The sequence below is a fragment of the Podarcis bocagei genome (assembly GCF_964188305.1).
Source record: "Podarcis bocagei genome assembly, chromosome: 9".
Taxonomy (NCBI): Eukaryota; Metazoa; Chordata; class Lepidosauria; order Squamata; family Lacertidae; genus Podarcis; species Podarcis bocagei.
Genome location: NC_138134.1, coordinates 44256321 through 44833036, shown reverse-complemented (window position 1 = coordinate 44833036; position 576716 = coordinate 44256321). Strand labels below are relative to the sequence as shown.

The 576716-nt window shown below is 43.0% G+C and overlaps 9 protein-coding genes, 4 long non-coding RNA genes and 1 pseudogene across 21 annotated transcripts; 6 read left to right on the top strand and 8 right to left on the bottom strand.

The window, feature by feature from the left end:
* The first annotated feature begins 51195 nt into the window (after window positions 1-51195).
* Window positions 51196-65493, top strand: NOCT (nocturnin). Of its 3 annotated transcripts, none has more exons than XM_081208531.1 (3): window positions 51196-51669; window positions 62909-63178; window positions 64116-65493. In XM_081208531.1, exons 1-3 carry the CDS (start codon window positions 51450-51452, stop codon window positions 64949-64951), a joined length of 1326 nt encoding a protein of 441 aa, XP_081064657.1. In that variant the 5' UTR covers window positions 51196-51449; the 3' UTR covers window positions 64952-65493. The 3 variants fall into 3 exon arrangements, with proteins under 3 accessions (XP_081064657.1, XP_081064659.1, XP_081064658.1); XM_081208533.1 differs by lacking the exon at window positions 51196-51669 and adding an exon at window positions 51786-51850; XM_081208532.1 differs by lacking the exon at window positions 51196-51669 and adding an exon at window positions 59892-60065.
* Window positions 65494-68600: 3107 nt separating this feature from the next.
* ELF2 (E74 like ETS transcription factor 2) lies at window positions 68601-109986 on the bottom strand. Of its 2 annotated transcripts, XM_081209214.1 has the most exons (10): window positions 109697-109986; window positions 95664-95739; window positions 95473-95628; window positions 94515-94680; window positions 77030-77143; window positions 75747-75920; window positions 75270-75359; window positions 72579-72771; window positions 70858-71196; window positions 68601-70316 (listed from the first exon to the last, which is right to left on the bottom strand). In XM_081209214.1, the coding sequence occupies exons 3-10, from the start codon at window positions 95545-95547 to the stop codon at window positions 69689-69691; spliced, it is 1779 nt and encodes a 592-aa protein (XP_081065340.1). In that variant the 5' UTR covers window positions 95548-95628; window positions 95664-95739; window positions 109697-109986; the 3' UTR covers window positions 68601-69688. The 2 variants fall into 2 exon arrangements, with proteins under 2 accessions (XP_081065340.1, XP_081065341.1); XM_081209215.1 differs by lacking the exons at window positions 94515-94680; window positions 95473-95628; window positions 95664-95739; window positions 109697-109986 and adding an exon at window positions 86782-86929.
* LOC308595265 lies at window positions 77150-81967 on the top strand. Its single transcript, XR_014011966.1, has 2 exons — window positions 77150-80268; window positions 81443-81967. It is a non-coding gene; the product is annotated as an uncharacterized lncRNA (long non-coding RNA).
* Window positions 109987-113656: 3670 nt separating the features above from the next.
* Window positions 113657-114992, bottom strand: LOC308595269. The gene is made up of 2 exons (XR_014011970.1): window positions 114757-114992; window positions 113657-114715 (listed from the first exon to the last, which is right to left on the bottom strand). It is a non-coding gene; the product is annotated as an uncharacterized lncRNA (long non-coding RNA).
* Window positions 114993-122734: 7742 nt separating this feature from the next.
* Window positions 122735-135691, bottom strand: MGARP (mitochondria localized glutamic acid rich protein). The gene is made up of 4 exons (XM_081209225.1): window positions 135434-135691; window positions 133236-133339; window positions 129418-129523; window positions 122735-125311 (listed from the first exon to the last, which is right to left on the bottom strand). Exons 1-4 carry the CDS (start codon window positions 135510-135512, stop codon window positions 125070-125072), a joined length of 531 nt encoding a protein of 176 aa, XP_081065351.1. The 5' UTR covers window positions 135513-135691; the 3' UTR covers window positions 122735-125069.
* A 5704-nt stretch (window positions 135692-141395) lies between these two features.
* On the bottom strand, window positions 141396-149723 carry NDUFC1 (NADH:ubiquinone oxidoreductase subunit C1). Its single transcript, XM_081209230.1, has 5 exons — window positions 149620-149723; window positions 146872-146966; window positions 144107-144210; window positions 143180-143264; window positions 141396-141611 (listed from the first exon to the last, which is right to left on the bottom strand). Exons 1-4 carry the CDS (start codon window positions 149706-149708, stop codon window positions 143199-143201), a joined length of 354 nt encoding a protein of 117 aa, XP_081065356.1. The 5' UTR covers window positions 149709-149723; the 3' UTR covers window positions 141396-141611; window positions 143180-143198.
* Window positions 149724-149865: 142 nt separating this feature from the next.
* NAA15 (N-alpha-acetyltransferase 15, NatA auxiliary subunit) lies at window positions 149866-183032 on the top strand. Its single transcript, XM_081209213.1, has 20 exons — window positions 149866-150149; window positions 158194-158278; window positions 160286-160390; window positions 161611-161768; window positions 163431-163565; window positions 164060-164213; window positions 165403-165522; window positions 167844-167939; window positions 168738-168844; window positions 170323-170395; window positions 171532-171701; window positions 172937-173089; window positions 173783-173911; window positions 174718-174931; window positions 175838-176031; window positions 177001-177109; window positions 178337-178435; window positions 179492-179635; window positions 181215-181312; window positions 181615-183032. The coding sequence occupies exons 1-20, from the start codon at window positions 150096-150098 to the stop codon at window positions 181813-181815; spliced, it is 2598 nt and encodes an 865-aa protein (XP_081065339.1). The 5' UTR covers window positions 149866-150095; the 3' UTR covers window positions 181816-183032.
* Window positions 183033-183613: 581 nt separating this feature from the next.
* RAB33B (RAB33B, member RAS oncogene family) lies at window positions 183614-190920 on the top strand. Its single transcript, XM_081209221.1, has 2 exons — window positions 183614-185716; window positions 187028-190920. The coding sequence occupies exons 1-2, from the start codon at window positions 185474-185476 to the stop codon at window positions 187466-187468; spliced, it is 684 nt and encodes a 227-aa protein (XP_081065347.1). The 5' UTR covers window positions 183614-185473; the 3' UTR covers window positions 187469-190920.
* Window positions 190921-191510: 590 nt separating this feature from the next.
* Window positions 191511-206240, bottom strand: LOC308595256 (uncharacterized protein). Of its 3 annotated transcripts, none has more exons than XM_081209224.1 (7): window positions 206150-206240; window positions 198736-198987; window positions 196495-196554; window positions 194298-194435; window positions 193561-193707; window positions 192567-192627; window positions 191511-191800 (listed from the first exon to the last, which is right to left on the bottom strand). In XM_081209224.1, exons 2-7 carry the CDS (start codon window positions 198898-198900, stop codon window positions 191697-191699), a joined length of 675 nt encoding a protein of 224 aa, XP_081065350.1. In that variant the 5' UTR covers window positions 198901-198987; window positions 206150-206240; the 3' UTR covers window positions 191511-191696. The 3 variants fall into 3 exon arrangements, with proteins under 3 accessions (XP_081065350.1, XP_081065348.1, XP_081065349.1); XM_081209222.1 differs by lacking the exon at window positions 206150-206240 and adding an exon at window positions 205280-205436; XM_081209223.1 differs by lacking the exon at window positions 206150-206240 and adding an exon at window positions 205276-205425.
* A 550-nt stretch (window positions 206241-206790) lies between these two features.
* On the bottom strand, window positions 206791-233393 carry SETD7 (SET domain containing 7, histone lysine methyltransferase). Its single transcript, XM_081209220.1, has 9 exons — window positions 233026-233393; window positions 226246-226375; window positions 224564-224765; window positions 222829-223018; window positions 221931-222012; window positions 221102-221219; window positions 220103-220260; window positions 212390-218954; window positions 206791-212213 (listed from the first exon to the last, which is right to left on the bottom strand). The coding sequence occupies exons 1-8, from the start codon at window positions 233063-233065 to the stop codon at window positions 218774-218776; spliced, it is 1101 nt and encodes a 366-aa protein (XP_081065346.1). The 5' UTR covers window positions 233066-233393; the 3' UTR covers window positions 206791-212213; window positions 212390-218773.
* A 274-nt stretch (window positions 233394-233667) lies between these two features.
* Window positions 233668-280446, top strand: LOC308595261. Its single transcript, XR_014011959.1, has 5 exons — window positions 233668-233773; window positions 266139-266266; window positions 267074-267155; window positions 277466-277516; window positions 280310-280446. It is a non-coding gene; the product is annotated as an uncharacterized lncRNA (long non-coding RNA).
* MAML3 (mastermind like transcriptional coactivator 3) lies at window positions 277548-552048 on the bottom strand. Of its 3 annotated transcripts, XM_081209211.1 has the most exons (6): window positions 523382-524245; window positions 517618-517701; window positions 397273-398808; window positions 288050-288286; window positions 283758-283866; window positions 277548-281712 (listed from the first exon to the last, which is right to left on the bottom strand). In XM_081209211.1, exons 2-6 carry the CDS (start codon window positions 517627-517629, stop codon window positions 280721-280723), a joined length of 2886 nt encoding a protein of 961 aa, XP_081065337.1. In that variant the 5' UTR covers window positions 517630-517701; window positions 523382-524245; the 3' UTR covers window positions 277548-280720. The 3 variants fall into 3 exon arrangements, with proteins under 3 accessions (XP_081065337.1, XP_081065336.1, XP_081065338.1); XM_081209210.1 differs by lacking the exons at window positions 517618-517701; window positions 523382-524245 and adding an exon at window positions 551346-552048; XM_081209212.1 differs by lacking the exons at window positions 517618-517701; window positions 523382-524245 and adding an exon at window positions 423687-423733.
* On the bottom strand, window positions 501861-504037 carry LOC308594850 (enhancer of rudimentary homolog pseudogene; annotated as a pseudogene). Its single transcript has one exon. The product of its transcript is annotated as an enhancer of rudimentary homolog pseudogene (transcript).
* A 4917-nt stretch (window positions 552049-556965) lies between the features above and the next one.
* On the top strand, window positions 556966-559623 carry LOC308595266. Its single transcript, XR_014011967.1, has 2 exons — window positions 556966-557285; window positions 558228-559623. It is a non-coding gene; the product is annotated as an uncharacterized lncRNA (long non-coding RNA).
* Window positions 559624-576716: the final 17093 nt, after the last annotated feature.

The window sequence follows — 576716 nt, the reverse complement described above, 5'->3', positions numbered from 1 at the left end:
TGACCAACCACTGCCTAACCAACACGTACTTCATCCACAATGGACAAAGATACAAACAGATAGAAGGAGCACCTATGGGATCACCCCTCTCACCGGTCATCGCAAATCTGTACATGGAACACTTTGAAACCAATGCTTTAGACAAGTCAGAACACAAACCCAAACTTTGGCTCAGATATGTTGACGACACCTTTGTAATTTGGCCACACGGGAAGGAAAAACTAGATAGCTTCCTCACACATCTCAACAGCCTACACCCCAAAATACAATTCACTATGGAAATAGAAGCCAACAACCAACTTCCCTTCCTTGACGTCCTAATCTACAAAAAACCTGATGGCTCCCTAGGACACACTATCTACCGGAAAAAAACACACACCAACCGCTACTTACATGCACAATCACACCACCACCCTGCACAAATAAACTCCGTAGCCAAGACTCTCATCTCCAGAACCAAACGCCTGGCTGACAAAGACCACTTGACAACTGAGTTACAGAATCTCTCAAATGTGTTAATCGCCAACGGATACCAGCAAAACAGGGTTACGAAGCTAATCCAAAAAGAAACACCCCCCAAAAACCAAGACACAGAAGAAAACAATGGCATGGCCCTCCTTCCTTATATCAAGGGCACTACAGATAAAATTAGCAAAATCCTCCATAAACACAATATCAAAACAGCCTTTTGCACCAACCAAAAAATAGCCAATATCCTCAGAAACCCAAAAGATAAAATCCAGTTAGAAAACCAAGGGGTCTATGAAATACCCTGCAAAGTCTGCCCAGCCACGTACATTGGACAAACAAACAGACGAATAAATGCACGTATCGCAGAACACAAGAATGCCGTCAAAAAAGAAGAAAAAACTTCCTCTCTTTACCAACACATGAAAGAAACAGGACACGAAATTAATTTTGCAGATTCCAAATTGCTCTTTAACATGGAACATCACCACAAGAGAATAATCATGGAAGCCATCGAGATAGAGAAACACCCTCACAACATGAACAAGCGTGACGACACGTCCCGCCTGCCAGACATCTGGAAATTAGCCCTCCCCACAAAAACCGACACCAGAACCAGAGGCACACAGAACGCCATCTCCAATCAACCACACCAGACCCAAACCCAGACCCTCTCCACAGATAAATTACAGACACCATCCAGTAGCCAAACCATAGTGGCACCTCCGGATGCTGCACCCCCCTGCAATCCCTACACAGATCTGGCTGGCACAGGGCACAAAACCACAGCTCGCCCCTATACACGAAGCCAAGCCAGAGCACAACTAAGTGCAGTACAGCCATCTTCTCAGAAAAACTCTTCACAAGGTCAAGAGGTCAAGACACGAAAGCTTTAGCAACTAATCCACACCTAATGACCCTCCTAAGTGGTACTCAGAATATCACTCAAGTAATCACTCAAGATATCCCTCAAGTAATTAATGAACAAAAGAAGAAAAGGCACATTAACCTAGGAACTTCCTATCTGCCCAGAACGTTGGAGGCTATACACCACACCCCCTCAACAGTATTTATAGGAACTCAAACACTGAGATCCTGCTCTGTTCTAGTAACAAGAAGCCGAAAGCACCAGCCTGAAGATGACGAGTGAGACCTCGTCGAAACGTCGCCTAGACACCCCAACTCTTACACGGGAAGACACCCGAAGACACCAAAACCTACATATATATATATATATATATATATATATATATATATATATATATATCATCCTTGTTGATATTTATCAACATTTTTGTGTGAATTTTCATAATAAATACATTTTTGTATGCGGTTTTGACTAATGTACACATTTTATAAGCAATTTCCCTTATTAAAATGCATTTTTGTATGTTATTTTAACTGATACATGCATTTCCATGCACACTTTCCCATAATAAATGCATTCTTGTAAACATTGGTTCGAGAACTGCATTGCAGAATTCACAGAAGTACAAATTTTGAAGGATGGTTGTGTTTCTGTTCTCATATTGTTTCAGAAAGTGCAAATTTGATTAACTCAGTTTTAATCAAATTTCTTACCCCATTTCCTATGGCAGTTCATTAGAATTGAATTCAGCTTTAAGATTCACTACTAGGGAAAAGAACAAGATTTAATATAAAGAATGGAAGGAAGTTGATTTCTTTCCTGATTATTTCAATATGCTGCAGGTTACAGGACACTTTAACTCTGGGATCCCCAATATAATTCTGCTTATATACAATGATATATAATCATACACTCCTGCCCATTGATAGACACACATCAAGAAAAAGAGAGGTATTCCAAAAGTATCAGGTGAGTAGCATCAATTTGGAAAGAATGTTATACATGTACAAAGCAGAGGGTATTTTCCCCTCTGAAAGTTTGAATGACAACAACATTACAATTATTTAGTATGAAGTCAATACATTTTTACTTCCCCGGTTATTTTTATTCATTTTTATTCATTTAACAACAATTTGTATACCACTCCAAGCAGTTTACAAAGGTTGGTTTTGCTGTTTCTGCCCTTGTTATACTTTTATTACCTCAAATGCTGTGTAATGTTGATCTCATGTTTTATTATCTTTGTTGTTGTTGTTGTTGTTGTTGTTGTTGTTGTTGTTGTTGTTGTTGTTAACCAGCCTGGAATCCATTAGGATGAAGGGCAGGCTTGTATTTTTATAAATAAATAAGGGGGAAATTTATGGATATAAAGCATAAATAAATTCATAGATATACAGCATAAATGGGAAGGAACATTAACGGAATATAAATTTGGCAAGTTTTTATCCAATAATTGTGAAGAGGGATATATAAAAGCTTTGCTGGCTACAGTGCCAATATACTGTACAGTATAATCAATTAATCCCGGTCAAGGAACACTAGAGAAGAATTTGAGTTTATAGCTCAGCTGTGAATGACTGATTCCTCCATCATCTTCTGAACAATCAAAAATTGGTTTTTCGTTTTTAAAGGACAACTTCCTGCCCTGTGCTTCTTATAGCTTTTGAGGTCTGACTAATCTGGGCTCATTTCCATTCCTTTTTCACCACTATCTATAAATTTTCTGTATCTGCAACCTTTGGGTAAACTAGCAGACAAGAATGAACCATCAGTGTTACTGCTGGAGCAAAAGACTTGCATCAATCCAGCTATTAGAACTCCCTTCTTTGAGCTAATCAAAAGTGCAGTAGTATCTGAAACTCCAAGGGACTCACTCCAGAGTTGGCAGACCTTCTCAAGAAATGACTCTGATCAATGGTCCAAACTAATCAAAAAAAGGTGGAACGTTTCACAGCCTGCAGCTCAATTACAAGGATGATTCACTCTGGAGGGCAAAAGACCTTAAAATGGAAATAATCCAAGCAAAGAAAAAGAAAAAGGAAGAAGAAATCAACTCATACAGCAAAGAACTTTCTTCCTGAAGCAGGCAGGAGAGAGGCAGTTCTCACTTTTACTTGTTAGAAATATTTCAAGCACTCGTATTGATTAGCTATATGTGTCAGTGTTTAAAGCATGCCATTGATACCATGTTGCATCTGTTTCTGTGAAAGGATAAAGCAATACATTAAATAGCATCTAAAGACTAAACTAGTAGCTATGGCTGAATAAATGCACAAGAACCAAACCCTGCTCACTGCATTTCTTAAAGTTCGCTAGCCTGCTCTAACTTTGAAAAGTTCACCCTACAAGGCTGGAGGTACTGTGTCATAAGCCCCAATTCTTATTAAACTTCCTGGACTTCAGAAAGTGACCTTTTTAATCACAAGAAAGTTAGAGGGCTGTGCGCATGTGTCAAAGATAGAATAAAATCCTACAGCAGCATCCTACTTTCTGAATCTCTTCCATATCATTCAGTTTCTTTGTATGTTAGGATGTGTCTTCAAACCCAACTCTTTACTTGCTCTGACTGCAGTTTAAGCACACATGAGAGGTCTGTCGTAGGCTAACCATCAGGGCCCTGCTGAGGGAGAATCTTTCTGAAAATGAAAGACAAGCAGGCGAAAAAAGGAGAAAAGTGGGGGGGGGGAACCCAAGCTGGAACAAAGCATTTTGTTTAAGCTGAAGTCCAAAGGACTTTTCTTTCCCTGTCTAGTTTTTGCTATGGGTAACTTTTATCATACAGAACAGATATTTCTGGGACCCCTTGGAAGTTTCAAATATATGATTGATGGCCAGTCAAAAGAAACATTCAGAAAGCAATAAGCTGCAAGAGAAAGAGAAAGAAAGAAAGAAAAAGGGAGGGATGTGGCAAGCCTGCCTGAGGAATGCCTAACAGTGCCTTTCAAATTTCTTTCATCACATCATTTTTTCAGACTGTAAGCACTGCAGGGTGAGAACAAGCAGGGACTTTGTGGAATATCTGGAGCCACCACTATGTAATCCATACTGCCTATAGTAGCAACCTGAGGATAAAAGATTTAAAGGAAGAGTAACACAAGAGCTGGCTCGGCAAAAGAAGAGAGAGAGAGAGAGAGAGAGAGAGAGAGAGAGAGAGAGAGGAGCAATCTCTGTGTTAACCCATTGGGAGGGTCCTGGAAATCTCTTTGATGAAAGATTGAGAGTGCTTTGAGTAAAATAAAATAAAATAATACTGAAGCTGAAACCTATAAATGTGCTTAGGCTGAAGTTGGCCAGGTCACTTGTTTCTTATTTCTATCTTTCTTTTTCTCTGCCTTCCTTCTCATTTGTTTATTTACATTTTTTGCACATGTGTTATGTACTGAGTTGAATAGGATCCAAAATGCAGCAGACTGATTGGCCCTAAAACAATAGGATCCAGAATGCAGCAGTCTGATTGGTCCTAAAACAATAGGATCCAGAATGCAGCAGTCTGATTGGTCCGCAGGAGCCACCCAATCCAACTCTGGGTGGAAGTGAATCCACAACCTGATTGGCCTACAGGAGAATCCCAGAATTAGCCAATCACTTGGGGCCCATTGTGTAAATAATGTATATGAAGCAGACATTTTGGGGGAACTTCCACTCCTCACTACTCTGAGCTGAATAAAGAGCATGAAATCCACACTCTACTCTGAGTATTTTTCACATGCTAACCAAATCCATAGACTTCAAATATTTCTCTAAGATGAAACATCATATTCAAGCGGGGGGGGGGGACCTAACTGTTATTCCGACCACCACAAGGTCAAAAAGACTGCCGTAGAAGTCCTGGGTCCTTCAGGGTTGGTTTGCTCTTAATACACAGCTTGGAGACCACGTACAGGCAACTCCCAATTTACACGGGAGTTATGTTCCAAGGCACCAGACGTATATTTGAAATACCATTGAAAAAGCCTGAAAACACCCTGTTCTGCCCTGGCCCATTCAGCCCCTTTTTGTGATGTTTTCGGGTCACTTCTGGGTTCTGCGCAGTCACACACATATCAGACACGCCTAAAACAGTCGCTGCCTGTAGGTCTCTACATGGGTTTGTATAAATGACATTCCCATGCAGAGTCTGAAAAGAAACAATATTTGGTCAACTTGTGAACAATTCTGACTGACAAAAATTATTGTGGATGTTGAGGGGGACAGCTCCCTGCCTCAGATATGGAAATATGCAATATGGAGTATGCCACATTGTCATTAACATTATCTTGCAATCTGGGGGTCTAGACCAGGGGTGAGGAACCTGTGACCCTCCAGATGTTAATGGACTGCCAACTCCCTTAAGCCCGAGCCAGCAGGGGTTATACGATTTGTAGTCCAAGAACATCTGGAGGGCCACATACCCCATCCCTCGTCTAGACAGAATTCCACAGCCGACGGACAAATCTTGCTTTTTTGATCATAATTTGTATTAGTTTTCAATTACAATCCAATAATGACCTCATTATAGCAATACCAATTTATAATACAATTATTAATAACAATCATTCAAATACCAAATTATACAATTTAGATAAGGTGGCCCCCACTTGCTAGAATTGATGGCTTGGTTATTTGCTTTATTTCTGCGTTCCAAAATCTTATTAATTTCTATTACATTCAGGTCATCATCATAATCCCTTATACAACAACTGCAATATTAATAACTTATATTCATGTTGACACATTAAATGATTTATAAAACTACAAATGAAGAAGTCAAACTATATCCTTGTTCTTCCTGTGTGTGGCATTTATTTTGTCTGTGATGCTTCTTCCTCTCCTTGTAAGATGTTATGTCTTTCTTTCCCCCAGTTGTTGCTGTTATCCATCATGCCTTGGGCGAAGCTGATATCCCATTGTTGTTCCAGAAATATCTCCATTGCTCCGTTCCATGCTTTGTTGTTTTGCAACTTTAACAACAGTTACAATAATCTCTCTGTCCCAATAAATAACCCTTCTAATGTCCAGTAACAGGATGCCAGCTAATGTTAGATTTTAGCCTGGATGCACTATTAAATTGAATAAATAATCATAATAAGAAAATAATATATTCAAAACTTCAAAACAGACTGTATGCAAAAGTATACTAAATATAAATAGCTCATCCAGCCACGAGGCTAAAATCTGACATTAGCACTGAACATATCACTTAAGTCTATATTTTGATTTATGAATCAGGCACCATATTCTAAGCTTTCTTATATGAAGCACATTCTGCTATGTTCAGAGCTTCTGTAGCATTTGCTTGAAGTGAGTGTGTTAGCTCACACTGATGGGCTTCTATGAACCGCAAACAGACATCTAAAAGTGTTTTGAATTAGCAGAAAAGAGACGTTAATATATATAATTATATAAAAATTAAAAAGCATAAGAAGTTAGTATCTCCCCATACCACTGTGCAACTGAACAGACAAGTATGTGCGTTTAATAAAGATGGGCACACCCAATTTGGCCCAGATGCAGTATATAGATCAAACACAGACCATTTATTATATATGTGTCAATTTAGACGTAGCTTACAGCTGCTATTTTTTAAACACCCGGCAAAACTCTTTGAATTCAAGTCACTTGCAGTCACTGCATGTAGCTGTGTCACTCCTGGCACATATCCCCATGCCCTGCAGACCATGACATCATTGCCACATGCAAAGAGGAACAGACGTTGCCTTCAGAAATTGGCAAAAGCTTCAGGAAGTAATGGAAGATGTTAAGATTTAGTTAGCCAGTGTGGGAACTGAAAGCTGAACTACATGGGTCTTTGGTGTGATCCAGCAGGGCTTTTTTCATATTCTTATATACCATACTGCTCATGCCTCCTGGAGAATATGGAAATAAACCTCAGAAAAGCCACAATTGTCTAGTATTGATGTATGGCAGACATCACCAAGCCATTGCACATAAAGAGACATCTCTGCAGTGGAGACCTTCCCTTCATTAGATGATGTTCTGGGCCAAACTTGTCTCTGTCTTTCAGCCTAGGCAATGACAAAACTAAACAAAAGTCTGCTACTGCTTCTTTTCTTTTCTTTTTAATACTGTTCCCTATGTGCTGAGAACAAAACTCAAGTAGTATAAGTATTTTAAAAAAAAAAAATAACTCAAGAGACTTTGATATTATAGAAACTCATGTTGTTCTCTGCTGGGAGATAAAGGACACATGATGTCTCCCTACACTGTATCTCAAATGGAAGGGTCACTTCCATTACCTCACGTGCCTCTAGTTTACATTTTTCAATTAGAAGATAATCAGTCAGCTATTATGCCTAAAGATTGTTGAAATGACCTTTCGACTGCATTTGTTGCGTGTTGGATCCTCAGGGATGGCTTGAATGAAAGTATGACAGGCGAATCGTCTGAGTTAGCCCAGTGATAAATAAGAACAATTATCACACTTATTATCTGATAATTTATGATATTCCATTAATCCATCACAAAACACCTTTCTGATAAGAGCCTCAAGCCCGACTTCTCTTTTGTATCCTATCTTTGTGTCATCTATTGCTGCTAACAGAACATAAAAGAACCATTTACTCAACATAAAATTAGGGGTTGTTTTCCCCCCCTGCTGCATATGTGATCATTTCAATCATGGCAGATGAATTACCACTATTATATAAAAACAACAAATTAGTTTTCCTAACTAATTTTGTTTAGAAGGATAAAAAACAGATGCTATTGTCTGGTTAAATATCTCAGCCATCCAGAAAAAAATGATGGCAGCCTATTTGTGTGGTTTTTTTCCAGAGAAGCGAGTATTTTCTCAGACTTCAAAAATCCTAATTATAAGTTGCATTGTGCAGGAGTGAACACCCTCTATTATCCTACTCTTTAGATATGAATATTCAAAACGCCTACAACCTAATAGAGAAAGAAGCAACAAATTGCAGCTTCATATTCATAAGGACTTTATTATGGACTCATACCATAAACAAAAAGTGCTGCCTGCCCTTTTTCCAGCACTCAACCAGCTTGCATCTGCAACATGCTATTTAAAAGCCCAAAGCAGTTCTTCACATACAATGAATAATTGGTTTTTTAAACATTCACTCCCACAAGATATGGTGTTGACCACTCACTCAATTAGCTTTAAAAAGTGATTGAGACAGATCCCTGGAGGATAGATCTACCAATGGCTATTAGATTATATGGAGCCTTCAGGATCTCTGAAGTTGCTGGGAAGAGGGCTGTTGCCTTTATGCCTGTGGGATTCCTAAGGGAACCCAGTTGACCAATGTGGGAATCAATATGCTGAGACAGATGGACTGGTCGTCTGATCTAGCAGGGCTTTTCGTCTGCTCTGAAAGGAATGTGGGAGAAGGAAAACAGAAATGTCCAGAACAGAGAATGACAGAGTAATGGAAGGACAGTTGATGGAGGCAGGGATTGGAAGAAGGTGGAAATGGGCTGAGAGATTAAGGGAGGGCAGAAAATAGAGAGACCAGGCAAGGAGAGTGAGGGGAAGCTATGCAATCCTGCAAAAGCCATCTACTCATGCAGTAGCCACACCCACTATTGGCATGTGACCCCTGACAGATTACCCCAGAGGGAATAAATGGCCTTCAATAAATGAAAAAACAAGTCCATGTGCCCAGTCTACATCTAGGGAAGACTATTCTATGTAAACTGCTATATTATATATAAATGACTTAGAGGCTGTGGTTTATGGATGATAAATCCTGTTAAATAAATAATTAAGGACAAAGGAAACTCTTGAAAGCTGCAAGACAATTATTCAATGTAGCTCCTACTACTTTCAGCCCTGGGATCCTATCCGCGCTCTCTGTCCTGAATGTGACCCAATTACTGTGCTTGTAGGACATAGGAGACCAGCAACGAATGCAGCAACAATACACAGTAACATTTAGGGAAGTTTTGAATGTGTGATGTTTTATTCTGTTTTTAATCTGTTGACAGCTGCAATGGGTGGGGTATAAATTTAATAATAATAATAATAATAATAATAATAATAATAATAATAATAATAATAATAATTTTCCCATGCATAGTTTATCATGGAGAGGGAAGGCAGAATTTTTTAGGTGATTGTACCAATTTGGAGGGTGCCTGAAGTTTCTTCCTAAGTTTCCTGCAAACCTCAGCCCGGCTAATACTAAACATTTTAACTTCCTACCCTTCCAGCATTGAATTGCAGCACCTGTTCTGGTTATATTTGTAGAAGTCCTCAAAATGCAAACCATCTATCTTGGGAGAAATGTTTCCACTTAATAGGGAAAGTGCTATCTAGAGTTCGGTGTGCTCCCCATAACTCCAGTTCCGATGAGCACATCCCTTGAAGAAATTTGTAATGGCATCATGCACAGAGTCACTACTAAACAACAGCTCCTATTGCCCAATTACAGTGCTGTGGCTCATTGTTATGCAGGTCTATTCTTACACAGGAGGCCCACTGCCTATTCAGAATGCAAAAGGTTAGATGTATCTAGCCAATCAGGCAATTTGAATGAGTGAATATCCCTAAGTGCTTTGCTGGAAATAATCTGAAGCGTTTCCGTGAAAATTCATTACCATGAGTCCCGTAATAAGACTGTAATCATTATAGCAAAAGAAATTCCAGAGAAGGCTAGCCTTGCCACATTTTGCAGTTCCCACAAGAGGAGCAGCACATTTGGAGGTGCTACATAAATAACAATTACACAAATGCTTATTGATAACCATGCATGCTTTTTTGGTCATGAACTACTAGCAAAATTTGCATACGTGTACCGCTCCCCAGATAGAACCGGATAATTTATGTTGGGCTGGTTATAATCTCAAGTGTGAGAATTACTTCCCATTTGTGGTGCTCTAGTCCTAGTGACCTCCCCAGGGCGATGGCATCAGAACAAAATGCCTACCAAGTGCTTCCCAGAATGCAAATAAGTTTGGAAATACAACATCTTTCTGCCTCTATTTTCAGTTGCCAGGCCCAGCACCCAGCAGGGTGGGGCCAATGCAGAGCTGTCGTTGTGGCTGGTGCAACTCAACTGCTAGTTAGTGGCTGCACCAAGAGATCCAGTGTGGTATAGTGGTCCGAGTGACCTGGAAGACTAGGATTCAACTTCCCACGTGGCCATGGAGCCCACTGGGTGATCTTGGAAGAAGAAGAAGAGTTTGGATTTGATATCCCGCCTTTCACTCCCCTTCAGGAGTCTCAAAGCAGCTAACATTCTCCTTTCCCTTCCTCCCCCACAACAAACACTCTGTGAGGTGAGTGGGGCTGAGAGACTTCAAAGAAGTGTGACTGGCCCAAGGTCACCCAGCAGCTGCATGTGGAGGAGCGGAGACGCGAACCCGGTTCCCCAGATTACGAGACTACCACTCTTAACCACTACACCACACTGGCTCTCACAGTGGGCCAGTCACTACCTCACAGGGCTGTTGTGGGGATTACTTGCAGAGGATGAGAACCATGCACGCCACCTTGAGTGCCTTGGGGAAAAGGGTAAATAAGTGCTCAGTGCATGTGTAATAGCCAGAACCATCCTGTTGGAGTGCAGTAGTTTGCCACTGGAGCAGCTACTGCAGGCAACTTCCCCAGATTCTCCTCCAAGCCTGAATCCAGACCCGCTGGTCTTCATCTTCCCTCCTCCCTCTCTGCCATCTTCTTTGTGTCTTTTGAAAGACTGCTGCAGAGGGAATCGAAGGGGCACTCTCCAGAAGTTATTGGACTGCAATTCCCATCAATCCCCAACTAGCATGTCTAATAACCAGGCATGATGAGAACTGCAGTCCAGGAACTTCTGGAAAGCATTACATTGGCTATCCCTGGAGTATTACAGCCTCTCCTCATCACAAATGTCTCCTAATATGAAAGAAGACAAAGTCCCTACAAGAGAGGAATGGAAAACTAAACTGATAGACTATGCTGAAATGGCAAAACTGACTGGAAAGCTCAGGAACCAATAAGACAAAAGCTTCGAGAAAGAATGTAAAAAAAAAGAAAAAGATTTATTTAGGAGACCACTGTAAGCAGATGAAAACATTAGCAGGGCTTTAATAACACTTGTAATGTAACAATCACTATGGACAATACGGGGAGATATAAAATATTGAATATGAAATAATATGCAGTTGAAAATGTTGACAATAAGACCCATGATGGTGGGAAGTCTGGAGATTCAGAGAAATCTCTAAATATGGATATGTAATTGGTATTTTTATAACATGGTGCTGATGGGAGTTGGAGTCCCACAACATCTAGATGGCCACAGGTTGCCCACCCCTGGCACACAGGGTGATTGATATTATACATATTCACCCATGGAGAGATTAGAATATTGAAATGCTGCACATCTATCTTCAGAACTTAACTTACGCCATAGGCGAGCAAGCTTTCTCAACCACTAATGCTGAGGGAATAAAGTAAGTAAAGCATAAAAGCATTATACATATTTCTTGGAGAACTAAGAAAGCCCTCAACAAAATTGGCCACAAACTGTCAGCTAACAATATGAATATGTTCAGTGATGCGCAGTGTGGAAAATAATGTTCATTACACAAGTCTAATATTGTGTTGTAAGTTAACTCTGTCTTAAAGGGTTTGCTGAAATTGGGGGGGAATGGAGAAAAGGGTGGAAAGTTCATAAAAGACAATATAATCAAAGCAAGAAAATTAGAAAAGTTAGGAGGTGTATACAAAATTAGAGAATTAGAAGGTAATGCTTAAGGAAGAATGTGACACAGACTAATATATAACATCATAAGTGTTTGTCAGGAGCTGGGCAGAGAGGCTTTGACCTAAACAGCCATGGAGGCTGAAACTGGCAGCTACTGTACATTAAACTAATGGTACAGTATTCAGGTTGAGATAACTACCAAGTCATATAGCCTTGAGCTGGGTGCACTCTCCCATGGTTTAGGAAATGTGAAATGAAAGAAGCAGGGAACCAAAGTCAATGAAAACAGGCTGAGGCAATAATCCAGGGGTGGGTAAGTTCAGGTCAAATGTGGCCCTTCAAGCTTCTCAATCTGTCCCTTGGGACTTATAGCGTACATAGCACTTAGTAGCATTGTTGCATGGGCAAAGTGCTTCACATACATTATCTTGTTACAATCTCTGTCAGACTGACCCATAGTTCTGCCCTTATTTTTTGGATGAGGCTGAGAAAGAATAGCTTGCTTAAAGCCACCTAGCAAGTTCATGTCAGAGCAATCGAGCCATGAGCTTCCTGATTCATAGCTCAGCCTCTGAGCTGCCACGCTTCATCAGCTGCTTATTAAGGCTGGGTTCATGTGAGATCCACAATTATCACATTAATTCCCTAACTCAGATGAGGCTCTGAAAGCTCAGAGCTTCAGTTCCAGGCCCAGAGTGTTTGAACAATGTCTTTGAAACAGCTTGCTGACGTGTGTATCGCTAGCTCAGAGCTTTCCAAACTGTGTGTCATGACACATTAGTGTGTCAGCTGCAGTGTGTGGGTGCATCGTGTGAACACTCCCTGCTCTCTTCCCAGGGCTGGAAAGGGGTTAGTTTAACCTCTGGTTTGCTAGTAAAACTGAATTACTGTGTCACAAAATGATGCATGTCTAAAAAGTGTGTCACCAACATGAGAAGTTTGGAAAGCTCTGCTCTAGCTGTTCACTGGCTCCCTGTGTTTTGACTGTGGGCTGCCTTTAACCAGGCATCTCATGCTGGACCACCATCAGACTGTGATTGGTGAAGTGTCCTTGTTAACTTTCAGCTGCTCTACCTGTGTCATCGCAGAGCTGCTATACACATGATGTTCTTCCTGCAGAGATGTACATAAATGAGGAAGCGGAAAGGGAAACCCATGAACCCGCATCAATTGTCTAACTGTGTGATCATGCATACTGGTGCCATGTGGGACACACGTACAGATTCTTCACATTAATAGCTACATGTTCTTTGCTGCCCTTTACAGTTTAGTCCAGCTGGTTTAATACAAAAGCATCTGGGTTTGGTTCTCTGTACCTTGTACTTGCTGCAGGCAAAGTGGTTCCAAGGGCTGCCAATTCAGAACAGTATCCCTTTACTCTCTCTATATAGACTGATAACTGAGGCACAGCATTAAAAAAAGTCAGAGCTTGTGTCTGCTCTAACTACAGATCCATCACAGCCAATATCATTAACAATGAACTCTCTGCATCATATTTGCAGTCCACAAAAGAAATCATGATTAAAACATTTCAAATTTCAGCTAGAGAAAAGCAATGTTCCCTCCCCCCCACTCCCCACACAGCACTCTCTTTTTACCAATGAGTTGTTCCTGCCCATCAGAATTCTGTAAAATCCCAAATGAACAGTAAACATGTACCTCACCATTGTATAATCACCCAGCATATGTCACAGAAAGTGAAGTTCCAGCTTCAATTAGCCATTTGCTTTCTGTTATTTTAATCTTGCAGGGAAGGAGATGGTATGCATTAGTGGCACTTGTGAGACAGCTAATGTATACTGATCTTCTAGCAGACACAGGAATGACTTGTACCTATGCTGGGGAAACATTGTTCTCAAACCCTCCGTAAATAATACAACACAGTTTTTCCTGTTTCAACCTGACTTGAAAACATCCCTGCTTCTTTGTTACCGAAGAAGTAATCATGTCCTGCAATTAAGCAGGACACAGCCCCTACACAGCCCCTACAGTAAACATATCTGAAGATACACTCTGCTCTCTGATTGTACATGATCAACTCTTTCCAATCCATTTAGAAGCCCATTCCAAATAACCACTAAAACAGCTGTTGAGAATAAGGCAAAATGGCCTATCATACAAGAACGACATCCTGTGTTTATGGCCGCAGTTCTATTAACCTACATGTATTAAGAGAACAATGCATTGCTTTTCTATCAGTTATTTTGTTTCCTTGCCTGGGAAAAATAGATTAAAAACTACAATCAGTAGACTGAGGAGGCACTTTTTATTTTGCCTCGCAAAAGATCTGTACATACTTCAAAGTCACTGCTTTCATGTTTATCAGTCCTTCTGACCTAAACTGAACCTATACAGTCCTTCTGACCTAAACTAAACAAATATTCTGAATATCAGCAAATCGAGCCACACACACACAGCAATGTCGTTTTTCACTCTCTGTTTCCCCATTCTCACATCTTTTCTGTTAAGGGAGATCAAACACACAGGGAAAGATCGCTGAAAAGTGCTACACAGGGGCAGCTGTTGCATTTGACACTTACCATACAGTTCAACAGCCTAAAAGTGATTAGTGCAACATCTGAATCACTTGCAAAATCTGAAGGCAAATGATGACGTGAATCAAACATTAGGAGCGGTGCAAACCTTCACAACTCAGCAAATTCAGACTAGAATTCATTCAGAAAGGCAACAGAGTAGAGAGGGTCAATTGCACTTAGGAACACAAGAAGCTGCCTTATTCCAGATCAGACCATTGGTCCAGCTAGCTCAGTCTTGTCTACATTGACTGCTAGTAGCCCTCCAGGATTATAAACAGGTGACATTCCCAGTCCTACTTAGAGATGCCAGATATTGATGCTACCACCCTTGCCACCTACAAAGTCATTTTGTCAGCCTTTGCTGTCTTTGAAGTAAGACGGGTAAGTGTAAACTCTGCAATAAGTTTTGAATATTAACTGGATTAAGAATTGTTTGATCTGGCACAGGCAAAAGCTTAAAACCCCACAGTTTTGCCCATTAAGAGAATGGTCCTAATCATGAATATTTAAAAGGTGTTGCAAAGGAATTTAGGTTTAACTGCTTCCCTCCGGAAAATGTCTTTTTCCCCATTCTGACATATTAATGTAAACACAGCATGTAATCATGGTCTTAGCCTTACCGGCTTAGCGGGACATTTGATATAATCTGTATCATTTTCTTTGTGATGTGATCTAGTTCCAGCAACAAAGGCTGCAACTAGAGCACCACATGGTATGGAATTGATTCACTTTGGTACTGCAAATTGTGATGAGGTGAAGGCAGGAAATTTATCCTGTCTCATCATGACAATCTTGAGATTGAATCTTAGGGTTTTCCTCAGATGTGGAAATAGTGACATCCGTCATTCTTAGTCCAACGCCGCCTGTCAGAAAACAGACAAAAAGAAAATGTGAACTGGGCTCCAAAGCAGCATAAAAGGGAGGATAGACTGCTGGTCAATAAACTCAGAATATTACTTGCTAACCTACAAAAAGAGATTAATATCAAAGCTGTGCAAGATTAAGAAGCACCCAGGAACAGCGGTGATCACCAACTTTGTTTCATTATGACTCTATTCTGTGGCTTTGACTCTGGGCACATTGTCCTAGAAGCCCATCTGAGGAGCTGTGGGGCTCATCTGGGATTAGGGTGCTAAATGGGGATGCAGCAGTCATTTATCACTGGGTGAATGAAATGACTTATCAAGTCATCTGTAATAGCTGCTGTCCATCACTTTTGTGGATACAGGACTAAAGTGGTACTTCAAGGAAGCATTCAGCTGCCATAAAAAGTTTAGTAAGATTTTTTTTTCCCAAAAAAAAAAAAGTTTGTAAAATGGCACAGGGAAAGGAATTGCATTTCTTTTTGGTATTCAAACCATGAAGGCTAGATTTGGTGGAAAGTCAGGGGTGATTTTTTTTTAAAAAAAAAAAGGTTAAAATCAATGAATTGATGAATAATGCTATTATAGGGCTGATGTAAGGTATGTGAACATTTGAAATGTATTTGCTGTCGATGTCGATGTATTGTCTGATACATGTCCACAACACTAAAAAAAAATCACATTCTATGCAGCACATGAAGTGGACATTCTCACTGGGAGCAGAGCCGGAAAATCACCATTTCACACTATGGGATGTTGACAAATTCCACTGGAAATGGAAATGGGTATGGAAACTGCCACACTTTGCATGTTTGCCTGAGGTCAGGAACAGAAACCATGCTACTGTGGCTTTTTAAGTCCTAGAAGGTTACATAATTGCATTATTTTTTGACATTTCCCCTGCATTAAAATGCTTTAAAGTTAATGATGTAACAAATTACATTAGCTCCTGCCACTGCAAAGAGTGAGATGAATAACATAGGCTTTAGCAGGAGCTGAACTGTAGCACAATGGAAACAGCACTGAATGTGACAAATGCAGAACAGGATAGAAATAACTGCCTCCTTACATCCCTATTCACAACACAGAATATTGTGATTTGAGCACTGTGAGAATATAATACCTCCTCCTCAACAGAAATGCTGCATTGTGGGAGTAATGATATCAGGATGCCCCAGAGAAATGTGCAAGATCTGCACATAATTTCTTGGCTGAAATAATATCATCAGGGTCGCTTCTGTGCTTTGAACCTCAGCACCGTTTTCTCACCATGATTCAACTGCCTAAAGCCAGGCATTCTGTGCTTTGTTCGTGTGAAAGGACAATAAACACTGGGAACATTAGTGATGACAGCAAATGAGGTTATTCCACAGCCTACGAAAAGATAACCAGTCATCTGAATTGAATTTCGGCTGGAGCCTAAGAGGCCAAATTTAATCATCACCACCACCCAAATTATCACACAAGTCAAATATACTCCCTTTTTGTTTATGGAGGGGGGAACATTTTGTTTCATTCAAGCAGATGGCCTTAAGGCCGTTAACCAGCTGGCTGAAATCTAAATACCTTTGCAGAGACAAAAAGCTAGCAACATGATTGATTATCTTCTTATTGTGCTTGAAGTGGCACTTCTTGGCCAACCAGCACACAGAAGCTACTATGCAATTATCACACAGCACAATGATTCCTAGGACCAAGAAACAGAAACTGAAGGCTTTTCTACATTATTGCTTTAAAAGAGTCTTTTTGGCATGTTCTGCGAGCCATGTGTGTAGCGTTTCCATGCGCTCTGGTTTCCATCACGTTGTTCCATTGCACCAGAAGCGGTTTAGTCATGCTGGGCACATGATCCAGAAGGCTGCCTGGGGACAAACACTGGCTCCCTCGGCCTGAAAGCGAAAGGAGTGCCACAAACCCATAGTCACCTTTGACTGAACTTAACTGTCCAGGGGTCCTTTACCTTTTTACCTATGGCATACTACCTGCAATTGTTCAAGTTGGTGTTGCCACAGCCCACTCTCCCTGGCAGACACATTTCCTTCAAAAAGAGTACAGGTGGGTTGGGCCTTTGGGTATGAGTGTGGATCTACCCTACCAAATGCAAATTTGTGCCCTTTTCACAGCCTTTGCCACCTTCTTGCGATTCCCTTCCACTGGTCTTCCCCTCTACTCTCTTTGTTTTATTAGTCAAAGAACTAATCGAGTCAACAAGGTTACACTGTAAAATAATTACAGAAGGAATTCTAGAGCAATAGACTAAACACTTCATTGTGCTAAGATGCGATTGACTGAGTAGATAATGGAGCTGTACCGAACAGAACTTGTGTCTAAAGGGCAAGCCAGCCCCATCTATCTGTGCAGTTCAATTCTACAAGTTGAAATGTTCGCTGTTAATTAAAAGTATCCATTTGGGTATTACATCTGGAACCACAACACCAGAGGGCAGGTTTAAGGATTTCAATTACTGTACAGTCTTTTATACAGGCAGGAAATTGGAGACAGTTCTTTGTCACAGGTTAAAGACTGTGGCGGCAATTTGTTTGAAAAGTGGATCCTTGTGAGACTACATAGAGGCATAAGCCCAGTTCTGTTAATATATCTGCTTTTCAAAACTGGAAATTAAAAGGAAAAGGAAAAAAATCTGGCACTCTCCCAACTGCAGAGATATCCAAGTCACTAGAAGATGCAGGTGTGTAACTGAGCATGTTCAATGAGCATTTTTATCCCACTTTTCCTCAAAGGAACTCTACAAGAAAGATACAGGTGAGCTCTTCCCTCTCCCCCTATGATCTCATAATAATTGTGTAAGGGAACCTAGACTGAGAGGCACTGCCTGTATTTATCCAGAGAGCTAAGTAGCAATCTGAACTAAGATCTCATCAGTTCCAGTCTAACACCCCGACCAAGGCCAAGGAAGGCCTTTGTGAGCACATGATGTGCATCCATGGCACCACATGCACAGTCCCTGCCTCCACCACTATACCTCAGCTATGAAAGAGATTCCCCTATTCAGAGATTCTGGTTCTCCATTATGGTCTCTTTTTACAACAGAGAGTAGATCATACTGTCAGTTCATACCACATTACAGCTCACTGTGCAACAAAGCAGTCAGCTGACATGGTAGGGGAATTGCCAATGCCATAGCAGCTGAAAATCAATCTGGTCCCTTGCCACATCAATCAAATGGCTGCTCCATGGCTGTGGCCTTCTGTAACACAAACTGAGCTTGCTGTATTGCATAGACTGAGCTACTTCCACACCAGTCATCTATGGAGAAACAACATCGCTTTTTCCAGGGCATCAGCATGGCTCTACTCAAAAGATCTTCCTCCCATGTTTTTCTCTGTTCAGCTTCTGTTCTGCTTTTTCAGAGTTCAGGAAATGTATTCCTTTTCAACACAAGGGAGCAACTTTCTGATTTCCCTAGGTATATGTGCTCCACTGCACAAGCTGCTCCATAGTTTTCCTGGCTCAGTATGGACTGTAAAAGTTGCTCTAGTTGTTGTCTTCTCTGTGGTCTGCTATCTAGGAATCAGTTTAATCTCTTTAACTGCTTCCTTTCCAAAGGGTATTGTATTCACATCTGTTTCCTCATGACTAGGAATACAGCAAAAAAAAGAGGGAACCCTTTATTACCACATTCACATCACACATTTAAAGCACTATGATACCATTATAAATAGTCATGGTTTCCCCACCACCACCAAGAATTATGGGAGCTGTATTTTGTTAAGGGTTCTGAGAATTGTTAGGAGACCCCAATTCTCCTCAGAAGACTACAATTGTGAGAGTTCCCTGGGATGTTGGATTGACTGTTAAACCACCCTATCAATGGCAGTTATGGGAGGGGAATAGGGGCCTCCTAACAATTCTCAGAACCCTTAACAAACTAATGTATTTTTGTATGTTATTCTCCCTTATACATGCAGTTTTACGCATGCTTTACCTTTTTGTATGCATTACTTGGCTGGAGAATGGCACTGCGAAATTCTGGGAAGTGCGAATTTCAAAGGATGGCTGTGTATTGGTTCGTGCATTGTTTTGGAAAGTGAAAATTTAAAAAGTTCCTCTTTAAACACAAACTGAACGGAACTTATTCCTGATCATCAACTTGCTATTTTATGTCCAGAAACTTAGAAAGCCTATGCTGGCATCTTAGCAGCCTCAGGTCAGGGCACTTAGAAAAAAGGTGACAGTTTCTGTAGCTCTTTCTAAGATCCGGTAATAACGTTTGCCTTTTGAAGATACCTACAAGCAACTTATTGTAGAGCTGGAAAGGTTAAGCAACTGGCCACGCGGGAAACCGAGCTACTTAAGTTTATTCACATATTTGAATGGGTTATTCCCTGCAAAAGATCTTCCATCTCATGACCTACCTTGTGACTTCCCTCAATCCCGTTCAAGAAAGGGCAATAGCCTGTAACAGCATGAAATAGACTGAATTCTGTGCTTCAGCACTTGACCTTGGATTCGTGAGCAGAGTAAAATAAGCAGAATGGAAATGTGGAAGCAGCTGAGTCTCGTTAATAGCATCTCTCCCACCACTAGATTTTGTGCCTTCATCACTGTGAAACAGGATCAGGATATTTAATTGTATTCCCTTAGACAGAAACAATACAGATAGAGAGATCCATAATGGAATGAAAGACATTTAAATGAGATTTGGTATATCATCATCTTTCTTTCATCAATCCACAGTAGAATGGGTGGAGAATCTGACAAGAAAAAAACAGGGAGAATTTAGAATTCTGCTCTATCTATAAATATAAAATGTTTGTCCAGAAAATGCCCATTTAGTGACTTATTCAAATAATTAGTTTACTGAACTTGCATGCAGTATTCTGAAGGTTTGGGGGTATCTATTTTACTTTAATGGTATTGTATATTGGGTGCCAGGTAGAAAACAGGACTCCTACACCTTTTAGAGGTTCTGTAAAGACAGGAATTGCAGCCTCTGCAGCATATCATGCTAACTAAACCGACTGAGATTCCCTCTTCCACACAACTATTAAAAGTACAAAAACCCTATCCTGTCTTGCATTTCCCTTACTCACATTGGGTATGAAAAGGAGATAAAGATTGGGGCTTATGAAAAAGCAACCTAGATGTCACTTCACATGTGTACACCTAAAAACAAAGTTTTGAAACACCTGTGTCATATAAGTAGCCAATTGCTTGAAGCTCCCCATAAGGTTTTGCATATGGTAACAAATCCTGTTGTTTTTACTGGACCGTGTCAACTAAATCTGACATAAAACCAATGGAATAGCAACATGCAACACGGCAGCAGGATTTTATTCAACTAAGTTTCATTCAGAGTAGAGCCCCTGAAATTAATGAACGTGGCTACATTCAATCCATTAATTTCAATGGGTTTGCTCTAAGTAAAACATAGCAAAAGACCACCCCATGTTTGGTGTCACCACCAGCTGACATGATTGGGCAAATGTCAACACTTGTAGACCCTAGAGGGCCCATTACTGGCCGAGGGAGCCGACATTTGTCCACAGACAGTTCTCCCAGGTCATGTGGCCAGCATGATTAAGCTGCTTCTGGTGAAACCAGAGCAGTGCACGGAAACGCCATTTACTTTCCCTCCATAGAGGTACGTATTTATCTACTTGCACTTTGACATGCTTTCGAACTGCTAGGATGGCAGGAGCTGGGACCGAGCAACGGGAGCTCACCCTGTCACAGGGATTCGAACTGCCGACCTTCCGATTGGCAAGCTCTAGGCTCAGTGGTTTAGACCACAGCGCCACCCATGCCCCAGAGGGCCCATTACTGAGCATCATTTTTAAATTTAAACCGCCCCCCATCATTTTCTTTGTTAATGGCTCTGTGCTCCAAAAATAAGCGATGTGCAAGGACATAAGGCCTCGAGGCATTCTAGGGAAAGAAAGCAGTGTCTGCAGCTTCTCTCTGCAGAAACCATCTGCACATTACTGCCTGTCTTTGCTTCCTCTCACTTTGCCGCCGCCACTATAAGAAATATAAGATAAGCCCATGTAGTCTGGCATTCTGTTCTCACCATGGCCAGACAAACGCCTATGGGAAGCCTCTAGTGAGTGCAGCACTGCTCTCCCTACTTGTGGTTCCCATCAGCTAGGATTCAGAGGCCTGCTGTCTCTGACAACGGACATGTCATGGACTGGCTGGATGCAGAGGAGTGGTGGGAAGCACTGGCCAGGAGCCCCCAGGGGAAGAAGTCAGGGGATTGGTGGTGGGATGACAATGCGTAGTCAGAAGGAAAAGAGGTGGCAGAGTTTAGTAAACAGGAAGATGCTGCAACAGAGCACAGTACAGACTCCAAGGCAGAAGCAGATGACAGGGAGTCTCCCCTTCCTGCTGCAACCAGCTCTCCTCCCCGCTGGTCTCCTAGAACACACCAAGAAATGAAAGGGGCAGAGAAGAAGGTGGCTGTGCCCAGACACAGCCTGAAACTGCATGGGAAAGACCTCAGAGAGGAGGAGTCCAATTGGACACTGGGAAGGCGGAGACTTTCAGTCCTCACAACTGCTTCATCAGGGCAAGACCTCCTAGGAAGAGTTGCTGAGACCACGAGGCCAGAGCTGTGGATTGTTTCCTTAAATCTGCCCTTGGTTGATTTATTGTTTTGTTGCTGGCCTACACCTGACTCCAGCCTTGACCTTCTGTTGTGTGGGCAGGACGGTCCCTCCCCTTACCTGGTCGATCCCCTGGCAACGCCTCCCCAGGCAGGATTGGGCGATTGACTGAGATAGGCAGAGACCTCCAGGTATCCAGCCTGGGGAGGATGAAGCCAGCCCGAACTATGAGGAGCCGCACTGGGATCCAGGGGCTGTGCGCGACCACACAAAAGGCGTCCCCATTTAATGTGGGAGCATCATTGTTGCTGGCCTACACATGACTCCAGCCTTGACAGCAGGCAGAACATTGCCATCGTGGCTATTAGCCATTGATAGCCTTCAGGAATTTGCCTAATCCTCTTTAAAGCCATCCAAACTGGTGGCTGTCACTGTCGGAAAATGCCCTGGGGTATCGGCAGCCCCTCCCCCTATTCTTCCGAGCGTCCTCCAGGAGCGTGGTTCTGAAAAAGCTACTCCCTTCTTTTCCAGACACCCCAGCAACACAAATCACAATGATTTGTGCACACGAATCTCCTGGCATCGTATAGCAATAAGCAGGAGGCTCTGTAGTTTTATTCTACATTTTATTTACAGATTATATACAGAGAAAGCATAATGACTAGCGTTCTCTTCAGCTCCAAGAACAGATAGGCACTGTAAAAGCAAAAGTACAGTTACAAAGAACATACGCAGCAGGAAGAATGTTTCTCCCTGTTCTCACACTCTCTCAGACAGTCATGTGAATTATACCAATCACAGAATGCAGCCTTGGTGGACTGATTTACTAGCAGTCACTACATCTTGTGGTAGCAGCTCCTTGCCATTCTGCAGAGGGATCCACCATGGTGGGACTTGCCCAGAGTGCCCTCAAACCTGACACCAGTCCTGTAAGAATAATGGCTTTGGAAATAATGTGTTTCTGCTGCATCCATTTGCCTAATAAACATGCTGGCCTTGGAAACATATCATTAGGAGGGACGTAAATCCTTCAGCATAGTACTGTACTTATGAGATAAAACAATTGCACAGACATAATTTTCTTCCCTCTTGCTCCAGAGCAGCCAAAGACATCACCTGTTGAATCCCTTTTGACAAGTAATCATTAACAACATTTGACTATGGGGCCAAAAGGTGGGATTACACATATCTAGAGGAGAAATAGCCTTCAGCTTCCTGCTCTTCAAACTTCCATCACAAACTCCAATTCCATTATACAGAACGGTTTGTCTCTGCAGAGAACGGGGGAAAGTAATGAAATTGTTTACCAGAACATCCTGTATAGTTTGGGAACAAATTGTGTGTCAGATTCAGAAAGGTGCTAAGGCATCCATCAGTTGCAATATCAGGTAGCAGCAAAGATGGTGTCACACAAAAACTGTAAGGCCTGCAGCAACGGCGGGGGGGGTGTTATTCCACAGAGCACAGTATCGCCAATTATATTGGAAAGGGTCGATAAAATATGGGCTGGGAATGTATAAAAAAGGGAATAAATTAGAAGCAATAATTCAGCTCTAAGGATTCCTCCAGGCTGAAAAAAATATACAGAATACATACTAGGCTCAAGAGAAACCTGAAGTCAGTATTATACGATGAAGCAAAATGAAAGTACATAGCAGGGGGAAGAGCATAAAAGTGTGGCATTTCATTTCAAAATGAGAAGGTTAGGTGAGGGTGTAGAAAGTCAACACTATTTTATTAAAGGTGCGCACTCTGAAGTAGACGGGTGTTGCCCTCTGAATTTAAATTAATGCACAGCTTTTAAATAACTACCTCAGGGCAGAGTTTTAGTCCTGGATATTTGCCATGCAAACTGGAAATGGTGAGATACCAGGCAGTTCTGCCAAGCAGATTTCAAATGCTGGTGAGTTATGGATATAATGGGCAAGGGATGGGATACCCTTCCATCTCACTGGTTCACCATTAGACTCGGTGACTAATACTCTGATCCTAAGCGCATTCAGATCTATTTTATACTTTCAGTGGGTTTGTGGCACACTCAGAGAGCTTATGATATATGGGCAGTAAGTATATCTATCATCTATCTATCATCATCTGTGTGTGTGTGTGAAAGTACCGTCTTTTTCCATGTATAACACGCCCCCGTGTATAAGACGACCCCTATTTCTGGGAACTCCAATTTAAGAAAAAGGGGTGAAATGGCCCAGAGTTGTTGAGCTGTTTGGGGGTGGATCTCCTTCCTGTTGGTTGGGGTTTGGATTTTAAAAATATTTTTAAATTTCCATTTTTTTATTATCTCTACCTTTAACAAATAAGCCTCTAACACATGGGCACTTTGATACATTAAAAGGACAAGCCAAATAAATCCAGCTAGTCTCCAAAAAAAATGAGAGGAATAAAACATGAAAATAGTCCCAGTACCAAATTAATATCCCTCAGCAAATAAGAAGTGTATTGACTCTGCACTGTGGCTTAAAATTCAACAGCCTTGGATACTAGGAACTTTGCAGGAGGTGTAAAGGAAGGCAAAGGGCAATCCAGGAATTAATCTTTCCCTTTATTAAAAAAAACAGTGACTTATATAAATGTAATCAAAACATAATTTGATAATCCAAAGAAGTGCAAGTTACTTCCAGTATGAATATGAAATACAGTACATAGCAAGTGCAAAATGCTCTTCATTCATTTCTGTTAGTTTTAATTTATAAAATGTCCTTCGTGTGAAGAACTGTAACCTGTATGCAAAGTTGTTACTGGTATAATATCACAGTAAGGGTAGCTGGTCCCTGGAGGAAACATCATACAGTGAGCTCCTTTTATCATCATCCCACAGAAAGAGTGGAGCATTCTGAATGCTAATCCTTCTAAAGGCCCCATCAGATGCCATTTTTATTATATATGCACCATGATTTGTACTCAGGATGCTATCAGGGTGGTCACACGCATTTGCACTTTCAATACCGTTTGCAACTGCAAAGGTTTTGAGGCAGCCACGCTGCTTCATTTCCAAACAGTGCATATCCTGTAAGCAGGGCTTTTTTTTCAACAGGAGCTCACCAGAGTTCAACACCAGCACCTCTCAGGTGGGCACCATTGCCATTCTAAGAGGACAAGGAAGAAGTTCACAGAGAGCTCTGATACCTCTTTTTCTAGAAAAATAGTGTTGCCTGTAACTGTAATGTTTTGGCTTATTTTTGCCCTGCTTTTGTTTCACTGTATCCCCTCTGGATTGCAATAACGTGGTAGCACTGTGGGGAACATAACAGAACACGCTAAAGCAGAACAAATCCACTATTACTGAGTCAAGAATATGATGCAGGATACCTCTATGTTTCTCTAATGCTTACTATATAGCAAGTCTGAACTGACTGAGCTTTCCTCCATTGCAGCTGTCGTCAGTGAAAGCCACACACAGGTCAGAGAAAGAGAAGCCGGATACACTGACAGGTTTCCAACCACATGTTACAAAAGAATCATCTCTTATCTCTATTACTGTCATCTATTCTCTCTCTCTCTTTCTCTCTCTCTAGTGTTATTATCAGGGGAACAACATGTCAGAAAGAAGAGGAAACTTCTCTTTCAGCGATGCGTCTTCTAAAAACCTTTCTGTATTCTACAGATGAATCATAAGACAAAATCTGGTGTTTATTTCCTCATGCAAGTACTCACAAACAGGAGCAGCCTTTGGACAAACCCTTTCACTGACCTCAGCACTATGCAGCAGGAATGTGCATTTCAAACAACTAATTTTCAGTTTTTGGTGTGAAGAAGGATGTCATATAGCCAGAACTCCATGGTTTCAGCTTGTGCTTTTTAATCCCTTGTGCCACCTCTTCTGGAACTCACTATTGACATCATATGGATATTTGAATCTGTGCACATGAGACGCTTAAGGGTTTCGCTTCTTTGAATGGAAATTTAACATAGGCAGTAGACAAGACAGAAATGAACAACCTCCATTATTGCATGTGAACTTTTCTCATTGAAAGGATTAGAAAGAAAGATAGAAATGCAACATCCTAGTCGGAAGGATGTATTATGAAATCATTAGTGCATGTGGGATTTATAGTCAAGGTCTTTCTCAGAGATCTCAAAGCAACAAGCACCTTCAGAGACAAAAACAAAAATCTGTGCAAGAGTTTTGCAAAAGCATTTAGTGCCATCTAGTGGCCTTTCTTTATAAAGCCTTGAAAAGAAACTTGGAAATAATTTGTTGATATACAGACCTTGTTAACAGCCACCGAAAGTGTACCACAAGTGTATTTTAGCTATTATGCAATACAGTGCTTTCACAAGCAAGCAGCCCTTCAGTGACAGTGGCTCAATATCTCATCTCCAGGTACTAGGTGGGAGATTGCTTTGCTATGGCGAAAACCCTTCCTAGCTTGTTACCCTGTTGAAGAGCTGTTTACTAGAGGAGCCTTCAAAGAGCAAAAGGAAGGATGCATTGCTGATGAGGATGAACTTGGTGATCTTTACAACTTTTTAACATGTCTAGATGTGCAGCACTCTTACACAGAGCAGACTGCATTAAAAACAGAATATTCTCCATGTTCTCTTGTATATGTTATCCAGAGACCAGCCCTGCTTGCTATGATGTTGAGCTTTTTTTAGGAAAAGCCAGAAGTTGTTTAGCTTTTTTTTTTTTACAAAAAAGCAATTTTTCGATTGACTTATCTATGATTCAGAGGTATTGCAGCCCAATACATCTTTTAATCTTATTTTAATTGATTTCCAATATATTATAAATATAACACACAAGTCCCAACCCCTGCTCCTGCCCCAGATGATCAGTTTATCAAGTCTTGTTTGTGAGTGGATGCCAGCCATCAGAGCATTCAATGGGAAATCTTATGAGAGGGTACCATATTTCAATAAAGTCATCCACATCATGTGTGTTGTTCAAAGCATGTACCCTTTTTTCAGTTTTTCAGATAAATAAATTATCCAGGAATTCTGTCACCATCCTGTGATGTGCAGATGGTCAAGTTCTTTCAAATTTTGCTCTATGAGTAGCCATGCCACCGCCAGAAGAGAAGTAGTAAGTTCCTTGTATTGTACATTGTACAATATACTCAATAAATTTTGATTGCTTGGTATATGTTGATTTGTAATATGACGATGATGGTGGCGGTAATAATAATAATAATAATTTATTTCTATCCCGCCCATCTGGCTGGGTTTCCCCAGCTACTCTGGGCGTCTTCCAGCAAAATATTGAAATACAATAATTCATCAAATAATGAAAGCTTCCCCAAACAGGGCTGCCTTCAGATGTCTTCTAAAAGTCAGATTGTTGATTATTTCTCTGACATCTGGTTGGAGGGCATTCCACAGGACAGGTGCCACTACCGGGAAGGCTTATTCCCACAAAGACTCTCTCCCAGAATGACTGCACATGTTCACATAGTGGAGATAAAGTTGGAGCTAATTTGGATGCTACAAATATAGTCAAAGGTTGTTGCTTGGTCTGAAGATACTTCACAATACAGCTACTAGCACCTAAAGAAATCTAGATAGCTAGTCAGAGATAAAAAGTTGGCAGGGACAGTGCTTTTTTCTTTAAAAAAATGTTTAGGGTTACTCTCATTTTCCCACTCATATTGAAATACTGCCCCTCAATGATGCCAAACTTAGATTCACAAAATTCACCCCTGCACGCGCGCACACACACACCCAGAAAAAAAGCACTGGGCAGGGATATTTACAATTCTCTCCAGTTCCAGATTGTCCCATTCTGGTTGTTCCCAGGTTTCCCTAGCTGGGTTTCAGAATTAGGGCTTTGATAGTGCTGACTCTTGCTTTTGACTGCTTAAGTAAGGAGAGGCAGACACTGTAGCAGAGCTTCCTGGTTTTTATGATAGGCACTTCAAGTTTCAGTATAGAATTATCTAGTCAATAGCCCCTTCTAGCAGGACTGACGCCATGCATTGCTAGCAAAGTCCTCCTCCTTCATATTTCATAATCAGACAGGTTTACCAAGACAGACCTTTTTTATTATCCCATAAAGAAGACAACTTAAGCTCAGAAGCTGTTAAGCTTCCCGTGGAAGATGAGAATATACACAAAAGCCTAAATGTTGGGGGAAGGGCAAAAGCATGAAAAAGTAAATCAGAGATATATTAGGCAACCACAAATCCACTTGCCTGCTCACTAGGGACGACTGCTCTGAGCAAGACACCTTGGCACCACAGATCCCTACTCCACAAGTCTCATTTCCACTATATTTTCTAAGGAGGTAAGGACCAGCAGAGGTACCTTCCAAGCAGCAGTAAAGACTGCTGCTGTTTTTTATTTTCTCCGAATCCCACACACAAAAGCTCTCTTCCCAAGCCAGAGGGTGCTGGCAAGGAGACTGGCAGTAATCACAAATAATGGCTGACTAGTAAGCCAAGTCAACATTTGTTACACCCTAGGTGTATTCTGGAGCTTCCTTAACCATACAGAACTGTTTCTGAATTAGCTACCCACTTTGCCATTTTCTGAGCAAACTATGCATATTTTTAACCAAAAGTAAGCCCCGCTGCATTCAGTTGGAATCACTCCCCAGTAACAGGGTATGGAACTGCAGCTTTAAAAAAAACCTTTCTTCATCCGTCAGTACATCCAAATTAGTGAATCCGGCGTTTTATTTATTTATTTTTGGCTGGCTGGCTGTTGTTATTCATTGCTATTTATTAATTGCCTTCCACATAGGTGTCTCCAGGTGATGCTCACAGTATAATAAAGGCAGTTTAAGACAGAAGAGAAAAATAACAGCAGATTAATTGAAAAACAATAAAAGGAGACACCCGTGGCACAGACCTTTCCCAGCTGGGAAAGCTTGTCGGAGCAAAGAAAAAGTATTCATTTGTTTCCAGAAAGTGCAGGTACCGGGTGCCTGTTCTCTCTCAGCAGGAATGCTGTTCCACAGAACAGGGGCAGTCACACTAAAAGTCCTGCTCCAGTTTTCTGTGGAGTAGCCTTCTGATCTTTCTCTCTAGCCTCTCTGCTATATGTGGTAACCTTTACATGTATGCGTGCATGCATATGCAAACCTTTTCCAGCCGCAAACAATGTATATTGTGGCAAAGCATTTCAAATGCTGCAAAAAATAAATAAATGCACATGTCCCATAATTAAAGGGAAGATTGAATTCCTCCCCTTTCCAGCACACACCATGCCTCATACATCAGTGGCTAGCTATTCTTCCTTTAAAAAGTCATTGACTTCTTTGTCTCTCATAAATGTAACTATTTTCCATGAGGAATACAGAGAATTAATTAGTAGTTAATTACCGGAGACTCCTTCTACTTCCATTATTTAATTACACACCCAGTTCTGAACAGTAAAATCCCCCCCCCATCTTCTTTACAGTATCGCTTTTATCTACCTCTTAGAAACAGGGGGAAAACTCTGTCACTTGCAACCAAAGTCTAGATTCCGATATTGGTGTTTACCTCATTAAAAAATAAATAAAAGCACACACATAGTTTGCCTGCAAAGCTAAATTATAATTTATCTTTGAAAGCTGCAGAAAACAGTAACTTTAAAAAAAAAAATTAGCCTGCAATACAGCTATTTGTATGAGAAGTAAATTGAAGCCAAGCAGTTACCATTTAGTTTCCTCTCTTACTGTTTTTCTTCATTATTATTTTTTAAATTCCTTGATAGCACTGGGTTATTAGCCCCTATACAGTAAACAGGGGCTTGAAAATTCTGACAAAACAAACCACACTGATGGCCTTTCATCCCTCGCTGAGATTGCCCTCTGAGTGAACGTTTGGCATTTCATGATACAGTCCCATGCGCTTTCGCAACTCAATCAAGTGTGCTGCTAAACTGTCACAGTGGTCCTTGACACCAAGAAAATAAAATTTAGGCAAGAGCAGCAAACCTGAGTTGCATTTTAATAGCTTTTGCCATTTGCATTTCCTCTTTCCTTTCTCCCCATTATGATTTTTAAAGCACTACAATCTTGACCAGTCATTAAAAATACAAATCACTCCCCTAAATATTGGAATTTTGTTTTTATTTTTTTGTTTTTAAAATATGAAAACATAGTTATCTGGATAATTGTCATTGAAATATCAAATCCCGGAACCCATTTATTTCCCATCAAATCACTGAACCCTGTTGAGAGAGGGAGGGGGAGAGAGAGAATCCATGTTTAGTTGGGGTCTAGTATTTTATTTTATTTCAGGAGGAAGATATAAAAAGAACAACAAGAAGATATAAAAAGTCAACAAGATAAATTATGATAGAAAGAAATGCAACACAGAACAACTGGCACTTAAGGTCTGAAGGAGGATTCTATTTGTGCCAGCAACATACAGTTCTCAAAGTTATTTAAAGCTGACAAACCCCCACCCACAGGAACTACAGTCTCAAAGTCTTTTCCCTCTGGAAAAGCTGTTTTCAGAAGCCCCAATTAACCTTGATTGAATTCTGCCTTAGCAATATCAGGAATTTTAATTGACTGGGAAAGTGATCATAAATCTCTGCTCAAAATACAGCTTGGCCATTAGCAAATCCCCTGCTGGCAAAGCTACGTGTCACAGAGAAGGACTTCGTTATTCTGAAGGTAAGGTCTTTTTTCCTCTTTCATTTCAGATCACAAAAACAAACATTCAGATTTATTTTTCAAAAAAGTTCTGGGTGGAGAGGAGAGGCTATTCCATGAAGGGTTATTGTCCCCTAGTGTTATGTGACCCTGCGGCAAACACCCAATGATTGACTCAGTATTACTTCTTTGTGCTCAGGTACGATCCTCCTATGGAAACTTTGCTGAGACAAAGGACAGGATGGTGTCCCTCTCTGCATTCTATGTAGAAAGGCCAGCTGGACAGGTAATTAATTCACCGGTAGTGATTCGGCATCTTTCGCCACATCTAAAGGCAGCAGATTGGCTTAGGAAGTGCAGGTGTCAAGGTCTGGCCGGATTGCAGAGCAGTGATGGAAGGCACCAGCTGGTGAACCCCAAGGGAACCCTCAGAGGAAGAAGGCTCAGAGACAGGGAACTGGTGGTAGGATGGTGATGAGTGGTCAGAGGGAGGAGAGAGAGCAGACTGGGAGGAGGAGGTGTTGGAAGCTGGAGAGGCAACAGGGTTTAAGGAGCAGAAAGAAGCTGCAGGAGAGAGCAGTCCTGAATAAGAGGCTGGAGAGGAGGGGGGCCAGGAGACAGAGAGGAAGCTGGCTGCTGAAGAGTCCAGGGAGTCTCACCCTCCTGCTGTGACCAGCCCCCCCCCCTCCACCCTGCCAGTCTCCCAGAACATGCAGAGAAATTAAAAGAGCAGTGGAGAAGTTGGTTGTGTGCAGACACAGTCTCCACTTGCTTAGGGGAGGGAAACCTGTAAAGGAGGGGACTTGGCAGCTAGGGGAAGGGTGGGGATGTTCAGTCCTCAAAACCTCCTCATTGGGCAACTGGGAAGAGTTGCTGAGATCACTAGGCCTGCACTGTTTTGGTTTCTTTGAATAAAGAGTTAGCTTCACTGACTCTGTGTTTTTTGTTTTTGTTTTTTGTTTTAATGTATTTTTATTAAAGATTTTCTTGGTTTACAAAAGTATGTGCAATGTCTCTCTCTCTCTCTTTTTCCCCAAGTAACATTTTTTACAGATCAGTTTCATTTGTTGAGACATTAGGAAGAAAAGGGGGTGAGAGGTAGAGGGGGGAGATGTGAATGGGGTGGGGTCGGGTGGCGATGTTTCTATTTTACTTAATATATGTGGGGGTTTGGTGTCAGCATCACTTGTGCAGGTTCTCTGCTATTCACTTGTGTCCCTTTGGTGGTGAGAGAGGTTGGGGTTGGCCCAAGGTGTGGCTGTTTGTTTGTGATTGGCTGTGGTGATCTTTGTTTTCATGTGTGAGTGGGGTTGGTGGGTGTTTTGGATCACGTTAGCCGTATTGATTTGCATACTGTTGGTGGATTTTTGTCATTGTCTTGTCTGTGGTTGTTGTTTTTTTAATCACTGACCTACACATGACTCTAGCGCACCCAGTTCTGTTCTCCAACTCCTCACTGTTGCTGCCTGACTCCCATAATCTCCGACCTGAGCTGCCTAATGGAAGAGTTGGCCCTAGCACCGCTAATCAAAAACACACCATGTGTTGCACATCACATTTGAACCAAAAATTATTGGCGGCTTATCTCTATATATGGGCATGGCTGGATCCTTCCCCAGTCACTGTCTGTGTGCAATGTGCAACATGGGCATTCTGAACTCAGGGGAACTATACCTAGGTACCAGGTGAGTGTTTGGACTTTCCACAGTGTTCCTAGCTAGAATGGTATGCATCGTTCACAACCCCAGTTTTGCTTTTCTACCATTTGAAAGCTATGTTTTTATTTTAAATTTATTTTATTTTTAATTCACCTCGTGAGCACCAGGGTTTTAAGGTAGCTGGTCACTGACTCAATTCCACCTGGATTTCAGTGGGATTTAGGCACGTAATTCCTTGGGAACTGAAATTCCCAGACTTAATTATTTTCTGTAAGAATAAGGCTTTAGATTGTACAATGTTACAACCGGTGAATTGACAGCCGTTCTCTTTTCATACGGCATGTCTGCAGCTGTAGTAGAGTGTCCATTTTACCTAGAGCAGTCCTTTACATATAGGAATCCTTTATTTGAAGAATTCAGCGGGTACACAGATCACCTGGTCACAGTCTTCCCCTGGATATGAGATGTACCGCATTTCTATTTAAATTAAGACAGTATTTTCCAGCTAGGCATCAGTTCATCTAAATTGGCATATGCCATATTGATGCAGATTTGTATTTCCTGTTGTCCTCTTTTTTTGGTGATGCATCTCGAGCTTTCGGCAATGTGGAGCCGGCCATCTTACACACTGTGGGAACACAGAAAAACCCATCTAGTCCAACACTTTGTTCTCACAGCGGCCAACCAAAGAGAAGTGCCCAAATAGGACCTGAACACAGCAACACTCTCCTCACCTGCAGTTCCCAGCATTCAAAGGCATACTGTCTCCAACAGTAGGGGCAGAACATAGCCATTGTGGCTCATAATCAGATAGCTTTATCCTCCATGAAGTTGTCCAATCTTATCTTAAAGCCATCCAAGTTGGTGGCCATCACTAACGCTTGTGGGAGCAAACCGCATGTGGGAAAAAGCACATTCTTTTTGTCTCTTCTCCATCTATGTTTTTTTAATGATTTTCTGTTTCATTATTACTAACATTCTCAGAAGTCAAAGCTACAATATCCAGGGTTAGCCCCAAGTGTTAGTGACCAAGAGGCCATCAATGGACCATATCCACACACACACACACACACACACACACACACACACACCAATGGATCCTGCTCCTCTGCCACTACCACTAACTGCAAGAGGGTGGCCTGGCATTCCCGCTCTCTCCTGTCTCCACCCCAGCATCACCATCAAGTTTTCATTATCAAGTTATCTGGCATCCGGCATCCAATTGAAATTGATAGTAGCAATTTTTACAAAGCTGCAACTGAGAAGCCAGAGTTTTGCACAGAGTAGCAATGTCTTTATGTCAAGGGCGTATCTCATGTGGCCTAATATACCACAGTTGGAAGTGAAGCTTTAACAGCTTACATCAGAGGTGGCTATATAAAACAGGCCATTAGAGTGAAAAGTTTCATGTATTTTGGAAAATGATCAAATGAATTACATTCCCTGCCATGCACATATTCCACGCTGACAGTTTGGAAAGTGCCTGTAGGTAGAAAAGGGAAAGTGACATTCATGACGGGCAGTTTGCTGTTCTGCTGAGCGCTGGGGCCCAGAGCTCTTTGCAATTTTGCTATGTATTGATTTTAAGGGATTCTTCCTCCTTCCATTGTGCCTAATGTCTGGAAATCTGCCTTTTCTCTCCAATTTGGAAGTAATTCCAGTGAAATCGATGGATCTCATCTCTATGAAAGTCTCCTTAAGGTCTAAGTGTAAATAAACTATAATGTAAGTCTTTCGGTTTAACTGAGCTGGGGATCAGGCTGTACATCATAATTATTCTGAAGCATTAGTAGATGCACGAAAGCAATATGTAATCCCATTTTCATTCATTATTTCAGCGGGACTTAAGTGTATGTACATAGATGTATTACAGCCTGTGTGTATATACGTTTTCTCCCTGTGGCATGTCCAATTGTTTTTTATGAGCACTTACACCTAGCGTTTTTCTTTCTTTTTAATGTCGCCCCCTCTTTGACAACACAAACACCTCAATCCATAGCACTTTTTTTTATTATTGAATTACCTCACAAGCTCAGAAAATCCATTCACAGAATTGTATTAACAACGTATTTCTTCTTGTTTCATTACATCTCCGGAGTAAGGCACATGGAATTGTATTCCCCACATCATGGCCTGGATTCAAATACCATTCTTTACAAGAAGTAGGGATGGCGAGTAGTCCAGATTTAATATGGGCTGTGAGGCATAGTGAAAACTGAAGACCCCTTGAGGGGAACATGAAGACAACCAACACAGAGACTCTTCCTAATAATGATTAGCTTTGTATACTGTTTACAGTGGTGAGATTTTTATCCAAGAAAACAATGCATGTATTGTGGGAAGGTGAAAACGGGACGCAAGGATATTCTACCAGCTGTCAGCTTACCAACAGACAAATTCTCATAACTGTTGATGTTGACACAGTTTGACATTTTCAGTGTAGCACAGGTTAAGCCAGTCTTACTCAATGACCCAGTTCACAGGTAACACTGAAACAAACAATGCCTTAGCATGAAGGAGCAAAGAGTTGTTTTCCAAGGCCGGAGATTGTGGTGATTGCACTGCCACCTCAATTGTGGTGCAGGAGTTTGACTTACACAACTCCACGTACAAAGATAAACCTCAGCGATGCTAACATCCGTTCAAATTTAGGTCATATGTACCCCATACAATTAAAGCACTATGAACCACTATAAAAACTGTCATGACTTCCTGCAAACAAACAAAAAATCCAGGGTACTGTAGCTTGTTACAGGTGCTGTGAGTTGTTAGGAGACCCCTATTCCCCTCACAGAGCTACACTTTTAACAGTGAAACGGTCACACTTTATTCCTCATTGAGTGTTTCTTAATAAAAATACAGTTTTCGTTTCCATCATGCCTCAGCTTTAATTTATACCTAGTTCAGGGAATAAGTTTATTTGCTGCCGGTTTATTTTATATGCTGCCACATATAGATAATTCCCGAATTCTAAGTTGTTCTAGCCAGGGAGTGATGAAGGTTAAATCACCACAGACTCAGGCATATTGCCCCACTCTTGTCTTCACTGAGGGAGCTTGTTACACTGCTTGTCACACTTTAAAAAAAAAATAGCAACAGGTGTCACCCTTGTGCAAATAAGTTACTTGCATTTCTGATGGAGGGAAATGATGGTTGTATGTCAGTAGTGATCAAAATATGCTAATTTTGGTGAAGTTCTCCATCACTTTACCAACTAAGGAGCTCTCAATATATATGCTGCTTGTTCATTACCTTGGAAATGGTCAACAGTAAGATATTCAGTCCATTCTTATCTAGCTCCCAGTGGAAATCAACCAAGAAATGCAATGCTAATTCAATCATGACCCACTTCAGGAAGATAAATCAATGTCTGCCTCACTACTGACTTAAGCCAAATTATAACCCTTCTATTTTGAACCTCTTATTTACCATTATCAAGTATGTCACTCCATTAGGCAAGCTTTTTTTCTGTTTTAAATAGCAATATTTCAGTTTAAGTGCTTTCCCTAGAAATGTGCACAGATGTTGGAATACAGAGGTTACTAAAAGTTATTTTGTTTTGTTTTTAAGAAAAAAACTATGCACCTGTGATTTAAAAACACCAACAGTTGAAAGAAGAAGATGGAACTAATTTATCACTTAATGCAAAGTACAGTTGTGCTGAGAGGCCAAAACCACACCAGGATTGATTACAAATAAGATGACATTCCCGCCTCCCTTCCATCCTTACTTCAGTACATTAAAAATAAAATCTCATTCATTTTAGATCCTGCTGTAATGTAGAGGACAAATTATACCTCGGAGCCCGAGGGGCACAGTAAACATAATGTCCCTTCTCAGCCAACAAATGAGTTTTGTCTCACATAATATAGTTTCATAAACAAGATAAGAGAACAGAAAAGGAGACGGAGAACCTGATTGCTATTAAGAAATTATTTCCATGAAGGACATGCTCACAATTTCAGTCAGTCTTTATTACAGGTATCATAAGGGAGAACAGCAGCTGTGTAGGACTTACATTCACCTGCTGAAGGTGAGAAAGACCCCAGGGGGAGTGTTTAATCCTAAATGATACCACTCTATAAATGGTACCACTCTATCAGAATTTTGTTTCCAGGAGAGAAAAGGGGCCTTTTAATTTTCAAACATCTAATATTTTTGTCCTACGGCTGTCCCAGTGTGCCATTAAAAGGAATCAATACTTTCATAGCACACAATCAAACAGACACTGTTCAAAACTGTAGGGTTAACTTTGAATTGCCTTCCTTCACTTATTCGCCCTTCCTGCCTCGAAATAGGATGTAGCACATGCACCCTCTGGTGGGCAATGAGGCTTTTTGATCTAGCGCGTGCCCAGTATCGCTAGCTTGCATCAAGAAAAGAGAACAGTTCTATCATAGAGTAGGTACAAGGAGTCTTATTCATACAAATCACACACACACACAGTTGTCTTTCTCCCCTCTTATCTCCTTGTACATTTTAAACACTTTTCACCCCTTGATAGTTTTCAAAAATTATGTAACCAAGAGCCACTGTTTGCTTTATTTCTTTTAGTCCCCTTCATTTTTATTTTATTTAATCCCATCTTTCCTCCAAGGGGCGCAAGAAATCATACATTTCCTCTCCTCTGCATCCCATTTGGGGCCTCGCATCAAGTTCGCAAGGTAGATTCTAGGCTGAGAGACAGCAGCTACATACACCTGTTCATAGCACAGAAAGGTAGCTTTTCTCAGCCTGTAATATTTAATGTTTGTCTTCGATATGCTGCATTCAAGCCACATGCAGGCAGCGCCACATGTCTTCATGGTGTCTGGGGCCAGGCGGGGACATGCATTCCCCCAGAAAGTGGTTTGTCTCTTTTAACAGTTCCAAAGCGACTGAAATGATTCAGCCATAAGTTCTCATGCCCTGCTCTTCCTCTGGTTCCTTCACCCAACCACTTTCCTAACAGCAGAAGCAAGCAGATCTTTCATTGTGCCTTGTGGCACTTGGGGTGGGAGGTGGAATGGAGGAAGGTGCCATGGAGGAAGCAATGTAGCTACTGTTCCATCTTTGGCTTGGCTGCTGTGGAGCTGCTGAAGAAGATCTCCAGGATTGCAACTGGGCAACCCTAGATAGGTTCAGCAATAGATTGCTAGAAGGCATTGCATCAGAATGACTGTACAGGTGCCAGCTTGCCGCTCTGATTCACCTTGCTGAATGCTTTGATCTCAGGTACTTCTGAGATCTGCATCCAAGGCCCCTTCCCTCTTAACACAGTGAAGCAAGAAGCCAATGCAATACATCCAGGTGTCTCAAAAGGGAAGTTTAGAAGACAAAACTAGTTTCCATTATATTTATTTGATTGACAGAACTAAAGAGAGTTGGTACTCCTTGGCATGCAATGCAAGATGGAAGCAAAAACTACAATTTAGGGGGCAACTGTAATGACGATACACCTCTTCGTGTATAACAGATAACACAAATGAGAAAAATGTTTGCTTTCAAGGGTCACAGAAAACTATCTACCATTTACGTTAAGAGCAATTAAAAATGTCTCTGAGCCATGAAATAAATGTTTATTGCTTTGGTGACGAGGTAAGAAACAAAAACAAAAGCTAATGTGCAATTTCTTTTTGAAAGGCATTCTATTTGCGGGTTCCTTGCTCCAAGAGAGAATCCTGGGCTCGGCACACTGCTTTGAATTTTGCTCACATTCTCACTTTAATTAAACAGTCCATAGAAATCCCTCACTGCGAGAGGAGGAGGAGGAGCAGATCAAAATCAAGAAAAAGAGAGATGGAAATTGTGTCAATATTTTACACGTAGTTAGGCGGCTTTGTTTTAGTCTCTGCCTCTAGAGGAAAAAAGATTAAAATACAATCAATCCCACCACCTGCACACAGCAGACAGGGGAAGGAGATAACCGGCGCTGATGTTTTGAAATCCAGCAGCCTACACCTGTCTAATCCAAGATTGCCAAGGGGTTGGGGACAAAAGAAACCTCACTCGCTTTATTCTTTTGCTTCTCAGTGGCCTTCAAAAGGTTTCAATTTACCAAAGCAAAAAACTAACATCTCTCACAAGCTGGAGACAGCCTTCTTGGGAAGTAATTTTAAATAGGTTGGGAGGGGGGTTGAAAGAAGGTGGAAATGGTTGCAAAGAGTAAAGCATTTTTCTCTCTCCTCCCCCCCCCCCCCAATTAGAAACACCACTGTCATCGGCATGCACATTTTATGTATAGACAGTGACATCTAGTGAGAAAAACTTGAATGTTTGGTTGGATATATGAGTTCAGAGAATGAACTAAGCAGCAGCAGAGAAGGAGAATGGATGTTTTGAAATGAGAGCTTGGGTGCTAAGCATTACTTTTCTTTTTTAATTTTTTAAAAACTCTATTCAATAATAACTAGGTGCAATCCAGCAGATCTTTGTTTACTCTGTAAAACAAAACCCCAGCAGAAACGAGTTGGCCTGGATCCCAAGATCTGTACCACTAGTGCAGACACATGTTCCTTGAACAACAGCCTTCCATACTGCCCGGCAAACCACAGTTCTAAACTGAGAGTGCTAAAATGCAATTTGTGATCTGTCATATGGTCTTGTAATTCAAAGGAAGAAAGTGGTGGGGGGAGTCTAATCCCAGCTACTGAATTCAATGTCTCATTAAATTTGCACATTATTTTAAAAGACTCACAAAAGAGCACAATTCACCTCTTAGACAGCATCATGCTCTGTTGTCCCAGCAACAAAAGAGGTTCTTCAATACTGAAAGTTGAGCCACAGCCACCATTTTAAAAAAAGTAATTCCATATAATTTTACTCTTTTTACCCCAGGCAGTTGGGGATGTTGAACTAGACTTGTCAGTTCTTCCCCATGTACCAAACTTCACCTCACCACTTCCTCAATAAATTTTAAAAACTGGGTGGAACTAGGATGTGACAAGTCATGATCTGGATAATGGCCAAGATCCAAATAGCTACTTTAGGCACATTTAATGGCTTGGCTATGCCTGACAGCTTTTGCTTTGTTTTAATTGGGTTATTTTCTTTTCTTTAAAGTGTACATTCCCATGCCTTATCACATACCAGCTTCAAGTTCAGCAGTGGTTCACTGAGCAGCACAATGTCCTGCTGTTTAGGAAACTTGAACCCAAAGCGTCCTTGAGCTGAACAATTTTCTTTAGATTGCAGACCATGTGCTGAACCATCCATTAGTTCTGCAGCATGGCTAAATCCACCAAAATGATAACAACATGGATAACATCCCATATGGACCACTCCAATGTGTTGTATGTGGAGCAATCCCGGAAGATGGTTAAGAAATTATATTCTGGTTGGTCACTAGTCTGCACTGGTTTCCAGTTGGATTGCAGGCTCAATTCAAGCTGCTCGTTTTAACTTTTAAAGCTCTAAACAGCACGAGACTGGGATATCTCCAAGACTACCTCTTCCAAAATGAAACAACACTAAGACCCCCATCTGGTAATGAGGCAGGTAATGAGCCAGGATAAAGCCTTTTCTGTTGTGATCCCTATCTTTGGATGCCCAGGAAAGCTTAGATCCTGACTTAGTTTAGGTCTATTTAGTTCTGCCTGTGCCTATACAGTGGTACCTTGGTTCTCAAACTTAATCCGTTCCGGAAGTCCATTCCAAAACCAAAGCATTCCAAAACCAAGGCACACTTTCCAAGAGAAAGTATTGCAAAACAGATTAATCCATTCCAGACTTTTAAAAACAACCCCTAAAACGGCAATTTAACATGAATTTAGCTATCTAATGAGACCATTGATCCATAAAATGAAAGCGATAATCAATGTACTGTACTATAAAATAAATAAGACAGTATTGTAGATGATAAAAATTAAAATTAAAGTCCGTTTGACTTCGGAAATGTTCGAAAACCAAGGAACAGCTTCTGATTGGTGCAGGCGCCCTGGAAACAATAGCTGACAGCCACATCGGACGTTCGGCTTCCGAAAAGCATTCAAAAATTGGAACACTTACTTCCGGGTTTTCGGCATTTTGGAACCAAGGCATTTGAGTACCAAGGCGTTTGAGAACCAAGGTACCACTGTACTGACTACAGGAATCAAATAAATCCAGTCTTTCCAGAGAGGTCCCAAATGATTAAACCAGTATTGTAGGCAGAAGGACATATATAAGCTGCAGATGAGAAAGAGAATTGTGTGGGACTCTTAGGGGTGGGATATAGTTGGGTGGTGAACAGATGTCCCTGTATCTCTCTGGAGAAAGAGTGTGCTTCCCTCCAGATGTTGTTGGACTACAACTCTTATCTGTCCTGACCATTGGCCATGCTGAATGATGCTGATGGGAACTGTAGTCCAACAACCACATTGACTACCTCTGCACTAGATTGGAGAGGTGGCAGCAACCACTGCTGGTTCCACCAGTCCAGGTCAGGAATACTAATGATCAACAAACGAGTCAAACTGCCTGTGAACAATGTACAGCTAAGTGACAGAGTCAACCAACCAGAAAACACTGGGGTTTTTTTCCTCCACTGTAATCATTACCTTTACTGAAAATAACTCTGGGTGTTCCTTTGCAACAAATGAGTGAAGTGCATGTTCCAGCAGTCTGAGGTTTTTTAAAGAGCACCAGAATGCATTCTCTAGAACTCGTTTCTGAATCTTTCCTGCCTAATCATTTGTTTTTCGTTGGCACAGCAGTTCACTTGCAGACAGCGTAAGAAGTGGGCAGTTGACACGTCCCAGTGTCTGCAAAGGGGGAGAAGTTGGGGTTTGCAGCTCTTCCCAAGCCTCAGTAATGCAAGGCTTGGGGATGAGTGGGAGCTAGTATGCCCCCCGGCAGATGTCACTTCCCCCTACAAAAGACCTATGTACAAATTGTTAAAGTCTCTGCACGCAGGATGACAGCAGCTCAATTCTTCAAGAGCCACAAGGTCTTTGTAATGCAAGGGGAAGGAATCTGCAGCCTTCAGATATTGTTGGACTACAACTCCTATCATCCATCTTTGCCTTACTGGGTTTTAAGCAATTACATAGATGTATCTGCAGTTTTTAGGTTCTTATACTAAGGAAGATGGACAGAAGTGTCTCCAGGGAGTCACTTATCGGCAGGAAATTTGTGAGCATTGCTCTGGGGGACGCAGGGCTGCTGAGCTATAGTGTTGGATTTGGAGCTGGAGAGGGGGAAGAATAGTAGTGCTCTGCTCCACTTTGCCCTAGTGCCCAGGTCTGGAGTCCAACAACATCTTGAGGGCCACCAGTTTCCCATGCCTGCAGAAAATATTTAACTTCTCCAATGTGTGAGAGTTCATGACTGCCTAGAAGTCATATGCTAACTAGGGTTTTACTATCCAAGGCCACTCCAGTCTCTGCTGGTTAAGACGGCTCCTCCTGCCTGGTGGTGAAATATGATTGGCTAATGCTTCTGATAAACCATGATAAGCATGTTCACCTTGACTGCACAGAATGTTGCTCCTTGCATCGTTTTCTCAGGCTCTTCATCTGCCTATCAGTGATTTCTAAGCAAAACAAGAACTCTGTACACCCTGAGTCCCATCACGTCCCAACCTGCTGAAATCTGAGTGCAAGGTCAAGATAACCAGTCATTATCAGATAAAGCCAGCTGACTTTTTTCTCTGGTTGCTGCATCCTCCACCTATGCCCATGCCTTTCAGGAATAAAGGTGCTTTGATTCCACACACCTGGAAGCACAATAAGCATGGAGGCCAAACCCTAAGAGATCATAGAATTGCCTCTTATGGTGGTGATGATGATGGTGGTGATGATGATTTATTTCTCCAGCGGTGGTGTCAAATTTGAGGAAGTCCTGGCAAAGGTGCCCTCTACAAGGCACTATGAAGTTCCTGCCTCTCTCCTTCCACCCTTCACAGACAAATGAAAAATATTTCAGTGGGAGGGAGGTGTATGTACAAGTGTGTAAAGTCTCTGAGAACAGGATGGCAGCAACTCAATTCTATAACAGCTATGGGGTCTTTGTGATGCACAGGGGGAAGGTAGCAACATTTTAGAGGGGGTGAGGGTGTCTTTCAATATAAAAGCTCCCATTAAGACACATCACCTGTCAGCAGTTGAGGGGGGTTGTCAAGTTTTAAGAGATCTTGCCTCAGAGCATCTGACATGGACAGCTCTGCTCACAGAACTCCGATAGGAAGTCTTCCTATTTAAATGCAGTCATAGGGAACTGCAAATTTGATCATGTTGCAGGAGATGTGCGCTTAGCCTTTTCCTCATGGGCCGCTGCCACCGTAACAGCATCCAGCATTACAGGCCTCCATACACCCCACGTCATGTTTTGCCCTGAAGAGGCTCCTGACAAATTGACAACTTTGAAAAGCTGGTCTGAAAATTCTCTCTACACGCCACTGACAGACTAGAGGGAAAGGCCACGGGACAGGGGATTTGGAGAATAAACACAGAAACAAGGTATAGAGAAAAGTCCAGATCCAGTCCCAGCTGGGGAGCAGATACCTTAAAAGTCAATACATGCAAAATGCGACATTTTCACACCATAATACTCGAAGGGCTTGGTTTCTGGCCTTTACACTTCCGTGGAGGATTTCCCTTTCATCTGGACAGAAAAACAAATGGATTTCTGCTTAATGCAGAATGAAATCCCAAGATATCAAAGATATACAGAGAGAAAAGGCAGATTTTTCCTCTGCTGTGCTGAATCTGGGACCCAATTTCCGCAGCTGTGGATCTGGAGAGATGAAAAGAATGAAAGACTAGGAGGCGTGGGGGGCCCCTTGGGGTTGTTAATGGAAATATTTTACTTCTTTCTCATCTTCAAACAGACACACGCAAGAGACGAAGTCCAGAAATCTCTCCTATCTGGAGAAGCAAAGGGTTTTAATTAGCGCTCCCATTAAAAGTGGAGTCAATGACAAAGTGACCAAAAAGCAGAATCACAATTGGTGCCTGGATAAGGAATAAAAGCATGTTACTCTGATGCACTAAGTACTGCTGAAGACAAACTTGGATTGGACTTACTAAGGAAGCTCATGAATCTCTTTGAGAAGCACTGATTATGTTGCACACATATTATCTTCTTTCATTCATCCCCGGTGTGGTACCTCGGGTTACAGACGCTTCAGGTTACAGACTCCGCAAACCCAGAAATAGTACCTCAGGTTAAGAACTTTGCTTCAGGATGAGAACAGAAATCATGTGGCGGTGGCATGGCGGCAGCAGAAGGCCCCATTAGCTAAAGTGGTACCTCAGGTTAAGAAAAGTTCCAGGTTAAGAACGGACCTCCAGAACGAATTAAGTTCTTAACCCAAGGTACCACTATATTTGTCTTTGTTTGTGTGTGTGTATGTAGAGATATCCAGAGAAGTCATACTCAGAGTAGCCCCAACAGAAATAAATAGGCTACCTTAAGTTCATCTCTCTAAGTCCTCTGAAAAGAGTAGCCGTGGGTTACATTCCAAAGGGTGATGGGTCCAGCATCACTCCGCCTCCTTCCCTGTCACCTCTGCGCGTTCCACTGAGGGCATCTCACCCAAAGTTCTTCCAGCACTTGGAACTGACATTGCAAATATCCACCTTTAAAATGTGTTCCAGTACATATTGGTGGGGGGGAATATACTTATTACAACATGTATTTAAATCATAAATCTGTACGTTCTGACTAAATGGCACCTGGCCAAATTTGTCCATGGCTGCAGGTGCAGCTTCACAGTGACAGCTCCAGCAAGCCCAGGTAACTGACCAATATGCCACCACCTTCATGCATAATTGTAGCCTTAGTGGTTCGGATGTTGCTTCCTCTGTGTGGGGATGCTTTATACAGAAGGATGTCAGTCATCTGAATCAGCCCATAGAATTGTCACTTTTCTATAATGGAGAGCATGGTACTTCTTCATTTGGGTCTGTTTATTATATAATTCTAGATAGCATGCAAAGTTGTGAATTATATCCGACCTCCCTCTTGTGATGGTTCTCTTTGTAACATTTTGAAGGGCCAGTAAAATTACTTGAATGTATATGATGACAGTGCTATCGAACACATTATAGTTTCTCCTTCATTATTCACTTTTGTGAACACTTTTGAAGAGTTAGATTGAACAGAAAGCGACCACCACTTTCCAATATCAGTGACACTATGTCCTCTAGTATAACACATACCTACAAATGAATCTGCAAAAGTGAGTGGAGAAATGCAGGATGTGAAAAGACAGGAATGGTCTTACAGGTTGAATAGCAATATGAAAACAAGTGGGGTCCAGAAAAGGACAGAGTAACATGGTTCAATTCCTATTCTACAATTCTATATCATCCCTGACCACTGACTAGCTAAGGATGGTGGGAGCTGTGGTCTAAAAAAAGCTGGAAACCCAAGTTTGGGAAACACTGTTTTAGAATGAAATCTTAAGGGTACGATCAGCATTAGCAGAGAAAGACAAAGACAACATTTAGCTGCTTATAAAGTGAGGTGGAGAAATTGCCTTGCAACAAATATGAGCTTCTCCAACCCTGCAAAAAATAAACTTGCATGGCAAGCCCATTAAATTAGGTGTTTGGCTGTCCTAGTGGAAGCAGATGGATTTTGCGCAAGAGGCTAAGGTGATGAGGAACAGCTGATCATCATAAACCTAAGACAGAGACAGGAAACTTGTGACCTTACAGATTTTGTTGGAATACAACTCCTATAACATTTGACCATTTGCTATGCCACTCAGAGGGCTGGTGGTTCTCCATCCCTGACTTAACAAAGGAATCATGAATAAGAGCTCAGAACAGGATAACAGAAGTACAAGCTCCAACCTGTGTGCCTTTACGACTGCTATAGCCACCAATCAAATGAGGTAATACTGCCAGAGGAATAAAAGGTTGGTTGTTTATGAGGCTTGGCATGGAGTGAATAATAGGCTTACTACAAAGCAAGAATGGAAAACACCGAGTGGCCAACACAGATGGGAAGCAACAACAAAGGAGCAGTGCCAGCTTATTAAAGATATCCTAAGAAATGAAACTGGCTCCGGGGGGAAATAGGTCACAAGAATATTTCCTAATGTTAAAAGAGACAATCTATGCAAAGCATTCAAATAATTACTTCCTTTACACCAGCTAGGCACGTATGCAGCTGTCTTTCTGTAAGAGCAAATGGAACATCTCAAGATGTTCCAAACAGGCTGTATTTATCAAATCAAGAAGGTATCTTTGTTCAAGATTGAGCAGGAAGGTCTGAAGGGGGAATATTTGTGTGCCAGGTGAATGTGCTTAGCATCCTCCATGTAAATGAGGTTTTCTGACTAAACAGAAGAGGAGGCTTCTCCAACCTGGTGCCCTCCAGATGCTTTGGACTACAATGCTGATCATTCCTGACCATGTGGTTATGCTGGCCGGCATTGATGGAAGTTGTAGTCCAAAATACCTGGAGGGAACCAGATTGGGGATGGAACACCTAGAGGATTCAGCTGAATGTGTGAAGACTCTTCTTCAGAACTTCCTGGTTAACGTGCAAAGGTTTGAGGCTGTGGCTGGCAAGAGCACCAACGTAATGGAAAGAATTCATAGGAAGGAAGAGTCAAACACTGCTGGCTTCTCAGCAAGGAAGATGGGGGAGCGCTTGCTTTCCCTCCCTTTGCTATAAGCCTGGAGGTGGAGAGCTTCCAGCCTGCAGGCCAAATTTGGCCTCCCCCATTGGCCAGCTAGGCTGTTTTCCCCAAATCATCCTCACCTGCCCTACACCTGTCATATGACAGGCAAAGACCCGCCTCACACAGTCAATTCCTGCAGGAAGCAGGACCAAACTCCCAACACATCAACTGATGGGCTGGAAGTTCAGCCCTGCTTGGTCATCATCTTTACAATCCCCACCACTCCCAAAGGGCAGACACTGATAGATAGGTGGGGCCAGTCATGTGATGGGAGATGATAGACAGGCAGGTCGTCCTGCCCACCTGTCAAAGTTGGCTTGCGAGGTGGGGAGAGATCATGATCTGGTTCTGCAGCACAAAACATTTCCCTATAGCCTGATGGCACTGCAACTAAGTATAAGAAAAATCTGCCTGAACTGAAAGCCACTTAATGGAGAATTTCCTAGGACAATTAGCGCTATCTCACATCAGTGTGGAGGGAAGAGATCCAAAAGCCTGATATGTGACAACTGCATTAAGAGATGGAAGTTGTCAGAAGTTGTTGGAAGTTACAACAAAAACAATCCAAATTACATGACAAATTAAGGCTGCAATCCAAAACAAGCTTGCTTGAAAGTAAATCCCAGTGAAATCACTGGAATGAACTTTTCAGTAAAGATGATCAAAACCAAGGTATCAAAACTTAAAATGGATAAATGGAAACAACTTACAATGTATAAATGGATAAATGGAAACAACTTACAGCTGCAACAGACTGTTTAAATAACACACACAATGTATATAGCGAGTGACCTTTTCTCATTATTTCCATCCATACATTCTCATATATAGTCAAACCTCGGTTCCTGAACAGCTCCATTTTTAAACATTTTGGCTCCTGAACGCCGAAAACCTGGAAGTAAATGCTCTGGTTTTCAAACATTTTTCGGAGCATGAACGTCCGACGCAGCTTCCGCTTGAGTGCAAGAAGCTCTTGCAACCAATCGGAAGCCGCACCTCAATTGTCAAAGGTTTTGGAAGTCAAATGGGCTTCCAGAACGGATTACTTTCAACAACCGAGGTTTGACTGTATATATTGAATATAAATACACTGTCTTGAACAGGTGTGAAACAAAGCAATAAAGGCAAACAGAAGTTTCCTGAAGAAAATATGTGTGTGCTGATCTCTTTCAAGCCACTTCTTCAGCAAATGCATGTAAATACTTTGCCAGTTGCTTTGGAACCAGGCAAAGCAAGGTCTGTTTTCCTGGGAATTTGGGGAGCACCAGAGATAGGATAGTGTTGTTGAATATATTTTAAATATATGTGTTTATTATTATTATTATTATTATTATTATTATTATTATTATTATCATCATCAGTATTTTACTTGGTTTTAAATTGCTTTGGGCTTTTTTTAGTGGAAGCAAAATATAAATTCAATAAACCTAAACCAAACCAAAACTTTGCAACAACCTTTACGCTGACCTTTGACACTATTAGAAACAGCTAAGCCAAGGCCAATGGGGAGGACCTTAGCATGAGACGCAACATCCATCTTTCCCTTCCAAGCAGCTCACCAACTCAGTTGCCATATTTGGCTGGGAGTTAATAGCAGTATGTAATGGCAACATAACATATTATGGTGCTTTCAGTGTGCTTCACATGTATTAATTAGTAGCATCCTTATAACAATTCCATAAGACAAATCGGTGTTACTAGGTTTATTAAATGTATACAATGCTTCCTGCTTCAAGAAGCCCTAAAGCAATTTGAAACCAGAGTAAAAGCACAATATAGAAATCTCATAAGTGTGTCAAAGACAAAAAAAAGTCCATCTCCATCATAACCACGCTACCCAACCTAGCATTTCAAAGACAGGAGCTACTACAAAAAAGGCTTGTCGTCTCCCCATATTGCTCAACCCAGGGCTGAGAGAGAGAGAGTGGTTTGCCTAAGGCTCCCTGAGAATTCATGGCAGAGGTAAGATCTGAACTGAAGGCTTCCCCATTCATTTACTCGGCCTCTTAACTACTACTTTATACCAATCCACTAACAAATACTACACATACATGCAGGTGTAAAATATAACGTCACATGCATGTGGGATGTGGAGCACGTTTATCACACCAGCATGCCGAAACAATCTCACTTACAGCAGTCCCAAAATACCTCTTTTAATCTGCAAAGGCCACCCTCCCTCTCTGAACAACAACTCCATTTACAATTTAGCTCCTTGATTCCCAGCATTATTCCTACTTGAAAACACTCATCTACAAGATGATTAATCAAAATCACATGGTGGGATTAGAAGGATTTATTAAAAAAATAGGAAGCGTGATCTCAATTTCCTAATTTTCCATGTTCTGTGTTATAGATGACTCATTTTCTCAGCATCCCTCAGAGACTGGCTACACTTGTTTGTTTTTGCATATACAGTATCTGAATAGCAAAGTTTGGGAGGGAGAATTCCCATTCTTTGTTCCTTCCTGGAACTAAATTGGCATCAACACCCAACAGATGAGTCATCGAGAGCTAGAGGCCTCAACTATTGCACCAGATTAATGGAGCTGTCCATTCCTGTCCATTCAGTGGGATTTACAATTCTCACATGAATGTAAATGCTAGGTTGGACACCAACTGAATCTGAGCCAGGTTCTCCCTTTTCACACATAATTTCACACAGTAAGTGCAGCCCTTTAAATACTGAGTTCGCATAATAAGTGTGAGCAGCAGCAGCAGGCAGTGGGGTGGGGTGGGGTGGAAGCACTTAGCATTTGCCCCATGCCACCCTCCTGGTAAGCAGCAGTGACTCATCTGCCGGAAGGTCTCCACTGCACCACACTGTCAGCTTCTAAATATGCATCTCTTTTAGAGCTGCCACCTCATTTTCTGGACAGAAGTGTGGAACTTGGCATAACAGTCAACATGTGCAGTTTTTCCTGGCCTGATGGTGGGAGTTTCCAGGGGCTTTTCAGTGGTGGTTCCATATTTGCGCAGTGCCCTTCCCGGTGAGGTGTATCTGTCTCCCTGGTTATTGACTTTCAGGAGAAATTTGAAAGCATTCTTCCTTAAGCAGGCATTTAGATACGACAGACACAGGCCAAGACAACTGTAACATTAAGAACTGTAAAAGTATGTGATTGCTTTTTAGATGGTTGTCAATTGTTTTTTGATATTTGCTACCCTGAACACAAATTTAGATTTAGATAAATAAATAATTCTACAAGTCAAACTTTAGGCTGCTGTGAGGCAGTTTACAGTCAAAGACTCTTATCATGGAGGGAAGTGACAATTTAAAATCCCATTCCTCCCCCCCCCCCTTTTATGGGCATCTGTAAGGACTGAGCTGAAACAAGAGAAGGAAGTGGTTTTGTATTTCAGCAATATTTCAGGGGGCTCTGTAAACTGGGATAAACATGTTTGTGTTCAAGCAAAAAGGAAGAACGAAAAAAGTAGTAGTAAGAACCACAATGAACTCTGATCCTAGATCTCCAATGTTACATGTACTGAAAGTAGCCAGAGACCAAAGGCAGAAAGTCCTTTGGCACTGCCCTTCCGTGACCATCCTGAGCAACCTTATAAAAAAGTTGAAAAGGTAGCTCCTCCCCATTATAACATTAAATACACAGAGACCTTCCTTTTCAAAGCAACCCAGATGTCATATTTATTATTTTATTCTTCCCATGCAACCATTGCATGTGGACCTTAGCTAAGCAATGCCTTTAAAAAACAAAACAAAAAAAACCCCTTTCTCCTCTAAAATACTCTTCCTTTGTTAAAACCAGAATAAAAAGTTTAAATGGCAGTAAGACAGTAAAACCAAATCCCCTTTAAGGGGGGGTTACACCACTGCACAGAAGATAGGCCCTGGAATGGCTATGAGACAGAACAGCTAAATAGAACATCCATCTTCAAGAACAGTGTACCTCCTATACCAGATCCCTGGACACATATTCACTTATTGTTGCATTTATACCTCCCCTTTCCTCCCAAGGAGCTCAAGGGGACATGCATGGTTTTCCTCTGTTTCATAACACTAGGCATCCAATGAAGCTGAATGCTGGAATATGTTAAGGTCAGATAAAAGAAAGTACTTCTTCATACAGCACATAGTCTAACTAACTATGACTTGCTCCCCCACGATGCAGCAACTTGGATGGCTTTAAAAGAGGATTAGACAAATTCATGGCTATTAATGGCTACCTCCAAAGTGTTGGTGCTGACCTTTAAAGCCCTAAACGGCCTGAAGGAGCGTCTCCACCCCCATAGTTCTACCCGGACACTGAGGTCCAGCGCGAGGGCCTTCTGGCAGTTCCCTCGCTGCGAGAAGCCAAGTTACAGGGAACCAGGCAGAGGGCCTTCTCGGTGGTGGCGCCCTCCCACCAGATGTCAAAGAGAAAAATAACTACCAAACTTTTAAAAGACATCTGAAGGCAGCCCTGTTTAGGGAAGCTTTTAATGTTTAATAGGTTATTGTATTTTAGTGTTCTGTTGGAAGCTGCCCAGAGTGGCAGGGGAAACCCAGTCAGATGGGCTGGGTATAATTATTATTATTATTATTATTATTATTATTATTATTATTATTATTATTATTATTATTATTCTAAATATCAGCTGGGGGTGCCAAAGCAGCTCATCTTCTGCTTGCTGGTTTCCCACAGGCATCTCGTTGGCCACTGTAAGAACAGGATGTTGGCTTGATCCTAACAGCCCTGAGAGATAGGTTAGGGCCTAAGAGGCGTGGAATTGTACCCTGGCCTCCCAAGTCCTAGCGAGGCACTGTAATGTCTAACCACTACACCGCACTGCCTCTGCCATACAACGGGGAGGAATCGGGAGGGCGCTTGCTTGCTTAGCGCGTCCTGTTTCTTACGCAAAGGCGGCTGGAGGGTCACTGTGGGGACAAGCAGGACGCCGCGCCGGGTGGGACTTTTAAGCCGGAGGACCCCACAGGGCTCTTCAGCAGTTTTTAAAAGCCTAGTCTTGTAACCTGCTCTGACAAGCGCTGCCCCCCCCCCCGCAGGAAAGCGGGTGAGCGAGGCATCGCTGCGACGAGGCCGCCCCTGTTCCAGCCGCAGCGACGCAGTTGACTCGGAGGCGGCTCCCGCCAACGCCCCCTGCTCGCGAAGTGACGTCCGTGGTGACGTCAGCAAAGAGAAACCGCTTGCTGGGAACCCTGGCGCGGCGGAGGAGGGAGGGCGGGAGAGATGCACAACTGGGGCATACCATGCAGTGCGCGGGGGGAGCTCGCACAGTCAACTCAGCCCAGCCTGGGCTCCAGAGTCCCTCTGCCCGCGTTTCTTACACCGGCTTCCACTAGCGTCGACCTCGTCTCTTGAACTGAACGTGGGAGGAAGAGCTACTCTTCTGCGGGCAGGAGGCTTGAGCTTCCCGCGCTCTCCCCCCCCTCTTTTGCGCTTTGGAGCTGCCCGTTGCGTCAGTGCCGGCTGAAGGCGTGAGCCTTGCCTTGTGCCGGCTTGAGCTCCCGTCTGCGGCAGTGAGCGGCGTCCGCGTGCTTGTGCTGAGGAGGCTGGTGTGAGCTGCCGCCCCGCTGGGATTCCCCTGCTGCTCCTCGTTCCCCGAGGGTGTGTGTGAGTGCTCGTGCGCGCCTGTTCCTCCGGCTCCGCGGCAGGTCCGCTTGAGCTTGTGACCTCATTCTCTCCAGGGGGCTCGTTTCCCCGGTTCTCCCGTTGTCCTCGCCCGGTTCCCCGAGGGCTGCGTTATTATGTATCAGAGCCCCGCTCGGTCCCTGTGCTCGGCCCTCTCCAACCTCTGCTGCGCGCCTTCCTCCGCCACCTCCTCGACGCTGCTGCTCCGGTCTCCGGCTCCAGTCAAGAGAGCCCTCTCCCCGCCTGCCATCCTTGCATCTTCCGCCGCCGTCACCGCCGCCCCTCACTACGGCTGCTCTGCGGCTGTAAGCTCGGGGGCTGCGAATTCCCAAGCAGGTGAGTGCCTAGAACCCTGTGGGCGCCGAACGTTCCATGGATGGAACGCTGGGTTTCGGACGTTCTAATAAAGACGCGGGGTGGGGGCTGATCGGTCGAGAGGTGGTTGCTAAAGGGGTACAGGTAGTCTAACGAGTTCGTCTCCTGCGTAGTGTTCGTCTCCTTACCTCTAAGGTTCACGGTAAGTGTCATCATCATTTTTCTGTATCTTATCAATCCTTACAGTAGCCTTGTGAGGCAGGTCGCCGTTACGTTTTACCCATGGATAGCTTGAAGTGAGTTTTCCAAGCCAGATCTGTGGAGCCCACGGTCTACCACGCTTTCCACTATGCTAAGCTCTGGGATGGTTTCTTTAAAAAAAAAAAAAGGATTATCCAGAGTACTTTTTGCTCTGCTTTTGTCTCGGGTGAAGGCTGGACACATGCTAGATACAAGGCTTCTGATTTATTTAAAAAATATATTATTAATGAGGAGCGAGCCGTCAGCCTTATTTATTAAGTAAATGAACTCAAGACAGCCTTAAATTGGCAGCTGATTCATTAAAAGCTGCTTCTTCCAGAAAGTCAGTGAATGGGATCTTATGCCAGGCATATATCACATACCCTGTAGGCAGCACTCTCAGTTTTACCACCTTGTTGAGATAAGTTTTCACATCCCTGATTAATTCTCCAAGTTACCTCTACTCTGAGAAAAGCATGTGCTGCTTGGGGATTTCAAGGAGTGCTTTTTGCATATTTCCCCTCTAACTATGCCAGAGTTCCTATTAATTGTTACTAGATGTATTTGTGCCCTGGGGAAAGCAGTATGCCGTATCCTGCTCTTTATCTCCTTCCCCACAGAAAATATTTTTGTTTAATTTTCAAAACGACGCTGAGGAAATCTACGGTGCCATACCTGAGTGTAGGTGCACATTTGGGTTGTAAAATGTAATGTGATGCTTCGGAGAACATTTTCGAGATGTGTTCCTCTCTGCTGTAGTTTGCCAGCTCATTTGTGCACAGCGTGTCACCCTTTCCATGTGCACAATGATTAATGGTTTTAAGGAACTGAAATTCGTCTTGACTTGAAAGCCACTACTCACTACGGGTTGTTAAAAGTATTAGCTAAAAATACAGAGATGGAACAGGATCAGAAAAGGTCGACCAAAATGTTCGAGGGGGTGGAGCAACTTCCCCTATGGTGAAAGTTTACAGCGCCTGTGGCTCTTCAGTTTAGAGATAAGGCGAGTAAGAAGAGGCATGATGAAGGTATATCAAATTACACATGAGGGGGTAGAGAAAGTGGACAGAGGAATTTTACTCTCTCATAGATAACACTAGAACATCCAATGCAGCTGAATGTTGGAAGATTCAGGACAGACAGCAGAAAGTACTTCTCACAGCACATAGTTAAACTATGAAACTCCTTCCCACAGGAGGCAATGATGGCCGGCCAGCTTGTATGATTTTTTTTAAAGGACTAGACAAATTCATGGAGGATAAAGCCATGTTCTACCTCCTCTTCCAAAGGCAGTGTGCTGGAAACCACAGAAGGGGAGAGTGCTGTTGCACTTAAATCCTGTTGGTAGACTTCCCATAGGCCAATGGCCTGATCCTGCAGGCTCTTCTTATGATCTTATGTGTCTTGGCATCATGTCCTGCTTGTGAATTTCCTCCCTAGAGGTGTCTGGTTTGACCCAGCAGGACTGCTCTTAGGTTCTTATTGGCTTTCTTGGTATTTAAATTGAGGAGTGAGAGCAATTGCACTCTATAAATTACAATGAACCAAGACTGCTTGAAAATCTGCTTCACAACAAGTATCTGCCTTTCACTTCCCTTACTACCATTTCTTAGCTCATCAGCCTTTCAGATGGTCCACATGAAAGCTGAGCAAGAAGTAGTTTGTCTGACGTAGTAATCTGCCTACAGGGACAGTCCAATGTACACTGGATAGGGCAAAGTGTAGGCAAGCACAGGAGATGCTCCTGTTTCCGTCACCCCAGCTGTTGTTGGCCTACAATTCATCTAGCTCAGCATTCCCTATTTTGGACCAGCGGCGGAGCTTCATGCTCCGGTACTGGGGGGCGGAGAGCAGGCGGTGGTGGGACTGGCATGCGTCCTGGGGGCGGGGCACACTGTAGGGGCGTGGCTCATGTCCTGGGGGCGGGGTGCCCCACCCGTAGGGGTTTGGCACCCAGCATGGGCAGGGGGGCAGCCGCGATGGCACCCCGCTTTGATCTCGCTGCTGGGGGCAATGCGCTCCCCCCGCACTCCTCTTCCTCCGCCAGTGTTTTGGACTACAGTTTGCATCAGCCCCAGTTGGTCAGGGATGATGGCACTTGGAGTTGAACAAAATCTGGAGGCCACCAGGTTGGGAAACCCTAGTCTTGTTACTTGAACTCTGAAAAATCTCATAACCATCAATGGAACCTTTTTAAAAGGCTTGCGATGCAGTCCTCTGCATGCGTGTCTACACAGAAATAAGCCCCTATTAAGTTCAGTGTGGATCAGTCTCCATTTGCAATTCAGAAGATTCCCCCACCTTTTAGTGCTAACTAATTCCAGCTAAGCCAGTAACATTCAACCTAAGCAGAAAGATCTTGGGTTCTCTTTAACCTGCTTGGGTCTAGGTGTTGGTAAGCTTCTTAGGGTACCTCAATCATTCACTGAGAATGCATCTAATATAAGAAGATTATTGCTGAATTCAGCCAAAGGCCCATCTGATCCTGTATGCTGGTTCTAGCATTGGCCAGCCAGATGCCAATGGGAAGCTTTCAAGTAGGACTCAAGGGCAACAGCATTCTTTCAACTTGTGATCCTCAGAAAGTTGTGTTCTGTGTACAGAAAGCCCGCAACTTATGCAGGGATTACATTCCAGGGATCGCACCTGCAGCCAGAATCGTGTATAGTCAAAACCCATTGGGTTCAATGGCGGGTGGGATTGCCAGAGTCATTTCCCCCAGAATCCTGCTCCCTTTCTGCCCCTTTCTGTTTTTATTTTTCCTTTGCCACACAAATGAAGGTGAATGCACAAAAGTTAAATGGGTGTCGGTTGTGAGCTTGCTGTACCTCCATCAAGAAGTTACTCAGGGTCACCCTCAAGAATTTAGGGACCCTTTTGGCAGAGAGCATAACATCTGCTTGTGTGATGTCACTTCAGTCCATTGCTGAAATGTTAAATGGACCTACTTTTTGGCCACTAACATTCTCAGAAAAAGATGCTTAAAACAGGAGTGCCCTGAATCCATGTCTGCAGTTTTTCATCATTTTTATGGAAGTCTGCCTCTTTTGTAACTTAGGTTTGGAAAGTTTCTTAGTTGTCGTCCCCTCACCCCCGAAGTTGAGTCATACTTGAGAAAACCTAGCTATTTGGAGCTAAGGCTTCTTGTCATTTTCTCACCCACATTGCTGGCAAGGGAGAAGGTTTTTTCCCCTGATGAATTTGCCACTTTTGTCTCACAAATGATGTAAAAGAAAAGGGTTGAAAAATCTGCAGTAAAGCTGCAATCATAGTGCCATTTATGTAACTGCAGAGGAGTCTTGCCTATATCCATTTGAACTACCTTAGTTTGAGAACTGTGGATCAGCCTATGCTTCTTATCTTCCTTCCTTATTTCCCTCTGTTATAAATCACTAGATCACTATGACCACAGCCATATCTCAGTGATAAGGTACATGCTCTGCAAGCAGAAGATCACAGGTTCAGTCTTTAGCATACCAAGTTTTAAAAGTATCTGGTAGTGGCGAGAAAGGTGGTCTGCCTGAGACGCTGTGGTCTCTGTAGACAATGCTGGAATCGATGGTCCAATTGAGTAGCCTGACCTGGTAAGAGAGGATGTTGTCTGGTCCTCGGACTAACCGAGAGGTGTTTTAGAGATACGTCAATATCCTAACATTTCCCTACATTTATTATCTTCACTCTCAAAACCCATGAAGCCCTTTGAAATCTGCAGAGGTCTTGTGATTTGGTTTCGTGGAACATGAGTTGCTCATTGTGAAAGCATGTGAGGGGGAGAGGATGAGACAAAAGTGCAATACAGCATTTCAATTTCAGACAGGAAGCAATGGATTTGCTTTTCGTTTCTTAAAAAAACACACAGAGTGGTATGTGACGAAAATGTACTTGGAACAGACTCACTGAAATCAGTTAGCCATGATGAACTCACGTCCATTTTTTAATTGGGTCTGCTCTTTAGTATGACTTAGGCTCCATCTTCTGCACTATCCACTTAAAGCAGTATTAAAGCAAGTTAAGCAGTCATTGCTCCCTGCAAAGAATTCTGGGTACTGTAGTTTGTTAAGGGTGCTGAGAGAAGTTAGGAGGCTCCTATTCCCTTCCCAGAGCTACAATCTGTGTAGTGGTTCAACAGATTCTACCCGTGCCATGCTGCGGATGTAAACAAGGCTGTTGGAGGTCAAGTAGCTCATTCACCAGCTTTCCCCCAAAAAAGGGAGACTGAAGGCTAGGAATGCTCTTGGGTTTAGGATACTGCATCCAGCCAAATTGTTGTATGGCTGGGAGCCAATTGGGCCCAGTAAGATCCACAAAACAGAGAAAGTCCTGATTGGTTCCAGGGTTTTAGATCAGGAATAGGCAAACTCGGCCCTCCAGATGTTTTGGGACTACAACTCCCATCATCCCTGACCACTGGTACTGTTAGCTAGGGATGGTGGGAGTTGTAGTCCCAAAACATCTGGAGGGCCGAGTTTGCCTATGCCTGTTTTAGAGAATCTCCTTATGGTCCAATGTTCATTAGGAGTGCAAGCCCATCCTTGGGACATTCTGTCACCCCCCTGGCAATCCATGATGCTTAGGACCAGCATGTTCAGGTTTAGAGTTGCACCCTTATCTGGAAATGCTGTTGAACTGATTGCAACTTGAGGTTTGTGTGTGTGTTTATACACATAGCCTATTATAGGTATGACTTAGGTTGCCAGCCTAGGCCCCCTTACTAGGGGATGAGCCCCATTGAGCTCAGCTGTATTTACTTACGAGCAAGCATGCTTTTAGGATTGCAGTGTTAAACACAGTGTGTCAAGTGGCTCTAACAGCTGCCGGTGGGGGCGCAGGACTGCTGGGTCAATCTCTCGATATTGGCATTCTGCGCGGAATCTACTGTCGTTACATCAGCATTATTGATTGACTTGCTGTAGCTGACATAGCCATGATTACACAACTTGCCTGGCCAATTCTTTTGCCTCAAGGTTAGATAGAAGTAGCTCGGTTGTGGACTTTTCATTTCCTAGGTTCCTCTCTAGAGCCTTGCTCCTAACTGTGGCTACCCAGATCTCAAGTTGTAACAAAGCAAGCGGTAATAATAATGTCAAAACGAAGAGCAGATAGCAAGCTATGTGGAATCTACTCCTATCAGGGCAACTTTCATGTTCTTAGGAAGATTGCTGTGCTTTGCTTACTGAGGGAAACTGCTGCTGCTGCAGCAGCCGTGCTGTGTTGCATTGCAGCAGCATTTCCCAAGCAGTTTATTTCCAGGGGAGAAGCCATGTTAGCCACCTTAAAGGCTGGCAAGCTTTTGTGGACTTCAGTCCAATTTGCCACCAGATGCACAAACTGTTTCCCTACATTACAGGTATATACTTTGGGGAGGAGGGAGATACAAACATCAATGTCAAGAGAGAAACGAAATGCACAGAAGTACAGATGGCGATAATTTTTTTATTAATGGTGATTTGCAGTACAGTGGTTAACTCAAGCACCTCTGGCGTTGGTTAGCTAATTTGCACACACAATTTCCTACAAATCCTTTGCCCCAGTCCGGTCTACAAGTGATTCCACATACCCTTTTGAAGTAGTAATTAAGCAGTTAGACACTGGAGTCTTCCTTTAAAGTTTGTTTGCCCCAGGAAAGCAACTCATAGGTCGCATGCAGAGTGTCCTAGGAGGTTGAAACGCCCCCCCCCCCACACACACACACCTGGCTTTGGAATATTGCCATTTCTTATGTCAGATTTGTGTCCATTTGTACGATTGAGCTGAGCACCATGATTTGCAGAAAACGGATTGGATTCTGGTTGCGGGTTGTGCGGCTACACCAAATGGGAGAAAAACACCCCCAAGATATTGCAGCAACTCAGGGTGATTCAGCATGATTCTGTTACCTGCAGTTACAAAAGCAAAATCTTGGTCTGAGGAGGAGAGGAATGACAGTCGTGCTACTGTGTGCAATCCTGTGTATGTTGTTGCTCTTTGGGCTTTTGCTGCCAGAAAATGTGTATATTAACTACGGACTCTGCACAAAGGGAAGGAGGCAGGCGAAAGATAATGAGGGAGAAGCACTGATGAAAATGTCCAGGCAACACGCACAGGATGTTTCAGAACTACAGGATTGGTTGTTGTTTTCTTCTGTGGTCATTTGCTTTGCAATGTACTTTGGGAACAACCCATTGCAGGTAGTAAGCAGTTTATACCTTTCAGGATTACTTCAGTGATGCAAACAAGCTGGGATAGTATTATGCACATACTGCCTCTTTACTGATTGAATATTTTATATACTGCCTGCCTTGAAAGCTTCTCCAGGCAGCATTGCAGTAGCAGTATAAACTGCAGTATAAAACATTACAGCACAAATGCAATAAAATTTAAATCCAAGTGCAATCAGTAGACCAAATAAATCAGAACTTGTAACGACTGGCATTGGGAACCAACAAGGCCAAGTTAGATAAAGAGGCCCTAACTGGAGTTAATACCTGCTGTATGGAATGCTATGTATAGTCTTGGCTTCTGTTGTTGTTGTTTAGTCGTTTAGTCGTGTCCGACTGTTCATGACGTCATGGACCAGAGCACGCCAGGCACTTCTGTCCTCCACTGCCTCCCGCAGTTTGGTCAAACTCATGCTGGTAGCTTCGAGAACACTGTCCAACCATCTCGTCCTCTGTCGTCCCCTTCTCCTTGTGCCCTCCATCTTTCCCAGCATCAGGGTCTTTTCCAGGGAGTCTTCTCTTCTCATGAGGTGGCCAAAGTATTGGAGCCTCAGCTTCACGATCTGTCCTTCCAGTGAGCACTCAGGGCTGATTTCCTTCAGAATGGACAGTCTTGGCTTCTAGTGAACCCCAATTGGTCCTCAAAGTTCCTTCATTACTTTCCCTGATCAGAAAAAAGCAGCCCGCCATGTAGGTCACTAGTCTTCAGCTCTTGAGTTGGGACCCACAAGGGGCTTCTCCACTTTCCCAGAGTGGATCACTGCTATCTTTTGGGTCATTTTGTGGCGGGTGTATAAAAGTAGAAGTGAAGGAACTTTGTAACTTTGGGGAAGGACTGGTAGCTCAGCAGTGGACTATCTGCTTTGCGTGCAGAAGGTTCTGGGTTCAATCTCTTGCATCTGCAGGTAGGACTTCTGCCAGTCAATGCAGGTAATACTGAGGTAGATGGACCAATGATCTGACTGAAAGGCAGCTTCCTGTGTAGGACTGGAAGGAAGGAAGATGGAGAAACGCAGAGGAGAGAGAAGGAAACACACACACACACACACACACACACACAGCGCCAAAGTAGGTCAAAGCTGAGGCAAAAGTGCCATCTCATATTTGAAGAGTTGAGGGCATTAAAATGCTGGGACTCTGTACCCACTTTCCTGGGGCCCCTTGAACTGAGTAGGGCTTGCTTGTGAGTAGAAGTGTCTGGAGTTGTGCTGTGACCCAGCAATTCCCTCTCCAGAGTGCACATTCCAAGCCTAGGTGTGTTGCTAAAGTTTTAACATGTTCTCATTAGTCTATAAAGCACCATCTCATGCAAGAGCCAGTGAACTTTCTGGAATTTAGTTGAAAGGGCAATAATGATAGAAAATCTGCTTACTCACTAAAGGCATGCTAGAAAGTGGTTGCGTAAGGGAACTGCTAAGGCGTTAACGGGCAGGAGTGCTTGTCTTGTTATATAAATCAGGGGGATCTCAGTTGTATGGTGCAAAGAGCAAGCAGGAGCTGTGCATTTCCTGTCAAGGAGGCCAGTGTGAAGTGCAGCCTGTGTGTTTTTTTCTCTTCACAGGCGACACTTTTCAATCTCCTGGTGGATTATTGAGTGGGTGAGGGAACGAAAATAGCGTTCCCCCCCCCCCCAAAAAAAAAACCAACCACTTTGCATTGACACAAGAGCTTCATGCAGCTAAGCTACCACGGGGTAGCCTCCTTTGGTCTCGTGACCAGCGCTTCAGCATGCAGCGGCGTTGACTTGCAGTGCAAGAGCAGATTTTCAAAATCTCGTCTTTTCTAGAATTGTTAGGGGTTAATTGTGACAATGGAAGTTCCATCGGACGCAATTTTGTGAGGGGCCACTAGGTGTCGCCAGAGGGCAAGGTTAACAGAAAGAGAGACTGCTCACATGACGTCAGAGGCTGGCTGTTCTGTGCGAGGTTCACCATTAGAGTTGTTTATTCCGCACGTTGATGCATTCTTCCGGCTTTTCAGGTGTGTATGCAAGATTAACGGCCTCGTTCAGTATTGTGTTTTCATTAGAGATGTATTGCAAAGCCTAGTGCTTGAGACTAACAGAACTTTGGAACCCCTCGAAGTGTTTACGAGTTTGTGTGGATGTTCGTTTGCATTTCTACTGCACATAGTTTTAACCTTTGTCTAGCAACTGTTGGGACAGGAATAGAGTAACAAAGGAGACCTGCCTGGTCATGTCTTTGGAAATATGGTTATAAATCGGCAGCGAGATTTGCCTTTCCTATTCGAAGGGTGCTGTGATTGCGATTTGAGGCCCCTATGACTTAGCGTGATTTTAATTCAAGGCTGTGCTGTTAATATGCAAGAAGAAAATTCCAAAATTGCTTGCATTTTTTGATATTATGGGGGGAAGTCAAGCAGCAACCCTGTGCTCATTTACCAGGGAGTAAGTCCCATAGAACTCAGCAGAGCAATCTTACACACTTCTTATCAGAATTGAAATGATGTTGCTGAGAAATCAAGTAAACGAAACTAACTTGTTTTCAGATAACAAATTTAAAATGCAATGCTAGTATGCAATGTTAGTATGCTGTAGTGCTTTTTGTGCAGTAACTGCGATCGCTGGGTTCACACTTCCGGCCCCCCTTAATTAAACTTGCCTTTGAAAGTCAGAGCTCTTAACCTTCCTGCACAGCCTTAATTGGTAAAAAAAACGTCCTGTTAGGCAAATTTCTTTTCTTCCAGAGGCATCCTTTCTTCTTTCCCTCCCCCTCCCCTTTTCCTTAGTGGGTAACAATGAACGGCAGTAGTAGTCACAGCTTTTGTCTCTCTGTTTGCGAAATATCAGTGATGCAGCAATGGTCAGCACAGGACATTCGTGACCGATTTGGCCTTCCTGTGGTGGGAAGGCAAGTCAGGCATTGCAAAACCTGGCAAGCACAGGCGATTACGTAAGGAACCAGACAGTTTGCTGAGAAGTGCCTGCTCTTCTGTGTTTGTTTTGCCACACTTTGGGGTCGCTTGCTATTTCTAGCATAAGTAGTTGCATTATGCAGTCTGGCAGAAAATACCCAGCAATGCAATAAAGTCATTTTTGGATTTGAGTAAAAAGAACACAGAGGGAGAGAGAGAGAGAGGGAAACTAGCAGTTTCTTGTGACTTGGGCAGATTGTGAGATATAAAGTTTAAAACCCCTAAAATTATGAGCTGAGGTTTACAATTTTTAAGAGGGGGAACTGCACACATTTAGCTTGGTGAGGGGAGTGGGGCACTCCTTTATCTGTTCTTGACCTTGTTGTAAAGTTAATACGCTCTTCGTGGCTTTTTAACAATGAGATTTACCCTTGAGGGAAGCATTAAGAATTATCTACTCAAGTTACTCTGGAAAACGAAGGCATGCCAGGACTGGTAGAAAATATATCTTACATGAAAGGTTTCCATGTCTGTAGCTAGCGTCTTAATAACTGCTAGATGGTGTATATGCAGGCCGTTGCAAGTAGAAAATGGTATTCATTATTTATTATTTTGCCCCTTATATGCTGACCCAAGGAGTTGCTTTCTAAAACCCTTGTTTGTTCGAGGAAGCAGCCGTTTCCCAGTGGAGTGGGTTCAGTGATTACTGAGTGACTCCAACATATTAGTGACTCATAAAAGTGGCCCTTTTTGTGTTGGCAGCAAGGAAGATTAGGAGGAAGGAATAGGGGGAAATCGCCGTGAACTGTAAGTGGGATTGAGAAGTCTAAATCTGAAATACGCTTGGTGTGGTGGCAGAAGCTCTCTGGTTACAGTATCACTAGAAATTGATGCTTCTGTTTGATTTAGTGGATGCCTTGCTTTATATTTTGCATTTGAAATTGTTTGTGTTTCTGTGCTTTTGTTATGGCCTTCGGCTAGCACAATAAACTTACTGAACTGAACTTAATATCTGCCTCTGCCGCTCTGCAACACCTATTCTGGATTTCTTTGTTCTGGTGTGCCTTAAAAACCCCAGTACCTCGCATCTCTAGTTATGTAAAAGAGTGAGAAGCTTTTTGAATCAGGGTGTGTTTGTGAAGCAACCCAACGGGATTAACGTTATGCTTATATAGAAGCTTGCCTGAATTTTATATCCGTTTGATGTGTTAAACTTTGAACTACATAGTAACCACAGAAATAACTTGGGGTGTAAAAGTAGAAGCAGTTTCAGAGCTACACATAATTGGGCTTCAGAAACCTTGAACAAAGAAAACCTTTTTTGGGGGGGAAGCATCCCTAGGTAGTCACAAAAGCCCTGTTCAGTTGCTCCCCACCCCAAATAATAATTTTATTATTTATACCCTGTCCATCTGGCTCGGTTCCCCATTGTAGGAGATAGGGAACTGGGATGAGCCCCTTGGCTCTGGCCCTCTTGCATGCCCCCTTGTCATTCCTGGGGGGGGGGGACAACCACCCCGTTTTGGGGGCTGTCTGCAGCAGCGGGGGTGGAGTCAGGGTTCTCAATCATCTACAGGAGAAGAGAGGGGCTGTGCCAATGGATTTGTCCTTGCTCTCACCATTGCATGATGGGAACTGTGGGGCAAGGGGAGCAGCTGGGCCAATAATTTTCTGCCTGTTTTATCCTTTCAACAACACTGAGATGTAGATTAATCTAAAAGGTTGGGAGAGGTCCAAGGCCACCCAGTGAGCTTCATGGTGGCATGGAGATATGAACGTCCTGGTCCTGGTCTTGTACTGGTTCTTGGGTCACATATATTGCATTATGGAAGGAAGTGCAGTGGTGAATTCATTTGCTTTGATTTACGTGCAGAAAACCTTGCTCTGTGTTAGCTAATCAGGGATGGGCGTTTACTGATGAATTTGCCTCTTCTTTGCTTCGTTTTCAGTTTATTCCATGGGCAACAGTACCAGCAGGCTATATAGTGCTCTTGCAAAGACTCTGAGTACTGGTGCTGTCTCCAAACACCAGGAATACTTGGAACAAACGGATCCTGACTTCTTGGATCCCATTGATCCCAAGGATCTGCTTGAAGAATGCCAGATGGTTCTTCAGAAACGTCCTGCCCGGTTCCAGAGGGACTTTGTGAACCTGAGGACCAGCTTTTCCAGAAGCCACCGACCTATTAGGGTCATGCAGTGGAACATCCTTGCACAAGGTATAAACCCTGATTCTTGAGTCACTGTAGAGTCCAAATGTGGTTGTGGGTGGGAAAATACAGACAGAATACAGTTGATCACTGTCCTAGAGTATAATGGGCAAAAATCAAGGTGATCCATGCAGAGAAAACATGGAAAATCTGGTGTATTGACCTTGGACTGTTGCATCCAAACAGCATCAGCTTATATAATATTTTTGAGACTTGGAAAAACTATTGGCAGTGTTTGCTGAGGAAGGGTTCACAAGGGCAGGGTTTCTACCTCTATACATAATCATGGGGAGAACTGGGGGCATCAAAAGTAGCTCTGTGAAATGAGCAGCATGTAAGTTTGCTTACCTTGCATCATTTGCAAGCTACAGAACTCTGGTCCATTTTATGTTTTTTAAATACAGTGGTACCTCAGATTACATACACTTCAGATTACAGTCTCTGCTAACCCAGAAATAGTATCTCAGGTTAAGAACTTTGCTTCAGGATGAGAACAGAAATTGTGCGGCGGCAGCCGGAGACCCCATTAGTTAAAGTGGTGCTTCAGGTTAAGAACAGTTTCAGGTTAAGAATGGACCTCCGGAACGAATTAAGTACGTAACCAGAGGTACCACTGTAAGTATGTGGTAGACACAGCCTTGGGTATATATATATTTGATCTGTTTTTGTAAGGTTCCTTGAATGATTTCGTGGCAGAAAGAAAACAGGAGGTTGAAAACCTTTAGGAGTACTGGGTATTTTAGAAGCTTGAGGTGCTCTTTAGACACACGTCTCATCACATGCTTAAACTGCTTCTAGTCTCTTAGCTGGCTAGTAAAAAATAATTTCCAACTTTTGTGGGCTTATATTGCAACGCTTTTCTAACTAATGGAATAGGCTACTTGTTTCCCCATAAGTGTGTTTTGGAAGGGAAAATAATGCTATGGGTTTATTGTTTTCCTTCCAGCTCTTGGAGAAGGCAAGGACAGCTTTATTCAGTGCCCGATGGAAGCCCTGAGGTGGGAAGAAAGGAAATGCCTCATTCTAGAAGAGATCCTGGCATATCAGCCAGACATCTTGTGCCTACAGGAAGTGGACCACTACTTTGACACCTTCCAGCCTCTCCTCAGCCGGCTGGGCTACCAATGTACTTTTTTCCCTAAACCGTGGTCTCCATGTTTAGACGTGGAATGTAACAATGGGCCAGACGGCTGTGCCTTATTCTTCCTCAAGGACAGGTTCACTCTCGTCAACAGCACCAACATCAGGCTGACCGCCATGAAGCTGAAAACCAACCAAGTTGCCATTGCTCAGACTCTGAAATGTATCGAAACCGGCAAACTGTTCTGCACTGCTGTTACTCACCTGAAAGCTCGCAACGGCTGGGAGAGATTTAGGTCTGCGCAAGGGGCCGATCTTCTGGAGAACCTGAAGAAGATCACCCGGGAGGCAGAGGTCCCTCTCATCGTCTGTGGCGATTTCAACGCGGAGCCCACCGAAGAGGTGTACAAGGAATTCTCAAATTCTAGCCTGAACCTAAACAGCGCTTACAAGCTGCTGAGTGCAGACGGACTGTCAGAACCTCCCTATACGACGTGGAAGATCCGACCCTCTGGAGAGTGCAAGCACACCCTCGATTACATCTGGTACTCCCAACATGCCTTAAACGTGAATGCTGCTCTCAGTCTCCTGACTGAGGAGCAAATTGGACCCAACAGGCTACCGTCTTTCACTTACCCCTCAGACCACCTGTCTTTAGTATGTGACTTCACATTTAATGAAGATCCCGACAGGCTTTTATAGATAGGTGCAAGTAGCTGGATGTGTGGGTGTGTGGTTGTTTTTTATATTTAAAAAGATGTACTGTGTTTATGCAGTGGCCTTTTAAAATGGGCTTCTGAAGACTTCAGGGGGGTGGTTATTTATGAACGGAGAACTAATGGTTTTATTTTCAACTCTCTTGTCGAAAGACACTTTTGTCATTAAACACCTTGCTGTGATATTAGAAGAAAAAACAAACCAACCAACAAAAAACATGGCTACTTAAATTTGAGGCATGCTTTATGTTTTCACCGTCCCCTGGTTTGGAGGACTGATTCTGTAACACATTCAGATCTTTATTTGAAGACCTTTTGCTAGAGCAGTTGCCCTCAGTGTAGCATGGTTATTCTGTATTTGAACGAAGTGGGCCAAAAGGGTATCACACACGATAGGGTGTTTTTTCAATATTGCAATTAAAGATGTGCTGAATGACCAAACTTTGGTAGTGTAGGACCCGTTACATTTTGAACATGGAAAGGACTATAGCACTGGTGTTAGCTGATTAAAATATTCCTGAACTTGCACTGGATTATGTCTCATTCCTGAGTAAATTGAGGCAAGAGTGGTCAACCTTAGAAGCGCTATTGAGCTTGCAACCTTTGCTGTGTTGAAGCTGCCCTATTCAGGGGAGAACGTGCCAATTTCCTCTCTGCTTCACAGCGAAGTTGCTTGGGAAGAAGTTTCTTTGCAGAACATTATGGACAGCAAGAATTCCCTAGGCTACCACAGTCCCAACCTGAATTGAGAGACCTCCATCTGCTTTTAGTCCCCATGTCTTGTTGAACTCAGGAGAATCTGCCTTCAACTTAATATGCCTAGGAATGTGCTGTCAACCCACAATCACCAAAGCTGACAAAGCCACAATAGCAACTGTAAACCTTAATCCCTTTTGAAACCCTGAAGCTCTTATGGGAGGGAATGTGAACAGGGACAAAGCTGTTTCCTCTTAATGCCAGGCTACCAAGTGGGAAGGCAGCCCTCAAAAGTAGGTAGGAAATGAGATGTCCTCTCTTCTCCATGCATGAAGGACTGTAGCTCATCTGTCCAACCCAAGGCCTTTTCCCACCCATGTTCAATGCCAGGTTCCACTTTTCCCCCCTTTCAGGTGCCTGTCTCTTACTTTCCCCTCATTCTCTTGAACAACTTCCTTTTCGTACTCCGTCCGTGACCCGAGTAACTTTGTCAACGTTGCATAGCAACCCTTCGAATTAGTGCAGGAGTCGGAATGGCGACCAGAGGCCCTGTGACACAGATGGGCAGTTGAGCCAATTACAGCTGAAGATTTTGGACTGCGTCCAGGGGTGGCTTTGCCTGTGTGGAAAGTACTTTTACTGTTGCAAGGCAGGAAACAGATTTTGTTTTGGGATCCCTGCTACCCACTTAAGACCCCAATTTTGAACTAGCAGGTGCCCTTTCCACCAAGGTAAAATCACCTTTGGATTGTGTTGTTAACAAACCACTACAGCTAACACAAAATCTTTAGCCCATTGCACTGCCAGTCGTAACAACTTTGGGGCTTACATCTTGACTTCCAAGTAATTCATGGAATTCATTGTGCTAATGTGGAGTATTGGCTGCTTGTGAAGACACTGGAAAGACCATACACGTTTAAGAGGTACTTTTAAAATAAGATATACATCTAATAAGCAGGTTTGATGCTGCCTAACATCTGCGTAAGGGTGATAGCCAGAAAAGAAAGGGTCTTGGCCTGTGTGCATTTGATTTTAAAACAGGAAATTAAAATCTGCTATTTTGGGATTTTGCTGAACTGACTCTGGTGTCAAATAATTGTTATGATGTGTGTTCTCTTTACCCAGCAGTAAAAAAAAACCAAGACATGAACTGCACAGTTAACAGTGAGTTACTTATAAAAAAGGGGAAATCCTTCAAGGGAGAGATACTGCCCTAATGTATTGCTTAGTTTCAAGGGAAGGGAATTCTCCACTTAGCTCAAACTTGTCTGTGTAGTTCCGAACCATGGATTGTTGAATGTCTTCAATTAAATTTGCAAAAGCAAGAAAACTAGATTAAATTATTTTTCCCGTTAAAAGTAAAGTAGGATTGTCCAGGCCTACTAAACTGCTGAAAAGCCACTACAGTATTGTAAATAGTCCCTGCCAGCAGACTTACAAGAGGGCTGGGAAGAAAACAATGAATCTCAGGCTCCCACTCTTAAAAGTGGCCAGTTTGACTGGAAACAGGGAAGGAACCAAATTGCAGGCGAGTGGGCTCTGCCTTTCCCTCTGCTGCAGCTTGCTGAAATAGTCACTTTTAACCGTTATTCGCCCCCTTCCCACACTTACATTGGGAATGGCACTGGTGCTTGTAGAAAATCTTGCACCAAAGTTGATGCAGTGCGAGGCGGGTTTAGTACATACATCCACAAAAAGTTGCAAAATATTGTTAGATTGGCTTTTTGTTTTTTCATACAGCACTCCCAGCATAAATACACATTCCTTATGCCAGAAGGGCAGCTGCTGGATTTGGCACATTTAGAAAGGGAGATGGCAAGTAGCATTTTCAGTGAGACTTAGTACAGGCATGTCCAACAAGAAGTAGGGTGTGATCTATGATCCAATATAAAAACTGGCAGCGATCTACCACCCAGGGATGGGTGCAGGGTGGGCGGGCGATGCCGTTCCTGTCTTCTCCCCCTTCCTCCACACACACACACACACACACACACACACACACTGGTCAAAGAGTGCCACTCAGGCAATCCTGATGCCGATCCTGTCTTCTCCCCCTGCCTCCCTCCACCCCTGCGCAGGCGATGCTGTTGCTGGTCCTGATCCCACCTTCCCTCATCAGAGACTCGGCTCCTTCTACCCTAACCCCCCCCAGCACATCTCTCTCCCCCCTCAAACTGGCTGGGCTGCAGAGCTCTTTCACGCCTGCTTTGAAGCCCTTGTCTTTCTGGATATTGAGGTGCGTGCTGTGCTCCGGCTGCCTTGGGCCCACGATCAACCCAGATCAAGCCCGTGATTGACTGATCAATCAGTATTGATGGGTTGGATATGTCTGCTATAGTACATAGGTACTTTCAACAAAAATACATTGCACTCCCAAAATGATTTCCCTTCACAGTTTAGAACAAATGCTGCTTGTGTGGTCAAGTGTTGCTGGAAAAACACACAGAAGAATGGGAAACACCAGAAACCTCCTCAAATGGTCCTTGGTATTTTGAAATAGTTGTCTCTTACGTTTAAATTTTTTAAAATTATTCTGCAGCAGTTTTCCACTGATGCCTCCTGCTCACGTTATGAACTGGGTATTACGGCTGTACTGATTCTGTTCCAGTCTGCCTCCAAACCACCCAATTTTCTTCCCTCCTTTCACACTTACTGGTAAATGTTTTGGGCTAACTGCTCCCTCCACCACCACCACATTATGCATAATATGAAACCAAGCCAGTAAACACACAGGCCACAATTCACACCTCAGAAGCAAGACACTGTGGAACCTGTTATCTCTTGCTACATTTTTCATAGCACAATAAGCTAAGCTACTCCCATTGCTTGACACTTCTTCAAATTATGAATTTATAGTTTCAGAATAATGGAAGAATGAAACTGCTGTACTGTGTTATCTGCATGAACACCAGAGACTTTTTAAAAAAGAGAGACTAAACTTAAATTTCATGTTTGTATTTCAGTAAAACCTACTTGAATACACTTTGAAACAAGAGTACAACAAAATAGAATATACTTTAAATGTTGAATATACAAACTATTATAGTTCATTCTGAACACTGGTACTTCCCTCTAACTTTAACTAAAAAAAATGTACAGGCTCTTTTAACTACCTGACAAGAGTTCATGCCAAGCGTGACCTTTCAAGTGACAGAGTAGAAGCTGAAATTGAAATGTATGCACAGATGTCGAGGCTAAGTGGGTGACCCAGGCCTGCGGCAGCAAAAGGCCATCGCAACCCTATGGCCACTTTGTCCACAATTAAGAAACTGACAGACTTAACTACCATACAAAATATGTTACATGTAATCCTATAACAATACTGTGCTAGGTATAAGATCTTTAAAAAATTGTTTTAATAAAAAATGCTTTACACAAACAAGCCATTAGCTTATTTCAAGAAAGAGAACTGAAAATCAGTCTAAGGCTTTCGTTTTAAATCTGCTTAAGCTGTATGATACAAAAATCCCTCTAGATCTTCGTCTTCTTTTAGAAGCTTTTTAATCCTCTCCTTTAATTCACATTCTAAAATACCTAGTAGCAGAGTTATTCACATAGCACCAGTTGAATTCTGTGAAGACACAGTAATAATTGCTGGTATGCACATTAGAATGCATCAGATTTGTCATGTAACAGTGAGACTCTTTCCCGCCGCCCTTCCCAGAGACATAAACCAGGAACCCTTCACAGAACCAGCTTAGTGTTCCATGCCTTAGTGTAACTTGATAATGCAGTGAGCCTCGAGCCCCACTCGACCCCTGAATTTTTCCTTATCAGCTTAGCAGTTTCCCACTTTGCAAGAGGCAATTGTGTCAGCGTGAGGATGTGGTTCAATTCCCACTGAAACATGGGACATCAATTCATTTCCAGTAAGTTTCAAACGTATGCATAACTATTAACAATTTTTAAAATCAGTATTGTTTTTTGTTAACTTCTTGATTGTGTCCATTTCCCTGCCTCCCTAAATATGTCAGTTTACTTAATTCCACAATGGTCTATGTAATTCATGTCCATAGATGCCTTTTCTTCATTTCTCGCATGTTACCATCCCCTCCGTTTTCACAGTTACAGGGAGGGCAATAGCCGATGGCGTACTGACCACAACCACATGCGTAACCGTCTTGGTTCCATCTGCAGGCTTTTCTTCCTGAACAAGCTGCAGCGTCTTAACCTCCCGCTCCTGCTTCAAAGCCATTGCTTCAGATTTGACCTCTGGACCTTTTATGACTGCGCTAATAACTCTGGGAGAGGTATGGCTACCTGCCTGCTGGGCCGGCATAGATAGTCTCATTACGGGTGTCCCATGGGCTATGGACACAGGAGTAAGTGCTCTCACGGCTAGTGGCGTTCCAACTATGTTAATGCTTCCTGTCCCGGGCAAACCAGTTTTTGTTTGCAACTGGCACTGCGCGAGCTGCGTAGCAGGGATGGTAATTATTTTCGTAGGCTGCATTGTGATTTTCTCTCCATTTTCAGCAGATGCTGGCATCACTGTAGGGATTGTCTGGATTACGACCTTTGGGGTTGCTGCTGTGGTTGGGCTTGTGCTGGTAATCAACGGTGACCCTGCATTTACTGACTGCACTGCAACAGTCGATATTTTCTGTCCCAGAGACGTCATTACGACAGGCACTTGCATGGCCACACGAACAGTTCTGTCAAATAGATGAGGACAAAACACTGCATTAAGATCAAGCAAGCCACATGGACAAACCTGCTAAATAAACTACTTCCCCCAGATCTAGGCCTGTTTGCATGCACGCATGCACACACACACACACACACACACACACACACATATATATATATGCATACACACACAGAGAGAAAAATGTTGTTATTCCCTATAAATAAGAATTGAAAACTGACGACTTCCCCAGGCCAAATTTCATGCTTAAAATGCGAAGGCTACTTGTGTCTCTACTCATTCTACTGCTTGAGATTCACAACAGAAATACCAAAAAGGTTTGTTTTAAACTGTAGGACTAGACTAGATTAACAGTTCACCTTTAACAGATCCCGTTTCAAACTCCTGTGTTTGAGTAATCTGGATCATGGATGTTGTACTGAGAACATCTGTCTGTCTATATTCAAACTGAGAATGTTTCCAGAAAGACAGGTACAACGTCATTCAATGACACTGTACTTATTCCTCAAGCTTTGGCCTATCAAATAGGCAAATCATGCAGTGCTAACCTGGGAGCGGTTGTTGCTGGAACGGTGGTTGTGGAACAAGATGTCATTTCATGCCCAGGTGAGGAGATATTCACCACTCTGGTAATCGGCTTCTCTGCTCTTGTGCAGTTCAACTGAGCAGTGTTTTTTCCTGCACGAGCAGAGGCTGCTGCTTTCAAGAGGTTTTCTGCAGAAAGTGACACTCGCTCCAATGACTTCTCATCGGTGGCGACTGATAAATCTTCACTGCCACATTCACTTTTGTCATCAATAACCACAATGTTTTTGGGCATTTCCTTGAACTGATATACAAGTCTTTGTCCTTCAACTTTTGCCAGAATTCCTCTTTGATAGTAGTATCTGAAGGGGAGGGAAGCACAAGAAAGGTTTATATGATGTTCATATGAAGCACCTTCATATGACGTTTATAACCATCAAGAAACCCTTGTTGGGATGACCAGAGTCTTGTTTTCCCCATCATAAATTACCTATCTTTTTGTAATCAGCTTTGAGGTGGGGATTGTTAAAAAAAAAAACCCTATCAAGCGGTATATATATTTAAAAAATAAATGAATACCCCCTACATATGGGATTATAAAAAGCATGCAAGGTAAAAAACAGAACATTGTTTTAATAATTAATGCTGATGCCACAAAGAATAAAAAAAACTAGAAACAAACTGGCTTAAAAAGTGAAATGCCATTTTATCAAATAAAATTCTCAAAAAAAAGCCTGAAGCAAAGTTTCAAATCAGCTATAATATAATAATAATAATAATAATAATAATAATAATAATAATAATAATAATAATAATAATAATAATAATAATAATAATAATTTATTATTTATACCCCGCCCATCTGGCTGGGTTTCCCCAGCCACTCTGGGCGGCTTCCAAAAGAATATTAAAATACTATGATACATCAAACATTAAAAGCTTCCCTAAACAGGGCTGCCTTCAGATGTCTTCTAAAAGTCTGGTAGTTGTTGTTCTCTTTGACATCTGGTGGGAGGGCGTTCCACAGGGAGGGCGCCACTACCGAGAAGGCCCTCTGCCTGGTTCCCTGTAACTTGGCTTCTCGCAGTGAGGGAACCGCCAGAAGGCCCTTGGTGCTGGACCTCAGTGTCCGGGTAGAACGATGGAGGTGGAGACGCTCCTTCAGGTATACTGGGCCGAGGCCGTTTAGGGCTTTAAAGGTCAGCACCAACACTTTGAATTGTGCTCGGAAACGTACTGGGAGCCAATGTAGGTCTTTCAAGACCGGTGTATGGTCTCGGCAGCCGTTCCCAGTCATCAGTCTGGCTGCTGCATTCTGGATTAGTTGTAGTTTCCGGGTCACCTTCAAAGGTAGCCCCACGTAGAGCGCATTGCAGTAGTCCAAGCGGGAGATAACCAGTGCATGCACCACTCTGGCGAGGCAGTCCGCGGGCAGATAGGATCTCAGCCTACGTACCAGATGGAGCTGGTACACAGCTGCCCTGGACACGGATTTAACCTGTGCCTCCATGGACAGCTGTGAGTCCAAAATGACTCCCAGGCTGCGCACCTGGTCCTTCAGGGGCACGGTTACCCCATTCAGGACCAGGGAATCCCCCACACCTGCCCGCCTCCTGTCCCCCAGAAACAGTACTTCTGTCTTGTCAGGATTCAATCTCAATCTGTTATAACACAGTGATTTGTTTAAAACAAAAAAACTTCAACATTCCTCATCCCACCCCACCCCCATTTTCTTTCTTTTTACCTCAGAGCCCTTCCCATTGTTTCGTAGTTCATATCAGGCTTGTTTTTGTGTTTTCCCCATAGTTTGGAGACTGCTTTAGAATCTACAAGCTTAAATATGCCCTTCTCCCGCTGAGTCCACTTGATATATCGAGGACAAGTATTTTTGTCCTGAAGAAGATCTAGAAGGAATTCCCACAAGTAGGTTGTATTTCCTATGATAAAAATACAAATAACAGGCAATTAATCTCTTTAAAGATCTCTAAAACTGAAGAAGAGCATTGTATTCTTACACAACTAGCTATTACATTGGCCTATGGTATGTGAGCACTTGTTTTTGAAACTTGAAGAAATGGGTTCAGCCCATGTGTAAGGGAGACAGCTGTGGAAGCACAATTAAACTAAATTCTGGTAGACAAGAAAGTAAAGAGTGGGGTTGGTTGCCAAAAATGTCCACATGATGCTAAATCAAGTTCTTTGCAGACACTAATGCCTCTTCCCTCCTGTCTGTGGTTTTTAGTACTGGAGCTTCTGAGCTTCCGGGCATTTATTTTTTCAATGGGTCTCAAACAAACTCTGTTCCTCCCCCAATAGCCAATCCTAATGATCTTATCAGGAGTTTTTGGTGATAATGAAGCAGGATTACTGGCAATGGTGTGTTCGTCAAGAGCAAACTAATCTGGCTCAGCTCTGAAATGTTTCTTAAAGGATTTTTATTAGAAAGCCTGAAGAATATAGTTTATTTTAAAAACTTTATAAGAGTATTAGAAATCACCAGTATATCTTTTTTCTGAAATCAATATATAATTCACTCTTCTTCTAATCTAATTTTTTTTTTAATCTTCCAGCTCTAACCTTGTTTTACATCTTCCAACTTTAACCAAGACTTCTAAGCAGCAGGAAGTTGTCAAGGAAAGATGAATATTAAGATAACCAAAAACCACCTTGCAGTTCTAGACACTTCTACATACTTACTAGGAAAAATATTTAAAACAACTATACACTTGAATCTTACATAAATTTCTCTTTTAAGTCCCTAAAATATCAGAATTCAGAGTTACTGTGTAGCTACCGATTATTTTGTGGAAGAGTGTCCCTGTTGAGATACCAGTGCTCACGCTTTGTACTTTCCAGAAACAATTGAGAACATTTTTGTTCAGACAAGTTTTTCTAGCTGGAAGCAAGTTTCTGCCTTGCATATTAAGTCTGTATTGTTTTTAAATCTAGTTAGTTAGTTGTTTGTGTTTATGGTATAGTTGTAAATCACTTTGAGATGCATGTAAATAAGAACATCATCTTTTTGCTGGAAGTTCGGTAGGGGGCAATCTACCACTAGAGTCCGTCTCTGAATACACAAGTGTTCTGCTTCCATGAGCTGAACATACTGTGCAAGGTCACCTCAAATAAACTGAGGGCACACACACATATTATATACTTTTACACACACTACTAGGGAGATGGTAGCAAAATGTGATTTCATAACCACAAAGGTTCAGCTAACAAAGATAAGTTGTTTTTGAATTTCTGAATGTTCATTCTGGTCCACACTCACTCTTACTCCCTCATACCTCTCCAGCACTAAGAGGATATTCAAAACATGACAAAATTAACTTCATCTGGGCCATTGAGAATCACCAACTCAAGCAACCTTACAGAGGAAAATAATCAGGCATTAGCTGAAGTGAGCAATGACAAGTCATCAAGTGAGATTAACACACCATCACAGGTCAACATTCATATCGCATGATAAAATGTTATTCCATCCCTAAAAAGCTTTTTAAAAACAACCACCACCACCTTTGGCCAGCGGCAAGAAAGCTGTAGCAACCCATATGTTGCTGAACTCCAACTCTTGGGCTTGGGTTACTATTATTGATACTAAATTTTTGTATCTTTATTTTAGCTCTTATGATTTATGTGGAAATTGTTCAATTTGGTTGTGTACTTTTCAATGTTTTACTTATTGTCTGACCTAATGGTCAGGGGTCCCTTTACCTTGACCTACTTATTGTTTATGACTGCTTTTGTTATGTTTGCAATTATGTAATTTTTAAATGCCTTGAGTGTGGTTTAACTTTGGGAAGGCAGCATACAAATAAAATGACTGATTGAGATAACTCTCATCAGTCCCAGCCAGCGTGGTCAATGCTCAAAGATGATGGACTACGAATCCTTCATTTGCTCAGCATCAGGCTTCTGGAATATCACTGTTTTTAGCAGCACAAAAAAGCAGGCCACACCACAACAGAACGGTATCTTATAAGAATAGCAGTCCTGTGCATTGCAAATATCTGAAGAAACTCTCCCAAACTTAAGACAGGACTACCTCAGTTGCCTGCTGAGAAGTTTTAAGCTACATATTTTCCCTAGGCACAGCTATTCAACCCACTATGACTGAACAGGAACACAAATACTCTGCATGTCTCTGGCTGCAGTGGCAAATCTGAAGCGAGCAGCACACCTTCCAGCATGTTTGAATGAGTGTATGTTCAATTCTTACTTATAGAAGGTACCTGGTGCACCAAAAATCTAGCAGCAAATAAACAGTTTCAAGAGCTTGCATGAGACACATCAACACATTTACATTCAAAAGAAAGGTTGCAACCATTCTTAATAGAGCATTAAGGTATTGTTGCTACATAATCAAAACACTGAAAATATTAATACACAAATAATATAAATATAAAATGTTTTTTAAAAATAACTGAATTACCTTTGCCTTCTCTTGGCTTCTTCTTTATACTCAGGTCTGGAGACGCACTGGAAATGGCTGGTGGCACTTGGGTTTTTGGCTTACGGCCAGCTGCAAAAACAGTTGGAAAGACTGAAATATGCACGGAGAAATGTTTCACAGCTTGAGTCCTCTCACAGCTTAGGTTTTCATTCAAATCTAAATAATGGGCCATTATCTGGTGCTACACTGAGATGCTGGCAACATGTCTCACAAATCACAATTTTATCTGATGTAGAGTTAAGCAGAATCTCTGTCACACTTACATGTTCTAAAAGAATTCCAACAATTAAACTAACATGATAATCATTCCCCTTGTGTAAATGATTTATATGACAATGATCCATCCATGAACATAAATGTTATTTCTATGGTATAAACCCCCTTCCACAAAATTTCTAAGACTTTTATAGATCTGTTGTGAGGTTGGATGAGATCAATTACGTACTACATATGTACCTTTCTTTTTCTTCATTGGCTCATGGATCTCTGGAGATGTTGGAATAGGAGATGTATCCATTGGTTCAGACTCCTCAGTTGATACCTCCACTACTGTTTCTGTAATGACATCTGGCCTCATAGCAGCATGAATGAACTCTGGAGTTGACACACAAGGTGGGACAAAAACTTCCACTAAAGAAAGCAAATAAATAAATAAGATTAGGCTTTGGCTTAAATCCAACAAAGAAACTGCCTTATCATTTGAAGAACAAAAACAAACTAGTTTCCCATATGTATCACAATACAGGATAAGATATAATACAGTAAGTAACAGAACCGGAGGGGGTTTTTCTTTTCTTTTTAGGTATTACCAAACACTTGCTTCCCAGAAATGTTCACTTATATGAAATGTTCCTATAAATTCAACTTTCAAAATGACTGAACCCTGTACTTTTCTACATTGTTTCCATTATACTTTGCATATGATTTGTAAATTGAGAAAAAGCAAGTAGTTGATTTTCTTTTCAGAATGAAACCCAGTTCACGATTACATGGGTTAGGTCTCAGTCTCAAATAACCATTGTAAAGTACAATTCTTTAATAAGTCATATCCCATCTTTTTTGAGTTTTGTCATGTGAATATGAAATTATTGATCCACAGAAAATGTTGCAGTATGACAGGCCAGAGGACAATTATAATATTTCCAATGTCCAAATTCAATTTAAACCTGCCTGTTCAAAATCTCTTCAGTAAATGAAAGAAACCCAAAACACCTGAAAACATGCTATTCCACCACCACCATCAACCTCACCAGGTTTTATGGACCGATTATTAGTCTGGGGGGACAATTTTAATGCCCTGTCATTCTATGCAACCAAATTAAATTTACAAATAATCATCATAATAAAACTGTGAGTACTAGTTAGCCGTACAGTACAAATCACTAAGATAGTTTGGAAGTGACCTACATGCCTTTCCTTCCCAGGTCACTTAGTATTAGAAAGTACTGTACCTGGATCAGGCCCAGAGTGGTGGCTGCTTCAAACAGATTAAAGTAATTCTTTATATAGAGAAGCACTTTTGTGTAGGGTTGCACAACACTGCTGCCAACACATGCAATATGTAACTTGTAGACCAGTCCTTAAGAGTATTAAAAGCTAATGAATATATCCTTCAGGGGAGCAGACAGCTCTTGGCCCTGAAAGAAGCATACTCGCAAATTAAACCTCAGGTGCAGTTAATGCAAATTAAGCCACTGTTTCAAAGAGGGCAAAAGATTGATTTGTTATCATTGACATACCTGGAGTTCTAGCATCTCTTAAGCAGGTTGGAGATTCCATATGAAGCAAGGCCTCTGCTGCTTCAATTGTCTTATCCGAACAGTGCACATTGCTGCCATGTACAGATGCTTCCACTGTGCAAAAAACAACAACAATCCATCACACAAGTAGATTTGGTTCATTGCCTTTTCTTTTCTGGCCTTAAGATTTGTTGGAACCTTACAGCCCTATCAATAGGAGCTTGGACACGAGTTACAATTGTGCCTTTCAATCTGGCTAGTAAACCATCTGCATTAAGACTGAATACCTTTGCATTCTCACCAATTCACTTGTGTGTTCGTTCAATTAAGGTATTGATAGTCAAAATATTAACAAGAAATCAGTGCTTTGTGAAAGTTAGTCCATAATGGTGAGGAAAGATAAGAATCTGTCCCACTGCATCAAAAAGGTTCCCCACCCCTGAGTCTTCAATCAGCTGGCATCACTAGTTACAGCTTCATCTAACATCAACTCCAGAGAAAGCTTTTTTTCTTTTCTGTGCAGCCAACTGCTAACCCCCTATAAGCCACTTACTTATACAGGGGGTCACCAACATTTGAGGACCCTGGGCCCATTTGAAAATCTGAAAAATTATCATGGCACACAACTACAAAATGGTTCATAGTGTGATTGCCACCAACTTGGGTGGCTTTAAAAGAGGATTAGACAATGCCATGAAGGATGGGGCTATCAATGCCTATAAGACATGGTGATAGTTGTGTTCCACCTCCACATCTGAGGCAATACCAGTTGCTAGGAATCACATGTGAGCAGAGCTCAGGTCCTGCTTCTGCACTTCCCATGGAAAACTGGCTGGCTGTGAGAACAGAGTGCTGGGCTAGATGGACCTTTGGCCTGATCCAGCACAGCTCTTCTTATGTTCACCTCCTTCCCTTCTTCTGGATGCCTCTTGGCCCTTGCGGGGCTCAGAGGCATTCTAGGGCAAGGAAGGGAAGAGGCTGGAGGTCTGGGCTAGTCCAAAGGAGACTGTGGGCTCTCCTTCCTTGGATGCTTTTAAGCAGAGGTTCGATGGACATCTGTTATGAATGCTTTAGCTGAGATTCCAGCATTGCGGAAATTTGGACTAGATGACCCTTGGGGTCCCTTTCAACTCTATGGTTCTATGCTTCTAAGTGCAAAAGAAGCGGGGGATGAGGACACTGCTACATTGCTATTTTGCATACTAGTTCTACTTCCCAGAAAAGTCTGGTCAAGTATTATTATTATTATTATTATTATTATTATTATTATTATTATTATTAGTTGTTGTTGTTGCTAAATCTGTATCCCACCTTCCCACTAGCTGGTCCTCCAGGATTGTGCTTCATACATGATATGTTTCTTATTTTTTTCCATAAAGGGCAAGAAAAGAATTATTGTTGACATGAGTTTGGTATTACTCATTCAAATTGATATTGCAACCTTATAAATTCCGCAATAAAAGAAGCCTTAAAGTGATTGCATAGATGTTTGTAGTAGAATCTTGCCCAGAAAACACAACAGGGGGAAATGCTAGATTTTTAAGTAGTCATTGTGATTTTATAAAAAGGCATTTTCTCTTTTCCCCATGAAGATTTTATAAACCAGCAATATGTAGCCACCTGTCGAGTATCATCCACACATATTAAGGTATACACACTCTCTCTTTCTCCAGTTGCTTTTTCCATTTATGGAAATCTACTCAAAGCTAAACCATTCCAGCTCCACTGCCAGCGTCTAATCTATCTTTAGAATAGCTACAGTCACCTATCTGCAGTGCCAGTAAGCTAATGAGGATTCAAACCACGGTTTCTTCACTGGAAGTTCCTGAAGGCTATCCAGTTACTTCAATATTCAAAATTAATTTAGGGAAGAGGAAGAACATTTTTTAAAAATGCTTCAGTCACCAAGACCCAATTCACACATATGCGTGGCTGCTTGACATTGCAAAAATAGCAACAACCTTTTTTTCAAGAGCTCACCACATGACCCAGCAGCCACTAATAAGCAAAACTGGCTGTGTGAATCAGGCCGTAGCACTACCAACAAGAAAGGCTTGGAAAAACACATAACAATAATAAAGGGGTTGGGTTGGGGGGGAAGGACCAGGAATACATGTCTAAGTCATCAAATAAATGCCACAGCCTGACTGTGGCACCTGAAAACGTAACTCCAGCACAGCTATTAAGCTTGCTGGTAGCAAGGGACATGGCGCTGCTTGAGTCCCCATCTTTAAAACCGGACGCTAGCAAAGGTTAGAAAGTACTTTTGTAAGTACCAGAGTTATTTATTAATGAATTACCCTGTGAATCCAGAGCTAATTAGCAAGAAATGGGAAAGCAAAAGATCTCTCAAGTACAGTGCCCTCAGTCCCAGACAAAGACATCCATTAGCCTGTACACTGAAATGCTTCATACAACCTGCCATTTCTGCTGTAGAGTTTGGGAATGAGATAGGGCTTTAGGCACATGCTAGCTATGGGTTACTTCTCAGATACTGCACTAAGAAAGAGGTTCGCCTCCAGATTGCTTTTAGTCTTTCTCTAAGCAGCAGCTATTACTAAATGTAAGACAGCGTACAAAGGAATAAACTGCAATTAACTGTAAAATATGTGGAAATCAACCAACCTTGAAGTTAATTGCCATCAAATTTAGCACATGCACAATTCCATTCCCTCCCGCTCCTTTCTAAAGAGAGAACAGGAAGACTTAACATTATAAAACATTCAAAACTAAACTATAGGACAAATTCTCCAATATACACATCCTCAAACTATACTGACCCAGGCAGTTTGAAGCACTGGCAAACAATTTGTGTAAAAATTGAAAATCAGGTGTAGTACACCCAGCCACAATAAAAACAGACAAACTGCACCAACAAAGCCAAATTCTGCACACAATCTGGAAACTTGCAGAAATTTATCTGCAGAATCTAACAGAGTGTGAGAAGGGTGACAACATAGACTGGAAGTCGTGGAAAGGGAACATAAGACCTTTGTGCTCTTTCTCTTAACACAGGAGAACTACTCAAAAGCCTATTTCTGGGGTCTAATACTTAAGCAGAATTTCATGGGTATGAGCAAGACAAAAAAACACTGGCAAGTTGGGGGGGGGGGCTTAACTGATGAGCATATCTTCTCCTGACAGCCACCGGCAGCAGCAATTTCCCCCACTCTCCCATCACATCCTCAACAGAAAAAAAGTGCTGCATCTCTTGGCATGTTTTAGAACAGAAAAGTACCGTATTTTTCGCCCCATAAGACGCACTTTTTCCCCTCCAAAAATGAAGGGGAAATCGGGGTGCGTCTTATGGGGCGAATGCCTGCAAGCCTCGCGCACCCGGTGGGACCTCCTGCCGGGCGCGCGAGGCTTGGGGCGGCAGCCTGTCGCCCGAAGCACGGGGAGCCCTCTGGAGGGCTCCCCCTGCTTCGGGCGAGTGTCTGCAAGCCTCGCGCACCCGGCAGGAGGTCCCACCGGGTGCGCGAGGCTTGGGGCGGCAGCGGACTGCTTGCGCGCACCTAGAAGCTTGGGGCCAGCTGAGCTCAGCCCGCCCCAAGCTTCTCGGTGCGCGCAAGCAGTCCGCTGCCGCCCCAAGCCTCCCGCACCCGGCAGGAGGTCCCGCTGGGTGCGCGAGGCTTGGGGCGGCAGCGGACTGCTTGCGCGCACCTAGAAGCTTGGGGCCAGCTGAGCTCAGCCCGCCCCAAGCTTCTCGGTGCGCGCAAGCAGTCCGCTGCCGCCCCAAGCCTCCCGCACCCGGCGGGACCTCCTGCCGGGTGCGGGAGGCTTGGGGCGGCAGCGGACTGCTTGCCGGCATGCAGAAGCTTGGGGCGTGCTGAGCTCAGCACGCCCCAAGCTTCTAGGTACGCGCAAGCAGTCCGCTGCCGCCCCAAGCCTTGCGCACCCAGCGGGACCTCCTGCCGGGTGCGGGAGGCTTGGGGCGGCAGCGGACTGCTTGCCGGCATGCAGAAGCTTGGGGCGTGCTGAGCTCAGCACGCCCCAAGCTTCTAGGTGCGCGCAAGCAGTCCGCTGCCGCCCCAAGCCTTGCGCACACGGCGGGACCTCCTGCCGGGTGCGGGAGGCTTGGGGCGGCAGCGGACTGCTTGCCGGCATGCAGAAGCTTGGGGCGTGCTGAGCTCAGCACGCCCCAAGCTTCTAGGTGCGCGCAAGCAGTCCGCTGCCGCCCCAAGCCTTGCGCACCCAGCGGGACCTCCTGCCGGGTGCGGGAGGCTTGGGGCGGCAGCGGACTGCTTGCCGGCACACAGAAGCTTGGGGCGCGCTGACCTCAGCTTGCCCCAAGCTTCTGGATTAGCGCAGCGCACCTGGGGGGGAAATAATTTTTTTTTCCTTTATTTCCCCCCCTAAAATCTAGGTGCGTCTTATGGGCCGGTGCGTCTTATGGGGCGAAAAATACGGTAGTGCCCCCTTCAATAGAGCTCTGGGAAGCAGCAAGTTTCACCCCACTCCCCAAATTGTCCAAAATGACCTACCCATTTTGCTCACTAGGTAGCATTAGGCAAGAACACAAAACCTGAACAGGGAACTTCCTTGTTTACAGCTCAGGCTCTCAGCTGCTATCTGACCCTCACTCTTATAGGATACACCTTAAAGAACAGGAGGAGAACCTGTGGCCCTCCGTATATTGTTACCAACTTCCAGAATGAGTATTGTAGTCCAGCAATTGGAGAACCAAAAGTGCTCCACCTTCCTATTAAAAGTTCCCCAGCAATGAGGTAATTATGAACTACTGTACTTGTGGAAAGCTAGCGAATACCTCACCTGGGAAGAACATGCTTTATAGAATTAGTAACGGAGTATCACAACTGAAGCAGACATAGAAGAGCTATGAGAATAGACTTGTTTTCTGAAAACAAAGCCTAAGCCCTAAGCTGACCCTTCCTGTAAAGAACTTGTTGTTCAAATAATGTTTTTATATATATATTTTTTAAAAGGTGGGCGTTATTCAGAAGGCATCTCCAAGGTCCAAAAAACTTTTTTAAAAAAATTAAGTTGACAACTTGCTCTTAGCTTCAACTCAAGTTAAATGTCTTTAAGAATTCATTTTTCCAAATCAGTGCAATGTTTCAAATCTCCAATACTTGTTATTTTAGTTGATTTTAGTTGATTTAGTTGAATGAAGCTCTAGGACTTCATTCAAACATGGAATAAATCACAACTGTTAAGAACAACCTGGTGAGCCGCCATCACCCAGCTTCTCAGTGGTGTCCCTCCTCCTCCAACTGTCACTGGAAGAGATTCTGAAGGACCGTTTTGCCCAGAGGGGAGTAAAGAAGCAGCAGTTACAGCCTATTCTAATCTAAGCAAACAGACGTCATTTCCAATTTTTTGTAACTTTTGTTTAAAAATTGATGCTTGTTGGTGTAATGCTCTTATGTAAACTGCTTTGAAAGACATACCTGAAAAGTGGTATGTAACTACCATAAATATATAAAAATCCTACAAAATGCAGTTTTTTGTGCAATTAAATCGCTCGATAGGCCATGGTCTACTGCTCACCCACCCATCACACCCTGCCTTTGGATCACTCCTGGTACAGTCATCAATTATTCTTGCTGCCAGCCAGTAGTATTATACCATGCTCTCCAATGATAATGTACAAAACACACATCTGCACAGCATCACTGTGATATAATCAAACTGATCTCCATAAATATTCCAAGTATTCCACCGGTGCCACATATGTCCAGATATGGCGGTAAAATTTTTTTCATATTTAACTAGAAATATGGAAAGCACTAAAAGCTGGACAAAAACATGAAATAACAGTGGAACATTTGAAGAGGAACAGCAAGGCGGGAGATGCACAGACATTGTTTGCCCAGCTGGACCTGCAGGTGTTATTTCTGATGTAATACAAGTATTCCATAGAAAAGCATTGACCTGTAGTTCCTGTCTTATGATAGCTTTTCCACGTATAGCAAAAATACTCAATTTTTTAAAAACTACAGCTTTATCTTAAAATTGAGTATGAGCTTATTCTATTAAACTTTTCTGTATTCATAGCATTTTTACTCTTGATTTTGATATCTCAGAGAGTATGCAGTAGTATCACTTTGTTACACTGGCATTCATATCTTTTTGTCATGCCAAAGCAACCTTACTTAGTAGAAATTCAGTATCATGGATGGAATTCAACTAAGTTTTACTCATGAAACTCATTAATTTCTATGGGTAGCATCCAAGGAAATATTAGTTGAAACATTCTCCAGGATTACTTGCAAGGGGAAATACATCTTCTAAATCCACAGCAATTACATAAATCCCCAAATAATCATGGCATCACATCAACTATGGACAATATATATAGATAATGTATATAGCAGTAATGTGGATTTTCAAGGGGGTGTGTATGAATTTTCCTATCCAAATTAGGGTCATTTGCATTGCACTGGAAAATTCTCTGCTGCAGGGCTAGGAAACCAGGCCTCCACCAGGGCTTCCCATTAGACCTGCAAGGGCATTTCAGCAAAGCCACACCTGCTGTACAGAAGGCACCAGTTACTAGCATAGGCAGTACAACAGTTATGTCTACAAATGTTCAACCAACTCCTCTTCCTTCTCCCAACCGTAACTTGTAAGGTTGGTAAGTATAAAGAGCAGCTACTCCTTCATGACAATTAGCCCCATGCTTCAGCTCCATGGATATTGCATTAGGAACTGGGAGACTTGTTCAAATCCTGCTCCCCAGTAGATGGCACCATTCCCTATTCTGATCTTTAACATCTGTCCAAAGACAATGTTTCTGTACAATTCACAATTTATCTGCATAGGCTCTTGTTACAGTAGTAACTATTTTGCAATAGGAGGGACTGGAGGCAGGAAGTGACATGGTGGTAACTGAAAACAGAAACGGGCATGTGCAAAATGAAGAAACTCTGCTCTATGGGGTGGCTCATGGTCAAGGGTGCTGCATTAGGAAGTAGGTAACACTAGTTCGATTTCTGCTCCTGGGTGAAGCTACAGTCCTAGTCCCTCACTTGAGCTCCAAACCCTGTGAACATGTACTCCCAAGTTATAGGTAACCAGCAGACACACCAGATCAAACTGATCGATTCAGTAAGCAGTGGAATTAGAGCCCACATTGGGGAAAAAGACACAGCACAAATTCTATTCAAATCATACAACAGTCATAAACTTGCTAGGTGGCACAAGAGCATTTGAGTGCAGGCTTGTCCAATTCTTGGCTTTTCCAGGAGCTTGGAGTCTGCTCTTAAACTACTGCCAGTGTGGTTCTCAACAAAACTTTAGTGTGTTCTGGAGTATTTGGGGATAGGCAGCACATAGGTCAGTAATATCTAGTCCATATTTTAAGCTGTAAACGAACTTTAGTGAGATAAAATCTCTTCACTAATATTTATGGCCAGAATTTCAACTTCCTAAGAGCCACATATGTTTATAAAGCTGGTAGAACACAATATCTTCAACTGACTGCTTTATAAAGCCATATTAATAAGTTCTAGAGCCCTGAAGCCACTATTTGGCTGATCATTTCAAATATAGAAAATACAACCATACCCCACTCCTGGGTCTTTGTTCCCTAGCTTGCTTCCCAACCCCCATCCATAGGCAAGTATTCTGGTACCATTCTATGCAGATTCCACCCCCAGGCTACCTTTCTTCATGAGTTCTCATTCCCTCTATTCCCTGCCTCCTCCTCCTCTCTCTCTCCACCTCCCTCCCTCCCACTTTCCTTCGAAGAGACTGCAGCTCTATCATTATAACAGCACACAACTCCTTTATATCTAAATCTAGTGTAAGATTTCTCCAGTCCAAGTAACCAGTCATTTCCATTGTGGAAGCTACATCATTCTGTACACTGAACTTTCCCCCTTAGTGTTCAAAATATTTATAAATGTTCTGTAACATCACAGTAGAAGTAGCTTATCTGCGGAAAAAAGCAAAGTGAAACAGCAGGCAAGTAACTATATAACTCTATGTAGTAGCAACTGGGTATGCAGCATGAGGATACACTTGGAAACCAAACCAGGGGGAGGGCATTGAAAAGACAACATCTACCTTTGATTAAAAAAATAAAAGTTTACATGTACAGTACCCTCATGCTACAAAGGAACCATAGAAGCAAACAGCAGTGCACAGACATAAACCCCCAGGCAGCCAGAACAGAAAACTACTTCTACTGAACACCAATGTTGTTGGTGTCCTCAACACTGGTATGCACATGAAAAAGGAGACGAGCATATCCACACTGCCTCACAGAAAGAGTCTCCTGACTAAATAAGAGACACAAAAAGTAGCTGAAGAAGGCAAAGAAAAAAAATGGCCTGTACATCCTTGGAATTCACCTACACTTCACTCTTTTTAATCTCATTCCAATGAAAAGGATCCATAAAACAATATAGCTAAAAAAGTATTAATAACTACAGCTTTGAGGTTATTTGGAAGACCATGGTGTTCGAATAATAAATTTTTATGTTGGGATAACAAAACCTTTACACCCAACACTAAAACCTTTACACCCAACACTTGTCCTTCGCACAATAGTATGAAATTTTGTGGTGTTATTGCTAGAAACTCAATTAAAACTTGTGCGAAAAGCAGTGGTTAGTGGAAATGCAGTCACAAAAGCTACTTCGGGGTGGTGCTGAAGCTCTCTCTGTATCATCAACGACGGGTAATTAATTAAGAGGCAAGAACGTTCTGGTCCTAAATGTGCAAAAAAATCCCCGTTACCTGTTATCAGATCTAGGAAGATCAGCGCTTCCTGCGCAGGACATTTATGAACGCTGTAAACCCCACTGCGACTCTCCTCTGCTCCTCCTCCCCCCTCCGCGCTCACACCAGCCCCGCCCTCGCTTCCGTATTTACAATCCTTCCTCTTCCCTCCAATTCCGTGCTCGCATTGTCAGAGCCAGAAAGCGCTGCCACTCAACCTCTCCCTCGCTGCTACTGGCTTGAAGGAGCCTAGCCCCGCCCATTACAGACGGTAGCATTCTGATTTCGAACATTCTTGACAGTTGATTGGCCGGCCAGGCCCGTCACTCCCTCCCCCCCACCCCGCGCACAGGGGCTCCTGAGGGAGGCTCGGCGCTTCCGCTATGGTGGTTTGGGGGGGGGGGAGAAAATGAGCTAAATATCCTCGCTGGAGGCGGCACATGCCGATCGCCCCGGGAACAGCAGCAGCAGTACCGATGCCCCGTCTCCCCCCGACCCCGGCTGCTCCCACACCCTTCCCAGCGCAAAGCAAAGTTTAGAGGGCAAGAAGCGCCTCCCCAAAAAATGAGGACCTTGAGCCCGTCGTGGCTCCTGCACCCGCCAGAGGCACCTCGGCGCTAGGGAACAATTGCAGGGGACCAGGAAGGAAAGGCGCTGCAAGGGGAGCCGCCTCTCCCTGCTCGGGAAGCGCGGCGTGGCTTGCTGCTTGACGGGAAGACAAGCTCAACAATCGCCACACGCTCTTCCTGGTCCCGGGCTGCAAAAAGAAGCGCGGCGGCGGCGCCGCAACAGCAGCGGCCAAAGCACGCCGCCCGCAACCGCTCGCCCCGGGCGCAGCGCGGTCAGGTTGCTAACGCGCCCAGCACGCCAAGGTGATCACTTCCTGGATTCGCCCTCCTCCTCCATTACTCCGGCGCCAGTGCCGCCCCCGGGAAGAGCGAGCGGCGTGCGCGCCTCCCTCCGCATCACCCGCCCTTCGCTTCTCTCTCTTCCCCCCCCCCGCGCCTCCCTTCTCTTCTACCAAGCTCCCCGCTCCCGCCCCGCCATTTCGCGGCGCCGCTTACCGGCGCGGATGAGCAGGTCGAGCTGGTTCGTGGGCCCCTCATGCAGGGAAGTCGCCATGTTTATGCCGCTGGAGCGAGCGGCGGCGGCGGCGGCGGCTTCGCATTGACCCGCAGGGGCTCCCTGGCGCTCGGCCGCGCGCGCGCGCGGGCCCCCGCGGCTGGTCGGCGCGCGCCTGCGTGCGCGCTCCCGGCCGCCCTGAACGCGTTAAGAGCCGAGCCAACCCGACGGGCGCCTCGGCCGGATCTATCTCCGCGCGCTCGTTCCCGCGCCCGGCCAGCCAGCCACGCAAAAGGTTCCGCTCGGCTTCCTTCCTTCCCTCCCCCCCCCCGCGCGTGTAGCGGCAACAACGGCGGCGGCAAAGCAGCAGCAGCAGCGCTTCCTCCTCAAGCGGGGCGCACACGATCCTTCCGCCGCCAGCCTCGCAGACAGGAAGTGCCGGGCGGGCGGGCGCTCGCTCGCTCGCTCGCTCTCCCTCTCGCCCTCCTCCCCTCTTCTGCTCTCCCATTCTACAGCAGGGACAGGAATCGATCGCCGCAGTCACGACGAGATTCCGTTCTTCTTGGGTCGGAGGGATCCCACTTCAGTCGGTCCAGCTGGAGGAAGGCAAAATCTCTCGCCTCTTCCGTTATCTTCCATGCAACTAGGTGGCAGGGATGCCAACAGAAAGGAGGTGCCCGCGGCTCAAGGCAATCGACGCCGCCTCCAGAGCCGCTTTCCCTTCTGCCACTTCTTCGCCAGCCTCCCGCGCGTCCCCCTCCGGGATGAACGACGCCTCTCTCTTTCTCCAAGGTGCCGCTTGAGGAATGGAGATATCGCCCCGTCTCCTCTCCGGTGAGAATAGCAGCCTTGCACTGGTTCCTGCGGAGTCCCGAAAAGGCCGCCTTAAAAGGAGTTCTGAAATTAGAGGGCAAAGGCACCCGAAGTCTTTTTGGACAACCCGACCGGATTTGCTTGAAATGCATTCGGTCCTGTCAACGGAGCAACTGCTGCCCTGATCTCAACCACACTGTGTAGTTTTCCTTAAGGTCAAAGTTTATTCATAAGCAGAGCTTTCAAAGAGGAGGAATGTAATTTCTGCACCCCCTTCCATTTCAGAGGCCTTGCATAAGTTGCCACACTGCCCTTGATGAATCCCACCTTGTCCATTAGGATGCAAGCAGTTGTCTTGCAAATGGTAAACTTCACTGTGATCCAGTTTCAACCAGCAATATGCAGGCAGAAATGGAAGTGATTGTTTATCCCACAATTTCATTTCTTTAAACTATGTTCTTATAAGCATGTACTGTACTATAAACGATGTGCCATAAGCATATCACAACCATATTAGAGGGCAAACTATTATAACTAATAGACATTCAATAAAGTCATGGTGAATAACAAGCTGACATTACAAAAACCACTTCTCAAAATTTGGCAACAAGTAGAACTCAAGAGCAGATGATAGCTGCGATCCAAATCACATTTATCTGAAAGATATTGAAATCAGTATGACATTTCAGAGAAAACATAGGCTATAAGGTTATATACACACTGCTGCTATCAGTACTGCTGCCTGCTTCTATTTATTAGGATTAAATCAGGGGTAAAAAGGTAAAGGTACCCCTGACTTAGGTCCAGTCGCAAACTCTGGGGTTGCGTGCTCATCTCGCTCTATAGGTCAAGGGAGCCGCCGTTTGTCCGCAGACAGGATGCAATACCCACAGACTGCATACCAACAAAAGATTGTATACCAACAAAAACTGGGAAGATGCTACATTCCCTTATGGTCCTATCCCATTTGGTTCTACACTTTTAAGTGTTCAGTAAGAGGCAGAAGGACTATTGAAGCACAAATTTGGTGCTAATGTGGCTTGGTAGAGCTGAGGCCAGAATTGGAGACATGAACTCCAGCTTCCTGAAAATTTTTCAGTCATCAAGATAGAATCCAGTGTCTTTATTTCTTTATTGTTTGCAGCCCTGAACCCATCTGAGAGAAAGGGCAGGATATAGATTTAATAAATAATAAACTAATTCTGTTGCATTAGCACACCCAGGTGTGCTATTCACACATAAAGCTAAGCCAAACTATGGCTTAGTGAGAACATGCGCTCTTCCAGGGAGGAAGGGGCAGTTACTTTGTCCTCCCCTGGTCCTTGTAACTTAGCACAGCATGACAACTAACCTAGGTTTGGGTTAGTGTGTTGTCAAACCTAGGTTTTGTAACTGAAGAAACCTTGGCTACAACTCCTGATTAAGGAGACAGGTTAACCACTAGTCTGACTTTGAAGAACACTTTAAGCCAAACCTTGGTTTAAACATGGTACAGAAACAAGAAGAGGCAGGGAGAACTGATGCAGCTGTGAGCTCTCTGAGAGCCCCCAAGGATCAAGGGTACAAAAATATTTTTGTAATGCTATTTTAAAAATCTTGACTGTGAAGAAACAAAATTGGCATGAAGAACAAAATTTTCAAGTTAAAGGGTTTAAATCACATATTTCACCAGCAGTCCAAAAATTAACTTGAAGGATTCTTTAGAGTAGGATCCTGATAGATAAACATAATACAGTAAACTGTCTACTACTACAAGGTTTGATTTGATGTTGCAGATGGTAATCAATTATTTACATCAGCCATAAAATCAATGTTATTTTTAAACAGGAAGCTGAAAAATCCAGAGGAAGATATTTGAAATTTGTGTTTATGTAAGTGGCAAACAAATTAAAGTCTGCAGTAGTTATAAGATTAGCTTTCCATAATAGTGGTATAAGTAGTAATCTGAAAAAGAAAGAAATTTCTTTTAGAATATACAAGTTAACACTTTTTACTAAAAGGGATTAAGGGCTTCTTCTAGAGCTATACCACCCCTGATTTAAAAATGCATTATTCATTTATGTATAATATTACCAAAAAGCTATACATACCAACACTGTTCTGGATCAATTTTATTCCCCCATCATGAGGTAACTAAAGGAGGTGCTCTTGCTTTAGATCTCCATTAGTCATGCAGGTCTTCTACCTCCCTGTGGCAATAATATTCATTTAAAAAGGTAAAAGTTTGTTTATGCCACAGGGAGGATTTCTGATGCAATGTGAAAAACACAGGAGAAGAATGGCATCCCAAAAATAAGTCACCACTCCCATCTCATTGTTCTGAAAATATCAAATTGACACCAATTCTGGCACAATTAATGAGAAAGCAGAGAGTTGCATTCCATATGAACTCCTCCCCAAATAAGAAGCCAAACACTAAAATATCCTTACTTAAGACATTTTCCAAGAAGCTGCAAACTACATTTACTTCACTTTAGGAAGAAAGTTTCCCTATTTGGATAACAGCAATAACTACCATCCCACCACCACTTTCTTCCAGTGGAAGCATTTCATGAGCTGAGTTCAGCTCACATGATCACTGGATCACAGCCACTAAATTCTTTAAGAGAAATATGTACGTCCTCTTATTAGTGATGACGACAAAGGAATTTGAAATAGCAGTTTGCCCTCAGAACAAAATACTAATAGAATTGGAATTTATATTTATTATGCAACAACTCAAGCATCAAGTGTGCTCATTTACACTCAAACCAACAAATGTTCCAATAATAAGTTCAATGTTCAAATTAAATTAACCAAATAACAGAAGTTAAAAACATGCTTGACTACTTGTCCTGAACTTGCGACTTTCTTTGCTAGGACTTATAAATAAAAGAGGGAGTCAGAGGAGAGGACAGGAACAATTATATCAATGGCAACAAAGTAAAGGGCCTAAGTTTTGTATGTCAGAAAAATATTTGCCTTCTGAGCCTCTAAATAAGCTCTACTCACAATTATTTCATATTATCCAGGAAAGCTTTGAATGCAAAAAAAATCAAGACAAATCATAATCAGGAATGAAATAGTAAAAAACCAGTAGTGGAACACTTCAATTTCACAGGAAAGTTAATAACTAGCTTTTAAGGAGACCATACTGGAGTAAAACAGCAGCATGAATCTGATTAATTGCAATTCATCATGAAGTTCATTGCTGAATCAGGACAATGGATTTTTATCACACTAAAAGTGTTAATTGGCATATTATTGTCAGAATGTCTGTGTCAATGTATTATCAATGATACATGCCAATTTTCACCATCTGCTTTCTGCATTTCATTTCCCTCTGTCCTCAATGTTTACAATCCCCTGCATCCAAACCATACCTGTAACTCACAAAAGCGCTTCATTCTTCCCTGATTAAGATTTCCATGAAAGCTTCAACTCATCTTTTAGTCTGAAGGTGCCAGCCTGTTTGTTGAGCTATTCATGATTCTCAGTTCTATGTAAGCCCACAGCTTCAAGTAGGCAGGTATGTTTCACTGCATCAAGCCATTACTTGGATTATGTTCAGTATTCAAAAGGGAAAACACTAATATAATTTTTAAAAATTGTTTCTCAAACCTTAAAAGCAGATTGTGTTTTAATGCTTCACAATTTTTTTACTGTCCGTGTTCTAATATGAACATGTCTTTTGGGCATGTGCTACAGAATACTCCTTTATTGCCCCCAGTGGCACAGTGGATCAGTGCATCTGGCTGTTAACCAGAAGGTTGGTAGTTCAAGCCCACCTAGGTAGGGATGGCTGTGGGCAGGATTCCTGCACTACAGGGGATTGGAATAGATGACCCTTGGGATCCCTTCCAACTCCATTATTCTATGATTGTATACAATAAAACAGTACGTTCAAATGCATTTTTAACTTTTGGAAGAACTTTTATAAACCCACTTAAGGTTCAAACATAGTTATTTTTAGAAAGCCTACTATAGAAAAAAAGAAACCTCAAGCATACCATTTGTACACACCCAGTAGAATGCATTCCTTTGAAAAAGAGCCACCCACTCCATGCCAAATCACAAACTACTTTTGATATTTCCCTCTCAGTTTCATAATAAATTTTCAATACAGCATGCAGAAGTGCTGCTTGAGAAGCTCAAAGGCTCTCTTGGGTGTGCAGTTCTTTAAACGCTGGCCACAGTTATGTCAGAACCTATAGCCTTGCTTCATGCAGAAGAAATCTACTCTAAGAAATTGGTGACACCATTTGACCTAAGTGAAGCACAATAGTAGCTGTTATAGATAGAAGGAAGTATTTTCATTCAAGCATGTTTTTCAGGATTCTTACTAGCTTACCTCAAAGCAGGAACTAAAGTGATAGAACTTTAGGGACGGGAAGAGAGAGGTTTTAAAGGCCAACCCTGTTGTATCAGACCAAAGACCTATCTAGTCTAGCATCCTGTTTCCCACACTAGCCAACCAGATACCTATGGGAAGGACACAAGTGCCACAGCCCTTTCCCACTGCTGCTCCCTAATGACTAGTATTCAGAGGTGTGCTGCCTCTGTCTTCCAGTCCAAGGGCACAATCTAGAGTTGTGCATGGCTAGTTCATATAGCCATTTTTCTCTCTACCTCATTTCTAGCAGCATCCTCTCCATACCATATCACAAGCTCCTCTTTATGTCTCAAGAATTTTTGAAATAAGTGTGGCATGTTGCTTGATGGGACGAGGAGAGTGTTGGCTGGGACCAGGCTTGCTAGCAGGGGTGGATTTAGGGCTGTGTGAGTGGTGCGCACACACCAGGAGCTGAGCCAAGGCGATACCAGCTCAAATCCTGGTAAGCAAGGCACTGGACTTTGGGAAGGAGTTATGAGACTCTGACTGGATCCTCCTTCTCAAAGCTGGGTGCCTCTTTACCTGCCTTTGGGAGTAGGATTTTGGCCTTGCACAAGACACCATAATACCCAAAGTCCACCACTGTTGCTGGATCTTGAGTAAATTACAAATCTCACCTAACTGTGGAATCTGGAGTATGCCATTTTGCTGAAGATCCACAAGCAATGCTTCTGAATGCCAGATGCTGGAAACCACAGGAGGCAAGAATGCTCTTCTGCTTGAATCCTGCTTGCTGGTTTCCCACAGGCATCTGGTTGGCCACTGTGAGAACTGAATGCTGGACCAGATGGGCTATTGGCCTGATCCAGCAAGCAATTCTCATGTTTTTATTCCATCAAGAGACCATAACTAATCACACGACTAAGTGAAAGGAATTAAACAGATATTAAATTGTTGGTACTTTGTTGAACTAGAACAAATCCAAATCTTACTAATGGCAATACATTTCCAAGCTAAGCTCAAGGCATTACTGTTAGTTTGCAAATCCCTAAACAACCTAGATCCAAGTTACCTGAAAGAGCGCCTTGTACCTTACACACCACTCAGATTACAGAAGTCACTTGGAGAATCCTTCCTGACTGTTCCAGTTATCACAAATGAACCTAAACATTTCATTTCTACAAAAGGTTTTAGCATAGTGGCATCAGTACTATAAAACACTGTTCTAATTGAAATCAGACAGGTACCTATATTTTTGATATTTCATTACACCTGCATTTCTTTGGTTAAGCATTTATAAAGAATTAATTTGATTCAGTGTTGGTCATTCGTTTTGTATTTTATGATGTTATAAGAATTTTATTGTACATTGTTACACAATTTTTTTAATGCTGGCCAATTATAAATTCACTCATGAATAAATAAATGCAGATTTATTTACTCATTGTACTAAGTCAAAATAGATTTATAAGCCAGCCATACTTTCTATGAGTACAGTAGTCTTTTAGCACATTTAAAAAGAAGTATAATATAGAAATAAAGCCACAAATGCCAGCAGAACTTTCTTCTCCATAAAGTATATTTACAGTGCTAAAAATCAATCAGAGAGCAACGAAGATTAAAAATATCTCATTACAATTTAGTTTATAGTCCTAATCAATTCACTGCCTTGCTTTTAACCAATACATTGAGTTATTAATTTAAGTCCTGCTTACGCATTGAAAAGCATAAATGAAGGTGTATTGAGGATACCAAAGGAAACCGCTTTTTAGCACTTTCTTTATAAAAGTGCAAATCTCCACATAGTTAAGAGTTCGTATTTGGCATTTTCATTTCATGTCATAAGGGAATGTGAAGTAGTTACTACCATAGTAACACCAACTAGTTTTCCACCTCCCCTTCCCTTGCCCTCCTCCAAAAGCAGGTTGAACCATATTGACACTGATTAAATGAGTACTGTTGGCTTGATAGCCATTGTTTTCATTATTAAAAGGAAAACCTCATAAATTTTACCCAAAGAGGCAAGCTATCTACTAGACTGGTATACAAACTGTAAAGAAAAGTATATCCTAAGCTTATTCAGATTTTATGCAGGAAAGATAAGTTAGCACATTTGTGCAATATGCAGAGCAACAAGCCTAAAGACAGGATTATTTTCTACTAAATGTATTATTATTGAATTATTTGAAAGGTATAGTTCCTGAATCAGATCTGGAAATGGCAGTCGATCTACTAATTGCAGCAGAAATGGTAACTGGCAAAGGAGGAAGAGTATAGCACTGCCAAACTCAGATTGCTTTGAAAAAGCTGGAACCTCATCACACTAATGAATCTTACATATTCAATTTTTGCTACGTTTGGGAATGATACCCTGTATCCATATAATTTGCTTGCATTGTAAAATGATATAATAATGATGTTACTTGGTTGAGCATATATATATAAATTTTCCCCTTCAAGTGACCTGCCTCCTCCCCATCTCCTTTTCATTAGCTGTTCCCATTAAATGGAAGGGGGAATCATAATGTGCAATTAAAACACTACTGATGCATACCAGCTGATTAATGTTTGCATCCTTAGCAAAAAAAAAAAGTAAGTAAAGAGGTTTACCTGTTTTCACAGTTTCTGTCTCGATTTCCTGTTCTTCTGCAACATCTTGAAGAAGGTAAGTTTCATCATCATAAACAAAGATCTGTGCAGCATATCCTTGTTCGACTCTGGCACTTGGTACTGGCTCTACAATCACTGCTGGATATTCAGAGACTGGCTCGTTCTCCTGTAGAGCACAGTAAGAGAATGTGTTGCCATCCTAATCCAAATAATCCCTTCCATTTTCCCTTTAGTGACTTGATGTCTTTCATAGAATATTAAATAAAAAGTATGTATTTAAAGGATTACAAATAAATTTGGGTATATCTGTAGGCAGCATGGGGTGGAGAGAGGGATAGAGACAGATACAATGTATCAACCACTAAAGCAAGGCTCATCAGAAACACACCAAGAACCACAGTATGCAAACATTGTTGCATTTAATTAACAAGCGGCCTATCATTTCCATGAACTTTGGCACTTACCAAGATATATTATTACAGAAATAACTAAAAATAACATTAAGGGTTTAGTCCAAAGTTGCACAATTTAAAGTCCTATCAGTTTCAATGTGATAAACATGTAGCTCAGATCTGGGCCTTTCATCACTGCTCATTCCTTTACCTTGCCCACGTATTTGAATGTTTTTAACAGATGTGTGTAATTACCAACTTATCTTGGAAGCAAGGTAGGCAAGTTCTTGTTTTTCAAAAACTGCAGTAATTCTCATAGCCCGCATATGGCTTCAGAGCCTGTTCTAAATACCAAGTTATTTTAATGAATCTAGCACTTACATTCAAATAAATGCTCTGAGGCACAGTCCCCCAAGTCAAAACCTGTAATCTATCTGACACAACAGTTCTCTTTTCTCTCTGAGCATGAACTAGGGCATGAGCCTCTCCCATTACATGTTTCATTTGTATCCACAATTAGCATTTACAAAGATCACATGAAGAAAGGTTGTACATCATTTTCTGACCTGGCCTTGAATTTGTACTCCATTGCTGTCAAACTCAAGACCTGAGCCTCCACTGTCAACTGCTGCTGATGTCATGGTGCATTCCCTGGGAAGATTGGAAGGCTAGTAGCAAAATATGTAAATCTTCTCAGTGATGTTAACTGGTAACACAGAAAGCTGTGTTACAGGATCACTGCTGGATATTCAGAGACTGGCTGATACAGGAACTTCGTAAACCAAGTAGAATCTTTGCAAAATCAAACTTCTTCCCTTCTGGTGCCACAAATCCTGAAAGAGGGAGCATAAAAAACATTGGTATATGCAACTATTTTTAATGCTACTGCTTATAGAAATGTGTTAAAATTGTACATGAAAATAGGGCATTGGTTGACACTAATATGATCAAATAATACAGCTGTCATTTGTAAAACGTAGCCTTCCCTAATCTGGTGGCCTCCGTATGTTTTGGACAAGAAGTCCCATCAGCCACAGCCAGCATGGCCAAAGGTCAGGGATGATGGGAGTTGAACCTGGAGGGCAGAAGGCTGAGGAAGCCTGCATCTGTTTGCCATCACATGACAGTTCCAAAGTTTATACTTATGTGGAGAACTCATTCCCCTGCAATAAGTTTAACTATATAGAATTACTTCAATTTTCAGCTACCCTTGTTTAGCTTATGTTTTTCATGCTTTGTTATTATTTCAGGAGCTACATATTCATAAATTGTTGCTTTTATTAAAGTCATACAGTAGCTGCAACCTGACCTGCAGACTTTTCAATAAATAAATGCCAAATTATTCATATCCTGTGCACATGAAACCAAGCAATCTTATCTAGCTACTGTTTGGTGTAGAGCGCTGAGCTGGATCTACTACTGATATACTTTATAAGGTTTCCCCTATATTCTTACATATTTTAAAAATACTTTAATACCAAACACACTGTCTTCAATGAAATTCTAATTACAAAGATTGTCATTTACAAAAGGGAAGGATAAAGGACTCCCAACACAAATCCCCGCCACCCCCATTGCAACTGCGTCAGCAGCAAAGAGAGGCTGTCTCCTCTTTATTAAAAAGGAACAGGGAAAGCAAACCTGGGCTCAGAAAGAGCAGGTGAAATAGGAATTTATTCTGAGCCCAATTCTCCTCACCTACTTGCTTCAGGAGCAGAAGCTAGTTGTCTCTTGCTGCTGAAGCAATTAAAGGTGATGACCAAGAGGCTCCCACCAAGCCTGTTAGCACATCCTTCCCACTGTTGTTCAATCTGACAGTTTACTGTGTTGACTAGAGGAGAAGCATGCTGTGCAAGACAATTTCCTGTCACAGCAGGCCCAGGGCTAGTGTCTGTGCACTACCCTTTACTGCCAGGCATATTCCTTGGTAGCATGCATGAAGTTGTACTGTGGTACCTCATGTTAAGAACTTAATTCATTCCGGAGATCTGTTCTTAACCTGAAACTGTTCTTAACCTGAAGTACCACTTTAGCTAATAGGGCCTCCCGCTGCCGCTGCGCTGCTGGCACACGATTTCTGTTCTCATCCGGAAGCAAAGTTCTTAACCCAAGGTACTATTTCTGGGTTAGCAGAGTCTGTAACCTGAAGCATCTGTAACCTGAGGTACCACTGTATATGTACACTTCTTGCTTAAGGAAATTCAGGGTTATGAAACATACTACAATTAGTAAAGACTATCACCTATCCCGCTTCTCCTCCATATGGACACCCTCAATGTCCCCACAGCAGACACCTAATTTACAAAACAAAATACCGGTAATAATAATAATAATGATGATTATGATAATGATAATAATGATGATCATAGAATCATAGAATCATAGAGTTGGAAGAGACCACAAGGGCCATCGAGTCCAACCCCCTGCCAAGCAGGAAACACCATCAGAGCACTCCTGACATATGTTTGTCAAGCCTCTGATGTCTGTGTGGAAACATTATTTTACAACTATATTTCAGTTGATTAGATAAGTATGCAGATTTCACTAATTTTAAGAATACTGTATTATACAATTCCACAAGTGTACATTAATCAGAATGAACTGTTCCAGTTCTGTTCCCCAACTCCCAAATAACATGTATCTACATTTCTCTTTTCTATCTCACTTTCACATAGCCACTTTCTTCCTGTACAATTAAGATCCAGATTTTGAACTTATAGTGTTCTGTTGCAATTGTTCATTCCATATCTGACAAATTAATAAAAACATATAGTTAACAGGGGTGACTGCCCTTCTACAAAATTCAACAACAAGAATTCTATTAAATCTGGTTATAATGAATTATTTGGGAATTCCTCAACATTGCTATATAATGACCAGTTTGTTTACACATCCCAAAATGTTTTCTAGTTTACAAACACAAGCAATCTTGTGGAATAAAGTAGCTCCTCTGTGATACATTTTAGAGGGTATGTATGAGAAGACACATGGTTTGAGAAGCACTGGACTATCTGATGTGGTGGACTGGCATTTCCCCCAACCCCAATATGCCAGGGACTAGTATCATATTTGGTCCCTGAAGTGTCCCATCCAGCCAGGGCGGCAATGGAGTTGTGGATCGGCAACCAATGCCTCCTGAACCATCACTGGTCCATGGACCACCACTTTGAGTAGCAATGACATAGCCTATTGCCTTGCACAAGTAATCTTGCACAATTCTTTGGCTACAAAACTTTTTTGAAAAAGCACCTTGGGCTCACTACACATCAGAATGTTGAGATCTTAACTTCAATATTTTTAAAGAGAGAGCAGCTAAAAAGAGCCTGCTAAGAGCTGTAAAGGGTGGATTTGGTGTGTATCGTCCCTCACCAGACCAGAAACAAACAAGCATAACCCCTTGCAAGGTTGTCGTCCCGCTTTTACTTTGAGATTAGAATGGTACACAAGGGAAGTGACAAGTTGCAAGGATCAGAAGTTACATGAGAAGTCAAAGGCATTGCTAGGCAAGAGCTAAGACATTGAAGCAACAAGCAACAAGCTCCCTACACCTTCCTTTTAAATAAAGGAATGCCCGCTTCAAATCATTTATCGTGGCAAGCAAATGGGCATTCCTCCTCATGGGCTGGCTAGCTGAGGTTTGTGCACACTGATGTCCCTGTGTTCTATGTGAAAGAGATGAGGAAGGTGCCAGCTTGGCACCATATTTACTCCTAGCTCCCTTCCCTGAAGGGGGAGGCACTGGAAGGCGTTCCTCAGCAGCAAAAGCTAAGGAGGTGCCTGTCCCAGTGGTAACAGGAGGGACTTCTGAGAGTTTCCATGAGCAACTCTCAAAGGGCAGCTCTCAACCCCCTAACCAATTGGGATCCTCTGCTGGATCAGATGTCTCTTGGGATTCAGAATCTATGACCACCACCCTACTTGGACCCGCTCCAGCTTGAATCCTAAGTACAGTGCAGAATTGTGTATGTAAAACTGTGAAAAGAAAACTGCCCAGAATTAAACAAGAGTGGGATTGACATTTTGTGACAGCCTCTGAGTCACTGTTTTCAGAAAGGTGTGGGGAATGATTTCTGTTTTCCTCTGACGTCACTGTTTACGATCTCCATCCAGAAAATCTCACAGACACACACACACACACACACACACACTACCTGTAACTCAGGATAAAAATTCATAAAGTCAGTGCTTTTTTTCTAAAAGAAAATGTTTAGGGGTACTCTCAATTTGACTCAAGAAAATCACCATTTTATAGTTCAAATTTGGAAAAATAAATACAGTAAATGGACAAAAGTTCAAAGATTTGCAAAATGTTTAGAGCTATGCGTACCCCTGCGTCGTCGTCTCCCCCCCCCCCAGAAAAAAGCACTGCATAAAGTCCATCTGAAGTCCACAAAAGTCTTTAAGTTTCTACAAGGCTTTGTTGTCTTGTCTTGCTTGAAAAAAACACAATTTAAACTACCGTAATTGCAGGTCTATGTAGCAAGTGGTGATTGGTTTATGGAAGCTGATAGTTTTGATCTCTTCCTCTGGCACATGCTGGAAGGTAGGGGGAGTACAACTTAAGTAGCTTTGCTCACATCAGCAGGTACCTTCTATGCCAACTTTTAAACACCTGCCGAAAACTTTTCTATTTTGCCAGGAATAGCCTAGGCAAGCAATTGAGGGTACATCCCCAAAAATGGTCTACTGATGCTTGTTGTTAATTTCTTTTTGCTTTTAATTTGCTTTTAACTTTTTATTATGTTAATGTTCAATTTTATGTTTCTATATTGTTGTAAACTGCTGTGATATATTTTTACAATACTCCAGTATATAAATATTTTTATAAATAAATAATAACACAATTGTTCCCGCTACTAAAAACATAGTAAGATGGAGGAGGAAAAAGAGAGATAAAATTCACACATTTCCTGATATTCCAATAGCTTTCTCACTCTTAAAAAATACATACTACTTTAAAATAGATCAAATTTCCAAACCAACAACAAGCACAGTGGATACATTAAAAAACCAGATTACTTGCCATCTCAGCAACAGAAGTTGACAAAATGCCACACACACAAAAACCAGCAGATAATTTGTTCTCAACAGTTTTGCCATTTGGGTACATATCTTCTTAATCAGGTGCCTAAAGATGACCTATTCTCTGGGAAGTATGTTTGAAGTCAAGAGAGAGATGCTTACAGCTAGCACATGTTCACATTACTGTTTTTTCCACATGCATCTTTTAATGTAAGTCACTTTCCGTTACTTTGAAAGAGAAACAACTAAAATAACATAAATCTGATAGTATATGTTATAATATTATAATAAGCGCATTCGAACTGCTAGTTTTTGAAGCTGCATTCACACATTCACCACAATTTATATCAATCCTGTAGTTTATTAACGAATAATGTTGTTTGATATGTTTCATCTCAAACCAGCTTTAATCCAGCTAGAAAACTGAATGAGAAGCAAGCATTAATGTGAAGTACTCTAGCAGCCATAGCTATCAACGTTCCCCCTTTTTAAAGGGAAATTCCCTTATTCCGAATAGGATTCCTCGCAAGAAAAGGGAAAAGTTGACAGCTATGATAGCAGCTGTCACACATATACAGGTGACAGCTTAATGTGAGTTCTGAGGGAGTTGCAACAGCTAGGGAACCCAAAACATCAACCATGTTGGGTGAAAACATATCTGCCCCATCTCTGATGTGACCACCACCACCACGCAAATGTGGCCTGAAATGTAGTGTGGGGGAAATTACCTCACTGTGTTCTAAGCTGCTAATGTGAACATACAGTAATGTATTTTGAGGTAACCTTTTGGCCCCAGTTTGAGTGTCAATTACTCAGTTTGGGGGCAGCACAAAATGTAGGATTGGCGGCACAAAACTAGCACAAAACTTTGGCATCAGTTTGGAAGGGACCCAATTTTTTGGGGTCACATGTTAATGAAGCTCTAGTTATCTATAGCCTGACTGGAGCTGTAAGGCCAGGAAGACTGAAGCAACAAAGGATGATTCTTTGAAGGCATGCTTAATTTTTAATGGACTGCTTAATAGTTTGCATGGATAATTAGCTGAGGAGATAGTTATGCCTACACTTTATTTGTGCAAAATCTGCTCCTAAAGAGGAAATAGCAATTTTAAAAACATGTGCTTCCAAACACTACTCAGAAAGAAACTTGGAGAAGGTGGCTTCTATGCTGGAATCTTAGCATGTGATATGCACAGAGTAAGCCCCATTGAACTCAGACTTTTTTTTTAGTATACCTGTACTTGAATACGATCAGACTATCAGTAGGCAGGTAAAGATTTGAATACAAGAGCCTATTGGATTCCTTAGCCTGAGGGACAACTTCACATACTGCTGGAAAAGCATACGGTGTTCCTTTTTCTTCCTCTACAGTTAGTCTGAGTCTTAGCAAGGAATGATCCCTGCAGCTGGGACTCAGAGTGGTTATTAACCCATATCCTGGATTCTTCTGAAGTGTGACTGAGCGATCAAATTTTGTCAATATATCATACAAGACGTTTTCCTCTTCCCCTTTCCTGACCAATACCCTCAAAGGGAAAAGAACTGAAGTTATCAAGCTCCATACTGTTTACACTACACAAGATCTGTTGAAGCAGAAGAGATACAAATCAGATGTCTTTTATGGCTTCTGGTTGCCCCAAGTGATGCAAAGCCCAAGGTGAGTCCCTCAAGGTCAGACACAACTGTTCTCTCAGTAAGTGTAATTAGCCTTTGTGGGAACAACATCAAATTATTCATGACTAGTTTTTGAAGACTAAATCCCTTTTTGTAACTCACATAGGCTTCAGTATGCATAAGCCATTAAATTCCACTAAGAAATCACGCACTCTATAGGGGAAATAGAGTAAAAGTAATATTAACGTTTGCTTGGAAATACAGGCAACTTCCCGTTTATGCATGGGTTGCGTTTAGAGGCACCATGCACATCAGCGGGACGCACACAAGCGCCCTTGCTGTGCAGAAAATGGCACACATGTCAGCAGTCACACAAATACTGAATGTGCACAAATAAAGAATTGCCTGTATATAAAAACTAGACACAGATCAAAAGCTCCTGCCAGACTCCAAGGCTGTTCCCATGGAAAAATTACAACCCGGAAGTCATCACAGGAAAATCTACTCCCTCCAAAGACATACCATCACTATCGCAACCTCTGAGTTATCTGGTTTAAATTTCATACTATGTACCCTCCTCCACCTGACCCACTATGCACTGCTTCCAGACATTGATTCTGAACAGACATAGAAACACCTAGGTGTTCAGTGACTAAAATATAGTGTTAGATGTCAGCCTGTTGATGATGCATCATTCCAACACTGCAAATTATCTCACCCAATAGTTTCATATGGATGTCAAACAAAATCAGAACCAACACCAATCCACTTGGGACTGAGCAACAAAATGTCTAGAGGGCTAAGGTAGCATCCCTAGTAACCACATTCTGCAGTTAACAGACACAAAAGATTTGAACCACTGGAGAAAAACACTCATTACCCCATTTAAGAACTGAAGCCATGGCAAAACAGCATAATTAGCAGCATCTGCAACACCAAAAGCTGCTGAGCATTTGACTACTATCAACACTCCTGCACTGCCTCAAGATGAAGATACTCTCCTACTGCAATCACATACTCCCAGTGCTTCTCCAGCAAAAGGGAAGCTAGATGCAGACAAGTCTAAAGGTAGTTAAATCATCACTGCATACTTATATATTTATTATTTTACTTCCTGTGTTTATGAGATGCCTTGTAAATTAAATTATCTAGGCCAGTGGTCCCAAATTGGTGGTCCATGTAACCCACCTAGGGGATCTGTGGCACCATTTATATAACAAAAACTACCATAGAAATTTCAAAATTTTCAAAAATATGGGATCCATGGCTTCGCTTTTTAAAAACAGGGCATCCACAGTACTTAGCTATTTGGGAACCACTGATCTAGACATTATTCATAATAAACATAAACAGTTAAACTGTACTGCCTGAGACACAAAGCTGCATAAAAACCAAATACAAATAATGATGACTTCTTGAGAAAGTGACAAACCACTACCTTCTTAAGGACTAATAGATCACTATCCTGCTCTCTAGGGAGACATTACACAATCTATTGGTTGTTCCTAACTGACTTTAATATCCATGAGAGTCAAGGTATGTGGGGTGGCCTTCACAGTATCAGGCAACCAGTACCCGTAACAGAATTGTTGTGTTCAAGTCACAGCATAGAACTAAGAAAGGACAGAGATCATCACTGGCTCACCTTTCGGTAGAGAACATTATTGGCACAGAAGACCCTTCACTAACCAGAAGAAACCCATTGGATGTGATTCAGGTGATATAATTGTGGCCAAAAAGGAAGGTTTCATTGCTGACATCACTCAACTCATGGGCCTGCAAACAGACTCCACTGCATGCTCCATCAGATTCAGCCAGTCTTTCAACAGCACTGCTCAGGAAGTTTAATTTTACACTACTCCTCACTAAACCAAATGGCCAAGTTGACCCAAGTGGATCAGTCTCCAGTGGTGGACCATCTCCATAAGTTCCCCATCAATCTGAAGATGTGGAAGACTGTTTTACACAGGAAGACAATAATCACCAGAACCAATCATGACATTGTGTTGCTATCAATATATGCATAATATTTTAGGTTTAACTTTTCATCTGCATTGGTAGAGGAAGATACTAAAAACAAAACAGGGATGAGAAAAGTTAGAACACACATTTTTCCTTATGGTCCAACTGTGTGAGGCAGTGAGGACAAAGAACCCTCAAATATTTTTTCTTTCAGAATGAAAGTATAGCTATTTTCAGAGGGGTAGCTTTGTTACTGTGCTAAAGCAAAAGAATAACAAAGACATGAGCTTCTGTAGGAGAGAGCCGCTTTTTCATCATTACTGATGATTTAGAGTAAAATTTCAAAGTGTCTTGTGGTACCCTAAAGACTAACAAACGTGTGGATTAAAGTCTACTTCATCAGATGCATGTTATACCAGCTTGGAAGGTACATAGCTGTAGGGGGGGGGGCGGAAATAATGTAATTACATAAATGCATGATGTGGATGTTCCATTTTTGTTTTTCTCTTTGAAAAAATAAGTTTTTTTCATTTCTGCTCAACAGTCCTGAGCCAAAAAGAATGTGACCTTCCTTTTTGTTTACCACAGTAATGTGTGTGTCTATTTGCACATTTTATTTTTTCCTATTTGTCAGCTGGCAAAAGACATGCATTTTTGCTCCGAAGTAACTACCACCATGCTCAACAGGACTTACTCTCATGTAAATGTGCAGAGATTACAGGCCAAGCAGGGCTTGTTGCTGAATAAATATACATAGGCTTGGGGCTGTTAGGAGGCATCCTTGTGCAGGTCTATTTCAAACACTGAGTATATTTGTAACTAAGTGTTCAAATAAAACAAACGTTTTATACATGCAGTATTTAAAGGATTTTATATCCCTTTGAAACCACTGGGATTTAAAGGGGCTAAACTGGATTGCACTGTACCACCAAAAAAGTATACTTTATTCCATAAATACAACAAACCAGATATTTCAAGGTAGTATTTTACATGGCAACTACTATATAAAATATGAACAATGAATTTCATATCCTTGAGATAAGAAACAGAGGGTTTGATACTACCACATAGAAAGTTTTTTCTACAAAAAATAACAAGTTTGTTCACTCATTCAAAATCTCCAGAAATTTCACATCTCTGACAAAGACAATGTAAATGAAATAACAAAGAGTAAATTAAAATTAAGTCCATAGTCCATATACACATCATTATGACTTCTCCCCAAGAATGACCAGCTGACAAACTGGCTACGATTTTCATGCAAAAAAGCAAAGAAAATGACATTGAGGTTTATATAAAACCGATAGAAATAACATTGCCTCCACTTGCTTTAGATTCATTTTCCCCAAAAGACAGTTAAGTACAGTAGCTTGTTTTTTGAAGACAGTGGGACTTTAGCTCTTTTGTTAAGTCAAATCATTTTTATTAGCTATATACCTTATCTTTTGTTAAAAACTTGAAAGCAGCATGTACCCTGCACGTACAAGGTCAAACTTAACCAGACAGAAACTTTAAAGACACACAGAGAGAAAGAGAGAGAGTGTGTGTACTGCCTGCTGACTATAGATATTTGGTTCTGGTTTTATATATAAAGTTAAGGCCCATTGCAGTCTTCTGTTTTTCATTTCTAAATGCAGGGTATTCAAATTAATAACTATTGTTTTTATTCCTACAGATAGACTGGTGGTTCGGGAATCAAAGGTAGCTTATACCAGTGGCACCTGTACTGCTGCCTTTTTGTTGTTGTTTAATTTTTAACAAAATAAGAGTTATCAGACTCCTGTACCTCCAACAGCTGCAGAGCAGAGATAATTTCAGCAGTGCAGCATCTCTCATCCCTGCAAGTTACATCTGCTGAAATCTCCCCCTTCTACACAGCTGTTAAAGTTGCAGGAGCCCTGCTTTTCTCATTTGCACCTGATCATCCTAGAGAAAAAGAAAGACATATGCAATTAATAATGTAAACTGGGTCTCATATTACAGGTTGGGATTAAAGGTCGGTCTTGGGTATGCCAAGACTGAAGAATACTGCCACAATGATATACCAATGTAATAAAGATGTATTTCAAGACAATTGCAAAACTGTATGGATATAACACAAGGAGAATTGCATTTCAGTGTCAGACACTGTCTGATGATTACTTTAATATTCAGAAAATTGTACAGAATCTATAGACACACTGCTTGATTTTTTTATTTAAAAAAAACCCTCCAAGAGGTTCACAAAAGAACATTAAATTTGTTTGCAAAAAAAAGTTACAAACAAGTATATAAAACATTCAAAAGATGAATTAAAATCAACAATGGCTAAATAGATAAAATGTGTATAATTTCCACATGTCTGATTAGGCTTCCCTAAACAAATATGTTTTAAGCAGGTGCCAAAAAGAGTATAGAAAAGGCACCTGATGTCCATAAGCAAAGAGTTCCAAATGTAGGTGCGGCCACACTAAAATATCCAAGTGTGGAACAGGTATTGCATGGCACCTTTAACATTGCCAGTTCTGCGTATCATAGTGGTTCAGTGAGCATATATAGAGTAAGGCAATCCTAATAGTTACACCTTGAACTTAGCAACAGGTAACCAGCACAGATTTATAAGCAGAGGTGTTATATGCTGTCAGGGTCTCACTCCTGTCCACAACAATGCTGCAGATCAAGCGCAAGGGAAGCTCCAAATAGCCTTCATTGAAGTAATCCAATCTTGAAGTCACCAATGCCTGAACTACTGTGGTCAAGCTCTCCCAGTCCAGTTGCACCGGCTGCAACTGGTAAAGGGTGTTTCTAACCATGGAGGCTACCTATGCCTCCAGTGACAAAACTGGATCCAGAAATACCCCCAAACTGTATCTGCTCCCTCAGGGGGAATGCAATGCTGTCAAGGGCAGATTTCTCAGACACAGGAGCCACTCAACCAATACCTCTGCTCTATTTATTTCCCCTCATACTTTCCACCACTGCATCCAGGCACCAGTCCAGGGCCCACACAGCCTTTCTTGATTCAGGTGTTATAGAGAAACAGAGATTAGTATTATCAACATACTGATGGTACCTTGGCCAAAAACTCCAATGACCACTTGCAGCAGGTTCATGCAGAGATTAAGCAGTGCTGGAGACAGAATAGTGTCCTGTGGCACCCCATAGTGTAACTTTCAAGTGGCTGAAAAGCACTCTCCCAGTACGTCCCGAAAGTTGGACCAGAATCACTGTAATACAGTGTCGCTGCCAACCCCCAGTTCCCATTCCACAGAGCCAGTCCAGCAGGGTACCATGGCCAATGGTATCAAAAGCCACAGAGATCAGGAAGCAGGAGAAAGATAGAACTCTTGTCCTGCTCTCTGTTAAAGGTCATCATATGTACATGCACACACCTACTACCAGTTGCGGTTGGGACGAAAAAGTAATCATTTTAGCTAGTATCTACGGAAGCAAGAGTGGGGCTCTTTTCCCTGTGGGCAAACCTGCATGGGTGGGGGTGGGGAATGGCTAGCATAACAGATGCGACCCTTACACTAAGCTGCATTCAAGCTGCACAAAAGTCAGTGGTTTCTATGAAATTTTCTCTCCAACCCCGTCTAAACAAGCAAGAAGCTTCCTCACAGTTCAAGGACACATTCCAATCAAGTAAAGCAATTGGGGAGGTCGAATAGCAGGGCCGGTCAGAGGCATGACCTAGGGAGAGTCCCAAGGACTGGAGAGAGATGGCTCCCCCAGACAGAATGGTCCCACTCCTGTACCAAAGCTGGGCTGTATTCAAGTTCCATTGATTTCAATAAGAATTATACCGTGACTAAATGCTTTCGTTGGGACCCAAGTGTAAGTCTGGATCCAACACTCAATTTATGGTTCATTTCTGCTCAAGGTATACAGATAATGTGCATTATGGTTTGTTTTAACTAATAATAATATTTTTTTAAAATAACAGCATATACTGATAGAAACACAGGAGCAACAGAAAAAGATGCAAACAAGTGAATCACATGAACAAGGACAAGAAAATTGGTCTTAAAGTTTCTTTAAAAATTGCTCTAATTGCTTGATAAATCAGCCTCAGCAATACAATTTTATACACATGCTGACACATGATTTTGCAGAATGTCCTTAAGTGACAGATGCATTTTCTTCCATCCAAATATTCCAGTAGCACTTGAAAAATTAAAATAATAGAGATCAATGTCATTGATCTCTATTGTCAACACCACAATTACAACTATCATGAAATTTAACACTAAGTATTTGTATGTCTATATGCTATAGCTGATGCTGTACATCTCTTGCACAGCCTGCATGCTAAACTACTAATAATTACTTTGAAATTCAAGTCTCTTGTCATCTTACATCTATTTCAAAAAAATTTCTTTCCATCCTCTTTAAAATATAATTTAAACGTACAATAAGGAGGTCCACTTTCATTATGATTTCTTCGTCTCAATCCTTTACAATTTACTTCAGCAACATGTGGATAAGAGTAAGTAATTCCAGGAAACAAGTCCCACAAAATAATGACAGCGGAAAAGAGTTGCAACGGTATGAGGTGCGAATCTCCCACCTCCTTCCAGAAACAAGGACTACCGGTTCCTTTTAGTTATCAGTAGTGCTAGGTCATTTAGAAGAAGTGAGATTTCCCTCTAGGTCCCATGACCACCACCAACAACAACAAAGGCAAGCCATCGCTTCATCGAACTACTCGACTAATAAAGAACCTCTATCAAACAGTTAAGAGAACATGTCAGGACATATTTACAACAGCTCCTCCCTTAAAATACCGTCACGTGCAGAGGCCAGTGCTCCACATCCGTTCTTCGTAGACGTGGAAAATATTTGTAAGCCACGCGGGTACAAGGTTGTTTTTGTTTTGTTTGGGGGGGGGGGCAATCTATCTTTCACAGCCACGAAGGAAAGCGCTCTGATAACAGAAGCAGCCTTAACCGACGCTCCACCAAGGATGTGCATATGCAAGTCTTATCCGGGAAAGGGAGGCAACCTCGACACCAGAAACTGAAAGTAAAGGCTTGCGGGGGAGGGCGGAGAGGCCAGCAGAGCCATCCCAACTGACAGGGGACGTGCCTCCCTTCCAGGCAGCGGCGGCGGCGGCGATGGCCTCGCTTACCCCACACATCCCCTCCCTTCCCAGAACCATCAACAAAGCCGAGCCAGCACGGATGGCGGGGGGTGGGGGGAGGTGGGGGTGGGGAGGGGACGACTTTCTTGTACTGTACAGTGTTTTTCAGATACCCTTTTTACGCTTTGTAGGCAATTCCTTCCGATGTCTCCCCCCAGCACCACCACGACTCGTATCCCGCAAATATTCAAATAGATTATTTTGGTGGGGGGGTGTGAGGAGAGAGAAGATGGCACTGTTTCTGCACTCCAGCCCCAGACAGACCCAAAAAAACAAAAACCTGACAGACCAGCTTTCCCTTGGTTTAATCGCACATCCCTCAGAGGATTTCCTTTCCGCGTTGCCATTCCCCTCCACTTGCACGCAGCATACACAATTGCACAATCGCTCGGCGAGGAAAGGGAGGGGTCCCGCAAGGACTCCGAGGGGACTTTCCAGGGCCAGTCTATGCCCAGCCTCCCTCCCCTGACCCGTGAAGACTTCCATTTACACACAAACACACTTATATAAGCCGATGGAGGGATGGCACTGACAAGAGCAGGGTCTCCCCCTCCCCCCGCCCCACGCAACTGAAGGGGGTCCCTTCGGGGATTTTCCAGCCTGCGCCCGGCGTCCCTTCGCCCGCCTTGCCCTGTTCATGCTTCCAGGTCACAAACGTGAAGAGGGGAAAAGACACGGGTGCGAGGACAAGAGACTAATTATCTCCCCTCCCCTCCCCCCCAACCAAAAAAACTCCAGTCTTCCCGATGAGGTCGACCCTAATGATGGGGCGGGGGGGGGGAGCGAGAGAGACCTCCGTCCCTTCCCATCTACGGGCCCATCCGCTCCTCAAGCGGGGCGGGCGAAGCGAGGGGTCTGTGCCCCTCAGCCGCCACCGAGGCCGGGTTTCAGCCCCGGAGCTCCCGCTGCCATTTCTCCGCGGGCCGAAAGAGCTCCGCAACGTCGCCTCCGACGGACAGGAGCGCGTCGGGGGCCGAGGAAGAGCCGAGTGACCCCCGGGGCTCAGCCCTTCGCTTTCCTACCGCCGTCTTCCCCCCCCCCCCCCCGCCAGTGCTTCCCTCCCGCCTTACCTTGTTTATGTGTCAAAGGGAAACGTCACGTCGCCGCCGCTCTCCCCTCTCTCAGGCCGAAACAGCGGCGGGAGGAAAACAGCCGGCAGCAGCGGCGGCAGCAACAGCCAGGAGAAAACCAGCTCGCGAGGAGGCGGAGGGAGAGAGGGAGAGACGGAGAGGGAGGGCAGCTCGCTCGAAGCAGCAGCAGCAGCAGCCGCCCAACGCCGGGGGAGGAGACACGAGGAGCGGGAGGAGGGACGGAGGGAGGGATCTGCGCCCGAGAGATACAGCCTCGGCTGCCCGCCCTCCTCCTCCCCGGCGCAGCGCGCGAGGGCGGCCCTCGGCCTCCCCTTCTGCACATGCTCGCGCACCTGAGGCGCCTCCGACGAAGGGGCGTGAGGGGAGCTCGCGCCTGCCCCGTGGCCTGGCTGGCGGCGACCGCCGCTCCTGTATGCACTGTTGTTCTTTTCGCCCAGCAGCAGCAGCAGCAAACTGGCCCGGCTTGGTAGGCTTTTATGATCCTTCTCTCTGTCTCGCACAAACTGACTGACTGACTAACTAGCTTGCTGCATCCTGAGGAAATGCAGGTTCCATCTAGGGTGGCCCCCTGTGTGCCCCGTCTAAAATTGCCCAACTGCCCCCCACCCACAAGGCAGCCGTAAGGGAGAAGATAACTCTGAGGAACCCGTTTGTTTGCAGGGGGTGGGATTTAGCGCACGCATGCTTAGGATTATTATTTATTGAATTTATATACCGCCTTTCATCCAAAGATGCCAGGGCGGTTTACTGCAATGAGAACACAAAATAACAATAACCAATACGTCTCATTAAATTTGTATGGGACTTAGGTCTGAGTGGGCAGGTTTAGGATCCTACTGCATAGCTGAAATCCATGGGAAACCTCAGGCCTAGGGTCTGGATGCAGTCCTCCAGGACTTTATATTTGTCTAGTTCTGGAGACTTTCTGCAGGAAGCACCCCGCCCTCAGAGCTTGATCCCTGCCCTCCTTGAGTGCTTTTGCTTGGATGGAATGTGTCCTTAAGTTGTAATGGGTGTATAGAAATATCTGCCTTTTACATGGCTGGGCTGTGAGACCTACTGTTCAAATGTAAGAGTCGCATATGTTGGCTCCACCATCTCTTGTCTCTCTGGCCCTACCCATAAGTAGGCATCTGATTCGCAGAAAGTTACCCACAAGACCATGCTTTACCATGCTCAGGGTAAAAAAAGGCTCTGGTTATATGCTGTTACTTGGAAGTAGCACCATTGATCCCAGCAGAACACATTTCTGTATAAACATGAATAGGCTTTGGCTGCACAGCTGTGTAGAGAATTTGGACTTTGGGCAGGTACTAGAGGCATTTAACAGTTGCTACTTTCCTTTCGTTTTAATCGTAAGTGCTTCATCTGTTTGAGGTCAGTATGCTAGTCATCCATTAAGCAGAGGACCTACTCCCAACTATGTTGGCCATCCACCTGTGGAATGATGTCAAATCCTCGCTGGCATCAGCCTGCAGAAAGCCCCCAAATGGGAAGGGGTGGGCAGGGAAGGGCTGAGACAGCCCTGGATCCCAAACTAGCCCCACTATCATCTCCTGATGGCATCAGGCCTGGTGATTTGCCTGTCCCAGCTGGCATGAGCTGTATATTGCAGATGTCCTGACACACTTTAAAGTCCCGCAATTTCCCAATTGGGGTTTGAATTGCAGTCAGCCCTATGCGGTAACCATTTCCATTGTCTACTGAGGACTGTCTCATACAATTCTACACCTGCCTATTCAGGAATTAAAAAAGAGGCATACTCCTAAGTAAGGGGGTGTATCAGAAAATAAGTCTTCTTGAACTCAGTGGCACATAAGAAGATCACACATCAGTAAAAGTATTTTTATTCATCTATAAAAAGAAGCTTGTTTGAAAAATGATGAGTGGCCCATTATGACTGAGAGATTGGGTGGCCAAGTGAAAGAGGATGGGACTCTTGCACATTCAATAGTTATACAGAAGAGAAAGCTTCAATTGATGAAGTTTGTTACTCAAGCTAAATCTGCTGAAATCCCCTCTTCTGCACAGCTGTTAAAGGGGCAGGAGCCCTGTCTTTAAAGCTCTTAAAGGGGCAGGAGCCCTCTCTCCAGATTGTATCGCATTACAAGATTCAGATCCCAGATGCCGCACTGCAAGTTGCAGCCTTGCTTAGTGCCTAGGCCCATTGAAAGGCGTTTATATGTTCAGGTGGTGTTCCAGGGCGATGACCTTGAAGCTCTGACTACGAGTTCAGTTTCTTCCTGTGCCCTTGCCACCTGCTTTCTGATCTACCCACATCCTATCTACAGAACAATATTTCATCAGTCTCTTTGTTTAAGGATTAGGCCAACTGATAAGGTGTCAAGGACATTTACCTTAAACCAGGAAATCTGCAGAGAATTGGAACCTTTCAGAGATTTGAGTGTCATCTCTGTGTGCAAAATCCTTTTTAAATAGTCTCTTAGGAGGTTTGATGTAGTTGTTAGACGCAGCCTTTCCGAACCTTGTGTCCCCAGATGTTGTTGGACTACAAGACCCATCATCCCTTACCTGGTCCTGATAGCCAGGCACGATGGACGTTGTAGTCCAACAACATCTGGGCACCTAAAGATGAGAAAGGCTGTATAGTGTGTTGAACTAGGACCAGGGAGACCTCACTTTATGTAAAAACTATCTCTCAGCCTACAGCACCTCACAAAATTGTTGTGAAGATAAAACAAATGGGCCAAACTATGCCATTCCTGCTACATATCAAACAGCTGCCATCTCTGTTATCTGTTTGATAATATCTGTTACCCTGTTGAAGGCCTTTCTTTTCTAGCGAGACCTTTAAGTAGAGATTTCTTTCCCAGTCTGTATTTGTGTTGGACTTGTTTTTAATTCGTTTTCATTATTAAATTGCTTTGAGGTGTTTTATGGGGAGCAGTTCATAAATACTAGAAATAATAATGATGATTATAACACACTGCCTTCAACTCCTTGGAGGAAAGATGGGATATACATTTAGTAAATAATTAAGTTCCCATTGCAGTTGGGATTACTGTTTCCGCCCCCGCCCCCTGAAATAGTACCTAAACTCAAGACAGTCATTTCCCCCCACTACCTCTCTCCTATGCTTCTTACAGCAGGTTGATTTGCAGACAATGGTACTTATCTTTATAGCAGGAAAAGCATTACCGTATTTGCTGGAACTGGAGATATAGTTGATTTTAGACAGAACATCCTGATCATCACATAGTTATCTAGTAGACTTCTCTGTCTGGTTGACTCTGATTATGCAAGACTTCCTAGATCCCAGCCTCAGGCGTCAAATCAAAGGCCCTTTGTTACATTTTCCGCACCTGACTTTCTCTGTCATGTCATCAACACACCTCTTTGCTTGCCAGAGTCCAGATGACAAGCTGAGGGTTACAGATGTTCTGTGTATCAGTTACTAACCTGGTGGGAATTATTGCCAGGGTGATCACTTCCAAAAGAAGGCTCTTGTGCCTTTAATGGTTGTGCAGAGTTCATAGAAAATTTTGGCAAAGGCAACTTGTCTTGCAAGGTCGAAAAGCTACACTAGCTGCAGTCCCTTGTCTGTACAGCTGTTAAAAGAGACAGGAACCCTTTTCTGTTTTGCTTCCAGTCTATCCTCAGAGGGGGAGAGATTCACTTCTTTTCACCATGTTATCCCTGTTTTCCCTCATTCTTCAGTATGAGATTCATTGTTGATGTACAGGTAATCCTAAAACTTCCTAATTCAGATTACTTTGGCAATTCTCAGGAGGAATTGGCAGGGAAAGAGCTGCAAAGTTATGTGATGCTGCTATATAAAGTGCCTTTCATTTAATTGGGAACATGCAACCTTTTGTTAGTTTTTGGCCTTATTTGTTTAAGGTGAAAGGAAAAGAAAACTGAACAAGGAAGAGCTGAGCTGTGTTTCATGGGGTATGTATGTTAGGATAGGGATGGGGAATCTGTGGCAAGTGGAAACAGCATTAGAAACTGAGATATGAAAGCTAGGAGCTAAATGGCACCTTAAACCTAGGTTATGGCGCAACAGCAGAATGTCTAGGCATGATTTTTTATAGAAAGAATACAAAGCTGAAAATGAATGAACTTCAGCTAAAATATTATGTTCATTTTTCACATGGTCTAGTCTTTCCCCTGCCTTCCCCCCTAATATTCTTAAGAGGCTCTCTTCTCCAGTCTTCAGAGAGTAGCTGGAAGTGGGGAGGCAGACAAAGATCCTTCTTTCCTTCCACGCTGCAGTTTTAATTTGAAATCTTAGGCGCATTACTGCACCCAGAGCTCAGAAACTGCTCGCGCTAATGAAATTCCTTGTCGCAAAATGTGCAAACAACAATGGGAGTTTCGAACACTGAGTGAAAAAGTTTACAACTGTGGTGATTTGTGCCTGGGGGAACATCAGAACACTTCTTATCCAGGTGTTGGATTATTAACTGAATCGTAAATGGGTTTTTGAAGGTAAAGTTGCCCCCATTTGGACTCTTGCCCAATAAAACAGAACAAAATTATGACCAACCAGTTACGCTGCAAATCATTCCAGTTCACTGTTCGGAAGAACTGTGCTTCCTTTAGAATATATTTAATAAAGCCACTATTTTCCATTGAAAGAAAAGTACATTAAGTGATCCCGTATATGTTGTTTTTTAATGTTAGATCTGTTGCTAGTTGTATGTTTGTTTGTTTTAGTTCAAGAGCTTCCAGCAACCTTACAGATTTTGACTTAGTGCCCTCTTCTGTTTGACACATGTCACTACACTCAAAGCAACTGGCTGCCAGTTAGTCACCAAGCCAGTTTTAAGTTTCTGCTACTTGCATACAAAACTCTAGATAAAAGGCACAATGATCAGCTAACAGAATCCAGTTCAGATTATTGGTTTGCGATAATACAGAGGGAGGCTTTTTCTCTGGTGGCAAGGGATGTAGCTCAGTGGTAGAACATCTGCCTGCGTGCAGAAGGTCTCAGTTTCAATCCTTGGCACTCCCAGAAAAGACTGGAAGAGAATCCTGGCTGAAATTCTGAAGAGCTGCTTCTAGTCAGTGTAGACAGTACTGAGCTGATTCAGTATAAGGCAGCTGCATATGCTCCTTTGCGGGTTTGGAATGTCCCCCCTGCTGAAATAGGATAGGCCCCATCATGGTTGCCATTCTTCCACCTCCTGAAGATACTCCTGTTTAAGTAAGCATTCCCCTGAGGTAAGCTTCTGGTTTTATTTTAACGGTATGCTTTTTTATTTATTGTTTTATTATATGTTTTAATTAAGAATGTTTTAATGCCCAGTGGATTTGTGTTTTACTTATGTAGTAATTTTACAGTTGTAAACCGCTAAAGAAGCCATTTTGACACATAAGCGGTATATAAATTATTTAAAAATAGTGCACTTGGTCAGTCGTCTTAAACATTGCAACAGAATGCTTCAGAAATGTCTGTACTGGGTCCCAAGGTTGATCTCTGAAGGCATCTGAGGCTACTAACTTGCTGAAACGAAGCAGGTCTGGATCTGGTCGGTGTTTGAATGGGAGATTTCCTGGGAACTACATGCATGTCACCTTAGGTCCCATACAGAAGAAAAGTGAGTGAGACAGAAAACTAAGGGAATAAAGAAAGAAAGTAGGAAGAAATGTGTATGCTGTGTTATAGGGGGAAAGAGGTATAAAAAAACCATATAACTAGAAACCAGAAATGAAAATTTTGACTCTTTTCAGTGCTCTACAACATCAACACCATAAAGCCCTTCAGTTCCTAGACTGCACCTTCACACACACAGCATACCTTTGAAGTACATTTGAAGCACATTCTTTCCCTCAGAGAATTCTGGGTACAGTGGTGCCTCGCAAGACGAAATTAATTCGTTCCGCGAGTTTTGTCGCCTTGCAATTTTTTTCGTCTTGCGAAGCACGGTGTTGGAAAAGTTTTGGAAAAGCTTCGAAAATCACCAAAGTCTTTAAAAACCTCAAAAAAGGCTACCACACCGTGTTCTATGAGTTGCTCCTCGAAGTCAAGTCGCAACTGTATTAACGGTGTTAAGAAAAAGGAAACAAACTTGCAAGACGTTTCCGTCTTGCGAAGCAAGCCCATAGGGAAAATCGTCTTGCGAAGCAACTCAAAAAACCAAAAACCCTTTTGTCTTGCGAGTTTTTTGTCTTGTGAGGCATTCGTCTTGCGAGGTACCACTGTACCATAGTTTGCTATGAATTGCTGGGAATTGTAAGTCTGTGAGTGCACTGTAGTGCCCACAATTCTTTGTGGATGTGTTACAGATCACACAACCTGGTTTCCTCTCTTCCTGTCTTCTTCACTCCCTGGTCTATATGTTCCTGCCTCCCCATGCTCCTTGCTCTTCACAGCCCTTTCTGCTCTTAGGCCTTGTGTAAGTTTCCCCTTCCCAAGTATAACCGTTCAACCAATGAGCGGAGGGTGAATTTGCAGAGGTGTGGAATCCAATCTGTTGGGTAAATATATCAACTTAATTTGAAGTGATCTCGCTCCTTTAGTTGTGTATGTATGTTTTTAAAAGTGTGTTTCTTTAGTAGAAAACTACCTTCTTAATGCCAATACAGTGGTACCTCGGGTTACATACGCTTCAGTTTACATACGCTTCAGGTTGCAGACTCCGCTAACCCAGAAATAGTACCTCTGGTTAAGAACTTTGCTTCAGGATGAGAACAGAAATCACGCGGCCACGGCATGGCAGCAGCGGGAGGCCCCATTAGCTAAAGTGGTGCTTCAGGTTAAGAACAGTTTCAGGTTAAGAACGTACCTCTGGAACGAATTAAGTACTTAACCCAAGGTACCACTGTACAGGCTTTACTTCAAGCTAGTTCAGATTCTGGGAAAAAAATAAGATTTGAGATATCTCTCTTCAGCACATTCTTAACCTTAACAATGTGTTCATGGTTCTGAGTAAGGCCATAATCCCAATGGCAGTTAATGGAAAAAACGGCCTACCGGCCCCGAAAGGTGAAACTATATGGATGTTAACAACTTGATGCAAACTGACAATAGTACTTAGTTCTGAACTGAAGTAATAATCTACACAAATCATGTTTGCCACTAGTGTCAAGGTCGGTATACTCCTCTACTGGAATTTGTATCAGCGATTTCCAAAAGAAATTAACGCTTCATTTAATATATGAATTGTTAAATTGTTCACTGATGAATCTTCGTGATTATTACAAGGATACAAAATTCTACTGCCTACTTAAAGCTGTTATTCATGGAAATCACAGTACCTTTGCTTTGTGATGCAACCACACAGATCCAAGGCATAGAGGCATCCCCAGTCCATCAGAAAACCACCCTTCATATTCATGAATAGCATTTTAAAGATCCCAGATGCACTACTGCATTGTACAAAACAGGGATCTGAAGCACAAATTCTTTCAGACCATCTCCAAAAGTCATGACAAGACAGATGCAAACACAATATTGGAATAACATTAAGTGTGTTGGCCAACGTGCCCTGTCAAACTAATAAAGAATGCTCAAAACCAGGAGAATGAGATATGTTAGCAAAACACACTGATGAAGACGACAGTGGGCTAGCTGCAGTATGATCACATTATTCTGTTCTGAGTTAGTACCAGGTTATCTACAGGATATTACATTTGAAAGCAAAAGGAAATAGTAAATTGCCATGAATGTGCCCTAAGGGAGGTACTGTAATCTTTCCAAGAGTGTATTCCTTGTAGACTGAACATTATATATCCCTTTTAAAGCCCAGCTATGTTTTGATAAATGGCTCTGTTATAGTAACCAGAGCAAAAACTGTCATTCTCAGCACCTTTACTTAAAAATCAATTATGTTAAAGCCAATAGGACTTACTGCAGAGATCTTTTCTGCATTCAAGAAAACACTTGGTCAGAATAATCTTGCCTCTGTTGAGAGATCTGTTTTTACTGTCATATATTGGAACAAGGCACGTAGTATCAGGGAGGAAAATATAATTTCCCAGTAAATTATCATGTGCCATCCTATTCACAAGAAATATTTGTCATTACTGTTGTGAGGTCATAACAGAGGCATGTTCAGCATCAGCCCATAGGCCCCTTCGTGCTTATTTGCAATCCTTTGTAGGAATTCCAAATGACTATTTTGTGGTGGTCCTTTCCAGTCTTTTTGCAGGCCCATGTTAAGCCAAATCAATATTGGGAGTGAAGACAGGAAAATGCCCATATTGTGTTCTTCTTCTCCCTGGATCCAGAGTGGTATGGTGGAGCAAGCATCCATTTTTCAGGCCTGTTACAGCCAATCAATCACTGCTTACTCAAGGCCAAACTAGGCAAGATATAGAACACAGGGATGGTCTCTCAACTGTTTTTTGTTTGTTTTTATTAAAATGCAGTCACTGAATAGGGAGTTGGACACACAGCAACAAGGATCTGGGTAGAATGATAGGACAAATGCCATGGCTGAGAAGTAGAACCTGTTTGTGTAGATATTACTGTCCTAAAATGCAACTAGGTTGTTCCTTATCTCAATTGGGGTCAAAGCTGTTTTGGGGGAAATGGCATCCAAACACAGTATTCCATAAGAAACAAGAGGATAGATGTGGATTGTGGCTAATGGGTGTATACCACTTCCAAAACTAGCAGTAGGAGCACACTGGATGGAATAAATAGGAGTGTGTACACATCCTTTACTTTCTTCATAAAAAAATTAATTCTTTGTACTGTCTATCCCTTCTTATGCTACCTCCTCTGCTTTCTCTTATTGTCTCATTCCAACACTGACATTGGGCTCAAATGCCGAAGCAAATAATGGGTGGTGGAGCCTAACCAGGCTGTAATGCCAGGCTGAAATCTTAAGCACACTTACTGGGGAGTAAGCCACATTGAGTTCAGTGGGACTTGCTTCTGATTAAAGTATTATTAGTATTGCATTGCATTATAAACATAATATGTAGGATTGTATAGTGTCTCCCCTGCTCATATAATGGGGTAGAGCAAAAACATGTAAAAAAGAGAGGGCTGTGAGCCTTATTGCAAGTTCTAAAGATTCCAGTTGCGCCATGGCTCATGACCTGTCAAATCAGTCTGGATCATGAACCAGTTGAAGCATGAAATGAGAGGTGGAGAGACAAGCAACTGTTGGAAGAGGGTCAATGAATGGCAAGAGAAAACAGACTTTTTCAGCAGAGCCACCCTGCAACAGGGTTTTGGATGCAGTGGCCAGACTACAACAAAATAATGTCTGAAGGAAAGAGTCCTCTTTTCACACCACCTCTAGTCACTCTCAGATATGTTCCAGCTACTACCGTAACTTGCTTATATGTCTTTCATTCTGACTCAGGTACAGCATGCTGCTGTAAATGTTTGCTCAAAAGTAATTTCCAAGTCCATAGTTATTCCCATGCACTGGGTGGCTTACCCAGACTTGCCTCCCACCAGCATGAAAAGGGTATTTGGGGGGACAGGCCATTGAAAATTCTTACGAAGAACAGCATGGGAATAATAAATATTTATTTTTTATGCTTATGTTAGAAATACGTTGTTGCATTTACGTGAGGAAGAACTTGTTCCCCAGAAACATGTACAATGAACTATTTACACTGCCTAAGTCTCTTGAACTGTGTTAAGAAAACAAAGTAATCTCTATGAATGAGACTTGTTTAGCTCTCTATGAAGTTCATCTTTCATTTAATGAACTATTCTATTAGCTAACCCAGCCATCAAGACATTGTTCGCTCTAATGCAGAATGTCACATTCAAATACTTCTGAAGATACTTCTTTCTAAAAACTATGGAGCTAAAAGAATAGCAGATGGCTAGCATAACACAACTTGGAGTTTGCCTGGAGCTGTGGACCAGCATGATCAAAAGCTGGAGTCCACTGCAATTTAATTCATCTCTTAAATTGTGCATGTTAAATCAGTGGTACTGAGTAACGCACAGTAATTTTAACATATAAGCACACAAGCTGTTGCATTGCCATTGTCAAGTATGACATTTAGGGTCTTGCATTTATAAATGTGTTTAAAAGACTATTTTCAAATTTGAACTTTCTGCATAGTTTACATTATTTTAATAAAGTCATATTCAAGGGAATAATATTTCCATATGTTGGCAGGGGCAGAAAGCTGTGATTAGTGGCATCCAATGTCTAAAGTTATTCAAGATCAGCACCAACAGAGCCCTCCATGTGTACTCAGAATTGTGACTGAATTAAATTAAGCTTACTCACAGGTAGGGGTGTATGGGGTTTTAGGGGAGGGGTAGTACCTCTGGTGAGGGACATGTCATGCTCCTTTTGGGGTGGTTTCTCCAGCTTTGGTCCCTACCCTGCACTCAGCTCTCACCTGTGGCTCCTAGAAGCTGTCAACATGTGACAGTAGCCACACCCCAGGAAATGGCTTTGACTGGCCAGTTAAACCAGGTGAGAGTAGCCAATGGATCTCAAACACTCAGTGAGTTAGGAACTTCCTATGCATGCAAAGACAGGTTCCAGCAGATTGAGCGGATGAGACCAATAGTAGGTCCAATGGTCAAGAAGGTGGTTTCTGCATGTGCTATGCGGGAAGTGAAGGGCAGATGGGGCTCATCAAATTGGGAAGGTAGCCCATCTAAGAGAAGGAAAGCTCTGATCCAAAACCTCTGCTGCTTTGTGGGACATCTTCAGGAGAAGAAAAAGGCTAAGGAGTAAACCATACAGGAATCCAGAGTGGAGTCCCTAACATGGTTGGATGACGCCTTGTATGCCTCCTTCCGGCAACTCCTGCAGTCAAGCTGGTTCCGAACATATTGCTCTGCTTTCCTTTGGATCGCATCAGTGAGGCCTGAGGAACTGGATCCTGAGAACCCATTACCTTCAAGATGTTGAGGGATTCCAACTCCCATCAGCCCCAGCCAGTATGTCTAAATATCACCACAGTCCAACATAATCTGGACAGTGCCGTTGCACTCTGCTTGTGGGTTTCCCATGGGCATCTGGTTGACTACTTTGAGAAGAGGATGCTGGACTAGATCCAACAGGCTCTTACGTTCTTAATAGAGAGCCACAGGTTCTTGACTTTAAAACTCCTATAAACCATGTTAGATTTTATTATAAACAAGTGCCCCTGCAAATACACACACAGACACAAATTCTCAGGTCAATATTTCCAACGTAACTCTTAATCTACAGCTTTTAGCATCTATTCAGTTGTTAAGATCTGCAGAAGAGCCTCTTCTCTGGGTGCCCCCATCTTCAAAAGTGAGGCATGTAGGAACTGGACATACCTCATTTATTAAGCAAGGGAGGTCCCTACTTTGGCTTTCATATGGTGTCCAAATGAAAGTATAGTATTATGCTTTTATTCAATGATCTTAATAATCTTTCTTGTTTAGATTTACTGTTCCGGTCGCTCTGTGATCAAATTACAGTTTTTAGCTGATTATATCAGTTTTTATTTGCCATTGCGGATTTTTGGTATTTTTTTATATTATGGTAACAATAGTTTTTTGGGAGGGAAGGGTTGGGGTTGTCTTGTGGATTTTTAAATTGTGAGAATTGATTTGGTAACTGTGAAGTTCAAAAGTGGCATATCAATCAATAATTAGAGAAGGAAGGGTTGGTATAGGACAGTTGGAGCACATGTGTACAAGACGTCTGTAGTTTTATTTCCTTATGACAAAGAGCCATAATATTTATCTTCAATAGATTGTTAGTTAACTTTAACATCCATGGCACCTGCTTATTTAAAATGCCATAGTTATGACTAAAACTAAAATCCACTGAATGCTCTGACAAATGTTTTTTTAAAACTAATAGAAGGACCTTTGTACTGTCAACAGTTGTGTTGCAAAGCATAGCCACTCTGCCTGCATTTGCCATTGAGCCCTACTCTGCAAATAATCTGAAGAAAGTAGAAGTGCCAAAGTCTAAAATACATAGTAACTAATTGATGTTTGGGATTAACAAAATACATTTCTGTCCATTACAGTTAAGTCTGAGTGGGGATAAAAGTTCAGTCTGCAAAATCCTTTTAAATATCTCAATTAAAGACATATGAATCTTCGAGTAAATGGCAATATCAATGCATGCATTTTTCTTTTACTATATTAATGGAAGCAAATTATTAATGCTCCATGAACATTTTAATGTGAATTAAAAGAAAAAAGGAAGCGCAAACAATTAGCAAAGGCATATGGGATGCTTATCAGTCATTACCAAAATGAAATAAGATAACCCTAATTCTCAAGGCAAATGTAGCATGAAAGAAACAATAGCATCTCTGGTGCATTAGACTAACTTAAGAAGGATGCATGTTAAACACATTTAAATTAAGGGTTGCTCTAGAATTCTGAACTGGTTGCTTTTTCTCTGCCTTTGTGTGCCCATCCCCCATATGCAATGGAATTCTACAAAACTGTCTGCTTATATTAAATAGAATGTACCATGGCAGGCTCTAAAGTTTTGTTGTCATCTGCACATACCCTATACACATGACACACAGACAAGCATTGAAAACTGGACTTGTGACTAAACTTTGTTTCTGGACAAAATTCACTAACACTGTTCAGCTCAACAAATCGGGACCACAAATCACAGCTCAAGGTTGATTTGTGAATCTCGGGGTACTTTCGTTGCAGTTTGCTGTTAGACAAACTTGATAATAGCATCAATTATAAAAACTCAACTATTATAAAAAAAACCTTTGTGAGTGGCAGGATGCCACATAGTGTCACATGAGTCCAACAGATGCCCAGTTCTGACAACCTCTGATGCTAGACTTGGGTCAGAACCATGTTTGTAGCAGAGGGATCTGCAATTTCTACACTATTCAGCAGGCAAGAAAATTTCAAACTGAAAACGGTTAGCCTATTAAAGCTGTGTGGAATACTGCAATAGATACTGCAAAGTTTCCTCGGGTACCCATATGCATACATTTATAGAACTGCACCCTTTCACTGTGTGACACCATACTAAATATTATCCTGTTACAAAAATAGTTCGTTTTTAGCAGATACTGGAATCTGTAGAAACATAATAGACATAAACATAATTCAAGGAAGCACTACAGGTTTCACAAGAACACACACAAAAATTGTAAAACAAAATCCTTTATTAAGAGGTAGGCAAGACACCGATTTCAGCATTCTGTTTCCCTCTATCATTATTCTATGTGAAAATGATCATAATTAGGAATTCAGATCTTCAATTCTGTTAATACAAAATATTACAGTGCAATACTACATTACGACTGTGCTTACTAATTGTTGTTCCAACTATATGTGTGGGGAAAGGTGCTTCCCCTCCAAAGTTGAAGGAAAATTTGAGAACCCCTTTATTTTGCAGCTGAAATAAAGCAGCTATATTTCTATCTGATCTCCTAATGTTCTTAAATGAATTTAGCAGTTCCATTTGGAGACACAGTAATGGAAATCACCTATGTTAAAAAACAAAATTAACTTAAGTTTATTGTGCCAACTTGAGTACTTTTACACATTAAAACTGGAATTTCTCCAACTCTGCTTGTGGTTTTTCACTTGTATTGCTTATATTTAATTGTATTGCATCTCATTATATCAGTGTTTTTATCCCATTCTCTTCAGCATCGGAAATAGCAGTGTGTGCACATTATGCACACAAAGCTATTTCTGGGAAGCCAAATCGGCATTCTCATGAAGCCAGGGTAAAGCCGCAATACAGTAGCAGACAATTATTTCCATCTATAAGGTCTGGAGTTCAGCTGGCTTGCCCCATTCACAGCATTTCAAGCTTCATGGCTGTGGAAAACTTGACATCCCATTTAGTTATTGATAAACAAAACTAAGCTAGCTAGATAAATATAATGCAGTTATTTACATAAAATGGGACAGTTACGTTGCAAGAATGTAAAAAGTCCCAAACAGACTTGGAAGTTTGGTTGGGAATTTCTACCGCAGGAAGGTTGTGGGGGGTTTTTTAATAAAAAAATGTAATTTATGTATTGCATTTATATCCCACCCTTTTCTCCAAGGCGCTCTAGGTGGCATACATGGTTCTCCCCCTCCCCATTTAATCCCCCCAACAATCACCCTGTGAAGTAGGTTAGGCTGAGAGGTAGTAGCTGGCCCAAGGTCACCCAGTGTGCTTCATAGCCAAGTGGGGATTTAAATCCTTCTCCTCTAAGCTCCACCCATTCCAATTCTTTCTGCGGTCTCCCAAGCCAATTTCCATACCCTTCCAGAGGACCCCTAAAAACCTCCAAAACAGATTTTGGGACGGTACAGAGTGCTTTGGGTATTTGCAAAAATCACCTCCCCACCCTCTTCCCTCTGGCAAGAGTGACTTGTCCAAATAAGGCTTGCTTTTATAAATTATTTAAGATCAGGTCTTTTTAACTGCAGCATCACCAGCAATGACAAAACTGAACTCACGTTACAAATTACTTAATGATGGATACAAATCAGATGACTAAGGGGTGTGCTGGTACTATAGAGCCGTTCCTAATAAAGGCCTATGTTTTATTCATCTAGTTTTTACCAGTTTAATACTGAAGGCATTATCTGTGATTAAGAGAATGCTGAACAATGTCAGGTTCCACTGTCCACTACATAAGACAAAGAGTTGCAAGTAAATATATTTCCATGGCCAGCAATGAAACAGAGCCTAGAATGCATTCATGTTACTCACTTCCTGGATTGCAGCCATCAAAATTATTTTGGAATGGTCTTATTTGGTCATTGTTTTTAGGGCTAATCAGAAATCACATTCTCATTCTTTGCATAACGAAGGCTGAAAAGCACTCAAAATTATAGGTGGTATTCTCTGCTTGTCTCTACTCAGAGTAGAAACATTGATGTTAATGGACATGTTTAACTTGGGTTCATTCGTTTCAAAGTATCTACTCTGAGTGAGAGAAGCATTGAATACAACCCTCCAAATAATGGATGGTTTTGGAAATACACCAAAAATAATAATAATGTTGTTGGGTTTTTTTAAAAAAATATTCAGAAGGGAAATGAATTTGGCAGCAGAAGAAAACCATACAAGATTTTGTAATAGTAAATATATTTCTAATGGGCCAAAATGCCTCTCTACGCATCTTACAGCTTGTGCATTTAGGAGGGAAAAAGCACACTGAACTGCACTCAATTCTATTTATAACACACTCTCTAGGCATGTTCAGCTATTTCTTCTGGACAAAACCAGGAGCCTTCTACCACAAATGGCAAATTAGGGCTCCTTCTTCCAGAAATATTTTGCAACAAACTACCTAAAATAAGTTGTATGAATTAAAGTTGGAAACTGCAGCTGAAATCACATCTCATTTATATTAAAATTTAATTAAGGTTTTAAAATACAAGTTTATTCCGAGTGGAATACTATGTTAACGCGAGCAAAGCAGTGCTTCCTGTGATACAAGGTAAAATGCCTACAGATTTCCATTTGTAATGTTAACCTTGCGTTTGGGCTGCCTCTGAGCTGGAAGGAGCATCTTGCTCTTCTTGCACACCAGAGGATGCCTCTTCAACAGGCGATTCGTCTTCTCTCTGTGCTTCTGCTGATTCTGTGTGCTTTTCATTTTGCACTTCGGATTCACCAGTAGTTACTGCTGCAGTCTCTTCTTCAACTGCATCCTTTACTTCTTCACTTGCATCAGTAGTTTCGTTTGCTTCTGTTTCATCATTTTCTAAGGCTTCATTTAACATAACAGAGAAATCATGAAGCAGAAACATGCGATGTGAAACAGGTTAGCCTGTTACCTTGTTAATATGTGGAAAGAATATATAGGTCAAAGCAAAGGATTACTATGAAATACATAACAAAACAAACAGAAACATGCTACGATAACAGAATTATAAATGTACAGCAGTTAAAGACTGCAGCCATTGGGAGGGAAATGGCAAGGATGCCATTGAAAAGAGGCTCAGTTCATGTTCATATTATATGTTTAATATATGAATGATATTATTAAAGCCAACCTTAATAGGCTGCTATGTTTAGAAGCTGCTGCGGAGCATAGCATCATGCTATAGAGCTGCAAATTAAGAAACAACAAAAACAAATCTGCTCAGGCCACGGGTCAAACTATACTATCACCTGGATGAAAGAGCAGTTTGTGTATGCAGGAACAGTACTGTCATACTTGAAGTCCTGAAATGCAATGAATTCTCTGTCCTTTTTACCTGGAGGAAATGGCTCTGCACATTCCTTCTACTGAAGTAGACCGCGAGCCAACCACTTTGAGGGCTTTTGTTTTTTACAAGCAAGCGGTATAGAAATAAGAAATAAATTGTAGGTTTGATGTGAATGTTTAAACTGCTGCAAACGTCAAAAATACCAAAATGCAGGAATAAGACCAAAATGCAGGAATCAGACAAGTGCTATTTGTGAGCCCAGCTTTCCCCCGTTCATGAATTGCGATTCCATTATTATCCGTCTTTTTGCAATAAATGCTGAAGTCCACTGAAACAGAAATGCATGCCCCAGCCTAGAAACCAGAGGACATGTTTTCAAACTGGGATTGTAACATTCTAGGTAAGAAGGCGTGCAAATGAAGATGTAATTGAACAGGCACAGCACCACACAGATGAGAACAGTGACCCACAAGCCTTGTTAGCTGACAGACAGCAGCCCAACTGGCAAACAAAGCTGAGGAGAAATTAACAGACAATGACATGCAAAGATAGGTATGTGAACAAAGGGAGAGAGACACTGTCAGGTTTAATAATGATTGGCTACAAAGAATATAATTAATTATTTGATGTGATCAAAACATCCAAATATTATCTAAGTTTGTACTGAGAAGTAGGTATTTCGTTTAACTTTGATAGTAACATGAATAGGGACAATTATTTTAAGTTTTTGGTTTACGTCACATCATTCTCTTATGTACTGGTATAGCAATGTGTTTTTAAGACTTGAATAAACTGACTTTTTAAAAGATCCAACTCATCTTTTTCCTGCTAAAACAGAGACCATACTACCCAACTGTGTCCCTCTATGGGATATAACAAATTTCTAGAAAACTAACCTGTTCACACAAAACACAGATTGACAAGCAAGATAAGTATTCAGGACCCTTTATTGGACAGTCAATTACAAGTGTATTAATTCAAAACAGCCAGTGTCTTAAGAGTGCCAAGTTATCTTCTATAGGATGTATTTAAGTTGTGTCTTGGCCTTGAAAAGATATAATTATTGGGGAGTATTCTCACAAAAATGGAGTTCTATAAGAGATGGTTTTCTCAAGTTTGGCTGCGAAGTATACAACGATGGACTGTCCTTAAAAAAATTAATTCCTCGGTTTTGGAAAGATTTCCTTTGTATTTTATTCTGAAAGTGTAAAAGCAGAGGAACAATTAGAAAGATTTAAATACAACCTTTCTAGTGCAAGAAAGATTAATACAGCAAAGGAGATCAGAAACAAGATTAAGAAAAGGAAACAGAAATTGGAACAAGAAATTGCATGAACACACTCAGAAAACTGCAAAAACTGGAAAGTTAGCATACACTATGAACACCATTTTGGAATTTTGCAGGTTATTTCTATTAACATTTCCCCATTCAGTTCAATGTCAAAGAGCTGCTTCATGACAAAAAATCATGGGTTTGCCTTTGAGTGCACACCTAACAGGAAGCTTCGGCATGCAGTATTTTTTCTGTGATACCCATGTTTGTCACATACATTTTACAATTTTGAGTGTACACTTAACACATTATAGGTGTACAGCTGAAAATATATTACGTGTGAAGTAGCCTAAAGTCTTCTGCTGAGAGGTTAGAGGTTTTGTCTATTTTTTTTAGTAAAGTATAGAACAAGTTATGGGTTTTCCAAATCATAGGTGAATTTGAAAGGCATCACAATATTTAAAAACTTGAGGGAAATCTAATGCTTGCTTTTCTGAATGTTTCATTTGTTAAAGATAATTTAAGCATACAATTTAGATGGAGGTAAGGTCATTTATGAAAGGCAATAAAGGGCCAGGGAAGGAAGAATATCTAATACCCTGCATTCTTCTCATGACAAGGCACATGAAAAGAAGGCAGAAAGACAAGAAGAGAGAAAAATAGCATGTAACGTATGAATTAATGGTTTTCAAAACCCAAACGTATTACTCAATATAAATGTTAAAAAAGGGGGCGGGACAAAAGCCAGGTCAGGTAAATGCAATTTGATTGCATTCATTGCGTCTAGGTAGGGGAAAGAAAAGCAGCTACATGTGTTGGGTGAGATCCAACAGTGCACATTTTTCAGAGAACAGAAACAGTTGTGGGAACAGGTACTCCCTGGAGGGTTTTAGGGGACCCTTCAGAAAAGATTTGAGGTTCACAGGGGGCTGGAGAGAGGATGAAAGGAAAAAAGCGTGCTCATGTAACAGTGGATAGTGCCCAGGTAGACTGAGGATGCGTTCAGTGGCTGAGCTGTTATTTGTAATGTCTAGCCCTGTAACTGCAATCTTAGGCAGCAATCCTTTGCATACTTCCCTGGGAATAAGTCTCACTATACACACAAAAAAACTTATTTCTGAATAAATATGCACAGGAGCAAACTGTTTAGAATTTAACTGTGTTGCAAGTACTATTACATTAACTTACTAGGCAATCCTATACATGCCTACTTAAAAATACATCCTATGTAGAGCTTACTCTCAGGAAACTGGGTATAGGGTCACAGCCTTCTAAACATTCCTTCATCCCTAAGATGAAACAGCTTCCATCAAAGAAACAGATCCTAACTCGCGGACTATTCAGTGAGATTAATTAATAGAATTTCACATTTCTATATACTCAGCAGCACTATCTTAATGATCCTTCGGTATGAACTGTATGAGTGAAAACATGTTGGTTCATTACTGAGTTAAGCCACAGTTCAAACTGAGTTCCATCTATATACCTTCTTAGTTATTTCATACTGAAATATTTTCATTTATTTAAAATATTAAGCAAATTATAGACATAAAAGCAGTCATTTCAGGAAGCCATTTTGGCAGTGCTCATTTAGTTATAATAAGCAGTGCTAGAGAACAATTCCCTGGGTTTTGTGTATAGAATTTCCCCCATCAATGACTTAGCTGAGCACTATATTCAGAGTTTTCTGAAATTCCTGAGCCATCAAGCTGCTGACTGACTGGAATTATGATCTCAAACAAAACCACTTTTGTAATTTTAGTGATATGAGTTCTGTATTTAGTTATCTTTCACTAAACATTCAACCTTCAGTGCTTTATATTTTTTCTCTGTGATGCTTAATGAAATCTTTTTTAAAAAAACAACAACAACCCCAGACTATGTGTTACATGAACTGAATCACTTTCAGGAATGTCTTTGCATTTTCTTTGCAACAAAATGATCAAATGTATCTGAGCAAACTAACAATCATGGGTGTAGCCAAGTGTGGCAGCTGCCCCCCCCCAAATCATGTAAATCAATAAAAATACTTAACTAACTGAAGTTCTTGGGACCCTCAACATAAAGTCTGCCTCCTTAACATAAATCCTGGCTATGCCCATGGTAACAGTAGCAATGTATGCATACGTAGCATATAAACCTTGCAACCAATAATATTCTAGACCCAGGAGCCATTAAACTAGAACCATTGTAGTCCTGTCAAAAATAATTAAATTAAACAGAACTCTGATACATAGCCATGTAAAGTCTAACATAAAGTTCAACAGATTAGCAGCTTCTATATTTCCACCCCCCTACTCCTATCTTTGCTGTTTTAAAAAACAAAACAAAATGTCCTTAAGACAATTAACTTAGAAGTATCATTTGTAAATGCATAAATTCTCAACTTACACTGAGGAGGCCACGGTTTTGGTTTCCATTCTGCTACAGTTCTTTGCTGCATATCACTGATACGTTCGTTGTACCTGGATTTGTCAGAAGTAACCATTCTGTAGGCCTAAAAATAATAATTGCACTTATCTCCATATGCCAAGACTGTGTTCTTTGCTTTTCCTATTAATGTTTATAGTTTGCAAAAATAATACATATCATCAAGGGGGGAAATGAACCAAATCCCACATAATCTGTAGCTCCACCCACTTCCATTTAGGGAATGCTTGTGACAGAAAAAACAAACCAATAATCTATACAAAACTGTTCACATAAAGTTCAGGTTTGGGGGGGGGGACAATTGTGACATTACTGACCAAGGGACAGGTGGGGGAAATGACTACATAGCATTCCAGATTATAATGTGGAGGTGGACTTCTACCACTTTCTTTGTACTTATAAACATAATCAAGTTGCACCAATCAATGAAGAATGTGTCTTTCTTATATTCCATGTAAGACTCTCAGCTTTTACTAACTCTTCCATAAATGCAATAAATGCAAAACAAAAACACTGTGCTACAAAGATCCAACTTTTAGATCTTTCTAGTGCTTACTCCAAGGCTAGTTTCTAAAGGGCCTCTTAAGCACATGGAAACACTGTTGTGCGTATAGTTTTGGCATGAATGGGCAGTCTCCAAATAACTCATACTCTGATTTGTTCCTCTCTACTAGATAAAGTGTCCTTTCTTTTTTTTACTAGTTGGCTTCTTGCACTGCGTTAAAGTCACTTTCCAAGGTCTCCCAAATTCCAGGATTTGCTTTTCAGCCAACATGATATTGGAGGGGTTTTTTTGAGTAAAATGTATAAAGATCGCAGTGAGTATTTTTATATATAGGCTAGCCTTTTTAATGAATAGGGTCAGATTAAACATTAACGATCAAACGTAATTGCTTATAGCCAAAAGCCACTGCAAACCAGGAATAAAATAAGGACAAACACAGATCATAAATAAAGATTAATAAAACATATAAACTCTGTCACCAAAATACAGTATATGAATATATGTATACAAACACAGGAATGTTAATAAATTTCCTTTAATAGGTTAAAATGAGAGATAAAAATATATAAATTAAACTGTAACACCCTATTCTAGTTTTATAAAAATTATATCAAAGTATTTAAGGTTTGATTAAAGCCCTCTTCAGAATATTAAAACCAGATGAAATGATCTATTAATTAGAGTCAGATTCAAAGTTCTATTAAGAGCGACAACACATTGACCTGGCTTGCATATCACGCTAAGCCAAGCCATGGCTTAGCAAAAATGTATAAGCTCTCAGGCAGCAGCTGCTTGTTTTGCTGCTGCACTCAGCTAAGCGATGGTTTCATATGTTATATGAACCTGGGGCCTCTTGGGCACCTGGGGCAGTGCGCCCAGGAGCGAGGCGAATCACCCATAGGGGTGGGACAGGGGGCGCAGTGCCCATAGGGACGGGACGGGCAGCACCCATAGAGACAGGACGGGACACATGGTGCCCATAGGGATGGGGAGAGTGCCACAGGGCCTCAGCCACCCTACAGCTGGGGGGGGGGGAGGCAGTTGGCAGACAGTGTGGAGTCTGCGGGCGCCAGAGACACGTGGCTTTGGCACGCTGCAGGCCCCATGGTGAGTGCCGCCTGCCATTTTGTCACCCCCCCCCAGTGGTGACACCTGAGGTGCACCTACTGCACCCCCTGGCTATGCCCCTGAACCTGGGCTCATGAGTTAGCTCTGTGGACAAACCATGAACTAGTGGACAATCCTTGCTTTCAGTTCATGGTTAGTCTAGAGAGAGCTAACCCATGGGCCTGAGCTCATGGCATACTAAACTGAGTCTAACTCCTCTTGTCTCTGAGTTTTATTGGCGTAACTCAGAAGATAAGCCATTTTTGGCAGCACAACAGCAGAATGATGGGTGAGGATCTCCTCTCCGAAAGCTTGCACATTTTCACTAAGCCATGGTTACTACATTAAAGGTAAGGTTAAGGCAATGTAAGACTGTTGTTTGTATTTTATTTTCTGTTTGCTTAAACAGGTAGAAATGCTATAGTATAACCTTACAAAAAGTTTTATGGCAGATCTTCTACTATTTATTTAGCCAATGTTTGCGATAACATTTTGACGACTAGTGTTATTTTTGTAATAAAACTTATGATAGCAATAAACAATAGTTAAACAAGCACTGCTTTTCAAACATATATTACTTAGAATTAAGCTCTATTGATATCATTTCCAAGTTCTGAAAATCAAAGCCGAAATGTGTAGCAACTAATGAATATTAGACAAAGAAAACTGAATGCTCGATTCAGCTGGTTAATCTCATAGGTACTAGTTAGAAGAGATTAATAACATATTTACTCTCTGTGTGTGTAAATATTAAAATATTGCATTCCTGAGTGGTGGGAAATAGTACAAAGCTCATTTCCTTTGGTTGGAAGAATGTTTTGGTGTCCATTTACTACATTTACATATTGAGAAGGTAGAACAGGTAGGATCAGTCAGTAGGAACAATCAGTGTAAGCATCAAAGTATACATGACAATGAGTTCATGCAGCCTTTTCTCCATGATTTTTTATGTAGGTTTGTTTTGTTACACAATCCATAGCTATGGATGATACAATCTTAAGTTAAATAGCTGAATGGGACTGGGGAGCATAACTATCCCCAGCATCAACACACATACTTGAGACTGCAGGCTCTTTGAATTCATCATATTGATCAAACAAACTTTACAATTATTATTATTTCTAATGCCCATCTTTGACACGAAGACTATACTAGAACTGCCACTGACATTTGCTTCCAATTTCCAAGAAAACTTTTATTGGAAAACTATCCTAAAACTCATCTATTGCTGTGTATAATCACCTTGACATTTAGGATATATCTAATATTAACTTTAAGTTGTCATCATTGAAGTAAGAAGGATTTACTTCTAGTAAATGTGCATAGCCTTGGCCTGTAGTTCTAATATTTTCTTTCTGGGTAAATCTAGTTTTGCAGTCTGCTTTGACAGGAAAATGTGCATTAATATTACTGCATTATAGCAATAAGCAGAAACAAGTCACCCAACCCCAGTAAAGACTCCAGCTTTAGTGGTTTATCATCAAAAGGTTATTTTGGAATGGAGCACTCTCACAATCATTACTTATTTTTCCCCTTAAAATTTAGACATAAATTTAGTCCATAAAATAAGAGGTCAGCGACTTGTTGCCTCTCCCCATTTGTTGTTGAACTCCAGTTCCCATCAATTCCAGCCATCATGGTCAGTGATCAGGTATGATGGGAGTTATAGTTCAGCAATATCTGGAAGGCTGTAAATTCCCACCTCTGCCGTAAAATGTTGGATTAAACACTTGACTTTTGCAACACAACCCAATGCACGTCTACCCAAATCCCATTAGTTCAGTGGGGATTATTTCTAGGTAAGCAGGTAAGAGCTGTTCGACAGTGGAATTTGCTGCCAAGGAGTGTGGTGGAGTCTCCTTCTTTGGAGGTCTTTAAGCAGAGGCTTGACAACCATATGTCAGGAGTGCTCTGATGGTGTTTCCTGCTTGGCAGGGGGTTGGACTCGATGGCCCTTGTGGTCTCTTCCAACTCTATGATTCTATGATTCTATGATTCTAGGTATGTATAGGATTTTGGTCTCAAAGTCAGCAGCTTGCTACCAGAAAACATTGTAAGCAAAGTTCCAACTTAAATTTTGGTTTGACTACATTATCATTTCTCTGTCCTGTTGAGAAGATTGAGAGTTTTTGGACAGTGTAAACAGATGTGTAAAGAAAGCACTCACTAAAAAACCTCCTGCTGCAGCAGCACCAGCAACGAGCAGATAATAAATAAAGTTCTCCCCAGAAGATCCAGGAACGCTTCCAGATGACATCTGGCGGAAAGGTGCTTCAAAAACGAAAGCTATAATATTAGTGATAATACTAAAAACACAAAACAAAACAGTAAGCTCAACATGTTGTAATTGAGATAATCTAGAGATCTTTTTAAAGAAATGTATCAGCTACAAATCTCATAATGTAAGATAAAGACAGGATCAATAGTTCTTTCGATCATACAAATCCACTGTTGCACTTAGCATTTTCATAATAGATCAAACCGACCTATTAACAGGAGAAGCAGTTGTTAACGCTGTCCAGAGCCTTTCCTAATCCTACCTGGAGACACTGAGGTCTTCAGCATGCAAAACATGTACTCTACCACTGAGCTAGTCTTTCCCCATAACAACATGATGTCCTTTCACATGAGAAGGTGAATCCCAGGAAAAGATTCTGCACCTGATGAATGGCACAGAGTAACCAGGTAATACAAAGTGGAAATATAATTTTAAGACATTCCTAATGTGGACTTGAATATGCTGACCAGAATGAAGTTTAAGCCAGGTGTTCATTTGTTTTTTGAATGGGGCATGATAAATCAGTTGGTTAGACTGAGCACGGTGCTGAGAACACCAAGGTTGCAGGTTTGATCCCCGTATGGGATAGCTGCATATTCCTGTGCCGCAGAGGGTTGAGCTAGATGATCCTCAGGTTCTCTTCCAACTCTACAATTCTATGATTACGCAAATGTTTTAAAAAGGATAGACATGGATTTTTCTCCCTTGCTCCAAAGAGTTTCTCTAGTCTAACCATCATGTCTTGAAATTAATAATGTAAGATACCTGAGGGCCTCATCACACAGTCCCTACCGCAATGCCCCATATAAGCACTCCTGTAGCGTTTTTTCAATCAATAAATGGTGCAGATGTAAACTACATTGTTTTGGGAGAATTGTGGCATCTTCTTTCAAGACAGAACTTCTGCTACTGCATTCCTACATTACACAAGTCACACTATTATATAACTAGGAAAAATGCACAGTCATGTGGAATATGGCCATACACTCCTATTTGATGTCAGTAATGGGGCTACAACCTTCCCCTATCCCACTGCCCAGGCCATTTCTTAACATGTGTATAGCATTTTAAGTATATGCTTGTCAAACCTAATAACAAACAAACAACGGAAGCACCAATCTGACTCTTGCCAATTTACAAAACTTTCAGGGAAGAAATCATACTGCTTGGACAAAATATCCTCAAACAGAGTCATCTGTCCCACTGACACCCTTGGCATTAAAGAGCAGTGTGGCTACCTCACCTGCAGCACAGCTAATCCGAATCCATCCCCTGAGGGCAAAACAGACTACTATACATAGATATGGCCTAGTATAACCAGTGTACAGCCCTTAACTAGCAGGATCCATCTTTCTAACCTAGAAAGGCCCAGATCGATCCTCGCGGATAAGAACGTACACTGTGCAGACAGAGGACGGATTATTTTATGAGCAGAATCAGCAAGTTCTCGCCAGTCTGTGCTACCTCAGCCACATTCACATGCCCAATAAGAAGGGAAAGCACCAGCCCTTTATTAATTTTTTTCGGACTCTCCCTCTCCAACACCATGCGCCGTTTTCTCTCCCTTGAGCCTGAATTTATGTCAGCTGCTTACCCACTGGCCCGGGGGTGTGTGTGTGATTCTGGTTGTCATCTTTTCCCCTCCGGTAAACAGTCCCACCCTGTTCTCCACTAGTCAAAATAACTTCGGAGGGGAAACAGTAAAACCCAAGAGGCTCTGGTGGCTTTCTTCTCCTCGCACCCCGGGCTTAAGATGCTGCTGCTGCCCCGCCGCCAGGAAGAGCCTCCTGGGTCTCGCCGGCGCCGAGGGGCTGGGCGAACGCGAAGCGGCTCTCCTGAGCGCCAGGGGCCGCGTCCTCTCGGCTCCCCTCCATTGCCTCAGCGCCGTGACCTTCGCGTCTCCTTTCCCAGGCAGCCAACGCAAATACCGGCGCCCTCAACCTCTGCGCGCCCTCCTCGCTCAGCAGAGCCACGCGGCTCGTCACCAGCCCCCGCTCCTCGCCTTGGCGTGCTTCTGGGGGGCTTTTTCGAGGGCGCAGCCACGCGCGCGACCACCCCTCCGCCCCCTTCCCCCCCCCCCAACTCACCTTGTCCGCGGACGAAGGGGGCAGCCCCTTGCGTGAGGCGGCGGGCCAGAGGGCGCCACGCGAAGCTGCAGAGGTGCATGGTGGTGGCGGCGGCGGCAGCAACGCAGAGTCGGCTGCCGCGCAAGGGTTCGCCTCGTCGCCTGGAGAGCTTTTCCTGTTCGGCGAGCGAGCGGACAAGAGTGACAGGCGGAGACGCGGGAGAGACGGGGAAGAGCGAGGCGGCGACGAAAGGCGAGACTTCGGCCAATCCAAGCGCGCGCGGCTCCGCCCTGCGTGCGTGCGCTCAGCTTGCCCTGCGGCTCGCTTCAAAGCGGTAGCTTTTCGGTGCTGGCCTAGCCCCCAGGGCGGTGGGGACCTGCGAGGGGGCGGGAGTCTTCCCCGCTGCCCCCTCACCTTCAGCGGAACAGCCTCGACTAGGACAACGAGAAGGGCCTGCAGAACTGGGGAAGTGGGAGGTGCTGGAATGTGTCTGCTGCAGGAGGCTTTTGCCCAACGGAACGCACGCACCCCATGCATGCAAACCGCGCCCCAGGACGCCAGTGGCTTGACAGTATTTGCAGAATTGGAGCTTAGCTGTGTTTTGTATGTAACTTGGGGGTATTTAAGACGGGTGGGTAAGTGCGGTTTCCCACGCCCACCCCCAAACTGGCTGGAAAGGGGGCTCTTTCTGCCTAAACAAAGGTGCAGCCCCAGGATTTCTTCCCCTTTCCTTATTACAAGGAAGTAGCTGCACGCGCTCACACACCAATATTGGCACCTCAATAAACTGGCAAGACAGGCCAGTGCTGTTTAGCTAGGATCATGGTAATATACGTTAATTTAGTGATGACAGACCTTGCTCCTCTTGAGACTCTGCAAAACCAATTCCTACGTCGGCTCCTAATGCTCCCCCTGTGCGTAAGCAACACAGCCATGCGACTAGAATTGAAGATCGCATCCTTAGAAACTTGCCTGTGGAAGCAAGTCTTCAATTATTGGTTATCATTGTGGCATAGACTACCAGACCATTACCTTGTCCAATGCTTATGGCGAGACGAATTCTCCAGTCTTTGGACTAGTAGAATTCATGCCAAACTCCTGAGTTATGGAATCTCTCCCTTAGATTCCCTAAAACTAGATCAAATCACTGCTCAAAGACTGATCCGCCAAAGACTGGATGACATCGATCTACAGCGAAATTATACGCTGGGGGGAGGTGTTTGTTCGCCCCAGAACATTGGTATCACTTTAACTTACTGCGTTCCATCATACCTCTCCTCCCTTTCGACTGTTGCCCATAGGCTGGCCTTCACCAAAGCGAGGTTTAACGTTTTTCCCTCCAATGTCCTGAGACATAGATTCTCAAAGGGCCAAGCCTCCGCCATGTGCGAATGTGATAAGGAGACGCCGGAGTCGCTTCAGCACATTATGTTCACTTGCCCCTTATTCAATGTGCCACGGGCAAATTTGTTGGGATCAATCATACAGAAACTAGAGGGTACCCCACCAAAATTCCACCTTGCCCAAATCTTGCAGGATAAGGATACCCATACGACACTGAAAGTGGCTAGGTTCCTGGTCGCTGTCCTTACCCAAAAGCGTTGCCAAGGAGCACCACAAGCTAATTAAGGCGTAGTATGCCATTCCATATCATAGTATTTTATTGTTATAGTAGTGTTTTAGCGGCTGTTTTTTCCCACGTGCACAAGCTGTTATTTATGTCTTGTTTTTTATCTGTATGGGCCTACGGCCGTAATAAAATTATAATTATAAATTACGTTAATTTGAGGTAGGACCGAGTTCTAACCCATTTGCAAAGCTGAGTGTTGTAATGTAAAGGATTAATAAACAGTAGTGTCTCCGAGCACCATATTTTCATCACCCCGAATGAGCAATTTGAGCTGCTCCCTCATCTTGGCATTACAAGGGTGGACCAGGCTAATATAGCACTTTTCTTGTCACTAAAAAAAGTCCTTTGTCTGACCAGAGTACCTCTGTTCTGTTTTAAAATGGCCATGGCTTATAACAGAATTTCATAGTAAATGAGGGTCATGGATTCAAGCCCCGGGGTTGGGCAAAATATCCCTGTATTGCAGTGGGTTGGATTAGATGATACTATGAAACACCATTTATGTGCTTGGCCTTAAATTCCAAGCCAACTTCCCCAGGTACACATGACTGCCTGCAGCAGCTTTCCTGGACCCCTTCCCCCACTGAAATTACTGTATTTTTCGCCCTATAGGACGCACTTTTTCCCCTCCAAAAATGAAGGGGAAATGTGTGTGCGTCCTATGGGGTGAATGCAGGCTTTCGCTGAAGCCTGGAGAGCGAGAGGGCGCGCACCGACCCCTCTCGCTCTCCAGGCTTCAGGAAGCTCTGCGCAACCCTCGGGAGACCGGCTCCGAGGGTTGCGCAGAGCTACCTGCAGTCCCGGGATCGGCGCAGCTCTGCGCAGCCATCGGGAGCGGGGCGCTAAGTCCCGCCCCGCTCCGGATGGCGGCGCAAAGCTGCCTGCCGTCCCGGGATCAGCGCAGCTCTGCGCGGCCACCGGGAGCGAAGCTCCGCCCCGCTCCCGGTGGCCGCGCAGAGCTGCCTGCAGTCCCGGGATCAGTGCAGCTCTGTGCGGCCACCGGGAGCGGGGCGCTAAGTCCCGCCCCGCTCCGGATGGCGGCACAGAGCTGCCTGCCGTCCCGGGATCAGCGCAGCTCTGCGCGGCCACCGGGAGCCGGAGCTGAAGCTCCGCCCCGCTCCCGGTGGCCGCGCAGAGTTGCCTGCAGTCCCGGGACCAGGGCAGCTCTGCGCGGCCACCGGGAGCAGGGCGCTAAGTCCCGCCCCGCTCCGGATGGCGGCACAGAGCTGCCTGCCGTCCCGGGATCAGCGCAGCTCTGCGCGGCCACCGGGAGCCGGAGCTGAAGCTCCGCCCCGCTCCCGGTGGCCGCGCAGAGTTGCCTGCAGTCCCGGGACCAGGGCAGCTCTGCGCGGCCACCGGGAGCAGGGCGCTAAGTCCCGCCCCGCTCCGGATGGCGGCGCAGAGCTGCCTGCAGTCCCGGGATCAGCGCAGCTCTGCGCGGACACCAGGAGCGGGGCGCTAAGTCCCACCCCGCTCCGGATGGCGGCGCAGAGCTGCCTGCCGTCCCGGGATCAGCGCAGCTCTGCACGGCCACCGGGAGCGGGGCGCTAAGTCCCGCCCCGCTCCGGATGGCGGCGCAGAGCTGCCTGCCGTCCCGGGATCAGCACAGCTCTGCGCGGCCACCGGGAGCCGTGGGCCAAGCTCCGCTCCGCTCCCGGTGGCCGCGCAGTTGCCTGCAGTCCCGGGACCAGCGCAGCTCTGCGCGGCCATCGGGAGCGGGGCGCGAAGTCCCGCCCCACTCCGGATGGCGGCGCAGAGCTGCCTGCAGTCCCGGGATCAGCGCAGCTCTGCGCGGCCACCGGGAGAAGGCGCTAAGTCCCGCCCCGCTCCGGATGGCGGCGCAGAGCTGCCTGCAGTCCCGGGATCAGCACAGCTCTGCGCGGCCACCGGGAGCGGGGCGCTAAGTCCCACCCCGCTCCGGATGGCGCCACAGAGCTGCCTGCCGTCCCGGGATCAGCGCAGCTCTGCGCGGCCACCGGGAGCCGTGGGCCAAGCTCCGCCCCGCTCCCGGTGGCCGCGCAGAGTTGCCTGCAGTCCCGGGACCAGCGCAGCTCTGCGCGGCCATCGGGAGCGGGGCGCGAAGTCCCGCCCCGCTCCGGATGGCGGCGCAGAGCTGCCTTCAGTCCCGGGATCAGCGCAGCTCTGCGCGGCCACCGGGAGCGAGGCGCTAAGTCCCGCCCCGCTCCGGATGGCGGCGCAAAGCTGCCTGCCGTCCTGGGATCAGCGCAGCTCTGCGCGGCCACCGGAAGCCGGGGGCGAAGTTCCGCCCCGCTCCCGGTGGCCGCGCAGAGCTGCCTGCAGTCCTGGGACCAGCGCAGCTCTGCGCGGCCATCGGGAGCGGGGCGCTAAGTCCCGCCCCACTCCGGATGGCGGCGCAATGCTGCCTGCCATCCCGGGATCAGCGCAGCTCTGCGCGGCCACCGGGAGTGGGGCGCTAAGTCCCGCCCCGCTCCGGATGGCGGCGCAGAGCTGCCTGCAGTCCCAGGATCAGCACACTTCTCCCCATCGCCAGCCCCACAAGCTCGGGGGACAGCGGGGAGGCATAGCGTGCCTTCCCACTGTTCCCCGACCTGGTTCTTCCAGCCCCGCACCTGGGGGGGAAATAAAAAAAAATTTCTTTATTCCCCCCCCCCCAAAAAAAAAAACTAGGTGCGTCCTATGGGCCGGAGCGTCCTATGGGGCGCAAAATACGGTAGGCTTGAATGTATTCTGTTGTTGCCAGTCAGTAGAATGGTGAGTGTAGAACCCACAACCATTTATCCAGTTTCCAAATGAGCTATAAAAGAAACACATTTCACATAATGACATTTTTTATTTAGTTGGCTTTCGTTCCCTCCACTTCTTCAGAGGCTAGTTGTTTTATCTATGTTTTTAGTGGTTCTTATTTTTATCTAAGTGGCCTCAAGTCCCATCGGGAAAAATGTGGAGTATAAATAAATTATTTATTATTATTTATAATAATTCTCTTACTTTAATATATGAAAGCATCTCTTGTTTATGATTTTTTCACACTCAAAAATATAGAATTTGAACAGTCATACTACAAGAAGTAGGAAATGGGAAGAGAACAAAAAATATTGAAAAAAATTCTGCTAAATGCCTGTAAAATAACATGTGCCTATAAACCTTCTAGGAAACCTTCTAATGAATCAAAATAGATTCTTAAAAGTATTGAGTGTTTGCATTAAGTTGCCATCCTATGTATGGTAATCTGGGCCTCAATTAACTGATGATTTAATTTTGCATAAACATGCATAAGATTGTTTTGCATAGCTTCTACAGGATGGCATGACATGTACAAGAAGCCACACACAATGCTGCAGATTAATGAATATAAAGGAAGTTACGACTGAATAATGTGACTAAGGCTGCAATCTTATGGTCTCTGGGGAGGTTCTGGTGGACACAGAATGCTGTGAATCTCCGTCTGCTAGAAATGACATGCCTTCAGAACAGAGGGAGTGGGAAAGTATTCCTACCCTAGAGCTGGAATACTTATTTTCTCTCCCCTTGGGATCAATGGGAAGCAAAATATTTTTAAAAATAACCTAACAAAGGACAAATAAAGAAAAGGAAGCATCACATTAGGAAGGGCTGTTAAATAAATTTGGAAATACACAAGTGAAATCTAGCCAATTTATTTTAAATTACAATGCCAGTTTGCCTTCCACTCTTTGAAAATATAGTAGTGTGAGACACAGCCAATTATCTTCAGCTTGAAAAGAAGAGGTGCAGAAATGTGCTGTAGGTGAATCAACCTTGAAATATAACTTAATTCAAGAATCCACTCTAATTCTAGAAACAACTCTTGAGAATATGAAAGAGTAGTGTGGATGATGGATAAGGGAAATGAATCGTCCACTTGCTGTGAAAGTATTACATGTTGAGGAAATATTTAGGAATACCCTCATAAGATTCTTATACATTTTTTAAAGAGGAACAGAGGAGTCCCACTGCGGTTGACAAGAAATGAACAGGGAAACTGTTAAATAATGCAAAGCTGAAGAGTTGAACCAAATTCCAATATATGCCATATATTCTCCTTATGCTCTTTATTACTGCACTGTTACTCCAAGTAAACAATGTAAACACAGCAGCAACATCTTCTCATATGATCTGCAATTAAGCCATAGCTACAGTGGCAGTAGCCTCAAAGTTTTGATAGTAAATATAATTAGGGTTGCTGTTAATGAACAAAAAATGCTGAGAAGGAACACAAATGCTAATATGCACAACTGAAGTCAGTAAATTATGTTGCAATTCTACATACCTGTGAGACAAAGTCCTACTGAGTTCAACATACAAGATTGCACTGTCATATGTTATTTTTCTATACAAAATAGGAACAGAACCTTTTTTTTTATTGAATATATTTTATTTATAGCCTTTAGAAGCAACCATGTGAAGCATAGAGATTTCAACCACCTTCCATGCTTTCTTTGCTTTATTTCAGGAAAATCAGAATTAGTTTGGAGTTAATCCAACAACCAATGGGTTATCTACTAACACAAAAATATCCTTGTAGACTACGCATTGGCTGTAACAGTTTCTATGGAGACCATCTTCAACCTAGAAAAGAGAGGAGGTAATTAAGCCATACTATAAGACTGTACAGGTGCAGTCTTTACATGGCCCACAGGGTATTTTCAAAGTCAGGAAACATGACAGTCTTACGGATTTTGATGCAAAATTAACAATGGGGAAAGTGATTGCGTAACCCTGCCTGAGTACTCTTGGTCTGTCTCTTTTGTCACAGAAAACTAATAACTAAGTGCCTAATGTGACTAAGTGACTGATGATAGTTAATCAGATAAACAGTATTTTAATCAATATTTAGTCTGTTAAATAATCGCAAGCTGCTAAAGTAGAATGTGATTACTTCAGCTTAAAAGCCAGGAACATACAAATAGGGAAACAATGGACAAAATACCAGGATTAATGAGTTTGCTATAGAAACAGTGTAATGCTGAACTGAGCAGCATGCTATGCCTCCATCCATTCCATGCTGTCAGCAGAGTACTGCACAAGGACTGTGCTATGTGAATGTCCAGTAGGCAATCTTTAATGAAAATAGCAGTGTGTTTGAGAATTTGCAGAATGCAAACCGTATCACAAAATCAATCATTTGCATCTCTCAAAGATGCAGCAATCATCATAGCTGTCCTGCTTTCTGCTCTTTAGTGGGAGATGACAGAAGACAAGGCCAAGAATACATATTTACACATCTATAATTAGCAGCTGCATGGCTGCTAATAATACAAAGAAGAAGAGACTCACTTTCTGTCTTCTCCTACTGTCCTGTTATTTAAAACAATGGGGAACAGGAGCTCTGAGCAACAATTGAGAATATAATGTAGCCTACATTTGGATACAATGATACACAATTGCTTTTTATTGTAAGAATGAGCCCAGGTGAGCCTCAGGCTCATGTGTTCTCCCACAGGCACAGTTGGCAAAATCTAGCTTCGACTTATAATTTTGACTAATCATAGGTTAGAAAATCCTGAAACATGGCTAATCTTAACTCTGGTTAATTGAATCAAGCCAGGTTCCTACCCCGTGGTTTAAAACTGGTCTGCTTCAACTAACCACAACTTGCCATGGTTTAGACATATCACTAAGCTTGTGATTAACCAAAATCAGAAGTGAAAGCTTCCAAACTCCTCCATCTCACATGACAAAGAAGGGTGAAAGGAAGAGTAGAGGAGTCTGAGGCTTCCCTAGGCTCATTTTCATAATTATAAACCATTAGCATGGTTTACCATTATGTTGGAATGCAGTCATTATATTTTATGGTAAGGACAAAGTCTTGAATGTGGAACTAAAGAGTGCAGGGCAGATGGGGAAGTCAACCATTAGTTGGCGCCATAAGAAGTAACTTGGACAGATCACTAATCACTTAACTTAAAAACAGCAACACAATAAGCAGACCAAGGTACTTATTTTGAAATATAGCAGAAATGTAATACTTTTAAAGAAACAAGTCAACTAGGACATTAAAAAAACTGAAGAAAACAGCAATAGAGTATTAATGACAAAACTGCAACATTTGTGATCTCTGCTGTTCACTATAGGCATTATTATATAAACAAGAGCAACCATTTCCAGAAAAAGTGAGGTTTATAGCTTTATTTTACCATAATTTTGGCACCTCCATTATGAACCTCTCTCTGCTTTTCGCCTTTCATATTCTGCTTGATGTTCATTATGCTGCTTTAGGAGCTAAAAAATAAATACATATGGTTTAAGAGCACGAGACATGCAAAGTCAAAATGATTATTTTAGGGTGGACAGGCATTAAGTGATCAGTGTTAAGGGCTGATCTGAAACCATTTGATTAATTATACATTCAAAATTAAATATTTATTATTGCAGGGGTAGGCAACCTTTTTCAGCTGGAAGAATACATTCCTTTATGGGGAACCTTCTGGAGGCTGAGTGGGAACAGAGTGGGTGTAAATTTTAGTTTCCAATTTATAAAGCTGTAGCAAGAACAGTTTACTCATTCTTATACTTTGAAATGCTAAATAATGCATTTCCACTCATATAAACACTTACAGTGGTCTAATTTGCACATCATAAAGCTAAGCCACACTTTATTAAACTATGGCTTATGATTACTGTGCAAACCTTGCCCAGGTTTAACTATAGTTTGCCAAGAAAACAAGATCTGAAGACATGATTTCTTGGTTTATAACACTCATCTTGTTTTAATTATGGCTTGGGATTTCAGCACTATGGTTTGCCTGGCCGCTCACCAAACAAGAATAGCTGGGAAACAAACCAACTTTAGAAGAAAAAAGTAATGGTTTGACTGATCATTCATGGAACAACTTGTGGTTAACTTGTGATTTGTTAAACAAACAATGACTTGGTATATGTGCAAACCAAGCCAATCAACAATGTGCCTTGAATGTGGAACTGTAATTTTTCAAATGATTAGTAATTAGTGGACCCAAACTAAGCATAACGTATTATCACATTTCCTTTATTGACAACAGTAACTAACTAAGGAACAGTTACTTTGAAAACACTGCTAATCACATCCACAGTATAATTCTTACCAGCACCCATATTGCTATTGAGGAACCAAATGTCAGGCCAACTTTAACCCAGTTCGGTCTGCTTATATCATCAGGCTGTGCCCTGAATGCAGAACGAGATGGTTCTGAAATAAAGGAATTTAGAAACATGTTAGTTCTGAGACAAATTTTTGGAGGAGAGAGCGAGCAGTTTACTTATGAAAAGGGGCTTTCACTGAATTCTGGTGGAATAATTCTTCAGTCAGTGATTATAGAATCATAGAATCATAGAGTTGGAAGAGACCACAAGGGCCATCAAGTCCAACCCCCTGCCAAGCAGGAAACACCATCAGAGCACTCCTGACATATGGTTGTCAAGCCTCTGCTTAAAGACCTCCAAAGAAGGAGACTCCACCACACTCCTTGGCAGCAAATTCCACTGTCGAACAGCTCTTACTGTCAGGAAGTTCTTCCTAATGTTTAGGTGGAATCTTCTTTCTTGTAGTTTGGATCCATTGCTCCGTGTCTGCTTCTCTGGAGCAGCAGAAAACAACCTTTCTCCCTCCTCTATGTGACATCCTTTTATATATTTGAACATGGCTATCATATCACCCCTTAACCTCCTCTTCTCCAAGCTAAACATGCCCAGCTCCCTTAGCCGTTCCTCATAAGGCATCGTTTCCCTCCTCTGGACACGTTCCAGTTTGTCAGTGTCCTTCTTGAACTGTGGTGCCCAGAATTGATCACCTTGACTTATAAGAACAGTGGCAGAAACTGTACAAATTGGAAATGTTCATTCCATATGATGAATTGACATAGTAGCAGTTACTATATGAATTAATATTTGTAAAGAATAGCACAGCAATGTGGTAACATTTTGTGTTAAAGGAAAGAATACATAACAGGGTTTTTAGAATGGATTTTGTCTAATGGGGATGGAACAGATAATAGGAAAGGGTTCTTTTAGCAATATCAGGGCAACGAAAGAGACAGTATTAAGCGCTGACATTTTAATATTCAGTATTTCAGGAGACAACTCTAGTTGTTCCCTAATGTCTCTGTTTCAGTCAATATAGACCAAGTCACTGTTCTTTTTGACTCCTTCATTGTGGCTTGCTTGCAAAAATTATTTTTCATTCTAAGGTAGGCTATGTTTTCAAAACCAATCTACTGCTATCTTACAGTTTCAGTATTATGCTACTTTGTTCCCACTTAATTCACCCAAACCCTGAAAATATTTTTTTTTAAGCTTTAAGTTCTTTTATAGACAAAGCACCAATACATGCTTTGTTTCAGTCACTTCTTATCTCCACACAAATCATAATCTAGAGGAAAAGTAAACATGGCAAGGAAGAAGAAACATCCATGGAGAGGATTAGGGAAGACAAGAGTAAAAATGGTATTTGGGAGCAGGTGCAGGGAAGATATGACTAAAATAGTTTATTGTATTTTTTAATGGCTGTCTAATTATCAGAGAGGAGAGGTAAAGAACCGAGTTCATTTGGTATTAAGAAATAGCACATGCAAATGCAACACACAAGAACTGCTTTTTAGCATCAGACCATCTAGCCCAGCCTTCTCCAACCTGGTGCTCTCCAACTGTTTTGGACTACACTTCCAACAGCCTCTGCTACTGCTGTATCATTAGTTACTTTGGGGATCAGCAGATTTCAGACAGGTCAGATACACTTTCTTTGTTTACTGGAACCCAAATACATACCAAATACAGCCAGAAACAAATGATGTATCTATAGAGTTACAAAAGAGTGCCACTTGAGCACATTCCGAGGTTAGGAATTTGTTTTCAGTAAGGGAATGAAACTGAGCTAAGAGTCCTTTCACACAGAAGTCTGCTCCTGGTTGGCTGCCTTAATTTTAGCAGCCTAGTTTAGATGCAAAAACTGTTTTGCTGTTGCTATTTTTAAGACAGTTGACAGGTAGAAAGCCTTGTCAAATACTGCAGGTCACCCAGACAGCTACCAGTAGATCCCAATCTACCTTCTACCCACTCTACCCTATGCTGACTCTCTAGGACTGAGGTTCCCAATGTGGGGCACATGCCCCACAGGGAGGCAATTTGATTTTTAAGGGGGGGAATTCGAGAATGAGTTATAAACAGTTAATGGCATTTTAGGCTTCCTCCACGTGAATAGGAGTTCACTTGTTGAATAAGAAGAATTATATGGGGGGGGGAGGGAATCAGGATTTTAGAGATGCTTAGATGGGGCATGTTGGGAACTACAGCTCTAGGATCTCTGGCACACATCTTTTTCGAAGGAGACTTTCGGGACTCAGAAAAAAAAGTACTGTAAAACGAAATAACGCGTGCATTGAACCAGCTACTAAAGAAATAACATACGAGCTTCTTACAAGGAGCTTGTAAGAAACGGAAAATTGGGCAGAGTGTGAAAGTTTACGGAAGGAAAAGGGTAACTGATGTCCATTCAGCTCATCCACAGCGGCCCCCGCAACCCTAACAATAACAATAACCCCCGCAACAATAACAGCGTTATCGCCGATGCTGCAAGGCGATGCTCTAGCCCGCCGCTATGGGGCGCCACTAGCAGTTTGGGCACGAAAGGCCCAGGCCATCCAAGCTCTCAGCAAAGAATGGAGAGTGGGAAACAGATGGGGCAGGAAAAACCAGCAGACCCTGAAGGTTACACGTAGGAGACTCGGATGAAGCGCTCCCACGTTCGTTCAACGAGGGTGGTACTGAGGAAGGGCTGGTGGGGACACAGCTCATTCCTCTGTCCCGCCCAGGTTAGGAAAAGAGAGGGAGGTCCACTGGGGCCCCGGTGACTCACCTCGGATCGGGTTGCCTGATAACCGCAAAAACCTCCGCGCAACCTGCAAGGGCGCCGCCATGTTGTTTTGCTTCCTCCTCCTCTTCGCAGGTTCCCTGAGCGACAGTGCGAACACGCCAATCAAACAGCGCTAGGGGCGGGGCTTCTTAACTGATCCGGAAGGAGAGGACTCAAGCAGGGAAGGCGCCCCCTCCTGGTCACATGGCCGTAGGTAGAGGCTGCTTCGGAACGCTCTCCCCTATAAACATACAGTATTAAGTCAGACGCTGGCTCAGCAGCTACGAAACTGCCTTTACATCAGTCAGTCATGAGAGTTGTGGGGAGATAGTAGAGCATAAAAAAACCTCCGTGGTTTTGTGTTTCCGTGACTTTAGAACACTGCGGAAGCAGCATGCTAACGTTAGAATTTTCATAAATAAAAGTAGATATTATTCTGCCTTTATCATGGCATTCCTTATGTAGGATGTTGTAATTAACAGCCGGAAGGCTGTACCAATCGGCCACTTGTGAGAATTTCGACAAAACTGTACAATAGGTTATGAACTTTAATAGGTGATTGTTTCAGAACAAGTGCTGTAGACTATGAAGACAAGTAGTCCATATCTCAAATATACAAGATTTCCACTGAAACCCGTGAAAGATGAATGTTTCTGTCAGAAGCTTTGGAAAGTACTGCAACTGACATGAGGGTACTCAACAGCCCACTTTCAGTATTACTGTCTTAGATCTTACTGTTGTGCTTCATACCTTAAGAGTGTAATCCATACAGGTCTACTTAGAAGTGTTATGTTCCATTGAGTTCAATGGGACTTACTCTCAGGTAAGCACGTACAGGATTGCCGTCTGAGACAGTCCAATTGCCTGGAGTGCTATTGCTATTTATGCTGTATTAAGCACACGTGCCTGGCAATAAGCCCCCACTGAACTCAGTGGGAACTCTGACTGAACATGCACAGGGTTGCACTGCAAGGCTACATGCAATTATATGCACATTTATCCTTGGAAAAAGCCCCACAATAGGATTTACATTGAATAACATTGGCCACACTTAATTTCTAATTAAACAGCAAAGACAGAAAAGCCATTTGTCAGCGTTACATGCAAAGTTTCATGTCTATGAAAAGGCGGTTCCTTGCAATCTGAAAATTGTCTGTCATCCTCAGACCAATTTACTACTGTTTCTTAATAATTGCAATGATGTGCCAAAGGCTAGTGAGGCATTGCTATTGTTGCAGGAAGGCAATATCACAAACTGGTTTTTCCAGTGCGTTGAGTTTAACATTGCAAGAGGTCCACCAAGAAGCGTGTGTAGGTGTGGAAGCAGAACTTGGTTTTTGCAGGGATGACAAAAGAGGAAGTAAGCAGACAGAGGTGAGAGAGAAAAGAAGTGTAAGCATCACATAATTAAGTTATGGAATTCACTGCCACAGGATGTGAAGATGGCTTCAAAAGGGGATTAAACATCAAACAGCTTTTAACATCGACAGCTACATAAAATCTTCAAGTCTTTATACCTCTAAAGGTATACAGCTATGGACCTTCCTTGTCCTTGCAACTTTTCTCCAGGATGCAGAACTCATCACTATATTTTCAGAAAATATAAGAGGAGGAATCTGAGGACCTCCAGATGTTGCTGAACTACAATACCCATTACCTCTGACCACTGAACATACTAGTGGGCAGAGTTGAAGCCCGGTAACATCTGAAGGGCCACTGATGCCTCATCCTTGATTATAATGTCTTAAATAATATTCTAGAAGTGTTTACAGTAGAAGTACAGTTCCTTGTGTTCAAAGCTTTTGATGTACCATACGTTTCCAGGACTTCCCAGAAGCATCTGGGCTGGCTACTGGTGGAAACAGGGCAGTGGGCTCTATGGGACTTTGTTCTCCTTGTGTTAAGCATAATTTAATCCTAACATTAAGCTTGCCATTGTGGTTTTCATTTGTGTAGCATATCCTGGATGAACATGAAAATTGGCACTTAGTGCAGAAACAAATATATTTATATAGAGTATAGATCATGAATGATATTTATTTCATAGAATCATAGAACCATAGAGTTGTAGAAACGGAAGGGATCCCGAGAGCCATCTAGTCCAACTCAAGAATCTCAATCATAGTGTGATGATGTCAACAACATTACAACCCTTGTGGCTATTTTGATTTTAATGGGCTGATACACAAAGCCAAGTTACATCACACAGCTTTTTAGATACAATATTTCCAAACCGCTTCCAAACGTACTTAAAGTCGACACAAACAAAATAAATGTACAGTATTTTTGTTTATAAAGAAACCCCCGTGGGTTACAACAACCACCATGTAACCACCAAAGTAAAACAAGTGACAAAAGTTTAGATGACTATACAATTACTGCCACTGTGGATTTTTGGACTAATACTATGCCAGCAGGTATTCGGATTTCTGTAGTGGTGCCCAGAAATCTGCCTCGCGCCACTCTAGAGACCATTCCCTTCGCCCCTGTTGAACAATTCACAGTACTACCCATGTCTCTGGAGAAGCTCATGGGGGACGTACTCTGACAGTAAGTCCCGCCGCGTTCTCAGCTCAGTGGCTGCAGGACACCAGCCCCGGGCTGCTGCGCTCCTGCGCTCACCTACCTGCTGAGCTGCACGCGACTGGCAAGCTTAGTAAGCATCCCGCTCACGCGCCCGCCCCCCGCCCCGCGCAGGCGCACTCCTCCAACAGTTCCCAGCGGGGAGAGTGCTCTCATTTCTCAACTTACCTTGTAGGGGCTATTAAGCCTACATAGAGAAAAGAGGGCGAAGACGTGAGGCAGAGGAGGTGGTGGCGGCGGACGGGGTCGTGGCGCATGCGCGCGAGGCTCGGTGACCCGGCTGGGGAAGCCCTCGGCGGCGGCCATTTTGGCGGCGCCTCCTCTCTCCGGCCTGTTCAGTTAACCACGTGAACCGCCCGCCGCCTCGGGCTCGCTGCGGGGCCAGGGGTAAAGTGGGCGCGGGCACGGCGGCTGCGGAGGCCGCTTGGGGAGGAAGCGCCAGGAGGAGCAGCAGCAGCAACAGGCGACGGCGGTGCTGCTGCTGCTGTTAGCCGCGGCGGCCTGGCGGGCAGTCCCTCCCGGGAGGTGGCGGCGGCGGAAGCAGCGGCAGCGCTCAAGCCTCGGCAGGAGGAGGGAGCTGGTTCACCGGCCCGGTAGCAGCAAGAAGGGCGGCGGCGGTGGTGGCGGCAGCAGCGGCGGAGACGATGCCGTCCGTCAGCCTCCCGCCGAAGGAGAACGCGCTGTTCAAGCGCATCTTGGTGAGTCGGGGTGGGGGGGACAGGCGGAGAAAGGCCGCCCGGCTCCTTCCCTCACGGGCTTGGGAGGCGGCGGCGCCGCGCTCGCTGCCCCTCGGAAGCGGGCCCAGGCGGCGTTGTCCCAGGCCGTCTGCCTGCCCGCCTCTGGCTCGGCCTCCTTGCAAGAGGCCGGGCCCCGGGTGCCCCCCGCGCCGGGCGCCGCTGACAGGTGCCCCCTGGAGCTCGAGGGATTCCTCGTTCCAGAGCCGCCTGTGGAACGCGCCGGGCATCCCCCGCTCCAGGCGCGGCCGGGAAGAGATTCTTGCCTGGCGGGGGCTGGGTGGCGGCGGGGGTGGGGGTCTCGTGCGCCAGCAGGGTGTCCTAAAAATAGCATTTGCGACCGTGGTGGGTGGGGAGGAAAGGCGCGCGGCTGGGAAGGGGCCTTTATCCAGCGGATCTGCGGGGAAGCTGGAAAGGCAGCGTTTATCATTTAAGTTGGGGAGAGTTTCTCCAACTTGGGACGCGCGCTAAGGTTTTGTTCTGCCCTTGCCCTCCTGAGCGCGCGGGGCTTCTGAAAAGTGATCCGCGCAGCGTCTCTCGGCGATCGAGTTCAGATTCCCGGGGAACTGCACGCTCCTTTAAGAGGGTTGAGAATAGACCGGTGACGAACAGGGAGGGAGCAGCAGCTCGTGCGCGCTCTGCTAGTTCATGCCTCCTAATGTAGAATAGGCTTAGGGGACTCAGTTGTGCCACACGCCACTGAAAATAATCCTGTGTGTTTGTGTACTTTAAAAAGCGCAGAGTTAGAATGTGCATGCAACGAAGTAGTGGTAGGCAGAAACAATCCTACTAAGGGCTACTTTGAAGTAAGTCTCATTACATTCATTTAAGGATACCTAGGATGCTAAGCCAAGTTGTCATAATAATGTAGTCCATAGTACAATTCCAAAATAAAATAAAGATGATTTGTATAGTTCTTTTAGTCTGTTTAATCCTTTTATCAATAAGTAAGGGGGGGAATACCTCCACCAATCTTTTATAGATCAGTTACTTTACAACGCAACACTAATGTCTGTTCAGATATAAATTCTATTAAATTCATTGGGGCTTACTCCCAGGCAAGTGAGATTAGGATTATACTCTTAATTGAAACAACTGGTGAAGTGGGCAACTGAAAACATTGTTTATTAAGAAACTGTAGTTAACGGTGCCCTGCATTTTATCTATTAAAACTTAAAAGCAAATGGATTTCTTTCTTGAGAATGTTAATCAACGTGTTGGTTGGTTATCTGGTATGCTTTGCATTCCTAAATTATTTGATTGTCTTTGATGGCTCTCTGTTAATAATACGCTCTGTGGAACAATCTGTGCTCAAGAAACAACTTAGGAAAAAGAAATACTGAATTGTTCCCAAGTAGTTATAAGGCCTTGATATTAAAATGATAATTGTAAATAATACAGGGTGCAATCTAGCCATTGATTAAAGTGTTTTAAGTCCCATTGACTAGGGCAGAATACAGTTGAACACGTGCTAGATTGTGTCCAGAGTATTGTAGTGTTCAAATTGTGTGGTTGCTGAGCCTGCGGACTTGCATGAGTAGCACACTATAGCCTCACTGAAAGTAATTGGGGTACAATTATATTATGGACAACATGAAAACTGATAAGGAAAAGGATTGTGTTATCTATGTGATCTCATAAGTTACGCAGGTGAAAACTTTTATGGAATACCTCTGGTTGCGAATGGGATCCGTTCCGGAGCCCCGCTCGCAACATGAGCAGAATGCAATGCGCGTCTGCGTGGGTCGCGATTCGCCGCTTCTGCACCTGCATGTGACGTCAATTTGAGTGTCTGCGCATGTGTGAGCGGCGAAACCCAGAAGTAACCCTTTCCGGTACTTCTGGGTCACTGCGGGACGCAACCTGAAAAGACGTATCCTGAACCAAACGTAACAAGAGGTATGACAGTACTTAATATGTTATACGTATACAAAGTAGCAATTTTATTTATTTGTATTTATCCTACTCTTCTCTGAATTGTTTAGAGTGGCTTAGTTTGAGTGCTTCCAGTGGTTTCTTTTCAGGCACCGATCCAGATCCGCACCTGCTTAATTTCAGTAATGAGGTCAAGTACTCCTGAAGTGTAGAACCTAGACATTACCATGACTAACATGGGGCTTTGAGCCATAGTAAAGCATGGAGTGATTATTGCTTCATTGTTGCAATTGGACGCATGCTTTTGGAACAACCAGTTCAGCATAAGATGAGGAATTTAATTCAATGTTCCTTGCTTGCCCCAGCTTGCTTGTGTACATTTTAACACTGTTATGCAAATGAACAGGTCTGTAAAATGCTTTTATCAAGCACATTTAAGGGACTCACCCAGATTAGTTGTTATCCTCAGAAAGTGCTAAACTTGTCTAGTTTCTTATGCTGAGGTGTTCAGATGCATGGCAAATCAAATAAATGCAGCTATGCAGCTACATCTTTAGAACAGTTGCCACCATGCCAGTTTACAGCCAGCTAATGCCAGTTGCTTTTTCCCATCTAGATTACTGAGCCTGTAGCTTTGCTTTCTAGGACTTTCTTTTATCAGTGCAATGTGTAGTTAACAACTGGGATGAAAATGCATGTGTGCTCAGCTTCAAGAAACTGATGTTAGCCAATCCAAGTGGTCTGCTAGAAAGTGGAGCATGCTGTGCGTGTGGGATGTGTGGCATAGAATGCTTACCCCACCTCCAAACCTTTGGCATACCTAAATATGATCAGCACACACCCCATAGCATGTATGCTTGGTATGTGTAATCTTTACCACTTCATATTTTCATAAGGTAAGCACTTCATATTTCACATGCATGCGTGTTGAGATGCACTTGCTATTGCCACAAGTAGGCATTAAAGCAAATGTAAAGTGGTCTAGCGGGGCCCACTGCAGATTACTAATGAAAGTTTAAATGGGTTTTGAAAAGTATGCAGGCTATTTACAAAATAAAAAGGGCCGTGTTAGCTTTGGAAATGTTATACATGTCCCCATTTGCGTGTCACAGTAAGCCATAGTTAGAAATAAACTATGACTTCCTGTAAATGTGCAGTGTGTTTAAACAAGTTTCTTAAATTGCACCTGCCCAACTCTGCCTTTTGCCAGTTGGGAGGGAAGAAAGGCATAGCACTACTATAGTTTCTGTTTCTCAAAACACTCCATGAGAAGAAGCCATGGTTTGGTCATGGCTTCCTTTTGTAGATTATTTGAGGAGAAATAAATCACAAGCTCTTGTTTGCACATAAACCTAAAACAGAGCTGTGGTTTATTGCTTTTCAGCTCAGCAAAGAGAGGAGTGAAGCATATGCCAATGGCTCATTCACAGTTACCCAAAGTTTGTTTCAGACTGTGGCTTACCATGATGTGTGAACCAGGTTAATGGTAGAAACATAAGGCAGGTGGGTGACCTTTAATAGGAAAGGCAAATATCCCCCTAGTGTCCTCATAATTTTCTTTTGGTAGGCATATTTTCAATTTTTTAAATCTTAAATGAAAACTCTGGTATTTGGGGTCTCTCTAAACTTACCTGCTTGAATGGTGATAAGTTAATTAGATACTAACTATTCATTTCCCATAGATAAGTAAGGATTATATAGGAATTTCACCTTCGGGTCATCTGTAGTTTAAGAAGCCTTATTGCTTTTAGAGCTCTGTATCATACCATTTATGTATCATTAATTAAACCAAGGCTCAAATCTCAGTTATAATTCCTTGCCATCAGATATCACTTCTAAAGTAGTATATCACCAGCTAGCATCCTCTGAAGAATTTCCAGTGTAAGAAGAGACTGTGTGGGCATTGGTAGGGTTGCCTTACACATTCAGAAGCTGAAGAGGCTGCTCTGCAGCTTACAAACTGATTAATAATCTTTAGCAACTTCCGTCTGCCTCCCTAGAGGAGATGGAAGACTCCTGCTTTCTTTCTGCTCTGTTTCCACAAACCATAGTTGAGATTAGCTTTGGTTAAGAGATAAACTAAACTGTGGTTAGTCTAAAGCAGAAGCTTCTAATATCCTTGAAGCTGTTCTGAAGAAAGGGTGGTGGATATGATTTTAAGGCTTCATTGTTAAACTGAACTGTGATTTAGCATTATATGTGAACCTGGCCAATGAAAACTTATTGTGATTGGAAAACTTTGGAAAGAATGATTGAGACATTTGGCCTTCAGAATGCAGTATCTCTCTTTTCAGTTTTTCTCTAAAAACTTTGTCATCAAGATACAAAACTACACAAATAAACTCCTGCATAGCTTTCCACTGATTTTGCATAAATCCTTTATCGGTGTCACTGTGGATGCATGATTATATGCCTACTGCAAGAAACGTATTGTGTGTCACTATAGATCATGAATTTGCCAATAGGTTCATGGTTAGCATTCTCTATAACTGATCATCTGCATTAACATTTCATTTTTATTGCAAGGAATTATATCTGTACTCTATTACTTGCTTATCCCTGTACCCCTTACGCCAGTAGTCTTCGGTTTTTCAGACCCAACATGCAACATATGTTCTGTTTCTCATTTTTCTGATAGATGTCCATCTTTCTCTTGGATTTTCTCCTTCTCTATTCTTTTCTTGTTCTCCCCACTTCTCCATGCTCCCTGTTCTCTTCTTTCTCCTCCTGAGATAATAGCATGCAAAACAAAAAAGGTAGTAGTGCTGCAACTGGTACAACCCACTTCAACTTGGATGTAACCAAATCCTCAAGCCACCAGTTGGTAGATTAATGCTTTAAATAAGTTTAGATTAGCTAGAATCAAACTGGTAAGCAACCAGTATAGTGAGCCTATGCACTGTGGAAATTTGCACTAATTACTAAATAAACTTCGAATGTCTTGTTTTCAGATATTGCCTGTAGCATCCTTCCTTTCATAATAGCGCTGGTAACTTAAACAATTTAGCAGAAATAAGCTACAGTCACTTGGTCACTGCATGAAAAAATGTAGAATTTAAAACATGCTTCCCAGTGCATATATGTAAAAAGGAGTGTGGCACAGTGGTGTGTGATGGCGTGGTTAGAGTGTAAAACTATGACACTACCTTGAGCTCCTTGGAGGAAAGGTGAAATACGGTAAAAATGCAATAATTAAATAAATAAAAATGTTTACTCGCATTCAGAGGTAACAATGACCATAGGGAGAATCAGCACTATTTGTATATTTAGTGGTTTGTTTATTTGCAGAATGGTTTTGAACCCTGGAGTTTGAAGTAAAATGCCCTACATACAATATATATATATGAGCTAGCCATAGACTATGCTGCATAAACCTGGTTGTGCAACATTGTGCTAGTACATTAAATGCCTGGTGGTCTGAATGCCTTTTGGAGTTAATTATTGAATTGAAGGGCTATTTATATATATGGAGAGCAAATTAAGTTGATGACCACAGTTATCACTAGCCCAAATAAAGGTGACTGTTCCCTTCTCAGTGTTCATATTGCTCCTTGGTATATCTGAAGTGAGTTAAGAAGACAATAGTCTCAATGTGGTTGTTATCTTGTGTAGACATTTGGAAACATGGGGCTGTTTTTCCAGCTCAGCGTGACACTTTAGGACACACCCTGGAGAGTCACTGATAGAATCTGTAGGATAGCTCCCTACTCAACAGAGTAATGAAGCATCTTAACTAGATTCAAGTTATTGCTGTTTTGGCAAAGCAAGATCAGTCATAGGCAAGACATTAAATGTTTATGGATATAATTATTATATAGGTCAAACTTCAATAGGAGTGACATGGAATTCAGCCACAGAGTATCTGTATATGCGACCTAAACTGCAGGTTTGGCTTCAGCTGCAGCATCAGTTCACTATTGCATTGATAATAGCCCAGATGACTTGCGCTGCTACAGCCAGAAGTTCTTAATAAGGATGCAGAGAGGTGGTTCAAAGGGTACTCTCTTGGGAAAGTGACCTTCTGAATTCCGATTGTGTAAACAAGTTTATAGCTAAGCTACAGGAGCAGCTAATGGGCTGTTCTTAATTTAGCAATGTGAAGAATAAATGACTTCCTCCAGCAATAAATTCCTTATTAATGACAGCTTATTAGAGAGATGATACTCCATGGGGTGTTATTTCTTTTTCTTTTTCTGCCCTTATATCTAAAAAGACAAAATTGAGTATGGGAGTAAAATCACAACACACCATTTCCCAAATTTCAAAGGCAGCTTGTGATGAAAGAAACCTCCTGTGCCAAACTGTTGAGCATTGGGCACTGTGGATCTTTTATACATTAATTCTAATTAAGTTTTATAATACATAGACAATAATGTTCCTTTTGGGCTGAAGAACTATTGATAGTGCCACAGATGGACTTCGATTGATTCAGAAAATGTGGAGCTTCAGAATGATTTTGAAATTACTTATGGGTCTCTTAATCTAGTCAGAAATGAATATTAACGAACATACTTTCCCAGGCATGTGTATGTAGAATAACCTAAGTTCTTGAATAGCATCCTCCCCAAGAGTAAATTAGTTTTGAGGGTTGTTGTTTTAAAAAAAGAAAGTTGGTTCTTAAGATAAGTTAGTTAACATTCAGTATGGCATGCTAGCATTCAGTATTAGCATGCAGCCTTTATGGCTGTTTTATCACTCTTATGTGGACAATTTTATTTTTACTGTGAAACGTATACAATTGGGATGAGCCATAACTCAGGGCATGTTCTTTGCCATATATAACTCCCAGTTTTCCCCATGCTGTCTCCAGAGACTGGCTGAGTTCACACTTTAAACCATAATTTGATGGGATGTGAATTTCAGGCTCACTTGCTTCTACCCTACCCTCCTGTTATATAGCTGGGAGGATAAGCTCAGAAGCTTCATTTCTGCGGAAATGCTGTTTGTCATTCCACCTGAACTGACAAACTGTTGTTAATAGTAACAATGCTTTGTCTGAAACACACTAACTTCAAACTCTGATTTTCTGTGATGTACAAATGTGGCCAAAGAATCTTGAGTACCTGGCACTTTGGACTGACATGGGCTCTTCAATTAGATGTTGCTGTGCTGGATGCACTGACCAGTGGTCTCGCTTAAAATGAGATGGCTTCTTATCTGTAAATCAACAGATAGAAATTATAAATGAGAAAATACATGATTTCTTTGCATGATTTTCATTTCAATAGCAATAGGGAATTTATTTCAATAAGAAATGATTTTTCACTTAACTATATTGTGAACAATGAACAAAAATTTGTACGGAGGGGTTAAAACTTGCAAAAAGTTGGGGGCCAGGAGGGCAATTAACAACATGAAGTTAGGATTCTGGCGGTGACTCATTCCCCCCCCCCCCTTCCCAGGTTTCTGATTTGGACTTTGAATGGTGAACATAATGCTCTAGAAGATACTTTGCTTATTTTGATTCTCCTTAGTTTTCAGAAAAATGAAATCTTCAATCACATTCTGCGCTGAAAGCAAAACTTGTGATGTAACTGTCAAGAACTTTATGATATACCACCTGTGTAATAAATCATTGGGCTTTTAACAGTGAATTTGCAATGGGGCAAGTCATTTTCAGGAATAGACTAGGAATAACTTTCTTCTTACTAATATCTATTTATCATTTTGCTGAAGAGTTTGGAAGAATCATGTTCTTTACTCCTGAAATTTGTTTCTCCCAACCTTTAATTGTATACAGAACACTTGTGCTAGGAACTGTTAACAAAATGGGATCCCTCATGTTTAAACTTGCCACCCACATATCCCTTCAAAACTAAGTTATATCCAACAAAATATTTCCATGAGTGAACAATTTTAGCTCACACAAAGCCACTTCCCTCCCTCTCCTGTCCCTGTGAACAACCCCAAATCTGGTTTTCTCAGCCTACTCCCCACTCCCCAAGAGCAAATTGGCTGGATGTAGAGGTGCACAGGGGATGGAGGGGAAGTTCTGCCGCGTGAGCAAAAATTGCTCTGCTCATGCAATGACTTGGTTGGATTCATTCTTGCTTGATAAGGTTACGGGTTTATGAGTGTAGCTTATTTCTATCACATTTGTTACAGTTGCTTTGGATTTTTTTTGTCTTTACAGAGGTGTTATGAACATAAACAGTACAGAAATGGTTTGAAATTTTGCAAACAAATTCTTTCCAATCCAAAGTTTGCAGAACATGGAGGTGAGTCTTCAGACTTCTACATAAAGAAGTACTGGTTCTGAACATGTTAAGTTTTAAAATTGGCTTATATTTATAGTTTGCCTCATCCTTATGGTTTGGCTTGGGTAGCAATATATGTCTACAATTCAATTTGAATTATGAAATTGATTTTTTAAAAAACTTCAACCTCATGCCAGTCATGAAAACAAAGTCCAAATCAAAAGGCCTTTTGAAAAATGGCCAAAATGATTTTGGCAAGTATACAAAGGTATGTAATTGAAGGGCAATTATTCTCCTGTGTATTCACATTCATGATATGTTGGAACATTTCTTAGACTTGTAAACTGCTAAGAAAAACTGAAAGTGGTAGTAGATGTGATGGTGACAGAACTGCCTTGAAACAGCATTCGGCACTGAAATACAGAAAGTGGAGTGGGTGATTGCATATGGAGAAGAGACAGGCCCTGAACCATTTTTCAGCCTTGCCTACATCCCCACAATCCCTTCTCCCTGGCTGCTATTCTAACTGAACTCATATCTGTTTTCAAGGCTTGTGGGGTGGGGGAGGGTGACTTTGGGAAGAGGCTGTATGCTAAGGCAGAACATGCCACTTTCTTAGCTTAGGGACATAGGAAGCTGCCTTATACTGAGTCAGAGACCATTGGTCCATTATGCTCAGTATTGTCAACACTGACTGGTAGTGGCTGTCCAGTAGTATGGGCAGGGGTTTCTTCTGGCCCTACCTGAAGATTCCAGGGATGGAACCTGAGGCCTTCTGCATGCAGCAGGTCATGTTGTACCACTGTGCTTAAAGCCCTTCTGGCTTAAGATTGCCCCACGCAATCTTTGTGTGTATTTGAACACACACAAAGCCAGGAGGGAGGCAGAAGAAACAAAAAGAATGCAGAAATTATCAGTGCCAGCTTTGAATGTTTATTGTAGCGCAACAAGGTTTGGAATAAGTTCATTCTTCAGGAGTTATCTTAAGCTTATTGAATCAGCTTATACAGATGCTGTTGCCTATCTGGCACTACCTGAAGGAGGAGTCCTCTCCCCCACTCCCCACACCTAATGTCAGTTCCATGATACAAATTGACCCTTTGCCCCAAGTTGTTATTAGCAGCAGAGAAGAAAATGGGCACTAACTAATTAAGCACAGCAGGTTTAGGGATGGAGGGAATTGTATTGGGATTCTATGCTGAGGAGCACTAGCTTTATTTATTAACTGAATATACCATCTCATGAAATAAGTTCTCTTGGTCGCTCATAAAACAGATACAACAATTAAAATGTAACATAGAACAATAAAAGCAATTAAAAATTAAAAGCATAATTAAAATACAGATTAAAAAACCTGTGGGTGATATCCAGAGTCACACAAATAGACTCTAATCAGGCATAGGAGTTCTCCTTTCTCTATTATCCACTGTTTTCCCAACATCTGCTCTAGATAGTCTCCCAATCTTTGAAAGCCGACTTTGGGGTGTATGGTTCTGCTACGGATGGACACTTTGTTGTTTTCATCCTAAAAAGATTGGACCATAAATATTCTTATCCCATTCTTCTCTTCCACACAAAACATGCCCTATCCCATATCCCACTGCTTTTAATAAAAGAAAGGTATGGCACAACATCCAGTCACAGATCTCTTGCGGAGAGATAAATTGGTCCTGAGATCCTGCACATTTGAAACAATTAAGATCCACTGAAACCTGCCAGTCATAGTACATACAGTTACCCTTCTGGGAATCTACTACAAATAAATGTTCAGTCAGTAAGGAATTATTTGTTTGAACAAAAACTAAGGGCATCTTCCAACAGAAAAGGGATTTGCTCTTAAAGATGCAGAAGCACTTCTGTGTAATAGGCATATCCCGGCTTTCAGATTTATAGAATTGGAATTTAAAGCAAAATCTACTGATAGAAGTCTCTGCTACCAGTTTCTCTGTTCATAAAACTTCAAAATACCTATTTCTATTACTATGGCTTGGTGCAGCTGGTAATGATTTTTTTTCTTTTTCCTTTTAGAAACCCTGGCTATGAAAGGACTAACGCTAAACTGCCTAGGTAAAAAAGAAGAGGCATATGAATTGGTGCGAAGGGGCCTACGAAATGACTTGAAGAGTCATGTCTGTATCCTTTTCAATGTGCACATTAGATCGGCAAACAAAGAAAATGATAAGCAATAAAAAATAAATAGAAAACATTATATATAAACTAGAACATAAAATGTACCATATTTTTCGTCCCATAGGACGCACCTAGTTTTTTTTTGGGGGGGGGAATAAAGGAAAACATTTTTTCCTTTATTCCCCCCCCCCCCAAAGCAGGTTGGGGAAACCGAACAAGGTCTAGGAACAGCGGGATGGCGGCGCTGCGCCTCCCTGCTGTCCCCCGAGCTTGTGGGGCTGGCCGATGTCTGCCCGGCGCGAGGGGCACTCTGCTTCAGGGCGCCCCGCCCGCCGGGCAGCAGGCTGCTATCCGCAGCATGGGGAGCCCTGCGGGGAACTCCTGCAGGGCTCCCCACGCTGCGGATGTCTGCCCGGCGCGCGGGACAGCAGGCTGCTATCCGCAGCGTGGGGAGCCCTGCGGGGACCTCCTGCAGGGCTGCCTAGGCTGCGGGTGTGTTCCCGAAGCGCCGGGCGCTCTGCTTTCAGGGCGCCCGACGCTCCGGGAAGCAGGCTGCTATCCGCAGCCTAGACATTCCTGCGGGACCTCCCGCAGGGCTGCCTAGGCTGCGGATGTGTTCCCGAAGCGCCGGGAGCTCTGCTTTCAGCGTGCCCGGTGCTCCGGGAAGCAGGCTGCGGATGTCTTCCTGAAGCCTGGAGAGCGAGAGGGGTCGGTGCGCACCGACCCCTCTCTCTCTCCAAGCTTCAGCGAACGCCTGCATTCGCCCCATAGGACGCACCCAGATTTCCCCTTCATTTTTGGAGGGGGAAAAGTGCGTCCTATAGGGTGAAAAATACGGTAGCTTCTCCCTTCGTATTATGTATTTCTTGAAACTTTTTGAACAGTTATATTACCGCCTTTGGAGCAACCATCCTAGCTTTTAGTCCATATTGTACCTTACTAATTCTGTTTACAGACCATATTCAAGTGAGTGCCTGAACAGCAGAGTCTTAGAAATATTTGGGCCGCATAATTAACTGTATTTAAGTGCTGACTTGTAATACTCCGAGGAGCCTTACACATATTTCATTGTAAGTATTATGCTAGTTTGTATTGGTATACTAGTTACAGGTTCCTCTAGCTGAGGGGAAAAAAGCATTTACAGACTTGGAAATAGTTGAATAGTTGAGTTGTTTCTCATTTTCAATTGTTGCAAAACGGATGACCTTAACTGAGGTTTCCAGGTTGGCATGTCTATGGCCTCCTCCAACGATCAGACAAGAAATATGATGAAGCCATCAAATGTTATAGAAATGCACTGAAATGGGATAAGGACAATCTCCAAATTTTGAGGGACCTTTCTCTGCTACAAATTCAAATGAGGGATCTTGAAGGCTACAGGGTAAGTCAAGATCAAGCTTCAGGAAGGTTTTACAAGTGCAGTAACTCTAAATAGTTCTTAAACTATGAGAAGTATGAGAGAGCAAAACCTTTTCACCTTGCTTTCTACCATAATAATTTGGTAGGGATTTTGTTGTTGTTTAGTCGTGTCTGACTCTTCGTGACCCCATGGATCAGAGCATGCGGTAGGGATTTAGTTGAGTACAAAATGATTTCACATATAGTGCTTTCTTAAGTGCTTAGAATAATGCACATTTCTGCTTGCTGACTTGTAGAAGAACTAGGTTCAGATTATCAAAGACAGAGTCGTAAAATTGTAGAGTTGGAAGGGATACTGAGGGTCATTCCATTCAATGCAGGAATGTCAGCTACAGTATCCATGACAGATGGCCATCTAACTGCTTAAAAAAACATCCAAAGTAGGAGTCTACCACCTCTTGTGGGAGTCTGTTCGACTGTCAGAAAGTTCTTCCTGATGTTTAGTTGGAATCTCCTTTCTTGTAACTTGAAGCCATTGGTTCATGTCCTGCCCACCTGAGCAGGAGAAAACAAGCTTGCTCCATCTTCCATGTGGCAGCCCTTTAGATATTTGAAGATGGCTATCACATTTCCCCTCAGTCTTCTCTTACCCAGGCTAAACATATCCAACTTTCTCAACCATTCCTCATAAGGCTTGGTTTCTAGACCCTTGATCATCTTTCTTGCCCTCCTCTGCACACGTTCCAGCTTCTCAATATCCTTCTGAAATTGTGTCTGCCCAAACTGGATACAGTGGTGCCTCGCAAGACGAAATTAATCCGTTCCGTGAGTCTCTTCGTCTTGGGGTTTTTTCGTCTTACGAAGCACGGCTATTAGCGGCTTAGCGGCTTTAAGAAAAAGGAAACAAACTCGCAAGAACTCGCAAGACGAAACGTCTTGCGAAGCAAGCCCATAGGGAAATTTGTCTTGCGGAACGACTCAAAAAACTGAAAACTCTTTCGTCTTGCGAGGCATTCGTCTTGCAAGGCATTCGTCTTGCGAGGTACCACTGTACAGTACTCCAGCTGTGGTCTGGCCAAGGCAGAATAGAGTAATACTATTACGTCTCTTGATCTGGAAGATCAAGATGGTTACACTGGTTCTGTAGAAAGAATTGCCCACCTTTTCCCTTTATAATGCAATCCTAAAATAGAGATGGCCTTATTTTGTCTGGATTGTTTGATTTCTAAAATGGTTTCTTAGTTACATTTCTGTGTCGTAGTTCAACAGCTGTTCTTCCTAGTGTCTTTCTTCTTAGAAGCCTGAGATGTTAGTGAAGTTGTCAAGTATTAGTATTTTGTGCAAGTTGCAATTAACTCATCTCATTGCTGAGTTCCACACAGATTTAGTCATTATCATCCTTAGCTGTGTTGATGCCATAGTTGATAGTGCTCAGAATTTACTACAAAAAATATACTAGTTCTATATCAGCACCATTCAGGTTTCTTTAAAAACACAGTCTGGAATAGTCACATTGATCAAACTATTTTTCAGAGATTCTGTATGAAATGTACGTGAAGGTTTTTATATGTTGAAACCTTAAATTTTGAACTCTTGTCATTGATTTATTGATTAATACTGTTGATTTAGTTTTGAATCCAGAAGACTGGAATGTGAAAGCTACCATTTTATTACATTTATGCAGGAAACTAGGTATCAGTTACTTCAACTTAGACCTGCACAGCGAGCATCATGGATTGGCTATGCGATTGCTTATCATCTTTTGGAAGACTATGAAATGGCAGCAAAGATTTTGGAGGAATTTAGGAAGACTCAACAGGTATCATCAAAAAAACAAAACCAAGTCTGTATATAACTAAAATAATCAGAATCAAAATGGAAGAATAAAATATAATATTTTGTGTGCCTAAGGGGCTAGGTAAAAACATTTACCTATCAGACTCTCCCTATGGAGCTGATGATTGATGTCATCTATCATCCAAAAGTAGAAAACATGCATGGATTGAGTATTCCCATCCTTCCATAAGTGATCATTTCTTTCAGAACTACCAATGCCAACCATGTGTTTGGCTGGTACATGTGCTATCTTGATTCAGCAAAGGGCAATGTTTGGGAGATTGAAGAGCCACATACAGGTGGCATTACCAGTTCAAAATCTCCCTCTTTTTTCTATACATACATGGGTCACATCTGACAATCCAGATGGTCAGCCCTTTTCTCCCATACAGGTCACCATGATCAGTTTATGTGGGGTTTTGGTTGCAATGTTAACATTAAAAGGATGAGTACTGAAATGTTTTCTTACCTATGCAGACATCTCCTGATAAAGTAGACTACGAGTATAGTGAGCTACTCTTGTATCAAAATCAAGTCCTCCGGGAAGCAGGACTATATAAGGAAGCTTTGGACCATCTTAGTACCTATGAAAAGCAAATCTGTGACAAATTAGCAGTTGAAGAAACTAAAGGTAAATGAGCCAATAGGATTCTCTTGTTCCTAAGCCTGTTCTCAACGAGAAATATTAAATGAATAAGAAATAAGTTGCATTACAATTACTACATAATTGGCAAGTTCAAAGTGTACTATATATTAATTTGGTAGTGCTATATATTTTTCTAAATGTTAAATTAATAATAGAGTTGATTCTTTTAAAGGCTGTCAACAATCTGGTAAGTGGGTGTGACTTTGTATTGTAACCCGGAAGCAAGAAAAATTGGGAGGCAAGCTGGCCTTAAGTCTTGAACTTAATTGAATATATTATACCTTGGGTTAAGTAGTGGGAGGGACAGGGGTGAAGAGAGAACAGAAATGCTTGCACTGCTGGAATGATTTGCTAGCTCTATGTTGAATATCTTTCGTAGAATTCTTGATGAAAGAGCTGAGTCTCAACAACAAAGGGCAGATGTTCCCATACAAGTGCACTTCTCACAGATAACATACACAAACAATAGCTATATTTTGCAGCAGAGGCCATCCTGCAGATAACCATCTTATCAGGAGGTCCATTCCACATGCTACAGGCATTGAGACTTTCAGTGTGGCAGTGCCTGCTCTTTGGGACTCTCCTATTTGCATATCAGACAAGTGTCTTATCTGTATTTTTTGGTGCCTGCTAAAGACATTGCTCTTTCAACAAGCTTTCTAAAATATTTACCCCAGCTGGTATCTGTCCTGAATGTGAATTGATTTTCCATATGTGGTGGTGATTTAAACTTTCTATATTTTTAAATGTTTTGCTGTTAACAGGTTTTATATATGTAATGTGTCATTTTATTGTAATTTGCTTTGAGATGCCCCAATGGAAATGATTCATAAATGAAATTTAATAATAATTGGCTTAAACCTTAGCAGGACTATATTATATATTGTTGCTGTTACTTTCATCTCCTCCAGTCCTCAAAAGTACAAAATTCAGCATCTTCATATTCCTTGGTTGTATTTTTATTTCTTTTTAAAGCGTATTTCAGGCCTTTCTTGCTTTGAATAAAAATTTGGAACATATTGGTAGTCTGTGTGCCCTTCACACAAAAGTATATTAGGTTACATTGGTGCAAAATATGATAGCAAATCTTGGGGGCATGCAGGGGGTGAGGGGGAAAATATGTATATATTAAATACCCTCTCGCGATTGATTTATAACTCTGCATTTTTAACAGGCGAACTTCTGTTACAACTCTGCAGGCTGGAAGAAGCCACTGAGATATATAGAGGATTGCAAGAAAGAAATCCTGAAAACTGGGCTTATTACAAAGGTTTAGAAAAGGCACTCAAACCAGGTAACAATATAGCTTGCACCAAGTTAGGTGCGAACCTGTAAATAACAAAGCCCTTATTTGATTTTATATGTGATAGGAGCATATATTTTGTCATAATCCTCAGTTACTTTTCACAGCAAGCTGAATTGTGGTGAATTTACTTTCCTTTTTGAAGAAAACTTGTGTATGATGGCTGAGAAGTGCTCTATGTGTAAGCATACAACAAATTAGTGATGGGAGACGAATTCATTTTATGTAGGCTATGCTTCAAGAATTGCAGTGTATTTTGAATTTCAGTAAAAGTGAGTTAATGTACATTTCTTTCTTTATCTATTTATGTCTCACTTTTCTAAGAAGTTCATAGTAGTATAAAACTGAGGTCAACACAACTTTTTCAACATTGCATATTTGAGTTCTTCAGGTGTGATCAGGTTGGTTCTTGTCTACATCGATGATGAGGGGGAACACTTGGAACAATTCAGTCTATGCACAATGTGATGATTGTATTCATAGAATTGTAGAGTTGGAAGGGACTATGAGGGTCATCCAGTCCAACCCCCTGCATTGCAGGAATCTCTTGCCCAGCGTGGGGCTAGAACCCATGACCTTGAGGTTAAGAGTCTCATGTTTTACCAACTGAGCTATCCCAGACTCAAAATCCACCACTGCTTTTTAAGCTCATAGATTTGTCATTCTTTGGAAGGGGGTATTCATATGCTGGTGTGTTTCGAATTTAAGATCTTTTTCTAAAATTTGCAGTGGCGGAGATAGTGGAGGGCAGAGTTACTGGAGCAGATGGTGAACAAGACAGTTCTGCACTTGCTCTCCATCTTGCCCACCTTCCAATCTACGATAATCAGGAAGGTTTACGTGCTTTACCCTCAAGCATGCTATTGCTGAATGCCAGCTCAGTCAAGACAAGGAGTCAGTTGTTACTGGCCCCCTTGTGCAAGAATAGATCAATCACGCTTGTGCCACTGAAACCTGGTTGGATGAAGTGGGGTGTGAGTTACTTTTCCCAAATATATTCTCTAGGTTTCAAGGCATGACACCAGTGTACACTTGAGGGACAACGAGGTTGTTTGAGCCTTAATGATTTGCTCCCCTGCTCAGGTATCCTGTTGAGCAGGTAGCCAGGATAAAGTTTCTGCAGCTGGTGTTGGGTACTCGAAACATGGCCACTACCAAACACTCTTCCTGCTTCAGCTCTGAGTGTAGTATTGAGGACTCCGAGGCTGATTATTTTCAGGGACTTTAGCATTCCCACTGAAGATACATCATTAGGAGGTAGCTCAGGATTTGATGGCCTCCATGACAACTTTGGGCCTCTTTCAGTTTAAATTGTTAAGCACATGTGGCAAGACACACACATGGCAAGACACACACATGACTGGTTTTCTTCATTGGACTGGGAAAGGGTGATCTGTGGGGTAAGGCCTACCTTTTGTCTGGATCCCTGCCCATCCTGGCTGTTGAACTCTGTCAGAATGGAGCTGTCCATGTGGGCCTTGGAAGTTGTGAATACCTTCTTGAGGGATGCAGTTGTCTCTACTGCCCTTAGAGCGGGACTTGTTGAGAAGCCTAATTTAGATATTTTGCCCTGAGAGATTATCGTATTCTTCGGCAAGGCGGCAAAGCAAATGGTGACAGGATAACTTCAGTCACTGTTGGAAGATCCTGTTCAGATCATTTCCAGTAAAACTTCAGGCCTGGTTTTGGAACAGAAGCAGCCTTTTCCCATTGGAAATGTAGGGAGAGAATGTGATCCTATCAGTTCTTCTGGAACTCTTAAGCATCTTTCAGTACCATGGGGGGGGGGTCCATGCCTGCGGGTGGACGCTCTTTGTGTCAAGGGACGTTATTCCTGAGAATAAGGTTGCACTGTTAATGTACTGTTGATGTACCATTTGTGTCAGAGGAATAACTTGAAGGCAGCACAATCCACAATCCCTGCATGATGGCATGCAAGCCAAAAATTATTTTGGTTTCGTCTTTTCAGTATGCCATCTGTCACTTGTACAATATGTAGTAATGGCTGCCAACTTGGACTGCTTTAAAGGGGGGTTAAGACAAATTCATGTGAGAATGTTCCCTCCCCCCAATACTCTCATGCAGTGTAGGAACCTGTTTTTGAAATATTGCAAGAGTGGTTTACAATTTGGCATGTGAAACCTGTGTAAAGGGGAAAAATGCTACTACTCAAGCACCAGGAGTATGAAAAGGGACACTCTGGATTTTGTCCATGGAAGTTACCCAAGGGAATGTAGTTTCAGTTACGTTTGGAATCATGAAAATTATTGGCCACCTTAAAAACCCAAATGCCAATTTTTTTGTTCTTCTAGCCAACATGTTAGAACGGTTCAAGATCTATGAAGAAGCTTGGACTAAGTACCCAAGGGGACTCGTTCCAAGAAGACTGCCATTGAACTTTTTGTCTGGTGAGTTGCATTTTGGTAATTAGGAGAATGAGTTAGAAGATTAGAGTGCCGCCTCTTCTTGCTTCATCACCTAGAAATTGCATCAAAATTTTGCTTTCTTTTAGCCAGCTTTAAACATTAGAAAGCATAGTTCCTAATTCCTGGTTACTTTTCATATCCTGTCTCTATACTGCAGCTTTTCCCAACCTGTTGCCTTTTAGCTGTATTGGACTCTCAACTCCCATTAGCCTGAGCCAGCACTGCCATAAGTCAGGATGATTTGATTATTTAATTTCTATACCACTTAAAATATTAAAAATATCTCTAAGTGGTGTACAAAAAAATGAAGCAACAACATATAACTCAAACAAAATATTACAAAAATACGCGGTTATAAAATGTTTACATATAAAAGCGTTACATTAATACAGAGTTACCAATATATAGAAATCAATGCCAGCTCATTTTCTTTCTTATACACCGTCCTTCTCGGCCTCTGGGTTCTCACCCAGGGTCTAACATGATGGGAGTTGTAGTCCAAAACTTCTGGAGCATACCAGGTTGGAGAAGACTGAGCTGTTGTTAGAGTCACAAATGCTTCAATTGGGGCATTGTTGAAGTGATTGGCAGAGTTGTGTTCCGGTTCTCCACCCCATAGAAATGTAGTGGCAAAGAGGGAAGTTCATGCACTGCAGGAGATATTAAACTTTGCCTTAATTTAGCCTAAGAAAGAGAGTGATTAATGTAGCACTTCATTTGACTTAAACTTTTTTTTATTTGCCAGCATACAAAGTAACATTTGTGACATTTTTCTTGTAGGTGAAAAATTTACGGAATGTTTGGATAAATTTCTGAGGATGAATTTCAGCAAAGGCTGCCCACCGGTCTTCAATACTTTGAGATCACTATACAAAGATAAAGAAAAGGTCATTATAACATCTGTGTGCTTTGCTTTTTAATGTTCTCTTAGAAAAGTCCATCAGACACTAAGCGTGTATCATTATGTTTTCTTATGCTGAACAGGCCTATCTGGAACCTTAAAAACTGCTGTAGAGATTCACAGTAATGTCCTTTATAAATGTTAATTTTCATAGAACCAGGTTAAGGATGTAAATTTGTTGGGGATGGAAAGACTCTGGGTGAAGCAAGAACAGATGCATCGATTTCCATGATCCCTGCAGTGTTCATGGGCTAAAATCTCTTTACTGCCAGTGTGTTTACAGCTTCCCCAGAGGGCCCTAAATGCATTCCCAGTCTGGGATGTAATCAAGCAGTATATGTGTGCATCTGAAATATGAGTACTTGTGAACTGACTGAGCCCTTGTGTATAGGGAAGTAGAATATGAGCTATAAAACAGACCCCTAACATGCTGAAACTTAAATGATGATCATGATGGGCTAGTTTCGCAAAGCTATGATATGTGTTTTGTAGGACTAGGTAATTTATTCTTGGATTACAAGTTAGGCTTCTGTTGAGAGTCTGTGGTAAACTATTGATTAATGTCATACCTTGAAAAGTGCAGTGCAATGTTATATAAAGTAACTGCTGTTGGCTGCAATTAAACCGTGAAGTATTTTCTAGAAATACAGTGGTACCTCGGGTTAAGTACTTAATTCGTTCCGGAGGTCCGTACTTAACCTGAAACTGTTCTTAACCTGAAGCACCACTTTAGCTAATGGGGCCTCCTGCTGCCGCCGCGCCGCCAGAGCACAATTTCTGTTCTCAACCTGAAGCAAAGTTCTTAACCTGAAGCACTATTTCTGGGTTAGCGGAGTCTGTAACCTGAAGCGTATGTAACCTGAAGCGTATGTAACCCGAGGTACCACTGTAGGTTCAAGATCTGGAAGCTCCTTTGTCAAATATGGGGCCCTAGTTGTTAGCCTAGTGGCAAGAGAACGATTTAGAAGGATCTAGTCCACTTTGTGGGATGTTTGGCTGCGGCCTAGTCCATCACTTCTTGAGTAGGAAGTAAAGCAACACTCCTGTAAAAGTAGTAACTGACCAGACTCTTATGTGGACAGAAGACTTCATTCTTCCAATTCTGATTTATACTTCTACAGTCATACCTCGGGTTGAAGTAGCTTCGGGATAAGTATTTTCGGGTTGCGCGCTGCGGTGACCCGGAAGTAACGGAGTGTGTTACTTCCGGGTTTCGCTTCATGCACAGACGGTCAAAATGACGTCACACGCATGCACAGAAGCGGCAACCTGCGCACATGCAGACGTGGGTTGCGTTCGCTTCTGGATGCGAACGGGGCTCCGGAACGGATCCCGTTCACATCCAGAGGTACCACTGTATTTATGAAGTAGGACTTTATGGAGATGGGTTTGACTCTGAATTTGCAGTCTGCTGAATTAAACTACTAATAGGTATTTTATTTATTTGTTGTCTTGTGTCTATAGGTGGCAATCATAGAAGAGCTAGTGGTAGGTTATGAAACCTCTCTGAAAAGTTGCAGATTATTTAACCCAAATGGTGAGTGCCACATGTTATATTACTATTCTGTAGCTAGGAATACAGTGGTGCCCCGCAAGACGAATGCCTCGCAAGACGGAAAACCCGCTAGACGAAAGGGTTTTCCGTTTTGGAGGTGCTTCGCAAAACGAATTTCCTATGGGCTTGCTTTGCAAGACGAAAATGTCTTGCGAGTTCCTGCGGGGTTTTTTCCCTCTCCCCCCCCCCTTTTTCCCAAGCCGCTAAGCCGCTTATCAGCTGATCCTAAGCCGCTAAGCCGCTTAACAGCTGATCCGCTAAGCCGCTTATCAGCTGATCCGCTAAGCTGCTTATCAGCTGATCCGCTAAGCCCGCTAAGCCACTAATAGCGCTAAGCCACTAATGGGCTTGCTTCGCAAGACGGAAAAAACGGCAAGATGAAGAGACTCGCGGAACGGATTCTTTTCGTCTTGCGAGGCACCACTGTAAGCTCCTCAAGAAAGCAGTTGGGGTGGAGAATAGGCATCAAACAATCCATGTAGACTGGTTTTCACCTGTACCTCCCATACCTGTTCCTGCCCATAGTTTCCTCTATCACAGGCTTATCTAGTCTTGGGATCAATTGAACTCAGGGTGTGCCATAGCCTACAGCCTTGCATCACACGGGTAGAGCCATATTTGGGCAGCCAAGCTCATTCTGCTCCATGCTTAGACGGCAGTGGCTTAAATGAAGGGTTGTATCACTCACATATACTCACATTCAGCACCCTTTCTCCATGCTGCCGTGATGCAGCTGAGCTGTGGAGCTGCACCTGGTGACTTGGGCCTGCCCTTCATTCCTTTGTTAGAGCTGCAGCTTCAACACAGAGTCCTCAGCCCAGCTCACATTAAGATGTGAAGTGTACTTTGTAGAATACCTGGGTACTTTGTAGAACACCTCTAGTTAAGTTATATAACCTGATATGCGATACTCTAAAAGGGAAAAATGAGAGCATGAACATGAAATGGAACAGTTTAAACCATCTGTATCTTAATAAGCTTCACAGACCAGTCCACCCCCTTTCTATATAATAGCTTCTCAGCAGTCAGTAGCAAATAGCATGCCATTGGGTTTTTCCTTGTGCAACTTACTATAAAATGGAAAGGGAAAAAAACCCTGTGAAATTTCCTCCAAATAGATGACGGTAAAGAAGAACCTCCAACGACTTTACTCTGGGTCCAGTACTACTTGGCACAACACTATGACAAAATTGGGCAGCCATCCATAGCTCTGGAATATATAAATGCTGCAATAGAAAGCACACCCACCTTGATAGAACTCTTCCTTGTGAAAGCTAAAATCTATAAGGTAACTCTTTTTATTATTGCAGCAGGCTTTTGCCACGTAGCACTACCCTTCTTGATTCTTTTTCATCCTTGTATTTGGAGAATGAACAGATGATTTGGCTGTCGGTCAGGGCTCATAAGAGCATAAAGAACCCTGCTGGATCAGCCCCAAAGCCTCTCTAGTCCAGCTTTTGGTTTCCCAACCTGATGCCTCTGGGAAGCCCACAAGCTGGACAATTGGGCAAAATTCCTCTCCTGATTCTGTTTCTCAGCACTTGAAAATCAGGGGCATGTTACCTCTGCTCCTGGAGGTAGTATATAATCATCATAGCAGTGTCTGGCACAGAACTTCAGTATCAGGATATCTGGGTTGTTTTCTTTTTTCCTTTTTTAAAAATCCAGTCTCTGCTACCATCCGTACAGCTGCTGCTAGCACCAGTTGTTCTACTCATCATGGTTGTAGAGAAGAACTTGGAAATGTGCCTGACAGGGATTGCAAGTCAGAAGAGAACTTGGCTGCTCTTTGTTATAGAGTGGGACTTCAGTGTATCATACAGCATGCTATCTTTCTATTACTCTTTTGCTCTATTGGCCAATGATACCCAGTCTCCTGGTACTTAAGCCATGCATTCAGATACCAATTTTAGAGGATCTGGATGCATTTCTCAAAAAAAAGGGGGGGGGAAAGAAGGATAACTAGTTATTAAATAAGAAAGGATGGCTTAGATGATCTAGACCAGGGTTTCCCAAACTTGGGTCTCCAGTTGTTGTTGGACTACAGTTCCCATCATCCCTGACCACTGGTCCTGCTAGCTAGGGATGGTGGGAGTTGTAGTCCAAAAATAGCTGGAGACCAAAGTTTGGGAAGCCCTGATCTCAACTAAGGGTAGCCTGTGTGGTGCCCTCCAGATGTTTTAGAATACAACTGCTGCCGCCTTCAGCCAGCATGGCTGGTTGTGCATGATAATGGTTGAAGTCCAGAGCATCTGGAGGACGCCATGTTGGCTAACCCTGATTTAAGTTATAATCCTACGCACAGTTACTTGGAAATAAGCTCCCTTGAGCATTGTGACCTTTGTTTCAGAGTAAACGTAATTGTATTGTTAGGGTTGGGATTTGTTTTCGGCCTGTTGAGAATGAGAAGCAATACTGAGTATGTTACTTGCCCCTTTCATACTTTTATCTTTGCATTGAATTGAACCTGGCAAACTACAGTTTACTGCATTATCCAGCTTACTTTTGTCTTGTCTTCTCAAGCATGCTGGAAACATAAAAGAAGCTGCAAGATGGATGGATGAGGCTCAAGCTCTGGACACAGCGGACAGGTTTATTAACTCCAAATGTGCAAAGTACATGTTGAAAGCCAACTTGATAAAGGAAGCAGAAGAAATGTGTTCCAAATTTACAAGGGTTTGTTTGGCTTACTGTACTTTTTAGCTTACTGTGCTCTTCGTAGGCCATTGCTTTGAACAGTCCTGCATATTCAGTTATTAAAAAGAGTTTTAGGGGTTACTTGGATGCCAAAGCATGGGATAAAAGTATGTAAGTAAATCAATGTCTGAATTGGGGGTAACTAGCCCCCTCCAGGTGGTTTAGACTGCAACTCCCGTCACCCAAGCTATCATGGCCAACAGTCAAGGCTGAAGGGAGTTGAAGTTCACAGCATCCAGAGGTCACCACAGTTGGTTACTCCTGGTCTGAAGGAAGCTGTTATTGTCATTAAAGTAAAGCATTTCAGTTTCTAGATGAGGTTTTTCCTTTTATTAACGTTGACTTTCCTACTTGTCCCCCAGTCACAGCAACAAAGCAGTTCAGCGTATACTAGAATGCCCCTTTTGACCTTCTTGCACATTCAAATTTTTGAAATTCACATTTGGACACAGTATTGATGTGTTGTTTCTTGTCTGTTGCACTTGTTTGCAATGTTGGCCATACTATGTAAGCATGTTTTTCTTGCTGTAAGAAAGACGAAAACGTTTTTTAGAAATACCTTTCAGAGTCAAAATATTTGATATTCTTTTTAGTTAACTGTATATTTATAAGCTGAATATTTGTAGCAGCTTGCCTTGTATTTATTTATTTTTTCTAATTTTTCCATTCTAGGAAGGGACTTCAGCAGTGGAAAACTTGAATGAAATGCAGTGCATGTGGTTCCAGACAGAATGTGCCCAAGCTTATAAAGCAATGAATAAATTTGGAGAAGCACTTAAAAAATGCCATGAAATTGAGAGAGTATGTACCTGATGACCAATTTAATATTTCTTAGTGGTCCGTTCTCGGGAATCAAGTCTGACGAATCTCTTAAGTGTATTGTTCTGAACCTCAAGAGTATCTAAACATGGGCTGTGCTTTATCTCTCATTATACTGCTTAAGGCCATAATTTATAATGCGTTCAATTCAGACATATCACCAAAACATAGTTTGATGATGGAGAAGAATCTGTGGGACCATACGTTCCATTTCCCTATTCCCCTGTCACATTCAGGTTTCCTTCCCCGTGTTTTTGGTTTCGCTAACCCTAGCTTACCATGACATTTGAATTTGCAAAGTACGGTTTCCACAGTTTGCAGATCCACTTCAAACCTTGTTTGGAATCAAAGACATCATTTAGATAGCATGGAAAACTACAGAAAAGAAGAGGAGAGCATGTGAGCCTATAGAGAATGTTCCTCATTTGCCAAACTGTTATTCGGAATTGCCTCTGATTTGACACTAGTTTTTGAAATACGTTCCAATGTAAGACTGCTGTATGCAGTGCTTGCATAATGCCATATCTAATTTGGCCTTCAGAGTTGCAAAGGTTCAGTCCTGGCTTGCTACGAGAGAGCCTTTTGAACTAGAGATACCAGGGACTGAATCATGACTTTCTGTCTGGTTGTTGTGCATGATTTATCACTGAATTATGGCCTCTTTATGCTAAATTTTGGGTTCTGCTTGATTGTGTTATCAGTGCTTCTGTTTATGGTTCTGAAGTTTAGTTTTGGAACTTTTCTCGTTGTACTTCTCATGCTTACTAAATAACATGATATTTTGTTAGCATTTTGTAGAAATCACAGATGACCAATTTGACTTCCACACATACTGTATGAGGAAAATCACGCTTCGATCATACGTGGACTTGTTGAAGCTAGAAGATGTACTTCGACAGCACCCATTTTATTTTAAGGCAGCAAGAATTGCCATAGAAATATACTTGAAGCTTCATGATAACCCTCTGACAGATGAGAACAAAGAGCATGAGGCTGACACAGGTAGAAGTTGCTTCTAGTATTTTATGGCTCATTTGTCACGCAATGTTAAACCACACTTTAAAATAAACTATGGTTTAACACACTCAAGCTCCTTGCTCCTTCCCTGCTCCTCACTGTGCCATGTGGGAAAGGAAACAAGCCAGAATCTGGCCGGTCATAATGCTTGTGGTTTGTTTGGAGGAACAAAGATTGGCCTTTGCTCATGGTTTGCTGGAGAGAAACAAACCATGAGACCAAGTTTGCACATCACAAAGCAGTCTTGTTTCCCAGCTTGTTTCCTTCACAGAGCAGCATAGCCAGGAGCAAATGAGGAGTAAAAGGCTTTTGCAAGTTGAACCATAGTTTATTCTAAACTATGCTTTTTGTATATACTGAGCCATATTGTCCTTTTGTGTCATTTCCATTGCCATGAGACACAAAATTGGTGGGGGGAGTTGTGATGCTGTAAAAGGTGAATGCTGTGCTGTGCTTTGCTTGCTTGCTTTTTGTATTTTTTAAAATAAAATAAACCAGGTCAAAAATTTAAATATATAGTTTACAGTTTAAGGAGTTGCAGTGCTATATATTGGCCATCCAATAACTTTTTTAAAACATCCTAACTATACATTCACATGGACTTCATATTCTGAAAATGTACAAATTAAGGGTTCTGCTTATGTTCTTGATCTTCTGGGATAAGTTACAAAATGTATATTGTGGCAATCCAAGTAGTTCTGGGTGAGGCTGCATTATAGATAAGCCACTATGCCTTTTCTAACGGAAGTCATCCAGGTTTGGGCCATGATTTGGAATTTGAGAAGACTTGTTTAGGAAATGGTATTAATAACCAGAGCTGCAAGAATCTAGGGTTTGTTATTTTTAAGGAATCGTTCTATTCATAATCAACAAAGTATTTTTTCTGTATAGCAAATATGTCAGATAAGGAGCTAAAGAAGCTACGTAATAAGCAGAGGAGGGCTCAGAAAAAGGCTCAGTTGGAGGAGGAGAAAAAGAACGCTGAAAAAGAGAAGCAGCAACGAAACCAGAAAAAGAAGAAAGATGACGACGATGAAGAAATTGGAGGACCAAAGGAAGAGCTTATTCCTGAAAAACTAGCAAAGGTATTGAAACTTGGGAATGTAAATTGTGTTTGAGCAACCATTTACACAGAACTATTTAAAGAGACTCCCACACAAAAGCATATCACTCTAAAAGTGACTCTTGCATGCTGACTCAATCACAAGTAGCAGCTTCTGTCAGGGCATTTTCACAGTTGTTGTTCTGTTGCACTGAAGAATGAAACCAGAAACAACTGAATCATTTGTGCTTCTTCAAGTGCTTTGAATATGAACCGCTTCTTGGGGCAGGTGAGACTCGCTTTGACAAAACCCAAATCACTTTATTCAGCCCCTTCAACTGTGTTAGGGAGTTCCCAAAGGGAACTGATGTTGGGCTGTGCATGGTGCGCTCCAAGCAAGAGGACTTCAAAGCTCCTTTCAAAGGGTATTGCAGGCAGCAGCTGTCAGCTGATTGGTGTTGTCTGTAAACTCCTTTTTGGCTCAGCTTTGACTTTACCTGCCTCATATATAGCATCATGTAAGTGGGCATGCCTCTGTGAAGATGAGTTTGAGGGCCAAATGTTGTGCTTTATCAGCATTTGAATTGGGTCCATATAAGGACAAATACACCTGTTTTATCTGGGATGTATGAATGAAGGCCTTATATATTGCAAGGAACCCAGTATAGAGATAATGCACATTTGCTCCACCTGTGTAGCCCAGACCTTAGTGACAGGGATATCTAGTACCAGGAGGCCAGATTTTGCTTAAAACCACAAGATTTGTATGCAATTCTTTACTTTTGCCTGTAGAAATGAATACCAGCCACTTATAAGGGATATGGACTGTATTTGTTGCCAGGAATAAATCTGCTCCTTGCCTCTACTGACATTGGGCACTAAGAATGAAAGAGTTCTAGTTTCTTCATTGGTGTTTGTCAGGAAAAGCAGTGTTTCTGTCTGACAGTTGTTCTTCTGAAAAGTCCTCATGCAACTTTTTCCTGTTTTGTCACCCAAAAAAAATTATGTTTAGGTTGAAGCTCCTTTGGAGGAAGCTATTAAGTTTTTAACTCCATTGAAGAACTTGGTGAAGAACAAAATAGAAACCCATCTTTTTGCCTTTGAAATTTACTTCAGGAAAGGTAAGTGGAAGGTAGAATGAAGTGCAAGACTCATGCAGATGTTAGAAGGAGCAGGAGTCTTCCTGTTTTCTTCCATACCAGACTGGGCCTTGAGATGGAGTGTTCAGACACCTTCCCCACTTGAGTATCAATTGTAATGAGTTGCCATTATTTTCTTAGGAGTTCTTTTTATAAACCAATAATCCTCTTGTAAATAAGTTGAGAACCCTGCACAAAAGGAAACCATGTTTCAGAAGATTACAATTTTTTTCTCTTGCAGAATTGTTTTATGCATTGTTTGTGATTGCCAAGAGCTTGAGGACTCCGTTGGCCCTAAGGTGGTCTATATCAACAAATTTTGATTGTCAGAACTGACAGTCTGGAAGAAATGTTGACGTCCGGTATTTAGATTACATTTTTAAAAAATCTAACTCTCTCACTGCTTGGCATTTGGTATGCAAGCTAAAAGGCATTGCTGCCTCTTGTAGTATGTCAGGTTTATGAGGAAAAAATAGTAATCTTTATAAAACCAATAACTTTCCAGTATTAGCCATATAAACAAACAATAAATAAATAATTTCCTAAACATACCATAGCATAATTAAAATATTTCATGAAGCTAAGTCTAGATCAAAGGCCCTGTACACATGGGGACACCCAGCCAGATGGGTGGGGTATAAATAATAATAATAATAATAATAATAATAATAATAATAATAATAATAGAACATTTCCCCCCCTACATAGCTTTCCAGTCCAGCAGCTTCTCACAGTCGCTAAACAAATGCCTTTGGGAAGCCTCCAAGCAGGATCTAAGTGCAACAGCGCTATCTGCATTATCAGACTTCTTAAAATGCCCCCCCCCCAACTTCTAGGAGAAACCTTTAGAAGGCAGGAGTGCTGTGCTAGAAAAGCTTCAGCTCACTAGCAGAAATGTTTTCCATTTGCACTTGCTCTTTAGGTCCAAGCCATCTTATTTTGTTTCGTATTTCCCAGAACTCACTGCATTTAAGTTGAATAAAACTTGTTATATTGGTATATAGGTTGCAGGTATATCCCTCTGCTGAAAATGTAGAACATAAACATAATGACCTTCATATCATTTATTCTAATCATTATAATTTCAAATGTAATTATCTTGATCATAACATCTAATGTAGCTTTCTGTTGTATTTATTTGCTGAGTCTAATTCCCTAGTACATTAGAACATCTTGTAATGTGGTGCCAATTTATTTTGTCTCCTGCAGAAAAATTCCTCCTTATGCTGCAGTCTGTGAAGAGAGCATTTGCTATTGACCCTAGTCATCCATGGCTCCATGAGTGTATGATTCACCTCTTCAGCAGTGGTATGAACCTACCAATCATAATTCCAGACGCTATTATAGTCAGTCATACCTTACACCTGACAAGGACTATGAGCAGTTTACTCAAATACAAACAGCAAAATTCACTGTATTTTCTGATTTGTTTTGATATTTCTTTAAAAGGAGTGCATGGATCTGTCCAGTTTCTCTCTCTCCTCCCTCAGTTTATCTTTCAGTTACTGCATAATATTTGCAAGCTTAAAATGCTTGGTTTAGTATGCTACCTTTTATCATTATGGTCCTCTTCAGAAAAGGGAGGAAATTGCACAATACTAGGGTGTTGTTGTTTTTTTAGAATCAATATGTTGACGAAATACATGAGCAATAAAGAATGGCTGGGATTGGGGGGGGGCATGTTCTTGGAGATAGACAAAATGCAGGAAAGCTCTGCCCGCAACTCTGTTTGGTTTCTCATTGTAAAGCAGGGCTTATCTACTTCCAAGTGATTATCAAATTTCACCCTGGAGAACCAAAACTTGTCAGAATAAACAGCACTGAACTAGACAGACCATTTCTGTCACTCAGTATAAAGTACAGTGGTACCTTGGTTTAAGAACAGCTTAGTTTATGAACAACTTGGATTAAGAACGCTGCAAACTCAGAAGTAGGTGTTTTGGTTTGTGAACTTTGCCTTGGAAGCAGAACATGTTTTGTTTCCTGTTGAGTGTGTTCCATTTGTAAATTGAATCCCCCGCTGCTATGGGAAAACATGCCTTGGTTTAAGAACCTTTGGTTTAAGAACGGACTTCCGGAACGGATTAAGTTCGTAAACCAATTTTTAATTTTTTAAAAAAAAAATAAAGCAAGCATATTGAATTTAGCGAGATGAGCGCCGCAACCCCAGAGTCGGCCACGACTGTACCTAATGGTCAGGGGTCCCTTTACCTTTTTTATTCTGCTATAAATTCAAAACTACTATTCATTTAACTCTGACAGGCCATCTTGGGGCTTTAATAGAAGAAGCAACTACAATCTTTAATAAGTGTATTAAAGCGTAACGTATTCTGCAGCAGTTAACTGTGTTTTCTAACATTACAGTTTCTGAAAGCAAAGATCTACCAGAAACAGTCAGAACAGTGTTGAATCAAGAAATGAATCGGCTTTTTGGTGCAACTAATCCAAAGAACTTCAATGAAACTTTCCTTAAACAGAACTATGATTCACTACCACACAGATTATCTGGTATGTAATTTGCTGCATATTCCAAGTTTATCTTGACAGTTTTTAATTTTGCTGCCAAGTAATGTACCACTCTTGGTCTTACACATGAGATCTTGTCTACCATACCAATTGCATTCATGCCAGTTTATGGCAAGACGGCTTTCATCAATCCAAAAACATTAGAATGTATTTCTTTCAAGAGTCAGGATACTAGAGACAAGGTACATGTTCAGTTTTATGTGAGGGATCATATGTTTGAATGATCTCTCATATTAAAAATAAACATCCCTGTGCAATTTTTTTCTTTTTAATCAAGTTTAGTCATTGGAAACCCAGTATTACACTGCTGCTCATTTCCATCTTAGAGCTGGGATGTCTTGACTGTTCCATTGCATAATAGATATACAGACTCATAATATTATAATTCTAGTGTTTCAGATTTTTTGAACCAATTCTTCGTAATGAGGTAGCTGAGCAAAGGAGGTGGCATAAAGGAGGTGACATCACAGTTGCTGTCACAGGCTCAGCAAAAGTAGCACAAAGACGAGCTAGACCTTAAAGTAATGCTATTAAAATCCTACCTTTAGCAGTTAAGCATAACTAGTTAATGAGAGGAGTGTTTTGTAGTAGGCAGTTATCAAAGTAATGGGATATTGGTATTATGATACTAGTTTTACTAAGATAAGTTATATAGTCTTACCCAGTAGCAGGCTGATGATTCTTTCATAACATATGTAAAGGAGGCTTTGAAAGTATTGTGCATGTTGGATTCTTAGACTGTGTAATGGTAACAGTTTACCATTTTTAAAAAAGGCTGCCTGAACCTTTTCTATTACTTGACATTAAGCCCTGGGTAGCAATCTGTGTTTGATGTTATTGCAGTTAGTCCCATTTATAAATTTTCCAAACAACAACAACAAGGCAAAATTAGCAACTTTGCTTTTGTTTATTTGATAGATTAGGTTATCTCTTACTGTCAAGTAAGAAATTACAGTTAAAATGTAACCTTTCTAGGTTGTGATCTCACAATGCTGCATGCACATTTCCATATTTACAAATAGAGGCTTGGATCCTGAATTTCTCTAAACGGACAAATCCAGTTGGCAGAAGGGCACCCCAGCCCATGGAGTCCCGTGTGCTAAGTTAGGACGTAGGAAACTGTCATATACTATTGGTCCATGTAATCAGTTGCTCTGCCATTGAGTTAAAACCCTTCACCTTCAGGATCCTCCAGAACTTCTGCCACTTCAGTCAGCAGGAGCTCCTGCTCAGTTGAAAGCCATTCCATTCATAGAACACTTCAGATACAAGTCAGAGGGTTTATAGAGCAAAGTGAGAGGGAGAGTTAGTAAGCCCCTCATTTCCCATTCCATACGCCAGACCAGGATATAAGATTCCTATCTTGATCCTAAACTCATTGGCCTTGCTGCAATTACCCACATACTCAGGGCTTATTCTACCCAAAGGGCACATCTAGTTTACAAAATGGAAATGCCCACTTGCAAAAAACAGATTGGCCACATCTGAAAGTAACTTTAAGAGATCACAGCCTTTTTGTTTCAGTTTTATGATTAACGGAATGACTTCCCCTCTCTCCTAGCTGCCAAAATGGTGTATTATTTGGATTCTACTAGCCAGAAAAGAGCTGTGGAGCTGGCAACTTGCCTTGATGAATCCCTCACAAACAGAAATCTTCAGGTAAATATGTCTGATATACAGAATGATTTGTTATCTTAGCAGCAGGTGTACCTTTTCCAAATGATACAACAAACCCTTGGTTAAAATTGCTCCGCAGTTAGTGGAACTTGTAATATTTAATAAATCTCTAGGGAGCAGAAAAAGCATCCTTTTCATAGTATTCTAATGTAAGGTAAGAAACATGTAAATATTAAACATTCAAGCAAGAAAATAATATTTTAAAATAATGAAAACAGAACTAGCAGTGTGAATTGATACACAGGATCTTTTAAAAGGATTAACACTGTGTTTTCACATTTTAGACTTGTATCGAGGTATTGGAAGCATTGAATGATGGTAGCCTTGGAGACTGTAAAGAAGCAGCTGAAATGTACAGAGCAAATTGTCATAAGCTTTTCCCTTATGCTTTGGCTTTTATGCCCCCTGGATATGAAGAGGATATGAAGATCACAATTAATGGAGATATATCTGCAGAAACTGAAGAACTGGCCAATGAAATATGAACTTTTTTAAAGGAGTGGAATGATTTTGGACCGTATCTGGTGTATAATATTTTTGTCACGCACCTGCTGAATTGTTCTAACCTACACAGAATGGAAGGAGTAAAAATGGTTGCCTTCAAAGTTTTACTTTTTTTATCCTGCTGACGAGTATATAATATAAAGTAACGTATTACTGGATATAGGTGGCTCAGTTAAAAGAAAAACTAAGCACTGCTAAAATTGAAAAGTATCCTTTATCTACATACCCCATTTTAAACTAATTTATATGGAATCTGAAGGCTTAACACCCATTGGAGCAGGTGTGTGGCAGAAATATTACTTTAAATTTGTCTTGTTGAGATGACTATCTCAGACAGCAAAAATGCTGTTTTAGCACTGGATCCTTTTCACTGAGCACAAAGAGTTGTTGGGGCTTTAACATCTGACTGATTTTGATACAGAGATGATTCTACCCTTTGGAAGTATGCAATGTGAATCACTATTTGCAGACAAACCTGCAATACATATATAATGCTGTTGTAGAGACTGGGATTTAAAATATGAAGCAAAATAACGAAACATAAGGTGTTCAATTAGCTTGTTGTGTCTCCGAAATTCACTGCACGTGATCAGTTTGGTGTTCTTGCACCACAGTTTTTAAATGAAGGAACCAGTTAGAACATACTTTGTTTTTATTAAAAATTGAAAAGAAATCAACACTGCTGTTCAGGAGATGAGCATGATGACAGCATCATTTGGCTGTACATGTTAAAACTGTAATGCAAGAACCAAATGAAATTATGCACTGTGATGTGGCACCAACTCATTAAAAAGACAGCATGTATTTTTCACGTACAGTGAAAATATAAATGAACATAACTATGGCTTGAAAATTCAAAGAGTGGAACTCCTGACTTCCAATTTGTGACTGATTGAGAGACTAATTGTTTAAAACCTCAGCAGGCCTTGTTCATGTTATGCAGAAAAAAGTGCTGCAGTTTAGATACCTCTGGAACTTTTCCACAGTGTCACAGGTTTGTAATACTTGAAGCCCTACATTTCTAAGAATATATTTCTTGCTCAGTTGTTTCAGGCAAGCCCATGACTTTGTAACTTTTAACGGGCCCGAGATTTTTTTTCAATAACAGACAAGCTTCTTATTCCTGCAGTTACAGATGTAATTTCCTTTGTCAAACATAAGGTACCAAATATAATGCAATAAAATGTTTTGAAAAAGAGCTGTGTGGCTATAGAATTTGCAAACTGCTGTCGGAAGAGATGTAGTGCAAGACCAGTGTAACATGAATTACTTTTAATAGCTTTTTGTTGGTGAAATCCCACAATGCATAATGCAGCAGTGCTTGGAGACACTATTTCCCCTTCCTGCCCCTCTTCTCCAATAAAGCTAACCCACAATGGCTGCTGTTGTGAACAGTAATTTGCAACTTGGCAGTAATGGTTCCGTTCCTGGAGTTAATAGTAAACATCTCTGCAAAATACAACATCTTTATGAAGACTACAAATTTAAATGAAAACTTTTATAAGCTATGAAGTTTGGGATAAGAAATCTAAGGCACAGTGTAGAAAATGGTAAAAATAATTTGCAGTATGAGAAACTTGACAGTTGACACTTCATGGTTTTCACTGCTGTACATCTCTTTAGAGAGATCATTACTCTTTCTGTGATAAGAAAAAATGTTAAAGGAAAGTATTGACTTGTCATTCATCTAGAGCCTTCCCCTTTTGGCATATATACATCTCTGAACAAAAGAAGTTTGTCATAACTTTGTGTTAACTGTACTACAATATTTTATATTTCCAAGAAAATAATTTTGCTGTCTGCTACTGAGACACTCTGCTACATTACATTCAAACCAAGAGCTGACTATCACACCTAGTATGCAAATATTCAGTGTTATCTATCTGGAAACCTTAGTATCCTACGTGCTTGTTTTTCTTCCCCTTAACTTAGCCACTTTATTATCCAGCAACCCTTCAGGAAATACTTGCTGTAGTCATGATGTTCCATGGAAACTTCTCTAGAATTAGCCCTATTGTCTTTCAGGATGCCACATTATTTCTAGAGTGCTTTGCTAAGAGGAGATGGGCTTGGGTTAATAATTTACACCTTTCTTTTTCCTCTTCCAGTGATGGTCAAAACTCTCTTAAGTGCTGAGATCCTACAACATGGATCACTCATTTGTGGCTTTTGTTTTTAGCAAGGATAGTATGTTTCATTATAGTTACAACTGTGTGATCTTGCAGTGACATAAATTTGGGAGGTAGGTATATAGTGGGCATCATATACACATAAAAACACAGTAATCTGGCCATTACTATTTAAGCAGCACACATGCACACTTTTTGTAGTGGGTCATTAAAAAATGATCAGTGTAACCTATAGGAAGGCAAAACCAAGGCAGCCCAGAGGCATAATAATCATGCTGGTCTATTTGGAAACACATTTCACTGATTTTGGTGGTACTTGCTCCGTTGTAAGCAAGTATAGGGTAGTGTTAGGTTTTTAAAAATATATTGTCCACTTAAGCAGGCAGAGGAACCGAGCAAGGGGTGGTGCTCCATTGCACTTTGCACCCCCTGAGAAGCAAAATCAATTATGCAAAACAAGTGACGATGGACAAAGTTGCTGGGTTTTTAGAAAAAGGAATATGAGAAATTTGGAGGAGGGTTTCTGCTGAAAAGCACTGGCTCCAGCAGGAAAGTAGAGAACAATATGTAAATAGAAGCTACTGCTCAAAGGCTCATGTATTGCTCAGGATAGCTGATCTCTGCCATGAGCTGGAACTGCGGGTAAAAAATAAGACGCTGTTCCTGCATCTTTGCTAACTCTGTAGGAGGGCGTTTCAGCAGGTTGACCTGGAGTTTCCTTTTTGGCAGCTGCCCACCAGCACCGAAATTCACTCTTCTATCTACCCAGCTGTTTAAAGGCGCAAGAGCGCGGTCTACTTTTTCACCCTTTTCCAGCAATTGTGGGAGCAACAGATCTTGGCTAGGAAGAGCCCTGTTGGTCCAGTGCCCAGCCGGAAGCTGATGTTCACGGCTTTCCCCACAGCTACTGCCAGAGGCGCTGCAAGTTTTAAAGCTTGGTCTGTGGGGGGGAATTGGCTTTTCTGGGAACTTTCTGCCCATCAGTCTCGCCGGGTGACTCCCGCTTGTATATCGGGGGACGAGAGAGACAGCCAGGGGTGCGAGACGCTCTTGTACTGAGGGAGGAGACTAGCACGAGCTTAGCACTGGCGAACAATGACAGCCAGATGGCCGCTGCCGCCCGCAACCCGCCATTTAAAGACTCGTCGATAACATCCCACTTCTCGCGAGCTTTCGTGTTCACGTCGTCCCTGTTTCCCCCCGCAGAGGCGAGCGGAAACGCCCCCTTCCACGGCTTCGCCTTCTTCGCCTATCAGGCCCGACCTATCCCGCGAAAGGGGCGGAGCTGTTCCTCCTACGTGGCTTAACACGCGTGAAGCGGCAGCGGCTTCCTCAGGTGCGGAAGCGAAGCGGCTTGTCAGGGAGGGAGGAAATGAGCGCGAGCGACGGGGGCGCGCGGGCCTTTTTCGCCTCTCCGCCGCGACGCGAATCCCTCCGCCAGGTTGGGCCTGAGCGACTAATCCGCGAGTGACTCGACGCAGCGGAAGGCGCCTTCGCGGGCCCGGCGGCGATGGCGGCGGCCGAGGTGGAGTCATCGCTGGAGCTGAGCCTGTCGAGCAGCTACGCGGCGCCGGGGACGTTGCCCCCCGCGCGCTCCCGCATCTTCAAGATCATCGTCATCGGGGACTCGAACGTGGGGAAAACGTGCCTCACTTTCCGCTTTTGCGCGGGCCGCTTCCCGGAGCGCACCGAGGCCACCATCGGGGTGGATTTCCGAGAACGCGCCGTCGACATCGACGGGGAGCGCATCAAGGTGCGGAAAGCCGAGGTCAACTCCTCGGGCTGCTTTTCCCCTGCCAGGCTCAAGGGCTGTTCTGCCGGCTGCCTTGCAGCTGGCGCGTAGTAGATGCAAAGTGGCAGGGAGTCCGGGGCTGCTGCTGCTCCTTTAACAGGTGTGTGCAGAAAAGGCAGGTGCTTTGCCTCGGCAAGCGACGTCTGCTGAGATTTCCTCTGCTGCAATACTGTTATAGGTGCAGGTGGCGAAAGATTGCCGCCGGTTGGACTAGATGACCCTCGTGGTCCCTTCCACGAGGGTCATCTTACACCAGGCCACCTGGCAGGAAAGAAGTGGGCAGCTCCAGTCCTGTTGCTCATCCATGCTGCCTGGAGCTGACACACGGCCAAAAATAATGGAGGTCATTTGTTATACTTGTATCTCAGTTGCTTCCCCTGAATCAAGATTTGTGTTTGTAACAATCTGAGTGCTGTAACTTGAGGAAGCCCCCCCCCCCGAGCTTCTTCGCTGAGACCGAGGCTTGATGTTATAGTTGCACCTGTAAACATGCTGTTAGTTGCACCTCTGAACCCCTTGGTCTAACTGTTGTTCATGTGCTGAGTGCTGAACATGTATTAACATCACACAGTTTTGAAGATGTGCTCATATTTAGTCAAACCTGTGGCCTATTGCATCTCTTTATCCCAGTGTTTAAATAAGCTCACAGAAGTTTGCAAACACATAATGCTAGTTTGCTAGGGCCTTGCAGAATTCTTCATCCCGCCTCTAGCAACATGTGGTTTCTATGCTGGGTGCAGAGAAGTAGAGCTTCCATGCACCCAGTTGCATGGAATTCCTGGTTACCTTTGGGTACCAGCTAGTGCTTAAATGGAAAGTTGTGTCATCCTTATACATGTACTGTTATGTTAAGCAATGACACCTCTGCTTTTTAATTGAAATGTAAGCATGCTGATTTTTAAACCCACATAGATCCTAATTAAACTTAATACTCATGTCACAATGTGAATTTCTTGGCAAGCTCCTAATTCCTGCAATACCTCCATCTACAGTGAAAGATGCACAATTACTAATATTTAGTATAACTGTTTTTGAAAAGCTGATGCATAAAAAAGTGTTTGCAGGAAGCTTCACAGCAAAAGTTTTCATTTATGTTTTGTTGCTGTTGCTGAGATATAAAACCACTGACCTCAAAGACCCTTATGAACAGAAATCATAGCAATATAAAAGTACTGTTGAGTTAAAGTTGAAATTATGCCTTTCCACCAGCCTGAGTGAAATCATTTTTTTTTCTTGTTTCTCTCCCTTCTTTCCCCTTCTTGGTACATCTAGATTCAGCTCTGGGATACAGCAGGGCAGGAGCGATTCAGGAAGAGCATGGTACAGCACTATTACAGGAATGTACACGCAGTCGTTTTTGTATATGATATGACAAATATTGCCAGTTTCCATAGTTTGCCACTGTGGATCGAGGAATGCAAACAACACTTGCTCACCAATGATATACCCCGGATTTTGGTTGGAAATAAATGCGATCTGAGAAGTGCAATTCAGGTCCCTACAGACATGGCTCAGAAATTTGCTGACACTCATAGCATGCCACTGTTTGAAACGTCTGCTAAAAACCCTAATGACAATGATCATGTGGAAGCCATATTTATGACCCTGGCTCATAAGCTCAAGAGTCACAAGCCACTCATGCTTAGTCAGCTACCCGATAACACAATTCACCTAGAACCTGCAGTAAAACCCGCCATGCCATGTTGGTGCTAGCTCACAGTATTTTTGTAGTCATCACTTTGGTCTGTTTGCCAGTGCTTTGAGAGTATGGTGTTGGTAATGTTCCAGTTTAGTAGAAATTACATTGAATCTGCTGGGCACTTTATTGTATGTTCTCACATCTGGATGTGTGCCACTCTTATCTCTGCACTTTGTTAACTGTATCATCTAAATTACTGAAGATTTGTGGACATTAGATTTGTGAAGCTTGACTCTGGTCCCATTGAAGTAGCTTAGTTCTGAGATCTTTTCTCCACTAAAATAGAAATGTGTAGGTTAGGTCAAATCACTGATGCCTTTAGCATTCAATTTGAGCAGATCACGGTTCTATAGAAACCCAAAGAGTAGTATGACTTGATAATTTTAAGTGAATTACTTTTAGATAATTTGGTAAATTGATTTGTGAATTGTCCTTCTATCACATGTCTTAATCATGCAATGGAATGAAGACTCGACTTGAGCACAGGTGTTAAGTCACCTCTTGCCTTCATCTCATTACTTTATCTAAACTCGAGGTTAGTTAATTATGAAAGCAAGTGTAGAGCTACGGAGTTTACTTTCTGTGTAAAGTTATGTTTGATGGCCCTCATAGTTTTGTATTCTTCTTTATATGTGAGACAGAAATGACATTGGAAAAATATCCAGGGTTATCTTTTGCACAATAAAATGAAGTCATGTGAATCTCATGGAACATTGGAAATTGCATTGAAAACTGAAGCTGTAGTGGATTGTTTATTTCTGATGTAACCACAGGAGATCAGAAAGTATCCACTCAATTGTGGTATTGCTCTGGAGGCGAAACCATCAAAAGGAACGCCAGATCTTGTAGTTCAGATTCTCCCTAAATATTGTAACACTTTTTAAAAGGCTCTAACGCAATTCTAAAAATGTATCATTTATATTCATAACATTATGATATAACTTAAGGTGTATTGTTTGACTTTCATTATTAGCAGTGGTTATAACCTACACAACATACAAAATGCCAAAAGGTGAGACTTGATTGGGGTACTTTTAATACCCCAATGGAATACTATGAAGCAAATGGCCAAGGTAAAAGTCTTAGGAACGCATGGTTTCTCTTACTAAAAACAAACAGTGAATTCAAATGTAGACTGCAAATAATATAGGGGAAATCATATGCTATTCTGTGTGGTTGGCTCACTATGTTTTGCTTTTGAAATAGCATAAAGTAGGAGCAACTGAACTTCAGAATCTACAATTTGTAAAAAAACAAAAAACTACTTGTGTGCCTTAGCTATGAACACATGGAAGGGGCAGTCTATATCATCCCATAGTATCAAAAATAAAGACATAAAATATGAATGGAAGTGGCTGTTTTCCATAAGTAATATTAGCAGCTTGTTTTTAGTAACAGTTAAGAGGTCTCTTCAAATCTATTTGCAGCACAGAGTGTCTATCTAGAAAGTGTTTAGAGCTGAACTTACAAGATTTCTTGCTTGATGATTTTGTGTAGACATTTCTGCTATAATAACTGCCCTCCACCTCTGGGCAGCTCAAGCTAAAGGGTAAGGGATAGGTGGGCTTTCCTGTGTTCATTGTGTAACGTGCACTACTGGCACAAGTGCCCGATTCAGCCTTTCAGTACTGAGTAATTGACAAGTGGAGAAATCCTGGTGCCTATCTTCATCTCCTTGCACAAATATAGCTCCAGCCTTGTATATCTATTGTTGCTAATTAGGACCATCACCCATTAAAGAAAGAAATTTGAGCTTTTATTGACTAATAAAATATTAAAGCTACAAATATTGAGGAAGGGATAAAACAGTTCTGTAGAAAATGGCATAATTTGTGTGAATGACAGATAATGGGGATTGATTTTAATTATGTTTAATCTTTGTACTCTTGCTCTTCCCTCCACTTGGAAAGCTCAAGCTGCTAACAGTAACGTGTTGTTAGAATCCTGTTAGCAGTGGCTGCCACCTGGTGTTTCTTAAGTATTAAAAACAAATATTTTACAAATCAATCAATGTTAATCAACTAGGACAGCAGGAGACAACATGGTGCCCTCTAGATGTTGTGGACTACAACTGCCCTCAGTCCTAGTCAGCTTGGCCAGTGAACAGGGATGATGGTACTTGTAGTCCAAAACATCTGGAGGCTACTGCATTGGCTGTTTCGGAAGTAAGCATTACAAACCTTAGTATAAGTGAACCTTGTGTAGGAGTTGATCTTAACTCTCTTGTTCAGTACCATATCGTAACCTTTTATTTACATGTGTCCTACATTTCACATTTCGTGTTAGCTTGCATATAACTTTTGGTTACATAAAAAGGGAAAGCAATGAAATTCAAGATACCGTTACATATTATTCTAAGAGAATGGAGTATCAGTATTATAGGCTAACACTTAAAGAACAATTTACTTAATATTCCAAATCCAATTTGCTTATATCTACTGTGTGCTACTTATTAAATGTCTTACTAAGTTTTAACCTTTACTGTAATGTTATTGAAGGCAGGCATATTAGTACAATTACTGTAATTGTAATTGCCAAATACTAGGTGCTATTCTGTTGTACATTAGCATAGTGAAGTATAAAACACTAGCATTTATGTTTAGGAAAATCTATTGATTGCACCTTAATCATTAAAATGCAAGGAACACAATCCACTTGCATTGTGGGCCAAATGTGTGAGAGGATTGTGTCCAAGTTTATATAGGATTATTATTATTTTGCTTATAACCAGAAGTGACAGGGTTTTTCTTGTTTAGTTTTTCTACAACACTTGAAAAAGGGAAGTTCTTTTTACTCTGTTTTGTGTCTTTACTTTTGGTTTACACACTTTCTAGAAACCATTTATTTAATACGAAGACTCTTCAGTGATTTTTAATGAAAAAATGTTCATAAATGTGTATTTCTAAAATATTTCTCAAATATAGTTTACACTCCTCTTTAGAGAACTCACCTGTTTACTTCATTTTCTTAATCCATTTAAGTAAAAGATAGCTTTTAATGCAAATGTAATAATAATGTGTGCATTAAATAATATCCTAAAGAAAGTAAAAATAAAAACCAGGGTTCTATAATCAGAAGGAAGAGGGTGTTGAAGAATAAATCATGTGGCCACAACATATAGGACAACATCCCTGTATTGCTCCCAGGATAGGTCTGATAACTAATGTTGTATTTCACCCATAAATACTGATGCAATGGTTATTTTGAAACTGTTTAAACTGCTATAGTATAGTATAGAATTGTTCTATCTTATTATTGCAAAATAACATTGAGCATTGTCATCTTATCAGCACCAGTTACGTTGACAGTATCTTAAACAGTGTTGTTAATCCAAAATGCTTCCCCATTTAATAATGCTTTACCTACAAAATGTCAATTGTTCTTTCTAAAAGCAAAAGGAAAGATTTATTTAAATTACCACAAGTACGTGCCACTGTCTTAAACTAATAAATGCTAGCAAGTAAAATTCTGCTTTTGTCTCATTTTTCCCCACTGTAATTGCCTGTCAGTTAGAAACATTCACATTGTTATGAGTGTTGTGAAGCTTCCATGTCCTGAAAGATTCTTGCTTGCCTCAGGCAGCTATACCTAGGGCTATTTAAAAAGTGTTTTATTTCTGGAGTTATATGTGCATTTGTCTTTAAAAAATGAATCTGTGGAAGAGGACCAATGGGCAAGATTGGATATGTTCAAATTGATTTCTTTAGGCCAGATGGAGCATATGATATGAAAGGTGATGCCTCTTTAATGAAATACTAATTCCATACAAAACACAATCCATAAATTCTAACAGGGGGCATTGGTGAAATCATTGGAGAAGAGTGCATTGGCTAATATTCACAGTATTTATCGGCCCACGCTTTGCTTTCTGTGCTAGCAGTGAAATCAGTTATCACACGGAATCTTACGATTTCTGCACACCATTCCCATTTGAACAAGCAAATTTGCATTTGGAAAACTCATTTGCCCATGACAATTTTTCTGGTTCAAAGGATGCTTGCTATTATTGAAGATTCTATTACACAGCAGGAGTCAAATAAACACCATGGGGCTAAATTAAAATTTATGAAAATAGAATTAAGTTTATTAACTGTACAGAAAATAGGTCACCAGTCTTGAAATTCTGAGGATCTCTTCAGAGTGGTCAGTCATTTCTTAACTTTTAAGAATTGTACAAACGTCTCATCAACATTCTTAAGTTATAAAGAGCTTTAAAAAAACTTATTCTCATAGAATTTATATTTAAGTCATCCTGATATACGGAGGTGGTTTGGGCATATCATCATCAGCTTCCATATCTAAATCTGAAAGTTTTACAGGAGAATTAAAAATTGTATCCACTTGACCTAGAATAGAAAACACACAGAGTGAGCATAAGTAGCTGCAGGAAGCAAACTTTGCCTTGATTACGTGTGCTGGTTACATGCAGACTAGACCGCTGTAATACACTGGTTATACATGGGGCTGCCTTTGAAAATGGTTTAGAAACTTCCACTGGTGCAGAAGGTAGCTGCCCAGATTCTTGCAGGGATCAGGCATTGGGAACACATAATACCCATATTTTACCAAATGCATTATCTGCCAATTCATTTCTGGGCCCCATTTAAAGGACTGGTTTTGACACTTAACCTAGCCCTAGACAATGCAGGGCTTTATTTGAAGGACAGCCTGCGCTCTCAGAAATCTGCCCAGGCTTCAGAGGCCTGGCTTGGTCCACCATCAATATCTATTATTGTGGGCACCAATGACACAGATTTTTCTGTCTTCCTCCCTAGAAATATTACCAGGGTTTCTTTATTGTCTTTTAATTTTTTCTGTTCTAACCCACTATTGATTAAAAGAGCTACGTTGGGTTTTACAGTTCAATATTAATAAGAATAAATTAAACTAAAACCAGCAGTAAAGTAATGTGCTGGATTTTATTTTTAACCACTCCTGCCTAGTTTTTGTAATTGTAGTTAGATTGCTTTTATGGAAATGGCTTTTAATTTTTATGATTTTAAATAATATTTATATAGCCCAAATGTCTTCCTTACATATTCATTATTTGACTTACATATTTAGTAAATCTGAAATTAATTTTCAAGTAAAACAGTGAGAACACCTACATACCAGATGGAATGCAAACTAATTCTGCAATTTGTAGCTGGTCTTCATTAGATTCTAGCCTTTCCTAAGAATGAGAGCATGAGATTGTTAAATAGGTTCACCTGAGAATAGCACTGATCTTAGAATGTGCAGTCTTCGAGACAAACACAGTTTCATTTTGTAATTTGGTTAACCAAAAGTAATTGTAATGGTATAATAATGAACAAGACTAAAAGTAAAAAGTTCTGCAGTTTAAGAAAAAGAAGCTATTCATCATATAATGCCCACCACAGTTTACCGTATTTTCCTTTACAAAAGTATTTCTTAAATTTTTGCAGCTACCATTATCATAATTAAGAGATTTATTTCAAACCATTCACATTCAATAACCCTGATAATAAGCTGAACAAACATATCTATCTAAGAGATGCATAAATATGGCAGTTATCAAACAATGAGAGGTCATCCTTAGAAGTGGTAAATGCTACATAATTGGCAAACCTTAAACACAAGGGGTAGTTTTCACTCAGGGTACACTGACTGAAATTAATGGAACTTATTTAGTCATATTCATTAATTTCAAAGGATCTACTCTGAATTAAACTTAGCTGAATACCACCCATAGAACTGTGAACCTAGTAAAAAACATTTTATGCACACATCTGTCAAGAAAAACATGCAGAAGGGGCAGTTATATACAATTTATACCCCACTCCTTAGGAAGTGCACAGAAGCTTATATAAGGATGCCAGTTATTTACCATCAAAGCACTGATGAGGTTCATAGCTGTTTAGTGTATACAGTGTGTCCACAAATCATTTGTTTCCAAATGACAATTCAAAAAATTAGTTTTGTGGGCATTTTGGGCTTAACTAGTTGAAGGGGAGGGGGGGGTTAAGGAAATATGGCAACTTCATATCAAACTGTCCATAAATGTTTTTACAGAATCCCAAAAGGCATTCCTTCCCAGTACAAAACAAGTAAACCCACCATATTTAATGGCAATGTTGCTACTTACAAGTCCAGTGACACTGTCATAGCATGAACAACATGGAAGACTTCGGCAACTCAAATAAGCAATAATCAGCACAATAAAAGCACTGAAAAGCGATGTAATCAGAAGTGTGATGTTGGTTCCTTCTACAAGTTTACCAAGCACAAATGCCTGCAACACAGAAAATGAGCACACACACCCTTTATCCAAAAAATGCAATTCAACCCTAGGAGTGGTGTGGGTATTGTTTTTAAAGCGCCTGGAAATTCTCTTTTTTTTGTATTTTAATTATTTTACATGAAAAGGAATGACAAGTGAAAAACAACAATAACTAGTAACTGATAAATAGTTGAGCAACCACATATATGATCTATACATGTATACAAACTGATGGTGTCAATTAATATCCTCAAATTGGGTGGATAAAATGAAAGTAATATATAAAAGGCAGACCAAACCCTGATCTGCCCCCAGTGTCTGTGCCAGTAGGAGGCATCCTTTACTATGGAACGCCAAACAATACCTGCCATAAAAGGCATTTCAGGACCAAGAAGGGGGTGGTTGAGCCATCCAATGATTTTGCCTCTGCTGTGCTGGCCTGGACCTTGTTCAGTAAAGAAACTCACAGAGTGATTTTCTTGCACCATCTTCTGCCCCAAACTGATGTGAGTGACAGCCTTTGGGTGTGCTAGTTACTCTGTCACTCCTAAACTGTGTGCAATGTATTCAAAAGGGCAGAAACTGGATAGTTTGATACTTACAACAGCTGGGTGATGATAAGAGGACACATCGTCAAACTCTTCATATTTTTCACCATACTCTAATGTTATAGACGTATAGATGATTACAAGTAGCGTGACAAAGCAGGAAAATACAGAAGCAATTATCATTGCATTCACCTGTACAAAAGGTATGGGGATAGAGAAGACCAGAGTTAAATTTGGGCTTCAAGTCAAAGGATGAAAAATAGTTCCACATATGCCTCTTATGCAATCTTTGTACACAACAGTAATTTATTTTCCAGAGTGACTTTGGAGGAACGTGCATTCACAATACAATGTCCAAAGTGTGGGTATGAATCAGTGAAAATCAAACCTTTCCTTTCCTAATTACACCTTCCCGCTGCCCCCCGAGCCTGTGGGGCTGGCGGTGGGAGGAAGCGCTGCTTTCCCCCACCGCCAGCCTCAAAGACCAGACTCTCCTGGCTTCAGCAAAAGCAATGCGAAGCCTCCGGAGCGCAGGTTTCAGAGGCTTCGCGTTGCTGTCGCTGAAGCCAGGGAGCCTGCATTCGCTCCATAGGACACACACACATTTCCCCTTAATTTTTGGAGGGAAAAAGGTGCGTCCTATAGAGCGAAAAATACGGTAAATACCGTAAATGGAAATCAACATATTTAACTGTGTTATATTTCATCCTGTGTTTTTAGGGAGTATGTGAAGGTGTTTGCTGTTTTAAGCCCATTCCCACACATGCCTTTCTTGGAAGCAAGATCCATTTAAATGTATGAGACTTTCTTAGAAGCAGTAAAGAAAAAAAAAAGAAAGCCAGAAAGAATACATTTGAACAAAAAGTACTGAGCAAAGATACCTGTGGATTTGGGCAATCAACAGAAGGGATGTTACCAAGGCAGCCAAGAAACCAGATAGGTAGAAACCGTTCAGATTTTCTAGGAAAGCAGCATAGTGGATCAAAATAAGTGGGGAATGTTGTGCTGCATTCATTAGAAAGAGATTGGCTGACCCAGCTGCTGGTTTGCTCTGTTCCGCTTCTGAGTGAGCAAAGGACCCCTCCAGGAATCACACAAAATCGCACAATTTGACATTACCATCTAGTCTAGATTTGAGAAGGTGATGGTGACCAGTTGCAGCAGAAAAAAGATGGTCAGCTGCCGTGCTTTTCCAGCAGGTTTTAGGCTTAACTAAGACCCATTTCTACTTCAGCCATTGGACTCATCACCCAAGGTCAGTTAATGCTCAAAGTACGGATGATGTGCATGGATCTTTTAAACATCCATGTCTGGGAACTCCAATTATGGGTGTTTAAAAACATGCCCAAAAACAACCATTGTGCTTGCTATGTAAAGGGCCAAAGGTGGAAGAGGTGGTTAGGAATTTTATTCCTTCCCCTTTAACATAAATAATAATATTATATATGTATAGATAAAATTTGTGCCGTGTATTCTAAAACATGTATATTCTTACCTTTCAACTGTAATGTGTTACTGCAATCCAGCCATTTGGAGCAACACAGAATGACTGATGAATTTAGAGACAGACTGAAGAAATTTTGAACTGCTGTTAAAGTGAGACCTTTAATCTGTTGTGGATTTTAAACTCTAAACCCAAAAATCATACATGTATGATCACTTTAATTGTTGCCTATGATGTATATCTCCAAACACTTCAGGGCAGAGATTAAAGTTTGTTGTTGCTTTTTGTTGGCATCCATCTGTCTCGAGGGCAATGGAGTGTGCCTTCGGGGGGTGAAGTCAAACCACTGTGCAGCACCAAAGTGACCTCCCAGGGGTGCAAGCCTGGGCAGTGTGTATGGGGGTCCTGGGCTACCCATATGATAAGAACCTCCATCTCGGCCTTGTTGATGTGGTCCCAAAGAAAAGTAGAGCAATATGTTTGGTACCAGCTTGGCTGCAGGAGTTGCTGGAAGGAGGCATACAAGGTGCCATCGAACCATCTTAGGGACTCCACTCCAGATTTTTGTAGGGTTTACTCTTTAGCCTCCCCCCCCAAAAAAAATATACCCTGCAAGGCAGCAGAGGTTTAGAATCAGAGTTTTCCTTCTCCTAGATGGGCTACCTTCCCGCGTTGATGAGCCCCATCTGCTCCTCAGACGTGAAGTAAAAGTTATGTAAATAAAAGGTTTATGTATTTATCACTTATAGAAAGTCAGCTGTATGATTTGTCCCCATCCACTTTAAACAAAATACAATAGAAACATACCAAAACAGGATTCTTTCTCAGTGAAGAAAACAAAGCCATAATTCCAGGAATAGCCATAAACTACAAAACAAAAGGTAAAGGGGATTAAGCTGGAGGGGGGGTGCCCAACTTTAGCATATAAAAAGAAGTGAAAAAACATTAACTTCAGGAAGATTAAAACAAAATAGAGGTTTTATTTTAGAGTTTTAACTGATTTTTACCTTTTTGTTACATCCTTGTAAACCACTTAGATATGATTGTAGTTAAGCAGTGTATAAATATAAATAAATACACTGGTTGGAAAGTGGTTTCTAAGACACCAGCTCCTGATCAACAACCAGCAGATCTATGAAGCACAAAGGCTGAACGTGGTTTATTCCATAATAAGTAAACATCTTTCCTTTAGGCACGATTTCAGAGAAGGTCATTTTGACACCAGAAAGGGAATGTAATTGTTCAGCTGGCTGTTAAACGTGGGCTCAAGATTCTTGGTCAATTTCACCAGATGCTTTTTCTTATACAGGTGAAAATGTGATTGACACATAAGGATAGTAAAGTAATTGACAGCTATCAGATCACTAGCCCGCCATGCTAGAAGGGCAAGGAGTTGGGTATGTGAAACACACAAAGGAGGAATATTAGACGTGCACCTTTCAAAGTGTAAATCATACTTTCACCCATTGCATTTCTAACATTAGTTTGGGATCCAAGAAAATAAAAAGTAAAAAAATTATTATAGCAAAGTGATTGTACCATAGTAAAATGATGCCACTAAATTATTCGAAGTCACTACTAACAGTCCCAGCTGCTTCTTGCTTGTAGCATCACCACCACAGCTCCCATGTACCACTCCAAAATAGTGTTTGTAATTACTACAGTCAGCTAGTAGAATCAGAACAATTCAGCTTCTGCAATGCAATTTTCTCCCAGAAATCACTCACTTTTCTCAGTCCTATTCTCCCCTCCTGAAGTAAAGCAGAGGTCCTACAAGTATCATCCACTCTCCCAATTAGCCCCACCCACTCAAAACACCAGCTTCAGCTATGGGTGCCCCCTCCTTTCAACTTCACTAGCTAAATGAAATCTCCATGTTCAAAAGCAATATATTTCTGAATATCAAATGTAGAAAACAAACATGTCCCCCTCGTAAGTTCCTGCAGGCAAAAATGTAAGACAGGGCCTTCTTGTCATCAGCCCCACAATTATGGAATTTCTTCTAACTCACAATTTGAGTTTTCAGCCCCAGGTGAAGAATCACTTATTTGCCCAGGTTTTTGGAGGCATCTACTACACTGTTGATTTGGATTTCTATTGGTTTTAATGTAACCTGCTTAGGGATTGCCTTGGCATTGAAGAACAGGTGGGAAATAGTTTGAATACAGAAACAGAAAAAACTTCCCATTGGCATTTGACTGGCCGCAGCTGGAAATGGAGCGCTGGAGAAGATGGAGATAAGCAACTAGCTTAAGACCACAAGCCATATGAAGTGCAAACACCATAAATCAATTCCCCCTTCCAGTTAATTTACCTCCAAAAAACATTAAATTCTCCTATGTTTCCCAGGAGAAAGAAAAGTCCTCATTCCTCTCTCACCCAGACCAGTCCAGAGCATTCCTTCTGTGAGCCTGATCCTCAGCTCCCCCACTTCCAAATTAAGGAGATGCAAGTCAGAAATCAAAGGCAGCTGCAGTCACACTTGCCCTCTAGGGCCAGGCTTCCTCAACCTCAGCCTTCCAGATGTTTTTGGCCTCCAACTCCCATGATCCCTAGCTAGCAGGACCAGTGGTCAGGGATGATGGGAATTGTAGTCTCGAAACATCTGGAGGGCCGAGGTTGAGGAAGTCTGCTCTAGGCTCTTACCACAAAACAACTAGGCCAGGACTCAGGGACGGCCCAAGGTGTTTCAGCACCTGAGACGAAATGTCCTGCTGTCACCCCTGCAATGGGGGCGGGACTCTTTAAGTGCTTCTTCTCAGCAACAGGGGTCTCCCAGCAGCTGGGCAAAGCCCCACCATGCTGTCCAGCAGAGTGGGGAGATCTGCTGGCTTGTGGAATATAGAACCACAAGTTCTCTAGAACAGTGAACAAATTCCCTGTATTATACCAAATTGTACAACCCTCCCTGCTGTACTTCCGACATCTACTGAATACTTTTTTTTTTTTGAAGCAGGCATTTCAATTGAAGTTTGATTTTATAGCCTTATAGTTTATACATCGTTAATAAAAAGGGGTGGGGTGGGGGGTAGAATTTATATAGCTTACCACTCCAGCCCAGATGGGTATCCTAGATTTGCTCAGTGCTGAGTCCCTTCTGAAAGCACCATCGATTAATCCACCGATGATACAAACTGTAGCACAAGCTATCTGGAGGAGCCCCAACAGAACCATACTTTTCTGATTGAAGATGAAATATCTGTAGCGATCCATTTCAGCTAATCCACCAATTGCCACGTCTATTCAAACTGGGAAGAAGCACGGAGGTTGTTCCAGAGAAGGCTGCCCTTGTGGCTTTTCCTGAACAGAAGATGCAAAAAAACTCATAAGCACTTCAACAAGCATCATCTGACAAATTGTTCACATGCCATTCCATTAATAGTATGGACAATCTTCCAATATCCAGACGCATTAAGCTTTGGATTCTCTGCGTATGGAGAGAGCTGGATATCTTTATCCAGTAAATATGTAATTAGAAAACATAAACAAAAACTTAAATGGGCTGGGATGGTGGCATTTTTAAAAAAACAAAGACATCTTTATATCTTTAGGAGATCCCTATATTTGATATCAATATAGAAAACATGGAACTTTCAGGTTTAAAATATACTGATGCAAAATTCAAATAGTTCATTTGTACCCTGTTTCCAAATAACAAAAGACACAAGCAAACAAAATTCCAAATAATACAGATTTCTTCCATTATATGCAATAGATATCACCAGGAAAATACGTACATTAGAGCTTTCAAAAATGAGAGAATCTGCATATACAAGACTGTCAAGAAGAAATAGATCTGTGCTTGCTGTGTGTTTGAGCCTTCCACCACAGTTTTGCTCTAGAGCAGTGTTTCCCAACCTTTTTTGGGCAAAGGCACACTTGTTTGATGAAAAAAATCTCGAGGCACACCACCATTACAGCCCCGTGACGTCAGCGCGCAGCGTCACTTGAGCTCCTTCTCCTGCTCGTTCAGGGCCGCAGTGGCGTAGCGTGGGTTGTCAGCACCCGGGGCAATGCAAGTAATTTGCGCCCCCTAACCCGTGGATTTGCGCCCCCTAACACTAACCCCCAGATGTTGCGCCCGGTGTGGCCGGCCCCCCCTGCACCCCCCACGCTAGGCCACTGATCCATAGCTAAAAGCAGAAGTCGACAAATGTGTCCTGTTTTTTGCTCTTCAAAATATGGCAACCCGAAGACCCCCAGGGACCGTCCAACCAGCCTAGGAAGTGTGCTCTGGTCGCGGGGGAGGAGACACGAGGCATTGCCATCCACACCTGGAATTGAGGAGGAGCTGGAAAGGTCCTTTGGTTTCACACCCAGGACCCATTTTTTCTCTCTTCTTTTGAGAAAGGGGTGGGAAACGGGATTTGGAGGGCGCATGTGTGCGCGTAGCTGAGCTCCAGTTGCTCTGGGCATTTCTGGACAGCGCCGGTAGCGTCTCTCCTAACCCCTCCCCACCCCGGTCTCCAGCCCCCCCCCCGCCCAAAGGCTTCCCTCTACCTGGCCAAAGTTCCACCCGAAGCTGGAGATGCGGTTCGCGCTGCCCACGAAGAGGACGCCGAACTCGGAGAGGACGTATTCCTTGCGCTCAGCGCAGCTAGCCGCTCAGGGGCCCGGGGCGGCGCGCGCGTCCTGCAGCCAGGGGCGAGTGCCATGGGGGCGAGCCATGGCAGGGCGCGCTGCGTGGAGCCTCGCTGCAGCCTCCCCCTCAGCTGTAGGGAGGCTGAGGCGGTGGGCAGAGGCCAGAGCGGAGCTTGTGGGCAGTTCGCCCGCAGATGCATGGCTCAGGCACGCTGCAGGCGCCGAGGTGTGGCGCCCAGTGCCCCCCGCCTCGCCTAGCTACCAGTGGCATAGGAAGGGGTCTGCGGTGGGTGCGGGGCTGAAAGGACAGACAAGGCTCCAGCAACCACCCCCACCGCCAAGTCCGCCGGTCCTGCAATCCCTTGCACGCTGACTTGGAAGTACAGTGGTACCTCGGGTTACATACGCTTCAGGTTACAGACTCTGCTAACCCAGAAATAGTACCTCGGGAGGGGCAGAGAGCTGCGAGTGCGCCCCCCGCAGATGTTGCGCCCGGTGCGGCCGGCCCCCCCTGCACCCCCCATGCTACGCCACTGCAGGGCCGGGTCGCCGCCGTGAGGGAAGGGCGCCGGGGTGCTGCTGCTGCTGCTGCTGCTGCCGCCGCTCCCGGCAGGCATGGGCCCAGCTGAGGCGGCGGCGGCTGTTGTGGTGGTGGCGGCGATAGCGGGCGGAGGAGGGGGCGGCGGCGGGGCCGAGGTGGCCGGCGGCGGCGGGGGAGGCGGCGGCGGGTGGAGCAGGAGGGTGGCCGAGGCCGGTGAGGGAGTAGGGTTGCCCGGGGCTTGAGGAGCCGTCGCCGGGAGTTGCTGCTGCTGTTGTTGCTGCTGCTGCCCGGACATGCCGGCCTCCTCCTCGTCCGCTGTCTCGCGCTCCTCCCTTTTGCGCGCGCTGCCCCGCCGCCGCCCCATTGGCCGGGTCCTGTCAGCTGATCCTGTGTTATTTCCTGTGTGTGTGTGTGAGGGGAGAATGGAGAGAGAAACCTCGGCACCACCACCGCGGAGCCGCCCCCGGCTCGACGCAGATCCTCGCCGCCGCCGCCCCGCCTCTCGCCGCCCGACTTGCCCGCCTCCCTCCCACGGCACACCAGGCAATCTCTCGCGGCACACTAGTGTGCCGCGGAACACCGGTTGGGAAACACTGCTCTAGAGAATGGCTGGAAACAGATTTGCAGCTGAAAGGTCAGAGAGCACTGTGAGTTGGCTGAAGAATCTTGAAGTACAGACTCTCTTGGGAGATTTGATGTAAGATAATGGATAATGCTATGAAAGAGTACCTGTTTGCCTTCATTTCTGCTTTGCTTTTAGCTTTGTAAATAAGCTAAATATTATGAGGGCACCCTCCAGAGCTCTCGTGTCCCAACAAACCCAGACACTGTAGCTGTATCCTTGATACTTTTTTGTGGGATAACCAATCTCATATAACCGACATGCTTAAGTCTAATTACCGTATTTTTCGCACCATAGGGCACACCGGACCATAGGGCGCACCCAGTTTTTAGGGGGGGAATTCAAGAAAAAAAATCTCCCCCCCCCCGCAGCCCCAAAGAGCAGCGTACAGGCTGCACACAACCTCTCCCTGCCGGAGGGGTTGCGTGCAGCTATGGGTCAAGCCAAGGCAGCGAGCGGGATGGATCCCGCTCGCTGTTTTGGCTTCCCCTAGCCCCGTGCAGCCTCTCCCTCCCGGGAGAGGCTGCGTGGGGCTAAAGAATCCATAGCCCCGTGCAGCCTCTCCTTGGCAGAGGGGTTGCGCGCAGCTATGGAGGAAGCCAAGGCAGCGAGCGGGATGGATCCCGCTCGCTGTTTTGGCTTCCCCTTTAGCCCCGTGCTGCCTCTCCTTGGCGGAGGGGCTGCACAGGGCTTTCCTGGCTTTACTGGGAGGTGGGGGGATTCCCTCACCTCTCCCAAAAGCCCGCAGAAGCCGTGCAAACCCTTTAAAGAGATCGCGGCTTCTCCTGGCTTTCCTGGGAGGTGGGGGGATTCCCTCACCTCTCGCAAAAGCCTGCAGAAGCCGTGCAACCCCTTTAAAGGGATCGCAGCTTCTCCTGGCTTTTGTGAGAGGTGAGGAAATTCCCCCACTTCCCGCAAAACCGGCAGAAGCCGCGCGCCTTTTAAAAGGGCTGCACGGCTTCTCCTGGCTTTCCTGGGAGGCGGGGGGATTCCCCCGCCTCCCGCAAAACCGGCAGAAGCCGCGCGCCTTTTAAAAGGGCTGCACGGCTTCTCCTGGCTTTCCTGGGAGGCGGGGGGATTCCCCCGCCTCCCGCAAAACCGGCAGAAGCCGCGCGCCTTTTAAAAGGGCTGCACGGCTTCTCCTGGCTTTCCTGGGAGGCGGGGGGATTCCCCCACCTCCCGCAAAACCGGCAGAAGCCACGCGCCCTTTAAAAGGGCTGCACGGCTTCTCCTGGCTTTCCTGGGAGGCGGGGGGATTCCCCCACCTCCCGCAAAACCGGCAGAAGCCACGCGCCTTTTAAAAGGGCTGCACGGCTTCTCCTGGCTTTCCTGGGAGGCGGGGGGATTCCCCCACCTCCCGCAAAACCGGCAGAAGCCGCGCACCCTTTAAAAGGGCTGCACGGCTTCTCCTGGCTTTCCTGGGAGGTGGGAGGATTCCCCCACCTCCCGCAAAACCGGCAGAAGCCGCGCGCACTTCTAGGGCTGCACGGCTTCTCCTGGCTTTTCTGGGAGGCGGGGGGATTCCCTCACCTCTCGCAAAAGCCCGCAGAAGCCGCGCAATCCCTTTAAAGAGATCGCGGCTTCTCCTGGCTTTTCTGGGAGTTGGGAGAAGGGACTGATGCCGCCAGTCAGTCCCTTCTCCCTCCTGTTGAAAAGCCCGCAAGACCTCACGGAGCTTGTGTGCGGCTCTTGGGGGCTTTTCCCGCCTGCCTCCCCCCTGCATTCGTTCCATAGGACGCACACACATTTTCCCTTGCTTTTAGGAGGGAAAAAGTGCGTCCTATGGTGCGAAAAATACGGTAATGCATGGAGGGCTTAGCTCACCTTGGAAGCGACTAGGTAATCAAACTTTTGTTTCCCTGTAGTATACTTAAGAAGCACACCATGTGAAGAGCTTGCGCTGGTCCCGATCAACCACATGGCTCTTACAAGACACTTATATTCACATATCAATAATTTAGGAACTTTCACCACTGCAACTAAGCCAAGTTTTACTGCCTGTGCAACCTTTTCTGAATGCTGTATGGAAAAGCACATGAATCTGACCTTTGGAGAGTTTGTAAGTAAACCATTTTAACTTACCAAACATGTGGTCGTTTTCTATGCTAGGAGAAGAGGGGCATTTTAGAACTTCCAAATTCCTATTTTAAAGGTTTAACAGCCTATATTTCCATGTTTTACTTAGAAGCATATTTTGTTATTTTAAATCTGCTGGGGTTCTCTTACCAAAGAGTATTTGCCCTAAACTTTATCTTGGCATCCAGGAATTCTCCATTCACATACCTATTTTTTCCTTGCACCAACCACTTCTCACCACGCAGCAGTGGTGCAGTTAGATAAAGTCTTGTCCTAAGGGCACCATTGCAACTCTGGGAAGTGGGGTGCCATTATCAATTTTGAGGAATAGTCCTTGATCTAAGGAAAGCAAAGCAGCTGTACTTCTCTTCCTGCTCCCGCCCCATACAAGTGAGCTACTGGCAATGGAAATATCTGTTAGTCTGTTGCAGGAAACACAAGAGCCTTCTGGCACCTTAAGTATTACCTAATTGACGGGACGCGGGTGGCGCTGTGGGTAAAACCTCAGTGCCTAGGACTTGCCGATCGTATGGTTGGCGGTTCAAATCCCCGCGGCGGGGTGAGCTCCTGTCGTTCGGTCCCAGCTCCTGCCCACCTAGCAGTTCGAAAGCACCCCTAAGTGCAAGTAGGTTAATAGGGACCGCTTTATAGCGGGAAGGTAAATGGCGTTTCCGTGTGCTGTGCTGGTGCTGGCTCGCCAGAGCAGCTTCGTCACACTGGCCACATGACCCGGAAGTGTCTGCGGACAGCGCTGGCCCCCGGCCTCTTAAGTGAGATGGGCGCACAACCCTAGAGTCGGACACGACTGGCCCGTACGGGCAGGGGTACCTTTACCTTTTTTAATTGACGAAGAAGACCAATTTCCCCACATGTGGCTTGAATTGAAACAATGGGCTTTTATTCTCCTTCAAGTGTCAATTAAAGCAAACATTATGGCACAACTAACTTGTCATAAGGACTGCTTTGTATCTAACCATTTTATGTATGTTTCCAGCATTAATCCTGTCATAGTGTGTATTTTTTGCCATTTCATTTCCCATTTTAACCTGTCTTACAGTTTTCCCTCATCCGCCAAGCAAGTATATAAAATTATACCTATTCCTGCCAATTTAGGAGAACATGCATCTGATGAAGTGGACTCAGGTCTGCAAAAGCTTGGACCATAATATATCCATCCAAGTTGCCACAAGACTTGTTTTGGCACTGGGATGTGAAACTTGCCACGAGAAAGGGGAGCTCCACACTCAAAGGATTGTGTGTTGCATAATAGGAAACACTGTTGTTGCTGATCTCTCTTACAGAAAGTCCCCACCACCACCATCAAAAGCTAAGTTTGTGAACAATCCTTCAGTTTTTTTGTTTTTAAAGTGTTTAGATATTTCAGAGTCTACAGCTGCAGAGTTATTTGTTATGGAAAGTGGGAAGTGGAATAATCTAAGAAAGTTCTGTGTGTGATTGCAAAAGGAGGGGGAAAGTCAGTGGACTTTAAACACTTCATGCAGGAGAAGCAGATGAGAAGCGGGAAGGAGCACTTAAATTTCAGGTGCACAGGAAGGGCAATTTATCAAAGCGGAATTCAACTCGTTTGCTCTCTTTGGAAAGTACCTGGCTGCCTAACCTCAGCTCCCTCCGTCTCTCCCTCTCTCCCTCGGGCCATGAAGAGGAAGTTGGAGAAAGAGGAGACTTGAGCAGTTTGCACCTCAGGGCAACCACAGAGGAAGGAAAGCAAAACATACGCAATCCCAGAGTAGAAGAGAAAGGCACTTACTTACCTCAGCCAGCTTTACCTCTTCCTCTTTATGAGAGACCCCTAGACAGGTGCGCTGGGGTGGGGATGAGTCACCCAGGGGCTGGCTCTGTCTTGAAAGCCCCATGCAGTTCTCACTGCAGCCTGCCCCACCCCTCTGTTGTCTCAACCAGCCCAACCCTCTGCAGGTGACAACCTTCCTTGTTGCCTCCCCGCTGCATGTTTTAACTCCTCATGTGCCGCCCTGTGGAAGTACTGGCTCCTCAAACAACCTAGGTTGATGGAGGGCACTTGGGAAGTTCCCCAAAGATTGCTTTTAACCTCTCTCTGTGTGTGTTGTTAAACATACTACCTTGCTGGATAGTAAATTCTTATAATCTTACAATTTTGTGTCAGTTTATATAGACCTGGGTTACCATAGCCACACCCCTTTGCTTCATATTTCAGCCTCATCTCTATCTATAGAAGATAAATGAAAGTGAGATGGGATGGATAATAATAATAATTTATTATTTATACCCCACCCATCTGGCTGGATTTCCCCAGCCACTCTGGGTGGCTTCCAACAAAATATTAAAATACTGTAATGCATCAAACATTAAAAGCTTCCCTAAACAGGGCTGCCTTCCAATGTCTTCTAAAAGTCTGGTAGTTGTTGTTCACTTTGACATCTGGTGGGAGGGTGTTCCACAGGGAGGGCGCCACTACCGAGAAGGCCCTCTGCCTAGTTCCCTGTAACTTGACTTCTCGCAGTGAAGGAACCGCCAGAAGGCCCTCAGCACTAGACCTCAGTGTCCGGGTAGAATGATGGGGGTGGAGATGATCCTTCAGATATACTGGATGGGCCATATAAATATAATTGGTAAAGAGAGAAGAGCCTGTTTATCTCTGTTACCTGAGAGATTTCTTCAGTAAACAGTTACGTTACTCATGTGCATGCCTTATGGGTCAAGATGAACCAGGAGAGAGGTTTGCTTAACTGTTTCTGTCTCAGTCAATTTGTCTGTTCAAAATCAACCAGAAATAGCCAAGTGCTATTTTGCATGGATTTAAATGAAAGGGTGGGCTGGGGGGAGGGGAAGAGAGAGATTATAATGGCCGCTCACCCTTCTCAGGTGGGTGGCGGTTGCAGACCTTTGCCCCACCCACCGTCCCCACTTGTCGGCTGGCTATTAAGGAATTCTCTGGCCACCAGAAAGTCAAGATAAAATGGGCCAATTAGAGGCCCTGCTAGAGGGGCAAAATAACACAATTGTGTACTTCTGCCCTTATGACCAAACAGAGAAAAAACCCCTACGAACCCCCCCCCCCAAAAAGAGCAAAAGGCAACCATGCTGGCCCATTAAGAAATCTCCAAAATCCATGAGTCAAAAAGGAGCAGCTGCTTGAACCATACCAAATCTGCCTTATTTGCAACTAAGTGACTTCACATCAATGGCAATGTTTGTTCTGGTGCATTGAATAAGGATGCTAGTTCAGTATTTAAATATTAAAGACCACTTTTAAAGGAGAAAAGATGGTTCAGAGGCAAATAGCTTCATTCATGTAATGCTTTATTTTCATAACGCAGTTTAAAGCAAGTACATTTTTTGCACCAGAAACATTATCCCTACTTCCTTGTACATGCATTCATTATATTCATAAAAAACCTCATTCATAACACAGAAAGTGCAACTTTCATTCATGTAAACTTTTCTTTACAGTTATCCATAGTTTTAGAAATCATTTGTAAAATCTATGGATGTCAATAAGGCTCATCGTTCTAGTAACTTATTTTATGTCATCAAGTACTCAGTACGGCATACATGTTAAAATAGTACGGAATTGCCTGTCAATTGTATGCAGGTCTCTTACCACACCAGGCCACACAGAAACATCTGGATCCATAGTTTCAAATAAACCAGGAGCGTTTCTTTTTGCAAGAAGCTTAAAGTGAGTAGCAGCTATTTTGAAAACAACATTTAGTTATAATACAATACAAAAATTTCACACATCATACAGGAATATAGAGAGAATAATTTTTGAAACACATTTCATAAAGCAAAACAGATCCTAATTGAAAACTGTGAGAAGGCAGTCCTCTTTTGCAGGACTGTAGAAATTAATGTTCTATTGCAGGTGTGGATCCATCTTGAAAATGCATATTTCAATATGACAGCTAGGCCAAAATGGCAGCTCTCTCATTTCTGTATATAAATATCTATATATCATATATAGGAATTTCTGTAGCTGAGGTCAATATATTAGTATGGAAACGTTAAATGCACAACAATAAACAGAAGTGGATCTACATATTGTACTGTAATGAGTACTATTTCAATATAAACAAGCTACACACTAGCAGAGTTTATATGCACCACTAAGCTGTAATTTGTTTAGCTTAATTGTACTTTGTACCTCTAAACACACCCCAGTCAATAAACCTGAATATGAAATCATGGTTTAGCAAATCTCATCTTGTGCTGACTGATTTTACATGACATCAAAACCCACTATCCTGGTTTAATTATGGTTTGTTTTGGCACATCACCCCACACACTTGCCTTGCCACAAAAGCACAAGGCAAGGTCAGCACCAGCAGACAACTTCTCATCAGCAAGACACAGTCTGATCTGTTGAACAAACCATGGTTAAAATAGACAATGGCTTAACATTATGCGCAAGAACAACCTAAGTTGCTGTTGGCTTCAGTTTACTAAAATGGAAATTTAAAAATTGACAGAGGACAGAGTAATCCAAACCCCCAATCTGTCCTTGCACCTAGCCCTGCCCCACCAGCCTCTACCAGTGGGGGACATTTGCCATAGACAGTAAGGAGTGCTCTGGTGTGCCTGTCCAAGTGGTTGGCAGGCAGTAACTACCTTGAGTGTTATTGCTGCTGACAGTAGACAGAACTCCCCCAAATGGGATGTCTCTGGCAGGGCTGGGCCAGCATAGGATCTGCTGGCTCTGGTGTGGACCCTGCTGCCTTCATATGATGGTGACAGGCCCAGTCCAGGTATCTTCAGCGCAACAACATGGGAGCAAAAGGGCATTTCTCTCTCTCCTCCCTCCCCACCATATCTTTTGTTTCAGTCAGTTCAAGTGCTGTTAAAGGCGGCATTGGCTGCACTGCTGTATCAAGCCCTGTCATTGCTGACTAGCGGGGCAGGATCGCACCCTAAATCATTTAAAGCTGTAACTGGTTGGCAGGTGGGTGTGGTTTTTGAAAATGGCCTCACAGGACAAACCTGGCCTGTTGGCATGAACTTTCCTACCCCTGCTGTAAAAGAACTAGGCAAGCAAAGGCACTGAAGCACTTAAAATTTCAATTCTAGTTACGACATACTGTACAGAAATACGGCAGGTGCTCTTTTAATATATACATTAAAGAGTTCAAGAATTCTGCATTCTGAAATGTTCGCCAGGTGTTAGGCTTGTGTTTACCAAGAGAGAAAACAGTATCAAATTCAGTCATTTCCTTTGCAGTTTTCATATTTCAGTCTGGATTGCTTGCAATAGGTTTCCATTGTGTGTTTTTTTCCCTGGCAAGCACAGTTCAACAGCTTGAGACATGAGTCTAGTTTCTAAAAATTGTGACTTCAGCCCAATAATAGGTTCCAAAAATCACCCCTATTCACTAGCAGAGGGAACACGCAGACTGCAGCTATGTCCTTGCCTCCAAATAAGGCCAACTCAGTAGCAGGTCAGCATGCAGCAATTAAAACATCTTCCCAAATGGAAGAATTTGGGAGTAAATATCTGGATAAATAGTGCTGCCTCATCCACAAAATGACTTGCAGATTATAAAACAAACTGTACTGCAAACTGAAACTAAAGTTATGTGAATGCCTTATCAATGTCCATACTTTTTCCATAAGAATTTTCTTTCTACTGACAACTGTAACACCAATCACATCTTACGAGTGCATGGAATCTTCTTAGAGCATCACACGTATCCCTTCTGATGACTTCAATAATAGTGTGTTACAGCTATAGGACAGCTGCATTGGCATTCACTGTACATATTGCAAAATGTTGAAACCATATGCTACTAATGTCCCTCAGCTAAAGAACTGTTGCTGCTGAATTTGCCTGCTCCTTCATCACCTATGCAAGTTGCTCCACAAGCGAAGACTGTGCATTCTTGCTACCTGAACACCATCGTCCACAGTAGTTATTACCTGAACATGTACAACGCAATCTACATTCCAAGGAGCTGAAATAACTCCTCTTTGTGGAAGTCCTCAAATTCTGCAAGTTCTTTGGCACTACAAACTGGAAGGACCAACATGCTAAACTATTGTGGATTTTTTTAGGCGAGTGTGGCGTTGATTCTCATGAGAGTTTGTCAAAATTGAATGCTGCTTATTAACTTCCTTTTGTGTCCAAGTTCCTTTAACTTGTTCCTTCCAGCTTACTGTTTTACTTCAATGCATATTTGTGCTCCAGACTTCTTTGAAAAATTTTCCCCACTCTACCATGATTTTTGCAAGTTTTGCCAATAAATGTCTCAAGATGGCACATCAGCATTTTCAAATTCTGAGCTATAATATAACCCATATTATAAGATGTATTATTAGCATTATTTGTAAGGAAGCACAAACTGCCATCATTTGGATCCTGACATAGGATATACAATCATAATATATGGGAATCTACTACTGAAGAGTTAGCAAAAATATCTAAATCACCCCATAACTTTGACATTAAAAACTCACTTTTATGGGAAGAATGAACATACATTTTAACAACAACAAGAATCTATAGTCTGGTGTCTGCACAGCATTTGAATACCCATAAAACACTGGGAAACTGTCACAAAACTGTCATTCAACATTTAGCCCTATGGCAGCTAACATTGCTAATATTCCAGAGAAATCTCCTGTTCATATACAGGAAGTACAAAGTCGAAAATCCCTTTAAAACTAAGTTCTGAAACTTACATACTTATGTTTCCTGCAGAAAGATTGCATTGAATTTGTACAGAAAAATCTCAAATTCCAAGCCATATGACTGACTTCCAGCAAGACATATCTCAAGAGAACAAACTAAAATCATGTAATACCACCAAGGAAATATACAGTGGCCCATTACAAGCTTCCCCAAATGTTTTCCACTATAATGGCTGTGCTGGCTGAGGCAGATTAATTTTTTTAACAAAATTTATACACCACTTACCCAAATAAAATTTCTAAGCGATTTATGAAGAGCAATTAAAAAGTAACTATTAGAAAGAAACATTAGAAAGAAATTGAAATTAATGGAAGTTTTATTCCAAAACAACTAAAAGGCACCAAGCTGAGAAGGCTGGCTTATTAAAATGAGCAATTACCTTTTTAATAGTCATAATCATACAAATTACAAACACTGGAAAAGTTAAAGATTTTATCTAAGTTACTGTGTATAATAGTGATTATCCCTACCCACATATTCTATACTTGATCCCAGTTTTCCAAATAGCTTCCAAAAGAAATGGGAATCATTTTAGGGTTCTCATAATTATTCAGTAATGACTTTTCATTGGTTCCTGTCTCTGAGGCATAGTAAATCCTCACCTTCTTACTCCTAATGTGGTCTATCTAAGTATTCATCACACTTGAGTCCCCAGATATTTTGGTCTACAGCTTCCACATCACTGACCATTGGCTAAGTTGCCTGGGTATGATGGGAGCTGTTGCCCAATAGCATCCAAGGACTTACAGTTGAAGAACTCTGGTCTGTATAAGTTGTTCCTTATGACAATTTCCAGAATAAACTAATTTGGCGTCTTTTGCATTATTTTCCTTGGAGGATTATGCAATCAACAAGTATATTAAACACCAGTAATAAAATATGTTAAAACTGCTCACAAATGAACCTCATGAACCTCAAAATCAAAAGCCAATATGCCTTCTCATACGCAATACTAAAACTTTTGGATCAAAACTGAAGAAAAGACTAGGAGGTTTGCAAGTCTGCCATCTTAGAATCCATGCATTTTCCAAAATGGCTGCATACCTGAAGCCGGCTGTAACACTATCTACAATCCTGCAGAAGTTGACCTTTTCATTTGCCTTCTCTTTGCCTTCTGGCACCCCAACAAATATTGTTTCACTTACTGTTGACAATGGATGTTAAATAATAAGAAGCAGAGTTTATAAGAGTCAGGGGTGTCCATATACTTTATTAACATTTGATGATAAAAATGCAAAAGCTTTATTATCACCTTGATGCCTCCTTTATCGTAAAATAAATTCTGCTTAAATTTAAATGTATTTTAAAATGTTCCATCGGCTTATTTAAACTTCTACACTGTGCTTTTTAAAAAATAAAGTTACTAGTGTAAGTCTTCACTGCCATAAAAATAATGTGCATACAGCTATGATATATATACTTGTACAGTTAAAAAACAACACAAAAAAACAAAAAAACAAACCCAACTTCCTGCACATGATTTTATGGCTTGGATATTTCATTGCTTTTAAACTGATAATATCACAGCCCACCCACACCTCTGCATAGCAGTTTTTAAAATTACTGTATGCTCATTTTGGTTTTTGATTAAAAATTATAATGCTGCAGAAATTCTAATGTTCAAAATCTTTAATTTATGCAAGCATGCTCTTCAGATAGTAAGTTAGCTTTTCCAAACAACAGTACTATTGCTTTTAACATAGCTAGGGCCAATTTACCATGGATATAAAGATTAAAATATTATTGCACAATTCTACCTTCCTTGTGATAATGACACCCAGTTTTCAATGCTCTACTGCAAGTGGCTTGAGCACATTTTAGTTTTTGGGAGGAGGGGGAGAAAGTTTGCAAAGAAGCATGTAATACTATAATCAGTAAAAGGGGAAAACCTAGTTATTAACCCATTACCAAAGACTGATTTCACCAGATCAGTGACAGGCAATGAAGAATGCACAGACTAATTTTAGCTTGCCTGGGTATTTCCATTAAAGACTACTTTCCCATCTTATTCAGAATAATCAACACTTTGTACAGTTGCCCAGTGGCGTAGCGTGGGTTGTCAGCACCCGGGGCAAGGCAAGTAATTTGCACCACCTAACCCGTGGATTTGCGCCCCCAACCCGTGGATTTGCGCCCCCTAACCCTAACCCCCAGATATTGTGCCCGGTGCGGCCGGCCCCCCCTGCACCCCCCACGCTACGCCACTGCAGTTGCCATATGGTACTAGCTTGGGACCAGGTGACCAGTGAGGAAGTTGGCAAAACATGGACTTTGTACCTAGCTATACGTACAATAAAAATATAAGAATGTTGTCGCACTGCAGTTTGATTAGTTACAGCCAGGGGCCACTGCAAACCACAGCACGATAGCCATTGCAGCTGCATCAGAGGGTGAGAGGGAGGGAAGCAGAGGTGGAAGCAGGCCAACCAGCAGGTGGGCTAGCAGGTGGCAAGGCTAGGGGGGCAGCAAACAGGCTTCTTTTTCATGCTTCCCACCGCAGACTGGAAGAAGCGAAGGGGACAAAGAAGTGCCTTTCTTTCCTCCCCACTGCCGGCCAAGGGAGGGAGGTTGTTGAGGGAAGTGAGTGAGTGAGTGGTCCAGGTGAGTTGGGGAGTTTTGGAGAGTTGTGATTTAGGGAAGGTCTAGGGGGAAGCTGTGGGTGGCTTTGGTGAGAAGCATAGGAGCCAACTCAGTTATTTACTGCACACTGCCATTCAAATGGTGTGCGTGCACCATGTCATGTGATTGATTACGTGGGGCAGAAGAAGAGGAGTTTGGATTTGATATCCCGCTTTATCACTACCGGAAGGAGTCTCAAAGCGGCTAACATTCTCCTTTCCCTTCCTCCCCCACAACAAACACTCTGTGAGGTGAGTGGGGCTGAGAGACTTCAAAGAACTAGCCCAAGGTCACCCAGCAGCTGCATGTGGAGGAGCGGAGACGCGAACCCAGTTCCCCAGATTACGAGCCTACCGCTCTTAACCACTACACCACACTGGCAGGGCTTATGTGGGCCTCCCAATATTTTATTCAAGTTGACACCCCTGGCGAGGGGGTTTGATGGGGATGTAGGTGGGTTTGGTGAACAAAGCAAACTTGGCTGCAGTCCCTAGCTGTCTACGTAAGAACGTAAACAGAGAGTTGCTGGATCAGACCAAAGGTCTGATCCAACATCCAACATCCTGTTCTCATAGTAGCCAATCAGATGCCTTTGAGATCACATACATGGGAGGAAGCACGTTGCCTCTGACAGGACAGGCAGAACACAGCCATTGTGACTAGCAGCCATTGATAGCCTTATCCTTCATGAATTTGTCTAATCCCCTTTTAATGCCACCTCTACATCTTGTGCGAGGCAATTCCATAGTTTAACTATATGCTCTGTGAAGAAGTCCTGTCTGTATTGAATCTTCAAAGTTCCAGCTTCATTGGATGGCCCCTGGTTCTAGGATTGCAAGAAAGAAAAACTCCCTATCCACTTTCTCTAAACCATGCATAATCTAATACACCTCTGCTTTGCTCGTCCCCGTTATTGGCCTGTTCTCTAAACTAAAAAAAGCCCCAAAGGGTGTAATCTTTCCTCAGAAGGGAGGTTCCCTTTTTTGAAACCTCTTCCACCTCTACAGTGTTCCTTTTGAGGCAACACAGCCAGAAATGTACACAGTATTTCAAGTGTTCACACCATAAATATGCAGAACAGCATTATGATATTAGTAGTTTTATTTTAAATCCTTTCTCTTATTATCCCTACCAGGGAACTCACTTTTCCCCCACAGCGCTGTCCACTGGATCACTACTGTTACTGAGCTATCTGCTTTGACCCCAAAGTCTTGTTCCTGGTTAGTTCACTGCCAGTTCAGAATGCTTCTAAACTAGATTAAGTTCAGAAACCTCTGTGTCAGGAGACAAAAGCAGAAGATAACTATGGTTATTGGGAAGCAAAGATGATGTTTCCATCTTGTACGTTAATAATATGTTTGGAACAGACAACAGCAGCCGTTAAAAAATTGATTATTGGTGCTTGCTAAAGGACTTTTTATGGGTATAACAAAATATTCTGTACTCTAAGATCCTAAAATAGACACACACACTATTCCATTAGGAGCAGTAGGAACTATCTAGGCAAAATCTTCTGAATGCAGTAGATGGTGTGCATAGAAATTTCTTGGTAGAAGTCACAGGAGATACCAAGTCACAGTCTGTAAAGCAAAGGGTAGAGTTCACTCAAGTGCTCTCTTCCCCCAATCAATATGTGAAAAATAAAAAACCCCTACAGCAGCTGCTACCCTCAAGCACACACAAGGACATACATTATCAAGTGACTGTGAGAAAAATGACCATGTTTAACTTCGTTCATGTGAAGCATCACAACATTTAGATTAATTCTATGCCCACTCACTTTGAACTGACTTTCCTCAACATGCAGGTAGCTCCCTGTACATATTACACACACAATTTCTGATCACTTGCAGAAGAAAAGTCTGCAGCAAGAAGAAGATGACTGTGTTCTATATTGAAACCCAGTAAATTGCCTTGGACTTGGTTTTCCAAACCTAGTTCTAGCATATTTTCTCAGTTTCGCTTCTGTAGGCTAACTTCCCACCCCCTAATTCATAAGGTTGATAGAATACGATGCACTTACAAGACAATAGCTGATATTTCTCTCCCTCTCTTTTAAAAAAGTGAAGAACATGATTCATTGCAGGGGTCTAACAGATGCCCCTCCCAATCCACAACCCTGGACGTTCAGTGCTACCTTTTTGCAATTTGGTGCATTCGCAAAAACAGTCCACCCAGAAACAAACACACACGCACACACTTTGCTGGGTACATTTTTCTCCTGTGCAGCAGCAGCAGCCTCACCATTGTGATTCGCAAAGGCACAAGGCAGGATTCTTTGAGGGCAGGAGGTCTGAAAAAATGATAAACTAGCCATCTCCCCCCTGCTCCTTGCTCCATTTACTGCAAAACACAAACAATGAAGATAAAAATGGCTGCTACCATTTTCTTCAACAGTTATTGTAAGTACAAGTCAGTGCAAGAATCTATTTTTTGTGATTGAATATTGACAAATACCATCAAACTTTACACCTCCAACAAACACAACTATAGTCAAGTTTGGCCACTGTTAAGAGAACACAATGCTGGATGAGACAGCAAAGCAATTCTTATTAGAAAGTCACCACAACTACAGGAAGACCAGCAAAACAAACAACTTCAGTGTGTCCTGTTTTGGAAAAGTATTGTGCCGATTCCAATACAACAGAGTGAGAATCCAAGCCACATGAAGCACCAGAGAGTAAACACTTGTCTTGCTCTTCAGATTTAAAAAGGCAAGCATTAATTCAAATAATTATTTTTGTCCTTTCTTTTGTCCTTTCTCTAAGTGCTACTATTGCCAATATTGTCAAACCATGTGTTTTGTGGGGTGGGTTTTCTCTAGAAGTAACATTAATAAATTCGTCATTTTTCTGAATGCAAAGTCAGACTGCGCACAAACCACAGAAAGGGCAAGACCTCTCTGAATAGGATTCTCATATGTATGCATCAATGTATGACTAAGCCTTGTATTTAGACAAAAGGTTAAAGCTAGCGGAGAAGGAAGCTCAACAACAGTTGTCAAGTATCCAAAAGGCTGCCATAAAGCAGAAAAATAACAATTTCACACAAAAATATGTAGGGTTCAACTTGCCGCAGAGCAGTTTCAGCTTGACTTATCAGCCAATATTTCCTATTTCTCAAAACAGGCAATGGAGCTGGCAAGACAGCTGCAGAATTTACTTCCCTTTATGGGTTTTTTAATGCAATGATGAGTATTAGTCAAATGTGGTTTATATCTACAGAGTTACATTGCTTCAACAAGTATCAGCAGTTACAGGTACTGTAACTCTTTTCACAACTTTGTTGCTGCTTTTTAAAATGAAACGTGAACCAAATGGAGCTTTCCAGAATTATCCCCATGCCTCACCTTAAGAGACCATGCAGATTCTTTAGCAGAGCTTTCAACAAACGGGTAACCTCAGAAGTTGTTGGACCACAACTCCCTTCAGCCCCAGCCAGTTTGGCTAATGGTCAGAAATGATGGGAGTTGCAATCAAAACCATCTGAAGAGCACAGGGCTGGGGAAGGCGGTTCTAGTTCAATATTCACATCTCCTAGAAAGGAACTCTTCTCTTTACCAGTAAGAAAGTGCTCAGCTTAAGTGTTAGCACTTCGCATGAACAGCAAACTGCTTCTGAAGAAGAATTAAAATAAAAATCACAAGCAATATCAAAAATCATGAAGTGAAAATGAGGAAAGATTATTAGCCGGAACACATCCCTATCTTAATAGACCACAGAGTGCATTGTAGTCATGCAGAGTTCAGCAGCACATAACAGAAAACATTTCTTCACTACTAGAATAGTAAATCAGTAGGAATATCCAGTAGGAATCTTTCTAGCATTTCTGCATCTTAACAGACAGCATATGCACTGTGCTCCTAAGCATGTTTATTCAGAAGCAAGTGAGCTCAATGGGGCTCTCTCAAAGGAGTATTTCAAAAGAAACTCCATGCAGGCAAACTCAGGAAGGATATTACAAGTAGACCACGCCTCCCTCCTCTCAGATGGAGTAATTTCACTGAAACAATACCCAAATAGTGCTCTATCAACTTGAATAGTATTTCTCTACTAACAGCAATTGGTGTTGTGCTTAAGTGCTTGTGCATTTGCAAAACAGACTTTTCCGCTTCTGTTTGCACCAATTTGTAGAAGCAGCATTATAACATTTCAGCCTTTTTTCAGTTCACTTCTATAAGTGAGGATCAGTTCAGCCTTAAAAAGCCTAGCTGAGTCAATCAAACCTCATCTGTTTTAGCTATTTGCTATAATTGAGGGAGCTAAAAAATACATTCTATAGAGTAAAAAGTTGGGAGTGCCACCAAAGCTTCCATTCACTGCTCTTTTGCTATGAAATCACATAAACTGCCTTTGATTTACTCATTTAGAAAACAAATCTAAAAAACAGTCAAACTTAGTAAATTGCCCAAAACATTTTGGAGGAAACCATCTTGTTTAGTTTGGTAAGGAAAAAACTTACTAGACCCTCTGAGAAAGGTTTCTACCAATGTGCAATTTACTATTTTATTTTATACATTTCATTGCAATTTTGAGGCTTGCCTTTTCTTCTCTTGTATTTGGTGCTTCCCGTTCTTTTTCCCTCTCTCTATAAGTGGATGTTCAGTGTGCAGGTAACAAACATACACAAGGAAATTTTCCCATAGGAGAAACTAAAAGTGTAATCCAATGTATGTCTACTCAAAAGTAAGCTGCACTGAGTACAACAAGGCTTACTCCCAGATAAATAGTCACAAGACTGCAACCTGAGAGCCATTTCCCCCCATAGGAGTATGTGCACATTTTTCTAGTACAAGCATTTTTAAGCAAGTAATCCATTAACACCGCAGATACTGATAAATCTGTTTTAAAAGGTAAGTGTATTGCAGCTGACCTGCAGAGCCTTGAAAGCTCTTTTCTTTCATTATAATATTGTTTCACTGATCACAGTTAAATGCTAGTTAAGAATTATAAAATGTATTTATTTTCTAATTTCCAAAAAGCTATTTGACATGACATGTTCTACAGCAGAAATTGGGGTTTTTGCTATTAACTTTTAAATTGCTCATTTTCTTCCAGTTGTTTGTTTACGTATGTATCAAAATAAATCTACCCTGATGGATTCCCACCTAACCATTTAGAGACAGGAAAGGGGGTGAAAAAGAAAAGGAAAAAAGTTTAGCAAGCAAAAAAACCTCATGCTACAACCTTGATTCACTTATTTTCATGCTGATTATAATCATCAGCATATCTTTATAAATTACTCTTTCACATTTCAACTTTATATTTAAAAAAGTCATCTAGAAATTACCCAGGTGTGAACATCATAATTAAAATCATACTAGCTCTGGTTTTCATAGGCACATTTCTTAAAACAGTTTGTCAGCAGAGCCATAAAAACCTACATTGCTGTTTAAACCTCTGTGCAGTCTCCTAAAAGTGTTTGTCTTTTAGCGAAATGACAGTGTTAAGAGAGAGGGAATCTACAAAGGACAGCCTTCTGTGCACCAAAGATAGAAATTGTTCTAAAGCAATATTCTCAAAGGTTTTTTGAGAGCAAAAATTATGCTCCTTCTCTAGAATATTAAAAACAGCACAGTTCTATTACCATCACAAAATGGCATGTGTACAAAATGCAGCTGCACAATAACTACTAGGTATTTTTTTTGGGGGGGGAGGGAGGACTCCAAACACCCTATTCCCCCCCTTCCTAGAATTTGGCAACTTTGCATATGATACAGAATGGCTGCCAAATAATCACACTGCTTTGTATGGCATACTGAATAGTTCTTTTACAACACTAGCTAAGTTTTTAAAAATTGCTTGAACTCAAAGGTTAAAACTTGTTATTAGGGAAAATAAACCCTCTCTGGCACGGAGTGAAGGGTTGCAGGACAGCCATAGACAAACCCCGGCTGTCCTGGTTTTCAGTATCAGTATCAAGGGTAGTGCATAGATCCATTGTGAGGAGGGAAACTGTACGTTTGTCACTTCTTCTGAGTAGCCTGGAAGGCTTTCAGTTCCATCTGATACCAGCCTGGAGCTTCCGGCCCATTTTGTCCAATGGGATTGTGGTCGTATCCATAAGCCACTGTTAATTCTTCATCCTTCTCAACAGCCCTAATAGTGCGGATACATTTAATCAACCCAAAACGAGGATGAACAAACCTAGAAAGGAAGGAAGCATACACAGTCAGAAAAAGGAAACTCAGCAAGCCCAAACGATGTATTCGTTTTCTTGAAAGCTTTACATATATCCTGTGTGTTTTTTAGATATAGGTGACGCAGCACTACCAGAAAACACTATAGGAGTGTCACTGACCACTTTTTTTTCTGCAGCAAAATATTCATATCGTAAAACCTTTATTGGCATCACATACAACATCCAAAACAAATCAATACAGATTGCCACTTCCCCAGTGGCACAAAACATTTGCTAAAAGAAAGGAGGCAGAGCAGTCTATCGTCACATCTCTTGGTCTCCAGGGAGATCAGACGTCTGCAGTGTATTTCGACGACAAAAAACCAAATAGAGATATTTAGCCAGCAGCAAAATATTGTTAAATAGCAACAGCAAACGTTTTGGAAAAGGTTACAGTTAAGCAGTCCATCCACTGTAGATAACACAGGAGAGTGGGTGGGACTAAGAACAGAGTGCAGCAGAAACAGCTCTCTTGACTCACAGTAGGGCCACTGCTGAACGCAGAGGCAAAACTATGAAGATACACCTCAGCATCTTCTTCAACGAAAGATCCTGCCACCCACCTCCCAGCAAAATATTTGTGGCTGGTGCAGGATTTTATACTTACAGTAGATACGGGGTGTCTAACTTTTTCTGGACAGAGGGCTGTATTCACCTATTATCAACCCTCGGGAGTCACATGTTAATATGGGCATGAACAAAGCACACAACTGGGCATAGTTAATGAGTCTGCCTTCCAAAAGGGTCTCCCACCAGCAATCCTACACCATTTAAAATTTATTTTCATTCATTAAATTCGGTTAAAAACCATTTAATTTAAAAAAATGACAAATTTGGTAGGTTTTTTAGGAGGAGGCCCCCCAAAAATCTTCAGGAGTAGCCTGACCATGGGTGGTCAGGGCTAGCCACCCCTGACTCAGACCATGATGGATAAGTGCCATTTTCCAGGAATGCTTCCCTTGCTTTCAACTGTATTTTTCATCAGTTTTTCCCACCCACTTGATTTAGTGCTGTAGTTGCCGTGATCCTTTGATATCATCTGCTATCGCATTGGCAGATACAGTTCTGACACCTGAAAAGCAGCACCTTCATCAGGCATAAGTTTAGTACTTACGAGTCATAGACACTATTTGGTGTGAAGGAATGATTTGCCTTGTGCCCCAATGAGGCACAGTATTTGGCTGCGTGGTTGTAGGGTTCCGGTACATCTATGACTGTTTCATCATCAAGGGATATTGTGTTACCATTCAGAGCCCAGTCCCTGCCATCCACCTAAAACAGACATTGTTGCAGTGTCAACTTTGTGTTTTTGTCAGCCTGAAGATACAATGCAGATTTTTCTTGTGTTACATGCTTTAAAGGAGAGAGGCCAGTGGTATTCAATCAGGCTTGCAAGTACAGTCATACCTCAGGTTAAAGACGCTTCGGGTTAAATCTTTTCAGGTTGCGTCCCGCAGCGACCCAGAAGTACCAGAAAGGGTTACTTCTGGGTTTCGCCGCTTGCGCAGAAGCGCAAAATGACTTCACGCGCATGCGCAGAGGCTGTGAATTGCGACCCGCGCGTGCGCAGACGCGGGTTGTGTTCCTTTCAGGTTGCGAATGGGCCTCTGGAACGGATCCCGTTCACAATCAGAGGTACCACTGTACTCTATTAGGAAACAAATTTAAGAGAAGGAAAACATGCCACTCCAATAGTCCTGACCATAGTAAGTTGCCTTAACTTCTTGCCCTTTCTGCTTCATTACCTCTACACAATAAAAATCAGTTTTACAGCAGACTTGTGGCACACTTACTGAAATCTCTAATCGAGTGAACAAAACCATCCTTAATTTTCAAAGGCTTGCTGGACTGATATTAAAGAAACTGAGAAGCAAGATACACTTTTAACAAGACAATTCTCTGTAGAGAACCTTTGGGTGTTCAAATACTTGTGAGATCCCATAATGACTACAGGATCCTTGACCATGCATTATATGAAATCAACACACTTTTTTTACCCAGTCCTGGTGAATACTGAAGCATTTTTGAAATAATAGGGTGAACAAGCAACAAAAATGTTTCCAAAAAGGTAGTGTTTCAGAAGTAGCAATGAAAAGTTCTCACTTCACTTTACCTCCTGGTGTGTAATTCGTACGCCATTGTAAAAGGACATAACTGTGCCAGCCTCAGCAGATACTTTAGTAAATAACCCTTCTCCTGCGCTGGAAATGAGAGATGCATCTACATATACCCTGATGAAAGGAAAGAGTAAAAAGAAAGTACAGTGTCATTATTACTACTCTGTAATACACTAATATTTTTAGAAAACTATTTTATTAGTTTGTGTAAATTTGAGATCATTAATTTTGGGCCATGGGAAGAAATACTAGCACAGGTGTCAAATGTGACAAAGCCTCTGTGTTTAGAAAAAAGGGAAAGTGTATCAATACTTTGCCCAACAAAATGCAGAGTCCCATCAAGTTTCTGTCCCTGCCAAATCCTGATTATGTAAATTGAAGATCATCTTCTGAACAGCCAAATAAAAGTATTGCAATGTTTTTTTGGGCAAGGAGTGGGTGGAGAAACAGTTATTTGTAGCCACTGAGAGATATATTAAACAAAGAAATACTTTAGTACAGTACCACAGTTTTTCACTACTGTACTTAAAAATTCATTTAAAAATCACTTTTAGAAGAAATATAAAAGTTTCCTCCTAATAGTTACAGATTTTTCATACCAATTCATGTTTTTAGGAAAACATTTCAATTCAATTAAGCTCATGCAAGATAACCATCAAATTAATGAGCTAATATGATGTCATTTGCACACAAGTAGTTCTGTTTGCAATTCAAAGGAATAAAGTGTTGCTGAATGCTGTCTTAAAATGCAAAGCAGAACAACTAAATTGTTTCTTTGCAAATATTTAAGAAAGGGAGCGAAACGATACACATAAATTATTCTACCTCTCCGATTCATAAGGATCAGGAAGAAGTGCATTTGTAGAAATGCAAGATGAAGTAGATTTATCAAAACTGTATACTGGACCTAAAAACAAAGCAAAACAAAACAAAAAAAGTACACAAATTAATGGACAATCAAGATGAAGATGCAGGTCTCTCTCTTATTAAAGTGTTAGGCATTCAACACACCATAAGGAAATTAAGTTTTTAAAACAAGACAGCAAAAATATTGTATTTAGGTCTGTCTACTATATAATAAAACAGTGCTCTGCATACATTTTTTTCACCATTTTCATTTCTCCTCAAAACTGCAAGCAGTATTCAGTCACCTTTGTAACAAATATGAGTTGAGGTTTATACATGCTAGAAATAATGTTTCCCAACAGTGCTTTAACATTATATTTCCCCCCTGAATATGTAAAACCAAGTTAAAAATGCATGCACCCCACATCAACTATGTGTGGTCAGTGCATATTATCACCAACACTTTTCCTCAACAAAATCAAAAGCAGCAGCAATTGATATAGAACCGGGACCCAATTTCATTACCTTTTACCAAAAGAAGTGGAAAGAAAAATGTGCCTCAACTGATATATGGTATTTATACTTTGCATACCAGGTCCAAATTCAAAATGTAAAGTGAAGCGACCCTAAACTACCATTCCTTATATTTCTTCTGGCTCGGAGTGTACAACCTGCTCCAATCCATTTTGTCAACACACCATGGCAGCTCTAATTTTAGTAATTCTGTCTTGCAGAGTGGAGGGCATTGGCACAGGAACAAAATTGGAGCAATGTGAAAATAGAAAAACTGAAAGCATTGTTTGCTCAAAGTTATCTCCAAAAAGGTGTGTGGAAGCCATGCTACGCAACACCATTTTGCACATCAAGGAGAACTTACTGCCTGGCAGCACTTCAAATTGTGGCTTCCCCTCTTCTACGGATACAAGAGTTGCCAGCTTTGCTTCCAACATTTCACCATCTATGAAGTGTCCATAATAGGCCATCTTCCCATCAGGGTACACATAGGCTATCTTCTCGCCAGTCATCTCTCCCTCTTCATTAACTTCTCCAACCAGATGTCCACCATCCTGAATGAGAAGCACAATATTGGTACAATAAATGCTGCACCTTTTTAAGAGGGAAATGTTTGTGTGTGCACACACGTTTTTGAAACTTTTCAATAGCAACACAGATATTGCACTGCATCCAACTAACTTTTTCTCAGAGAAGACCCATTGAAATTAATGGACCTAAGTTAATCATGTCAATGAGTCTACTCCAGGTATAATTTAGATGGATGCCACCCAAAAGTAACAACTGTGCTAATTGAAAAACGTTTATAATATTTTTGTTTCATAGGTACCAGCTGCAGCTTAGGTTATTTAAACCTCACTTCCTGCTGCCTCTGATCTTTTGCTACCCTGTACAGATCTCAGTGACTTGTGTTTATTCCTGCAATCCAGTTCTGCTATAACAAAGCCCTGTGTAAATCCAGGGTATTTCTACAAAAAAAGGGGGGGTGGGGACTCTTCCAAACAAATTGCAGCCAAATTAACCATAAACCAAGTAAAATAACTGAACAGTATTCTTTAGCGCTTCAATCCATAAACAGATAGATGGATAAATAAATAACTTGCAGAGGAATTTTTTTTGGAGGGGTTTTGTGAACCAAAGATAAAAATCGTAAGAGCCTTGTTAGAGATCCATTACAGCTTCATCTCCAAGATTGTGACAGCCATTATGGGCCTATTCACTATTTTATTGAGAAGCATAGAACAGACACTTCTCTGAACAGGTTCTTTGCATCTCTAGTCATGCCTAGTAAGTTATATATATATATTTAACTTCCCAAGATTATCCAGTTAAATGCTGATATTTATAAACACACTTTTTACACAGAAGTCACCTTGACCTCCCTCCTTTGGGGGGGGGGCTGGGGAGGACAACAAAAATATAGATGTTTAAAAGCACACTGAATCCTTTTTTCTAGCTTCCAAGTTCAGAACATTTTGTTACAGCGGACTGATGTCTAAAGCATGTGCATAGTTACTATTCAGTATTTATTTAGGCAAAGTGTCACTAGCTTGAGTGGCCTGAATAGAGCTATTCATTTGTGAAAGCCAGAGGCAACCCTGCTATAATGGTTCTAAATTAAAGACAGTAGAGAACTATGTTCAGCAAAGTATTTATGAAGAAAAGCACCTCTCTTAGAATGAAAAGTAAAACCCACAAAGCCCCCCCCCAGGTTTGACAAATCTTTAAAAAGATGCACATGGCTGAGAAAGGCACATGGTGCGTTTTACTCTCATGTACACACTTTGCACACAGCAGCAACTTGTGGAAGGCAAATGTACCCTATCATGCATAATCTGCATCCAAATTATGAGAAGCCACAACCACCACAAGTGTGAAAAGGATTGCTAGGATTCTGGCAGGCTGTCAAATCACAACCCTTTGCTCTCCTTTGCAGGTGGCAGTTACACAGCCCAGCTGCCTCTCTCAGCAACGCAACAGGATTTGTCTTCCCCATGTGTAAGATATCACTTCATCCCCTACTTTGCTGCCACACCTCCCCATTTAGGTTTATAACTCATTTCCCACCTTGCATATTTGAAAAAGTCCAACGTACTTACAGGGTAGTATATCCAACAAATCCCACATCGAATATTATCTTTGTATTGCCCTTTGAATATCAGTCGCCCATCAGCATCATATTCCTGGGCTGGCCCATTTAGTTCTCCATCTACGTAAGTGCCATGAAGAGCTCCTCCATCTTCATATGTATACACACCCTGGCCTTGCAGAGCATCATCCACATAATAGCCTTCTAATGTGCTGGTAACGAGAACAGGGTAGGGCACAGGGATCAATAGTATCTAGTTTATTATACGAAATGTTCTCAAAGTAAAAATGTCTCATTACCTTAAGGACACTCTCCCCACAATGCAGAACTGCTTGGGCTTCAACATCAGCCTCAGCCACTTTGCTCTCTGTACCATCATCTCAGGTAAGTGAGCAAGAGGACCTTCTTGGTAGTGGCCCAGTAACTCTAGCATTCTGACTTGCGGAGATCTGTCAGGCTCCCTCTCTGGTTCATTTTCATCACAAGTTGGAAACATTTCTTTTCTGGGCAGCCTTTAACATCTCAGGTTTTACTATCACTGGCTTTCTATACTTGTAGATCATTGCTCTTAATCTGTTTATGGAAGTGTTTAAAATGTGTGTTGCTTTTTAATTTGGTTTTTAAACCAAATTACTGGAGGCTAAACCCCTGCTTGCTCTGCTTACCAACCCACCTGCCATTCCCTCCACATTAACACTTTAGCACTTCCCCTTCCCACCCCATGCAACTACCGGTATTAAGCTTGATTTTCCCCCTCCCCAACCCCATTTTCTGATACCACTTCTCTCTTCTATAATGCAATCACACTTTGTCTCCCTTTTTTCACCTTCACCCCCATGCCTTTGCCTCCTCCTCTTGTGCAACCTCCCTTGCACACAACCCCCCCCCCGATAACCTCATATTATACATCTCCCATACACTGTATTGCTAAGCACCCTTTTTACCTTCTGCCCAATTATGAAGACACTATCCCCTGCTATCTTCAGACTCTTTCATGCCAGTTTTCATATTCAACCCCATTCCGATGCCACCTGCTTCCTCCTTTCTTGCACCCCAATTTTCACCATCACTTCCTTTCTACCTCCACCGCCTCCTTACTTTTCTGAACTGTCCCTGGCACACGGATTAAACCCATTTCCAGACTTCATCCTCTCTCCTGTTCTGCAGTCTCCCTTGTGTGCACACCCCATGCTATTACTGTATGTTTAAGGTGACTAGAACCTTAAGATCAAGCCTGTCAGTTATCTTGCTCAGTTAGAGAAGGTTACATCCGTTGATGGATGCTGTACATATAATTACTATACTGGACATGGAGCTTTGTGTTGAAGACAACACATGGTACCAGGAGTGAAATACATTGTGGGAAGGTAGTATGGAATGTTTCAGGGCTCTAATGAGGCAGCTGAGGAATGGAATAGGGAGAAGTTTAAAACAGCTTTTTTCCCTCCCTTTCAGTGTCTCTCCCTTCTTGCTCTACTCAAACAGCATTAGCAGAGTGAACTCCAAGGGTAAGGTGTGGGAGGAGATTTATTAACTTTGTCTTATTTTCACAACCATAGTCTAGAAACCCCCCCCCACAAAGTTATAAAAATATTTGAAGTATTAAGCAAGCAAGCAAGCAAGCAAGCAAGCAAGCAAACAAACAAACAAACAAACAAACAAACAAAAAGCCATACCCAAAAGAATGCCTACCTTCCATCAAAGAAGAAGAACTTTCCACGGCCATTCTTCTCTCCATGCACAAAGTTTCCCTCAAATCTGTCTGTGGAGGAGTATGTGACCGTACAGAACCCGTGCGGCATCCCATCATCATCGAGTGCACCTAATAAAAATTGAAAAGAGGCCAGTGAGACCAAGACAATGATACTGCAAGAGTTCATGCCAGTGGCGTAGCGTGGGTTGTCAGCACCCGGGGCAAGGCAAGTAATTTGTGCCCCCTAACCCGTGGATTTGCGCCCCCTAACCCTAACCCCCAGATGTTGCGCCCGGTACGGCCGGCCCCCCTGCACCCCCCACGCTATGCCACTGGTTCATGCAGATGTACCTTCATGTGGATTGGACGTGGGGTTTTCTGCTTTAGCACAAGCTCCGACTCCTAACACAGACTCTGTTCCTCTACTGCTGCACAATCCTGGCTCAGACATCAGCATGGATTACTGCCCTTAGCCTCCATGCTTTGGCCAAACTACTCACTTTTAAGAAACCTTGTTTTCAGATAGCCAGCATATTGATTAACTTAATTGTTTCTTTGTCCTTCCCCTTCTGAACTTAAAACACTATTCTGGATGTGGGGACTGAAGAACAGTTGTGCAATTGCCCTAAGAACTAGCCAGCATAGCTGGGAAGCTTCAAGAACCTATTCACACACCGACACACCAAGTACAGTGGAACAGAACCATGCCAAATTCACAAAACAAAATACATGAAGAATGTACATATACAGAAACATAATGCAGTATAAAAATAAATAAAATCAGAGGGCTACAAAGCAGTATAATGTAAAATTCCAAACACCATAATGCATATACAACCATTTGTCCAAGTTCACTTACCATCCATTTCACACAAAATTCACTTCCTCAAACATTACCACGTATACAAAAACCACTCATACCCAACAATATCACAACTCACATACAAAGGGTCACTGCCAAGCATATATATAAAATACACTCCTAATGTCTGAAGCACTCATGAACTCATGCCCCACTCCCATGGGACTATCTAATTGTCTTCTCCCATCTCTCACCTGAGAAGGGTCCAGATCTATACTAGAGCAGGTTTTCACCCTGAAGGGTATAGAACTACTTCCATCCACTCACTCCCAATTGCAGAATCATAACACATGTCTTCTGTTTTGATTTTATATTTGTTGTATCATTGAAAACAAACAAACAAATATTTAAAGAATAACATGTGTGGTACTGCACAACCTCAACACCTGATAAAGAACCATCAGCACTGGTAGCATCACCCTCACACTAAAGGTGCCCCTAAACGTCACCATCACCTCATAGAACCATAGAATTCTAGAGTTGGAAGGGACCCTGAGGATCATCTAGTTCAACCCTCTGCAATGCAACTGTCCCATATGGGGATCAAACCTGCAATCTTGGCATTATCAGCACCATGCTCTAACCCACTGAGCTAAGCCACTAGTCCCCAAATTGTTGCAGCCAACCAGATGCTAGGCTCTCTCCCTCTGCACCAGCAACTTGGCCTGGTTATATGTGATGAGTCAACTCCCATCATTATTTAGCGTCAGCTATAACTCAAAGTCATGCCTGACATAGTTTCCTTGACTACAGGAAATTCCATAGCCTGTATGGGCCATGCCATCAGTCTGCAGCAGAAGGAAGGGATGTAGGGCTACTCTGTCGCCCTGGTGAGGGGCCAAATCCATCACATCTCCCTTCTCTCATCTGGCAACATGAAGCTGCAGCAGGAGACTCCATCAGTTCTGCTTAGAGACCAGCTGTCATCCTTTGCACTAGCAAATACACTACAGTGAGGAGAACTACAGCTAGTTTTGCTAAGGAGCTGCTGCAGCGTTTATCAGTTGTCCTTCCTCAGTGCACAGCTTGGTCATACAAAACCAGAAACCCCAACCCCAACCTGCAGCATCATAAAACTTGGGATATGTGTGAGGAATGTGTTTTGATCCACATGTATCCTATATGCTTCTCATACTTGAGACAACTGTTTGCTCAGGAAATGGTTAATGTTCTTGAGGAGAAGAAAGAAGAGCCAATCAAGCTTTGAGCAATTTTTACATGCGTTCAAATATCTGTCTTCACAGTTTGTGACAGACAGCAAAAGCACAGGCTGTTTTAGAAGACTCTTATGGGGACTCCAGTACTGGTACTTGGCTGATCTATAGGAATGGGTCGCACAAGCCATCCAAGAAAGCATAAATTGTGTAACTGTCAGTCCTCAGGCAAAGCTCACTTGTAACTTTATATCAGTCTGCAGTGGCTGAACCGAACTTGACATTTGTTCCACACAGTCTTGTTCAGACCACTGAATTATTTTTCCATTTTGCTTTTTAGAAGGCTTGGAGCCAGCCTCTTAGGCTGTCTACACATTATCATTTACTCTGGAACCACTGTGATCTCACCACTGGTGTCTGAACCCATGTGCAGATGGCCACAATCTGTCTCCATACTATAGTTTATTGCTGTATGCTTTATTAATGTTGCAGCTAAGCTGGTGTGTACATCTGAGAAGGAAGATTGCACAGCAAAAGTGGCCATGGCATGGGAGCAAGAAGGGAGAGAGATTGAGAGGGAGGAAAGGAGTGATTCAAAACTTTTAAGTTAATGGGTATATAGCCTTAGTTAAGGAGCAAATTCGAAACCTTGATCAAATTTTGCTTAAAGCCTCTGGAACTCAAGATCATAACAGATACAAGATAGTAACAAGCTGGGTGGATGAGAACAAAGGGGCCTGCAGGCAATCAAATGACACTTCCATGTCAAGGTGTAGAGACTGACGCAAGCTGCGCTGATAAAGTAGGGATGAGTGAGCCCAAACAGCCATGACTGTCATTCTGCTGTTTTAATCTCATCTCTGCAAATAATGATACTCACTGTTGAAGTACACACACACCAGAATGTATTTCCTACCCGAGAAGGAAATAACTGAATTCTGTGTTTGCAGCAAGAGGAAAGTGTGGTGAATTGAACATTCAGAAACAACATTATTTTTCTTATTACAGCCAATGAAAGTCAGTTAATTATGTTTGTTCTCAAAACACACACACGCGCACACACTCCTAAAGTCTTCTGCAGTAGCAGAAGGAGCAGAGTGGTTAGGACACACTTTGTCATTAATTACACTAGTGTAACGTCCTAAAACCTGTTGCACACCAGCACTACTGCAGTGCTATACCACCACCATAGGCAGATATACTGCTGTTCATGTTTAAGGCTGGGGCTCTACAATAGCTCAAAATGGTTTTGAATCATTAGCAATTAAGAAGCTCACTTACACACATAAATACATATATAAATTCTCACAAATGGAAGCTTCCCTTTCCCAGCTTAAAACTGCAGCTGCAAAAAGAGAGAGTTTTGAGAGGTGAAATGATGGGGTAGGGTGGGTGGAATGGCAATCTTTAAGAGCTGGATAGGGTCACAGAAAAACAAAATTCACTCTGATATGGGCAACTTAGGGCCACTTGGTTTCTGAACTAAAAAGACACAACTGATTTTAAGAGTCTTGGTGATGTGACAAAGGCATCATTTCCCATGACTTGCATAATTATTTTATTTTGGCCCATTATTTAGATTTTTAAAAAATGAACAGAGATTGCATAAGTGTATATTATACCACTTTTTGGGTGGTGGGGGAATCCAGCTTGAATAAGCCAACACTGCATTGGCTTGCAGACATAGATATTGTGTGTTTGGGGTAGGGGGGTGCACAGGCATGCACACATTTGAAATAATTTATTCTTCTGCCCCACCTGTTGGCTTCTCACCAGGACACTTTCAATACACCCAACTGCCCATCAACCTTTCCACATTTCCAACTCTGCTGTCACTTCTGCAGTTTTGTGGCACTTCTGAATCAAACCCTGTTGACTAATAAAGCTCTCCTGGCAAGAATAGGAGACAAGGGGGAGCTGCCAGGGTCCAAACCAAATGAAAATGTTAAGGATTCCCAATTTAGTCAATGATCCCAAGGTTCAGATCTACACTATAGAAAGAATGCTCAAAACATATATATATTATGACATATTTTATATGTAAGTTGTTGAAGCAAGCACCTGACAAGCTACATATTATTATAATACTTGAAATTACAAAATTCCTGTTAGGGAGAAATCATTAAAAAGCCAACTAAAATGTCATCATACTAATAAAAGTATTGTGCTAATAGGGCTTTAGGGATTTTTATAATGGGCCAACATGGTTACCTTTACTTTCTGTATTCATGTGTAAGTGCTTGAAACACACATAATTAAATATTTACAAAAGACAACATCTTTCCACAGCTCCAATCACTATGTTTTTAGATCACCAGCACTCAATACAGTGTCCCACAATTTCTATCCTAAAGTTTGCCACAAGGATCTGGAGTGGAAATATAATTTCAAATTGGTAAATATTATAAATCAAAATTGAGTTTCAGCTTCAGTACTGCTCATTTTGTTTTCTGGCCCCTATTTCTTCTACCAAATCCCTCCTATAGGGAGAACCTCTGCCTTAGCTTGCACAGATGACTGTAACCCCAGTACAATTGTTCAAGCAGCTCTGTTCTGCTTTTATTCGTTAGAGAACAATAGAGCTCATTTTCACAGCGTTTATTTTTTTCATACGAAAAAAAAATGCTTCAAAATACAGCTGCAGTCCCACCCACAAACCGTGCACAGGCAACCCCCACATAGGTTTCAATGGAATTTACACATAACTAGGGGCAGAATTCAATAATGAATTGAGTTACTCCTTGGAATTTAAGTGATCATTTAAATGTAGTCAACATAGGAATTAAGTCAGCGGCAGCCAAGCATACTTCACGCTGGACTAAAGAGGAAATCTCTGGCTGCCAACACCATTATAATTTCCAAATTTAATAGTGCCAGGTTTACAACATAGCTGCTCATTTGCACGCCAAGAGTCAAGCAGCCTATACAATACACTGCATTAATTCTACATGCAGCACTAGAACTACTTGGATCCTTTCAGGACCAAAATCTATGGACACAACACAATACTATTTCCAGGAGTAGTGTTCAAAGACAAATATCCAGAGTTGAAAAACTATGCCACTGTCCAGAAAGATTAAAGGGAAAAACCCCCAAACATCTATCTACCCTTTCTAACAATTTCTAAGTGATACACATTTTAATATTTTCCATAGATGTGGAACAATAATATTACTGAATGGCCAAAAAGCAGGAAATTAAGAAACCAGGGCACTAAAGCCTGTCAAGCCTTGCCATTTTAGCCATGCATCTTTTCACATTTCATAAAGCCCCAGATCAATAAATCAAGCAATGATAGCATCATGAAAAGGCTCAACTTTCATTAAGCCTTTGTGGTTGCTGAAAACATTTTTGACAATGCAAATTGTAATTACATTGCTTGAATGCATTATAGGTGGGCCTGACTTTGAAAGACGGTTTCAGCTGGTGCAGAAAATGCTGCTAGATTATTAATAGGAACCAAACATATATAACATTGGTTCTGGCATGACTGTACTGGCTTCTGGGCTGAATTCAAGGCTCAGGACCTTGCAGAACACCTCTACCCATATGAGTCTGTCTGGAGGCCTTCCTGCAAGTGTCCCCTTGCAGGAGTACAGAAACTGTTAGAGGGTCTTCTCAGTAGTGACTCCCCTATTTATGCAATGCTCTCCCTAGGAAGGCCCACTTGGAACTAAGATGATCATATTATCAGAGACAGGCAAAAACCATTATTTACTCCCAGGCATTTTATTGTTGATGTTTTCTCATCTCCTGCAGGGGTGCGGTTGTTTTTCACCCAGTTTGTTGTTTTTAATATTATAATGGTACAAGTGGCTGAATATCTTAACTTTTTAGATACTTATGTGTCTTTAGAGCAGGCTTGGATTTTATTGCATGTACTTTTCTGTATCCTTTTGTTGCACGGATGCAAGTGGCCTTAAGACCCTTGTGGTGAAACACAATGAATGAATGATTTAATTATTATCCTTAGAACAGAGAAAGATTGCGCAACCATTCACATATTTTCAACACTCGGTCAAATTGTGGAAAGACCCCCACTGGCCCCTCAATCACACATTTACCTAGGAGTGGGGAACCTGTAGCCTTCCAAATGTTGTCGAACTACAACTCCCATCATTCCTGCGGGCTGCTGCTTAGGGGAGCTGGTGTCCCACAACATCTGGAAGACCACAGGTCTCCTCCCCATCTTAGAATAAAGAGTCCCAGTGATTCTAATAAAACTTGGTAACAACATGTAGATCTGACATGCTCTCTCTCCGCACCTATCACGCATCTCCTGGAGGAAGAGGACGAACACAAGCCCTTGCAGACCGGGATGGGGCAGCTATTTCTGGCTGAGCTTATTTGGGAGGGCAGCTCGCTCCGCGCTTCTTCGCGCGATTGGCTTCCCTCTGAGCTGCAGTCGAGGCCGAGCCACGCGCCTCCGGCCAACTTCCAAGCTCGGGGCTCACGGCAGGCTGCCTCGCGCTGCCTCTCCTCCCGAGGTCTCCCCGCTCCCTCGTGTCCCACGAAGGAGAACAGGAACCAGCCCGCCAAACCACCGCAACAAAAGCGGGAGAAAGAAGGCGGCAAGAAAGGCACCATATTTGCCCCCACGAAAGGCGGCGGCGGCGGAAAGGGCTCCTCGGAACAGTCACGACGCGGAGATGCGCGAAGCCCCGGCGCAAAAAGGCGCCTCGGAGACCCCCGTCCCTGCTCTCCCTCGCCGCCGCCCCAAGACGCTGTGCCCGCCTCCCCTCAGGTCTAAGGGACGCAGTTACCCTCGACGGTCTCTTCCAACGTCTCCTCGTCACTGTCCATGGCTCAGCGCCGAGAGACAACTTCCTTGGCTCGGCTGGCCCTGCTCGGGAGCGCGCCCGCCGCGCTCTCGTCTGCGTCCCGGCGCTCAGCCGGAGAGGGCGGCTGGCTGCCGCTGTGTCCCCCCGAGAGCCCACCAAGGCGAGCGAGGGGCCGCCACCGCGCAGCGCGCCCTAGCAAGCCCCGAGTGCCTGCGTCGCCGCCCGCTTGCTCGTCTCCCCACGCTCGGCGCTCGGCGCTTTGTTATAGAGCAGCTGATCCGCTGACATCACCCTGGGCTGGGGCTGCTCCCTGACTGACAGCTCCCCGCGCAGCCCCAAAAGCAGGGCCCGCCGCCGCCGGCGCAGCAGCAGGGGGAACGGGCGAGGCGGGCGCACGACGCAGCCGGCCCTCCGCGGCAGCGCGCGCAACCAAACGCTCGCGGAGCACGAGGGTCGAGCCTCGTCGGCGCCGCCGCTGCTTAGAGTCTCCCTGGTATCCACGCGCGGGAAGGAAGCTCGAGGCCGGAAAGAAGAGCTTCACTAATGACTAGGTTGCGCCACGCAGCGCAGCGGGATGGCGTCGTGCGCGGAATGGCGCGCGCACACTCCAGCTGCCGCGGCCCGCGAGGAGAAGCGAGCAGAAACACGCCGGAGAGGAGCCGGAAGGAAGCGCCTCATGGGCCCAGGCGCCCATTCTTAGAGCCGCTTTCCTGGGACTAAGCCCCACTGGGTAAGCACTCAGTGGTGCTGTCTTCTGAGTATTTTATTTTATCAAATTTGCATACCGCCCTTCATCCGCAGGTCGCAGGGCGGCTCACAACATAAAAACGCCACATGATAAAATACATGATAAACACACACACACAAACCGCCGCCCCCCAAAACATGCCTAGGATTGCACGGTAACTGGCGAAGCAGACGAGCGAATTTGGAGGTATATAAATCAACAGCCACGTAGATTCAACCTTGAAGTGAGAAAGAAGTAATAAACCGGAGCCCGGTTTTCATAGGGTGCTTCTGAATGGAGCCTTGTATCTCAAGCATAAAGGTCAGATCTGCACATTCATTATACTATACGGGATAAGGCTGTTCATTATATTGTATAAACTGATGGAAGTACCTTTATGATGTATCTGGTGCCAGTGTCACTGTCTCTCTCTCTCTCTCTCTCTGTGTGTGTATAAACACACATATATAAACACAAGCTAGGATATAGACATACCAAGAAACAAAACGATAATATTGAATGAGATTTGAAGAGTGCTTGCATGTCCCCCTTCTTGGAGGTCTTCAAGCACAGGCCAGACTAGGTGTCCTCTAAAAAAACAACCGACCAACTACATGAGAAGCTTCTGGCTTTTCACATTGTTTCTGGCTGGGAGCAAAAGGTCTTTCTAGGTCATTCCAGCTCTCCTCCTAGCACAGTACTTTGTCTCTTATTGTGGCAAACATTTGATGTCACATAGGAAATGTATAGCCATTGGATCAATATGTACAGCACAATCAGTTCATATCTACGGTACTTCATATCTACTGTGCTCTAGTTAAGTGTGTATATGATCGTAATCCCAAAGGTTACCTTTCCATTCTCCAGCACTTTGAACCTGAGGTTTTGCACACTTGAACCCAATGCTCTAGTCTAGTCATTGCCCATTGGGTAAGGAGAAGCTATTTGATAGGAAACTGAGGTTTGGACCAAAGTCATCAACCAAACAAAAGCATTCTTATCTGGGTTTTAAACAATGCACAACAAAGTATGTTCATGAACCCCCCCACCCCATTCCCCTTCTATACTGTTGCAAATAGTTTCTATTTTTTTAACTGAAGTATACTCATTCATCTGTGTTTAGTTACACTTTATCCAGCAGCCAATATATGACACATGCTTTAAGGAGAATCGCTCTCCTGTGCCAGTTAGAAATATTACTTCACTTTCCCTTTAGTGGTGCTTTTCCTGGTAGACCTAGTTCCCATCAAAAATAAAACAGAGCAGCAAAGTTGAAGAAGAGCTGAAGCTTCTTGGTTTTATCTGTCCCTGTACAATGTACCATTGTTGTCAACTACCATAGGATAGGAAGGGCACTTCGATTCCTAAAAGCAGATATATTCATTACTTACCTCTTTTCTGGGAATTAACATGAGGCACATAAAGGCTGCTGAGAAACACCTCTGTAGCTTACAGCATGTTTATACATCTTCCTGATAATCATCCATTCCCACACTTTTCAGTGCTTTTCCTCTTCACTTTCCAAATTGCAAAAAGTCTCATTCTTTTTTAAAGCTACTTTGTTGCACTCAGACTGGGGTGGGGAACCTCCAACCCACAGGCCAGTTTGGGCCTTACATGGGTCCCAGTTTGTCCCACAAGGCCATTTCCTGCAAACTACATATATACTTTTTCCATACCCAAAGTCATTTATGATGTATGGTGTGGACACAACCGGCATGCAACCAACCCCAGCAGAAAGCAGAGCGGAAGTCATTGCCTCTCAGCTAATGAGCAGTGACTTTGCAACTGCTGGATCAGCTGAGCAACCAAGTTCCCCATGAGAGACTCAATTGCACAGCTGATCCTTGCAGGAAAACAGCTTTGCCTGCCCTTGGCTCAGCACTTCCCAAGCTGCTGTTCCCAAGTGTCCAAAAGCCAGTTGGGCCTTTGACAGGTGAGTGGGACAACACACTTGTCAGGCATCAGCTGGGTTGTCCACCCACCTGCCAAAGGTGCCTTGGGGGTGGGGTGAGGACAGGTGAGGCCAAAAGGTGCCCCACCTCTGCTCTAGGGCAACAGGCCATTTTAATTCACTTTGGTTATGCAAACCTACATTTATGGTATGTGCTTGAATCCCTCCCATAAAGTAGTGACAGTCTGGAGGCTGCTTGTGTGGCAGCGGCTCAATGCAGAGATTTGTTATGTCAATTGGTCCTACTGTGTGCAGAGTGTTTTCTTGCCAACTTTGTGCAGAACTGCACAGTAGACTTTCCACATGGGGAACTTCCCAATTTGGATGATTTATCAGTACCCTAATCATTGCTTTTCTGCTTTAGGCTAGAAGTGAAAAAGGAACTCTAATTGCAGATTTCTAAGACCCTGTAGCCAAATGGGCAGTTGCATTACTCCCAGCTTCAGAGAAGGGGGGGGGGGTGATTTGCAGTGAAACCATTGTGTGTGGGAAAAGCGTTAAATACCCCCTCACTGTACTGAGGATAATGATTGCCCAAGCTGCAGGAAGGGAGAAAAACAGATATACAGGCAATACATTTAGGGAAGGGAAGGGTGGAAGTAATAGAGTTTACTAGTCCTAGAAAGGAGAGATTATAGAGAAGGAAATGGCTAGAGCACAATAGTCGTTGAGCAATTTATACAGATGATGGATCATCTACACCTGGGAAAATTACACAGCTGTTCCATTAAGTTTTTCAAAAAAAGCTATGGAGAAGATTGGAAGCAGGATGGGGAAGAAGAGGGAGACATTTTGTTTATTAGCTCTCTTCATATAAGCATAACTACTTCCTCTACAGATATTATACTCATGGGTTAGAGGGCTTTCTCTGCTGATTGCAACTTTGCCAACTCCTGGTTAGGATCCTAAATCTCTGGGCCAGATAGTCTTCATTTACAGCACAGTCTGGAGCAGCTGCCTCTCTGGGATGGGAAAGACCCAAGTAAGTGATTCTTTTAGAGGTTGAGGCTGTGGAAAGTAGGTTAGAGCATGGTGCTGATAATGCCAAGGTTGCAGGTTTGATCCCCATTTGGGACAGCTACATATTCCTGCTTTGCAGGGGGTTGGACTAGATGATCCTCAGGGCCCCTTCCAACTCTACAATTACACAATTCTATGAAAGGGAGAACAAATCTTATTTTGGCTTCTCTTCCAGGCATATTCCTCCCTCTAGGTCTAAGCTCCAGTCCAGAGGTTTCAAGAGCAGCACAGAGATGTTTGCAAAAGAGCTTTCAAACAGGCTTACACTAAGCTTTGGCTGTGTGCGCACCTGTTACCCTCAGGAGAAATGGTGCATACAGCCAGTGCTGAATAAAAGCCTGTCCCTGCCTATCGGCTAACATCACCCCCCCCCCCCGACAACAGCTAAGTGGCATGTGGGTTTTTAAGGCATTACACAGTTTCACAGGCTGGTTGTGTCCAACCCCTGCAGTACAGAATACATCTGCTGTGAAGATTATATGGGCAAAATGGGGAAAGGCAAGAGATTTAGAAATGAGGTGATGTGTAGGGCACAGAGGAGAGGCGAGTCAGAAGGCAAAAGAGAGATGGGCAAACTTCTCCCACCATAACAATGAGTTGGCAGGTGCTATTTCTTCATAATACTATGGAGAAATGGCACCTGTAAATGCAGTGAATTTGGAGAGAAAAGGAACATGGGAGATAACTGGTACAGATGAATGATGTGATGGCAAACTCACAGTATGCAGAAAGTATAATAGCACAGTTTAAGCTCCCACTCTGGCAGAAGACTGTGAGACTTCCCAGGAGCTCACCAGAGCCCATTTACTAGGCCTCTTTTGTTCTCATGCTATATGCCTGCAGAGAAAGTCATAACAGAAAAACATCCCTATAAACAATGGCAGCAGTGGGCTAGGAGCTTTATACACGCCTCTTCGCCTCTTCTCCTTTTCCCTTACTTTTCATACTTTGCCAATGCTAAGTTACTTAAACCTTTAAATAGTTTTATTTAATGAATGTGTAGTAACTCTGGAAAAGTGGTGATGGCACAGACATTGTCCTAGGCCACCTTTCCCAGAATGAGAATGAGGAGGCAGATTGGGAGGTGGAGGTTTGCTGCCATTGTGTTAGCAGTAGCATAGCATTGAGACTAAAGGGTGGGGAGAGCTGGGGGTGTAAGGAAACCAAGTGGAGTCCAGGAAATGCTAAATTGCTGCCCTACTTTAGAGAAACTATTGCATCAGTTTCTCTAACAGGTGGGCTAATGTTGACTACATTGAAATAGTTAGTACCTGTTGTTTGTGCTCCTCTAACCACAACCTGAGCCTTCTGCTGTAGTTTCCTTCTTTAAAGAATGTGGCCATTATCTTAGTTCCTCGCAAGCACTTTTAAAAGCCAACCCAATTAATTTTGAAGTCCTGGCATAAAGTCCCAGTTGCTGGGACCCCATTCCTTTTGAAATTTCTCATCATCATTTCTAATTCTGCTTCTTCCTTTTGATCAGCCCTTGTTTCTAATAATCCAGTCTATCTCGCAGTCTTTTGTCTGAATAACCTCACACTTGAGAGACAAATCTAGATCCCAATCTGGGCTTTGAGCAGCTATGCTCAGCTGCTCAACGGGGGGCATCTGGCAAATTGATGAGTGTGGCTCAGCCACTTCAGTGTGTCATTCATCAAACATTCCTGGAAAAACTGTGACCAGCTACAATGGCTGTTTATGGGCAGAGAGTCACTTCTGAGAGATGAACTCTCATTGCTGCTTGGGGAGTTAATATGCCTCCAACATTCCCATCTCGCTGATTAACTGCTCACTTTGGGGAGTGGACAGGTCCTTCCATAATGGAAGTTTAGGGGAAAGGTAAGGAAGGTGGTAAGATCTGAGATGGGCTTATCTCCTTTCCTCTTAGTGCTCAGGAAGATTCAGAATTTCAGTTGCATTTCAGGGTAAAGAGAACTACAGAAACCCTCTAAGAGATTTGGGTTGCAATCCTGTACCCTCTTAGTGGGAAAAAGGCCCACTGAACCCCACTGAGTAGACATGTCCATGATTGCACTGTCAGTTACATTTGACTCTTGGTGTAACACTCACCCTGGTGTGGCCAGATGTAACAAAGGATTGGATTATCCAACCATTAATTCCTATGGTAACAAACCAACTGTACTTTGCCAACTCTTTAGTATTGCAAAAGCCTTTCTTTCCTGCGTGCTGGCTCCCCATAGGCATCTGATTGGGCATTGTGAGTCTCTGGTCTGATCCAGCAGAGCTCTTCTTATGTTCAGATCTGGCAGACTAAGCTTGTCCTACAGACATGACTTTTTAGACATTTAAAAAAACACCAAACAAATGGATTCATTGATTCAGAGTGTCTTTCTCAAAATTCCATTGAGTACAACCCTTGTCTCATGACAATATATTTGATGCAAGTTAGTTTCAGAGGTGCCTTTTGGTCCAAAGTTAGCCAGTGTGCTTCTTGGCCAAACATGGGTTTGGATTCAAACCATGTCCATGTCTGTACAGTCCCTTCAGTGTATTGCATGACCTGCTGTGCTAATTAGAACTATGATAGACCCACAGTGAAGTTAAATGTTGCATGTTCCTCCAAGAGGACTCATAAAATTCAGTGGATTTAATAAAATCTTTAAAAAGGAAATTATAAAATAAAAAAGCATTTTATTTAACAGAATAGTTAAACCACTTGCAGGTTAACACAAATGGAAGAAGCATGGGAATTCCAAGTTAAGGCATGTTTGCACTATATAAACAGTAAACATGCTCTACACTATATATTTTTTGCATATTGTGCTACTATACAACTCGTCTGTATGTGGCTATTTATTGTATTGATTGTTATATTTCATTGATACTGCCCTGGTTTGTATGTCACAGTGAACCAAAGATCTTTAATATGATAATCATAGAATTGTAGGGCAGGAAGGGACTCCAACCCCCTGAAATGCAAGAATCTCAATCAAAGCATCCAAACATAGATCTATAAAGAGAAAATATATTTGATATGTGAGCATAGCATTTGAGAGCATATTGCCTGAAAATAATTCTTTCGGTTGAACAACATTCTTGGGCATATTGAGGGGGACGCTACTTTGATGTGAAAGCTGTTTGACTTCAGGTTGTTGGGGGGCAAAGTTCACAAACGGTGTTTGTGTATTTAGGAAGAAATTAGCATGGGAGCATCATGCTAATTTCCTACAGAAAGGAAGGTTGGCACTGTGCAGAGTACTAGGAGTGCCAGAACAGTCTTCTCTTGTTAGGGTTATATGACTTATTTCAGGGTGCAAACCCCACAAAACAATGGAGGCATTTTTCAGAAATGCTTTGAGTCTCCATGAATCCAAAGAATAACCACTGCCAACTGTGTGTGATAACTAGATGCTTAACACATGCTGATCCAAGGCATGTGGCACAGAATGAGGAGAAAGGGAGTATAAGTTCTGAGGAGGCTGATTTGATTGTAGATCTCATGATTTGCTAGGCTTGTGACTAAAATGGAAGGAATTATAAACAACTACAGTGGTACCTCGGTTTAAGAACAGTCCGGTTTAAGAATGATTTGGTTTACAAACTTCGCAAAACCAGAAATAGTGTCTTGGTTTGAGAACTTTACCTCGGTCTAAGAACGGAATCCAAATGGTGGAAGGGCACTGGCGGCGAGAGGCCTCATTAGGGAAAGCGTGCCTCAGTTTAAGAACGGTTTTGGTTTAAGAACGGACTTCCAGAAAGGATTAAGTTCGTAAACCAAGGTACCACTGTATTGCAAACAATAGAACATCTCAATAAATACTATCAGCTTTACAGGAAGCATGTAAGAGTTGAAGTTTCTTACTGGAACTATAAAGAGGAATTAAAAGTATGTGCCATGGTTTGTTTTTTAATGACAGAATTGTACTATGAGACCTAAGGAAAGAAATACCTAAGTAAATAAGTCGTTTGGGAACTGAGCTATGTAAAAGAAGAGCTGGGAAAGCTGTTTATTGGGCAGGCATTTGTGCTAAACAAGATACAGTCATGTACCAGATGTCATAACTTCAGGGATAAGAAAATCAATTATGTACAAAGTAATGTTCTGTAAAGAGGGAGCGATGAAATAATAGCAGGAACCATTTCTTGATTGGGTGCAAGGAGCAGAAGCAGTTCTGGACATTGTTTATTCTAACTAGACACATTTTGTTTGAAGAAATTGTGCAGTGTGAAATAAGTTTTTGTGTAATTGGGATATGTGGTTTAATAAGCAGCTAGGCTGCTTCTTTAAAAGAGGCAACAGCATTCAGACAAACTGAAGCACAGTCAGATATAATGGTAAGATTAAGTTTGTGCCCTGGACAGTGTTGTAAATAATGCATTAATTACTTATTACAGGCAACAACCACACAGTTTTGAGCAGTCATTTTGTGATGATCCTCCATTAAACCCTAGTATACCATAGCAGGAAATATAAACAGAACCTTGACTGTATTTTACAAGGACCATAATCATTCTGGGCAAATCCTAGTCACCACAGTTATAATGGGGTGGGGTGGGTGGTGGCTCAGCAACTTCTCAGTTATACTTTTGGGGGAGAGGGCATCTTGGTGTCTAACTATGGGGACAGAAAATATTCTTGTCTCTGAAGAATTATATAGGGAGGGGGGCAGCATCCCCTTAGTTCTTCCGTCTTTTCCTTTATAAATTTCCCCAACTTCAACATTCTATTGCTATTTTTCTTTCCCTCTCTCCTTTCCTGTTCTCTTCTGGTTGCAAAAAGTTTCGGGGGCACAGAGGAGGGGTCATAAACAGGTAGCTTCCACGGGGGGGGGGGGGGCTGAGAATACACTCTGGTTCTGGGGAACACCTGCAGAGAATGGAACTCTTAGAGCAGCAGCTCTTTTGAATAATAAAAGTTGCACGTTCACTAAAGTGTGTTCCACACTTCGGTCTCTTGTGGCATCACTTTTTAAAGTTTTCAGCTGTAAACACTATCATTTCCTTTCCCCAATCCTTAAACAATGATGTATAATGGCTCCACCTAGTGGCAGCAACTACAGAATAGCTTCCCATATCACTTGAGCCTTTCTTGCCATGATGATGCCTTCACTGCTCTTTAAGCAGTCTCATTTAAGGGATACTTCACGTTGCACAATTTACTTTATATAAATCAGCCAGAATAAAAACCCAGCTCACTCAAAATAATTCAGGCATGATCAAATGTTTTGTAGCTTGGCTTGGTTTTTTACCAGGAGGACACTGATAAACAGCTGAGATAAATTTACGTACTAACTTTACATTTATATCCCACCTACCTTCCATCACAGAACCCACATAACAGAAAAGTGATTGGAAGAATGTTGAAAGGCAGAGGAATGTGATGGGATTTTGGATGGAGTTAGAGTGAGTGACTGTGGAGAATCATAGTTGAAGAGTGGCCAGAGAATGAGAATGAGATGTGAGGTTGTTGGCATCTGTCGAGAGACAATGGAGTGCACCTCTAGGGGTGAAAAATGGCTGCATTGTCAACACTGAAGTGACCTCCCCAGGGTGCAGTCCTGAGCAGTGTGTCTGGGGGTCCTGGGCTGCCCTGACAACAAGATCCCCTTCTTAGCCCCACTGAAGTGGTAGGAAGGAAATCAGAGCAATATGTTTGGCACCAGCTTGGCTGTAGGGGTTGCTGGAAGGAGGTATACAGGGCGCCATCTAACCATCTTAGGGACTCCACTCTGGATTTCTGTACAGCTTACTCCTTAGTCTTCTCTTGAAGTTCCCCCGCAAGGCAGTGGAAGTTTAGGAACAGAGTGCTCCTTCTCTTAGGTAGGCTACTGTCCCAAGCCCCATCTGCCCCTCACAGCATGTGCAGGAACCCACCGTTGATTTGTCAGTTCAATCCACCATAGCATGTCTTCGCTCACTGAGGTTACCTTCACTTGGTTTAACTGGCAAGTTGAAGCCTTTTCCCGGGGTGTGGCCGCTGTTGTATGCTGACATCTTCTAGGAGCCACAGGCGAGAGCTGAGTGCAGGAGAGGGAATAAAAACATGGCTGGGGGCATATCTGGAATTTTGAGGAACTCCTGTGGGTTCTAGTCACAAAACAGCTGCTGTTAGCGTGTGGAATTACACAATATGGGTGCTGTGGAGAGCATGGGATAACGGCTGCCACAGTTGAAAGAGCAGAACAAGAGACAAGACCACAAAATGGTGGGGTATCCCCCCCCGCATCAGCTGCCCATCAGTGGGGGAAAGGCACCTGCATTAGTCACTGCCACGCTCACTGAGAAAAGATCTGAGAGCTTTAGCAGGTATCACAGGAGCTGCGGGAGGGCACACTGAGGCCCACATGTCACATTAGTGAACTCTGCATTAGGATAGTAGCACTCTTTATTTTAGTAATCTGTATAAATTGATTACTTGTTCTGAGTGTTACATTCTCTAAATAAATGTATGTTTATGTTTTAACTGTGTTCTGGTATGGGTAGCCTCTAGGGCCAGTATATCTCACCTCCCATGTCTTGTGTGGATGTACTCACGCAAGCATGTAGAGGGAGAGTCCTACTGCTCTCTGGAGCTCAGTAGGTGGCGGCAGCAATACACTGAGAAGTTTTTTCCTTAGTGGCGCAGTTTCTGTCTCTTTGCCAGATCTGAAAGGCCTTCCTTTTCTTGTCAACAATGCATTCAGTCTCACTGTCATTCTCATCAAACCAGTCCTAGTGTTTCTTTTAGGGGTGAGCAGAGTGGATCCTAAATAGGACTGTTCAGTCATGGATACAGCTGCTGAGCTGCTCAACTGCCTCATTCCCCGAGTAAGAACAACCGACTCTGTATCCACCACCCATGTGCTGGTTAATGACTAGGGGCTTCCAGATTTCATGGTCCTGCCCCCATTACCACTTGCCGATCTCCAGGGGACTTTTTTGGGTTTGGGATGAGTTTTTGGAAGACGCCTGTGTGGGAATTTGTTTTATGTGTGTAGATCAGTACACACTGACCAACGCACAGTCTTCGCAGAAATGCTCTCTTCCAATGGCATGAATATCACGACAACCAGTAGATTCTTATCTGCTGCAGCCTTCATCCGCCTTCACAGCCATTGTAACATGCCACTTGTTCTGCCATTGAGGACTTCTTAGATCATTCCTTGTCTAGCTCCTCCCCTTTGACCTTACCGCCTTGGGTGACCCTGCTGGGAGTCCTAGACTCCCAACGGCTTTGCTCACAAGGGTCATAGGAATGTACAAGCCCACTCACAATGATGAGGTGATGATCCAGTGAGTGAGATCCTGATAACAAGGAGTGCCTGGGACAATATGATTGAAATAGTCTCAATGCTGTAGCATATGGCACTTTTGAGGGTTAGAAAAATGAAAACAAAAGCAAGAGCCGAATAGTACTGGGCTAACCTGATTTTTTAAATCAGGGGAGTTGAATGGGAGGCAGTGGAAATACATTTTACAGGCCACAGTTAACATGGATAGCAGGGAACAGCTCAGGGACTTCCTGTCAGAGGCTGATAATCTCACCTTAACTATTTACAGAGCTCCACATGAGGTAGATGATGCACTGCTAATGACAGAAAAAGTTTCATGTGCCTAAAAATAAATGCCCCCCGAGGGTGTTACTTGCTTCATTCTTGTCTTTGAATCTCCATGAACAAAACACACAGAGAAACTTTTGGAATGGGGCTACAGGGAAGTATTTCTGAAGTCTGAATATCTTTTCCCTTTCATGCTCTGACAATTATATCCCTCCAGAAACTCGTTCTTCACACATCAGGGAAAGAAATTAATTTAGTTCACAAGGGGGCACAGCCAATTAAGGTAGAACATCTAGGGTAGGTTCACTGTGATTAATTATAATGTGTAAAGACATAAAATTATGCAAGTCCTGCACTCTTGATTTTTATGCTGTGCCATGCTACAATGAAAGGGATGTGGGTGGCGCTGTGGCGCTGTGGGTAAAACCTCAGCACCTAGGATTTGCCGATCGCATGGTCGGCGGTTTGAATCCCCGCGGCGGGGTGTGCTCCCATCGTTCGGTCCCAGCGCCTGCCAACCTAGCAGTTCGAAAGCACCCCCGGGTGCAAGTAGATAAATAGGGACCGCTTACCAGCGGGAAGGTAAACGGCATTTCCGTGTGCTGCGCTGGCTCGCCAGATGCAGCTTGTCACGCTGGCCACGTGACCTGGAAGTGTCTGCGGACAGCGCTGGCTCCCGGCCTCTAGAGTGAGATGAGCGCACAACCCTAGAGTCTGTCAAGACTGGCCCGTACGGGCAGGGGTACCTTTACCTTTACCTTATGCTACAATGAAAGACTGGCTAAGATGCTTGAAAATTAATGCAGAGCAGAATGAAGCAGTAATGGTGTATCAAAGTGACTTTAAGGGCATATATCACCGATAGTGTATAATATCCACCCTCTGTGTGCTCCTCAGTTGTGGGTTGTACCATTGGGCTACAGAAGTAGCTTATTTATCTTCAATTTGTGGACAGGTTCCAGCTTTTGTCTCTTGGCTAGTCACACTTCTCTAAAGTCTCTCAGCCCCACTCACCTCACAGAGTGTTTGTTGTGGGGGAGGAAGAGAAAGCAGAATGTTAGCTGCTTTGAGACTCCTGAAGGGGAGTGATAAAGCGGGATATCAAATCCAAACTTCTCCTCCTCCTCCTCCTCATCCTCTTCTTCTTCTTCTCTGGGTCTGGCAGCTGTCTGTCATATTTAGAATTCATTTCCCAATACAGCTTTTGCTTTCCTTATGCTCATATTATAGTAGAGAGAGAAAAAGATCTATATTCCATCATATAATATTTGTTCCTCTGCAAAGCCAGAGTAGAGGCATTCTGGTTGTATTTCAAACAAACCTCTTCGTTCTCAGAACTTGCTAATGGGAGGAAAAGCCCTACCCACCAGCTATGACCAGCTGTGCCTAAAAAAATATGATAGCATGTGGATCATTTCAAAGGCTGTGTTGCTCAACTCTAGGAGAAGTGTATGTGTCAAATAAACATTTGGGAGAATTCAAAATGCATATACTGCTTGATGGTAACTAAACTTCTAAGGAGTTTACAATAAATATTGCAATTATCTATCAATAAAAAACGGGTAAAAACAAATAATTAAAAACATTTCAAAACAATCAAAATCAGCAGTAAACTAAAAGGAGATTAAAACACATCAACATTTACATGTCTGGATAGACTTACCTAAGAAAAAGAAAGAAAGAAAGAAAGAAAGAAAGAAAGAAAGAAAGAAAGAAAGAAAAAGTGAAAGTGCCTCCCTAGTGTCAGTAGGAAAGCAGTTGCAAACTGTAATTCATGCCACACCAAAATAAAGATTTCTTGCAAATGTGGGGTGATTATTGTGTGGTACCTAAACAAGTGCCAGTTCCACAGATTGAAGCAGCTGAGTGAGCACATATGAAGTAAGGCGATCTTGCAAGTAAATTGGTCCCAAACTGTTAAACGCTTTATATACTGATAGTTACACATTGAACTTGGCCTGGTAACAAATTGGCAACTGGTGCAGATCTCTGAGCGGATGTATAATATGCTGACAGTGCCTCACTTCAGGCAGTAACCTTGCTACAGTATTCTCCACTAGTTGCAGTTCCCACCTCAAGTTCAAGGGAAGCCCCATATAGAGTGCATTCCATTAATCCAGTCTTGAAGTCGCCAATGCCTGGACTACTGTGCTCAAGCTCTCCCAGTCCGGGAGCGGTCATAGCTGTTGTACCAGGTACAGCTAGTAAAATACACTTTTAGCCACGGAGGCCTCCAGTGACTAGGTCCACAAGCACTGCCAGATCATGTACCTGCTCCTTCAAGCGAAGCACAACCCCATTCAGGGCAGGCAGTTGACTAAGCCCACAGTGGATTCATTCCACCCGAATTTCAGCTCAGCTTATTTTCCTCATGCATCCCACTATTGCCTCCAGTCACTGGCCCAGTCCTACACAGTCTCTCCTGAATCAGATGTTTTTTGAGAAATAGAGCTGAGTGTCATCAGCTTCTCAGCCTTTTGGGGTGGCGCTGTGGGCTAAAGCCTCAGCGCCTAGGGCTTGCCGATCGAAAGGTCGGCGGTTCGAATCCCCGCGGCGGGGTGCGCTCCCGCTGCTCGGTCCCAGCGCCTGCCAACCTAGCAGTTCGAAAGCACCCCCGGGTGCAAGTAGATAAATAGGTACCGCTTACCAGCGGGAAGGTAAACGGCGTTCCGTGTGCTGCGCTGGCTCGCCAGATGCAGCTTTGTCACGCTGGCCACGTGACCCGGAAGTGTCTCCGGACAGCGCTGGCCCCCGGCCAATAGATGTGAGATGGGCGCACAAACCCCAGAGTCTGTCAAGACTGGCCCGTTCGGGCAGGGGTACCTTTACCTTTAAACATGGCAAATTTGGTCTTACCTCCTGCTGCTGATTACTACTTGGCAGCCTTCATTCTAGAATTGCTTTACGGTTCTCTGGCCTTTACAGAAATAATGGTGCTAAATTATATCTGGAAAGATATGTGCAGATTTCATGGTTGTTATTTGGACACATTTGGAAGCAAAACTAAAGTTCTGGTTAAGCCAAAATCTGGTTTTTAAAATTTATTTAGAAAGCCTACAATTTGATCCTGTGCATTTTGCTCTGAAGTAACTTCTGCTGAGTTCAGTAGGACTGAGTTCAATCGGATCTCCATCTCTATAGAGGGAGCAGCAGATCTGTCCATACAGTGGTACCTTGGTTTACAACCATAATCCGTTCCGGAGGTCCGGTTGTAAATCAAAACAGGTTGTAACCCAAGGCGTGCTTTTGCTAATGGGACCTCAAAAACAAAAAAGGGGGTTGTAATCCCCCCAAAAATGGGTTGTAATCCAAAAAAAGGGACACACATTTCTGGGTTTGACGTGGTTGTAATCCAAAACGGTTGTAATCCAAAACGGTTGCAAACCAAGGTACCACTGTAATGCCTTCTGGTAGATGTAGATCACTTGTGGGGGGTAATTAATAAAAGAATTCGCTGGATCTCAAGATCCAAAGCATAGGCCTAAACATGCTCTCCAGCAAGAAAGAGACCCCAGCAGAATTTAAAATCACAGAATCAGGCAGCACAATGAAGTGTGGGAATAATAGGCTGTTAAACCTTTTAAATATCCTGTTATTCCACTTACAGTGCTTCCCCCTCTCTGCTCCTGTTTCAATGAACAGACCACACTGTTAGTAAGTTTATATGCTTTACTTACAAAACTCCGAAGTTTACATTCATGTGTTATTCCATGCAGCAACAAGAAGAACACAGGTAGAAAGTATTGGGTTTATAAAATATGGTGAAATAGCTCTAAGCACGCGGTCAGAGCTTATAGAGAGCAAGCTGAGGCATGTCCTATCTCAGTGAATTCACATGGTGAAAGAGAATGAACAAAGAAGGAAACTTAACTTCCTTCCTTCCAGGTGAGGGGCATGACCTAGCTAAGAATACAATTCTATGATCTTAACCCTTAATACATTTAACTAGGCCTATGCTTGTTAGTTATATTTGCCTGCAATTTATCACAAATTAGAATATTAGGGGAAATGTGGAAAACTAGTGCTATTTTTCTAAAAAAAGAGGTTTCAGAATTCATGACGAATGCCTCCCTTGTTCTCTTATAATGGCAATGGTGCCCACCTGAGAGGTGCTGGAACTGAGTTCCGGTGAGTTCCAGCTGGGGAAAAAAGTCCTGTTTAAAACAATTTTAAAATTTGCACTAGAATGCCTTTTCCATTAAGTGTTTTGTGAATATTTCAGTATTTCCTATCATCAGCCAAAATGCATGATAATAAAATAGTGGTGCCAGGAAGCGTAACAGTGAAGGTTCACTGGAAGAAGCACAGAGAAAACATAGGAGGGCCACTAGCTGATGACAATGTCACGTAGATGCCCCATAGGAAATGAGTGAACAAAGTGTGCCTTCACACAGAGTAAGAACACATTTTAACTAAAGGCCATAAACCAAAGACATTTAGTGTGGGTAAGCCCTGCTGAACTAAACGGGTCTTGCTTAAAAGGAAATGGTTGGTGGAGAAGGACAGAGGAAAACAGCCTGCAAATTCCACTAGAGGGCCTAGCAGATACATGTACTTCTAAATTGCCTTTTGCTTCGCCAATGTTTGCTCTTAAATAGCATGGGAGTAGGAAGCAAAGGGAAATAGCTTATTGTAATTCAATATTATTGCTGACCTTTCATATGCTATTGTAAATACTTGGTTTTTTAAAAAAAATATTTAGGAAAAAAGGAAAAAAGAACCCAACTGAATGAAATACATAAATTATATATTGAAGCCAATAATGTTTTGCCAGACAAACAGAGCGACAGGAAGACAAAATAATAATCACAGTCAGAACTGACCCTCTCATCAGACAGAGTGAGACAACCATTTCAGGCATCAGGTATTGGGGGGGGGGCAGATGTGGCAGCCCCCATCCCCAACCACCCTCTATTTCTCCTCAGCCATTTCCTTCTGCAGGGGGACAGGGCTCTTTGTCCCACAAGGTCTGCCCTGTGCCCACCTGAACTAGCTTGCTGCTCTCAGAAGTAATGGGGCATGCCACCTTGTTGTTGTGCTGAAGTGAAATTCAGCTGTCAGTCATGTCAACTCCTGTACATGGAATTTGGAGGGCACCATCTTGTCCTTCACCCCAGGCAAGGAAATGCATCCGTTGGCTTTGGCCACTGTATAATTAAAATAATAATAATTTTAAAGAGAAAGGAACGAAATTAGCATTAATGAACATTCTTTCTAAGAAAAAATAACTCTGGAGAGGGTAGTAGGACAGTTCTTTATTGTGAAAGATGTGCAGCTTAAAGTTTTCAGTTATGTTCGAGGGAACTGAATGGAGAGAAGCTCTGTTTCTGAAGCTGAGTTGGTACTGGAAATGGGACAGACTAGATTCTTTAATTTTGTTGTCAATATATAACTGAACATGCACACCATTCAGCGTAGCTGCAATAATACGGAAGAAATAAATATTGGGAAATGTGACCAGTTCCAGTATAGTTGGTATATCTATGACCATAGCTAAAATAAAGGAAATAAATTGAATAAACCAAATAAAAAAAAGATCTCCCATGTATCAAGGTTTAGACTGTAAGCTCCTCAGAACAGGGACCTTGTCTTCTTGCACTCTATAAAGCACCATGCATGCAGGTACAGTGGTACCTCTGGTTACGTACTTAATTCGTTCCAGAGGTCCGTTCTTAACCTGAAACTGTTCTTACCCTGAAGCACCACTTTAGCTAATGGGGCCTCCTGCTGTTGCTTCACCACCGGAGCACGATTTCTGTTCTCATCCTGAAGCAACATTCTTAACCCGAGGTACTATTTCTGGGTTAGCAGAGTATGTAACCTGAAGCATATGTAACCTGAAGCGTATGTAACCCAAGGTACCACTGTAGTAGAGAAAAACAGGAATTTATTTCTTACCAAAAGTGTTCAAGCTCTGGGAATAGCTTCGGGAACACTGATAGAACAAACAAAGTTGGACAGAAGGAAGTTGGACTTATTCCACTGTGAAATGGTGTCAACAAGGCAGAAGCGCCAGCTTTGGCCAACGATTGGGGTGGGGGGACATTGTCACGTCACATACGCGATGCCATGCGCATCACATGTCTGTGATGTCATACGTGTATGACATCACACACGTGATGCATGTTGTGCGTGCATCATTGGGAGGAGACTGAGCACCTAGCCCAGCACCTTGCAGCACCAATGGCCATGGCTCCTCCTCTCTCATGCTCAGGAGGAGCTTGCCACTGATGCCGTGCCACATCTGGCTTGGTGTTTGGCTGAGTCCCCTGCTAAACAATATTGAGGGGGTGGAAGAACCTCAGCCCATAGGAGTTGGTGTGTATGCAACAAGGGGAGATTTGAAGGTGGGGAGGAGAATGGTAGGCAGGAAGAAGGCGGCGTAACCTTTTCTCTGCCCACCACTTTACCTCTGAAACTGGGTTCCAAATGTTTGCATTATAAAGCAGCTGAGAGGGAAAAGCAAAACCAGTAGCCCAGAAATAGTTTTTGCTTGTTTGTTTGTTATATGTAAGTATTTCTATACTGCCCTTCAGGTCCCAGGATGGCTTACAATTCACAGGTGGGAGCTTGTGGCCCCCGGGATGCTGTTGGACTCCCAATTCCCATCAGTCGCAGCCACCATAACCAAAGGTCAGAGATGATGGGAGTTGAAATCCTGCAACACTGGATGGCAGAAGGCCCCTACCCCCACCCTTGCTTTAGCTAAATGGATGGCCAAGGGCATCCTGACCGGCTATTATATTCCAGGCAAAGTTGACTAAAGTTCTTGATTAGAATTTTAAGGTGTGAGAACTAATGTTGAGAGCTGGGAAATCAATAGCTTAAATTGTACCTGATCCCCACAAGTGGTGAGAGTGCTGTTCAGATCATGCCCTGCTTTCCTCCCTGATTTTAGGCTTCCCATAGGCAACTTGCTTGGCCAGTGTGAAAAAAGGATGCTGGACCTTTGGGTTGATTTAGCAGGGCTCTTTTTATGATGTTCTTATATACTCAGTTTCAGCTTTCCTACGAAACATAGGGGTAATAACACTACAGGCCTGTTGTAAAGATTATTGAGATAACGTACCTGAAGCAATTAATGCACTCGGTATAAATTATAGGCGTTCTATTCATGAGCATGCTCCTTTTGCAATGCAATATTGTGCATTTTTACTCAGAAATACCCCCCCCCCAATATTCCAAGGTGAGAGAGAACATAGGATTGCAGCCTCGGAGATCTTTCTTGATTATCCAATACATTTCACATTAAATGCACAGTTGCATGGAATCCGAACATTTATCATTGCCGAAGTAGTTCTCTTTTAGAGGTAGTGCCTTTTTCTAGCATCAAAACTGCAATTAATCCTCTGTCATTTGGAAAATGAGATTCATTGCTGCTACATGTGCTGTGAATATGGCTGCAGGAGCATTGCAGACATCTAACGGATGGTGCCTGGGAGATCACCTGCAGTGAGCGACACAACTCATCTATGCCAATGACATCTTGTGAATTTTAAAAAATGCACATCCCAGCTGTGATACTACAGCACATTGGACTATACTGCCTGTGCCTATTTTTAAACAGCTATGATTCCAGCTATTATGTCCTAGGAGTTGCCTCACCGCTTCAGGGAACTATGTGAAGTGTGGGTGGGTTCCCATGAGGCAAAACACAGCGATAACAGCAAGAACTTTTATTGAACTATATAACTGGGAAACGGGCAAAGCAAATGCTTATATACATTCCTGAAAGCCTGGGCCACTCCCACTCCCAACGTGATTGGCTGTCTAAACTTCCACGCTGCAAATCATGACTCTAGAGTTCAAGGGCCAATGGCAGAGGCCCAAATCCTGAAATGTTCTGTGATTGGACACCATGTACTGAATCACAACACAGGAGCTCGGAATCCTTAGTCCAGACTCAGGCTCAGACAAACACAGATCACTGAATACATAATACCATGATTCTATGAGTCTGTAGAATTACATCAATTGTGGAGGTGGAAGGGACCACGAGGATCATCTAGTCCAATTCCCTGCAATGCAGGGATCTTTTGCCCAACATGGGGCTTGAACCCACAACCCTGAGTCAGTCGGTCTTTTCCCTCAATGCTTTTGATGTCTGTTTGCCGTGTCCCATGCAAAGACACCACTTGGACTCTCATCCAATTTCACTTATTAATATAAAAGATAGAGGACGGGGAGATTTGCAAATACAGTGGTACCTCGGGTTACAGACATTTCAGATTACAGGCGCTTCAGGTTACAGACTCCGCTAACCCAGAAATGGTACCTCGGGTTAAGAACTTTGCTTCAGGATGAGAACAGAAATCGTGCGGCTGCAGAGTTGTGGCAGTGGGAGGCCCCATTAGCTAAAGTGGTACCTCAGGTTAAGAACAGTTTCAGGTTAAGAGCAGACCTCCAGAACGAATTAAGTTCTTAACCCGAGGTACCACTTTAGCAGCATGATTCTCTCCTGGAGCAAAGCTGTTTCCTCACTCCAAAGAGTGATATATTATACAACTTAATGATGGTTCAAATTTCCTTTGCTACCCTGATTATCAGGCAGCAGTAGTTGAGTATTTGTCATTTTTCCAGTGCGGCTCAGGACCTCAACGTGCTACATTGACAAGTGGGTTTGTTGTGCAAGAGTACCAAATCAACTTTTTTTTTTAAGATAATATTTTATTAATTTTTAACAATAGAAAAGTTTAGAAAAATACAAAAAACGAAAAAGATACAAAATTACAAAATACAAAAATACAGACATTAAACACAAAAAAGAAAAAGAAAAAACACATATAAAAGAAAACAAAAATTCCCTCTTTCTTAATTTCTCCTCTTTAGTTAATTTATTTTCCTGACTTCCTCACGTCTCCCATTTTTGTATCCCTTTTAGAAACTGGTTCAGCAAATTCATGTCCTATTAGTCTATCTATTATTAATCCAATCTTACATTTTACCTTGTTGCTAGAACCCCTGCAATTCATTTCAATGTCATCAACATTCAAAAATTTTACAATATTTCTGCAAATAAATTTTAAATTTCCTCCAATCTTCTTCCACCGACTCTTCTCCCTGGTCTCGGATTCTGCCAGTCATTTCCGCCATCTCCATATAGTCTAATAGTTGCATCTGCCATTCTTCCAAGGTGGGTAGGTGTTGTGTCTTCCAATGCTTTGCGATGTGAATTCTTGCTGCTGCTGTAGCATACATAAAGAAAGTTCTATCCTTCTTTAACACCGATTGGCCAACTATGCCCAGGAGAAAGGCCTCTGGTTTCTTCGGGAAGGTATATTTAAATACCTTTTTCAGTTCATTATATATCATTTCCCAGAAAGCCTTGATCCTTGGGCACGTCCACAAAAGGTGAAAAAATGCACCTTCAATTTCTTTACATTTCCAACATTTGTTATTGGGCAAGTGGTATATTTTTGCAAGCTTGACTGGAGTCATGTACCACCTGTACATCATTTTCATAATATTCTCTCTTAGGGCATTACATGCCGTGAATTTAATCCCGGTGGTCCACAACTTCTCCCAGTCAGCAAACATAATATTATGTCCTATATCTTGTGCCCATTTTATCATTGCATATTTTACCGTTTCTTCCTCAGTATTCCATTTCAACAGCAGATTATACATTCTTGAAAGTATCTTAGCATTGGGTTCTAACAATTCTGTTTCTAACTTTGATTTTTCCACCTGAGAACCAATTTTTTTATCCAAGTTATAAACCTCTCTTATTTGAAAGTAATGTAACCAGTCTCGCACCTTCTCTTTAAGTTTGTCATAACTCTGCAATTTCAATTTGTCACCCTCCTGTTCTAAAATTTCCCAATATTTTGGCCATTTAACCTCCATGTTGAGTTTTTTCAAAGCTTTCGCTTCCATAGGTGATAGCCACCTTGGGGTTTTACTCTCCAGAAAATCTTTGTACCTTGTCCAGACATTAAACAATGCTTTCCTGACAATATGGTTTTTAAATGCCTTATGTGCTTTTACCTTGCCATACCATAAATATGCATGCCACCCAAATATGTTATCATGCCCTTCAAGATCCAAAACATCTGTATTCTCAAGAAGTAGCCATTCCTTCAGCCAGCAAAAAGCTGCTGACTCATAATAAAGTTTTAAGTCTGGCAGGGCAAACCCCCCTCTATCTTTAGCATCAGTAAGAATCTTAAATTTTATTCTGGGCTTTTTGCCCTGCCAGACAAATCTAGCTATATCTCTTTGCCACTTCTTGAAACAGTCCATCTTATCAATAATTTGCAATGATTGAAATAAGAATAACATTCTCGGCAATACATTCATCTTAATAACAGCAATTCGACCCAGCAAGGAAAGCTTCAGATTCGTCCAGATTTCTAGATCTTGTTTCACCTCTGACCAGCATTTCTCATAGTTGTCTTTAAATAGGTTCACATTCTTGGATGTCATATTCACCCCCAGGTATTTTGCCTTCTTTACTAATGTTAAATCTGTCTCTTTCTGAAACCTCTCTTTCTCTATCGGCGTCAAATTTTTCTCCAAAACCTTAGTTTTCAATTTGTTCAATTTAAAGCCTGCCACTTGACCAAAATCCTGGATTACTTCTAGTAAATCAACTTTAATTGCGTGATCTCAAATTGCCAGTATGCAGTTGAATTCCACCCACAAGATAGTGACAGTCCAGAAGTGCCCAACATCTGTGCTTTTTTCTGATCATCTGGGAAAGAACTTGCAGAAAAGTGATATGTAAAGGCACGGCTGTCTTAAGCAAATGTGACGCTGGGGTGCAAAGATCCACCCGGCTCCCCACCCACCCACGTTGCCCAGTCCCAGGCACGCAGGAGGGTGGAGCTGGCTGCCCACCTCAGCATCTCACTGGCTTGGTCACCCCCGAACTTGGGGCATAGAGCCACCCGCAGCAGAAGACCCCCCCCCCCGTAGCACTCTGACCTATGGGTGGGGTCTTCCCCAGACTCAACTCTCAGGCCCTGGACTCTTGGCCTGGCGCCCCTGAGAGCCCGGCGCCTGGGTGCCCCATACTCCTAGTGCCTATGCGTAAGACGGCCCTGTGTAAAGGTGGACTTCCCTTTCTTTAGCTTGTGTAGTTATTTTTTAAAAAGAGGAGAAAACAGGGGAAAGAGTTTGCAAGGGTTGCATTCATTGAAAAACCGACTTCTTCTTCTTCTTCTTCTTCTTCTTCTTCTTCTTCTTCTTCTTCATTCAACCTATACACCGCCCTATACCTGAAGGTCTCAGGGCGGTTGACAACAAGACCACAACATATAAAATCAAACCAAAAGCAGTAACCCAATAACCCCCACCCCCAAAATCCACATTCTAAAAGCAGAATACTTATATCCTTTCTGATTTTTAAAATTATTGTTAGCATGCATATTGCTTTCTCTCAGTTGTGGAGAGGCAGGCAGGCTTGTTGGCTGCATCTTTGAAATGAAACAAGTTCAGAACCTTGTTTGTCACCTCAGAAGACAAAGCATCCATTTGCTTTGCTTTGGAGTGTGAAAACACAGGTCAAAATGTCTCATTGTTTAACTGCAAAGTGGTGCACATGTCAATTTTCAGAAGGCAAAAGGCCTAGAAGATCTGCTTATTTGAAACCGGAAAGGTAGCAGCAACGTGGTGGACAAACCTTTTATAGCACTAATAATATGCACACACCAAGAGGAGCAATTGCCATTGCGATATTGTTTTCCTTGCTTGTGCTTACATCAGCAAGGCATTGCAATAGGCAAATGACTCATCAGAGAAGTGAGAAATAGGTTGCTAGGCAACCCAGCAGCCTGGATGGGAGGCCGGCTCCTATGTCATGAAACTGGCATGTCATGAAACTGACATGCTTGATGGTTCTCTAGATTTTAAAAATACAATAATTTTATGAGGCAGCAAAGGCTGGAAGGATAAGCATCCCTCACAGAGATGGAAGATGTCTGAGGACAGTGGGAGATACTGTACAACGGAAGATTTGTGTAGAAGGGATGTATACTGATTAGAGAACAGAGTGGTTAACTAGAGAAGAAATATGACAGGACAGAAAAAGGGAAGCACTGCACACTGGAAAGATGTAAATGAAATTAAAAGGTTGGTGAAAATCCTAGGATTAATAGTTTAAAACAGGTAATAAGAAGGCTGTGCATTGTGCTGAGGAACAATCTACTCTGAGTTCACAGGCTGAAAAGAAAATATAAACAGAAAACATTAACAGGTACTATTCAAACTATAGGAAGTTACTCACTCATTAGTTTTTAAGTACCTTTGAGTATACAAGATGTGTTTCTGTGACTGTCCCTCACGATCCCTTCCAACTCTCTTCTTCTTTGGTGATCACTTGTAGCCGAATAAGATTATCTTCTATGAACACGGTCTTAACAGTGAGTCCGTAACTGACTGTGGAGGCCAATTCTGGATCCACACGTCCTTCCACAGTGGGGACATAGGTTTCCGGATGGGAATTGATTACGGTGAGAGTTGCCAAACGTACTTTCCTCTTAGCTTGTTTCTCCCTTTCGTCCTGAGTTCAAGCGTCTTCATAGTCCATGACACCTTTGATAAAGGCTGTTCTCTAATTGGAGCATTCATAGGCCCGTGCTTCTCAGTTGTCGGTGTTTATACTACATTTTTTCCAACTCTATGATTCTATGAACAACACACTTCTATATAATACATATTTACTGACAATCATTATGAGACCAGAACCATCACCCAAATGTATCGTTATATCAGCATGGTTTTCATCATGATTCTATAATGCTGGAGGTCTTGGCAGTGATGTTTGGTCTGCTCTTGTGCCAGTCAGTTGTACTGACCAACAGTCTGATTTTATCAGGCAGCTTCCTATGTTCCTAGTTGTTCACCATGGAAAAGCAGAACCCATTGACTAGTGTATCTTGGCAGAGAGAAGCAGGAACCTGAGTGTGTCATAACATCATCCTTAAAATATTTGCATATTTAAATAGTGGCGATAAGTAGACTAGCTGACCCAGAAGTCAATGTTAAGCATCTCCCTCAGCAAAATATTTTTGTTGTTCCGCCAGGCTTTTGGTCAGGGCGCAGCCTGACTCCCTCCTCTGGCAACCTGCTCAGAATTTTGCTTAATTGGTTGCCATCAATTTGATTTAATTAATTTTTATAATGAAATATTTTTAGATTGTGTGATTATTTGACTGATTATTTGATTGTTGTTAGCCGCCCTGAGCCCGGCTTCGGCTGGGGAGGGCGGGATATAAATAAAATTTATTATTATTATTATTATTAAAACATGTTAGTACATGGACCATACAATGAGTAACCTTAAAAATGAAGGCACGCCACTCTTTCCTCCATCAGTTTTCTCCTTTCCCTTTGGATGTTTTCTTTATTTGATCCAGCTGCTGCAACAGACTTACACAGATAACTCTTTCTGGAAGTTGTCCTACATTTGAGGGTCTTTGGAAGTAAGGTTCTTAAGGCAGACTACAGAAATTACCTTATCCAAAGCTCCACACTTCTTTTTTATGTTATAGAGGCAAACCCTTCCAGCTTTGTCAGAATAACACCCTCAAAAGCGATTACTTGATTCAACAGAGTTTATATTTAAATCTCTTTTGGCTGTACTTGCCCAGCCCAGCCATCTGCTCTCTTGTTGCAAGAGTTTAGCACCCTGCTGAGATTTGCCTCCTCAGTGAGGTCAGCAAAGAGTTACTATAGCTTGGCTGGGATGGAGGAGAAAGAAAGCATGCCAGTGGGCAAAGCCAAAAACACAATGAATGGTAGAGTCGCTGAATTCTATGAAATTCCTGATTTTAGTATATCCCTGAGCAAATTATTGTTGGCACCGAAAGGTGGCATCAGTAATACAGTAGAACCTCTACTTACAGCTATAACACTGGGCAACAATTTTTTACTTTTTGAATGTTGTCTAGATTTCTACAACTGATTTAGGGTATTTTTGCACTGCTGAATCAGGAAATGGCATCCGTTTCTCTCCATCAGGTCAGGTTTACTGTAAACTGAATGGTGGGTATTGATAAAGGTAAGTACACGTAAATTGCATGCTGCTTCACCATTTTTCAAACTTCTGGGCTTGAACTTCCATTTCTTGGAACTCCAAAAATGCTCAGCGGCAGGGAGGTCTCTCTTCAGAGTCCAACAGTAGTCAGCCATCACGACTGCATCCCAGCGACCCTGATACCTGGTCTCCATCTCTTTCATGTCCTGATGGAATCTCTCCCCCTGCTCGTCACTCATTGAACCCAGGTTCTCAGGAAACCGGTCCATATGTGAAAATAGATAGTGCATCTTGACTCTTGATGCTCATGTTGCAGCCCAGGTTTCTGAAAGCAGTCAGCATGTTGTTGACAAGTTCTGCGTAGTTTCTGGCCTTATTGTTGCCAAGAAAGTTCTTCACTACCAGAACAAATGCCTTCCATGCTTCCAGTTCCACTTCGTTCATTGAGTTTCTGAACTCTGGATCTCTGATGAGCTGATGGATCTGAGGACCGTCAAAGATGCCAGCTTTCAACTTCTCCATGGTCAATCCTGGAAAAGCCTGGCACAAGTAAGTGAAGCAGTCACCATCCTTGTCCAGAGCCTTGGTGAACTGCTTGATTAAGCCAAGCTTGATGTGCAGCAGTGGGAAGAGTATTCTGTCTCTGTCCACCAGAGGGTCGTTGATGACGTTCCTTTTTTTGCAAGGCACCAATTCCTCCCGCACAGGCCAGTCCTTCTTCATGTAATGCTGAGCACGATCCCTACTATCCCACATGCACAGAAAACATGGGTACTTGGTGAAGCCAGACTGTAGTCCCAACAAAAAGTTCACCATCTTCAGGTCAACACAAATAAACCACTTATGCTGATCATAACCAATTTTCTCCAGCACATACTTCACCGCTTCATAGTTCTTCAGTGTACTCAAGTGAGCCAGGGGTATAGAGGCAAACTGGTTGCCGTTGTGTAGCAGAACACATTTCAGTGATCGCTTGCTGCTGTCAATGAACAGTCTCCAATCTTTGGGTTCGTACTGTGGCACTCCAAGCTTGAGCAGAAGCTGCGCAATATCTGCACAGTACACCAAGTCCTTCTCTTCCGAGAAAAAACAGAGGTACTCTTGATGCCTGTTGCGGAAGAAGCTGATGCGAGCACTGTCAGAGAGGAGGTTTTGTTCCTTCAATCTGGATGCCAACAGCTTGGCAGAGTCCTTTGACAAGCTGAGGTCGCGAACTAGATCATTCAACTCCTTTTGGGAAAATGGATGTGGAGCATCATCTTCAAGAACCACTTCTTCTTCTTCTTGTCCTTCAACACTGGAGGCATCTTCATCACTAATGTCAGGAAGTTCTCCAAAGATAGGCACTGAAATTTCATCACAATGAGATACAGGACGACGTGCTGATTGAAGATCAGGATTAACTTAGTTTTGATCCCCCATCTTTATGCTTTGCCGCACCAATTTATGGAAGATTTCGAGGTTTTATGACTTCAAACTGATCCCTTTTCGACATAATCACCCAGAACTATTGGACCTGAATACTTCTTGTCATTAAAATAATCATTTCCAATCAAAACAATTATTCAACATGGCATTTTACCCCCACCAACTTCTTCTAAAATGCTCCACACAAGCGTACATGTGAACTAAAACATAAAAAATGACGTGTGGGCATAGCTCAAAAACTTGACCTGATTGATCAAAACCAATGTGATTTTTGGATTCAGCGCATCAGATTCATCCTAAATCAACTGAAAAAACGCAGACAACAAATTTGTTGTTGACCAGTGCAATCCGTTCCGGAGGTCCGGTCATAACTAGAAACGTACATAAGTAGAGGCGCACTTTCCATAGAAAGTAATGGAAAAGTGAATTGATCCGTTCTAGACGATGAAAAACACCCCCTAAAACAGGAATTTAACATGGATTTTACTGTCTAACGAGACCATAGATCCATAAAATGAAGGCAATAATCAATGTACTGTACTATAAAATAAATAAGACATTATTGTAGATAAAAAAATAAGCATTTATTTATTCTTACGTGCACTGAGGGTGGGTGGGCTTACCTGGCTACAAGCTGGGGGTGGGGCAAGGGTCAGTAAAGAGCTGATTCACTTTGGCCAGGGTCCCTTTTTTTTTCTTGCCAGCCAGGTTCTTCTCTGGATTTCCTCAGGTTAGTTCCTCAGTGGAACTAGAGGCCCTGCTGTGCCTCTTGCAGGCGGCACCTCTTCCGCAGCTTTGGGGGTGGGATGGGGGCCCTCTCCCCGGCAGTGGAGGCTCCAGCGCTGCCCTGCAGCTGCCTGGCCAAGCTCTGGGCTGCTGGCAAGACCTCTGTTCATATCTAGAGGAAAGTTCATAAGTCGAAGCACCTACTGAAGGTCGTAACTGGAATTGTACGTAAGTAGAGCCGTACATAATTAGAAGTTCCACTGTACTCCGTTCTGCTGAGAGGTCCAAGCATATTTCCTTACAGTAGCATAGTTGTTTATTGTGTGGGAAACAGGTGGGCAGCTGAGACTCGAGTCCTCCCTTTCTGGCCCTTGGGACTCTTCTTCAGGCTATGCTTCCTCCAGAAGCCATACCTCCTTTCCATAGGCCAAGCCCTTCACTGGCTGTGCTCCACTTCCTCCTCAAACACTTTCAACTGGCTTGAGTGTGTCCTTAAACTGTGATAACACCTCTTGCTTGCCTGGATGGGAGACAGCAGGGTGTGTGAGAGTGTAAGTGTGACTGTAGAAACCTCTGATTTCTGCTGGGTAAGTCACCTCACCTGCTTTTTGTCTCTGGGCCTGCTCATCTCTTTCATGCAGATCTTGGAAAGCCACCCATGAGGGAATGTGGACCTCAAGCTGAAAAAGGTTCCACAACCCTTGTGCAGGTTCTAGATGTCTTCCATCAAGACAGTGCTTTTGTTTTTGGGATATTTCATGTTCCTGCTACTAACTGCACATTTGTTCCTGGGAAAATGCCATTCCTATACCCACATGTGTTCTTTGTTATCATGTTTTTGTTTTTATTTTTTAAGGAGAACAACCATGCAATGGGCTTGAGTTGCTGCTGGGAGAAATTCCACAGAACCAGAAACAATCTCTTTCAGTTACAACCATTTTGTAATGTGAACTTTGCAGTTTTAAGTTGTTTTTTTAAGTAGCATGATTAGCTTTCTCTTTACTCAAAATGACATCTCTGCAAAGAGGACAGCTTCCCTTTTAGTAGGAGAGCTAATTATTCTAATTATGCGCATTTAAAGCACATGACTTCCCCAAAGAATCCTGGGAACTGTAGCATGTTAGCCATGGTGGGAATTGTAGCTCAGTGAGGGGAAAACTACAGTTCCCAGTGTTCTTTGAGGGGGCAGTCACGTGCCTTAAATGTGCATTGAATGTGCTTGAAATGGAGGGTATGGATCTCCCCAGTGTTGCAGAGCCTAGGAGCTGATATATTGTCGCTGAAAGTCTTACCTAGAGACAGCTTTGCCTATTAGGGCTCATATATATTTCATTGCATAGCTCTCATATTAGGTTTTGGGAGCACTTTAAGAATGGCTGATCATTTGTATAACTTTTTCCTTAGGCACATTGTTAGGTTGGGAAGAAAACGTTTGTGTACAGATGTAATATTTATTAGTTCAAAAACCAAAAGAGTGCTGTGAGAAAAACCAAAAGGGTGATGGTAGAAGAGATAATAATATGAAAATCTCCCTCCTTGGAATGCACTGGCACTATTTAACAAAAGGGAGACTTTTCAAGAGCAGTTTTAACTTCTCTGTCCGCTGTGCAAAAAGAATGTGGCTTATGATGAGGTGACTTTGTTTTCCAATAGTGGAACACTTTGGTTGTGTTACTGGAAATGGGCAGGTTGATTTTATTGCTTAGCTTATGGAGGAGATCACAGAACATTCCCAAAACTGTGTGTTAAGATAGGTCTTATCCCAAGCATGCTTACTAGGGAGTAAACTGGATGGAGGTTTTCTCAGTACAACTGCTTACTTGAATGTCTAACCTGACCAAAGCTCACTAAACAAACGAGAAGAATCATACTTGCACATTTTGCCCCATATTTCAGGTTATACAGAAATGAATGTAGAAATGTACAACCAGGATAGCCTGGACGATTTTCATTTATTTTTGGATTATTTCTGCTCTATGCAGAAAAGGTCACAAAAAGAAGGTTCAACATCTTGGGGGGGGGAATAACTTGTTACACTTGATGGGTACTTGTGATAACTCTAAGGTTTCCTTGCAACTGCTGTTTAGCAGGTATACTGTAGCGGTTGGTATACTGAGCTGTGAACTGGGTAGTTCCTATTTTGATTCTTGCCTTACTCCTCAGTTCAGTTGGCAAGCCACTTTCCAATCCACAATATGATTGTACTGGCCCACCATAAAGGGAGGCTGTTAGCATTACTTGAAGTACGTCAAACACTCTAAAGTGCAGTGTAAATGCTAAGCGTCGCCACTATCAGCATCTAGTTACCTTGGGTTAATGGTCTGAGGAGAAATTTGACTCAGTGTACATTTAAAGGTGATTCTATCAAAATCTCACTTTACAAAGCAATATGCAAACTGAAGCACAGCTATCATTTGAAATTTGCACCCATCTGAGTTTTGCGATGCAGTTCTCCAACCAAACAGTGTTTACAAAAATGCATATGTTAAGGGGAAAGTGTGCATAAAAATGAAAATGTTAGAGCAGATAACATTCAAAAATCCTCTTTAGTAGCGGAAATTGCTGCAGAATTTTCATGAATATATATATATATATATATATATATATATATATATATATATATATAAAATCACAGAGTGCTAAAACATGTGGAGGACTGAATTTAAGATTGAAAAATGAGGAATTGAGAGAACCGAAATTGACAGATCCTTCCATCCTTCTCTTGGGTCTGCTGCTGGCCCTGACCCTGTGCCCTACGCTGGCTGGCTGGGTCTGTGACCCACCTGCCATTTTAATTACCCACAATGCCTGTGGCATGATGCCACTTTGGGGCATGTGGAAAATTAAAATCACAGCTCTTACTTCTGGGTCCTAAGGGACCGCCTCTCCTGGTATGCCCCGCGGAGGACCTTAAGGTCCATAAATAACAACACTTTGGAGGTCCCAAGCCTCAAGGAGGTTAGATTGGTTTCAACTAGGACCAGGGCCTTTTCAGCACTGGCCCCAACATGGTGGAACGCTCTTGTCACAAGAGACTAGGGCCCTGCGGGATTTGACGTCTTTCTGCAGGGCCTGCAAGACAGAGCTGTTCCACTTGGCCTTAGGATTAGATTCATCTGAAGAAGTGTGCATGCACACAAAAGCTCATACTAGTAACAAACTTAGTTGGTCTCTATATGGGATTTGGTATATAAATTTTCCCTTGCCTTTTTTGCTGGCCCATGTAGGACCAGCATGGATTGCTGGCTTGGGTGAATATCTGATGTTTCCTCCCTTTATGGTCTTGATTTATGGGCTACAAACACGAGCCCGACCAAACTGTGGGAGGCAGTGGAATATAGAAGTGCCTGGCGTGCTCTGGTCCATGGGGTCACGAAGAGTCGGACATGACTAAATGACTAAACAACAACACTAAAATGAGGCTGCATTTTAAGCTGTATTTTATGCCGTATTTTAATTAAGTGTTTGTTTGTTGTTGTTGGTTTCCTCCCCCCATTACGTTTTATTGTAATTCATATTTGGTGTTAGCTGTGCTGATCCCGGCCCTGACCAGGGAGGGTGGAGTATAAATAAAAAAAATATTTATTCATTTATTCATTTATTTGCCAACAGTGTCGTGAGTGACACTATGTTGGGGGTAATTTAAATGGCAGACTTGCAGCTGCCTATTCCAGGTTGGATGTCTGTTGCTGCTTGCCGCCGCCGCCACTACTAGCAGGTAATTTGCTAGATAGCCACTTCCAGGGTGCCTGGGAGACTCAGAGGGGGTTCTGATTCTAAGTACTTTTAGCATACTGCCAGCTGCCTGGGAATGTCCAAAACTTTCCAAGCGCTATCCAGAAAATAGCTCTGTCATTAGAGCATGAGACTCTTGATCCCAGGGTCGTGGGTTTGAGCCCCACCTTGGGCAAAAAGATTCCTGCATTGCAGGACTACATGACCCTTGGGCTCCCTTCCAACTCTTCAATTCTATGATTCCATTTTGTACTTCATTCTTGAAGGTATCATGCATACTGAAGGGGCTGGCTATCATTTATCTAATAGTAAAGAAAACGCTTCATGTTCAGCTTGATTTCATTAACTTAACTGTTGGTCTGGTCTCTGTCAATTTTAAGCAAACTTTGTTCAAGCAATTTAAATGAAATAATTGGAAATCAATTTCACATAGAGATGTGCCATTGTGTGAATTTGGATTCCTCTGGTTGTTTCGCCATGTTTGTTTTAATAAGACAACATCTTTTGGGCAAACACCTTAAATATTTGTGTGGGGGTTTTCTTTAGGCAAATCAGGAAAACCCTGTCTTCCTCAAACTTTCTGTACTATAACAAACTTGTCAGAACAGTATTCGAAGCCTCCATCGCTGGTTCCAATGACTTTATCGTGGCACATTCAGTTGGAGGATCATAGGCTTTTAAATGTGTTTGAGACTACTCATGGCTGCTCCCACAAGACACATAGCTACAAAGCACCTATAATATCCTTCCCCACTCAGCATATGTGCTGGGAATGAGCAGTTGGGCAATGTGACCTCTGGAACACCTAGCAAGAGACACTATAGTAGGACGGTGAAGCAAGACAAGCTGCTAGCCTACCAGAACCATCTGCGTGCATTACAAGAAGGGATTAAACCAAGCAGAAAACGCTGGGAGAAGAAACGAATCACAGCAGTAGGTAGATTTTCAGCAAGTGAGCTCTGCTAAGGAAATGGGCTTTTAAAAAATACATTCTGAACAAAAGCCCCAGGGGAGCTGGAAGGGCCAGTGAATGACCATGTAACATCTCTTCCCCACCCCCCAGAGGCCATGACCATTGATGGCTGTCATCAGGTAGAAACTGTTGGTTTGCAGCAGTGAGTAGGCATTTAATATGTCCCCTGATTTCTGGTGTTTTCCCTCCTAAAATTGTCCTTTTACAAGGGTGTAGAGTCATTGCCCCATCTGTTTTCTTCTGTTGCATGTTAACACCTTACCATGTGGCGACAGCTGCCATGTGGAGCAATGAGAAGTGGCATTTGCATCGGAGCTGTAATATTTCCACCAGCCCAAAGAATCATTATTAGCCCATTCATTCAGTTCAGACTTGTCAGGCAGTAAAGGCGGGACTGTACATTTTAGGGTGCTGCCACATGGAACTGAGGAGATGCTGTGGTAGCTCAATTGAATAATAGTAGCTTGCCTATAGAAGGCTGCTGGGATCCTAAAGAGCTGCTCTCAGATTAATGGCAGTGGGTAGATGGACCAATGCCTGATTCTATATAGGGCCAGGAGCGAATTCCTTTTGCCTATTGGTTCAAAGCTGTCATCAAACCTTTCCTCATGTGAAGGCCTGTTGAGGAGGAAAGTCTCCACCTGCTTGTTTGTAACTAATTATCAGTATCCAGAACCGGTACACCAAACTTTGGTACCTTTCAAAGTCCACTGTTTTTCTCAGTGCAGAACTTTAATTTTCTTTTAGCACAGAGGGCATGTGAATCTGGTCATCCCCTGGCCTTCACTTTATTTATAGCTCCCTTTGCCTTACTCACAGGAAGGCTAAGAATGAAGTACATGACCAGGCCACCAACTGTCTGTGGGTCTCCAGAACATCCACTAAGGTCATTAAAATGCAAAACGTAACTCGGGCTGCTTCTCTGTAACTTCCATGCTTGCAACTAAAAGCTATTATTATAGCCAGAAATTGTTCAGTCACTTTTTACAGGGCATCTGCACGATGTCATGAGTAATACATCTTTACCCCTTCTCCCATTTCTGCTTGTTTTTCAGAGCTCAGGTTTTAAAACAAAACACAGTGGAACAACTGCGCAGTCTTCCATGTGTGAATGACCCATCACAAAGCTGTGAGCCTGACCATAGGCAGAAGCCATCTTCTGGAGGTGCTCTCACTTTCAAAGGTGAGTCTGATGCAAATGGTGAGAGGGCATTTTTGGTTGTGGCCCCCGGTCTATAGAACACCCTCCCCAGAAAAGTACAGCTGGTGCTCATGGCTGTGTATTTGAAGAGCCAGGCAAAAAGACTTTATTAGCTCAGTCCTATCCAATATCTCTTGAATTAGTTTGTAATGTTCTGTTGTTTTAATCATATTTACTGAATGGTTGCACTGGTTTTAGTGTTTTCTTTTGGTTGCCTTCATTATTGTGAACAGCCCTGGTAAAAGTGAAGGAAGGGCAGATTATAAATTTCTGAAAGAATAAATATGTGCCCAGCTTGCTTTCCTTAATACTGCTCCTGTAGACAAAACTAATCAGCATTTTACCTTGTCTTCCAAATGGCTTTGTGCATACATGGGTTTTTTCAACCAAAGTAGTCATAACATTTTTTAAAAAAATCTTCTTTTAAATAGCTGTCCCTGTATTTTTTATTTAAATAGGCCCATGGAGAACAATTTTAATTTTGTTCAGTATATATTCCCTGGCTACTTTCTGTTATACGTTTTAACCTGAACTGTTTTAAAGATTGTTTTTGGATTGCTGCAAAGATAAGTTCTTATTCTTTGTTGCTGTAAGTTGTCTCCTGGATCTATCAGCAGCAAAAGTGGGTGAAAATAATTGAATGAAAATAATGAATTGATCTGTTTAAGGTAAATGACAAAGAACACACACAACTAAGTTTAAATAAATAGATTGCGGATGACTTCCTTTTTTTCTTTTTCTTTTAATGGCTTTACTTATTCTTTCCCCTCATCTAAACTCTTTTCTCAGAAATAGCTGCAAATCTGGGTCTCTTGTATATGTTTTGATGTCATAAATACCTCCCTGAATATCCAAAATCCATGAAGGAAAGGTAAAGAATAACACAAGTTCATATTGAAGACTCCAGACTAATGTTTGAAAGATTTGCAGTGAATGGGCTGATCCAGTGCATTTTTTTCTGGGGGAACACAGGGGTATGCACACCCCTAAACATTTTGTGAATCTAAGTTTGACTTCACTGAGGGGCAGTATTTCAAGATGAGTAGGAAAATGAGAGTATTCCTACCTAAACATTCTTTTAGAAAAAAAGCACTGGGCTGATCATGAAAAGTGTTGAGATCAAGAGATGTGATTATAATATCCCTATTATAATGCCTTTTGGAGACAATTAACTTTTTCAATAGAAGCCTAAAGAGAGAGAGAGAGATGAACTAAGGTAGGTAGCCGTGTCGGTCTGACTCAGTCGAAATAAGTTAAAAATTTAAAATTGTCCAGTAGCACCTTAGAGACCAACTAAGTTTGTTCTGGGTATAAGCTTTCGTGTGCATGCACACTTCTTCAGATACACTGAAACAGAAGTCACCAGACCCTTATATATAGTGGGAGGGTGGGGTGGAGTTTTTCTCAGAAGGGTAGTAGGAGATGGGTGATTGACTCAATTTCGTATGGTAAACCTGTTGAAGACTGTAAATGACTGCAATTAGTCCTACAGGAAAAATCAAGGGATAGTATGCAGATGACCAAAATGGCAACAGCTGTTCAGCAGTAGAACAGACTGGCTTGGCAGGTGGGTGGTAGACAGCCATCTACCAGTCAGGGATGATATAGCTGCATTGTGCATTGTACAGGGGGTTGGACTATATACCAGTAACATGTAAGATCCCTCACAATTCACGGTTTCAGTATTATTGCCACTGAATCTTTCTCTCTAGTGCAGGCATAGGCCCTCCAGATGTTTTGGGACTACAACTCCCATCATCCCTAGCTAACAAGACCAGTGGTCAGGGATGATGGTAGCTGTAGTCCCAAAACATCTGGAGCAGTGGTTCTCAACCTGTGGTTCCCTAGCTGTTGTTGGAGTACAACTCCCATCATCACTGAGCTCTGGCCTTGCTAGCTAGGGGTGATGGGAGTTGTAGTTCAACAACATCTGGGGACCCACAGGTTGAGGAAGGCTGATCTGGAGGACTGAGTTTGCCTATGCCTGCTCTAGTGTGTGGTACTCAGTTGGGTGAGGCCTCCTGCTTCTCCTGGTGGTCTCCTAGGCTGAGTGCCAAACTATCTGGTTAAAGCTCTAGAATTGGCGTTTGCTGGAAGGCAGAACTGGCAACGTAAGGTTAGACTGGTATTTCGGTGGACTCATTACAAAATAGCTTTTTACATCAGTGATGTGCAACCTGTACTCCAGAGAACTCTGAAGTTCCTCAGGATCTGATCAGGAGTCCCTCAGCTAGATATTAATTAATGGTAGGCAATCTCTCTCTGAAAGTCAGCTTGCCAACATATGCAAGAAGGGAAATCTAACACTATCAGATGAAAGGAAAACTATTTATGAAACACAATTCTCAAGTGACTTTTTTCTGTAGCTGCCATATTTATTTTGCCTGCTTGTGGGACATGCAATCCTTTTCTCCTCCTTTCATGACTAACTTTTAGGTCAATTGTTTTTTTATTTGAATTGGATCATTTTTATCTTCTTGATAGGTGCTGCTTGGATTGCAAATTGTTGGTTAGTCGAAACAAACTTTGTAAACTGATCTAAAGATTATTCCTATGTGTAAATAAATTATATGCATCTCTTGGGCATCAGATGAATAAGCTATGTGGATCAAATTACAAGCAGGCAAATTTCTTCACTAGCTTTCCCTTGCAATGCAAAATGTACAACATTCCTGAGGTTTTTTGTTTCATTTTTTTAAAAAAACTTTCATCCATGCAGCAAGAGGCTATTTGAAATGCATATATGTTTTAAGATAGCATAAATACATTTCACTGGCTTCTGAAATGTATATGGTACAAAATAATAAATAAATAAATAAATAAATAAATAAATAAATAAATAAATCATCCAGAAACCAAGGAGACAAAATATAGAATATTTTGATTACTTTATGCTACATGTACAAGGCATTTGCTTTGACTAATATCTTCCAATTTGGCTAATATTTCTGGATTAGTGATCGTTCTTGTCAGAGCTGCTTCAAGATCCTAGCTCACAGAGGATCACGCTAGCCAGCGGTCATTAAGTAAAAGTCTTTATTGAGTTACAGTTTCCATTCTCAAGCTGCTGCGTGCAACTCTACGTCTAATGGCTAGATCGGCGAAGCTCCGTCTGAGTCTCCGCCCCTTGTGCACCAACTCAATATCCTAGCCCTGCTCCACCTTTTCCGCCTGACTGCTCTCCTCTGGGTCCCTCTGCCCCCCGGGGTCTCTTCCTTCCTGGATTCTTCTGACGCCGACCCCCCGGAACTCCCTGTCTCCTTGCGCCGGGCTTTAGGACCTGGCTCCCTTTCCTGGCTGCCTACTGCGTCACTTTCCTGTGCATTTGAACTTGGCGCGCGCGCCCAACCTTCCACTTTCCGTCTGACCGTTTCTTCGCTCCCCGATGGAGGTGTGGCCACTCCTGACTCGTGCCCTCCCCCCTGTTGCGAGCTGCCAGCGCTTGATCTCTGGCGCTCTTCCTCTTCCCTGCTCTCTGGCTGTGACGCTGGTCCCGATTTCCAACTGCTCTCCTCGGAGTCCCCTCTGGCTCTATCTTCCTGGGGTGTCCCCCTAGGCTCCCCCCTTGCCCTGACCACTGGTGCTCCTTTCTGTGAATCTTCTGATTCACTGGAAAGACTCGGAGATCTCGGGTCGTCGTCATCACTCATCTTTTCTTCTGCCTCCTCCCCCTCGCTCTCTGTTTCCTCCCTTGCCCTTGCCTCGGCTCCTGAACCCCTGACATCCATCCCCCCCTCGAAGCCCCCCGTTCCCCCCTCCCCTCCTTCCGGTGCGGGAACTGGGTGCTGCTGTGTCAGAGGGACGAACGTCGGATACAGTTCGCTTCCCGTGGCGGGCCTCCATCTGAAGTCTCCCGGTTCTGCCTCCCTGCTCTCGTCGACGACGGTCACCTCCGCTTCCATCTCTGTGCCGCCGTGCTCGAAACCAGGGTCGTCCCCGAAAACGTCCATGTCCGTCTCCCCCTCACTTCCTCCTGGCGGCGTTGCTCGTCCTGGACCTTCCAGCCACCTCCTGCGCCACTGCTCCTCTGGTCTATCGTCCCACCAATACGAGGGTTCTGAGGCAGATCCCGAGGGTGACCCCTCCGGGGAACGGGCGTCTCGTATCGGGTCCTCGTCCGAGTCGAACCCCCGGAACGTGCTGGCAGAAAGCGTTGGCGTGAAAAGCCAGTCGTCGAAAAAGTCTGCTGGCATTGGTCTATGTGGGAAAAGGGCATGAAACTCGTCTTTGAGCAGAGGTTCGTACAAGGCGTAGCCCGGCACCCAGCTGTTCGCACTGGCCGGGGTGCCCTCCTTGGCGAGAAGGTATTCTACCCCTTCTTCCCCCCATCTGGAGTCCAAAATCTCCGTGACTTCGTTGATGCGCTCCTTCTGTGCCACTCCCGCGTGCCCGGTTCCTTCTCTGAGCGGACTCGGTGCCGTTCCGGGTTCCTGAAACCTGTGCGGTGCCTTGTAGGGAGTGAGCACCGATCTGTGGAACACCGGATGCATTCTGGAACCCTCCGGAAGCGCCAGCCTGAAAGCCACCGGGTTGACCTGCTCTTCGACTTGGTAGGGCCCCAGTTGCTTATGCCCCAGCTTCTTCTTGGCCAACGACCTGGCCGGCACTGCGTGGGCTGCTAACCAGACCCAGTCTCCCACATGGATCTCTTCGCCAACCCTTCTGTGTTTGTCCGCTTGCACCTTGTATGCATGTTTGGCCAGCTCCAGGTGTCGCCACAGCTGATCGTGGACCTCCTGCAACTCCGACGCGAACGCATCTGCTGTCTGCGGCTCCCCCTCCCCCATCCTTTCCAGTCCCGGGAAGGTTCTGGGGTGCCTCCCGTTGTTAGCGAAGAACGGCGTGACCCCCGTGGACACGTGCTTCGTGTTGTTGTAGGCAAACTCGGCGAGCGGCAGGTAATCCACCCACGTCGCAGGCTGTTGATTCGCATAACATCTCAGGTACTGCTGCATGATGGCATTGACCCGCTCCGCCTGCCCGTTGGTCTGCGGGTGTCTCGCCGACGCCAGGTTGATCTTGACGTTCAGGAAGCCCATCAGCTTCTGCCAGAAATTCGAGATGAACTGTCGCCCCCGGTCGGACAGAATAGACCGTGGCAGACCGTGAACCTTGAACACGTGGTCTATGAACAGTTTGGCGGTTTGCTCCGCCGTGGCCACCTTGGCACACGGAATGAAATGTGCCATCTTGGAGAACAAGTCCACCACCACCAGCACGGCCGTCTTGCCCCTCGAGCTGGGCAGATCCGTGACAAAGTCCAGGGCCACTCTCTCCCATGGTTCGACCGGAGTTTGCAGCGGTTCCAACAGTCCGGCCGGCGGTTTGTGCACCGGTTTGGCCCTCTGGCAGGTGTCACACCTCGCCACGTAGTCCGCGACCTCCCCTCTCATTCCGGGCCACCAGAAGTCCCTGGCGACTAATTCCACCGTCTTCTCCTTGCCAAAGTGCCCGGCAGTGGGTGCGTCGTGCAGCTGCTGCAGTACCTTGGCGCGAAGTTCGTCTCCCGGCACGTAGATGGCCCCTTTACGAATGAGCAATCCATCTCTCAGCTGGAACTCGTCGGTCGCTGCCGTGCCCCTGTGCACCTCTGCCATCTTTGCTTGCGCGAAGGAGTCATCCTGCAACGCTCGCCGCACCGCCTCCAGGTCCACTGCTGCCGCAGCGCACGCCCACACTGTTGTTGCGAAGATGTGCATGGCGGCCGCTGGCTTGGCGTCCTCCAGATACTGTGGCTTACGAGAGAGAGCGTCCGCCATGATGTTGGTGTCCCCCGGGACATACTCTATTCGGAAGTTAAAGTTCGCAAAGAACTCAGCCCAACGTATCTGCCTTTGGTTCAGGAACTGTGCCGTGCGCCAGTGCTCCAGATTCTTGTGGTCCGTGCAGACCTGCACCGTGTGCTTGGCGCCGATCAGGAAGTGCCTCCATGCTTTGAATGCTGCATGAATGGCCAGCAACTCCCTGTCCCAGATGGTGTAGTTCTGTTCGGACTTGCTGAGCTTCCTGGAGTAAAACGCTCCCGGCCGCCAAACCCCCTGCGGGTCTTTCTGCAGCAGGACTGCTCCCACGGCTCTGTCCGAGGCGTCTGTCTCCACCCTCATCGGCCTGCTGGGGTCGACATGCAGCAGCTGCTCTTCCGACGCGAAGAGACGCTTGAGTGCCTGAAAGGACTGCTCCGCCTGCTCCGTCCAGATGAACTTCTTTTTCTTGGAGCTAAGCGTGTCCGTGATGGCCGCTGTCTGCATAGCAAAGCCTTTGATAAACTTGCGATAGAAGTTCGCGAAGCCGACAAACCGTTGGACCTCCTTCCGGTTGCGTGGGCTCTTCCAGTCCAACACCGCTCGAACCTTGGCGCTGTCCATGGCGAGCCCCTTGTCAGACAACTTGTAGCCCAGAAAATCCACCTCCGTCACGTCGAATTGGCACTTCTCCAGCTTGGCGTAGAGCCTATGCTGCTGTAGCCTGCTTAGCACTTCTCTGACGTGTCTGTCATGCTCCTGCTGCGATTCCGAAAAGATCAGGATGTCATCTAAGAAACAGACGCACGTCTTGTAGAGGAGCCCCGCCAACACGTGATGCATGAACGCTTGAAAAACGTGGGAGCCATTTTGCAATCCAAAAGGCATAACTCTATATTCGTAGGTGCCCAGAGGCGTGAACATGGCCGTCTTCCACTCATCCCCTTCCCGCATGCGAATGAGGTTGTACGCCCCTCGCAGGTCTAACTTGGTGAACACGCTGCCCTTCCGTACCTTTGCGAGGAGGTCGTCGATCCGGGGCATGGGGAAGTCCGATGGCTTGGTCACACTGTTTAAGATGCGATAGTCCACCACCAGTCTTTTTTGGGGCGTGTCCCGCTTCTTAACAAAGAATACCGGACTGCCCCCCGCTGCCTTGGACTCCCGGATGAAACCGCGCTCCAAATTATGATCTATGAACTCTTTGAGTTCCTGCAGTTCGTCCTCAGACATGGAATACAGCTTCCCTTTAGGCAGCGCCGCCCCCGGCAGCAGGTCAATTTTGCAGTCATATGGTCTGTGGGGGGGTAGCCTGTCTGCCTCCTTCTCGCAGAAAACCTCCAAAAATCCTGCGTACTTGTGGGGAATCGCTTGCAGCGTGCCTAGCAGCAGCTGTGACTCCTCTTCCTCTCCTTCCTGCCGGGGGACGATGCAGTGTTCAGCACAAAAGGAAGAGCCGAAGGTCAGCTGCCTCTGGTACCAAGCCAGCGTTGGGCTGTGCTTGTCCAGCCAACTCATGCCCAATACAATGGGCGTGTCCGATAGTTGAGTGACGTTGAAGCTGATGATTTCCTTGTGATTCCCAAGGCGCATCACCATTGGTGGCGTCTGCTTCACCACTTGCCCCCCTAGCAGCTCCCTGCCATCCACCGTGACCACCTGCAGGGGCAGCGTGGCCGGCAGCAACTGTATAGCGTGCCGGTCTACAAAGTCCTGCCCTATAAAGTCCGCATTGCTTCCCGAGTCAATGGTGAGCGGCACGTCCATGGTGATTCCATTGGGCAGCTGGAGCGATGCGGTGAGCCTCACTACTGGTTTGGGCGGGAGGGGGTCCATGGGCTGTGAAATCTCCGGGGACTTCTTTACTGACACGTCTGGCTGGGCCCCATTGCCTCTTCCTCCAGCCAGACATCGTCGTTTCCCTGCTGTGGTCCTCCTTGTTGCATTGCTGCAGTTACCATTGCTGAGGCTGCAGTGTGCTTGTGGAGCCTCCGGGGACACTCTTTCGCCATATGCCCTGGATCCTCGGAGATGTAACACTTCCTGTTCCCTCTAGGAGGCTTCGCTTTCACTGTTGTCGGTGCTAGGGCTCTGGCTGCTGATTGAGCCCTTGCACTTCCAACCTCCATAGGTTCCACACCTCCTCCTTGTGGAGGCGTGGATTGCGCACGCGCTGCTTCTCTGGGAAGGAAGGAGGAGCCCCTGGCTGGTTCGCGCCCTCCACGCCCTTCGTCCCTGCTCCACGGACGTTCTTCCAGCCGCACCCCCACGGCTAGCGCCCTCTGAACGATCTCCTGCGTGGTCCGGGGTCTCTCCCCCCTCGCAATTTCATCTTTAACAGAGCCGTGCAATCCCTCCCAAAACAGGTCTCTTACAGGAGCCGAATCCCTGTCCCATTCCAGAGCACTGACCAAAGCGAAAAAGCGGGCATGATACTGCCTTACGCTGGCCCTTCCTTGTTTCAGTCCATGTATCTGCTGCCGAGCAAGATCCACGTCAATGCTTGATAAGAAACACCCATCCATCGCTTTAATAAAGGCATCCGCATTTTGGAGCGCCGGATCCTTATCCCTCCACAAATTGCGCAGCCATGCTTTAGCTTCCCCATGCAAATGGGACATGATGAACCCCACTTCCTCTTGCTCATCTCTAAAGTCTTTTTTCAGCAGTTCCAGTGCGCACATTACATCTGCTCTAAAGTTGGGGTACTGCTGCAGGTTCCCATCGAAGTGAGAGACCAGCCCGCCTGTTCGTCTCGCCAACCCAATTCCCTCCTGTTTGGGTGTCAGTTGCCCTTGCTTCGTAAGCATGTCCAACCTGACCTGGAGATCCCTGCAGGCGGCAGCTGCCTCCTCCTCTCTCTTCCTGGATGCGAGAGCCTCGGCATTCAGTTGTGACACTGCTTTTCTGAGTTCCTCTATCTGCTGCTCAGCCGTCATGTTGTCTGCCGTTCGTGAGCTAGCTAGTAGGCACCTGCTTCTCTCCTCTCCTCGAGGCTGTAGATGCCCACAATTAAGAGACGGAGCTTACTGTCAGAGCTGCTTCAAGATCCTAGCTCACAGAGGATCACGCTAGCCAGCGGTCATTAAGTAAAAGTCTTTATTGAGTTACAGTTTCCATTCTCAAGCTGCTGCGTGCAACTCTACGTCTAATGGCTAGATCGGCGAAGCTCCGTCTGAGTCTCCGCCCCTTGTGCACCAACTCAATATCCTAGCCCTGCTCCACCTTTTCCGCCTGACTGCTCTCCTCTGGGTCCCTCTGCCCCCCGGGGTCTCTTCCTTCCTGGATTCTTCTGACGCCGACCCCCCGGAACTCCCTGTCTCCTTGCGCCGGGCTTTAGGACCTGGCTCCCTTTCCTGGCTGCCTACTGCGTCACTTTCCTGTGCATTTGAACTTGGCGCGCGCGCCCAACCTTCCACTTTCCGTCTGACCGTTTCTTCGCTCCCCGATGGAGGTGTGGCCACTCCTGACTCGTGCCCTCCCCCCTGTTGCGAGCTGCCAGCGCTTGATCTCTGGCGCTCTTCCTCTTCCCTGCTCTCTGGCTGTGACGCTGGTCCCGATTTCCAACTGCTCTCCTCGGAGTCCCCTCTGGCTCTATCTTCCTGGGGTGTCCCCCTAGGCTCCCCCCTTGCCCTGACCACTGGTGCTCCTTTCTGTGAATCTTCTGATTCACTGGAAAGACTCGGAGATCTCGGGTCGTCGTCATCACTCATCTTTTCTTCTGCCTCCTCCCCCTCGCTCTCTGTTTCCTCCCTTGCCCTTGCCTCGGCTCCTGAACCCCTGACAGTTCTTTTGAATGTTCAGTGGCGTTTAAAGCACTGGATCCCTGGGTTATTTGAAATCTCAGGAAGAAAATTTAGGGAGTAAGGCAGTGACCATACTTTTCTTGACAGTGAGTCATAGAATTGTAGTGTTGGAAGGGACCTCTAAGGGCCATCTAGTCCAACCCCCTGCAATGCAAAATTTCATAAATGTACCTCTTCAAAAGTTTCCCCAAATGTCAATTAGTTTATAATTAGCTGAAAATGTCAAAATACTTTATGTAATAATGGGCAATTCTCATTGCTTTGAACTGAGCAGACACTAGAAATTCCACTCAAGTTTTTTGGGCTACATTTATGAAACTCCCCCATTTAAATGTCATTTTCCTTCAACGTTAAGCTGAGCTGGTAAAACAGCACCAGCCATGTAGTTGCTCGGAATGAGAGAACTAATATCTTTGTTAGAAAAAAATGGGAAGGAGAACAAAAGCAGGCCTGTGCAGTTAATCACATGTCAATAAATGTTCAATACAAAAATCAAGGCCTGATTCTGTGAACTATTGAGCAGTCTGAACTCCCATTGAACCTGCAGACTGTAAAATTCCATCAAGCTAGATGAATAAAATGAAACTATCTATGCCACACACCGTTGGCTAATTTTGCTGTTGCACTGCTGACTGCTTTAAGATTTGTGGTTTTTAAATATATATATATATATAGCAAGTTCTGCAAATATTTTTATGTCTCAGTCAGATCAGCCTTTCCCAGAGATTTTTGTGTGAAATAAAACTGTGTAAGGAAGAAGGAGAAATAGCGATGACACAGTACTTCTGCACTTTCGAGTAAAAGCATGGAGCACTTCAGCTGTAGTTGGACTACGAATCCCATAATCCCTTACCATTAGCCATGCTGTCTGGGGCTCATGGGAATTGTAGTGCAACAACAGCTGGAGGCTACCATGCTGGCTATCTGTGATGGAAGACTTGATTTATTATAGGAAGACACTTGTTATGAACTCCTTACGTTATAAAGTAACTGTCACTGCTGTCAATATTTGAGCAAGCTTACTTATGCGGGTGGTGCTGTGGGTTAAACCACAGAACCTAGGACTTGCCGATCAGAAGGTTGGCGGTTCAAATCCCCGTGACGGGGTGTGCTCCTGTTGCTCGGTCCCTGCTCCTGCCAACCTAGCAGTTCGAAAGCATGTCAAAGTGCAAGTAGATAAATAGGTACCGCTCCGGCAGGAAGGTAAACGGCGTTTCCGTGTGCTGCTCTGGTTCGCTAGAAGTGGCTTAGTCATGCTGGCCATATGACCCGGAAGCTGTACGCCGGCTCCCTCAGCCAATAAAGTGAGATGAGCGCCACAACCCCAGAGTCAGCCACGACTGAACCTAATGGTCAGGGGTCCCTTTACCTTTACCTTTATAAACAAGCAATTACCTGTGTGTGTTTTGAGAGGGTACAAGCTCAGTGGAGGATAGTACCACGGGCCTCTTTAAGTTTGAATTGGGTCTTACAGAGTGTGTGTTTTGCAAGCAAAAGATCCTAGCTTCATTCCCTGGTTTCACCAGGCAGGAAAGACTCATGCAACTGTCGGTATAAACAACAGCAGGCTAGATGGACAGATGATCTGCATTGGTATAAAGCCGTTTCTTTTTTATTCTATGTTTTTTCTACAGAAGCAACGTCACCACCTTTTTGCGTCCCTCAAACAGAGTCAACCAAATCAGGTAAGAGAGAAACTCCTAAAAATTAAACTGATTCAGATAACAATATTTTATTATTATTTTCTTTAAAATTGGTATGTTATTAGTTCCTTTCTACATTTTTTCCAGAGCTCTGTACAGTTCTTAAAAGGAAATAAGCAATGTTCAATGTACAAAGTAAAAAACAGTAAACTAGAAAAATCTGGATAAAATGGAGCAGGTTGCTGGCAAGGATACAGTACAAATTAGTAATTAGACATCTGAAGTGCAATACCACTGCAGTGAGGATGAGTTAAAGAATGAAATAAAAATACTCTATTTTAAACAAACATTATATATATATTTATATTTATATAATATTTATTTATATGTATATATTTTACAGATTAGACCCAGTGATATCTGCAGGATTGTAAAAACATATTTACAAATAATTCTTTTTTTAACATTTCATATACATCAGCACCATAGTAAAAAAACAAAACAAAACCCAAGATATTAAAGTTTGACTTTTTATTACTTGGTCCCAGTTCAAAATATTTGGAGGAAGCTTTTCAAAGATAATGGATTTTGAGGCCTCATCAAACACTAGTTCCTGTACTTTTCTGATAAAGATGAATGTTAAATTTCATTACCCATTAGATTTTGTGCGGTTCAAAACTCCAACTTCTTAGTCTTCTTGTTGTCACCCTTTCCAGCAAAGAGTGACACTGCCCCAGAGGAGTGGTGAAGACAGATACTTGGTTCCTATCTTATGCTTTTGCATGCCTATTCAGGTTTAAAAGGAGGTGGTTGTATCTCTCACCTCTTCAGCTGATTTCTGTAACTCAGAGAACCTTTTTCTTGGTCTTCCAGTCCTCAGCACTAGCTGATATAATGATACCTAATTATGCTCAGAGTATTTGTGGACTAAAATCTTCTTGGGATCCTAAGGCCACAATTCTCCACTGGTGCTAAGATGAGTGCTGACTTGGCACATTGTGCACTGAGAACATGGCAAACCACTTCTCTGTTAGCAAGCTGCTGCTTTGCCACATGCCAAGTCCACTGATGTGCAAGCTCATTGGTCAACCTTCATGTTAGCACAAGCAGGAAGTTGCATGAAGTGGTTCTTTTAGCTTACGACATCCAACTTTCAAAGGTGTCAACAATATGTCTCCCACTAATTCCAGTGAGTTAGATGATGAGACAGTATGTGGGAGTTTCAAAATCATGTCACAAACCAGATAAAATGAATGAGGGCCTAAGTGCACCTTATATTTAAATATGTGTAATTGAATCGTGATTCTCCCCCTTCCCCATTTTCCAGGAAAGTTAGCTTCTGGAGGTGGTGGTTTTAAATGAAGTGTGGGTTGTGATTGAACCCTTCTCTGCTACCTTCTTCTCCACTTTAAAACCATCCCTCTGAGCTGCTTCTGTCCTACGGAGTTCCAAATGTGCGTTTGCTCTTGCTCTCGCTCCTACTCCTCACCCCATCCCACCCTCTATTTTAAATAATAATAATAATTTATTACTTATACCCCGCCCATCTAGCCGGGACTCCCCAGCCACTCTGGGCAGCTCCCAACAGAATATTAAAAACATGGTAACACATTGAAAACTTCCCTAAACAGGGCTGCCTTCAGGTGTCTTCTAAAAGTCAGATAGTTGTTTATTTCCTTGACATCTGATAGGAGGGCATTCCACAGGGTGGGCATCACTACCAAAACTGGAGTGTGCTAAAGAACATGGGGGAAACGGTGGCTGGGGAAAAGGTCAAGTATTCCATCTCTCTGCTGTTTCTCCAGTAAAAAAAATGCTGCCTAAAAAATGCTGCCTCTGAATTTGGATTTCCCAGGGGTAGGGGAAATGCGAAATGCACTACTGGAATTTGGTTACACATTTGCATGTAATGTATAATCAGGCCCGAAAAAGTGACACGTGTTTAATTCCAAAACACTGGCAAATGGTATCATGTTCAACTCCCACCAACATAAATGACTCCACTTTTTTGCAGGTCAGTTCCAGCCACACAAAACTGTGGCTTAGACAGTTCCATTTGAAGATTGACCTTTGGAATGTCGTAACTTTATGTAGAACTACTTCCAGCAATTACCTGAATGGAAGACCCTTCCTTTCTTATTCTGTTTGTCACCAACTAGTTTAGGCATCATAAAGAGCTTGGTGTTATCATGTTCATAGTAGGAAGGTTGACAAAGAGGACCAGCCATTAGAGAATGTTAAGCATACATTTGCTTCCAACCTGTCAAAAGACATGTTGACACTGCTCCTAAATAATTTCTATGTAAGACCACCAATAGAATTACTAGCCCCTCTCCCTTAACTCCCAAAGACATCTGCCTGTGCAACCCAACCCCTCACAGGTAACACCTATTCATCTTGAATTTTCAGGAAAAGAACAAGCTGGACACCACATATAACCTCTCCCTTTTTAATGCCTGCTTTCTTTTGCATCTGTGTCTTTGGTAGCTGCTATCTCAGTGAGCAATATAAGTACTGCAGCCTTAGTGTGTCCTAGAGCTCTGTATTTTCCCTCATCCTTAAAAAGTGACTCAAGAGTCACTTGGTTATAGAGGAAACAGGAAACACAGGAATGGCAAACTGTGTAGATGGGGACTTTCTCTGCACCCAAAGGAGACTTGATAGCACATTGAATGGACCCTTTCATCTGCGGCCATGTCTAGTCATAACCATAACCAAGCAGCCTCTGCTTGACTCCTGATCAAATCAGACACATAACTACATTGAGAAACTTGTCATTTGCTTAAACCCAGAGTTTAGCACCTGTACTGATCCCGACCTCTCTTTCTCTTTCAGGTGCCCCTTCCTTTGTCTTGGCGCCTGTCTCTGCAATGTCCTGACACTACAGCAGTTCCAGTAGAACCGTGGTGGAAAGTTTATTGTTATGGGGCAGCCAGTGCTTGCCATGTGGAGACTACCAATCTTCTTCCATAGCCCATGGGCAGCAAGTAGCAATTTTTGGAGCCCCCTACCTCTCTCTTTGTCTTATTCCCACCTGCAGCAGGCGGACTATGGGGTGGAGACTGCTGTGAGGACACCAGCAAGGCCTTCTGTTCAATGCTTTACATCCATGCCTTCCACAATCAGCCACAGATCAGCTTGCTTTGCACAGCTTTAAAAACAAAACAAAGAAACAAGGATGGACAACATCCTGCTTTCCTTTTTTCTGACCCCACAAAGGTTTGTAACTATACATATCCCCATGTGCTACGGATTTCCAAACAGCTCATCAAGTTCTTGCATCCACTCATCTCCTGGCCCACCTTTAATGATGGAATCTACGAGGTCTGTGCTGTCTGCTATACTTGGAAAGGAACCGCCAGCTCCTTCGTTGCTGTAACTATAAGATATGTCCTGAGTGGGATTCCTCTCATAGATCTGACCTTGGCTGCTCTGAGCAAAGCTACCCCCTGGTATCTGTTGTGCAGGGGACTGGTTAAAACCAGCCATGGTGGGAACTGCTTGGCTTATTGTAGGCATAACCATTGGTCTAGCTTGGTTGTTGGTTCCTTGTTGTCCAGGGAGTGGTTGCAACATTTGCCTTCCCATCGCTGGATTCAGGGTCCGTACTGTTCCACTTGTGTCCATGACAGACTGACTAATGCCTTGTGGGAAGTGTTGCTTAGGCAACCTTGGTTGAGCAGATTGCATCGGGTAAGCTGCACCATTATTGAAAGGTCCAATTTCGCCGCTAGTCCTTCCAGGGATACCTTGCAAGCCTCGTGCCTGCCAGTTCTGTGCTCCTTGCGGGACAGGCCCCATCATGTTTTGAAGTCTGGGAGCTTGTGGTCTGGGTAGAACCTGGCCCACAGGTCCTTTCATCTGCTGGTGTTGTTGAGATATGGCAGAGTTCACCAACATGTTTGGACCAAAGCTACTGACCATGCCAACCCCTTGTGTTGAGGTGGGCTGCCTCGGCCCCTGACTTGGGTTGTGTGCCAGGCTCATGCTACTTTGGTTTGGGTGCTGCAACATTTGGCTCATTCCTGTGTTCATATTGTACATTCCTGGCTGGCCGGCTGCTGGGCTGCTGTAGGGAGCCATCCCCATTTCGGATTGGCCAGCTGCGGCAGACATTGCACCAGTGTTTTGTGAGGCTCCCATGGTCATCATGCTGGTGTTCTGGGACATCATTCGGGAAGTCCTCATGCTCTGAAGAGCTGCCTGGTTTCTCACTGCCGCTATATCCTGCGGGGAACCTGAAGCAGAAGAAGGAAAAATATCAAAAAGTGAGCTTTGGCAATAATATTTTATTTGACGTGTGGGCGCAAAGCGATCTTGGACCCTAGGAGGTAGCTCCTATGCTAGGCACTGGGCAACAAAACAGGAGATGGCTATTGTGCTCATACGCTTCCTGTGAGCTTCCCATAAGCCTTTGGTTGACCGCTGTGGAAATCAGGATGCTGGACTAGGAAGGCCTTATGGTCTGATCCAGGAAGGCTCTTCTTGAGTTGTCTTGCAAAGGTAGTATTATCTCCAGATATGGGTCTGATTGCAGTTAGCACCCAACCTGGCAGTGAAACTTCAATCCTGTACACAGTTACCAAGGAGTAATTCCCACTGAAGCCAATGGGAAGTACGTCTGAGTAGACATGTAAAGGACTGTGCTGTCAATGGTAGTGCAAAGAGGTGTCAGTGAGGTCCATAATAATGCAAGCATTAGTTAGGAATCTATTTAGCCATTTAGAATTGAAAACAAACAAACAAACAATAGCCTGACCATTAGTTATCTGAGGCACTCTTTCAAATATTTCCATTATCTTTCAAAACTAAAGCCATGAAAATAGAAATGTCAGGCGCAGAGAGGCTAATCAATTTTTTTATAGCTTAGGAGGCATAAGTGAATGGATTTTCTATAGTGTTGTTACTGATTATGTCTATGGAAAGAAGAAAAATTTAGAACAGAGACGGTGTATTAACAAATCAATACTGTAAGCACGTTTTGCTCCACCTTTGGACCAATGACGGGAAGCCAGAAAATCCTTTGCCTGTTAAATTCTACACCCTGGCAGATACACCCAACTAGGTGTCTTCCTGTTGAGGAGGGATGTAGAGGGAGGAGTGGATGGAAAGGAAAGGATTATTGATTTCTGGAAAGCAAATATGCTCCGGTGTTTATCATCTTTATTTAAAAATAATTAGAGGAATTTTGATTATGCCAAGAGTTCATTGTGGCACCAGCTCAATACAATGCTGAGTACACACTGCTGACAAGAGCAGAGCTCTCACCTCAGTGAAAAGATACATGAAACCACTGTGAAAGAATAATATTTCTGTGAAGCATTACCTGACTGTTAAAAAAACCCAGGAACCAAATATCTCAGTGTCTGCCTTTTTTTCATTAATATAATACAAAATAACAAATCACCATTTTAACCACCAGGAGAGTGTTTTGCTTTACAGACCATGTATTTAGATTTCTCTCTTAAGGCTACACCAAGAAAAAAAAGTAAATAAAATGTACCAATGAAACTCACAAAATATGAAAAAAGTCCTCCTCTCCATCTCTCCCCCCTCCCCAACACAATATTTATGTGTTTTGAGCAGACAGGGCTCTTCACTGGACAACATTCTAAGATTTAATTTAAAAGATGAAAACAATGTGGATTCAACTGTTTGTAGCTCCTAAGTATTATCTTTATCAATAGAATTTTGTGTACACAGGATGAAAACCCCATGGAAATGAATGGGATGCTCAACACATGGAGGTTTGAGAGGGGAAGCACAGGGCCAGCAAGCATAAGGCCACAAGAAAAGCCAACTGGATCAGGCCAATGACCCATGTAGTCCAGCACAGCGCCCAACCAGATGCCTGTGGAAACCCACAAGCAGGATCAAAGCACCAGAGCACTCTCCTTGCCTGTGGCTTCCAGCAATACTTATTGTATTCAGAAGCATTACTGCCTACAACCATGGGGCAGAACATAGCCATTGTCGCTAGCAGCCATTAATAGCTTCCTCCTCCATGAATTTGCCAAAATGATCTTTTAAAGTCATCTAAGTTGGTGGCTACCAATGCATCACAGCTTTACATATGAACAGGACAGACTCTGACAAATAAAGGATGTGCTGCCCTTACGTAGAGTTTTGGTCTCTGACAATCTCCTCTTGGGTTGCCTGCTCTTGCCTGCCACGTTAATAACTCTGCGTCAGTTAGCAGTACAGTAAATAGAATGCCGGTGCTCATATCTAGCTATGCGTTAGCAGGCAGTTTGTGCTCCCCGATTTCCTGCTGGGCTCTCACCTTGGAACTGATTGACCTGCTGCACAGGGTAGGGGTTCCTCTGCTGTTGCTGGAGGTGCTGCCGAGGCAGATGCGACTGCTGCTGTTGCTGTTGCTGCTGCTGCAAATGCTAGAGAGAGGAGCAAGAAGAAGAAAAAGAGGTTGGTGAGCCTGCTGCCCAGCTGATTGTTGCGACTGCAGTCGGCAAGGCAAGCGGCGGAACTGGCGCTTTTCCAGCAAGGTGTTCTTGAACAACAAGTGCTGCGTCGAAGTGGCAGGCAAAGTGAGCAGCAGCCCCGTGCAGATCAAGAGCCCTCCGCATACAGTGTTGCTCAGACTCCAGGCATCGACTGCCTCTCCACAGCAGCTCTCTGCTCTTCACTTGCTGAGAACTTTTCATACTTCTACAAGACTCGGGAAAGGAGAGGAGAGGAGAGGAGAGGAGAGGAGAGGAGAGGAGAGGAGAGGAGGGAACGCTCCTAGCTGAGAATTGTGAACCAAACTCTGGGACCATCTAGCATTTCTGGATCTAAGTTAGTTAAGCCTGCAGGGCTGGTTCTTATGAGCTGGGGCAGCCCAGTTGCTGCTGCCCTGGAAGTTCCAACAACGGAGGAACAGAAGAGCCATGTAGGGGAGGGATCTGGGATGGTGTGGGGAGAAGAATGCAACCATCAAAACAACCATGAGTATGGTTTACGCTTTCTCCTTTGGCTTCTTTTTATGCAGGTTCAGTAAATTAGGAATGAGAGGACCAGGTGAGGTAAATCACACAGTCCATTCATCCTCTAGTCCTGGGGTAGGGAACCTCTGACCCTCCAGAGGATGCTGGTCTGCAACCCCCATCAGCCCTGACCACTGGTGAACAGTGGCGTAGCGTGGGTTGTCAGCACCCGGGGCAAGGCAAGTAATTTGCGCCCCCAACCCGTGGATTCGCGCCCCCTAACCCAGATGTTGCGCCCGGTGCGGCCGGCCCCCCCTGCGCCCCCCACGCTACGCCACTGCTGGTGAAGCTGGCAGAAGCTCATGGGAGCTGGACTGCAACAACTTCCAGAAGGACACAGGTTCCACACCCAGATGGGATATGTGGCTCTGTCCATTTCACCTCACCCTGTTCTTCCATTCCTAGCTTACTGAACCATCGTGAGAAGAAGCCGTGGGGGAAAGCGGAAGCTATACCAATGCCATTACAACCTCTACTCCTCTGTGAATATGTTCCATTAGACTTCTCTCGATAAGATGGGCAGGTTCAAGCACTATCACATCCTTATTTAATGAATAAGAATGATTACATGGTGGGGCAGGGGAGATAGGAAGGATGCTGCCCTGAGTGCTGGAAAGAAGACCTGCTCTCTGCTGCAAGGCCCATTTCCACCTGGCCTAGGGGTTGGGGCCCAGACTCCCCTTTAACAGCTAGAAGAGGCTCCTGGGACATTGCTGGAGCAACTCTTGGGTGGGGGCAACTGACTAAAATGTTTTAAACGGTTCTAATTTTGGTGCCTCTGTTTCGTTTTTGTCAGGTTGGTGTTGGTTAAATGTTTAGTTGGTGGCTATTTAAATTTGGGTATAACTGTAAACTGTTTGGTGTTATTGTTATTATTGGTTTCTGTTGATTTACTGGTTTGTTTGTTGCTTGTATAGGATATTTTGTTTTTTAATGTTTGATGTTTCGTTGTGTTTTTATAAATGTTGTAAGCTGCCCAGAGTGGAAGGGGAAACCCAGCCAGACGGGTGGGATATAAATTTTTTAAAAATATAATTTATTATTATCTTGCAAGAAACAAACATGCTGGACTCAAGACTCAATCCCTGCAGACCATTGACTAAAAGTCAGAACTACTGAAATGATCCAAATCCTGGCCCAAGCAGCAGCGAAGGCTGACAGAACTGCTGCTGCAGCCACAGCTCATATCTGCCAGGGCAAGCAAGTGACTGTGCTAGTCTGGAGCTGATGCCTGATGCCATGAAGCAGCGGCATTGAAGGTGGCTCAGGTTCAAGTGGATCCTGGGCCATCCCCACAACACCTCATTTTGGGGCTTTCTCTGGGCTTCTGCCAGTGGAGATTCTACTTCTGCCTGTCCTTCAGTGGCCAAAACAGAGAGCTGAACAGCAGTGGAGCGATGCAGACATCACTCCACAGCCAGAAACCTGGGAGGAAGGACAAAAGCAGGGGGTTGGATTGCAGCCTAAGTGCCAGCAGCTTAATGTATGGATTTATTCATTCATTTCTCACTTCCTTAATAGGTTGTGCACTCTCGTGCAGTACAACATCGGCTTAGGAGTACAGATAGAAGCTGATTTTGTTGCTGTTGCTTGATTACAAAAAAATGCAGGCAGTGCAGCAGTGTGACTAGCTCTCAAATCCTTGCTGTGAGGCTGTTCTCCATCTATTACTGCGAATGAGGTATCAGGCTACTGAAAAATCATTCACAGTGCCTAAAGATGCACTTGTGGCATACTTCAGGGATTTGTGTGGAAACCAGGCCCTGATGCACACTTGATAATACGCCTGAGCTCAGCAGGTGTATAGAGTGGCTTCTTCACAAATGCTGCCTGACTTGTGCAGGGAGTTACACCAGTCACCACTGCACCCGGCATATGAAATATCACTTTGCAGTTCTGTGGGATTTTACTAACTAGCCATATGGCAATTTGATCAGTTAATTAATTAAACGTAGCGCAGAAGATCCCCCAGAACTGCAAGGCCAGTGTTTGATGTATTAGCATGCAGTAAACAGAAAGAGATGAAAAGCAAATGCTGTTCCACAGGCTTCTTTTTCACTAAGATGCTTTCACTTAATACAAACTTGGGAGTGGAAAAAGGATCCCGTTCCCCCAAAACACTTGTTGACTCTGGGAGGCTTTTTTCACCTTCACCTAGCCAATAGCACAGTTTGCTTAACATCTGTGATCAGGATTTGTTTTTATTTAAGTTTAGGTTCTTACATTAGGAGAGTGGCCTGGTTGCTGCTGTTTCTTAATTTCTCTGTGCATGATGCTTAGGGTGTTCTAACAATGGGCAAATGGAGAAGCACAGGACACATTTTGGTGCTTGAAGCGGAACAGCAAATGCCTCCCTCAGCCAAGATGCAGAATACTCAAGGCTGGCTAAGTAATTTTGGCACCTGAGGCAGAAAAATCCCCCCAAGCACCTCTCCCTGGGAGTAAAAGTGCAATAATTATAAATCAACAACTAACCATTTGTGTTCTTTTATGACATCCCAAATCAGCTGCCAGAGGCAGCTGCTTCACTCTCCCTAATGGTAGGGCTGACACATGGGAATCGGCACACCAGCATTAAAAAATGAATTGGGAGAGCACAGGAATGATATAGGCTATAGAAAGAATACTGGTGTGGTTCTTCCTTTCTCTTCGATCCAATGAGATCCTAACTTTAACTTTGTGGAGACATGTCACAGATGAAGTGACAACCATGCTGTTCCCATAAGCTAAGAATGATCTTCTGTGATTGAATCAAACACCTTATAGAAACAGCAGAAAATTATTTTCTAGGTAGCCATAAAATAAGGAAGAGGAATGGAGAATCCTTAGAGGCATACATTCCGTTTTTCTCTGCAACATGCCATTAAAGGACCAAAGCAATTGCCTTCTATCCCAATTACACCAGTAATTAGCATTATCGTTTATATTGCACCTTAAAGTGTTTAGCAATCCTTATCTTGTTTATCCTCACAATAGCCTTGTGATGGAGATGGAGAGAAAATGGAGAGAGCAAACTAAGAATCAAATGACTCTGCCAGAGCTGCCAGAGAGAACGAATCAGTGGTCCACAGAGGGAAGTGAGTTCTTCTCTAGATCTGCCTCCCTAAGCCTGTTGCCCTGCAGATGTTTTGGACTAGAAGGGCTGTGGCTGATGGGAGCTGTAGTTCAAAACATCTGGATGACACCATGTAAGAAAAGGCTGGAGCTCAGAGCAATACGCAAGTCATTGCACTATTGTGGCAGTCAGTCCCTTGTCTCATAATTGACACATGCATGGCAAATAAAAGCCTAGATTACAGAAGCTGCAGGGTGCTTGTATGAACCTTATGGATTGCACTGCTTGGTTACAATTGTTGTTGGAAAGGGAAGCTGTGTTGTCTCCCCAGTTGCGTCTCTGTTCCAGGGCTGGGAATGGTCACTTAAGGCAGGCATAGGCAAACTTGGCCCTCCAGATGTTTTGGGACTACAATTCCCATCATCCCTGACCACTGGTCCTGTTAGCTAGGGATCATGGGAGTTGTAGCCCCAAAACATCTGGAGGGCCGAGTTTGCCTATGCCTGACGTAAGGTATGGAGTGAAAGGGTGCAGTACCTGTTCTGCCAAGATCTGCTGCTGTTGCCGCTGCTCTCGTAGAAACTGCTGCTTCTGCTGTTCCATCATGTGGAGCTGGGCCCTTTGCTCAATCAGCATCTGCTTCATAAGGGCAGCCTGAGGCTGTCCACCCAAGAAACTGGCATTGACCGAACTTGTGCCCACGTTACTGGATCCTGGTGGCACCGAGGACTGCATGGGACCTGTGGACCGAGACAGTCCCACTGCGTGCTGGTCCTGGACAAGGAAACAAACAAAAGCCATGTGAGGAATCATTGGGTATGTGATTAAGCTTATCTTCATTTATTCTCAGTATTTATATCCCACCCCTCCATCACATGCAATGGAACATCAAGGTGCCTTAAAAACATCACAATTTAGAAACAAAGCAAGATTTTAAAAGGGGGGGGGAGAGAGACAACCAGCTGATTATTTGTTTATTTTGCAAAGACACAGGTCATTACCAATCAGACGCACCAGAGCGAATTAAAGTTTCCACGTAGCATCTAAAGGCCACCAGGGAGGGAACCAACTGAGTTTCTAGGGAGGAGGGCTTCCAGAGTCTGGGTAGCACTACAGAGTAGGCCTTCTCCCCCAAATGCCAGCATGGAACAAGGCCTTCTTCAATGAGCTGAAGAAAAGTCCTGCAGGATCATTGGGGGAAGGTATCCCAGTCCCAAACCATTCATGGTTTTAAAGGTAATAACCTGAATTTTGAATCTGAGTCAAAAACGGGCCAGGAACCAGTCAGTGAAGCTACTAGAAGAACTGAATCACACAACCCAGCAAATCAGCCCCAGTGGAAGCGTTTTGCACCAGCTAAAGTTTCTCAGCACAGTATGTGGGGTGCTGCAAATTGCAGAAGGAGGACTCCGCGCCTGTCTAGATGTTACACTTGCTGCAGGGACTGGCATCCCTATGGTGAGTTTTCCACCACCTGCTGTATTGTTTAGAACAAGTCGCCACATGAGTATTGTGAGTTTTTCTGCTTTTGAACTATATCAGTGGTGTTTCCTGGCAGGAGGGAGAGACTTGTGGTATGATGTCCAACCCACATAGTAATCTGTTTTCAGTGAGGGTTTGGGAAAACAGTCAAGAGGTTGACATTTGCTACAGCAAAGGCAGGAATGGGTAAATCTGTCAATTTTTACTTTCTCTTACTTTCTCTTTTTTTCTAGAGTTCAGGCCTGCACATTTCTGCATCAGTTTATTGATTGATTGATTTTAAATTCACCAGCATTTTAGTAAAAAATTATTCTCATATACACACTTCTGCAAGCCATTTCCCCAAACACAATGCATTTTTGGATGGCATTTCATGAATATCTGCATTTTCATGTACCTCCCCCCAATACACAATTTCTTTTACATATTATTTGGTTGGAGAGCAGCATCGGAGAATTCAGGCAAGTGTGAATTCTGAAAGATAGCTGCATTTCATTCCGTGTATTGTTTCAGGAAGTGCAAATTAGGGAATTTCACATTAAAAGCACCAATCAACCTTCATTTCTCCTCCATTCCTCAGTGACTGTAAATATGTATAGAACAGTTTGCAGTTTACAGAGAAATGAAGTTCAAGGAGAGGCATGGTCCAAAAGTACAGGAGGTGGGAGAGGAGGAGGGAAGTGGATGATCAAGGAACTGTTGGGTGCAGAAGCCTAAATCCAGTTTTACTCTCTCTCTCTTTTTTGCAAGCATTGGGTGCACAGAATGCCACTTTATTGTATTCCTTCTGACCCTGTATGGTATGCAATCAGATCAAGTCTAACAGTAACCCTGGCAGGTTATTAACTCATATCTGAGGAAGTATAAAAGGGGTAAAAGATATATGAGGAATGGTACAGAGAGCTGGGGACAAAAACCAGGACCCCTCAAGCCAAGCTCAGTCATCCAAAGCAACGTGAGTTACGGATTCAGGAAAAGCAAGGAACAAAAGTAGTAATTAGGGCTTACATTTTCTTGCTGGTGAGGCAACTGAACAGGGTCAGGTGGCCCCAGTTCCTCTGCACTACACTAACCCATGTAACCTCATTATAACTCCCAGGCAAAGTGAGGTGGATGAAAAGAGATTCAGCACCTGGAGTCCAATGCCAGGGAGTCGGGTTTGAGTGCAGGGCGCCACCGCGATACTTTTCAGGTTAAAGAGGAGGTAGTAACATCCTTTCATTGCTGCTCGTTGCCCATTAACATGCTTTTATACCCCCATGCGCCCGCATGATCAGGATGATTAAGAGGAGACCAGTTGAAAGTGGGCTATTTTTAAACTTTAATCCGAGTAGGAGTGAATGTAAGAGGAGAGCAAGGCGGTGCAAATTATACTGCAAATTAAAGGACCTGTTCTTGTGAATACCGCCCCCCCCTGCACACCACGTTCCTGCCTGTTTGCCTGTGATGCTGCTGGTCCCTTTGCAGGGCTTGGCCAGAGGACTTAAGAGAGGAGGCCTGGAAAGGATCTCATTAGCAGTTCCGTCAACACAGCACTGATCACCTTTCTCTTCCCGGTGTAACCAATGGTGATTGTTATGAAGGAGAGATGCACCACGAACGCCCCCAGGAGGTTAGAACTTAATTATGAGCAGCCCTGAAGAGGGAAATTTAGACAGATGGATGTGTATTTTTCGGGGGGGGGGGAGGGAACCAACCAACCACTTTCTCTTACTTCCCATCCTCTCCGTTTTCGCCATGCAAGATCCAAGTGAAAACTTGAGAACCAACTGTTGCAGCTATTAAGGCCCTGAGCAGCCGTGAAATCTACCAAAGCTTGGAGTGGAGGTCTTACAAGCTGCACGGGATGTCGGGGCACATCTGACCTCTCCTCCTAAATCCATCCACGTCCTAACACCCCAGGCAGCCTTGGGGTGAAGGCGGCAGGTGTGTGAGAATCACTTGGCTGCAGTTCCTCCCGAACACCAGCAGGTGGCGTCCCAAGCCTGGTCCTCCACGGCTCTGTCAACCTGGGTTGGTGACTGATTGCTGCCCTGGGCTCTTGCTCTCCTCTCCCTCTCCCTCTTTCTCCCTCCTCCTTCCCCACCCTCCCCCATGCTTGCAGATGGCTTAATCATGACTACTGTTCCCTCCTCCTCCTCCTCCTCTCCCCATCCCCCTCAGTACTTCTGCGATAATGCTGCTAACGCAGAGCTAGGCAGTCAAGTGTTACAGCACAGAGCAGGTAGCCTGGCAACTGAGAGTATAATACCGAACAGATGGTGTTCGTACACATGATGGACATCACACACGACAGCCTGAGACAATCCAGGAATTCCCTGGTGGTTTGAGGCCCTCTTTATGGAAAGAGCGGGGGGGGGGGGCACACAAAATAAAACACAAGCCTGTTGGCTGCTTTGGGGATATTTCCTACCCTCTCCCACCCAATCTGACACTGAACCACTAAACTGATTTCTTGTTACTCCTGTTTTGCTAACAGCACTAAAGGGACAGCAGTCTGGTAGTGTGCGAGGGGGACGGACGGAGGGTTAAGCTTCGCGTAGCCTGAATTAATCAGGCATTATGCTGGGCCTGAGCGAGGACACGGTTGCTTGACAAAGGAGCCACCTTTGCTTCTGCTCACAGCCGGCGCTCTCTCCTCTGTCTGGGTCAGGGACGTCCCTGCGGCTGGAAGCTATGCAGGAGGTACAACAGGTAGACTCCTGTGAAACACACAAAGGGGCATTTGTGGGCTGTGCCCAGGTGGAAGCCCAGGTTATGCATTTACAGTGTTCTGGGTATGAAGAAACAGCAGCCACACGGGAACACCTGGGAGATGGGAAGAAAAGGAGTGCCAGCCTCAAATCCTGCCCCTCATCCTCTTTTTCCAAAACAAAGAAACAAACATCTCTCCCTCTCCCAATGGCGAGAGCTGCAGGCACACACTGCAGTGCACTGCTCAGCCTCCCAATTCAATGCAATGCTGAAGGGGCTCCTGACACTTCTTCCAGGGAGCATGCTGCTCTTTACTAATGAGCTCAGGAAGCGGAGACATACCCAGGCTGTCAAATTTCCAAACACTGAACAATGCATAATCTGTGTCTGTGACGGGGCTGGGGAGAGAGAGCGCAGCAGAAGCTCCAGGAAGAGAGAGGGCGTTTTTTCTTTCTTTCTTCCTCCGAGGAGCAAGGTGGAAGGAAAGGAAGGGCTACAAAATGCCATCACAATAGGTTTCTCAGAGAAAGCAAAGCCACCCATACAAACGTCCCCTCGAGAAAGGTGAGCCAGAGTCTGACTGAATAAACAGTGGAATTATTTAACCTTTCAGAGTGCTCTGTTGTCGTCGTCTCGCCGTTCCCCCTTTCCCCCAGCGCTATTCCCCAGACCTGCCCCTCCACTGCAGACAATGATTTATCGGTGAGGAAATAGGATTTCCAGTGCTAAGGTCAGAGCTGGCCGTCAGACGTTACCTTGCTCTCACTGCAAGAAAAACCTTGGGCAAGCTTCCAGAGTTCCTGCAAAGCCAGCCTAGGGATCAGCCAGAGTGATACGTGGCAGCACTGTACACCTCAACGTATCTCAAAGAATACCTTGTTCTGCAGGGGACTCTCAGATTTCATTGCCTTTAATAACCTGCTTGTAGCTGCTATACTTCTGGAGAAGAATGGAAGGGCCTCTCCAGACTGGCGTGTGTTTGTTTTTGCAGCCGTATTCTGATCATATATAACCACCCAGGTAACTTCATGAACACAAATCATAATGAATGCTCAGTAAAAAGGATGTCCCTAAACCACACAGGCACACTTCTAAATCAGGAGTCATCAGGGGACCCCAAAAGTCTCCTGACCAGAGTTCTCCACTGTCTTAGGTGTCAAATGAAGTGGTGGATGTCAGAGGTTTGATTTGCTGGGCTCGTGCACATGCACAAATGCCTACATTGCAGATTCATATAATCTGTGCACAAAGAAACAACAAACCAACTATCAGACCAAACACAGAATCACATGGCTTTTGCAGTTACCTATTGTGCCCTGTTGAATGGTGAAGAGTGGAAGACAAGTAGGGAGAGGGAGGAGGGGGAAGCAAGGGACAATATCAGAACAGATCAGACTGGGCTGCGCACAGCAACAGCCACGACAGCTCATTTCTGTGCTCACACATAATTTTTATCATAATAAATTTTAGTTGGAACATTTGCTCCTCTTCAGAGCAGTACAGGCTGAACTGTGCAAATTGCCATCTCATGTGACGCTTGCAAAGATGTTTCCAGTGTAGAAGCTGTGCTGTGTGCTGCGGGCTAAGCCAAATTCAGCTCAGCATTGACCTGTGGGTAAACTCAAGAGTAGAGACAAGCCCTCCATTGCATTGCATCGCGGATTTACTCTGCAGAATCCAGTAAAGGGAAGGCACACTCCTGCACAGAGGCCTTTACAATCTCCAGATGGGAGCCACATCGCACCAAATTCTGGGTGGAAGTAGGTGGCAGCTTTCAAGAGAGGAATGCTTAGGGCTCAACTTACAGTCTGACAGCCAAGCAATGCCCAGCTGCCTAGGAAAGGGCAAACCATAGAGCACAGAGTTATAAAACAGGCACCTGGCTTACTAAGGCCCCTGGAAGCATCCTTGCACATTGCCTTGTAGTGGTTGCATGAAGGTTGGCCTGGAAATAGTTTCAGTAAATATAAATAAAATCAGATTCTGAGTCGTTCTGACCTTGGTCACGATAACACAGTCACAAAGGTCCTACAAATATTTGTTGGACTGCTTTCTCCCACATTGGTCTCCCTGCAACTATAAAGATGGCCTTCCCACCACAGAAAGGTCTGCCTGGTCTTCATGTTCCTGTTATGTTTATTTAAGACATTCATCTACCACTTAATCATCAGCATTTCCAAGCAGTGTACATAAAATAAACTGCACAGACTCAAACAATAAAAATAATCACAAAACCAAATAGAAGCCCCTTACACTTGACCTGAAAATGCCTGCTGGAATAAGGAAGTCTTTGTCTTATTTCAGCTGGGAGGAAGTTCCACAGGTTTGGGCCACAGCACTGAATGACTGGCTTCTGGCACTTGCAAGGCTTGCCTCTGAGCTGTTGGGGTACCACCAGCAGAGGCTCCCCCAAGGATCTGGATGATCAGGCAGAGATATAAGAGATCCCTTGGTTTCTAATATATCCTTCAGCTAGATGACAGACAAAAACATTCTGGTTTCCCCAGACTTGGAAACTGCTAATGTTCGCATTCAAAACAATACTGACTTCACTGTCTGTTGCAATGGAGTGCTGCTATTTTGTTGTGTTGGTTTGCATGCTTCAGTTTATCATTTTCTACATTTTAATTTCACTTTTATTGTTTCTCACTATTTTGTTTTCTCCACTCTGGGAACATAAACGTATGCTGAAGGTGTAGAATGAAAATTATGCAAATAAATACACACCCACCCCCTCCTCATGTTGCATCTGGTAGAAATCACACAGCCCAGTAGGATGTGTTCAGAAGATGCTTGGAAGTACACCTCACAGTTTAACGAGCAAATGAAGAAAAAGTGCTCTGAAAGGGAACCCAAATCTATGTTCCCCAGTCTTCAGTAATTCTAGTTGTTGCCCAGAAATAATAGTGACAAGTTAGGGAGTAATATGGATACCTAGAAAAGCACAGCTGCTAGAGACGCTCAAACTGTCAGAGCATGCAAAGAATATTAAGGGAGGAAGCCCACCAAAGATCAAAGAGAGGTCTTGAAAAAGCAGAAACCTGCCTTGTAAGCTCTTTGCTGTCATGAACGGGGAGAGTTCGCATCACCCATGCTGGCATCTTTACAAAAGGTTATAAACTGAGACTATTTAAACGCTAGAGGGAACACGCTCAGAGTCTCCTTTTGAAACCAGCTCAGGTGTCAGGGATGGAGCTGTCTCGTGACAGGTTGTTTTGCCTTGTCTTGAAAATTAATTTCTGCTCTTAGCTGTGGCATCTCCAGCATTGCACTTCCCTGAGCTCCTTTTCACCTTTTCCTCAAAGGGGGGGGGGGAGAATTTAATCTTTCTCAACGTAGCGTCTGAGCATCCCCACACTGCAGAATTCAGGTGTGTGCCTTATAAATCTCAGCAGCACCCTGAGATGGAGAGCAAATGTATGTGAAGCAGAAGGAAGGGATGTGGAGGGGGGGAGTGAGGAATCAGGGAAGAGGAGAAGAAATGGCAGCTGACTTACAACCTTTCTGCACAGCCAGATAAAGCTGCACCTGGTTTTGTGGGTGGGAGACTTTCTGCTGGCTCAGAGAGGAGACAGATAGCAGTAGCAGGGCTGTTGCTGGGGGGGGGGGGCAGGGCGGAGAGGTATCAGCCTCCCATGTCTCCTTCTGCTGCAGTTGGAAAACAGCAGCCTGTTGGAGGAGCCAGGAAGTTTGGCCGGCCATCCCTGTACATGAAGAGCAAGAACTTTCCCACATCTTCAGCTGCTGATGTTGGTTGTTGGGGTGTTTTTTTTGGCGGGGGAAGAGCCTATTTATGTGAAGGCCACTGTTGTTGATGGGCCAGCCCATGAAGGAGTGTGGTGAGGGCACCCTCTATGGGCGATTAGTTGTGGGCAAGTCAGTGGGGGGGGGGAGATATGAGAGTTAACCCGGCTTCCCAGGGGGAGCACTAAGGGGCTGCATTTGCGGTGAGAGGATGAACGCAGCTCATGAATGCATATTCAGTGTGACTGGCAGGGTCTTTTCCGATTTTTGCTATTGTTTTGTTTGATTTGTTGCTCTGTTGTATCCTTTGTTTGTGTTGACATACATAACCATGTCTACTCAGAAGTCATAGAACTAAAGTGTGGTAAGGGACCTTCAAGGGCCATCTAGCTCAACCCCCTTGCAATGCAGGAATCACAGCTAAGGAATTCCACACAGACAGCCATCCATACTCTGCTTAAAAGCCTTCAATGAAGTCCAGGCACTGTAAACTGAGCCTGAGTGTTTAAGCTAGCTTTCTTCAACCTGGTGCACATCTGTGCTGACAGGAGTTGAGGTCCAAAACAGCTGGAAAGTTCCAAGCTGGGAAAGGCTGCATTGATGGACAACTGCTGCTGTCCACTCACAGTGGCTCCAGGTTCTGTCCTCTCACAGGCATTTGGGTTTTACTTTGCGCCTCCTTCCTCCCATTGCCAAACAAGGTGAAACTGAGAAGAGGGATGACTCCTATGGAATGCAGGGTGCTTGTTCCCAGGTAAGGAGAGTTAGAATTGCAAACAGACTGATCACTACATTTATACTTTGCCTTTTCATCCAAGGGGTTCAAAGGGGCATATGTGGTTCGATTACCCCCTACTTTATCCTCACAACAAAGGAGGTGGAAAGGAAAACTTGCAAATTCATGCCTTTCCCCTGCTTTTAAAAGAAATGGTTTTTGCTCAGAGTAGACCCATTGAAATTAATGAACCTTTCTAAGTTAGATCCATTAATTTCTGTAGGCCTGCTCCACATAAGGCTCAGTTAAATACCACCTACTGGTATTTAGCACAGAAGCTAAGAGACCACACTCTGAACAAGAAACTCATTTTGCTGCTTGCAGCTTAAAAAGAAGAATAGGGGATATCGTAAACAACTGACTTATGCTGTGAATTCACTAGGTGGTCTTAAGCAAGCCAGTCTCAGCCTTGTGTGTGTCTCCCATCTGCCACATGAGAAAAAAAAATCCTATTGATCTACCATATAGTGTTGTTGTAACAATTACAAAGATAATGTATGTGACGTGCAGTGAACTTTGAAACATACCATATAAATGGTACATCCTTGCTTTGTGCAGATAATCCTTGGAGCTCTCCTTGCTGCTGCGGAGATCAATGACACTTCAGAGTAGGTTTTAATCTGAACTTTGTATTTTTAAATGTGCCCTCCCCTTCCCTGGTGCTTCTGTTTCCTTCTTGCGCCGGGGTTTTAAAACAACTGGCTGGCTGCCCTCAAAAGAGCAGGGGAACTGTGAGGGATGTGTCACCTGCACAGTGGAGCAAAGCAGCTGTTCCAGATTCCAGGCGGCCTGATTTGGTCAAACACAGCCTGCTAATGATCTCTTAGCTGCTTTATGAATTGAGCCCTTATACCCACGCGCCTGCGCCTCTCCCTTTCTCTGTGCTGCCTTCTTTCCTTGCTTCAGGGAGAAGTGGGGGGGGGGGGAGGGAAGCATCAGCTGTCTCTGGCAGAGCTTGCCTGCAAAGGCTTTCTCCTGCCACCCCAAATTCCCCACCCACTCCCCTCTTGCTGGCCCAATGAAGCCATCAAGCTAAAGATTGCATAACTGATGAACAGGCCTATCTTGTGTTATACTGGGAGATGGGCCAACTGCCTCCATTTATAGACAAAAGTGCCATCAGTCAGCCAAATGAAACCCTTTGCGGCAGCCACTACGAAGGAGGAAGAAAAAGAGATGGGGGAGCCAAATCGGGGGACGTGCTGTGTTGTGACGTCACCAGGAGCTTCCTTCCACCACTCCCACCAGTCTCCCCAGTGCGCAAATGCCTTCCACAGAAGAAACCTGAAACCAGACTAAACATAGTTCGCAAAGCCACTCTTCTCGAAGGACTTCTTCTTCTTTTTTTAAAGGCAAAAGATTTATACGATCTGAAGAGAAACCAGAGTATTGAAGGACTTCTTCTTCTGCCTGCCCCTCAATCCCCCCCTGTGCCTTGAACTTCACTGAAGTCACACAGTCCTCTATCATATTATATCATCAATCAAGCTAATGCTAATCAGATCAATAAGAATATATTCTCTCCAGTGCTTTCCTTTCCTTGCTCGTAGAACTCTAAAGATTTAAAATAAATCAATCCGGCCAATGCTAGACCAAGAAAAAGTAATGCTTAAAACACCCACCCACACCCTGCAGCAATCTTAAATACCTGCACAATGCACACTTCGTTCAGGGTTCGCTTATGGCTGATTCACACCTGCATGCGCATCAACTATTGTGTCATCATCGGCTGACAAGTCAGATTGGAAGATGTGAGCTCCTGTTTAAAATGATTTGTATTCCCCAGTACATGTGAACATACATGTCTACTGTAGCATTATTAAACATGGTTTCAGTCAGTGATGAGCATGTATGTACGAACTTGCCCAAAGTCATGTCCAGATATAAGAATGTGGTTTTATTTTTTAAACAAACCTTAGAAGATGACAGTCATGTTGTGGACTAGGTGATCTCCCTGTGAGTTAGGTGGCTGAAGGATCTGGTATTTACATAACATTTCCAATAGGCAGTTGGATTGAGGTCTGGCAAGCAGTTAGTACTGGATAGGCAATGAGGAACGCTGGCAACTATACCAGGAGCAGCCTGGCTGTTAAAAAGCAAGTGGGCAAGATGGGCATTTGCTGCTTTTACTGATGTTCACCCCAGTTTCTGGTCTGTGCAACCATTAGCATTCCTGCCTGGCCTTGCAAACCCCGCTCAGAGTTAAAACTAATCCTAAGCATAGCATTACCAACTGCCCAACTATTGCAAGATGCTGCCTTTAGCTGTGTACAGGCAATGGCTATTCTGAGACCAGGAGGAAGCACTGTGGAGCTGCCACTGTCTGCACTGCACACAATCACTTTCTGCAAGTTTTGGTAGCACTTCAAAATGCAGTTTGCAATATGCTATACCCTGGGTCTCAGAAATGTGACAACAATTGCTGCCTTGGACAATACATATGTATGTATTGGGAAAGCTTCATACCATGCTCTTTCACCCAAAGACTCTTACAGTAACTAAAAGAACAATTTAAAAAAACCAATTCAAACAACAAGTTAAAACAGGACAGCATTAAGTAAATTAAGAAAACAGTGACACATCAGGCTTATAATCCATGAAATCAATGCAATATAACAGGGCTGTGCAAATAAAAACACATTAACTGACGCTGAGAAAACATTAAAGTTGGTTCCAGGTGAGCTGCTCTGGGGACATTCCAAAAATGGGGCACGATCACAGAAAAAGCCTTATGTACCTTTCGGCCTTAGTGTTGAAGGCAGCAATTGCATAGTGGCCATGGAAAATCTCCATTTCCAAGTTGGGAGCAGTTTCGAAAGTGTCTTGTTTGTTAGACTATATATTTTAGTACCTGAAAGGACATGTGCTTATCCACATCAAGACACACACACACACACACACACACACACACACACACACTATTTGAAATCCCTTAGGAATTTGATTACTTCAGAAATCAAGTCAAGTAAATGCTGCCATTCCATTCACCTGCATGGAACTAGGAAATGCAGCTCTGTGGAGGAATGAGGAGTAAACAGGCATCTCCATCCCATCCCTCTGAAGCAAAGCTTCTCCTTTCCAGTTCGTTTGGGTAGTGGTCAAGTTACAAATGCTGGATCAGGACTGGGCTGCCATGGTGGGAGGAAGGAGACTTCCATTGCTCCATAGAAATAATTATCTATACTCCACCCAAGGACTGAGACAGCTACTGGAGCACAGGAACCAAGGATTATCATGTGCTAAGAGGCTGCTGATTCCGAATGACTGGAGTTTTCGAAAGCAAGGTGTTTGGTGCTGATCTCTTCTTGATGACCAAAATGATAGTGAGGTACAGAAATGTGTAACTTCTCCACTGCTTTAGACAGGAAAAAAGAATATGGTGATGGGTGCCCAGTGAGAGGCTGCCAGTTTATGCACCCAACAGAATTAAGTGGTAAAGTTCTTTTTCATTTGTATCACTTCAAATTGAAGGTATAGAATCATACAATTGTAGAGTTGGAAGAAACCCTGAGAATCATCTAGTTCAAGCCCCTGCAATGCAGAAATATGCAGCTGTCCCATATGGGGATCGAACCTGCAACCTTGGCATCATCAGCACCACACTCTAACCAACTGAGCTATCCAGGCCTGTCGGGGACTATTTTACCATCCTGTGATAAAATCTTCCATGATATTTGCCTCTTCATTATTCATACTTGCCAATTGTCTTGTTTCATTAAACAGGATCTTGCCCTGCCACGACATACTTTTTAAGAAGCCATGGACCATAAACCCGATACTGCAATAAGGGAGATATTGGAATAAGAATGACCCGCTCTAGCCCTGTATACTATATGCAGCTACAAATGAGCACAGATCTGTTATGATGTTATTACTATAACAGAAGGAATAGTTTCTAATGTATGTGTTTAAGCAAAATATTCCTAATATTTCCACATTCTGCACTACTAAAAAACCATCTGCTCCAACTGTGCCTCTGCTTTCTCCCGAAAACATCCCTACTAATTGGTTTCTAATGTTGGCACCCATTTCTTACTGCAGGGACCCATAAAACAGACTCCTCTCTGGCTGTTGTTCCATTCACTCAGCATAGTGAATTATAATTCCTTTCTTGCTTTCTTTAATAAAAAGGGGAGACCAAATTTGGGGGCAGTGGATTCACTACTTTGCAGTGCTGAGAGCACTGCTCAGTGTCAGTCGCTTCATCTGTTTGCTCTGTCTTTCAGTGCAAGGGAAGAGCTTTAAATCTGCCATGCTCTCATTCTCTGGGCCCCTGGTTACCAAGGTCTTGCCATGCAGCTTCTCAGGGAACACAATTCTTCTGCCATTTGACATGGGACCACCGCATGCAGCCCATTTGTTTTGCTTTAACCTCCCTTTCCCTACATATCACCTTTGCATATTTTCAGCCCAAGTCTCCTCTCCCTTCCTTCCCCTTTGCAAATAGTACATGATACATACATACATACATACATACATACATACAGATACATACTATGGATGCTTTTATATTCATCTTGTGCTGGACTAGGATGGTGGACTAGGTAGGCCATTGGCCTGATCTAGTGGGGTCCTCTTTAAGTTCTTGTGTTCTGTTCAGAACTGCTGCTGCACATATTGGATATGTACCAACAGTTACGTAAGTACAAAATAGTATAAGCATCTGTTTATATTGGCAGCACATCCCACCAACATCAGATGCCAGCACAAATGGTTAGGGTCTTACGAGCTTGGTCTCAACAAGTGCAGTCTCTACAGCAGGGGTCAGCAACCTTTTTCAGTCGTGGGCCAGTCCACTGTCCCTCAGACCATGTGATGGGCTGGACTATATTTTGGGGGGCGGGGAATGAACGAATTCCTATGCCCCACAAATAACCCAGAGATGCATTTTAAATAAAAGGACACATTCTACTCATGTAAAAACACGCTGATTCCCAGACCGTCCATGGGCCAGATTGAGAAGGCGATTGGGTCGCATCCGGCCCCCAGGCCTTAGGTTCCCTACCCCTTCTCTACAGGGTAAAACTGACCAGAGTCAGGCTGAGATTACACATACATGCTCATCCCATGACAACTTCCCTAAAAAGCAAGGTTTGGTAGTGCCCCCCCTCCAGTGGGCCCTGTCTAACAGCAATGGGTATCTCCAGCAGGTTTACCTGGTGATGGTGGTTGTTGTGGTGGGAAGCCATTTAATTTCACACAATGCCCCGGAACAATCTGAGGCATATGTGTGTAATTAAAATGGCAGGTGCTTGCAGACCCAGTGGCCCACAAATGGGACTTAGGCCCAGCATGTGGTAAGTACTGCCAGGGTGCTGGTGTGCTTGTAGCTGGGTGCTGATGCCATTCCTGAATTCACTTGCAAAAGTATGGGTGAAAGAACCACCACAGATCAAAACTATGCACAGAGCTTTCATGTCAGCTGATGCCATATAAAAAACCACACTTTTCAGTGGAAGGCTGCAGGCATATCTGGTTGTGAGTCATTAAGTGAGAAGTCACTAAGAGCATGATCCAGCCAAAGATAAGTACATTAAGGTTTCATTGATTTCAGTGGGAGAGATTTAGGCACATGCTTAAGTTTCCCATTGAAAATCAATGTGGGGCTTAAAACCTTGGCTGGATTGCACCCCCCAGGGACAAGAGATCCAGTTATCTACATGCATGTGTGAATCAGCCCTTAGACAGCACTTTCTCACTGTAATGAACGAATGCAAGAGGGGAAACCCACAGGTTCCAACTAGCATCTCTGAGCCTGTTTACATAGATTAACTTTATGGTGGATTGATTTAAATAACCAAGAAAAAGGGCTGATTTAAGTTTCCAGCTCTGTAGTAGCTATTTGCAATTAAATACTTTTTCTTTAGTGCCTAGCAGCATAATCCAAATCTTGGACCTGCAGTTCACATGCCTTTGGCAGTACAGGATTTCTACCTGTTTAGGGTATCAACTGAAACTTAATTATTTCTATTTTGCTTTATTTCATATTTCAACTAAGTTCTACTAAGAGTATGGACCCACTGAAATTAGTGGACATGGCTAAGTTTCAGTCCATTCATTTCAATGGGCCTACTCTGAGTAAAACTTAGTGCAATGCCATTCAGAATCTATTAAGGCCTGGGGGCACACTGGGAAATGTAAAAAACTGTTATGAACACCTCAAAATACCCATTTTACAGAATAAAATCTGTAAAAAATCTACCCCCCCAAAAAAAACCTAGAGAAGAAAAGCAGCAAAAAAGCAAACAACAACAAAAACCCTCAATCTTTTATTATTAAATATTGGGACAGGTGCAATGCTATGGGCTGGATCCAGAGAACACTGTAAACAGAACTCCGCTCGTGCAATTCCCTTCTCACTGCTGCCTCTTGCCCTTCCCTAAAAAGCAGCTCCTAAGTGTCAGAGGACCCCTCCATAATGTTGTGGAGGCTGCATCAAGAAAGGCAAACTGGCAGGAATTGCAGAGGGTGGGGGGCTTGAGCAGGATCATGCAAAGGATGATCTGGGCATGCATCCAGGAGCTTTCAGAAGCAAGGACTGCAGGGTAACAGGTCAGAACAGATTTCTCTATGACAAGGAAAATAAATGTCTGATCTATTTGTCTATTGCACCAGGGGCTTTAACTCATTTTTTAAAAAAAAAACAGAGCAGTGATAGGCATTTTGCCCTCAAGGGCCATTTGAGGGGTTGGGTGGACAGTCAGGGACCAGGGACCATGGCTGACAGTGAGCATATCCTAAGACTCTCACACATTTATTTGTCTCTTTCTCTATATAAAATCTCCCTCAATTTCCTCCCTCACCATCCTCAGATTATCTTGCCCCAAACAAACCATGAGCTGTAAACAAGATTTGCCCTTGGCTTACCACCTGTGATTTGTTTGAGGGAGACAAACCATGAGTCTCAGTTTGCATGTAATGCTAAGGCTAACCATGGTTAGCTCCAGGAAGCATGGCAGCAGCAGGAATGGAGGGCGGGCAGCAAAGTGACTGCAGTTTTCACTCTATGTACCTGCAGGCTAGCTTGCTCATGCACTGCTACGGTTTGGTTCTTCTGCTCCTCTCCCTGGAGAGCCTAGGGATTCAACCTGGGACCTTCTGCATGCAAAGCATGTTGTCTACCAAAGCAGCAGGGAGCTTTTATTGCACACACACAGTGGAAAAGCCCTGGACTTTACAGCAGAGCAGCAGAATGAAAAACCCAGCAACGCCTACTTCAAAAAAACAACAACCCCAGAACATTGTGGAGAGCAGAGATTGTCAGCCCTGGAGAGTTGACAAATAAAAAGAGGAGGATGGGAATAAACTGAAGGCAGTCAAAAGGTTTTAAAAACAAACTCATTAGGAAACAGATAGTAGGAGGGCAAAGGTACAATTAGGGGGGGGGAATAAAGCTCTGGAAACAGAAGTTCATAGTATTTTCAGCAAGTAGCACACAAGTCTGAACTAGGGCAAAGTTCAAGTAAGACATGACTGAGCTTCTTGGTTGGAGATTTGTATTAGTGATGCTCCTGCCACAGCTAACAAGACTTTTGCTTTCTATGGGACCTGACCCAGGGAAATGATCATCACCCACCACCCCATGGAATTCACTGGGCGTTTGACAGCATTCAGTAGTTTGCATTAACATGACATTTGTTCCAGAGCATGGATGAAATATTTAAGGGCTTGCCATAGTCCAGTTGTACGAATACTACCATGTACACTCATTTATTGTTCACTGATGACACGAAAGCTCATACCAATAACAAACTTAGCTGGTCTCTAAGGCGCTACAGGAAGGAATTTTTTTATTTTGTTTTGACAACCAGAGTGTTTTAGATACTTAAATATACATCTCTGATTTATGGATTTTAACTCTGGGGAACTGTTACCTTAATCTAGTTTGTCCTAAAAAGTTCACTCTTGGCACTGGTGTTAAATTACAAGACACAAACACTTTCCTAGTCTTTCATAAACTAAGCTGAAAGGGGCCACATATATATGGATTCTGGAAATCTATACAGCGGTGATGACATCACAGAATGTAAAATACTGCATCTGATGTGGAAAACATTTTAGCATCCTCTCTTTCAAGAGACATCTAATCACCATGGATGCAGAGAAAAAGGGGCATTTTTCTTTTTGTTGTAACAAACATAGTAAGTCTGAATAAGGATAGCTTCTGGGGTGGGGGCCTGATTATGGGGCTGCCTACCACTTATCTGATTCCCCAGCCCACCTGACTGCTCTTGTGCCATTGCTGATGTGGAAAGTATCAGGAACCCCTCGGAACAAACTATGAATTAAACATGCAGAAGCTTACTATAATAAAATCCTGCCTGGATCATTCTACATTGAACCACAGGAGAAGAGAGGTCTCAAGTGTGAATACTTCCCCAATGCCAGAAAACCTGCACATGAACATCTATCATATGACAGAGACGGGCTTTAGCTTAGCCTCATTTCTGACGTGCTTCCTTGCCATTCACAGGTAGTTTTGTCCTCGCTCCCACTCGTGAACATGGCACTTGGACTCTCAGCTCAGTTATTGCCAAAGGCTTTAGTCCAAAAGTCACTACAATGGTCAACCATAGATCAGGCTACAGATAACACAGTTCAGAAGTTTGTAGCAGAGTGCTAAGGTACATGGCTAAGCATAAGCTAAGATCCTGTCCCAACATGTTACACGCCCCCTGAGCTCCCCTTCCAAAAGCAAGGGGGGGGCATTTGCACAGTTGTCATTCCTAGCCATGCAACTGGGCAAGGGAGTGAGCACTCCTGCAAGTAGGCTGGGTCTGCTCACACTGGCACAGTCATCGCCATGTCCTTGCCAGTGGAAGTGGAGCCGACATGGCTGGTGAACTGTATGATCCCCAGGATGGAGAGAGCTTCACTGATGGGAGGCGGCACTGGAGTAATTTCAGGTGGCTCCGCCACTGCATTGGGGGCATCCAGTGACACTGAGGCAGGACTGTATCCAAACAACCCCTGGGCTCAGCATCCAGAACAGTGCCCACTAGACCCCAGGTTCCAACTCCACCCTCTCATCCCAATCATCCTCCCCCCTCAGGCTAGCCCTGCCAGGAAGTCTCCATGGGGGACTCCATGACAATATTTTAAGGTGAAGGCATTTGAGCATGCCATGCCTCAGTGGGTCTGAGGTGGTACAGTCTGAGAAAAGCTGTACCAGATTCTTAGGGAAGAGCAGAAGCTCCGTGGTGCAACATCTGCTTTGCACGCAAGAAGGTCCTGTGTTCAAACTCCAGGTAGGACTGATTGGGAGAAAATCCTGTCTGAATGTTGGAGAGCCACAGTGCAGACAGTACTGAGTTAGATGGAACAATGGTTTGACTCAGTACTGCATAAAGAAGTTCCCACGATCCCATTTCTACGAGTTCTTATTTGATGAGGCTGTCTAGATAGATGTCTAGAGCACCTTACCCCACTAGCCACCTTTCCCATGTCATTGTCTCTTCCTTGCCTTAATGCAAATCTCATACTGCAGATACCAGCCTCACCATGGATTTTTGTCAACAGGCTGAGTGATACTCAGAATGCATTTATGCATAAGGCAACACATCCCCACGATTCACAGATGAAACTCCAGTGAGTGGTTATATTAGGTACCTTTTGAAATATGGCATTTCAAGGCAAAAGTCCTTTTTAAAATAAAATAAAAGTCTACATGTACCACTCTAAGCATCTTTGTATCTAAGCTCTGTGTTCCTTTGAAGAAAATGTCAACAACAATAACAACAAGAGAGGAGGCGTCAAGTCAATATGAAGGGGGATATGTAGCTGAGAAGAAGTATCTTTGAATGTGCAAGCATGGATCCTTGCTATTCATGGAGTTGTTTACCATGATTTAATTTCAAATATTAAAGCTGGTCACACACAGAAATCAGAATTGTGTAGCATAACAAGTAACTAGTCCTCCTTGCAGATCATCTTCAGAGAAACACTATTAATGATAGCAAGAAATATTTTATTCTAGGTAGCTGTCAAGGAAAGAGAGAATCTGCCCATCTGAGAAATCTGGGCAGCCATCGTCATGTCAGTGGAAGAGAAAAGACTTGACAAAGAGGGCACATTTTTGTGGAGCAATTTGCATGAACAAAAACCGCCATTTTACATGCAGTTCACAAACCAGCAGCAGCAGCGTTAATTGGCAGAGTTGCCACTCACTTGTGGCACTTACTTTGAGCTCTCACTAACATGAATGACTAATATTGAAGAGGCTTCAGATGTTCTGGAATTATTTTAAACGGGCTTGGGTTCCCCCACCTCCTTCCATATCATTTCATTATCTTTACACCTTAAATGGCCTTCCATGAAAAATGGAAAGCCTCAGAAGAGTTCAGGTTAACACTATTAGTAGAATAGAAAGCAGGAATGCTTTCGTTAATACAGGGAGAAAATGGATAGCTTTACAATGACAGCCAATATGATTGTGCCCTGCAGTGCCAATTGGGTGCCAAAACCTACTTTGATAATATAACAATGAATTGCATGCAGACAAGTACACTTTTACAATCCCTGTTACCAATATGACGTTGGTCTTTGCGTGTATCTCAGTTGCTGACACATTTGATCGACTCTGGCTGTCTCCTTCCTGGAATGTATTAGAAGCCCTTTAACTTAACATAGGAAAGATTCCATATCCATCATTCTTCACCCGCAGAGAAAATCACACGTCTTCCATATTACTTCTCCTTAAAACACTCAGGCTACAGCTGTTGTTCCTCCTCTGGAGGGCCATTTGGCTAATCTTTTGGAAATGCCATGGGTTCTCCTCACGTCAAGCTTTGGAATGGGAATACAGTTGAAGTAATTTACCGTATTTTTCGCTCCATAAGACACACTTTTTTCCTCCTATAAAGTAAGGGGAAATGTGAGTGCGTCTTATGGAGTGAATGGTGCTGCGCAGAGAGGTAGAGCTGTGCAGCCCCCCTTCAGCGAAGCTCTCCTTATCTGCGCAGTGCCCCTTCAGCGACGTGCCTGTCCTGCGAAGCCGGAGGAGGAACAGAAGGGTCTCCTCCTGTTCCTTCTCCAGCTTCGCTTGAAGGGGCGCTGCACAGTTCTCCTGCAAAGGAGAGGTGATGCAGCAGAGAGGGAGAACTGCGCAGCGCCCCTTCAGCGAGACGCCTGTCCTGGCTTCTGCCTTAGCCTCTTCCAGGCAGGGGGAGCCTTCATCCCGCTGCCCTGAAGAGGCTTGGCACTGTTATCCCAGAAGCCAGAACAGCCACACAGTATCCCAGAAGCCAGATCCCTCTTGCTGTTCTGGCTCCTGGGATTCATTTTTCTTTCTTTCTTGTTTTCCTCCCCCCAAAACTAGGTGCGTCTTATCATCTGGTGCATCCTATAGAGTGAAAAATACGGTAACTAGATCTTTTGTTTCTGCATTTGTGTGAGAGCTACAACTCACCCCATCCTGGATTCACCTATTGCTAGCTATGTTTGTTACCTTTTTACTTTCCCTTCCTCTAAGGAGCTCCAGGTGGCATATATGGTCCTTCCCAGTGCTTTCCCCCCAAAAAGACATGTTCAGAGGTACTCTCCTTTTCTACTCATATTGAAATACTGCCCCTTAATGAGGTCAAACTTGGATTCACAAAATATTTAGGGGTATGAGTCCCCCCCAGAAAAAAGCACTGGTTCTCCCCATTGCCACATTTCATCCTCGCAACAAACCCGTGGGGAAGGTTAGGCTGAGAGACAGAGACTGGTTCAAGGCCACTCACCAAGCGTCATGGCTGAGGGGATTTAAAACTGGGTCTCCCCAGTCTTAGTCAGACATTTGAATACCCATAATTAAAGGAGTATGAATGATTTAATACATGCCATGAGAGAAAGACAATTTCTACATCCATGGGGCCTCCTTTATTGTTATTATTTTTGTTACTGTCATTGTCGCCATCATTGTCAACAGAAGTTGTTGGAGTAGTCAGCTTTATTAAGTCAGTGTAATCTAAGAGTAAATTTCTGAGATATAGAGCAAATACACTCAGGCATACTGTTACATATAAATATCGACATTTATATATTGCATGCAAAATCTGTAAAAGTCATAGGGTTTAAAATGAGATATCTCTATTTCTTAAAACTCAAAATGGGTTGCTTTTTTGAAAGGCCGCTAGGGACTAGATAAAATTGTACTTGGGGCCACACCCATCCAATGGGCCTCCGGTTGCCCATGTACAATAATATTCAGTTGCTTGTATGCCAAATTTCTAAATAAGCTGTCTCCAGAGGCAACTTATTGAAAGCACATTGCACAGCTTGCAGAATGCACATCGATGGCATATTGGGAGTCACACCTAACCAAAGCATGAGCAATTTTAAAACTATATTTGCATTACAGTTGTACCCTAGCTTTAACATATATCAGTATTTAAAAGGCGGGTAAGTGGGGGGGGGGCTTTTTAACAACCAACCACCCTTTAGAGGGGTGCTTTTCAAAAAGCTGCTGGTCCATGTCAAATGGCAAACCACTTTTGAAACTGTGGTGACTTGGCTATGGATGTGCATACAGTGGGCCAGCCACGTATGTGAGGGTTTGGTTCTGGGGGTCCGGGCAGCAAAGGTAAAATGGCCCCAAAGTCAGGAACCCCTGGAACTGCTCCCTGCTGCAAGGCAGAGAGCTGCTTAACAGGGGCTTCCCAGAGCTCAGTAAGTGAGGCACTGGTCTTAGGGAAGGAGACATGAGGGCTCTGGCAGTGTCCTAGAGCCCTGGCAGCTCCTTCCCAAAGCAAGAAAAAAACCACTAGGTGTCTGAGTGTGTGTGTGTGTGTGTGTGTGTGTGTAAGAAATAAATAAATGGAGAGCAGAGAATGGTGGATTCCCCCTGCTCTCCATTTATTTGTTTATTTCCCATCCACCCATGCCAAGGTTGCGATCATATAAGGAAAGCAAGTGCAAGTTGCAGGCCAGTAAATCCAAACAGTACAGTTTGACCAATATTTGATTTCCTTCCATTATATACAGGAACATGATCCCAGGGACACCCTGCTCCCCCAAATGTGGGCTGTTACCAGGATCATCACCCTCTGAACCGTCACTAGGAATCAAAATACTGTTGGATGTTAAGAGTTCAGCTGTAGTAGAGAGAGATTACTTTCTCTGTCAAAATAAACAAAATTTCCTGATGAATACCACTTTTATTTTAAAAAAGGGAACGCTTGATTTGCACTGTAAAAAAAAACGAACAAAAAGAAGTCATGTTGATGCTGTCCTTGTTTACTTGTACTGTTACACTAAGAGGGTATATTTAGCTACAGTGCGCTTTGCAGGCCTGCATCTTGCAGCTCAACAGGAAATCTCTGGAGTCAAAGCTAAAGATATCACGGCATGCTCTGCAATTTATGACCGGCTGTAAAGAGTGGTGCTGTAGTGGTCAGAATGCTGGAGCAGGCTCCCTTTCAAAGGAGAGAGGAGGCCAGGCTGAACTCTCCACTGTTCTGAGCTTGTGGCAGGCAAGGGGCACTTGACCAATCAAAAAATAGTAATTGTGGAGGAGCTGCTCTGTTGCTAAAAGGCCTTGAAGTGAGATGCAGACAAACACCAAGGGATGAGCTTCAAGGACTGAAGACAAGGCTCCATTTTGCAAGGTATCTGACGTGTCTGAGGGCAGGTTTCCCTGACTTGGTGCAGTCTGGCTGCTTTGGACTACAGTTTCCATCAAACTTAGGCAGCAGAGTAAATGGTCAGGCATGTTAGGGTTATCCAAAAACATCTGGAGGACACTAAGTTAGCAAAAGCTGCCATAGGGTAAGGCAAGAGTGGGACATTGGTAAGCACTGCCAGCTGAGCTGTCTTCGTTTAGCCTTAGGAGTCATTCCTTCCATTGTGTCGTTTATTTTCTCCGTTTTCCCAATTTCAACATGAGGCAGCCCTCTTCAGAACACATTATCACACACCCTTGAACACTCTGAAGCCCAAATCTGGGATGCCACCTTCCCAGATGCCATCTTCCTGGCAGTGGTGTCACAATGGAGGGGGGGCGGTGTGCCCCGGGTGACATGTCTTGGGGGGTGACAAGAAGGCACCCTGCAGGGGCTCATCACACCGGCACCGCCACATGTGGAGGATCCTCTGTTTGTGGCTGCAGACGCGAGCAGAGGATCCAGGCGCAGACGGCAAAATATGTACAGCGCTTGTGTGGCATCGCACACATGCACTTACATAATGTTGCCGCACATGTGCTGTACATAGCGGTTTGCCACCAGTGCCACTTGAGTGCTGTACGGATGGCGGTGGGATCCCTCTGTCGCCACTACAGCCACATGTAGAGGATCCTCCGTTCACTGCTGCAGCTGCGAGCAGAGGATCCAGGCACCGTCCGTACAGTGCTGGAGCGCCAGCGGCGGCAAACTGCTATGTACAGTGCATGTGTGGCATCGCTACATACGGTGCATGCATCATACATAGCAACGCCGTACATGCGGCCTACATAGCGACACCCCGCCCCGAGTGTCACAACGCCTTCATTTGCTCCTGCTTCCTGGTTGTTGTTGTTTTGCGAGAGCATGGCTGCTAGTTTGGTTGATGTGATTTTACACCATGGTCCCACACCCCCAAGCACTTTTTTTGGGCACTGTGCCCCAAAACACATGTTTTGAAGCACTGTGTGAGATTGTGGCTCCAAAAAAGCACTTTTTTTGGGGGGGGGGAGAGAATCACACCATGAAATTGCACGAAATCACGGCAACCAAGATGTCCACCATTCTCTCGTGATAAAAAATGGGATACCCCAGTTTTTCCAGGACACTTGAGGGGTATGCTTTGGGGCATGGGCCACATTCCTCATAAGCAACCAAGAAGAAGCAAAAGAAGGCAAAAACATTAATCAGGAGCTGCGGCAGCTGCTCAGGGCAGGAAAGGAGGAATGAAGGAAGATTTCCCTCTCTTTCATGTGAAGTTGGAACTCCAATTTTCTCCTCTTGAAAAAAAATGATAAGGCTATGGGAGACTTCTACAAATACAGGAAGGGACACATTGCTCCACAAACCTCTCTGACTTACTGCAATGACAGGGGAGAGATATTTTGAATTTCTGCAATATCACTGTGGTGGTTGGAGCTGCACCAGGATCAAGAAAATAGAGCAAAATGAATAGCTATTAGATTTGGTCAGTAGGCTTGTGTCTTAATCCTGCTGCAAAAACTGCTTCAAACATTACATTTTTTTAAATGAACAGATGCCAAACATTTCACATAAACCTGTGACGTGCGCATGCAGCTAATACATGCATCCATTGTACAGGCGTCTTGAAGGAAACACCCTGCTGAAAGAATGTGCATACAGTGGGAAATGTGTTTGCTGTGCTGCATAATGTGCGAAGTGATTCCTATGGTGCATGGCCATCAATTTAAGGATCAATACCCAAGAGCAGACCACAACTTATTAATAGAAACATTACCTAAGGTTACTAATAATAAAACCACATAAAATGTAATGTCCATTGATTTGCTTGGTGTGGTACAGCAGGGCCCCAAACTTAGGTTCAACTTACTTACATGATCACAGCCTTGTGCACTTTGTCAGAAAATAAATAAATAAATAACAAGAAAGAGGGTAGGAGAAGTTTTTTTTCAGGGGGGGGGGAGTGAGCGGAAATCACCAGAAGGGCCTGCTGTCACAAGAGCCTCCAGAGCCCTCCCACAACCCTCCCAGAGTCTGTAAAGCAAGGTATATAGCTTTAAGAGCTCTTTCTGTGCTGTGTTTTCCTGCCACAGAAAGTTTTCAAGCTCTCGAGATCTTGCTCACTGAGAATGCTGGTGTTAGACAAGTAGGGATGGTCACACAAGGTGGGGAGAAGGGGGTGGTTCTAGGGGTCTTCCTGACTTTGCCTTTGCGCATGGACCCCCAGAGTGTTAACCTCTGCCTATAGTACAGAAAGTTTAAAAACGCACACATTTGAGCGAACCCTACCTCAGCAACACTTTACGTTGCAGGATTTCCAGGTTTCAAAATATTCAGAACAGGCTTCTTCAGAATGGGACTTTGCTTAGTCTTTATGCATGTCCAGTTCAGCAATCTAAACATTTATTATTATCACACCTCAAGTTTTCTATTAAATAAACCAAAAACGCAGCCACTACCCATAGGCTTATAATCTAAAAGGCACAATAAAAAGGGGGAAAGTGAATATGGGGTGAAGGGAGGTAAATCCAAACACTAATAAGTGCATATTTGCATGTTTACTCAGAAGTGAGTCTTAATATTTTCAATAGGGATCACTCCTAGGAAAGCATGCCTAGAATTGCAACCTAAGTAGCAATGCCCATTGAACTTAAAGGGATTACTGCTAAGTAACATGCATAAGATTCCTCAATAATTCTTCATAAAATGGGGTTTTAATAACCTCTTTGTTTATAGGAACCTGCACAATCATTTACACAAGCTGCCCTGGAAAGCCTAAGCAATTTGCCCAACTGTAGCACAGAGAAATGTAGTTTCAAGACTGCCCATCAGTAACAGACGCTAGCCCTCCATGTCTTTTTCAGTGAGACCATGCAAGTACAGTATGTTCAGAATTCTGATTTGCTGTTATTAGCTTCCTACCACCAGAGATTATAACTGTATATCCTACAATGACCTGCAGGTTTGCCCTTGCAAGCCAAGCTTCTCTTCTGCTCATTTTGGCAGCATCGAAGGTCACAGAATGTCCCTTATTTTGTGGTTCACTAAGGGCAGACTTGAGGGTTTAGGGATATTTTATGCTTTGTTTTGCTTCTTAATAAAATAAACTTCAAATATTTATTCTCCCTTCTTCAAAGAGAGTACAGGATGTTCAGTTAATAGTGGCTTAAGGCATGTGAAGGCTTTCTGGTTCCACATTACCAAGGAAATCTAAACTGAAATTCTGTTAGAACAGAGATTCCAAATCTCCATGATTTTACTTGGTGAAACCTTGTACAGAGATCTATAAAGGTGTGTGTCTAAAGCTGAGACTTCACACTGTGACAGTTGTAGAGCTGGGTGGTATCAGAAGAAACTAACAAAATCATCTTCAACCTAGATAGATAACTTTGAGAAGATAACTTGGAAAAGAATAGCAACAATATTTAGCATTCATACAACTCTTTTGAGTTCTTAAAGTACACAATGACAGAAATCCTTGGCAGTTTCCCCAACCTGATGCGCTCCAGATGTTTTGACACCAATGTCAATAAGGCCCGGGACAACACATCCAATGATTATGAATGATGGGAACTGCAGTGCAGGGAGGGGAATCTCAGGTCCTTGATGTGGCCATCCAGACCTCTCTGTTGAGACCCTTGAGACTCTCCCCAGAGCACACCCAGTCCCCAACCACACACACCGGAGCTTCCTTTGTACCCTCCTTGAGTGCTTTTTGCCTGGATGGAATATGTCCTTGCACTATGAAAATGCTTCTTGCTTGCCTGGATGGAAAAGATGGATGTGTCAGTATGTGTAGAAACAAGCCTATGGTACAAAGGTAAAATAAACATTCATTGCTCTACTCGCTTTTGCTTCTGTCCCTGCCCACCATTGGCATGTGGCCCCTGAAAAGCTGCCTAAAAGAGAATGAAGCCCTGAGCCTGAAGATCATTACACACCTAACACCATCTGGAGGGTGGCATGTTGGGAATATCTGGTGCAGTATCAGCATTCCAAGGCCAGCGTTATTCTCCCCATAATGCAGATGGTCAGGTGGAGAGACTTGATTTTTCTGAGGCAGCGCAATAAGTCAATTACCGATGAGATTTGAACTTCTGGCTTTGTTCGGGACAATGTACCATGACATGCAGCCTAAAAAGAGCCTTGGTCAGGCATAGCAGTGCAGCAAACAGAAGTGCAAGATATTCAGCAAAAAAATGTGTTTCTATCCCACCCGAAAGACCTATATGGGGAAGAGATGTAGGTCAGTGGTGGAGAATCTGCTCTGCATGCAGAAGGTTGCAAGTTCAATCCTTGACATCTCCAGGTAGGGCCAGTGGTGGTGGAACTGTCTCTGGCACCTGGGGCAGGATGCTGCGGGTGAGTCAAACCGCCCAGTGGCGCACACACGGTAGCCCATACAGTCATTGTGCGAGCGGCAGCCCGTACGAACACCACGTAATCAGCGCTCATACTGTGTGCACACCCTTGGCCGCTCTATAGCTTGGGGGGCAGCGGGCCATCTTGTCACCCCCCCTGAGTGGTGCACGGGGCGGACCACCCCCTCTGCCCCCCCTTCGTATGCCCCTGGGTAGGGCTAGGAGAGACCTCTCCCTGAAAACCTGGAGAGCTGCTGCCAGTCAGTGTAAGCAATATTGAGTCAGATGGACCAGGGATCTGATTCAGTATAAGGCAGTTCCCTATACTCACCCACAAAAGAGAAAACCAAGTCATTTTCCTAGGAAGCTTGGAAATGTGGTATTCTGGCCTCACAATGACCAGAAAATCTGCATATTTTTGATTCTGAGGCAGCCTTTGTTTACTTTCAGAGTTCATGCATGGCAAAGCAACTGAGCAGCAGAAAGGGATCTTGCATGGCTGTTGGGAGCTGACAGCTGTATGTTTGCTCTCTGACAATCTGTTTCTCTTTCATCAGGTGTAATTTGAGTGCTACACACCAACGGGCACATTCAGCTCCTTTCAGTACAGATGGCTTTGCGGTGCCACACTGTAGTTCATTCACTGCCACAAGATTGAAGAAGCACAATTCACCCTCTGCTGCCCGAACACAGATGACTGTATCCTCTTTCAAACTGAGCTGTGAACTCTAGGTGATGTTACAGACTTCCATCTGGCTGCAATTGGACTCTGGGGCTCTTATGGCACCCCCCCCCCAAAAAAAAAAAATCCCAGCATGTATTTTATGTTTACAACTGAGAAATTTTCAGAAATTTTGGACAGCACCCTCTCCCAAGCATTGGAAAGCCACATGGATAATTCACCGGGTACGGGAAGCTTTGTGAAGGTATTTCATTCTTAATCATACCCTCCCCATTTCTCTAGCTACTTGGAAGTTATCGCTTATAGGTACAAACAAAGAAGGATTTCATCAATGCATCTCTTCTTTCCCCCACTCATCACCAGGTTTTTAATCAAGTTAAGATGCAATTGATCCATTCTTCCACCATCCATCCCCTCAGAAAATGTTCTCTCCTCCCCACCAAAATTATTAAAATAATCAATTCACACACAGAACTGGTCATTAAAATTCAGCTTTGAAACAGTGCCAGGTCCTTCACTCAGCCTTCTCCAACACCAAGGATTCAGGCAGGAAGAAGGCGGTTTGCCACCCAATCCAGGGGCCTAAACTGACAGCAGCAGCAGCTGTAGCCATTGCCTCCAGTGGCTTCATAAGCTGCATGTACTGACTGTTGCAGGACAGATACTGATACTGGGAATGTGAAATAGGGGGATGGGTGCTACAGTTTGGAAATGGGAAGGTGTGCTTAGGGCAGCCCAATCAGCTTGTGAACAAATTAATAAACAGCCTATAGATTTCATAACTAGGTTGCCAACCCACCTGGGTGAAGCCACCATGGGGGGGGAATCCTTTTACCTGCTTATTTGACCAGAAAATGACTGGTCAAAGCTGATCCTGCTACGTGGAAAGGAGCAGTTACTGAATGTGTGAGCCAGTCTGGTCCTCATGTAATTTTTTTTGTACATGTAGGAACTAAGTAAAATGTGTGAGAGCAAAAGGGTAATGAGCTGTCTTTTCCATCCCTTTCCTTTCCCAATGCCCAGAGCCTTCTTTTTGGGACAGGATTCCATCTTCCTTTTATGTCTGCCAGGTCCGGCCCTTCCATTAGGTAGATAGAGACAGCTGCCTTGGGCAGCCGATACTTGGGGTCGGGGAGCAGCAGCAAGGTATTGAAAGCAAAGCTGGATATGCCTTGCATCCTGCTCTGCACCCCAGCTGGTTAAAGTACACCAGCTAATGGTCACACCTTGCAGGCATGATTCTTTTGGAATTCACAGAGGCCAGCCCTGCAGTACTGAGCAAGCTGATGAAACAGTTTAGCATTTGGTGTTCATGAAAAAAGAGAACAAACTGAACTTGGTATTTACAAAGCTGGGAGCATCTCTGACCTGGACATTATGAAATCTAAGGCCCACTCATTTCATTAGCCATGTTTGTTCTCACCCTTAACCGTCGGTTCTAATGTTTTAGTACTTTAAATAAATATGAGTGTGTCAGACGGCAAATCCTACAGTGCTGTCAGGCCAAGGATACTGAAGAGCTCTGTAGACAAAACGATGGCACAAAAAAGTAACAGCATTTATTTACAGAGAAAAACGCATGCTGTTTTGATTGCATCCTTGCTTGTAGGGAGACCTGCTCCCTTTCTTCCCCTGTGAAGGGGTAGAAGATGCGTTATTTTAGGAAATTTTTTTAAAGAGAATTGGATGAATGGCCTTGATAATAGTATTAACTGGTAGCAAACAACCATCAATAACTGTATCAGTTGTACAGAATTAAAATTTGTCATAAAATTAACCCTACCATTAAAAAAAAAAATCTCCATCTTTATTCTCCCCCACCCCAAATTTCCTACCCAGTGCTATTTTTGGCCTTCTCACGCCTTTCTCATCGCTATGGCTGTTCCTACAAGCAGGATGGTGGGAGGTGAATGTTCAGGGTGAGAGGGCATGCAGTTCTTCCATCTGTTTTGGACACCAGTTGTTACTAGAGCCTATTTATAGTTTCCTTTGCCTCCTCCGGCTGCTTATAATTTGGGTAGACAGAAGCAGGCAGTGTCCATCCTGTTCTCATTCGATCATTTGACCTATTCAGATCCCTCCTACAGATCTTTATCTGCACTGCTGCGATTCTTCTTCTACCCATTTCTATCTACATAAATTGGGTTGGAGATCAAAACTCAAAAACTGCCAAAATATTGAGGCATCCCTGTCTCTCTCTGTCTGACTCCTCCTCCTCTGCAGAGCATCAAATTTGTGTTCCGGAACAGGTCATCTGCTGACAAGTGACTTTTCTTGGGCTACTTTTCAATAAGCTGGAAAGGTTACCTTCAGATTCAGTCAGAGCAACGCATGCTTCACATCATGATAGAACATAATGACGAATCATTGAATCATTAAATAAGCACCCACCCAAACCCCTGTTTTATACATATTTATAAATCAGTTTCCCAAAAGCAGAATTATCTGGATACGGGGGTATCAGATGACATTTAAATAAGCAACAGCATAAATAAGCAACAGCATGGAATGATACACTGAAAAATAATTGGCTCCTTGTTTACGGTGTCCCAAATCTGGCTTTATAAAAGAACTTCAAATGGACAACTTTGAGATCAAGATTTGAAAGAAAAATAATTGAGCTTAGCAGCCACTGGAAAAGGTGCTTTTGGTAAAGGAGTTTACCAAGAATGTCAAAAGTGTTCTCCCCCCTCCTTTTTTTTTTTTTTTTTAAAGAGATGAAGTAGGGTTTGAAAGGCACATTTTGTGAATGTGGTTTGAAGTAGAGAGGCACATTCCATCTATGATTTTGCCTCCTTTTAAAAATGGCTGCGGAGAGGCTTATATATGCTGGGCACTCAATTCTTAAAAGGAAAAGACTCATTAACTTATATTAAAAGGCCTCTTTAGTTAATAAAGAAACAGCAAATAAGTGGCTGTCCTTATTCTCTGTATTCCCAGCGCAAAGATGTTTAATCTTTTTCAGTAATTGTTGTGGGGAGGGAGACTTCTCAGCTGGACCCCATCTTCCCTATGCACCCTGTTCAAATCTCAGGTACAGTACTTGAAGCTACCGGAGGTCACTGTTTTCATTATTTTTCATTTAGAAATGTATGTCCTACCTTTCTTTGTATAGATAAAAGGTGGCTATCAATAAAATGAAACATGAGAAACATTGTAAGCCATAAATGACACTGCGACAGCCCAAATGAAGAGTAATACAAAGTAGGGTAACCACAATCAGGTGTCCTGAAACATCTGGCTAAAATAAAAATGCCTTATGCACCTTGCTACAGGCTGGTTTTAACCAATGCATTTTTATCGCTTGATGACTCCAACATCTCACCATCACTTGCATGCAATAATACATCACATGTGCACATGTCCATATCATCTCAAACATAATGCTTTCTCGGTGGGGATGGTTCACATATTCAGCTGTTGGGTGCTGAACAACTGAATGGTGCATGTGTGAACCAACAAAAGAAGAGTGTAGGTAGACTCAACAGTAAGTATATTTTCAAACCTTACTGCTAGGTATTGCAGCAAAAAAACCCCTTTCTTACATACTGTATTCACCTGCCTCATAGAATGAAACTTTCTTAGGATTCCCCTTCAGTCTTTCCTGCCATGCATGTCTTTGACACTAGACATATAACAAATCTGCTAGGACTACAATCAGCTATGCCAGAACGTAGGCCTGGAACTAGATGTGTTCTCCAACCAAGGATTCCCAAGCTCATTTACTAGTGGTAGAACTAGAGTAGTTCTCTCCAACGTGGAGCACTCCAGACAGTGCTTGAAACTCCCATTGTTCTAGGCACATTTTGTGACAGTTTCTGAGCTCTGGGCACAGTACTGCGCCTAAGATTTCAGATTTAAACTGCAGAGTGGAAGGAAAGGAGGATCTTTTTCTGCCTCCCCACTTCCAGCTACTCTCTGAAGACTGGAGAAGAGAGCCTCTTAAGAATAATATTCTTAAGGGGTGGGCAGAGGACCATGTAAAACATGAACATAATATTCTAGCTGCAGTTCATTCATTTTCAGCTTTGTTATTAAAAAACCGTGCCTGCTAGGTTGTGGGTGAACATATCAGACGACACAGCGATTCTTCAAACAGCTCTTGTTTATTCACAGGCCAGAACAGAACTGAACTGAAGGGTTCAGCCAGCCTGCTTATATACAGCTCCAGTACAACGTAACTGTAACAACTTTCTGTAACTATCCAATCACTGAACGTCACTTTTGATCCCTTATTTGCATATGTTGACCTGAACTATCTACAGTACCCCCCTGCTGGCCCAGGGTGAGAATTTCAGTACATAACAGTGCCTAGACATTACGTTGTTGCGTCCAGAACCTAGGTTTAAGGTGCTAAATATTTAGCTCCTAGCTTTAATATTTCAGTTTCTAACGCTGACTCCAGATACTCTGAACCACAATTCTCATCAGCCCCAGCCAGCAGGGCCAATGGTCAAGGATGATGGGAGCCATAGTCCAAAACATCTGGAAAGAGCAGACTGGGGACGTTTGAGCTAGAGGATGGGAAAACTGGAGCAGCTTGTCAAGTGCAGCATGTTCAGAGGACCAGGCTCCTAGTTTGTTAAAAAACCCAATCTGCCCAAATCCAGAAGCTTCATACCGCTTGCTAATTATAGGGGATGGATTTGCACAAGCCTGTACCATGCTGTGTTTAAAGAAGACTTTGAGGCCCAAGCATACACAGACCAAAGTAACCCACTAAGCTAAATCCCAAGAGGTTCCCAATTAAAATCTCAAAGTCCCTGACAGATATATGGCAGCCAGCATGGGGACCCCAGTGGATACTGGCAGCAGCAGAGCAGGAGGGGCAGGGCAATGGCAGCGAGTGGAAAGAAAGAGAAAAAAGCAGAAGTTGTGTAGGCCACCCATGACAAAACTGTGCTTAAAATATAATATGAGGGAGGTCTCCAAGCCTTAACCTTAGCATTGTGTGGGTCCATGGCGTAAGGCAAACTAAAATACACACTGTCCTTTGCTGACGTGCAAATGCTTTCCTTCAGAATATGGTTATTGCCAGACAGATGCTGAGCTTCTTTGGTCTCATCCTATTGCTCAGTTCTCTAAATTAGTATGACTCCTGCCTATGGAGTCAAGCCTTAATTGTTGCCAAACATTCAGAGACAAGAAAGGTGCCTATGGTTCATCATTCATACAAATATTGTTGCTGAGTTGTGAATTGTGAGGCCCATCATCAAACTCCACAAAAGACACGTGCCAGTTTCTTCCAGTGCAGGCTGTTTGTTTAAACTTTCAATTTCCATACTCAAAGCTCAAGGGTGATAGAGCATAATTTAAATATAGTCACAATTAGAGTTGAAGATAATAGATTTTTTCCCATTGCAATACCCTTCATTGTGCTTCTGCTTGAGCTGGCTTTGCAAAAGTTGTGCTAACAACAACAACAACAACAACAACAACAACAACAAACAACAGCAGCTTTCATTGAAATTTATCACCTACTCTCATTTTACTTCCCTCCATAATTACCATACAGTGGTACCTCGGGTTAAGTACTTAATTCGTTCCGGAGATCCATTCTTAACCTGAAACTGCTCTTAACCTGAAGCACCACTTTAGCTAATGGGACCTGCTGCTGCGCCGCCAGAGCATGATTTCTGTTCTCATCTTGAAGCAAAGTTCTTAACCCAAGGTAATATTTCTGGGTTAGCGGAGTCTGTAACCTGAAGCGTATGTAACCCGAGGTACCACTGTATTTCAGAAGGAAAACAGCAACCCAAGATAGAGAATCCTTAATTTGTTTCATTCACATATGAAAACTATTGTTGACCCCCTGCCACCTGCAAGTTTCCTGGCTAATGAATAGACACAGAGTCCTTTCAGGCAGCAATGAGGAGGCCCCTGTGGACTTTAACTCCCATCAGCCCCAGCCAGTATGACCAGTGGTGGGAGTTTGATGGGAACTGTAGTCCAGCAACATCTGTAGGACCACATGTTCACCACCCCAACTTAAAAGACAATAAATAGACTGGGAAGGGGGGGGGAGCACCAAAAAAGAATAACTTTCCACACTGCAAAGATAATAAAGGTTATAGGTGGAAATCAATGCAGCACTAAGTGGGTTGCGCACGTGGGCAGCTCATGAAACAAGATTTTATCCAACTCTCTTCCCTCTGTGCTCCCCCAAACCTGCTCTGGGTTTTCTCCCAACCCTCCAGAGCAGATTTAGGGGATGCAGGTGAAGCGTGGGAAGAGGGGAGGAGTCCCATTGCATGAGTGGATCTTGTTCTGTGCGCGCAACAAAGTAGCTGAATTCTACTCAAGAAATAATGAAATGCTCAAGTATTTAAGTATTTATATACTTTTTAATTAATTTGCTGCTATTAATTGTAAAACCTGAATGGCTCAGTCTTATGGATGGCCACACGAAAAACAAGAAGGCCACTCAGCTCTTAGTGTCACAACAACTTATCCGCAACCATTGACACTGGCAAGAAATCTGGACAGGTTACTGCTACCCAGATGGCAACTGGCATATCACCAGATGTAGAACAAGAGGGATGTTCAAAGCACAATAATGTTGAGAGGAGCATGGTGACGGGAGGGGAAGAAATAGAAATGGCTCATGCCTTATTCTAAAGTCATTCCATCCTGTAAAGCAGTACCAGCCAGTATTTTTGATATATAGTAGCAGGTTGTGAAGGAATCGCAAGTGATTGGCAGCACAGTAGGACAGGTCTGGACCACATACCCCACAGAGGACACTGCTGAAGCCACATCAGCACAAACCAGCTCCCCCCAATATGGTGCCTTCCAGATATTTTGGACTATAACCAGTGGCAGAGGAAGGGAGGTGCGGGGTGTGTGTGTGAGGTCCACCCCGGGTGTCATCACTGAGGGGTGTGTGTGACAAAAATGAGGTGGTTTTTTTTTATAAAAAAGATTGGGCTCACAAAACCTTTCAAGAGTGACGTGGTGGGGCTTAGGCGCCTGCAGGTTCCGTGCTGTCTGAAATGGCAGCGTGGGACTTGCGTTTGCCTACTGCCTCTCCCTCAGTCACCCTACAGCTGAGGGGGAGGCAGCAGAGGGGCTCTAAACATCAGAGAGGCTTGCCCCACCCTCATGGGTGGCTCACCCTGCCAACATGGGCACGGATCGCCCTGCCCCCAGCTGCAGGACACCCCCCCACACACACCAGGCACCCAAGCGACTAGCTACACTGCTGACTATAACTTCAATGAGTCCCCATCAGCATTGCCAATGGTTAGGGAGAATGGGAGATGGGGGGCACCAAGTTGGTGCAGTCTATCAGTCAGTCTTAGAGCTACTACAGTTGCACATTTCTTCAAGATTGAGGTGCTATTGCTATAGGCCTTGGACACCCAAAGTCAGAGCCGCAATCAACAGAGCATTGTGAAATCAACTATTTGTGGCTTAAAAAACAACAACCAAACCCTTGGAAACTTGCAACTATTCCCTTGCAAGTGACAAAAAAAAGTGTCTTAACTTGTACTCAATTAAAATGTAAGAGGAGAAAAATACATGTTTTGTTTTGTTTTGTTTTGTTTTGTATGCTGCATTATTTAAGGTTTAATAAGATAAAAGGGGAAGTAAGACTTCAACATGGGAACTCCTTAAGATATACTTGCATACATTCCATATTCTTCCCCTCCTCTCTGTCCTGTTTGGCAGTGAAGTTGTTTTCCCCCTGGTTTTGAACAGCCACTGTGAAACTGACAAAGACCTTCACAATGGTTTTAACAAAAAATGGCAAGAAGATGAATAAGTCTTCAGTGGAAAATGTCAGAGGATATGACACATGGATAAGTAAAACCTTACCTCTCTGCCCCCACCCCCCAATCATTGTGTTTCTTGGAAATGCTCTTTAACTTTTTGCACTGCACTTTACCTATTTTTAATTAATTCATTGTTTTCTGTTTTTAACAGTTTGGAAGAGGAGAGGGGAACTATATTAAAGGCACTTATTTTGACAATCAGATTGCTTGCCTTTTGTAACGTAGTCAATAGCAAATGAATTTTCACATATGTCAGAAATTAACTGATGTATTACAGTGGTACCTCAGGTTACAGACTCCGCAGGTTACGGACTCTGCTAACTAAGAAATATTACCTCGGGTTAAGAACTTTGCTTCAGGATGAGAACAGAAATCGTGCTCCGGCGGCGCAGGGGCAGCGGGAGGCCCCATTAGCTAAAGTGGTACCTCAAGTTAAGAACAGTTTCAGGTTAAGAACGGACCTCCAGAACGAATTAAGTTCTTAACCCGAGGTACCACTGTAATAGGGAAAGGACAATGAAAAACAGAAGCAAAATATGGAGATTTAGAATTTTAAACCAGGCTATGTCTCTGCTAAGATGAGAAGGAACACTGATCAATTCACTAGAGATTATAAAAAAAACACTATTTTAGTAAAGGAAGAAAGTACGGTATTTTATATTTCACAATTCAGCTTGAAGACACACATTGTCATCTGTATACCAGTAGGTCAAAAGGGAGCATACAGGTAACTGAGATATTTGCAGGTTACCTTGATCTGATGAGTATTTTCTTCCAGTAAACTGTGAATTTATACTAAACCCTGCAAAACTATTGCTAAGTGGAATACATGATCCAGGATAATCAAAATATGATTACTCCCACCATAGACAGAAATAGGAAACAATTTTTTGGCACCTCTACTAACAGGGATTGGCATCTTCTGCAGACAGGGGTTTGGTATGCAGTGGCCTGAGGTACCAATCTGGTAATATTTTTAAGAAGATTCTCTCATGTTCAAACATTGAAATGGATAATTTCCCCAAATGGTAGAGTATTGCTGTGAACTCAGCTGGACTCACAAACCTTTCTCCCATGCAAATATGGAACTTTATTGCTTAAAAAAAAGTTCTCAAGATCACTGTAAATGTCAGAAAGTACATGCCAGTAATTCCTGGAACTGAGTCAACCCACTGACCTGTTTAAGCAAGGAAAAGATGTGATAGGTATGAAGGAAAGAGCAAAGTGTTATCTCTGTATGGAATCTGGGATGTGTGCGATGGGTCTCATTCCTTCTGAATATTAAGGGCACACACTGGTTTCAGAAGTGCAATGTACCCTAACAGTTAGGAACATAGGAGTAGAGGAAGCTGCCATATGCAGAGTCAGACCAATGGTCTATCTAATTCAGTATTGGCTACACTGACTGGCAGCGGATATTGAGGCAACATATTTTAATTTTTATTATGAAAAGTACTTTAAAAACTGCAGTTGGCAAGCACCATCTTAAAAGAGGCATCGGCCCAGTCTCTCTCCTACAAAGGGAATGCCTCTTATCTTCTAAGGCAACCATATAAAAGAGAGAGCCTGCTTTTTTGCTTCAAGACAAGCATTTTAACTCAATGTATTTTGGCCTGCCAATATGTACTCATGAGCACATTTTCCTCATACGTAAATATAACCAATTAATAAATCAACCGACTAAAACCCCACAAGATTAATCGATTAAGATTTCTTTAATTGGGTGGCAGTTCAAATTATTATTCTTATTCTTATTGGGTGGAACCCAACTGATATCCTTGAATGAACAGGGAGGCTTTTGAACCCAGCTTCTGCTAAAGGAAGAAGGGAGAACATTTTCACTGGTTCATCCTCCCTGCAGCCCAACAATGCTTTTCTGAAGGATCCTCAACTCTCTGGAACCTGTTTTTTTTTGGTGTGCCCTGGGGTGGGGGTGGGGGAGGGCAAATCAGCAAAGATCACTATCCCTCCTCTTCCATTAGCAGAAGCATCACCGCTGGATCAAAAGCCCTTTTGTGAGTTCAAAGGCACTAAATTGGATTCCACCCATTATTATGGTTAGTAGCAACGTTATGCAACAACACTAAAGGCATTTTATAGGGTAACACAAACAACAGAATAACACAGTAACAACAATGCCCAGGGATCTTAAATTTATCAGATGTGCATTTTGGGATGGGTGTAACAGGAGGGAAAGGAGGGTCACAGAGAGGAAGAGTAAAACAAGAATGAGAAAGGAGGGGATAACAAGGAGCTAGGGTCAGCTCCTGTATATGCACTTTTAAGTTGGTGATAAAAACTAAGGGGTTATGGAAGTGGTGGAGAAGCTACGGCTCTCCACAGCCAACTCCCATTAGCCCCACCCAGAATGGCCAATGGTCAGGACTGAGTCTAAAAACATCTGGAGGGCCAGAAGTTCCCAATAATTGACTTATGCAGGGCAAATTACCCCCCCAACCCCAAAAATGTTTTAAATATTTTGTTTGGAGCATCCCAGAGTGGAGGGGGCAACCCAGTCAGACGGGTGTCATAACAACCACCACCACCACCACAATTCTGTAAGTTTAACACTCTCTACTGGTATAACCAGTAAATTGCCATCTACCCCAAAATAGTAACAATCAGGCTGATGACAGGTAACTCCTGGCCCCCTGACCAGATGTCTGTACGTATGCTTTCCCATTTCATCCTAACATGCAGAGTGACTCCTTAGGAGGCTTTGCATTATTTATACAGTAGGTTGTTTTCAGTCTAAACAGCATATCAAGGGGACTAGCGACTGTATTCCTTCTTTTCCGCTTGGGTAGAGGAAACTACATCATCTCTTCCTCGTGGGAATTAATTTGCATTAATTCCCACATGTAAACCTTCCTAGTAGCTGGAAATGGAAAGACACAATATATGATTTCTGCAAAGCCCCAATAAGGAAATATGCAGTTGCTATGCAGAGGGAACAGAAAATACTTTGCCAGAAACAGCCGCTATCCATCTGCGTACCTAACCTTAAAAATGGGCTACCTCTCTTTCTTCCCCAGAATCAGGCTTGTAATCTTTCCCTAGATGCATATATGTTCTGAACCACCACAGTGCACACTATCCCCTTCCCCTGCTTCCCCTGATCATGCAAACGTATACCTGTCCCCTAAAATATGCAGTTTGGAAAGGTGCTGGGTGAGATTCCTCTGTTAGAGATCCCAAGCCACCACCCTCAGAGAACTCCCATTCCCAAAGAGGGAATGCTTGTTAAACGAGTTGAAATCAGTAGTGTGAATATATCCCCCCCCCCCTTGACAATTTCTGGCAGATTGTTTTTAGTAGTGCTTTTCCAATTTCCACTGTCTAAAGCTGTCCAATAAAAGACGTTGCAAGAGTTGCTGGCAGCATTCCAAGCCATCCTGACAGGTCACAAGACACACAGAGTGAGAATTAGGATTGGGCCCTTCAGACCTCTCAGAGGCAGCTGCCCACAACATTCAGCATTAGCCAGGAGGTTGAGCAGAGGCTCTTACTACCTCCTTCTCTGCCAGTGCAATTTACTTCCACTTACTAAGAATACTTCATCCCTTGACCTTTAACAAATTCCATTGGTGAGCTAGGCTCGTGACTTCCTTTGAATGAAATCATGCTCAAGTCTGAGTCCAAAGCAGTGACAGAAGGAAGTCAAGCTGAGGGTGTTAGTGAAGACGAATCAATATTCCAATCCTTGTTCTCTTGTTCGCCCACCTACCCATGATAAGTTAGAAACAATCAGCGACTGGCATCTTCAAATTGCTGCCTTGGTGTGTTCTTATATATTGATCCATGTGTTTTAGGCCAAAATGTATTCATCTCTATTCTTCTTATCTTAATTACCTATAACTCTCTGTCTACAGTGCTTTCAGAGCTTGACAGTTCTTTCATGAAGCACACATGACTTTCAGTGTTCATTCTGTGACAGCAGAACAACTTTGTTCTCTCATTGACTAATACAGATTTCAGTTCACTGTTGAATTCACTGTCCTCTCTTCCCACAGACTTTAGCTGCCCTCTTTTGTGATAACAATGCCTTAGTTTTGCTGGTGGCTGGTCTCTACCACAAAGCAATGGAAAGAGCAAACCTCTCCTTGCTGTGAGCAGCACACAGTGTGATTCAGAGCACTGGAAACAAATGCAGAATAATGCAAGATTAATAGAGAAGCTGCAAACTTCTCAACTTGCTCTGGATTAATGAGGCATATCAGTGTGGTCACCTCTAACTGTTTATTGAGCATTTGCCCTGATTTGTTTGTGCAAAGTTCATGGGGAGGTTAGACAACACCAGCAGGTATTTACGGAGCATTCATTTTGATTTGTTTGCAGGGAAGTTGTAAGAGGTGTCAAGTAAGTGCTTATCCCACACTTTCCAGTACTTTCCCACATCCCTATCCATAACACAAAAAGTCAAATTTTGGTGGGGGCAAGTGGGTTTGTTGTGCAAGAGACCAAATAAACTTTAGCCACGCTACCTGAATCTGTTGGTATGAAATTTCTGTGAATTTCACTAAAAATAGTGACACAGATGCCCTTTGCAAAATGATCTCAGGCTTGACCATAGTCCTTTTCAGAGCTGAATACCCCATGGAAGTTGAAAAAACAAAGTCTCAACACATCTAAGTATTAATTCTGTTGAACTCTAGTGATAGAATCTGACAAAGTCATACCCAGAGGTGGACCTACTGAAATCAATAAGCACAACTTAGTTGGATACTGCTCTAACAGTTAACAAGCAGTGCAGTGGCAACATTTAGTGCCCAGCGTTATCAGTAAAGGCAGCAGAATGATGGGTCTGGAGAGTCCTCCCACAGGTTGTCTTGAAAAGGTCATTCAGTCTATTCCATTGGATTAAGGCAGGCCTGATTAAATCAAGACCATCCTTGATAGATGCCTGCCCAAATTATTTTGGAAAGCTCCATTCACTTTCCCTCTACTTTGTTTTCTGGTTCACAATCCCAAGAAGAAGATGCTGTAGGGGCAGAATATTGGGTGCCTTGCAGCTCTACCCTCAAAGTGCATTTTAGCAAACTGCATTGCAAGCTGTGGTTTTCCCAGAGTTGCAAGTACTTCATCTAGGCTTGGCAGAATAGGGCAGTTGGCAAAAATGCTGCCAGTATCCACAAAATTCCATGTTTTTGCGCTGAATGGGTGTGCCGTGGGGTTCAACAACCTCTTACTCCCCTCCCAGATCACAATGCAAGAACACCAACATGAAATTTGTCTTTAGCGGATAGAGGAGGAACATGGTGGAATGTGACTTACACCCAGGACCGAAGCTGCATTAGGCACTTTTCCAGTTTTCCTCTGACCTAAACTATATGGACACAGTCCAAGGAACAACAGCAATCTCAATATATGTTCTTATCATGTTCATTCACACACTTGCGCCCTTTGGATAATGACCTTTTTCAGCCACCAAGGAACGCCCATAGTATACTACTAATTCATAATTATTGCTTTGGCATCTCAAGGGCCAAATTTGGCCTTTGGATTATTAGGATCTGCTGGCTTTAGAGTGAACAGATGCAAAGGAAGGCAGGGGTTCCGTCCTTTTACAACAGCTGCACAGAAGAGGGAATTTCAGCAAGTAGATTATCTTTCCCAGTATAACAGGTGGTACCTACTGAAATCTGCTCTTTCCCACAACTATTAAAGGTAGAGGCATGGTTGCTGGCCTAGGGTTGCTCAACCATGTGCCTGCTTAGCATTATCTGATTTTGCTTGTCTCTCCTTCACCCATGACACCTTCTGCAGCAGAGTGAAGGAGGGAATGGAGACGGAACGTGGGGCATGGCATCTCCACAGCATCTGCCTAATCTGAGGCAACAAAAGGAAGAACAGAATTATTGCTAAGCATCCTAAGTTTTTCATTCCATAATAGTGCATAATGAGTGCAGATAAATTGCCCTGTGGTACCTCTAAAGATCATACCAGGCCAGATCCATAAAGGAAGAAATGGGGGGAGAAAACTGGTCTGCCACCTATAACTGGTTCAATATTCCCAGATTTAAAATATGCAAGATGATTCACATCTTGAGCCACATGAACTGCAATATTTCTGATCTTTAATTTCGTTGAATGACAAGCGAATCTTAAAACATTTGGAATCAGCCAGCACCTATAACAACAGTGATGCTTCTGCCAACACAGCACCTGCAGAAGCCCACCCAGTACATCTACCTTTCAGCGCCTGTGAACATAAGGGAGAAATGACAGCTTGAAGCAAGGAGATGTTGTGAAGAACCTACATGACCCTTCAAATAAATCTCTGGATTCCTGTTTGATCCAATCAATTCTGCTCTCCCAGTGTCAGCTAGTAACGGACATATCTGTCAATACCACAAGTACTGCAGTCACAGGGGCATGCTGCCTTCACAGCTGGAAACTGAGCTCAACGACTGCTTAGAGTTAAGTAAAGGATAACCCTGGATTATGCATTTCACATGGTTAGGGTTAAACTAGGGTCAAGAGCTGGATTAATACCACTATGGTTTTCCAGAAGAGGCTCAGAGCTGAGTCATGTTGCCATTACTGATCTTTATCAGCACCATTTGCTAAAGCATTTCCCCTCAACCTGCTATAAAAAAGAGACACATCTTAGTTAACAATTTTAATTGGCTCCATTTTGTCAGAGGCTTGTTGCAAACTCATCTAAGTATTATTCTTGCTCGCATTTGAAAACGTGATAAAGTGGCATTTGAGTAATATGCTTGTTACAGGAGAACGGCCATCATGCTGGATGACATCCATTGGTGCCCTTTGCACTGCTGGAGAATGGTGTCTGAACAGAAACTAGACAATGAACCAGTTGCGTAATCAAAAAAGTCCTTCCCTTTCAGGTAATACTTAGAAGGTTTCGTTTTGATACTTCACTTTCCTTGCAAAATCTGCTAGAGTAATTAATGCTCAGATGGGACTACGGATGCCCTGGGTTAAAATAAAATAAAAAATATTGTGCCAACGAAATCTGAATTCTGTGACATTTATAAATTATGCAAAGTAAGAAAATTTGCATATATCTGTTTGATTTGCGTCATTTCATCTGGTCTGCCACTCATCTGGATGAACAAAGGGTTATTCACGTCACCAGAACTACCTCCTGACCACCTTGGCTAGGGAATCTCACCTTGGCTAGGCCCTGAGATTTTATTATAGGCACTGAAAATTTAAGTCTAGCTCTGCAGCCAGGAGCTTGCATCCTCCACAATGAATGGGTTACTTTGAAAGATGCGGTTATACTCCAAAATCTTAACTAAATTGGTTAGGAATAAAGCATTTCCCATCCTCCCATACAATGGAATGAGTCTCATGGTTGCAATCCTAATTTGGAGGATTCATGCAAACCACCACAAATTATATCTTAATCAAACCAGGAAGTAAGTCATTAAATCAAGCACTCACAGGGTGGGGGATATTCAAAGAACAAAGTTTGGAGAATCAGAAAAATCATGCCTGAACAATCTGTTAGGAGGACACTCCCAGACTGCCATTATTTTTGGGGTTACCAACAAATTTTGGGGTTACCAACAAATTCAGATTGGGAGATTAAAGTTCATTAGGAGCTCTTGGGCAATAAACCCATTCTGTGCCCCCAATTGGACTTTTTGCCATAAAGCAAGTGGAGGGGAAATGCACTGGGTGTGGAGTAAAATTTACTTGACACAACAACACTTAATCCGCCCTGCCTTACAAATAAATCAGAATTAATGTTTAATAAATAGCTGATATCTTCAAATCTCTCTGCAAACAAAACAGGATGAATGTTCAGAAGACAGGTTGCCTACAAGCAAGCTTAGTTTTAAAAGTGTTTAGAAAGGTTTATTGTTTAGGGTTTTTTTAAAAAAATACTCAGAAATATGCAGAAGAATCTACAACTGGATTTTGCAGAGACATCTTTTAAAAAAACACAAGTTATGGCATAATAAATAGCACAAATGAACACCAGTAACAATCCTAAGAAAACACAAAATGTAACACCAGATATCTTCAATCTCTTTTCTCTGCTCCCTAATGCACAACTCCATCACCTCTTCTATATTCTTCTAAACATGAAGTCAGGCACTTACTGGTTTGCTGCTATTCTCCACCCAAGTTGCTGAGGGATTGTACCAACAAGGGGGACAAGGTATCACCAGAGCTCTCCATGGTGTCAATCTCTGCTCAAAACAAAGGATCTCTCTTGCTACCTCCCTGAGCAAGCATTAGAGTGTGAAGGACATTCCACTGGTTCCATCTGGGAATTGCAAACTTCGCCTCAGTTGTTCTGCTAGTATCTGGAACTCCTTACACAGAGTTGGAAGCATAAACTTCGATTCTTTTCTAAAAAATAAAGAAATCTCACAACTATATTTCAAAAGCGAACTTCTTATTATCCCTGGAGATGAGAAGTAAACAAGTGGCAAAAAAAAACCCCTTGGGGTCAGATTGGATCACTCTATAAACATGCTGACCCAGTGTGCTGCAGCTTCAAACAAGGCAAATTCCATGTTAGGGATCATTAGAATGGAACCGGCAAAGAACTGCCAGCATCACAATGTCTTAAAAAAATATATGTGGTGTGACCACACTTGAACCCTGTGCGCATTTCTGATTGTCTCAACTCTAAAAGGCCATGGTATGGGGAAAGTCAATATGGAGAACTTTTTAGTCCTTTCTCATAATACTAGAATTTGGCGATGTCTAATAAAGCTGAACAGTGAGAGATTCAGGAGGGCAGGGGTGTGTGTGTGTGGAAACTATCTGCTTTCTCCATGCATAATTTTATAACCCACCCCTGATTTATATCCTGGGGTCAACAGAACTTAGCCAGCCTGGGAAGCCAGCCAAAACATGTGCTCAACTCCTGCCCACTCCTGCCTGCAGAGGGAAGAGGCAGGGTCCTCTGGCATTATGCTGAGCTCAAGGCCCAATGTTACTGGGGTGGGCGTGGCAGGGGGTAAACCCCTGACCACCTCCACAGCAAAGCAGAGCCCATCCCCACTGCACTAAGCCTCAACCATTCAGAAATCATCAAGAAGTTTCTTAAGTTTCCAATGCTGCATTCAGAGATTTCTGTATATTTGAAGGGAAAAAAGGTGCAAGCAGATTTGCACACTATCTGAGACAGAGGGAGAGGAGCTGGTGCAAAGAATTAATGCAGTTGCAATTCTATTGATGATACTCAACATGTATGAATGTATGTATGCAGTGCTTTTTTATGGGGGGGGGTATGCAGGGGTACGCATACCCCTAAACATTTTGTGAATCTAAGTTTGGCCTCATTGGGGGCAGTATTTCAATAAGTGTAGGAAAATGAGAGTATCCCTAAACATTTTTTAATAAAAAAGCACTGCATGTATGTATGTATGTATGTATGTATGTATGTATGTATTTAAAAAAGCATATGCTTGCACCTCATTAAAATGTATGAACTTCTCTGTGCTGAATTCCCGCACTGTTCCAGTAAAACCTTGTTTGTTGCGTTTAAAAGGAAGGAAGCAATACAAGCATGCGCACAGACTCAGGCCTTAAATATAAATACCAGTAGGTTTCAATATGCTGAACAGTCACAATGGATTTAGAATCACTATGGTAGGCAGATGGGTCAGTTTTCTACTTTCTGCCCACTCTCTCAGTACAGGGTGAATTCATTGCTGGTTTGGATCTTAACTAGCTGCATAGCCATCACTTTGCGCATGGACAGGCCGAAGATGCTAAACACATGGGCTTCATTCACCATTTTGTACCCACTTGGAAGTCTTTTTGAAAATGTTCCCATGGGTACAAACAAATAGGGACATTTTATCTGAATGAATCTGCTTGCCCAAAGCAAGATGGATCGCCACCAAATAAAGACAGGCAGGGGCTATTTCATGAGAAGAAGGGTGTGAAAAGAGGCCATACTGAACTTTTACAACTCCTAGCTCTTTCTTCTCAAGCATCTCCCCTCAGATTGCTTTTTACCAAAATGAGATCTGCTGGGGGTGGGGGAAAAAGGCTCAGGGGAAGGTTGTGGTAGGATACTAGTACAGGAATTAAGGTAAAAGGTAAAGGTAAAGGACCCCTGGATGGATAAGTCCAGTCAAAGGCAACTATGGGGTTGAAGCACTCACCTCGCTTTCAGGCTGAGGGAGCCGGCATTTGTTCGCAGACAGCTTCCCAGGTCATGTGGCCAGCATGACTAAACCACTTCTGGCGCAATGTGATGGAAACCAGAGCACAAGGAAACACAATTTACCTTCCCATCACAGTGGTACCTACCGTATTTATCGCATCTCTAGTACAGGAAGTATTGCCCTTCTTGTCCACCACTTCCCCCCTTTAAAGCACCCCTCGCTCATATTCCCTTAACACCAGTTGTGCATGACCTATGTTCTAACATGGGTTGTGGTTGAAACTCTTATACACTGATACATTGCAGAGATGTGAAGTCTTTGGCTTGGACCCTCAATTGATCCTTCACTCACTCACTCACTCACTCACTCACTCACTCACTCACTCAAAGATGGGTCAGTTTTCTACTTTCTGCCCACTCTCTCCTATAACTGCCCACCAATTGATATTTCCCATACCATTCCCAAGGGCCACCCAGTTTCCAGGAGCAGATTTCTGGGTAGGGTGGGGTAACATGAATCTGCAAAGGGAGGAGGCAGCGGCAGGAAAGGCATCTCCCATGAAAGTGTCCCACTCACTGAAAGAAAGGCTGGACCCAAGCCATTGTTTTTAATGCAAGAACTTGTGCAGTCCTGCACAGAAGTGAAGTCCAGGCCATCCTAGCTTCCACCGAAGCATTATCTTAAACTATTCATGTTTTGCACAACTATTCAGAAGTGCTAGAGTAATGCCAATGTGTTCCCCGAAAGTCTAGAAGCAGCCATTCTGAGAAATTGTGTGTGTGTGTAAAAATATCACCCACCGCCTTCACTGGCCACTGCAAAAGGAAAGGAAAGAACGAGGAGTTTTGCTCTTACTGGCTGGTGACTCGTAGCCTGATGCTGCTTTGGTTGGAATCCTGTTATTTTATTATCACCATATTTACGACTACCCAGGGAAAGCGCTATCACAGCTTTGTGGCTTTCACAAGCAGCTGTCCTACTGTGCCCCCGCAGCCAGCAAGCCAACGCCAACCCTAAGTGCTAGGCTTTTTACAGCAATTCCACATCTAACCTGAGAGATATGGAGCATGTTGAGTCATGCATTGAGCTAAAGAGATATTAGCTAATTGAAACGGTACCACCTGAGCTCTGAGTGGTAGCCATTACAATTGCTCTCGGCTCTCCCCTCTCCCTTTCTCCCTCATCTGTCTGTTCCATCTTCGGCTCTCTTTTTTTGTTGCTCTCGGCTCCTCCCAAATCCATATATTTTGCCTCTTTGCACGCCAAAAAAGCACTGTCTGGTTTCTAACTGCTCCTGAACGATTAAAGCTGAACCAACAACAAAGCAAAGGTGTCATGAAGACCTATTATTTGTGCCTTGCGTGGTGCTCTTTCCTTCGGTTCACAGCCCCACCTCTATGCAGGTATCTCCCCCTCTCCTTCCTCACAGTGGAATAAGGGGGTTAATGACCTCCACCAGCTGAGCTACCTGAAGTGGTGCACAGCCAGAAAGGGTTATCTCTCTCTCTCTCTCTCTCTCTCTCTCTCTCTCTCTCTCTCTCCTCCCCACCCTCTGCCTAAGAAGCAGTTTTCTCTCACAGAGCAATTACCACGAATGATTTATGTGACCAGTCAAGAAGGCCTGGCAAGGTTCTTATTTCATCTATGAAAGAAAGAAAGGAAGGAAGAAGAAGGGAGGAAAAAGGAACTCTGCTGGAATTTTATCAGGGAGCTCAGATTAAATTGACAGCTGCCTTTGGTTTTGTTCTTGGAAGACCTTCTCTTTTGGAGGTATGCAGTCTGTTTGGAAATGGGAAAAGAACAAGGAGTTTACTTCTTTTAAAATGAAAACACCCCTTCCAAAAGAGAGAGAGAAATCTATCCTTCTTCCTTGACTTTTTCCCCACACACGTTTTAAGGGGAGCTGTTTTTTAAAAAGCCGACAACTGAGAACGATCCTGGAACCCATCAGCCCGAAAGAACATTTTCTTTCACTCGACTGGAGCCACCAAGGCAACAGCTTTGACTCTCTGGTACCAGTAGTGTCGGTTAAGGGCCGGGGGAAGGAGAATGATGCAGCCTCTGTCTGGGCGAGAGAACAATCCCTGAATTCAGTTTGAAAACGCAACTTCAGACCACCACACAAGGAGAGAGGCAGACAGACTCCGCCACAGAGACAAATAGGAGCAGGAACGCAGAGAGACAGATAGGCTGAACACACACAGCCTCGCTTTGAGGCACTCAAAACCCTGCCTACAGAGATACACAAAGGCAGAAACGGCTAGGCAGAAATCCAAACACAGAGAGGGATAGAGAGAAGTCAGTGTTGTTGTACTAGCCCGAAATGTGCCAACAGGCTTCTCACAAAGACACACAGCCAAAACCTACTTCCAACCTTCCTTACAGACACACACACACACACACACACACACACACACACACACGAAAAAGGAATCCAAAGCACCATTTACACAGCCAGACACTACAGGTGCTATGCCACCTTTGAGACTTCTTCTGCACTGGGGGCAGGTTTATGCCCTCTAATTTTGATTTTCTTTGGTAAATTATGGGGGGTTACAGAATTCCGTAGATTTATCCTACTAGAAATTTATAAATCACTGCTGAAGAAAAATATAATGCCACTGCTATTTGCCCACCATGAGTGGTTTTTAATTATGCAGCAGTGGAGTAAGCAAGTACCCATTTTTAAAGGTTTTGTCTTTTTACTCAGAACTATGTGTGTGTGTGTAGGGGGGTGTCATTCAGTTTGCATTTCCATATGAACCTACTTAATTTGCACTTCCTCAACCGATAGGGCAAATGAAACACAAATTATCCTTCAATACACAAACTTCTCCAAAGTTTTCCAACCAAGAAGTGTGCTTAAAAAAAATAAGCACGTATTAGTGAAAACAATATACAAAGCTACAATATACAAAGGTACCTCGGGTTAAGTACTTAATTCATTCCGGAGGTCCGTTCTTAACCTGAAGCACCACTTTAGCTAATGGGGCCTCCCACTGCCACTGCTGCACAATTTCTGTTCGCATCCTGAAGCAAAGTTCTTAACCCGAGGTAATATTTCTGGGTTAGCGGAGTCTGTAACCTGAAGCATATGTAACCTGAAGCATATGTAACTCGAGTTACCACTGTAATGACAATCCTTGAACAAATGCATATATTAGGCATTATGTACAAAAAATGTATATATTGGGAGAAATTCATATGCATTTTAATGCAAATTTCTTTCAGAAAAAAAACCCAGATTGATGTAGCAAATGGGGCAAACTGAACTTAAGATGAGTAACTGAGAGAAACCTCAACTGACAGGTTTGTACATCCCTGCTAAAAACTCAGAGGTTATCTATTTTAGAAGGGCAGCAATGCTTTGGCAGTGAAGAAGTTCCTTATCTAGTAGACAGTTCGGTTTAGCTAAAGTTAATACCTCTTTGTGTGTTAGATGGAGAGGACCACCAGAACGGTGTAGAAGCAGTGGCGGTGCTTACTTCTTACTCTTCCCCACTACTCAACTTTTTTTAAAAAAAAACCTTTTATGGTACAACATGTCCCTCATATACTGCTTCCAACTGTGCAGGCACAGCATAGCCATAATGGTTTCCAGGCAGTCTCTCATCTAGATACGGATCAGGCCTGCTTAGAAAATACGTTATGTACAAACACAATTGCATTTCAAAAAGCCAATTAGAATGGTGGTTCCTTGTTGTAGAGTACTACCCAAATTATTCTATGAATTCTGAATTCATCCAGACTTTAGAACCACTTCATAATCACTTAAAATAGAAACTGTTTTATGTATTATTGCAATAAGCTATGTGAGTAGGTGATGATCTCTAGCCGCCCCCACAAAAAAAAGTTACAGATAGGGAATGGTAGCTATGGGATAATGCCTTGTCAAAGGTCTATACAGTATAGCTAAGAAAGGTTCATATTCACAACTAATTCAGTAGATCACACTGTCTGCCATCAAAGCAGAATTATGATCTCTCTCTCATAATGCCAAAAGATCAGGGTAATCAAATCACGAACCTCCCAGGACCACAGGTACTAAACCTTAACGGGAAGGTTAATTCGTTCCACAATCAACAGCATGTATGACAACAAAATGCTCTATACAGTCACAGCTTCTTGCTGTTGCATCTTCAAGGCTTGGAAAGTATAAATTCCTAAATGCTGGGATCCATATTTAGCAGCTAGCACTGTGTTTTAAGGCAATAGCTGGGGAAAGAAAACCCAACAGGTCAATATTTTCAATACTGGAAATATTAGTAATCATTTATGAATCATACTTTTCCTATTCATTGTTCTTATGAAAAGATTCGAAGTATTCTTGTTTTATTGGTGAGGAGTTGAAGCTGACAGTGGCAGCCACCTACTAAGTCCATGGCTCAACAGCCAAATAAAACAGGACCCTAACCCAGATTTTAGGAAAACAGGTAACAGCAACGAGCAAAATGTTACAAACAGATTGTTATTAAATGAATGGTTAGAACAACTCTCATCCTTTGGGAGGGGGCTGTGTTACATTTGTGATCCCCTTCCCCCCTTTCTAATCCTTAAAAAGGAGCCAAGATGTAAGGCCCAGAAAGTGTGAGTCATACAGCAGGAAAATCAGTTGGGGGAGGAGGAGGAGATCTAGATAAAAATAGAGAGACATGTTGATTGCATTGTTACTGCTTCAATTAAACTCAGACGCACCAGCTTGATGAGTCATCAGCAATGACAAGGGGGCACTGAAAACAAGAGACTGAAACATATAACCAGTTGCCAACCCCATTAAATCTAGAGACAGAGGGGGAAGCCAGCAGTAAACTCCCAAGTCAGTAGGCTGCAGTCAGATGAGAAAAAGTCAGAGATCTGATGTGATCCCAGAGCCCATGTTTTCAAACAAGGGAAAACAAAGGGGGTGGGGAGAGCAAAGGGTAAGGATGGCACTGAAAGACCTACTGCCTTTCTTTAAGAACAAACATTTTGAGAACCATTGATAAATCACCGATAATGCTTAGCACACCAAATGGAATTCAAGGGAATCTAATCATAACCTGTTAAAGAGGTGAAAAGGACAATTAATGAAATCAATGGAGGTTGTGAGTGCACAGCTGGCTTCAGTGTAATGCACCTCTAAGGCCTGAAGGAGAAAGTCCAAGCACAAAGAACAGTTTGCAAGAAACTGGGGTATGAACCACAAATCTGTATTTTGAATTATATACAGTGCAAAGGCCCATGGATTTTTATATTCTTAAAAAGGCAAAACGTAGCAAGCAAGGAAGTGCAGTTTAAACATCCAGGCAAATATTCCAAAGAATACATTTTGCTGGCACATAACTAAGCACGAACAAAGCAGGCTCAGGTAAGTCTTACGCACAGCAAAATTTGCCAGGTCTCCAAATTCACCAGAGAGTAAAGAAAACCCTGAGGAAGGCAGCATAATCTGTTACCAGAATAACAGATTGAGGCTGCACTGCAGTCCACAAGATTGGTTCTCTTGATATATGGTAGCAGCTTTGTAACAAGATTTAACATGAATAAAAACCTATTTTGTAGGGTACCGCATCTTGAGTCTCAAAGCCCTCCAGCCAGCCCACAAAAACAAACAGCAGAAACCAAAGGATGCTCAGGGTTTAGACCAGCAGAAGAGTAAATAGGTTATTGGACACAATGACTCATAAACAACAACAAACGCGAGTGGTGTAGAATTCGGGAGAAAATCATCTTACAAGCAGACTATGGAGTCTGCTCATTCCATCAAAACCATTGTACAATGCCTGCCAGATGGAGAAACACTGACTGGAATAATCTATCTGAAGAAGTGTGCATGCACACGAAAGCTCATACCAAGAACTAACTTAGTTGGTCTTTAAGGTGCTACTGGAAGGAATTTTTTTATTTTGACTATGGCAGACCAACACGACTACCTATCTGTAACTGGAATAATGTATGTTTCAAGCCCCCTATAGATATACTAGCAGCACAGAGACTTCTACAATTGCAGCACATATATTTCAGCTCAGGAATAATTTCTGAATAGGTGTGGCTGGACCTATTAATCATTTCCTGGGGACAGTTGGAGACATTACATAGAGGAGGGGCTGTAGCTTAATGGCAGAGCCCACCCTTGATGTGAAAGAAGGTCACAGGATCAAACCTTGGCATTTTCTGAGGGGAAGTACCACTTTCCGTCGAAAGATTTTGGAAACCTGCCAGCTAATACTGAGATGGACCAATAGTGACCCGCTTATAAGGCGACTTCCTGTGAAGCAAGGCTCTGGTTGTGAGTGTATACTAGTGAGTACAAATGTACATAATTTGAGTTGTGAAGCTGCACTCACCACATCTGGTTCAAAAGCACATTTTTTTTCTTTCCAGGGCTGAGCTTGGAGGAAAACAGTTCTGCAAGTTTGCAGCAGAAGTGGGCTGTGCACAGTATTGTTTGGATGCAACCAGTGTAGTCACAGGAAACACCTCCTCTCCTCTCTAGAGAAGGTTTTCAGCCATGTTAAGATTGTGTTCTGGTTTGTTTTTTATATGAAGGGCTAATACAGAGCACTGCCCCAGAGGAGGAAAGCAAGAAAAGACTGCTTCTCTTTCTCCTTGTTCTTGTCACCACTGCTCACTTGTTTGTAGATGGCAGCAACATAAAGGGGAAACAGTAGGGCTAGGGGGCTCTGGGGATCAGTAAGGGGCCCCTGCGCAGGAACATGGGCCTGAGAAGGTGCCAAACAATGCCTGACCCCTGAATTAGCAGCAATGCAGTTTAAGTGTTTCATATAAATATAAAGCAAGAAGAACAATTTATGAGATGTATGAATGCTTAAAGGTAAAGGGACCCCTGACCATTAGGTCCAGTCGTGGCCGACTCTGGGGTTGTGGCGCTCATCTCGCTTTATTGGCCGAGGGAGCCGGCGTACAGCTTCTGGTCATGTGGCCAGCATGACTAAGCCGCTTCTGGCGAACCAGAGCAGCGCACGGAAACGCCATTTACCTTCCCGCCAAAGCGGTACCTATTTATCTACTTGCACTTTGACGTGCTTTCAAACTGCTAGGTTGGCAGGAGCAGGGACTAAGCAATGGGAGCTCACCCCGTCGTGGGGATTCGAACTGCCGACCTTCTGACTGGCAAGTCCTAGGCTCTGTGATTTAACCCACAGAAGCAACCTAAAAAGATGTTTAGCCAGGAATTATAAAGGTCACGCCTTGCCATTTAAACCAGGGATGGGGAACTTGTGGCCCTCCGGGTGTTGTTGAACTACAACTCCCAACATCCCTGGACTGTTGGCCACCAGGTTAGAATTGATGGAAACTGGATAGCAACAACATCTGCAGGGCCACAGTTTCCCCCCTCTTGATTTTAACTTTGCTTGCAGGCATACCAAGATAGCACTCCTTTAGTGGGTGAAATTCTGTACAACCCTTGGGACACAGTAATCATTACCTTAGATTTGAAGTTGTTAGGAAAGGAAAAAGACTTGGCAAAGGATGAGAGCAAATGAACTTTGAAAGTCCTCAGACTCACTGTTTGCACATACACGGTTCTGTATCCAAGGTTCACAGTCTTTCTGGTAGCTATTCAACAAAACATTTACTCTGCCAATTGGGACTGCATTCATTAAACCTATGTTTAGTTTGTAAGTATCAGAGCAGGCTGTTCAAATAAATAACCTACCAAATTGTTTCCCTTCCCCCTTTTAATGCTATCTTTTGCTATTTATGATGATGTGAGACTCATTCACACTGCAAGGGTGGGAAGACGCTGTGCCACCTGTCAGGAAGAATATTTGGGAAGAGGTCCATATCCTTTGGCCCACTGCATGAGGATCATGCCATATATGGTATAGCGAGGTAATTTAAGTTATTCTGCAGCATTTGCTATGATTCCCAGCCACAATACATTTAAAGCAGTAGAGTGTGGCACATCCCCTTACCTGTGGTGGGAACATAGATCCAGGCACTCATTAAAGAGCCTGTTTCCTTAGAGCAGGGAGGACTAGCAATTTGCCAGTGTACAACAGTTCAAAGATCTGTACAGCAGCAAGTTTGCAGCAACAATGACCTATCTCCTAAAAACCCAAGCCAAACAGTGAATACGAAACTGATTCATAGTATGTAAGTATCTTAGCAACAAGCCAGGTAAAATACCTTTGGACCCAACTCTCTGTAAGAAGGTGTGATTTCCCTGCTCATTCTGTGTGACTTTAGGACAAATGGTTTTGAATGCAAGCCCACTCAACATTAATTAAGATATTGAGTCTATCATGTTCAAGAGTAAAGAGCTGTCCACTCTGCTTAGCAACCCCCCCCCCCCCGCAGTTTATGATACCACAATCTAGGGCAAGGAGTGAGAGAGAAATAACCTATCATAGCAAACGAAAGTTGCAGGACATTCCTACACAGATATATGTGTTTTATCTAAACGTCAAGTACAGTATACAGTGGTGCCTTGCAAGCCGAAATTAATTCGTTCCGCGAGTTTTTTCGTCTAGCGAATTTTTCGTCTTGCGAAGCACGGTGTCGGAAAAGTTTTGGAAAAGCTTCAAAAATCACCAAAAACCTCAAAAAAGGCTACCACACCGCGTTCTATGAGTTGCTCCTCGAAGTCAAGTCGCAACTGTATTAACGGTGTTAAGAAAAAGGAAACAAACTTGCAAAAAACGCAAGACGTTTTCGTCTTGCAAAGCAAGCCCATAGGGAAATTCGTCTTGCGAAGCAGCTCAAAAACCACAAAACCCTTTCGTCTAGCGAGTTTTTCGTCTTGCGAGGCATTCGTCTTGTGGGGCACCACTGTAGTTTCTCATTGCATGCTCAGCTTGCTTATGGATCCTGAATAACAGGGCCTACTTGCCACTAGTACCTCTTTGGGACATTATACTCTACAAATCCAGGTTCAGACATAATGGATTATGATTATGAATGAGCTTCAAAGCTCTCTCCATGCTCCATGGGCTAATTTGCTCCCTCGGGTCATGGTTTCCATAAACCTTTGCTTCCGTCCAGAATTGAACCATGGTTTCCAATTTAAAATTTGGAGACATGCTATATTTTCCTACTTTGGATATCAGGGCAGATTATGACCTGCTCAGATGAGGAAAGGAAGTTGGAATTGCGGTGCATGAGGGCAGGAGAGGAGCGGGAAGCTTGCATGCCCAAACCTCATTCATGACAAAGTAGTGGCTATCACCTTTGTAGTGTGTGCCATTTCAGTTCCAAGTATGACATTCACTTCTCTCTTTTGATGTAACCACAAATTATGTAAACATGCTGGAAACCACAACCAATCTGACAACTTTGCTAAGGGCGTATGCCATTGTATTCCATGTAAAGTCTGAAAATGACAGCACATTGGAAAGGAGATTTTGGGTGAACATATGCATGTGCTAATTTGTGTTTCTTCAGGTACAATGAAATATAAATTTAGACTTCATATTTAATATCACAGAAATTTCTTTGGTGAGTTTTGTATGATAATAGAGCTGGCTTACTACCACGTCACATTATGAATTCTTTGCCTTCTTAACGGGCCAGTTCACACATCACCTTTCTGGGCTGTTTATCTGCTCCCTGCAAGGCAACAGCCCATGGCTACAGATCATGGTTTGTTGGGAGTAGAACAAATAATGACCCCTGGTTTGGATGTCATGCTAATTCAGGGATCATGGCTTGTTCCTTCCACATGCTAGCTGGGAGGTGCAAAAGAGAAAGGTATAGTAATGGAGGAAACCATTAACTATGGTTTACCGTGACATGAATGGGGCTACTGTAAAACAAGCAGAATAACTGGAGGGTATCAGAATGCTGAAGGTTGTATGAATGAAGTGAGACACCCCCATTCCACTCCTCGGTCAACCTTGTTGGGGTCATCTAATCAAGAACACCCCAATTAGTGAAAGGTGGCCAATAAGACATCCCAGAGAAGCCTCTATCCCCAACAGGTACTTCAACATCATTAGCAGTTCACTTTCTTAAACCTTCCGGCAGGCCCCTAGGCTTATCCCCTCATGCAAAGCATCTCAGCCCTCCCCCTTTGTGTCTGCTCATCAAATTAATGAAGCACATCTAGAGTGAAAGGTCTTGGAGTAGAAGAGAGCAGCTTAACAGTGATTCGACACAATCCCCTTTCCTGCCTCTGCCTCCTCCTTCTCTTTCTTATAATATAAAGAAAGCACAACTTCCTCTCTCAAATGAGGTGGGGGAAGGGTAATAAGAGGAAGCCTAGTTATTCCCTGCAGAAGGAGATGTCTGTTTACGTTCTCTGACAGATTATTTGCATATTAAAAATGCCTGGCTCCTTTGCGGCCAAGGATTTACCAGTGCCACATTTCCAACAGAGCACAGACTATCAACTCTCAACTTCAGGTAGCTTTGACCTTCCTCTTTCAATGCTCCTTTCAGGTCAATGGAGCATGCTTGGAACCCAACCACATGCCCCCCCCCATACCCACACATGCAGAGAGATTCTCAGAGGTCTTTGGGGGTGAGTGCAATCTTTGCTGTAAGGGACGGGTGCCTCTTGTACAGACTGCTTTGACAAAATATAGAAATGGCAACGAAGCCCCATTAGGGATTTTCCATTCACTGATATCTGGAGAGGCAATTTCGACTTTTCAGAAGAAACACATAAACATCTCTTATCACATCACTGACCTAAATATAGACAATTACTTCAAGCCAAGGAGAGACTGGAGGAAAAGTCATACTCCTCAATCTCCAAATGCGGTGGAGCTGCTCAAGCAGAGTGTGGCAAAGAAAGGCAATAGATAACCAGTCATGTGAATGGAGAAAGAGAAATTCACGTTCTAGAATGATTGTTTCTCATGGGCCATTACTCTCCTCCCAAAAAAATAAAATAAATCTATTCTCATTTGCACTGGGAGTCCTGTTCCTAGGTGAAATTAAAATGTTAAATCTGACAAAGTGTATCCTTAGTTCGTATCTGCCACTCCTGGTACAGATTCAGTGCAGGAGTCATATGGAAAAAATGGGGTTGAAATCCACCCCACTGCATAATTTGCTCAGAGGTTGGCCTGCAATTTTGTCCTCATTTATTGTTGCAGAAACTGTATTGAATAATGTCTCAAAAATTCAGCAACTTTCTATGAACAAAAAGCACATGGGACAAAAAAATCCCAAATAAACCAACTGAATTTGATGTGCTTCTTTTTAACCCCAGGGAATGTTAACTTGGGGGGGGAATCTCCTATGTGGTTCTTCAGTAATAAAGTGCTCTCCTTCAGACAATGCTCATGGCTTTGTTTGGGACAAGTGGGGTGCAGATGCTATGCTAGCTTCCAAGCAGGCAAGTCACTGCTTACTGAGTTGGAAAGAGGGAGGTGGTGGGATGAGGTGGGTGTGGTGCAAATGCAATGGCAGAAACACCAGATTGGCTCTGCTGGTGCATTTGCACTGTGCCAGCCTCCCTGCCACCTCTCCTTCCCAGTTAGTAACAACGATCTGCCTGCTAGGAAGTTCTCCTGGCAATTCTGCCTCACCCAGCAAGCCATTTCTGATTGGAAGTTAGCTTGGGGCAGAAAAATATCTGATAATACTATCTACATCTACTTTTTTTAGTTTTCATGGCTGATTTAGGGTGGAATTCAGCACTAAGGGTGAACAGAGTCCATTCATGCAATGAGTCTTCCTCCCTTCTTCCTCCACATACTCCCTAAGCCTGTTCTAAACCCCCCACCCCCCCAATCCTCCAGAGCAGATTTAGTGGTGGAACAGAAGGAGAGAAAGTCCCACTGCATGAGCAGACCTCATTCTGCACACACAGCTTACATGACACCCGCAGAAAGTAACATACAAAATGTGCACACCTCGCCTATTATCTAACACAGGAGGGACATAGTGATCCCTTGAGATTGACTTTCTATGTCCAGTTGTGATAGAAATCAGAACTTTTGTAATGCTTATTTGATACCCCTAGAACTAGGCTTTCCTCCAAGAAACTTAGAGCACCATTTTGAGCTTGCAGCAACCTTATGATGCTGGAGTGCCAACTTGGCCTCACAACTGTGGGTGCCCGGAGCTGTGGGTGCCATGCAGCATCCATGGCTCTGGTGCTGAAATGTGTCAGTGCCTGGCCCCTTCATGGTGAATTTTGTGGGTACTTGGGTACCCATGGCCCCAGGGAGTTGGCACCTATGTTATGACATATGCTTGATTTGGAGAGAGTGATTTGCCCAAGAGCACCCAATGCTTTTCATAGCAGAGCAGAGATCTATACCTTGGTTTTCTGCATCCAATCCCAAAATGCACACCACTGCACCACTCTGCCTCTTCTAACAGTAGTGCTGAAGGGAGCATTTTGGCAGATTTAGCTAGCCATGTCACAGTAAATCACCTGCACAATTTTCCTCTTCCTGAGAATTATTCAAAACTATCAACATTGTACCTAGCGTTGCTCAGGAATGCTAAGAAACTGTTTCTGAAAGTTATTTTATTCTAAGCTGTCCTCTTCCTTGAAGGCTGAATGTTACTATCTCCCACTCCCAGGACATCATTTGGGAAAATATGGGGAAGGGCTGTAGGTCAGTGGTTGAACACCTGCATTGCACACAGAAATCTCCAGGTAGTGCTGGGAAAAGACTCCTGGCCTGAGACCATGGACAGTCACAGCCAATACAGAGCTAGGTGAACCCGTTGTCTGACTTGGTGTAATGTTCCCAATGAGATGTGAGCTCACACATTCCTTCCCCCTTCCTATTGCTGCTGAGAGACATGAAAAATCAAACATGCAATTATTTGAACATGGGGTCTGCCTAGCCTCAGGAAAATAATATCTGAAGAGGCTCCAAGAATGAGCATCTTTAGCTATTTGTCCTGTTTGGGGAATTAAAAATCTTGCTACTTTTCTTTCAGTGTTGTAAATTAGTGCACAGAAGTCTGTAGCATTTGGGGGAGGAAAGAGTTGCTATTAAGTCCTTCCAACAAAGGATTGATGCAATGTTTGAAGGAGAGAGGTGAAAGCACACTAGGAAACATGATCCCAAGAATAGTGGCCAATCGTGGCTCCTGGGTGACTGTTTCTCATTTTCTTGCATACTTGTCTATCCCCTTCAAATAATTGCAGAAAAGACACAATTTGCAGACCTGGTGCCAGAGAAAAGGTCTGTCGTTTCTGAAACATGTGAAGTGGCCCATGCTGCATATTTCCAGAACACAATGGACAGAAACTTCTTTTCTTGAAATAAGTTGTCTAGATATACTTGGTCCATCATAAAAATTGTCCATTGTACTGTCTTCCACAATGTCATGTAATTGCTTGCTGTTAAGGGAATAACAAACCACTGCTGAATTAATGTGCCAGGGAACGCTTACTAAAATACAAATCCCCTTGTGTTTCCTAACACAAGGACCAATCCAGGGGTTTTCTTCAGAACAATGTTTTCTTGGCTGCTCTGACAAAAGAAGGCAACTTGTATCAAACAGAGGTGAACTGTTTCATTAGCACCTGTTTGCGAATTCTAGGATTTTGGCAAGACAGTTGCTCCTTCGAAAAAACAGGGAATGCAATATTGCAGGCAGCCCGCATAATAACATTTAACTGAGGTGTTAAAAATGAAGAGCATTAAAATATGTTTGTTTTTAAGGAGACAACAGAAAACAACCACATAAATTACTTTCAAATCTCAGCTGTGCGTTAATCTGAAATTGTCCCAAGGAACTGACTTGTCATGTTTATATTCTGCCTCTCTCTATACAGATTGGACCCAAGTGTGCTACCATCTCGTATAAAAATTCGTAACTTTAAACAAAGAACAGTAAAATAGTACATAACATGAACTTGTACTAACACACACCCTTTGTTACTCAGAATAAGAGTTTTCGCAAACCTCCTAAAACTGCTCAAAGATCAAGGCTAGTGGGTGGGGCTTCCTCCTGAGGACGTTCCTCCCTCCTGCGGGTGGAGGCTCCACAGCAGAGGTGCTACTACAACAAAGACCCTGATCTCTGCTAATGTACAAGGTCTCACTAGACTATCTGTGGGGCAGGATACATTCTGGCTTTGCATATGCATGGCCCAAACTGTTAATGTTTTAAAGCAGGGATAGGTTCAGATGTGGCTCTTCAGGCCTCTCTCGTTGGCCCTTGAAACTTCCCCTCCACCAGCACTTCTCCATGCCCGCCTCCTTGCATTTTTGCCTGGCTGGAATGTGTCCTTGAACTGCGATGTGCCTCTTGCTTGCCTGGTTACAGGATGGCGAGCTGTTTGTGGTGTATATGTTGCCTGTAACTTTTGTGTGGCGGGTATGTAATCTATTGTACAAAGCTAGGAGTCAAATACATTGCTCTGCCCACTTTTGCCGCTGGTCCCTATCCACGACTGGCACTTGGCCCCTGAAAGCTTGCCTATAAGGCAACGTGGCCCTCAGGTAGAAAAAGGTTCCCCATCTCTGCTTTAAAATAAGCACCTTAAGGTGGGCCTGAAAATCATTTGTAACTAGCAAAGACCTTTCAAAACTAGAGTGATATGATCTGTGTGACCAGGCCCTGAACGTATTGAGCCAGTTGACATTTAAGGCTTAGCCCCATTTGGACAACATTGCAGTAGAAACTGGCACCTGTGCAAACTTTATGGGTAAAGGGGGAGAACTGGGCTGAGAAGTGAATTGTTTCGAATTCAATCTTCTTAGCAACCACTTAAACTTAAGAGAGTGCCTGAGCACTGGGTTACATTCTGTCGTACACACAACATTAATTGGTTCCTAATTAATAACTGTTGTACAGTGGTACCTCGGGTTACATACGCTTCAGGTTACAGACTCCACTAACCCAGAAATAGTGCTTCAGGTTAAGAACTTTGCTTCAGGATGAGAACAGAAATCGTGCTCCGGCGGCACGGCGACAGCAGGAGGCCCCATTAGCTAAAGTGGTGCTTCAGGTTAAGAACAGTTTCAGGTTAAGTACAGACCTCCGGAACGAATTAAGTACTTAACTTGAGGTATCACTGTACATAACTCCAATCTACTTATAATCCTTGTCACTTCTTTTCTCCCACTTTCCTCTTTTCCCTTCTTCACATTTTTCTTTTCTTTTGGCCAACATAATTGTCCTGTTAGCCATAGTTTTTGCAAAGTTCCATGTTACAGTTATAAAATGGAGGGGCACCTTTTCTAATGGACAGTTCTCTCACTGCTTAAAGGATGCTTAAGAGATATGGAGGAAAAATATATGGATTTGGAACAATCACCTGCCTGTACCCCATTGCTAAAAAAGCCCCAGTGTATACCATCTTGAGAATGACTGGACTAGAACACAAACAGGAATGGAAAACATTACTAAATACCGTAGTTGAACACTGCATTTAGCTCCTTGGAGAAAGGAATACAAATGCAAGAAATAAATAATGATTCTGGGTTCAAGGATCTACAGATCTCCTACCCTCTGCTGTCAAGGAACTCTGGCAGAACACAGCAGCGTCCAGATCTCCTCCATTTAGGTTCTGGAAGTGTCCACATATAGTCACACCACTTTGGGTGTGTTTTTTTAATTTTTAATTTGCAAATTTAACAAAAAGAAATAAAAGAGAAAGATTATTTAAAAAGAAAAACAGAATATAATAAAAAAGGAAATAAGAATATTTCCCACTTCCATAGGGAAGTGATTAAAAAAAAAAAAGAACCGAGGCAACAAAACTCCAGAAGTAAAATATCACACTGAACATGCCCTTAGAGTGAACCCAGCAAGGCTTTTCCTGATGAAACGCTGCTTGTAGACTTCATGGGCTCCATAATGACCCTCCCATACAATGAAACTTTCTAGTGAATCAGATGGATAGCAAATTTATAAAGGATGCAAGATGGGGCTGCCATGCCATGTTCAAAACGTGTACTCACCACCTTCCCCCCTCCCCTGGTTTGGTGGTTTCTATTTTATTTAGAGAGAAATAAACTGGAACCCAAAATAATAGGAAGCAGACAAAAACAATGGAGTGTAGGAATGTGAACACCACAAAATGCCCAGGCCCCTAGAAGAAGAAGAAGAAGAAGAGTTTGGATTTGATATCCCGTCTTTCACTCCCTTTAAGGAGTCTCAAAGCGGCTAACATTCTCCTTTTCCTTCCTCCCCCACAACAAACACTCTGTAAGGTGAGTGGGGCTGAGAGACTTCAAAGAAGTGTGACTGGCCCAAGGTCACCCAGCAGCTGCATGTGGAGGAGCGGAGACTCGAACCCGGTTTCCCAGATTACGAGACTACTGCTCTTAACCACTACACCACACTGGCTCTCAAGAGACATTTTGAACAGCTCCAGACCTTTCCACAAGGGGAAATGAAGCAAACAATAGGTGGTTCTTATACTGGACCCTCACAAGTGATTCTAAAAATCAGTATTTGAATTTCCTATATGGACCAGGGTGGCGATGAAGCTTCCAGCATGGAAAGCTTGTAAGGCTAAGCCTTCTCTTGACATGACATGTGAAAATTGAACGAGTAAACGTGTAGTGAAGCACCTTGAACCTTTTTAATATACATAGGATGATCTGGCAGAATTTCAAAGTATGTTTTGCTCTTGACCAGCATTTCAAGACACACACAGGGATGTAGGGCAGTTTCATCCCATTTCTTTTCATTCTTTCATTTGGGTTCCCTTTTTGTTTCTGGTTTGTTTCAATTAGTTTTATTTATTTGCTCACTTTTTTCCATACATGACCTGCTCTTCAAACAGACTAATGATTGGAAATCATTTAAATCACTTTAAAATGGAGCAGAACATTCACAACAGTGGCAACTGTTAAAACCACTTAAAACCTATGACTCTAGGGCTGTGTACACACTTATACATTTAAAACACTCCGCCTCCTGCAAGAATCCTGGAAATCATAGCTTGTTAATGGTGCTAGGAACTGTAGCTCCGTGTGGGGTAAGCTACAATCCCATTATGTATGGTGTGTGTACAGCCTCCAATAAAAGGGATATATCTGAACTTATAAAAGGCTTTGGCACCTGGTACCAAAAAGATTACAAAGCTGGCACCAGGCGAGCTTCTCTTGGGAAGGCCTTCCAAATAGAGAGTGTAATCAAAAGAGGCCTATCTAAGGTCACCCCTTGCTTTACTAGTGTGCAGTGACTTGAAGCGGGGCCTCTGAAGATCCTCTCAGAGTCTAAACAGATTCATATGAGAACAATCTTTGATATGCATGAGTTTTGAGTTATGTACCAGCTCTAAAAGTTAAGACAAGGACTCTGAATTGTGCCCAGAAATGGGCTAAAAGGCTTTTTCAAGACTAGCAGAGACAGAACTATGTTTGAATTCACCTTAGGAAAGAGATGAATGGAGGACTCTATACTTGATTTCCTTGCCCCTCTCAAAACTACAAAATGTTTTCTCTGTACAAAACAAACACAAAGTTCACTGTAATGACAGGTTACTGAAAATGCAATTATTAATAGTTAAAGGGATTGCTTCTGCTTTCTTTATTCAAGAATGACACTCATATGTAAAACATCAGTAATCGTATACACACACACACACACACACACACACACACACACTCTTGTGCTCTTCTACTTTCTATATTGCAGAAGTATAGAAAGCAGACGGTAGTGACAGAGTAGAAGTCAAACAAGATATGACAGGACCATCATTCATGTATCGGCCCCATCTACATATAAAATGGGACTGGGCTCAATACCAGTCCATGTGAGGCAGAAATAGAGAAATGTACTAGGAGCAATGGACTGAGGGGAGGAGAAGGAAGAAGATCCAGTGGCTTCTCCTATGTGTTTCTTTTGCTATTAAATGAAGATCTCCACCACCTCTTTAGAGGCCGGACTTCTGAAAAGAAGCATGTGATTGTCCTGTTCCCTCTAGTTTTCCCCTCAAAGGAATCCCTAGGTAAGTCCCTCCCAGTAACAATCAAAGTGCCCAGAATGTGATTTGTTGCACATGAGATAAAGCCAGATGTTTGGTCTCAGAGAAAGAAAAGGGAGAAATAGGATACCTTTAACTCACTCAATTCATGTTAGCGGAAGTGTATTGAGTATTTGATTTTTAATACAACATTCACTGGGCAGAAAGGGGGGGGGATACCTAACTCTAAGATAATAAATAATTTTTATTATTCCAATCTTTGTATCAATAAATAAGATACAAAGATTGGATGCCATCACAACGATCTACCAATTAACTGTAAAATGTGGCAGGTTTCAAGCGCAAAGTTGTGAAGAACCTCTGGGTTGTACCCTGCTTTATGCCCAGGATTCTGCCCAGGACTTAGCCCAGTATCTGAACTTCACTCCTCCCTCAGAAAACCGTATCTGTATGAACCTGTCTCCTAATAAATCTCTCCAGAGGATTCAGGGGATTGCCATGCCCCTTGGACCTTATCATCATTTTGCGCAAACACATAACAGGGCAAGTAAGCTTTGAGGGACGTTTATCTGCCATTACATTTGTTTTTTTTTTTTTTTAAATATTTTTATTGGGTTTTCACATTTTATATAAACACAAACAACACACATAACACCAAAACAAACATAAAAAAACGACAAACATGAATAGTTCCCGAAAATCTTATTTTCTAACCCTAGTCCTTGACTTCCCCCCACCCCCTCCCCTGCATCCCTGTTCCCAGATTTGTGTCAGCAAGTTGGCATTTCTTCCGTCTTAGTATTAGTCCTTTTATAAAAAACAAAAATAAATTTTCCCTAAGTTGGACCCAATTCTCTTCCCTCGATTTCTCATTTTTTCTTACATAATTTTCTTATTACTAAACCCCCTGGTCTTGAGTGTTGTTTAAATTTAAGTACTTCCCTCCCTCCCATCCCCGCTTTGCGTCCTTTCCCAAGACATGTCCAAAATAACAGTTTTTAGCCTGGATTCCGAACATCCGAGGCTCTCAAATCTCTTTCAGTCCCTCTCCGCCAATTTTGTTGGTAGTCCTTTTTGTCTATCATCGAGTCTCGAAAGATTTCCTTAACCATCAATCCAATCAGTCCATAGTCTCTTCCCATATTTAAAGACAACTGCTGAGGAATTTCCACAAGGCCTAAGTCTTGGTGATAGTCAAAATCGAAGTCTATGTGGAGGCCCCAATTGTACTTCTTTATTTCGAGTTCCTGAATTCCATAAAGTCCCAGGGCCTCCACTTTCGTCTTCTGTATCTTTCGTAGGCTTAAAGTAGATTTAATCCAATAGTCTCCTTGCTTATGTTCTCCAGATGTCGGCTTCTGGTTAGTATTTTCCCAGATAACTTGTTCTCTTTCTTGTTTTGTCTTCTCCTCTTCTTTGTTTATAGTTTCGAATTCAGCTGTGGGTTCTTTCTCACTCAGGCCCTCATTACATTCAGCAGAACTACTTGTTTCCAAATCCAAGGTCGTCAATTGTTTACTCATAGCTGTAGTCTGCTCCTGTAAGGTTCCCACCAGTGAAAACATCCTTTCGATTTCTCTCAGTATCTTTCCACCCACAGCCATTGTAATTCCACAGAATTCCCCCTAGAGGGAATCTGGTTACTGAGTAATCTTTTCTCCAACAATCCTCTGTCCTATTATTGTTTCTTTGTTTCCCAAAATTTTAGTTCAATTGTAACTCCTTTTAATCCGGAGAGGTCTTAAACAGCGATTTTTTTCACTATTAATAGTCCATTTGACAGCCTTTGACAGCTGTCAAATTCTGCTCCTCTATACAGGCTCCAAAGCAGGTCGCTCCCGGGCCCGGGAGGGAGGGTTGTTTGCCACAAAACAAAGACTCTTCCAACACTCCACTCTCCTATTCAAATTTACCTTGCTAAATCTTGGAAGTTACTGTCTTTTTAAAACTCACCCTTTACAGGGTAGGCACTCCAGCTTAGCTCTTATTTCGTTGCTCTGGATCGTCTGCAAGGGGGGGTGTGGGGACTTCCTTTTGGCACCCCCCCCGGTCGTCTCAAATTCAGAAGGTAAAAATTTTAAAGTTCAGTTCCAAATTACTCACGGGTTCTTTTTTCAGTCCGAATTTCAAGGAAGGAAGTCAGCGCTCTCCAGTTATGGCTCGCGGCTTCGCTCAGCGGCGGTAGCGGTCGACTCTCAGTGCCACGCCGTCCCCTGTATCCCCTCCGTAGCCTTTAAAAAGGCTCATTGCGAATCAGGGGGGGCGCTTAAGGCACCCGCCGAGTCTTCAGTCCGCAGGCTTCCGCGCCTGCGGTTTTTAAGGGTCCCCGTGTCGCCGGCACGGCAAAGACCCATCCACCGCTGAGCCGATTCCCTCCGGAGCTCGGAGGGAATCCGCCATTTCCCGATCGCGCCAACCCGGAAGTCCTCTGCCATTACATTTGTACATTGGTTTTCAAACAGCTTAGTTCTCAAACGTTTTGACTCCCGAACGCAGCAAACCCGGAAGTGACTGTTGCGGTTTGCAAACTATTTTTTGAAGCCGAACATTAAATGGGGCTTCCACGGCTTCCAATTGGCTGCAGGAGCTTCTTGCAGCCAATTAGAAGCTGCGCTTTGGTTTCTGAACATTTTTAAAGCTGAAAGGACTTCCAGAATGGATTCCATTCGACTTCCAAGGTAGGACTGTACTATACTTGCTCTCCTAATTTCTTTCTGAGGGACCGCAAGTTGGCATTAATTTCTTGTGAGCAAGTCAAATCATAGCGCTGGAATCTTATACAGTCCTATTTACCAGGGATAGCCTCAGTTTTCTGGCCTATGGCCCTAGTAAATGACTCAATTTTTTTATCTTTTGTGAAGCCTTTAAAACATTTTTCTTTTTACATGTGATGTCCATTGGCCGTGATGGCTGAGGCTGATGGGAGTTGTAGGCCAAAATATCTGAACAGCACTAGGCAGGGGATGGCTGAGGTGCAGCTCTTAGCATCAGAGCTTTGGGAATTATATCTTCAAAGTTGGAGAGTTTATGTATCTTCTCTGCGTGTAAATGTGCATGCATTGACATTAAAGTGCAATGTAGTGCACAGCCAGCCATTCCTCACACCAGTGACTAAAGACCATTGTGTGTCTCTAGCATATTTAGAATTTAAAAAAGCAACCCAAACCTTCATCTTTGAAACAGTTCAGGCCAGGCTAATGCAGTGTAAATGGTTATAGGAGGCAGAGTAGAGCCCCCAGCAATGCACAGTGTGCATGTGTGCATGTGACCTTGGGCAATGACACTAGGCACGAGAACAGCACTGTTACAGGCATGTTCATATTTTAATCTGTGAGATCCTGAACAATGCATCGTAAACAGTAACAAAAATGTTCCTCTTGCAACATGCCAGAGAATGACTTCTCTTAATCTTAGGACAATTAAGAGACACTGCTATCCCCACCTGAAACTTAACCATACACACACACATTCACAGAAAGGCCTAAGGATATATTGGTACAACAGGTGGCATTTGAGTTTGGATAATGAAGCAATCTTCACGCTCTAGCTTCAGGAGAGAGCTGGGCCCTCAGCCACAAGTCTGCTCTGTATTGATAGAAGACATTTTCCCGGTGAAAATCTTCAGAGCTGTCACAGTTTTGCCCCCTGTATTGTTTGGTGACATTGAGAAGTCCCTCTTCTGGCTTATACACAGATATTTCAGGAATTAAGGACTTGGAAGCTAGGGATAGGTTGGATGCAAACATGGCGTTTTCATACATGACCACCTCTGTGTGAGCCTGGGAAGAGGAGGAAGAACTACAGAACCAAACAGAGAAGAGGAAAGACTGCTCTGGCCAGGAGAATCCCACCACATATGTCAAATCACTAGAAAGAGGCAATATTTGTAGAGACTTATACATAAGAATATAATAAAATCCTGCTGGATCAGGCCAATGGCCCATCAAGTCCAGTATCCTGTTCTCATAATGGCCAGCCAGATTCTTGTGGCATTCTCCCTTCCTGTGGTTTCCAGCAACTGGCATTAAAAAGCACTGCTGTCTCTGATCATAGTAGCCATCAATAGCTCTCTCCTCCATGAATTTGCCTAACCCTCTTTGAAAGCCATCTATGTTGGTGGCCATCACTGCTTTGCTGTGGGAGTAAGTTTTGTATTTTAACTATTAACACTCCCTCTAGTTTCTCTGATTTCCAATTGTTCTAAGCTACAATGCTCTCAAAACTATAAGGATCGGACTTGACATATATGAACCATCCCACAAATAGGTTTCTCCTGGATCATACCTATTTGTCTGCATGTTGTTCGACAGAGTTCCAGTTCAAGCGTAAATACTAATTTGGCAGCAGAACAGGAATATAGCTGTTTTATTTTTCAGTTTGAAAATATTTGTCCAGACACCGTAACAGTCCTTTATGATTTTACTCTCATATTAAGCAAGCACCAAGTGCTACTTGAAACTGCAAATTATCTTATAAAGGGTAGGTGTCATCTTTTTCATGCTTTGAATGACTCCGCCGGGTAAATGCTGGCTAGCGCTCTCCTATCATCAGTAGCCTTGCAGTGGAGCGGGGACAGAGAAAAGAGGGGGAAACATAACAGCAGCCACTTCATGTGAGAGTTAAGCCCTTGGCTGCGAAACAGAGAGAAGGGAGAGGCAAAGAGAGGGGGCTGGGAGGAATAGCTTCAAGCAGTCGGCAGGTCACACACACAGAGTGTGCAACAGCAAACTCAGTTTACAAAGAGACATCTGTTCCATTACTTCGATGCATTGTGGCTAATTACATCCTGGCCCGTCTGTGAAATGACAGCCACTTATTCTCCAGTGAACCGTAAAATCTGTACATGTTCAATTTGGGGAGTGGGGAGCCAGAAGAGCATAGGGTAGCAGGGGAACTGGGGGGGGGGGGAGAAAGGGAAGGGGAAAAGCAAAGAGAGGGGCTCCAAGAAAACATCTGATGCTTCTCCTACCAGTTCAGTGCCAAAGAATCAGCAGCTGGTAAAAGAAAGAGAGCCACCTCTATGCAGAAAAGCCCTGACAAAGGACTGCCATTTTGAAGCAGGTCTCCAGTGTCAGCTTTAGCCTGAGACTTTTTGTTCTGTTCATCTTGAAATAGACACCAGCAGAACCTATGCCAAACATGCATTGATCTGCAGTAAGAGTCCTGCTGCTGTTTTCGTTTTGGCTTTAACCCCGCTCATTTTCAGTTGATTTAAGAGCAGTTAGCTTGCCTCCATGGACCTCTTTAGTGGGAGGAAAACACAGATAAGGAAGTTCACATGCACAGATTTTCCCCTCCCAAATTCTATTTTGTATTCCTTGTTTGAATCACAGTTTACAGAGTTGGGTGCTCAATAATTCATACGAACTAGGAATATACCTACTCTGCATATTTTTGCCCAGCCTGATTCACAACATCTGATCAGTGCACACAAGTCTTGGGGTTACTCTGTTAACGTACCCACTGATAGCCAGCACTATTTACAAAAGACATGGGGAACACTGGGGGAGGATGTGTGCCACAATACAGAGCGTTTTCCAAAGCCCTGTGAAACATGATGCCTCATTTCTTTGTTGGTATGCTTTCCTGCATTTCCAATACAGCAGAAAAGTGCTGAAGCAGCACTCTGGTGAGATGATGTTTATTTTTGAACCACTTAAAATGTACTAAGTGCTGCATGGTGGTCAAAAATAACTATCCCTTTCAAAGGGCTCAAAAGTCGAAGATCAGAAAGGAAAGAGGAAAAGGGAAATCTGAATAATATGGACCCATCTTCCCACTCTCCAGATGGACTACAATGCCCATCATCCAAGATGACACAGCCAATCATCAGGGATAAAGGGAGCTGCAGTCCAGCAGCATCTGCAGGGCAACAGGTTGAGGAAGGCTGGGCTGGGCGATACTGGTTTGGTAAGACGCTTCCTGGGAGCACTATAGAACAACAAAACAAAACAAAAAGCTCTTGATTTGGGGATAACACAATGCAATTGTCGTCAGGTCTCTTAAGCAATGTCTGCAATAAAGCACATGTGCAGACATTGTTTTCTGTTCTACTTCTGTGGCCACACTGTGTGGCAAGCAACTCATCAGTGCACTATGGGAAATCTTTCTTAGTTCTCCCCTGAATTATGGTCTTCAAGACGCTGAGATGCTTGAGAACCCAAAATTATATTATGTGTTTTCATGTTGCTTTGTTGCTGGTATAACAGAATATACCAGCAATGAGCTCAATAGCTACTTAGGATTTGAATCTTTGTATGCTTCCACACTAGATGGTCAGTGTGGAATTGCCATGCTTTGCTCCCTCACTTTTAGCGAGGCATCCACATTACACCATCATCCAGTTGCCACTGCGCATTTTCCATGTGGTTCCTTGCCTTTTCTCAGATTGCTGTAAATCCAACCCTTTTGAAAAACGAGCACAATCTCCACTGATGTAGATGCCTTTAGCATTACCCCTCCACCTATTTAAAAGCAGGGGGTGGAGGCGATTGGGCATGGGCAGTGATGTAGCATAAAAGCAAACCTAGCACAGCTCAGCACACATTTGCTTAACTTTGGCAGTGAGTGCTAGTTCATTACACAATTTATTTTTTAATTGACTCTTTAATCAGTAGTATTTTTGTAATATAGGTATACCACCATAATGTTAATTATTATTATTTTAAATCCTTTTCAGTCACTACCATTAGCCATGCTGTCCAAACTACAGTGGTTTTTAAAGATTTTTTTTAATTAAAAAAAAAGCATTCGAGTAGTTGCTGTTCTATTCTTTAAGAAGAAAAAAGTCAAATTTTGTGAACTCCTAAGAACAACAATTTGGTACCATCACAGGAAGTTGCCTTATACTTGTCTATCTTGCTCAGTATTCTCCACTCTGACTGACTGGCAGCAGGCCTCCCAGGGCTTCAAGGAGGAAGTCTTTCCCATCAGATAGCACTATCAGATCCTTTTAAATGGAAGACACTGGTGCCTGAAGCTGGGGCTTTCTACAGGCAAAACATGTGCTCTATCACTACACTACAGACCCTCATTTTGATGGCCCCGTAAAAAGTAAGCAAATTTTTAAAAGTGACAATTTCAGAGCACACACCATCGTGGACATTACAGCTTAAAGGCTATTATGTAACCACAGGTCTTAATTGCTAGGAGGGGCGGGGAATGCCAGAAGATTTGCTGTCAGCTACTGGCACACATATTTCATAACAGCAGCATTGGCAAAGGTTTGCATAGCCTCTGTGTCCTCAAATGCCACCCAAAACAGCCTTAGTGGCTTCTTGGAAGCAGGGAGCTTGCCAACAAGTCTTACAGCATTCTTGAAAACAAGACTCGAGGGTACACGGCTGTGCTCTGCTGGTTGCATATGCTAGCTACAAGCTGAAACCATAACTAGCAACATGCTTTTTCGGGGGGGGGGGAGAGGGGGACAGAAAGGGGTGAAGAGGAATTTAGAAGCCAGTTGCAGCAAAGTCACTGTGCAAGGCAGTACTGCTAACACTACCAAATGGTGCTCCAGCCCAAGCAAGTATCCTATTTCTTTACAATTACAGTTCCTGATAATAAAAAAAAGTCAGAACCTCAGCATACAGAATGCAATTCAGTGGAACATCAGTACCACAAAAGCTCCAAAGCCTCACTAGTCAGCTGACCCTTGCAGCCTTGCTCACTCCATGATTTGCTGCTACCAACAACTTAAGTAAATGGGTCGATGAGAAGCACATAAATGATGACTGGGAGATTTCAAAGTGGATAATATCAAATATCTGATGGAGCAATTGGGTGAACTCTTAACACAGCTCATAGTCCTATTAACAGTCCTCTAAGCCCAATATTTTACTTGCAATCTTTACATTGGACAGACCACTGTTAAAGCAAGCAGCTTTCAGTTCTTCAATCCCCACCTCAAAGAGGCCTGATGTCATCCATTTGCCTGATAGCACCATTTTCTCACCATCCTTTTTGACTGTAGGAGTGCTTCCAGATAGTAGCTTAATACTCCAAAGGCGTGTTGAGATATCAAAATATCAATAAAACTTGACAAAATGAATTTCAACTGGGACAAATGTCGGGTTCTACACGTAGGCAGGAAGAACCAGCTGCAGAAATATAAGATGGGGGACATCTAGCTTGCTAGTAGTACATGTGAAAAGAATCTAGGGGCAGTGGCGGAGGAACAGGGGTGTGGGGGAAGCACACTGTCCCCGGAGGCACGATCCCCGTGGGGTGCCATCACGGCTGCCCCCCCCCGTGCGCTGGGTGCAACACTCCCGCAGGTGGCGTGCCACACCCCCAGGACGTGCGCCAGCCCCGGCCCACCTGCTCTCTGCCCCACTGCTGGAGCTTGAAGCTCCGCCACTGTTTAGAGGGCTTAGTAGACCACAAGCTTAACATGAGTCAGCAGCAAAAAAGGGCTAATGCTATTCTACGCTGCATCAACAGAAGTATTGTGTGCTGATCCAGGGAAGTAATAGCCCCACTTTGTTCTGTCTTGGCCAGGCCACACCTGGAGCGCTGTGTCACTGCAATTTTAAAAGGCTATTGACAAGCTGGAGATGACCAATATGATCAAGGGTCTGGAAACCAAGCCTTGGGAGGAACGGTTGAGGGAATTGGGAATGTTTAGCCTGGCAAAGAGGAGACTGAGATGTCCATTTGCAAATACCTAAAGGGCTGCCCCATGGAGGATGGCGCACTAGGGCGTGCCATTTTAGGGGGTGATTGCTTACATCATGTTTTTAGTTTGCAATTCAGTGCTAGCCCGTTTCTTAAGTTTCTTTTTTCTATATAGGGATTCATCTGTGTGTACGTGTTTTGGCCAGCTCCAGTTAGTGTGGCAAGAATGGAAACATCACTCACATTATCCCTGATAATATAATATAATACACATGCTCATTCGTCCACAAAAAATATTTCCCAGAGTGAAATGCAACGTGGCCCACTCTCAGTTCAGTTGCTGAAATGGTTCTGTGAAGGAGGCTGCTCACACATTACATCAAGCTATCGTTCCTTAGAAGCCAAGGATATTAGCGGCTCCTTTTTCTAGAAACCACTGGGCTGAATTTACTGAGGCCTTCAGTAAGCGCCCTGGTCCCTTAATATCAGCCCTCCCAACTGGCTGCAATTAGCAGAGCTTGCTCTGGAAAAGCCAAATTAATTAGCTGGCATAGAGAGCTAATCGCCTGTCCACCAATGCAAAAGAGATGATCCTTACAGGAGGAAGGGTCGGTGGCAGAGATCACTCTGGAGACAGTCTCTGTGTGCTCTAAGTGCCAGCCTATGAATAAATCTGTCATCAGATCCCTGCCTTGCAACATTAGGAAACACAAATACTCAAATATGCATGTATACTCAAATATATAAACTTTCTCCTTGCCAAATAGCAGGTTTGAAATAGATCATTCTCTGCCATTGTTCCCGTTAACTCCTCCATGGCCAAAAACTAACCTTGCTCTGCTGGAGAGTGCATTTTGTTGTTCCCACAGTACATTATTTGTTGAAATAAATATGGAAATAAGGCTGAGCAAGACAGCCAGACTGAAATAAATTCATCACTCACAGGCTCTCAAGGGAAGAAAACTGTGCATTTCCCCCCCTAAATGATTATTTCTAAAGCACTGAAGGAATGGCTATATCACTAATGAGGCCAGGGCTCCATGACTGCTGATTATAAATGACCTAAAAAGAGACAGAGAGGGATGGGGGGAGGGGGGAGGTGTATGTGTATGGATAACAAGGGGAAGGAGAAGAACCAATTGTCCACCCTCATGATCTAGTAAGATCCTGCCTGATCCCTTAGCAGGATGAGGGTGATTGTGGTTCATCGCAAACGCTGAGCAGTACCAAAGGATGGAGTGCAAGCACTGCCTTAGAAAGGGATAAAAACAAACCATCACACACAAACATTTGTAGTATAGGCAACTCCCCATTTGTGCACATTTGAGGCATGCACAGCCACACACTCGCATGCAGTTTTTGATACCAGAAGGGGGTGGGATAAGGCAGGGTGAGCTTACACACATCCTGCTGATGCATGTGGTGCCTTGGAATGCAACCCCCCACAGAAATGGGGAATTGCCTGTACTCATCTCCAAAATATACAGTGGTACCTCGGGTTACATACGCTTCAGGTTACAGACTCCGCTAACCCAGAAATAGTACCTCGGGTTAAGAACTTTGCTTCAGGATGAGAACAGAAATCGTTCTCTAGCAGCATGGTGGCAGCGGGAGGCCCCATTAGCTAAAGTGGTGCTTCAGGTTAAGAACGGACCTCCAGAACAAATTAAGTACTTAAGTAATTAAGTACAGGTACCACTGTATCCACTTTAGGAATTGCCTTGCAATACATATAGGAAGATCCATTCTATGGGATGGGCATTGGAAGCTGTTTAAGATGCCACTGAAATCAACTGGAGTGGGGGAGGAAAAAGGGTTGGAGGCGAAGCGGAGGTCACCTCACTTATTCATAAGAACCTTCATGTAGCTTCCTTCACTCACAAATTCCCATGGAAACAGAAATCCGCTGCAAATTACTAAACCCTGCTTGTAAAAATAATTCACCATATTCTCTGTTTACTCCAAGCTGCCCTGCACAGATCTGTTTACTTGCAAAGCAGAATTTCTACTTGAACAGGACAGGAAAAAATGGGAAAAAGCAAGCAACTGGGAGCCGTGAGTGTGATAGGAGACTAGCAAACAGCGGTTAAGAGAACAAACAGAAACTTTGTCAAACAGCCAACAAGGCAGCATTTTCACATGCTACTGTTAAGACAGCTTCACTTGTGAGCAGCGCATCTACCACCAATGCAGGATTCTCAGCCTCAATGCAAACTGATTTAAGCATCACTTGTGAACGGTGGCCTTTGTTCCCCCAAGGAGCTTCCCGTCACAATTAACTAAGGCTGGAGCTGCACCCAACATTAAAAGTGTGTTTGCTGCCAAGAGTGGCAACTCTGCATGTAATTATAATCTCTGTAACATTTGGAACAAATTAGTCTTGCTCTGATGTCAAAGCATTGGATATTTCCCTACCCTACACTCATCTTATCAATAGTCACCAACGGGTGGGGATTGGGTAGGGCAGGCTGGCAACTGAAACAGACAATACTATGACATTGCATCACATATTAAGCTTCCCTGTGCATTATATAGGTGCAGGGGTGTTAAAAATGGTTGCTCTTTTCAGTGGCAGCCTCAAGGAATCTGCTAGGTCCCCAAATTACCACACCCTACAGAAGGTTTGACATTAAAAAGCAATGCAACAAGAACAAAAAGCTTCAGTGTTGAGATAGTGGCATTATAATTCACAGTCTTGCAGTACAAGTGAGGAACTTCAACAAACACAGTGTGGAGTGGTGCTGCCTATGGCTGGAGCCCTGCCCTCTTCCAGGATACTCCATTCACCCTTGTTTTCTGCCTCCACTTTCAGCAGTTAATCAGAATTCTGTGGCCACTGGGTATGCTCACTTCCCACTGGGATGTTTTCAGGCAGGCTCTCCCCTGATACTTTTCCTCCCTTAAGACTTCTGTTTTGTACAAAGTTTCCCCAAGCCGACTGACACCACCTTTTTGTGCATGAACGGTGCTGTTCTGACTAGAAAAGGACCAACACTTGGAACATCATGATTGCTATTAGTATACAGAAGTGGGATCTGCAAAACAATATTGCTCTGGCTCTGTATTTCAACCAGCCAGCCATGTCTTTCTTCAAAATATTCCATTCCATTCCATTCACCAACCCATGTGGTATTCTGTTCCTCCTCCTCCAGTCTGCATTCTATAGCACTGAACATGCTCATTGGTCTGCTTTCTGGAATGTTTGCCTATTTACATTCCCCCTCTAAATACTTTGTCCTAATTCTGTAAATTTTGGGGCTTCCCCATGCCTGCTAATACCTTGCTTTTGTGCATGGATGGTGCTGTTTTGGCACTCACCACCAAACATCAGAAATGGAGTGAGCAATAGCAATGTGCTTGTAACAGCAAGAGGTTTGGTGAAGGTGGGGGTCTACATTAGACAAAAAACACAAGGCCGTTCAATTATGATGAAGATGTAATGAAATTTTTATTATTTTGTGTTTTATGTATTTATTTATAAGAATGTTTATACACTTCCATTCTGGTTCTAAAATTAAAACTACCCTATGCATCTAACAGTGTAAAACAAAAATGAAATAAATCTAAACTAAAGTTTAAAACACATAACAGCAGATATGCAACCAAACACTTTTTTTAAAAAAAGGGAATCAGAACAATGGCCTGATGAAATTAAAAACAAAACAAAACATTTCCAAAAGCCAAATAGCCAAGCAAATCTTCTGGGCTGGAGAGTTTTTAAAATTTGGGTGCTGTGATTGAGAAGCAGCCCCACCAGTCATGCCTCAGATAGGGGTGGAACAGGGGTTGTCAACCTGGTCCCTACCACCCACTATTGGGCGTTTCGGGATTCTAGGTGGGCGGTAGAGGGTTCTACGGCATAACCTGAATCCTCCTTCCATCGAGCACTGGTGGGCTTGATTTTACCATCAAGAAAGATGCATTAGTGGGCGGTAGGTATAAAAAGGTTGACTATGCCTGGGATGGAACATGCAAGAGGACCTCGTCTGCTGACTTTAGTGGATGGATGCCATTATATGAGAGGAGACATCCTTTCAAGTGTCTTGGTCCCAAGCCGTTTATGGCTTTAAAGGTAATAGTTAGCTTAAATGATATAAAAAAAGGAATCACATACTCCCTAACCTGGCACTGGTCAAAATCCTTGTTGCAGTGTTTTGCATTAGATTTTCAATTAAATATGGATTTTCAATTTGAACCTCTCAATTTCATGTGCTTTAAAGGGGGTGGGGTATGAGCGTAGGCTTGCACAGAAACAGACAAAGGCTCTGTGACATATTTTAGATGGATTACAGTCATGCATCAGCGCAAGTGGTTCCCTAATGCTCATTGAAGACTGTCCCCTCTCTCTGCCCTATTGAATCTAGCCATATCCTCTCTAAACAACCTCGTGGGATTCCAAAAAGGCAGTTTCTTGTCTGTCAAACCTGCTCCACTTGTCATCTGATTTATGGTTACAGAATGGTAAACAAAAAGACCTAAGGCTCAGAGACAGGGTTCTTAATTCAGCGCATGTTGCATTTCAGTTTATTGTATGCTCAATTTCAGTTAATCAGATCAGCTGCTAACAAAAATGGTAGCTGCAATCTCAGTTATGGGTTCTGGATTATATCTGCCAAATCATTAGAGAGGTGATTGCCAGTGAGTTTGTATCCTTCACAATCTCCTACCAGGACCAGCGAAACAGTGGTGGTGATATCCACAGATATTCATCGGGAACACTGAATTAATTAAAGGAGTAATTTTTTTAAAAAAACACCAGACAAAATGGGAGACAGGGTCTCTTGCTTTAATAAAAATATTAATATATTTCTAGGAAAGATTGCATAGAGTTAAAAGAGTGGTAAATTTTTGATAGAGACAAATTACCCACAATGAAGACATAATTTATTATCCATCATTACATGACAGTTTTAAAAATCAACCGCAAAAAATCTATTTGTAGTACTGCGTTTCAAAATAATTGCTAGAGGAGAATGGAAATTTCTCCTTCACTCTGTTTGAAAGTGGGGGGGGGGCACTTTCATTTTTTAAGAAAATGTCCAAATAGCTGAATTTTGTTATCTACTATACTAGAAATATACTCCTGATTTAGTTAAGCCTTGCCAAAAGATGCAGTTTTGTTATTTTATTTTTAATACTCCGACCAATTGATGGTCTTTGGAGCAAGTTATATTCAGCCAACATTTCTGACAGTGATGTAATTTGGACACAATCCTGCCAAATCAAACTGTTTTTTAAAAAATATATATATTTATGATTGTTAAACCCAGGAAAACATCCTATAGCCACCACCACACCTTTAGGACTATTCATGCTTCTCTGTAATTATGCTATATAAATGGTACCTCTGAACAATATCGAATTTGGTGTTGAAGGTTATTATCTCAGCCCTGATTGTTTTGGGAAGCAACTGGTGCCCCAATTCAGCAAGCATTACCAAGACATAGAAGCAGGCACATGATCAGATATGGATGCACACCTGAATTTGTAATGATAATGTGCAACTGGACATGAAGCATCCAATGCACCCCAGCTTGCTCTGCGGCATCAGGATGTGCATTCACATCCGCCTCGCAATACAGATAAGAATGTGCATTGCCATCGTCACTCCTTTGGGCTAAGAATCATGTGTGAATGATTCTGACTGGATCAGGGCTTGGAAATCTACTTCCAAAACAGCCAAGGCAGAAAAGGAAGGTATGGGAATGTGCTGTTATTGCCACACTGCTGACACACACACATATCAGAGAAGGAAAACAGAAGGGAAAATAAGATTATTATTATTTTTAAATCAGCCAATATATCTGAGTTGTGTTTTCTTTTTCCTTTAGCAATTGCCATTCTCCGGCGCTATGGTGAAATGGAAATGTTACAGCGAGCTAACTAGGTATCAAAAGCACCTCGGTGACTCATTCTGACACCCTGGTCTGTCTCAATAGCTTTTCAGGGGGACAGAGATATAAAAGACGTGTGGCCGGGGTAGAGGCAGGGTGGGGGCTGTGAGGGAATGAGAGGTTGAAATTGGTGCACTCAGCTATGTCAATTCCCCTCCTCCTAGCTTAGAGCAGTGAGCATAAAGACCAGATGCTCTATCGGTATCATTTCTGAAGTACTCTAATGAATCTGACCCCAGGCTGCAGCTTTAAAAGAGTGCAGTGGCGTGTCAATGTAAACAGCTAAAACTAGTGTCGTGTCAAGTGGTAACAAGGCCACTGCCATTTTTACAAGCACTGTGCACTTAGCAGATAAAAGAGAGCAACCTATCACTGCTCTTCCACAAGCCTCCACTTATCAACAACAAGAAACAATGCCTTGCAAGATCACTGCTACTTGGTCTATTTCTTACAGGCTGCCTTCATAATATTCATAACCACCAACATATGGGATTTCATAGCCCTAAAAAAGCACAGGTATTATTATTATTCTGTAGAAACTGCTAATAACTTTCTGCATTAAGAATAAAATGAATGGTATTTGTGCAGTGTTAAATGGGAGAGCTAACAGTGTTAAATGGGTGAGCAAAGTCTTTTTTTTTGGGGGGGGAACCCTCAATAAGTAGGCTTTATTTGTCCAATGTCGAGCAGATGCTTGCCATCTCTGTCAGGCATCTCAGTAGCACTGCAAACATGCAAGCAGAGAAAGGTATCAAACTGCATTGTTTAAGGTACCTGTTCAAAAAAACACAACAGAAAGGGCAAATTGTCCATTTCCTTAGAGAATTCTGCATGCACATACCAATGTACATTCAACCCCTCCCCCCATTCTGAGAACTGTAGTTTACCGCTCACAGAACTGTGACTCCCAATACCCTTAACAAACTACAGCCCCAAGGATACTTGGGGGGGTGCTTTCAATTTATGGTGTGTACACAGTCCCTGCGTCCTGTGACATGTAAAACTGGATATGCTTAGCTGTCTTGGATGCTTAGCTGCCACTGCTGCTGCTTTTTTGGTAGGGTAATTGCTTAATTATTGATTAATTTCACCACCGCTTCATCTCGTAGGGGACCCTTAAAAAAAAATAACAGCCCACCTTCCACATACTAAATTAGCACTCAAAATGGCAAACACAATTCAAAATATAATAAAACAAATGTATAACGTCAAAACGTAAGAACAAGAACTGAGACTGAGAGTAGTAGGTTAGCATTGGGGATGCAGAAGAAGAGAACACTCCAGAGGGGTGGCCTTGGCAGGTCCTCCAGAAAGCCAAGGTTAATCTGTCAAAAGCCCTCTTAAGGCCACTTTGGGATCAAAGTAGTAATCTATAAGCATGTCCTTATCAGGATACAATAGAACAGGCGAGGAACCCCCCTGTTGCTGCTACTTCTGCAGCTCTCTGCACTCTTGGGTGGTTATCGAAGCACAAAACTGGAAAGTCTTGACTTGGCTTGGAAAACACTGGCAATGTCCCCGCAAGATGACAATGGGAAACTAGCTGGGTTCTCTGCATGGTCTGCATCAAACCTTAGTTGCTGCTGTCAGCTGTGTAAATGGTTGGGGGCCTGTAAGAGTCATGCTTTTGGTACTTGGGTCTTGAAACAGCACATCCTGTCCCTTACAAATGATGTGGACTCAGGATCTGCACACAAGTGATTTGAAAATCCTCCTCTTACTCGTAATTCTGTATAGTTAAAAGGAATCGCACTGGCAGAAACAATTATGAAACAGCAGGAAAATCCATTTTTAAACAAATTTAGGCGTTGAAATTCAGAACCTGGTATCATAACAGTAAATTCAGATAAACAACTACCTGACATGTAGAAGACATCTGAAGGCAGCCCTGTTTAGGGAAGTTTTTAACGTGTGATATTTTAATGTATTTTTAATCTTTGTTAGAAGCCACCCAGAGTGGTTGGGGAAACCCAGCCAGATGGACAGGGTATGAATAATAAATTATTATTATTATTATTATTATTATTATTATTATTATTATTATTATTACCTATTCTTTCAATGTATAAATGCACTAAAATGCAAGAAAATTTGGAATTTCATGAAAATTATCTCTCTGGACCCCTTAGGTTTCAATGGCTGAGGACTTGTGTTTGGTGCGACTTTGGATGTTCAGATAAGTGGGGGAAATATGTAATGCAAGTGAGCTCACACTTCCTGTTTTTGTGATTCTGTATAGGGCTTTGGACATGGCTGGGAGCTGCACATGTTTTTTCAGCATCTGGATTTCACTCATTTCCCTATGGTCAAGATGCTCCAGTCTGCACTTTGGGTGTTACACAGAAACATCAAAACAGGAAGTGCAAGCTCATTCATGCTTCCTGTTTCACCTGTTTGTCAAACATCCAAAGCCATTTATGAGGTTCCATCACTGTCATCACAGCCGCAGAGTGTCAAAGCAGTGTGTTATACAGATGTATAATTAATACAGTAAGCCTCTCCTTTATTAAAAACACACCAGTTTCCAATATTTCTAAGGCAGCTACACAATGGAGGAATAAACCCCCCCCTCCCCCAGTCAGCTTAGTATGGACACTCTGGGGCATGTTCACCTCATCAAGTAACTCCCATTAGCTTTAATAACAATTACATGCATGCATAAAGAGCTGCATATACTCCTTGTTAAGCATCTCTGAGTGACACTTCCACTGATACAAAAGAGCAGGTTAGCCTATTTGGAGCCATTATTGGCCTATTTGGTTAAAAATTCATGTGCAAAAGGTGTGTCCAATTAGACACACAGATGACACCTTCTGTTATCATAACAGCAACCATCCAGGAATGGCTCTACACACAAAAAGGAAGAACTAATAATTAATAGTTCACATTGTAAAATAATCCTAAATGTGATGTGGTAATTTCATACTGCACTTTGAAACATTTGTTAGTCTTTTATAACACTACGCACTGCATAAACTACCAACCCACCTATCTTTTAATCTGTTGAACCCCATCTATTACTTGCTATTACCATAACTTTTAGCCTCAGCTGATAACTACTTTTCCAGGATGGCAATGATGACAAGTCCCACCAAAATAGTGCTTTCTCTTTCTCCTCCCAGAAAGACCCACTATTGGTTTATTATTGACCTCTAAGATTTGCCTTCAGCTTCTCAGCAGGGAGTTTTGCTTTCTCGATTGAAATGTTCACATCTATCAGTATCCATTCCACCAGGCTATGGAAGAGGCTTCAAGGCCTCTACACTGCCCAAGCTGAAGAATGACAACTTTTGTCGCCTCCACTCCTTGAACACATCCCAGGTAATATTTACAAGAACCCTGTAACTAAGTAGCAGTACTGTGCAAATTGGCTCCCCGCCCCCCAACACCTCTCTTTAATCCTGTTTTTCAGATTGTAAACCGAAAGGAAGAAATTGTCTTATTTTGGATATTTGTAAACCACCCCGGGGAGCCTTTTTTGCAGCCAAAGAGCAAAATATATATGCTTGAAATAAATAAAACATAAATATAGAAAGAGCTTTGTTGGATCAGACTGAGGCTTCAAATTCTCCAACATTCTGTTCCTAGAAGAGGCTAGCCAGCTGCCTCTGAGAAGCTCAAACGCAGGAGAAGATGGCAACAGCCATCCTCATTTGTCTCCTGCAACCAGTATTCACAGGTTCCTGCAACACTATTCATGTGTTCAAAGGAATGTGTGAGCGCAGACTTAAACTGGGGAGGGAGAGTGAACACCTACATGCCAGCGTTGGCTCCAAATGCTCCAGCCCCTGCTCTACCACCAACCTCCACACATTGCATGAGGATGTCTGAAGGGGGCTCATAAGTGTGCTCGGCTGTACATGCTTGCCAGTGTCCTCATAACGAAACCTTGATAATGCAGGCTTCCCAATTGTAGGGTCCACCCATGAGGCAAGGTGAGAAGACTGCTTTGGGCAGCAGCATTCACAGAAGCAATAGATCCAGCTTCCAAGGAATGCATTGCCTGCTGCTGCTGCAGCTGCAGCTACTGCTGTCACAGTGGTGGTTGATGACTGTGGCATGCTCCTTGGAAGCTGGCTGTGTCGCTTCCTTGGCAACCCCCCCTGACAATGCTACCTCTACAGTGGCCACTTAAATACGATACGATAATCTTTATTGTCATTGTCCCATACAGAACAACGAAACTGAAAAAATCTACATCAGACATTCAGAAACCAACATGCCTGCTATCCCAGCTATCCCAGCTTAGTTAACCCCCTAAAAACTCTGATACCCCATAATTAAATACAATATACTCCTACAGAGACTACCTCACACTGCACACAAAATCACATTTGGATAGAAACTGTTTCTCAGGCGGCTAGTCCTAGTCTTTATAACCCTGTACCTTCTTTCAGAAGGCAGAAGCTGAAAGAGATTATTTCTGGGGTGCGTACTATCCTGCACTATCTCTGCAGCTTTCTTATGACACCTGGAAATACTGCTGGTTTCTTCTCACTCCTACAAAATAAATGGTGGTAGCTGCCCTCAGAGGTCTCTTGGACTCTATACCCACCTAGGGTGATTCAGACCAGGGTCATTTTCCTTCTGTGATGGCCTTTGATTTCCACTGCAACCATCGGGTAAGTTTTAATTGATTCTCCCCTTGTTCCTGATATAGATCTTTACCCCGCCTTCTTCCCCAGCAGGGAGATGCCATTTTGTTGTTTGCCTCAGGTGTCAAAGTGTCCTGCGTGGGCCCTGAAACAGACACATTTTAAAGCGTCCACCAGATTGTCCCACTCAGTGCCGTGAGCCTGAGGGTAGTCTGGGTGCATATCTGGTCCTCCCATGTTCTTCTGAACACATGAATAGAGCTTGCCTCTGAACATCATTACATACCAAATTCTCAAGAACTACATTTGGTTTTTAAATAACAATTAAGTGGAGTACTGGGATCTAGGATTTTAATTTTGTGCATATAATGGGAATTCTGCTTTTAAAACCATTCTCCAATGTCACGACATAGTTTGAAGGCATCCAGATTTGAGGTTTCAGAACAGGTCTGTCCTTCAATGAAATATACCAGGAAAGATGGAAATCACAGGAAGAGTCATGACATCTAATCTTATTTCCTCTTCAGCCATTAATCATGCACAATTTCTAACAGCCATTTAGGAAGGTGAAATGCTGAAATGATCTCTGCAGAGACAGAGGAATATGATTCTTTGTTCCTGGTGCTATGGCAATCGTTGGAAAAATGCTGAAATTATAAGCTTTCCGATGCTTGCATCAGGAGCGAAATAAATTCCTTAGTAGGTATTATTGTATTATGTTTTAAATGCTTTTCTCTGCATAGGTATTAATATCCGTGTTGGATAAAATAATACACAAAGTACTCTTAAGGAAGGGGCATGTTTACGAACTAGGCAAGTCCAGGGTGAAACACCAGGTGCTCATAGCAATACAAAGAGATAATCGTGCCTCCTTTTCAAAGTGACAAAATTATTTGTGTGGAAGAAGAGAAGAGGAGGAGGAGTTTGGATTTGATATCCTGCTTTATCACTACCCGAAGGAGTCTCAAAGCGGCTAATATTCTCCTTTCCCTTCCTCCCCCACAACAAACACTCTGTGAGGTGAGTGGGGCTGAGAGACTTCACAGAAGTATGACTGGCCCAAGGTCACCCAGCAGCTGCATGTGGAGGAGCCCTCTAGACTTCCTTTTAATTGTGTGATCATGATGGTTTATGCTAACAATGGTATCAGGGTGGTTATAAGCAATTCCACTTTTAATGCTGTTTGTGCCTGCAAATATTTTGAAGCAGACTTATTGCTTTGTTTACAATCAGTGTAGGTCTCATAGCTTCCTGTTGAAATCCTGTAACTTTTCATGTGACAAATGTTCAAGGATATGTGTCCCATTTTTGTTGTTTACGGTGCAGGAGTGTCTCTCCAGATAGCAACAATGTGGTGATACTGGGGAAGCATTGTAGAGCATCTAATAGAGGAATTATGTGTGGACAGTCCAGTATAAATCCGCCACTGACAAACTGTTATACAGGGTGAGTCCTTTAAAAGAGGCCCTGTGGATACAGAGTACACATGTTCCACGGGGCCTCTTTTAAGACTCACCCTGTAGCATCCATGACAAGTTGCAGAATACAACTTTAGGTACCTTCAAACAGGACAGGATGCTTTTTGCATTCCCACATGTAGAACATAAATTTGACTGCAAATTTTGACTGCAAAATCACTCTGTAGAAGACAGCATGGGTTCTAGCTCCATCAAACTCTTCCAAGGATGTTAACAGAAGAAATACCTAGAGAGCAGTTACCGTACGTTTCTTCCCTTATTCAAATCAACTTGCATAGGCCCCTTGTCTTCCTCCTCACTTTAGACTCATTTATCAGAGCACTATAAATCCAAGAGGCATGGGTGCCTTGGAACAACTCCTTTGCAGAGTTACTGACTTCATGATAGGGCAGGAACAGCCTTCTCTGCTCAACACTTGAACCCTTGAGAAGACCTGAACATCAGTTTTCTCTGGAAGTACCGTATTTTTCGCCCCATAAGACGCACCGGCCCATAAGACGCACCTAGATTTTAGGGGGGGAAATGAAGGAAAAAAAATTTATTTCCCCCCCCAGGTGCGCTGCGCTACACCAGGAGCTTGGGGCGTGCGGAGCTCAGCGCGCCCCAAGCTTCTGCGTGCCGGCAAGGTCTCCGCTAGCGTGGGAGAGCCGGCGCCTCTCCCAGGGCTAGCAGACCCCTGCACTAATCCAGAAGCTTGGGGCGTGCTGAGGTCAGCGCGCCCCAAGCTTCTGCATGCCGGCAAGCAGTCCGCTGCCGCCCCAAGCCTTGCGCACCCGGCGGGACCTCCTGCCGGGTGCGGGAGGCTTGGGGCGGCAGCGGACTGCTTGCCGGCATGCAGAAGCTTGGGGCGCGCTGACCTCAGCACGCCCCAAGCTTCTAGGTGCGCGCAAGCAGTCCGCTGCCGCCCCAAGCCTTGCGCACCCTGCCTTCAGGGCGCCCGACGCTCCGAGAAGCAGGCTGCTATCCGCAGCCTAGGCAACCCTGTGGGACCTCCCACAGGGCTGCCTGGGCGGCGGAATTGTTCCCGAAGCGTCGGGCGCTCTGCCTTCAGGGCGCCCGACGCTCCGAGAAGCAGGCTGCTATCCGCAGCCTAGGCAACCCTGTGGGACCACCCACAGGGCTGCCTGGGCGGCGGAATTGTTCCCGAAGCGTCGGGCGCTCTGCCTTCAGGGCGCCCGACGCTCCGAGAAGCAGGCTGCTATCCGCAGCCTAGGCAACCCTGTGGGACCTCCCACAGGGCTGCCTAGGCTGCGGATATCTTCCTGAAGCCTGGAGAGCGAGAGGGGTCGGTGCGCACCGACCCCTCTCGCTCTTCAAGCTTCAGCGAAAGCCTGCATTCGCCCCATAAGACGCACCCAGATTTTCCCTTCATTTTTGGAGGGGAAAAAGTGCGTCTTATGGGGCGAAAAATACGGTACCAGTCATTCAACTTCTCTTTATTCTCTATACCACTCTTTTGCAACAGTGGGTTATTGGAAGTTTTGGACCACTACTACCATTTTCCCTGACCACTGCACTAAGCTGGCTGGGGATGATAGAAGTTGTAATCCCACAATATATATGGGGACTCAAGGTTCAGAAATTCTGCTATACACTGAATCTTTACAATCCTTCAAGAACTGGAGATGTCACAAAATAGGGTGAATTGCACTTTTGCTGTAGAGATAAGAGCCTATTTTGAAGCAGGTTTGTTATGTGGTTGTGTGGGGTTCTGTTAAGTTCCAGTGTTCTAGCCCTCTTGACTACAGATGAGTTTAGGAATCTTGTTCCTATCTAGGTGGTGCATCCACTGAAATATTCAGATGGGCACACACAAACAGCTTTAAGTATCGTATGTTAAATTGCTCTAATGTTTCAGCTCTAGAGAGAAGGATGCAGATTGAAAATTCTGAGTGAGAAGTCCTTTGAGTAGGATAGAACTCTCCCATCTCTTTCTCCTTGGCCAGCCACATTCCTCACCCTCATTCTTTTAAAAGGTGGACACATTCTTGAAAAGGTCAGGAGGACAAATCTGTTTGCTCTTTCCATGCAAAGCGTGTGTTCTGCCACAGATACAAGGAGCAGCCGTAGATCAGTAGCAGAGCACATTCTTTGCACATAGAAGGTGTCAGATCCAATTCCCAGTCTCTTCCTTTAAAGCCTGTGGCTCCCTCCAGATGATGTTGAACTACAACTCCATGATCCCTGTTGCCCATGCTGGCTGGGTATGATGAGAGTTGGGAGTCCACCAAGATCGGGAGGGCCACCAGCTCCCCATCCCTGGTTTAAAGGATATTGAATAACAGGCCTGTGAAAGACCTCTGTGTGGAGAAGACAATACTGGACAGGGTGGATCATTGGCCTGTTTCAGTGTAAGGCTCCTCCATATGCTTTTCATTTATTTCATGGGTGCTCCAAGTCCTGCCATGTTACAACAATATCCTGCCCATTGTTGGGCAGTCCTTTAAGAAAAATCACAGTTGATTATACTCAAGAGACCCCCTTGACAACTCTCTATAAATTTTCTCTTAAAAGCTGTCCAGATATATTTGGTTAAAGAAAATGAAAATGAACTGCCTCTTCCAGTTAGTTCTTCAAACAGGGAACTTTTAAAAAAAACACCTAAGAAATGAGCAAAAGCCAGCTTTCATACTGCCAAGTTCTGAACAGTTAACTTGCTATTTAAAAATTCACTTCTTGAAAGCCTGGTGATGCGTATTAATGGGCTGGCATAGATGGAAAAGTGACAGATATTAATTCATGCAGGCATTCCAACAGCTGCTGAAGCTGCAGTTCAGTTTTTTGAAAACTGAACTGCAAAAAGGGAGTAGCTATTTGCGAGATCTTATTATGGGTGGATCGATCTGTTCAGTCTCGCATCATCAAAGTGGTTTCACGGACTTGGTTAAAGCTGTTCCGAGTTTAGATAAACTGGGACATATTTTTTACTGTGAATCCTGTTAGCTTGTATTGGCTTCTCCTACTCATTTTCTGGGGTTTGAATTTCTGCACAGGTTAGTATAAACATGATAGAAGCAGTTAGCATCTATTGACCTTGCAAACTCACTGCTAATAACCATATTTGATTACTGGATGATATTTGTGAAATGATAGCTATGGGATAGGTCAAAGGAACCATAACTCTCTATTGAAGGATGTGAAAGGATTTGCCAGCAGATTTTACTAGGTGGGCTGGAAACCTTTACTGGACTTTGTGCAGGACCATTCTGTGTGATTTAAAGCAGCATTCTGCAGCCTTTTAACTTCCATGAGGAACCTTTTCACATGGACAACTTGAAAAGTGGGAACTAGTCCTTCAAGTGGGGCAGAACCACCATATCGTCATGCCTCCCAACCCATAGATGTGATCCAGCAGGATACCATGGCTGAAGATATCAAAAGCCACTGAGAAATCAAGAAGGATCAGCAAGAATACAACCCCCTCTATCCTTTTCTCGACAGAAGTCATCCGTCAATGAAACCAATACCATTTCAGTGCCCAAACCGGACCTGAACCTGGACTGAAACCTGGACTCGGGTAGCCTATGTGGGAGTCCTCCAGATGTTGTAGGACTACAACTCCCATCAGTCTGAGCCAGCATGTGCAATGGTCAGGGATGATGGGAATTGTAGTCCAGTAACATTGGGGGGGGGGTAAAATTGGCTATCCCTTGTCCAGATAAATTGCTTTCCCCCCCCCAAGCACTCCTGGAGCTGCCCAGCAACAAGTCTACGAGAAGACAGAAAGCCATTCCTGTTGCAAGAGAGAGGAATTTAATTCTGACCATTAACGTATCTGGGCAATATTGCTTAGGGGAACAAACACACACCAGAGTTTAAGAGGCAGGATAGGCACATGGCACTGGTGGATTGCAAACATGGTTAAGGAATCCTGCCTAGACAGGAAATAGAGCATTTTCAAAATTGATGCCAAAGAACCATACTGTATTTGAATTTCCCAAGTTTGTAAATCAAATCAAAGAGACACATTGATTGGAGCACACATCTAGTTTAAAAATGACCCACTTTTTATACCACATTGACAATATTTAGAAGAGATATATTGCAGACTGAAAGACATTTTGACCTTCAGTTATGAAAATGCCCTTAAAGCACTTTCCTGCAATATGATTCTATAATTCTATTCTCTGCCTTACAAAGGTTTGTAAAAGTAATTTAAAACTGGAAGCAGAAAAATGCCTTAGTCTAAAGTGAATTTACTAGTAAGATTCAAAACCATGTGTTGACTTTAAAGCCTGATCCTATATGTGGATTTTATCTGCTACCATGCAAATTGTAGGTTTTGACATGACACCATGCTGTATTTTGTAAGTGAGGAAGTGATCTCTCTTTCCAGCACACTGGACACATAACACCACTCACTGCAAAGAATAGAATAATAGAACTGTAGGTTGGAAGGGGTCCCGAGGGTCATGTAATCCAACCCCATGCAGTGCAGGAAGAAAAGCATGTGGGGTTGTGATGCTGCTTCTGACACCTGGACCTATAAATGACTGAGTGGGCCAATAAATGACCACAAGCGGCAAGGAATTCCATGCAGGTTGGTAAGTATTTTTTGACGGCAAACTTCTGTGGGCTACTGGAGTCCATTGTTATTCAGTAAACTGATCTGCAGAAAAGGATAAACACTTTATGCAGTAGCACTAATTGTGACGTCTGTACGAATTCCAGGGTTGTAGCCTAGGAAAAACTCTTGCTCCTGCTCCTAGAAGCCACTGCCTCGTGCTTCTCTCTGTCTCATAGGATTGCATGTTCAAGGCCCACTTGATCTAAGAGAACATTCCTTCTATCCATTATCTCTATGATTATAACACATTTGTGAATGCTGCAAGGACACCGTGACCTTTTCCAAACCTCACAGAATACAAATACAAGGGGAGACAATCAGCCACATCAATGGGTGATTAGATGTCCAACTCCCATATGGTTAGAATGGAAATTCAGAGTCTTTTGTCTATTTCTTTTGTAAACATTCAGGCCTGGAAAATGTATACAGACACAGTGTATCAGCAGGTGGCCTGGGTCGGAGGAGTCCAGCTCAGATTTACTGTACTGTCTTTGCCCAAGATATAATGGAGACAAATATATGGAAGGACTCAAAAGAGATTGCTGATAAAAGAATGGAGCTGAAAAAGGGGGGAATGAATAAGATTCCAGTCACACAAAAATGTAAGCGGCTATTCATCACTGTTGTAAATGAATTGTACACCAAACTGGAATATATTTCATAAAGCAAAAAAAGCGATGCTTTGGTAGAACAGCCTTCTCTGAATGTTTTGTTCATTTGCTTACTTTGAAAGAGGCTGCAGACGGCTCAGATCTTAGCTGTTTGATCCGTTTTTCTCCAAGCATGTGTGCTTAGTAAATTACATATTGTAAGCAACCCCAGGGTGCACAGTCCCATCCTAGTTAATACGTTTTTTTGCATTTTGACGGGGAGCTCAACAGCATGAAATAATCCAAAAGAAGCCCCCAATTGCTAAGTTTTTAAGCCATTAGTTGCTGATGATTTTCAACAAATACAGCACTTCTGTCCTGCTTAATGATTGAATTTTAAATATTAATGATGGATGGATGGCTTTGTGTGCAGAGATGACAACATCTACTGCTGCTTCTCGCTAAGGCACTGCTAAAAATGCGAGAGGAATTGGGAAAATGGGGCTATTTACTGGTTTAAAGCATGTTAATCAACTTTGAAATGATCATGGCCTTTCATGTATCTAGAATACCATAAAGCATCTCAGATCATAGAAAAAGGCAAGTGAGTGTGGTGGGGATTTGTCCATAATGCACAAAGCAATTATTTTAGATCAAACCCACTGTTTCGCTTGCAGAATGCAAGCATTACAAATAAATGAGAACAGCCCACATTAAAATAAGGCACATTTTGTGCAAAACTACCAGGAAACTCTGCGTGAGGCCTCCTGAAATGGATAAGCTAAGCAAGAGGCCTCGTATGATATAGCAGCCAAGAGACTGAGGACCAAAATACAGTACATGTTACATGTTTATTTTTTAAAAAAGAGTTTTCTCCTTCATCTAGTTCTCATATCTAAGCAGCCGGCCCTTGGGAATGGTGCCAGTCTACTCCTCTATGCAAAAGAGCTCCCAGAACAGCCACCCTCCCCACCACCCTCATATTTGAGGTTCCTCAAAAGGGGCTCTATGCACACATGATGTACAACCATAGAGGTCCTCCACTTAAGAGGGAATCCACACTGGAAGGTAAGGGAGAAACAGATTTTCAAAAGTGTCACCAGTTTCTCCTCTTCCCTCCTGTCCCATGCAGTGTCTTCTCTCTGTTCTCTTTGTAGAACCATGATTGAGTGTGCTGGTGGTGGAAAGGTGCGCCCAGCAACAAGCACATCAGTGGCAGGATTATTGGTGGCCCCATGACTCCTCTCACATGTCTTTCAATGTGTGGGTGTGACTGTACCCCCTACGCCAAGGAGAGCCAATGTTCTGACTTCCAGATTTGTCAACTACAACTCCCACTGCCTGGGGCTGATGAGCGCTGTAGTCCATAACATGTGGAGGACACCAGGTTGGCTGTTGCTGCCCTAAACATATCTTCCACTAATGAATAAGCAATCAGCAAGCTTTATTTTGGGCATCTTGGTGTATCCTGAGGAAACTTTGCACAGGCATATTTTGTTTTGTGTGTTGCAGGAAACAGGTGAAGGGGGTCAATGTCTCTGCTTTTAAGTACCACATCCATATACTAAACCAGTGAAAAGTATGTGCTTTTTGTTAGTGCTGTAAATGGTGTGTGTGTGTGTGTGTGTGTGTGTGTGTGTGTCCACCTCCACATGTGCACCTCCAAGAAAGTAAATAAGTCCAAAATAGGCATGCAAAGACTAACTGTGGCCTAAGTGCCCAAGTCTTTATGGCAATGAACAAGATAATAAAACCATCTCTATGCGAAACATGCTATAAAGCTATTAATGATTATGCTCCCACATATCGTGCCAAGGGACTTATTGACAGCAGCACTCACTGCTTTGAAAAAGGTGAATATAATGATCTAGCTGGAGCCAAGATGACACTGGTGCTTCCTGACAAACGGGTAGGTAGATTAGGGCTATCTTCACATTAGAAAGACATGCTGACCCTGGTTTGAGGATGTGCCAGGGCTTTGTCGAGTGTGTGGCAGAGGCAGGGGCCCAGAGGATTGTCCCAGGAGAAGGGGCCAGCAACTTATGGGGTTTGGTGCTGCCTTAGTGAGACAGAAGCTGGGGAAAGAGAAAGGGTCAAAGGAGTCAGGATTTGTCGGAGCAGAGGAAGAGCCTGTTCAGGCAAGGAGCGAACCAGTCAAATCCTCTCCATCCCCTGCACCACTGTCTCCTAGAACCAGAAGAGGCCTGAAGAGCAGTGGTGGCTTCCGTGTAGGAGAAGCCTCAGGTTGCATGCATGCACTTCATCAGATGCAGGGACATAAGCTGGTGTGTGTGTGTGTGTCATGGTCCCACTGTTGCTGTAATTTCTGTGTGGGCATGGACCTGGGAACAGCTGCCTAGAAGCGTGTGTGCATGTGTATCTGGGGCACTGTAGGTGTTTTTGTAAGTGTGTGCTTTTGACAATAAAGAATTGCTATCAGACATGCACCTTCTTTGGCTGGGGGATGCTCAGGACAGGATGACTGATGTAACTCTGTGTTTAAAGCTAAGGAGGTCCAGGGCTGCCTAATACCTAGACAAGAAACCATCTTGGATCTCCTGGTAGGAAAAGTGGGATATTAATGTAACTAACATATTTATAAAATAAAATAAAAAATTCTGTGAATAAAAGCAACCTTACCTAGCATCGGGAGAAAATTCCAATTTTGAGCTGCCACTTCCCAGCAAATGCCCACTGAAGGTATGTGTAGCTGGAAGCTTGCCACTGAATTCATTGTTCAAAGCAACCATATAAATGTTGGAGCAAAGAAATGAGTGATTTCCTAAATGCACGGAATGCATGAAAGTTTGATGTGCTGATGTGCTTTAGAGGCTGCTATAAAGACTGGATTCAATGCAACCGTGTACATATTGCTTTCTGGTGTCTGTTAAAAGTGGAAATGAAAAACTTTATGGAACTCTACAGTGTCTGATATGCAATGAAGGCAGTAAGGAATACAAGAATACAGAGCAGTGTCTGGTTTTTGAGGCAGTATTTTGCATGTGGTCTCACTCAGTCTTAAAGGGGCTTTGAGATATGACACTGATCTCCTATGCCATGGTGATTAATAGTACCATTGCCACTATATCCCTACATGAACAATTACTTGAGTTTAGCAAACACTTAACACACTTTGATGCCTGTATTGTTCTCACTGAGACAGATACTTTAAGAGGCAAACACATTCACACTTACAGCAAGTCCAAAACAGCTCTTATAGGAGAGGTGCTGTCAGAATTCAGCCCTGCCCATACCTCAAATCTGACTTTTCCTCAAGGGAGGAGCAAGGGTTGCTGCCAGAGACAATGAAGAGCTGTTGGACCTGGATATGCCTGACCCAGGACTGGAGGTCAGCATCCCTGGGTTCCTGGCTTGCTTGTAGATCCCGCTTCATCTCCTGCAGGCTCACAGGAGCAGAGGAGATGGTTGAGCCTGGCAGGAGCTGCTGCTGAAGTGCTGTGTGAGCTACATGTGAGGCTACTTGAGTGGAGGGAGACCTGTCCACATCAGGGCATGGCTAAGAGTCAGGAAGGAAGCCTCCATCTTTCATATAAGCTCCCAGTCCGAGCTGCTTCAATGTTGATGCAGCAGCCCTGTTTCAATTGCCAAGTTCCAGCCTTCCTGACCCAGAGAAATGGACAGATGCACAGCTAGAAGCATGATATGGGAATGTTGGGGATGCGTTGCCAGGATTGTTATTGTAAATTAAAAGCAAAGCACAAGGCAAAGCAGAGACAAAACCATGACATCACAGAAACTGGGTTGGATTCAGACTTCCATTCAGCAGAGTGTTAGTAGGAAGCAGGAGAGGAGGTAATTTCCCCATATTATTAACCCTGTGAACTCTGAAAAGCTGCTATGATGGGTTGGGGAGCCCTCTGGAGCAGTGTGGGGTGTGGTGCTGGGGGTTGTAGGGGAAAGGGGAAATCAGCCAAAACCTCCTCCTTGTCCTCTTCCTCCAGTGGGGAGCATCTGCTAGGTCCCAGTTCCCTCCAGAAACAGAAGGAGCCCCTCTGTTTGCAGAGGAGCAAGTCTGGATCCAATCCACTGTAAATGACATGGCAAAAGAAGCCAAAGCAAACAGGTAATGCAAATACCTGTGACATTAAACACCCAAGCAACCACTATGGAGATCTGCCGGGCTGTCAAATGGGAAGAAGCAGAGGTTTAAACAATATGCTAACACCATATTTTTGAATAATCAAAAATAAGAACCCTGTGCAGAGGTTTCATCTGTATAGATGTGGGAGTGGGAGACAGAAGACAGATGGTCACACCTGCTTGCCCCTATCCATTTGAGATTCTATCTGCACATGTGCTTGTCCATATGTCCATAGGCTCTGACACTGAAATATTCACCCTGCAAAAAATGCGGAGTACAGATCACCTGCAGTGTTGGGATTTCAAATGTGCATAAGCTGGTGCAATCCTCCCCCACATATGTGTATGCAAAATAAATATTTGCACAGGAATACTGTCTGCTGTGGTCCAGTGGGATTTGACTGGACTTCTATCACCCAGATGTATAGGGAAATATTCTGGTTGCAGCAGCATACAGACCCCCTGGCTGGGGGGAGACTAGCAGAGCTTTTGTTTCCGGAGAAAAAGAGCAGAGAGCCCTTCCCCTCTTTTCATAGGCTGTGTTCTTTTAGCAGTATATCTTGACAATCTAGCCCTGGGTGACTGTGTTCCTCCTTGTCTCCCTCTCTGCAGTCACCACTGGGGCTGTGTTGTGGCTCTTCTTGAGCCTTTTCATGGCTTCATTAGCATCAAAATCATACGCTGACAATGCATCTGCCAGGCAGACCCTTTCTAGCCAAAACAACCTCTCTCAAGCTGTGACTGCATCTGCAGGTGACACCTGTGTCCCTTTTGAAAGCAACCTTGGGGGGAATAAATCCAACCCTTTATGTAATCATAGCAATCTTTTTTTAAAAGGTGAAGGATTTAGTGTTTATCTAAATACCAGGAAATGTAATCCCTATACTCTCCGGAGTTAGTAGTTGAGATCGCACAATGGACACTCTTGAAGTGCTGCAACAGGATTCCAGCCAAAAGAAGGGCTTCTCTAAAATAAAAATAAAGCAAGAGCTCACAGCCACTTTGCTCCTCCATGATCCTTTTTGCTCCTGAGCTAAGCCAGGGTTCAGCTTATCATCCTCCCCCTCATCCAGGACTCATGGTTCTTGGCAACAGCTCTTGGTTAGTAAGGAGATAGCTGAGCCATGAGTTCCAGTTCAGGAAAACACTAAGCCAGGGTTTCCCAAACTTGGGTCTCTAGCTGTTTTTGGACTACAATTCCCATCATCCCAGACCTCTGGTCCTACTAGCTAGGGATGATGGGAGTTGTAGTCCAAAAACAGCTGGCGATCCAAGTTTGGGAAACCCAGCACTAAGCCAAGCCTTGGCTTAGCTCTGTGAAGTGTGACAGTAAAAAGGAATGGAAAGGAGCAGAGTGGTGCAAAGTCCTCTCTGACAGTCTGCATGTTTGCACCGTTTCTTTAAGCCAGGGGTGGGGAATCAGTGGCCCCCTAGATATTGCTGAGCTCCAACTACTATCAGTCCCAGCCAACATGGTCAGTAGTCAGGGATGGCACAGGTTATAGCATCTGGAAGGGCAGAGGCTCCCCATCCACTGAGCTATAGCCCTTCCCCCTTTGAGGCTCACAATAGCCCGGCTGGATGAGGTGCACAGGCAGAGAGTGGCCAATGAGCTTCACAGCTGAGAAGAGATCTGACCAGCATTTCCCCCATCCAGTCACTGCTGCCTCTCAGATAAAAGCACCACACTGTGCAAGAGAAGGGATTGGCGGATTGTGAGAAGCAAGCGCAGGCATGGCTTTCCTGTCTGCGAAAGCTTGATGGACACATTCTAATTCAATCCCCAGAAGAGTTACAAAATGAAATGGGACACATAAACCATTAAAAGTATTTTGAGGCATTTGAAAGCTTTTCTTTACTTTTCTGCCTGAAGGGTTAGATAGTGTAGAGTAGGAAATACTCTGAGTTTTAGCTTGAAATCCAAGCACACTCTTTAGAAGTTGTTGTTTTTTTTAAAAAAAAGCAGTGGAACTTACTTACAAAAAAGTATGCTTAGAGTCAAAACTATGGAGTATATGTAGGAGAGAGTGTTTTTAGACTGAGTATCAGTTGCTGGAAACTGCAGAAGGGGAGAGAGCTCTGGGGCTCAGATCCTCTTGCAGGTTTCCCACAGCCAGGTATGGTTGACCATTGTGAGAACAGGATGCTCTACTAGATGGGCCACGGGCCTGATCCAGCCGGCTCTATTGATGTTTTTATGGCTGCCATCATGCATACAAAACAGCAACACGCATACAAAGTGGGGGGTGGCTTGCAAGAGTACAACCTATCTTGACAGAGAGGAAGAGAAATCTACGGAGGCAAAGAAGTCCCATAAGAATGGCACGGAATATCGATAAACTGAGATGGCAAAAATCTGACAAACAGGTGGTAGGAGAAATAAAATGGAATACCTGAAAAGAGAGGAGTGAGAAGGAGGAGACATAATCTTATTGTTTGGGTAGGTCATTTCCTGGGTCTCACTGTGAAGGTATTTTAAAATGTCCCCAGGGGTTAAAGAGAGTGTTGCCCATAAAAATCAATGAAGATATCCAAGATTTAAATGTAGCCGGAATTGGCCACCTGGGTGCATGCATGCACATGCACACACACACACACACACACACACACACACAGAGGCAACAGCGGAGAAAAGAGGTCCTGTTCTTCCTAACTCATTTCTTATTTTAGTGCTAATGCAAATCCCAAATCAAATAGAGTCCAGTCTTCCTAGATTTATAGTGGACCCTAGGGTTACGTTACCTTCGGGTAACGTAACTTTCAGGTTGTAACCCAAAGCATTTGTAACCTGAGGTACCACTGTATACCGCTCTGTCACAAAGCATCAGGGTGGTGTGTGGCAACATAAAAACATTTAAAAGCAATACAAAATTGCATGTTGTAGGGCTGTGCTGAAAGAACATAAAGTTGTAGCAGCCCTGCAATGTAGTCCATTATTAATAATGCAGGTCGTAGGTGGGACTGAGAGTGGTTTGGAGTCCTTCCCCATCTCTTTTAGGTTACAGAAATCTACTTAAATTGCCTCCTCAGTGCAAACAGCCAAGTCAGTTGCACACAGAAGCCTCGTATCATATTGACTTGCATGCAAACTGGTTGCAATTTTTAAAAGTTCCAATTTTTTTAAAAATGTTTTTTTAAATGCATATGACGAATGACCCAAGATAGAATAGGGACTCCTTCTTTTGAGCATTACAGTGGTACCTCGCAAGACGAATGCCTCGCAAGACAAAAAACTCACTAGACGAAAGGGGTTTTTTTTTTGTTTTTTGAGCTGCTTCGCAAGACAATTTTCCCTATGGGCTTGCTTCGCAAGACAGAAACGTCTTGCAAGTTTGTTTCCTTTTTCTTAACACTGTTAATACAGTTGCGACTTGACTTTGACTTTTTTGAGGTTTTTAAAGACTTTGGTGATTTTTGAAGCTTTTCCAAAACTTTCCCGACACCGTGCTTCGCAAGACAAAAAAAATCGCAAGACGACAAAACTCGCGGAACGAATTAATTTCGTCTAGCGAGGCACCACTGTACTTTTGTTTTTTTCAACCCTCTCAGCTACAGACATAGGTAACCCATTAGGGATATACAGTAGCATTTCATTGCAGAACTTGCTACATTTCAGAAATGCATGCTTAAAGTAGTCTTAAGGCAGTGCTTGAATAGGCTGCAGAATGCTCCTGCACTGAGGTCTAGTATTGAGTCTTATTTATTTTATCCACTCAGAAATTCATAGCTAAACCCTCCTTTTGTCATAGTAGAGCATCCTTGTGTTATTTCATTGAACGCTACCAAAGGAAGCAATCCACAAGGGGATATGTGATAGCTTCATTGTATCTGCTTCAGAGAGAAAAGTATGATCAACCAGAACTAACATCTTACCGAAAGAATAATAATACAAAAGCCAGCTAAGAGGCATGTATGTGGTGCCGATCAGTGTGTCTCCACAGTCGTGCTGAATTCAATGGGGTTTGCTCCCAGGTTAGTGGGGTGAGAATTGCAGCTTTAAGAGTCCTCAGCACAGTTAACATACATTATCATTGCAATCCTTGGAGAAATCCTGTAAGGTACGGTAGGTCACAGAAGTTAACTGGCCAGTATGGAAGTTCACACAGGAAAGTGTATTTTGGGGAGGAAGCCATTATGCATTGAATTTCCTTTTTCTGCACTACATTTAAAACAAGGAATGCTTCTAATCCAGAAGGGAATGCTCAAGAAAGCGTTTTAGGAAATACCGTATTTTGCGCCCCATAGGACGCTCCGGCCCATAGGACGCACCTAGTTTTTGGGGGGGGAAATAAAGGAAAAAAAATTATTTTCCCCGCCCCCAGGTGCGGGGCTGGAAGAACCAGGTCGGGGAACAGTGGGAAGGCACGCTCTGCCTCCCCGCTGTCCCCCGAGCTTGTGGGGCTGGCGATGGGGAGAAGTGCGCTGATCCCGGCACGGCAGGCAGCTCTGTGCCGCCATCCCGAGCGGGGCGGGACTTAGCGCCCCGCTCGGGATGGCGGCGCAGATCTGCCTGCAGTCCCGGCACGGCAGGCAGCTCTTCGCCGGCATCCGGAGCGGGGCGGGACTTAGCGCCCCGCTCGGGATGGCGGCGCAGATCTGCCTGCAGTCCCGGCACAGCAGGCAGCTCTGCGCCGGCATCCGGAGCGGGGCGGGACCTAGCGCAGAGCTGTGCTGAGCCGGGGACTGCAGGCAGCTCTGCGCAACCCTTGGTGCCGGTCTCCCGAGGGTTGCGCAGAGCTTCCTGAAGCCTGGAGAGCGAGAGGGGTCGGTGTGCACCGACCCCTCTCGCTCTCCAGGCTTCAGCGAAAGCCTGCATTCGCCCCATAGGACGCACCCAGATTTCCCCTTCATTTTTGGAAGGGAAAAAGTGTGTCCTATAGGGCGAAAAATACAGTAGCTGTTACATCGGGTAGTCCTCCAAACCATCACCAATACATTCAGCAGACCATGGGCTTGCGAGGCCTACTTCATATTTTTTTGCTTGAACCTTGAGGTCTATCAATCAGAGCAAACTAGTGGCTCAGCTGGGCGAGCATACAGTAAGAATTAAGGAACTGGGCGAGGGGCCCCTCTGAGCACAAGCTGAGAATTAAGGGATAGATGTTTGTGAGTATGTCTCTAAGCATGGGAACAGATTGATAATGGGGTAGGAAAGCTAAAAATAATGCTAATATATTTCACATCTGGCAACCAATGTGCCCCTTTGGTTTCAGACAGTACATGGGTAGAAGTGCCCAAATTATCATGGCCCTCTAGTGACTATGGTGGCTCATTAACCAGAAGTAATGTATTTAGCATTAACTCTGGAAGTGTTACTCGATTCTGACCAAACTAAGTCTCCTAGGAGGTTTTTGCTCTACAAACAAACAAAAACACAGAGACATCACATTTGTGAGGGAAGACATGCATGTAGAAAACCAAAGAATAATATAAAGAAATAATGGAGCAGGAGAAAAATGGGGGAAGCAAGGGTACAATAAATTAAATATTGACTTACGGTTGTTACAGCAGTAAAAAGTTGCCCCTTGAGGGAAAATAGTTAATTTGATAGAACATATAGCTATAATTCTCAGAAGAATGTCCAGCACTCTCAGGAGCTTAAAAAACCCCAACTCCAGGCAAAGCTAAATATAAAAAATTAATTATGAAGGCAAATTCCTTCAAGGAAGTTTTTCTTTATGCCCATAAGCAGTATAATGTCACAAAAAAAGAAGTTTTACCTTTCGGTTTCTCGTCTTTAAAAATAAAACCAAATTCCTTCCAATCTTTCCAAAATGGAACAAGATAAAATAAAATCAATTTACATTCCTTAAAACTAAACTATAAAAAAAATGAAAATGTGGATGAGCCCTTACTTAGCAAGCAAGTAAACACAAGTGAAGAGACTTAGCTCTGAGTAAACCTGCACCTCTGAGTAAACCTGCACCTCATCTCTAATTTCAATCTGGACTGAAAAAAGCTTATCAAGCAGCTATATGGACTGACCACAGAAGAGATCACACAGCCAGGGAATCATGACATGGGGCAAGGTTTCCAGCTGCTAACACTGAATGACTTGCTAGCTGACAACAAAGGGTGTAAATTCTTCAGCACACCGAAGGAGTTTTCCAGGTTTTAGCTGGAGTTCCAAAAATACAGGAGACTTGAAAGTCTGGAAGACACAGTTCCTCAAGAATTGTGGGGCATCAAAGACGATGCCTCATGCTAAACAGGATTCCTCCCTTACACAGTGATCATGCATGCTGATGGCTTAATATTCAGGGCCAGCACATCTCGCAAACATTACTAGACACTACTGTGGGGCTAGGACTGCTGTCAGCTGCAGATGGAAACAAGTCCAAGTGTTAATTTCAATTAAATGAAATCACTGTCTTTTTGAAGAACTGATTATGAATGGGGATGCTGCACTTAGCACAACAAAGCACAAAGCTATAACAGGAATATGGCAAAACCGCAAGACACATTGGATTTTGTCAGGGATTGCATATCCAGCTCTGAAACTTGGGCAACTCATCTAAGAAAACCCCTCCATAATAATAGAAAATAGATACAGATGTCAGTGCCTGAAATGAGAGTTAACAGGGTTAAACTTGTGTTCGTGTTTGTGCTGGTACTGCTGTTCTTGGTCCACAGATGCTTCAAATGGAACGTGGAAGGTAAGACTTAAGGTGGCACCAGATGCATTTGGAAATAAAGTGTGCTTGTATTCAAGGCATCTTGCATGTAATATAAACACAAATGGCAAAGAGTTTCCAAGTTTCATGCATCAGAATCTAATACCACTTGATGGCTTCATCTGTGGAATTATGTGGTAACTCTCCCCATATGAACCAACCCGTACTCTGAACTCAGGCCCTTCTTCATGACAACACAAGAGTGGACCTTTCCTGAAGTGGCTCCCCATTTGTGGAATGCTCTCCTAAGGGAGGCTCACCTAGCACCTTCATTATATATCTTTAGGCGCAAGGTAAAAACTTTTCTCTAGAACCAGGCCTTCGGCCTTTTAACTACCTGTTGACTTTTTAAAGTGGGTGGATTGTTTTTAATGTTTCTCTTTCATTTTAATGCATCTACATTATTGCCTGTCTGTCCATCTGTTTGTTTGTTTGTAAGCTGCTTTAGGTTGCCCTGTGCAAAAAAGTGACTAACAAATTCTAACAACAGTGATGTCCCTAAGACAGTTGGGTGGTACCTTGTCTGCCTACTTCTGGCAACTCCTGCAGCCAAGCTGATGCCAAACAAATTGCTCTGCTTTCCACATAAGTGAGGCTGAGACAGGGGTCTCATCCAGGCAGCCCAGGACCTGCATACAGACTACCCAGGCCTGTACCCCAGGGAGGTCCCTTTGGTGCTGCTAATGCATGGTTGGACTTCACCCCCAGAGGCCAACTCCATTGTCTCTCAAGACAGATGGATGCCAACAATAGTTTCAACTTATACCTGTGTCCAGTGTTGTCATATATATGTCGTTGTTTTCTTTTTTTGCTCACCAGGGTTGTAGGAAATGTATCTAAAACTGGGCAAGACTGATGGTCAAACTACATGTTACACTGCAACCATGTGTAATGTTTGTTCAAAGGTCCTTTTACCACTGCAACCCACCATTAGGAAATTAGGAAGGAGAGAGCACCTTGCAGCTGAAAAGGGGCAGGGTGAAGTGGGTGTGTAACTTTTCCTCTCCAATTGCTCTCCCCCTGAACACCTCTCCACAATTGCTTTTACCCAGTGCCATTTTTCTAGAAAAAGAGGTGCTAGAACTCACCATGAACGTCTCCCTTGTTCTCTTATAATGGCAATGGGGACCACCCAAGAGGTGTCAGAACTCAGTTCCCGTGAGTTCCTGCTGAAAAGAAGCCCTGCTTTTACCTCCACCGGTATTCTAGATCTAGATCTGACCTCTCAAACACATCTGGAACAACACAGGAAGGAGAAGATTTTATTGAAAATGCACCTGGCAAGAGAAGGCTAAGCATGTTCTCATCAGAAAACACCAGCAAACTATTTTTGCAGCTTTCCCAGCGGAAATATGGCAAATGATTTCCTTAGTGTCTTCAGCAGAAGGCAGCAGTGAGCAACTCAGTGATTTATTTGCCTTTGTCTTTCAGGACAAGTTCACAAACTCACCCAACTGGAGTTCCTGTCAATGAGGTGGAGAAGTGTGCTAACAGCCCTAGCACTACATATAGGAGGTACTATTTCCTTAATCCTTCCGGCATTTAGCAAAGGTGGTACTTTTACAGCAGGCCTTTGGGGGGCCTTATGACTGTTCTCACTAACTATTTTATGGCTGTTGAAACTTGATTGCTGCTAGTTCGCTGTGGATTTTATCTTGCTGTTACTTTATTTTTGTTTAAAATTTATATTGGAGTTTAATGGACCAGTGCTTGCTGCTTTGTGGATTTTCAGGTGGAAAGCAAGTTAAAAGCAAGTTAAAATAACATGTGATGCAGAGATTGCATGCACACATGCATACATATCTAGTCCTGATTCACACAATAAAATTTAGACAAGAATGGGAGTTCATACATATTGAGACTAAGTGCCTAATGCCCACATCACAACTACTTTAAATGCCCAGTGACAGAAAGGATTCTTTCTTCCACTCCATAGGAATAATTTCCAGCTGCGTAGTGAACCAACCCTTTCCTCTTTTACTTCCCAACTAGTAAAAAAAAAAGGTAGGCAATTCAAACACCAGCTAGCATTTAAGGGTATTTTATCTTAGCGCATGCATTTCTAAGTGCTTTTGTCCTAAAATGTGTTTTCTCTCTTTTTTTGTGTGCATTTTGGTATATGTTTTCAGCTGAGATTCTATTGCAAAGTTTGGAGAAGTGTGAACTTGGAAGAATAATTTTCTTTCTGATCTTTGTATTATCTCAGGTACAAATTGGGTCAATTTGCTTAAAAATATGGACCAAATTAAATTGGCTTTCCTCTCTAGGTTCAACAACATCTGGAGGGCCACAAATCCCCCAGCCCTGCTGCAAGGACTGTTCTTCAGTCACCACCCTTCGCTCACTGGGGGGAGGTGATGGCGTTTCCCCCCCACACATCCTCTTCACTTCCTCTTAACCCCTTCTTACCAATGCCTACCGCCAATGCCGAAGAGTTGTGACGAGTTGGTACGAGGTAGGCGAAAAACCAAATGGCTGTAAATTGCCAATTGGGAAAAATTCCTACTATGCCCCTTGCGGTGACAGACCGAAGTCCATAGCAAAGTCAGAGACCTACCTAAAGCCTACCTAAAAGGAGGGAGGGTCGGAAAACGTGGGGGCTAGCTGGCGAAAAGAGGGCGAGCCCCCTCTGCGCCGGCCCTAAATAGGGCAGGCCACGCCCCCCAGCCAGCCAATTGGCTGGCTGGGGGGGGCAGAAGCGGCCATGAGTGTGCCTCTTTTGGAGGCTTCCTCCATGTTTCTCCAAAGTTGGCTATCCACGTTTACCATGGAAGCTCTGGTCCCCAGTCACAGTCAGACAAGCCTAAGAAGCTTGCAAATGGGAAAGGAATCCACAGAATCTTGCAATCAACAAGAAACCCTTGAAATTTGGCAGGCTGGCAGTAGAGAGGAACTTGGAACTATACACAAGGATGTCTTGTTATGCACTTCTGTTTATTTATTTGCTTATATGCATTTATAGCCAGCCATTCGTTCATGCTGTCCAAACCCAGGACTGTGGTCTCCTCCTTAACCATCATCTGCAGCCAAGAACAAACCTTGGTTACAGACAGTGATTAAGGATGAAAGAGCTTAACCACAATCCTGGGTTCAGAAGACATGCTAAGCTGCTGCGCTGCACTGAGCTAAAAGGACCAGGGAGGCTACAGTGTCCTCCCTAGGCATTAGCACATTTGTTACATGAGAATACGACCAATATGTAAGGAGCACAGAGGTGCAGAATCATTGGCACCTGACGGATCAGTTCCAAAGTCATCACCAAAAAGAGCAACAAACAACAACCTAGTTCCATAAGCTCACTGAAATAGGCCATGCCAACATGAATGTCAGATTCATTACAAGAGCAGTTTGAGGACCGACAGAAAGAAGGATGCACTGACAACCGCCATGCAGAAAACTGAAGCTAACAATAAGACATCTCAAAAGGCAGTGTATGTACAAGCAGGCTGATGTGAGTAACGTGAGGCATTACATGCATGTGAAAACATCACTAGGCTTAAAAGCAGCATGGTCACCTTGCAGATCAAGTTCATCTGGAGGCATATATATACTTATTTCTCAGCCTGCCCAAAAGTTATGGGAAATTGGGTGTTTTTCTGTATAGGTCTGAACCTTCTGTGAATTATACTAGAAAATCTTGATGACTGGGAAAGTATCTGGTTGTAGATCAAACACGGGAGTCACAGTGGGCGATAACTAATACAGCCTACGCACATAACGTCTAGTATACATGAACTCAGATTGCATTGTCAATGATCAGATTTTCTCCAGGTTATTGACTCTGCATGCAGCTAACATTCAAACACTATAGCTTCAAAATGACATCCAAGAATGTCAGAGATGGGACTGGCATGCTGTGTGGGCAGGGAGGGTACCTGACCCCTTGCTGCCCCCCTTTTAAAAAATGTGTAACACAACGAAACAATTGCTTGTGATACTAGATCTCAAGGTCATCCAAAGGAATTGTTTAGCAACATGTTAAGGATAGAGAAAAGGAAATACGTATTCACACAGCGCCTAATTAATTGATGGAATTCACTGCAACAGGATATGATTAAGTTGGACGACTTTTTTTAAAAAGTCTGGAATCATAGTAAACCAACTGAAATTTTAATAACTATATGAGGTCGTGTTTTCAGAACGGTAAAGAAAAGAATTTCTCTCCCAGTCCTGGGAATAAAATTAATGCACTTGTCAGTTGGAAATAAGAGAAAATATCTGTGTGTAAGTCCCTATTTCGTGTCCAAATATGCAGAACAAAGACACTAAATCAGCTACAAATATTTGAGATGTAGAACAAAAACACTATAAAAACAGAATCTCAAGGGGATTCTTGTTATTTCTCCTACTCTCTCACATACCTCTAATTTCAAACAAGGCAGCTGCATTTTCTGTAGTCTTTATAGTGGCAGCATCCTCATAGCCACATGGGGGTAGATTCATGGTTTTATTATATTTCTCTTCACCCATAGAGAATTCTATTTTGCTCCTGCCTCTCTTCTTCTCATACTCACCGACTCCTGACAGCATTCTCTATTCCAAATGTTTGATTTTCTCTTAGGCACACAAGATCTCTTCCACTGCACCCATTTTTCTTCCACAGTTATACGTTTATATTGAAGAAATCAAACATTTTACCATTTTCTCTCTCTCTCAAAAAGAGACACGCTTAATGACTTCTAAGCAGACATCTTTCTTGTAGTTATTTTAGGATTAAAAAAGAACCTAACATATGGTGTCACAGAAAACCCATCGGTATTTATCGCCAGCAACTTTGCCACTCACAAATCAGGCTGCCCAGAAATGTAAATACTCTGCCTGTGTGAACAAGGTTTCTCTTATACAAATCTCTTACAACAGCTTCACTTTTTCAGCTGTGTCCTATGTCTCAAGGTCATCCAGAGCCCCACTAACACAGCAGTCATAACGTGTGACACTACTCTGGATTTGTGGGCTTGGGCACCAGAAGAAACTGAGTACAGTGGTACCTTGGGTTACAAACACCCTGAGTTACAAACACTTTGGGTTACAGACTCCGCTAACCCAGAAGTAGTACCTCGGGTTGCGAACTTTGCTTCAGGATGAGAACAGAAATCGTGGTGTGGCGGTGCTGCGGCAGCGGGAGGCCCCATTAGCTAAAGTGGTGCTTCAGGTTAAGAACAGTTTCAGGTTAAGAACAGACCTCCGGAACGAATTAAGTTCTTAACCAGAGGTACCACTGTACCATGCACCTTCTATACCCCTGCCCCAAAGTATGCATATCCACCAGTGGTCCTGATTTTATAAGTGTGTTCAGAAACCAGCAGTTCTCTCCCCCTGCTGTGTCAGAAGCCGCTTGCACAATTGCACTGAATTGTCACCTAATGCCCTTGCTTAGCAGTCCAGCTCTGAATTTTCTATGCAAAAAGATACAAACCAACTAGGACTGGTTTGGACAGAATTCTCACATTGTTCCCACTAGCTGGCCTGGTCCATCTCTTTTATTGTTAAACCTCATTTTACCATTAGGCCCCAGATTTGCTTTACTGCACCCATCCACCATATTACTATCCTTCTGCTTCTTCAGATGAAACTAAAACTCACAATCCTGGAACCCTGTGACTTCTCAGTGGTGTCTGTAAGCTCTCCTTCTCCCCTCCCCAACTTTTTTTTGACACATCACAACAAATCCAATGGGTTGCCTATCACTACAGTAATGCAACTGCACGTACTAGTAGGGGGAAGGGGGGAGCAAAAAACTCTGACCTTACAGTTCCAGAGGAGGGATGTCTGTACATGTTTGCTGCTAAAATACTGTGGGCCAAATCTCAACTGAAACAAAATGGGACTTGGTTGTTTTTGGGGGACATACCCCCCCCCCAAGCCAGGTATGTCCAAAGTCCGTTCTGGGTGCCTAATGCGGCCTGCCAGTCAGTTTAATCCAGCCCCTGTGGCAGTTTATTTCCTGGGGTAAAAACCTCAACAACCTCAATCCTAAAAAAAGGTGACCAACTTTGGTCGGCCCTCACGGCCCTTCATCAAATCTGGCCCTCTTTGAAAAAAGTTTGGACACCACTGCCCTAAGCCAAAGGGAGCAAAGAAAATGGAGATAGAGAATGTGCACAGCTGTATGTCCAGCACGTGACAGGAAAAGGGAGATCTTGATGGATATACACTCCACTTCCACACCCTTTTGCAGCTCAGGTGTAAGACAGCAGGAAATCTCCATCACTTTACTGAAGAAGATGCACACCTATGATCCAAAACTGTTAATTATACAGAGGTATATAGTCACAGAAGTTAATGCCTATGGTGTGGCTGCAGTGCAATACTAATAGTAAAGACTTTGTTAAGGGACCATTCATAACACAAGGAGTGCATAGAGACAGCAGCATTGCTTGGTCACATGCATGAGTCAATATACACAGAGCTCTTTAAGAGCATTGACGGTCTTGTGTAAACCAAGCAGGACTTGCTTTCAACGGTGCCCCCTGATACCCAGCACCTCTGCTGAAAAAAACACAGGCACAGGAACCGTCCAGTGTTCATTATAACACAACTGGGATTAGCATAAAACACTGCACTTGAAGCATTAGAGTCTGTATTTTCTATGGATTATGTTCTTTACAGCACTGGTGGCAGAGGTTTGGCAATGCAAATAATACTTATTGCAGGCTTTCAGCTGAGAAATGAGTCATGACCACTGCACTCCAGAGAAACAATATTCAGTAGGAGATTAGACAACTTCTACCACCTTTTGTGCATGGAGGAATAATGCACCTTTTTTTTAGTTTCTCTCACTAGACCACCAATTTAACACCCTGCCAACTGTCCAATTACTCCTATTCACGGTGAGTTAAATGGGTTTCTCTCCAGCCATACACACCTTTCTTTTCTTTTAGTATAATTAATGAAGCTCATCAAAGCCGAGAAAACAAGCCAGAGCACCAGCTACTCACTGACATGTTAACATGAAGGTTGTGTGCTACTGATCTCTCTGCAGGGTGTTCATGTCGCTAACATGGCATACAAAACAGTGCCAAGTGCCATATGCGGCAGGAGGGGCACACATTAAGATATTCTGATAAGCTATCAGCATAGATGGCCCTGGAACGCTAGCATGTCCCATATAAGATTGCTACTATCTGCCCAGTATATGATCACAGCATTGTTTCTGGGGCTTTACTTCATTCTGGCTGCATTCATTTTTAAAAATCCCATTACTCTGACAATAGTCATAGTGGCATTGGTGTATGTCCCTTTAGGCATGCCCACTAAGGATTCATTCTCTCTCTCTCTCTCTCTCTCTCTCTCTCTCTCTCTCTCTCTCTTCCCACTTTAGTATCATAGATGTGTAGGGCACAACAAGGAATCAGAGAATGAAGGTTTCAATAATGCACACAGTGTGGGGTCTTGCACATTTCTTTGTGGACTGTGTGCCCTGCACAATACCACAGAAGCAGCGCAGGCTGTGTTGTTGGTAGGAACAATTATGCCATTTTCAATCAGCCAAATGAAGAGCAACAGGTTTTTGACACATAAAGAGAGGCTCCCTTCCTTCCCCGCAAACAACTGCACAGCTAAGCTACTATTGATTCTAGATCAGGCGTAGTGCTAAAGAATGAACTCTCTTGCATTGCTCTGTAGCAGCCTTCTCCAATCCTCCAAATGTTTTGGGCTACAACTTCAGGCTGTGCTGGCTGGGCCTAATGGGAGCTGCTGTCCCAAAAAAATCTGGAGGGCACCAGTTTGGGGAAGGCTTCTCTGTAGGAATAATGGCCTCTATGTAGCTTTTAATCTGGCAGCTCTAAAATACATACAGCACTAGTTTATTGTGAGAGTACAGGTTAGAAGAAATGTACAGTAAAGCACAATAAAAGATATTAACCATGCAGTGATATGCCCCCATTTTGGAGACAGTTTCAAAAAGAAGAAAGGAGGGTATTTTTTCCCTCTTTTCCTATTATTGTTTCTATAAAGGACAGAATAAAAGTAAGGTAAGAGATTCTAGCCATCCTTGATTCTCTTTGTTTCCTGATGTAGGGAGAAGAGGACAGAAAGTGCTTTGTGACTTTAGCTCTATGTTATCAGCAGATCTTTTCCCATCATTGTGAGGAACAATTATTCCTGACTGCATAGGGAGGTCAATCAACAAACATTTTTCAGGAAAACAGTAAGAGAAAGAAGGGGAAATACATTCCAGATGGAAGGCTACTGTTTTACCTTTCCCACCTAAGCCAATCTTTTCTCTTGTGTGCCTCTAAATTGGCCCACTGGGACTGGAAAGATCTTTCAATATGGAAACATTAGGGTTCTATTTCTGCTCAGGTCATTTGAAGGTGAGCTAAATGAGATATTGGGGCAGAGGGTTATGAGGTACAAGTATGATTTCTTTCTTGAGCTTGTATCAACATTTTACCTTGAAATCAAGGGTTGTTTTTTAAATATCATCTTTTAACTTGTAAGGAACACGAAGCTTGCCCTGTTTGGCCATACTCAGAAAAATAAAAAAGGTTTTAAGTCAGGGTGGGGAATATCAGTCCCAGGGACCTAATGTGCCCCCCTCCGAGCTCTTTATCTGCCTCTCAGGACTCTCCTTCCTTCCTTGGCCATGCCCTTCACCAGGCCTGCTCTGAGCGCTCCCCAAGTGCTTTTGCCTGGCTGGAATGTGTCCTTGATCTGTGTTCGTGCTCCTTGCCTGCTTGGCTGGAGAGAGGAGTGTAGTGGGTATACACACTTCTGTGTGGTTGGAATGTGGCCTAGTGTACGAAGGTAGAAGTCACATCCATTGCTCTGCCCACTTTCTTCTCCAGCCCTGCCCACTGCCGGCATACAGGTCTTGTAACATTGCTATCAGGCTGAAAAAAAGGTTCTCTACCCACAGAGATGATTGGAAGATTTGGGGCAGACAAAAGAAAATGCTCCAAATCTTCAGCACAGAGTTAAACTATGGAATTTTCTTCCACAATATGCATTAATGGCCACCGACTTTAAAAGAGGATTTGGCAAAAACCATGGGGGATAAGGCTATCAGCTATGGCTATGCTCTATGTCCACTGCCAGAAGCACCAATGTGCATCCGAATGCTAGCTGCTGAGAATCACAAGCAAGAAGAGTGCTGTTGCCCTTGGGTGCAGCTTGTGGGCTTCCCATAGTCATCAGGCTGGACACTTTGAGAACTGGATGCTGGTGTTGGTGGGCCACTGGTCTGATCAAACTGCACCCCTCTTATGTTCTTATTTCGCAGATGAGACTACAGTATTCTACAGTGAAGCAAATAACTACAATGCCGGGGCAGGTGCTTATTCACTTTCACAGCTGTGGTCTCTAAGGTGATAGACCACACAATGAACAATGACGTGGAAGAGGACTTGTACATGGATGAGGACAGGAGCACCAATAGCCTCACAATCCACCTTGTACAGACGGCAACTAGTGGCTTTTCTTTTGGAATCTGCCATGAGCAGAGGATGGTGGTTGTCCTTTATGGGCAAATAAGGTGGACAGGTAAAGGAGATGACAAGAGCTCCTGCTTTTAATAGTTGTGGAGAGAGGAAATTTTAGCAGGTGTAGCTTGTAGCTCAAGCCAAATATTAATCCAAATATTAAAGGTGCAGGAGCCCTTCGCCCTTTTTCATTTGGCCACACTTCTGGCACCTAGTAAACACATGCCATTGCACACCATTGCCACATGGACACATGAATTGCCAGCCTTTGCCTCACAGCTAGGTCAGGAAAATTACTTACTGTTCTGATATTGTAAAAGTGGTTTGTGCTAGCATTAACAAGAGGCCATCCGTTAGCAAGTCCATAGCAACTCTCCACTCCTGAGAGATCACTCATATCCTTAGAACCCTCTTTCCCTCCAAAGCAAAGGCACACAAGTCAAACATGACTCACCCCACAACGACAATGAAATGCCACACTGATCGACCAACTAATGATCACTGTGGCATTTTCCTGCTCTTTAAGATGTAGCAGCCATTTTATTCTATACCACAGCCCATAACGCCCATTTTGTCTTTTACCGTTTCACCTCAGCAGCCATTTTGTGTCACGCTATACATCCACGGCAGCCATGTTTGTGGCTGGCAGCCACAGCACACTCTCAAATTCCAAAAGTACCTAGTGACCCTTGACTTAAGCACACACACTCCCTCTTGGATTTTGCAACAAAGTAATGAATTAAGTCATGAAAAGAGCGTTATCTGCTCACACTTACCTGACCAAGGGAGGGAAGTGTTCCATAAGCCATCGTCTGGTTCATCATTCCTTTCTGCTTCATGATAAGCATGCGCTTTTGCTCCTCACTCAAATGCGTCATTTGAGCCTGCATCTGCGGTTGTTGGGGCTGCTGCTGCTGCTGCATGTATGGCATCATGGGATTCTTGCTGGGATTGGCCATCGGTGGAGTCATTCTTTGACTCAAGTCAGCATTGAAATGAGTCAGAGGTTTAGTGTTGCCATAAGAAAGCATATTGGTTTGTTTGCTCAAGGAGTTTGTACCCAGATTATTTGGCTGCTGACTGATCATATTCATGTGGTTTTGAGGGAGGTAGTTATTCATCGTAGTCTTTTGTGGGTTGCTTGCCGTAGGAGGCACTACAGGATTTTGGTTGTTAAAGGCTTGGGGATATATCATTGGGCTATTTGGTTTGTCTGTACTGAAGGGTCCTCCATAAGGACTAGATGGAGGCCCCACTGGAGACCAACTAGATGCTTGATTTGGATGTTGCTGCTGCTGCTGCTGCTGCTGCTGCTGTTGTTGCTTTTGCTGCATGAGCTTAGCTCGTTGCTGCTGCTGTGCTGCCATCTGTTTAAGCTGTTCAGCTGGAGATAAGTCAGTGCTGGGCACAGCCACTTGGCCAGGCCCTGGGGCAGCTGTTGCCACTGTTGTTGGATTAATGAGATAACCATTACCCGGCCTTGACTGAGTTTGGCTTGGGGTATGTGCTTGGTTAGGAGTCTGGGGTGACTGAACCACACAATTTGCTGGTGAGCTGTCAGAGAGTGGAGCTGGGGGCGCACTAGAGACAGAAGGTATGCTAGATGCTGTAGGGACATTTGAAAATGGAGGACCTGACGAAGAAGGCCTTACCTGGGGAGACCCAAGAGGAACATGGGCAAATGGAGAATGTGATGGGTCACTTTTAACACTCGCACTCTCTTGAATCTCAGTGGCTGGTCTGGGAAATTCAGGCTCCTTTTTCTCTTCGAAGTCTTCATTGAACAAATCTTGTATGTCATCCTCTGGAACAGTGTTAGCCAGCTCATCTATTAACTCCTGCCACTCTTGATCATTCAGGTTAATGTCTGAAAAAAGTTTATTCTGATTTGAAAGTGATGTGTCAGAATTGTCCATGCAGCTAGGATCATCCAAGGGCTCTTGTTTTAGCTCCTTGCTGTTGTTGTTGCTGTTGTTGTGCAGGATGTTAAAACTATCCTCAAGCTCTGTGCATCCATTGATTGGGAGTTTTATCTCTGGAAGTCCACCGTTTTTACCCAGGTCATCCAGACCACCAGCATGAGTTCCACTGTTCTGCAGGGGCAGTGATGGTTTTATGTCAAGCTGGTGAAGAGGGGAAATAGAAGGCAAAGGCAAATTATTGGGCAAGCTGTTGATTCCCTCAATCCCAGGTACATCCTTCCGTATCCGCTTGCTGGTTGGGGAGAAGCTACTGTCACAGGCTCCATTCTGCTGTTCGCCATTGAGGGGTGAGCGTGCTCCTTCCAACTTTCTCTTCACCGTCTCTTGAAGCTTGAAGAAACAGAACAAAATCATTAATTAGACTCTTGCTCACACTTCTGCCCTTCATAAACAAAAAACACTCTATGCAATAAACTATACTCACAGAAAATTTATTATAATTCATAAGCTGTATACTTTCTCTCTGTGCCTCATTGGCACACAACACTCCCCCATCAAGTGCTGAGTGATACAGCCATTGTTCACCATGGGGTACACAATTAATATTCTTCCTGTTTCTGGCCAAAGAATCATTTTCAATGTTCATACTGTTCCAAGAGGAGGGGAAAATCTGTATCACTAGAGATGTTAATGGGGCAAAAGAAATGTAGTGTATGCAATGGAAAACAAAAACAGCTATTTCATACATCTTGCTTCAGTCATCAGTACTGGAAATGTTTGTTTCATGGTGCTCACAGAGTCCTCCTTGTTCTACAGACCTACTTTAATACTTAAGCTACAGGTGGAGCCTGCAAGGTTTCAGCATTATAGCATTCTCAGCATTTGCACCTGCGTAGCATGCTGGATAGATGTTCTGTCGGTGATAAAGAGCCATGTGGGAGAAAGAAAGGAGCAAACAGGGCAAAAAGGGTATAGCAGTTGGGGGTAGGGGGCACACAAAGTGTGTTTCTACACCCTCCTTTAGTGATTTTGCTTGACTGGAATTGTGTCCCTGAACTGCAGTAGTGTTTCCTACTTTCATTGATGGAGAAAGGTGTGTATAGAAACCTCTGAATTGTGCATGGCTTGCATGCAGCCTACAGTGGTGCCCCGCAAGACGAATGCCTCACAAGACGGAAAACTCACTAGACAAAAGAGTTTTCCGTTTTGGAGGTGCTTCGCAAAACGAATTTCCTATGGGCTTGCTTCGCAAGACGACAATGTCTTGCGAGTTCCTGCTGGTTTTTTTCCCTCCCCCCCTTTTTCTAAGCCGCTAAGCCGCTTATCAGCTGATCCGATCAGCAGATGAGCCGCTAATAGCACTAATCTGCTAATCCTTCAATGGGCTTGCTTCGCAAGACGAAAAAACCGCTAGACGAAGAGAATCACAGAACGGATTCTTTTCGTCTTGCGAGGCACCACTGTATTGCATAAAGCTAAGAGTTGCATTTGTTTCTCCCCCCAATTTTTACATTTGGCCATGCCCATCACTAGTAAGTGGCTCAGGAACCTTTTCCATGAGAGAATATTGGCCCCTTCAGCTGCAAAGGTTCCCCATCCGGGACTCTGTCATCAGTGATGCTAACATAAATTCTCAGTTTTGATAACTGACATGTGTATGGACTGCTACTGCCTTCCAGTGGATTCTTATATTTATAATCTAGCGGTTGTATTGAACATTGCAGCTCTGCTGGTACAACAGACTTCCATGCATGCAATGGACCTCCCCTGTCCCTTTCAGCCTCCAAAGGAGGTTTTTTTTAATTCAAAGTTTTTGATATTTCTACTATAAAATAATTCCTCTCCCCATTTCCCAGTTACAGAGTTACAGAAGGAAGGGGGGAAGGGGATTTTAAAAATATTTTTTTTAAAAAAACAAAAAAAACCAAACACAGTGTAGATGGGTGGGCGGCACAAGAGAAAGGGATCTACTTTCTGCACAAAGTTCTAAGAAATTCTGCCAGATGTTCTGAAATGCACCATCCTCTCCTCTTTTTATGTAAAGCATTTGTCATGAGCTAGGCTTGCCATACGTCAGGAAAATTCCTGAAACATCCTGGTTTGGGGGTGTAAAAATGGCGTCAGGGGGATTTTTGCCAAAGGTGGCTAACACAATATTTAAATAATAAAAATTAATAATATACCATGAATTTGGCTCAGCTTTCCTTTACCCACCTCGTTTTCTACAGCAACACATACCAGCCTTTATATACTTGGTGGCAAAGCAAAGGCAGGCCTCATCTCAATCACCCTCTTGGAAGCGGCACCCAATAAATGTCCTGTATTTGCAGAACCCAATCGGTTCTGCAAATCCCGCTTCTCAGCTTGCAGCCATTTTGAAATAAGGACCTACATTTTGCCGTCCTTCTCTTGCCTGGGGTAGATAAGGAAGTTTATTGCCACTGTTGCCTTAATTGTGAGATACCACTATCTCAACTCACTGGTTTTCCTGCATTGTTTAGTGTCATTCCACTGAGAGTTACATTCACAAGACAAGGCTCAGGCACCACTTCAATCCCACTTAAGCCCTTTTACTACCACTAAAGTGATGGCACTGGGATGAAAAACAACTCTTCTAATGTGGAAGGAAGATGCTTCAAAAAGCCTGTCACTTCAGTCTGTCTTCTTAACTCTCTTTAAACACATTGGACAACGTTTTTAAGACAAAGCTGGAGAAATGACTTGCAGCTGCGGTCTCTTCCAAATAAGTTTCATGCCTCAGATACTGCTGGCTACTCGTTCTACAAAGCATGTTCATACACTCCAGTAATAAAATTCTTCTGTTTCTCTGTGAGGAAAAGTGGATTCTATCTGATCTGCTTCCCTTTTCTCCTGCTCTTTTGATGTGCTGAGCTTGGCTACTGCCCTTCCCTTTCCTGTTTCTTTATTTTTGTGCCTGTTGCTTTTCCTTACAAGGGAGTATTATAATCCTTTAGCAACGAGATATGTTAAAGGTGATAGTCAGTTTGGTGCATTTCTACACATTACCAAGAATGAGGTGGTAGAGTGACATGGCAGAATGATGGATGGTACCACTTCAGACTGCAGGTAAAACACTTTTTTAAAAAATGTGCTTAAACAAACACTTGCCTCTAGTAAAAAAAAAATAAAATAAAATTAACCTACCCAGCTCCCTGCTGCACTGATCTGATAGCTCTTTTTCTTTCCTTTTACATGGGGGAACATTCAAAAATATGACTCTCCCACTTGCAGTCCGAAGTGGCACAGCTCCAAATTCTGCTGCTCCACTTTGCTACCTCAAACTACTCTTGGATCTGGCAATGTCCAATTGCCTTTTATATTTAGTTTTGCAATTTATGTAATAGGTTGCTATGCAAAATCAATAAACAAAATTAAGCAAACATTCCTTAGCCTGAGGTATTTGGCCCTGTATGCCTACACTGCTTCCATAGGCAAATAACTGTCATTCCCTCCTTCCCTGGTGTTTTTCTCAAATCAGCAACTTCTTCCTGTGGACAAAGTATGCATTCCTAACACCAGAAACCCTTTTTATTACATACATACTTTACATCAGTTAGGTTATGTACAAATAGTGGAGCATCGTCAAAGGTAATTCAGCAAGCAATTGAGACAGTTGCTTGCTGCCTCCTTACAGGTAAAGTAAGGATAGTCAGCCTCCTTACAGGTAAAGAGGTGCAGCCGACAACCTCAGTTCAAATCTAGCCTGGGACAGTTGCGTGAAATGAAATGCAGGTGGAATGAGGTTGACGGAGTTGCTGCTTTCTTCCCAAGGGAGTGACGCATCCTTCGGGCATGGGTTACATTTATTGTTTCTTCCCCTGTCAAATGGATGGTGCATAATGAAGTCTGATGCTATTGTGTGCTTCCCACACTCCTCTGTAGACCCTCGACTCAGTAACCTAGCAGGTTGCCTGCCACTTAAAACCTAAATATCCCCTGAGCACTTCAGCATTGAAAATGAATTGGGGGATATGATCACTTCTCATCTGAACAAGTGGGTGTGATGTCAAGGATTAAACTGTGGTCAATTACATTAACACACTTTAAGGAAATAAGATGACCAGGCTGCTGATCTCAAAGGTCTCCAATAAATTCCCAAAAAATCCCACTACAGCTTCACTGCATGTCCCTTTACCACATGCCCAGAGGCCCTATGTGACCCATCAGGTCTTCCTAACTGGTCCTTCTTCAAGCTGGTCCTGCTCCATGCCCTCCTTGGGTGCTTTTGCCTGGCTGGAATGTGCCCTTGCGCTCTGATAACGCTGCTTGCTTTCCTCAGCAGAGGTAGGTGTGTGTGTGTGGCTTTGGCATGGCTGGAATATAACCTACTGTATAAAGGTAAGAATCCATCTCTTCTTTACAAGTGCCTTTGGCCTCTAGCCTGCAGCCCCTGCCCCCTAAGACAGGGGTCAGCAAGGTTTACCTCACTTGGGCTGGTTCATTCCAGTGGAGATCCCTCCGTGGGCCGGATCGTGCCCGCATGCCCACGATTTCCAGTGTCCACACAGACACGATTTCCAGCGCCGCAGAAACGAATCCCCATGCCACGCTGTGCCAGTTTAGCACAGCACGCAGGGACTCGCCGAGTGGGCAGCTCAGTTTGGGGTTGGCTCGTGGGCCGGTTAAATGACCCCCGTGGGCCGCTTGTGGCCCATGGACCTTAGGTTGCCAATCCCTGCCCTAAAGGCTATCCATCACAGAATCTGGCCAATGGGCTGGAAAAGGTTCCCCAACCTTTCTTTACGTTGTAGACACTCCTCAACTGAAAATAGCTACTACTCCAAATGCAGCTTCACACTACAGAATCTGTAGTTGTTGAGCTTTTTTCAGGGGGAAGACCTTCTCTTCTACGCCCACTTACCCCACTGCTGCAAGGAAATATCAGCTGCCACCTTATGCAACCAACCTCCGCCCAATTGCCAGGCCACCCACCGCCTCTGTCATGCAGCCCCAAGCAGCATGCTAGGGAATGGCACCACAACACTAAAAAGGTGCCAGAACACACCAAAGAGGTGCTGGAACTCAGTTCCGGTGAGCTCTGACTGAAGAAAGCCCTACCACACTCCCACAAAACTGTTGAAAATAAATGTGTGTGAGGTGGGTGGGTGGGTGTATTTTCCCCTCCCTGAAATGAACCAGTGGCTCCATTTGCGTGTCATGGTAAACAACAGCTAATGGTTTACCATAAAAACACCGTTTGGCTTTCACTTTGCTCCTTCCTTAGTGCAAGCAGGAACAACACACAATCCCTAGCTTTGTGCTACATCTAAACCACTGTGATTTCTTTGGAGTGAAACAAAGCACGTCCCTCAGTCTTGACATAACACTAAGCCAATGTTGTGACTTGTTGCTCCCATTCACGCTAGGGGAGGAGTGAAACAGGTACAATCTCCACGTTCACAGTAAACTATTCAAACTATGGTTTGCCATGACATATAAACATAGACAAATTCTTGCTTGTGCATGTCATCCGATGCTGCACAAATCAAGTTACTTAAAACTGGCATAAAGGATGAGCATGGCGGTAAGACTTTAGCTTTGTTCACAGGCAACGGATAGAGTTGCAGGAATTGCAAAATCTCATGGGAATTGGGGTGCCTTAATTTAATGAACATCCATTAGTTTCTATGGATATGTTACATGTGGAAATAACTGACATCCATTGTTCCCTATGAGGTGGGGTGCCCTGGAATAGCATTACCAAAAAAGAAAAAAAGAAAAAAAAGGGGCAAAGTATTTTTACTCCCAAAGCAGTAGACTTTGGTGGACATGAGTGAGTATTGGGTTATTTATAAGCCATTTATAAGAGGAGGAACCTGGTCCTGGGCTAGGAGACCGCTAAACTTTATGGAGCTATTTATTAATAGTTTAAAAAGTATATCTACACATTACAACACACATACACACCCACACGTGGTCTAGCTCATCTTGGAATTTTCAGCAGGACTATAGTGGCCACACCATGGAGTATGCACTACATAAACAAGGGAGCACTTAAGGCTGTCGACAGAGCTTTCATCTGCTGCAAAAAGCTGCTCCACTTCATCCCACTAGCAGCAAGTCATTTTTCAGAAGAAATTAGACCAAGGTGCTGTTGTTATAGCAACAGTCAGAGCCACTTACACAGCTCCCTCCCCACCCCACCCACCCCGATCTCATTCTGACTTCAGTGGGCAGCTATTTCAATTATGTATAGGGAGTGACCAGGGCTGCTGCTGTTTAGCGCTTTTATTGCTCCTTCAAAACAAGCTCAGAGGCTGAATTCTCTTTCGGCTTCACATTTGACCATAAAAGTCAAACAGACTTCATAGCATTTTGTGCCATTTCCGCCCACTCTAAGCTCAGTGGTCAGCAAGACCATAGACAGGGAGGCTCCAATTGTTATCACAGAGACTTTAATCTACTGGGCATATAATGGGCATGCTTCCACCAACTTTGCTGTCTTTAAACCACTTCAGGTTCTTCCAGCTGAAAAAAAAATCGCAAACAAGTGCTGACAGGGGACCAATAACACAACAGAACATCCATTACTTCACAGTACCAAGGAGCCCATGAATCTGCAGAACTGGAGCTCCCAGGAATCTTCTATAATGGGATTTTTGGTTTGACAACCTGGACAAGGACAGAAATAATCAAGTGCACCGAGATTATGGCATTGTATGTGGTGGTGTTAAAAGGTGCATAGGATTGATCACCAGTGTGCCTGTATCTTATACGTGAATAAATAAACACATCCATAAATGCTTCCACTAAGACACAGGTTTGAAGAAAGAACAAAGGGTGCTACATTCTTCATCATCCCTTGATTCAAATCTCTATTAAAATTGATGTTTCTTATTCTCTGTGTCATTTCAGTTGAGCTACGCTGTCATTTGTGCTCAAATGAACTTACATTCCTGCAGCGATGATTGAGTATTAGGATCACAGAATTGTGAGTCTGGAATGTGTATTGAGGTCAAATACTTCAACCTCTTCACAGGGGAAATATCCTCCATCTAACACACTCCAAAGAGATTAGCAGGCAGCGTCCAGATTATATTTCTCCACAATCAGAAATAAGGAGCAAGGAAGGTGTCTGGACTTTGGGTTGTCTTAACTAACTCCACATTTCACGTAGTCAATGAAACGCGAATTGTCCTTAACAAAGGATGAGAAATGCACTGCCGAATGTCAGATTACTGGGCCAGCTTTTGACTTTTCTCAGTCATAATCACATGAATGTGTGATAAAGGGGAAGGGGATGAACTACCCAATTCATATGCTAAACATTTCTTATGTCATATTTTAAAAATGCTTCAGCAAAGCAGAAATTGGCTGCATAAACCTACCTCTAAAATAACCACAATGTTCCTTAGACTCCATGCCTACAATTGGAAGCAAAAAGCAAGTGACCACAAGGGTAGTAAATTATTTCAGATATTCATGTGCCACCTTTTAGGACAAAGCCCTCTCTAGAGTTTACCAAAATAAGATTTACAACCACAATAAGTCACAATGAACGAAGTGTGAGAAACACATCAATGAAATCCCTTTAAAGTCAGAATAAAATCATTCAGAAATGGCTTCACAAAGTCTTCAAGGTTTGCATGAAGATTTCCCAAGAGGGAGATTGGTAGAGTTTTCACAAAAGAGGGTTCCAAAGATATGGGGTCACCCGTGAAAAGTCCTTCTATATGGTATCTGCCCATCTTATTTCTGTTTGTAGTGGGCCAGAGAGTAAGCCCCCTGAAGTCAATAGCAGGTCTTGGGTGGGTTCATTTTGGTGAATGCAGTCCTTCAAATAATTTGGTCCCAGACCATTTAGGGTTTTAAAAGTAAACACCAGCACTTTGAACTGAGCCTGGAAATGAACTGATAACCAAAGAGGCTGATGAAATTTGTGCTATATTTGACGACCCTCTGGCCCTATTAGTAGATGCATTTTTACCAGCTGTAGCTTTCAAAGGATCTTTAAAATGTAGCCCCATGTATATTGTAGCGTAAAGTCAAAAGTACCAAACATACTTAGCATTACATTAGCATCCATACAAGTGGGAGCTCCACATAATGTTGCACCATGGATGCTCCCTGCCCTCTTCCAGAACGCTCCATTTTACCTCTCCATTTTACCCCTCTGTTCCTCAAGTGCTTTTGTATGGCTGGAACTTCCTTGAACTGCAATAATGCCTCTTGCTTCCCTGGATGAAGGCATGTAGTGCTTGGGGTGCAGAAACCTATCACTTTTGCATGGTTGAAATGTTGCAGCTGAGACTTATTATGATATGGGTGTGAATTCTGTGGACAGTATTTGACTATATATGCGTCAGCATCCCATAACAGTCCTGGTGTTTTCCATCAGTATTAAAGGGTAGTATTTTCATTTCTTCACTTTTGGTCTACTTAACATGCGGGAAAGCAGCAAACATTAATGTAAACACACAAAATAATAGGTTCTGAAGCAGAGACCAAGAATACAGAGTCCCTTGGGAATGTTTGCAGCAATTACAGGCACAGGTCTAATTAATTTTTTCAATACTAAATTATCTGCAAACTCAACTGGACCCCAGTGTAATGATTATGTCAGGGAAGAAATTTTGTCATTGGTCTCAGAGAGCTCTGCCCACTTCCTGTCTTTGACTTCAGACTGAAATGCTGCCTTGCTCTTTATTTACACTCAGTTTCCATAGTCACGTCACTTAAAGAAGCAATTTCCCTGCTCATCCTATTAAAATATACTTCTGTTCACAGAGGTGTCTTTATTATGGATGCCCAAAGTTTGTATCTAGAATACTTAGATAGTGATTATTTCACAAAAATAGATGGGGACTTGGCAGTTTATGATCCTCTCTACAATTCCTTGGCAGTAAATTCCATTTACAATAACAATACTTACTTTTAACTAAATGGGTTTCAAGATTACAAGGTAAACTTTGCATACTTTGAACAGCTGCTGGATTTATATATATGCCGCATAATTAAGTGGCTCTTTATTTATGTGAGAGCTCAAGCTGTACATGGACTTCACTTTACCCTGTGTGAAGACTTTGCCCTGTACTTCATATGAATGTATGGGACTCCCAAGATACCCCTAGAAGCAGGGTTATAGAGTCTCCTATCACTGCCCAGGGCAGCCCACTCATGCTATGCCATTGCCTAGAATATATTTAGGGGTTGCAGGGGAAGGTTAGGGGGAGAACATTTCATTGTGCAGGCAGAAATCCTTGAGCTGACAAAACGTTCACATAGCGCTACATTGGATTCAACCTGGTATCTCCCCGAGTATATTTTTCACACCTAAACAATGTTACGCAGCAACCTTGAGGGAACACATGCAGATCGTACACCAAAAAGCAGCAAAAAGGGGCAGGAAGGTCTGCTTATTGACTGGGGAATTGACCATAGAGGCCCTTAGAAAGAGGCTAACAGCTAACATGCTGGCCACTGTGGAAGTGAACAGCAGCAGTTGGTAGGGTGAGGTCAGTGTGGTGCATAACACAGGCAGCGCCAATCCAGTGCTCTTGCTGGTGCAATTGCACCATGCAGACCTTACTACCTCCTCACTGCTCCCCCTCTCCATCCTGGCTTGCAGGAGTGACACAAGTGACCAGAGGTCAGGTGAATGCCACTGCCTACCTGACCACCTGCTACAGGAGGGGAAATAATTTCTAATTCTTTTGAACAATAAAAAAGAACCAGTGTTAACAAAAGAAAATCAGAATCAACAGCAATGGAAAATGTATTGTTGTTTAAACAAACCCCCAAAACTGGATTGGTTGAAGGGAACCTAAAACCCTTCATGTTGTTGGATTACAACTACCATCAACTCTGAATGTCGGCCATACTTTTTGGAGCTGATGGGACCTGGAATCCAACAACATCTGAAGATTAACCACTGCTGCCCTGAACTTCAAGGTATCTCCTTATAATTAATGAATCTAAGAATATCCCTGCTTTCCTACGGCATGCATGTCTCCAAATTATACCAGTGACTAATACACATCTAGCTTGTCTGCACTTCATATAAAAACTACTGCATCTGATATTTACTTTGAGAAGAAAGTATTTTAAAACTGAAGCAAATGGATAAAAACGGACATAAAAGAGCCTTTAGGTTTATTACTAGTTGCTATCATAAATGACACCCTCTTTTTATTTCTTTTATTGATTTAAAATATTGGTTACAGGTGATCCAACTGCAGGGTGCAAAATTTAAAGCAAAACAATTGAATAAAGCCCAGTTAAGAATACACATCAACCCAATGAACCACCTGGAGAATTTGCACAATAATATCCCTAATTTATAGAAGCTAGTTCTATATCCAGTACTCTGTATATATTCAAGAGGCTAATGAAGTTTTACATCCCATCCCAATAACAGCCTTGTGCTTTTTGACAATCTTAAGAGCGTTTTCTATTTTTTTTTGTTTTTATTTTGCTTAAAAAGAGCAAAACAATAACAACCCCACAATGGTGTTTTCTATAGCTAGATCTTCACTGGGTAAACAAGATCCAAGGCAATGTCACTGTGAGAGTTCAGCAGCTTACCACTAAAAGCTCCTAAAAGTACAGAGCTTTGTATGTTGTTTTCAGGTGTGTTGCGGAAATGTACCACAGCACATCCACAAAGTGGGCTCCTGTTAATCCTTACTCTCATTAATGGACTTTCATTTGTATCTTTTCATCCTGTTGTGGTAAAAAAAATATACATACTTCTCGGAATAGGTTTTGCCTGTCCAGAGACAAAAGATTTTAGGATTATATTTATGTTGGCAATTAGGTCTTTTTCACTCAAAAACTCTTGCCCTTGCTGCATGCAACAGCCACGTTACTCCCCTCTCCCACATCACATCTCGACCACTATCTTAAATTAGCTTCTTCAGGGGTTTGGAAGCACCTCAAAACACCTGTGTAAACTGAAAATCTACCTACAGAAGTACACCCACATTCCCAAGGTAGAAGCCCTGTATTAGCTTTCCGTATTCTCTCATGTCATAAAGGAGAGCAGCGGTGAGTCTCAGCCCTTTCCCAGGTCACAGTTCCCATTGCCCATCATGATTTGGAGCACAAATTGTAGTCCAACTGGAAGGTGCCAAGTTGGTGATGGCTGGTGTAACTCATGGAGGGCAATGGGGACTGCAACACAGAGGCAGAGCTGGTATGTTCTTCATCACCATGTGAGGTCTTTGGAATGCCTAAACCAGGCATAGGCAAACTCTGGCCCTCCAGATGTTTGGGACTACAATTCCCATCATCCCTAGCTAACAGGACCAGGGGTCAGGGATGATGGGAATTGTAGTCCCAAACATCTGAAGGGCCAGAGTTTGCCTATGCCTGGCCTAATCAGAGCTAAAGCCAGAGCTAGAGTTCTATACAACTGCCACAAGCACCTATTGGCTAGGAACTGTAACATCACTTCTTTGGCCCAAGCACATACTGCTTTGGAAAAGCTTTGAAATCAATTTTTGAAGATATGTACTTTAGTATGTTTGGTACACAAAAGTACAATGCTTGTTGGCAAGTTAGTTTCTCTCTTTCCTCTTTACCTTTGACGGAGGGAAACACACTTTGTCATGGCAAACCAGAGTTATCTTTGTCTACTGCTATAAGGGACAGTGATTAACAGAAGATCAGTCTGTTCACAGACGCAAAGACATGTGCGCTTCTCAACAGCGTCCTTTCTTACAGCTCTAGAGATGGCCAGTCATATGGAGACAAACACTACAATTCCCTGTGCACAGGTGGCAATTCCATGCATTTAAGAGCCCCCTTCCATGAGTGGTCTTCAGATCATGGCTTGAGTAATGTTTTGATTGAATAACTGCAAAGGAGCTGCATCTCTGCAGAACTAAGTAATGCCTGAGCAGGGTTTAAGACTGTAATTATGACCACAGCATCTGCCATTCCGGAAATCTTTATTTTCTTTCAGGGCTAAAGAAGAAAAAAATGAATGGTGTAATACCCGAGCTTTGGTTGGTGGGTTTAGGGGCAAAGTATGTTTCTATCATTGATTTTCCATTGCTATTGTGAACGCCTTCATGTTTCTGCCTTCTGTGCAGTGTGCAGCTTAGTTTACTTGCTTGAATAATCTGTAACAATTTGCTCTACAGAGAAGTCTTATCAGTGAGCACCTGCTCTCTGCTTCTGGAAACTCTCTATAGCATAAGTGGATCTGTGGATAATTCTGCCGGCGACTGAGGAATGGACTTGACGGTCTCCTAAGTTCATGTCTTCTATGCGAGGTGGGGAAAATACTTTGTCCTTAGATCCATTTTTAAAACCGGTGGTTAGCTCCCCTCATGGAAAAGGCACTTTACATACACCCAAAAGAAGCTCTGCCATTAGTGCCAGATTTTGTTGGAAAAAAGGAAAAAAGATACCAATTCTAGTCTCTTTCATCCAAGACAGCCACAGGTGTCACTTGGTTGCCAAATGCCTGCCTGAGGCTTTTCTGACTTTTGCTTCATTAAGACATGGGCAGCAGACTTCATAGAGCTTTTGCAGAACATATATAGGTTTGGTTCCCTCCTCCCCAACTTCTTGTATTGTTTTTAAGTTTTAAGGTTATCATATCATTACTGAGGGCTCATCCACATTTACATTTCTCCCACTGCTTCCTCCAGGGGAAACCTGCTCCTTACCTTGAAATTGGAGGAAATGTCAATTGGGTTTTTCACAGATTGACATTTGTTCCAATACAGCTGTAAAGAGTGGATTTTCCTGAGGAAGTGAAACAGAAAACCACTCGAACCTGTTTCTAGAAAGCACAGGACAAGTGGAAAACCAGTCGGATCCATGCTTTTTCTATGCACAAGACAAGTGAAGTGGGGACGAGCCTTGAATTTGCTGCTGTTGCTCTGAGGATGATTTCAATGTTTTGTAAATATGTTTTTAAAAAAATGATGTAAGCCACTTTGTGGAAAGTCTTACACCCTTGCACTTTACCAGAATCCAGAAACGGCTTTCAAAAATTCCACAGTATTTGATTTATGAGATTCCTCCAACGGAGGCCTGAAAACACTCCAAAGTGCTAATTTGTTTCAGCAGTAGCTAGCATTCATGGAAAGGGAATCAAGCCCATAAGACTACTACTGAAATTAGGACAATGAGAGCAGCATCTGCAGTTGCTAACATTGAAACTATTGTGACTGTTGAATGCAAACAACTTATTTTGTGCTACAAAGGCCACTGGCTGCTTGGTCTTCCAAGTGTCGTTTTAGAGCAAGCCCCAGTGAAGCAAATAAGCTGACAAAGCATGTCGAGGATCACAGCCGACAGGCTTTGAAAGAGATGGGGATGCCAAGAGGAAGGGCTTATGTTTGACATTTTTTCCTGAGGGTATAACAGAAGCTGTGTGCTCCGAGGAGGATAGCTTCAAGAACATGGACCAGAAGGTCAAACTACACCACAGGAAAAAAAAGGCATAAACACAGGAGTGGAAGAGACAAGCATATGGAACATCTCATCTGGTATACTGCCACACCACATAACAATAGATCTGGGTCTAAGTATTCCATATGTACAAAAAAAAACAACTGGAGGGAAGGACAGCATGACTGCACCATCATCAAATATATTCCGTAATAGCTTAAATCTCAAGATCATAGAATCGGTTCCTTTAAGGTGGAAGGTTATGAGCCACAGTTCTAAATTTCTTACAGTGCCTCACTTTATCCCTCATTTTATCATCACAACAACACTGTGAAGTTGGTTAGACTCAGAAATAACAAGTTGGCCAAGGTCGTAACTTTTTATTATGGGAGAGGTCTCCCTGCAACTCTGGAAAAGTGGCCTGTTTTGCCTTTAGAGCAGCAATTTTAAGGAGGAAAGTTTGTGGGGATGAGAAGTTACATTATGTCGGGGAGGAAAATCTTATCTGACTGCCTGGTTTAAATAGTTACTTTAACTGTCAAAATAAAAAAATTCCTTCCAGTAGCACCTTAAAGACCAACTAAGTTAGTTCTTGGTATGAGCTTTCGTGTGCATGCACACTTCTTCAGATACTTGAATCTGAAGAAGTGTGCATGCACACGAAAGCTCATACCAAGAACTAACTTAGTTGGTCTTTAAGGTGCTACTGGAAGGAATTTTTTTATTTTGACTATGGCAGACCAACACGGCTACCTATCTGTTACTTTAACTGTGTAACATTTTATGCCTTTTAGTTTGTTTTGTAACAGCTTTAGCTGCACAAATAAATAATATTTGTATTTGTGTGGCACAGCAGGTCACTACTCCTCATTCTTTTCACACATGCATGCCTCTGTTCCCCCATGATTCACCCATGAAAACAGCAGGGCTGGTATACCACCCCCAAATTTCAGCATTTTATGCCCACAGTTAATGTTAAGGGGTCCGCAAAGGCATTTTTTTTCTGGAATCAAAAATCGCAGAAAGGAGCACTAAGCATGCATTATATTCCATCAGTTTTCTGAAGTGGCTTCTAAATTGTATGGAAGCTCAAACATAATGTGGAAATTAACAGTTAGGGAAACATGTGAATGTAGCTCCAGATATACCTATAAACCACAGAACATTGCATTTACTGGTTTGCAGAAGGAGCGAAGCAGAATGCTGTCCCTTTCTTATTCAGTATTGTACAGGCTTTGCAGTATATTCAGAGAATCCAAATTATACAATTGATGTGGCACCACAAGTTGACAAACTTCTAACGCAGGAACCTGGAGCCAAGTTAGCATTGCTAATGTAAATTTTAATTTTTCTCATTCAAACATTTGACCTCTTTCCACTAGCATCAAGGATGCACACCTCTTATCAACTATTGCGAAGTCTAATATCCTTACTTTTCTTTAGAACAAAAGCTAAAAACACATTTTGCTGACAAAGGGAAATGCAAAAGAAATGTTAATAAAAACACTACCCTAGCAGAATTTCCATAACCTAGAAAAATGAGTTTGCCCACTGGAGGGCTCTAATATTGTTTCAACTACCATAGAAACACATCAAAATGTTGAAACGGAAATTATTTCAATGTATGGGAATAGAGCATTCAAATATGTACAATATACCAAACTCCATGGATATGCATACATTTTAATGGAGGTCAGAAGTAATCTGTGTTTTGCACTTCTAATACAATAGAACGGTTTCTCTCTTTCTTCCAGTTCTTATGAATAACTTAATTAAGCATCCACCTGTTAACTTTCCTTTTGCACATTATCATAGAATGTTCACACCAGTGTAACAGAAACTAAAATAAATTATTTGTAGTATTTATGCAGCAGTACACAATTTTAACTTTGGGCTTAGGTCTGCTGTTTCATTTTTCAGAGGTGCCAGGTGTTCGTGAACCTGGTGGCCCATCTCGGTTTATATGGCTGACAGAGTTGCTCAAGACTGGCTTGTGAACCACATGGCTAGACTTCCCCCTGCAGTGAGTGCATGAAGGAAAATATCTGCCTTTCCCCATGACACTTTCCTAAACGCCTAAAGCACCCTTTCTCAACCTGTGGGTCCCCAGATGTTGTTGAACTACAACTCCCATCACCCCTAGCTAGCAAGGGATGATGGGAGTTGTAGTCCAACAACATCTGGGGACCCACAGGTTGAGAACCACTGCAAGAATACAACACACAAATAAAACCAGCACTACCTTTAGATCACAAAATGGGCTCCTCAATCAAACTTGCATGTGAATAATCATAATCACAGCATTCCATTCCAGGCACATGAAACCAGTCGCAAGGCCTAAATTTAGGAATATAGGAAGCTGCCTTATACCAAGTGCGGTCCATTTATCCATTCAGCTCAATATTGTCTACATCAGTGTTTCCCAAACTTGGACTGTTTTTGGACTACAGTTCCCATCATCACTGACCACTGGTCTTGCTAGCTAGGGACGATAGGAGCTATAAACCAAAAACAGCTGGAGACCCAAGTTTGGGAAACACTGGTCTACACTGACTGGCCGTGGCTCTCCAGGGTTTCAGATAGGGGTCTGTGTGGAGATACTGCCAGGGATCTTTTGCATGCAAAGCAAATGCCCAACCACAGAGCTAACGCCCTTTCCCTGTTCATGCAACTTCTTCCTTAACAGCCACCTTGAGAAGGGAGGGTGGACTAAGCGAGTAAACACTTCAACCCTCACCCCTTGACATGGTCTGTCCACAAGTTTTGTTGTTGCTCCAGCATTTTCTGAGGGAGACAGAGGTACAGCTCCCAGAGGCTTCCAGGGTGGCCCCCGTCTTATTCCAAACAGCATATAGCATCAGGATACAATTATTCAAATAATTCCTGTGCCTTAAGGCTTGACAGGAAACGCTTTCCTCTCCCAATACCATGCAATTGTGTCCCCAAATGTTGCCACTGGTGCCTCAATAACAGCATGAAATGTAACTGTAACCTAGGGCAAAGTAATACCTTCTCTGGCAGAAAAGGCCTGTTTCATCCTCCATTTGCTAGGACAGGGAGTGGACTCGGGTGAAACAAGTGGGATACAAGTTCACAAATTTGTGAAAGAAGGATCTTAACATGTCAGGACTTTGCTGCAGGAAAGCGCCCTTGCCTGTTCGTTTTTCAGAGTGTCACATGAGCGTTCATGCAGTTCAGTGGATAAGTGTCGATTCCTTTACAATACAGAGTGTGCTGATTATTTTCAATGGAACCATTTAAAAGTATTTTAAACAGTTCCAGAAACTGCACCAGGCATGATGCAGCAGAGTGGAATTCACACTTCTCTGAACTTTGCAATACAGTTCCTCAGTGGATCCTGGAGGGTATTCTGCAGCTTCGGATGGTGCCTCCCATTGGCTCAACGGGCAGGGTCTAAACCAGGGGTCAGCAAACTTTTTCAGCAGGGGGCCGGTCCACCGTCCCTCAGACCTTGTGGGGGGGCGGACTATATTTTTTTTTTGGGGGGGTGACCGAATTCCTATGCCCCACAAATAACCCGGAGATGCATTTTAAATAAAAGAACACACTCTACTCATGTAAAAACATGCTGATTCCTGGACCATCTGTGGGCCGGATTTAGAAGGCGACTGGGCCAGATCTGGCCCCCGGGCCTTAGTTTGCCTACCCCTGGTCTAAACCTTCTGACCACCTCCCCAGGGCAAAGGGCCATCCTGTCTGCCCAGATCAACCTTGCCTCTTGTTACCTTTCAAGCCTCACCTTTCCCCACTTTTCTTCCAAAAGGCAGCCAAGGAGGGACAATCTGGAAGGGGCAGGATGGCTCTTGCTCCTGGGTGAGGTGGTCTGAATGTTTAGAACTTGCCTGTTGAGCAAGTGGGAGGGGCCATCCCCAGCTGCAATATGGCCTCCAGCAAGCGCCAAGAATAGGAATTCATGGTAAGTGTTTCCACTTGTTCTATAACCAAAAAATGCATATTTTAGTGAAAAAGGCATTCTATTAGGGGAAATTGCCTGCAAAAACATGAACATTAGTCAAAACTGCATACAAAAATAGAGAACTAAAACGCTAATGAATTTTCATGAGGATTTTAAAAAATAAGAATTTGCAAGTTGCTGCAGAAATCATAAAAGCATAGAATTGTAAGTTGGATAAATAAGGAAGTGGGAGAACCATCCATAATTTCAACAGTTCTGAAGTTATCATTGGCCATATATACCCTTTACTAAATGCAATGCAGCTTACTTTAAGAATATACAAAATGTGTAATCTTCCTTACGTTCGGTATCTGGCATTCTCATACATTAAAATAAATTTCACTTGTGTATATGGACATAAACTGCCTTCCTATTTTTTTCAGGACTGGGGGAAGGGGAGAGGAAGAGAAATCTTGGTATGAAATCATTTCACAACAAACCAAATTTTATAACCTTCCTGAAAGATTAAAGGAAATTTATTAGAAAGTTGGACGTGCTAGTTGGTGCTGCTTTGAGAAACCCAACATGACATTCTTCAGGGTTTTCCTTTTAATTTAAAGTACTATATCAGGCTGATATAGGAAACATTATGGCCTTTTGGCTTCTTGCCTGAGCAAATAATTATTTCTGCTGCTTAGGAAAAACACCTCCTCTCGCTCCACTTGGTAGCAAAGGGAGATATCAAGGATCTCACTTAAAAACATCCAGGCTGCTCTTTTGGAGCCCTTCATCCAGTACATGCTAACGCCGTTCTGCTGGGAGATTGCTATTCTAACATAATGAGATATTAATGAGCTTTGTACATGTTCCAACCCGCAACAACCTCCCCCCCTCTTTCCCACAAAACTAGACATTCTCGTCCTGTTTTTTTCTGACACTGCAGTTGTGCTTCTCTCCCCTTTCTCTCCCCATCCCCGTTCTCTGCCCTCCCTGCCTCCCAGCACTGCTGCATAGTTTGCCTTAAGCTGCCAGCACTAAACAGCACCAAATGGGCTGGCACCGTCTTGTTTCCTGGCCTAATGGATGCTTGTTTAAACACTGGGGCTGTTTGCATTGCTGCAGCTCACTGCATGTTAAACACAGTCCTCTGAAACCCTACGCCAATCCAATAAAGGTATCAGCAGTACAGCGTGGGGAGGCAATTACTATAAGGTCCCAAGCGAGCCTTCTAAGCTCTAGGAAGGAAAATTTGATCGAACAACTAAAAGGAAAATCTGATTCGGCTCAGCATCACGTGGAAGACGCAAGGCTTAACTGCAGCCAGGTCTGTGGAGGGCAGAGAGAAATCAATGGAAGAGCTAGTGAGAGCAAATGCACATTGTTAAGAGGGGCTTTAAGCATTTGCCTGTTAGAAATGCCATCTGCTGCATATACCAAGAGATCGGCTCCCTTCTCTCTCTTTCCTTTGAAATCCTAAAAGATGCGGAGGCTTTTATTTTTTAAAATTTTATACCGTGCAGCTTCCCCTGCAGGCCTCTCATCAATCTTTAAAACAATTCTCTTCTGATAAAGGTCCCTTTTCCAGTGCAATATCATTGTAATATCAAAGGGGTGAGGCAAAGAGATGAAAACCAGAATGACAAAGGACTCGTTATATAGATATATATATCTATATCTCCACCGGCCTATTTTTCAAAGAATCTCACCCTAATGATAGTCAATATTTGAAGGAATCAGCTCTCCACCTTTGCAGGGCCAGAAATCCAGGAAGGGGGAGAAAAAGCTGCATATCAATTCGTTTTAGCTGAGAAACAAAGACATTTCCAATGCGGGGGGGGGCACTTCCTCTGTTTGAAATAGATAATGGAAAAGTGCGGAAACTGTTGCTTCTTAGTTCCGACTTACTTTAACAGCTTCTAAACCAGGGCTTGCTCCAAAAAGCACCTTTGCTGATGAGATGGAAAGTTTCCCCAAGTGCCTGTCATGGATACATTCATTATGAAGGATTTAGGAGCATAAGACATGCCACACAGAACCAAACCAACAGTCCATCTACTTTGATTTCCTGCCTCCAGCAATAGATCCCTCCACCAATACTGGCAAGCAAAAGGCAAAATCCCCTCGCCTGCTTCAAATGCAGCCAGCTGGTTTTTACTGTCTTGGTTGATTTCTGCTTTCAAACTGCAGTAGTGATTAGTGGATGTGCCTCATCTGGCAATGGCAGTTCATTTTTGCCCTGGGAAATTGGCAGACCTTTGTGCTGACCAGCAGCACCCTGGCTAGCGGGTTCAAACTTTGACTTAAACCAAGTGAAGTACCTCTCACAGCATCGTAAATCCAGTGTGATCCAGAGCAGAGGATGATGCCAAGTAACTATTGAACTCAAGCATGGGGCAGCTTTCTGGAATGCAGGAAGCAGCCCTTTCTGAAAATATTGCTAAGAAGTGCATATATTTTCAGGAGTCTGAATCCCTGGTAAAGTAACAGGAAAAAGCCTGCCTGACAGTCATACCTAACTTCATATCTTAGGCTCACTCAACTTCTAAAGTTTAGCACTTAAAATAGAGGATTAAAATAATATACAATGGAACATGATGTACTTGGGATGCCACTGCTGCAAAGTAGATGGAGAAGCAGCTGAGATGTATTGGAGAGCAAACAGAGAGAAAATGTATCTGTGTCCCATAAGTAAAGTACTAACAAGAGGAGAAAGACAAGAAAACAAAATGAAATATCAATGTCAGATCAAAGCAAAGGCATGGAACACAGAGGCCCAACTCTGCAAGGGGTTAGATTTTCCAACACAGATTTGCTTGTCCATCCATGCTGATGAAAGTGTGCTGAATTCCCCCCCCCCCCACATCATGCATTCTAATATAAATGCTGGGGAAATAGGGGACTTATTAAGCATTAACACATTAACCACTCAATGCATTGGTGATCTGTAGCAGTGATCCTTGGCAGGCAACTCTGATTAGGGAAGGTGCTGCCTTGAGCTACAGTCTCATGGCCAGAGTAATTTCTTAAGGAATAACTCATCTTCCCTGCTTTTCCTTCATGATTCTCACTGTGTAACCTGTGTACATGGGAAGTACGCATTTTCCTATTTTACAACATGTATACATCATGAAATATGCACATGAACAGGTGTAATTCCCAAGGAATAAAAGTATCATATGGATGTTTGAAGTCAAGTAAGGTGGATGATATTTTCCCAGCTATTTAATTTTGCTGATTTGGTACTTTTTGAGCAGAAAGTAATACAGTAAATTAGCCTTACTCCTTTGCCTGTGAAAAGGTATGGATAATGAAAGGAAATCATGAGATGTTCCTGATAGGTATTAGCTTTCTGATCTGCATTCACTGCATGTGTTCGTGTGTGTTTAACGTCTGTTTGCCAAGTTGGGTTATGCAAAAGTCATGCCAAAGGCATTCAAAAGAAGATGGGAAACATTGCTTGTCTTGCCACTTTTACAGGTGTGTATGACACACCAGCATGTGGGTGAGACAAGCACATACACTGTTAAGAGTATATGAGACATTTGGAAATACATAAATGGCCTGACTTCCACTGAAACTGCCCTTGGCAGACCCACCTCTGTTGATGCAAGTCTGTTCTAATCATGTATAAGATATGTGTGGCAGGGCAGAAGGAGAATATCCAAGTTGAAAGTGCAAAGTGGGTGTGCTCATGGTGATTCTTGAATCTTCCTCCCTTCCGTAGCTTGATGCCTTTGAAGTCTGTCATGCAAGTTAAAAAAATATTCAGACCCAGCCAGGTTACAACAAGAGGGACAAGCCCAGCTGGGAGAACATCACCTTGAGGACTACACTGAACAGAGAAATGCCCCTCTCACTTTTTAAATTTGCCCCCCGTCCAACCTCACACTTAATATGTGATTGGGCAGACTTCTGTTTGAAGAAATGTGTCTGCTGCTATCATACCTGGTTTGGCTCTAAATAGTTTCTCATTTGCTACTATGTTGAAGACCTGTTTTGTGGTTGTATGTGTTTATGTCTACATGAAGCACTATGAAGGCTTTAACAGGGTTGCTGCGCCATTAATTAAAATTTCCTGTTGAAAGGGCTTGCCCATTTTACTGCTTCCATTGGAAAGAAGCACATCTACATCTAACCATGTCACTTCTGTCAGAGCCTGTCCAGAAAGAGTACAAACACTAGGAGGAAAACTTTGTCCTATCAATGCTCTAATTAGAAGTTAGGAAAAACGTAGACTCAGAAAGATGAGGCACAGAGTTGCAGTGGTCGGCCTTAAAGAAGAGGAGATGCTAGGAGAAAGCACCCTCTTGTCTCCTGGCCTGCCTCTTTATGACACAGTGGGACAGCTAATCAGCAAACGCTCAAGGCCAAGGAAGAAAAAATGTGGACACTCCTTTCATTTAAGCAAGAGACTAGAGTATCATTAGCTAGGACACAAAACCAGAGCCCTAAAGACTCAGCATGTGGACTCCAGCAACTTCTATTCTTCATTTCAGGTTTCCTCCAATTTTGCAGATGCTTTGAATTCAGTGGGTTCTCTCTCTCTCCCTCCCTCCCTCCCACACATTATGAGACATACGCACAAATACATGAGTCTCCTGCGAGGCTGGGACCATGCCAAGTAAGGAAGGTCCCAGGAGCAGCAACATGTGGGCTTTTTGCCAAGCTATTCTGATGGTTGAGACTGTCATGATCCCATCAGGACAGCCCATGCTTGCTAAATATTTGCCTAATCCAACATGACCACTGATACTTTGGGTCTTATAATAATAAATATTATTATAACAGGCAGCTCTTGACACTCAGTGCTATTCAGCTTCCTGAGATCAGCCTCAGATTTTGTTTGAAAACAAGGAGTTCAGGCATGTGTGTTGTAGGGTGCTGAGAGAGAGAGAGAGAGAGAGAGAGAGAGAGAGAGAGAAATGGATCACCTGACTCCCTTTCCCCACAGAGGCTTACAATTCTTGTCCCTGCTGGAAATACTTTTGCAAGAAAACAAACAAACATTGGGTTCCCACAGCTCCTTCTCACAGAAAGACAGTACATCACTCACTGATCCTTCTGCTCCCTGTTCTTCCTCCAGAGATTCAATATGTTCCTCAAGTAGTAGTGGACACTTCAGTAATATCTTTTTTCCCTCTTGTCATCCAAACACTGTTATAACATTACACAGCCAAATAGCAAATAAAGTAAAAATGGACTAGGCAGAGGGAGAATAACCCTTCAGAACAAAACTGAAGAACCACTTTCTGAAATAAGAATCAGAGAAATCAGAGAACCGAATGACATATTGTAGTCTACACCCAACCACTATACTCAACCGAAGAGTGGAAAGTTCATTTCATAAAAAAGGAAATAGTTGTCAGTTGAAGTTCAACACTTCAAAAAGGGAACTAAGTTCACTTCACATTTGCCCCTTCACAGAACAAACCAGTTCAGTCCATGGTTCAATTCAAGTTCATCCAAATGTTCCCCAACAATTCCACCCATCCCCCAAGAATTTGGAACATTATTATTATTCATATATTTGATTTATTAACCACCTTCAAAACCACCATCTCAAAGCAACTTCTATATAAGATCATTAAAAACACAAAAATGGCAAATACATTTAAAACAAGACAAAAAAACCTAACCAATAGACATTCATAGTAAAGACTCATTTATCCAGCTGGGAAAGCCTGTCAGAACAAAAATGTCTTCAGGTGTTTCCAGAATATTCAGGCCATAGCTGTCAACCTTCCCTTTTTTTGTGGGAAATTCCCTTATTCCAGCGCCGTTTTCTGCTGCTTCCCACTGCTATCCCGGATTGTAGACTGTCCCCGGGACAGGTGAGGCTGCTGATCCCTTATTTTTGAGGCTGCTGATACCTTATTTTCAAATCTGAAAGTTGACAGCTATGATTCAGACAGAAGGCACCTGTCTTATCTTGATAGGAGTAGCTGCACTAAAAGGGGGTGTCTTCACACATTACAAAATGTCACATGTCATGGCTGTATTCCATGTGCGCCTAAAAGGTGCAACACTCTCAGATGCTGCTGGTGGTTGCTCATGAGTAACCAGGCAGGACTCCGACCTGTCTTTTGCAGCTTTTATTGTGCAAACTATTTACAGTGCAGATCCACAAAGTTCATGTCCGTCTTAGTCACTTGCAGAATCCGGGAGTGGCCCCTTCCGGCTTCTCCCCCAACATAGGAACTTCAGCACCCCAAGCCTCCTCCTCCCCCCCTTGTGTTTCACCCCTCTGCTCAAGCTGGGCGACGGAAGTGACGTGCGTCCCTCCTGGCCAGCCTGGCGAGGTGAGGCGCTGGGGTTCTCAGCAGCATCCTCGAGCCCTTTCCTCGCTTGGCTGGCCCCTTCCCTCTCTTCTCCACTGGAGGTGTGGCTTTTCCCACTGCTGGATGAGGAGCTGCTCCTCAGGAGTTTCAGAGGCTCTCTGTATTCTAACGGCCCCCCTCACTCCTTCCCCTGTTCCGATGGCAGTCCCCTGACAAACACTTTCCCCCCTCTTTTTAAATGTAACATATATGCTACTATAAGGTCTCCACAACAGATGTATAAACAGTGTGCATTTAGTAGGTAGGTATGTGGCCACAAGCATTGTGACATGTGAAGCAGCTCTGATTTTCAAACTTCAGAGAACTTCTCTCAAGACACACTTTTCAGCATCAACCATCTGATGTATAAGAGAGCTACCATTATGCAACTGAACCAATGCTTAGAGAAGCATCTCTTGGCTTTGCTAAGTACTTAAGGCCCAAGGCTGTACATTAATGTGAACATCTGTTTGATTTTCATTATTAATCATGCGTTTTCACTTATGTCCATCCTCCTTAGCAAGCCACTGCCCTTCCCTACACAGCACATCACTATTCACAGACATATGAACCAAAGCAAATCAAGCCCTTTTCTCCAAACAAAGCCCTATGAATACTCATGAGTTTATTAGTAATGACTCCAAGCAAGGGGATGCTTTAACAAAGCAAATGCACAGAAGGAAGCAACCATGCAAAGTTCACTGGAAGAGAAATATTTTGCCCCTTATTAACGCCATCTTGCTTTGTTTGCACCAAGAGGAGGGAAACTTTTCCAGCCCAGGGGCAACCTCCCAAGGGCCACATACCACAGCAATGGACAGAGCCAGAGGCAAAAGTGGGTGAAACGATGGATAGGACTCTTATCTCTGTAGGTCATATTCCAGCTACACACAACCAAAGGTTTCTACATCCAGTCAAGCAAGCAGCAGCATCACAACCCAATGTTTTTGCCAGGCAAACACACTCTAGGAGGCCACAGAGAATTGGTGAAGGGAGAGCTCCAAGGCCCAGAGGGCTGCATTTTCCTCTGGGGTTCCTCTGAGGTTCCAGACTCCTGACTTACACTAAGGAAGGCCTTCTGTATTCCTGGGCAGGGTGGGGGACCACTCTATCTTTGTGAGATAGGCGAAAGGTTTATTTTACCACTCAAACCACATTCAGAGCATTTGAACTCAGGTCTAGCTGGGGTAATACCAGGCAGATGCAGGATATGTGCATGTTATTATGTTAAAAGGGCAGCATGTGGAGCATGTGCCAGAGATACCTGGCACATGTAAACCCGGCACATGACCTACAGTAAACTGTAAGTACAGACACGGCCTTTAGATAGTGGGCCAAATGGCATGACTGATTCAGAATGATAAAGCTTGCACGTGAAGACATGCTTTTACTCAAGAACTAGTTTTCTAAGCTTGTCCAAAGCAAGTGTGCTTTTGACAACATGTCAATGCTTTAGCATAATCCAATTATTTAACACAGGTGAATAGCTTCATGTTAAGTTCACATACTCTTCATTGGACAGTAGAGGGTGGATCAAATGATTTTGAGCCACATTTGTTAGCTACATCTTATCGAAGGTATATTAATTCCAAGATGCATGTACATGTATATCTATATCTATATCTATATCTATATCTATATCTATATCTATATCTATATCCTACTACCTTTAAAATCATTTTTCATGTCCAGGTGGCTTAAAATCTACACTTCTTTTTTGTTACCTATTTCTAAGCTCCATGCAAGCAAAATACGTACAGCTGAAACATAAATTCTGTTCCAAAATATGGTCCATAACCAGAAAACAGAAAGCAAATATTTTAAATAGGAGCAGTCCAAGAATATACTAGAATACTCTACTAAAACCCCCCAGCAAGCTAAGATGGCCACTTTATTATTAGTATTATTGCATTACAGATTTTAGCCGTTCTTAATAGCCCATGTGTCAGGCCATGGCCTCCTCTGCATTTAAAACACATTATAAATTATTGTTTGCAGCTCAAATTTTATTCTGCAGGGACTGTGGCAAATGCCACTTATGCAGCTCTTCTGCCCATAAGGTAAACAGCCTGGATAAGATCGCTGCACCATGCTAATGGGAGTAATCTTCCAATCCCATAGGGCCAGTTTAAATGGTTTACCTTAGACATGTGAATTTATGTTGTTCTCTTATGAGAACTTTGGGGGGGAAGAGGGGAGTTTTCACCAGCTGACAGACTGCCCTACCACATAATATATCATTAAAAAGGAAAACATCTGGCTGCTTTTTTATGCCAATAACCAGGAAAATTAGTGAGAGAATAAGTTTAAAATCTATATTGTGGGAAGTATTATTGCTCCTATTTTGACATCCTAATTTTCAATTGTCCTTGACTAACGTAAGCTCACGCTGAATTTTGTCATTTGTGTGTGTGTGGTTTAAGAAAAAATAAAATAGATATAATTTTGATTTAGTTGGATTGCTCTTTAAGGCACTGACTCTCCTATGGATATCACAATAATAAGCTGCAGCAAGCCCCCAGGCTTGCATGTCTACAGTTTCTCCTGCATAAACAAGAGGAAAACTTCAGAAGCTTATACTTTTGCTTTTATTTCCAGGTGGTTAGCATCATGAAGCTGCTTATGAAGCCTGCCTATGTAAGCTAACCATGTTTAGTGCAACCATGGGCAGCCCTGTTGAGTGCGCAAGCGGACCAGGGTTTCTTCATGGCTTTGTCTCAGTTCAAACTTCCCTATAAATGTGAGGATGATTTTGACCTGGATGGGCTTCTGACACATGGTGAAGGCTGCCTTACTCTCCCAAGCTTGCAGAGGCCACATTTAGTTCAACTTAACTTTCTTCTACTTTCTAGCCCTCCTGTTAGACTGTTATGATTCCATTGATCATTTAATTGTACTTTAATCAGTTTCTGTAATTCCCATTGGAATGTATGGTTTTGACACAAACCACTCTTTGATATAAACTTTATTTTTTTAAAAAAAATGGAAAGCAGTACACAACAATACAAAATAAATGAATAAACAAATCATGCACACCCCTCGGTTTGGACAAAAGGGAAAGCCATTGTTTATTGTTTTGGACAAAGCAGAAAACCACAGTTTATATAATTGAAAGTAACTTTTCTGCCATGCTCTTTGAGACTGTGTGTGGGGAGGGGATGGGAGGGGAAATGCCGGCAAACCTGAGGCTCACAGTAGTTCATGTGAATCACAATAAACATGTCTGTTTATCAGTAAAGGTTAAAAAAAAGGTAAGGGACCCCTGGACAGTTAAGTCCAGTCAAAGGTGACTATGGGGTTGCAGTGCTCATCTCGCTTTTATCAGTAACACCCTCCCACCTTTCATGTGTCCCTTAAAAGGAAAACATTTGCTAAAGATACACAGATGCACACATTCAACAACAATATAGAATTTATACAGAGCTGCCTTTACAAAGATGTGTGTTGGAGGGGAGGAATGTAAGAAACAAATACAGGCTGCCATTGGTAAAGAGAACATGAATCACTCCCTAAATGTGACTAGATTCCCTGTTCTTGATGGTGCCCATATTAACATAAAGCAGGGGTCAGCAACCTTTTTCAGCTGTGGGCCGGTCCACTGCCCCTCAGACCATGTGGTGGTCCAGACTATATTTTGGGGGATAAAAATGAACGAATTCCCATGCCCCACAAAGAACCCAGAGATGCATTTTAAATAAAAGGACACATTCTACTCATTTAAAAACACACTGATTCTGGGACCGTCCGCTGGCCTGATTGAGAAGGTGATTGGGGCGGATCTGGGCCCTGGGCCTTAGTTTGCCTACCCCTGCCCTAGTGCCTCTGTCCAGAAAAGCCTGTATGATTTAAAAGGATAGTTGTGGCCAAACCACAGGGGGAGCCAAAGCAGAGCAGACTTGCAGCTAGCTAATCTTCCTCACATTCAAGGAAGCTTCCTCTGAAAGGCTTGTGACTAAAATTCAGGGTAGATAACAGAAGTTATCAGAGCACTACAGCCAGAGAACTAAATTTCAAACTAGCACTTTAAACTAACATTACCAGTTTACACACACAATGTTTATTTCAGTGAGCGGAAGGCTGGGAGAAGACTGTAAAACCACAAGGCTGCTATCATTGGCCCTTGAAGGAATCCTGTTTCAAATTGCACAAAATCCATGTGTGTCGGAGCTTTGCTGCTGTTACAAAACCATCGCAAAAATAGCAGCCAAATTCTGCTAAACAAAGTGAGAGAGTGAGAGCGAGAGAGAGAGAGAGCCTTTACAAAAGCAAAGTTTATAGCATGCTATAATTAAGCTCACATCCTGATAGAGGGAGCATGAAGTTTTATTCTAAATATAGCAGAAGTCCTCTTTATTGCACAAGTCTCCCCTCCTCCCTCTTTTAAAGTGAAATGTAAAAAATGAGTCACTGATATTGTCAGTGGCCTCCTTACCATTTAGATTTACAAAACAAATCAAGAAAAAAACTAACTAAAACAGAAGGCTTTTGTTTCCTCTCTTTTCTTTTTAGCAAAGTGTTACTTTGAGTTTTTTAAAGGGACAGGCAGATAAGAGATTATGCAGCAGCAGTGCTCAGTGGATCAAACCCATATATAAATAGCTGAGAATAAATAAATAATAATAAATAATAATAAATGTTATCCAAGGCAGACAACTAATCTTGTGCTATAATACTGACACTTTTAGCAGCTGTTTTGTTTGCTGCAATATACTTTCTATGTGGATGCTCAGATGTTCACCATTAATACAGGAAAAATCCTAAGACTGAAACTTGTCAAAGGGATGAGCTGCTCTGTGATGATCTGGAAACATTTTCTAGAAAGGTGGCTATTGCTAATGCACTAGTGGGCTCAAAGCACAGAAAATGGAAGTGACAAAAGAGAGCAGCATTAAGGACATGGAGCCTGTTATTGCTGGAAAGTGCAAGGTTCTTGTGAACCACAAGGGTGGGCCCTAGAAGAAGATGCTTGCTGCACTGAGAAAGGCACGGAGCGATGCCTAGCTGGTTGCTAGACGATGTACCAGAGCATTCAACTCACTGCTGACAGTAGCAACACTTGCAAAATGTACAAAGGCACGAAGACAACCTTTGGACCAACAGTCAGGAAAAACTGCACTGCTGTAAACTTTGACGGGAGAGATCATCACAGACTGCAGCAAGCAGATGGCGTGATGGGGCAGGACAGAATCCCAACAGAAGTGCTAAAAGCCAGCTTCAATCCCCCTCTCATGACACACCTCCACGGCTTTCTCTTGCCGTGTTGAAAAAAGGATCTGTGCCACAAGACATGCGTCTCCCTAGCATTGTGACCCTCAAAGAACAAAGACGACTGCCATGATTGTAACAACTGCCACGGAATCTCCATGATGTGGGGAATGCCTCTGCCCATGAAGGTCTCAACAGATTACAGTCACTCACGGACAGGGTCTATCCTGCGCCTGAGCTTTAGAACTCAAGAGGTCAACAGTCAGCATAATTTTCTCACTGCACCAGCTACAGAAGAAATGTCAACAGCATAGACACCCCTTGTACATTATCTCCATAAACCGGATGAAGACCTTTGACCTTCTCAGCCAAAAAGGACTCTTTACACTGCTCAACCAGACGGAGTGCCCACCTAAGCTCCACAAGATGATTGTGTCCTTCCATGAGAACATGCACTGTACTGTCCATCCTTGGATGCCTTCCCTAGAAAGAGTGGTGTGAAACAGGGCTTAGTTCTTGCCCCAACTCTCTTTGGCATATTTGTCTCCATGTTGCTCTCCTAAGCCTTTAGTTCAACTGTATTAAATAAACAAACAAACAAACAAACAAACAAACAAACTGCCCATCTGACTGGATTACCCCGGCCACTCTGGGTGGCTTCCAACAAAAGGTTAAAACACGAAAGATCATGTGCACTTCTGTTTAAGGAACAGCAGGGGTCTGTTCAACCTGGCGTATCTTCACACACAAAAGCACAGTGGGCTCTTATCAATTCCAAAATATAAGGTTCCAGTCAAATGAGAGATCACATTGTGCCAAGTATTCTAGAACAATCTTGTTTCTATGGAGAAAGGCAGAGTAATTTGTGAAGTGAGGCTACTGTGCTACCTGAACAAAAGGCAAGTCTCAACTGGCATAAGTATTGTGTCATCTTCACTAGATTCTAGTTTGTGCCTGAGTTAAGTTCAAAGTGTTGGTGTTGGGCTTTAAAGCCACAAATGGCCTAGGATTAGGGCAGGGGTCAGCAAAGTTTTTGTGGCTTGGGCAGGTTCATGGTCCTGCAGACGCTGCAGTGGGCCAGAGTGTGAGTGCAGGCATGCACGAAAGCTATTTTTGGTGCTCCTTCCAGTGTGGAGGAGGCATGCACAGCTTCCCATTGGCTGCAGGAGCTTCCTTTTTTTTTTTTTTATAAAAAAATTTTATTGCGTTTCTTTCCATAGGTGAACACATTAGTTTAAACAGCAATATACAAGAAACATTTTCTATATATATGAAGAAAAACAAAGAAAAAAGAAAGAATCATTATAAAATTTTTCGACATCTTTTTGGACCTCCTCACATCCTCTCAGCATTGCATTCATCATTCTAACCAATTCAGCAATTTATTATCTTATTTCCCAACTTATTATACCTTTATATTTATTATGTTACCAATTTCAAAAATTTGTAATTTAATTTTGACACTCTTAATAAACATAATATTTTGTTTCTAATTTGTCTCATTTTTTTTTCCCCATCAATACTTACTTTATCATTTACTTAAAATAAATTGCAGAAGCATAACGTATCTTAATCGTGCGCAATCTTAACATTCAAACAACTTATAATGTTTTTGCAAATAGTCCTTGAATTTTTTCCAGTCCTCCTCCATTGTTTCTTCGCTCAGATCTCGAATTCTGCCAGTCATTTCTGCCAACTCCATGTAGTCCATCAGCTGCGTCTGCCAGTCCTCCAGTGTGGGTAAATCTGATGTCTTCCAGAACTTTGCGATAAGAATCCTAGCTGCTGTGGTTGCATACATAAACAAGGTTCTATCCTTCTTTGGCACCTTCCGGTCCACCATGCCCAGAAGAAAGGCCTCTGGTTTCTTAGAAAAGGTATATCTGAATACCTTTTTCAGCTCATTATGTATCATTTCCCAAAAGGCCTTTACTTTCGGGCAGGTCCACCAGAGGTGAAAGAATGTCCCTTCTGCCTCCTTGCATTTCCAACACTTATTATCAGAAAGATGGTATATTTTAGCCAACTTGACTGGGGTCATGTACCACCGGTATACCATTTTCATAATGTTCTCTTTCAAGGCACTACATGCCGTAAATTTCATACCGGTGTTCCATAACCTTTCCCAGTCCTCAGACATAATGTTGTGTCCTACATCCTGTGCCCATTTAATCATAGCAGATTTAACTGTCTCATCCTGTGTGTTCCATTTAAGCAGCAAGTCATACATCCTCGAAAATACCTTAGTCTTTGGTTCTAGTAACTCCGTCTCCAGTTTCGATTTCTCCACCTGGAAACCCACTTTTTTGTCCATTTTGAATACCTCTTGAATTTGAGCATAATGTAACCAATCTCGCACCTTACCTTTTAATTTGTCCTGGCTTTGGAGCTTCCAGTTGTCTCCAACTCTTTCAATCAGTTCCCAATATTTTGGCCAGTAGGCCTCCATATTGGGCTTTTTTTTAGAAATCTTGGCTTCCACAGGTGATAACCACCTCGGGGTCTTGCTTTCTAATAAGTCCTTGTACTTCATCCAGACGGCAAAAATTGATTTTCTGACAATATGGTTTTTGAACAATTTATGAACCTTCGCCTTGTCATACCACAAGTATGCATGCCAACCATACACATTATCAAACCCTTCCAGATCTAGGACATCGGTGTTTTCCAACAGGAACCAATCCTTCAACCAGCAGAAGGCTGCAGCTTCATAGTACAACCTTAAGTCCGGCAGGGCAAACCCCCCTCTTTCTTTTGAGTCGGTTAGTATTTTAAATTTTATTCGGGGCTTTTTGCCCTGCCAGACAAACTTAGAAATATCCTTCTGCCACTTTCCAAAACATTCCATTCTGTCCACGACCTGAAGGGTCTGAAATAAGAATAGCATTTTAGGCAAAACACACATCTTTATAGCTGCGATTCGGCCTGACAAGGTAAGTTTCAATCTTGACCAAATATCCAAGTCTTTTTTAATTTCCAACCAACATTTTTCATAGTTATCTTTAAAAAGGTTTAAATTTTTAGTGGACAAGTATACCCCCAGGTATTTCACTTTTTTAACCACACTTAGCTCTGTCTCTTTCTGATACCCCTCTATCTCTGTAGGTGTCAGATTTTTAACCAAAACCTTAGTTTTTTGTTTGTTTAACTTAAATCCCGCCACCCGACCAAACTCCAAAATAAGTTCCAAAACTCTTTTTGTGCTAGATACTGGCTCCTGTACTGTCAAGACTAGGTCATCTGCAAAGGCTTTCAGTTTGTATTGTTTCGCTCCGACCTCTATACCTTGCACCAGCTGGTCCTCCCTAATCATATTCAGCAATACCTCCAGAACAGAAATAAATAGCAGAGGGGATAAAGGGCACCCCTGTCGTGTCCCTTTTTCAATTAGAAGTTCATCCGACACCACATTGTTCACTATCAACTTGGCTTTTTGCTCTGAATAAATTGCTTCTAGTCCATTTTCAAACCCCCGTCCCACTCCCATCCCCTTCAAGTTTTTCTTCATAAACATCCAAGAAATGTTGTCAAATGCTTTCTCCGCATCAATAAAGATTAAAGCAGCCCTTGTGTTTCTAATTCGCAACAGCTCCAATATATCAATAATATTCCTGGTATTATCAGACATGTGTCTACCAGGGAGAAAGCCTGCTTGGTCCTTGTGAATTACTTCATTTAATACGTTTTTAAGTCTACTTGCTAAAATGTCTGCAAATAATTTGTAATCCACATTCAGGAGTGAGATGGGACGGTAGTTCTTAAGCTGAGTCTTTTCCTTCTCTGACTTAGGAATCAATGTGATGAATGCTTCTTTCCACGTTTCCGGTGCCATTGGCTGCAGGAGCTTCCTGCAGCCAATGGGAAGCCGGCCAGCGTCGCAGAAGGCGGTCGCCGCTCTGCTCCATGCCGGTTTAGCGCGGCGCACGGGAACCGACTGAGCAGGTGGCGGGGGTCCCCGAGTGGGTGGTGGGGATCCATTGCAAATCCCTGAATTAGGGTCATAGCAACCCCATATATTTAAAGCACTCTTATAGCACTTTAACAGCCATAGCTTACCCCCAAAGAATCCTAGGAACTGTAGCTTGTTAAGGATGCTGAGAGTTGATAGGAGAGCCCTTAAACTATCAGACCACTGCACTATTCTGGGTCAAAATCAAAGTATCCCAGATTTTGCATAGCTTCACCCAAATTTATTTGCCAACAGGGAGTGGCAAAATCAGCAGAAAGCAATAAATGCTATTCATTCGTTTTTTCTCCAGTCCCCCCCTTTGGAAACAGTAACCCAGTCAGGAAAGCAACAGCCATATTTCAGAAGGCATCTCAAAATTGTCAATTTCATCTCTGTGATAGTAGCATGCATAGCATAAGGTCCAAGACATGGCATAAAACAATTCACAAACCACTTTTATGAAGGTTGCTGGTTCTTGTACTGATGAGAATGCCAGATTCCATTAAAGTAGGCTTCTAGGCCTCATGACTGCTGTGAAATAATTTTCTTTTTCTTTCTGAAACATCAATAGTAAAATACTGGATCATAGAATCATAGAATTCTTGAGTTGGGCGGGACCCTGAGGATCCTCAGTCTAATCCAACCCCCCGCAGTGCTGCAATATGCAGCTGTCCCATACAAGGATGGAACCTGCAACCTTGGTGTTATCAGCACCAGGTTCTAACCAACTAAGCTAACCAGGCTCTGGTGTAATAAGAATAAAATAAATAAAACAACCCATCATTTTTAGTCCATTCATCAACATACCTAGCAAATCAAATTCTTCATGTTTGAATATTATAGTTTTAATATATGAATGCTGCACGCTCTGCCCAATGCCTGCAGTGTGACTATATTAGCCACATGTTACTAATTTATTCATACTATCTGTAGCCTTCTTGTTCGTAACATACCGGTATATTCCGATTTGGCTGTCAATCACAACAGAAATATAAAGAAGAAAGATATATTTGCGGGTAATTCAAGAGGCTCAAAATGTATCTTGCTCCTCTGCTCTCCAGTTTCTTAGATTCCAATTAACACTTCTAGTAAAGAAAAGCAAACTAGAAACTTCTGTATTATACTGTCAACGCCACTCCCCCCCCCCCATCTAGTATTTTCCAGAAGTCTTCACAAAAAAGACGGGATAGCATGAATATGTCACAATGAGAAAGTTTACCATTTCTCTCCCCGCCCCCGCCCCCAGGCAATATTCTTTCTGGCTTCTCCAGTACTGTGAATGCATACCTCTGGTGTTTACCATCAGCAATTTTCAACATGCTGACATGGCTAAAAGTGACCACAGAGCCGACGCAAGCAAGCTAGAAGGAGAAACACAAGCGGAAACACTATGATCTTTCGACTCAAACTTTGCACTTTTTCGACAGGAACTTAACAAGGTGGCCTGGTTATCATGGGAGAGGATTCGATTAGTGCAACTTGTAGACTCTCTCTCTCTCTCTCTCTCTCTCTCTCTCTCTCTCTTCTCGCCTTCTTTTTCATTAACCGACAGAGCTTTGTTCCTGATGTTGCTATTTTTGTGGCTGACGCATGCAAAGCTGTTGGAGGAGGGAGCCATTCCCACTACAAAGGTTAAATTTCTTTCCCTGCTGTTGGGGCTGCAGAAGGGATTTCTTCTCCTTTCCCAACAATCTACCTTCTCATGCTTTAGATCAGGTGGTTCATCCTGGCACTGTCCTGTTCCTCCCCCCAAATTGTTTTAAAACAGTATCTTAAAGTCACCTGAAAACTGCTTGTAAACAGAAAGAGCAATTAAGGCTGCAATCCTATATCCACTTACTCCCCAGCAAGCCCTTCCGAAATCAGCGGGACTTTGTTTTAAATAGACATATATAGGATTGCTTTGAATATTTCAGAAATATTGATCAGATATCATTATTTTCTGATTTGTAGTTTAAATGTATAGAGCTGGGTGATGTTTATAAAACCTATTCCTTCAACAAAAGTCTGAATGTAAATGTAATTTACATTAAATGTAACTCTAAATGTAACTAGTAATTTAAGTATTAAAAGTTTGTGCAGGACATATGAGAAAGAAATCCATAACCAACTCCTTTTGGTTTGTGTTGTTCAAAGACTCTAAAGTTTCAAATACTCAAAAGGCAGTCATTATCATTTACTAAGGCATACAGTACAAGAGAAAGTCCATTTTACAAAATGGAAAGTGTTAGCCTTTTGCCTTGTTTTCATTATCAGTTTACATACATGAGGGATTTGGAACCTGAGACCAGAAGTGTAGTAGTCTGGGGTTGAGAGTGGTTGAGGACCCATTACTGTACTATTTCTGCAGGAGGGGCCCAACAGGGCCCTGTCTCCAGCATCCTAGAGCCCCACAATCAGCATGGAAAGAGAGTTCCTTAGCCACTGAGAGGAAGTATTTTCACCCTTCGCGCTGACTGAAACCAATCAGAATGAAAGGAGGGGAGTCAGCCACTGAGGATCGGCTCCTAGGGTCACTCTGGAAAAGCAGGAATACCACCCAGGAGAAGTTGCTCTGTATGTTCCAAAGCTAAACATTTAGGAAGCACAAGTCACTTCAGTTTCAAGAGAATGGTGTGCAAGTTCTGCTACGTACAATAGAACTACAAGGAAAGCACAACTTAAGCAACACTGAAAAAGATACTGGAGCACTCCAAATCATTTGTCCATGCGTATGCACAGAAAATAGTAAATCTAGCTGAAAGGCAAAACATGAACATCTGCAGTGATGGATGCATTACATCTATTATTATTATTATTATTATTATTATTATTATTATTATTATTATTATTATTATGTTATTGTATAATCTCATAAAAGTGTGTCTTCTTAGAAGGGTGTGTGGCTGTGGGCATCATAAAGGGACCCTGCAACTTCTGTATTTGCCACTACATTACTATGATACCCGTCATCCTTGACCACTGGCTCACGCTGGCTGGGGCTGGTGCGAGTTGGAGCCCAACAACATATGAGGGTGACATGTTCCCCATCACTCATATATGTCCCCCCCACACACACACAGATGGCCATGCGTCTTCCATCTTCTACCAGGAGGAGCCACAAGAGACAGTAGCCCTTTCCTCTGAGGGGCTCTGCTATCCTGATTGTCAGATTTCTTGTATGTAAAATTTACTGCAAGCTATCCCAAGAGCTCAGTTCAAAGGTGGGGCATAAACGTCTCCAAATGAATGTGCTGCTTTATTCCGAGAACAGATCCTATTATGTCAAGGGCACATGACTAGGGTTACCAGATGTCCCCATTTCCCAGAGAATGTCCCCGGATTTCATCTAATGTCCCTGGGAAATGCAGCAGCGGCAGTCTCAGCAGCCCAGAGCACTTGGCTCTGGCTGGCTTCAGGAGCTGCTCGGAAGCCCCCATATGATGGTGGGGAAGGGGCTCTAAGATGCAGCTTCCGGGCTGCCTCCACCTTCCCTGACCCCAGCAACTAAGCTGTGAAGGGAGGTTTCATGCTGCCTATCAGAGCAGCTTCCCAACTCCTACTTGCGTGCAAGCAGGAGCAGGTGGCGATATCTCAGCTGTGAATAGAGGCTTCACACTGCCTATCAGAGCTTGTGTGCAAGCAGGAGGGGGCAGGGATCTCTCAGTTAGGCAGTGGGAAGCCTCCCTTCCCAGCTGAGGGATCCTTGGCCCCTCCTGCTTGCACGCAAGTAGGAGTTGGGATGGGGATGCTCCTCAACAGAGACCCTTGGGACCTTCAAGGCTGATGCATTTATTGAGGCATGGGCATCTGTAGGCAACAGTCCCCAAATGCAGGCATAAGACACCCAACTCCTTTCTAGAACCAGATTCACCTGTATTAATACAGCATGCTTTGCTGCATGATCCTATGCATATTTATGCAGAAGTAATTCACACCAATTTAGATGGGATTTATTCCCAAGTAAGTGGTAATAGCAATGCAACCATATTTTTTACTATAGTTGCCAGGGTTTAGGAGCACAAAGCAGATTGCCAACAAAATAACCCCAATATGCTTCCCAACAGATAAAAACAGTTACCGGCAATATCCAAATATCACCAGCCAAATTTAAAAACAAGCATGAATAGCAGGATTATACATCCTGATAGACTTGCTATAAGAGAAACATGTTTTGCAGGCTTCTGAAATTATACAACAAGGCTGCCTGCCTAATATTAATAGGCAGGTGCTGTCACACTGAAACTCTGACTCCTCTCAAATGTTTGTTTTACAGTTTAACAATCACTGCTTTACAATGCATGCTTCAAGGTATGATTGTATGTTGGCTGCATGCTGCACTTAAAACTATCACCCATGTTATCTTTGCAGGGAGGTGAACTTCATATGGCTCCTAATGATGCTTCAGTTGGGGCTGGGCTATTTGGCTCTCACATTATGGTGATGATATTTATTAGCATAGAAATGAGGATCTGACTAACTCCCTACTCTGAAAACTATGTTAATAGGTCATCCCAAGACATTTTACTACTAGAGCAGAATACTGCACCATTCCGCCCCCCCCCACACACACGGTCCCTTGATTTTCTCTGCATGGTAGAGACCTCTTTATCAGATCTCCACAATAAACACTGGTGTGTGTATACTCTCTCACTATGGTGTGGGGCATCTAACTTGCAATAGTGATTGTGAATACAGCTGAGGGTTGGATATGCAGTATTGGTGGATAGAAACCACTGCATAATTGGCAGTAGATTTTTATGTGGTGAAGCGCCCTGAAATCTACAGGTATAGGATGGTATACAAATTTAATAAACAATATATTATTTATTTATTTATATTTAGATTTATATGGACAGCTTACGAATATATATACATATTTAAAGCTCCGTAAACTCCATAAAAGCAGCATCCAATAAACAGATCAGCAAAGGTTAAAATGACTGGGAGTGACTCTCTAGGGTCTTAGGCAAAGAATCTTTCCCTGCTATCTCACTGTAGATGCCCATGACTGAATCTGAGACCTTCTGCACACAAAGCATGCCTACTGCTACTGAGGTTGTAATATTGGCGAAATGGTGGAAATGAACTGATAGTAGGCACAACAAACACGTTTCCCTTCGTCCGGGAGAAATCTAGCAGGGAAACAAGCTAACATTCAGCCAAGTGTTGTGGGAGCCAGTGTGGTGTAGTTATTAAGAGCGGTGGACTCGTAATCTGATGGACTGGGTTCGCATCTCCGCTCCTCCACATGCAGCTGCTGGGTGACCTTGGGCTAGTCACATTTCTCTCAGCCTCACTCACCTCACAGAGTGCTTGTTGTGAGGGAGGAAGGAAAAGGAGATTGTTAGCTGCTTTGAGACTCCTTAGGATAGTGATAAAGCGGGATATCAAATCCAAACTCTTCTTCTTCTTCTTCTTCTTCTTCTTCTTATTATTATTATTATTATTATTATTATTATTATCCAGAGACCATTTAGCACTTCTACCCAGGCCCTTATAAGCTTTGGCCAAGGGATCACCTCCATCCTTATTTTGCACCACAACTTCTGAAATCAGTCCTGGACACCCTCTTAATAAAACCTTTGGGGGGCCAAACTGGAATATCTTGCTGCCAGTCGCTAGCATAGCTCCAGAGCTCTCGCCCCTGAACCAATGCTGCATCTCCCAGCATACTCCATGCTTGATAGTTTGTGAGAGGCTGAAAATAGTAACCTCTTCTCAGAGACAATGATAATCCAGTGCTTATTAGTGGAGCTTCTAGTAGTCATACAACTTCACAAGTTTCAAAGGTACACAATCTCTGATGTTTCATCAAGTAGGTAAGGTGTGTTGTTGCTTTTAAACACCCTTTCTTTCACAACTACACTTTAAATTCCCCCCCCCCAAATTTAAGACAAATAAGGGCAATGCAATAATGATAGAGTCACGAAAGATAATGATTTGCATCTCTGTGAGTGGCACAGAAAATCATTAATTAGGCATTCAGAGTGTAAGTATATATGTATAAATTAGCATCTATTCATCATTGAAACTGCAATAGATTTTTCATAACGGAATATTAACTATGTGAAGAGATTACTAAGGTTTCTGGATGAAGGCATCAGGCAACTGCAACACAAAAGTAATGGGAAATTTAAAAATGTAAATACTGAAATGTCATACCTAAGTGGCTGTCATAACACCATAGTTTAATACCATTTGCTACAGCCTTGCTTGCTGGAAGAGGTTGCTTCTTTTCTCTCTCTTTTGTATCTCCTGATAAGCATAAGAAATATCAGAGCTTCATGCCTGCTCATTAAGGAGCAGAACAAATCACAATTAGTATTTTAACTTGATAGAGAATACTCAGTCTCTCAGGCCTTTACGTCCTTGTCTGAAAGCAAGGCAGATCTGGAAAGTGGCTGGAGAGAGGGGAATTCAAAGAGACCGCTGGGCTGCAAACCAGAATGAGTACCGTGCGGCATGTTTTTTTTTATTTATTTAGCCCTAGAAATCCAATCTTGATAATTCAACTGTCACATTGCAAGTGCATCAGGTACACAGAGGACAGAACAATCTATCAATTGCAGGGGAAGACAGAATGGGACAGATCAATGTTGAGTTGAATAGCAACTCATAGAGTGGCCAATTTCAAGAACGTAAAAAAGATCTTCACAAGAAAATAAGGCAAGCTGGAGACTAATCAAATCCTAGTTACTCCTTCAGTAATCAAAAGTTTCAAGAATAACTGAGAACTATACTTGACTCTTGGTCCTTCCTAATTAATAACATACAGGCAGATGCCCACATTCGGTAACCTAATCTATTCACAATGGAGACAACGGGGATGTGGATTTATTCTGCTTTCACTCACACGCTGTCACCAATATCAAGGAACAGAGGAAATACCTGGGTTACTTTTTCTCTAGGATGCTCTAGTTAGGAACATCTGGACAGAATCTCACACTTTGCCTAAAACCAAACCAGGGCCTCATGGGATCCCTCATCATAAGATCCCACAGGGCACAAATAGTAAAATAATCCCACGAGGATTGGCAGAGTCAGTCAGCTTCCACACATGCTAAGTGCATGGAGAAATGAGCTGTAGAGAAAATGTAATGCAAACAGTCGAACTGTCCTTATGGACTGACTGCCTGTGCATTAGGAGATACTAAGGTGTGACCAATCTACCCATAAATATCCCAGGTATTACCTCAGAGCATTGTTAGCCATCAATCAACCTTCTAATGCCACTGTATGGTTTATCAATCTGGTCCAAAAAGTATTTAACCCCAATTCTATACATATATGTATGTAATAACATATGTTACTTAAAATGACCCTGTGTGGCTATTTCTCCCCAAAAATTCCTCTGCTGAAGAGCAAAATTATTAACATTTTGTGCAAACTACAGTGGTACTTCGGGTTACATACGCTTCAGGTCACATATGCTTCAGGTTACAGACTCCGCTAACCCAGAAATAGTACCTTAGTTAAGAACTTTGCTTCAGGATGAGAACAGAAATTGTGCTCTGGTGACGTGGCAGCAGCAGATGGCCCCATTAGCTAAAATGGTGCTTCAGGTTAAGAACAGTTTCAGGTTAAGAAGGACCTCCGGAACGAATTAGGTACTTAACCCGAGGTACCACTGTATTGTCTTTCTTTAAAGTTGGATAATTTAATGGCCTCTATGTTCTGACATGTTCCATATTTCATAAGCATTCAGTAGTAGCAGAACTTTTTGTTCTTCAGCTAGCCAATTTTATATTATATGTTTAACTGCAAGAGTTGCTGGACTTTTTTGTTGCATACATTTGGGCATTCGAGGTTTTAAAAAGAAGTCTGTGAATTGGGCATTTACCGTATGAACAACCCACACCTAACACCAGCATAGAAAATGGCTTGCCCTGGGAGCATTCTGATGCAAACTTGCCTTTCCTGAGAAAATATAATAAGGAATAGAAATAGTTATGTTTAAAATAAGGGCAACTTAACCTTGTTTACAGAATGAGCAGGACTTCAAAGACTGTGCCACTGAAGGCTAAGAAAAAATAAAGATTTATGGAAATGTACAAAACATGTGAAGAATAATAGCTCCCTTGTTGGGACAGAAATCAGCAACAGGAATGTTGAAATAATGTGATCAACAAAACAGAGCTGCCAATTTCAGCGATTGTTAGCATATATCAGCTTTACATAGAAAAATACCAATATTTATTCCAGACATAGGGACAGAATCTAGCTGCTGCTAACGCTCAGGGAGCAAACAACCACGCTTGTCCAGCAGTTGTGGTAACAGTAGGGCCTGTTCATGCACCAGAAGTGGTTGCATGGGTGTGCAGCATGAACCTGAAGGTATAATTACTCTAAAATGCAGCATTTTAGTGATGAATCCTGAAAAGACACCTGCTGGCTGCATAGCTGATGGCCCAGAAGCTCCTGCCTGGTTTGTCACTTCTTCTACTCCTGTGGCTCTGTGCTAATGGTATGGAAGGTAGCTTGAGAGAGGGGGCTAGGAACCCAGGTAACTGATGTGGAGACATCCAGTCCTGGGTCAGGGATCTCTGGATCTGATGGTGCTATGGTGGAGGTCTTCTCACTGTATTCCTCTTCTTCCTCTGAGACAGCAGGCCACAGGTATGAGTAGGGCTGGACACTGAGATGTATCTGAAGTATTTTCCACCACCTGCTACCTGCTCTTTTTAACTGGAGATGTCAAGGATTGAACTTGTGCCTTCTGCATGCAACGCACAAGTTGAGCTATGGTCCCTCCTGTGATCTTATGATGGTCAGGAACTACAGTGAAGGAGGAGTGGATCCTCTTGCCATTTAGGGCTCATCCCTAAAGTGCCATGTCCAAGTACCGTACTTCCCCCGCCCCCAGCGCTTTCACCATGAAAACCCACTCTTTAGTGCTTTATATGAACAAACGCCAATTGAGGTTTTCCATGGATTGCTTGGACAAGCACAGAAATGTGCTAGAAATGTGGCACAAAAGAGAGTCTGGATGAGCCCTTAGCAAAAGGAGGCAAATTTCCCCCACAGATCTCACTCAGCATGCTGATGCCACGGCAGCTAGAGCTGTGGATGTGATTTTGCTGCAAGTCTCATGGATTTCAATGGAACTCGCTTCCAAAAAACATGTGCCTGGATGAACCTGCGATATAATAAAGTGTGAGAAGGCACCATTCTGTAGTATCATTGTCGAGATTTAATGAGCAAGGTTAATTGGGAACTGATACGCCCCAACAGGAGAAAAGCTTTGTGAAAGTTCTTCAAGGGTATATATATTTTTTTATTTGAAGAAATGTAATTATAATATAAAAGAATCACACAAGATGTTCTTTAAATTCCTATGGTGGTGGGGGGTGCATCTGAATGAGCTGCTGCATCTATCCTGAGTGGATGGGAGAGAAAGAGAACAGGAGGCCAAGGGGATTGTATCACAAGAATATGCTCTATGTCTTCTGTAGCTGGTAATGGCTTGATCAAATAGCCATTAAACCCCTGAGAAAAAATGCCTTCAAAGATGAAATAAGGTTCTTTGATAGAAGCTTTGTTCAGGATGGAGTTTAGATATTCAAGGACAAATCCTGCTTTTCAGCAGTGGTGTAAGGAACATAATGTCAAGTCTGCCTGGAGAAAAGAAATAGTGGTTTGGTGGAGGGCAGTTGTTTCTCAAAGGCATTTGAATCTGAACACAAGTGCATCCCAGTGCCCCCCCCCCATATTATTATTGTATTTGAAGGTGGTGTGCACACACTCCTCCATGCTATTTACTACCCTGTGAGGTAGTTTAGGCTGAGAGATAGTGACTAGCCCAAAGTCACCCAGTGAGCTTCATGGCCCAATGGGGATCTGAACCCTGCTCTCCCAGGCCTGGTCCAACACACTTACCACTACACCAAACGAAGATTTTGCATTGGGGTTACCTAATGGAAACAAGTTTGCCCCACAAGATTGTCGGTTGTGTTTTCTGACAACTATCCTCCTCTTTAGATCCACATTTAATTTTCAGTAGCTCTGGTGAGACAGTTAAAAATTTTTGTTCCAAGTTGTAATTATGCCTAATCCTCTTCCATTTTGTTTCGTGGGAGACTAATGGGAGTTGAAATTGTGCAACCAAATATGTAAAATCAAGTGGAAGACACAAATCTCACCCTTATGATTAGTAGGGGTGGGCAATGCTAACAGGACTAAGGTAAGGGTCCTGGCGTCAAGATTTGACAATCTTAAAAATATCCCTGAATATTGCTTGGCCTAGAGAAGGTTGCTTTGATGAGAAAAGCTTCAAGGCCCAGCCGGCTATCACAAGTCCTCCTTTGTGAGCTTCAGAACTTCTTCTGAACTGTTCCAACCACAGAAAAAGGAGTTACACAACCTGGTCTTAATTGAAATATTTGGTGCCTGCTGATATGTTCAAACACATCCACCAGATCTTGATTATTCACTGGCAATTAAAGCTATTAAGTCAGCAGACAGACAGCAGGTTATTTCATTGTGATTTGACAAAGCCAGCCGTCTTGCTCTCCCCTTCTATATGACAGCACTATAATTAGCGGTAATCAAATATGATTTGGACTAGGTGTTGCACGCCTGCTTTCTTAGCCAGAAAGGTATCCTGCCGGTTGCATAATATGGAAACTCACAATTCTCTGGACAGAAAAGTAGCACAATGAAAACATGAAGACTCAGGGGGAGGGGAAAGCTGAAGTTTTTTCCCTTCCTCGCTGCGAGTTTACCAGGCAGGTTGCATCTTGCTTGTTAGACGATTCAGAATTAACCATAAGTTTAATTTCAGTAAGTTATATTTAAGGAAAAACAATTAAGTTAAATTACAAAAGTCTGATCAAATAATATTGTGAAATGCGCTAATAAGTATAATTATTCTCCGCACAGATATTCTCCGCTTGAGAAGCGCCTGTAACCTCCATTAACATTAATGGGAGCTCTGCTCATGCATCAGGCGCAGACTAGAACCTAATAGGGCATTACAGCTTCAAAGTGCTGTACAAACATTAACTAATTACTACTCATAACCATATTGGATGGTAGGTGAGGAAGGATTAATAAAACTTGATTCCAGGTGGTATTGGAAATGTACTCTTCAAGAAAACCAGGGATTCACTGTGTTACCACTGCAGCCAGAGCAAGATGTACTTTACAGGGTGAAAGTGAAAAACATCAAGGCAAGTTGAATGAAAATAATGGTGTTCCTGCCCTGGCTAAGTGGGACCTTTCATGTCCCAAAGCAGAGCTTTCTGTCATTCTGAATGTTTAACGCTAAATCCAGCATAGGCTCATAGCTTAGTGGTAGACTATCTGCTTTGCATGCAGGACGTCTCAGTTTCAAATCCCAGCATCTCCAGGTATATGGTGGTGAAGGTGTTTTTTGGGGTTGTTAGTGGTTAAGTTACTCAAAGGTCTCTGAGCAACTTGGATTAAAAACATCAACACAGATTCATAATACCTTTTTTGTTTGTTTGTTAAAAGGGCAGGGTTGGAAAAGACTCCAGTCTGAAATCCTGGACAGTTGCTACCAGTTAGTGTAGACAGTACTAAGTTAAATGGACCAGGGACCTGACTCAGTGTAAGACAGTATCCTGTTTCAGCAGAAACTACACAGTCCAACTCAAACCCAATGTATTCTGAGAAATTAGCTCAAGATTGCTGCCTCTCTCTCTCTCTCTCTCTCTCTCTCTCTCTCTCTCTCTGTGTGTGTGTGTGTGTGTGTTGACCAGAACCGTATTCAAAAGTTAAGAGCACAACATTTTCAAATGAAAACTAGACATCAACTGTAGCAAGTAGTATTAGGAAATAGCAGATTCATAACCTTCTGATGCTAGTGACAAAATAATTCATTGGCTTCCAGTCTGTTTCTATATGCAATTTGAAATGCAATTATCACCTTTAAAATCGTAAATGACTTGGGTAGAATACACTTGTGTATTTGGATGATTATAGTGTTGCTATTGTTCCTAACAATGTTTACTTGGAAATAATAATCAATATTTTTTAAGATCCCCATGGCATGTGAGTGCAATTTTTATTCCCTATTATTATGCATATATGTTAATGCCCCAAAACCTGTGTGTTAAATGTAATTTATACATAGTGGTGTTAACTTAATGCTATTTGTCTGAAATATTCAGGATATATTATGTCCTCCTCCTGGCAAAGATTTCTTCAAGTTCAAGATGTCTTAACACATTAAAGAGTAGTAGAAAAGCATTTCAATTAGTTGGCAACCTGATCTTTTTAGAGACGTACCTTATTGTCTCACGCCCTGATTTTTTTTTCTTCCCCCTCCCTCCATCATCCTAATACTTTAGTCTTAGAGCAGGCAGACAACACATTTGTGAAAACAAAACAGCCTGAACTCAAATCAAGAGTGAAATTAAATGCTGGCAACCTTAACTGCCAAGGTCTACTAAGGTGGCAACCTCAGGGAAGGATTGTCATCATTTATGATGTTCAAGTAGCCAACATACTCCATTCTAAGCACTTGTTTACCACAGCAAGTTTCATGATCAAGATCAAATTACCTATTATTGCAGGTTCTGATCCCTTGGTGTGAGGGATGAATTCAGACAACAGTTCCCCACCCCCCCACCAAGAAGCATTGATTTTGGCAGTAGTGAAAATGAAGGTGGCACTAGATTGCCTACAGGGGTTCAGTGAATGGAGGGCTTTGTAGCAATCAAGCATGCGGGGAGGAAAGCTGCACTAATTCACCTTGTCAAAAAGTAGGCAGCCTTTACAAATATTGACCAAGTTTGTCCTAGATCTCCTTTTCCCATCACTTTTACAGAAATCCAACACAACTACTTACATACCATCCAGAACAATAATCAAAATGTAAGCTGTTAAATGGACAAGAATACAGCAGAGTAACCTGTGAGCCATGTGATCTTTCTGTTTAAAAAAAACAACCTGATGAGAAACACACAGAATGCATCTGAAGGAAAATGTGTAGCTTTCAAGCTGTTACTTGCCCACTCTGCTTTTTGTAAATATTATGTCATAATGTGACAAGCAAAGACTTCAGATCTGGGAGCAAGGGTCTTTTGATTGTGCTGCACTAATACCGTGGTATTTCAGTTGACCTGTAAGACATAACGATCAACTTAAAACAGTCCACTGGTAGTAGTAAAAATTCCTGTTCGTTTTCTAATGGAAATAGTTCCTGTCCTTTTTCTAGTGACGATGGGAATTTATCTGTTTCAGGTTAGGATGTTTTGGAGGAGAGACAGCTAAAACTAAAACAGTGGTTCTTTTAACATTCACAAACCAAAGCTAATTTGATTCATGGAAGACTTCTGCAACGTTGCAAAGGGTTTGTCTGAAGAGTTTCCTGCAGACTGAGAAGGCTACTATTGTGTTTTTTTGTCACCATAAAGGCTAAGCAGTAATTAGCACAAACATGCTTAAGTGATTCATCCCATCACTATTTCTGCATCCAGCCTAGTTGTGCATAATTTAATGCAAAACTACTCTTATTTCACCCTAAATGAATGGAAGAGCACGAAGAGTCAGCATTTCCATGCCTGCATGCTTCCCTGAACAAAACCACCTAACTTCCACCCATCCTCACAATATTGCATCAAGGAATTAGAACTGCTGGAAGCATTTGAACTGTAGAAGCTCATCTCAGCAAGTACTGTATGTAGAGTCTTTCCATCTTCCAGCACAAAGCCTTTCAAAATTAGCCTGAATGAGACTTCCAGTCCCCAACAAACAGAGCCCCCTAAGAAAGCTGAATTGGCTGCCATCACTCAATTGTGGCAAAGGGCCAGCTACAAGAACACACACATATTGGCACATGCCTTCTCTTCAGATGCCCAATGGAATGCCACCTGGGAAGCAAAAAAAAGACCCTCTTGCAACAGTAGGAAATATGTCTACCCACTACTCTTACTTAATCCAAATAGGGGGGTTGCCTCTATTATACTGTCTGTTTGGTCCAGGCATTATGAAAAAAGTGAGCTAAGAGCATAGGAGCCAACTCCTAGGGGCTGAGGGGGCTGCCCCCAAACCTGATATTTGAGGGGGCTGCCCCCAAAGCTGATAAGCATTGCCATTCAGATGGTGTGCATGCATCATATGATCAATTGTAAGTTTTGCAGCTTACCCCCCCCCCCATATTTTCTTCAAGTTGGCACCCCTGGCTGAGAGGAAATAGAGACTAACAACTACTCTTGGCTCTAGCTATGTCTGCTCGTGCACCTTCAAAATCTTGTCCCTAGCACATTTCTCTGAATAGTGCTAAATTAATGCAATATGCAACTTTTATCACCCCCTCATTCCTATTCTTTCCAAGGATGCTATGGAGATGAATTGAGAAAAGTACAAGGCAACAGAAAGCAAAAAATGTATTCATGTGCGATTCTTAGCATATCCCATCAGGAAAAATGCCTAGGTGTTAGTAACTGAGAGCTGAAATTGGGAGATGAACTTGGAGATCTCAGGCTGCATTAAAGAAGAGGGTGGATTTAAAATATTGTTTATAATTTGCAATATTTACAAATGATCACGTTTTAAAATACTGGTAGATACTCTCATAATTGAGCCCAGTACTGCCTAGCTCATATCAAAAAATATACTTCTGAATGAAAAGCCAGGGTAATTTCCTCTATCAGAGATTATGCTATGGAGCCATAAAATTGCATAGAAATTGTATCAGGGTATTTTTATTTGTGTGGTTTTTTAGTTAATGAAACTCTTAAACTACATACAAACAGAAAAAGCTCTGAGAGAGCACAATACTGACTCCAGAATACTGCAAAAGCAAATATGCCCTCTTTCCAGGATCTGAAGTAGGGTGTTGTGGGAGTGCGCATGCGTGCGCGCACACACACACAGGTTTTCATATCCATAGTGTTGCAAACACACTGCTCCACAAGCAACTTCTCAGCTTATTTCAAGAACTGGAGATGTATGCAGAGCAGTGTTTTTAAAAATGAAACTCCTGCAAATGTTGAACAAAGCTGTTCAGAATAGAACTGTTCTTCAGTTAAAGAGTTGAATATGAGTTGATTTATAGAACAAAAATGGTTTTAAAAGTGTAATTGACCCTCAGGGTTTTTCAAGGAAAAGCAGTTTGAGAACTGCTGCCACAGAGCAACATGTCATCCTATCTGTGATTTGGCTTGTTCCATTTTGACCACTGGCACTGTTATGATTCAGACTTCTTATTTTGAGTTTTGAGGGAGTAAAGTATCAGGTTCTCAGGTGTTTTCTAACAATCAGGATCAATCTGTTGGAATACATCTGTACCAAGCTTCCACTTTCCATCTATTGTGGAAGTACCTTAACAGTTTTGATATCAGTGTGTCAACTGGGAACTAAGCAGAGATAAAACAGAGATACAAATACAAATATTAACATCAAATTCCTTGGTGATTATGAAGGAGACAGAAATAAACCAGTAATGCTAAAATGCTGCTATAGAAACAAAAGTATTCAAATTCCAAGAGGAAATTCATAGAACACCCTGGAGATGTGAAAGATGGATACTGCCGAAAGATGTTTTGCTCTTCCTTGAAATGAGAGAATATTGCAAAGGTGGGGCTTCCACTAGCTAGAAAACACGGGGCTTGGTTCCAGTATATTATTTAACTGTAACACAAATTCTCAGGGCCATCCCAAGATATTTTGGCATCTGAGGTGAACCACAAAATGGTGTGTGTGTCCCTGCACTCCCCACCAGGGAAGAAGGGGTGAGTGAAGAGCCAAATCAACCTTACTCGACAGCTGAAGTGGGAGTCAAAGGCTGCTGTGGGGGGGAAAGGAGCCTGTTCTAAATCATGCTGGGCAGGTGCAGAACCCAGGACACCTGAGGGGGCAGCACCTGCCATTTCCTACCTAATGGTCAAAGAGCAGCATTATACCTTCTATTCACCAAGAGGCCGTTGTAGATGTGGCATGGCAGAGGGAGGGGGGCTGTTGAGGAGATGGCAGATGCGTCCAACAATGCTGGAAATATTGCCCATTTGAATCCTGCTGCCTGAGGCAGTCACCTTGCCTTGCCTCATGGGAGGGCTGGCCCCATGAAAATTAGAGATAATTTTGCTCTGAAAATGTGCTTAGGGAATGGGGAGGTAAGAAAAGAGAAGGGAAAGTGTCATAAGAAACAAGATTTCTATTCCGGGAAATCATGCACTTACAAACAGCTTTCCTTCCCCCACCACCTTAGTTAACTTAGCCAGCATAGTGCCATTAAGGCCAGTTAGCAGATCTTTAGCAGTCACCACACCTGCTTATTACAGTACACTGAATGTGAGTCAGAGCTGGAAAACTTACAGCTCAAAGGGTAGGAGGTGGAGCAGTGTGTGAAATACGTCTGGCAAAGTAATGTGATCAGCCTGAGCAATGCCGCCTGCATCAAGACATTGCTAGTATCTTTTTGTCACTAATATCAGCTAAAAACAATAAACCAAAGGACAAACAATGGCTTCTCCACCTCCCCAGGTCCTCTTCCACAAATTATAGTAATTGATTTAGTCAAAGCAGGGGTAGAAAGTTGGGATAGATTACTTTCAATACAGCTTGGCAAAATTGTACTCACCCACTCAATAAGTATATTCCACCACTAGCACAACTGCCACCCATGGATGATCAGAGCTGTATCTCAACCACCCCCACAACCCACACCAATTGCAATGATTCGGATGCTTTTGTTAAAATGAGCAGGGCAATATGAGAACATAGGAAGGTGCCTTATAATGAGTCAGGCAATTGGTCCATCCAGCTTAATGTCAACTACAGTGAATAACAGTATCACTTCAGGGTTTCCCAGCCCTACCTGGAGATGTCAGGATTGAACCCATTACCTTCTATGTGCAAAGCATGTTCTCAACCACTCAGCTTCCCCTAATTTAGTGCATATGATATGATACATTTGGCTACAAATCACTTGTCCCTTGGACAAGTCACTTCCCAACCCTGCAAACAAAAGTATTAATTTATGCAACAACTTTGCAAAACAGGGAAGAATACAAAATGCAATGATCCTCTGGTCACTTCTGAAAGAACACAAGTGAAGGAAGCCAAGCTTTTATGCCTATTTTCCACAACATGAATTAACATCACCATCTTTAGGCAAAGGAAGCCTCAAAGTAACTAGAAATGTGTCTGGGAGGACACACCTTCTTGATATATTGCATTAGCCTAGCAACAAGAGCACAAGAACAAAATAATTCTGGGTGTCCATCAAGCTGTGTTGGTAAATATGTGTGTTACTAAGGCAAAGCTGCTCCATCACTTTTGCCTTCGGTTGTGACCTACAAAACAAATGAAAGAAGGCAAGAAGAAGGCCTGACCATTTTTCTCAATACTAAGGCAAGAGTTTCAGACAACTCTCAACTGAAAGCAACACCATGTTCACTGCTGAATCTGTGGCAGAGTGGAGGGTGGTCTGCATCTAGAATGGAGCTGCATTTCCTTGGTAGGCCTACGGTAGGAGGACTACTGAAGAGGGAATGCAGTTTGTTTGGTTGACTTTCAGTTGTCCTTGAAACAAGCATTTAGGTGCTGATTAAGTACTTTCCTACCTGCCTGCTATATCTTACCCCATCTTATTATTTTGTTTGCATAACAATCTTATCATGGGAGGATTCTTGTATGCATGTTTTGTGGTTGGGAGCACTGTGTTAAGCAATGAAGATATGTCAGCCTACCATCAATTAAATGGCTTTTCCCAGAAGTAGTGATCCAGACATGGATCTTACAGTCCAGGAATTCTCCAGAGAGGGCCTTTTTGGAGATAGTGGCCTGATTATGGAACGCCATCCCCAAGGAAGGTCACCTGGCACCCACATTTAAAAACTTTCAGTACCAATAGAATACATTTTTATTTACGTTGGGGGTTTTTTGCCCTTGGAATGGGTTTTAACTGCTTCTATGCTGGTTGTAGTGGTTTTAAACCAGTCAAATGGTTTTTAACACTTTGATTCTTTTAAATTAATGGTTTAATTGTAGATTGACCTCTACAGGAACTATCCAGAGAACTGTGGTGATTGGGTGGTCAGCAAATGTTCTACATTTAAAAAATAGTTTGGGTTGTGATTGTTGTTTTTGGTCTTTCCCAAATATGGTTATAGTCCAACCAACTTGTGTCTGCCTTGCGCCCTCTCTTCAGCTGCCTTTTCCTACACAAACGTCTTTTTTGTTTTTACAGGGGCCAATCAGCTTTAACTGACCAGCACCTGGATCGTAAAATGTCTCTGAAGGAGTGTGGGGGGACGACTGAGGAGAAAAGGCAAAACAAGATGAAGTCAGAAAGCAACCCAAAACCAGAGGGACTTTTTGTTGGGAGACTGGTGGGGGAAGGGAAGAGACCATTCAAAACAGTGGTGTCTCCATGGCAATATCCTCAGGAGCTAAAGAATGCACACTAGGCCAAAGCCTCTCTTTGGCGCAGAATCCACAAAGTGCATCTCCCAATAAACAGTACAAAGAAGAGGAGGGGAGAAGGCGAGCCCAGAGAGCTGCTGAAAAGAGGCTGAGCTGGAGACCCGGGAGCTGAGTCAGCCGCAGACAGCAGGCTCTGAGCTCTTTAGCTGAGTAAATGAGAGGCTGCGGGAGGGTTCTCCCTGGGCCCTGGCGTGATTGATTCCGCTAATGACAGGGCTTTGTGACTTTTCACTAGCTAGTAATAGCTGCCTGAATGGGCAGAGGAAGGAGCTTGCTGCGCAAATAAATGAGTAATGATCTGCAAAGCCCTCTCCCCTCCCCCTCCCCCTCCTTGATGCAGGACAATGTCAGCTCTGGTCTCCCTCTTTTTACACATCCATGCCATCATGATGAGTGGGAAGAAGAAGAAGAAGAAGAAGAAGAAGAAGAAGAAGAAGAAGAAGAAGAAGAAGAAAAAGCTGCGTGTTTAAAGACAGCCCTTTCCTGCAGGAATAAACCTGCTCCCTCTGGTATCCATTAACCTGCTCAGTGCAAGAGAAGCACAACTGATAGAGGCCCCAGTTGGCTTTCGGTGACCCTTTCCAGGCATGGAGAATTTTGCCAAGCTTGGCAACCAATAAGTGGTCAAAAGTCTTTAGGTTTCTTGACTTTTTCTGCAGTCCAGAGTTGGGCGGATTGTTTTCCTGGTCCTTCTAACTGTGTGGCCACCCCTTTTTATTTTATGTATATGCTTTGTGTCCTTAAAAGATTTGTGTGCTTTCCTGCTTACAAAGCACACAATATGCTCTTCCATAAATTAATAACAATAAGCAAACAAACAAACCTCCATAGTTCTTGCTAGATGTACTTTTGGAAGTTGATCTGTAATAGTAAAGTTCTCCACATATATCGTTAGTGGCTGCAACTAACTGCCAGCTTCCCTAAACAGTGGATCTTATACCAGCACCTGTTAGAATAAACAGAAAATAAATGGCACTGCTGCCATGTGCTGCTGATGTGCTAAAGCTGCATATGATTGGACCACCACATAGAGAGAGTTCAAATGCAATTCTCTTTCTCACTGGATCATCACCAGCACTGGTAATGGCTTTTTGGTGGCAACCAAAGATTGGTGTATATTTAAGGTCATTCAGTCCCACAGCTACTCTCTGAAAGAAGCCTCCATGGTTCCTATTTTAAAGGTGGGGACTGAGGCCAAGGGGAAATCTGACTTGCCATCAGTTACTCGGTGTATTTAAATTATTTGAATTTAATCAGAAAACCCTGTTAGTCCACAAATCTCTTGGGAATATATCAAACTCTCACATTGCAAGGGTACACAGGTTATCAAATTCTGATGGGTATGAATTCAACTCTTTTCAGAGCAAAGCTTTGGAAATATTGTCTACAAAAGGTAAGTATTAGTTGATAAAGATAGTAGGGCTGTAGAGCAGAAATGGGGGATCTGCAGCTCTCCAGACACTGCTGACCACAACTTCCATCGTTCTTGACCATTTGAAGGACCACAACTTGCTCATTCCTGCTCTAGAGATTAGGTTGGTGATTGTTAAATACTAAATTTCTAAGATGTTATATGAAACTGAGAAAAACTATTTTAAATAATAATGATGATAAAACATTTTTATACTGTCCTTTCTCAAAATTGTTTTCAGGGTAGGTTATAGTGTTTAAAAAGCATACAAATACACAAAACTACAAAACTCAGAACCTGTAATGAAGCTAGTTTAACAACTTTTTGTTCCATCTGTTTCCAATGGCAAGCGCTAGAGAGAAATAATACCAAAAAACAATCTTACAAATTTGTAAATTAGAAAGGGTCAATCCACCATGCCCAACTGATTTCTATAAAGTGCCACCCCTAATAAAAACACTGAGTAATGACTACCACTTGGTTCTTCTTGTTTACAAATATACATAAATAAGGAATAGAACAGAAAAATAAATTATGGCAAATACTGTTATCTGGGTGCTAGCTATTTGTGTTAGTCACTCAAAAATTCTTTGTAGACCACTGCTGCAGACCTTCGTAGCAAAAAGGGGGAGAGTAACTGAGGTTTCCCCCCTTAAGTTATTCAAATTAAATATAGATTCCCAAGTGCATGCAACGTTTGTTTATTGGATAAACTTTATCTCAAGGGAATTAAAAGGGAAACTGCAATGTCTGCTAAATATAGGCTAGTAAACTGATGTTAATTACCTCAGATTTGGAGTAATTGGCCTTATAGCCAGATATTGATCCCAAACTGTCAAGCTTGTTCATGAGCAGTATAGTATAGCAGAAAGAAAATTCTCATGACATACAAGACCAAGATCCATGTGAGTACCAAGCTTGTGCCCAGTGTCAATACTATAAAAATCCTTAATAACAAGGTTGCTCCCAAGGGAAATGGTTGAAGTGAGACAGGAGATGAGAAGTCTTACCTAGAGATCATACAGGCAAGGTAGCAAATTAGAAACTATAGTAGGAGTTGTGCAGCTTGCTGCAACAAAAAAATAGGTCCAAATCCTATACACACACACACTTTTATGTACCACCATTCTATGCAGTCAAAGGCTTTTTTCTAGAGCTACCAAATCTATGGTTGATGTTTCAAGACCTTGACCATGTGGATTAGATTACAGTGTCTGTTAGTCATCGCCCAGGCATAAAACTGGAGTTACTGACTGAATATAACTGCAAATCGTAACAATCTGTTGCTAGGCTAATATGGAGAAGCCTCTGGGAGGTAGAAGAAATCAATGTACCTTTTTAGAGGGCAAACACCTGATTGGGTGTGGAAATCCCAAATTAAAAATGAATACTGGTGTGAAGTTGTCTCCACACCCCTTCAGTCTCAGGTCACTTTCAGTTAAAAAGAAATTATATCACTGAAATGACATTTATACTGAACCAAAAAGTATGTGGAAAGAACCAAGTCCACTCTCACATTTAACTCTCCTTCTTCCTGCATTGCTATGTGGGCTTCAAAGCCAAAACCCTACCGATTTTTTCAAACTTAGATCTTATTCTATTCTCCAAGCTTGAATAACCTTAACATACCTAAGATTTTGCAGGTACCTAGCATCTTGATCATAATAAAGCTGCATGGGATACCGCAATGGTTCTGGAATCCTGCATAGGATATGTGATGCATGAGCCATGGCACTGGGACACTGGCAAGTACATATATGGGACAGGCAGAACATATCCACATCTTTAAAGCATCCATGTACGCATTAAGGTACCTGGTATAATCAATAAAGCCTCATTTAGTTTACTGTGGTTTTCCTCTCACAGATCTAAAATTCCCAGCACCCTTAAACTACAGTTCCCAGGATTATTTGGGGAACTCATGTGCTTCCCCCAAAACATGATCCACCTGGAGTAGGAACCAGCAAACCACTCCCCCATCCCTGCCAAGAAAACTCCATGGACAAAGACAACAGGCATATAACAGTTATGATGCTGGAAGATGAGCCGCTCAGGTCAGAAGGCATCCAACATGCTACTGAGGAAGAGCGGAGGACAAGTACAAGTAGATTCAGAGCTGATGAAGCCGCTGGGCCAAAGCCAAAAGGTCGCTCAGTTGCGGATATGCCTGGAAGTGAAAGGAAAGTCCAATGCTGTAAAGAAAAATATTGCATAGGAACCTGGAATGTAAGAACCATAAACCTGAGTAAGTTGGATGTGGTCAAAAATGAAATGGCAAGAATAAATATTGACATCCTGGGCATCAGTGAACTAAAATGGATGGGAATGGGCAAATTCAGTTCGGATGACCATCATACCTACTACTGCAGGCAAGAATCCCGTAAAAGAAATGGAGTGGCCCTCATAGTCAACAAAAGAGTGGCAAAAGCTGTACTGGGATGCAATCTCAAAAATGACAGAATGATCTCGATACGAATCTAAGGCAGACCTTTTAACATCACAGTAATCCAAGTTTATGCACCAACTACCGGTGCTGAAGAAACTGAAATTGACCAATTCTATGAAGACTTACAACACCTTCTAGAAATGACACCAAAGAAGGATGTTCTTCTCATTATAGGGGATTAGAATGCTAAAGTAGGGAGTCAAGAGATAAAAGGAACAACTGGCAAGTTTGGCCTTGGAGTCCAAAATGAAGCAGGGCAAAAAGATTAATAGAGTTCTGTCAAGCGAACAAGCTGGTCATCACAAACACTCTTTTCCAACAACACAAGAGACGACTCTACACATGGACATCAGCAGATGGGCAGCATCGAAATCAGATTGATTATATTCTCTGCAGTCAAAGATGGAGAAGCTCTATACAGCAAGCAAAAACAAGACCTGGAGCTGACTGTGGCTCAGATCATCAGCTTTCTATAGCAAAATTCAAGCTTAAACTGAAGAAAGTATGAAAAACCACTGGGCCAGTAGGATACAATCTAAGTCAAATCCCTTATGAATACACAGTGGAAGCGAGGAACAGGTTTAAGGATTTAGATTTGGTGGACAGAGTGCCTGAAGAACTATGGATGGAGGCTCATAACATTATACAGGAGGCAGCAACGAAAACCATCCCAATGAAAAGGAAATGCAAGAAAGCAAAGTGGCTGTCCAACGAGGCCTTACAAATAGTAGGGAAGAGAAGGCAAGCAAAATGCGAGGGAGATAGTGAGAGATACAGGAGATTGAATGTAGATTTAGTCTACCTCCCAATCCCAAAGAAGAGCAGTGCCAAAGAATGCTCCAACTAACGCACAATTGCACTCATTTCACACGCTAGCAAGGTTATGCTTAAAAGGCAGGCTTAAGCAGTATGTGGACTGAGAACTCCCAAAAGTGCAAGCTGGATTTCAAAGGGACAGAGGAACCAGAGACCAAATTGCAAACATGTGCTGGATTAAACACAAAGTGGCCATTTGCGATCTGCCTAGTGAGATTAAATACCAACTAGCTGAAAGATAAAGAGAACAATAATATGCAACCTTGCTAAACTGTGTGCCACTTTCTGTAAGCTCACCCTAACTACTTTGCTATGCACAATAATCAATGGCTAGTAATGATACTGACCAAATGCACTTAACATTTCTGCCAGAGATTTGCAGCATGTATCAGAATGATGATGGGCCTTCCCAGCTTGCTTTATGGTGGCTTGTGGAGGTTGATCCAGCAGCTAAGGAATAAACTTGATCTCTGACTCATCCTCTTTAGTGACTAACTTTTATTTCGGAAAAGGTTGCAGCTGCTAAATCAGAGGAGGCCAGGATAGTTTGCTTCTTCTGCAATAAGCCACAACACTACTCTCTCTGTGTCTAAATGCTCAGTGCCAAATTGGGAAAAGTGCTGGATCCCAGTGGTGTGCTGGAAAATAATGTGGGGTCTTTTTAAATAACTTGACCTCCCCAAGCTTCAGAGTATAGTACAACGACCCTGCTGCCAGTGAATATTGGCAGCATAGTCATGAATCCTCATTCTACTTACATAAAATTCAGAATAAAAAAATTCCTTCCTGTAGCACCTTAAAGACCAACTAAGTTAGTTCTTGGTATAAGCTTTCGTGTGCATGCACACTTCTTCAGATACCAGGTATCTGAAGAAGTGTGCATGCACACGAAAGCTTATACCAAGAACTAACTTAGTTGGTCTTTAAGGTGCTACAGGAAGGAATTTTTTTATTTTGACTATGGCAGACCAACACGGCTACCTATCTGTAAATAAAATTCAGAGTTAGGAAGAGGGAAGCTAGTGTCTACAGCACTAAGGACACTAAACAGGGCCCTCACTTCCATAAAAGACATTGGGAGTGTAAGTAAAACAAAGAAATCCAATCCAATCAGAAGATAAACAAAGCTATTTCACAGAAGCTGTACATCAGGTTTGGTGAACAATTTAGCCCTCCAGATGTTGTTGAACTCAACTCATATTAGCCCTAGCAAGCATGGCCAATGAATGGCCTTACTAAATAGTCTCCACAGAGACATAATAATTTGGGCAGTGGAATTACTGACCTTGTTTCACCATTGTGTGGAAGTCTAAACTTACTGATACAGAATCAAGGCATGATTATAATGTCTAGAGTTGAACATGGTCTTCAGTTGGCACTTTGATCTCTTAAGTAAGTGCAAACTTTTAAAATTATGTTTTTAAAAAATCAAGGAAAGCAATTAGCCTACACTTGAAGACTGAAAACAGAACACTGGAAGCTACTTTTCCTACAAAATTAAGTGATAGCATATGCGCTGAGCAACTTGCTGTGCTTCCCAAGGGAGCTCTTCCCCATATGTTAGCTGGTTCTTTAGAGAACATGCTCAAAACACTGCTTGCTTCCAGAGAAACTTGTCACTGCTGCTACCTTACAATTTGCTCTTGTTTTTCTTAGCTGCTCAAATTCTTGGGCTGTTTTGAGGCAAAGAATGATAACTATAGTGATTTATCTTTTTTAGTTGCAAAACTCTTAAATAAAGTGCAACGTGGCTGTTATTTTCATCACCCGCCTTCCCTTTTCTCCTGCCTACTCCATATTGCCCATCCACCAAACAACAGGCCATCCACCAAACAACAGGCAAGAAATCTGATTAGCTGCTATAAACAGACATTCAAGCTCAGAGCTGCAGATTTGGTTATAGAAACAATAGAAGTGTTAACTCACAGTGGCATGCAACTGATTAACAAAGCCTTAGCTAAAGTTTTCAGCTAGATATGGAGACAGAATTTACGGTTGCAAAAATATGTCGCTAGTTATTTCATGCTTATTAGCCATTTGTTTACATGGAATCTTTTCAAAATTTTGACTCACTGATTAGGATAAAATGTTCACCTACTTGAGATGTAAAGCTGCCAATTTAGAAAAGCCAAAGGACATAGTCCCTGGAATCCATCAAATGTAATTCTTCATAGTCTGAAAGCTTTCGAAATTGCATTAATTCAGTTACCACAATATTTTATACCTCGTCTGGCCCAGCCTTACCTTGTCTTTGCAATTTCCTGATATTGCATGGAGAATAATTGTGGCCAAGAGTAAATTTTGACAAAGGAAATGCTTTAGGCTTTTGCTTGTTGAGTTCCGTAAAAGTTTGTGGAATTGGATCTTTAGCTGTGAGCCCAGATACCAAGGTGTTGAAATGGTGTTTAAAGCCCTTTGTATATGATAATGTCTTTTCATTTCATTCATGTTACCTTGAATGCTCTTACGGGTGGATAATGCAAAAACAGTCAAGATGTTTGTAATAGTTTTGTTTATCATACATTGCAAAATGAAATAGAAACATTTTTAAAAGACCCCTGTATATATATTTATATTATGATCCTGACATTCATACTTGTTTCTTAGTTACAACTTAAACTGCAACCACTGTGGTTTTGGACCCCAAAGAAACTCAACTCCAGTTTGTTTTTAAAAGCACAATTCTAATAATATGTTCAAATAACAATAAGCTTTTAGCTTCACTTATTTTCAAGCTATTTTATTCAGTGCTTTAGTCATAACTACCATTTAAAATTATTGTAACTGAAAGAGATTAGGTAGCAATTTGTTTCACTCACTTTACTCTTTTGTTAGTGTGTATCTCTGAAAGAACAATGATAAGAAAATAAAAATTGAAGGACTACAAATTGCCTTTTAAAGGTTTATCTAGATATCACACTGAATATGAACACAACCATTAGAAGCATCTCTTGCACAAGTTTCCAGGCTTAATATTAAAAGAAGAGCTCCTAGCCCTTAAATGTGCTTCTATAAACTCAGCTCCTGAGCGTGCAAAGTGTTAAGAAAATGCCTTCAAGCTTGCACAGAAGCTTCCCATTGCCAATGAGTAACCGCAAATCACCCATTTGGCTCTAGGGGGGAATATCTATATACCAGGACACAAATGATGTCTTTGAGGCAAACATCAGTCCCAGTACTAGCACACATCACTGAAATCAATGGGAGTTTTGCAAAAGCCCTTACCATTTTAAGCAGGATAACTCCAAGAAATCAGTGTAAGTTGCTGCCAGCTGGCCAGAAGGCAGAGAAGTACCCTAGCAACTAGTTAATTACAGCAAGAAATTTCAGAGGCAACAACCTACTTCCTCTTTTCTTGATTGTTAATCCACTATGGCAGGGATGTCCAACAGGTCGATTGGGATCCACTAAGAGGTTTAGGTAGATCGTGGTAGATCGTTGGCCCCTCGCCCTACCCTCCAAATCGCTATCATTAGCGATCTCTTGGTGAGCTCATTTTTCTATTTATTTGATCTTGATCCCTTAATTAACTGATATTTCCTCTCTAAAAAAAGCTCAAGCACTTTGACCTGAACCCTCCCAAAAAATGGGTAGAACACTGCCAGATTTTAAAGATTTTAATTGTGCAAGTAGGTCGCAGTCTATTGGAAGTTGGACGTCCCTGTGCTATGGGAACTGAAGCTCTGTAAGGGGAATAGGGGCATCCTAACAACTCTCAACACCCTTGTCAGACCACAGTTCCCAGGGCCATTGAAGTGGTATTCGAGTGCTTTAAAAGTAAGGTGCAGATGTGGCTATGATATATTACACACTTGCTCTTTCTTTCCTAATGCCACAACCTTCCTGAACTGTAAAGCCCAATGGAGGTCTCATGGGAGTGGTTGGATGCAGGGATACCAAAGAAGAACATCAAAAACCTTAGAACAGCCAGCTCTAGTGCTTTATTTATGAAGGTGTAGACTTACAGCACAGCAGCCTGCCAGGCCTCCTTGCCTTTGCAGACATGGGACGGACACCGCAGCAAGGAGATGGCTTGTCTGCCTCCAAGCGAATGTGCATATATTCTTTATATGCAAAGTAGCACACATCATTTCACCTGACTAGATGAGGGCATAGGTGGCAAATACCCAATCTTTACAGATAGCTCCCCTTTCTGGGCTCAGAGCCCAGCACCCCAAGCCCACAGATAAGAACAACATCAAAGCAAACCAATTAGCTTATATCAAAGCAAGTGAATATAAACATATATAAGCTCATTGCTACAACATTACCAATTAATTGTGAGGTTATCTTGACTACCAAGATGGCGTTAGCAAAGCTTCCGGAGTAGTTCACCTTGGGTTCAACACCTAGGGTCTTTCTTTCGTTCTCCCCCACTTCCCACCCTCCTCATCCGCTTTCAATGGGCATACAAATATGGGGAAGTAAAATAATATATCAGATAGCTCTGGGGGCAACATGAAATCAGGCTATGGGCAGCATGTGGCCCCCAAGGCCACAGACGGTTCCACACCTGCTTGACCATTTTCCGATTCCCCTCAGCCAAACCATATTCCTTCTGCAGCCTCTGTGAGGCATTGTGAGCTTTTGTGGCAGGGGATGTCAATGTCCTTTGTTAATAATTCCTCTGGAAAGGAGGTCCTTGGCAAGCCCAGTTCTGAATATACTTTGCGAGTGTCCAGTTCAAACTTAAGTAACATAGAGCTGACTGTTTTTAAATGCTTGAGAATGGATTGAAAACAAATGAGTTTTGAAAGTTTGGGGGACTCTGCATGGTATCCCAAATCTAAAAATAGTACCTCGACACCAAATCAAAGAAAGGCAAAGGAAATATTAATTAATTAGTAGTGCGTCTACAATCCTCTTCAGGCATTCAGTTTGAGCATATGAAGGAACAAACATAAATGCTGCATGTGTGGGGCACACTTCTTTGCCAGCGCATGATCCATGTTCATACGAAGGCCTTACTGCAGAATGATGTTGATCATGCATTAACTAAGGAGTGTGCTTGGCCTGTGCAATATCCCAAAGTGAAGGAACCTGCCCCACGCATTTGCCCCTCTGTGCATTCAAACTGAATGCCTAAATGCAGCTAATGACTTGCTACAAATGCAACACAATTCTATTCATGGAAGTAAATTCCACTCATTTCAACTGCACTTATTCCAAGTAAGCATGCGTATGAGTGCAGCCTTAGCCACACAGTAATACTTGGCATACTCAAGATATAGATATTTCAGTCCCTCTAGCATGCCATAAAAATGTGGTGTTCTTCTTCTTTGCCATTTAATGTTCAGGATTCTGCATTCAGGCAACCAGCTCTCACTACACTTTGCCTTTGGAAATATAATGGGAGCACAGAGGCAGACAATCTGTCCCAAACAGGAAATGCCTCAATGTTCTCTAGGCAAAAGGCATGTGGCAGGAGAAATGGCAAGCTCTAAGAATATCCATCACTTCCTTTGCGTGGGCAGTGACAGAAGTCAGCACAGGAAGTTGCTTGGCTATAGGACAAATAACAAGATGAAGCAGGTGAAGCATTTATCTGCCTAAATTTCAAAACTGAGTTAAGTGCATCCCTTCTGATATCTTACATTGAAATAGACAGAACTTTGACTCCCAACAGTCACCAGTGCATATGAATATTTTTGAACTCTTTGCAAGTGTTGGATTTTCCATTATCAGAGAATGCAAGCAAGTAAGCAGCAGGGACAGCGGTTGTTCCTCCTCCTCAATTATGGCAGCTCCGTGGTGGACCCTCCTGAAATGCTGTGTGCTTAGGCTTCAGCAGCTGGCCCAAAATATTGGTTCTCTAACCAGAGGGGTCCTAAAATTGTGGCTTGCTGTAAAACAAAACAATTTACAGTCACATATTGTGAATGTTTTTTTCCATGGAGTTTTGTCCAGTGAGAGCTGGACCATAAAGAAGGCTGACAGCTGAAGAATGGATGCTTTTGAATTATGGTGCTGGAGGAGACTCTTGAGAGTCCCATGGACTGCAAGAAGATCAAACCGATCCATTCTGAAGGAAATCAGCTCTGGGTGCTTACTGGAAGGAGAGATCCTGAAGCTGAGGCTCCAATACTTTGGCCACCTCATGAGAAGAGAAGACTCCCTGGAAAAAACCCTAACGTTGGGAAAGATAGAGGGCACAAGGAGAAGGGGACGACAGAGGACAAGATGGTTGGACAGTGTTCTCGAAGCTACGAACATGAGTTTGACCAAACTGCGGGAGGCACTGGAAGACAGGGAGTGCCTGGCGTGTTCTGGTCCATGGGGTCATGAAGAGTTGGACACGACTAAACGACAACAACATCATTGTGAATGTATACCTAGGGTTTCTTGAACTAGTGAACCAGACTATATACTCCACTTCCTCCCAGACACCCAACAGTTTCCCAGTTTCCCATAGAATGTCTGAGGTAACAACAGATAAGCATGCAAAGCAGCAAGAGAGATTCCTGTACCAACCTGCTTGTGGGCTTTGGTGCAATCCAGCCAATCAGGAATTGCTAGTTAATTGACAGAACTCACAGAATGGGGAGGAGGAGGGGCCAATTCTAAAATCAAAGGCCAATTCTAATAACAAGTAACGTGCTTCCTTCTGTGAAACCTCTTAGTTCTACAGTACCTTTTCAATTTACAAGGCAAACCCTTAAGGAGATGTGCATATTTTGGTATCTCCACATCTTAGGGAAGGAGGTTGTTTAACTGGCCCACAAGCCGTCCCCGAACTGAGCCACCCGCTTGGCGAGTTCCCGTGCGCTGCGCCAAACCAGCACAGTGTGGTGCAGGGACTCGCTTTCACAGTGCCAGAAATCATGTCTGAGCAGACACAGGCACCAGAAATCATGGGTGTGTGCGCTTATGCACACACCCAATATGGCCCACTGAGGGATCTCCACTGGAGTGAACCGGCCCAGGAAAGGTAAACCTTGCCGACCCCTGTCTTAGGGGGTGCTTCCACCCATGGGAGCTTCCCCATCTTCAAGAAGTAGTTGGTGAGCCTCTACTTAAATTGCAGTTTCTGAGAGCTGTACATCTGGAGAGTACCATATTTCTTCTTACCAAGGTAGTTGCCCCAAAGCTGCAGATGACCTTTCAAAAATAAGGCTGTTTATACTCAGGGGTGAAAGTATTTAGCATGGCAGACTTAAACAATCTTGCTGTGATTTTACAGTTCTGTCACTGTGTTTTAGATATGCAGATGTAGTTACAATAATTGTTTTATACTGTTTTGTTGCTGATTCTGTTATTTATTTATTTATTTATTTATTTGCATTTTATACTTGGAATGTTTTGTTGTTGGTTACTTGAAATGGTACAAGCTTGAAAAAGTAAGTTATTATAATTAGACTTTGAAAACCCCAGATTGTTGGCTTCAGAGATGGGTCAGTCCTGATTCATAGGAGAACCACTGTTGGGTGTATATCTTTCAGTGAACTAAAGGGAATGGATCTTCCTTCAAAATGATATGAAACTGTTGCAGGAAAAAGATTTTGCATTCTCAATAGGCATGGTTTGGCACAGTCAGCAGAAGAAGCCTTGGGAAGTAAGGGGTTTTTCCTTCCACCCCTGGCCTTGTTAGCTTGCTGAATATCTTGCAACTATGAACATACATTCCAGCAACTTTGAGTTTCACTACACAGAAATGTTGTCTTTTGATCTTATAGCAGAAGTTGATTCAGCTACTGAAATTACATTTTTAATTGAATCCCATTCATTCCAGAAATAGTTTTAACAGGACACAGTTGTGTCTTATCCAGCTCTACATACATTTCCTACTCTGTCTATCCTTTGATTGTTCAGTTCTTGTTTCACTTAGAAATGGGGAGTAAGGTTTGTCACAGATGGCCACAGCATAACAAACACCTGAGGGCAAAAATCTCAAACCTATGTGGTCAGAGAGTGCAGCAGATTCAGCATCTTTCTTGTAAAAAGCCATCTTTCGCAAACAATGTGAACTATGTGGTATTTTTGAAATATCTACTGCTTCCAGACAGATGCTGAGACATTCGGGCTTGGCCTGCAAACCCCTGCAGGAGGGCTGGAGAATTTCTGGTGGCAAGCCAGGCCTAATATACCTTGCTATAGCTACAATTCTGCCTGTGACCCAGACTTAACATTATAGGGAGACATGTGGCAAGTACCAGCCCCAACTTCCTAGTACATCACTGTTTCATGATGGCATTACTTCACCCCCTGATCTGCTTCATTGGCTGTCACTTGTGGGAAGTGTGGAATGTTAAGGAGCAAACTATCACTTCAGACATCTGGCCCATCTACTCAGAACAGCAATGACTCTCCAGAGTCCCAGGGTATAGGTTTCTGTCATCACTGGCTACCTGTTTGTTTTAACTGGAATGCCCATGATCCAATCCTGAGTCTTCTGTGTGCAAAACATAAGCTCTAGTAGTGAGTTGCAGTGGCATGCAGCCTATGGATTAGGGGGACTAGGCTAGGAAGCTTCTGCCCAGTATGGGGAGGGAAGTGTGATGCTCCGACGGGTCCAAGAGCCCTCCCACTACCTTCCCCAAATCCACCTGGCTTTGGGAAGGAGGCAAGAGAACTCATCGAGTCCTGGCGCCCAAAGCCCAGGAAGCTTCTGCCCAGCTTGGGGAGGAAGGCACGGTGCTCACAAGTGCAACATCTCCATCGCCCTCGCAAGCTGGTGGGTCTCGCCCTATCTGTTCTGCTACAAAAATTTCACTGCACGCCACTGGTGAGTTGTAGCCCCTCACCACACAATGCCATTGCAACATTTATGGTCTTCAGCATAAAGAGATATGGAGAAAAACACAGGCCAGCAGCATCCATAGGTCTGCCTGTAATAGAGTGTTTGGGTCTCAGACTTCCATCCTGATCCTAAACGTACTTACTAAGCAGTCTCATGACTTCAACAGGACTCAGTTCTACATATGCCTGCTTAGGTCTGCAGCATTGTACCTTCGCTCAGGCTCTTGTGGGCTGCACAGTATTTAAAATAATTTCACAATTGTTCCAATGTTTCTGAAGATATATTTACATACAAGATTTCTGTAGATAAAATTTTGCACCCTGCAGTGTAGTTTCTCATAGCTCAGTGTTGAGCAAATGACAAAAAACAAGTCACTTCAGTGGCATCTGTTGTCTGGCATCTGTTGTCATTTAACGAATTTTGGAAACCTTAACTTTCTGCCTACCACCTACGACACACACACACTCTTATGCATTTAGATACCACAAACCTGTGTGTTTCGCAGTATGCCATACAAATTTAGCTTCCATATGTTCAGAGTTCCCAAGCACACTATAATCTACCAAGAGTTACACCAGTAGCAGAAAAAGCCAGCATTCTACCAACCAAAATAAAAAGTATTCAGGTGCAAATTTTAGATAAACATCAATAAAGCACACTGTAAGATAATAGTTATGTTGTATGTTAGATCAGGATGGCTCAACTTTTCATACCTAGAGTGCTGCAAGACTACTTCAACACAGAACTCATGGGCAGCACACTGCCTTGTTGTGGGGGTGGAGGCAAGGGGAGGCACTGGGTTTTGGGAAGGAAGTGCAAGGCTCTAGCAAGGTCCTAAAGCCCTCCCACCTGCTTCCCAAAACCTAGCCCCTCACTTACCTAGCTCTGGTGAGGCAGCGCAAAGGAAGGGCATCAAATGTTTTTGAGGACCACCAGAAAAGGCCTTGAGGGCTGCACCTCGGGCCATGCATTGGACTACGCTATGTAAGTTCACAAGAGCACGTAACCTCTCTCAACAGTCCTTGGGTTCATCAACAGAGCCCTACACTGATTTTTGCTCACTATGGTAATCAAAGCAAGCTCGGTTTCATTTAGGTCTATGCTCCAAGATGAAAATAAGAAATGACTCAAAGACACTCTAGATATGAAATGGGTTCCTGTTTGAATACTTACAAATAGATTGAATAAGATTCATTGACGAAAAGCGTGTAGAGCCCCAGTTCTAGTGATTTCTTTTCTCTAATCCCCTGGTGATTGTATACATAAATAGCATGCTACTAAACCCAGGTCACTTTAAAAAGATGAAGAAAGCTCCCCACCCAAAAGAAGAACAACTCTTTATTGCACTGGCTGGTTGTTCCTGGAGTTCCTCTAGATAAGACCACCTGCCTGTCCTTCCAGCCGTCCTCTATGCTGCTTTCATCTGTGTTGAAAGGAAACTTGCAAGACACACCTGTTCTGTGCCTGGGGGGAAGCACCCAAGCAGCTTTGCATTTTGATAGAGCCTCTTCCTATATCAATTCTCTCTACCTTTGCAAGAGAAGAATCCTGCCACAGCTTGAGAAGCCTGTGACACCACACCAATTTTAGAGTAACTTTTCTACCGGCTTTGAAGTTCCATATAATTTTGCAGACATGTGACAATCACATCGCACTTCTGATTTTATCATAGGTCCCCATTTGTTATGATGTCTACATCCCATATGGCAAATTCACTCCAAATATGGTGGTTGCCAGCTTCACTAGTCAACAAAGATCTCACCAACAAGAAAAGAGATTTCACCAACCAGAAAAGCTGAAAGACTAACAGTACAAACCTAACTATGTCTACTCATCAGATGAACATACAGGAGAGCCTCTCTGAACAATCTCAGCTCAGGGGCGGGGAGACGCCTCTTTGGAGACAGACCCTTTTGCAATACTTGTGGCATATTATCTAAAAAGGAGGAGTAGGAAGGGGTATATTTGCTTTCCTTTAGCACAACTGGTGGTTTTTCAATATGCAAATGAGTGCAATCTAATCAATTGGTTAATCAGTTCATTGACAAGATCATGTGATTCACAAGCTAAAGTTTCTTTAATCAGATTCCTTTTAATCAGGTGACAATGGTGGGAAAAGGGTTGCTTCACAATATTCTCTAGGTAGTCAGGCACATGTTAAAAGGCAAAGGAGAAAGAAGATGGTGACCTTCATGAAAACTCTAAGAAAACATGGTTAGGATTTAAACAGAGGTGCAATGCAAAGGGTTTTACTTCCAACCAAAGTTGCCACCTTTTTCTTTTTACATGTCAAAAATGCACAAGAGACATGCATTCTCTGCCTTGGGCACTGGGCCACCAACACATATGCTTGTTTGCTGAAATTCAGTCCTTAGCTATTCTCCCCACCTGGGTATTTGAACCTGGGAGCCCATGCACCCAATTTGAAAATTATACCCCAGACTGCAATCCAGGTACCATGATGACAAGAGGTCCCAGGTTCAAAGCCCCAGACTAGTTCTGTCTAGGTGGGGAAAACTGGCCATACCATTTGTGGGGGGAAACAGCTCAATAGAAGAAGGCATGCTTTGCAACCAGAACTTTCCAGGTTCAGCCCCTGTCATCTCCAGGAAGAAGGATCAAAGGGCAAGAGATACAACTGATCTCTCTCTACCAAGAGTCTAGGGAGCCATTTCTAGCCAGAGCAGACAATAGTCTAGCCTAGATAGAAAAATAGCCTGGGCTGTCACACGGTAGCTTCTTATGGCTTATGCACAGGTGCAAAGATGTAGCTTATGGCCTGTGTGTATAATCACTGCCTTGATATTTTATAGGAGTTGGCAGTATATAAATACTTTTATAAATAAATAAAAATAAATCATGAGCTTTCTTTTCATCTCCCATCTAACCTGTATCAGTTCAACAGGAAAGTAAAAGCAAGCCTTTCTGTTTTCAGATATAGCTTCGTTTATCCATCATTTCCCCCCTAATTTCTTCTCATATTGCTAGGTGATTTCAAGACACTTAACCCAGTTCCGCACACCCCAGCCCTCCACACACACACCCTCAAGACTTTGCTTACAGCAGGCAGAATGTGCATTTGCCTGGCAGAATGACATAAATATCCAACCAACCAGCAAATAAACACTGGCACACTCCTAGCTACAATTTCCCCATGCATAGCTTTTGAACAAACAAAGCAAGAGCTGGCCACAAGACAAAGGAAGAATTTGTTCTATTCAGTGAATTTTCTGCTCTGTAATATGGAAGCTGATAGGAAGCAACCGGCTTTTCACTTCAGCGTCTTGTTCTTGCCCCCGCCCCCATTATGATTATCATTATTGTTTTACTGGATCCTTGTCCAGCAAAATGTAATGCCTGCTCCCAGGTGCTTCTTTGCTGACTGTGATTAATGAGCACAACCCCACAGCCACCAAAAAAATAAAAACAAAAACATTAAAAAGCAGTACACTCTTCTTAGCAGAAAACAGAAACAAAGCAAAACTTATTCAAATGGGCAAAGGCAAGCTTGTAACATTGTGATCACAGGAGTTCTCAGCAGGTTCCAAGATCCACCAAAGCTACCGGACATCTGGCACCATATGCAGAGCAAACCTGGGTTTGCCAAGCATACGCTCAACAGGAAACTTTGGTCAGAGGTGCAAGTCTAGCTACAAAGCTCTCCCTGGTAGAACAGCAGACATCAGCACCAACTTCCCAGCACTGATGGAAGTGTGTAGCAAAACCACCCACAATTTTAGATTTCCCGGGGTGCCCTGATATAGCATTGTGGGAAATTCAATATGGCAGTGCCTCACAGCTGCCCAATGCAAAGCAGAACCAGGGGAACGGGCAGGTGGGCAAATTGACTCTTAATCCAGCATACGCCCCAGCACCCCTGGGCTCAAAAGATGCTGGATGCCAACACTGAACCTACAGCCCAGGTCTCCAGTGAGCTTACCTCATCTGCATGGCACGTTTTCATTGCAGTGACTTGTTGCATTTGTACTTTAATATGCTATGTGCAAACCAGCCACTACTCAAAATCGGAAGCATCTCCACTTAGCACTTCAATTCCCCACAAATATATGTACTGGCTCAGTAATGTTGAGAGTTCTTCCCTTCAAATGCAACAATCAGACATGGAATTGCACACCCTAAAAATTCCAATTGGGGGTAGTTGTTCTATATTTGGGGTTGTCCCGCACTGTTCAGATTGGCTCCTGACAACTGCAAGATGTCTATGACAAAAATGTCTCTCACCAAACATAAACAAACTGTGAAAAATACTATGAATTGAAAGAGGAGACAATAGATGTACCGTTCCCTGTTTATCAGGCTTGAAAATGAAGGCGGTGTGTGTGCCCTCCAAATACTATGGAGATACATCCTGGGATATTGTCCAAGGTCTGATTTCTGCAACCCTGCTTAAGAATGTTTCAAGAACTCCAATCAATACAACAAACAGTGTCAGAGTTATTTAGTTGGCATGTGAAACTTCTACACGAACACACCCTTTAATTAAAAAGTTTAAATAATGTTGAAAATCACAGACCTCATGTGTGCTCTTACATTCCCCTTAGGGCAAGGAAGATTTTTTAAAAGGAAGCAAGGCACATTATTTTGTTGCTAGGTTATAGAACATCTCACATAAAACATCCAAATGATGCAGCAAGATAAAATCTGGCATGCAACAAACTTGCTCATCTTAACATCTATATCTTGGCTTCTTCAACAATAGGGATGATTGATATCTGCTTTTTACTGATAGTGTAACTAACTTCTTGTCATTTGTGCATGGGGTCTGAATATGACTGGGGGAAAGGACATGTAAACCCATTGCCTCCTTTAACTCTTTTCTCATGGGCCTCAACTGTCTCCAGCTGTCTCCTGCCTGCCAAGTGCGCTGAACACCCAAGGCACAGAGCAATTTGAAAGGGAGAGGAAGGTGACAGATTGCATTTCTTTGTACTTCTTCCCCACCCGAAAAAGGTGCATAATTGGGATAGGAGCACCATCAGTGTTTATTGTTCTTGAACCCTCAATGAACTGAAAAGGATTAACTGATAAGAACTGAAATGAGAATGGCACCCAGTCTCAGCCAAAAGGAGTCCCCCTTATTAGACCACACCCACCCAATATGGCCAGCATTTGAGCACCCCAATGTATGTACTCATTTAATAAGAGTCTACAGCCACAAGGCAGCCAACTAGGCCAAATGACAAACCAGCATTTTTTACTCCAACAATGTTATACTTTGTGCAGGTTCAACTGTATCATGCATCAAAGTTCAACCAATAGTATATTAAAACAGGACCTATTTCAAAGCCCAACCCTCGTCTAACTTAAGAAATGTTAAGCTCCATCCTGGGAATTGATGCGCATGTCTGTCATGATTCTTAACTAGGCTGTCATGACTTTTCAGTGTCAGAGCTGAAATTCCATAGGAAAGCTGTGGCAGAATCTTTCCATAGCTGTAGTATGACTCCTGGCTGTATTGACCTATATAGCATCTGATACGGATGCAGGAAGGGGGAGAAGGTGCTGGGCCATTTGAACCATAAATGTGGAATTATTTATAGCTTGTTTTCATTATTATGTTCCAAGACGGTGCAAAATGCATTAGAAATACATCACTTGCTGTTATTCTTTCCACCAAAATCAAACAAATGGCTTTCCTGCACTCACTGACCTCTATGAAGGGGGTCAGGATATTAAAATGTAAATATTGATAATGACAGGGTAATATTTGTAATTGCAAGGATTCAACCCTTTGGTTTGGCAGCAGCTACTCTTTGGAACTCCCTGCCCATTTTTATTAGGCAGGCACTCTTGCTTTAATGTTTCTGGCTCTTGCTCAATTTTCTTTCGAGCAAGCCTACCCAGACATGCAATTTTTAACATGCATTTTTATTGCATATACTTATTTTAAAACTGCTGGTGTTATTTATATTTTGATGCGAACATGTTTTTCATGTTTGCTTTCATCTGTGTTTTTTAATGTATATTTTAGATTATTCTGTGTAAACCCCTTGGAGGCTCTTGTCATCAACTAAGCAGTATATAAAATGTGTGTAATAAATTGTAATTAAAGTTCAAAATCTGTACATCTCATTACTCCAAAAAATCACTTCTGTCTTTGGCAGGGCTGCATTCTGGAATTGTCAAAAGATTCCAACAGGCATCACTACATCGATTTATCTTTTTAAAAACAGGAAGAGTAAAATGAATGAGAAATTGATTTTTAAAATATAATAAAAATTGATACACAGAACAGCATCCATGGTGGTAGAGTGGAAGTGAGCTTAAATCTCTTTCACCACTGTAAATTGTTAATTTATATCCACCCAGATAATTTGTTTAATTTAATGCCATAACACCTGGAAAGGCTGCTCATAGCTTTGGTCAAAATGAGCACCAGCTTTGCATGGCAGGAGTTCTCATGTTGAAACCACCAGTACATCTCTAGGTTAAAAGATCTCTGGTTTCAAGGCTCAGAACAGATCTTTGCCTGAGGTTTCAGTGGGCCATTTGCAGCTGCACCAGACCCTAATAAGCCCAGTGGAACAATGGCCTAAGTCAGCTAGCTTCCCCCAACCTGGTGCCCTCCAAATGTTTTGGACCACCAGATCCCATTATCCCTGACCACTGGTCACGCTGGCTTGCCTGAGGCTGATAGGACTTGAATTCCAAAGCCTCTGGGGGGGGGTATTGGGTAGTCTAAGCCAAATTATATGTACTACAGTAAAAATCCCAAGGCAAGATGAATTTTATGGTGGTACCCAGAGTAAATGCTGATATTGTGGCTTCTAAGTTTGTCCACAACTGTTCTCTGCCATCTACCTTTGACTATTAGGCCTCCAGTTAACGTGGCATTTCCAAACCTAAAATTCTAGTTACTCCTGCCTGTTTGTTTGTTTCAAACCCTGCCCCCCCTCCACCAGAGCACTTGCAAATTGCTGGCAGTCTCAGTTGACCACTTAATAAAAAAAACCTATTCTACAAATCAAAGCTTATTAAAATACAGTAGAAGGCTTTCTTTAGCACCGGCATCATTTTGAAAATCAGTGCCACATTATGAAATCACAGGCTGTTGGATAGGCTTTAAAGACAGGTGCTTTTAACTGATCCTTTTTTGGGTGGGGGGAGGATTAGTAGACTGCTCCTGTGCCATATTATGAAATCACAGGCCTTCGACTAAGGTCTTGATAGCCTGCTTAGCAATCTGGTCCCGGACAAAACAGCTTTGATCTCCATCGTGAGGTGGAGAAATACAACCATGGATATTTTTGACTGTTCTGCAACTTTGGTGGGAACCATTTGAATGGAGCTAGCAAACCACCAGTGGTCTAAGGACCAGAACCTCTGGTTTAAGAAGTTTCCATGTAGGATAGGTTTTCATTTGCTTGTTGGTTAACTTTGGCACATCGGTGCATTTGGATGTAGGTAACAACAAGGACTGCCTTGTTTATTCAGTGTTAAGTATTAACAGGGCCCACACCATTTCATCCACAACAGGATTTTATCTTGGAAGAAGTATGTACATGAGTGGTCTTATGCTAACAAAGGTTCTGCATTTGAGAAAAGAAACTCACTGAAGTTTGGTTATCTTTAAAAAAAAAACATGTGTTCCAGGCTGTTGTTTTTAAAAGGCCACATTTCGAAACAAAGTATTACTGTCTATGCACCGAAAATTCAGCCATTGCAAGATGTCTATGTAAAATATAGGTGAAAGTATTTTCTTTTACACAGATGACTACCAGATTTGTCATAAATAAAGGCTTTTTGATAAGCAAATGAAACCATCCTCTTTGAGATCCATTCTTTGGTGTGTATTTTTCCTCCAGTTTCTTATATAGCATAGAAATGTAAATTTTGTTATCTCTAGATGTAGAGAGAGAGAAAGCTGCCGAAAGTTTATTAGAGTGCATTGCCCGGATTTTAAGCAAACCATATCTTATACACACAGTAATGAGTTTTGTTTTAACTGCTTTTGGCAATTCAATTTCAGTGTCCAGTAAAGCAATTACCAGCTATTCCAACAGAATGAGAAAGCATAACATGACACAGTATCTTTGTCATTATGTTTTAGAAAGGCTTGCTCTTAAAACCAGGTGATCGAAAACAAGTGTGGCTGCATATTTGAGGATACAACTGAATATCCTGACTGCTACATATCTGAGGATAGGACCGAGGGCAGGAGCAGCTATAATGTTTTACATTGCACTCATGCACTCATCTCACTCAGTAGCTTATAAATTTGCCCCAAACTGAAATCTCATGTGTGTTAACACCAAAACACTTCATTAATAAATCAGTTTAATTGCTTCAAAATGCAACTGACAAAAGGTGCCCCCCAATTAATCAGTAACATATTTTACAGTAATAATAATACTTATTTTAGAATAAGTACTTACACTAACAACTGAAAATCACAAGTGCTATATTAGCATTTCCTCTTGTGTGAGAGTGAAAGGGGGGGGGAAGCCCGTAAGGACGCATGCATGCATCATCTTAACAATACAGAGAACCTGTTTCTCACTACAAAACCGCTGTTTTCAGCAATATGCTAATTTATGCAAATATATTTATTAACACACTGGTTGATTGATCAGCTAAAACTTGTATGAGTAATTGACAGATTTCTTTAATCATATGGCAGCCCCTTGTGTTGTTTTTTATGCAACTTTTCATAGTTGGGATTGTTGGATTTGAAACTTTTATGGGGAGGGGAATGTTTTTAGCTCTCATGGTTGCAGAGGAGGGTTTGACAATACCTTGGCATTAGGTGTCAAAAGCTCAGAAAATGGGGCAAAAGAAAGGGGGAAAGCACCAGCTGTCATCACTGCTCTAAAGAAGTCCATGCATTCTGCTGCCTTGCCATACAAGAGGTGGCAGAAAGAGTGTGCAGAGGGAGGAATGGCTGTATGTGGCACATGGAAAGAGCTGCAAAAACTTGAGGGCAATGTGCACAGCTGCAGAGGACTCCATGGCACTGACCTGAGTCATCAGGTCACCTTAGTCACTGCAATTACTGTAGGTAGGATGCCACTTTAGTGCTTGTGGTCACAACACCTAAACCTAAATAATACTGCTAGCTCAGTATTCCTGCTACTTGTTCTTGACAGCACTTGCTAGGCTTACAGTGCCCATGCCAGAAGAGCAAGCATAAATCAGAAATATAGGAGAGCCTCACAGTATCTTAGCAGATAGTTACAGATACAGTGGTGTTTGGGCAAAGGGGTTGGACAGTGAAACTAAAACATGTACCAAAAGGAACTGTAAATTGGAAGAGGAAGAACACCCATTATTAGATTAGTTATCCTAAACCATTTACAAACACTGCATCTATCTATCACTTCAATTATGTTTGTAAACAAGACTGGAAGCAAGATACCCATAATTATGACCGAAATGTTTTTGGTTTTTGGCATTTTTATTTTTTTTAACATTAGCCAAGCAATTGTGTGCATTTAGCTTTGTGAAATGCAATAAGCAACCTGGCAATTTATTATTTTCTGTAAATTGAAGACAGTTTAATCAATCTAGCTACTTTCTTTTGTCACCGATTGCATTTTTAACCCAGAATCTCTGTTTATTTTGATAACACAAAATGATACAAGGCCCTGAATTAATTTCTGTCTGCTCACTTGTAATATCCAATCTTCGACAATAGTCAGGTTAAGGGAAGAAAAGCACAGCTAAAATCTTAAAGAATGCCTCTGATTCCTGATTGTTAGTTTATTTTTATATATTTATACACTGGTTTTCTATTCACTTCCATTCATATTTATTTTCTATTTCTGTTCAAAGTGGTCAACCACTACATCAGAAAAGTATATGGATCCTTTATCAAATCAGTAAGGAATCATAATTTTAAAATGTAGAAAACTAGCACAACAACACGTTCGTAAGTAACACCAATATATTGGCTAAAAGATCCGGTTCCTTAGTCATCAGAAGTCAAAAGGCCAATTGAAACAGATGGGTCTTAAACACCTGCTAAATACCAGAAGACCCTGGTGGCTACTCCCAGGAAGAGTGTACAAAAACACAGATATTGTTACAGAAGGTGCCCTATCTCCTTTGCAAGCAATAAAATAAAATAAAATGCTAGAATCATAATAGCTAGTATCGCAGGAAAGGCAACAATCCTGAACCAGATGTACTTAGAAACAAATCTTAAAATCAATGCCTTACCTCTGAGTAAACATTGCTAAGGCCAGGTTGCAAACAGACTCTTGCCTGAAGACAGTGTCAACACTTTTAAATATTCTGACAGTGTATGAAACTGCAGTGATCACTCTGCTTCCTGTGCCCTTCAGTACTAGTTCCCCTAATCTACACTGTCCCATCCCACACAGATTTTAATACACTCGGCATTTCTCAAAACAGGGGTGGGTAACCAATTACTATCCAGTTGTTGCTGGACTACAATTCCCATCGTCCCTAACAAATAGCATGCTGGCTGGGCTGATGGGAGTTGTAGTTCAATTGGCATGGGAAGGGTAATAAGTTTCACACCCTTGCTTTACACCCCATGTGCATATCTGCCAACTGCATATGATGAAGTAGGCGATAGTCTACAGAAACCAACGCCACAAGATACAACAACACCATTCCTCCTGGTACTTGTAGACTTCTGATTTCACCCCACTGCATTTGGGCTAAAGGAGCTGCACGGTGAGAGGCACATTGGCTTCTGCTAAGCTCAATTTTTTGGTGCATTTAAAGCTGTTAACACCGTATTTGCATTAGGAACGTGAAAGCCCTTTAGAACTTGAATGGAGAACCTCAGGCCTGGAGCCTGAATGCAGCCCTCCAGGCCACTCTGTCTGGTCCTTTGGATTCTGCATGAGGAACGACCAAAGTTCATGAGCTTTTTTTAAGGATTTTACCCCAGGACATATACTGCCGGATTAGGCCCCTGGAACGCACTTTGGACATGCCTGATCTACTCCAACCCCCTGCAGGAATATGCAGCTTTTCCTAAGTGGGGATTGAACCTGCAACCTAAGCGTTATCAGCACCACACTCTAACCAACTGAGCTATCCAGGCTCTTTTCCCTTTCCCTGGCTCTGCTCCACATCCTTCTCAAGTGGAAAATGTCCTTGAACAATGAAACTGTTGTTTGCTTGCCTGGATGGAGGGTGGAGAGGCTTTGAGCCCTCTGACTTTTGAAGAGTCACATCCACTACTCCACTCACTTTTGCCTCTGGCCCTGCCCAACCTTTGCAAACACTGGAAGGTTGTGCAGAAGTGTATGGAGCCCTCTGATTGAAAAAGTTTCCCTGTACCTGTATTGGAAGAAGCTAGAGAGACAACAATGCTGGGCGAGGCAATTAAGTTAACTAGATGGGGATTTTTTTGTAGATACATAATTATTACAAGTTAACATCCATATGGTGTAGCAAAATTTGTCGAGTTTCTTGCAGAATTTGGGGGGGGTGCATGTGTGAAAATAATAATAAAATAGTTACAGGATAGAATTTTAGCATTGTACCCACAGTTTCCATCCCAGCAAAATTATGATACTGCAGATAATATCTTTTAATAAAATGGCCTCTGCAAAAGACAGGCCATGACTGGGGAATGCAAGGAAAATGTTTTCATTAAAATGATAATGGAACTGTGAAGTTTAGCACCACACATTTTCCCACTGAAGTAGAAAGGCAAAAGCCTTGGTGCAGCTCCTTTCACAACAACCTCTGAGAAACAGGGCAATTATCGGAAAATGAACTGAACTGAACTTAGAAGCACAAAACAAAACCCAATTGTGCAAAGGGATGAGACCTGCTACTTTTCTTTGTAGCAATGTAATGATATGACAATTTGGTGCTCTTGGTACCACAAGCTTTATACACTACTGTGGTCTGCTTTGAACTCTGGGAAAACAACAAAGGCCTAAAACTTAGGCTCCAGCAGTATCATGCCACTTTAAACAGTCATGGCTTCTGCCAAAGAATCCTGGGAACTGTAGTTTATTAAGGGTGCTGAGAGTTTCTGGGAGACCCCATTCCCCTTACAGAGATACAATTCCCAGAGTGGTTTAACAACCAATCCCTCATCACAAGGAATTGTAGCTCTTTGAGGAGAATAAGGGGGCAAATGATATTTGAGAGAGGAGGAAGAGAAAATGCTCTTGTCGTTTTCCCACAGGCTTCCCTTCTAGTGAGTATACTTGTGTTTAGAGCAGGTGTTGTGAGCCTTTGGCCTGCCAGATGTTGCTGAACTACAGCTTCCATCATCCACAGCCATTGGCCATTCTTGCTGGGACTGATGGGAGTTGCAGTTCGGCAACTTCCAGAGGGCCAAAAGTGTCCCCACATCTAGTTTAGGCAGGGCCGGATTTAGGTTTGACGAGGCCCTAAACTACTGGCAGTGATGGGGCCCTTTATATGTCCAGCTGTCCTTTGTCAACAACAAATTGTCGCTGTTTTTTGTGTTAAATATATGCTGTGGTAATTTATGGATCTAATAGGTATCTAAAGCCATTTGCCACTGTTGCTGTATGTAGGTTTTATTTTATTTTTTATCTTATATTTTTGAAATTTACATCCAGTTGTTTTCTTCCTTTAATTCCTTGGGGCCCTAAAGCTATAGCTTGTTTAGCTTGTATGTAAATTCAGCACTGAGTTTAGGGGAAATGTAATGTGGCAAACAGCCATTGGGGGGCTCAGATGTCAGGTGCTAGACCCTGGCTCCAGGTTTTGGGAGACCTTTGGGGAAGATGCTTTAGGTGCCCCCACCCCCAGTGGGTCCTCCTAATCCCACCTGATATCACCACCCATTCATTTACTCTCTCCACTAGGGCCTCCTTTCACACCATTGCCCCCAAGGACAGAACACAAGACAAGGCTCCTTCTCCTTCTCCTTCCTCCTGTTCCTGAATGCCTGCTCAGAGAGGGCAGATGAACAAGCAGCAACAGGAAGGACAAGATGCCTCCTTACTTCCTCAGCGGCATCAACAGGGGCTACAGAAATCAGGGACTTGTGTGATGCTACTTCTTCCTATCAGTATTCATAGCAAGGTCACAACTCAGACACTGGGAATCCCTGAGCCTTGTCCATTTATAGGCCTATTATCACCACCAATAAGACATTCAGAATTGTCAGTTTCAACCCCCTGCTGATATCTAAGCTTGCCTAGGGCTGCATGCAGATAGGCAGAACTGGAAAGTCTTCCATTTATTTTACTTACAGTTTTATGAATGCACACTAACTAAAAAATCTTGCAGCTGACTGATTTTGCAATATGCAAGTGTTGTGACAAGCGTACCACACCCAGACAAGCCAGCCAGGCAAGAAAGCTGGGATTAAGATAATTTGTGCCATACGGGTTGTGCTGCCCACTCTCTGGCACAATTCAACAGTTTACTGGGAGAGCCACAGTTGAAGTTGGAAGGTATGAACCATTCAAAATACTGTATCTACTTGGGGGGGTGGGGTGTGTGCGATTTGCAACCATTATTCCGGATGTGCTTGACATGATTGCATCTGTATTTGTCTTTATGGGGCATTTCAGGTTTTCTTCCTAAATCTGGTCTCTAATTTTCAAACACCCATCTTGACTACAACTTCCATCATCCCTGACCAATGTGTGACGGGCTGATGGAAGTTGCAGTCCAAAACATCTATAGGGCACCAGGTTGCGGGAAGCAGATACACTAGCTACAAACAAACCATTACAGAGTAATTTATAAAACATTATTAAAAAATTACTACATATAGAATCTTAATAGTGCCGTCCACTACAATTTGGGTAGCAGTATTTTTAGGGAGACCAGAATATTTAGGATCTGCTCCACCTAGTGAGATTCAGGCAATGCCAGGCTATGTTTTTCAGACAATTCTCTCACAGCTTAGCAAAATCTCAGCTGGCACTGTCACTGGATATAATTTGATAAGGATCCTTTGTCTCTGCCTGCAGTCTCCGGGTATATAGCACACTTTGCTGTGATAATTGGTTTGGCTGTCCATTCCACCCATCAGGTGATAGAAAACTATCAATCAGGCTAAATGCAATGTGAGAGAAGTCTCTTTAGCCAATTAGCTGGTAATGAGAACATTAGCCACAATATCTTCAGCAGAGGGCACCTTAGCAATTGTTCTATCTAGGTGATTAATAGTGATCATATGATACTACAGGAATTTTATGTTGTTATATTAAAAAAAATCCAAAAAGAATTATCCACTTCACACTCTTAAATATTTTAAAAGCCACTGATGATCTTATGTTCGTCCCTGCTTATTTCTGTGTCTTGGAGATTAGAACTCTTTGTACCAAAACAGCATTCCAATTATATTAGAATTTTCCTAGATGAGAGGAGTTACATAATATCAACTCATGTCCCATAATTTTAAGGAATTATGTGATTTTTCTAAGAAAAGCAATAGTAGTAGAAGCCAAATCAGTGACACAAAAACAGAGGCAACATTGCTATTTGAATGCAACCACACAGAGGCAGCTTCATGTGCCAAGCTCTTTATGTAAAGTGGCTCCATGCATAATTTTTCACCCAGCAAATAATGCAGTGCTTGGAATGAAATAGTTTGGTTTACCAAAGTTCACTGAATTAGTACAACAATCTCTGAATTACACCTGAAAGTAAGTCCCCATAGTTGCCGAGTGAGCTGAATGTGCATTAAGTTCATTTTGGGGTTGTGTTGTTGTTGTTGTTTTTACTCTTTGGACACTTCAGGCCTTTAGGCTTAAAGATCATAATTGTTGGGGAAATCGTAGACTCACAGAACCGTAGAGCTGAAAGGGACCCAAAGGGCCATATATTCCCATACCCTGCACTACAGGAATGTCAGCTTCAGCTGCCTAAAGCCTGGAGGGTCCAGGCAGCTGGCATGAACAGTACTGGGCAATTCACATTCCATCGTGCGTGTATGTTTTGATATTTTATTACTCTTAAGTATATTCTGTACTTGTAACATTCTGAATGCTGAAAACAAAATTCTGAGGATCATTTGGGTGAACTGGAATTAACTGCGACCTTTAACGTGAACCAAACTAGTTCTGCAAATGAATGAATGTGAAGTGAAATTAGTTTATTTCTGGAAATGTTGAACTTGAACTAAATGAGCTTTCTGAGCTGTAACATTATCCCAAGAGAAAACAAAAAAATGAGTGCATAAGTGTGTCAATGTGAGGAAAAATCAACAGAAACATGAAAGGAATCATTTCCCCACACTAAGTTAAGTCTCTTCTTCCACAACCATCACAGAAACACAGTGGGCTTGTGTTGTGGAAACAGATTGCTCCATCCTTTTCCACCAGCCCACTTCTTAGATAGCAATTTATTTATTACTAAGCTCTTAAGAGGCCTGCATTTTCATGGTGGCTGCAAAGGAGGTGGCAAGTATGGGATTGCAGGCCAGTGGACTTTTGTGTGTGTTAGAGCTGTGGCTTTTCACAGCAGAAAATGCCTCTTGCCTTGCACACATATTTAATGAGCAAGCAGGTGCCACTGATTTAGTCCCAGGTAATTTCTGCTGTATTCATGGGGACTTACACCTGAGTAAATATGCTCTGAATTGGGTTGTGAAGTGCCTTGCTTCTACCCAAAGTCAATGTCATATTCCTGAGTGAAATTTTAGCCTCCGAAAACTGAACCCTAAATGCTATGAAGCATGACAGCTTGGAGCTTCTTCCTGTCCTGTGCTTGGTTACATTTTGCCTCCCACAACAGGTCTGTGTGGGTGTTATGTGCATGTGTATAAGCAACATGCAGGATTTAGCAGTACAGATCACAGAAGCACACTTTCGGAACAGGAAATGCAAAGTAGATAATTGCCAGAGTGATTGATACAAAGATACATATTTTACTGCCTTTAATTTTTTGTACTTTTAGGGTAAAATGTATCGAACGCACACAAACAAAATTGCAGGTGCTATCAGGAGCTTTCAATTAATGATCGGAATGTGTCAGGGATTCTGCTGGCATACCTGCCACCCTACTACCCATACGTCTCCCTGCCTGACCTGGTCTCAGGTGTGGTGTTAGTGAATGCTTAGGCAATAAAGCAATAGGCCCTGCCAGCAATTCATTTTTCTGTGTGGCAAGGATCTTCTCTGGCTGCAAGAGCGAAGCTCTCAACAGCTCTCAACTGCAAGCGTGTGGAGAGGGGTGAGGGTCAGGTAACCACTTCAAGTGCAATCTGGCCATCTCTGCCTATAGGGAATGTGAAGACGGGGGAGTTTCTTCCCTCCTTCAGATTCCAAACAGACAAAGCGAGACCAGCTATAATATGCACTGATGCACTCTGTATATCCCCACTCACCACTAATTACAGAGGTGTAATTAGTAATAATATAGTAACTCCAAGTGTTCATGACAAAACTGATTCTGCCATGGGTCAGCATGCCCTGTCTACTGCTGAATGGACCTTAGAGAGGAAAGGCAGAGAACTGTGGAGGACTCAGCTTTCTTCACCTGCAAGTCCCTTCTGCAGTAAACAAATCGGACCATCCCGTCGTATACTGTGACCAGATGAATAAACAAACATGGTTGCCACAATTACGGAGTTGCACAAGGCCTCATCTGAACCAGGAATGTCTCTTAGGAGATATCCAAGCTTCCTGAATCATCTTGTGCTCCCTGAAACAGGGAGCTTTACCTGAAATTCAGATGAGCACCATTTTAGCCTAGTTTGGAATTCCTATCATTTCCCTGTAACACCTTAAGATACCTTAATTGAATTACATACGGTCCAATTTTCTTAATACAGAGACAGGCTCTGAGTGATCTGTGCTAGAGGAGAGAGGTGAGGCAAAAGAGATTAGTGAGTGGAGTGATGATTGGAAGTGGCAGGGTAATCAATAGGCCCCGGTTCAGAGGGTGAACTGACAAAATTCAGCTGCAGTCTGAATGCTATACATTCACTGGCATAAACTCTCCAAGTGAGATTGGGATGTAGGAGGAATGCTACCAAGTCAGATGATTAAAACCCATTTTTCTTCTCTAACTGTCCTTTAAAAATATTATTCCATTTCTCCACCCCACCTCTTATTCAGCCCCTCTTATATTTGAAACATGCAATGAATTTCAGATGAAATGTATTAAAAAGCGCTTAGATGCCATGGTGATAGGCACATTATAAATACCATAGAATAGAGGAGATGAGATAGACAGATTTAAGCACACAGTGAATTCCACATGAAAGATATTAAAATAAAGCTAAAAGGTAAAAAAAAAATCAAATCCATTTATAGGAATATTCTGCAATATACTCAGCCATTCAGTTAAAGGCATTGGTTCCAGAGAGATCAGTGAAAGCTCCTGCCAGTGGCTTCAACTTAACATCTCTGGACAGCTTCTGCAGTCACTCCCCATACAACATTTCTAGTGCATTTGCTGGAGTCTAGCAAAGAAAGCAGTGGCTCAAAGATCCGAATGTTAACGGGAAAGTTTCATATTATTTAATGCAAGGGGGAAAGCTCATAGTCTTCCAAAGCAAACAGGAAATTTTCTCTCTCTCATATCTCTCACCCACTGGTATTAATATGAGAGGCAGACGTGCCACTATCGTCATGGTAGCAAATGTTGAGGGTGACATCAGGTTGGGAAAGTTTTATCAGGGGCAGGGGGCGGAAATGGGTGGGTATGACATATTCTGGTAGACATATACAAGATTTAAATATACAATTGATTCCTCTAGTAATAATTGGTGGAAAGGAGCTAGTCAAGGACCTGCATAGTACTAAGTATTTGACATACAGCTCAGAAATCCTTTATTTAGTTATGTGCTCGCTGGAAAGGTTCAGCAGGTCAGTTTCTTTCTCTCTGCTTGCGCCTTGTTCCTCATTTGTAACAATGAGACCCACCAAACTGCAGGAGCTAAGTATATGGCACTGACTCTCTGGCAAGTGTGTTTAGGACTGCAGGTGGGCAAAACAATCCTAGCAAGAGGGTGCAGAAGGTGAAGAGTACATCACTTATGTTCTGACGTGTGGTCTGTGGCTTGGCTTGCTTTCTTGCAATATATGCACTGTACTTGGTGGTGTCCTGCTTTTTGACTGTGACACAGCTGTAATCTGGGTTGTATTGGGTCAGTGATGGCTTGGCATCATGGGTGCATAGTATTGCTTGGTGGCAGGCAAGTTGCAAACACATGCAACAGGGGAACACGTCAGACTGGTAGTGTTTTCTGTGGTCTCCTGTGCGCACTAGACGCACCAGGCTCTACCACTTGGCCTGCCAGGTTCCACTGGCACAAGCAGCTTGCCTTGGGGGGATGGGCAGACCCAGTGGCGCAGCGTGGGGGGTGCAGGGGGGCCGGCCGCACCGGGCGCAACATCTGGGGGTTAGGGTTAGGGGGCACAAATCCACGGGTTAAGGGGCGCAAATTACTTGCCTTGCCCCGGGTGCTGACAACCCACGCTACGCCACTGGGCAGACCCTGCTTTTTTGGAAGCATAAGATGGTCAACAGTGTAGTGTTCCAACATCTGCCGCACAGGACAATATTACTAAAATTGTTACAGTTCTCTACTCGGCCCTTTATTTACAACAGGAGAAAACACAATGGTGACATCGTGCTGCGCTAAGCACATTTTTTTGTTTACCAACACAAGACCAGTTTGCTTGAAAAGGACAGTGTTGTGTCCCTGACACAGAAGCAGCTGTGAAACATCTAAACAAGATGACATGAAAGAGTCTATGTTGCCCAAACTGCAGGCTGAATCTGTTGAGGTCCAGAGAAACACTTATTAAGTGATCATGTATGACCTTTCATGAAGTCATCATGTCATGTTGACCAGCTGCTCAAATTTCAGAGTTCAGTGCTGAAGTCCACCCCTCCTTTTGTTTTTGTAATAAAGTGGTACATTGGGATGCGAACGGGATCCGTTCCAGAGCTCCGCTCGTATCCTGAATAGAACGTAAGTCGCAACTGCACGTCTTCACATGAGTGGGTCGCATTTCGCCGCTTCTGCGCATGTGCATGACATCATTTTGACCGTCTGAGCATGCCCGAGCGGCAAAACCCGGAAGTAGCGCGCTCCGTTACTTCCAGGTTGCCGTGGAGCGCAACCCGAAAATACTTATCCTGAAGCATATTTATCTCGAGGTATGACTGTACTAGAAAGTTGTGTGGTTGTTGTTTTTCTCCCACAGTAGCACAAATGAACACTATGGCAAGTGAGTGAGGAAATGGAGGTGAAGACTTGACACTCTGCTCTCCTGACTCTCTCTTTTTTCCTGTTTCTGCTAGATTGACCTAAACAGAAATAGATTCAAAACAGTATCACTATATGGATTTTATATCAAAGGATTGTACCATATAGTACATTTTTTCATATATGAAATCAACACCGCACACCCATGTGTGGTGCATGATATTCTCATGTTTGAGCTCTTAAATGTTATAGCTATTAACTATAGTGTAGCCAGTTATCTTTATGAGTGAAAAGCTGAAGAAGATGCAGATTGAGCTTGGGAGACCTAATGATCTTTTGTTTTCTAAACGTGAACTGTTTAGTTTCTAAATCCTGTCTGTATGTATTGGTGTGTGACTATTGTTTGTACATTACATTTAATATGGGGAAGAGAAAGTGGAAATAATACAATTCTTTTACTAGAAGAGGCATGGATCTAGTATGAATTCCAGAAGTATGAACTCAAGTCATAACATTTAACTTATGTGATTGGTATAGTTTTCTGGAATCACCATAAGGTGGTATTTTAAGATTTCAGAGGTTTATATACTACTTTGTGTGACATATACATAAGGCCTCTGGATAGAAATTCAACTTTTGCAGCTAAGACATCAAGGGGAACATCTGATTGTAAGAAGTGGACAGAACTGTCCGCTTTGTTTTGCTGGTGTAGAGACTGTCAAGGGAGCATGACAAGGTGCTATGTTTTGGAAGGTAAGATTTATTTTTGTTCATAGAAAGGCTGAAGTTTAAAGGCCTTCGTTGCCTTATTTTATCTCTGTTTCTATTTATTAATCTCTACGTGGTGTTAAAAAGAACTTTTATAGGAATATGAAGCTTGGAACACCTGCCAAAGAGTTCTAATATAGCCCACACATGAGCAGCTTTTTACTGTATGTTAGTGCCACACTTTATAAAGCAGCATTTGATTTTTACATTACACACTGTAATGAAAAGTTTACCAAACCTTATTTTTAACTACCTCATAACCCTGGCTGTTTCTAAACATGTTGCAGTAAGATAGCTAATTCTTACACCCTGAAAAAAAGAAAATTCCGTACAGATTTTTGTAATTCACGAATTGTGGTGCCGACATTTACCCTTCACAATGAACTGTGTGTGGGGAGGGGATATGAATGATCAAGAACATACACATGCACTAAATATATACACTGGGGGTGGGTAGTGGCTTGGAAATGCAGGGAACACATCAAGTGCTTATCTCAAGTGCTTATCTGGTCAAGAAGGGTCCCTAAACCCAGCTTATAACAATGGCAAAGCAAAGTAACAATATGACAGTCTTAATCAGAACATTGAATTTAGAGCACATGGGAGAAGTAATGTCTCTATTCTGTACATGCAAAGCAGCAGTATATCCACCCTTCTTCACATGGGAAAATGCTGTCTATTTCCAAAGAATCAATGGCTATTAGGAGTTCCCGCACCCATCTTCTCTCTCCTGCCTAACCAACCTCCCTCAAAAAGGATGGGGGGGGGGAGAGAACAGACAGCTCCTCTTTCTTCAGCTTTTAACAGCTTTGGGAGGTCAGGATGCTATTGGTTCAGCTTTGTGTGCGATATGGAGCTGTTCACTTAGCAACAGCAAGCAGAAGAAGCAGACAGCCACACCACCTGGTTCAGTGAGCGTCTGAGTGGTTTAAAAGATTTGCTCTTCTACCGCACAGAAACAACTTGGCTCCGAGAAACATTCAGCATCTCCTGGGGCATCAGGGAGGGATGTGGTGTCCAGCACCTTGAGTTAACATGCCCAGAGAAAGGAGCCTTGACACAGCACAATTCACTGTTAATAACAGGAGGCCTTAAAGCTGACGGAAAGTAACTAGGTAGAGCACATTTTAACGTAGCATGCAAAAGCACAATCTCTTGGCCCAAAAAGAGAAAATCAAGAGGAACAGATGTGTTAAGAGAAAAAGATGTGGACAAAATTATTACTAACGGTTTTCATAAACCACTAGCAGTTTGTTTCAATGTTCCTTGTCCAAAGCAGCTTCTCTCCAGGAAACAACATGGAAAGTTCACAGTCTTCAAATTCTACATTCCAACCCATATCTCTTATCACATTATATTTTACTCCCTTGTTTTCTGGATTGTTTTGTTTTATCAGAGAAAGGCGAACTCTGAAATGAACTAGGAAAAAATAACCCGATCACAAAGAGATTCTCTCATCTAAACCTAACTTTCAAAATGACACCATCATCCTCATCTACACATCCGTTCTCATAAAAGAATAATCTCTTTACCTAACAGTTAACCCCACACAGTCCAATACATGGGGTGACTTAGAATCTGTTTGCACCTGCTGTTCTTCAACATGCTGCAGCTTATCATGATCCTCTCCCTTGTGAAAAAAGGCACTAACTTTTCCACAATATTCCTTCAGGTGTCTATACAGGTGTAGCAGAAATGTACACCCTCATCCTTTATGGTAAATCTATTTACCATAGGAGGCAGCATTTTAGGAAGAGAGATTATATATGGACAGCAAAACAAAACAACAAAGAAGTTGAACAAGGATACAGTGGTAGTCTGGTCCAGACCTACCCACAGCCAGATCTACACTAGTCTTTGTCAGCGGACTGGCAGAAGCCACCTTATCATGTGCAGTCCCAGTGACTGGCTCCCTAAGGGATGCCTTTTATGAACCATGTTAACATGGATACTTGAAGGGTCCCTTCTAGTATCCAGGTCCTAACCTGCCAAGGGCTTTAAATTAGGGACAGTGACACTCCAGATGTTGTTAGGGGAAGGGTTGGAGCTCATCAGCAGAGAACCTGCTTTTTATGCAGAAGGGTCCCGGTTCAATCCCCAGCACCTCCAGGTATGGCTGAAAGACGGCCCCGCCTTGAATTATTGAGAGTCGCTGCAAGTCAACGTAGATAACATTGTGCTAGATGGACCAACGGTCTGACTCAGTATAAGGCAGCTTTCTATCACCCTATGCTAGATTCCCATCAGCCTCAAACAGCATGGTCAATGGTCAGGGATGATGGGAGCTGTAATCCAGGAACATCTGAAGGACCACAAGTTCCCCATCCTTGCCTTAAAGGCTAAACAAACCAGTAGCCTGGGCTATTTCTGGTTCAGCTTATACTATACATGTAAGCAATTGCTCGTGTAAGCAATAAGTCCTCTTTATTAACTCTCATTTGACCACAATTAAATATTTTGATGATATCATGCTACAGATGTTTCTACCATTTTCAGTATGTTTGCTAAAGCAAGAAGACTCTGCTTGGCTATTAGTAACCTGGAAGTCCTCCTCCACCCACTCCAAGTAAGAATCCACCAACGGTGTGTTATTTTATCCTTTTAACCCTCCTTGAGAAAGTATTTTGTTAGATTTTCCTCACATTCAAAAATACAATAGACATACTATGAAGGAGAGGAAACAGTACTTCCTCAGATAAATCATATGCAATTATATATTCAGTAGGAAAAGTAAACCCTGTAATTTTCTAAAGACAGAGAGATGTGGTGCTTGCTGAAACTCTTTTACTGAGGCTCAGCACTGCCTTCCACAATAGGCACAGTGTTTGAATTATAAGAAAGCTGTAAAGACTTCCTCCAAGGGTTAACTCACTTAGGAGGCCACACTTACATGGAGCCAAAGCCATGTGGTCTGTAGTATGTGGGAGCCCAAGAAGTAAGTGTGTGGTTTGTGGTAGCTCAGAAAATGTGGTATGCAATAACCACTTGGCCTGAACAAGAGGTCTCCACCTGCACCCATTCTTGCTTTCCAGAGAGGACCTTGCCCCACCTCTCACTAGACAGGATCCAAGGAGTGTGAGACAACAGCATCTTATAGCAAATACCATAAAGGACAGTGTGTGTGATGCATATATGACAAGCATCTGCCTGGTCCCTGGCTCAATCCCTGGCATCTCCAGGTAAGGCTGGAGATGTGGAAATACTTCTGCCCAAAACCTTGTAGAACCACTGCCAGTCAGTGTAAACAACGCTGAGCTAGATGGACCAATGGTCTGATTCAGAATGAAGCAGCTCTCTATGTTCCTATGAACACTGTGGCCAGCTGGCTAGTTTTAGCATCATCTAGACTAGTTGGAGTCTTGCCTTCATTTAGAAGCCTGCAGTCATTGCTACCCAATGGGGAAACGTTAAATTTGGATAAGCAATTCCAGCCCATCTCTCTGTAAAAGAAGAGCTGGCAAGTGAAGATAAAGTAATGACTCAGGAAAATTGAGAGTTCTCTTCTTCTTTTATCTTTAAGTCAAGGCAAGACAACATTGCATTCTGCTCACCAAGGTCTTTTCCCAGAAAGAAAAGCTTCTTTTAAAAAGCCAGCCTGCAAATGAGCTGCCTTGTGGAAGCAGCCTGGCCAGGCATCCATGACGCTTCTGGCCAAGCTGCAAAATGCTTCCAGTGCTCTGGCAAGCAAGATACCTGGCAGCACACAGACTGCTGCTCTGCAAAACCCCCATTCCCACATTTTTCAAGTAGGTAAGAAATAGCAGGAATTCTTTTGAAGCAGCAAGAGACCCCCACTGTTTCTTCCCTTCTCTGTATCTTGCACAAATGAGGTATGACCCTGAGTCTCTCCCAAGCCTCCTGTGCATAACAGAGGATGCAAACGAAAAGGTGGTGATGACCACAAATGATGGCTGACTAGGAACATAAGCCAGCATTCATGGATCCCGCAGCATGGTGATGTTGTGGATGATCACAGGCTGCATGCCTTGCACCCCGCTATGCCTGCATAAGTCACTGTCTTGGATATATGAGGGTGCCAAAACAGCATTTTTTAAAAAAGAAAAAGGTGAATTCTTATAACCAAATAATGCCTTTTGCCCTTCGATGTGACACGTAGCTCACAGGTGTCAGAGCTGCTTCCAGATCCTAGCTCACAGAGGATCACGCTAGCCAGCGATCATTAAGTAAAAGTCTTTATTGAGTTACAGTTTCCATTCTCAAGCTGCTGCGTGCAACTCTACGTCTAGTGGTTAGATCGGCGAAGCTCCGTCTGAGTCTCCGCCCCTTGTGCACCAACTCAATATCCTAGCCCTGCTCCACCTTTTCCGCCTGACTGCTCTCCTCTGGGTCCCTCTGCCCCCCGGGGTCTCTTCCTTCCTGGATTCTTCTGACGCCGACCCCCCGGAACTCCCTGTCTCCTTGCGCCGGGCTTTAGGACCTGGCTCCCTTTCCGGGCTGCCTACTGCGTCACTTTCCTGTGCATTTGAACTTGGCGCGCGCGCCCAACCTTCCACTTTCCGTCTGACCGTTTCTTCGCTCCCCGATGGAGGTGTGGCCACTCCTGACTCGTGCCCTCCCCCCTGTTGTGAGCTGCCAGCGCTTGATCCCTGGCGCCCTTCCTCTTCCCTGCTCTCTGGCGGTGACGCTGGTCCCGATTTCCAACTGCTCTCCTCTGAGTCCCCTCTGGCTCTATCTTCCTGGGGTGTCCCCCTAGGCTCCCCCCTTGCCCTGGCCACTGGTGCTCCTTTCTGTGAATCTTCTGATTCACTGGAAAGACTCGGAGATCTCGGGTCGTCGTCATCACTCATCTTTTCTTCTGCCTCCTCCCCCTCGCTCTCTGTTTCCTCCCTTGCCCTTGCCTCTGCTCCTGAACCCCTGATCACCCCTGTGGATGATCACAGGCTGCATGCCTTGCACCCCGCTATGCCTGCATAAGTCACTGTCTTGGATATATGAGGGTGCCAAAACAGCATTTTTTAAAAAAGAAAAAGGTGAATTCTTATAACCAAATAATGCCTTTTGCCCTTCGATGTGACACGTAGCTCACAGGTTTTAAAAAACAAAGCGTCACAAAGTGTTGAATTGGAAATTATACTGGGACATTTTCTTGCATTATCTGCAGCACTGTACAGTACATTCATGAGAAACAAAAATGTAACCTTTTTATTGGTGGCACCATTTGGCAGGCAGAGATGCAGTTGTTTCCCAAGTGGGATGAGATTGCGTTAAGCTATCAAGAAGAAAAGTAGAAGGTAACGTTGCCAGCTTTAAAAGAGAGAGAGAGAGAAGACATATATATTTCACCTTGGTTCTCTCCCATCCCTGAAGCTATGTATCTTTGGTTTTTTTACTTCAACAACAACCGGGCAACACATCTAGCAGCAGGATGTTGTACTAAAAACAAGATACGGTAAGTCTCTGCTTTTTTCCCTGCCATTCTTTACAGATGACAGCTCAGTACATGCCCCTGCAATGTTAGTAATATGACACTCCCATCTGCATAAGCTCAACAAGCCAACCAGCCCCAGGCTACATCTTTTTCTGCAGCAGCACAATTTCACACCCTTGCTCAGAAGCTCCAAAGAAAAGGAGTTAAGTGGATCCTCCCATCATAAATAATCAGAGTTCTAAGCAACTGCTGCTCCTTCTCAGTACATACAGCTAGGATTAAAAAAAACAAGAAATCATGGTAAAAAAGCAGCCACGTGTTTTTTCCTACCTTTAAAATGGGGTTCTTTTTGGCACCAATCCACAAAACAATCATCTGCTATCAGGCATATATTTGTAAACAAAGCACCGTAATGCAGCTTTGTCATTTTACAATTTGTCAGAAATAAAATAGCTTGCTATGCACTCCTATTTGGAAAAAGGAACAACTGATGAGTAACTATTTGGGAAAACTGAAGCAGAGATGTGTTTTGCTTAGTACTAAAAGAGCTGCAAAGTAAAAAGTTACAAGGTTGATTCAAAACCTTCCTGTTTGAAAGGTGCCCCACCCTTTAATCCACCAGGAGATCTTTGAAAATATAATATTTTAAATACAAATACTGCAAATGGCAAGCTGCATTTTAAAAGGGCAATTCCAGCCTTTGAGTGAGAGAAGAGGAACTGGATATCATTGTTAACGACACTGGACTGGAGGTAGTGCAAAAGTATCACTTAGAAGAACATGTTTTCTTAGCATATGGTGCCGGGGGGGGGGAGCATGGGGATGTAATTATATGGACACTTACCTGGAAGCAAGCCCCCACTGAACACAGTGGGATTTACTTCAGAGTAAGCATGCATAGGCATGTGCTGTAAGAATCACTATCGCAATCTATTAAAAGCTGCTAGAAAGCATTTGGTGTAATAGCTGTTTCATGTCACACCAGTGGTAACAGAACAGAAGCTGAGAAAGCGTGACTGCTAGTGTCAAGCGGGCGGGAAACACAGAGAACCCAATTGCTTCAGTTTCTTTTTTAAAGCTTCAACAGCATGATCGTGCTTATCACCTTGGCAATAGAATCCCACAAGGTAGAAGAAGAATGGCAAAAGGCTCCAGGAGTGGCAGAGTGAATCCAGTCCTGCAGATAGGCCCATTAAGACACACCAGTTGGAAGTTATCAAATCAGATCAACACAATTGTGGAATGCCATTCAAGGCTTTATAAATCAGCATGAAGAGATTACAGCTGATGCCCTCCTAAACAAATAATATTGAGACTTCACCTGTTCCACACAGATTCTTACAGCTTTATGTTTTCTTGAATTTGCTCATGCACAAAAAAACGGAAAGGAATTAATAATAATAAGAAGCCAGCATAGCACCCAGTGACTCAAGATCTGTTGTGTATTGTTTGGGGAACTGTTTAATGGAAAAGCTGAAGGCCAACGAAGTAGCTGCCTCTTATGTGTCCAGGCTTTTGCTCTCCCTCAGTGGACTTTGCAGGTTACAGACCGCTACGTGGCCTTCCTTTCTCACAGTTACATTGAACTGTTTGGCTCTGGACCTAGGACAGGAACAAGCACTGCCAGCTGGGCCATCTGCCTCGTATTGCTTAGCTGCACCTTCAGGACTCAAACAATATTTTCAGGCAGCTCATGATGACAAAGGCTGGGAACTCCTGTGAGTGAGTTCTGATAGCATCTGCCATAATGTTCTCCTTCTCTATAAACAAAGTTATGTTAGCACATAACTTTAAAGCAGCACATGCATATACACAGGTATATGTGTGTAAACTCTAGTGCACAAACAAAACAATCAGAATGGTGTGTTGGCTAGAACTGGAGGTTTCAATGTGGAAGGAACAGAGGTAAGGTACTTTTACAAACCACTATTCCCAACCTAAATTACTTTACAGAGGTGTTGTAAGGCTGTCCTAGACACTGCTCTGAGCTTTACGGAATACATATATAATAAGAAAATAAGTAACTGGAAGATAAATGCATATTCACATACTGTATATCTGCATTCCTCCATGTCTTTTAATTAAGATAAGGGCAAGGCAAAACAGCCCTTCCCATGATTTCACAGCCCTCTTTGTTGATCACAAAAAGGAAATTCCACTTTTGGTTACTTGAAGGTTTTGCAAACAATGGCTAATATGTCTAGAAATGGGGTGGCAGAGGGGGAAGTACAGAACTATGGAACTACCTACATCAACTGATCAGCTGCAATAGCAGATGCAGTTCATTTTGTCCCTCAGTATGCATTCAAGCACGGACTGCGCACACCATCGGCCACTCTACAGCTAGGAGGAGGCAGGGGCCATCTTGTCACCCCCCCAGAGTGGCACCTGGGGTGGCCCGCCCCCTCCACCCCCCACTTTGTACACCCCTGCCCAGGAGTTGCAGTTCATGGCCAAAGTCCAATATGTTCTAGAGTGACTGACTACATAAAACTCTAAGGCCCCCCTAAGCATTATGGAACAGGCAGATGCACAAGCTACAGACCTCAAATAAGCTGCCACTGTTAATGTTCCAGGCAAAAGCAGCCATTAAATAGCCTCCAATCTCAGGATGATTCAAATTATTTTCCTGCAGCCATATCTGATAGTCTATTTTTGCCTTATGCCATTTATCTAATGATAATGTGGGGAAAAGCAATTCTTATGTTAATGCATGATTCGGAGAGTCTGAATCCTCTTAACAAGATGCAGCAACCAAGCCAGACATGTCCCAAGGAATGTCTTTGCTTGGTCCTTTACACTTCACTTGAAATCAGGATACGGCACTGAGACTTGGCAAGATGTAGAAAGAATAAGCTTCCAGTGTGATTGCTGCATGGAAGAGCCCAGAAGCATTGTAGCTTGACGTTATTTATCCAACCTGACTTGCTATGAAAATGCAGCTGAATCAAGCAGTTGACATAAAGGACACTGTTATTTATAATAACCTGTGTAGAAGAAAGTTAGTAAGAAAATCATGCAAGACTTAAGGGGAGAATATAATGTCGGGTGAGCAAAAGCAGGGCCACCGAATGATAAAGCTTTAAAGGGTGACGTACGAAACCTGCCCCATGTAACAGATCCCTTCAGCAGCATGTAAGTGAATCATTAGAGATACCCATCTGAATGCACTAATCACTGAGGGTCAAGAAACAAAGACAGCTTAACCACAAATCTGAGATGATGAAGGAAAAGAAGTGAGAACCAGGAAGAAAATTTGAACCAAGAGCAAGAGGGCAATAAATGACCAAAATTAAAAGAAGATTGATGGCGTCACAAGAAACAGTAATGTGTTCTCGAGAATTATGGCGAACTATGTGCCAAATGGAACAATTTAAGGAACAGAGAGACATAACTGAAGTGCTACTGTCGTGCCTCGAAAGTCAAAATTTATGGGCAGCCCAAACATCAGGGAAAGATGCTCTGGTTATTATAAATCACTGCCTCTGGGCCAGCAAAGAATTGTGGATTTCAGTGAACTAAGACATGCTTAGGGTTACACCCTGAGCAAGAGCGAGCCAGTGCAATTCCACTGATGAAGCTTTGCTGACTTTTTATGGTATCTTTATACTTGAGCTTTAGTATTGACACACAAAATACATTTTGCATCACTTAGTAAAGACGCATGCTTCTGTGATCTCAAAGAAAATGGGAGCCACAAGCACTCCACAGAAGGACTTGATAAACTTGTTGTATTCAAGGCAGGTTGAACAGAACAAACATAATCCAAAATAATGAATGAGTCCTAGTAAAATGTATTTTTTGTAGGATAGCCCACTGATACCTCTATGCACACAGAGAAGGTGTTGACATCTCAATATGTATGTAACAAAAGTCTGTAAACCAGGCTCAACCAGGTCTTGATTGTGCAAGGTTCTATTAGCAACTTGGCCACTGAATAAACCATTCACACCTGTTTGAGAACTTTGTGCTTTCTAACCCCAAAAGGCTGGACACTTGAGAGCTGAATATTTCACATATTTTGCAGAGGCAAACCCAGTTCGGACACTAACAGCACAATCCTGTGCATGCCTACTCAGTAGTAAATCCCACTGGGTAATGAGGCCTATTCTCAGGTAAATAGTATTGAAAGACTTACCTGGCAGAAAGTCCCATTGAACAAAGTGTGGCTTACTCCTAAGTAGACATGCCCAGGATTGTCTACTATAATCAGGAAGATACAGACAATCAGGGCTGGCTGATCATACCCATAGGATAAACTTTTTCACAAAATCATGTTTGATGTATTAATATTTTACATTTTTAAGTACACACTATGATTAAAGCACCCCAGGTGGACATCTAAAAATGTAGTTCAAAGAGAATAGGGCAGAGTGCAGACACGATCTGTAGAGCAGGAGAGATGATGTCATCTGTACTTGTTGCTTGCAGGGTGAGGGGCTTTTAAGTTTATTGTTTTTACCTGCTCAAATTCAAAAAGTGTGGAGACAGAGGAAGAAAAAGTCAAGCCGGAAACTCAGCAGAGGACAATAAGATAACCAATGTCTGGTTATCTTATCTATACAAATCAAGGAGAACAAGCAGAGATTCCAGCTTAACAACAAGGCTTGGGGAAAATAAGAGTAGAGCTCTTTCAGTCTGGAACCATTTTTGCAGACGCAACTATAACATTTAACAGCAAGTACAAAAAAAGACATTGAAATAAAATAATCTCTAGAGGGAAACAAGAAAGTGAGGAAAACAAACAAATAAACAAATCCCATATTTGCTTTTCCAGACCCTACCAGCAGAGTTTTCAGTAACTCAGCTTGGGAAAAACTGCATCTGAGAAGTATGACACTTCCACAAAGCAGTTTACTGCGGACTTGGTACTGTTCATGCATGGAGGTTTTGCAGAGAGTCCACCTGCTGTCCTTTTCACAATGCCATCCCCTATTACTCTCTCATTTAATATGGAGTTACTGTTTTCACATAAAGTCTGTTAAATAGAAAATAAGCCCAGGCACACACCCACACACCCACCCCCCACAGAGGCTGCATACAAGCATAACTTAAAAGCACATTCGAATCACATCCCCTTCCCACCCAAGAATTCTGGGCACTGTAGTTTTCTAAGGGTTGCTAGGAATTGTAACTCTAAGGGGGAAACTACAATGCCCAGAATTCCTTGAGGGTAAGACTATGCTTCAAATGGGTGCAGTGTGTACACAGCTCCACACACACCCCACCCTCATGCACAGACAGATGCATAACACAATTACACACACCAGAGAAAGAAAAGACTACCTTTTTGTGAAAGGTAAGTCCCAAATAAACACATTTAGGCCACCAGCTTTGCGGGGGGGCGGTTGGAGGGGAAGAATGTATTTATGGGGATGATGACTGTGGGGGCATCAGGCCCCTGCAGAGCTTGTTTGAGGCCGGAGGTGGGAGTCCGATTAGTTATAAATTTGAACAAAAAAGCATCTGGTCTCTGGTGGGGGCCCCCACAACCAGCTTAACCCTTCAAGTATCTGTCTGACCTCTCCACTCTGCACAGGGTGGGGGGTGGGGGGCTGTTTTAAGTGGGTTTTTTTTAGAAGTAATAAAATAAAATGCTGGCACTCATATTTTGATAAAAGTCCAATGAGTGAAAGTACACAATGAATGTCATTGGCAGGCAAGAAAGAAAGAAAGAAAGGAAGGAAGGAAGGAAGGAAGGAAGGAAGGAAGGAAGGAAGGAAGGACAGGAGTCCCTTCTGGTGAGTCCCGCTCGCCATCATGAGAAACTCCCACACTTCAAAATTTACCCCGGCACCAATGAAAGAAGTAATGTGAGCATTGGCACCCCTGACGTCCTGTAGGAATCTAGTTCAACCGTGTCAGGCTATCACTTCAAAATAGTTTTCAGTATCATGTTTATCTTTTGAATTATGTAAGCATTCATTCTGCACTGTGCTTGTTTCTGGGCAATACCTCTCTCGACCTGCTCTGACTGTAATACTTCTATAGAGTATATAGGGTTTGTTACTGAATATTATTGATACTGGATATAGTTTGATTGTACTGTTTAATTATAAACTAATTCCCTTTCTAGAATTTGATCTTTTCCCCACCTCTTGTTCACAAAGGTAAGCTTTCAATAACTCACCTTTGAACTGAAGAATGAGGGCAGCCCACATAGGAGTCGCTAGCACAATTAAAACCAAAGACTGCTGATGGAAATGCATTGTGTTCCAAGTAAGATGCTATTCAGCACAAGGCTCAAGGTCTTCCATTTATTTAGAAGGTGTTTATTTAGAAGGTGATATTTTATTTTATTTTAATTTATTTATTTATTTATTTATTTATTTATTTATTTGCTTCACACTTCTGGAACTTAGTATCTGGCCAATTTCCCATCACTGTCATTCTCTAACCATTTGTTTATCCTTGATCCATCACATGGAGATTACAGAACTCAACAGCCTTAGGTCCCTCTTGTGTATTAAAATGTGCAGTCCACAAATGCTGCTTTTTAAATAAAAATATATATTTATATTTGTTATTTATTTTTTATATATTGCCTTTCATCTAAAGATCCCAGGGCAGCTTGCAAGAGATAAATTACTTTTTAAAGGATCTTAAATCCAGCACAGAAACTGGAATCCCAATGTTATTCACCAATCAAATTCTTTATCAAAACAATTTTCTGCTTAACAAAACGTATTTGGGTGATGGTCTGACTCAATAATGTGTTCTTTAGTTCTGTTTTTTTAAAAAAAGTGGTATCAAGTGTTGTTGAATTATCATTTTTATTTATTTATGTTTTAGCTTGCAGTTTTTAAGTTCTGAATTTTGTACTATTTTTGATGTGTTTGTTTTGATTGTATAGGGATAAATCAGGAAGAAAAGAGGTAGATGCAAGGAAGTGGAGCAAATGACAGATGTGATTAAATGAAGTTCTGCACATGACAGAACCCTCACTTCAGCTGAGGGTCAAGAGGACTAAAGGTTTAAAATGTGTGTTTAGAATCACAGAGTTCGAAGGGACCCCAAGGGTCATCTAGTCCAACCGCCTGCAATGCAGGAATCTTTTGCCCAATGTGGGGCTTGAACCCACAACCCAGAGATTAAGAGACTCGTGCTCTACTGACCAAGCTATCCCAAAAGGATAAGGAAGGAAGGAAGGAAGGAAGGAAGGAAGGAAGGAAGGTAGGTGGATCTATCATCATAAAATGTGGTCTGCAGTCACATTCTATCCACAAGGAGCAGCAAGAGAGAATGGTTTGATTCACTGAAGTCTAAACCTTGGATAAACTTTTCCAGTCCAATTTAACTCTTACTCAAAACACCCATTTTTGAAAATGCTAACAAATAAATGGATGCCATGATATATACTTGTAGCAGATTTGAAGTTATGCATAACTATTTTTTTTGCATTCTGCACTGCAGACGGGAGTCAAAAACTGTAACGACTTCTATAGCAAAGTTACACTAACATAAAACTGGGAACAGCACGCAGGTCTTGAATATGTACATCCACAGATAGATTTATAGTTAAGCATTTATAAGTACCTTGCCAGTTGACAATTATATACAAACATGCCTTCATATGCATAAATTTATAAAGAAGATTTATCTGTTTATATAGCCACCGAACTGGGGATGCAATCAGAGAACTGTAAATAGTCTTTGCCAAGCCGGAGGTGATCAACACACACAGGAACTGTTAACTCCTCTGAATGTGATGATTGTGAACTTTAAGCCCCCTGGCATCCAAGATGCCTTTTGTCTGAATTACTAGCACAGCTCTGTCTTACCTAGCCATGCTGCAGTCTCAACCATACTTCAGGAGTTTTGTTTGGGTTAATAACATCTGCAGCGTTGCTCTATCAGAACGCCTCACATACCATCGGTGGCTAATCAAAGGCTACCATCAGACCCATATAAATCTCAGAGAACAAATTCTTCACCCTTTTGCATACAGTCGTACCTCCGATTACATATCCCTCTGGGTATGTAAACTTTGGGATACGTAAGCAGCAAACCCGGAAGTGAAGTATATTTCCAGGATTTTGCCGCACAGACATGCACAGAAGCGGTCTCTCCGGTTGCGAAAACGTCAGGATCTGGCCAGGCCTCCAGAACGGATCCTGTCCGCAACCGGAGGTACCACTGTATTTTGTGTTACAATAGATTGAAAAGCTACAAAACTAAGGCAAAGGGTTTAACAAAGCGGCTTGGTGCAAGCAAACCTTGGAGCATTTGTGCCTGCGTAAGAGGTCCAGTTCCCTTATGTTTTCTTATTGCAAGAGAGCCTGTGCAAGAGAGATCCAACTGAACGCTGAAATTTTAATAAAGCAAAGGAAAGCAACACCCCCTCTTGTTAAACAGCATCAAGTGACACAACCTGGTTCCCCTTGCATAATTTAGAGCACAATATTTAGCTCTGGAAAATTCAATCACTGGAATGGCTGGTGGCACTTAGAGGACCTAAAAAAATAACCAGGGGACCTTGGAAAAAAGATCAGAAATGTTTGCAAAATGCAAACAGAAACACCATCTCTGTTTTCTCTCCCTGGTTTGAGCCAAGGAAAGGGAGAAGAAAACACAGATATGAGGATCTTGGGCTAGGCTGGGAATGCGAGGTAGACCTTGAGAAGCTGGAAGGGAGCCATGTGACTCCTGAAGCAAAATACTGCTGTGAAAGTGATAGGGAAGTGTGGGTTCCCCCGCAACAGGAGTGCTATCTTGAGTCTGCACAATAGCACAGTTGTCAAAACGGTGCAGATGTTGCAGAGTAACACTGTGTATCAAGGCTTTTTCAAAGACTTTCCAAGGTAGCTTCCAGTTAAAAACCATCGCAGTATGGCACTGCAAAAGCATTATGGACAAGAGCCATATGTCTCTCCCCCTCCAACATCCCATGTACTGTTTTGTCTGAGGGCAAAAAGCACACAAGCAAGGCCCTTCTGCAGTCATAAGCACAGGACGTGGCTTACACTGGCTGGATACCTGCACAATTGAGAGCGAGAGACGCGTGCGCCTCTTCCACAACACTGTCTGTCTATCTATGTAAGATTTATTACATGTCCTTCACTACAAGGTTCCAGGGCAGGTTATACCAATATAATAAGATACATGCAGGTCCCATTTTCAAAATGCTGCTTGTGCGAAAATTCACTTATCTTAACATAGTACCCAAACCTCGATACACACACTGGAGATTCTGAACAACTTGCATTTGCCCACTTCCTTACTTCTTTATGCTTTGCTGGTTGGTGGTGGCCATTTGGGGGCAGAAACCATGCAGGGAGAGAAATCAAACAAGTCAGGTTGTTTTTTTTTGCTGGTTGGCTGCAGCCATTTCAGGAAGAAACTATGGAGGAAGTGGGAGGAGATTGGACAAATCACATTCTCATAGGAAATAATGGAAATTGTCAGCTTCTTATGCGACCACTTGCCTAATGAACAAATTCCAGGGAATGCATCGTGTTCAAAAAGCGGAGCTGCGTGTGCAATTATAAAAACAAGTAAAATTGTTCCAAACGAAACAGAACAGTACAGAGTGAAACAAAAGAAGTTGGGTCCCACAAAATACCTTAGCTGTTAAGACTTGCATCTTCAGCGCACAGTGGAAGCTATACAACCAAGATACTAGATACACCTGTGTTGGAAGGAAGTTCCACAACCTAGGGGCCACCACAGAGAAAGCCCTTTTCTGGGCCACCATACCCTGCACAGCCAAGGATAGTGGAATTACCAAGAGGCTCACTCTGCCAACCTGAGAGGGTTGGAGTGTCACCTCAACTAAGCACACGAACAAGTTAGTTGGTGGAGTCGCTTATGCAAGTCACCCTTCACACCTGACATAATGGGAACAACAGAGAGTTGTTATTTGGAGGACAAAGACTGTAAATCTATACAGCAGCATGTACAAAGTGCTAAATAACAATGCTACAGGTTTATGTGGCACAACAGTAATCAAGTCATTAAAGACAATTATATGTTGGCCTGTCATCCAGAGTAAAAAGCTTTTGGCATGTAGTTCTTGAATTCTCCCCCCCCCCTTGTGTCCTCTCATTGGAGAAATGTCACTCTCAGATCTCGGTTACAAGAATGCATCTGTTTCCTTTAAAAGAAGGAAATGGAAAGAAACAAGAAAAAACAAAAACAGAACAGATCTCAATTCCTCAAATAGCTAGAAACCCCACAATTGCACCTGCATTTTTCCATAAAAAAATTTAACTGTAAAAATCACACTGTTCCCCCCCCCCTAAAAAACCTCGGCTATAGTATTTAAAAACAACTACAGCAAAGCAGCTCTCATATGCCAATACCTTGCATTCAAAATGTCTTTTCTAAGTGATTATGTGCAGCAAAGCCATCCATATTTCTGCTAGAACAAAATAAAAATAAAAATCTGCATGACCTGCCAGTTAGGCCAATTGGTGACAAGGTGTCTGGTTTTTAAATCCAAAGCTATTTTGACATTGTCAGAGCTTCCAAGACAACAGAGAAAGTCCCACAGTTGAGTGAGTTAACCTGATCAAAGGCACACACCCCACCAAGCACTGCTAAAGTCAGTGCAACCTCTTTTCCTTTCAGTAGGGCCCATGTCAGTACTCTGCACAGCCCAACTTGGAAGGTATGGGTGTTGCACAACTATGATACTTCATGGAGTGTACCCTCCAGGCGCTATTTCAAGCACAAGCCAAATTAGATGTTTTAGTTAGCACAGAAGTCATGATTGTGCAGAAAGATTACCCTGCTTTGGCATGCCCTGCTTGGCCGGCAAAGTATTTTTCACCAAGAGCAAGCTAACACGTGGGCAGCTTAATGCTAATCAGGCCTTCAGCTATTGCAATACAAGCCTCTGCTCTGAAACATACTAGAGAAGCATGCTATGGGAGGCAAAGGAGACAGCTCTACATACGTACATGCCTGTGTGTGTGTGTGTGTGTGTGTGTGTGTGTGTGTGTGTGTGTGTGCACACGTGCGCGTTCACCCACCCACTTACCTTCTTGAGACCCTTAAACTCACTTCTACAGCTTGCTCCCACTTAATCCCATCTTCACCCGACAAAGCCTCTAATACAGTGCTCTTATGCCACTATAGGACCATTTCTCCAATGAAGCAGCACCAACGGCAGCTTCCTTTAAATAGGTAGGGAAGAGATGAAATGAGGCAGCTACCATCCAGCACTGCAATAATAGAAATAAGTGCATTCTTTTCCCCAGGAAGTCTGCACTCAAGCCTACACTGTTACCAATGCAGGGCCAAAATGAAGACCTAGCTCTTAGGGACAGTGCTGACAGCACTTGCTACCTAAAATATCTAGGGTAGTCCAAGGGAAAATTAGACATTTAAAGTGGTACAACATCTTTAGTTCGCATTTTTATATGCTAACTTTTCAGTGCATGGCAGACTCTTCCCTGGGATTTAGAGTAACCTAACCAAGTTGGCAGATCCCACTCTAAGCCCTGTTCATGTAACAATAAACATGTCAGAACCAGCTAAGAACTTGAGCTAAGGCAATGTAAGCCATTTTCCATATTTCCTAATGTCTGTATCTTTCTTGGTTCATTTTCAGCATCTTCTCAAGAGGGAGGGATATATAGAATAATAGGAAGCAAGACACAGGACAAGACGGCGGAAATACTACCTAAAGATTTCCAGGGAGATGTATCCTGAACCTTAGGAGCTGCTCCAAAATCTTATCCTGAGACAGATGGCTTGGAGTGTCATAGACAAGTACCAGAAGAGGGAGGAGTTTCTAATTCAGTTAATGAAAATAATAAGAAAAGGATCCAATGATATCTTAACTTAGGAATGAAAGAGGATTTCCCGTAAGAGGCACATTCGTGAATGCAAGAGAGCCCCCAAGGCCCCATAATGATGAGCTAGTGAAGCAAAGCACCACAGTAGTAACCTCAAATTGGAGGAGAGGGGTTCATTCTTCTATGGTCATGTAAACAGCATGCTATTAAGCAAGGCAGTGACTACCAGCAAAACGTAGCAGGACATCTCTACAAGCATGAGAGAGAATCAACAGTTGTTGGAGAAGCAAATGAGAAGCTTTGATACAATTAAGGTCCTTGTTGCTCACAGTCATGATTATTTAGATGTGGTGGTAGTATGTGGAGTGATGTACAGTTTAGGTAGCAGCTGTCTTGCACAAAACCAGAAGGATAGGGAGCCAGTGCCAGCCCTGCCATTAGGCAGCGTGAGGCAGCTGCCTCAGACAGGAAATGCTGGCAGTAGGGAGTAGGGGTGAGGTGTTCAGAGGACAGAACCGTGTGTGCCATATGGCCTGCCCTAAGCCATTTAAATGAGCCTGCTGTCATTCAGTGTGATGGAGGACGCTGCCCTATTGCCAGCATTGAAGTAAAATTCAATTGCTATTTTGCTTGGCTCCCTTATAAAGCAATTGGGAGGGGGAGTCAACTTGTATTTAATAAAACGTCTGATAAAAACCAACCCATTTTCAATAATGCAGTTCCAGCTGTGTAAGTGACACCAAAAGTCAGAATGTGGGTGAACAGGGACAGGCAGGGAACCAGTGCAAAATGGAGTAACTTGTTAATAAGCACAACAGAGTCATATTTCCACCTTCGAAAGTGTTGTGTTGATGGAACCTTGCCCATCATCTGATGATTAGGATATACTGATATGCAGCCTTATGTCAAACTACTGATCCAGCTAAGCCCAAGTACTATGTATACCAGGGATTCCCAGTCTGCTGCCCTCCAGTTATTGCTAGACTGTAATTCCCATTACCTGATCATAGGCCAGTTGTAGTTCAACAACTTCTGGAAGGCACCACATAGGCTGCTCTTAGACTACAACTTTGCTGACAGGAGTGGTAATCCAAAAGGGCACCAAGTTGGAGAAGGACTACTTTGGTATATCAGCATCTCTCCAGGGTTCCAGGAAAGGGGCCCTTCTATACCCATGATCCAGAATCCTTTAATTGCAGGTGCCAGAAACAGAACCTGGCATTTATTTGAATGCAATCTTTGACAAACCTCTATTGTTCAAAACTGAGGATATTATGCATCCATAATTTTATTATGATGTTTAACAGCACACACGTATATCACTACCTTTTTGTCGCCAAATGAGGACTTCTGAATATGATTTTTTATTTGTCTCAGTCTTTCCTTGTATGCAGTGCAGGAAGCAATATATGCATATTTTCAAAACGTTATTTAACTGTAGAACAGAAAGCAAAGCACTTAAGCTTCACATTTAAAAAGAAAACCCTGATGTTTAAAAGTGGACTGTCATCAGGGCACTTAACGCTGACCTTCCTGTGTCCACACCTACTGCACTCACTGTTTTCAAGAGATCACTTATCCAAGCTACTGTTCACTGTAGCAATCTGGACTTTGGGGAAAGTATTCAAGCATCAACCTAATGCAATCCTCCTGAGGGTGTGTGTGTGTGTGTGTGTGTGTGTGTGTGTGTGTGTGTGTGTGTGTGAAATAAAACTTCGTATCTACAAATAAACTACTTATTTTCACTTTTTTTTTATCTAAAGAGTATTTATTTTATTCTTCATTGCCTCCAAGAAATAACACTGGGGGGAAACCCAGAGAGGGGTACATACAGCGACTGTGGTAAAGCAGAAGTGAATACCGTGAATGAGGAACAAAAGTAGAACTGTCTAAGGTCCCCAGATGTTGTTGGACTACAACTCCCATCATCCTTGAGCTCTGGCCTTGCTACCTAGGGGTGATGGGAGTTGTAGTCCAACAACATCTGGGGACCCACAGGTTGAGAAAGGCTGGTCTAAGCAAAGACAATTAAACTAAAATACCAGCAGAAGGCATATCCTTACTTCTTTGAGTTTTAAACTGAGAAAGCCCCTTGGAATTCTAACAGATTTTGTCTCAAATACAGACTAACAAGAATGAACAGGAAGACTACAATACAACAACTTTCACTACAGAACGCTGTACACACCTTCCCTCAAAACCCCCTTAAACCATGGTGTCTTATTTGCTTGCTTGCTGAGCTTGCCTATGGAGAGGGACATAAGATATTTTCCTTTATCCAGTCTTTATTGTATGTCTGGTATGTCTAAGTATCAGCACAATAAACAAGGCAGCTGAGGTGAGCCAAGTCATCAATGAAATCAAATTACTGGCTAATATATGTAATAATTGAAGGCTTGTTAGGATTCATTCTCTTCAGGTGCTCTTCATATATTTTACAGGCACCTTCCATGCATTCATTCACAGACTCATAATCAGCCTAAGTCCTGCCTTCTGGTCGTTTGGTAGTTGAACAAGCAAAATTGTGTGAGACACGGCGACTCGTTCCGTTCGGCTCAGGAGCGAAGCACAAAATTCAATGACTTCTCTACTACAATTCACCGCGACCATCAGAAAGCACTACTATAAACGACTCATTTTAAAGCAATGCTAGTTGAAACTGAAGTATGTTGATTCTATGAACTCACTGAACAAGTTTGTTATGAGGTTTAAAGCACCACAGAAGAACCTGTAATCACACAGCATTCTTGTCCTCACTCAGGGTTTCTCCTACTACAAGCACCTAGGGTAGAACAACCTGAAGTCAAACAAGAGGATGATGGGCAGAACCAAACACCTGATGAAGTACTTTCATCAGGCCCTCTGACTGGACCACTTGAGCATCCTTATGTATATCAACTTGACAATCACTTCCTAATTCTTCTGATTAAGAGGGCTTTTTAAAAAAATCATCACTCATATAGCATTTTTAATGTGCTACGGGCTTTAGCATCCTTGTTTCATTCATCCCACAACCACAGTGGGAGAAGAATGATGCTCAGTAAGCAAGGTAACCAGCTATAGAGGGAACAATGGGCTTCAACCCTCTCAATATTTCAAGGCAAGGTGTTGAGACCCCACCCAATATTGAGGGAACTCCCATCCCCCGCTGCCCCCGGGCAAACACCAGCACACTAGGCAGAAGGGCTGGGAAAGCAATTTTCACCCTCCACACCCCATGCCACAATCGCCAGTGTGTCTCGAAAGCTGCCCACACATCCTGGCAGGTGTGGCCCAATAAGGGGTGGGGTGCCACATGTGTGATGCTATGCACACAGGACAGCCCCCCGGTGTTGTGCCCAACTCTGTGTGCCTGCCAGCAAGTCAGTGTCAGAGGTGCAATTTGGATTCAGCTTTCCCAGATCACAGATGTGTGTCCATCTGTTCACTTGTGGTTTCAAGGAAGCAACAACAACAACAATCTGTAGGGCAATGTATCTTCCCCACAATGCCTTCCACCCTATAAATACAGTTTGCTCTTCAGGACTAAACATAGATGGTGGCGACATCAGCAAAACAAGATGGCACCATAACCTGTTGCTCTTTTAACGTTTGGAAATAAGGCACATTGTTAATGTCTAAACACAACACAGCACTTGAATTTCTGCTGCCCCAGATAATTTGCAATGCGCAAGACACTTTCCAGCTTCCTCACTTATTTCAGAGGAGAAGCTGCACAGCTCTAGGAACGCAAAGCTGAAACACAGAAGCTCCACAGAAGTGGAGCTCTGTTTCACTGCAAATGTGTTTATAACTGTAGTTTAACTCAAATATATGCCAGTAAGACTCTAGATGTACAATGTATCTATGAATTACCTATTTCATTCCCTGCAGTTAACGCAATTGTTTCTCCTACATTGTTTTTTGTTGTCCTACCTTTGCCATGTAATTGGTAAGGATTAACAGTATTACAGGTCACCCCAACGTCTGCCGAGTGGGAACAAGATTCCAGGGTCTTTGCACTCCACCAGGGTTTGTGCTCCTTTGGAATGAGGCATGGCAGAGACTGCAGTGTCTTTAATATGGTTTGTTTACACATATTTACACCTGAGTTTAGGTGGAGGGAGTGTAGACCACAGGGGCATAGTATGGGGGGCTGTGGCCCTGAGCGTGAACCAGACACCCCAGCACAGCATGGCCCGGGGCTTCCCTCTGCTCACTGAGAGCCATGTCAGCTGGTGGAGTCCCCCCTGTGTAGGCAGGCAGGGGGCTCAGCTTAGGCCCACGTGGCTCTGGTGGGGTCGTTCTAGTGTCAGTGGCTAGGCTGTCACCCCACCCCACCCCACCTAGCACATGGCTGCCCCAGGCACCAGCAACCGATGCTATGCAACTGGTAGAACATTATATCCCAATAGTGTCTTCTGTTGCTCTCTTCATAGCTTCAGCCCGCTTGAGTCCAGTCTCTCAGTGCTGCCTCTCCCAACCAGCCCCACACGATGTCCTGCCCCTCCCTTCTTCTCAAAAACCCTTGCTCCAAAAGCAACTCAAGCCTGGTGTAAAAGGGCATCTTTTTTCCTGTGGTGACATCATGCCCCTCTGTAACCCTGGCAACTTTCCCCTCCCAACTCTGCTATTGTCTTTTGCTAACTAACACACAGCTAGGGGAGGAACTCCACCCTGCTCCTTGTCTGACATTGAATGTGCCACCTTTTCTCAGGGTAATGACTGCCATCAGCCGTCTTTGTTCTTTCATGGCATCTGTCAGCTGATCTCTTGAACAGGAGAACAGGCTCAGCCTGTATTCTTACACTGCACATGTTCCCTTAATACTCCAATACTCCCTTAATACTCCAGATATTAATTACATCCTACCATTTGCTAAATCAAGAATTTTGAGGCATCTGGGCCCTCTCTCATACATTCATAACAATAATTTCATCTTCCTGGGGGCGCATATCAAAGCAACTCCAGTAGCAGACACTAGGGTCACTATAAAAAGTCTTTATTTTCATACACAACCTTTTCGGGATTCCTCGACTCTATCCACCTGATAGTGACAGAGTACACATGACTCTGTATTTTATTTATTTAGGCAGAAATTGCATTTTCATTTCCCTTCCTTTCAATCTTTTAATTAAATCTTTCAGGAAACAAAAACAAAAAGTTGTGGATGTCTGCATTTCCACCCTCGAACGAGCATCTTAGGTTCCAGGACACAGAGTGCATTGCACATTCTGATCAGGCCATTTCCATTGTACTTAGGAGTGGGGAGTTTAAAATTCATGAATGTTGCAAGGGAACGGACAGCGTGTCCACATTGTACAGCCTTTAACATGTGCGGAACTCTGTGATCATAGCAGCATGCGAGGTGGCAGTTTAATGATCTGCAGCTATAGCATTTATTCAAAGCTTTATGGGGGAGGCATAATTATGTAATAAAAATCCTGTTTCCCTAGTATTCTCCCTCTTCCAAATGAATAATATATTCTGCTGCAGTGGGGCTTTTTAGGATTGCCAGTGGCTAACCCCCTTTGCATTATGCTTGCTGTCAACTTCCTTCAGCAGGAGAAAGCCACAGATCACACCTCATGTGCAGGCAGCTGTTTAACCTGTGTGTGTGTGTGTGTGTGTGTGTGTGTGTGTGTGTGTGTGTGCACCTTTAACACTGATTTTGTTTTTGATATACAAGTTTTCTGATACACCAGATTTGCACAAAAGAGGCACACACAGGCACACACATGTGTGTGATTCCAGTCCAAGAAGCCTGTGGTCAGTAGCATTTATGCACGGTGACTGTTTTGAAGATACTGCAGCAGGTAGATAAAGGAGCAAGCCCCCTACCATCAAAATAAATAAATACCTAATAATTATAATTATAATACACATCATGCACAACCTAAATTAAAGTATACATGTAGTTAGCTTTAACGCCGTAGATCCAGCTAGTACAAGACTGAAGGAGGGAGTTAAAAGGGGTCTGCCCAGGGCAGTTCAATGTTTAGCACAGCAATTATGTTAACTTGGGAAAATTTTGTGAAATCAGGATCTTTATGGGAAGGACATGCAGGGGGAAATAAAATGCTGAGAGAAGGTAATGCAACACACAGTGGACAAAAATGGGGAAAACATTTCATGCTAAGAAATAGAAAATTAGAAAGCTGAAGCTTGTGAATGGCCCCCCACCCCGCGCCACTCTGGCCGCATGCTTTAAGGTTGCATGGAGCCAAAGGAATGTATCTCTAGGAAGACAAGGAGGAAAACTGGATAGAACAAGTTTTGGGCAGTGTTGCAGCTTGTGGAGGGTGAGGAGCAGCAGTTTCAGTTACAAATTCAAGCAGCAGCAAACCCATTGCTTTTACTCTGTGTGGCAAAAAGGCTCAGTGTGGAGGAGTTAACTAGAGGCTAAGGGCTACTGAGGAAACCACAACAGCAAGCAATATTTTTAGTTTCTCAGCAGATGCATCGAAGGATTGTACATTCATGTTTACACAGAACAGGATAACTTGCCAAACTTTTGGCATGGCCAAAAGAGGCTGACATGGAAGGCAGATCAAGCTAAAACCTGAAGCACACATTAATTGCAGTAACTGCTGAAACTGCAGCTGGTGGAATTTCTACATTCCTTGTAGGCTCTTAAGCAATTGTATGACTATAAGCCTCCTGGAATTAACTCACGTGGTGCATTAAAATAAATCTCCAATGGATTTTTGGAAAGGATGGAAAACACTACCTCCTATGATCTCATCTGTCTACAAACCCAAAACTCCATCTCGAGCACAACAGCACTGAGATTGAGGCTACAGCATATGTAGAATGACAGCGACCCATTTCCAATGTCATGTTCTAATCCATTTGGAACATCTTGCAGGCTCAACGGATCTCATCCTGTGTTTCTAGTTCCATGAAACCAAGGTTGCTCTGATGTCAGAACTGGGCTAACTTATAGTTAGCACTAACCTCTAAATCACAATTTAAAGCAGGTCTACAAAGCATGCTTTGAAAGCTAGTGCTAACCATTACCTGATTCCTGATGGCACAGCATGTAGAACTGGACAGGGGGAGGGGACTGTATATAAGAGGGAAGGTATTAGCCAACTGTTTGCTTCCAATAGAGCATGGGTATGCAAACGTGGGTGGCGCTGTGGCGCCAGCATGACTAAGCCACTTCTGGTGAAACCAGAGCAGCACACAGAAATGCCATTTACCTTTCCGCCGGAGCAGTACCTATTTATCTACTTGCACTTTGATGTGCTTTCGAACTGCTAGGTTGGCAGGGGCAGGGACCAAGCAATGGGAGCTCACCCCGTCACAGGGATTTGAACCGCCAACCTTCTGATTGGCAAGCCCTAGGCTCTGTGGTTTAACCCACAGCACCACCCGCATCCCTGCACCCATTCCTAATTTCAGTGCTTTTCAGAATACTTTTAGCCAACACTAGGAAACATGTTTGTGTGCTTATATACAATGAACTTTAACTACAGTGGTACCTCGCAAGACGAATGCCTCGCAAGACGAAAAACACGCAAGACGAAAGAGTTTTCCATTTTTTGAGTCGTTCCGCAAGACGAATTTCCCTATGGGCTTGCTTCCCAAGACGAAACGTCTTGCGAGTTCTTGCGAGTTTGTTTCCTTTTTCTTAAAGCCGCTAAGCCTTTAATAGCCGCTAAGCCGCTAATAGCCGTGCTTCGCAAGACGAAAAAACCGCAAGACAAAGAGACTCGCGGAACGGATTAATTTCGTCTTGCGAGGCACCACTGTATTGGGAAGACTCCAGAAAGAACACACACACAGCCACACCCGCATACACCTACAAATCTAAACACTGACTTCATAATATTGAGGGATTCAGCCAAGCAGCTCCTTTTTCAAGGGCAAAACTGCAGCTTTCAAATTCAGTGCACAAAATACCACACTTCCCTACTTATCCCATTCTGTGTACGTTAAAAACAAATCAACTGCCTTTAAAGGTAGGCAGATGTGGCACTGGGAGGAGAGGGAGATGAGGAAAGGCGAGTATGTCAATAATTGTTCTGTCTAGAAATGGTTAAGTAAACAGCAAACACTAGCCCATCTTATTTCATTCCAGTTTATTATTATTATTATTTTGCAAACTCGAAGTCAAGGCACCACTTCATGAGACCCAAACACTGAGGTACAGAAGCTGGAGCAGGAAGAATCTATGAACTCCCCACTCCCCGACTTGATAACTGAAGTGTATCATCACTGAATGTTCTTCTGTAATGGAGCCAAAATATGGCTACTTCCATTTCCCACACCCAAACAGGCTTCTGTCTGCAGAGGAACTGAACATTCCACTCCAAACATTTCTCCAAATCAAACAGGACCATTAAATGTGAAAAGTGAGATCAATGGCAATGGTGCAAGCCCCGCTAATTTACACAATTTCTTTTGTTTTTTAAAGACACAGTGTAACTGTCTAACACAATTTGCTGGATGAAGATGCAAAACAAAATGGAAAGCTACAGAATATATTGATTTCTTGGGTTGCATTGGCCAGGTCCACACATCACAGCAAGTCATACATTATGTCTTACTGTGCATGAGCAAAATCTTGCCGGCTTCAATCTTCCCCAATTGTACAGGGAGGAATTGCTGGTTACACAGAGAGTCTTAACCATACCTAGACAGTAGGCTATGCTGTGAAATTATTATTGACTATTATGCGGTAAATGTTTATGTGCATGGTCATCTAAACCTATTTCTAAAACATTCTGTGCTATTCAGAGAATCCAGATCTGATTGAGAAATGGTACAGTGGTACCCCGCAAGACGAACGCCTCGCGAGATGAAAAACTCGCAAAACGAAAGGTTTTTTCGTTTTCGAGTTGCCTCGCAAGACGAATTTCCCTATGGGCTTGCTTCGCAAAACGAAGCTTGCCCCGGGGACAGCGGGTCTTCTCTTTTGAAGCAAGGGGCTGGGGGGAGATAGCGATCTCCCTGCAGCCCCTTGCTGCAAAAGAGGTCCGGGGGAAGCGGGGAAGCGAAGCGCTTCGCTTCCCGCTGCCCCCGGACCTCTTCTGAAGCAAGGGGCTGGGGGGAGATAGCGATCTCCCTGCAGCCCCTTGCTTCAAAAGAGGTCCGGGGGCAGCGGGAAGCGAAGCGCTTCTTCCCCGCTTCCCCCGGACATCTTTTGCAGCAAGGGGCTGCGGGGAGATCGCTTCTCCCGGTGCTCCGAAGCCGGGCGGGGGGCAGGGGACACCTCCCGCCGCCGCGGGGACACCTTTTGAAGGCAGGCGGGGGGGGACAAAGACTTTCGCCCCCCGCCCGCCTTCAGAAGAGGTCCAGGACCTCTTCTGAAGGCTGGCGGGGGGCAAAAGTCTTTGTCCCCCCTGCCTGCCTTCCCAGGGGCTTTTAAATCGCCCCGGACAGCGGAGAAGTCCTCCGCTGTCCGGGGCGATTTTAAAATGCCGCCCGCCAGCATTTTAAGATCGCCCGGACAGCGGAGAAGTCCTCCGCTGTCCCAGGGTTTTTTAAAATGCTGGGGGTGGGAAGAAAAGCCCTTGTCCCCCCCCCCCAGCCTTCAGAAGAGGTCCGGGGACAGACTGTCCCCGGACCTGGTCTGAAGGCGGTTTCCCTAGGAACGCATTAATTGATTTTCAATGCATTCCTATGGGAAACCGTGCATCGCAAGACGAAAAAACCGCAAGACGAAGAGATTTGCGGAACGAATTAATTTCGTCTTGCGAGGCACCACTGTATACAGACAGAAAGCGAGTCTATAAAATATTTTTGTAGAGCATTAGGATTTGCTGAAGACCCAAATGTCAATGTGGTTCACCAATTTCCTTTGGTCCTTTAAGATGTGGCTTCATTTTAGAAGAGTATTTTTAATGTTTACAGGGTTATTTCATTTTGGGGGTAATATTTTCCCTTCTTCCTTTTAATAGACAATGCAGACAGGAGAGATCAACTATCCCGGCTTGTATTTAAGCACTAGCCTGGTAGCCACATGGGAAAAGAAGCTGCATAAGAACATCCTGTTCTCAGAGGCCAGGATGCGAGTGAAACAGAACCTCTCTCCATTGGCAATTCCCAGAAACTGGTATTCAAAGCGTACGGATTTCAACAATGGAGGCAAAACACAGCCATCATGCAGGTGGCTGCATTAAATTCCATGTAGGCAATTGAAGGGATTGGCAGAAGAGGGATGCAGTACTCAACCCCACCTCTGTGCCCAGCAGACTTTCAGAACAGACTGAATTCCCACCTCTCTTCTGCCAAACTCTAGCAGACTTGTTTGTCTGCATTCATTTATATTGCAGGCTAGTGACTTTAGTGAGCTCATTTACAAAAAGGTGCACTATTTTATTATCCAGATTTGGTTAAATTGTGTAAAATGGTTGCCTATTTATTTCCTGAGCCAAATTCAGTGTTAGGGACTTGCTTCTACAGACCGAGATATCTTAGGAGTCAAATACTCGAAGGAGCACCTCTCCCTTTACCAGCCTGACCATGACTTGAAATCTTCTAAGGGAGTTGACTCTTTTCCAAATCTCATTGTTAGGGAAAGTGCATTATGTGGTGATAAAAGAGAAGGCCTTCTTGGTGACTGTGCCCTCCCATAAGCAGTATGCCAGGTGCTGACATTGCTATCACTTTGGCACCTGGTCAAGACTTGTCTATTGGTGCAGGTGTTTTAAGAGCTTTACTCTTTGACCAGCTCTGCTGCAGTGTGTTTTGTTTTTAGCAGATTTTATTCTGATTGTTTTATTGTTATGTTTATATCATGTATTGCACACCCTGCTCTGGGATCTACTATATAAATGAAGGGCAGGCCATAAATATTTTAAGGAACAACATAAATAAAATATTGTTGTGGCTCTTTGACTAAACCTCTCCCCCCACCCCTGCCCCAATCCACTGTAGCAATGAATCCCACAGATCAAGCAGCCTCTCCCCTCAAATTTTTTATATAAACATTTTTCCCTTTCAGGTTACTGGATCAACTAGATAAACTTCTTCTTGTCTCAGTGCAAGTGCTATGAATTATCACGCCCTAATGTTTTGTTTTATGCTGCACCCAATCAATTTTCTGACTGCTCCGTTCCACACAGCAATTCTAGCCCTCTAATCCTGCCGACTCCTAAAAGGCTCTTCTTCCTGAACTTCACGGCCACTGTGGTGTTAAATGCACAGCCAGAATCTGGGTCTACGTTTCCTCCCCAAAGGCTAGCGTTTAATAATTAATACAATGGCCTCCGATTCCACATTCTGAATTGAACATATGGGAAGCCTCATTCAGACCTCCTCACAAGTTTTAATTTTCCTCAGCATAAAGTATTCCCTGTGCATACAGAGCTCCCAAATAAGAAGAGCCATTGTTTATTTGTTTGTTTAAAACATTTTACCTTGCTCTTTTGCCAAGAAAGGCTCCTGGAGTGGGTTACAATATCCATAATAAGGCAGCCTTTTCATTCATGACACAAAAGGGAAAAAGGATGGCGATAGGGGAGACACACCAGCTCAATCACCAGCTCTAAGTTACAGTTTCAGAACCCTTCTCCCCACCATCCAGAGCATTCAAACATGCAGTTGTCTCCTACATTCTGAAACAGTCATTGCATCAGCATAAAAATTACCGGTTTTATTTCCTGAAGCATCCACCGAGTTGGGTGCTTTACTCAGTTTACAAATAAGAGCAAATCTTTATGGCATCACTGTCACCACTAAGCAGTGATTTAGCAGTACCAGAGAGTGCTAAATACGGTGGTGACTAAACAAAATAAAATAAAAATTCTTCCAGTAGAGACCAACTAAGTTTGTTACTGGTAGGGAGGAAGGCAGGGAGACTAACAGTAGGGGGAGCCAAAGTCAATGACAGGCATAGCCAACTAATTCTGCTTTTGTTGCCATACTTTTTCATATGGAGTTCAACGTGGGCATCGCTCAGGTTACATTCACACTGTACTTTCTAAGCGCTATGATTCTACTAAACAGTAATGGCTTCCCCCAGAGAATTCTGGGAGCTCTCGTTAGTTAAGGCACTGGAAGATGGTAGGCCACCTCTATTCCCCTTCCAGAGCTACAATTCAATGGGTGGTTTAACAATCCCTCTTCATAGGGAACTCTGGGAATTGAAGCTCTGTAAGAAGAACAGGGGTCTTCTACCAACTCTCAACACTCTTAAACTACAGCTCCCAGAAATCTTTGGGGGTAAACCACAACTATTTGAAGTGGCATCATACTACTTTAAATGTATGAATGCAGTCTTAGATTAAAGAGGAGGAAGCCGACAGTCAGTGCCACCCCATGAAGTGATAGTAAGTTAGAAGGCAGGCAGATGGGGGCTCACTGGGGCAGACTGAGTTTGGTGGGGCAGGACCCCATTCATCCCAATGGACCAGACTCCACTGCAGATAGAAGGTTCTCCAGGAACCCAGAAAAATGCAGAGAAGAGGTCTAAGCAGAGTGTGGTTTTATTAGAACAACTTTGGCATCAAAGCAAGACTCAAAGCAAGGCCTACTAAAACCTTTCATGGCTGTCAGGCAGGAAGTGAGAACTTGAGTCCTAAGCAAAACCTGGGCTTGGAATGGCTCCAGATTCTGGTATGCTAGACTGGATAGAACAGGGGTCAGCAACCTTTTCCAGCTGTGGGCCAGTCCACTGTCCCTCAGACCTTGTGGGGGGCTGGACTATTTTTTTTAATAAAAAAAGAACAAATTCCTATGCCCCACAAATAACCCAGAGATGCATTTTAAATAAAAGCACACATTCTACTCATGTAAAAACACTCTGATTCCTGGAGCGTCCGTAGGCCGGATTGAGAAGGCAATTGGGCCAGATCCAGCCCCTGGGCCTTAGTTTGCCTACCCCTGGGCTAGAAGAACATGGACTGGGCTCTGTGCATATTGTGGACATGATAAGAGAGCTTGCCATTGAGGCAGACTCAAGCCCCAATGTGGGCAAGAGTTCAGGGAATGTTGGGAAGGGAGTGTGTGTAATCTTCAGGCCCCCAGGAAATTGCAGAGAAGCAGAGTATTGCTTTATTAAAATAACTTTAGAAACAAGTACTCAGAGCAGGGGTTCAGTTCAAGGGTCTTGTTCCCTTGTAAGTAAAATTCCAGTGGGGCACACGCCTATGGTAGGCATGGATGCTCTTATTGGGTTTTTTAAAAAGCTCCCAGGACTCTTTTTGGTTAAAGAGTGGGGCAGAAGTACTTTTAAAGCAAACACACACATCCTGCTGCAGGCCCCAACACAGATGGAATGGCCAGGGGTGGGGGAAATGGGGCCACGCCTGCAATCTGCATCGCCCAAAACTGTTCATTTAAAACTCCACTGCAAGATTCCATTTTAACTTGCTACTGCCAGTGTTCCTTCAGCTGAACAGTCATTCAAAACATACAGCCTCAGGGAGATGTCTAATGTTACTCATACTCTGAGTACATCCACTGAAACCAAGAAAATCCACTGCTTTCAGTGGGCCTACTCCAAATATGACTTAATTGGACGTCACCTTTAGTTTCTGTGTTAATTACCAACTTTCTCCATCTACTTCCCTTCTGCCGACCAAGAAGCACTGCAATGTGTTTTAAAGACATGAAAATACCTAATAATAATAAAAGAAAAATATAAACAAGTATAAGACTTAGGAATAAAACAAGGGAAAGCAAAAGCCCCTTTCCCAACCCTACTTCATGCTAAAGCTGAACCAGAGGAGAAACTATGTGAGCCACGTTAACCAAATAATTTAAAAAAGCCCTCCAATTAAAGTGTTACAGTTCCTTTAAATCCCAGAACAAACGGTGGTGCTGCTCATGATCCTGGAGGATGCAGCGCAATAATTGTCACTTAGCCACTTAACTCCCTGCTGCATGGCTCAGTCACTCATTGTGGTTTATCTCTCAGCCAATTACTGCTGTCATTTGCATTTCAATGTGTACCATCAGGAGCCAGGGCAGAGGCAACAGCAGAACAGGAAATGGAAGCGCAGCAACTGGTTATTTGGGTTTGATTCAGACAACAATTTTGTGATTGGGGGACAGAGGTTTGCTCTCTAGAAATGAATTTGCCTTTGTTGTGCCTCCAGCTTCCTTTCAGGCAGTCTCTGGGGTTGATGGACAAAACGGCAGTCAAATTTGTGGCGGAATGAAGCAATACAGGTTAAGTTTAGCTGTAAACCTGCTGAAGCCAATGGAAAATCATCTAAGGCTACAAATCCAAGGCACATTTTCATGGTAGTAAAACCCACTGAACTCAGTGGGATTTACTTCCAAGTAGGCATGCATAAGATTGCCCTGGAAGACTGAAGTAGTTGAAAACTGTTCTCAAATAAAAATAAAATGATGGACTGCATATTCACATTACATTGTGCTCATATCTTCCTTACAATGAGCTCAGGGTAGTGTACAAGACAATGTCGTGTCTCAACAACCCCATGAAATATTTTGGGCTGAGAGGAAGTGACCTGCCATGGTCACTCAATGAATTTCATGGCCAAGTGTCTCCTCTGCCCAAGTCCAAAACACTAACTTCTACACAGGCTCATGCTTATTTATTTCATAAAATTTATACAGTATGCTGCTTGGTTATAGGAAACCCCACAAACTTGGGGAGCAATTTATGATAGGACAGTGCTTTCATTCCTCTTTGTGTATTGTCATTCAACATTTAAATTGGCTCCCACCATACATGAATATAGTATAAATAGCCTTTTTTTTTTTAGTTACATGAGCCTATTTCTCTTTTTATTTAAGTAATTTAAATGTAAGATTTTGTTTGCTTTGTACTTTTAAATGTGCAAGCTGAAATTCACGCTAGCCCACTAGGCACAAATATAACCTGGAACACTGCTCTTAAAGCTTCTGCATTCACAAGGTAGCACACAGCTAAAATTTACTGCCAAATTCCAGACATCTCTGTAAACAGCCCAGATGATTCACAATATTTAGTGTTTAGGGACCAGATTCTTCTTTTACCTAGTTGACAGAAGGAACATTAATCTTCTCCTGCATCTATCAGCAGGCTCACAATGACATTCCATCACGATGTGGTCTAGCAGCAGCAAACCAAAGGGAAGGGAGGCACCTACCTATACTAGTGGCATGTCAATGTATTTTTCTCTGTTACAAGAAACAAACAAATTGGCTATCCAATTTCTGCAGTCAACATGAACCAGATGCTATACAGAACCATCCAATTTAATGGGATCAGGTCCATTTCTTTGGCTTGGTTCATTAACGATTAGGACAATTCATTCCGAGATACAGGTATTATTAAACACAAGTGGAATATTTGCAAAACACTGATGAAGAGCAAAATAAAATGCTACCCTTCCCTACAGAAAATACGACTGGAAACTGGTCTTGCATCAGCTTGATGCAATCGCAGAAAAGTGTTACGCTCAACTGACTGTGCAGATACAAAATCCAACAAAAAAAATCTCTAAAAGAAAAATCTGATAGAAAAACGTGGATGACTACAGTTCCCTTCCTTGTGCCACATCCACTTGTTCTAAATAAGAAAAAAAGGAAGCTGTCTTATACTAGGTCACACAATTTGTTCCCCTAACTCAGTGGGTAGAGCGTGAGACTCTGAATCTCAGGGTTGTAGGTTCAAGTCCCATGTTGGGCAAAAGATTCCTACGCTACAGGGGGGGCTGGACTAGATAACCCTTGTGGTCCCTTCCAGCTGTGACTGACAGCAGTTTCCCCGGGCATTAGGGAGTGTCTCTCAACACTTGTTACCTGGACATTTTAAACTGGAAATACCAGGGATTGAACCTGCATGCAAAGTGTGTACTATTCCATTGAGGGATCCCACCCAATTAACCATGACACCATGACACAAAGTGTCCAGAAATAATAACGCCTAAAAAAGCAAGCAGGTCGTGTGTGAAAATCGGTAACTGAAGGCCAATACAAAACAGCAATCTTTTCCTGCAGCTTTTTATTAAAATTGGAAAACGTAGATTCAAACCATCAGCTCCCCTCCCCCCGCAACCAAGTATATTGTTTTAGAGAGTCATGAAGACCCAGGCAAAACTCTGGATTGCCCACAGGCGAAGTTACAGAGTCACTCAGTCACATCTCTCCAGACCACCCTGTTTCTATTTTAGTCCTACCTCTTAGAGAGTGTCACAGTTAACAGGAAAAAAGGTCATGTGCAAATCTTGTTCAAGCATAGAATCTATGAATTCATGGTCCTAGACTCCCGTCCCAAGGTAACATACCCAATGGGCTGTTCCACCAGGAATACCAAAAGCAGAAATAGAAGCTTTATGCTTTTTAAAGGATATAATATAAAGAGCCCTACTAGACCACTCTAAAGGCCAATTTAGTCCAGCATCCCATAGCCCACAGTGGGCAGCCAGATGTCTATGGGAAGCCCACAATGATGGTTCTGCTCAAAAATCCTAGAACTGTATTGTGAACCTGCTTAAGTTTCTAATGGTCTTCAAAGACAGCCCCACATACAGGGTGTTGCAGTAACACAGCCTTGACATGACCACAGTCAGATCCGCCTTCGCTAAAAAACACAGGCACAGCTGACTCACCAGCCCAAACTGGGTAAAAGCACTCCTGGCCACCAGTTGTTGGTGATCCCCCCCCCACACACACCTTTTCCAAAATCTGGGGCCAGCAAGCAGCTGGTTCTCAAGTCCAGAATCTAACAACACAGTCATCGCTGGCACTGTCTGCAAAAAGCAGGCTGCCTCCATCAGGCAGAAGGGAAATGCCGAGTGCTTGAGGTGTAAGAATAGGTGAACTTGCTTCTACAAGTTATGTATGTGCACATCTAATTGCTTCTCTCTCTGAGTAGCATGTTTGTCTGTGGTAGGGCGTGAGAGGGTAGAGCAGTGCAAACACTAGAAAATTATTACTTGCTTTCAGGCCTAGTACTATTCAAAAATAGCAATATTCAGAGCACTTTCCATTAGAAATGGCTCCAAGACCCACAACTCTCTAGACTGGACTTTACCATGCTGCCCTGACTATTCCAGCTGAAGAAGAATGGCAACATCTAGCAATTGTTGGCTACAGCCGCTTCCATAATATTCGCAATTGCAAATTACTAATGCTTCCAAGTAGGACACAGAGCCTGTGTATCCAGATCTGCTGGTCTCTCTAAAAGCAGCACACCAAAAACCTGAAAAACAAACTTCCCAATTTCACTTCTAACCTGACCTCAGCTACTCTGAAATGCACAGCTAGATGAGGCAGAAACGTGACCTACTAAGTGAGGAGTACAAAGAAAAAAGACCTAAGCAGCTTGAACAAGAGCCTGGAATGAAGATGGGAGGGAGAAGGAATGCAGGAATCATGCTAGGTGAATTTGCTGACCTTCAGAGGTTATGACAGTAACAGAGTGACATAACATGGGCTGCAGCCAAAAACAGCACAGGCAAGCCTTGAGAATACTCCAAGCAATCATGCTGCTTTTGTTAATACGCCTCAGTCCAAACTGGTCACACTGCTTCGCTTTTCCCAGAACACATAAAGCAGAGCAGAGGCAGCACAAAGGGCACCATACCAAGCTAGCTTCTGTTTAAGCATATAGAACACATCACAGACACACTTATGGGCATGATTCATACATGAATATGACGGAATAACCACTGTGGATTTAGGTCTATAAGGCTAAGCTGGGGTGCTGGGTTCCTAATGCAACAAAACAGAAAATGGCAGCAAGAAAATGGCCTGCCACGTAACTCGCTGGCTTAATCATCTGGAGCTGTTCACTCTGCTGGTGGTTGTTTTGTGGGGCACATGTACCACTTCCTCTTGATTGTGCAGGTTGCTGTGGTGGGAGGTAGAGAAAATGGCGGGTGGATTGCCCTACTTTGTAGGGAGTACAATTAGTTCAGTAGTGTGTTTAGGTATGGGAAATGAAGGTTTAAATGCCCTACTTGGTCATGACACTTAATGGTTGTCCTGAGGCAAATCACCACAGCCTATCTTACAGAGTTGTTGTGAGGATAAAGGAAAACGAGAAAACTCAATTCACAGAAAGGATACTAGGAAGAATAAAAAATGGCCATTCTTGCCCTCTCAGTGCCCCCGCCTCAAGAAATGAGAGGGTTGCCAACCCATGGCGCCCAGAATTGCCTACAGTGAAACCCCCCAGGCAGTGGGCCCAGACGCTTTCTTTAAAAAAAAGAATGAAGGTTCAAGGTATGTCTCTAGCATTCCTGAAAGAAAATTATGAAGCAAAGTGTGCAGGTTCTGATCTAAGTGATTTCTGTGAAATGAGTCAAGTTAGCTACTCCCACCTGTCAGTGTTTTCAGCCAATGAGTGATTGATAAATGTTGTTTAGACACCAAGCTACAGGAATCACTGTGGTCCCAATGGGATATAAATGCAATAAATAAGCTTCCCACTTAGCTGCTTAAGAAAGCTGGAGGGGGCAGCCAAGTGGAGATGTCAGTCACCATCCTGGTATCTAGGGATCTCCACATGGTCGCAACTGGACCCACACCAGCCACAAAACCCGTGTGATGCCTGGCTCATTTCTAGCACTGTCTGAAGCTTGCCACACATACCGTATTTTTCGCACCATAGGACGCACTTTTTCCCTCCTAAAAAGCAAGGGAAAATGTGTGTGCGTCCTATGGAACGAATGCAGGGGGGAGGCAGGCGGGAAAAGCCCCCAAGAGCCGCACACAAGCTCCGTGAGCTCTTGCGGGCTTTTCAACAGGAGGGAGAAGGGACTGACTGGCGGCATCAGTCCCTTCTCCCACCTCCCAGAAAAGCCAGGAGAAGCCGCGATCTCTTTAAAGGGATTGCGCGGCTTCTGCGGGCTTTTGCGAGAGGTGAGGGAATCCTCCCACCTCCCAGGAAAGCCAGGAGAAGCCGTGCAGTCCTTTTAAAGGGCGTGCGGCTTCTGCCGGTTTTGCGGGAGGTGAGGGAATCCCCCCACCTCCCAGGAAAGCCAGGAGAAGCCATGCAGCCCTTTTAAAGGGCGCGCGGCTTCTGCCGGTTTTGCGGGAGGTGAGGGAATCCCCCCACCTCCCAGAAAAGCCAGGAGAAGCCGCGATCTCTTTAAAGGGTTTGCACGGCTTCTGCGGGCTTTTGGGAGAGGTGAGGGAATCCCCCCACCTCCCAGTAAAGCCAGAAAAGCCCTGTGCAGCCCCTCCGGCAAGGAGAGGCTGCACGGGGCTAAAGGGGAAGCCAAAACAGCGAGCGGGATCCATCCCGCCCGCTGCTTTGGCTTGCTCCATAGCTGCGCGCAACCCCTCCGGCAAGGAGAGGCTGCACGGGGCTATGGATTCTTTAGCCCTGCGCAGCCTCTCCCAGGAGGGAGAGGCTGCACGGGGCTAAAGGGGAAGCCAAAACAGCGAGCGGGATCCATTCTGCTCACTGCCTTGGCTTCCTCCATAGCTGCGCGCAACCCCTCCGGCAAGGAGAGGCTGCACGGGGCTATGGATTCTTTAGCCCCACGCAGCCTCTCCCGGGAGGGAGAGGCTGCACGGGGCTAAAGGGGAAGCCAAAACAGCGAGCGGGATCCATCCTGCTCACTGCCTTGGCTTCCTCCATAGCTGCGCGCAACCCCTCCGGCAAGGAGAGGCTGCACGGGGCTATGGATTCTTTAGCCCCACGCAGCCTCTCCCGGGAGGGAGAGGCTGCACGGGGCTAAAGGGGAAGCAAAAACAGCGAGCGGGATCCATCCTGCTCACTGCCTTGGCTTCCTCCATAGCTGCGCGCAACCCCTCCGGCAAGGAGAGGCTGCACGGGGCTATGGATTCTTTAGCCCCACGCAGCCTCTCCAGGGAGGGAGAGGCTGCACGGGGCTAAAGGGGAAGCAAAAACAGCGAGCGGGATCCATCCTGCTCACTGCCTTGGCTTCCTCCATAGCTGCGCGCAACCCCTCCGGCAAGGAGAGGCTGCACGGGGCTATGGATTCTTTAGCCCCACGCAGCCTCTCCCGGGAGGGAGAGGCTGCACGGGGCTAAAGGGGAAGCTAAAACAGCGAGCGGGATCCATCCCGCTCGCTGCCTTGGCTTGATCCATAGCTGCGCGCAACCCCTCCGGCAGGGAGAGGTTGTGTGCAGCCTGTACGCTGCTCTTTGGGGCTGTGGGGGGAAAAAAAGATTTTTTCCCTTGAATTCCCCCCCTAAAAACTGGGTGCGCCCTATGGTCCGGTGCGCCCTATGGTGCGAAAAATACGGTACCCTCTTCCTTGTCCAACAGAATAGAGATAAGAGGGGCAATTGTGTGAGCCCCCTACAATATGATAGGTAGGATAATATTTTATATTCACAAAGTATGGTTGTGGAACAGGCAAGTACAAGTATGCAGTCTGCACAGCTGTCTTCACTATCTCCCAGTCAGCTTGGAGTATTATATCATTGTTTTGTTTCATGCTGAATGTTATTTTGCTGAATGATCACTGGCTCTTGGGATCTAAGCCCTGCTCTTACCTAGGAATGTCATGCTGATAATGAAGAGCAGTATGCCAAAGGATACAGTCACAAGGAGGCATCTTTGGCAGAGGAAAGACTGCAGGAGTGCCTTTCATACAAAATGAACTGAAGCTGGCAAGATCACACTGAACTCTGCTCTGCCTCAGAGACCATGAAATAAGTAGATGTTAGCAATGGAGTTCAGCTGAACATACAAGAGGTGACCAAATTAAATATACATGCCTTTAAAACTAGAAAACTGGGAACTTGCATCCAGTGGATCAACTCGATCTGGCAATTCTGCAGAAAGAGGGGGCTTGTCAGGTGGAAAGTGTCAATTAGCCATTTTATCACAGATGCAACCCAGCTAACCTGCACTATGGGGAGCATACACTAAGCATAGTGAAGGGCTTGGAACTTTTTATAGATATTTGGTTAAAATGTGTTGCTACAGACATCTTCCCCAATCTGGAGCCCTCATATGTTGTTGGACTATTTTTAGGGAGAAAAAAAAAATTCTCAAGCTGAAGAGAGATACAAGTATTTCACTGACCCAGAACCTGCACTATTCTCGCTACAGCAGCGGTGGAAAGCTTGTGGCCCTCAACATATTGTTGTGCCTACTCCCACCAGCCCCAACCAGGATTGCCAACTGTCAAGGATGAATTGCAGTCTAACCCCAGGGTTAGAGAAATGGTATGTGTGTGTTATAAAACCTCAGGGTCCTCTGCCAATATTGAGGTGTTGCATCAATGGGAAAGAAACTGCTTTTTTGTTTAATGGCATTCTCTCACCAAGGCTATCGAGAGAAGAATTCTGAGAAACTCCTGTGACGCTATATTTTAAGTTTTGGAAACAGAACTTGCTCCCTCCACAAGTCAATTAATTTCCACTCACCTTGCTCCTCCAATATCTTCTCTCTCAACCCAGTAAAGTTGAGCTGAATTTTTTCAGAAGACTTTCTTCTGAGATTTTTCTTTCTCTCACTGCTTACCCCTCCCCCCCAAAAAAAACCCCGATCTATTTGCAGAATTTTCTCTCGGGGGCATTGTGGAGAATGCAAAATGGCGTCCAGGCTGCTAACACAGTTACTGCCGCCGCCATTTGTGGTGGCAGCAAAATAACAAAACTTTAGGAAAAAATAAACTGCGCTACTACCACTGCTAGTTCCACATCATGAAAAACTAGGTGAAATGTTCTGCTGCCCATGGACAGTTACAAGAGCCCATTTGCATACAGCTGTAACCTTTAAGCCTTTCCGAGGTTCTCTCCTCCCAGCCTTCACTATCCCTCTGTAACCCAGAGCTAACAGGCAATCAGTTATTAACCTGTTACAGTGGTACCTCGGGTTAAGAACTTAATTCGTTCTGGAGGTCCGTTCTTAACCTGAAACTGTTCTTAACCTGAAGCACCACTTTAGCTAATGGGGCCTCCTGCTGCCGCCATGCCACCACAGCCCGATTTCTGTTCTCATCCTGAAGCAAAGTTCTTAACCTGAGGTACTATTTCTGGATTAGCGGAGTCTGTAACCTGAAGCATCTGTAACCCAAGGTACTACTGTATAGGAACAAAAGTTCTACATGCACTTTGTTCCTATAAAGCGCCATGCATGGATAAAGTGTCAGGTATAGATACAGAAAACTTGATTTTTTTAAAAAAAATTCATGGTGATAAACCTTACAATTAAATATTTGTAAACAAGCTAGAAAGAGGAAAGTAAGGAAATATGGATAGAGCATCCACAGTCATGTACTTGAATCAATTTCTAGTGTGGCTAGTCTGTACTCACATGCAAGTACAGACAACTCTTCCAAGGGAGACATGCATCCTGACGGTGGCTGACTTTATTGTAACAGGAAGCCTCCCCCTTCCCATTATGCACTATTGGATTGTCTGAGGCAGACACTAACAACAGCTTTTGCTCTCCTGCAAGGAGCTACAGGCTGCCAATTACAGGAACACAATATGTACAGTTGATGCAATGAAAAAAAATTGGAGGACGCATCAACCTCTGGCAACAACACAAATATTTTCATTCAAATGATTGAAAAAAACCAAGACCTTACCCAAAATAATAAAAGCACACAAGATCCCTCCCCCCCAGCCTAAGATACAGCTTTGAAACAAAATAATTCCAATATTGGCTTTTTAAAATGGCTTGTTAACAATTGTGCTGCAACTGCATCTGTCATTACAAAAACTCTTTACCAGTGTTAATGTTTAACTGAATGTTTACCAATTAATTAGCACTTGTAAGCTAACATTGTGTACAAAAAAAAAGCAGAGGGCAGTGCAAATTTAGCTCCTTTCCTTTCCATTCTTTGTAGCTATTTTGTTTTTATGGGTAAAAATGTTTATGAGACACAGACCACCTTATACTTTCCTAGCAGCCCACAAACACAGAATAGGTCCTACCTGACAAAGCACTACAAGAGAAAACTAACAAAAGGCTAAGCTGGAAGCGTGATCTGCAGACGGTAGAGGCCGACCCCAGCAACGCAAATGCACAAAACTGTGGAGGTCTGTGATTATGCTGTGAACTGCAACCTTGGCTGGGAAGCTGTATCACTTTGAAATATGTTATTGGTATTGTCCATCTCCTCCCCCCACCCCACTCTGCATGAGCACAGATGGTCAAACCTTACAGCTAACCCTGTGCCATGGATAATGAGGTAATAACTTTGCTCAGGCAACAGCCCCTCTGGTTCCTACAGCCATTAACATCCAAAGAGCATCGATCTGCCACATGCCAGAAACAGAATGTGTCTTCACCAGCTAAACCATCCTGTGCTAAGAAAATGGTTCTAAGGGCTGAATAACTGTGCCATTTTAACTGCTTAGAAGCTGAGCATATAGATCGCTGCATCACAATGACACAAGCCGTCTTACCTTTGAAATACAAAAAGCACAAATATATGCACCGAAACTCAAGCATGAGAATCACAGTCTACAAAAGCAACAAAGAGTATTCCCATTGCCAATTTGCCTCACAAGGGGTACTTGAAAACAAAACCAGAAAACATCACACTTGAAAAGAGCCATGACAGAAACAAGAAGAAAATGAACCCCAGGCCTACCTGGCAGCAAGTCAGTATGTCAAATCCAAAGTCTAAAGTTTGAGAGTCAGTCCACACAAGCAAAGTCCAAAGGTCAGGAAATGCAGTCCAGGATCACTCAAAGTAGCCAAGTCTGAAGTCCGCCAGTAAGAATACAGTCCAGAGTCAAACCCAAAGGACAGTCCTTTAGAAATCTAGGAACATAGATGCCAATGTCCCTCAACATGGGCAGTTGAGCAGACACAGCACCTCAGCTCTGCTTTCTTTCTGTACTCTGCATTCTGATTGCAGCATCTGGGCTTGACGAGGCATATGATCCTCACCTGCTCCAAGCCTACTCCAGTTGAGGAATCACACCCTCCCTCCCAGAGCCAACGAGTCCCACCTGGCCAGCCAAGAAGCTGGCCTGTGGGCCCTTGCCTAATACAGCTCCACTCCCACTGTTCGCTATACCTCAGAGCCTGCTGTGTTTGGGTCCTGCTGCTCTGGTTTCTGTGCACTGACCTTCATCCCCTTCACCGTCCTCTATCACCCTCCTTCCCCACACCCTGCTTGACCCAGTCTGTCCCAGTCCCAGCAACTTCCCTCCCCAGGATCCTCTTCTTCCTCCTCCCAGTCATCCTGCCAGTTCTTGGCAGATGGTTGGAAGGCGAGGAACCAAGGGGCCCCTGGGTGATGTGAGAACAGGCTAAGGAAAGAAGGGCATAATGAGAGGAGGCCAGAGAGGAAGCAGGTGACGGCTCTTTCCCTGCTTCTGTGAAGTCACAGAATGTTCCAGGGAAGAAGCCTGACACAGAACCCAGACCACAAAAGGAGCACTGTGAACTCTCTGTTTGCAGGATACTCTCATCTTGTGGTACTAAACATCAGTCGGTGCAGGATGTCAGGGCAGAACTCCAGGATCCCTCTCAGCGGAAAGAGCAGGTGGGTGGGGGTGTCCCTAAACACAGCAGGGCTGGCTTACCACATGTTGACGTAATTGAAGTAATGTGCAACATCTAAAGAGGGGTCTGCCTTAAGACCAGCGAGTGCAGACTAAATTTATCTAAGTGCACCACGGACTAAATTTAAGGGGACAGGGAGTAACTTGAAAGCAAGAAAGTGTAAACCACTAGCGAGATGTGCATTTGTAGAAAGATGAAGGGCTGAATTTAAAGAATACCCTTCTGCACATTTCTTTTGGCACGCTTCCAGAAGCAATTCTGCAATTACCACTTCTTCCCAATCAGTTGATGGGAGAACAGGAACAATTTCCTGAGCTCCCTAAAAATGCAGTGCAAGGCATGATGAGAACAGACCTTCCCAAACTGGACAGTTTAACTTGGCTAAGGAAATGCTCATTTTAGCTTTGAGGGTTAAGCAGAGGTGGCTTTCCTTCTTCTTCAGAGCCTATTAGACCCACCAGAAAAGGGTATTCAGGGTGGGGGTGGCCAAAGGGTATATACCCAGGGAGGGTCAGTCTAACAGTATAATATGTTTCCTACACTAGGCTACAGTTATGGTTACATCTATCATTATTTTTATAAATCGTAACACAGTAGTTCACAAAACATCAGGGTTGAAACAAGTGAACAAAGAAGCCTCAATTTTAGCAAAATTACAGAAGTCTGTACCAAATCATTTAGTGAAAATCTCGGAAATGCACGATGGAGATGGAACGTTTATGAAGACTAAAGCTACCGAATATTCTCATTATGAGCCTTTGTCAAGAAAAGTAAAACTGTTAACAGGTCCACAAGCACAACTTAGGGTTCCTTAGAAGATCTTAAGAGGCAAGTTAGTCATCCTTACCTCACAGGGTACATAAAGATTTGTCTATAGGTAGACTCTTTGCCACCAAATTTGATTGTTAACCTATATTAGCTATTGTGAGAATCAGGGGGTGGTATTTGTGGGGAAACATGAAAGCCAGTTGTGCAAGGAAGGGTGTAAGGAGGCTGTCCTAGCCTCCCACTTCCATTGCAGTATTTACGTAGGAGAACTAGGGCAGGATAAAACTAAAATTACAGTTCAAGTGGAAGTTTCATGTCCTTGGTCTAAGGACAGGCAGATCAAAGGAAGAGAACAGAATGAATCCAAATTATGTTTTAAGGTTCTAAAAGGAGAACCCAAAGGGGTACCAGCCTGAAACAAAAACTAAGTTGCAGTCACAATGCCTCCAGTACCAATCAATAGGGAGACAGTGGGAAATGAAGGAACTGATCACACTTTCATTGTCCGAAACACCCACCTCAGTATTTCAAAATTATAGACTGGTTGAGGAGGTCTTCTATGTATTTTGGAAAGTTGCCTGTTCTCTATGCATTTGGACACTGTTATGTACTGAAGTTCTCACCCTGGGTCAGCAGGGGGATACTGAAGATAGTTATGCAAATGAAGGATCGAAAGTGACATTCAGTGATTGGATAGTTTTAGAAAGTTGTTACAGTAACAAGGTACTGGAGCTCTATATAAGCAGGCTGACTGAGCCCTTCAGCTCAGTTCAGTTCTGGCCTCAGAATAAAGAAGAGCTGTTTGAAGAATCGCTGTGTCGTCTGATATGTTCGCCCACAACTTAACAGACACCTCTAAAAACACTGTAACCAAATTTTGCATGATGTTTCCTTAGATAAAGGAAGTTTCATCTGTGTTTGGATATGATTAGACACCATTTTGAATCAAGATGGCAGACTGAACCTTTCAAAACTGAACTTTTTTGGGTTCTTAGAATCCCCAAGCAACACAGGGCATAAGGCTGCTAGTAAGCTATAAGGGTGCATTAAATGAGTAGTACTGCATTATTTTATAATAAGTTGAGTCCATGATCACTGATCTGTGTAAGCTGCTTCACACAACTAGCACAGCATGATGAGCATAACTCTGAGAGCTACCATCGGAAGAATGGACCTTCCAGGCAAACGTTTGAGAACAAAACATTACCCTCTAGCTGACTGAACTGGTAAGGATGAGTAATGGCAAAATGCTGTACTTGGACTGTGTGTGTGTGAAAGGGGTAGTTTCTACTCAGCCATTGTCTCTCTTGTTCAGATAAGTAAACTAAAATGGGGATTACAACCATTTACCTCACGACTGTCATGAGGAGGAATGTTATAATTACTGTACAGCACTTTGTAGGCTAAAAAGTGCCTTTATAAGATTACTGCTAATGAGTAACTAAAAGTATTGCTTTTAAGAAACATTTAAGAATCATAACTGAGGTTATGCACCTAGTATGAGTCTCTGAAATTTTCTTTTAATCATCTATATTCAACCTGGTTCCCTCCCCACCCCTGCCAGTTATGTCTTAGCAGGGTCTCCATGCCCAGGTCTACCTACAACCATCTAGTGTTCATCAGAACTATATTTAAAAAAACTGCTGTGAACCTTTGAGGGTGGGTGAATTGATAGTGCTGGCAGCTGGAATGTATTTTCCTATGTTGCCTTCCATATAATTGTATCATCCAAACTTTTAGAAAGGGTCTAATAATTACACATATACACAATGCATATATTTGGTAGTGTCTTATACCCACTTTTTAAAAAGCCATTTCTGCCCCTATGAATAAAGATCTCTCTTAAGAACTATTTCTAAGCCACCTAAAGCTTGCGCGCGCTCTCTCTCTATTACACACACACACACACACACACACACTTTTCTTAAGAGAGGCTAGCTTTCTTCCACCTGATCCGACAAACACCGCTGGCAATCCCCCCCTCCCCTCAATGCCTCTAACATATTTTCACTTAGCACCAGTTTGATGTATAAGATCTGACAGCCAGGCAGTTATAGGCCACCTGCATCACTGTCGCCATGACAACAGTGAAAGACAATCCATGATCCCATGCCCTGGTCACACGTTTCAATACAGCTTATCTGTCCAAAGCCACTGAGTCTAATGGAAGAGAGTAATTACAATCTTCCACTCATTGTCAAAATTCTCGCCATATAATTCTCTTCAAAATTATTTTATTCCTCTCATACGGCTGCTTTACACACACACAACCCTAAAAGAAATCCTCAGTGGGAGTGGTAAGGGATGGGGGAGGAGGAAGGAAAGGGAAAGTGGCAACTGTAAATTGAAGCAGAATATTAGGGAACTGTCCCTTTACTGTGGTAAAGAACTGAGCTGAAACAGAAAGTGGTACTAGCCACCAGAAAGGATCAATCAAGTTTTCACTTACCTACGCCTGTTCACACATCATCCCTTTGTAATATTTCGATTTCAAAAGAAAAGGGATTCCTGGTAAACTTCCTGCCGTTACAAACTGAGCAGCCACAACCCCAGAAGGCAAAGCAACAGTGAGTAAACAGGCTGGTCTGTCCAAACACTCTGACAATTAGCAAAGGGGTCCAGAATCTGAGCGCCTGCGATTCTGCCGTGAGCCATGAAATCTCATTTTGAAGAATTATTCATTTCTAAGGTGGCTCCTGTGTGTTGCAATAAAGCTCTTGAATGTGGAAGACCCAGATTCAGATCCCTACTCAGCCATGAAACTCATTGGGCAGCCTTAGGCCAGCCACTGGGCTGGTTCCAATGTTACACCAAATCATGGCTGGATACCATATAAGCTACAAGGACCATCATCCTCACACTTTCCGCTCCTCACTGCATGCTCTGAAATTCCGTCTTCTTTCTTGGTTTGAGGAAAACCATAGTTTGTCATTTTATCCACGCCAACACACTACGGGTTATGCTCACCAGAATGCAAACCAGAATTAACCTGTATTTGCTTCTAATTTCCAGTTATGTTTTGCCTCAAATCAAGAAGGAAGGTGAGGGGGAAATGATGGTGTGTAAGGAGAAGGAGGAGGCAAGCAGAAGGATCCTTCACGCAGCACCAAACAATGGTTTGGCATTACTATTGAACTAGTCTGCTATCCCTAAGCTGGCTCACGGAGCTGCTGGGAAGGAAACATCAAAATAGAATACACTATAACTGACACAGAACTTTAACAGAATCTTGGGTACAGGGCAGGATTTTCCCATCCTATCACAATGTCACCAATTTTTTTTTTTAAATATATATTTTATTCAGGATTTTCTTGTTTTACAGAAGTGTAGTGCCTTGTATTTTTTTCCCCATGTAACATTTTTACAAATCCATTTCATTTGTTGAGGCATTAGGGGGAGAAGAAAAGAAAAAAGAAAAAAGAAAAAAGAAAGGGGGGTGGAGAGAGGGAAGATGGATAGGGGTGGGGTCGGTTGGCGGTGTTTCTATTATGTTTAATGTATATAGAGTTTGGTGTCAGCGTTGCTTGTGTTGTTCACTTGTGTTCCTTTGGTGGTGAGAGAGGTTGGGGTTGGCCTAGGGTGTGGTTGTTTGCTTGTGATTGGCTGTGGTGATCTTTGTTTTCGTGTGTGAGTGAGGTGGGTGGGTGTTTTGGATCAGGTTAGCCATATTGATTTGTATGCTGTTGGTGGATTATTGTCACTGTCCTGTTGGGCTGTGTATGTGATAAAGGGGAGCCATACCGGGGTGAAGGCATCTTCTTCTGTTTGTCCCCGTGTCAGTTTCAGTTTATTAGTTAATTTTTCTAGTCACAATGTCACCAATTCATCCTCACTACTTACATATCAGTTAAGTGTTTCCACTGAGCCAGCCAACGAGGCGGACTGAAACAGCCATCTTGGGTGACAGAACCTCAAGGGGCAGTGTCCTCTGGCCACCCCATACGCCCCTGCCACCACTTCTGGGGTTGTGTGGCAGCTTCCCCGTGCAACCTTGGAAAGCAAGGCTTTGGCGGGGCAGGGGGAGGCAATTTCCTGTTTTACCTCAGGCAGCAAAACGGGGTGGGCCACACCTGCCACTGAGACAAAGATAATGGCCCCCAATCAACAAGACTGGGGGCCTTAATGCACCAATCTAAAGCCTCCTACTTAGCATTGGATCCCCTTGATCAGGCACGTCCAACAAGTAGATCATGATCTACCAGTAGATCACTGAACGTCTGTGGTAGATCACTGGTTACCCCCGAAGAAGCTCTACAACTTTGTCTCCCCTAAAAAAACATTTTTGCCCTGCACCCCCCAAAAAAGGGCCTTTCCTCCTCCCTAAAGAAAGCTCAACAACTTTGACCTGAACACGAAAAAAACAGGGTTTTCCCAGAAAAACTCAACAACTTTGACCTGAACCCCAATCACTGCCAGTTTTTAACTCTGTGAGTAGATCGCAGTCTCTTGGGAGTTGGCCACCCCTGACCTATATTATTATTTGTCACAGGAATAAATATATCTAGATCACAGTAAAAAGGCTAGGCATAGCTGTTCCCTCCCAGTGGTGTTCTAGTTGATTTACTTCCCCACATGTAGCTGAATAGCTACCATTCAGTCTTATGGAGAAAAGCACAGTTTTGGGCCTGGGGATACAATTGTGGTGTGAGCAAAGCCCACCTCCCACGCCGATCTAGAAGGCCCAGGCTCCCCTGGTGGACCCTCTGGGGAAAGATGCCAATGCATTTCTGTGCCTGGGATCCCTGCAATATATGGACCTTCTTATCTCCCTGTATCACCCCGTAAATAAATTTCAGAAACTTCACTAGCTGGGGAACTGGACTGCATTGTGAGAAAATGTTTCTGTGGATAAGATGTTTGGACAGGGAGAAGGAACAGTTTACTGACATTTTACCTGGCAAACCCTCTCAATAGTAATAATAATTTATTTATATGCTGCCCATCTGTCTGGGCTGCCCCAGTCTCAAGCAACACCCATGTTTATAGAGAATAAAACAAAAACAATTGTGCATTTAGATACATTAGGCACCCGCACACAAGGTTCTCTTCTAATCCCAATTAATTGTTAAGTTGGGCTATGTTGTGATGTGTGACTCGTGCCCAATACCTTAATGCATCAGAAACAAAGGTCCACCTGAGGCCTCAATCAGCATAAGCGAGAAGCGATTGCTCTGCTGTTGACAGTATTACTTCCCCCTTCCCTCCTCCTGCGCCAAACAGCACAACATCATTTATCTGTCAAAATTCCCATGCCCAAATTCCTTCATCCACAGTGAGCTACGTGACTCGAATCCATAAAACGTCTCCTTTACATGCGATGTAAAAGGAGTGCAGGAATGAGAGAACATTTTCTCTGAAAAGATTTTACAGGTAGCGAAGTAACCTCAGGACGCAAAGGTCCTTATTTCTGCAGTGTGGTGTTTATTATATTGTAATCTATCATATAGGAAAGATTATATAATGACAACCATCACGCTGCCGAATTATTAGATTTGCAAATATTTGCAATATAACAACAAAAGCCTTCATTAGGGTTCAGCCCCATTGACTCAGTAATGCTGCAAGCATTCGCAAGGGAATAAGGGACAACATAGCTAACTGAAAGTGGTGGGTAGGTAGACAAAATGAGCTAAATGAGAATTTGACAAGGACATCACATTCTGATGAACTATGGAAGAAGATTTATGGCAAGGACTTGCTCATGCAAAATGATATGCCAGGCTTGCAGATAATGTACCCGTGTGGCATGAGATGAACTGAACTGTGGCTCGGGAAACCATTCTAATGGAGGTTTGCATGATCAAGCCGTTAACCCACAGGGCTTACTTGGGTAAGAGACACCCTAGATCAGGGCGGCCCAACACATAGTCCAAGGACCACATGTGGCCCTGAGGCCATTTTTGGTGGCTCTCAGCAACATTTGATTCCGCTGCTGCCACTGCCACCCCACAGCCCTCATGCTGCCTTCCCAAAGCCAAATAAGCAAGGTGCTGGGCTTTGGAAAGGAGGCATGAGGGCTCTGGCAGGGTTGTAGAGGCCTCAAGGCTCCTTCCCAAATCCTAGTTAGCATTTTTCCAGCTTTGGGAAGACGATATGAGGGCTCTATATGCCACAGCCTAGCACCTCCTTCCCAAAGCCCAGTACTCACTTATTCAGCTTTGGGAAGACAGCATGACGGCTGCAGGAAGCATCACATTTTTGGCCTTGCTCCCCCTGCATGACATGGTAATGTGTGACCCACGGGTTCCATGTCGACGTACTATTGCAGCCCACTTGAGATGAAAAGTTGGACCGCCCTGCCTTGGGTAATCAGGAGCCCTTCTTACATAGCACAGTTTGAGACAGAACATAAAACACTGCAAGCATATCATCTGAGTGTAGCCTGAGCTAATGAGTCTAGATGTGCCTAGAACCCTCTGATTCATTTTTTTAAAAAAGGACAGAGTTTAACATATCAGGTCTAAACACTCTTCCGTGCAAGTAAACTCAATGTGGGCCCATATATACATTTTTTAGTTGCTGGTACAGTTCTCCCCATCTCAGTTCTCCCCATTGTGAAGCCCCATTCCACGTGGTTATATCAGCATGCTTCTTCAATCCCAGAGGGGCAAGTTTTGCTAATAATGAATTCTAAATGACTATGAGATATGTGTCTTGCTGTTCTTGCCTCACCTGGTGTCATGAGTCTATGATCTTTAGAGGAAAAGATTGGGGATTCAGAGTGGGAGATGGAATTGCCCTCAGGGCAACTGAACCAGAGACTCTGATGCAAGGGCAGCCCATTGTGTCAGAGCCTCTCTGGCCTTTCTGGTTGTGTTGCCCTTCTCTGACCTTGAAGACTCCAGCACAGAAACCCTATAGAATCACCGTCTCTTTGGCTCCATTGGAGTCAGTCAACAACTGCTAACGTAAACTGGACCCCTTTAAATTAAGAGCTCCTCTCATAGAAAACAGAGCTAGCTACTGAGACAGAGCTGCAGCTCCTATTCATGGTAGTCTGATGATGGCTGCTGCTGAAACAACATCCCAGGTCCGCTCTTCTGGGGTGAGATCTAACAAAGTTTCTGTGTCCTCTCATCCTTCAGAGTCTTGGAGGACTCCCTGAAGCAGACTCTGGAGGCATGCAGGAAGATGGAGGGGGGGTGGTTAGCAGAAGGGAAACCAGAAGACTCAATGCACAAATTTATTTCCATTGTGTAAGAAGGCAAACATCACTGGATGTCATTGGGGTCTCCAGCCTAAGCCCTACATGGAGCTGTCCAGGGTGACACTGAAACTTTGTCTTCTTGTCTCCATACTGCTGAGGCCATTGCTCAAAACAAATACAGTGGTACCCCTGGTTACATACTTAATTCGTTCCAGAGGTCTGTTCTTAAAAATGGGGCCTCCCGCTGCCGCCATGCCACCGCCACGCAATTTCTGTTCTCATCCTAGGTAAAGTTCTTAACCCGAGGTACTACTTCCGGGTTAGTGGAATCTGTAACCGGAAGTGTTTGTAACCCGGAGTATCACTGTATCTTGTTCCTCCTAAAATCTGAGATATCCAAAAACATGCTGAGCAAAGAATTGGGTTTGATGCTCCATGTACCTTCTTGTTTCAACTCATGGCTAACAAAAGCATGATAAATTATGCAAAATCAAGGTATATATGTGCATGTTTTAATTTTGAGGTAACCCAAAAGCAATTTGGCTCCTCTCTCTGTCCCTTTCCCATTATGTGTTGTGTTTTTTGTTTTAGATTGTAATCCTGAAGGCAGGGACTGCCTTGTTTAAAGTGACTGTATGTTGGTCACTCTGGGAGCTTTTATGGCTGAAGATAGGGGTGCAAATGCTTTAAATAAATAAATTTCAATGGACTGTAGTCCAATCCACACATTTAGAAAAACCAGGAGTCACGGTTTTCCAAGGAGTGTAGTTTTCAGAATGCAAAGGAAGGATTGAATATATTGCCATGTTAAAAAAACAGACCCCAGCTTCTGGTAAGTGGAATGCAGGTCAGTGGAGGCCAAACAGAAGTCTTCTCCAAAGTGCCACTTTTTTTGCACAGAGAAGTTTTGTGGTTTTGTGTGTGTTTATTAGGGAGGGTATTCAAACATGTAACACAAATTCATCAAGTCTTACAAGGGCTGTACAAGAGAGTTTTCCTGTGTGGCAGACCAGCTCTTAATTACAAGTATCGCAGATAAGCAACAGGTGAAGAAAGAAAGCAAAGCCCTATTCATAAACTAGTTAGCCAAAGAACAAAGGTAAATTCATCCATTGGGAAATACAATATTTGTAATAATTTGATCTTCCAAAATGTTTTTAAAAGTAGAATGCTAGTTAAGCTACTGCAAATTAAACATAATTTTCTTGTGTACATTGTGAATACCTATAAAAAAATAATCTGTGAAACACACCTTAGTTTTCATTATTCATCTTGTTTATAACACTTAAATTACAGGGATGGAAATGAAACAATTCTAATTTAAGTTTTTCACTTCAGGAGATGGGCTAGCCTGTCACCAATAACTCACTAACAAAGCATGCAATATACTTGCTCTATTCAAATTCATTTGCATGTGATGAGGTGAGTAAGGGGGAGACATGAGAGAGAGGTCTAGATTATGCCTAGTGTGGAGAAAGGGGACAGGTGTCCGTTTCTCTCCATCTCTCTTAACACTTGAACTCAGGACCAGTGGTCGGGGATAATGGGAGTTGTAGTCCAAGAACAGCCGGAAACCCAAGTTTGAGAAACACTGTATTAAACAATTATCCTCACTGTAAATAGTCCCTGTCCAACATATGAGAGTTATACCAACATATCTGAGCCAGTGTTAGAAATTAGTCGGGTACCAGGTGCATTTTACTACTGGCGTGGTCCAATTGCAACCATGTGGAGACCTCTGGATGCTAGTTTGGTGACTGACATTTCCATCTGGCTGGCCTGCCTTTTTCTCAGTTAATCCCCACAACAACTCTTGTGGGGTAGGTTAGGAGTGGCTCAAGGTCACCTAGTGAGCTTCATGACTGCGTGGGGAATCAGACCTGGATCTCCCAGGTCCTAGTCCCATATCCTAACTGCTACATTGGCTTCCTAGAGTACTTCTGCTCTTGGGCAGCTCTATAAATTAAGGAAGTAAATAAATATGGGGAAAGCAAAATGTCACTTGGAGAAGGATCTGAAATATTGTCCTTGAAGTTTCAATTTGTTTTATCCTGGATTGCTTCATGTAATGTGTTAATGTGCTGTAAACTGCTTTGAGATTTTTTCTTTATAATATAAAGCAATATAGAAAAGAAATGAATAAAAATAATAATAAGCCCCACTGGGGAAAAAGGCACCTAGTCATTCCATTGTGGTGACCGTAAGCCAGGTTTAAGGTGCCATTTGTCAATTAGCTTATACAGTGGTACCTCTGCTTACGTACCGTATTTTTCACTCTATAAGACGCACCAGACCACAAGACGCACCTAGTTTTTGGAGGAGGAAAACAAGAAAAAATATTCTGAATCTCAGAAGGCAGAACAGCAAGAGGGATCACTGCACAGTGAAAGGAGCAATCCCTCTTGCTGTTCTGGCTTCTGTGATAGCTGCGCAGCCTGCATTCGCTCCATAAGTCGCACACACATTTCCCTTTACTTTTTAGGAGGGAAAAAGTGAGTCTTATAGAGCAAAAAATACGGTACTTAATTCGTTCCGGAGATCCGTTCTTAACCTGAAACTGTTCTTAACCTGAGGTACCACTTTAGCTAATGGGGTCTCCTGCTGCTGCTGCCGTGCCACCGCCGCACAATTTATGTTCTCATTCTGAAGCAAAGTTCTTAACCCAATGCACTATTTCTGGGTTAGCGGAGTCTGTAACCTGAAGCGTATGTAACCAGAGGTACCACTGTACTGTATATTGCTCATTCCACATGCCTACATTTCAAATTGCTAGCTCATAATATTTCTCTGCAAGAACTGCATTAGAGCAAACAGCCAAACAGATCAAATAGGCTTTACATTTGGTTAGGGAAGGGCACATATGTTCATGATTCTGCACTCTCGTTTACTGTCTAAAGGTCAGCTGGAAAGGAACAACTGGAGAAGGAATTCTGGCAGCAGTAACACTAACTTCTGATGTCAGAACACAGAGCTGAGTCACATGGTAGAGGAAAGAGTAAATAAGGAAAACAAGGGTCATTAGTTATAGCTGGCATTGTAAAAATAGCACTTCTGGAAGCCACTGCACAACCATCTCCAGAGTTAACTTGTCCACACATCTTTTAAGAATATGTAAAGAAAACACAAAAATCAACAACTAGAGTTGTGAGCAACCTAGGAAACAGCTGTGATGTGTTCTGCAGTGAGATAACTCTAAAGAACAATGCAGGAAAGCAGTAAGCTATTTGTTACTGCTGTGCCAATTAGGTGAAATTTCATGGGGAAAACAGAAAGCAACAGCAGAAGAATCCAAAAGTACTTCTTAAAAACAAACAAAATATTTTATTAATGCATGATGCCTTGCTTTGGAATAAAAGGTGGTGTTTGTTTTGAATCCAGTTTCAATCCACAAAAAAGGAGTACACCATTACAATTTCATTTTTCTTTAGATGCGTACAATGTAAGTGATCACTGACCTACAGTAAATGGTGTTGTTGGATTGTTGTTTTTAATCTTTTTTGAGACAATATACATGGTGATACGATCAAACTGTCCTAACTGCACTACTGAAGCTGCAAAACATACAGAACAGACAGAAAACCCAGTCTGTTTTAGCCTGCTCATATGGGACTTGGTGTCTTAGAAACAGTTATTTTTAAGACAGCAACATAGTATTTCATTTCAGGGAACTTAACCATTAAGGATCCACCAGAAACTTTTCTTATGAAAAGACACATAAAAAGAGGCATGGTGATATTTTTCCCCCTCTTCCTTTTTAAAGCAGTAAGGAGGAGACTTTGCCAATTGCAAAAGCAGAAGTGTGTGCCCTTTGGCTGCTGTTTACAGATAGTGTGTTCGCCTCCAAGCCTCAGATACTATGACTCATAACTTTAAATCAAAATGCGGTCTCCCTGCAGAACAAGCAAGAAAACCCATACACTGCCAGTACACTCTACAAAAAGAGAAGCACTATGTTCTTCCTGAAGCGCTACTTGTGCCCTCCTATCAGCTAAGAATCAATTTGTTTCTAAGTAGTTCAGAAAAAGAGGCGAAAAGATTAACTGAACCATTTATTGGCTCTAACTGTAGGGTGAGATATCCTTACTCTAGAGTCCTTGAACATTTCCACTGACTTTTTGGCCCTTCGTTTGAAGTGAAAATGGAATTTAGTACAATGAAGTATATCCGAATTATCATACAGTGAACTAGCTACATTCCAAAATACCATTTTTAAAAAATTCTGATCAAAATTTCTACAACAAAGGGATTTTTTTTAGCACCAACTAAGAAACAAAATGTAGCAGCTCTGATATATAATTATTGCTTTTTAAAAAACTGCAAATTGTATTCAGATTTTTTCACATTGCAACCTCAATTCTTGATTAGCTATGTAGAAGAAATGCCTACATCACAGAGCTGCTAATGAATAATGAGCTTATTAAATTACAAGCTGTTATATAAATAACTCATTTTTTAAAAAAGTTCTTCCGTGCAAGGTGAACTCTCATACTAATGGACAAACAAACCAAATATTTTACCAATCTCCACCGGCTTCCTTCAAACCCCAAACACCACACACCCTTCTCAAGCATGTATTTAATTATTTCTAGTCAGTTCGAATAATTTGTTTAAAGTTATGGGCCTCTTCTTGATTCTAATAAGTAGGCAATTCTTTATGGTAAAGCAGGTGGCATTACTCCATCATTTCAACTGGCACCATATTACCCATCATGAGAGGGTGCATTGCTATGAACTGTGCCCAAAGACAGTAATAATAAAAGCATGTTATCACACTCCTTCAAAATCAGAACAGAGGACATTTCCCCCAAATGTAATTCTTCCTTACAGATTCTAGACATAGAGAGCCCGGCTGTCCAGAGAGGAATGAGAGCACCATTAGTGGTGCAAGAGAGACCTTGGTACTGTTTTTAAAAAGAAAGAAAAGGGATCTGAAACAAGTCAAACTGCTTCTCAGCCTTCAAGGAAGGTGTGATGTGCCAAGGCATTAATGAAAAGGAGCAGGCTCTTTCAAAGTCACTGTTCTTGGACAAAAATGGATTTGTAATAGAGAAAATTGTTGAGTGGTCATGGAACAGGGCCTCACTCAAGGTTATCACTTCTCCAGGCTGAAATGATGTTGCATCCCATCACAAATATGGTACCTACCTCCACAGCTCTAACAATATATTGCATTTGTATTTGTTCAGTTCTTCAGACATGCAAGAAGAAAGATTCTTGAAATTACCATGTAGTGTTAGTACTGCAGAATATTTTTATCTTGTCACCACAGTTTATTATATCTTCCATTCACAACATTCTCCAGTGTCATACTTAAGTTGGAGTGGCTGTAATAGCAGCTTAGTTGTGTGAAGATTTAAACATGCACATTCATTTCATGCACAAAAATAGTCCCTCTGAAGCCAGCTACATCTGGAATGCATACAGCTGGCCTCTCATGACCTGAATCAGACTGTTTCATTCATGAATAACTTAAGTCTACTCACAGTCTAAAAATGTATGCACTTGTTTCATACTTTCTAAGCTGCAGAGTTATATGAAAAGGGTCCCCTTAGTAGAACCCACATACTGCCCCTTACCCCAGGCAATAATGAATGACTCCCCCCATTTGTTAACTTTCAGCAAGCAGGTGTTTAACTTTCTCTTGCGGGGGGGACGAGGGTAATTTGCCTGACATTTTTTAAAAAAACTTGCTGGCAATATTGCACACTCACTACATTATTCCACTAAAGTTAACACTTGCCAAAACTGTAATCAGCAAGATTTAGCAGACACCTTACACCGTGGAAAAAAAATTCCAAAATTTACATAGGTGATGCAGGGAAAATCCACAAACCCGAATGTGCAGGGATCTATTTCCAGCTTTCATTGATTTCCTGCCATATCCATGCAGATTTGTAATTCCACATATTGTTTCCACAGTCTTCCTCAGATATATCCCCCTGTGGGGGGTGGTAAGTTATTTTAGAACCAAGGCAGCTTCAGTTCCTTGAAAGCAAAACAATGTTCTAGATTCCTTAAATAGTAAGGAAATCTTATGCAAGTTTCTTGGAAATGGTGATGCATCGTTGTTTTGTAGACATCACATATTTATTTCTAAAAATATAACACATTTCACCTCCCAGGCAAAGGACCTTACCAAACTTAATTGCTGAAAAGAAACAGTCTGGGTGAAACCCCACTATAAAAATTCATATTCAAAGTTTAGTTTAGCTTCGTTCATGTGCAAAAAGCATGGTGGAATTGACACTGAAAACAAGTTAGCTAACTTCTGTGCTTATGTTGAAGAAGTAATATGATAGGACTGCTTGCTGTTTAATGCCTGTTTTTAATCTGAGAATCCCCACCCCAGCCCTTCATCTCAGTGGTGTGGAACCTCTTTCCTGTCTCGGGTGTCATCTTCTGGGGCAGGGGGCTAAAGTGAGCGTGGTGGTTTCAGAGTCAAAAGTGGGGAGTCCACCCCATTCTCCTTCTCTTCCCCCTGCCCTGTTCCAAGGAGGTTGCTGGGAAAGGGACGCACTTGCCAGGTCTCAACTGATCACTTGCAGATGACTTTTATTTCCTCCTGCTTTGATCCATCCATTTCACCACCACCCCTCTCCATTTTCCCACTCCTGCCCTTATCTCTTGCTTTCCTTACCTGCCCTTCATCATAAGGTCCCAGGACAGGTTACAACAATATAAAAATACAGTATTAAAGTCAGTTAAGACAATTTACATGAGCACGGGCCTTAAAAGGGTATCGGGTATCAAAGGCCAGGATAAAGAGGTGAGTCTTCAGCCAACAATGAAAGCTATGCAAGGAAATCATCATACACACCTCTGTGAGGAGGGAACTACACACCCTAGGGACTGTCACAGAGAATGTCCTCTCCTGAACCACTCCAGATTGCCTTCCCAAGTGCTTTTTCTCCCAATGAAGTATTAAAAGTGGGTAAATGTGGGTTAAAAAAAAAAAAAACAACCACACAACTCTATACTGGACATTGGAGAAGAGCAGCCATGTGCAGGGAAAAGTTAAGGCACTCCCCCCCCCCCACTGCTCCTCGGATACTAACCACCACCTCAGAAGTGGCTTTAGTCATCTAAGTGGGTGCTGATCTACTGTTAACCACGCATGAACCTTGGCTTCAAGGTCTTCGCTCTGAATGCCTCCCGTTTCCTTCTCTGTGGCAATATCAGGGTATGTGGCATGTGGCCAAACAACTAATCCGGGAATCGAGGCTTGCTCATTAGGTTTTGCAGGCCTCTGACCGAACGTAACATAATGTTCCGAGGTTATGCAATAGAAAGCAGCAAATCACACAGCAGTTGAATGAATAATGCTAATGAAAACTTCTGTTAAATATTATGGAGAGGGGGAGAATCTGTCCTGCTGCCTTTGCCAGTTCTGTCTTCCATTTAGATCTCTAGCAATACGGTAGACACTAGTTTTGTCCGAGTGAAAAACAACCTGATTCTACTGAGGTACAAACTAGTGTATAGATTTCAAATTGAACTGACAATATTTTAACAGCTTCAGAGTGCTATGAAGAGATACATTCTGATCATATCTGAGAGTGCTTCCAAGTTGTTGTTTCTCAAAAAGTCAGGTTTGCCAGTTATTCCTTGTTGATTTCATGGTATTCCTCTCCCCCTCTACTTTTGTACTGATAGCACTAAAGGTTGTACCAAACTTTTGCTGTTTTGTTGTCATGTTCACAAATCTAATTCCATGGGGGCATTTATCTGAACAAGTAGTTACCAAATTTTCTTATCCAAAACAGAAAAAAGTACATTTGTTCGATAGCAATTGTCTTCAGACTGAGATTGTATTTTTATATAATAAATAACAAGGAGGAGGAATGTTTTTTTGTAACGATGAACACACTAAATGAATCATGAGTACCTGCCAGGCAGGTTGTATAAGTAAGGTGGATGAAGACTAGGGAACTTTAATAAATAAGCACTCTTTTAGGCCTGCATCTGTTCTGCTGTTCTCAGTAACTGAGTGCATGTGTGTGCGTATGGGCCTGCAGGAGAGATCAAAGTGAGAGCTCCAATGAAAGAGAGAAATAATCCTTAGTGCAGATGAATAATAGCATATTAGACAATATGTGCCCATGAACGAGTAACTAAGATATCAGAATATGCTCAAGACAATAACACAAAATATATGAAACACATCTCGGCTAACACTGCCATTGTCATTGTTATTTGCTCTGGAAAAAAATTGGTGGTCATACAATACTTTCTATTTCAAGTTGCAGAAATTGCCTAATGGGGCCTAGATGCAAAAGAGTAGTAGGAAAGTATTGTGTGAGCTTATCCTTGGAAGGTCAAGGCACAGACATTTGTCTTATTATTTGATAGTCATGTTTAAGGATCCTTCTACTGCACACCTTTAATTGGATCTACATTTCACTACCAGCTGGTTTTCATAATCAGCCACTGTGACATAGTCATTAAATCAGGGCGGGACAAGACATTTCAGCACTTGAGGTGAAACACACAATTGCACCCCCTCCTCCCCACAAGGGAAGAAAGAGTGATCTACATCAGGACCAAGGATGGAATAAAGATCTACAATGGGATCTGCTGCCCCTGTGGATCATTATGCCTGAGGTGGTTACCTCACCTCACCCTGCCCTTGGAGGGCCAGCCACAAAATGCAATCAACCATCTCTTAGCCTAACCTCCCTCACATTACTATGAAAATTAAATGCAGTGGAGGGAGAACCATGTATGTCATCTTGAGTTTCTTGGAGGAAAGGTGGGATAGAGACGTAATAATTAATAAAGCACACTGTTAGCCTGACATGTTTAAGTTGACAGTCCCAGGAAAAAACCCCAATCCCTGAACATCTGAAAACATCAATGCATGTTGAGAATCATTATTCTATATACTAATTTGCCGCAATATTTGCTGGCATATGTCTGAAAAATTGGGGGAGGCAAGCATCTCTCTCTCTCATCACAAAATTCAGCTGGAATTGTCATCATTCACAAGTCACTGTCGAGATCCTAGAGAAAAAATCCCTTTCATACATATTGCAATCACTTATGTTCCTTGAGCACCCCACTCTGAAATACAAGGGCCACCATGGCGTAATTCATATACAGTGGTACCTTGGGTTAAGTACTTAATTCATTCTGGAGGTCTGTTCTTAACCTGAAACTGTTCTTAACCTGAAGCACCACTTTAGCTAATGGGGCCTCCTGCTGCCGCCGGGCCGCAGGAGCACAATTTCTGTTCTCATCCTGAAGCAAAGTTCTTAACCTGAAGCACTATTTCTGGGTTAGCGGAGTCTGTAACCTGAAGTGTATGTAACCTGAAGCGTATGTAACCTGAGGTACCACTGTATAACAACATTCCAGAGTTGTTATATTGTTATAAAAGCAGGCAAATGCATCCCTCAAGCTTGCACACAAGGAGAAGGAATGAGAAGAGTTAGCTTCTAATATACGATAAGCCACTGTTTGCCGGATTTGATGGAAAGGGCAAACTATGATTTACCACAAATTAGAAGGGCAGGCTTCCAATCTCTTCTCCTGGCACATGAAAAACACAGCACACTGAGACTCACCAAGGCTCTCAGGAGAACAAAGTTTGCCAGTACATCTGAACTAAGTCAATGTAACAAAAAGAATGTTTCCCCATTGACATCTATATGCTTTGATCAAGCCACCTAATATTGTGTGATTACTGAATAAATATATATGTGTGTATTTCTGTGGAACTGAACTATGTTCATTTCCAGTTCTCATTCCCTAGGGAACCGTAACCCAACCCAGTCCTACAATAGCTGCACCATCCACTTCCAAAATTCTGAGTAGCATTTTTACAGTTTAAAGCACACATAAAAGGCCGTGATGTTTGAATTGCATTTGCCATTTTACTGCCCGTTCACTCAGTTTGGAGATATCATTTGCCACTCTTCACAATCCTTTTTGTTTTAATGATGCTGAACTATTTAGTATCTTCAGGAAACTTGGCCACCTTAACAGTTCTGATTGACAAAAGAATATCTCCTCTTATCCCATGACTGCTAAGCTTTCTCAGGAGTCTTTGGTGAAGTACCTGGTCAAAAGCTTTTTGAAAGTCTTGAGTACCCTTTGTGAACTGGACCATCTATATGCTTGTTGACACTCTCAAAGAACTCTAGCCAACCCAATGCCTAGTGATATTCAGTTGAAGGGTGGTATACAAATTTAATAAATAATGATAATTTTGACTTGTGATTATAAGCAAATATTATTTGATGCTAGAACTGGTTGAACAAATTCTGCAGTTTGTGAAGTTAGGTGCAATGAAAATGAAAGAACATAAATACAAGAGTTGCTAGGAATAACATAACTACACAGGAAACCTAATGAGGACAATAGTATTAGAAAAGTGCAAGAAACTGGAAGGTGAAAGGAATTTCAAATTTAAAGCAGCTAGACAAACCATGTAACAGAAAACTCAATCAATCGTTTTATTTGCATGCCACCTTTCCAAAGTTAAAACAATGCTCAAGGTGGCTTACAGCATATAAAAAATTACATAACCACAAACAAAGCAAAAGCAGTGATGAACAATATTAAAAAGTACACAATCGAACTGAAAAATTGCCACATAAATCATAAGATCCAAAATATAGATACAGTGGTACCTCGGGCTAAGTACTTAATTCGTTCTGGAGGTCCGTTCTTAACCTGAAACTGTTCTTAACCTGAAGCACCACTTTAGCTAATGGGGCCTCCCGCTGCCGCCGCGCCGCCAGAGCACATTTCTGTTCTCATCCTGAAGCAAAGTTCTTAACCCGAAGTACTATTTCTGGGTTAGCGGAGTCTGTAACGTGAAGCGTATGTAACCTGAAGCGTATGTAACCCAAGGTACCACTGTACAAAGATGTTGTTAACAGCCCCCCTAAACAATACCCCAGTTCAAGATTCTGTTCAGCAGTCTCAGCTGTTGTAGATGGAGTCAGTCAGGGCCCCACCCTCCCAGGCCAGCTGGAAAAAGGCCTAGAAGGCAGGGTACAGGTCTTCCAGGACTCACAGTCAAAACCATGCCAATCATCCCAACCAATCCACAGAAGAGTGGTCCATCTACATTTCCTACCTGGATTTACTTATTACTTTACCGAGAACCTTGCTGAACTGCTGGACCACACCAGCCACTTCCCTGCTATTAAAATGGCTCTCCTGACAGCACTTTCACTCCCAGTTACAACATGCTGAACTGAACAATCCTTCAGCACTTTGCACAGGCATGGCTAAATTCAGCAATGCATGAAAAGCAATTGTCTGGCTTGTTTGTTGAACACCCGGAGAGCAATGCTGAGGACCCATCCCAAGGAGAAATTTATAGAAGTAGTTATTGACTCTTTTGGCCCAGAGCCTCAGAGTCTCCCATTTTTGTTTCAATAGCGGTCCACTTTGTAGTATATTTTCCTTTATGTTACGTGTGGACAGGAATTAAAAACAACAACAAAAAAAGCCTGGCTACTTTCAGATCTTATATCTGGCACTCATCACAGCCAAGGGAGATTCTGTGTAAAAGGTGAAAAATTCAGCCTTAGGGGTTTTAATTTGTTTTTCAGAGTCTTAAAGTATTGTTGTTCAATGGACAAATTATAGCTCTATGTCTTTCTGGTGCCTTACTCTGTTATTGTTCAGTGGACAAATAGAGCAATTTGTTAGAACTTAGTTCAGAAATATATAATCCCATACACTACAGTAAATCACTATTGTTTCTTGTTGCTGCTCTTCAGCACCATGTAATAGTGTGTGGAGTTCAGAGGTAAGTCAAATACCTGTACTTAAAAGTCATGGATCTCTCTGCCCCTCCCCACGAATTATTTCTGCAGACACCCAAGCCTCCTGTTGATTAGATATAGCTAAGTCTCTCTCTTTTGCCTTCTAAGCATAAAACTAACTAGGCCCACTTCTGGTTCTTCATTCCCCTCTCTGTTTTTACTGCCAACTCCAACCACTGATTTTTCATCAAAATTGGCCAAATCTGCATCTTCTGCTAAACTGTTCATGCCCTAGTTATTTTTTCCTTGGACCACTGCCACTCTGGCCTTCCTTCCTGTTCTCTCTCACCTCTTCAGTCAACTCAGAATATTCCTGCTAAAATAATCTCTCTTTCTCAACACATCGCCCTTCTCTGCCTCTACGTTGGCCCCCAGTTGCCTTTTACAGTGACTTTAGCCTCATCCTTGTGTCTAGTTTTTCCTTCATCCCATCCTCCTTTTCTCTGCATATTCCATGCTGTGCTCTTCCTGGCTGCAGGCAAAAACCTACCTTCTTTCGGAAGCATAAATGCTGCTGTAAGTACTTCCAATGAAGACTCCATAGCTACCATAATTCTAGCCTCTTATAAAACCAATCAGGAATCCAAGAGTGTTGCTTCAGCACAGTGCTTCTCACTATCAAGCACCACCAAAGGATACCTTAGCACCAAAGGCTACAATCTTCTGCACAATTAGCCAGAAAGAAGCCCAACTGGTTACTTCTGAGTAAATATGTATTGCGTCTGGTTCAAAGGCAACAGCCCTATGCACAGTGGCCTGAAAGTAAGAGCCACAAAACTCAGGATCAAACTAGATACAAGAGTACAGAATCATAAACTGCAGCGTTGGAAGGGATCCTGAGGGCCACCGAGTTCATCTACCTGACCCATTAGTTCAAATTCATATTTGCTGTACTAATGTAACTAAACAGTGAGTTTCAATTTTGGCAACAAATGAGGAGTAGTGCAGAAGTTTCCCCCTGTTTGGGGCTTAACTCCTGCAGACTCCCTCCCAGAACACTTTGCTTTCACCTAGCTGGGCTTATTTCTGGTACTGAAAGGTGATACCATGGCCCAGCTGTGGAAAAGTAAGACAGACAGAAAGAGGGATTCCCTTGCAAGCCTTTGCAGTTAACTCTGCACCCACCCCATGTTTCTACATATATACACCAGATGTGAGGCGGAACTCACGGATAACCACATCCCCCGTGACTCTCAGCGGGAGTTACTTCTGAGTAAGCAGGCATATGATGAGCCTGTCCGTATAAGATGTCAAGGATACAGTTACAGGAAAAGTCTTTTAGAATTTGACAATTTACAAACCAGTACAGAAGAGCAGAACTGTAATAGACCATCACATGGGCATGGCTTAACAACATTAAATAATTTTTAAGATGGTTTCTAATACTGAAGCACATTTGCCAAATATCTAAGATGCATTCAGCACGTTAAAAATTATACACTCAACACAGTAGGAAGTGAGAAAGCAGATTAGCTAAGAATGGGAATGAGTAGATGTTTCTTGGAACTAGTCTGATGATGAGCAAAGGAACATTTTGGAGGAATTGCAAAGTTTTCCATCAATAACTTTTAAACAAACCTAACTAGCACAGTATTAAAACACTTCTAGTTATGTAACTGAGAAATTAAAACTGGCTTTCACAATGACTAGGCTGGAAAATGGATAATACTTAATAAAGAAATGCATGTTTTTATTGTACAATTCTTGTTGTGTTTCCTAACTTCCTTATTCGCTGCTATAGCCAAATGAAGAAAATGTTTGGTGATGTTATTATTAATAAACAAATCAAAGATTTAGCAAAATCAACTATACATCCCCTATCAAGTGCTCATACCCAAACCTCACAAAACTGGGATTAAATGGTTATAAATTTCTCTGAGGTAGGCTATGCTATAATGGTATTTTGAATTTTTACCTGTGGTTATTTTTGGGAGGGAAGGGTCTTTAATAAGATGGACCATTGGCCTCGCTCCAATTCAGACAAAAGCTCACACACAAGGACTTGAGAGCTAGCCCCTTTGAACACATGGGAATTTACTTCCAAGTAGACATGCAGTTTCTGCTGTCAAGTGACTTCCAGTTCAATCCTATGCATTATTTCTGTCTCCACCTTACAAACAAGATGTGTCAAAGGGATGCATTGCACAGTAAATATGACAATAGAAAATGACAAACATGTTTATTCCAAAATTAAACTGTTTGACTGTCAGTGGAACATATACGTTGAAAAATGTGTTCTTTCTTCATGCTGCTAAAGGTGGGTGTGAGCACAAACTAAATGGAAAGGTGAGAAATCAGCTTCCCTCTGGAAGCTTGAGAAAGTTTCCTACCCTCCTCTTCAAATTACCATTCCTGGTGGAGATCTTGTAAATTGAAGGAAAGTATGGAATGACTCACAGTTGCACATCACTTTGGGTTGCCCTGACAAATTTAATGAATAAATATTAAATAACAATAAATGCAGCTGCCCCCAGGAAAAGCAAATCCATCACCATATGCCTAGACTCCTTTGGGCTGTTTGAAGCCTTAGGTACATCCAGTTAGACCAAGGATTGACATCTGGAATGGCACAGATCCCATCCTTAATTTAGAAGATTAGGCTTGCCAAGATGCACTGAGCATGCATGGAGCGTGCAGGTCCCTGGGTGTGGAAATGAGGCTGTACTGACTTTCTATGAGAGACCATCAACTTTTAAGTTTGAGGTGCATGCCTTTGAGGAAAGCATCTACAGTGGTACCTAGGGTTACATACGCTTCAGGTTACAGACTCCGCTAACCCAGAAATAGTACTTCGGGTTAAGAACTTTGCTTCAGGATGAGAACAGAAATGGCACAGCAGCTGCACAGCGGCAGCAGGAGTCCCTATTAGCTAAAGTGGTGTTTCAGGTTAAGAACAGTTTCAGGTTAAGAACAAACCTCCAGAACAAATTAAGTACTTAACCCGAGGTACCACTGTATTTATAAAAAGATGATCAGCTGTTCAGTTAAGCACACATTATAGAGTACAGCATAAGTTGAGAAACACGAAGTGCAGAAGGACAGTTTAGGCCTCCACAGATTAAACAAACAAACACACAAAATACAGCTCAGTAAAGGCAACTTATTGTTCTCTCTATTGAGGGTTAGGAAAAGAGGAATCAGACACGTGGGGCTGCAGTGTTCTCTGAAGAAAGAGCACCCCCAGCACCTCACATTTCCCCCAGCACTTGTCAGTCAGTACAACAATTGGGGAGGTCCGTATTCATCACAGATCATGTTTCACTGATTGGAAGGAGGACACAGTTCTCATTATGAAGTCTCACAAACTGGATTCAAAGACACCACAAAAAGCTTCACACTTATCCTGGCAACTTCCTTCTCTTCTTTAGGGAGCTCCCTTACACGCTGCTGAAAAACCACAGTTCGCTCTTAATCTTTCTACAAATCGTAACTATATTGCTGGTGAAACCCTTTCCCTATAAGCACATTGTTGATGAAACTATCTCCCTTATTTAAAATGGCTGTAAATAACACTGCAGTCTAATTTTTTAAACAGCAAAGCACACACTGATCTGGTATACTCCAATGATACTGGAAGCCGAATGCAAATATCCCTAGCTGTGGATTTCATACTACAAGTAATTTTAACCAAGAGAGTTTCAAAGATACTGCAATCCTATCCATGTATATTCAAACACAAGACCCAATGAGTCCAATAGATACTACTTCCAAGTGTGTATGTATAGGACTGCAGATTTAAATAAGACATTATTATTGTTTTAAAAGGATGTGCTATAAGCTAATATTTCCTGGATTTTGCTACTTACCTGTAACTGCAACAAATCCAAAACTTTTTTTTAAAAAAGGTATTTTGGACCCCAAAAGCAAAGCAAGGTTTATTAACTGTCAAGTGAAGAATATGATCGAATTATTGGGGTGTTAATACAGGTCATATCGAGGGAAATCAGTGGTTTCTTATCAAAACAGATGTTATAATATCCACTTTATTGTTATTACTGGTGGGAAAGGAGCCATTCCAGGGAGGAAATCTAGACCTGTCCAGCACATCAAAAAACAAACCACCCTCTTCTGCCCATGGCAAAGAGATTCTCCAACTACAAGCCTTTCCCAAATCCCATCTGCAAGCTAGAGACAGAGAAGGAAACTATTGTTTCACTAGTGAGTCAGTACCACTGCTCAAAAGGGGGTGGGGGTGGAATGCGAAGAAGGCTTTTGTTTGTTTGCTTGCATGAACTCCCTGCCCAAGTCCTCCGAGTGCGCCACTGTGTCGCAAGCGCAAGCTCCATTAGGGAGCAAAGAGCATGAAACAGCTTGAGGACTGAACCCAAATCCTATTAGAGGGCCGGGAAGGGCCAAGCAGACGGGCAGCCGAACAGCGCCTCGTCGGCTTCCTGTTTGCGAGTCAGGTGCCTCCCTTTGTGCTTTGCTCTGACTCGTCTGTCTCTCGGCTTTCTCCCTGCCAGTGTGTGTGTACGCGCGCGTCCGCAGACCGGCTCGCGCTCCAGGTCGGGCGGGAGGAAGGCGGCGGCGGCAGCGTGAGGGGGGGGGGCGGTTATTCCTGTGTGGTGAGGCTGAGCGCTTTATCTGCCTATCTCAACCCCCCCCCTCCTCCTCCCGACTGCACTGGAGAAATGCCCCGCTGTCTCCAACAAGGGGCGTTCCCTCTCCGGCTGCCTTTTCCCTGGAAAAGCAGGGAGGCGGCAGCAGCAGCAGCAGCTTCCTTCTCCAATCCCCCCCCATCCTCGGAGGGAGGGAGGGGGGAGGGGGAGTGGTGGTTTCTCCACGCCTGAGGAGGAAGGCGGCACGCCGCGCAGCAGCGTTCGCTTCCAGGAGGGCGCACTTTGGGCTGCGTTTAAGCTCTTCCCCGCCCCCCACGGCTGAGCGCTCGATAGAGCAGACAAAGCGCCGCGGCAGGCGGGGGGGGGGGGGGAGAAGGTGTAGCGGACTCCGCCTGCGGGTCGCGGCTGAGCCGGCCTTTCGCGCGCCGGTGGGAGGGGCCGAGGCGGCCCCGGTGAACTGAGGAGGCGCGCGCGCACACACACACGGACGCCGGGGGTGGGGTGGGGAAGAAGAGTCCCACATCAATAAATGGTCCTTCTCTCGGCAGGGGAGGAGCCGGCGGCGGCGGCTGTCTCCCGCAAAGTCCGCGCCCGTTCCTTTCTCTCCCTCCCTCCGCCAGCCTCCGCCTCCTGCGCCGCACCACTTGCCCCAGCTCCTCCTGGGCTGCCACTGCGGCTGACCCCGCCGTCAGTCCGCGCCCTCCAGGCCTCCCACCCAACTTCCAGCCGGGGGAGGGGAGGGCGGCTTTGTCAGGCAGACGCCAGCTGGTGGGGTGGCTTGCCGAAAAGCTGGGCGGCGGGGAGGTTCCGGCTCGCTCCTAGCTTAGGGCGGCCATAAGGGCAGCAGGAAGGCAAAGGGACCTTGCAGCCGCTTCTCTCCAGCTCAGCTAGAGCAGCAGACCTTTATTAAAAACTGAACCTTGCGAGCGGTTGCCTAAATCTAAGCTCCACGTCTTACTTGGGCAAACATTCGCCGCGCGACCTTGTTCATGTTTACTCGAAAGTAGGCAATCACTTTTTTTAAAGGGGGGAGTCACAACTCAGTCCGTGTGCTTCAATCCGAAACGCGTTTACCAAGTGCAGTTGGACTTATTTTTGAAGACACCTGCGTAAAATCGTTCCTGTTTGAGGCTGGGGATTAAGAGGGAGCTTCCTTTTAATATACATACTGTATACATATTTTAAAAATTGATTGACTAGGGCGCAGTAAAAAAGCCTTAGAGCCGCAACCCTGGTTTAGGAGAGCTGCTGCAACAGAATAAAAAAAACAAATCCGAAAGAGCGACAGCAGCCCAAGTAAAATAATAATAAAAAAGGAATGCCCTCGCTGGCTCGCCCTGCCCTCCAGCTGCCCCTGAGACCATCTGCCTGGATTTCGGCAAGCAGCTCCCATCGACACAATCATTGCGCCACCAAAGGCAGAATATTTCACAGCTCTCCATAAACTCGATTAGCTTTACTCGGCTACACCTACTGGAAACCAGGCACGCTGGAAGCAGGGACTGACAACAGATCTGTTAAAAAAAAAAAAAAACCCTGACCGCTTCTCTGCTCTCTTCACTAAAGCTGTCGGAGGGTAGTAGGTAAGGTAGAATGGGTGTGGGAAAGGGATTTCCTAATCGATTTGATCAGAGCAGCTCGCGGCGAACGATCCTTCCCGGACGATTTTCCAGGGGAGGGGCGCTTTTAATAGGGACACGTACTGACTATTTTGTTTTAAGACAAGATCTGTGACCCGGCGAGTTCTTGTTTAATTTCTTTTAACCATCTGGGTGAGTGTGAAACGCCACTTCCTACTAGTAGTTCTTACGCCACCGGCAGGTTAGCCCCCGCCCCTTTGCTGTTCTCTTCTAAGCCTCTTAAAAGGCCAAGGAAACTTTAGAATTACGAAAAGGAAAAGAAAAAAAAGGCAAGAAAGAAATGCAGCCCAGGCGGCCGCTGAGTGGCTGGGGCGAGTTTGGAGAGACTTGATTGGTCGGCTGCACGCCGCGCACACTCACGCGCCGCCGCCAGCCGAGGAGGAACCTGCCCAACTTTTCCTCCCGAGGGCTGTCACTCCCGCTCCGCAAAGCCAGCCCACAAAGCTCCCCCTCCGCTGGATTTAAAGAGGCAGCGAGCATCCTTGCAGACACGCACCCACGCTGGCCAGAGAGATATACACGCGCAGGCACACGCACGTGCTTTCCCCCTGGTCTTCCCGCCGCTACTCCACAACTGCCTACACAACAAGGGGGACCCTCCAAGCGCGTCGGTTCTCCTGTGTGCGTTTTTACGCCGCTCTTCCAATGGCACGTGAAACAGCCAAATGCACAATTCATTTGTTTCATTGTTTTGCGCCGTGATCGATGCAATGATACCTGCGAGCGACTGGGGGAAGTGGGGGGGGGGTGAGTGTGTGTGACGCCGGCAGGTGAAGAATCATTACCTGAGTGATCGATCCAAGTGGCAAGCGAGAGAGAGAGAGAGAGACAAGACAAGAGAGCGAGCGAGTGCGCGCGGCTTAGCCACCCCCACCAATGCAGAGGCTTCGACAACTCCTCTTCAAATAGTCCATTTTGCTTCCTGGATTCCCATATTAGTTATAGGACCAAAGTTTCCTCTCTCCGCCCATTCCCTGGCTTCAGCCAAGCATCCCTCGCTTTCTCTCGCTCTTTCTCTCTCTTCCCCCACCCTCCTTCCCAACCTCCTACATCCGCTCCGGCGAGAAGGGAGAACTCCAAATGAGAAAGCGCCAGCCCACAAGTGCTCCGCAGCCGCCCTCCAGCCCCCTGTCGCCCGCCCCCTTACCATGATCAGCGTGTGGTTCCTCTGCTCGGCCGTGGCACACTCGGCATCTTGTTGCTGCTTGCTGCTCGGGTGCTGCTGCTGCTTGCTGCCGCTGCCTCCGGCCCCCGATTTCTTGGCCCTTTGCTCCAGGGTCCTCTGGTAGAGGCTCACCGTGTCCCTTCGCTCCAGCTCCAGCTGCTCGGCCTGGGCTTGCTGGTACCTGTTCTCGCAGTTGACGTGGTGCCTCCTGCAGCCCTCGATGCGCTGCCTCAGCCTCTCCACCACGGTGCTGTGCTTGGGAACGCCGCTGCTCCCGTTAGTGCCGCCGCCGCCGCTATGAGTAGCGCTGTTACCGGGAGGAGGGCCGTGGGGAGCGTTGTTCACGCCGATCCCGGCCCCGCCGAGGCTGCTGCTCAGGTTATTGTTGAGGCAAAGGCTGCCGCCGTTCGCGGCAGCGGCGGGGGTTGCAAAATCCCCCATCTTCTTCTCCGCGCACACTATTTTGGAAGAACTTTTCCCCCCTTTGAGAAGCGGGCGCCACACGCCAGGCACAAACACGGGGGTCCTCCGGGGGAAGATACTCTTTAACGGACCATGGGGGAGGGAGGCAACAGATCCCCAGCGAAATGTTTTGGGGTTGTTTGGTTTAAAACAAAATACCCCCCAACAATTTTTAAAAGCCTCTCTCCCTTCCTTGTCGATCCTCTCCGGCAGGAAGAAAGCTTTCCCCCGCCCGCCCGCCCCCCACAAAAAAGAAAGAAATTGCCTAAAGAAAATGTTAAAAGCCGAGACCCAGGAGGCGGTGCTGCGAGGTTATCGCCAGACACAATCAACAAACACAGGAGGAATCCCAACAAACTGATCGGTAGCTTGTTCGGTGGCAAACTCCAGGGAAGGAAGATCAGATCAGTCCACCTTTGAAATAATCCATCATTTCCAAAACAAATCCCGGACCGAAAACCTCCTTGGTCTCCCCCATGTATGAAAACGGAGGAAGAGAGAGACACGCACCCACATGCGTGCAAAACAGGCAGGAATCTCTCTCCACGCTCCACACTTCTACACACACACAACACACACTCGCACAAGACACCTACGGACATACACACCGGGCAGACAACGCGCACACAGGCACCCCAACATCGCACCCCGCGCCACCGGGCGGCAGGCAACGCCGCTTTCTTAATTGTGTTTTCTCTCTCCCGGGGAGTAGGGGGAAAGAAAAAAAAAAGTTTGGGTGTTTATGCCGCACCGTGTTCTCAAAAGTACTTTGGCTGCTCAGTTGTATTTTTCAACAGGAACCTAAAAGGGAAAGGGAAAAAAAACAAAAAACAGCAAAAGCAAATCCTCCAGCTGGGGGGAAGTCAACACGTGAACAATCCGGGGCGATCTGCAAAAGTAGCTCGCTGAAGTATTTGCAGAACGTACGCCGAGCTGCTACACACGCAGACTGCTCTGCTCTGCTCTGCTTGCTGCTTCTCCTCCTGCCACCATCACAATGATCAAGTGCTGTCCTCCTCCACCTCCTCCTCCTCCTCCATGCCAGCGGAGTGATACCAGGACAAGAGCGCTCAATAAACAGAGCAGCAGCAGCAGCCGCCGCTCCAGCTCCTCCAGGCCGTGAGGCAGACCCGGGGACAAGGTGCAAAATCCGGCCCGGACCTTTCGCCAGCAGGAACGGACACGGCGATTCCCCGCCTAATTCCCCCTCCGGCTCCTAGCCACGCTGCTTGTTACCTTGGGCGGAAAATCAGGGACTGGCAGGACCGAGCGAGAGCGATCCGAGGGGGAAGCTGGAGAGGCAGGCAGTCAACTTTTGACCTGGTCGCGTGGTGCGTGCGTGTGTGTGTGTGTGTGTGTGTGTAATACGCCTGCCCTGTGTGTCCGGTTTCCTTTTTCGGCGCGAGCTGAAGCTCTGTATCATGCTGGCCTAAATTGTTACATATTGCATAGTATATAGAACCTGTGCATGATGATGACCACAGCAAGGGAACGGAAGCTTCCTAACTCTCCTTGCCTGACGTTTACCACGTGGAAAAGTCAAGGGGAAGAAAAGAGGCTGGTGTTAGAATTAACCCTGATACGCCTCCCTCTACCCTCAATTCAAATATCCGAGGGGTGGTTTTGGGGGGGGGTGCGGGAGAAGCACAGTCCTTGACTCATTCACTGGAGAGTAAATCTCATTAATTTGTTTCCGACTAAACTTATTTACAAGTTGCATTTAGAACAATCCCAGCCCTGGATAGAATGTAGGTGCCGGACACAGTATCGTCTACTGAGTTACACGAACTTGCTATTATTGTTACATCGATAGGCATACCATATACTGTGTGTGTATACAGACACCCACACACCCACCCACACACCCATTTCTGGCCGCAGAACACTTTTGTGAAATAGGTTAAGTTCACCTATCGCAGTGCTACAATTCCCAGCACCCTTAACAAACTATAGTTCCCATGGTTCTTTGCAAGGGGAGGTGTGTGTTAAATGAATAGTGTGGACACAGCCATAGAGTGACAAGCCCAAGGTACTTTACTGCCTTGTAACACCTTTAAAAAGGGAGAGAGCAAGAGTGAGATCCATCCATTATGCAAGGGAACCTACAATCTAAATCAGAGCAAAGAGGGAATTAAAGTGCTCCCTAATCTCTCAAGAACGACCATAGGTAACAAACACAGTGCATGAAGTTGGGTGGTGTTTGACTGTTCACTGGTTGGACTGCTAATTAAAAGTAGTTAAGAAAAACTGGTGCACTGTTCGCTTTATCTACTTGGAACTGACTGAAGAAGTCCCCGGTGCTGCACAGCTCTTTAGGAGGCAAAACACAAAATATGTCTCTCATTCACCTTTTCCACTCATATTGGTTACTTAAAAGACTGCAAAATGAGAATGATTCAAACAAGGGCTGATGGGCAGCATCCAAAAACAGGCCAGAACTTTCTATTTTTAACAAGAAAACAATGTGAGGCTCAACATTTTTTCCAAGAGAATAGTGGGTATTTCCATGCAGAGCTGCTGAGAATTGCCATGATGAAAATAACTGAGGAAGCAGGGTATTTAGCCCACACATTCAAATGCAACATGATAACATTGCACCCAATAGTAGTTGCAATCCAGGGGAGGGTTTCAGGTGCCTTAAGGCTGTCATCTTAAACAGGCACTAGGGAAAGATTCTTACTGAACTCTGTGGCACTTACTTATGAGTAGACATGCTTTGGCTCCAGCACACCATCTGCTTAACACTGTAGTGATCAAAAAAAGTTGGACTACACCAGAGTAAGATGTAGAAATATATTTTTTCTGTTACCTAATAATCCAAATTGTATTGATTAATTATTATTTTTTTAAAGAAAGGTGGGATATAGATATTATAATATTAGGCTGCTAAGAAGAATTATTTGTATGTGTATGCATGCACATTAGGAAATACAATAAAAATTGAAACCCACATGCAAAAGCACAGCCTAGGGAGTGCATTCCAACTGTAGGGTTAGCCAATCCCCAAAAGTCCTTCTAAACATGCTTGTTTTCAACAGACAGTAAAAACTAGAGAGTGATGTAGACGAAGCAGGCCTCCCTAGGCTAGACGTAAGCCACCACTGAAAAGGCCCTGCCTCATATTCATTCTTGGGGGGAGGGGTATGGTATGGAGCAAGACTTAAAATATTGATCTGAGTGTGCTGGGTGAGAGAATACTTAGTGGATCCCATGTGGCATGGTGGTTAGAGGATCAAACTAGGCCTAGGGAAACCTAGGTGCAAATCCCTGCAAATGTCTCTCTTGGTTGTTGTGGGGATTAAATGGGGCAAAATATGTATGACATCCTGAGCTCCTCGGAAGACAGAGAGGAAATAAACGTGGAAGGAAAGTCTCTTCCGTTTTCAACTGCATGGCAAAAACAATGCTCCAAACCATTTTAAAATGAACAACGTAGATTCATTTAGTGTTGAAGAACAAAAGCCCCAAATCCAGAATGTAGCTGAAAGTGAATATTATTTTGTTCTCATATTATCCAATTATTGAATCGGTTTTAGTCATTTCATGTCTAGAACTGCAGACAGACAAAGCACAAGCTTTGAAACCCCTGTCTAATGCTTGGAAAAGACTTGACCTTCTTTAGCAATGGCAACATTATTTAAAAAGTATTAATTTTCCTCCATATTATTTCCCATAGAAACTGCACTTTGAAATACAGAATCATTCTTTAAAAAGAGACTAAAGACTGTTGTGATTTACCCCAGCCAGCAGTGACTACTTTCCTGTATTAGGTCACAAACCTAACCCCAATCCATCCTGCTGGAGTGGGCTCAGAATCAGTGGACAATCTCCGGCCTCTGCCCATTGGAGGGGGCCACTGTCACTGCTGAAGTCTCTGCTGCAGCCAGAGAAAGTTCTTTGCCGGCAATCCTACCACTGGCAGAGGGGGCCCCCAATGGGGTGGGTGAGAGCTGGGCTGGTCAAGGATCTACTGGTTCACCTTCCAGAGTGGGGTCCCATTGAGTCACAATGGGAATAACACCTTATGATCATTCAGTAGTTGGGCTCATTTTAGACACATGTTCCAACTGGAAGGGCAGCTTGTGGATTCCCAATGCCAGTTTTGGATGAAAAATATGCATACACTGCACTTTATGGCCAGATTAAGTATTATTAGTAGTGCATTTGGTGTAGTTGCTTTTGACATTACAGTGGTACCTCAGGTTAAGTACTTAATTCGTTCCAGAGGTCCGTTCTTAACTTGAAACTGTTCTTAACCTGAAGACCACTTTAGCTAATGAGGCCTCCTGTTGCTGCCGCGCCGCTGGAACACGATTTCTGTTCTCATCCTGAAGCAAAGTTCTTAACCCGAGGTACTATTTCTGGGTTAGCGGAGTCTGTAACCTGAAGTGTCTGTAACCTGAAGCGTATGTAACCCAAGGTACCACTCTATTTGGGGGAGAGGGAAATAGACCACTTAGGAAGACCGTGGGGTCAAAACACATCTGGTCATATTTCATTTTACTGAGTCAGGTGATTTCATATTTTGTTTGTTTATAATTGTCTGTATTAGCTACATAAAATACTTTCATAATACCAAGGTTGTTTAGTTTGTGTTATTTGGAAATTCAGGCCCCAGCTTGTTCCTAATCACCCCAAGCACATTCATAGATACAGTGTTTTCTTTAAGAAAAAAAGTTTAGGGGTACTCTCATTTTCCTACTCATATTGAAATACTGCCCCTCAATGAGGCCAAACTTAGATTCACAAAATGTTTAGGGGTGTGCATACCCCTGCGTACCCCCAGAAAGAAAGCACTACATCTATGGATTTAACCAACACACTCACACTTTCTACCTTAGCCTTTTTGCTCCCTGGCCAGATTGTTTTGCGCATCAAACTGACTGTTATTATATACAATTGGGGCCTGCAACAAAACACTGCAGTATGAAGTCCTTCTGTTCAGGTTTCCAGTCAACCAGTCATATCCTTTTCGAGGATATGCCATTCTACTCTTCCTCCTCCCTTGGTTTTCCATCCCACCCCCTGCCCCACGCCAGTCAATCAGGAGTCCAAACCTACCTGTCTTCATTGAGCTAGGTCCCCCCCCCCCGTGTATTTCAGTGCTTTTGAAAACTTCGGGTTTCCTCCAAGATTGCAGGTATCCCCCTCTTCTACATTGGTGGTGTCTTTTTGTCTATATAAGGACCCACACTTGGAGAATGAGTTTGCTATTAGTATATAGGATTTCTTTCCTGAGGTTAAGGAATCAGCAGAGTAGCTATATTTCATTCACTCTCCGAGAACAGCAATTCCTGTGTGTCAATTCTGAAACAAGATACAATATTTAAAATGAACCTCTGCCTTGCAGGTCTTCGACAGAACCAGATAGCAGCACCGCACATTTGCTGTCCAGAGTGCTGGTGGTGTGTAACAACTATATGAAAGCAATAAACAACAATTGGCAAACTATAAAGGCAAGTAAGTTGGTAATGTCATCTAGAAGACCCTTTATAAATCCTCTACGCCATGTCACATTCAAGATTTTGCCCCTTTGTGGTTTGCCTTTCATTGTCTGCTGCTTATGAGCTGGTGCAGCCACTGTTGTCAGACTTTTAGCGGTATTTTGAAGACAGGGCCCTGCCCAAACAGTTTATGAACCAAGGTGTTCCTGAAAAGATTTATGTGGGTGCTCCAATCTATTCCATTCCTCTGTAATCCTATTGATTTTAGGACACAAAGGATTTCAGGAGTCAAGTTAAGGCCCACTGTGAATGTTTTTATTGCACAGCTAATTGGATGATGACATTAATTTAATAAGACTTTTAGCAAAATTACAGTTAAGTAGGCCAGAGACCAGGTGTGAATAGGTTTCACTTAGCCTTTGACAAGTATTTTGTGCACTTCAATCGCAGTGCCCCCTAGAGCTGACTAGCTAGTTTGTGGGGGAAAATCTGCAGAAATTAATATTGATTACACACTGACTGTCACAAAGCCTGACAATGCAACAGTGGTTGCTGTAACATGTGGCGACAAAAAGAATACATTCGCTTTACTCAGGGTGTTGCAGCAATTTGCTCCTGGTGTGTAATAGGACATTATTTATTTCCATAATTCAAAGAAAGAAAGAAATACCATTGGAAGGAAAGGGGTTTGAGGCAAGAAATTATTCGTTTTATGCATTCGAATAAGCGTAACTCCAGTGCAAATATGTAATGTTGGTAATTTGTGTGTGTTTTTCTATTTCTGGTTAGTACTGCAGGTCAGAAGCAACATAAGATTCTGGGTTATTCATTTTGTTTCAGTATGTGTGGATGCAATACAGCCTAGTGTCTGTATATAATGCAGTAACATCTATACAATGTTATTGCAAGGAATGGAGATGTGAGAATCACCCATACTCTGCTTTCCTTTCTCTGGCAGGTCTTTAGCCACTAGCTGGCTACCAGCAGGGTCTTCTCATGGTGGCTGCCACATATCTTTTCCTCCTCTGGTGCTTTTGAATGGTTTTAAGTTGTTTTGGTTCAGCACTGTTTTGATATAACAACTTATTTAATTGCTTTTTATTAATATTTACAACTGATCGGTGGTTTTGTTTTGTTTAAAGCTCTCTTTTTTAGTGTGTGAGCCACCTTGGGTCCTGCCCTGGGCAAAAAGGTGGGACATGAATAGTAAAATAAGTCTAAAATAAGCCATTTAATGAGTGGATTTCTGAGATGTGGCTCCACATCTTAAAGTAGGAATGGAGAAACCTTAGATGAGTTTGTTCTGTTCTGCAGCTGAATTGTGACACCATCTAGCCATGTCACATGTTTGAGAAGTGTCACTGGTTCACACTACAACTAGTGAAAAACCAAGGTCAGCAGCAATTAAGATATTGTTGTGAGTTTGTGGGGGGTGGGGGAAGTAGGCTGTATGCTGAGACTCTTCTAATCCCTGGATCCAGGAAGTTAAAATATAAACGTGTGAATTCCTGGTGAGGTGATAGCCTAGGTAATTAAAGGAAGTGGATCTGTGCCAGGTGGTAAATGGGTAGGACCCCCTCCCTCAACTCACTGGTAGTTAGAAAGATGAAGGCCAGAGTGGAGAGTTGAATGATGTGAGCTAGAAGCTGGAAGCAAGGCAGCTGGCTAGGAAGGTAGAGTGTCAGAGCTATGCCTGATTTCTGCTAGAATCCAAGACTATGGTTATGGGAGAAGCAGGATGCTTTAGGGGTGTTGATGCTGTGAACCCCTCCATCATAGCCTCAGGTTGTATATCTATGTAAATAAACTGTATATCACAAAGACACTACAGTCTCCATGTATCCTATTCCAAAGGAAACACTGAGTAACACCGCTCAAAGATTGGAGTGGCGTGCAGCAATAACAAACAGTTAAAGCATGGCATCTCTAGTGGTGGTGTAACATGGAAATAACCACCATAGAATGGCAATCAGTGGAGTCCTTCAAGCAACAGCAACACCACCACCCTACAGAGATTTAAGGCTACAATCAGGTACCTACTAACTTGGCTGTTAGCTCCATGCTGAGTGATCAGCATGCATAGAACGGATCATCAGGCCAGAGCCAGGATGACTCCTCTTTAGATGAAGACACAGGTGACATGAAGACCAAGGAATTTATGTGGCCTCCTGACTGAGTCACCTCCAGCATCTTCACAGAGCCACTGTCAGGACCGTCTTCAGCAGATAACCCGTGGACAAGGTTACGGGCTTACCTGTGGCAGCACCTTTATTGGTGGAGGGGCCAAATTAAGAAAATGTATCAATAATTGTAATTGTAAATGCTGAGATGAGTAAAGCTGAAAACAAATGGAATAGCATATCAGCATTTTATTGATAAACTAGTTGAGAGACCATGAAATATCGGGGGGGGGGCAGTCTTCAGCTCTTCCCTTCCTTAGTCATCTCACCCCACCCTCAATACATCACTTCTCCCTCTTGAAAAGTCCACCTGAATACTGGGTTGGGAAAAGTGATGACACATTCCTGACGCATTGTTGCCCACCCTACGTTCTGAATCCTGCTGTCTGTCTCCTGTTTCTTTGACACACTGGGACATTAAAAAAAAAGAGATTTACAGTGTAAGAAACTATCTACTGCACATATAAATGCTATTGGTTACAGAATATGCATGCATGCATATGAAATACCTACCTATACGGAAAGTCTTCTAAAGCAAAGTTGTTGCAAACACCTAAATGTAGACACTAACACACATTCCAGTTTCATATGTGATATACAATAGGCTTGCTGATGTTAGCATTTGGAAACTAATGGTGCTAAAGCTGACAGAGCACTAATTACTAGTTGTACTAGGTGATTGCCTTTTCAAGGATGTGTTCAGTGAGGTACAATTTTGAAACATTAGAGAGTACAGGCCAACATTGGAAAAAGACATATGATGTAAAAATAACCACATAAGCTCTCAGTGTGGTTGTCATAAATGAAATCTGCCTGATTAAGAAAGTTCTGTTTTATGCTGAAATGTGAAAAGGGCCAGTCGAGGAAAAGGCATGTAGAGTACTATCAAAAAGCACCACCACTGCTCTGACAGCAGCTAAGTGTATTTCAGTGACCTCCTCTGAAACTCCTACCCACTCAAACCTCTCTTGTACCTGCGATACATTGACGATATTTTTATCATCTGGACACATGGTCAACAGACCCTGGACACCTTTCACCAGAAATTTAATGATTTTCACCCCACAATCAACCTTACAATGAATCAATCTATGCAAGAAATACATTTTTTGGACACTACTATAAAAATACAGGATGGGCGCATAGACACCACCTTATACCGCAAACCAACTGACCGACAAACATATCTACATGCCTCTAGCTACCATCCCAAACATCCCAAACAGTCCATTGTATATAGCCAGGCACTACGTTACAGCCGCATCTGTTCCAATTCTACAGACAGAGACTCTCACCTAAGAGATCTACAGCAAACCTTCTCAGAACTAAAATACCCAGCAGATGAAGTTAGACAACAGATCAACAGAGCCAGACTGATACCCAGAGAGAACTTGCTGCAAGACAGACCCAAAAAAGAAAATAACAGAACACCTCTAGTCATCACATACAGCTCCCAAGTTAAAACAGTACAACGCATCATCAGAGATCTACAACCTCTCCTGGACAATGACAGTTCTCTTTCTCAAGCTCTGGGAGGAAGACCTTTCATTGCCTACAGACAGCCACCCAATCTTAAACAACTCCTAACCCACAATAATACTACAACCAGACTTAACACAGACACTGGCACCAGAGCCTGCAATAAACCCAGATGCCAACTTTGCTGCCACATACACCCGGACAACACCATTACTGGCCCCAACAACATCACACATACCATCTCGGGACTATTTAATTGCTCATCGTCTAACATTGTGTATGCCATCAAATGCCAACAGTGTCCTTCAGCTCTCTATATTGGACAAACAGGCCAAACCTTACGCCAAAGAATAAACGGACATAAATCTGACATCAAGAATCACAGAACAGAGAAACCAGTAGGAGAACACTTCAATCTCCCAGGACATTCTATACAAGATCTCAAAGTAGCTGTTTTACTACAAAGGAATTTCAGAAATAGACTGGAAAGAGAAGCTGCTGAATTACAACTCATTACCAAACTTAAAACCATGAAAAGACCTGGGCTGAACAAAGACATTGGATTCTTATCTCACTATACATGACTAAACCATTTCTCACCTTCCCACCCCTTGCCTTTTCCTGTAAGACCTATTACAGTCGTTAAGAGTCGTCAAGAGGCTCTCTCAGCTATCTGCCTATCTCTCATTCCCACCACCCTTCTGAGTAACACCCCTCCCCACCTTCTCACTATATAGAAGGATCTGGCAACTTCTGTTTCAGTGTATCTGAAGAAGTGTGCATGCACACGAAAGCTCATACCAAGAACTAACTTAGTTGGTCTTTAAGGTGCTACTGGAAGGAATTTTTTTATTTTGACTATGGCAGACCAACACGGCTACCTATCTACTACTCCTCTGAAAAGGAGATAGAGGCGGGGGAACTAATCACCATTTAATCACTTGCATATGAGTTAATTTGTTGGATGTTTGTTGCCAAAGTGGTAAAACAACGTGTATAAGTCAACGTACAGCTAATGTGGGATGGTATAAAGCTGGCATTTATTAACTGTCCTAAAATACCTTCTAAAGCAGAAATGGGGAACCTGTGGCTCTCTGTTATTGGACCAAAACTCTCATCATCCCTGACCACTGGCCATGCTGGCTGGGGCTGATGAGAGTTGGAGACCAGCAACATCTGGGGGACCACAGGCTTCCCAACTTTGTTCTAAAATGTGATCAAGTTAGTTTCCAGTCACATTAAGAAGCCCATCTGAGAGCTGGTAACACAGAGGCCTGTGAGCTAGACATTCCTCAGGTCAAACCTTTCCTCATCTTCAAACTCACTGAGGCTGCAATTCTAATCCTATAGAGGAGGCTCCATTGAACACAGTGGAACTTCCTTCTTAGTAATCATGGATTGCAGGGCGGCCCCACCATTAGGCAGAGTAAGGTGGCTGCCTCAGGCAGATGAATTTGGGTGCCATAAAAGGACAGCAAATTGTGATTTAATGTTTTTTTTAATTATTATTATTATTATTATTATTATTATTATTATTATTATTGCTGCTGCTACTACTCCTAGGCTGGGGAGAGGCAATTGTGGGATTTTCTGACTCAGGTGCTAAAATAATTTGGTTAGACTTGGTACTATGGATCTTGGCTTGGAAGAGGTACTGCAATTGGGTGTTGTGCATCAGCCAGCAAAAAGTATTGGGTTGACCATGATTCATAGGATTGCACAGGAAGTGGCTTTAGGAACTCAGACTTCATTCTATTTCTTGTGTGGGGATAATAAGAATGACCTACACTTACAGGTTGGTTGCAAGGATTACAAATATAATATACATGTGGAGGCTTTGAACACTGGAAATGTGTTATATGAATGCTAGGCATGATTGCCCTGATTCAATTAAATTTAGTTGTGCTGGATGATGCAAACTCTGGACTGTACCACCTGAGACTGAAGCAGGGGCCTCACATTATGAAGTGCTTCTCCATAAATATCCACATAGAATAATAGATGCTAGGGGAAAGAATGCTAGCCTTCTCCCTAAGATGCTAATTTTCTATGTGTAAGGAATTTTTTTTTAATATAAAGAAACATTAAACCACATACCCTCCTCATCTTCAGTTTCAAGTGGCACAGTTAATGCACAAGTTTACCACCCCAGTGACTACTAGGTCAAAGTCCCATCGAAATTTATTTATTTTAAAAAAACATTTGCATACCACTGTTTATTTTTAAAAAAATCAAGTGGTTTATAACAGAATATAAAACCATACTATAAGTATGCACCCCATTATTTTGTCATGCGATTTAGGCTATAAACCTATGCATGCTTGTGTAATAGTAAGTGCCACTGACTTAAGTAGAACTTACTTGTGACTAGTAAACACATGTAAGGTCAGACTGCTAGCCAAGACATACGTTAGCAGTATTTAGGGCAAAGTTATTAGTAGCTTTTTGTTTGTTTGTTTCCCCTGAGAGCACCTTGCAAGGAAGAACACATCACAGTTACAACAGGCAGAGCAGAATGCCCAGCATTCGCCAACAAAGGGTTCTCTCCTGCTCACCCACAACCCCCTTAATCCACATGTGGTGGACCCCCCCCCCCACTTACTGCAAACTTAACCTGTCTCTTCTTTATGAGAATGAAGGGAATTTTCCACTGGTTGAGTGAAGGAAGGTAATTACAAGAAGAGTCAGCATAAGTTTGCATTTTACATAGCCACCTCTCTTCTTGGGACTGGGCAAACTGAAGGTATGCAGGGATCCTGCTTTGAGACACTCTCAAATGCTGAGCCTCATTGCTGCCTTGTTAATTTAATTTAATTTAATTATTTTTACATAAATTTCTATACTGCTTAACTTTTTTAAAAAAACAACACCAACCCACCCACCTACCAATGTAGTGTACAACACAGACTAAAAACAATATAGAATTTGGAATAAAATAAATTGTATTGATGAATGGACCATCCTGTTGGTATCCCAGCTTACCTTTCCTGGCTTACTTTGTTCTTCCAGCATCTGGAACTGGGGTTCCTACCTCTAGAATCTTGAGGCATGGTACCTATTATTTCTGAGAAGACGAATGTTAGTAATATGTCCTACTTGTGCTTCTCTTGTTGTCCTTGGTTACTTGTTTGTGCAAAGTGCCCTTTGACCAGAGTTCCCATGTGTGCTTGTCTTAATTTCTCAAAACATCAGGACAGAGAGATGTGGCCCTGTGCCGTGTACCTTGATATATGAGATCTGTGTTTCCTGGCTGTTCAGAGAGTAGATGGTATGCTCAGTCCTGTATTCCCAGTTTGGGAAGGGAAGGAATTGATAATTGTAAAGTGTTAGTGCTGACTTTTAAAGCCCTAAACAGCCTAGACCCTGAAGGAGCATCTCCACCCCCAACGTTCAGCCTGGACACTGAGATCCAGATCCGAGGGCCTTCTGGTGGTTCCCTCATTGCAAGAAGTGAAATTACAGAGAAGCAGCCAGAGGGCCTTCTTGGGTATTGGAGCTCACCCTTCCATCAGATTTCAAGAAAATAAACAGCTCTTTGACTTTTAGAAGACATCTGAAGACAGCCTGTATAGGAATTTAAAAAAAAAATGTTTGATGTTTTATTGTGTTCTTAATATTTTGTGGGGAGCCACCCAGAGTGGCAGGGGCAACCCAGTCAAATGGGTGGCAAATCACCATTATCTGGAACTCTTTCTGTTGGCATAAACGAGAATGTTTTTAATTTGAACCACCCTTTTTACAGGCATCACGTTATGCTGACATCACAGGGAAGGCCTGATCTCTCAGCAAGTTTAGGATTATGAGCAAAGTTCACAGGAACCCCATCATGCTCCAAACCCTTTCATTTTCTTCACCTGAGTCAGTGGTGTCACACTGGTATAGAAGTTGCTCTATCAGCAGTATGTTGCACTGGCTTTTGAATCCTGCATATGTTTGTGTTCTGCTGGTGCAAAGAGGATTTAGCAACAATCTTATTGTCAAGTGAGCGGACATATCTCAGGGACAGGATTGTGCTGCTGTTTACTTTTTATCTTTTGTTAAAGGCAGGACTGTAGGGTGGAGATGCTGAAGAAGATTTACACCCTGTTTCTAGAGAAAGCATACCCTATGACACACACACACACGTATCTAAGTATGTTGAACCAAAGATGAACTGTTTTAGAAGCTTTGCTTACACTATTTGGTAGTCAAGATAACACCACAATTAATTGGTAGTTGTTGTAGCAATGAGCTTATATATGTTTATAGTCACTTGCTTAGATATAAGCTAATTGGTTTGCTTCCTTATCTGTGGACTTGGGGTGCTGGGCTCTGAGCCCAGGAAGTGGAACTATTTGTAAGGCTTGGGTATTTGCCACCTGCAACCTCATCTGGGCAGATGAAATGATGGGAGGTCCAAGACAGGGTGAGGTATGTTGCTTTGTATATAAAGAATGTACTGTATGGATATTTACTTGGGCACGGATAAGTCATCTCCTTGCTGCAGAGTCCATCCTGCATCTACAAAACCTAGGAGAACTGGCAGGTTGATTTGTTGTAATTCTATACCTTATTTAATAAAGAACTAGAACTCATAACTCTGGTGTTTTTGGCATCCTTTTATGGAATACACCAGCCTCCCCCAACCCAAGAGTTTCCAAATATCATTGGGCTACACATCTCCTATCAGCCCCAGACTGTAAAGCTAATGGTCAGGGATGGTGTGGCTTGCAGTCAAAAACATCTGAAGGGCACCAGGTTGGGAAAGGCTGATACACTATGGAGTTGGAAGGTAAAATGTAAGTGGCAGTCTTCAACTAAGTTTTACTTAGAGTAGACTCACTGAAATTAGGGTGAATAGCACCCAAGACTTATAGCAGGGAAGGTTCAAGCATTAATTCAAATAACTGAAGCTATGAAGAAAACAGAAATGTAAATATTCTGGATCCTCCTGTACAGCAATATCAAATATGCAGGGGTTTCTTTTTAAATTAGAAAAATATAACAAATATTTGTCACTGAAACATGAAGATAGAATATCTTTCTGTGCCTGAGCAAATCAATGTATTGCTAGTGATTTGAAGTGTGTATGTGTGTGAATCTTCTGAAACAAGGTTCAGTTATTTGAAAATTAAGATACTGCCATTCTTTCAGGAAATCACGCCGATTTCATCTGGGGCTCTGTATTTAATCAATACTGGATTTAAATATATCAAATTATTCAATTACAGCAGCTATGGGGAACCTGTGGCTCTTCACATTTTATTTACTTATATGCAACATAATATAAAAATTTCTAAGTGGTATGCAGAGCATTACAGTTATAAAGTCATGTGATAAAAACCAAATGAACATATAATATCAAAACCCAGTAGCATATTAAAACAAATTATTAAAGCAAAATACTGAGCAGCATGATCTAAACAAAATGGTAATGATCAAGGAAAGCCTGCCTGAACAGATGAGTTTTCAGTGGGTGTTTAAAACCTGCCAAAAGTTGATGCCTGAACGGCAGGAGGGAGAGTACTCCATAGGGTCTGTGCATAACCACAGAGAAGAGAATTGTTGGATTTCAATTCCCATCTGCCCAGCCAGAATGGCCCACTATCAAGAATGATGAGAGTTGTAGCCCAACTCGAACAACATTTGGAAGGGTCATAAGTGCCCTGTCCCTCTTCTATTGTAAACTATTGTCACTCTAATTCTAAACATGTAATTTGAAAGAAAAAGCAACTAAGTTCAAGAGAACTTTGTAGAGCTCTGTGACTTACACACTCAAGTGGGGAGAGCTTGACTGGTAAATAACAGCACTATGAGTTTGGGGGGCAGGTAGGTAGAAGGTAGAACTCCCTTCTAATTCCTGGATCCAGCATGGATTCTATTCCTGGAATAGCCAGGCTAGCTTCAAGGTAAGGGGTAATGGCCCTCTAAGGATGGGCCATTAAGGTAACAAAGGAAGTGGTGCTGTGCAAATGGGTGGCCCCCTTCCCTCAACTCATTGAGTTGGGAATTGAGTTATGTGAGCTAGAATATAGAAGCTGGTAAACTACAGCCTGGGCAGCTGAGAGACAGAGCTGTGCCTAATTTTGGTTGAAATCCAAGGCTGTGGCTCTGGGAAAAGCAAGGCCCACTTGGGGGGTTAATGCTGTGAACCCTTCCATCGCAGGCTGAGGTTGTATACATATTTAAATAAACACATATACAGTATATCCTAAAGACACCATGGTCTCCAATGTACCTCATTCCAAAGGAAACCAAACCCTGGGATCCCTGGGATCTTGCACCGCTTGGAGACTGTGGTAGTGTAAAACAAAATCCATGCAGACTAGGCCAGGTTCTTGTTCTCTGTATATAAAGCTTATCTACTTAAACAACTTTAACAGTGTCACTATGTGGCTAACCTATACAATTTACTGCATGCCAGAGATCCAGGTGCTACCAGACAGGTTGCAAATAGCTATTGTTAAGACAGTTTCAGTCCACATCAAACAAGAGATTAACCTCCAAAGTGCTTGCTTGTGCAGAAGGCTGCAGTAATTAAGTGGCTTATGGCTCTGGCATTGGATGACACAGCCTGGGCTGTTCTAGCTGGAAGGTTAACTTGACACCTAAAATCTAGTGTTAACTCTTCAGGATAACACTGAGGCAAAAAAAAAAGTAATGTGGATTAAAAATGAGGTGACACATTGCTACATCCCGATAAATATTCTGTAACGGCTGCCCTATAACAGTCCTTGGCCTCTTGCCTATGTAATTGAATTGATGAGGATTATTTCAGGAACCACTAAAATCTGTTTTATGCATATTCCTTTAAGTCAGGATTCATGAAATTGTAGGGCTAAAGACCTGGAAGAAGTGATTGATCATCATCAGCAATGATATTAATATAGGTTCTTACAATCCTTTACTCTCACAACACTCCTGCAAAATGGGCTGCAAGTTTTACTGGTTTCTGTCACTCCTTTTCTTCTTCTTTTTTAAAAAAAGTTGGTTAATCACCTTCCTTTTACCCCATCAATTAACTCATTGGTTCTATTTGCAAAACTTCAGTATGGATTATCATTTGAGAAATTCAAACATAAGGCAATGTAGTCTATATATATATATATATCCAGTAGCACCTTAGAGACCAACTAGGTTTGTCCTTGGTATAAGCTTTCGTGTGCATGCTTATACCAGGAACAAATCTAGTTGGTCTCTAAGGTACTACTAGACATTTTTAAAATTTATTTATATATTTTGACTGTGTCAGACCAACATGGCGACCTACCTGAATCTATAAGGCAATGTAGTTCATTTAACTCAGGGGTCAGCAAGCTTTTTCAGCAGGGGGTTGGTCCACTGTCCCTCAGACCTTGTGGGGGACCAGACTATATTTTGAAGAAGAAAAAAAGAACGAATTCCTATGCCCCACAAATAACCCACAGATGCATTTTAAATAAAAGGGCACATTCTACTCATGTAAAAACAGGCTGATTCCCAGACCGTCCGCTGACCAGATTTAGAAGGCGATTGGGCTGGATCCAGCCCCCGGGCCTTAGTTTGCCTACCCATGATTTAACTCCTTGTTAAGGAAAAAGGGGCATCATAAAGATTTTCTTTTTCTATGTTACAGTAATAGCACCAAAATACCTCCCTCAAATAAAACAAGGGTATGGACCTTTAATGCACAGCTCCACTGACTGGAACTCTGATTAATCAACAAAAGATTTAGCTGATTATGGAGCCCTAAATTAATCAATGAAAAACGTAGATGATTAATGATCTAACTAAAGTTTGTAGCTGCTACTATTAATTATTATACAGCTTGTGGATTGAGCCAAGAAGCCTTCTTTCAGGCTTAACCCCACGTGTGTAATATGTGGCTATTACTGATCTAACTTTCAGGGTTCTTAAATTACAACAAAATAATGCAAGTGACATGTGCAGAAGTAAGTTTCTTCAAGTTCAGTGGGGTTTACTCCCATATATGTGCTTAAAGGATTGCAGCCTAAGTTTTATGTTGGGAAATGAAGTCAAAGCTGAGTCGAAATATGAACCCAAGACTCATAGGCCCAAGCTTACAGGACATCCGCGGGCCACCGTACTGAGGCAGAATCTTCTAACTACACCGTTGTGTTATTTCTTCTGATGCACTAAATCAGTGCACCAGACACATGACACATGAGAGCCACAGATGGCCTATACACTAATCCCTGCAGAAGTCCCTGCAGCAGACTGAAGGACTCATCAGGTGGTCCAAGACCAGTAGAGAGATGAAATCCACATGTGACAAATATATACCAAGAACTACACAATGTGGTGCCTTCTTGGTTTTTAGCTAATGTCCGAGCTATTTGTGCATTTTCCATAAATCTGGATGTGCATCTTAGAGACGAGATTGGAGAAATAATAGCAGCCATTACTGGATTTTTCTCAAGTATCTCCTAATGAAAGTTCCAGTACACCCAAGGGTACTATTGCCCCAGTTTGGGAATGAGTGCTGATCATTACTTAGAAGTGGCACGGGTGGGGTGGGGGGAGAGAATACGCAAGCATACATAATTATTTGATACTTTTCAGAAATGTACATGATCAAGTATCTCTCCGGACAAAACCTGTCCCCAAAGTCCCTAACAACAATCAGATCTGTTCTGTTGTCCTAAAATAGCACTCTCTTATAGGGTGGGCAATGTTTACTTTTAAAAAGTATTTGTCTATTTCCTTTTTTAAAAAAACAAGTATAAAGCAACTTAAAAAATCTGTGCCAGTTAAAACCAATACAAACTACTCTTATATAATAACAAAACAGAACTCTAGTTAAAATAAAATAAGTGGGATGGGCTTGCTGTAGTGGTGACTAGTATGCTGGGCAAATATGCAGAGGTCACACTGAGAGCCAGTGTGGTATAGTGATTAAGAGCGGTAGTCTCCTAATCTGGGGAACCGGGTTCGCGTCTCCGCTCCTCCACATGCAGCTGCTGGGTGACCTTGGGCCAATCACACTTCTTTGAAGTCTCTCAGCCTCACTCACCTCACAGAGTGTTTGTTGTGGGGGAGGAAGGGAAAGGAGAATGTTAGCCGCTGTGAGACTCCTGAAGGGGAGTGATAAAGCAGGATATCAAATCCAAACTCTTCTTCTTCTTCTTCACCTGCTTTCACTGTTAAGAAAAATAAACAAGTAGAAGTGAGCTCTAGCAATAGAATGGATCACATGAAATGATCTTTACTCACACAGCTTTACAAGAATCCTCTACAGAAGCAAATATACACCGTGAGAAAAATGTTTATATATTTATTTAAGTGACTTTTATGCAGTTTTTCTCAAGACCACGAGTTTCTCAAGGCAGCTCACAATCAGCAATAATTTATTACATTTTTATTTATTATAAAAGAAGAAAAGGAGTTCTACTTATTTATTAGGTAAACTTGGAAGATAAAGATCTAGCTGAAAGTCAGTTATTATTCTTTTCTGTGAACCCCCCTGAGACCTCCGGATATAGAGCGGTATATAAATTCAATAAATAATAACATTTTCCTAGTAATACTCTTGTAGTCTGGTTGAAGCTCTCTGGAAATTTTATTATTAAGCCTGTTTTGCATACTTTTTCATTTTAGATTTACTTGGCCAGTTCACTTATGCATGAATTCTTGTTTTATTTGCTTTTTAAATGCTTTTATACTTTTGTTTAATTGGTTTTAGGTTGTTTTAATGATATTCTTTCTTTTTTATAGTGTACACTTCTTGAAGATTTTTAAAAATCTTAAGCAGTTTATAAATGCTTCCAAATAAATAAATATTTGTGCACCCCATCATTTGATCACTAAAGACTTGATGAGGCACAGCTGAATGTGTGAACATTGTGCTTGAGACAATATAGAACATGCTAGTGCTTGAGGTAATATAAAATGTATGGCACCCCCCTCTGCGGTGTGTGTGATCTGTTGATGTCTCATTCGCATATGCAAGTAACCACCAAAGGGGTATATAAAGACTAGAGTCACACCATCTTTCCCATAACAACTTCTAATGCAAAGGCAGATGTAATGTTTTACCAGAAGTCCATGCTGTGTGTCACTCTAGACTTTCCCCATCTCTATTGTTACCACATGACACCTTGATTCATGCATGTGTGAACCAACCTCTGCTGCCAATACTTCTACAACATATTTTCCTAGGGGGCTTGTTCTGTCTCAGGATACAGCAGCAGAAGCCAAAGCATTCGCTAAGTAGGCACATGCTTGTCAATACATCTATGCCCTGTGAGTAAGAGAATGGTAAAGCAAAAGCCAAGAAAGATAGAGTGCATCATCCTTGAATAACAAAAAAATAAAAATTGAACTGTCAGAGTTAATTATTTTCCTTGAGTCTTCTTGCGCACAATGCTGTTATTAAATGAGCAGACCATTAGAATGTGTATGAGTCTGCAGCTCTTCAGTTATGCTTTCAAAAGCCTTAGCAAAACACCAGGGGAGCTCAGAATCTCCATATTTTAAGTCAATTAAGACAGAAAGAAAATGACTGTTTGGCAGGACTACCTAATAAGGTAACAACAGGTATTTCATAGTACATGTAGAAGTTTGGTATTATATGTTTAATGTCCTCCCGCTGCCAGTTACTGATTTTTCCCCATGCTGTTACATGAAAGGTGTTTGGAGGGTTTGCTTTCAGAGAGACAAGACAGACAGACAGACAGAGATGCTGGAGCTTTCCATCTGCAAGCTCAAATGTGGGGTGTTGCTGGTAGCTATTTAGCAGTAAAGGGGAGAGGCTCAGAAGACCTTTCTTGCCATGATTTTAATTTAAGGTGTTAAAAAGAACACTATTCTGTCCTAGCCCTGCTGCCTCACATGAATAGATGTGCTTCCAGAGCATGTTGTCAACTGGCTTCTCACAGGAGCCAATCAGAGCTCTTTCCCCCACTCCCCACACATGCTACTGCTGCACGGTACAGTGGTACCTCGGGTTAAGTACTTAATTTGTTCCAGAGGTCCGTACTTAACCTGAAACTGTTCTTAACCTGAAGCACCACTTTAGCTAATGGGGCCTCCTGCTGCTGCCGCGCCGCCGGAGCACGATTTCTGTTCTCATCCTGAAGCAAAGTTCTTAACCTGAAGCACTATTTCTGGGTTAGCGGAGTGTGTAACCTGAAGCGTATGTAACCCGAGGTACCACTGTACTAGGTCCACTCTGCTGCAGTCAGGCAAGTTAGTGAAGTCCTTTCTGCCAGAACCACATGGCAGCCCACTTACAAATGCAGGAACATAGGAAACTGCCTTACCCTAAATCAGGCCTTGGCCAATCTAGCTCAGTGTTGTTGACAGTGACTGGCAGCAGCTCACCAGGATTTCAGGCAGGGGTCTCTCCTAGCCCCACCTGGAGATGCTGTGGATTGAAACTGAGATCTTCTGCATGAAGAATGGACGCTCCATCACACTGAGCTATTGGCCTTCCTCTCAAGGCTCTGGTGTGCAGACTAATCTCTTATATTGACTACAATATAATGCTTCCCTCAAGTTGAATTTCAGGGTCAGGGGAGGAAACCCTGCAGGCACCAGGGGAGGCCTCTCCAGGTACATGAGTGTTCACAGCTGTCAGGTTAGCAACCCCTGCTGTCTTCTTCTTTCTTTGGTGATCACTCGTAGCTGAGTAAGATTGTCTTCCATTAACAGTAAGACCATGACTGTGGAGGCCAATTCTGGATCCACACATCCTTCCACAGTGGGGAACATAGGTTTCTGGGTGGGAGCTGATCATGGTGAGGGTTTGCCAAGCGTGCCTTCCTCTTAGCATGTTTCTCCCTTTCGTCCTGAGTTTGAGTGTCTTCAAAGTCCACGGCACCTTTGGTAAAGGCTGTTCCCCAATTGGAGACTCGCAAGCCAGTGTTTCCCAGTTGTCCGTATTTATACTACATTTTTTTAAGATTTGCCTTGAGAGAGTCTTTAAACCTCTTGTTGACCACAAGCATAACACTTTCCATTTTAAAGTTTAAAATAGAGTAATTGCTTTGGAAGACAATAATCAGGCATCCGAACAACATGACAAGTCCAACGAAGTTGATGTTGAAGAATCATTGCTTCCACACTGGTGATCTTTGCTTCTTCTTCTTTACAACCCCTGTTATAGGGCGCATGGCATGGTAGTGCCTCACCACACACATAGCATGGATTGGAAGAGGATGGCTTTGCTTGGCCACTTAGAATTACAGTTACCCACAGGCTACTTAGGAGTACAGCCACCTATGTTTTGCTACCTACTGCAGTTATTTTGTGCTGGCACCTACAGCACTTTTATCAAGAGGTGAGTACCAACACCACTTTTTTATTTTTAACCAAAGTAAGCATTGCTCCTCAGAAAAAATCCACCACAACCTGCTCCCTGCCTGTGTGCACATATGTGAAAGGAGCAGTACTGCAACCTAAAGCTTTAGTTCAGGGGTGGGGAATCTTTGGCCCTCCAGATGTTACGGAACTACAACTCTCAGCAACCCTAGCCATTGACCATACTTGATGAGAGCTGTAGTTCAGTGATATACAGAGGGCCAAAGCTTCCTCACCCCTGCTTTAGTCATCAATCTGCTGATGAAATCCCACATGCACAACCTCTCAGACCTGAATTCCAGTGGTGGGTGTGGTCAAAGGATAAAGTGGGTGGAGCAACAGGTGTGATTCTTACTGTTGTACAATAGGCTACATTTGAGCTATGCAAACTTAGATGAACAAACGTCTCTCCCCATCCAAGCAAGGAAGATTTATTATCACAATTCAGGGCCAGTGAGGAGCATGACCTGGGAGTTTGTAGATGTGGGGAGAAAGTGATAGAAGATCACCTAGTAGTAGAAAAGTGGTCTATTGTAATGTCTATGAAAGACGTCTGTTGAAATTCTGTGAAACTTATTTAGTTGGGGAGGGGGGTGGGATGGGGAGAACAACAGAATTCTTTAGAAGCCTTGCTTCCAGTTTAACAGTATGAGCTGTTAAAGGAGGGTTTATGTGGTTTTTATTGGCTGAAATTCTGTTTTAACTTAATTTTGTTTGCACAGCCTTTTGTTGCCCATAGCATGTAACAATAAAACAAATGCAACAAGGTAATTTTACATTTATTAGAATTTCCTAAAGTTGGAAGCTTAAGTAAATAAATGCCTGTATACTTAGGCACATGGCAACACAGAATTATTGTCTGACAGTTATCATAGCAAATGACAGTAATATTTCAGTAGAGAATGGGGGGGGGTGTCACTGAATTTGTTTTCACCCAATAACTGTTAAAAAACAGAACCCCACAAAACAGAATTAAAAAACACATACCTCTTAATCAGTTGTGTGTGTGTTTATTACTAAACAACACTCAATCTGATTCAGTCTTTTTGTTAAATCTACACTTGTGAACATAATACTTATTGTCTGTTTAAGGAGAGGCATTTTTCCAGAGAAAACAGAGCCTTGTGGCAACTTAAAGACTGAGACTTTGTACACACTGATACATTTGGACAAAAATGTAGCTTTTCTAAATCTGGAATAGTTTGTGCTTGTCATCTACATGGTTTTAATCTGGATTTATTCTAGATCTTGCATCCACAAGGGAGGGTGTGGTTGCTTGATACACATTTGAAAACTCCCTTTGATTAGGTAATACAAGCCTTTTCTTTCCTGCACATGTCCCAGGTGAATGAAGAGGAAGGTGTGATTATTATCTTGGTATATGTCCGCACACAACATAATTGGGAAGTTGTGGATGCAGGTGGTTATTGTTGGTTTTAAGATTGATTCTGCATTACTCCCCGTGTGTCCATTTGAAAACAGATGTAGGCTGCCCCAGCAGTTGGGGCAGCCTACATCTGTTTTCAAATGGACACACGGGGAGTAATGCAGAATCAATCTTAAAACCAACAATAACCACTGTTAAAAACACTATAAGCAACAGTACTACTAAAAGCAAGTTTAAATGGCCAAACTAAAAAAAGATGTGCCTTGATAGTTTTTCTAAAAGCAGAGAGAGTGGGAACCAATCATAGCTTTGAAAATGCTGAAACTTGCTTTTAGTAGTACTGGCTCTACTGTGCTACTCTAATAAACAATGAACATGGTGGTGAGAGTGAAGGACTTGAACTAGGGAGACCTGAGTTCAAATCCCCTCCTTGCTCATAGGATGCACTTTACTCAGTCACATACTTGCCAATCTAATCTCCCTGAAAGGATAGTTGTGAGGAGTAATCCTCCTGTAATGCCATCATGGGACCCTTTGGAGAGGAAAGGGTGGATTGTAAATGTGAGAAATAACAGTGACCCAGAGTCTGCCGAGCTCTTATCTTTTCCATTTGCAGAGGAATCTGTAAGATAGTCAACACTTACCTAGCGAAATTCCACAAAGGTGATGCCTTACTTCAATGCTGGTAAAGGATGCGCAGACTAGTTCATAGGTCTTACTCACAGCTGATTTTATGCTCTTAGCCATTATAACAAAGGCTCTCAGCTGCTTGTTTATAGCCATGTAGCTGCTTTAATCTTTTGTGTTGAAGATTAGAAGATGCCTCCAGCTGTTCCACCTAGAACCAACTTCAAAACAACTCTATGTGAATTGTTGGTGCAATATAACAGTTCTGCTACTGTTTGTTGAGTAAACCTTTTCAGAGGCATCCACAATACATTTATTGACCGCTACACATACTCTAGCAGTGAGGCTTTGGGAGATGCTGAAAAGAATTGTGTTGAAGGACACCAAGAAGAATAGCAGGACAAAAGCTAGCTTTCCTTGCAAACTTGTGTACTTAACAGGCAGCATGCAATGCCTTGGGTTGGCCATGCACCCAGCTGAGCTTTTAGCTATGCTGTACTTTGCCAATGAGGAAGCAAGATTTATTTCAGGCTCAGGAGAGCTTTTAAAGAGAAATCACTAGTCATTTTGTTTTGTTTTTCCCAGTTATGCATGTAACAATCTCATTTGCTCCTGTAAACTTACATTTTGAAACAAAATAAAAAAATTCTTCCAGTAGCACCTTAGAGACCAACTTAGTTGAACACTTTGTTAACAGAGATTACTAGGTTATTAAATAAATTCAATCATAACTGGATTTGTAAGTGGTTGCAATGGAGAGTATGGCCAGATTTGCTCTTAATGGTAAATCATAAAGCATATAACATGACTTACCCTGCATGAGACGATCACATGGCCAGTGAGGACCGTGCTTAACCATGAAGAAGAAGAAGAGTTTGGATTTGATACCCCGCTTTATCACTACCAGAAGGAGTCTCAAAGCGGCTAACATTCTCCTTTCCCTTCCTCCCACACAACAAACACTCTGTGAGGTGAGTGGGGCTGAGAAACTTCAGAGAAGTGTGACTAGCCCAAGGTCACCCAGCAGCTGCATGTGGAGGAGCGGAGATGCGAACCCGGTTCCCCAGATTACGAGACTACCACTCTTAACCACTACACCACACTGGCACTCGGTTCGGATAACACAGCAAGAATTTGACATAGTTCAGTACAATGTGGGAGCACAAAGGACTGGGGAGGATCAAAGTGACTACAAGCTACCCTCCAGGAGTCCATCCTTTGCACAGTCCTGGGAAGCCATATTTTTACTTGCTGTGCTATGCAAACCAGGCCACTGTGGAAACAAGGTTTGTTATTGGGCTTACCAATCATGGTTTGTTTGAGAGAAACAAACCATGATCCCTGATTCAGAAGTAACACTTAAATTACATAATTATTATTGGCAGTTCAGAACACAGTAAAATACACCCATTACAAATCTGTGATTAAAACATCTCAAACTACATAGCTAAAAAGCAAATAACTTAGTGTAGCAGACAATGATATGAAAACAGCT

Coding starts and splice junctions, on each gene's coding strand:
- NOCT (XM_081208531.1), top strand. CDS start 51,450: ATGTATCAGAGCCCCGCTCGGTCCCTGTGCTCGGCCCTCTCCAACCTC. Junction 51,670..62,908: donor GGCTGCGAATTCCCAAGCAG/GTGAGTGCCTAG, acceptor CTTCGTTTTCAG/TTTATTCCATGGGCAACAGT. Junction 63,179..64,115: donor GTGGAACATCCTTGCACAAG/GTATAAACCCTG, acceptor TTTTCCTTCCAG/CTCTTGGAGAAGGCAAGGAC.
- ELF2 (XM_081209214.1), bottom strand. CDS start 95,547: ATGACATCAGCAGCAGTTGACAGTGGAGGCTCAGGTCTTGAGTTTGAC. Junction 94,681..95,472: donor GAGTACAAATTCAAGGCCAG/GTCAGAAAATGA, acceptor TGTGCTCTACAG/GAGAACGAGCCAGTCTCTGA. Junction 70,317..70,857: donor CCAGCAACAACCGCTCCCAG/GTTAGCACTGCA, acceptor TCTATTTGACAG/AACTGTTCGTGTGGCCATGC.
- MGARP (XM_081209225.1), bottom strand. CDS start 135,512: ATGCACCTCTGCAGCTTCGCGTGGCGCCCTCTGGCCCGCCGCCTCACG. Junction 133,340..135,433: donor CCCCTTCGTCCGCGGACAAG/GTGAGTTGGGGG, acceptor TCGTTTTTGAAG/CACCTTTCCGCCAGATGTCA. Junction 129,524..133,235: donor CTGCAGCAGGAGGTTTTTTA/GTGAGTGCTTTC, acceptor TATTATTTTTAG/GCCTACAGAATGGTTACTTC.
- NDUFC1 (XM_081209230.1), bottom strand. CDS start 149,708: ATGCGCCACGACCCCGTCCGCCGCCACCACCTCCTCTGCCTCACGTCT. Junction 144,211..146,871: donor ATCAGGCAACCCGATCCGAG/GTGAGTCACCGG, acceptor CCTTTATTTCAG/AACCATCTCGTTCTGCATTC. Junction 143,265..144,106: donor CAATAGCAATATGGGTGCTG/GTAAGAATTATA, acceptor TTTATTTTTTAG/CTCCTAAAGCAGCATAATGA.
- NAA15 (XM_081209213.1), top strand. CDS start 150,096: ATGCCGTCCGTCAGCCTCCCGCCGAAGGAGAACGCGCTGTTCAAGCGC. Junction 176,032..177,000: donor TTCCTGAAAAACTAGCAAAG/GTATTGAAACTT, acceptor AATTATGTTTAG/GTTGAAGCTCCTTTGGAGGA. Junction 177,110..178,336: donor TGAAATTTACTTCAGGAAAG/GTAAGTGGAAGG, acceptor TGTCTCCTGCAG/AAAAATTCCTCCTTATGCTG.
- RAB33B (XM_081209221.1), top strand. CDS start 185,474: ATGGCGGCGGCCGAGGTGGAGTCATCGCTGGAGCTGAGCCTGTCGAGC. Junction 185,717..187,027: donor TCGACGGGGAGCGCATCAAG/GTGCGGAAAGCC, acceptor TGGTACATCTAG/ATTCAGCTCTGGGATACAGC.
- LOC308595256 (XM_081209224.1), bottom strand. CDS start 198,900: ATGGATCGCTACAGATATTTCATCTTCAATCAGAAAAGTATGGTTCTG. Junction 192,628..193,560: donor ATGACAGTGTCACTGGACTT/GTAAGTAGCAAC, acceptor TCTCATTCTTAG/GAAAGGCTAGAATCTAATGA. Junction 191,801..192,566: donor ATTAGTTTGCATTCCATCTG/GTATGTAGGTGT, acceptor TTTCTATTCTAG/GTCAAGTGGATACAATTTTT.
- SETD7 (XM_081209220.1), bottom strand. CDS start 233,065: ATGGACAGTGACGAGGAGACGTTGGAAGAGACCGTCGAGG. Junction 224,766..226,245: donor TTCTTCTTCTTTGATGGAAG/GTAGGCATTCTT, acceptor TCTCGTTACCAG/CACATTAGAAGGCTATTATG. Junction 223,019..224,563: donor TTTGTTGGATATACTACCCT/GTAAGTACGTTG, acceptor CTTCTCATTCAG/GATGGTGGACATCTGGTTGG.
- MAML3 (XM_081209210.1), bottom strand. CDS start 551,804: ATGGGGGATTTTGCAACCCCCGCCGCTGCCGCGAACGGCGGCAGCCTT. Junction 398,809..551,345: donor GGAACCACACGCTGATCATG/GTAAGGGGGCGG, acceptor TGTTTCTTCAAG/CTTCAAGAGACGGTGAAGAG. Junction 288,287..397,272: donor CACTTCCCTCCCTTGGTCAG/GTAAGTGTGAGC, acceptor TTCCTTGTCCAG/GACCAGCACGCAGTGGGACT.